The following is a 487,587-nucleotide window of genomic DNA, read 5'->3' as shown; positions in this document are numbered from 1 at the left end:
TGACTACAAGGCAAAATGCCAGCCCGAGTAAACTTTCCAGGGAGTGCAACTGAGAGGATGAATGTCCCCTGGGCCTGAACACGGTGCTCAAGATTCCAGGATCTCCCTAAAACTGTCCTGCTAGGAGTCCAGGAAACCTCAGAGGCAGCTTCCTGTTCTGGTATACCTACAGTGCACGGAGGAAACTATCAGTTTTTGAATGGACATCCAGCCTCATCCACATAACAAAACATTTTAGTTTTAAGGAAAAATGTTAATGTGTTTAGAAGACTACCATAAGTGTCACTGAAGCACTCATTATGTAACAAGGTGAACTAGTCCGCATCCTCAGATACTGTCCAGTAAGACAAGACCACACACTCGCACACACATACACACGCCTTGCTCACTCCTGTGAGGTGGCCTTACGTGTGCCCATCTCTAGTGCACACGGCCGTGCTCGGTGAGCACGACAGAGACCACGAGAGGAGCTGGCAGAGGAGAACCCAGCTGTTGCTGTGAGACTGCCGGTGGCAGCCAGAGAGAAGGAACCTGCCAGCACGGACCCTGCTGCTCCCCACCAGCTGCAGCGCAGGCTCCTCTGCAATTTCCTCCCTTCAGCCCAAGGCAGACCCTGCGGCAAAGCCAACTCTGATTTGAAAAAAAAAAAAAAAAAAAAAAAGAGGCAAAAAGAAAAAAGCCCTAGTCCCTACCCATCTCGCTCTGAGGCCCCGCCGCCTGGGTGGCAGCAGCGCGCGCCAGCACGCGGAGCGCTGAGCCGCCGCACCGGCTGGGTGGCGCGCGCCAACGGAGCTGCGGGAGGTGAGGGGCCGCGTCCCCGCGTGGTGGGCACCGCGCCCTGCCCGCTGTCGCCGCCGCCGCAGCTGCACCCGCGGCACCATGACCGCTCTGAGCACTAGGGTTACAGGTTGGTCACCGCCGCCCGAGGCCCGGGTGCGCGCCAGTCCCTCTCGCCGGGGCTGGGCCCAGGAGGGCGGGGGCGGGGGTCGAGGGCCCGACACCAGGGCAGAAGGGGCGCCCCCACCTTAGGCGAGAAGGGGGCGCTGGCGACCGAGATGCGCCTCCCTGGTCTTTCAGCGGGATGCGCCTTCCCGGGCCTGGGAAGCGCACGGGTGGGCGCTGGAAGCCGGGGGCCGCCAGACCTAGGCCTGCCCCACCAGGCATTAAGGGTCAGGTGGCTGGGGATGTGGTAGGTGCATGGGCCTCTCCGCCCCTGTGGGCGATCGCGCGGTTTGGGGAAGCTGATCTGCTCCAGCAGGTTTCAGAAAGGGCCGGGGGCCCTTACCCACCCCACCTCCGTGCTTCTGCGAATGGCTCTGGGCTTCACATTCCTCCTTTTATTAATTGGCCTGGCTGAGCCTAATGATTGTTTAAATCATTAGGGTGGCTACACACAACATGCAAAAACACCATTCTGCCAAAGCAACACCGTTTTGTCATTGAGCCCTTAAGAAACGTGTAGATTTCCAGGCTGGAAACTCAAAGTGGGCCCAGAAACCTGAGCAATGGGTTACCCTTCTGACTCGAATTTTCCACTTTCAGGGTGGTTGATGACTCTGAACTCAAATCCTGATATATTCTTGACATACCATAGGATAACTCTTCCAATTTCAGGCATAGTTTTTCAGGGATATATTAAGGATGTGTATTCATACACACACTGGCCCAGGCCTGTGAAGGTCGCAGTCTTTATCTTGCCTTTGTGTGGTCATCAGTAGGCCTCGATTGCCCTGGTGGTGAAGTGGGAGGTGGGTACCAGTGACTGTTGTGAATAAGAAGGATAAGATTGAAGGAGAAGACCTTTAATAGGGATCAGAAATTAATAGGTAGCTATTTTTTAAGTTTATGATTTATATTTTTATAGCTACAACTGTGGTTTGATTTGAAAGGAAGTAGAAAGGGAAAGGATGGACTATGATGGTTATCCCTGAGGCAGACATACAGCTGGAGTGATTTTTTATATTTCAAAGATTGTTTCAATAGTTCTAAATAAAAATGATGGCTTCTCAAACCTCCACAACAACAAAATTCATTTCCTAACTGGTTGGTTCTCATTCTGTGGACCTTTCTATGTTGAATTTTTCATTCTTCTATAGTGTATTTTGAGCTAGCTATTGCTAAACCCAAGCAGACTGAAGGAAAAATCAGATTTGGGGAAAATTTTTTAAATGGATAGGCTCATTGGACCCTCTTATGTGTTTTTAGCATACTTGACATTTTGGCAGAATAGATACTCTGTCATTGATAAGGACTATACTAGAAGCTCTATAGAAGCTGAAGATACTCTGTCTTGTGAGCTGGTCGTAATGTAGTTATAACTTTGGATATGATTTGCAAGATATTCAACAGAGGAAAATGTTCTACTTTTAAAAGAAAAAAACCTACTCAAAATAGTATTAGTCGCTGCAGTTTAGAGAACTAAAGGTTTGAATAGCATTTTCTTCTTATTTGGGAATGACATGTTTTTGAATTGTGTTCTATTTGCTTCTTTTTTCTTTCCTGCATACATTATAAGTGTGTGTAGGTGCACGCACACCTGGGCACACATGTACGTACTTATTTTATCATTTATCAATGATGCTGAAATAATTTCAGAATCTTCATGGCTATATAAATTTATTACAGGGGGGAAAAGTCACATGTGGATTTAGATTTTGTGAAGGAAAAAAATCACATCTTTCCACAGTATTATATCTTAATTGTAAGCCAGGCACCAGGCCTACGGATTCAGTGAAGAAAGAGATAAATAAACCCAGACCCTAAGAATCTGTCAGAAAAGACAAATCTGTAATCAAGTGGATAGAGTGAGCATCCTATGTTCTAGTTTTGGTTTGGAAATTATGACCTTGAGTTTAAAGAAATTTTGAATTGCCCTTCAAAATTGGTAACAACATTTTAGAGTTTGATTATCATGTTATATGATTCTTACCTGTCTCAAGGACTTGTGCAAGAAGTTTTTACACCTTCAAAACTCTTTGTGTGCAAACATTTAAAATCTTTAAATTTATGCTTTGAATTTTAAAATAATCAGACATGATGGAAATGACACAAATGGTAGAGAAAAGAGAATAAACACCTATACTCCTAACAACCTAACACAAATGATTGTAATATCTGTATTTACTGCAGCCTTTTTAAGACTACATACTTTGTGTAGTCATAGTCATGTATTGTACATTTTTTATACTGTTTTTCCGTTTAACATTTATCATAAGTACTTTTTCGTGTTTCTATATACAGTTTACTTGCTTAAAAATTGTATATGGCTATCTGTATGTATAAGATTAGCCTCATTTATATAGCCATACCTCTGTCATTGGATATTTGCTGTTTCCAGTTTTCCATTATTATAAATAATGTCCCGATAGAGTACAGGGATTTATTCCTAGTGGATGTTATTTCTCTTCATGATAAATTTCAAAATAATAATGATATTCCTGGACAAATAGATTATTTAAATTATTATGGATATTTTATGTATAAATTATGCATATATATAACGTATATTATGCATATATACATATATTCAAGTTCATTTCCTAAAGATTATAATTACAAATAAGATGCATTATATGCTTTCTGAGGTAAATCTGCTTTCTATTTAGTATTTGTGGATAACCTTCCCTCTTTTACAGGAATAAGATAAGATAATAGCTTGGACCTAAGACCTTTGCATTATATAAAGACTTGACCTTAAACAGATTAGGTTAACTTAATTAGATTACCTTAATCTGAAATCCAGATGATAAAATATACCCCTTAGAGTAAAACCTAAACAGGAGTGGCATAAAAGTAGTAAGCTGTAAAAAAGAGAGTAAGCATGTAACGTCTTTTAGGAAAAAGGAATGTTGAGCTCCAGAGTGTAATTATGCTTTTTTGCTTTCTTATTCAGACTTAAAATAAATGATCAAAGGAGTTTATGTAGTGAGAAACCTGTACCCCACAGGTATAAAGTGAAAAAGACTGTTCACTATATACTCCAAGGCATTTCTCATAGATTCAGTACAGATGGAACTAGATTAATAGAACTATTGGGCGAGTCTGAGGTTTAAGTCACGAGTCCCTTTCTAAGAGAGTTGTACAAAAAACCAAGGAACAGAACTCCTGTAGACCCACTTAATTTGAAGTGTTGAAGGCTAAAGTTGGATCATTCTCTAAGAAAGACAGAATTACATGACTTTTGAAGCAATTTCTCTGTGATACCCTAGGGCAAGTGCAACCATACCAAATGGAATACACTCAGATGACAGGGACTAAGTCAATGTGTCCAGAGGTGGGGCAGGAGTCGGGATTCTGGAGAGGAATCCCAGGAGAATTAGAAGAGAAAGGTCAGAACATTGTAGCCAAAGGAATCACTTATATGGAGATCAAGAGTTAGACTTATCTCCAATTATGCAAAGAAACAAGATGAAAAGAGGAGTTTGTTTGGGGCAAGGATACATGACGTTTATGGAAGACAGCCAACAGAGACACACAAGTAAATGGAATACAAGATCAGAGCAAATAGAATACAAGCCATGTTCTAAGTCAAATACAATATTTTCTTTTAGATTTAAAAAACAAAAAATATGCAGATGAAAATTATTTATAATGGACCAGGAAAATTTTAATGAAAAGCAGCCAACATCTAGTTATAGCATGGTGAACACTTGGAATTTGAAAAAAAATTTTAAAGGAGAATATCCCATTGATATTCTGGTCAAGTTAAAAAAAATGTATATCACCGATCTCCAAAGGAAAAATTTATACTGACTGGATGCACCCTCTCCAAAATGAAACCTAAGCAAAGAGTAAAATAATATTCTGAAAATGTACAATTCTGAAAAATACTAGAAGACAATTCTCTTATGATACTAATATGAATCAAAAAGGGAATATGAAAAAGGTGAAGAAATAGTAGGGCTTTTTTGGTTGGCACATATTAGGCAAGTGCTACTAAAAAAAAAAAGTAAGGTAGAAATATGTAAACATCAAACGATTCAAAAAGTAATTAAATGAGAAAAAACATTAAAGTAATAAAAGTTACCATCTTTAATGAAATTATAATTACAAATCTCATATATATTAATTGTCATAGCATTATAATACGTATAACTGAAAGTATTACTATGTTCATTTATTTTGGGAGACATGACCCGTAGATGCAATGTTCCCTCAAAAGGTTCTGTGACCTATGGTGGGATTGAAAAATCAGCATTTTGGTTTGAGAAGTAAAGAAAAAAAAAAAAAGAACTGGAGAGGAAAAGAAAGAGGATAATGTTTAAAAACATGAATGGATTCATTATGAAATGGGAAAGCTTTAGATCTGATAGAAAAAAACTAAGAGCCTCAGCATTCTAATCCTTAAGTCATATTAATCTATAGCTATCTATAGGATGTATCAGTATGCCCAGAAATAAAGATGAGCTCAAGAAGAAGGAGAAAAATAAGAATGGGGGTCAGTGAAGGAAGGTATTGGAGAAATTGGAGATGAAATTCTAAGGATGAGTAACTGAATCAGACTACAGTAATGAAAAAGCAGAGGCAATGGTAGAGATTTATCGATAGAACAAATGCTAGTATCTTGGTGACCAAACCAAAAGAATGAAAAGGAGGGATGGGTGAAAAATAAATCCAGAACTTCAAGTTTGGCTGATTGTAGGTGTTTTTATTCTTAGTTTGTTATGCCTAGATTAAACAATTGATTACTTCTTTATCATTGAGTTAGCTGTAAAGCTTTGGCTTTATTATTTTTAAAAATCTGTTCTCCTTTATTATTTTTATGGAACCATAGATCAGCTTCATTTATTACTTCTGGAGTAGAGGGAGGATTTTTTAAAAATTACTTCTTATTGCTGAAAAGTACAAATTATGGAAGCCTGTATCAGACAAAATACAAATTTGTATCAGACAAGATACAAGTCAGTGAAGGCTGAAAATACTATTGCATATATGTAACAAAATTTGCCTGAGGTTAAAAAAAAAATCCTAGATAATGTAAAATTGGGATGGGAATCTTTCAAGCATGGAAACTTGCTTAACGATTAACCCAAGAAGTAAAGCACAGAAATTAGGATAAATATTGTAAATAAGGGATTTAAATTTTCAGAAATAGAGCTTGCTGGATTTGGAGATACCTCTCCTTAAATTATTCTTTCCATTCCCCTCAATTCAATATATGTCAATACTTTATGGAGAAAAGATATTAAACTCTGGTGAGCTTCAAAAAGACTTTCTACTTTTTATTAAATAAAAATTTAAAGTATTTTAAAAACTGACTTAGTTGAAGTAGGCAATTTGTTTTCCCTTCCTCCTTTCAAGAAATAAATAGCTATTTTAGAGGTATATTCTACACTAGAAAATTATAGTAGAAAAGTCAAGGAAAAACCACATTTCTTAGTAAACTTCTCATAAGACAAACATTTATTCTTGTACATAAAATATATTCCATATAGTATTTTTTGAGAAAATTCTGAAATTCTCTGAGAAAAATTTAAAAATAGAATATACTGTATGTACATAGAGTTATAAATCAAAAATTTTGTCTCAGATTTCCGTTTTGCCTGTATTGTTTATAGCTGGTCTCTCTAATTTTTTTTTTTTTTTTTAATTTCACCAAACAACTAGTCTTGACTACAAATAGTAAACGCTACGGTGTTAAAATGCTCTACTGAACATCTAGACCAGGGATTTCATCATTAGTTGAGACCACCGCTGGAAGTGTGTAAGAATCACTTGGGGAGTGTACCTTAAAGTACTATTTCCCATAACCACCTCAGAAGGTTCTGATTTAGTATATCTGAGGTGAAAGACACCCAGCATTGAGAATGTTTAAAAACCTCGCTGGATGATTTATGTATTAAGCAATCTCAGGAAGCTGCTATTTTAAATCCTTCTCCTTCTTTGTGCAAAATCTGTGGATTCATATTACAAAATTAAACAACCACACACCAAAAAGGTAACTCCTTTCAATTTTCCATACTATTTTACGTATAGAAAAGTTTGGAAAACCACTATTTTAAACCATCCACCTTTTTAGTCCAACCTTTGTAGATTCATTACAACATTAAGCATCCGCAAAAAAAAAAAAAAATAGATAATTTCCTTGTCTGATTTTCATAATAAAAAGCCTGTTATTGAACTATTGGATAATAAAAAGCATTAAAGGCTTTGCCACTACCTGGAGGATGGGAAAGCCTTTTAGGGACTACTCTGAGATTAGTAAACTCTCGACTTTACAAAATCACATGGTCGACCTGTGGTGTTTTGTAACTCTAATATTCTTTTTTAAATATTCTTACAATTTACACTATACCCAGAATAACTCACAAAATTACAAATGCATGTCCTTTTTAAACTTGCAGTGAAAGACAAGGGCTTGTGAAATGGACTGAGTTTTCTGAATAAAGGCTGGGGAGAGGCTGCTCAGCCAACATGTGCAAGCTGATTGCCTCAATTTGTACTCAGTACTACAGTGATTTATGTGATAAATACAACTTCATTTCCTCCCCTACTCCTTGGCTATTTTAGTTTTGCATGCAGGGTACAACGACAAATGCATGCTGGGCCATCATAGTCTATCCTGAATTCCTTTATCAAGTCTAATAATTTTTAAAAGTCAAAGAAAATTCAATTTTCACTGTTACAAAACTGAGACAACAGAATCCTTCGTGAAGTAATGATACTGTTTTGCGGTATTTGTAGAAAGAACCAGAAAAAATAATATGCTGCTTTTTTTGGATTTAGTAAGTAGACTCCATATAAAAAGTAGAGAACCATTTTCTGTTTTTAATCATTGTGTTGACAAAAGGAAAAGAGAAAAGAAGACCCTGTGTTTGGAGATGGTCCTTTGAAATGTTTGGCTTCCTTTGTTTTGTAGCCCATCTTGGGTGGCCCTAACAGTTCTGCTGAGACTGGACTGTGCATGTAACATTGTTTTTGCAGGGTTACATCCTGATTTAGTAAGGGCCAAGACATAGATGAGTAAGCACCCAGATGAAAAGTGCATTTGAAGAGAGAGGCAGAGAGAGATTGCTGCTGTGACCCCAGGTGTCAACATTTCAAGGATGTCTTAGTTCTCCTGCTAAAGTGATCTGCTCTGCATTATTCCTGGGGCAGACATAGAACTCAAGCTGCTTCAAGAGAGAAAACAACACAGCCCACTGCTTTTCCTCCAAGCAGAAGACCAATTACAGGGAAAGATGCGTCTAGCCGGTGAAATTTCATGAGCAAAGAGAGAAGCTTGCTTGAGAGGGCCTGAAAGGACTGGCATTGTAGTTCTAGGAGCAGCCATGCTCTAATTTAATATCCCTAATTAGATTTGGGAGAGACAAGAATTGGAGACTCCCTGTCTCTGATCTCTGGGGAAGAAGGTTTGATTCACAAAGCCATGGAAAATTCAGATTGAAAGACGTGGATAGTTAAATATCACCGGGGTAAAGGTCAGAAAGTGACCTTGGGCAGGGCACTTATGTTCTTCTCTAAACCTTAGTTTTATCTGTAAAATAGAAATAACAGAACACCCGCCTCACTGGGGCATGGCAAGAAGTAAATGAAATAATCCATGCAAAGCTCTTAGCCTCACACATCATAAACTCTCAGTAAATGTTAGGTATGATTTGTCTCAGCTTAAAAATTAATTATTTTCATACTTCACTCATTTTAAAGACCTTGCAAATTAAATTCATCATTGTTGCAAAACATTTGAATTTTATAAAAGTTCTTAAAGTTAACAAAGTAAGAATCAAATTCTCTGCCTGCTCTCTCCCTCCCTCCCCTACTCCCAATACAACAGACTCCTCATGTGGATCTGGGCAAGTTGTCCTCAGACTTTTAATCTGTACAATGGGATTAATACTTAAAACTTCTGCAGAGAGGTATTAAGGCCTTGGAATAGTGCCTGGACAGAGCCAGCTTTTAGTAAATGTTTGTTCTCATCTCTCAAGTGGAACAAAAAGAAGAATATATAATGTTTAAGCTTGATTCTCTTCTAAAATTATGTACAACAGTTTATGGATCATCACCCTACACTAAGAATTGGTAAAATGCATAAAAGTAGGAGCTGCTTCAAGAGTGTGTTAAATTTTATATTGGAAGTCTTTAGGGATGTAATCTGTTCCAAACTACCAGACAGTCCAGAAGTTCTTTCTGCAACCTTCACACTATCTAGTCATTCTCTCTAAGAATATCCAGAAAAGAGCTCTGGATAACCCAACATGTTATTGGAAATATTTAGATTAAACAGTTACGTAAACAGCTACCACTTGCTAACTTCCATTTAATCTGGGTTGTCCTCACTGGAAGAACAAATACTACAAAACAAAATCACACCCTTTACTGTGTTCTGAACTTTAGATATTGAATATAACAGAAGGACTTCTCTCGATAAATCCCTTCTTTCTGTTCTATTCTAGTACATTCTCTGCAGAAAAACATGTACTCTTTGATCCATATATCTATCATAAGTGGGATCTGTTTTCTAGTTTTCACATTCTGAGAATATTCAATCAATTTATGAGACTAAAACCAACTCTAGGAAGCTAAGAAATTGGTCGCCTTTAGGAAATTCAGACAACTTTCTCCTTACTATGTAATATAAGATTACCAGATGTGAATTAAATGCTTTCATCTCATTTTTTCCCAAAATTCAGAAAAAATATAATAAAAGCATAATAGAATATTTTTAGGATTCACCCTCTAGAAAAAAGGCTGGATGAATGAATAATGACTTCAAAAACCTGAAATTGACATTTAAGTAGATTTGATGAGAAGCTTGATAACTTCTTGCCAGAAAAAAAGAAGACATTAGCTCTAGTCAAGATGGCAGAGTAGGTAAATGCTGTATTCACCTTCTCTCATGACCACATCAAAATTACAACTAAACTACAGAACAACCGTCATTGAGAATCACCTGAAATCTTGCTGAACCACAACCATACAACTAAGGACATACAGAAGAAGCCACCTGGAGACTGGTAGGAGGGGCAGAGATGTGGAACAGACTGGTCCCACACAAGTGTGTGACCATTAAAAGTCAGGAGGGATCTCAGCTGCAGAGGTCCCCTCCCACCAGGGAGTGAGGGGTCTTAGCCCCTCCCCAGCTCAAGGTTTCAGTGCCAGGGAGAGAAGTCCCCATAATTTCTGGTTGTGAAAACCAGCAAAGATTATGGCTGAGTGAGACTGAATGCAGCTGCACCCCCAGGTGCTCCTCTTAAAGGGACCACCCAGGGACTTACTCACCAATGGAATTACTGGCTCTGAGCTCCAGGGCTGGCACAACAGCTGCAGAGGCGACAGAAACATATGGAGGTAAGGGAACTGAGTTGTCTGGCTGGAGGACAAGGACTGGAGGGGCAGCTTTCTCTTGAATAGAGGAGCTGGTGAAAGCCATTGTTTCTTTATTGAGCCCTCCTCCTTCCTAGCATACAGATGCAGGTGACCACCATATCCGCACCTCCATCAAGCTGGCTGACAACATTCGTTCACCATGCCCTGGTGATTCTGAGGCCCCATCCTACCCAACTTTTGGGCATACCCAAGCCACTTCCAGTGGCTTTTTGTACAAACTGTCTGCCTTGGCTCCTGCTGCAGACTTTCTTAGGTTTGAGGTTGAGACTCTCATAGGTTTGAGGAACCCAGACAAGCAGCATCTGGCTTAAGCATGTCCCATACCTCTGGCTGAGCAGCCCTAAGCCTGGCAATAGTTGCAGCCATCCTAGGTTTGCAACTTGGCCTCTTGAGACACTTCCAAGCATGGCATGGGCAGCAGTCATTACTTTGTAACCCCTGCCTCATAGCCCTGGGTGGGGTACAGTCAGGGGCTGAACTTGACCTGCAGTGGGTGCCCTCCCAGGTGACCATGGGGCTGGCACACCCAGTGGCCAGCTTTGAAAGAACCTGGGGCATCACCCACCACCTCCAAGGATGACACACACAAGGGCCAGATTGGTCAGGCACCAGAACCCTGCTGAGGCAGATCCTGCTTTGTAGGGTCATCCCCTGCACCACAACTCCTCCAGTATAGTCACAGCCAGTCTTCACAACCAGTCAGACGGAGGGTCAAGCCCTCCCACTGATGAGCAAACAGCAACCAATGCTCAATTACAAGAACAGGGCACATACAACCCATGCAAGGAACACACCTGGAGTGCATGGCTGAAGTGACCAGGAAGACTGTGGCACTGAGCCCCACAGCACATCTACTACATAAGGCCACTCCAGTAAGATCAGGAGATGTGCAGCCCTATCTAATACATAGAAACAAACACAGGGAAGCAGCCAAAATGGGGAGGAAAAAAAACATTTCCCAAATAAAAGAATAGAAAAAACTCTGAAAAAAACTAAACAAAATGGAGACAACCAATCTACCAGACGCAAAGTTCCAAAGAATGGTTATAAGGATGATCAGTGATCTCAGGGAGAACTTCAACAAAGAGATAGGAAACATGAAAATGGAGACAGAAAACATAAAAGAAATAAACCAGTCAGAAGTAAAGAATATAATAATGGATATGAAGAATACATTAAAGGGAATCAACAGTAGATTAGATGAAGCAGAGGATCAAATCAGCAATTTAGAAGATAAGGTAACAGAAAACACCCAATCAGAGCAGCAAAAAGAATATAAGAATTAAAAAAAAAAAAAAAAGATTTTAAGGGACCTCTGAGACAGCATCAAGCATACACCAACATTCACATTATAGGGGTACCAGAAGAAGAGAGAGCAAGGAATTGAAAACCTATTTGAAGAAATAATGACAGAAAACTTCCCTAACCTGGTGAAGGAAATAGATATACAAGCCCAGGAAGTGCAGAAAGTATGAAATAAGATGAACCCAAAGACACCAATACCAAGACACATCATGATTAAAGTGCTAAAGGTAAAAAACAAAGAGAGAATCTTAAAAGCAGTAAGAGGAAAGTAGTTAGTTACCTATAAGGGAGCTCCCATAAGACTATCAGCTGATTTCTCAATAAAAACTTTGCAGGCCAGAAGGAATTGTCAAGAAATATTCAAAGTGATGAAAAGCAAGGATCTACAACCAAGATTCCTCTACCTAGCAAAGCTATCATTTAAAATCAAAGGGCAGATAAAGATCTTCCCAGACAAGAAAAAGCTTGTCTGGGAAGCTTTTTACATAGAATCAGTATTACATAGAATCTTAAAGGGATTTCTGTAAGATGAAAAAAATGTGAATAATAAAATGGCAATAACTACATGCCTATCAACAATTACTTTCTATGTAAACTGATTAAATGCTCCAATCAAAAGATAGGGTGGCTGAATGGATAAAAAAACAAGACTCTTCTGTACGAAGTCTGACAATTAAGTTTGCAAACTCATCCTAGAAAAAGTGCTACATACCTCATTGCTGAATATCACTACAGACACCTTTGAAGTGCTCCCATTGGGAAGCTATGCACCGATGCCAGCCCCTAGTCCACCCTTCAAAGCAATTTTGGAACTTTTTTTTCTGGAATGGCCATCAGAGCTGTCGTCATATTACCTTTGATGTGCTGAATGTCATCAAAATGTCTTTCTTTCAATATTTCCTTTATCTTTGGGTAAAGAAGGAAGTCATTGGGGGCCAGATCAGGTGAGTAGGGAGGGTGTTTCGATACAGTTTACTGGCTAAAACTTCCCTCACAGACAGTGCTATGTGAGCTGGTGCATTGTCGTGATTCAACAGCCATGAATTGTTTGCGAACAGCTCAGGTCGTTTAACTTTTCCATGCAGCCTTGTCAGCACTTCCAAATAGTAAACTTGGTTAACTGTTTGTCCAGTTGGTACAAATTCATAATGAATAATCCCTCTGATATCAAAAAAGTTTAGCAACATCGGCATAACAAAGTTCGTGAACTTAATTGTCAGACTTCATATGCTGCCTACAAGAGAGTCACTTCAGATTGAAAGACACTCACAGACTGAAAGTAAAGGGATGGGAAAAGGATATTTCCTGAAAATGAAAACAAACAAAATGTTGGGGTAGCAATACTTATGCCAGAGAAAATAGACTTTAAAACAAAGAGTACAATAAGAGACGAAGAAGGACCTAGTACTCTCACTTCTGGATATTTATCCAAAGAAACCCAAAATTCTTATTTGAGGGGATGTGTTCTTCCAAATGTTCATTGCAGCATTATTTACAATAACCAAGATATGAAGGCAACCTGGGTGTCCCTGAATGGATGGATGAATATGGAAGAGGTGGTACACATATGCCATGGACTATTACTCAGCCTTAAAAAGGAATGAAATTTTGTCATCTGTGGCAACATGGATGGACCTAAAATGTACTGTGCTGAGTGCAGTAAGTCAGACAGTGAAAGACAAATGTCATATGATTTCACTTATAAGTGGAATCTAAAGAACAAAATAAACAAACAAAACAGGAACAAACTCATAGATACAGAGAACATTTTCTTGATAGCCAGATGCAAGGGGGGATTAGAGATGGGTGAAAAGAGGAAGGGATTAAGAAGTATAAACTGGTTGTTACACAGTAAGGTATGGGAATGTAGGGTATATTATAAGGAATATAGTCAATATTGTTGTAATAACTATGCATAGTGTCCGATGGGTACAAGATCTATTGGGGTGATAGATGGGAGGGGGTTGGGGGCAGGGTGAAAAAGGTTAAGGGATTAAGAAATACAAATTGGTAGTTATAAAATAGTCATGAGGATGTGAAGTAAAGCATAGGGAATATAATCAATAATATGGTAACTATCTGTAGTGCCAGTTGGGTACTGTTGAATAACTATGATATACATGTGAAACTTATGTAATATTGTATGTTAGCTATATTTTAATGAAAATCTTAAAATGATTTTATGACTGTGTGTTTCAACCACACATTTTACAAATGTGTGTTTGAAAACACTATAAAATGAATCATACAGTAAAAAATTACTTGAATTTTAAGAGATGACAAATGTCTTTACTATTTTCACAAACAATAATTGATGCCAACAGAGTTTATAATCACAGATTGAATGATAAGAATATGTTGGAAAAGGTTTTCTTTTAATTATCTGTATATTTTGTAACTTAATGAATTTTTAATGTAATAGTTCTGTAAACTACTTGTGTTGGTTTATATACCGTCTCATCTCTGTACCTGTTTCCTCATCTGTGAAACGGTTCTTAGAACAGTCCTGTTCATGCTTAGACTTAGGATGAACAGTCCTGTTCATCCTTAGAACAGGACTGTTCATGCTTAGAACAGTCCTGGCACATGACAAGACCTCAGTAAACATTTTTTGTTGGAAGGCATCTGTGGTTACATGGCAGTTAACAGAATTTGGGATAATGTCAACTGATGAGCTCGCTATTTTTGGTAGGGAACTTCCTTATCTTCCCAAGCATTTCATCACATTTTTGTGGGTTTTCTATTTTTTTGGCGGGGGGTAGGTTTCTCTGTGCGTGTGTGTGTATACGCGTGCGCGTGTGTTTGAGAATTGTTTTCCATTTTATAAAGTAGTCAGGCTAGGGAATATTGATTCAGTTTTACATCAAATTCTGTCTTTAACAGTCCCTTAAATGGTTTTGATTATTAAGGTCAAAGGCAATTATTGAGCCCCACTAAATGGGAGACACTGGGGTTGCTGGAGTCCTGTGTGGGCTGTAGAGGCTGTAAGAGGTGAGCTCATGAAATGAGCTGCAGAGTGCTGAGAGAGCACAGGACACGGTCCTGAGTACCTTTAGCAGGGAACGAAGGTGCTTTGGGCTTGAAGAATGAGGGGAGTGTCAGCCATTCAAGATGAAATGAGAGTTTTCATTTTCTTCAGATAAAAGCCTGGAAGTGGAATTGCTGGGTTGCATGACAGTTCTATTTTTGATTTTTTGAGGAACCCCCAGACTGTTTTCCACAGTGGCTGCACCATTTCACTCATAAAGGCCCCAGAGTTTATACACAGAAGTGACTAGAAGAATAGTTGTTGATTTTGATGTGCTGTCAGTTATAGTGAACAAAATGATTAAAAATAAATTTGTGACTTAAGCCTTCTTTGGGGGCTTTTTGGAATAAAATAGATGCTGTGAGTCTCCTAGAGTGGTATGTTTGTCTTGTTTACACTTTTGTTTCCAAACATTAAATCTTTCCATTATAACAAACAAATCACACAGACAGACAAAAACTCTTCATGAGTTAAGTTAGGGAATAGGAAGAACTGATGTGGGGTTGGTAGCAGCACTGAAGAGGACACAGCTGGAATAAAGGAGCTGAAGTAGCTCAGAAAAAGGTTAGAGGATGATGGGTAATGGTATGTTTCACCAATTCAAGTGGAGCATGTGGGTGTGATATGAAAGGAAGTGTAAGTAAAAATCAGTGGGACTCAGTGTCCTTGAAACATCAGGTTAAATAAAGCAGGCAGTTTGTAAGCTCCATAGATGCCTTTGCTGTCCTATGCTATCTGTATACCCAGCACATATCGAAGTACATGATGTCATAGTGGATACATAATATTTCCTGTGTGAATGAATGAATGAATGATTGAGAAACAAGAGGATAAGCTGAGGTTTTCTGGGTTCCAGGAGAAACCATAGCAGTATGTTGAGAAGTTTATTTCTGATATAAAGAACAGGACATATTGAAAAGGTTGATGTTTGCGGCAATCTAGACCTGAGGTCCCGTGACCTAGAAAGGGCTCTAGCTATGGGGATAAAGTGAAAAGTGGCCTTGTACATCCATGGAATGAGGAATGCAGAAAGAACTCACCAGTGAAAAGCTGTGAAAAGAAAGTCTGTGCAGTTTTCTGCACATATGGGGACCTGCATATGGGTCCTAAAAAGCTCAGGTCAGTAGGACCTGGGAATTGAGACTGATATCAAGTTGCCCGGTTGATTTTTAAGTGATGATGGTTTTGTTATGGCCTATGTCTAAGGGAGAAGCCGCATAGATATATGACTCAGTCGTAGCAGCTGGACACCAACAGATGGTGATGGAAACTGTAAGAGCAGGTGCTCATTTAAGGGGTTGACTACAGAGAACAGACACATGGTACAGTGGGTAAAGGACGTGCTATAAACCATAATTTAGAAGATAGGAGATTCAAAACAGTTTAATACAAACCCAAGAGGGTTACAAGGAGAAGGAATGACCTATAGTGTTGCAATACCCCACAGTTAAGGAAAACTGAATTTATTAGTTTTAATTTGGTCAAGAGAAAGCTGAAATGACCTAAAGAAAGTACATGCCAATAGAAGTAAAATATAACTATCTCAGAGTATAAAATTGGATTTTACCCATTTAACAGGGAGCAATGAACCAAAGTACCTTTTCTGCCTGAGTTGCCATTAGTTGTTTCCGAGTAAAAGATTTGTCAATGAACATACTGTAAGTGTGCAGTTCCTCCACTATTGAACTACTTAGATACCAACTACTTTTAAATGAATGTGAAAAAGCTACTGGAAGCCATGCTTTTCGAATTTAGTGCAGTGCTTTATGAAGGACACCTCTGTAAACAGAAAAAAAAATATATTGGGTTATAAATACATAATGGTGATAAGACTAAGGTACACAGGAGCAATTTCCTATCAAAATAATAAGCTTACCTAGGATACTTAAATATCCCTGCTGGTCTTTATCAAGGGAATAATAGGTTTGCTGTACTCACTTATATTGATTCAACATAAATGAATGTGTAAAACAATATTTCTCTATGTGAAGGAAAATTGTTACAATTAAATTAATTTTGGACTCTTCCTATGTTTGTAAGTTGGACTTATTTTGCTACTTGCATGCTTTATATAATATTTAATATTAAGTCAGTCAGACTTTCAGTATTCAGGAGCTAGTTGCTGAGTTTTAATGTATGTGTGGATTGAACAGTTTCCATCCGAGTTTGGACTGTTTGGTGGCATTTTTGCAATAGATGAAGTGAGGGTGAACATGGATGACAACTAATATTCATTAGAGTCACACTGTTTTGGGTGGGCCAAATAACAGTCAATAAGGAGATGTTTTAAAAATGAATTCTAAATGTCTGATTCTCCAGATGAACAAATCCATAATCAGACATTGGTTTTGCTTCAGATGGGATATTTATAATAAAGGTGCATGGACTATGTGAAAGTGTCACATTTATACATCAAAAATTTTTCAGACCGTAACTTATGGCCAAGTCATAAGAACAATGAATAGCTTATCCATAAGTCTCCACTGGCTCAATGAAAAAGATGTGGCTAGGTCTGTAAAATTGTCTTGTATCAATTTTGAACAGCATTGTGAAACCTCTCTTTATTTCTTTCTTTGCATTGTGTAATCTTGAAGGATTTCTAAAAGAGTATGTATCCAGTTTTGGGTACATAGGAGACTGCCATTCAAGAAGCATCCCAAATTGAGGCCACCCGATGTTTCCCCCACAGTAAATCAGAGAAAAAGCATAATTTGAATTTTGCATATATTTACGTATCGATGTCAAGAGTCCCTAACTCCAGTTATGTAGGATAAAATTAATTAGTGCAGCCTACTGCAAAGCCCACATTCAAATGCAATATTCAGAGCAAGCCAGCCTGGAAATACCTAGCACACCTCAAAGCAAATTAGTTTGATTTCTTCTGGGAACAGGAGGGTTACACAGATGCGCCTACCTAGGTGCATCAAGGAGAACATAGATGCAGAGGTGGGCACTCAAACATAGGGAATCATATTCAAAGCCCATGTGGCCTGAGTTTCTGTGTTCTCAGTGAAAATTGCAATTGAGCAGATTTACACATACTGAAAACACATTCTTTTCGTCTCGTGCTCCCTCCACTATGGAGTGTCACTCATTGTCCTTGGCTGGGGTTCTTTCTCTAGCTCCAAGTAGCAGCAGATAGGAGAGCCAGTGCACCTTCCTAGTGTTAAAACAATTGCATTTTTCTGACTTGGCATCTCCGTGGCTGTGTGCTTCCTGGAGAACCTCATCCCTCCTTCTCCTACCTTGAGAAATTCTCCTTATCAGTCCACAGCATCAGCATGGTGAACTATAAACACCTTTGGTTTGGTAGTCAAATGCAGCTTCTTTTAAATTTCAAATTTGCTTGAGTGGCCTTAGTCAAGTCATTAGCTGCCCCAAGGCTGGAATTTCTAGTGCTTTCGTAAAAAGACCTTTCCTATCTTCTGTGAGTTGCAAAGATTAAATAAAATGTTGTCGCTAAATGCCAAAAACATAGCATATATTCAAAAAACATTAACTCCCCTCCTTCCTCTAAGACTCAATCCAGATGTTAATCAAATGAGAAGTCTTTCTGTCAACTCACAGGATAATAAGGCACCACAAAGCTTTACAACATCTCTTCTCACATTGAATTGCACTTACTTACTTTTTGCATCCTTCAATGGCTGCTGGATTGTGGCAGGTGGTAGCAATGGCTAAATGGAAGTGACATACAGAACAAGATGTAGATGACTCCGAATTGTGGAAATATAAATGTCAGACAGGCATCTCATCTCTCTCTTCAATGTAATTTTGATTTCAGAGTAGCTGGAAGAATTGATATACAGACGGTGCCAAAAAATATGTATACACATTTTAAGAAAGGAAAAAACTGTATTAAAATTGTAATACTCAATATATACCAATAACAAAAGATGAATACAAGTCATGTGTATACGTTTTTTTGGCTCCCCAGTAGTCACAGCATTCATAAAAGAAAAAACAACTCCATTTAGAGTAGGTTCTACCCCAATCTCTCTGGCCCACATCCTCTATGGCAAAGACAAAATGGGGAGATCAACTTGGGATTGTCATTGGAAATAGATGTCTGTGAGTGTCACATTATGTTATCCCGGGGGAAATCCTGAGCAAAATCTCAGTGTTTCATCTGGATCGGTCAGCTGTGCTCTGGCACAGACCACCTGTAAATGAAGACAGCACTAGGTGTATGACCATAGATCTCAAAAAATCCCCTTCTCATATTTGTATCCTAAGAAGCAAAGCTGTTTTACTCCAGTTCATCTAGACTAGTTATTGCTCTCTAAACTGGCATGCAAACTGAAGTGCACAAGATAATCCATTGGTTTGAAAGAAAAAAAAAAATCAAACTTTTATTGATATTAATTTTTATCTTATTCTTTATTTTAATGTGTTTATTATATACAGTATAACAGAACATGTGAATAATTAACATATGCATAGGCATACACTGGACAGTCATTTTGTGATCAGTGTAAAGATGGTTTAGATCACTGATACGACTCTCTCTTTCCTCTCCCAGGCTGCCATTTTGTACTTGCTCACCAGAGCTAACTTCAGCATGCTCAAAAGGAAACAGAGCTCCAGGGTGGAGGCCCAGCCAGTCACTGACTTTGGTCCTGATGAATCTCTGTCAGACAATGCTGACATACTCTGGATTAACAAGCCAGTAAGTTTCTTTTTTGAAGTATGGAGAAGCACATGGTGATATAAAGGAAATTTGATTCATATTATTCAAAAATCATGTACCTTTCACTGAAATGTCTGTTTGAGCTGCAGTAGAATATGGATGAGTCCAGGAATCTGGAAGTTGAGAACAATTGAGGTGAAATAATGAGGTGCCGCTCTGAGTTACTTCCACAGGAGGGTGTGCTAGGTGGTCTGGCTGTCTCCTCTCCCTGCTGGCCTCAGAGTCACCCAGTGTAGAGATAATGCCACTTCATAGGCTGACCCAAAACAGGAGTCCCACGTGAGTGACCTCTTCTACCAGGCTTTCGTTACTTATAATTCTGAACGTGCATGAATCTGTGGGGAGATAATCAAATATTTGGAATTAAAGGTCTCCTTCTGAGTTGCAAGTTTTGAGTAAAAGTAAAGGTTAATGAGATAGTGGATAGTGTCTCTAAAGATCTTTGTCACCTTATCTGCCTAGTTAAGCTGATGAGAACTTGAGGGGAAGATCTGCTGTACCAAGTATCATTGCAGACTAGACAGTCTAGCACACAGAGCTAAGGCGGAGTGATGTATTCATCGGTCTTGGAAACTCAGCTCAACAAGCCAGAATAGGATCAATTTCATTATGTGTCAGAAATTATAGTGGGCTCTGAGGACACAAAAATGGAAACAGCACGGTTCTGACTTATCACTACTTGGCAGTAGGATCTGCACAACTTATAGATTTTATTTATAGACTCGTATATTGAGTATTACAATTTTAATACAGTTTTCCTTTCTTAAGATGTCTATACATTTTTTGGTGCCCTCCGTATTTTATATGCACTTAACAGACATTAGCTGCCTTCTTCTCCAAATTGGTGAAAGATTTTAATCTCTTTTCCAAATAGTGTGGTTCATAATAGAAGTTTAAGATATGTTTGATGGTGTCAAATAATAACTTTGGACCCTTCTTGCAGTGGGTTCACTCTTTGCTGCGTATCTGTGCCATCATCAGCGTCATCTCTGTCTGTATGAACACACCCATGACGTTCGAGCACTACCCTCCCCTTCAGTATGTGACCTTTACTTTGGATACTTTACTGATGTTTCTCTACACGGCAGAGATGATAGCAAAAATGCACATCCGGGGGATTGTCAAGGTGCGTGCTTCCATGTTATTTGAACTAACAACCAAAATGCCTTGAAAATCTAAACCAGTTTCATATTTTCATGTTAAGTTCAGTAAAGCAAAACATCTCTATTTTATCTACATTGAAGTCTTTTTAAATAGGGTGTAACTCCAAAGATTGGTGAAAATATGATACATAAGAATATTTAAACAGTGAAATAAATTGTGTAAGTCACCGATTCTTGGAATATCTGGGAAGGAGCTAGGTGATCTGACCACCGGCTTCATGAAAGCCAAAGTAGGGTCTGTCATGCCACCTACAGATGACCTAGCGCAAGGGAGAAACCTGTTGATTTATGGAATGCAGAATAATGTTATGTGACCAACGTTACAGTGTGATGATATTCAGCGGGATGTCATTAACCTGAGGCATTTTGAAGGTATAAAGAGGTAAAAAGAAAGGACTTGAAAAGGAAAGGACTGTAAGAAAAGGAATGTCTAGTATGAAATTACCACCAATGGGAAACAAAAAAATAAGCAAATAAAAGAAAAAGAAAAGGTAAAAATAAATCTGTCATGGCATATGTTTTCCTTCTGTAACACCAACCTTCACAGAATTAAAAATAAGTAGATGATACTGTCTGTAAATTGTACTATTTACAGAGACAGAGTGGTATATGAAATGGCATCATTGATGTTTGGGTCTGCCAAATGGCAGATTTGACTCAAATCCCAGCTCTTTCTTTTACCGGCTGTATCAACAGCTCAAGTAGGGTAATTTTTTTGGAAAATGGACTTACTCTGTACAAGGATTTTAAGAGTTTAATGAAATGATGCATAAAATGTGGTCAGTTGCTTATCTTTTTACATAATTCATTGTGTGCCATCCTTAAAAGAGATGGAGCAGTCAATGTACTACTACCCTTTCATTTTTAACTTCTTAAACTTTTTATTATAGAAATGTAAACATTTAAACAAAAGTAATGATTATAGTTTTAATGAATTCCTGTAATTTAACATCAATAATTATCAATATTTGGGCAGTTCTATTTTATTTTAAAGTAAATCTGGGAAATCAGATAATTTCAGAAATAGTTCTTTATGCATTTCTAATTGATAAAACTTTTTTTTTTTACATAACCATAATGCCATTATCAAATCTAGCAAAATTAACAATAATTCCTTAATGTAGGCTAATACCCATCGGTACTTATCTTTCCCAAATTGTCTCAAATATTTCTTTTTACAATTAGTTTCCTTGAATCAGGGTTCAAACAAGGTTCACAAAGTGTACCAGACCCGCACAAAAAGTTTCCATGTCATTGATCCATTGGGAAAATTAGTCTTTGGTCTTGTAGCACGTTCTCCATTCTATAGTTGGCAGACTGCTGCCTGGCTGTGCCATTTAATTGTTTCTATATAGTCCATATTCCCCAAACCATTTTGACTATTCACCAGCAATGTACACCAGAGCCTCTTTTTCCACGTGGTCACCCCAAAATAGGTTGTCAAACTTTTGGATATTTGCCAATCTGAAGGTGGGAAATGGTAGCTCAGTGCAGATTTAATTTGCATTTCCCTTTTGAGAGTGAGGTTGAGCCTGATTTTATATAAGCATACAAAGGCCATTTTCAAGATGTTGTTATTTTTTGCATTTAAATTTGGGGTACTCTGTGTGTGCAGTAAATATTAGCCCTTTGTGATGTAAGTTGCAATTACTTTTTTTTTTTTTTTTGTTTTAATTTTTTTATATTCATTTCAGGTGTACAAAACAACATAATGATTAGACATTTACCCCCTCACAAAGTGATAACCGCCCCCCAAGTCTGCTACCCCTCTGACATCATATACAACTGCTATAGTACCATTGACTATATTCCTTTTCTCTGTTGCTGTTGTCTTTGGCTTTGTCCTAGTTATTCGTGCCTCAACAATTCTTCCATACCAAATCATGGCAGTCTTTCCATTTTAGCAAGTCTGCTCTTGTGTCTCAGGGAGTGTTTTATAGTTTTCCTCATATAGACTTTGCTCATGTTTTGTTATATTTGTGTTTTGATAATTTATTTGATATTTTTTGCTATCAGTAATGGGGTCTTATCTTCTATTATATATTGTGACTTCTAAATGTAAATAATTATTCTTCTAAATGAAAGCTGGCTCTATCTTTTGTCACGTGTTTGCTGCCCTGCCCAATTAGGATTCTGTTCCCGGAGTTTTTCTTTAATTAGCATGGGTCGCCAATAAAGAGTGTACTTTTCTTATTAGGTACACTTTGGAGGTTAGGGTGTTCCATTACCTCTGAGCTTCCAGTAGCCCCTTGGTGGGCATTTTTGTTTTTATTTATGTATGTATGTATGTATGTATGTATGTATGTAGATATTTATTTTTGCATTCTGTTGTTTTGTATTACTGGCCATTTGTAGCCTGTTACATTACATTTCTACAAATTTTGCCACTTTATCTTAGGTTTACTTTCTGAGGGTTCCACTCAGTATTTCACTAGTATTTGTTAGTAATTTCTGTGCTGTGGAATCCTTGGATCTGCCAGGACTTCTCTACATGACTTCCCTCTGCAGCCTCCCCAAGCTGCAGTCTTGAGTATTTATTCTCTTTTTTTTTTTTTTTTGAGTATTTTTTCTTATGCTATCCCACTTGCTTTGTTTTTGTAGATTTGGGAGATTCAAAAACTACCATCATGATCTGACCCAAGTGGAAATCAATTATTTAACCTTTATAGTAGTTTATTTAGTGTATGCTTTGTGTTAGATACAATTGCCTTATTATATGGAAACTGCTAAAAATTAGCTGAACCTGTTAAAGAAGTGGTGAGGTGAGCAGTAGTCAGTGTTCTTAGTACTCAGTGAAAGCAACACGTCCTAATCCTGGCTGTCTTTATTTTTGTTTTCCCCTTAAGGAAGTTTTGGAAGGTTTTCCAGGTTCATTGAGTGAATGAGGGGCTGGAGATTAAGTTTAAAAAATACATCCAGGGAGCTCTGCACTCAAAGCAGCAATAACCTCAGCACAGGTCACCCTTGGGAACAGTGTGGTCCATAGGCCACCACTGCTGACCCTGTGAACCTGGAATCTAGGTTTTCTCTGTCTTTTTCCTTAGAAGTCAATGTTTAAAATTCTAAGAGTGAATATCTGATTAGCCACATTATGAGTACATAGAGGAGAGGTCATGTAGGGAAGAGGAGGGTACAATTTGATGCCCCTGATAGAAGAGATGAAGGACAGGAATAAGTTTGGAAGTTCGTCTACAGACACATTTATTAATCACTCTAGGATGCTCTAAAAGAGTTTGTTACTGCCTGACTTCCCTCCTTTGATTTCATTGTCATAGTGGGCTTCTAAAAAAATAAATGTGATAGAGTCCATAGTACTTTGGAGTTTGTATCAGTTTCCTAGTTCTGCAGTAATAAATGATCACAACTTGTGTGGCTTAAAACAATAGAAATGCATTGTCTCACAGTTTTAGAGGAGGCCACAAGTCCAAAATCAAGGTGTCAGTAGGCCATGATCTCTTGAAAGATTCTAGGAAAAAGCCCATCCTCGCCTCTTCATAGCTTTTGGTGGCTTCAGGCATTCCTTGGAATTCCTTAGCTTACCCATGCACTACTCCAACCTCTGTTCCCGTCTTCATGTGGCCTTCTTTTCTTTGTGTATCTCTATGTGTCATTTCTTCTTTTAAGTTCACCAGTCTTTGGATTTAGGACCCCCCCTTATCCAGTATGACCTCCTCTCAACTAATTCATCTTTGAAAGACCTTGTTTCATAATAAGTCACATTTCGAGTTTCTGAATGAAAATAGATTTTTGGGAGGACAGTATTCAACTCACTTCACAATTAGGTACAGCTAGCCACTTGACCAGTCAGCTACTTACTATTGTCAGAATTCGTAAGTAGCTTCAAAAAAGGTTTTCTGAAGTTTGTTAGGTGACTTCAGAAAATTGGGGTAGTAATACAAAGGAAGAAATTCAATTCAGTATAGGAATTTAACTTGAAAGGAACCGTCAAAGCCAAAGGTGGGAAGAATGGGCACCCACCATGCATCAGCCAGTGGATTTCATCTTGATTCCAAAATAATCTGGGTCTTTCACAAATGGTAGGCCAGTTATTCTAAGCATTAGGTTCATATGTGCCTAGTTTTCAAAAATTGGTAGCTAAACCACGTTGGGGGAAATTGGTCTTGTTGAGAGTACTGATCTTTTATGCAACTGTGAGTTACTCTCTGACATAGCCTAGTATTATTTTGAATTCTTTGATTCCCCAGAGGGCCTTGAATAACCCCGACTCTTTTGGATATTGGTTATTCAGGCAGTGACAATCTCTGAATGTTCTGGGTGGAGCATTTTGGGATTGAAATACCACGTGTTAACTTCTTTGAGATTCCAACTTGAATGGACAAAAGTAGACATTTTCCTAGAATAAAAGTTTTGTTAAGTTATTTAATAAATTAAGACTTGAATTTCACATCATGAAAATGACAGTAGGCAGTGGTTTAATTGTCACTGTTGATGATAAAAAGAGCAGAGGTGGACTTGATACATAAATATTCATTCCAGTGAACAGAGCACTGAATGAACAAAGGTTTTAATAGTTTAAATATTAGAAGTCAAAGTAACTTGTCAAAAAGAGAAAATTTTATTCATGACCAGGTTGTTTTCACAATGCTATAAATGAGCCATTTTCAGTATTTTCTGACATTCACCAACATTTGCTTAATTTACTAAAAGCAAATTTTGTTTTATTTTCCATCTGTAAGAATTAAAAATTAGTATCAGATATGATTTTTTTGTTTTTCATTCAGGCATAATTGAATTATATACAAAGGTAATACAGATTTTGAACAAGACTGCATTGCTAACGTTATCTTTAAGTAATCAGCACAGCTTCATAGCTCATTGAAACTGGTATCCAGTGTTTAAAAGCTAGCTGAGATTTTGGTTAAGTGTGGTTAAATATGAGGTCATGAACCAGCTTTACGTGTCTCATCTCACTGAATTTTCACCATTGTGGCCCTTGCAAAAGAGTCATAACTTTATTGATACTATTTTTATACCACCTACTTCTGCAAACATGCATGTGAGACACAGATCAAAGAGTAAATTTGACTTGACATTACATGCTTGTATTTAAAAGCTAATTTACTTTCCCAAAAGTGGGATTGCTGGGTCATAATGTAGTTCTATTTTTAATTTTTTAGGAAGCTCCATACTGTTTTCCATAGCGGCTGTACCAATTTATGTTCCAACAACATGCAAGGGTTCCCTTTTCTTCACATCCTCGCCAATGCTTGTTATCTATTGTATAACAAGTGTGAGGTGATATCCCGTTGTGGTGTTGATTTTATTTCCCTGATGATTAGTGAAGTTGAGCACATTTTCATATACTTGTTGGCCATTTATATATTTTCTTTTGAGAAATGCCTCATCAGGTCCTTTGCCCTTTTGAAAATCGGGATATTTATTTATTGATATTTTGATATTGAGTTGTATCAAATCAAGTTATGAACCTTAAATATGTACAGTTTAATTGGCAATAGTACAATAAAGCTGGGGAAAAACTTAAACTCATAATCAGACTTAGTTTTAGCAAAACAAAGAAAATCATCTGTCACAGCTAATTTAAATCTTATTGGCTTTGTATCTCTGTAATTGCTAATTTGTTTTGTTTTTACCACTGCATGAGAAATGTGTACATATGTAGGTACTTAAGTTACATCATAATAAAATACATTTGCTCACGTAGGGTCTCTATAATTTTTTTAAGTAGACCTTATGTTACTCAAGTTTGTGTTACTATGCTTTTTTCAATTAACCTTACTCTAAACACCTGTCTGCTAAAAAGACATTTTTGAAATATTTCCATGCTTTTTTTTTACCTTAATTCATTTGCTAACAGCTCAGAATTTTTTTAGCCTTTTTACCCAGAATAATTTGCCAATATGTGTTGCATTTGTTCACTTATAGGACTTAAAGTTTTTTTCACACATATGGGCACATTATGAATATATAAGTGTACACTGTGTTCTATTTTAAGCATCAGGTTATTCTTAAAATGTTTCACATCATTTGAAACAGAGCCATATATTTTAGCTGTTCAAATAGTAAATATTTAATATGCACTGATGTTCAACTAAACTATTTTCAAGGAACAGTCAGATTTAGTTATTAAGTAACTAGCTACAGTATGTTATATGTCTTCTCTGTGAAAGAGTATTTGTAATTTGATATACATATATGTCAGAGGTTTGGGGAATGCTGGTCTTTTATTTTTGGAAGAGTATTTTCCATGCATAAAACTATACTAGTCCATAATAAAATATTTATAGAAGCAAGCTGGTGTATGGTTGCCTCTCCAGCATACACAACTCTTTAAAATTATACCTAACCTGGTTTGGCAATGTCATTGGTACACTCAAAATTTATACCTAATGATTAAGGTAATGTGATCTAATAATACCTACTTTATAAAATTATCTGCAACAAATAAATGCAGAAGCTTTATTTTTCAAGATAAAAGTACTGAAGCTGTGGTTTTCAAGTGTTGCCCATGAATTTTATTGACCTAATGGTTTGCCATATATAATTAAACTAAGTGTACATTTTAATTTAAGATATTAGATATTTAGGATATAAGTATAATATAAATACAAGAGAAAGTTTGTTCTTGAACCCAAGTGCAGTTTTTGGTCATTCTGCAAAAGTCCATTGAACACTTAAAGTGAACTCATAACTAACTGCCCTAGGAGAAAGGACAAAACAGAGCGAGGCCCCTCTGCTCAGAAAATGCCTGGTCCATTTTCTGGAACTGGCTTGTAAAGTACGTATAGGCACTTCTCATTTTCTGCATCCAATTTATTCCTGAAAATATGTTGGGTAGTATATTTTCAGAAAACAAGAGCCTGTATTCCATTATTTTAAATGGGAAAACTATTAATGCATTACAGCCATCCCAAACAATATCTCCAAATATCACTAAATCACTCGTATATTAGATAACTCTTCACCTGCATATTTTTGTATAATAAGCAGCACTTTTAAACACTCATCCCCAATTATGTGTACTCATTCAGTTCAGTGGTGGATGTTTTGTATGTACCCAACCAAAACAGTAACATGTGCTCTTATGTAAATAAGCAGAGAAATAATAAGTTAAAGTACTGTTTACCCATTTCATTGAATCTATGAGGTCATCAGTTGTAAGATGCAACATCACTTTACAGGTCCTTAAGAAAGGAAAAAATGCTATTAATTACAGTTTGACTATAAGATAAAAGATTGTAATTGATGCATCAATTATAAGATGCATTCTGAATTCAGAAATGTTAAACTCTTTTGGGAGAGGGGAAAGTATATCTTAAAATTGGTGAAATACGAGCAAACAGAGTGAGGTTGATAGTCAAGTGTTGGGTCCTGTGAAAGGCTAAACATCAGGGGGAAGATAGGGAAGAGGAAAGTAGTGATGCCCTTAACATTTATCCATTGTTAAGTAGATTAACAATGCCAGCACAGGATTTAGCTCCAAAGAACAACAAAGCTATGCACTTTGCACATTATACTTTCTTGCATGATTCATAGACAACTTAAGTGTTTCCACTGGCACACGTGCACATTCATTATAGCGGTTCTTTTAGTTATATAGTGATTTGGGGGCAAATATTTTTGCAAATATAAATAGCAAATATTCGTATAGTGAGAATTCAGGCAGTGAGAGATAGACTTTTAGTGTTTTGTAAAAATGCTATAATGGCAGTCTGTAAAAGCTATGTGGGGAGGGTACACAGAAAAGAATGTAAAATTTTGCTTGGGGATATCGCAGAAGTCTTGAAGAAAGGAATGTGAAGTGATGTCTTGAAGGATAAGTAAATATGGCCTATGTCACAGGCAATGGGGGATGGAAGTAAAGGATTTCATAGAGAGAGAGAAGGAATACTCTGAGACAAAGGTATGGAACAGCCTGGTGCTTTGGAGAGCACTAAGCAGTGAGGCCTTTCGATGGGCTGTGCAGGGAGCAGCTGGATAGGACTCTGAGAAGGCAGGCCAGCTGCACCCTGGACGGCCTCGCGAGGAGTTCAGACTTCATTCTGTGGCCAGTAAAGATGCATGGAGTATTTGAATCCAAGAGTGACAGGGTCTGATTTGTCTTTGAGAAGTTCACTGTGGAGGTAATATGCTCGAATGCACTACAGAGGACACAAATTGAAGCAGAAAGTCCTTCTGACAAGAAATGTCTTTAAAAATTTTTGTTAGAGGAATGTATTTGTTTTAAGGATTTCACATATTTTATAATGTTTCCCAAGCTTGAAGGCACCTGCCAATTAATTCCCACTCTCTGATCATTTGTTTCTAATTGCCTCCCCCATTAATTGTGTTCTGAGAAGCATCCTCATTCACCAAACCCCTTAGAGCCAAAATGAACCATTTGGGAGATGTATGTATGTTTGTGTTGTTGCAGAGTGTCCAATGTATTTCAGACTGTGAATTCTTCAGACAATTCTCTGTTGTCTACTTTTCATCTGGCAAGGACCTAGGCAAAAGTAACATGCATTCTCTGCACACTGTTGAAGTAATAAATAATAATAAAGCTAAGACACAGTGATAGATGGGATCTGGGAACTCAGAATCATAAATCATGTGCTCATGAAACTATACCAGTGTGTATCATGTTGTAACTGCAGTCTATCCCTATAAATGTCCTCAGGTAAATGTGTTTGGTTTCTCTGCTTGTTAAATACTTGCATTGCAATTTATGTTACTCTCTTGTATTCTATAATTGATTGGCAGCCTCCAAGTGTTTACCTTTATAAAAATTGACAGACAGCTCTTGAATAAACTCATCTCCCTAGCCACCAACATGCTGATTTCTGCTCACGGCTCAAGCACTCTCTGCCCTTCATTTCCAGTTGTTGCAAGAAACAAATTAAAACCGTTCTTTCACATTTGAGGTGTTAAAATTTCTCAAGTACCTCTGGGCATTCATGTGTGTTAGATTCTGGCTATATATTTTAGAAGCAAGTGAAAAAAATAGTTTATTATTTGAAAATATTATAACTTGTGCATTCATACAGTAGGATTTTAAAAGGGTCTGGACATAATTATCATTGAATTATAATAACCTCTAACCAGTTATGATTAAAAGTCTTGAAACATATAAATTGAAAAACAGACAATTTGATAAATATGTCAGACACAAAATGTAAGATGAGATGACATTTCAAAGTGCCATGTTTTAAAGTCTGTATTCTATTTATTAAAAGGTATTTTAGACTTGTGGAGCCTTAGTGGTTATAGATAATGATTATGATACCAATTTCAATTCAATTATTTTACAATTACATTATAATACACAAATTATATAAACTTTGACCCAATTCCAATTTGCATGTTATGTAGTCTCTACTTATTCAAATTATGCTAACCCAGGGAATGTCCAAAAGTTATCTCATAATTTCATATAGGAGAAAGGCTTAACTTTAAGGTACTACCTTGAAAGGTGTTATGCACATCTCTTTTTTTGCCAAGATTCAAAGAATCACTTCTTTGAAGGAACAATATTAGGCATTTCCATGAATGAATGGATGAACAGGGGCCTTCATAAAGCATATGAATTGACTTCTTACTGTATGCATTGTAATACACAAAAACACTCTAAGACAGGGTTCATGGGTATATCTTATCATTCATTTAATATCTGCTGCATGTCACACATGGTGCTAAGTGCTGGAATAACCTCCCCACCCCAATTGTCTAGTTTAAAGTTTAAAGTTGCTAATCCTAATCATTTTCAGAACAGACTCAAAAATTTACAATAGGGAATAAACTCTTTTTTTTAATGCAACACCATAAAATACATTTAGAGAATATTTAAGTAAGAAACCTAAACTTCACCATTACGTCTGATAAATTGGGGGCACTAAAATATAAATTCATTAAACTATCAGATGGGGAGTACAAAGGACTCTTCTGTAAATTACACAATATAAACATTATTTATATACATGAGCTGAGTTGCCAATTGCATGATGTGTTGGTTGAAGCATTGATCAGAGTAGGTTGTGGTCAGCTTGGAGTCTAGAGGAAAAAGTTGGCACAATTAGAAGAATTTTTCAGGAAGACGGAACAATAAATGCTAAAGAACAAAAGATTTTTAAAAAATGATGGGAAAAATCTGAGTGTTACTGGTCTTTGTATCCCAGGTTACTATAACACCGCTTATTAAAGTTTTTTTGTAAGTAATAAATGACTGTTGAGAACATGAACCAAAAAATAGTATGTAGAATTTTTGCCCAGTAGATTATTTCACGTAATTTATCAAGAAAGGAAAAAAGAAGCCAGTTAAAAATAAATGACCATTACAACAAGACCACCTAGCGTGTGGTGGTCTTGTTGGCTAAGAGGTAAATGCCACTATGAATTTCTGGAAAATTGAAAAATGAAAACATTGCAAACAATGCAACTAAAATTACTTTCTAATGAAAAAAATAGTTTTTTTTTTTTTAATGTTATATAGCAGAAGTTTTGCTAAGCCAGTTTTTACAATATGAGCTCATTTGAAATTAGAATGTATTTGCATGCTTTTGTTTTATTCTGGATCCCCACCGGTGCATCTAAAATAATTTAAAATAATCCATCCGTTTATATAGTTCAAAATAGACTTTGGGTAGTTTTACAACATCATTTCCTTAGCAAACAGAATTGTATACTAAATAGAAAACAAAAACTCAGCCAACTGTTATTGATAGCTTTACATTCTGAGTTGGTGAGGCCCAAATTATTCAAATATGACTTTATTTGTGCCAATGACAAAATGATTTTTGTTAAAGCTAAAATGTTAACCTTTTAAAAAAATTTAATTTTGAAAATCCATCTTAAAAAATGTAACACATGAACATGGATATATCATGAAATACATGGATAATTTGTGAAAGGTATGTCTCTCTTCTACCCTTGGCTTCTGGCCACTTTTGTTGCCCGACCAGGAAAATATCTCCACTTTTATGTTTTATTTATTTTTCTATAATGATAAAACTTATAAAAGTTTATCTCCATTTTTTATGTTTTATTTATTTTTTGAGTTCTTTATGTTTTTATGTATTTATTTTATTTATTTATTTTTAAGATTTTTATTAAAAATGTGTAGCTAATATACAATATTATGTTAGTTCCAGGTGTACACAATAGTTATTAAATATTTGTCTACCTAAAGAAGTGATCACATGTTAAGTACAGCAACCATATGACACCGTGCTCTACTATATTCCCTACTATATTATTGACTATATTCCCTACACTGTACGTTGCATCCCATGACTTGTTTTATACCTGGAAATTTGAACCCCTTATTCCCTTTCACTTTCCCTCCCTTTTTAATTTTTCAATTAGAGTTGACATTCAATATTATTTACTTTCAGATGTAAAGCATAGTGGTTAGACATTTATATAATTTAAGAAGTGATCCCCCTGACTAGTCTAGTACCCACCTGACACTATACATGGTTATTAGCATATCATTGAGTATATTCCCTATGCTTTATTTTACATCTCCATGAATCTTTTGTAACTACCAATTTGTACTTCTTAATCCCTTCATCTTTTCATGCTGTCCTCCAACCCCCTCCCATCTATCACCACAGTAAATCTAGTACCCATCTGATATCACACATAGTTACTACAATATTATTGACTATATTCTTTATGCTACACCCTACATCCCCATGACTACTTTGTAACAACAAATTTGTATTTAATTTCTTCCCCTTTTTCACCCATTTCCAACACCCCTCTCAACTGGCAGTCATCAAAATGTTCTCTGTATCTGTGAGTTTGTTTCTGTTTTGTTTGTTTATTTTGTTCTTTAGATTCTACATATAAATGACAGGGCATCTGTCTTTCACTGTCTGACATACTTCACTCAGCACGATACCCTGCAGGTCCATCCATGCCGCCGCAGGTGGCAAGAACCTGTTCCCTTCCATGGCTGAGCAATATTTATAGATAGATAGATAGATAGATGATTGATAGATAGATAGATAGATAGATAGATAGATAGATAGATAGATAGATAGATCCATCCATCCATCCATCCATCCATCCATCCATCCATCCATCCATCCATCCATTCTTCCATCCATCCATCCATCCATCTATCTATATCACGAACTCTTTATCCGTTCATCCATCAGTGGACACCCAGGCTGCCTCCACATTTTGGCCATAGTAAACAATGCTGCAATGAACATGTGGATGCACACATCTCCTCAAGGTAGCATTTTTGGGTTTCATTAGATAAATACCCAGAAGTGGGATTACTGGGTCCTTTGTCTCTTGTTACAGCCTTTGTTTTAAAGTCCATTCTGTCTGGTACAAATATTGTTACTACAGCTTTTTGTGTTTGTGTTTCCATTTTCATGAAATATATTTTTCCCATCCCTTAACTTTCAGTCTGTGTATATCTTTCTATCTGAAGAGAGTGTCTTATAGGCAGCATATGTAAGGGTCTTGTTTTCTTATCCCCTCAGCCACCCTGTCTTTTGATTGGAGTATTTAATCCATTTACATTGAAACTATTTGTTGATAGATATGTAGTTATTGCCATTTTATTTATTTATTTATCTATTTATTTATTTATGTTGAAAAAGTCCCTTTAACATACTTTGTAATATGGGTTCAGTGGTGATAAACTCCTTTAGTTTTTTCTTGTCTGGGAAGCTCTTTATCTGTCCTTCAATCTAAATGATAGCTTTGCTGGGTAGAGTAATCTTGGCTGTGTAATCTTACCTTTCATCACTTTGAGTATTTTGTGCCAATCCCTCCTGGCCTGCAGTTTCTGATGAGAAATCAGCTTATAATCTTATGGGAGCTCCCTTGTAGGTAACTAGGTGCTTTTTTCTTGCTGCTTTGAAGATTCTCCCTTTGTCTTTACTTTGGACATTTTAATTATAATGTGTCTTGGTGTGGGCCTGTTTGGATTCATCTTGTTTGGGACTCTCTGTGCTTCCTGGACTTGTATATCTATTTTCTTTGCTAGGTTATGGAAGTTTTCAGTTATTATTTCTTCAAATAGGTGGGCACACTTGATGTTATCCCAGAGGCTCCTTAATCCTTTCTCATTTTTTTTGGCAGGGGAGGGGAATTCTTTTTTCCTTTTGCTGTTCTAATTGGGGGTTTTCTGCTGCCTTATCTTCTAAATTGCTGATTCAATCCTCTGTTTCATCTAATCTACTGTTGATTTCTTCCAATGTATTCTTCATTTCAGTTATTATAGTCTTTATTTCTTACTGGTTCTTTTTTATGTTTTCTATCTCCATTTTTATGTTTCCTATCTCTCTGTTGAAGGTTCCCCTGAGATCATTGAGCATCCTTATAACCAGTGTTTGGAACTCTGAATCTGGTAGATTGCTTGTCTCCATTTTGTTTAGTTCTTTTTCTAGAGATTTGTTCTGTTCTTTTATTTGAAACATGTTTCTTTTTCTCGCCAGTGTGGCTGCCTCCCTGTGTTTGTTTCTATGAGTTAGGTAGGGCTGCTATGCCTCCCAGTCTTAGTAGAGTTGTTTTATGTATTAAGTGTTTTATGGGACCCAGTGCTTCAATCTCCGCTGTTACCAGAGTCTCTTACATGAGTTGTGTGTGTCCTCCTGTTGTAGTTGAGCCTTGGTTGCTGTTTGCACATCAATGGAAGGGATTGACCCTCAGGCTGATTGGTTGTGGGGACTGGCTGTGACTACAGTGGATGAGCTATAGTGCAAGGGCTGACCCTTGCTGATCAGGGTTTGCTTTATCAGGGCTCTGGAGCCTGCCCAGTCTTCCCTTTGGGTGTGTCATTCTTGGGAGTCAGATGGGTGATATTCCAGCCCAGTCTGAAGCTGGCCATGGGGCTTACCAGCCCTGGGGCCTCCCGGGAGGGAACTCGCTGCAGGCCAAGTTCAGCCGCAGTCTGTGCCCTGTCCAGGGCCAACTGGCTTGTGCCACAAAGCAATCCAGAGATGATCACAACCTGCGCTGTGAGAGGCCTAGCTGCAAACCAAGGCTGACGGTTGCTAGTGCCAGGCTTAGGGCTGCTCACCCAGAGGTACAGGACATGCTAAAGCCAGATGCTGCTTGTTTGGGTTTTATGAACCTTTATGAGATTTTAGGAAAGTCCACAGTATTAGCTAAGGCAGGCTGTTTATACAAAAAAGCCACTGGAATCGGCTCAGGTGTGCCCGACTGTTGGCTCAGGTGGATTCTGATTTCAGGGAATCAGTAGGGTGGGGCTTATAAATGGTGATAGCCAATTTGCTAGAGAATCAGATTGCATCTGCATGTGTGTATCTGCATGCAGGGAGGGGGAGGGCTCAACAAAGAAGCAGTGTCTTCCACCAGCTCCTCCATCCAGGAGAAAGCTGCCTCTTCAGCCCTCACCTTGAAGGTAGACACTTCAGTTCCTCCTTGTATGTCTCTAGTGCCTTTTGTGCTGCTGCCCCAGCACTGAAACTTACAGCGAGTCAGTCAGTCAGTGAGTAAGTTTGTGTCCCCTTAAGATGAACACCTAGGACTGCAGCCACCCTCTGTCTCACTCAGCCACAATCTCTCCTGGTTTTCATAGCCAGAAGTTATGGGGATTTCTCTCTCTGGTACTGGAATCCTGGGCTGGGGAGCCTGGTGTGGGGCTGGGACCCCTTGTTCCTCTGGGGGGGACCTCCACAGCTGAGATATCTCTACTGATTTTTAATGGTCACACACAGGTGAGTTGTGAGATTAGCCCATTCAGTGCTTCTGCCCCTTCTACCAGTCTCAGGTGGCTTCTGTATATCTGTAATTGTAGGGTTTCAGTTCAGATAGACTTAAGGTAATTCTCAATAATGGTTCTGTGGTTTAGCTGTAACTGATGTGTTCCTGAGAGGAGGTGGGCACCGTGTTTACCTACTTTGCCATATTGACCAGAAATCCCCACTTTTTACATTTTAAATAATCTTCAGTATATTGGAAGCTCTCATCCTTTATCTTATTGAATATAATTTGTTACTAAAAAAATTATGAGCATTAAAAGAGGTTAATTATAGTGACATTACATATAACATCATAATTTTAATGACAAAAAAGAAATTAAATAATAATGCTGTTGTTTTCCCATATAAAAACTCATGCTATTTGGGTGCCTGTGCACCCAATGATTCATAATTTTTTCTTTTTCCTGCCTAACATTTACTTTTTTTTATATATTAGTTTCAGGTACACAAGGCAAAGTAATACTTAGACATTTATCATTTATATCCCTCACACTGTGTGAACCCCCTCCCATCCACTATCCCTCTGACATCACACACAGCCATTACATTTCCACTGTCTCTATTCCTAATGCTGTACTCCGCTTCTTGTAAGTATATATATATATATATATATAAATTATAGTTGGCATTCATTATTGTTCAGCTTCAGGTGTACAGTGCAGTGATCAGGCATCTACATCATCCCTGAGGTGGTCTCCCAAATGGGACAAGTGTCCATCGGATACCCTACAAAATCTTTACAACATTATTGATTACATTCCCCAAATTAATTTTCAAAACCCCTTGGCCATCTTGTGGTTACTGATTGTTTTCTAATCCCCTCACCTTCCCCCTTATCCCCAACCCCCCACCCATCTAGCAACCCTCAGTTTTTCCTCTATGTCTCCAAAACTGTTTATGATTAGTTCATTCACTTATTCTTTTCTTTAGATTCCACATATAAGTGAGATCATATGGTATTTGTCTTTCTCTGTCTGACTTATTTCACTTAACATAATGTTCTCTAGGTCCATCCATGTTGTTGCAAACGGTAAGATTTCTTTCTTCTTTATGGCTGCGTAATACTCCATTGTATAAATGTACCACAGTTTCTTAATCCAGTCATGTACCGATGGGCATTTCCGTTGTTTCCATGTCTTAGATATTGTGTATAGTACTGCAATAAACATAGGAGTGCATAAAGATTTTTGAATTGGAGTTTTGGATTTCTCCGGATAGATACCTAGGAGTGGAATTGCTGGATCATAAGGTAGTTCCATTTTCAGATTTTTGAGATACCTCCATACTGTTTTCCATAGTGGCTGCACCAATCTGCAATCCCACCAACAGTGCACAAGCGTTCCCTTTTCTCCACATCCGCGCCAGCACTTGTTGTTTGTTGATTTACTGATGATAGCCATTTTGACTGGGGTGAGGTGGTATCACATTGTGGTTTTTATTTGCATTTCTCTGATGGTTAGTGAGGTTGAGCATTTCTTCATATGTCTGTTGCCATCTGTATGTCCTTTTTAGATAAATGTCTCTTCATGTCCTCTGCCCATTTTTTAATTGGGTTGTTTGTTTTTTTGGAGTTGAGTTGAGTGAGTTTTTTATAAATTTGTGATATTAACCCCTCATCAGATATATCATTGGCAAATATCTTTTCCCATTCAGTAGGATCCCTTTTTGTTTTATCGATGGTTTCCTTTGCTGTGAAAAAACTTTTTAGTTTGATGTAATCCCACAAGTTTCTTTTTTCTCTTACTTCCCTCACGCGAGGAGATATATCAGTAAAAAATCTTACTCTGGGTAATGTCTGTGAAGTTTCTTTCTATATTTTCTTCTAGGAATTTTATGGTTTCAGATCTTACATTTAAGTCTTTAAGCCATTTTGAATTTATTTTTGTATATGGTGTAAGGAGGTGGTACAGCTTCATTTTTTTGCATGTGTCTGTCCAGATTTCCCAGCACCATTTATTGAATAGACTGTCTTTACCCCACCGTACACTCTTGCTTCCATTGTCGTAGATTAAATGGCCTATAGGCATGGATTTATTTCTGGACTCTCTATTCTGTTCCATTGATCTATGTGTCTGTTTTTATGCCAGTACCATGCTGTTTTGATTACTGTAGCCTTTTGATATAATCTGATATCAGGTATTGTTATACCTCCCACTTTGTTCTTATTTCTCAAGATTGCTGAGGCTATCTGGGGTCTTTTATGGTCCTATATAAATTTTATGATTATATGTTCTATTTCTGTGAAAAATGTCATTGGTAGTTTGATAGGAATTGCGTTGAATAGGTATATTGCCTTAGGCAGTATGGACATTTTAACTATATTAATTCTTCCTATCCATGTACATGGTACGTGTTTCCATTTATTTGTATCTTCTTTCATTTTTTTCTTCAGTGTCTTATAATTTTCTGAGTACAGATCTTTTACTTCTTTGGTTAAATTTATTCCCAGGTATTTTATAGTCTTTGGAGCAATTGTAAATGGGATTGTTTTTTTAATTTCTCCTTCTGATGTTTTATTATCGGTATATATAAATGCAACTGATTTCTGAATATTAATTTTGTATCCTGCTACTTTACTAAATTCATCTATCAGCTCTAATAGTTTCTTGGTGGAGTCTTTAGGGTTCTCTATATATGGTATCATGTCATCTGCATATAATGACAATTTTACTTCCTCCTTACCTATTTGGATGCCTTTTGTTTCTTTTTCTTGTCTGATTGCTGTGGCTAGAACTTCCAGCACTATGTTGAATAGAAGTGGAGATAGTGGGCAACCTTGCCTTGTTCCTGATCTTAAGGGGAATGGTTTTAGCTTTTCCCCATTGAGTATATGATGTTAGCTGTGGGTTTATCATATATGGCCTTTATTATGTTGAGATATGATCCCTCTATTCTCACTTTCTTAAGGGTTTTTATCTTTGATGGCTGCTATATTTTATCAAATGTTTTTCTGCATCTATTGATATGATCATGTGATTTTTATTTTTATTTTTCATTTTGTTAATGTGCTGTATCCCATTAATTGATTTGCGGATGTTGAACCACCCTTGCATACCAGGGATGAATCCCACTTGATCATGGTGTATGATCTTTTTAATGTATTGCTGAATTCTGTTCGCTAATATTTTGTTGAGGATTTTTGCATCTATATTCATTAGAGATATCGGCCTGTAGTTTTCTTTTTTTGTGGTGTCTTTGTCTGATTTTGGGATCAGGGTGATAGTGGCTTCGTAAAAAGTGTTTGGGAGTCTTCCCTCCTTCTGGATTTTTTGGAAGAGCTTGAGGAGAATTGGTGATAATTCTTTTTTGAACGCTTTGTAAAATTCACCTGTAAAGCCATCTGGTCCAGGGCTTTTGTTTGTTGGGAGACTGTTGATTACTGATTCAATTTCCGTGGTGGTAATCAGTCTATTCAGGTTTTCTGTTTCTTCTTGAGTTAGCCTTGGAAGGTTGTACGCCTCTAGAAAATTGTCCATTTCTTCCAAATTGTCAAATTTGTTGGCATATAGTTGCTCATAGTAACTTCTTAAAACTCTTTGTATTTCTGCAGTGTCCGTTGTCACTTCTCCTCTTTCGTTTCTGATTTTATTAATTTGGGTCCTCTCTCTCTTTTTTTTAATGAGTCTGGCTAAAGGTTTGTCGATTTTGTTTATCTTCTCTAAGAACCAACTCTTGGATTCATTGATCTTTTGTATTGTTTTTCTGGTTTCTATTTCATTTATTTCCACTCTGATCTTTATTATCTCCTTCCTTGTGCTCCCTTTGGGCTTATTTTGCTGTTCTTTTTCCAGATCCCTTAAGTGTGAAGATAAACTGTTGATTAGTGATGTTTCTTGTTTCTTTAGGTAGGCCGGCAATGCTATAAATTTCCCTCTTAGGACTGCTTTTGCGGCATCCCATAGATTTTGGGTCGTTGTGTTTTCATTTTCGTTTGTCTCGAGATATCTTTTGATTTCTTCCTTGATCTCCTGGTTGACCCATTCATTATTTAGTAGCATGTTATTCAGCCTCCATGAATTGGTGTGTCTTCCAGTTTTTTCCTGTAGTTCATTTCTAATTTTATAGCACTGTGGTCAGAGAAGACAGTTGGTATGATTTCAATTTTCTTAAATTTATCAAGACTTGTTTTGTGGTCTAACATATGGCCTATCTTGGAAAATGTTCCATGTGCGCTTGAGAAGAATGTATATTCTGCAGCTTTGGGGTGAATTGCTCTGAAAATATCGATTAAATCCAAGTGGTCTAATGTATCATTTAAGGCTGTTGTTTCCATATTGATTTTCTGTCTGGAAGACCTGTCCCTTGTTGTCAGAGGTGTGTTGAAGTCCCCTACTGTGATAGTGTTACTGTTGATCTCTGTCTTTATGTCAGTCAATATCTGTTTTATATATTTAGGTGCTCCTATGTTGGGTGCATAGATGTTTACTAGGGTTATGTCCTCTTGTCAGATCGATCCCTTTATTATTATATATTGCCCATCTTTGTCTTTTAATATTTTCTTCATTTTAAAGTCTAGTTTGTCAGATATAAGTATTGCAACTCCAGCTTTTTTCTCATTTCCATGAAATATCTTACTCCAACCCTTCACTTTCAGCCTGTGTGTGTCTTTTGATCTGAGGTGAGTCCCTTGTATACAGCATATTCAAGGGTCTTGCTTTCTTATCCACTCAGCCACCCTATGTCTCTTGATTGGAGCATTTAATCCGTTTACATTTAAAGTGATTATTGATAGGTACATAGTTATTGCCATTTTAAAAATTGTAGTTAGATTGTTTTCATCTTTCTTCTATTTACAGAAGTCCTATAGTATTTCTTGCAATGCTGGCTTGGTGGTAATAAATTCCTTTAGCTTATTCTTTTCTGGAAAGCTCTTTATCTCTCCATCAACTTTAAATGATAGCCTTTCTAGATAAAGCAATCTAGGTTGTAGGCCTTTATTTTCCATCACTTTGAGTATCTCCTGCCACTCCCTCCTGGCCTTCAATGTTTCTGTAGAAAAGTCATTTGATAGTCTTATGGGAGTTCCCTTTTAGGTAACCCTCTGTCTGTCTCTTGCTCCTTTTAGAATTCTCTCTTTGTCTTTAATCTTTGCCATTTTAACTATAATGTGTCTTGGTGTGGGTCTGTTTGGGTTTATCCTGGTTGGAACTCTCTGCACTTCCTGGGCTTGTATGTTGGTTTCCTTCATCAGGTTAGGGAAGTTTTCGGATGTCATTACTTCAAATATGTTCTCAATCCCTTGCTTCCTCTCTTCACCTTCTGGTATTCCTATGATGCGCATGTTGTTGCACTTGATGTTATCCCAGAGGTCTCTTAAACCGTCGTCATTATTTTTTATTCTTTTTTCTTTCTATTGTTCTGTTTGGGTGATCTCTGCTAACTTGTCTTCTAAATCGCTGATTCGATTCTCTGCTTCATCTAACCTGCTGTTAATTCCTTCAAGTGAGTTCTTTATTTCAGTAATTGTGTTCTTTAGTTCTAACTGGTTGTTCATTATGATTTCTCTATCCTTCTTTATGTCGTCTCTCAGCTCCTTAAACATTCTTATCATCAGTGTTCTGAACTCTGTCTCTGATAGGTTGGCTACCTCTGTTTCATTTGGTTCCATTTCTGGAGGTTTCTTCCGTTCTTTTATTTGGGACATGTTTCTTTGTTTCCCCATTCTGGCTGACTCTCTGTGTTTGCTTTGATGTATTATGTAGATCCCCTAGAGTTCTTAGTTCTTGCTGGGTTATCTTATGTAGTATGTGTCCTTTATATTTGACTTGCACTACTTGGTTCTTCTCCTCTGCGTGTGCTCCAAAGGTGACTGTTGTGTTGTGTATATTGTCATGTTAAAGAAGATCTGTAATTGTTTTTCGCTTGTGAGTAGGTGGGGTTAACTCCTAGGCTGACTAGTTGTGAGACTTGGCTCTGCCCACCACAGGGTGTTCTGCTGCATAAGGGTTGACCACTTAAATGTGGTTTGGCCTCTATGGGCTCTTGTGCCTGTAGAGAATTCCCTCTGGATGTGTCACTTGTAGGTCAAACCCAGTAGTACTCTGGTTTGGTCTGGAGTTGGCCTCTGGGTGTGTTGAATCTTGTGCCTCTTAAGCTGGGCCCTGGTAGGGCAATTTCAGAACAAAGCAAATCACCAAGCACAACAACAACAACGACAAAGAAAAAAATCAAATACCTTCACATGTAAAAACAACCGACAACCCCCACTCAACACAGGCAACACAGATATCAAAGATATAAAGACAAAACAAAACAAAATAAAACAAAAAGCAGTGCCAGTCTTGGCTTAAGCCCACCAAATAATCTCCAGGTTGTCCTCTGCTGTACCAAAGAGTCCTCTGCGTATTGTGCAGGCAGAGCCGGTCACCTGGTGCCCAGAGTGACATTGGGACTGCAGATTTAGATGCGTGGGGCTGAGGGGTCTGGATGGTAGTTTCTACAAAGTCAGTGCAATTTCTGCTCTTGCCTGCACATATGCACACTGAAAGTAGCACCACCAGCCCTGTGTCCAGTTCTCCTGAGTCTTAGGGCACTTCTTCCGTGTGTGTGTGTGCGCGCGCACGAGTGTGTGGTGGGCGGGAGATTTCTGAGCTGCTGAAAGCCCAGAGCTGCATCTGCCGCTTACTGCTGATTCCTGGGAGTCCCTCTGCAATTGTCATTGCCCTGCCCTAGGCAGGCCAGAAAGGGTGGGGGCTGGGGATGGAGGGGTCTTCTCTCTCCCAGCCCACCTGTGTCACACTCTTCCTGCAGGCCAGTAAAGGTGGTGGCTGAGGGTGGAGGAATCTCTTCTCTCCTAGCCCAGCAAAAATCACACTCTTCCCAGCCTCTTCCCTGGGTCAGAGCTGCATGCCAGTCTTCCCAGAGACTGAGCACTAAGGCTCCTCTGTAATCTGATACTACTCCGCAGTTCAGGGGCCATTTTAAGTCTCTGGAAGGATGGGGATATGATTGGAAGAGCGGGGGCGATGGGGGCCCAGGTATGGAGTTTGTGTCCTTTGTCCAGCCTAGGGCCCAACAAAAGTTCTCACTGAGGTTATTGCCTTAAATTCTGGATATGCTGCCCCCTCAGCGGGAGAGATCAGCTGTGGGTTGCAGGGAAAGAGCCCACTTCCTGGCTTCTGTGTTCTCTGTTCTGTCCTGGGATCCCCTGCCTCTCTGCAGCTGTGGATTCCGGCTGCATTTCCACCGCCACAGATGCGGGCTGCGTTTCCACAGCCGCAGATGCGGACCGAGTTTCCACTCCACTCCCTTCTCTCTTCCCCTGCTCGCCCAATTTGCCCACCTTCAAGTAATCCTTGCACGAGTCTCTTAGCTGTTCTGCGTGATGAGCAGAGGTCCTTTGATGGGTTATAGATGTCCCGTTTGTGATAAGATCTGGAGGAGAACTCAAAAAGTGTGCCCCGCTGCCACCATTCCTATGACATCACTCTAACTAACATTTACTTTTAATTGCTTCTATTTTAAAATTGTTCTCTGCCATGTCCCATAAAATTTCAGTTTTCATTTTTGGATTTCATTGTATTTTTTAAACAATTGCAATTATTCCTAATTCTTAAAGATCAAGTGATATCTCTCTCTCTCTCTCTCTCTCTCTCTCTCTCTCTCTCTCTTTTTTTTTTGCCTAACATACAAGTATAATAAAAGTAAATTTTAAAATATACACTTTTATTTTTCTGCTTAACACTTATCAATTTATAATATACTATAAGTTTTACATTTTAAAAAATTCACTGAGAATGTAAGTTACATAAGGATAGGGATTCTTGTTTTGTTCACTCCTTTATCACTAGTGCCTTGAACACTGTCTAGAGTGTAGAGATGTTCTATACATTGACTGAATGAATAAATGAATGAACAAACAAATCTCTTTAATGTTTTAAGCAACTCAAGGGAAACTTCAAAGTACAACTTTAAATAATTTGCATTCCATTATTTTTTGGAAGTTAATCAAAATTGGACTCAGAGAAAATTCAATTTTGTCTTGGCTATATAGTCCATTTAGTTTATAATTAATTTATATGTTCAATTTATTGTGTAATCTACAAGACAAATATGATGCTTGTAGTAAAAGATGCTTCATGAGGTTTTGAAAACAGCTACAGTATTCTTAAATTATTTGTTCTATATTTAATATGTGTGCATGCGTATATACCAGAAGCATCCTGAGGTGCAATTTTTCTCTTTATCAGGTTTAAATAATCATATAATGATCACAGCACTTAATTTAATAGGGTCATTGTCCTCCTAGTTACCCAGACCCCAAGCCTCAGAGTTTGCTTTCATATCTCTTTTGTGAATCTTCTCAAATACACGCCAAGTTTGGTTGATTCTCTTGCCACTGGTAAAATTATTGGTTCATTCATTTGAGAACTAGCATTGTTTTCTTTAAATTCTCCATAGAATTAATCTTTCTATCTTTCCCACCATGTTTTTAGTTTTATAATAAGTTATTTTCCCTTGTGTATTAGCTGGGTATGTACATCTCTCTCTCTACACAAAATTGGTGTGTGTGTGTGTGTGTGTGTGTGTGTTTCACTAAGCATTATTCATCCTCTTATGTAAAGTAGGTGCTTACCTAATATTTACTAAGTTGAGTTTATACTTCATAACTGGATCAGATAACTTTTATTAGTGGTTTATCATATTATTAGTTTTGCGCACAAAAAATATTTCTGGGAACTTCTCGAGGACACTTTCTGATAACCTAATTGTTTCTAAGCATAGAAGGTGCTGGAAATTATTTTATTTTCCTAATATCCTGCAACATATTTTACCATTTTGTTTAAAATCTTAGCATATGTTCCTATTTCAATTTTCTAAGCAGGTTCAGTCAGAGCTGGTAATGATAGATGTGACTGAATTCAGAATTGTTTCATATTTTACTACAGAACTGGTGACTTAATGGGGCAGTCCTAAGAAAGCAAAAGCCTTTCTATGTAAGGTTTCCAATTCTAACTTAATGGGGTTTTCTGTTTTGTTATACCACTTGAAAAAATTTCCAAAGTTCCCACTTTATAAAAATATACATTATAATATCAGAGTAGAGCCCTATTTGAAAAATGAAAGTAGTATGTTTTCTTTATTTTTCTTTTACATATACAGTCCCAATACAGTTAAAATCAATAAATGCTTTATTTGAAAATGAAGGCAAGTTTCTTCTTCACTTTTAATTTAGCTTGAGGTGAATTCCTGGGTAGTTTTCAACTAATGGCGGTTGATCCCACAGGTTTAAAGACCTTCTTGATGACCACTGTTTGCTTTTGGTTCTTGTGAGAAGACGGTTTAGGACCAAGCTGCCTATTGAGTAGGATGTTCCTATTGTAAAATTGTTCTCTGCTGAGTCCCATAAGTGGTAGAATCTGTATGGCTAAGAGAAAACAATAGTGAGGTTTTCCCTTTGCATGAATTTAAAATTTTACATGCAAAGTTCTGCAGTTACTTATGGTTTGTAAATTATTTTCCTTATATATAATGCCATTTAAAGTGCTAAAAGTATTCCTTTTGAAAGTAAGTCTGTTTAATTGTGATACAAAAATTGTGGATAGCTTTTACTGAATTAATACTTGACTATTCCCTCCACAGGTAGTTTTTGAAATTTTTCATTTGCCTGATAATGCCATGTGAAATTTCTTTTTAGGGAGATAGTTCCTATGTGAAAGATCGCTGGTGTGTTTTTGATGGATTTATGGTCTTTTGCCTTTGGGTTTCATTGGTGTTGCAGGTAATTAAAAACTTTTAAATTACAAGGGGCTATTTTCCAAAATGGGCACTATTTTGCATTGAAAATCTAAATAGAAATATTAAAAAATATGCATCAAATGTTATTGTATGATTTTCTACATCATGTTATTTTAAATGTTTATTAATGAAAAAGCCTAAGATTTTAATCATTGTCAGTCACATTTGTGAATTATTTCTCAATCAGAAATAAAAATCAGTACAATAGCTAATTGTTTCTTGTTGAACAGATATAAAAAATATATTCATTGAAATAAAGAACATTGGTTGAGATTTCTGTATTTGTAGAATAAAAATATTTAATTAAAAAATAAAAATTCCAGTCTTTTATGTAACTGAACCCTCACTAAAAACAGTTAAAAATACATATAGATACATTGAGATACATATTAGTCAACATAAAATACTATATTGCAAATAGAAAATGCCTTACTATGAGAAATGGGGACTATGTATTAAAAAGTCTAAAGGAGGAATTTCATTGGAAAATGGTAGAATGCATTCCCATGCATTTAGTCAGGCTTAATTTTGCATTTAATTCAACTAAAGTTACTATATTATTCATTTAGAAATTCAGAATAAAATAGATTTACACTCCATCCATCCTGTAAACTCATCATAGTGCTTATTGATAAGCTATCTTTATTTTGATTAAGCTCACCTCTTCAACGGTATAATTTACCCTGCACATTTGTGTGTCCTTTTGCATTTAGTAACTACTGTATAATTGACAAACATTTTCTAATTATTATTTTGCCTCTTAGAAAATGGTACAATTCTTTTTCATGTTTTTTCATATTTTAACCCTTTTCCATTACTTCATTTTCTGATATTCAAAAAGTTCCACCAAAGAACGTAATTAGTGAGGACAACTTAGCACGCTTACTATGTATTTTAAGTTGACACTTGTTTCTGTAATAAAAACTGTGCCTTGATGACTTATATAGGAAATAAACAATATTAATGGCACTTTCATTAGTTTATGTATTTGTTTCTCTTAAGAGAGCTCTGACTTGAAAATGTACTCAAAAGAAAGTTGATTTCAGTAGAAAATGATGTAAGACAAAGCTATCTGTATATACCATGACGACAAGCAATGCTAAGGGTAAGTCTAAACTTGTTTATTCACCTCTAAATTTACAGGTATTTGAAATTGCTGATATAGTTGATCAGATGTCACCTTGGGGCATGTTGCGGATCCCAAGGCCACTAATTATGATCCGAGCTTTCCGAATTTATTTCCGATTTGAATTACCAAGGACCAGAATTACAAATATTTTAAAGTAAGTACTGCTTTTACATATGTTAAGGGGAAAATTTATGACATTTTTTTTTATTTAAGTTTTACTTATTTTACCTTTTTTTCCCCCCTAGGCGATCAGGAGAACAAATATGGAGTGTTTCAATTTTCCTCCTTTTCTTTCTACTTCTTTATGGCATTTTAGGAGTACAGATGTTTGGAACATTTACCTATCACTGTGTAGTAAATGACACGAAACCAGGGTAAGTTTATCCACTAATTGCATTTTAATCTAGGTGATTTAACAGGATGTTTCTGCAATTCTCATGAGAAAATTTTCTGTGTCGAATTTTTTTTTTTTTAAGTCTTTATGTACTCTCTGTTCCATATCCTCTGCTTCGTCAAAATTGTTTTGTCCAGGTCTTTTAAGATAAGTATTTAAGACAAGCCAGGCTGAAAAATGTAACCCTGTGGGAAAGTAGATTAAGCAAATTCAAAGTGTACATTTAGAAATTTTCCTCAGGATGGCAGAATGGAGAGTGTGCTAACATAATACCATCAGAGTAAAATAAGATAGGAATGGAAAATGGCATAACTACTTCTAAAAACAATTGGGCAGTTTCTTAAAAAGTTAAACAGATAACTACCATATATCCCATTCATTCCATTCCAGGTATTCCAGAGAAATGAAAACATGTCCATAAAAAAACATATACATAATGACTTTATTTGTAGTAGCCCAAAACTGAATAATCAAAATTTCCATCAATAGGTAAATGGATAAACAAATTGTGGTACATCCATATAGTGAATACTATTTAGCAATAAGGAAGTATGAGATATTGATATAAACAACATCTTGGATGAATCTCAGAATAATTATTCTGAGTGAATAGGAAACCAGATGAAAAAGATTACATATTATAATGATTCCATTTATATAAGATTCTACAAAATGTAGGCTTATCTGTAATAACAGAAAGGAAATCAGGGTTGCCTGGGGATAAGGATTGGGGCAGGAATAAGGGATTACCAAAGGGCACAAGGAAACCTGTGGGGTTGACCAATATGTTCATTATCTTGATTGTGGTTCAGTACATGTATCAAAATTCATCAAACTGTACATTTTAATATGTGCAGCTTATTGTATGTTAAGTATACCTTACTAAAACTGTTTAGAAATGCTTCAAAATAGAAATCTAATTTTCTTCACGTGGTCAGTTGTCCTGGTAGGACTTACTGGGTGCTATTATCCTCTGAATTTGATGCTGCTTTTCTCATTTACCAATTCCCAGTCTATATTTCGGTCTGTACCTGTGGTCTATAGTGTGCTTGATTGGTCTATTTGACTGTCCGTTCGCCAGTATCACACTCTGGAACACATGTAAATTACAACCTGGCATTATGCATGGGGTCAGCATTTCCAGCCCCCAGCCTTACATAGGCTCAGAACCCCGTCTTCTGCCTCACGTGCCATTAAAACCCAAGCTCTTTAATACTAGATAATTGGCCCCCATTCATACCACCATTTTGTCAACTCATATACTTCCCTCCCTCCAGTATTTAGTTCCCTCTTAGGTTTTGACATTTTGGAATATGTTTTTATTTCTTGTGAGCCTAGATAGGCATTTTCAAATGTTATTGTTTATCCAGCAGCTCTAGTTGTTTGTAGTGGAAGGAGTGGAATTTAATGGAGGCCTGCTTGCCAGAACTAGCACGTTGGCACTCATAGCTATTTTTTTCCCTCTGTTTTCCTCCTGATGCTGTGAGGTCCGTGAGGACACATATGGGAAAGAATGGAGAATATTCATCTTCTTATCTTCGGTGCCCAGTATCCTAGCCCAGTATCCTGCTTAATACCTATTTACTGAAGTCATGGTTGATGATATATTATATTTGGACAGACAATAGCATTATGACACATTGATAAGGAAGAAGAAATTTATAAAAAGTAACAGAAAGAAAAGCAACTTGCTAAAGGGACAAGGAAGAAATAGTTAAACTATGGAAAAGCAGTATTAAAATTAGAGGAAAGCAATGGATTGGTACAGACACAGGGTAGGAAAGTTGAAGGAAGTGGTGAGTAAGGGAGTCGACTGTGTGGGTGAGAGAAGAGACAAATGCATGTTATTTTGTGTTTTTTTGTGTGTGTGTTTTTTCTAAGTGTAGGTAGGCTGTAGAATATGTATAGATTATTCCATGAATGAATATGAAGATGGAAAAAGATGTTATGTGGGTGGGAGACAATAGATAATAGAGGTGAAGAAGAGAGAAAGCTTCTGGGTAAGAAGACAACTGTGTTATAGCAGCAGTGAGTATAGGAGGCTGGTTTCAAGTTACCATTTTATTTAAAAAAAACAATGGAATGCGAGAATTCTAAAGCTTGTTAACACAACTAGAAGATCAGGAATCATGCTGGCAAACTATATTTTGACACATAAACTATAATACAAATTGAGAAGACTCGCATGAGTACCTTCTGAACTCACAGCCTTTGAATCACTTTAGTAAGTACTCTTCACCAGCTCTATACTGGACTCAGTATGAAGAGATAAATGTCCTTGACAAAAATATTAAAAACCTTTTGTATTCTGAACATTAGATGCAGCTCACTACTTCATCCTAAAAACTGCAGTTCACTTTGAAAATTTTCATACATGTTGGCAGAATTTTAGTTACTCGAGACATAGCAGTTATGGGGGGATGTTCCATTTTCTTTCTCATATTTGTAGAATCTGCCCAATAGCATTACGTACATACACATATATCTTGCCTTCTCTGCGTGATTCTTAATTTACCATTTGAGAAGAAAAGCGTAACTAGCCCCATGGTTATAACGTTGCTCATCAACAAGTTTGATGACTTTTTTTCGAGGACCAATCATTTATACCATTTTCTTTTCATTTTCAGTTCAACATTAACTGAGTTTGGAAGTGCCACTCAAAAGCAATAAAATTGTTGATGCCATTTTACCATTATTTCCAGCCCAGATATTAATTTACCTTATTTTTAGAGACTCAAAAAAAATTATAAAATCAAAATGAGACACATAAAATTCCTGATTAAAATTTGTTCCAACTTTTTGTTTCCTTTTAATGTTTCTTAACTAGAAAGTTCTCATAAATATTTCTGAGTCAGATGTTAAGCTACAGTATGACAGTTCTGTTTCCAGCAATCAGTGTTGCCAGTGCTGTCATGTCCTCATTTCTTAGTTGTTGTCTTTTAACAATTGTTCCAATTTCTGCTTAACTGATTTGCATGAACTATACCCTCCTAATGGGAGAGTTTTCAAGCAGAACGGTGTCTGTTCAGAAACCTGTATATCCTGAGTTTCATGGCTGACGTCTGGAATTGATTATGTTTAATCTGTGAGGCAAACAGGATAAATAAAAAAGCAACTCAATACATGCAGTTTTGCTTTTAAATGGAGCTGATTTCTTTTAAAGCAGATAGAAGAGAATCTTAGCTATGTCCTCAACAGCATTACTAGTAAACCTTGAATTTCTTCTCCAATAATGAATGGTGACCTAAGGCAATTATGGAACAAATAATGAGATTTGATGAAGCAAAGCAGTTCATAAGCTAAAGCTGAGAAGAGCAATGGCCTGTGCTAGAAACAGGTGTGGCAAAATGCCAACTGTGATGGCAGAAATTGTCCCTGAAGCTAAAAGAGGAAAGTGTAAAATGAGCTAGTAGGTGAAACAGAAAAGATGAAGATTTACTTGACCTTATTATCATTCCTGAGAAAGGAGAGATATTTATTCATAGCTTAGTATCAAATAATAAAATCTTATTCCCAAGAGTGAGATAATGAAAAAAACTTTAAGGTAAGTAAATGTTTACTATATAAAAGTATATAATATACTTTTTATATGATACTTTTAGTATAGTATATACACGTACAAAGGTTTACTATATAGAATGCAGGATTCAACCAGGAGTTCCGGTAAATATTTGCGATGGCTGGACCATTTGCTTTAAGACACAGAGATGTGGGACAACACATCACAGACACCAGGACAATCCTGGTGCATCCCTGTTGCCTCAGAATAATTTCTGATAGATTCTTTTTCCATCGCAGTAGAATCTCAGTATGGACAAAACATTCTGTGTTTACCCTACCTAGAAGCCACTCATAGGACTTGGTGGTATTTTATAAAATATCACCAAAACTTAAACTAGAGACAATATGAAGTTGGATTTTTGGCAGTTTTCTATTGGTACAAATAAAATATAAATTTATTCTTTAGGATACTTGGAAAATAAGTGAATTATTGTCTTATAAATCATGTTCACAAAATAAGGGTTTTTTTAATGGAAATGTCAGAAGAATTAAAAATAGAAACATAGTAGAACTTAGAATATTAATTTTTAATTTCTATGAACTTTATCAAGAAAGAAATTTTCTAAACTATGTAAAATCCTAAGTGCCTCAAATTCACACAAAGGTCTGAAATATTGATTCATATTTAAACTTCTTTGTAAAGATGAAGAACGACTGCTACATTTAACTTATAGGATTCAGGCAGAGATGTCTGCCATGTGCAAGAGATAAAAACAAATTTGGATAAATGCATATTAGTAACATTTAAGATATTTAAGAAATGATAATATGCTAATGAGGCATGTAGGTTTCTAATTAAATTAACAGCAACATTTGTAGAGCACCTATTATATCTCAGATATTTTGCTTATATAACTAATTTTTAGAATACTCTGAAATGAAATATTTCCCCCATTTTGCAGATGAAAACACAGTCCCAAAGAGATTAAATAGTTTGTTCATGTGCTAAGTGAGAGAGCAGGGATTTCAACTCATATCTAATTTCCGAGCCCGTGCTTGTTCCACTATTTGAGCAACTTCTATTGTGTTATAATCCCACATTAATAAACCTATGTACACATACAGGTCCACATGTATATGCATAAACATTGTATAATATGTGTCATAGAGAAAATTAATGTCCATAATACATCTGGTTTCTATCTTTATGTAGATACTATGGTCCAGGAGATTCTATCTCATTTGAATCTCAGGAATAATGATATGTAACATATTTATGTTTTAAAATCGTTGTGCAAATCCATGTCAAAGATGTGGGCCACATGAGCCACCAGTTAAATTCACTTTTTATATGACAATTTAAAAAAATTGAATAGAATAAAAGAATTCAGAATAAATCAAATTCCATGTGAAAATTAACACCAACATGATTTCCATCAGAATAGCAAAAATATTTGCTGGAATCTTTAGTATAAAAAAGAAAATCCTATCTTTAGTGTAAAAAAGGAAAAGGTGAGAAGTGCGGAGACTGAGCCACACGGGCACAGGACACAGACGTAGCTCAGTGCTCCGAGCTCGCTGCATCTGGGAACTACCGCAACTGTGGAAGAGGGAAGAACTCGGATTGCTAGGGTTCTGTTTATGGCCCACAGGGGTGAGGGGACAGCATATAACATGGCTGAACCCAAAGCTCATGGCAGAGACCTCAGAGAAAAGACTGAGGGAAGAAGGCTGAAAACGGCGGTTTAAGCCCTCACTGCTGAGAAGAGAACTGAAGCCTTAGGCACTGAGACTAGCCGCCCCTTCCCTACGCTCCCAGAGCACAACCTACACCCACCTGCCCAGTGCTAGAAGTGGAACAGTAGCAGTGTCAGATCAAAAGAACAGAATATTTGCTGTTCTTAGAACTGTGGACCGCAGACACAGATTCGCAGCCCAACTAGTTTCAGCAAAGGGGAGGGAGCTGTGGAAGCAGGACCAGCTGTGGTGGTGGTCACCACCACTGCTCTGGGCCAATTCTCACAACTCACCCCGCCTCTGGCCCCACCTATCTGGGTGGATCCCTGCAGGAGTAAACAGAACTGCTGAAACATATGGGCTCTGAATCTGGTGCAGGAAGAGCTTTGGAACTTCAAAAGATCTCCGCATACCCACAAGGACACTGCGCCCTGTGACCCAGACAAACTATTAACAGAGGAGAAGCCCGTCTCCCAGGGAATCCCCCCATTGTGTGAGAAGCTGGAATAGTGCAGAGAAAACATAGCACTACCGTGTGAGAGAGAAAAAAAGGCTGCAGTCGGAGAGAAAATAAAACATTCTACCAACAAGTACTGGAAAACAAAAGAAAGACCTCTTCCTATCAACCTGTTGCAGAAGCCACTCCTGTAGATGTCTAGGAAGAGAAATAATAAATCAATAATTGCCGTGAATAACCAAGGCACCAAGACAGCTCAGAAAGAAAGTGAAAAGTCTCCAGAAAAGGAACTTAAAGATATGGAAATATGTGACTTAAATGACAGAGAATTCAAGATTGCAGTTCTGAAAAAACTCAACGAGATGCAAGAAAACACAGAAAGCCAGTTTAATGAACTCAGAAACACAATCAAAGAACAACATGAGCATTTTACGAAAGAGATTGAAATTTTAAAAAAGAACCAAATAGAATTTCTGGACATGAAGAACTCAATAGAAGAAATGAAGAATGAAATAGCCAGCTTAGGTGGTAGAGTTGACCAGATGGAGGAAAGAATCAGTGACATCGAAGATACAAACCTGGAAATGACACGGATGGAAGAAGAAAGAGACTTGAGACTTAAAAGAAATGAAAAAACTCTACAAGAACTTTCTGACTCCATCAGAAAGAGCAATATAAAAATAATGGCCATACCAGAAGGAGAAGAAAGAGAGAAGGGAAAAGAGAATATATTCAAAGAAACTGTCGATGAGAACTTACCAAACTTGTGGACAGAACTGGATCCTCGAATCCAAGAAGCAAATAGAACACCTAATTACCTCAATCCCAACAGGCCTTCTCCAAGGCACATTGTATTGAAGCTGTCTAAAATCAACAACAAAGAAAGAATCCTCAAGGCAGCCAGGGAAAAGAAGACGGAAACCTACAAAGGAAAGCCCATTAGATTATCATCAGATTTTTCAGCAGAAACCCTACAAGCCAGGAGAGAGTGGAACCAAATATTCAAACTATTGAAAGAGAGAAATTATGAGCCAAGAATAATATATCCAGCAAAGATATCCTTTAGATATGAAGGAGGAATAAAGACCTTTCCAGACATACAGAAGCTGAGGGAATTTTCTGATACACGACCTGCACTACAAGAAATACTAAAGGAGGCTATTCGACCACCATCAACAGGGACAATTTGTGGCAACCAAAACATAAAAAGGGGGAGACTAAAGGCCTGAACTGGAATATGGGAATGGAGAAAGTAAGCGTGCTGAAGAAAATGGAATACTCTAAATATCAAACTTTCTTTTACATAAACTCAAGGGTAACCACTCAAAAAAAATACAGAACTGAAATATATACTATAATAAAAGAAGAAATAGAGGGAAACATCATAGAATACCACCACACAGAAATAATAGACAACAACAAAAAGGCAAAGAAACAATGGAGACACAGCCTTACCAGAAAACTAAAGATAGAATGACAGGAAATCCTCACATATCAATAATCACCCTAAACGTAAATGGACTGAACTCACCAATAAAAAGGCACAGAGTAGCAGATTGGATCAAGAAACTAAACCCAACCATATGCTGTCTCCAAGAGACACATCTAAGCTACAAGGACAAGCATAGACTCAAAGTGAAAGGGTGGAAAATGACACTCCAAGTAAATGTTATCCAGAGAAAATCAGGTGTAGCCTTACTGATATCAGATGAAACAGACTTCAGGGTGAAAAAGGTAACAAGAGACAAAGGTGGACATTTCATAATGGTAAAGGGGATTATACAACAAGAAGACGTAACAATCATCAATATTTATGGCCCCATTCAGGGAGCACTGAAATATACCAAGCAACTACTAACAGAACTAAAGGGAGAAATTGGCCAAAGCACAATTATACTAGGGGACTTAAATACATCATTGACATCTATGGAGAGATCATCCAAACCGAAAATAAATAACGAAATAGCAGCCCTAAATGACACATTAGATGAAATGGACGTAATTGACATATATAGAACACTTCATCCTAAAACATCAGACTATACATTGTTTTCTAGTGTACATGGAACATTCTCAAGGATAGACCCTATATTGGGACATGAAATCAGCATCAGCAAATTTAAGAAGATTGAAATCATACCATGCATATTCTCTGATCACAAGGGTTTGAAATTGGATATCAACTGCAAAAAGAAAGCAGGGAAAAACACAAATACATGGAGATTAAACAACATACTTTTAAAGACGACCGGATCAAAGAAGAAATTAGAGAAGAGATCAAAAGATACATAGAAACAAATGACAATGAAAATACATCCTACCCAAATCTTGGGGATGCAGCGAAAGCAGTTTTAAGAGGGAAATTTATATCATTGTAGGCCTATCTCAAGAAACAAGAAAATTCCCAAATAAATAACCTCACATTGCACCTTAAAGAACTAGAAAAAGAAGAACCAATGAAACCCAAGGTCAGCAGAAGAAAGGAAATAACAAAAATCAGAGCAGAACTAAATGAAATAGAGAACAAAAAAACAATAGAAAAAAATTAATGTGACAAAGAGCTGTTTCTTTGAAAAGATTAACAAAATTGACAAACCCTTGGCTAGACTCACTAAGATAAAAAGAGAGAAGACACTAATTAACAAAATCAGAAATGAAAAAGGGGAAGTTGTCATGGATACCACAGAAATACAAAGGATCATCCAAGAATACTATGAAGGACTATATGCCACCAAATGCAATAACCTAGAAGAAATGGACAAGTTCTTAGAAACATATAGCCTTCCAAGGCTGAGCCATGAAGAACTGGAAAATCTAAACAGACCAATCACCAGTAACGAAATTGAATCAGTCATCCAAAACCTTCCCAAAAGCAAAAGTCCTGGACCAGATGGCTTCACTAGTGAATTCTACCAAGCCTTCAAAGAGGATCTAATACCAATACTGCTCAAGCTCTTCCAAAAATTGAAGAAGAGACAGTACTCCCTAACTCATTTTATGAGGCCAACATTACCCTGATACCAAAACCTGGTAAGGACAACACAAAAAGAGAAAACTACAGACCGATATCTCTCATGAATACAGATGCAAAAATCCTAAACAAAATTCTAGCAAATCGAATACAACAATGCATTAAAAAGATTATTCATCACGACCAAGTGGGGTTCATCCCCGGAGCACAAGGATGGTTCAACATCTGCAAATCCATCAATGTGATACATCACATAAACAAAATAAAGGACAAAAATCATATGATTATATCAATTGATGCAGAAAAAGCATTTGACAAGATACAACATCCATTTATGATTAAAACACTTAATAAAATAGGTATAGAAGGAAAATACCTTAACATAATAAAAGCCATATATGACAAACCCTCAGCTAATCTCATAATTAATGGTGAAAAACTGAAGCCCTTTGCTCTACATTCAGGAACATGACAGGGCTGTCCCCTAGCACCCCTGTTTTTCAACATAGTGTTGGAAGTCCTTACCAGAGCAATCAGGCAAGAGAAAGAAATAAAAGGCATCCAAATTGGGAATGAAGAAGTTAAATTGTCACTCTTTGCAGATGACATGATGCTATATATAGAAAACCCTAAAGACTCCACTAAAAAGCTATTAGAAACAATCAACGAATACAGTAACGTTGCCGGCTACAAAATCAATGTAGAAAAGTGCATTGCATTCCTATATACTAACAATGAAATCTCAGAAAAAGAAATACAAAAGCAACTCCTTTTGCAATTACAGCAAAAACAATAAAATACCTAGGAATAAACTTAACCAAGGATGTGAAAGACCTACATGCTGAAAACTAGAAGACAATTTTAAAAGAAATTGAAGAAGACACAAAGAAATGGAAAGACATTCCGTGCTCATGGATTGGAAGAAACAACATAGAAGAAACAAGTTAAAATGGCCATATTACCCAAAGCAATATACAGATTTAATGCAATCCCCATCAAAATCCCAATGGCATTTTTTAAAGAAATAGAACAGAAACTCATGAGATTTGTTTGGAACCACAAAAGACCCTGAATAGCCAAAACAATCTTAAGAAAAAAGAACAATACTGGATGTATCAAACTCCCTGTCTTTAGCTTGTACTACAGGGCTACAATAATCAAAACAGCATGGTGTTGGCAGAAAAACAGACACATAGACCAATGGAATAGAATTGAGAACCCAGAAATCAAAGCATATAAATATGGACAGATAATTTTTGACAAAGAAGCAAAAAATATACAATGGAGAAAAGAGAGCCTCTTCAATAAATAGTGCTGGGAGAATTGGAAAGCCACGTGCAAAAGAATGAAAGTGGACTGCTATCTGTCACCATGTATCAAAATTAATTCAAATGGATCAAAGACTTAAGCATAAGACCTGACACAATAAACTGCATAGGAGGAAACATAGGTACTAAAATTATGGACCTTAGGTTCAAAGAGCATTTTATAAATTTGACTCCAAAGGCAGGGGAAGTAAAAGCTAAAATAAACGAATGGGACTATATGAAACTTAAAAGCTTCTGCACAGCAAAAGAAACCATCGACAAAATAAAGAGGCAACCAGCTGAATGGAAGAAGATTTTTGCAAACAGTTCCTCCGATAAGGGGCTAATATCCAAAATATGCAAGGAACTCATGAAACTCAACAACAAAAAAACAAACAACCAAATTGAAAAATGGGCAGAGGACCTGAAGAGACATTTCTCCAAAGAGGACATACAAATGGCAAATAGACATATGAAAAAATGCTCAACATCACTAATCATCAGAGAAATGCAAATAAAAACCACAACAAGACAAATAGTAACAAGTGTTGGAGAGGCTGTGGAGAAAAAGGAACCCTTATACCCTGTTGGTGGGAATGTAGACTGGTTGCAGCCGTTATGGAAGGCAGTGTGGAGGTTCCTCAAAAAATTACGAATAGAATTACCATATGACCCAGCAATCCCTCTCCTGGGTATCTACCCAAAAAATCTGAAAACATTTATACATAAAGACACATGTGCTCCAATGTTTATTGCAGCTTTGTTTACAGTGGCCAAGACATGGAAACAACCAAAATGTCCTTCGATAGATGAATGGATAAAGAAGTTGTGGTATATATACACAATGGAATATTATTCAGCAGTAAGAAAAGACAATAATAGGAACATTTGTGACAACATGGATGGATCTTGAGTATAATGCTAAGCGAATAAGTATAATGCTAAGCGAAATAAGTCAGACAGAAAAAGCAGAGAACCATATGATTTCACTGATATGTGGTATATAAACCAAAAACAACAAAAGAACAAGACAAACAAATGAGAAACAAAAACTCATAGACACAGACAATAGTTTAGTGGTTACGAGAGGGTAAGGGGGTTGGGGGGTGGGAGATGAGGGTAAGGGGGATCAAATATATGGTGATGGAAGGAGAACTGACTCTGGATGGTGAACACATAATGTAATTTATAGATGATGTGATACAGAATTGTACACCTGAAATCTATGTAATTTTACTAACAATTGTCACCCCAATAAATTAAAAAAATAATTTAAAAAAAATGGGCAGAGGACATGAAGAGACATTTATCTAAAAAGGACATACAGATGGCAACAGACATATGAAGAAATGCTCAACCTCACTAACCATCAGAGAAATGCAAATAAAAACCACAATGAGATACCACCTCACCCCAGTCAAAATGGCTATTATTAATAAATCAACAAACAACAAGTGCTGGCGCGGATGTAGAGAAAAGGGAATGCTTGTGCACTGTTGGTGGGATTGCAGATTGGTGCAGCCACTATGGAAAACAGTATGGAGGTATCTCAAAAATCTGAAAATAGAACTACCCTATGATCCAGTAATTCCACTTCTAGGTATCTATCCGGAGAAATCCAAAACTCCAATTCAAAAATCTTTATGCACTCCTATGTTTATTGCAGCACTATACACAATAGCTAAGACATAGAAACAACCGAAATGCCCATCGGTAGATGACTGGATTAAGAAACTGTAGTACATTTATAAAATGGAGTATTACGCAGCCATAAAGAAGAAAGAAATCTTACCGTTTGCAACAACATGGATGGACCTAGAGAACATTATGTTAAGCGAAATAAGTCAGACAGAGAAAGATAAGTACCATATGATCTCACTTATATGCGGAACCTAAAGAAAAGAATAAGTGAATGAACTAATCAGAAACAGTTTTGGAGACAAAGAGGAAAAACTGCGGGTTGCTAGATGGGCGGGGGGGTGGGGGTAAGAGGGAAGGTGAGGGGATTAGAAAACAATCAGTAACCACAAGATGGCCACGGGGTTTGAAAATTAATCTGGGGAACGTAATTTAGTGGTTACCAGAGGGTAAGGGGGTAGAGGGGTGGGAGATGAGGGTAAGGGGGATCAAATATATGGTGATGGAAGGAGAACTGACTCTGGGTGGTGAACACATAATGTAATTTATAGATGATGTGATACAGAATTGTACACCTGAAATCTATGTAATTTTACTAAAAATTGTCACCCCAATAAATTAAAAAAAAAAAAAAAACACCTTAGTTTCACATTAAAACTCCTAACAATATGTTACAGAGTAGAACACAAAAGCTGCATGGCTTTTTAAAAGATAAATCTTGAGTCTTCAAAGAAATAAGCTTTTAGCTAGCTGCTGAGGCAAAACCTGTGGGTTTCTGCTTTCCTTAAGGCCATATTCCTAGAAATGTCTAAGAAGCACCAGAGGTAGTTAGAGTTGCTTGTCATTCTTGCAATGAAGCAGGTTATCCATGTGTTCTGGGAACTGTAGGGCCATCATCTCAATTTTGCTCCTTCAGTGACTCACATATTTTTATGTCTAGTGATTGGATTGGTCAAGCGCACTTTGTGGTTGAAGGCATCTGGGAACAAGGGCTTTGGTGCTTTTTAAATTCTCCCCTGACCTTCACTTTTATTATTATTTTATTGTGAAATGCTTAACACAGTAAGTTTAATTAACATCCATCAGAGCATACAAATACAACATGAAATAAAAAGAAACAATATTTTTTTCCTTGTGATGAGAAATCAGGATTTACTCTTAACAACGTTCACACATATCTTACAGAAGTGCTAATATTGTCTTCATATTGTACATTACATCCCTAGGACTTATTTGTCTCGTAAGTGGAAACCTATACCTTTTTTTAAATTTAAGTTAATTTTATTATTAGTTCCAGGTGTACAAAACAACATAATGATTAGACATTTACACCCCTCATAAAGTGATAACCCCACCAAGTCTACTACCCCTCTGACACCGTACATAGCTATTACAGTACTATTGACTATATTGCCTATGCTGTACTTTACATCCCATGACTATATACATATATATGTGTATATATATACATATATATATGTTTAATTATAGTTGACATTCAATATTATTTTATATTAGTTTCAGGTGTACAAGTATAGTGGTTAGGCATTTATATAATCAATGAAGTGATTTCTCCAATAAGTCCAGTACCCCCTTGACACCCTACATAGTCTTTATAACATTATTAATTATATTCCCCATACTGTATTTCACATCCTGTGACTATTTTGTGACTACCAATTTGTACTTCCTAATCCCTGAAACTTCTCACTTATCCCCTCAAACCCCTCCCATCTAGCAGCCATCATATTTTTTTTCTATGAGTCTATTTCTGTTTCGTTTGCTAGTTTATTCTGTTCTTTAGATTCCACATGTAAGTGAGATCATATGGTATTTGTCTTTGTCAGTCTGACTCTTTCACTTAGCATAATATCCTGTGAGTCCATCCATGTTGTTGCAAATGGTAAAATTTCATGTTTTTATGGCAGAGTAAAACTCCATTGTATAAATGTACGAGAATTTCTTTATTCAATCATCTACTGATGAGCATTTTGGTTGTTTCCATATCTTGGCTATTGTAAATAGTGCTGCAGTAAACATAGGGATTCATGTGTTTTTTCAAATTAGTGTTTTGGATTTCTTTGAATAAATATCCAGGAATTGCTGGGTCATAAGGCACTTCTATTTTTAATTTTTTGAGGATCCTCCATACTGTCTTCCATAGTGGCTGCACCAGTTTGCAATCCCAGCACTTGTTTGTTGATTTATTGGTGATAGCCATTCTGACAGGAGTGAGGTGGTATCTCATTGTGGCTTTTAGTTTCATTTCTCTAATGATTAGTGATGGATGCTGGGTATCTTTTACTATACCTGTTGGCCATTTGTATGTCCTCTTGGGGGAAATGTCTATTCATGTCCTCTGCCCATTTTTTAATTCAATTGTTTATTTTTTGGGTATTCAGTTGTATGAGTTTTTCATAAATTTTGGGTGTTAACCCCTTATCAGATAAGGATTTGGTCTGTCCTTTTAATGTTCTTAACGTTGTGGAGCCTGTGGCTTCATCTGACCATTCCAAAAGGATGGAAGCCTGTTGGAGTGGGAAAAACTGCTGCTCTCCAGCAATACACTCCGCCAAACCACATCCAAAAGAATGAAAATCTTTTGAGTTCCTAATATGTATGAGGTCCTTTATATTCATAATTGCTAATTCATAGTGTGATCTCATAGGTTGGGTTTTATGATCCTCATGAGAAAGAAGAGGAAATAGCTCCTTGCCATACATTAATTAATTGGTGAAATCACTAACTAAAGTCCGATATGCTTGGCCTCAAATTCTGATGGCTGTTTTCCACCATGCCAACTCACTCCTGACAGATGACTCCTCACCCTGGGTGTTCTAGTTTCTGAAGCAAAGAGAAGAGTTATTGCTTTAGGAGCTCTTGGCCTAGATTTGAAATGTCAAGGGTAGTAGACTTTGTCTTACAGCCTCAAAACAGTTTTCAAATTTCCAGTTTGGAGCCGATCAGTGCATATTCTCTGTCCTGATACTTAACTTTTCTAATGCTCTCTTTGAATACCTTCATTGCCTGATCCAGCCTCCGATGCCAGTCTCCTAGCTCCTATCACATGAGTTGCCCCTTATTCATGTTGGCAAAATAGTGAGTGATATAGTTAAGGAAGTAAGCTTGGGGAAAATATATAATTAATAAAACTATACAGATATAACAAAATAAGATGACTATTTAAAATGCTTTCTAAAAATAAAATATAATGTTGTTTAAGTTTTGTACAATATTTGAAAAAAATATTTAATTTTATTGATTTGGTGCATGATTTCACTTCTTTATGGCTTTGCCTATCTAGCTATTGAGGAAAGGATGAGAAAAAGCAAAACATCATATTAAAATATTCTCCATTTAACAGTAAGGGGAAATTTATTTCCTAATTTCTTAGGAAACGCACCAGATTTACTTGTTTGTAAAAAGAGGTTTGATGTCAATATTATTTTCTGCCTCAGACTATTTATCTTGTTTTGTGGTCCCTCTAAATGTCCAAGCAGAGTAATTAAAAGTTTAAAAAAATCAAGAAATAGTTTCATCTCTGAGAATTCCAGGGTGGGTTTATTTTTCCAAAGCATCCAGCATTAGAATTAACCAGGCGAAATCATAGAAGTTTTAAATTAATCCTGAAAGAGGAAAACAAATAGGAGTAAAAATGAAGCCAGATGATTTTCTGGAATAAACCTGAGAGGCAGGTAACATTCAAAGCATGTTCATGACCAGCATTTGCAATGAGAGGGGTAATTCATGCCCACCCCTAAGAGTGAGGCAAGCAATGACCTAAGGCCTCCAAGGCCATATTCACTGTTCTCCCAGGTGCGAGGATTATGTGTCTGTCCTTGTCTTTTTCCCCAGCATGCAATTCTCTGAGTGTGTCATATGCAAATTGTTTGGTATGGTAGCTACTGCTTGTTTACAATCCCTGAAAAAAAGCTGTGAAGAGCTACATCCACCAATGAAGAGTAAAAATGTTCTCTTTCTCTTCCTGCCCCCTCTCTATCTCTCTCTCCTGTGCACACACAGGCTTTGACAGTTCCACTTTCCAGAATGCTGTTGTGTATCCGCCCTAGAACTAGTGTCCACTAATCCTTTAATAGTCACTCCAAGCATCACCCATACTGGAAGATTTTCCTTGTACTACTCACCGTTCACCACCCACAGTCATATGTAATGTCTCTACTTTGTGCTTTTGTAACACCATGAGAATAGAGATAGCTTTTAAAGCATTCATCGTGCTCTCCTGTGGGGATGGCTTTTCTCTTCTCTCTATCACACTAGGCAGTAACGTCTCTGAGTTGGAAATATCTTTTTAGTCATCTTTCCTAGCATGTTGTATGCAGGGAAGAGACCTGTCAAAAATAATTATTTTGAATGAATGAACAGACAAATGAAATAAAATAGTCCTACTAAGAATATAGGAAAAACAATTTCTGAAAAAGGGCTGAATAATAATAATATGCATAATTATGTTCGTAAGTGACAGTGATTACAAAAGGCCAACACTAAATTTGTAGCAACAAGAAGTGAGGACAGTTTGATATCAGTAGAGGAAGACAGCATTGCATAGTGAAGAGAAGAATTTGAAAAGAAAGTCTTAAGCTGTTGCATTTGGCATTGGTGAGTCTGACTGGTGGATGAGAAGAGAATATGGTGGGTAACATGGTGTTACTCCATCATTTACCTTTTATATGAAAGTATGAGGTCATTCTGGGAATTGTTTTTTAAATAGCTGAAAAGTTTTTCATTTTACAGATGAGGAAACTGAGGCTCAAATGGTTAAAGTGAATTGCCCGAGGTAACTAAGCTGGTTAATTACTGAACTGAGATGATAATCCTTGTCTTCTAATATACAACTCAATGTTCAGTGCCATCAGAAGTAATAACTAATTTAAAACCATAAAAGTATAAATTATTGAGGTCTTGTTTGGGGCTGTTAGTAAACAGTTTTAGCATCAAGCTGAGAATACATTTTCTTAGATCTGGAACTTCTACATATGTTATTTGTAAATAGGATATTTTGTTAAGAATAAAAATAAAAAAAAGACATATGCCTGGCAGATAATTGAAGACTTTTGAAAAATGATTAGCTGCTCAGAGTGATTCCAGTACTCATTTTGAAACACGGAAACTGCTAACGCAAGACATTTAAAAAATTGAAAAAGCATGCCAAGTTTTAGATAGCACACTAAAAAATTGCATAAGAACACGAGAATCCAATTGTTGAAGAGTTTCTCCTGAAGTTAATTAATTAATTAATTAATTCACCATAGATTTAAATAATGGTAAAAAGAAAGGTGCATCCATTCATTTATTCAGAAAATAATTATTAACCTCCTGGGTGTATTAGGATCCTTCAGAGAAACATAACCAGTTGGATATATCTAGAGAGCAAGAGAGATTTATTTTATGGAATTGGCTTATGCAATTGTGGGGCTATCAAGATCAAAGTCTTCAGGACAGGCCAGCCAGCTGGAAACTCCAGCAGAAGTCCATATCGCAGTGTTGAGTCCAAAGGCAGTCTGGAGGGAGAATTCTTTCCTCTTCCAAGTGCTAATCCTTTTCTCCTAAGGCCTTTAAGTAACCGGATGAGGCATACCTACATTATGGAGTGTAATCTGCTTTACTCAAAGTCTGCTGATGTAAATGTAAATCACATCTAAAAAATACCTTTATGGCAGCCTCTGGACTGGGGTTTGGTCAAACAGCTGGGCACCACAGTGTAGCCAAGTTCACACATGAATGTAACCATTACAGGGAATTCACACATCGCATGTGTCAGGGAATTCATGGAACTGGAGTTTACTCTGGGGAACAGTAGAATATGGAAGACATCCAATGGATAAATGACTACACAAATGTGACTTACACGTTTCAGGTGCCATAAATGAAAAGTGTGGGTACTTTAAGAAGTTATAGCAGGAAAACCTAACCCAGTCTTAGGGATTTAGGGTGACAATCAGGCTATGAAAGTGATGGACAGGTGGGGATAAGGGCTTAAGCAAGAGAAGATGGGAGGAGAGATTTCTAAGCAGAGGAAAGGCCCTGAGGTAGAAGGAAGAAAGAGCTGGGAGAAGGCAACCTGGTTGGATACTACGACATTTGGGGGAAGGGGAGGAGGCAGATTTTTCAGGGTCTTATTGATCACATTAAAGATTTGACACCGATAGACTCCCTGTAGGACAGTGGTGATGGAAAGGCCTTATATAAGCTCTGTGGCGAATGGATCGGTAAAGCTAAGAGTGGCTGCAGGATGACCAGTTAGGAAGCTAGACAGTGGTGCATGGAAAGGTGGAGATGGAGAGAGTCGAATCAGCTCAAAAGATGTTTTGGAGGATATGTAGGGAAATATGATGATTAGTTATAAGCCTTGATGGAGAAGTAGGTATCCAGGGTGATTCCAGGATTTCAAACTTGCTCAACACTTTGGATAATGATGTGATGGTGCAACTTGTAATGAAAGGGAATGTTGGGAAACGAGTCGGGGTTCAGTGTGGGATATGTAGAGTTGGAGGTATTTGTGGTGTAGCCAAATGGAGAAATGTAATAGGCAGTTGAACATGTAGCCCTGAGATTCAGCAAAGACATCTAGATGACAGAGAATTGAAGCTATGAAAGTGGATCTGATTGCATAGGGACAGAAGATCATGAAAAAGAGAGGAAGGCCAAGCACGAAGCTCAGAGCAGTTCAGTACTTAAGGTCTTCAGAGCAACTCAGTACTTAAGATGGAAAAGGATAATGATCTGAGAAATAGACAAAACTAGCATCTTCAAAGCCAGCATCTTATTGCATCTCTCTGAACTTCCCTTCTATATCCATCTCTCTAACCACAACTGGAAAAGGTTCTCCATTTTTAAGGACTCAACGATTAGGTTGGACCCACCTAGATAATCCAGGATAATCACCTAAATTCAATATTGTTCACATTTGCCAACTTAATTCCCATTTGCCATGTAACATAATATATTCACTGGTTCCGGGGATTAGAATGTGGACATTTTTAGGGGGTAATTATTCTTCCTACAACCAAAACAACTATGCGGAACACTGTTGAGAGGTCACAGATGATAAAAACTAAAATTCTCCAATTGGATGTAACACATGGAAATAAGACCAATTCCAGTAGATTGGAGAACACGAAAATGGGCAAAAAAATTAAATTAGGGAGATTAAAAATGGATACTTTTTTCTAGAAATCTGACTGTGAGTAAGAAATACAGGTTTTGAAACCCACTTAAACGTGAGTGGATATTTATGATGACTGTGAGAATCATTACCTATATTTAGGATTTGGCTGGTTGGAGCAAGAATTCTGTCTAATTCCAGAGAGCTTTTTGTTCTGTCATGAATATTTAAGGGAAAATGAATAAAGAAATAATAATAACAGATAAAAATAAAATCTAGAAGATTTTTGTTAACTGAGAAAATGAAGCTAAGATAAATAAGTATATATCCTGAAACTCTCAACGTTCATTTCAATTTTAAAAAGGGCTATTATGTGGTTTTAAATACACGTGTTCCAGAGCAATTAATCATTAAATAAATGCATCTGTAAAAAGCATTTGCCAATAGCTTGATGTTGGCAAAAATAATGTGTTTCACATCTGCTGCCTCTGAAGCCAAAAGATTTCAAAATAATATCTGTGCTGATGAAAGTTGAGCTTAGAATGAGAATCGGTGTTAATATGAAAGAAAAAACAAATGGAATCAAGAAGGAAAAGGTACTCTAATATTTATAAATTAATGAAAACATAATCAGAATAGTTAACCATCACTGAGTGATTAACTTATTCCCAGCAATATTCTGAGAGTTGTACATTAGCTCATTTAATCATTAGAACACCCCTATATCATAGGTACAATTGCTGTCCCTACTTCAAAAATGTGGAAACTGAGTCAGTACACACCAGGGCTAGCGTCTTAATCTAGGCAGTCTACCAATTTCAAACTATCAATAACAATAGGTAACAACTAGCGCTTATTGTCTAAGTACCCGTTTTCAGAACTTTACAGATGTAAATCATTACTTTTTCACCACAGCCCTAAGAGGTAGGCATTTTCCTACCTTCTCACAGATGAAGAAACTGAGGCACAGGTGGGCGAAGTCATATATGTAAAAAGCGGCTGAGCTAAAATTCACACCCAGCAGATTAGTTCTGGAGTCCAATTTCCTATCCAAATAGCTGTTAAAATGATGTTCTTTGGAAACTTTTTCATATAAACAGAGAATTTTCTCAGACATTGCTGCTATTGTCTTTTTAAAATATTGGAAATAAAAAAATTAATTTTGATTGTCTAGTAATCGTTTCCCTCTCTGAACTTTACCTTATCTTTCTCAAGTATAAAGGAAGAATTAGGTGCAAGTTTCTTTCAGCTGCACAATTCTGTGAATGAAATGCTTTCAGTATCACATGCCAAAATTCCTTCTATTCTTTTGACAATTATTTATTGTTGTGTTTTACATGCCAGGATGTATGCTACATTTTATTGTTGTAATGAGTAATGGTTATTTATAATAAGCATTTACTGAGCACTTGCAGCGTGCTAGGTACTATGCTGAGTTCATTACTTGGTTTATTTTTCTTAATCTTCACACATGCTTCGCTTTATTTGATTACTCTCCCTATTTTACAGGTGAGGAAACTGAGCTTAGAAAAGTTTAGCACTTTAATCAAGTCACACGACCAGTAAATGACAGAGTTTGGGATCAAACCCAGAAAGCTTTACTCTGAAACTCTGAAGCCCAGTATCCTTACCAGTTTGTTCTAATGTGTGGGTAGAACATCAGAAACAGAATCAGATTAGACTTAAGCAAAAATGGATCATTTGGCCTACATGTAAAAATGGGAAATGAGGAGAAATAAGTAATGTGTCTGCCTAAAGTCATATCTTTCTGACACAACCAAGTGGTAGTTTCCACAATGTGAGCCTTTCCCATGGGTTTTGCATGGGGAGTCCAAAGGAGCTGCTGAAAGTGTAACTGGGGGGAACAATTATTCAAACACTTATTCCTTGAGATGTGTAGACAAATTTCTTTCTTGCAGCTAACATAATTCTGAGGGAATAAACATAGGGTGTCTGAGATGTGGATGAGGCTTTTAGAGTTTTGTTTATGACTGAGACAGAACTTGGCAAGGTATCACCAGGCATGGGTGTGTGTGTGTGTGTTGTGTGTAAAACTGAATATGTGTATATATGGTGGCCTCAAGCAGCTAAGAGACTGCAGAGAGTTATGTGTCAGACTCTAGACAAAGCATGTTGTAGCAGCCAGTTGAATATAAGAAGGTATTAGAGAATAGAAATGTAACCCAACAAGTCTGCCTCAATTTGGCCATAAGCTGAGGAAACTGAGACTGTCCTAAGGCTGGTCCCCATTTAGAAAACGCCTAGAAGCACTGATACAAGGGAAATGGCTTATAATAAAATCGGGGGTTTAGAAGGCTTATGAAATCATCTAGCCTAAGCTTTGGCCTCTGCACAATCCATGTGAATAACCTCAGAGAGCAGCTGTTTGCGACCCATTTTTAAGGTCAACTCAGAACGAGATTCCACAATCACCATTCCAGTGATTACTTGTACCTGCTACTCAGAAATCTATTACATACCTAAATCCTTCTACATCAACTTAATCTCCTCCTTGTTCTCCAGAAAGATGAGAAAAAGGGTTATGATCACCACCAACCTATAAAAACCTTAATATTCCTGGAGCTATTACTAAATCATCCCATAATCTCTCTTTCCAATGTGATACTTTTAGCTCTTTCAATCTCACCTTATTTGTCTGGTTTTCTTTCTAAACTGCACATCTGCCAAAACAACAGAAGGCCAACAGACATTTATAAGACTCATAGTATTTGTACCATATGGCAAATGACTGCCATCATTTAATATTGCTTAGAAGTAGAGAAGTAAAATTTGTGTCCACAGTAGGATAAGGATTTTGTGACTAACGACAATCCTCAGACAAGTTAATATTCCTTGCAAATATATAGGAAAATTTCTTCTTTTACTTATGTGGTCTTTGCTCTTGAAAGACAAAAGAACAGAGGTAATAATATTCTTATAAAGACCTATTGTAGAGATGGATCAGGTATCATTTGAGAATGTTTAATATGTCATTAATATTATGAATATCATTTATAAAACACGAATCTTAAACCTGTGCCCATATGCAGCAGTTATTAATGAAAACTGGTTACATCATTCATTTTAATCAATATTTACAACGGTTGAAATTGTTTAACTCTTTCGTGTGTTGTTCACAGAAATGTAACCTGGAATAGTTTAGCTATCCCAGATACACACTGCTCACCAGAGCTAGAAGAAGGCTACCAGTGCCCACCAGGATTTAAATGCATGGACCTTGAAGATCTGGGACTTAGCAGGCAAGAGCTGGGCTACAGTGGCTTTAATGAGATAGGTCTGTCTTACTGGTAAAACACATTTTCAGTTTCTATATTACAATGTTTTTGAAATGGAAATCATAGTTGTATGATGGATATATCATGATAAGATTAGCTCTAGTATTTAAGAAAATAACTGCAAATTTTAATTATATACCTGTGTCATAGTATAGTCTACTTTAGAGTCTATCATATACAGTCTATGTTTATATATTTTCAGTAATGTCTGTAGATACTTAAATATCTCTCATTTTAGATTATTTTGATTCTTAATTATAGCATTTAAAAGTATTTATTTGTTGAGCAAGGTTCAGGGGTTGTTGCCTCAAAGATAAACAAGATATGGTTTCCTTCCGCATTGAGCTATAGTCTAGCAGTCAAGGTAAGTTTTAAATAACTGGAATACTAGGCATTGATGAGTGCATAAGAAGTGAACTAATCCCAGAACAGAAGATAGCCAATCAAGTACTTAATGAATGTGTATCAACGATCTAATAGATGCTAGTATATGAATATGATGTGCTCAAATGTATAGATTTATATGTGACTTGTCCTAGTAAATCCTGAAATGTCCCATTTAAACATGTAATGAAAGAACTTAGTGTCTGCCATTAGTTGATATTGCATTTATTACAGTGGTGTACATGTTGAACATATTTCATTATTGAAGCAAAAAAGCATAGAATTCAAAACGTTTTTTTTCTATGCTTTGAGAATTTGCCTTAGCTCAGGCGGCCATAACAAAATACCATAGACCGGGTGGTGGAAATACCATACATTTGTTTCTCACCAGTCTGGAGGCTGGAAGTACAAGATCAGGGTGCTGGCATGGTTGAGTTCTGGTGAGGGCCCTCCCAAGCTTGCAGACAACTGTCTTCTTGCTGTGTCCTCACATGGATAGGGTGTGTGTGTGTGTGTGTGTGTGTGTGTGTGTGTGACAGAGAGAGAGAGAGAGACAGAGAAATCGAGAAAGCTCTCTGATCTTCTCATATAAGGACACTAATCCCATCACGAGACCCCCACCCTCCTGACCTCACCTAAACAAAATCACCTCCCAAAGGCCCCACCTCCTAATACCATCACACTGGGCGTTAGGGCTTCAACATATGATGGGGGGTGGGGACATTCAATCCATAACAGAATTGTTACCAACATCCTTTGAAAATAAAAACAATTAATTTTTGCTTAAAGTGTCAAGGCCCAGGTGCATTTAAGAGAATTTTAGACACTTGTGCCCAGGCCTAGAAGAAAAATCCATGTATAACAGGATCGTACTCATGCTCTTTTGGAAATCACATCAACTTCCTGACTTTTGATATGGTTTCACATCTCAGTGGGCGAGCAGTACAATGGGGGATTTCATAGCCAGGGAAGAAAGCACCTACCCCTGTCGATCCCAGATAGGAACTGGTACAAACGCAGCCAATCGACCTTCACACATCAGAAAAAGTGGCTGATAAATCTCTTCCTACCTGCCCTTCTTTGTCATAGCAGCTCCTGGATGGTATTATGCAGGATGGCAAAATGAACTCTGGGCTAAGTATTAAATTTCAGAAAGAACATGTAAAGGTCTTGCATTGACTGAGGAGTACTTCCCTGATATATGAACTAAACAACAAGGCTGACAGCCTTTGGACAGAAAATAATACTGAAATTGGGCTGAAAAACACAAATAATCCTTTTTAAAAAGTGAATTCTGCAAATAATATCCCTAAATTTTTACTCTTACATTTTAATATAACTTCATAGTGGATTTCTAGCATTGTAGTTAGATGAGTATTCTTTCATCTCTTTCGGCCAATGATACAAAGAATTAGAAGCCAGAGATATAAAGCATTTCAATTTGCTGTATCCTCTTAAACTTATCTGGCTTTGGAACCAATCTTCCATCCTTCCCCATCTCCAAAGTACAGAGGCCTGTTATGGGTTGTATCAGTGCCTTTCAGGGGTGAGCAGGAAATCACAGATGTGGTATGGGACACAAAATACATAGATTTGGTAAATTGCAGGCAACAAGCTCCAGGAGTCCTGACATCTGGGACACAACTAGAATGCATGGCTTGTCAGACCCTGCATCTCATTCTTTTAGGGCCTAACTGGGTTACCCATGTCTGGATGGAGAGTGGCCAGCATTCAGGTGTTAAGCTGCCCTTATACAATGTAAAATCAAATCATACCCTGACCAGTTTAAATGCAGCCTAAACTCAAAGTGCTGCATTGTATTTAAGTTGATTCATCTTTCTTTGGTGTGACTTACAATGGCTTCAACTAATGCAGGGTTTAATCCCTCTTTGAAAGAGAAATTCTTCTTACGCAGTGCATTGGCTTGAGAAGCCCAATTCTAAGAGGGAAAATTGCCCTGGGGGCAGTAGGCCTCCACTCAGGCAATAGTCTTACTGTAGCTCTACTGTTTATTTGTACATCTCTCTTTCAAGGATTTAAACTCCTTGAAAACAGGAAACACGTCTTTTCATCTTCATGTCTCTGGGGTCTAGCTCAATGTCTGGCCCCTAGGGAGCTCTCTATAAATATTTACTAATGGACTGAACAAAGTATATGTGCTTTTGAATTCGTTGGTAACAAGTCATGTTTGGGTTAGGATATAGAGCCATACTAGAGACGTAAGTTGTTTCCTTGTTGTTCTTTTCTCTGATTTTGTCTGTTTTTGTTAGCAGTATTCACTATTCCTCATAACTTCCCTTTCCATACAAACTTAATTTGATTTGTTTGCTTCTTTTTCTCACATGATGAAAGAATTCAATATCAGTGTATGACTAATGGTTAGATAATGAAGTGTTGACTTTGTACTATCATCAAAAAAATTTAAAATGGTCACTATAGTTTATGTTGAAATTGATAACTACTTCCTGATATTGTGTATCTCTGTAAATACACAAACTGTAGCATATTAGGAGATTATTTTTAAAGTTCTTATGGAAAAAAAAGATAGTGTTTCCCCCAAAATGAGGAAAAGAAATTATTTTATTAGACATATGTGACCATCTCTTTCTGCATGCAGTTGAATTTTTTTAAAATCATAATTAGATGCCTAATTGTGCATATAAATTTGGTCTATGTACCTTATATGTAAATAATCATGATTAATTAAAAAGGAGCACATTTCATTTTCTTGCTAATCAAATTATCATGCAATACAGTGAATTTGAACTCATTTATAAAATTTTGTTTATAAGTAGCTTTATTTCTAATTAAAATTTAGTACCGATGGTGATGATGTTGAAAAATCTCAGTTTTTAAAATCTATTAATTAAAAGCCAGAGTCATAAGTAGAAAAATATTATAAAGAGCCCCTATTGTAAGATTGCAGAGTAAAGACACTTTTGCAGCTTTAAAATCATCCAAACGTGGTGGAGACTGAGAAACAGAAATGCAATTTCTGTATTTAAGGACTCTGTCAAACCTGTAATTGTAAACCACATCAGAGGGCCAGGTGTCTAACAGAAAACTTCCTGAAAGGATTCTGGCTACTGAGAGTCTGAGACAGCCAGTGAAATACTGACATTTTAAAATAACACATGTGCCCAGAGGTGCAGAGCAGACCTCTGCCTGAGTCAGGGAATCAGTATGGAGCTGACTAGGGGAGCTTTCTGAGACTCCATGTGGCATCACAAAGAAGAAGACCTTATTCCTGCAAGCAGTTGGTGGAGAGATAGAGAAGAGGACAAACAGTCCATTATGAGGGACCCAGTGCTGCTGGTCCATATTGAATAGGATGAGGGAAAGACTCAAGGTTTGCAAAGCTGGCTACAGTTTAGGATGACCTGGGGAGTCTTGTAAAACTCACCAATTCCCAAACACCATTCCTAGGCCAGTGAAATCAAAATTTTAGAGTGATCCAAGGGATAGATGGCTTTAAAAAGTTCTCCAGGTGATTCTAATGTGCACGCAGAGTTGCAAGTCACTGGATTGAAGTAACATTGATGCATACACATGCCCACTTATCTTATAAAAAGCTTCATTTCTATCCCATAACATTACCTTGCTCCTCCTCTACATGAAACAGTGACAAATATCTGGTCCTCTGAAAACTGATATCAAAGGTGAGTAATACTAAAAGATATCAGGACCATCTCTAGAAAAATGTACCTTTAAATGCGTTTAAAACTGAAAAAATATTCAAGATGTATAACTCAAACAAAATTGCAGAAAAAGAAGAAGAACTTAATATATTAATATATACTAAAAGGGTACAACTTGTCTCAGTAAATCAACATAAAACAATCAATGCTGAGATACATCTGAAATTTCACATCAGTATTAACTCCAAGATATAATGACACAATGCTTACAAAGTCCTTAGGGAAAGAATGTGTCAAACTCTTTTTTGATTATTTTTGAAGAGGCAAGAACTCTAAGATTTTATTTCACATGAAATCTTGAAGTCATTCAGCCAATCAGAAATGACTGGTCATGAGCCTAGTTTCTAATATCTAATCACTATAAGAACACAGTGGATACAACTGAAGGATTTACTGAATGTAACGTAAATATTTCAAATTATTGCATAGAAGAGAGGAGAAGATAAACGGGGAGGTAGTGTAATGATGTTGATGCCCTTAACATTTGTACTTAATAGTAAAAACAAGTATCATTTTTATACATTATATCAGTCATGTAATAGAGGTATATGTATACCTGCCATGAGAATGCATTACAAAGTCAAAAATTACTTGAGAAAAAATTCAGAACTCAAAATAATGGCTCTGTGGTTTGGATCATGGCTGTATTATATACGAGTGTGATGACCTTGGGAAAGTAATTATCCTCTCTTGCCTCAGTTTCCTCATCTGTGAAATGGGTAAGTGATAGACCTAAATTACAGGGTTGATGCGAGAAGTACCTGGGAAACTACACTTAGAGCAAACACAGCTAGCACACAACAAAACACAGAATGAGCTACAAATTAGAGATACAGTGGCAAAATATGAAAGCATCGCTGTGTTATTTAAGGAAAATGACAATTTTTATAATGAAGTGCAGGACATCCGATGATTTCAAATTAACACACGCTTGTCTGATAGTATTCTCTTTTGTTTGTAACAATTTACTACTCAGATTGTTCAGGATCTTACAGCAAGGGGGATGTACATAAGGGGTGAGGACAGCGTGTTCTTAGCCTTGCATTTTGCCCCTATAAATTAATATCCCAAATTTCATTTCATTCTAATCAATCTATAGATTTCTAGAGGGCCAATATTTGGTGCTGTTTGATCTTCATTAATCAATTATGCCTTCCTTGCCACTCTCAAAACTATCACTCTTGTGCTTTATCTGCCTCTTTAGAATTCCTTTAGAATCGTATCAATATTTAACCTGGGCCATTGAATTTTCTGCAGTTTAATTAAGCCTCACACATGTAATTTTATTTATTTCTATACATTTGAATTTGTGCCCCATGGATTTGAGCCATGCCCTATCTTTAGCAGCCTTTCAACAGGTGTTCCCTTCACAGATCTAAGAAAAGCACCAGTTGGGACACTGAACAAAAGCCACAGCCAGGCTGTTTTCTGCATGGCCGCCAGCATTCAATGGACTATTTCCTCTCCTCCCCTAAATCTCTGTGTCAAATCGTGACTGAGATGCTGGTTGCTTCTCTGTCCCTCTCCCTTCCATTTAAATATCTATCCATCTTTATTTTAAGGTGCCGTCCCGACAGCTCACTCTTAAGGACCCTCAACTAACACATCCTCTCTAAGATGTTATCCTATACCTTTAAGACATCACACACTCCCCATGTTCCAGGTCCACTGAGGAATATACCTTATCGAAAGGACATATTTGAAGATTGCAAAATCTGTTTAGCAGACATGCAGATTCTGTGATCAAAATGAGTGTGTGAGGAGGTGGGTAGTAAGCACACAGTGAAAAGGTCTGGGGGCAAACGATACCCAAAAATCACACTATGGACGTGAAACAACAAAAACATCACATCAAGCTATTTAGAAAATTTATCTTACCTCCATTTTCTGAGTACTCACCCCACTTTCAGCCCCTCCCTTTCTCTGTGTTACCAATATGCTTATCAATATGTGGGACATAAGATCAGAGACATAAAAGAGGAGACATTGCAATTTTTTGTAATAGCCCTGAACATGAAATTAGAGGAATTTTGAGGTGGGAAAGATAAGACAGTCATGTGGGTTACTCACACAGTTTTACAGATGAGGAAACTGAACATCAACACAAGTAACACAAGAGTTCCAGAGAACTTCACGCAGATTCAAGGCTGAACTCATCTCTCATGATTCGCAGATGCCCACTATAATTTACTGTCTTCCCCCAAACCTTTATACATTTCAGATCAGTGTTAAAGAAGAAAACTCCAAAAGTACCTTGCAAAGCTTAGTTATATTTTTGATTTTGTAGTAAAAGGTTAGCGTCACTCACCTACAGTAAGATGCTGGTGAAGATAACTATGCAAACAGGTGGGATATGCCAGTTAGAAAAACAGCAACAACAAATCTATCACACATGGGAAGGAAATCACACCAACTGCCATTAAACTGGTACTTAACTTGCCATGATCTTTCAAAAGAAGGAAAGAAATTGGGTACAGGAGATGAGTACAAAACTATTCAGGTGATGGTTTGAACTCTCCATCTGTTGTACAGTCAGGAAAAAAAAATGTTCCATTTCGATAGAACAACCCAATTAATGTCATTTAATGATAAAATGCACCCTGCGAAGTCGCTAAATAGGTGCTAAATAGATCTCAGGCATATTTTTGTTGTTGGTCTTCTGAATCATAAGAACAAAAGACAAAAGCCCAATTTAAAAAAATCCATGATACATTAAACCTGATGGAAACAATTTATATCAGATAAAGGAAGCCCATAAGCAAGACCAACCTATAAACAGGACATTCTGAAAATAACTAATAGAAGACAATTATTATACATGCTTTTACTGCTACATGGACTGTATATAGTGCACCATTTTCCCTAGTCTTTGTGTACAATAATCAAAGATAAAGCCAGGTAATAACAAACACTATGTTCTTACGGTGACTAATTGTCCAACAGTCTTTATTATTGTAATTACTGTCATTACTTATGTCAACTACTGATGTCCTTTATCGATTGCTTATTATGTATCTGGCACCAAGCAAAAGGTTTTCAATCCATGGTGATTTTCATTCTCAAAATAAACCCATAAGGTGTCATTATCCCCAATTGAAGAGTGAGGAGAATGAGATGAGAAAGAATTGATTTGCCCAAAGCTACATACTGGTCACAGTTGGGAGCCAAGTCTTGCTGCCCGTGTGCTGAGGCCCAAGCCTGTGTTCTCTGCTACAAATTCTGCCCTGTCCATGAAATTTGCACAAGTAACCGCCATTCTTGTGATTTATCAGGACAGCTGGAATATTATAGAGTCTCATTAGGATAGAGGAAGAGACATGTCCTCCACCAGACGTCTTGCCTCCTCCTCTTGTTTCCAAGTCTGTAGGGCAGAAGGATGAGTGCAAAGAGTGATGTCTGCTACAAGGGGAGGGCCACTCAAGGCTGCTCTCTGCCTTTGAATCTAGCCCTTCGCATGAAGAGTTGGTGCATGATATATGTTAGTTGTATGTAAGAATCTAAATATTAAAGATATATAGCTGAGAGGCAATGTGGTTTTACAAGATACATTTATTGAGCTATGGACATTAGGGCAGGGATTAGAGGCAATGGCAGCAAAAAATGAGTAAATATGCTTTTGATACAAAATGTGATGGTTGACATTTTGGCGAGAGTTGTGGGACAGAATGTTGAAAGCAACAAAAATTATGTTATTCGGTATATTGCAGTCAGGTTCTCACTTATTTGAATTAAATTCAAAATTCCATTACGTTACATGTGTTTACTGTGTGTAATTTATAGCAACATGCATTAATTTCTCCTATGTATTTGAACTTACCTTCTTTTTTCTTTTGAGATGAATATTTAAGTTTGCTTTCTAAATACCAGAAATTAGTCAAGAATCTTATTTAAGGTGGTTTTGAAAATATGCATTAATTGATTTCTTTATTAGAGATGTGACATAATGAGTATTTACCTTATCAGTCTTCTTTACACAAAAAAATCATAAAGCTTTCCTTACATGCCCTCCTTAAAGTATCAGGTATAAAAACTACAATTCATCACTTAAAATCTTTGTAAATTTTTTCTGGCACCCATAAATTAATTGGGCCTTTCAAGAAAGTGAAAAAATTAAAGTAGACTGTAGCCTGCCAGGTACTCATATATTCCTAAGTCACTTCTGAAGAAGGCTATTATGGGCATTGAAATTTGGGACTGCTATTTTTTCCAAGAGGAAATATATTTTAGCTATTTACTTTTGTGGTATTTTCCTTGTGTGATTTTGGGTAATATTGGCTACAAGCTCCAGACTCAGCTCCCTGTGTGAATCATAAATCAGTTTTATTAAATATTGATGAGAAATAACATCAATGGTTATTTTCATCACTGGGAGTGTTCCATGCTTGAAACTACCCCCGTATTTTGCCAAAATAGGATCAACAGTGAATCCACCTACACAGTCTAATGTTTCAGTTTTAATACAGGCTTTGCTTTACTTTAAAATTCCTCCTTATGGTTTTTTTTTTTTTGTGTGTGTGTGTGTGTGTTTTTCCTATTGGCATTCTATTATTTTTATAATTTGTCTCGTATTGCATCTGATATTAAATATGGACATAAAATGTGATGAAAGAAAATTACTTCTATCCAGATCCTAATAGAATATAAATTGAATTTTGTTAATGATGCTGCTAAAAATTGATTCATCAGATTTAAATGATGCTAAATAATATTTCATGCTGGTGTATATAATATCAGATGAAAACTTTACAAATGAATAAAAAAATTATATATTTATAACTGATTTAATGCAGAATGTATATTTTTATTGCAGTTGCAAAAGAGCCACAGTAAAGACTAATTTGTAAAATATGTAATTGAGATTTGTGGTACTTTGTGGAAAAGCACTGAAGGATTGTTTTCCCTGCATTAATCCTTATGTTTAACCTTGCTGCTGGAATTACTTATTGATTTTTATGAAAAACACACATAGAAGAGGGAACTAGGGCAATGGTATTCAACAAAAGTGCTTACTTTAATGTATGATAATTCTATACTTGCTCTCTGAAGAAATTCCTTTATCATGGCACAAGGAAAACCTGACATATTTTCGTTAACTGGAGGACAAGATCAGGAAGCTTCAACAAGAGGAATAATTGTTAGTGTCAAATGCAGGGATTTATCCCAGGGTCCAGGCATCAGCAAATGCCCTTTGGTTGCCTGAAAAAGTGTGTACTTGAAGATTTCTATGTCTTAAGATTTTATTGGATTCTCAGACAGTGTCACAGACTTATTTATACCTAAATTAGGTATACAGATATTATTCAGAATATTAGGAAGAAAGGGAGTTTAAAGATAGAAATTACAGATGTGATTTTAAAAAGAGGATACCCACTTGTCTAGTGTCTAGCAGATGTTCAGGAGTTCTTGAATGGATTAGAAAAGGCAGCTGCTAGAGTGACTTTTCATCAGGCAATGAAAGAAGGAATTTTAAAAGTAGATTTCTGAGGGCATAAAGTGATGATTTTTTTTTCATATTATACATAGAAGACAGTTCTCATTGGAAATATCTGATAGTTTCAAACAAATTAACATGTTTATAGTTATATTTTAAATATTTGTAGATTATGAAAATAATACTTCAAATAACATGAGATTTAATGAAAGAAGTAAATTCTGCCATATATAATTACCTCCCTTTCTCTCTTTTCCTTTCTTCATTCTTTCATCTTTATCAGTTTCATGATATTTAATAAAATGCTTTTCACTGCCTACCAACAGACATTTAAGTGATTTTCAATGTTTTACTACAATAAAAAATATTGTGTATTCAATATGTAATTAAATACACACACTCATGCACACCTACATATACAGAGGGTGCCAAAAAAAATGTACACACGTTTTAAGAAAGGAAAACACTGTATTAAAATTGTAATACTCAATATATACCAATAACAAAAGATGAACACAAGTCATGTGTATACATTTTTTTGGCACCCCTAGTATATCCTGTGCATGTGTGTGAGTATTCTTTATAATAGATTCCTAAAACAATTTCTAGGTCAAAAGTTATGCTCATTTTTAACATAATAGTGTTTAACATAACTGGCACTTTATTTCTCAAAATATTATAAGAATTCATAGTCCTGCCTTCATTGTGAGTTTTAAAAGTATAAGTTAAGGTATTCTTTTTTGATATGCATAAATATTGAAATAAAAAACAACTATAGGCCATCCTATATTCTGTATTCTTCTGAACACCAGTAGTTCATTCTCTTCTCCTTGAATTACATCTCCCTATTCTTCCTGGAATCCCTCTCTCCTCTTCCTATCAAAATGACTTGCCTTCTGGGGCCAGTTTTCAAGTAGCTTCCCCCGCTGTACCAGCAACGTTTGTCTCTCTTCTGTCTGAACTGTGACACCAAGATTTGTGCTTGAAAGTTAATACTTCATTCTATTTGTTTCCCACTGTCAGGTATGTGTGCCTGTGTCTGTGTGTGCATGTGTGTGCGTGTGTGTATGTGCTACCATTGTCTTCCCAATTAGCTCATTGAGATCCTAAGTGCCTGAGTAGAAGCAAAGCTTCCTGTATTTCCTGTGATGTCTTTTCTAACTTGCAGTGAGCTCATTATCTACTTGAGGACTGGTTGATCATGTTTAGGAGACTTTTATATTAGATCTATTGCTTTTTTACAATCATCATTCTGTGGAAACTTCATGATTGAAAATTTAAATAAAACTAAAATACAACTCTAGCTTTTAAATATATTGTTCATTTAAAATTAAGTGACTTCCATGTTACTTCCGATATGTGAAGCAAATGTGAACAAACTAGCCCAGAAGTCTTGTATGAATAGTCAAGGAAACTCTTCCTGCTGCTAATGTCAGGCAGTGAAACATAATTCCATAGACACTTTAATTAAAATTAATTGAATTAAATTTACCAACTAATCAGTTGGAGCCAAAAGGAATAATGTCATTTAGGAAAGCCTTAACACAGCTCTTCTCTCAAGGCCAGTGAGGCCAGAGGAAGGCCGGCTCCTACCTCTCCTGAGCTGCATGTTCTAATCCGGGAGCCCTGCTTAGGAAAACTGTGCTGACGAGGTACAGGGCCTCCTCCTCTGGGGAGAAAGCTCTACAGCCTTTGAAAACCTGTTCTAACCTGAGCCGCACTAAGCTGTGAGGAAGGAAATGGCGTCCACCCTGAGCAGGTGCTGAACTGTGCACCCAAGGAGTCCCTGCCCTGTCTCTCCCTCTATTCTCCTCTGCCCCTCACTCCCATACCTTGAGATTCAGGGATAGTAAGAGCAAACTATGCTAAAGATTCTAAAACATACTGACTATATTAAGGTAAGTATGCCAAATAAAATTAAAATAAGTATACTAAAATAAGTCGCAAATACCTAGTAAATATTAGCTGCCACTATTAAAGCAAAAATAACAGCAACTACCACAATTGCCATTATAAAAATTATTTTTGATCATATTTATTTGTAGATAATAAGCAAAAAGTGAGATGCATTCCCATTTTCATGAGAATATGAGAATTTCTAAAATATATGAGATGATTCTCTCAAGTAGAAAAAATGAAATATATTCATAATTAATGTATTCAACAAACATTAACTGTGCATATATTTGCTCTATGCCAGGCATACAGGTGCTAAAGTATAACAATGTACGTAAATATAACCAAGTGGCACCTCAGAGATGTCAAAATAAAATGAGAAAGGAAGGTGAAGTAAAGTCAAAAGGAAGGATTGATCTTTAGCTTGTGGTAGATCTTGCAGCTATGTGCTGCATGCAGGATGCATGCTCTAGAATATGCGTGTGCCTACCCATCGTTTTAAAACTTTATAAAATACGAGTATGTTAAAATGAAGCATGAATACTCCTATTGACCACGCATCTCATTTTCCCCACTTACCTTATATCCAGCATTTCTCACATTCATGTAATCTGTCTAACCTCTGAGACAAATAGTTTTGTGAGGTCTAATAGTGGTAATACTGTTTTGAGAATTATATTTTTACTTTCGCTCTTGTTAAATAATCATGACATAGATTAAGTGTGCCATCTTCATTTGGTTCCTGGTCAAATATCCCTGCCTCTTATGTACTTTTCTGAAAATGTCTTTAATTTATCTTATTTTTTATTAAAAGCTTGACTGAGTATAGAATTATTAGTTGATATTTATTTCCCCCCAAATTTGAAATTATTCTATTATGTTCTAGAATCTATTATTGCTAATGACAACCCTCCTATGTGTATAACTGTAATGGTTTTGTTTTATTTTTCAACATAGCCATGTTTTTCGTGTTATTTTTTTCTGGTAGTTTTTTAAGATTTACCCTTTGACTTTTCTGTTTTATGGTCTTATTATAATATATCCAGGCATGGATCTTTATATATTTTTTTTCCTGCTAGGGATTCATTTTTGCACAACACTCGTGCTTTTTTTTTTTCCTAGAAGATTTTTAGATGTTATCTTTTCATATCATATCTCTTTTCCATTCTCTCTATTTATTTTCTGGAATACTGATTAGATATTTGTTAAACTTTCTTATTCTATCCTCCATCTTTTGGGTTTGTTTGCTGGAATCCCAGAGATACTAACTATTCTGGATTAATCCTCATGTTATCTTTGTGCCTCGGGGAAGAGAAGTTCTTGAACTCTGTGCTGTAGAGGACAGTGTTTGGACTGTCCACTTCGGTTGGCTCAGATTTGGGGTTCTGGTTTCTCATAGGAGACTCTTGTGTCCCCTCATGGATTGGGCAGAAGTCAAGCAACTTTCTGCTTGCCTAGGCTGGAGGGCAGATTTCCTCCCATCTCTATTCAAAATGCAGAGCATGGTTTGTGAAACTCTCCGCTTTGCAGATGCACCTAGCTCAGTGTCTGCCTCCTGTCCTAGATAAGGGTACACTGCAGTGCCTCTCTCTGGGCAGAATATGCCAGGCCCCCTTAAGTTCTCTATAGTGACTATATTTCTATTGAATATATCTGTGACCCATCTTGACTTCAGCTTCTGCTCACAGCTCTCATTCTATGTTCTGTTCTCTCACACTCTCTGACCACTGAATATTTAGGCTAATTTATACATTCAAAAATTATTCTCTTTTATTCATCTATTTCCTTTGGTTGGTTAGTCATGGAGGGGAGAAGATGAAAGACGGAAATCTCTAAGTAAGCATAGTCCAGCAAATTGACCTAACGCTTTATATTTTTAAATGTATTTTTAGAATTTTCATAGTGCAGTTTTCCTTTCTTGAGAGAAACCTATGATTTTATATTCAAAAAATATACTTTATGCAGTATCATCATAATCTTAAAATTTGATGAATTTCCATAATCTTAAAATTTGTTAAGTATATATTTACAGGAGTTTTTATTTTTACAAAGATTCCACTTTAGTAATTATTATTATTATTTTTATTACCTTTTGCTGCTACATTCTTATACTGGCCTCTATGCTGCCTGATAAGACCCTACCTCAGCAGTTACTTTGTGTAAAGATAAAAACATATTAGATAGAAAGTGAGACTGCAAATAAGCAGTGACAGTTACTGAACTCTGAGAATAATTCTGATGGATTAAGATTTGGGTTCTCAATCTTCATAATGTTAATTTCAGCAAATATTCAAATGCTTTCATTCTTCCTATAAATGCTTTAGCAAATAAGCCAAAAAATAAAAGTAAATAAAACCTGTAATCAAGAATTACCTAAACATAAAGCAAATAAATGTTCCTAGGCAATTCGTACCATCACGTGTCCAATATAAGCTCATCTATATTTGTGCATGGAATTATATTATTCTATTTAGAAACTAGTGGTGACTACAAACCTTGACACCAAATTGAAGTTGAACTGAAAGAAACTTTTGAGTGAGGACTACTTGGGAGCCAGCTATTTGGTGTAAGGGATGTCACCTCATCATCACATCAACCCCAGGTGTGGCAGGTCATTAACTCCATCTAACAGTACAGATGCTGAGATGCGGAGAAGGGAAGTAGCTCCTAGGCAACAGGGACAGGTTTTAGTGATAATTGTATTCTCGTTGTCTCCAGTGGAGAACTGCAGTAGTGAGTATTCTGCGAATAGTCAAGTGTGGATAAGAGAAAGACTTAGTTGCATGATGTAGTCTGTATCTCACTAGTGAGTAACATCAGACATGTTACCTAACCTCTCTGTGCCTGTAAAATCGGGATACAAATTGTATATATCTCATAGGTAGTAGGAAGGTTAAACTAGATTATTCTCATTTCCATGCCTAATGAGTTGTCCATAAAATTTAACTACGATTTTATTAGATATATAATTATCAAGTAAATGAAGGAATGGATTATAGATAAAACTATGTATTCTAAGGTCATAGAGTTAGAAAGTAGGAAAAACAGGTGCCCAATTCATTCAATATCTATATTCTTTCCATAGCATCAGCTTACCTACTTTTAGTCTTGTCAAAACACTCATGATTGTAATGGAACAATGTACTCACATTTTACTATGCTAGTATTTACTGCATTCACTGGTGTATTCTCTTTTTCATGTACACTTTTATTGAGAATAATGTATTAAACAATATTCTTCTATTTGCTGCACTACTTTGAGATACTGCAGGCAAAGCCATTTCTAAGCTGAGATGCTTTGTCCTTGCAAGGCTTTTACAGAGCTAAAGCAATGCTGAAGTTGTGTGTTTATAATTGATTAGATCAGGGATCAGCAAACCATGACCGGTTGGCCAAATCCTGCTTACTGCCTGTTTTCGTAAATAAAGTTTTATTGCAACCCCAAGCCCATTTGTTTACCTATGGTCCATGGCTGCTTTCTGACACTACAGCAGATTTCTATAGTTCCAAAAGAAACCCCATGTCCCCCCAGAGCCTAAAATATTTATCATCTCGCTCTTTACAGAAAAAGTTTGCCAAGCCTGGACTGGAATAAAAGTAGGAAAAACTACTCAGCCCATGCTTCTTTTCATTATATCTCCCCACAGCTGCCTAGAATCCTTGGCAATCCTTCCATTCACCTTTTCTTATATTCCTTGGACTTAGAAAGCTCAGAAGTCACAACACATCTCTAATGTCTAGATTTGTGAGATTCCCAACTCTGGCCTGCCTTCCCTGAAAGCTCCTTAAACTCTAACCATGAAATTTGAAAATAAAAAAAGTTGTCCTGGATGTTTTTATCCCTGAAATTCACCTCCTTTTTGTGTCTCTCACAAATCCACAGGCTATGTTTCTTGAATCTGTCACTGACTTTAAGTAAAGCAGTTTTGAAGAATGAGTCATAGGCTAGACATAGTATCCAATGAATCTTGATTAGATTCAATCAAATGGTTATTATTTAGTATAAGGGTAAGAACCTCAATGGTTAAAGAAACTGCTTACAAAATCAGAATCAAAATATTAAATGTTATTCCCAATGCCTCATTTTGGCCAGAAGACAGTATTGAAAATGAGTAAAAAAAGGGAAAAGATAGTCATATTTACAAAAGACTAATAAAAAAATATCATTTATCACTCCTTTAAAACCTTATTTAATATTCAGATAACTAACCAACTGATTATTTCTTCTAGTGATCATTTGCAGGGTGAAGCGGTATCTTCCCTTCCCTGGACACATGTACCATTTGCCCTGTGACTTTGTCACCCCTCCCATAGATAGATGTCTTTCTTCGCCACTGGTTTCTATGAATTTCTTTGCCCAAGAGAATGGAGAGACATGACATTGTATATATGTTGGAGGCAAGGCCTTCAGACACCCTAAAGCTTCCTGTCTTGTCCATTGGGATGATGCTCTAAAATGACAAGGAAAAGTAGCCAATAGGAGGATGAGAGGCCACATGGAGGAGGATGGAGGTCCCTACTTGACAGCCAACCCCAACTCAACATGTGAGTGAAGCTCTCTTAGATTCTATGACCCCAGATGACACGCTAGACCACAGCCATATGAGTGACCCAGGTGAGACCACCAGAAGGCTCACCTATCTGACACTAACCCAGCTGCTTCCCAGAATTATAAAGCAATGAATGGGGATTGTTTGAATCCACTACATTTTGTATTTGTTTATGTGGTATAGCAGCATATGATTGAAAAACCCTCATTTTACCAAACAGAAAATGGAGGGTCATGATATTAAGTAACATACCTAAGCCATAGAGCATGTGGCAAGTCAGGGATTCAGACTCAAGTCAATCCAGCTGAAAAATTCGTACTCTAAACTGCTACTATTACATTCACTATTTTCCAAAAACTAAAAGATTGTATACTCAGCATTTCTGAAGACAGAGGTAATCTGGGAGATATAATTTGCTTGCTACTACATTGCACTTATTGGGATTTTGAAATCAGGAATGTCCTGGAAGACCTGAGATCTCGAAGCAATGTTTGAGGATTGTAGGTAGTCTTCTTTTCATTCACTCATTCATTCACTCAGAAAATATTTATTAAGAAACTGCTATATGTTAGGCACTATGTTTAGCAGTGGACATTAGGGAAGTGCTAATACAGAACCAGAGATAGATGGTATTATATTTTTATATTAAAAATTTATTCTTATAAGTTGATTTCCTTACTAAGAAAATCAGGCCTAGGAACTCTAATTATATACTTCATTTTTTTGGCAAGCCTAAGCATATTGCTAGATTTCAAGAAATAAATTGCCAAAACAGGAGTTTCCATTGGGATTTTTTTGAAAACATGTAAGCAAAACTATAGTCTAAACTATGTTAATAAGAAAAGGTCATTTAGGCATTAGCAGAGTTTGATCAAACTCTCAAGTCTCACGCAAGTTTCTGAAACAAAACTGATTCCTTCTCTTAATCAGTTTAAAATGAATGTCTTCTGCTCATTTTTGTATGTGGTGGGGACCTGAATTTTGCAAAGCTCTGTAAAATGAGTTCAGAATGGACAGAAATTGAGTCAAAATAATGGATGACATTTCTTAGATATTCCTACCATCTTGTGTCCTGATCATGCCACAGTTTAACCTAAGGGGGACACCTGGAGGGGTTCATTAGCTTGCAGCTGTCAGTGATTAGTCTGCATAGGCAAAAAAAGAAAAAGAGCCATCAGAAAGCAGCTTGCAGTGGCCTGGAAGATGAACAAAGGAAAGGAGCAGCTGGTGGGGAGAAGCACATTTGGCTGAGGCCTTTGCAACGGGTTGAGAGGGCCCTGAGCAAGTGGAAATGGAACCTGGGAGGAAAGTCTGGATGGCAGACAGCCTAGAAATCAAGGGGCAGCATCTGGCTCTTTTGTGTGTGTGTGGTGGTGGTGGGGGCAAGATTCAAGAGGACTTATGAGTTGTTGTGTTGTACAGTGACCATTAACCATGGTAGTAAAGGAAGAGAAATTAGCGTTTATTAATTGCCTCCATTGTGCCAAGCACCACAAGAGAGAGCTACTTTTGCCTGGGTCAGCTAACCTAACACGTAAAGCAACATTTCAGTGTTAGCTCCTACTGGTCAAGTGCAGCTTGGCAAATATAAACGCCTTTGATCATTTCTGTTTACACATTTGTTTGAGAGACTTCCTAAAATATATCCACTGGTTCATTTCTTATCTGTAGTCCATTCTGTTCATGTGGAAGTATTTGGGGGAGTATTCCAAATGATCAACCACATACAGACTTAAGCCATGAAACTGTGAACAGACAGGTGAGGTATTAGCATTGCCAGGGACCAACTTGTACAGCAGTTTAATCCTTTGAGAAAAAGGGTAGAAAACACAAAGGCAATTATCAAAACAGAAAAAGAAAAAACAAAGCCACTGAAGAACAAAATGTATTTAAGCAACACACGAAAATTCACAGACACAGACAACAATTTGGTGGTTGCCAGAGTGTAAGGGTAGGGGGCGTAGAGAAGGGTAAAGGGGGTCAAATATATGGTAACATAAGGAGAATTGACTCTGGGTGGTGAACACACAATGCAATATATAGATAATATATTGTGGTATTGTGTACTTGAAGCCTATATAATTTTGCTAACCAATGTCACCCAAATAAATTTAATAAAAATGAAATAATAAAATGTATTAACTACATAACCTGATAAAAATTCTGCATGTTACTAAGTTTTAATGGTTCTTTTTTAAAATTAAATTTATTGGGGTGACAATGGTTAGTAAAATTATATAGGTTTCAAGTGTGCATTTCTATAATACATCATCTACTCGTATATATTACATTGTGTACTCACCATCCAGCGTTAGTTCTCCTTCCATCATCATATATTTGACCCCCTTTCCCCGCTCCTACTTTTCCCCCACCCCCTTACCCTCTGGTAATCACTGAACTGTTGTCAGTGTCTGTGAGTTTTTGTTTCTTTGTTTGTCTTGTTCCTTTGTTGCTTTCAGTTTCATATCCCACGTATGAGTAAAGTCATATGGTTCTCGACTTTTTCCGTCTGACTTCTTTCGCTTAGCATAATTATCTCAATATCCATTCATGTTGTCACAAATGGCAATATTTCATCTTTTCTTATGGCAAAGAAGTATTCTATTGTGTATATACACTACATCTTCTTTATCCAATCAACTATTGAAGGACACTTTGGTTGTTTCCATGTCTTGGCCACTATAAATAATGCTGCAGTGAACATGGGAGTGCATGTATCTTTACAGATAAATATTTTCAGATATTTCGGATAGATACCCAGGAGGGGGCTTGCTAGGTCATGTGGTAATTCTATTCTTAATTTTTTGAGGAAACTCCGTACTGTACTGTTTTCCTTAGTGGCTGTACCAATTTACATTCCCACCAGCAGTGTTCCTTTTTCTCCACAGCCTCTCCAACACTTGTTAATATTTGTCTTGTTAATGACAGCCATTTTAACAGGTGTGAGGTGGTAATCTCTTTCTGGTTTTGATTTGCATTTCCTAAGAGCTAGTGAAGTTGAGCATTTTTTCATATATCTGTTGTCCATTTGTATGTCTTGTTGGGAAAAGTGTCTGTTCAGGTCCTCTGCCCTTTTACTAATTGGATTGTTTGTTTTTTTGTTGTTGAGTTGTACCAGTTCTTTTTTTTTTTTTTTTTGTACCAGTTCTTTATATACAGAGGGTGCCAAAAAAACGTATACACATTTTAAGAAAAAAAATTGTATTAAAATTGTAGTACTCAATATATACCAATAACAAAAGATGAATACAAATCATGTGTATCCATTTTTTTGGCACCCCCAGTATTTTGGGTATTAGCCCCTTATTAGAGGCATTGTTTGCAAATATCTTGTCCCATTTGGTTGGTTGCCTCTTTATTTTGTTGATGATTACTTTTGCTGTGCAGAAGCTTTTTAGTTTGATATAGTCCCATTCATTTATTTCAGTTTTTGCTTCCCTTGACTTTGAGGTCAAATTCATAAAATCCCCTTTGAACCCGAGGTCCATAAGTTTAGTACCTAAGCTTATTTTAATTCAGTTCATTATTGCAGGTCTTATGTTTAGGTCTTTGATCCATTTTGAGTTAATTTTTATACATCGTGACAGATAGCAGTCTAGTTTCATTCTTTTGCTCATGGCTTTCCAATTTTCCCAGCACCATTTATTGAAGAGGCTGTCTTTACTCCGTTATGTGTATGTTTTTGGCTCCTTTGTTGAAAATTATCTGCCCATATTTATGTGGGTTTATTTCTGGCTTTTCAGTTCTATTCCATTGTTCTGTGTGTTTGTTTTTCTGCCAATTAATGGTTCTTTTTTTAAATAAAAGGGAAGCCCATTGGTTAGTCCATCTTTTTCAAAAATTATGGTTGCTCATTAATATTATTTTATTTTCTTTCATCAGAGTTCAATATTTGTTGCAGGGTAGTATGAGTTCTCTATCATTTACTCTTCTACTATTTGGTTGAGAAATGTTATGAGTACTCAAATTATTTGAATTGATGGTGACCAAAATTTACAGAATTATGAACTATGAAAGCCATTTTATCCCTGATAGTAAAAATTTGACCCTCTGGTTGCATAATTAAATACAACTATATGGATAATGCATATTTCCCAAACGTTAGTATCATATGAAATTATTAACATATTAAGTTTCACTTTCCTTGGTTTCTTGGGCGATGAAGCATTTTGGTGAACTCAGTGTTACAGTGTTTATACAGTACAGACATGTGCCTCTATACCATAGAGGAGGTTGTCTCAGCAATTCCTTTACCATCTACAGCAAAATGACATAATACTATGTTAGGGATGTGGAAAAATACCATATTTTACTAAGCACAAGTCTTCAGACAGCATATAGGTAGAATATCCACAAAGCCAGCATTCTAGGAAAAGAATTGTATGAGAATACGTTATTTGCATATAGTACATGTGACTGTTCCCCTCTGTTATGCCCCCGAACTCATGGAAAGTAGGAGACCTGTTTTACTTTCCTGCTAAATTCTACTATAAAAGCACTGTTTTTATAGATTATGAATTCTAACCAGCAATTGTACTGACCCCATTGTGGCTGTAGGTAGAGGATAAGACTTTATGTTCTACTCTTTTGACTAAGCTAATATTTTCAGGTGCTACATTTTAGTTTTTAGCTTTTAAAATTTTTGTCCAGCTTTGTTGAGATATAATTGACATATAACATTGTATAAGTTTAAGGTGTACAGAGTGGTGATTTGATATGCCTATATATTTCTAAATAATACTACATAAGGTTAGTCATAGCTGTTGTGTTTTTTTTTTTAATTTTTGACTTTAAAACAATCATGCACTAAGGAAATATAATGTTAAAGATAATTTTTGAAAAAGATGTACTAATAACAGGTGGCCTATGGAAAAGACCCAAGAATATTGTACATTTTCTGCATTAAAGTTGCATTGCATTGTTCATATCAAGAATTGTTGAGTGCAGACAGGTTAGTGACATCAGCAGACAATGCCATTAAAATGTAATATGTAGTCAAATCCTGGCAATGCAGAGACATTTATTCTAGTTAAGACAAATGACTAGGTTTGTAGTTATGAGTCATTTAAGCCTCGTTATCTGCTAAGAAATGTGGCATGTTTATTATTTATAATTCTCAACGTACTGCCTACTATCCCAAATTAATTATTAGTTGATTAATGTTTAGTGTACTGATACAATTAACAAACTGTTTTGTGTTAAGTGAGCATATATGAATATAAAATCAAAATATTATTGAATTATAAAAAATTGTTAATAAAGATGGTGAATCATGATTATTTTGTTGGAAAATATTTTTAGAATTTTTAAGATTTATTGAACAAAGTAGACTTGTCTTTTAAAATATGTATACTTAGAGATGTTTAAATTATTTTCAATAATTTTATAGCACTTTAAATAAGTGGTTTCTACATAAATCATAAGTGATATAAATTAGGGATGAAACTAAATATATTAGATCATCAATTCCAACCTTCCGTGAAGGCACATTAAACTTCAAATAAAGTCACATTAATTATTGAACAGATGATTTCTTTGATAGTCTATTTAAATATAATGAATTAATGGACTGAAAATGTTTTTTAAATTACTGTTCTTTTTGGATTGCTATAAAACCATATCTAAAGGAATTTTACACTGATACTGATGAACATAAATACTATTTAGCCTAGCACTTTAAAGTGTGTTACACAATTTAAAATGTATGTTGTACGTTGTCAAATAATTTATGCACTATCATTCATACATTTTTATCATACGCATTCTTTTATTTTGTGTAATGTATATTTATGCATTGTCAGTCGACTTGTATACTAAGGAGCATCAAATGATATAATTATAAATCCATTGCTTCGGACTCTATATTCCACATGCAAGCGTGCACACCTATACATACACATTCTCCATGAAACTAGATCCAGTTAATGGAGACAAAAGAAATGCCATATAAAAGATAAATTCATTAGGGAAAAAACCCTATAATCATATAGTTTGAACTGATAGTGAATTATAATCTGTGAATAGATAGTATTTTCTTTCTATGTGATTGACTCATAAAGTGAAGAGCTTCTGTAAAACTTTAGAATAAACAATGTCTACCTTACAATCCATATATTTCATAATTTAAACAATACTCAATCATATGAGAATAATTTTATTCTGTTTTTTTAAAAATATGTTAAAATAAGTGTTTTTTTAGTCCAATTTTTGTTCCCTCTCCAGTTATCTCCAAGATAACATTATGAGTTTGATCTGTGTTCTTTAAGACTTTAAAACTCACCTGCATATGCATATCCATATATATATTTATATAGAATATGTAGTGTTTTTTGCATATTATTCATATGAATAAATATGCATCTGCTTAATTTCATTTAGTGGTTATATAATCTTTTACTCTATGACTATCACACGTTTGTGTCATTTATAATCAATGTACATTGTTTTTTTGTATGTGATTACTAACACTAAAGTTTTAAATATTTTTGCATAAGTCTCCTCATACACAGTTTGAATGGTTCTCTGTGATAGATATCTGGAAATAGAAGAGCTGGGTATGCACATTTTAATTTTTAATAGATAATTTCAAATTGCTCCTATACTCCCACTAGCATATTGAGTGTATCTGTTTTCCTTTCAGAGTGTCAATATTTGATGTTATCAAACTTTTAAATTTTAGCCAAACGGTATGAAAAGGCGTTTCTATATGTTACTTAAAACTAGCGTGGTTTTAATCAAGTTAAGCATCTTCTCATGTTTATTGGCCAGTCAGTTTTTGAGATTTTTTTTTTTTCTGTAAATTGCCAGTTCATAAACTTTGCCCAATTTTCTGCTGGACTGCTTGTCTTATTCTTATATATGTTCTGGATACATAACTTTTGTCTTGTTTTTGTTTTCAAGCTATTGTATTTTAGGGTTAATGGAAGTATACAATTCTGGAAGCCTGGAATTCAGACATGTACATGAGATTCTTTCTAAGCAGAAGCCATGTTCTAAATAAGGACTTGGCTTTGGGTAAAAAAAGAAACGAGAGAGAGAGAGAGTAGAAAGTATCATGAATGAAGAACTGAGTCCACATGGGCATTAAAGAATCAGGAACGACGGTCGTAACTTAAGCACCGTGGCATGATACTATCAACTATATCATGATCGAGAAAGTAACAGTGCTGCTCTGTAGACTGGCAAATCTCATTACCCTCTCTTCCAACCCTGGGAACTATTAGAAGAGTGGAAAAAAATATGTGACAAGGGATTGTGTTAAGAGAGTATTAGAATCAAATAAAAGGGGATGATAGATTTAACAAGAGAGGCAGATTTGATAGCTGTCTTCATTGCAGGGATAAAAAAATAATAATAATAATAATGGATAAATTCACCTTGAGCATCTGTCGGGAACAAGGCTAGAGCTCTGAAAGCTCACTGCAGTCAATAACAAAAAGCCTTTGAGACAGATTCCTAAAAACTGAAAGACTGGTAATGGACCATTCCTTACAATCAGTGTCTTAAAAGGCAGTTAAACTGTCTAATGGGATACAAAAATAGAATCTTTTTTCTTCCCCACCCTAATATTCTCCTATAAAAAAAATAACTTTATATTGCACTGGAAATAATAGCACACAGCAAGAACTATACTTTGGAGCATTATTGAGCATCTCAAGTGTCTGAAAGGTACAAAGTTAAAAACCAAATGACTTCAGTGTGGAAAATGTCCCAGAATTTGTGATTTTTACTTTTAAAACAGAAATGTGAAGTGTGATAGGGGAGTGTACAACCTGAATTTAAAATCAAACCTAAAATTACAACCACAGGTTTTCTCCCATATAATCAAGAATGTTGAGAACTCGTAATTTCGTCACTTTTTATTAATTTTAATGAGTTGTAATTTGAGGAAACTGGAAAAGTCTTGTTAAATTCTTCAAAGCTGAGAAGTAGTCACATATAAGGTGTCATGTAAGACCTGCTTTGCTGTTGTAAGTTGAATACCTGAAGTTAGATTTATGATACTGGATAACTTAGTATACATGCAGTGCTGACAAGGAGAAAAAGATGGAAAATAGATCTTATTGGGATGCCAACAAATGTTCTCATCACGCAGGAATGAGGAATGAGATGGGCAGAAAGAACAGGAGCCAGTGACTATCATGAGAATCAAAAAGAATTTGATTTTAGGGATTATGTACCGAAGATCAATTTCAAAAGAAAAATACCTGTTACAAATCCACAAATGCTTAGGGAATATAACAAGCTATTTATGCAATTGTAAATTTTACATTGATCAATTTTCACAGCAGTGGACTATCGATTTCTTATAAAAGTAAAATTACAATGAAATGTATTTCCTGATATTAGCAGAGTCCACATTTTAAAAGGCATCTAAATTCAGCCTTGCTTGTTTGTCATATATACAAGAAAATCCTTTTTCTACACAAGTGAGTATTTTCTAACTAAATGAGTGCTAGAGTATATATAAGATACATAGCTGCTTGATTTAAAATGTTTTGTCTCATTACAAAGGTAAAACACATGCACTCTAGGAAGGTTTGAAAATGTGAAAGTGTGTAACAAGAAAATCACTGAGAAAACATATTACATATTTTTCAAAAATGAAATGTAATAAAATCTATTTCAGGGAAATATTTTCATTACAATTAAATCTCTTTGATTCAGAGGGTAATATATACTGTCCTAGCATTTCACTAAGACTTAAAGCAGAATGTGTCAGTTTCAGAAGTATGACTCTCATCTGGCCAGTCTATATGATTGAGTCAAATCAGCCCTGATGCTATCATTGGTCTAGTACAAGATGAAGCAAGGATCAAACTAGAGGGGTCAAGAATTACAGGCAGGAGAAGCTAGAGGAACTGTGATATCCTGCTGAGTAGGTTTGCTGAACAGAGCAGCTGAAGACTGAAAAAGCCCAACTGCCAACAGAGAATCAAGTTTCTGAGTACTTCATATATCTGTTTGCACCCTTGGGGGATCCCTCCATTTGCCGGCTAAGAGACATTTCTGACCACTGTATTTCCCATTCATGTTCAACATGAGGTACATTTGATTTTCAGGTACTTGCCTTCTAATTGTACCCAGTTTGTGACTCTCGATCTATATAACGCATAGCAACATCCACTAGCACTTTTCCCATGGTTGGGCTTTCATTAGGTTCTTATTGAATTGTATTTTCCTTTCCTTCGGTCCAGGTTTATTAGGCAGATATTTCTGTTTTTATGAGTCATTTGCTTGCTTTGATAAAGTTCTGTCCATGTCAGAACAGTCTTGCCCAATGTCATAGTCATCTTACAAATGTGTTATGTTTAATTGTACGCACAAAGCTTTTTAAAATGTAATCATTGGTTTTGAATTTTAAATTTTATTGGTAAGTTACGGAAAACTGTAATGTTTTCTTGAAGAGTTCTCTAGTCTAGACTTCTGTAGTTGCATATAATTCTTGTGTCTTTATCTTACTAAGGATAAAAGTTATATCAAGTACACAGATCTTGGATTTAATTGCCTTTTTCTGCTCAAGAGTCAAGTCATTAAAAAAAAAAATTTTGATGTCAAGTCTCCCCAGTTAAGAATGCTAGATGCTGCTTTCGCTAGATTTCCCTAGGTGACAATGGGAAATGCCAAATGCACCAGCTTCACTATGTTCTAACAGTATCTGTGCTTGGAAATCCTTACCTTTTTCAGGAACAGAAAATGGAACAATAGGATAATCATTTTATTTGTTGATACCAACATAATCTCATCTTGCTCTTCATGTATTAAGCTGTCTGGGGATACAATCTTTCATCTCTTGCATTTATCAGATATTGAGCACTGCGTACAAAACACTGTCGTAAAGACTGGAAGGGGGTAGAGATGGGATAGAGCAGATTAAGGAGTTTACAATGTAGTTGGGCAGATAGATTTGTAAATTGTCTACTTCTGTATACTACAAAAGCACACCAAAAAGAACACGTTTTTTTCCCTCAACTATCATGGAATCATTCCAAGAGTACTGGCATTTCAGTAAGCAACAAAAGACAGAGTAGGAACTTTTTTAACATTTTTTTTAAATGGGATAATTCATGCATATAAAAAGAATAAACTTAAATAGCATTTATGTGTGTGGTGTAAACATAACAGTAAAACAAACACTCATTAGCCCACAAACCAACTCAAAAAACAACCTTTCTAAAACCCTGAGGTTCCCAGGGTGGTCCCTGGCCCCTCTACAGGTAACCACTCCAGGAAAAGGTGAAAGATAGAAATGGAAGAAAGTGAATTCCATGTTTCAGCGATCAACACAACCACAGAAATTAAATTGCAGATGTCTTTAAGTGATTAATTTGATCAATTGTATTATAGAGAATCTTGAGTGATACAGGAGGATGTAATAGACCAGCTGAGGCAGATCCCACAGGGTCGTGCTGAGTAGTACAGTAACAAATTAATCAGGGGCGGTCACTGGTTATCAAAACTAACCAGATCATGTCATGTCTGGGTTTATCACATGGGTTTAAATCAATGATGCTTACATGGGAGAAGTCAGGTTTTCTGGATAGTGGCCCAGATTTGTCACATGTAGATTGGTGAACCAGGACTGAACAAGGGTGAAGTGGATCAAAATTCTTTATTCACCTGTAGCATCCCCAGAGAGTCTCGAGCTCATGATGAAAACTTCTTGCCATCATCATCTCATAAAATTATCCTCAGCGCATCTTTAATTATAAAGATTTTCCATATCAAACATGATTATTTGTATCAACAATTATACATTCTTAAAAAGGCTTTTTATGAAATAAAGTAAGTGGAAACAAATTTAAAAGACCAGAACAATCTTTTAAAATATTTGACTAAATAATTTCAGGAGGTAATAGAAAACCCTTTAAGTTTTCCCAATTCACATTTGGTTGGGTAATTTATAGAAAACCCTAATGAGGCTAATAGGAGAAAATACATCAAATATTGTGTATTTCAGTTAAGTGTTTAATAATAAACTAGAAATATTTAGGTTAATTATTCTAGGTAGTCTATTTTAATAAATGAAAGCATTAAACAATCTAAAGTTACATCAAGTATTTTATTTTTAACATCGTAAAATAATTATCTGCATCTATCAGTGGAGCAGTTTTTATCTATTTTATCTATTTATTCAATCTATTTTATCTATTCTCTGGTAGTCTACAGAATGACAGGTTTAAAATTAGTATAGACTACAGTGGTCACCTAGTCCCAACCTTTGAGATCTTTAGAAAGGGAACATATAAACTGAATGCTTGTTTTTCCTCTTGCAATATATGCAAGAAAATAAAACAAGAATTTTCCAGGGTACAAGTATAAAAGGGTATATTCTTCACAAGAAAGCATAGTGCTGACAGATGGCTAAATTTGCCATCCAAGAAAAATTTAGTGTTTAAACTTAAGAAAATGGAAACTTTCTTTGCTGGACCTCACATATTTTCAATGCTTATTGAAAGTCAGGAAAGATGAATGTGGAAATAAGATGTCTTGAAAACATGGCATAAATAGGTAACTTTGAGAAATCACCAAGATATATTTGTCCAATTAAATATGTTAGGCAGTGCCAGAATTCTGTGTAGATGGAGAATAAATCTAGAATTCTTGGAAGTCACTCTAATTAAAGTGTCTCTCTCGCTAGTTCAGGAGTATTTCCTTAAGAGCTCCACTGGGCAATCTATGCAGTTCAGTTAGATGAAGGGTCATTTGAACTTACAGGGATGGTATATAATGTAATCTATTTGCTAATTAGTATGATGAATTAGGTCATTATCATCGATTGCTGTGTAGAGAGGAAGAGGATGGGACATATAAGTTCCTATAAGAAGAAAATAATTGGGTAGCATTTTACACTTTGTAGAGTACTTTTCCATATATAATCTAAATATCTTCACTGTATAGACTAAACCAAGTTTAATTCATTAATTCATGCCAGACTGTAGGTGTAACGAGTATTGGGTAGCTTGGGTTATCTTCCAATTCGAACACACTCCATGGCACAGATAGAAGGCAAGGAAAAAAGATAGGAAATAAACCCTGTCCCATACAACAATTATTTCAGGGGAGATGTCGGGACTTAGGATAGATCAGGAGCATATTAGATACAAAGGAAAACAGCATGCATGGGCAGCTTTAAAAGTCGGGGTCAACCCTTGCTAATTCTGAGTACCCACCTCTGCAGTGGCTGTTAATTTCCCCTCTTAGACAGAATCTGTGTGTGGAATTTCTAAGTATATGCTTTTCAGTCTCTGTGTTTATTGTATTTAAAAAACATTATCATTAGATTAATTGATATTAGCAATTACTTGACACTAATCATTACCACTGATTAATCATCATTCTAGAAATCGGTTTAAACGAGGAAATTAATTTTCTTAATGGCTTTTTTGAGAGATTATATGTTTACAGAGTGATTTGCAAATTCTTACTAGGATGGTTTTCCTCTGTTGTATCTTAAATTAATATAGAATTTCTCTTTTAATATCTACAGAGAAACTTTGATCATCTGTTAACTCCTTTAGCCCTACTATCATTTAAGATGATTTTTCGCATTTTTCTGAGGCATAAAATGTGAAATATCTTGTTGAAATTAAGTGCTACCAGATTTACTCTTCTAGTGATTCTATCAACAATTGATCAATCAATCCATCAATATCTAAATGAAAATTTTAGAAAGGAAAGTAAACCAGATTGGAATTGATGCCTTGCTAGTGAGCTCTGTCGGCTCTTGGCGGTTTTCACGTTCTTTCTAAAGGTCTGCATAGTATCTAGATTTTCTAGTATTAATGTTTATCTTATAATGACAGTTTTTCTTTCTCAAAGTCAAGGCTACCTTGGCTTTTTGCTGATTTGATAATAGCTCTCAGTTTCACCAATTATTCTCAAAGCTTGAAGCCTATTTGTTTACTAGGACTTTATTTGATGTCTCTTACCTAATGTTCTTGAACTCATGTGATTAGTATACCTTACCCACCTTTTCTTTCTATTATGGCCCTGAATCTGCCATTCCCTACTAGCTCTCTTGATTGTGTCCCATCCCCGTAAGGATTGTCTTCCTCAGTGCGTTAGATCCATCACTCCCTTGTTAATCCTCATGCTCCACATTGCCAGATCATTATTTGTTAGAAGTTTTGTAAATTTCAACCTCATTCTAAAGCTGGCCTTCTGGACACATTACAAATGAAGGTCTGCCAACCAAACCTATTTGTCTTGGGTCATATACCCAGCCTTTTGCCTTTTGTACATGTTCTTTTATGAAAAGAGCTGCTCAGACAGACTCTAGGTCATTGGCTTGGTTTCTTTAGGAATTTTTTCATCTTCTTTATTGGGATTATTGGTTTTTGTATTGACTAAGTGTTATTCCTTGTAGACCCTCTCTATCTTTCACCCGGTGCCCTTTTCATTTGAAAAGCTTTGCTTTCTATTTCAAAAGTTCTTCCTTAGATTTCCACTGGAGGCAGTTTCTAGGAAGCATTACTTTTACACCTACCCATCCCTGTACCCCGCCCACCAGTGGGAAGTATGAGTGACTAATGATATACTCTCAGATAAGTATAGACACTCCAGCAGGTCTTACAGGCATCCAAATGATACATTCAATGCCTTTGTAAGGATCCTGCTGCTCTGGGTTTTAATGGAACATAAACAGTGGGTCCAAACCATATCAGTGGATCTGTGACTTATGAAATTCACTTTGATCAGGATAATTTGTAATTTGTATTCAGTTGACAAGTTCTTCTGTTCATTTGTTCAAATACAGAGACTAGAAAACTGAGTGACCCCTGGGCATATGTGGGCAGTGGAATAATAAGGTATGTTGTAGTGTAGCTACCCCATGGATAGAGTTGTATTGTATTAGAGACGAGAGAATTCACAGTGATGAAACTATGCAGGCTGTAAAGCAGACACCATCTGTCATAGAAGGAACACATTAGAAAAGTGCCACCAGTTCCTACGTTAGTCTGGCCCTTGCCTCAAAATGTCACATGTATTCCTGTTTTGTTTGCTATTTCTGATTCATCCAGCTAACTAACGACGATGAGATGTTTACATATTCCATCCCTGATTCAGTTCTGATTTTAATTTCTTCCCAGTGTGTATGTATATGTATGTGTTCCTTCACTATTTTTTTCTGTGAATTCCCTTCCTGCCAAATCAATTATTTGAGAAAATATTTTTTTCATTTAACATTCAACAAGTATTTATTAAGGACATGCTACATATAGTGAACAAAACAGACAAAAAAATATTTCTTTCCTGGAGCTTACAAATTCTACAAGAGTAGACAGGAAATCATCAAGATAAGTAAAATAAATAGTTTGTTATATGGTGATAAGCATTGAGGAGAAAAGGAATGCAGACAAGGGGGCAGGGATTGCTGTGAGCAGTCATTGTGATTTTAGATTGGGTGTCTGGGAAGGCTTGCTTTAAATAAAAATGTGATAGATGTGAGAGAGCAAGCCACGTGGCTGTCAGGAGGGAGGGTGTGCAAAGCAGCAGGAACCTCCAGTGCAAAGACCCTGAGAAGAGCGTGCTCGGTGCTCTCTCCTGCAATGAGGAAGTGCATGTTTTGAGAGTCAAAGGGAATGTGGTCAGGAAGGCAACAGGGGCAGATTCACACAGAGCCTTCCAGATCAATGGAATGACTTTGGCTTTTACTCTTATATGAGATGGGAAGCCACAGGGGTATTTTGAGCAGAGGAGCAATGAGACTGATCAGAAACACCCTGCTTGCTGTGTTGAGAACAGACTGAAGGGAACCAACAGCAGAGGACGAGGGCAGTTAGGAGACTGATCTAATAACCCACATGAGGGATGGTGGTGGCTTGGACTAAGGTGGTAGCAGTGGAAGTAGGGGAAAGATTCTGGATATATTATGCAGGTTGAGTTAATGGGATTTATTCATAGATTGGCTGAGTGTTAAACTAGAATGGTCACTCCAAGATTTTGGCCTGAATGATTAGATAGAATTGCCCTTAACTTCCAGAAGAGCATGTGTGGAGGGGAAAATGAGGATCTCAGCTTTGTCACATGTTAAGGTTGAAGACTGTGATTGGATTAAAACCACTACAGGTGGTGGCATTTCTTCACTTACCTTTTGATTTTAAAACAGAAAATTTGATTGATTAATGAAAAATACACATGATTACACTCAGAACTTATACTCATTGACTCAACAATGAGTCAGTGAGACTTGTTGAATTTTGGTCAAAAATACAAAGTCAACAATGGCTGAGAGCTCTATAAAGTAAAATGGTCAGATTTGCAAAAGGTTGGCCATGTGATGTTATTCTAGTCTTGTTGAAAAATCATAAAAAATTTTGTGCTAATAGATCAAATAAATATAGGTTGGTTGATACGCTGAAGTCGCCAATGAGTATGTTTGTTTTGATAGACAGTTAAGGAAATGCATCCCTACATTTCAAATTATATAATGTGAGATTGAGGTCTCCCTGAGATGGCCGTCGTTATGATATCAAATGCGAGTTCAAACCACTTGCATTGGTTTGCCAAAATACTTCCTGTCCCAGGATTAAATACTTTTCATATTTCTTTGCCAAGAATAACAAGATTCAGACTGGTAGTCCTTTCAAGTATGTGAATTTCTGCAGATGTATTTGACTAGAGATGTTGGATTATGTGTGTGTGTTATTATTAGGACTTTACCTATATCTTCACACTGTTCAGTAAGAAGTAACTCTTTTGGCAAGTTTTTGAGAGCACTGAAATGAGATAAATGAAAGTATAACTCTTATTCTTAAGGAATAATTTATCGCTTCATGATGTTGAATCATACCATTAGTCATGAAACCCAAACCCTATATTTAAAAAGTAACAATCTTATGTTTAAAGTATTGCCTTTGAACATTTCAAAGAATCTTAAGCAAGCCTTTATGTGACATTAAATTGTTAATTTTACCTTGTTATTTTAGATCTATGGTTAGAATTCAGTCTTTGGGCTAAGAATGTGTGTGGAGTATGAATTCCTGTGGTTCAGCATGCCAGTAATTTAGGGCAAGGTTATAGAAAGTTTTTTTGAGAAAAAGACTTGTTTTATGGAAAACCATTTAAAACTCTTCCTTGTTTTATTTCCCTGAATTATCAAATCCGCTTCAGATATTTGTAGGAGATCCTAAAATGTCTATATGTTAATTTTTAGATAGCATGTATTTCCAGACCGACATTCTCCTGGACACCAGCCATTTCTGAGAACAGTGCCACTGGAATAAGCTGGAATAAGTCTCTATCGGAGAATAGCTTGGAATGTTAGTCTCTGTAATAGTGGGGATAAAGTAAGCTAATAAGAGGGAATGTAAAAATGCAGTAAATGCAGTGGCAAAAGCAAGATACAAATTGGTTTCTTTCTAAAGTTATAGTCCTGGGTGGCTAAGTGGGTGAGCTCTGCCCCATGAGGTCATCCTGAACTACAGGTATGTGTGTGTGGCAGCTCTGTAGTCCTCAGCATGTATTTTTCAAGTTTGGCCATATCTTCTCTATTTCTAGGTGGTGAAAGGGAAGGCAAAAATGAGACCAGGGAAAGGGCTTTTGTAGATGGCTTAGAAGTTGCCCACATCAGGGAGAACTTTGTCACAGGGCCACACCCACTTGCAGGAAATGCCAGAAAATATGTTCTCCAGCTGAGCAGCCGTAAGCCCAGGGAAAAGGGGAGAATTCTGGAGGGATGGCTAGCAGTATCTGCCACAGGTTTAAATAAGCAAAGGACAAAATGCCAGTCAATTATAAGTACATTCTAAATATCAGTCGTTTTGTTAAAGTCAAAACAAATCTATCTTATATAAATATTTTTCTACTGTATGTTCTACTTATCAAAAGATTACACTTATATCACGGAAGTCATAGAATTTTCAGTTAGTACTACTGAATGACCAGGAGTCACCCCAAAACTAAACAAGAGTCACTTTTGAGCCTTGTGTCGTTCTGATTTACCTGATAGTCTCCCCATAAGAGAAAGTAACTAAAATTTTGCTGTACTTAAATTTTTTTAACCTGGAGTTAAAACTGTTTTCTTCAACTCTTGTTAGACAATAATCCGAGGAACAGAGAGGGTATGGAGAGAAGGCAGATAAATGTTCTTTTCCCACCCCAAACAGAAATACTGAAGAACCATTGCTAATCCAAACACACAGGAATTTTCACCTCCCCTCCCTTTCCTTGGGTTAGTCTGTTTAATTTTAAAAGCAGAATTTTGCTTTCACAAAGTACAGGAATTTGTTCAAATTCCTCAAAACCAAGCCAAGAAAACTTTCAGAGAGTTCAGACATGCGTGGCAGAGTGGAAAGAACATAGTTTTGGGAGGCAAGCACAGATGCGTGGTAAGACGGCTCCAGACACTCCATTCTGAGTGACCTTGGACAAGTTTCTTAGCCGCATTGAGCCAGTCTCCTCATTAATAGAATGGGAGCAATAAAAATGAACTTGAGTGGTAAGATTTAAAATTAAACCATATAAAGCGCTTAGCATATAATAGGATGGTTCGTTCCATCTGTGTAATCTGGGAAATTACCAGGGAGCTCAAGGTTTTTGTTCCTCTGGTTTTGTTGCCCAGAGTAGTCTACAGTTTTCTGGGCAGAGACTGCCTAATGCAGCCCAGGCTACCAAACCTCTGTCCAAAACCTAACCATTCTGAGTCATGGGTAGTTTCCCCATGAGACAAAGAGGAGCCAGGTACCCACAGATCTCTATAATTGGGGCAAGAAAATGGAGCTGAAACTCTGCTCTGGCTGAGAAGTTCGTGGCTGTGGTAGGCCAGAATAAGCTGCTCACATCTGCTGGTTGCCACTGATGTTTACAAAACAGCATGGTCTCCACGTCTGCCCCATACTTGGCTCTTCCAGCAGCTGGAGTGATCTCTTCAAAAGCCCACCTTTTACTTCAGAAATGTCAGTGGGGAGCCTGGGTTCTCAAAGGCCAAGAAAATACATCTGATAACAGCACTGGCACCTCCCCCCTCAATGAAGTCTGTTAGGAACATGGAGGGCCAGGGTCAAACACACAGTGCCCCCCACCTCTGCAGGAACAAGGCCTTATGCTATTGGGAAGTGCAGTCCCTGTGGGCCTTTTCTTTTCTTTCGCCTGATCTGAGATAACCCTCCAGGGCAGGAGATGAGCCTTCTATGTCCTCTCAGTGTGAGGGCCACATGGTATCATAAGGAGACAGCAGGGACCACAGAGAGAAGCTGTGTCTCTTCAGACGTCCGAATTATGACCGCCGTTATGAGCCAAAAGCCCCAGGCTCCATGGCAGCCAGGGCTCTGGGAGCAACCGGAGAAGGAAGCTTCCCCAGAAGCCAGGAGTGAGCCATCAGAGGGGAGGCTGCTGGAGAAGGAAGTATTGACCTCATGAGCACTTAGGTAGATGAAGCCAGTAGCAGGACAGAGCAGTGGTGGGGAGAACATTCAAAGGATCGTGTGTTCAAATCTCACCTCTGCTACTTCCTAGCCCTGCAACATTGGGCAGATGACTTAACTTGCCTCAGCCCCCGTTTCTTTATCTGTAATGGGGTTATAGCATTAGGGCAACTGTGAGGTGAAAGTGAGCTACAGCCGGGCTGGCACCGACTCATTGCAGGTCTCAACCTCTTCACTGAATAGAGTGGTATTGTATTGGGGGTTGCCAGTATCCTGCCAACTGTGGATGTCATGTAGATGCTAAAGCCACACAAGCAATGGCTCTAGAGACAAAGCCAGCATAAGGTCCAATCTAAAGAAGTCACAAAGATACAGGCCGGGACAGCATGGGGGCTGGAGCAGATCTTTGACAGCACAACCAGACCTTGGGGATTTACCTACGTGGGGAGCAAAACAGTGGATTTGTCCACCTCACTGAGGACCCTTATGGGGTCACATGAAGCACAGAATGAGGGTGTGTGAGTGAAACGGGACTAGTGCCACTAAGAGCTCTCAGGAGGAAGGTAGGAATGGGCAGCATTAGTGGTCAGGATACGGCTGTGTCGCCAGTGAGGGCCCTGGAGCATCCTGAGGCAGGCGAAACAGGTCTGCTGCCCCAGCATCAGGAGCCCTGGCAGCTGGTGTGGGTCACCATTTGGCTTCAGGCATTATTTCTTCATAGAAGTTAATGCAAATGGAGCCCCTCCAAGATGGCAGATGAGCGGCCTGGCCAGCTTTCATTCCCCTGACTTCTGTAATTGCTGCTCTTCACACTGTCCAACACCTGCCTGTTTTCTCTATTTCCATCAACCCCTCTTCCTGACCACTCTCTGCTTTGTTACTTTCATTTGCTCACTTAACCTACATGGGTACATTTTGCCAGATTAGTGTATCTTTATGTGGTAGGCCAGAGGTGAGTAGCAGGAATATGATGGTAAGCAAGCCAAGGTCTGTCCTCTTCTGGCACTTGCGGTCTACTGGGGAAGAGAAAATAAACTGTAGACTTTAAAATGTGACAGACTTTTTAAAATTCTACTTTTTACAGACAATAAGAGAAATGATGGTATGTCCTATATTGCAGAGGATTGGTGCATTCCTTAAATTAAAAGCTTTGGGGAAAAGAAGGCAAGAGATATTGTTGGGTGTGATTTGCCATGCATGTAAGATTAAACTTTGAAGATCAGTCTTTTGACTGTTGTCTCTTTTAAAAGTAAGAGATATTCAGGAATTCTAGGTCAATACATTGGGGATAAAAAGCTGGGAAAAGTAAATGGGCCAAATGAAAGAGCCTTCTCACTAAGATAACTATGTACCTTGTTTCCCCAAAAGACCTAGCCGGACAATCAGCTCTAATGCATCTTTTGGGGCAAAAATTAATATAAGACCCAGTCTTATTTCACTATAATATAAGACCAGGTCTTATACTATGTTATATAAGACCGGGTCTTATAAGTATTGTAGTAAAATAAGACCGGTTCTTATATTAATTTTTACTCCAAAAGACGCATTTGAGCTGATTGTCTGGCTAGGTCTTATCTTCAGGGAAACACAGTAGATGATAAAAGTCCTTGTGCCCCTTTAAACTTCAGTTATTTGTGCTGGAAATTATATATATATATATATATATATATATATATATATATATACTCATACATATATACAAAAAAATGTATACAAGTGGACACTTTGGTCAACGTTGCTCAAGCAGTAGTTCACCATATTCAGAAGTGTCTGGATGCTGATGGTAACCACTTTGAGCACCTCTTGTAATTGCAGAAGTCACACGTGACTTGTATTCATATTTTGTTATCGGTATGTATTGAGTATTACAATTTTAATAGTTTTTTCTTTCTTAAAATGTATATACATTTTTTTGGCTATCTATCTTTCTATCTCCATCCATTTTATATATATACATATATATATATGTATATATATATATATACATATATATATATATCCTTAAAGACAATAGCAAATGTATTCAAGTTTAAGAGAATTACAAAACACAACTACCATAGTAAGTACTTATTTCCAATCCTTAAGTAAATGCCATTACTGAGAAGGCAGAGAGTGATGGTGGTAATCAGATAAGAGATTTGGGTAAAACAGTCCACTCCATTTTCTCACCTGTCCTCTCATTCCTAATATATAGGGTTGTTGTTGAATGAATCTATTATTCATTCATCTCTAGAGATTCAAGAAAAGCCTCTGTCAATCAAATAATGCTAGGTTAATAAATAATAATAATATTTTCTTCAAAAATTATTTTAGATGTGGGCTTATCTCTTTAAACTGAGGTGATTAAAGCTCAAATATCTAGTATCTTAAAAGTGATTTGTAAGATGCATGTGCACACACACACACACACACACACACACACTACTCAAAGACTTATAAATACCCTACATTGATTGATAAAAAAGAACAATGAGTGTGATTATATACCCTCTGAATAATGAGTTAAATAAAACATTAAAGCTTTAAATAATTACTCCACATTCCAGATATATTTCTCTGTGCATTGGATGTTAGGTAGTGTTTCCAGAGATGGTTTTTCTGTAGTTCTCCTGACCAAGGATAGAAAGTTAGTATCACCCCACCAGACACATTGCAAAGGTCTGATTGCTCTCTTAGTGTCGTGCTGACCAAATGAGCTCTGGCCTCATGCGGCAGTCTTGCCAGTGTGCCGAATGAGTGTGGAGAGACACTTCATTCCAGACATAAGCAGACCAGATCACTGCTGCCCAAAGCTCTCTGGCTTTGGTTAAGTTTGTTGTGCTATTATATAAAAATAAAATACTTGAACCATATCCCGTGAGTGACTTTTTTTTCCCTCCTCCTCCACTGTTTTATTTTCAATATGTTATCTGTGTCAAATATTGCTTTAACATTTGTTGTGAAAATCAAGCAGTAAAAAAGGCACATACTAAGGTGTATGGAGAAAACTTATTAGTGGGGGGGTATGGCATACGGCACAGTAAGATTCTAACACAGTGGCTTGGGGCCAGCCAGAAGATGCCTCACTGTCACAATGTGGCCTTACTTTGTGCCAGTGATGATCTTTTCATCCTAATGTTGCACAAGCCAAACTGAGACCAAGCAGCCTAGACTACATCTGGGCAGAGAATGGTGCCTGTGCACACATTAATGTAAAACTCTCATTTTAATCAGACAAGCTCATTTATCTGTGCAATTTCTGGTGTATATCTTAAATTGGAAAGAAGTTGTCCTAACATGCATGTAATGTTTATAGCAACTTTATTCATAATTGACAAAAACTAGAAGCAACCAAAATACCCCTCCATAGGGTATAATTTGAGATAAGCAAAGTGTGGAACATCCATTCAATGGAATATTATTTGTCAATAAAAAGAAATAAGCTGTCAAGCCATCCAGAAACACACAGGAACAGTAAATGCGTATTGCCAAATGAAAGAAACCGGTCGGAAAAAGGCTACATACTGTATGATTTCAACTCTATGACATTTTAGAAAAGGCAAAACTTATAGAGACAGTAAAAAGATCAGTGGTTGTTGGGAGTTTGGGAGGAGAGGGCTGAGGAAAATGGATAAAGCAAAATGGATTTTTAGGAGATGAAACCATCCTGTATTATACTGTAATGGTGGATACATGATATAAGCATTTGTCAAGAGGCATCTAACTGTGTGATACAAGGGGTGAACGCTGATATAAACTACAGGCTCAGGTTAATAGTGTGTCGGCATTGGCTCATCAACTGTAACAAATGCCCCACACTGAAGTAATAATTTCATAGTAGGGGAAAGTACGCAGAGAGAGAATAACTGGGGATACTCTGTACTATGTGCTCAATTTTTCTGTAAGCCTAAAACTGCTCTAAAAAATATACTCATTTCTTTTGAAAGTTAATTTGTTTCTATTCTCTCACATTCTTATCTCACCTATGTGAAGTTCTGGTTTACATGGGAAATGGTGGCCAAGTAGAAATGCATAGTATCTTGCCTCCTTAGTAACACAACTTTTAATATATGCAAAATGTTTTTTCAATCTTAGTGTAATTTTCATAAATCTAAAATTTAATCTGTGACACATCCAAAAATAAATAGAAACCAGTTGAAAAATAACATTTTAAACATGTTTTTAGGCTTTAAGAATTTATAGAAGGAAATAGACAGGAAATACAGGAAAAATTCAGTGAATATTTTTGTACACATGAATAAATGTGAAGATATATGACAAAAAAAAACCCATATATAGTTTTAAATTTTTTAACGATTAGTTAATATTTCCTATTCAGTTGAAACTATTAAATTGTAATATTAGTATGAATGATATTAGAATATATCAGTTTGTTTTATATTGTATCAATTTTTAAATTCATATAACTAAGCCATTTATTATAATTCATAAAATTTTATATTTATCATAACACAAGAAAGAACTTTATTTATACTTAAAGCCATATGTTATCCATATTTCATACATTTTTATTGTAAATTACATTTGATCAATATCACTCACGTATCTTTCCTACTTAGCACTGAATCAAATTTTATTTTAGCATGCCTGTCTGAACAAAAATGGCAAATTATTTATTTCCAACCTTGGTTGATCTTTTGATCCTGTGCTTTCTTACTAGTTCAATCAGGCTTGATATTAAAAATAAAACAAGTTCTTGCTATAGTGGCTATTATGAGGTAGACTGATCAAGTCAAGCTTAAAGTTAATTCTTACTTCCATTGCTCGTGCATGATAATGCAGATGTGAATTACTTGTATCCTGGAATATGAAGAAAAGAAAGTCAGTGTTTCTTTTCTTCATATTCTAGGATACACATCTGAAACCTAGATAACTTTACTAACAATTGTCACCCCAATAAACTTTAATTTAAAAAAAGAAAAGAAAGTCAGTGTTTTTTGTTTTTTGTTTTTTCAAATACTATACTTGGTTCTAATTTTTGGACTATTGTGAAATTTTAATGTCATAACTATTAACTTCCTAAAAATTGCATGAAGTTCTGGTCTTTTTACCTTGATTTCTTTTGATTGTGATTTCCAATAAATCTTTCAAACTTGGGTGACAAAGCTAAAACACTAAAAGAAGCCATATTTTTTGGCATGGTATCTTTTGCTTGCTTTATTAAAAAACTAACATTTAGTGTTTTAGTGGTGCAAGTATCATTATTGCCCTAGTCTATCCACGAAAAACCGAGGCCCAGGGTGGTTCACTGGCTGACTCCAGGTCAGAAAGAAGCAGTGGACAGTTTGTTAGGGAAGGTAACTGAAAGCTAATTGTGTCTAAGCATAGTTTTTGTTAAGTAAATTAACAGAAAATAAATTTCCAAGAAGTTCTTTTGATCTGAAATCATGGCTCCTCAAAGGCAGAGGGTAACGGGTATCTGTCATGACCTGTCCTGTGCTGCCCTTACTCCCAGGCTACATGGAAATTGACCAGCCAGAGGGCAGGGAGTGTTTTAGTTGGCACGTGGGCTCAGTGTCCTTGGAGTTGTTCTACTTTAATACTGAAACTTTCCTGCCAATGTCAGCATCCGGCCTTGTCAACACTCTTTTTCCATTTGTGAACACTATAGTTAAAGCTTTCAGCTCTTCTTTTCTAGAAGTGTTTTATATTTAGAACTTGAAAGTTTGGAAATTTTCTACAACTGAAGAAATACGTTTCAAATAAGAGTCTTTTATTACTTATAAAAAGAGTTTAACTTAGAAATAACTTAGAAATAAACATATATGTGCTTTTTCAGTAGGGCCTTTGATCTTACTGCAAAATGGATAGTGAAGTTTAAGGTAACAGATAAAGTGATTTCATTGGTGTGATAAGGTTGGAACAAAAGAGTGCTTAACTGTGCACTAAAAAAGGCTAAAATTCAACTCAAAAACATAAGGATTATAAATACGTTTTAAAGCATTCATAATAAACAACATCCTTTGGTGTTTGCTCCATGTTCTAGAATAGCAAATTAAAAAAACAAAAAAACAAAACCAAAAAAAACCACAAAAGAACATGTTGTGTTGTTATTTCGATGGCCACTTGGCAATTGTGAGGCTGAATGTGTGTGGAACATTAGTTGAGCATGGGAATGACTTGTGTGTAGATTATCATAATCATAAGGTTACCTCACAGTCTACCAGGGGAAATATATGAGTTAATTATCTTAGAAATATATGTTAGTAAAATTAAATATGATTTCAAGGAATAGGAAACATTGTTCATAAAAGTTTCATCTCAGGTAATTTAAATCTAACTGGTTTATTGTTCAATAAACCTCTATCATTCAGGATGGTCCTTCCTTGACAATGCTGGTCTACTGACCTTACTCATATTTCATGTGTGTGGATACATTCAGCCTTAGTGACAAAGATTTATTAAGTTGAATCCAGATGTCTACTTAAAAAATACACATCTATCGTTGGTATTTGTTTGTATTGTCTCATGGTAAGCACATTTATTTTATAATAACCACTGTTGGATAAAATTCACCACAGATGTAACTATCAGGATTTGAGAGTATAGTTTGTGTGAAGAGGTAAATGGTAAGGTGGTGTGGGGCAGTTTGGTGGGAGAAAAATATATAGAAAGTTACGATGAATCTCACAACTGACTGTTGGTTCAAATATTTTAAATATGTGGTTAAAATCTGTATATGAGGTTTTATACCAGAGAGTTGGGAAATTACCAGAGGGTGAAAGAAACTGAAAGTTCCCCAAAATAAAACAAAAGGATTTCAACGTAGATTTTGTCTTCAACAGGTGACTTTAAACTGAAAGTTATAGTTGAATTAGAGAAACCACCATGTTGCTTGAAATTTGGTTGTGGCTATTTAGATTCCATTGTTCAGACTACACCTCCATGTGTCATGAGCCACTTAACAGGTTTCTGTTCAACACTCTTCTTTCATGGTCCAGACAGAACCAGTCATGAACATGGACTACAGTTGAGTCCATTTTCTTCTGTTTGTCTATGAATATATCGAATGCCTCATCTTGATTCAGACACAAAACCTAGAAAACTTGCAAAATGTGTGTTTGTAGTTTGTCATGGAATAATTCAGAAAGTACCACAATATTCTTTGGAGAGGAAAATTTTGTGCCATTTATTTAGTTCAAAATATGTGATTTTTCTTTTTAAAACCTTGTTAATATATTTGTAATATCTCATTCTGCAAACTAAGATATCCCACCCCCAACTTTGGATACGTGTTGGTACAAACAGTCATCTTATAAAACTGCAGAAAGTAAAAAAAGAAATAAGATTTTTCTTCCAATGTATAATGGTTGAAACAAAAAAACTGATGCATATTACTGTAATGGTTAAATTGAGTTATCTGCTGTGTGGCAAATACTTTATGCAAACAATCGATATCTTAGGTTCTAGGCTTTTAGCCTTCAAAAATCTTTAAAGTTGAATAAAATGTCAAATTCAAATGTAAACTATTATAAATATAGTCTAAAAATGCATTTTTAGGGCTCTTCTTTGGCCCAAAAGTATTTAACCTCCAACTAGTTTATATAAGCCAAAGGAGAAATTTTAATAAATCTCACAACTGTTTTATTTTCTCCATTGGTAAGTGAAGAAATTCAATTCAGTTTGAAATACTTAATTGACACAAATCATATGTAAGATTAACCCTGAGGTAGGCACTGGAGGGCAAAACCTACAGAATCAGAAAGACCAGCAAGTTAGGAAAGGGATTCTTTCACAGGGGCAATTTTGCCTACCAAGGACACTGGGCAATGTCTACAAACATTTTTGGTTGTGACACTTAGGGGTGATGTTGGAATCTAGTGGGTAGAGATCAGGGATGCCGCAATGCACAGGACAGGCCCCCACAACAAGCCATTCTCCAGGCCCAAATGCAGTAGTGCCAAAATTAAGGAAATCTGGATTAGAGTGTCAACTAAGCCGGTGGTGCCCCTTTGATTTATTTCCACTGACACTTCAGGATTTAAATAACAGTGAATTCTACCTAAATTCAAACCGATAGTACAACTTACCTTTGAGCAGCTTCAACTGATTCCCCCTTTAAACTATGCAAAGCTCTTTTTTTCTATTAGTTCTGTTTAACAAGAATATTGCTCTGTGGAGCAGTTCTAGAGTTGAAAAATAAAATTGAGGTGGAGAACAAGTTATATGGAGGCAAACATAACAAAAGAAGTGGAAAATAATGAAGCACACTTGCCCCATCTTGTAGGTTGTATTTCTAATAATGGAAATGTGCAAAAATCAAGCTCTTACTGTGTGTGGACTACCTTTCAGGGTTGGATATTTAATCATTGCAACGGTAGTTGAGAGGCATCTACTTGGAGTATAGGATGGGGATTATATCCTTCCACAGTTAAGTCTACTGGTTAAGAGGCGCTCTTGAGTCACCAGTAGATAAGGAACATGTAAGTTTCTTTTCGCTTCCACCTGAGGGGGATGTGTAAATTGGAATGCATAGAGGTGAAGTCAATCAGCTGATCTTTGGAAAGGGTGAGATCAAATCAGAGTCAGAGTCAGAAAGAACTTAGAAAAGTTGAGGAAAACTGATGTGCCTGAGTGACAAGAGTGTTGTCTTTGTGTCCTCCACAAATGAGATTCTGTTCCCAGGTGGGAAATGAAGCCAGACAATCAATTCAATTTCGTAAAAAGTACACAAGGTTGGAAAGGTTAAAGGATCGGATAATAAAACAGGTATGAAGCAGGATGACCTAGGTAGAATGAAGGGTGACTCAAAGGTGCTGTAGGGGGTGCTTCCAGACTCCTATAACTTGCTATGCTTTGCAAAGTCAAGGGCAGACTCCAAAGGGACTGAGCCATAGCTAGCATCCAATGGGATGGGTTCTTTCCTGACCTGGGATTGGGCTGCCTGGGGAGGTGGTGTGTTCTATATCACTGGAGTTGTTAAAATTCAGAAACATTGCCCTGAGAATCCAACCATTGAAAGACAAGATGGAATAGATGGTCTTAAAAGGAATCCTCTCAATTCTATTAGGAATTCTGAATGTGGGATGAAGGTTATTGTTCAGACTAAGGCCTGGTATACTTACTCATTCAATGATCTAAAGCCTGCATCACCAATTCTGACTTCCCAAATTCTTTCACAATAGATCAGGTATCACCATCGTTAGAATAGCACTACAGATATTTTGTGTTTGGAGAGGAGTATAATGGTGGAACCCCAGGTTAGTACCTTGTTATTAGTTATCACCACAGTTCTGTGGCCCTGTCATTTGAATAGCTCAGTGGCATTATGTAACCTATGACTAGAAGAAACAATAGGGAATATTCCCAGGACAGTCAGTTTTTCACTTTTTTTTTTTTAATGAAAAAAGAGAAGACAGCCAAACAGTAAATATAATCCTAAATATAGTCAAAACAGATGGGAATGTAATTTTGTTCAGAACTATAAAAAAGTCCTCTACTATGTCCCAATACATACATTCTGTAGAAAGTTCCAAGGTGAGTGTTTATTCTCTAAATGAAGTCTTGTGGGTCTTCTTAATCCAATAAATTCAAACCATCAATGGAAGACATCAGCAAGAATGAATGAAATTAGAAGAATTGATGAGATGAGTAAAATTGTTGTGATTTTGTTTCTTATACAACTGGTATTCATGCTTTGAGAGTTTGAGTCTAAGAAAATAGCATTATTCCAGGAGCTTCCTAGAGATATTTTTGGGAGCAGGCTTCATTGTTCTCTAGTAAGAGAATACATTCTATTTCTAGGCACTATAATAGAATCATTATTCCTTTAACAAAAAGGCAGTCCTTTTATACAGAAATTTTAGTTCCATAATTAAATGGACTAAAAGTACTCTATAGTGCATCTAGAAAAATATTTTGTATGTATTGATATAATATTTTCTAGAAATTTCCCATGATGGATTAAACAATGGAGGAAGACTTTCTTGTTTATAAGTAGCATGGGCTTTTAAATTTGCATATGTGTACTTTAAGTAAATTTTGAAAATCAGCAAAACAGTCAATAATAAAATAACTTCTTTTCTTTCCAGATACACAATTGTGCAATATTCACAGTGAGAAAGAAATCATTTAAAAAAACCAAACATGTGAGAAGTATTTGTCTTAATATGATCATTGTTTATCAAGAATTCTTGATAAAGAATTGTAACACCTCAATGCCAAGTGTACAACTGAAAAACACAGTTTTAATTTAGAGTGCTCATCTCTAGTGAAGGAGGGAGACAAGGTGACAGAAGTCAGTGTGATAAGTGACATGATGCACGTGATCTCTCAGCACTGCAGGAGGACTGAGAACAGGCACCTCGTGTGGCTTATGGGCAGAGGAGGTGAGCTGGGCTGAACACCTGCAGAGCAGTCAGCTAAGAGGATGAGAGAGAAGCACAGGGGGGCATCCACGGAGAGCAGGATGTGCAAACTAAGTTTGAGCAGCTGCAGTTTCTTACTCAGGGTTGTCCACTCCCAAAGAAAATAAGACTGTCATAAGTTTGATTTTTGTCAACTTAAATATTAGTCAACAATTGGAAAGTCATTTTCAGAATTTATTTTCTTTTCATATACTCGTCAAAGTCAGGAATAGAAAAATGATAAGGACTATACTCTAATTCAATTGCCTTTGCTCCTGCAAGCTCTTAGTAGCATAACGTCTCCAAAATCTTTGACCCAGGGTAGTTCATATATATGGCAACCATTGTCTTCAACAGTCATCATTTTTCCTGGGGAGTTTATTTTGGTTACATTTTCATAAATAGCTCATCTCTTTGAAACAACAAACCCTGCTCTTTGAGCCCCACTGTGCATTCCTACTTCGTCGCCTTTTTCTGTGTCAAATGGAGTAGAAGCTTCAAGATTAGATCGTACTATTTTTTAATGATTTACAAACAGCATCTTCCCTGTTGTCTCCTGTTGTAATAAAGAAAGATCTTGGCAAGCAGAGGAACGATAGTTTTCAGCGTTCCTCTCAAATTTAATCTAATATTGACAAACTCCTTATTTTACCTGTAAATGCTCAATTGGTAAAACTATTAAACTTTAAAGGTAATTCATAATGGATTTCTATAGCCACATTTCTGCTTTAGTCCAAATAACTAGAAGAAAATAAGGGACATAAACTAATTGTTTTATGTTGAAATTGTCCTTCATTCAGTCCACAAAAGGAAAATTGTCCTTTTTTTTTGGTACATACGCATCATTAATAAAAAGAGTCACTTCTCTTTTCTGTTGGCATTTTATTTTTTTGTAAATGTTGTTTTGTGAATCTTTCTCTTAAAAGTTATCTTCTTGCATGAGTTCCTCAATATACTATAAACTTAGTCACCATTGTCCCTTAGGGAAAAAAAAGGACTTTATTCAAATTAAAGCTAATAAGAGAAAATATGTTCTTTTTAAAGTCCCGGTCTCAAGCAGGAGGGAATATAAGTAACATAGGAAAGGAAAAGAGTTTAAGACATGGACGTGTTGATGCGAGTTCAATTTCTGGTTCTGTCACTTTCTACCTCAGGCAAATTCATTAACTAGTGACCTTTTCTATAAATTGTGATTGGCGGTATCTGCCCTTTTACCCACCTACTCATCTACCTGATTAATTAGACAGGGATTTCTTTAGCATTTAAGTATGTAAAAGAACCTTGAAACTAAACATGTTCTACAAATACTAGTTGTTATGGCAAAGACTTAATGTACAAAATGTGATTCTTAAAGTGAGAGCAGTACATATATGAAGTTAGATTTTACATAATGACCAAATAAGAATATTTTTTCCTTCTTTCTCTCAGCTTTTCTTTTAAGCCTCTTTATCTCCCATTTGTCCCACTTACTTCTAGACTTTTTCTGCCGTTCTGCATGCTTTGGTATTCACGGATGCTCTGATTAGTCTATCTGCATTCACAGCCCCAAAGAGACAGTCCGTCTTCAGCCAACTTTAGTAACCCCCTTCTTAGTCTGGGCATTTGATCATATGCAGATTCTAGTTTTAAATTTCTGTGTGGTTAGAACATATATACTCGTAGGTGGATGTTGGTTTTATATCCTATAATAATTTAACTCATTTATAGCAGTGGAATTTTTTGAGGTGCAAATTTTACCAGTTTTATAAATAACAATATATATTTGTCTTATAAACAACTTCAATTCAGTATTTTTATTTCTGTTCTCTCACAAAATAATATTAAGCAATATTTTTAATTGTCATGACAATAATAATACCTAAAATTATGAAGTTCTCACCGTATGCCACTTTACAGAAAGGAAATCATTTAATCCTCACAACACTGTGAGGTATGCGTTATTATTTCCCCATTTTACAGGTGGGAAAACTAAATCACAGAAAGGATGTCAGGAGGCAGGATATAATCACAGTTAAATATGTATGTCCTTTTTCAGAATGGCTGGGTTATTTCTAATTCACCTATTATTATCTGTACATCCTTAAACACATTGTTTACTTTTTATGTGCTTTAGTTTTCTGATCTGTAAAATGGGGAAATAATAACACATGCGTCATAATGCTGTGAGAATTAAACACTGTCTTTCCTCTGAATGGCATTTTAGGTTCTCTTAATTGTCTGTTCAACAATCTGCCCACATATTGTTCATTTTCTTTCTTTCCACTATCAGTAGTATTTTCAATGAGACAATTCTCTCAGAATATGCAAAGTACTATTTGATAATTTAGTTAGTACCTTACATTTTGGTGTTCAGTAAACACTATGACACCCAAAGACAGGCTTCAATTTTAATTTTTGAAGCCTAAGTAAGATACTTTAATCTCCCAATGAGAAAGTGATTTCAAATGAAACCCAGTTTCCAGATTTATTTCATTCTGGTTAAAACTATAGCAAGTGCTTTTCAGCACACTATAAGTAGTAAACCCCAACAGGCAACTTACATGATACACCTTCTTTTTTATTATGTCTTTACTTGGTTTGAATGTTAATTTCCTTTTCCACATTGTTAAATGCATTTAACAGCTCAAGTTATAAGGTAAAATTGTTTTATTGCTACAGCTATTAAAATTGTCCTGGCTTGAAGTCAGAAACGACTGTATCAAAATCCTAAGAAGAAAAACAATAAAATGCTGCATGCTATTTTAGTCCATTTAGAAGAGATTTTGTCATTGAGAAAATGACCATGGATCAATACTGATTGTTTTTCTGAAAAATGACTTCTCGTTTCAAAAGTCCCCCCTAACTCAGTCTGCTCTCCTCTCTCGTGACAGGCACCAGCATATTCACAGTCTATGAGGCTGCCTCACAGGAAGGCTGGGTGTTTCTCATGTATAGAGCAATTGACAGCTTTCCTCGCTGGCGTTCCTACTTCTATTTCATCACTCTCATATTCTTCCTTGCCTGGCTTGTAAAGGTACTATAAAAATTTGTCCTACTATTAATAAAAGCTATATTTTCTGACAGTTTCTACAGAACTTTTGTTTGTTTTCACATGCCCACTGCTTCCTCATTCCCAGTCTTTGGTAAATGTGGTTTTGTAATTTTCTTTCAGAATGTGTTTATCGCAGTCATCATTGAAACATTTGCAGAAATCAGGGTACAATTTCAACAAATGTGGGGATCGAGAAGCAGTACTACTTCCACAGCCACTACACAGGTACAGTATCAGGCAACAGTGTTACATCCCACTCAAATATGGACATACCATCTTCACCATCCGTGGGACTTGAGGAAACTTGAGGGAGCCCTGTTATAATAGCCTTCTACAATCAGACTCACTAAGAGGGTTATTAAGAAGTAGAAGTGCAAAGGTCCAAACCCTGCAGAACCAAATTAGGCTTTCTGGGTGATGGGATAAGGGCACCTATATTTTTATCAGCTCCATGGGTGGATTTGATACAAAACTGGGCTTGTCACCACATTTATTATGTACCTTTGATTTGATTGTGTCATCACAAGTCCTGAAAGGGCTTACAGATAAAATATGGAAACTGCAGATAAAATTCTCCCGTTTTTGTAAATACTTATTCATGTAATTGAAAACCAATACAATGGTACTTATGTATAGGATTAGAATTGTTGGAATGGAAAATGTATTTCATTCGGGATGAACCAATCACAGTCTAGTAAATTATGAAGAACACCCCTCAAATGCATGTCTGTGACTTTTGAGGAATCACTACTATATATTAGGAAGGGTTCAATGCTCCCAAGAAATTGGAAGTGCCCTAGAATTTGACTGACAATGGCAGGGCAGTAATTCATAAGAGAGCAATTCAGATTCAATGACTCTATTTTTATTTTTGGTTTTGTTTTGTGTTTTTTTGTTTGGTGTTTAGAAAGCAGAAGGGCAGGTTTATATATCTTGTTCTAGTATAAAAAGAGAAAATTGAAATTCATGAATTGAGAACAAAATTATTTTAATGCCTTGTAACTATTATTTTAACATTAAATTTTTCTAAAACTTTAATGTAAGTTTGTAAATACTTATATGGGTTTATTGGTACAAAGGTTTGTGAAAGATCCAAGGTACAAATTTTATTTTGAAAATATTCAAATTAGATTTCTAATAATTATATGCTAAAATGCTATTAAACATGCTAATAATTGGGAAAGCCTTATGCAACATTTTTATGATGCTGTGAAAGTTTGAATTTTCTGCTCAATTCATTATAGATGAAATAGTATTAATATTAATCAGTTTTGACAAACAACTATTCAAACTTCCATGAAAGATTTTAAAAATATTATCTAGGTTATTTCAAAGATGGCATGTAGGAATACCTTCAAAGAAGCAACCATATCTAGTTTTTATTTCTTCTCTCATCTCTGTTAGTGAACTATGAGAAATGTTAAGTTCAAGTCCATTCTGTCTTTTAAGTAATGTGACAACCTCTCGGAGGTGTGTTTTCTGTTCTCTCTCTCTCTCTCTCTCTCTATATATATATATGAGTAAATAGAATATAGAACTATGAACTCTGCACAGAATTAACATCAGTGTTCTCGAGAGATGACCTAAAATGATCATAGTATACTTTAAAACCATATTATATTTATTAAGTAACTCTTATTTATAAAACCACAGCTGGAAAAACAGTGTTTCAAAGGGCCATCAAATCAGCCAGCAGTTAGAATATTAACAGAAAGTGAAATGTGAAGAGACTGTTAGCAGAGTTATACAAAGCTGTTTTCATTAGAAATTGTCGTTAATCTGGAGGAATAAATTGATAATTTAGAGGTAATATGTCTAGGTATTCAGCAGAGGTAATCACACAGAGAATCGTGAAAAACCTTCATTAAGAAAAATGCTGTGGCTGAGGACCCAGTTGCCAGGCAACTGAAGCTCCTGCAGCAATCTCTTGGTAAAACACCACTTAGGCTGCCTGGCAACCGGCCCAGGCCCCTCCCACCCCCTCACAGACACTCAGCAAGTGGCCCAGATGTTTTTGTGTGTGTGGAAGGGACAGACATCATTTGCTATGATTCTGTTACACTTGTAAAATCTGACAGAACTCTGTGTGCAAGAACCTCTTGTTAAATGGTTTAAAACACTAAATCACAAGTTTCTAATTCTAACATAACAGATAGGCTTTAAGGAAATAAAATAAGGATGGTTATTGTATTGTAAAGCACACAGCTGTTCAGAAATGAAGTCAGTTCCTGCATATCTTTTTCATGTAGAAAAATTTGCAGTTTCTCCACATAAGTTATCCTCGTAGAAATGTTGAGAAAGTCCCTGACTTGGTGAACCTGTTGATGTCTGCAAGTCTTTGGACTTTCCAGGAGGGCTGTGTGTGTAGAAAGAAAACCATACACATTAAGAGAATAAGGAAAGAGTTTTCTGACATCTTAGGCAGTTCAATAGTAATTGACTCTGATATGAACTCTTCAGAGACAAAGAGAATCCGCGATGAGAACTGTTGTTTTGTTTTTAAAATAGGAGGAGGCAACCTGCCTCTGAGTCACAGCATAGAAACCAATTACAGAAAAAGTAATGCCATCGGTCTTATGGAGACCATGATACAAAATGTAACAGGAAAACAAAAGGGCAATGATGTGAAAATTTTCAGATTAGTTATCATTAATTTGCCTGAATTCTGATGGGGATGGTGACTTCCATACCTGCATAATTATTAGACATGGATCATTGTTGCCATATGCTCAGCTATATGTTGAGTTAAAGTGCAAGATATTCATACACCTAGGATATAATGGCCCCCTGTGTCCCTTAACAATAGGACTATCCATGCCACAGCTTTCTAGGGGTATTGCCCAGAACTGGAAGTTGAGATGTGCAGATATGCTGTTAGAAAACGGTCTGGACATAGTATCCCTCTAGTCCAGACCCTCACTCTTGTTTGTTAGATGCTTCACCTCAGGTATCCGCTGCCAGTCCTGTGGTCTTCTGATTTAGACTGACTCATGGTAAAGATGAGCTTATCTCACTTTGGAGTAGAACTGAAAAGAACTGCTAAACTTCGGGGTCACACAAAGCTACTTTTTAATGTATAGTGATCAGAGACACACAAGGAAGGCCCTGGCAATCAATACATACCTTTTATATGTGACTCACGATTCAGTAGGGATGCATGGGATTGGTATATAAATATTCTGATTGTCTAAAGAGAGTAATAAGTTCTGAGCCTGTAGTTACCTCAGTTTCAGCACTCTTGCTGACCCATGTTTTCTGAATTAATATTCCCTAATTAAAATTGAAGTCTGACAAGGGTAGAGTTGATGTAGGATAAAAGGACACTTATGAGTTCTTCCTTTGTAGTTCTGTAACCACTCTAAACAGCTTCTGCGTGAATATGTAATGCTGAGTTAAAAGCAGAAATGCATAGATGAAAAGACATATGGTCAAAATTAGAAAGAAGTTCTCCTCCAAAAAAACCTATGTATAACATAAAGACAATATTTTAGTAAAAAATGTGTTTACTGTATTCCAAGAGCATTGATTTCCACATGAATATACATCATTAAAATAAGTGAGAAAGCAATTTAATGAAAGCAATTTCTGGGAATTATTCTAGCATGGTACAATGGTAAGCTCCTTCTAATAAGAAACCATAGTAATAGAATAATATATTCATCATAGGAAGCCATAAGTGAGACTTAAATGTTATGAAGCTGAGTCATCGACTATATCATTTAATAATGAAATCAAGTCAAGTGTCCACTCTCATTATTTTCTGTAATAATCACTATTACCTATCTTAAAAATGATTTCGAAAGAATCCAAAGAGCATAATAATTTCAAAATCAATTTTAGATTTTCTGTGTGTGTGTGTGTGTGTGTGTGTGTGTGTGTGTGAGCTGCAAGAGACAAAAAGCCCAAAACAAGTGGCTTATGTAAAATAGAGTTCCTTTCTCTCTCATGTAAAGTTGAAGGAGATCATTTGGAGTTGACATGGTGATCTGTGTTGCCACATATCCTGACTCCTTCCACCTTCTTGTTCCACTTTGAGTAGGCTCCATTCTTAAAGTTGCCTCTTGGATTAAGTTGGTTGCTGTAGCTCTAACTCTCCCATCCATATCCCAAAAGGCAGGAAGGAAAAAAAGGAAAAATAGAAAGTTTCTGCTTACATCTCATAGGTCAATATGTGAATACATATTCAAGATTAGCTTCAAAAAAAAGAAAAGAATTAGTCCTTTTTTTTGTTTTACTTTTGTTGTGGTTTGGTTTGTTGTTGTTGTTGTTGTTATTTTGTTTTTTGTGGGGTTTTTTTGTAGCCTAGTCCTATGAAATTTTTCTTACTTTGGAAGACAAGGAGAAGGGATATGGAGGGAGAACTTGAAGCCCCTGCTTCTGCCGCATGACCCTAACGATCTGAGTCCTTGAACATTCCTGGCTTCAGATTTCCCATCGTCTATGGCACATAGCTACTGTTACATTAACCAATCTAGATGTTTCATAATTCAGGGGCTAAAGAGAAATTGAACATGTTTGCATTTCCTTCACTTTATCTCAGACAAAGAAACGACCTTGAGAGAACACTTTTATTAACAATTAAATTGATTCATTTGATTTTGGTCTACTGGAAAAAAAATAATTTAGCAGAGAAAATTGGTCTGCTACTGATCAAAGCAAATATATGCCCCGGGGATCCTTTGTGCCAGGATAAGAGAATAGGATGCCTTGTACAAAGGGTTTTTAGCTAGTGACGGACAGGATTGCTTTTGTCTTTTTCTCCTTAAATGGAGATTCCTGGAATTTTGACAGGAACGTTAAAAGGCACTTGAACAGGTTTGCATTTCAACCAATGTATGTATTCTCAGAATGAGCCTATTTAGGAGGGATGTGCTTGATTCTACCACTGAGAATACCTGTTAAAATTCATTCTAAAGGAAATCAGAATCCTGCAAATGGACACCTGAGGAAAATAATTTGTAATTGGCTTCTTTGATCAAAGAATCTTTGTGTAAATGTGCACCTCCATTTTGTCATTTTAAAAATACCTACATGGTTTGTGAATTTCAGCTCTTGTCTCTCATCCCCTCCCTTATTTTTTAGAGGGCAAGTTTTCTTTCTGCAACTGATCCACGTCCTCTACTACTGAGAGTGTGAAATTATGATGATAAATCCTAGGTAACAGGCTCTTTGTATCATCTCATATCCCCATCAATAATTACCCTTTTGAACAAAGTCAGACTAGCATGAGGACATAAATAAGTATGGCAAAGGTGTTTGCTTCTGTGTATGAAACAGCAGCCTCGGGCAGGAATAACAGTGAGTGCTTGTAGTGTCTTTTCTTCGAAAAATAAAAATCCTTAATTTCACCTTATCCCAATACACCCATACACACTCACACACAGCTAAGGAATTGGAAAGAAAATGGGAAAATATTTATAAGTAGGAAAGGTCTTCCAGTTGAGTATAATATTGACAGATACCTAATTTTTGAGGTAGTGGAATACACGGTAAGATCATAACCTAGATATCGAATTCAGTGAATGTTAGATTTTAGTATCTTGTACCATAGTATCCTATGCTGAATTTCATCATTTATGTATTTTAAACCAAAAGAAACTACTTTAACCCCTTTATAAATATGTACATAAAATTTCTGCCGAGCAGATTAATTTGGCCTAGTTAAAATAATTTCACAAAGTCTATTAAATGATGTGTCAGTCTCCTGTCATTAAAATAACACCGGCCTCTATCCCTATGCCACGTGCACAGTTCTTATACTATTTATACTGAGAATATTTTTCATTGGCTCAGTGAGGAATGTCTACTAAATAAAAATAAAAATTCAGCACTTGTAGTAAAAACACACCAGACACCATGCTTTGGAATTCTAATTTTCATTTTCTTCCAGATCTAATATGCAATAATCAATAATCAATGTAATGGGGATAAAATGGCTACTTTAAACTCTTGTGGAGAAGAATATTTGGGCAATTACATGCAAAACATGTAACGCAAAAAGGACCTGATACATATAGCAAGTGCTCAATAAATGCAAGCTATCGCCATTATTCTTGTTACTATTATTTGCTTAAGTTTTCAGTGTTAGAAGGAACATAATTGGAATGACTCATGTTTTAAATATAGAATCTTAAGAAGACAAATCTTTGATGACATAAAAAAATATACAAAGCTTGGAGACATAAAGTTACAGTTCTCAATGTTCCTAATTACGTGTCTCTGACTCATTTCCCTCTTTGTCTTGAAGATGTTTCACGAAGATGCTGCTGGTGGATGGCAGCTGGTAGCTGTGGATGTCAACAAGCCCCAGGGACGCGCCCCAGCCTGCCTCCAGGTGCAGTACAATGCCATTTTTAAAACTCATCCAGCAAAGCTCTTTGACTTTTATTTTATATGAGGAAATCCACAGCTCTCTAAGCTATAGATCTGCCCTCATTTCTGGTCCTGGAATCAGGGACAGTGTTTTACTCCATCCTGTATTCCCAGGACCTACCAATTTTTAGATGCACAGTAGGGATTTGATAGCTGGTGAATAAATGCACAGAGGTAATACAACATCCCAGGAGTATTGATTCAATGAAGAATTTTGTTGTCATATAAACCTTATGAAAGTATTCTTCTACAAAAGCCTGAATTATTTGGAGGCAGGCGGTCACAATCACAATTCACTTGAGCACTTCACCGAATACCTGGGAAGAAATATCTTTAATAGGTAGTGTGTTGTCCTGCACCTGCAAGCTCTCTGAGCAACGGGATATAATAAAGGTGCTTCCATAACAAAGTGCGCCTGCGTAGACATGAGGCGATGGGGTTGCAAGTAGGCGCCCCCCAGAGGCCTGAGACGTGATCAGGGGTGGGTCATCAGATCTCTGGCCTGTGAACTTTCTGGATTTATCGTCTGCTCTGAGCTCTTCATAAAGCCCAATGAACTCCTTATTTTCTTTGGTGGACCACACTGGCATCTTCTCTTGCTTTGTTCCCTCTCCCTGCACCCAAATATCAGTAATTATTGTTCAAAACCATGTCACATTCCCAAAAGTGGCACCCCTACCACTCCATGGCACTTTCACTATTTCCATTAACCTCCTCGTTAAGGATGAAAAGTCAAGCAGCCCCACTGTGGGAACAGAAAACTGATTCTTCCTCCTGGAGAATTTTATTTTTGTCACTCCCTTTTGTTTTCAATTACAAATCCTCTTCTCATAAGGGTTGCTTTTTATAGTTCTTCATATCACTCCTGTAATTTGGGGAAGGGTTTTTCATCTGCTTCAGAATGAGGATATACCTTCTTTCTTTCTTTTAAATCTTTCTCCAGGTCGGGACTCATACATTTCAAGGATTGGTACCTACGAAGCCAAATATTGCACTTTGAACCATTACTGGGGGCTGTATTTATATGACCATTTAATCATACAATTATTTTGTATCTATCAGTTAAAAGGATAGAGGGGAAAAAGAGGAAGAGATTTCAGTGAATATTGATAATATTTAATATTATTTTCTGGCTCTCTGTTGTATACTTGATAGTAACAATGCTTATAGTAATTCAACTACTGCTACTGTCCTACTAGTAGTAAGAACAATAACAATTGTAGTCACAGTGTAGCTTCTTGGTTGTAAAGCATTTTCACTTCCGTTATTTGATAATCCACCAACTGATATTGACTGACACTAGGTCATCCTGAAAAAGACTAGTACAGCTCCTACTCATGTAGCTTACAAGGTACGAGTTGGGGGAGAAAAGCCAGCATTGAACTAGCAGTTACAGGAGTAATGGGGGTTTTAAAGACGTAATGGAAGATTACATTTTTAAAGGAGTCCACTTTCCTTGTCTGAGAGGTCAGGGAAGGTATTTAAATCAAGACCAAGAGAATGAGGGAGGGAGCAACTAAAGATGAGGCACAGTGAGCCCTTCGAGGCAGAAAGACTGGCATGTTTCAGCTGCGTTTATAGATGAGGAAGTGGAGACCCAGGGGTGAGTCTCCTGAAGTTACAATTTCACCTCAACCAAATGGAAAGGCCAGGATTTGTACCTGGGTCTTCTGGTTCCTAGACCCGTGCTTTTCTCAGCTGAAAAACTATGCCAAGGAAACGTAAGTTTGTAATACAAATGAACCATCAGACCTGTTGCGAGTACAAATTGGAGTCCTACTAGCATTGCTTAAAAATCTATTAAGTACATGTTAATAGATGCCTCAAGGTTGCAATCTAGAATTAGGACACAAGTTAGCCTCCCTGTCTCAAAGATTTGAAATGGCAAGGAGGGTGTAATGGAGGGGCCAGCACTGATCAGGGATATAGGAAAATAAAGGTCGGTGGAGGGGCGGGTAGAGATTAGGCTAGAAGTAGGTAGATGGGACATTCAGGAGGCCTGAGTATTAGACATGTGTTGTGAATATGGCAGCTTGATAAGTTTTATGAATAATGATGCATATAGTTTGAAACTAAGAGAGAAAGGAGTCAGACGTTTTAGTATGAAGGAAGTTCCATTCAGCTCAGCTTCACATTCGGTCCTAAGTCATGTGTTCCAGAAGGATCCAATTTGAAAGAGTATGTATGAAAAGTGGTATGGCCAAGATATCATCTGTTTTTAATGGACATTAGCTGTGGAGAGAGAGAGTATGTTTCCATGTCTGAGTAAAAAATTAATTAATCATTAATTAATTAAAAGAGAAATAAAGAAAAGAAGTAAAGACACAATACTAAAATAAAATGGTCATGAAATACTCATTGGCCTTTACTAATGATTAATGCCATCTAAAACTAGGTAACAGGAGAATTTTCATCTGAACCATCCACTTACTCAGTGTCTAGGATTATATTGATATCTCACCCTCAAGGACAAACAGTAGCAATACTCACTTTTTATTTTTCCAATGAACAAATGTTCTTATAAATCATATGTTAAACTATAGAAATAAAATAAAAAGTGTTTGCTTTAATTCCTTCCAACTAAACTTCCCTCATTCCTTTTCCGAAATAACCTAGAGGTTAAGAGCCAATTCTTCTAAGACACTTTACTCCTTCATTTATCTCTTATAAAACAGCATGTCTGCCTCTCGGAGTCACTGTCATTTTCATGGTGTTTCCTCTTTCTATAACACTCTTCTCTCCCATTCATCCTTTTTTTTTTTAAATTAAAGTTTATTGGGTGACAATTGTTAGTAAAACTACATAGATTTCAGGTGTACACAATGGAGTACTATTCTGCCATAAGAAGAGATGAAATAGTACCATTCATCCTTTATAATTCAGCTCAAACATTGTCCTCAAAGAATAGATCAGGTAGCCTGGTTATATATTTTCATATCATCTGTATTTTTCTTTTGAGTTTATAATAATTTTATTAAAATGGTATAATTCATTATTTAATATCTGCTTCTCCGAGAGGTGACTCCATGACAGGAGGGAACATAATAGTCACGGTCCCTGCAAAAGTTGTCTCTGACACCTGGAAGATGCTTAATTGGTACTCACTAAACTACAGAACAATCAAGTGAAATAATGACTAGGAAACTTCTTTACCTGTAAAAAGACTTATTTGGTGTCTCACTTAGAAGCAGTTGTATTTGTCCTCTTGATCTTGTCTCTGGGAACTAGAAATCACGTGGGTTATGGTAATAACATTATTTCTATAAAAACATTTATTTCTAAGCCTAAAACAAGTGGGACATTGGAGTTTGTTTTTACAAAGTACTTCTCAAAGGTTGTATGGCTTTGGATAACCAAAAGGTTTGATACTTTTGCTAGCACATCTCTCCCAAAACATGGTGGCATAGGCTTGACAGGACATAACTGTGACTTCTGTTATGTCTTACCACTTTCAGAATTATTTTTATCTTCTTCAGTATGTGAAATAAATAGGTCTATATTTGGAAATGTAGTCTTAGTTGAATATATAATGTTGTTGAAAAGAACCACACCAATTCCTATCTTAACAAAAAAGTAGAATTTATTGGAATGAAACATTTGAACAGCTGTAAATAAATTCAGTTAGTAATTTTGCTATTGTTGAACTAAATTAGAAATATGAGACATCAACAATATCTGAGAGATGGCAAATTGGTGTCCCAGAGTCGCAGTTAGAGTACTAAGAATTGAGGATTTTTGCCCTGACAGTGGAACTTTGTTTTAAAATTTGACTCCCAAGTTAAAAACAGAATATTGTATATATTCTTTTGCTTTTGTAAAATACAAAGATCTGGTAACAAGGCTCTCACTCCCACATGGCTATAATTGGCCAGAGCGGGGTGGGGCCTGCCCCAAGGGGCTTGTGCACAGTCTCCACTTCCCCTCTGTCTCCCAACATTCCATATTGTCTCCATAGCACTGGAAATGAATGTGATTTATCTGTGGATCCATACAATTACTTTTCTCAAAGTAGAAAAATGTTTCTCTTATCTCATGACTCTATAGTGGAAAAATAAACAAATTTGTAAATACATAAGTATATAAATACATCCATGACTGACTGACTGACTGAATGAATGAATGTTTTGCAGAAGGGAGAAATGAACCTATTTCTTTGTAGAAATAATGGGCTATCCCTATGTGTTTAGTACATGACTCTGGGACTGATTTTCTCATTTATACTCATATTACCTGCTGGGTCCCAGGAGGCATTTGTTTAGATGACCCATGAAAGAAATTATACTAATGTGACTTTAGATCATGATGGTATAAATTTGCATAAATTTCAATTATTCCAAAGTTGTCTTTCCATAAATTTCAGTTTTTCAAAATTTTAAAATCATACCTCAGCATAAATGGAGACTGGCTTGAATTCCCTTATAAATGAAGGACTCTTGAAAAATCATCTTTGTCCTTATTACAGGTGAAATTATTTTGGATTCACCAGCTTTCTTCATTGGTACTGTTTTGTACTTTTACTTTCTTTTCTGCTTTTGTATTCTAGTCTAGTTTATGGATATGAGCATTTATATGTCTTCCCCACCAACTATGAGTAATGGAAGTAATTTAATAAAATGAGATTGACTGATGTGGCTTAATCTTCCCTACTACTGTTAAACTAACTACACGTTGTGACTGATGCTTCTGTCATTCTGGGTGTTTGATGTGTAATAACCGTTTTCCTTTCTGTGTGTCTATGTATCTATCTATTGATGTACCTAAAAGATATACCAGGGGTGCCAAAAAAATGTGTATACATGACTTGTATTCATCTTTTGTTATAGGTATATATTATTACAATTTTAATACAGTTTTTTTCCTTTTTTAAAATGTGTATACAGTTTTTTGGCTCTCTCTTTCGGTGTGTGTGTACGTGTGTGTGAGTGTGTGTGCATATATATATATATATGTGTGTGTGCAAATATATATATATATATTTTTCTAATTACAGAAATAAATCTATTAAGATTTTATGTATTCCAGTGGTTAGGATCTGAGCAATAGGGACACTTTTTTATTGTTTCCCTACTTTCCTACACATATACACATATTTTATCTTATTTCAAATGTTGCAATCATTGTGTTTCTGCTCCCTCTTTATATATATATATTTATTACGGACCTATTAAATGAATTAGGGCACTTCCAGATCTTACTCTTCTACAGAATAATAAGTTCTATAGAGCTTGTAGAGGAAAAAATGTGTACCTTGGTTTGCATTTTGAAGCTACAAATTTCATTCTGTGTTCTGAAACACAAATTTTAAGTGTAATCCTAGCTATAATTATAACCACAGTGGGAATCATATGCAACTATGCAGGTCAAGAATTTAATTTGATGCCTTTAGGGTGGTCTTTTCTGTTTTTAAAATAAATGAAAACGTATATGCTGTAAACTTTAATTGCAAAGCCGCAAGTTCAGAGTGGGAGGACAAGCAGAATGGATTTTCGACCTCATAGGTTATATGTGGTGAGCTCTCTGATGCCATTTGTTGAAATTTTAGTTAATTAATTTAATGTGAATGAAGTAAATTTTAATAACTCACTTTTCATGTTTCTCCAGTTATTAATGAAAATTGTACAATGTCTAATAAGGAACTTAGCTATGGTAAACTTATGCAATTCCTAAGAAATTCCTTTCTATGCTAAGGACAAATAAGCAAATCTCTTATAGCCCCTGAAATACCCCTCCTACCCTCGGTCCTCCACTTCCCTGTGTCCTGCTTCTCATCTGGGGTCCCATTCCTTCCTGCAAGTGGCCCTTACTACGGGACAAAGATGGCTGGAAATGACAAGGAAAAGCCTGAGAATATGGATAAGGCAAGCCCCAGACCTGGTTTGCTTTCCTTTTGTGTTACAAGGGCCTCAGACTCATGTGTCCTAACAGTACTCCTTTACCTCTCACACCTGCTTCCCCAGCTGTAGACACCCTTGCTTTGTTCTATGAAGTGATACCCAGTATGGCATCTTTCCTGAGGGAGAGTAAGTCACCCTATTGTAGGCTGTTCTAGAATAGGCTGTGGAGACACTTATTTCAGCTATGTTCCTTATTAGTATGACCTTGGGCATATTTTTGCAAACTGGGGATAATACCTCCATCCGCTACTGTGAGAATTGAGTATCTATGTCCTAGTCAAGAAATATTTGATTGCAAGGAACAGACATTATGCTCACAGGGAGCATTTGTTGCCAGTATAATCAGGCCTGCCAGGTGACTATGCTTTCTTTGACTTTCTCTCTCTGTTTGGGGCACCTGATTTCTTATTTTTGTTTCTGTCAGTGCATTTGCCTCTATATTTCTCCTTGAAGATTAGCTTTATTCTGTTTCTTACATATTGTCCAAATATGGCAGATTGTGACTGAATTTGGTGGCCTTCCATTCAAGAGGCTCACCTGAAAACATCCAAAGATGAGTGTGAAGCTGGGAGAAAGTATTTTCATGGTAGGTCACCCAAAATGAACAATTGGCCAGCGGCAGCAGGTCATGCAAGTTGAATGGAAGTAGCAGGTCCACTTAAACAGAGTATTGCGTTTTCCTACAGTAGGAACTCAAAGTAATTTTCCCTTCTTAAGCTTCTCTGAAAACCTTGCCCCAGTTTCTGTCTGCGGGAGCCACTAGTCAACACCCTCATTAGCTTCGTGGAGAAGGGAGGTAGCTCTTTGATCATACGAGTAGTGAGACGTGACCTCAGGAGTAGTTTTCCCTATTAAACTTCTAAGTTTTATGGGACTTGAGAAGTCTATTCAGGACTAAATAGGTTATTATGGTCTGACGTGAATCTCAAATCACCCTGTATAAAAAATAGTTTATTTGGAGAAACACCATATAGTTTCCATGTCCTTACAAATGAATAATTTGTGAACTTCACAATATAATATTCAATCATTCCCTTGCATTAAAAAATTATGAAATATAGAAACACAGTTAAGAAAACCTATGTATCCACTATTACAAAGAATAATAGCTAACGCTTATTGATCACTCACTAGGTGTCAGGCTCACAACAGCGTCATGACTATAGGTGTCCTTATGACCTCTGTTTAACAAATGAGATTGGGGCCCAGACAGCTAAAAGAATTTGATGAAGGTCACATAGCTAGTTACTGACTGGGAATTTCATCACAAGCAGTCTACCTCATATTTTTAACCACTTCATTTTCATCACTGTATATTCTACTATAAAAATAGACCACAATTTGTTTTCTCATTCATTCATTCGTTCATTCTCCTATTGATAGACACTGAGTTTGTTTTTTATTGTTTTGCTATTGCAAACATTCTGGGACCCTTCTTGCCCATGCCTTTTCGTGCACATGTATGAGAATTATTTGAGTATAGTTATGAGAGCAAATTGCTGGATGAAAGGATATGAACAACCTTAGTCTGTACAAGATACTGTCTAATGGCTACCCATATTATGGTGCCACCTTTTACTCTTCCTGGCGACTTGTTAAGAGTTATTGTTTCAAATCCTGTCCACACTTGATGTTGTCAGACTTTACACCCGATGGTGTAAAATGATATATCAAAATTAAATTGGATCTTTCTGATGACAGTCTGTGGATGTTGAGTATATATATGTGTATGTATATATGTATATATATATATATATATATATATATATGTATGTATATTTTATATATACATATAAAATCGTAGGCCACTTACATTTTCTGGAGATTGATTATTATTATTCATGTCTGTTGTCCAATTATTTGTTGATTTTTCCAGATGATTTTCAGAAATTCTGTGCAATTCTAAAGGGTATGTCACTTCGGTCTAACTGAGAAGACATTAAATATTAGATAAATTCAAAATAATAATGCTTGACATATGGGTGCACATTTTACATCTCTACCATTTTCAGGCAACAGTGAAATTCTTTTATGTAGTGTTACCAAAACCATTTAGAAAGTTTCTTCAGTGTGCACTTGAGTCTCAGAAAAGTGAAAAGTTGTAATTGACTCTTTTAGCATCAACCAATTACTTAGCTGTTTAAACTCTATTTTAGCATAAGCAGCAGCTGCGTGAAGAGGTCACCCTAATGTGTGATAAATAGAATTCTGTTAAATTGGAACCTCATTCCTCAGCTGCTGCTGTGACAAGCCGTTTTCTTCCTCCCTCTCAAGTAGGGGTTTTCATCTCTTGACAATTTGACAGATGTGGCTGCACAATTTTGAGCCATCTTCCAACACACACCCAGTGATCTATTATCATGAAGAAAGTCACTGACAAGAAAATGAAAGTATGCATGAGACCTGGCGTTCTCAAGCTCAATTTTTCTTTGTAACATCCCACTGTGTGCCTCCTTCTGTAAAGAACAGAGATAATAGGCTCTTACCATAAGTAGGTCAAATTGTGGCAAAATTATTACTATGGTGTTTTAATGCTTTTTGAGAAAATTTCCATTGAAGGTGAAGATTGAGGGGAGGTGGATTGTGTAATATGTGTATTTCAAGTAATGAAGTGACATCCTAGGCACTTCTTAAACATCTGTCTTCTTAATGAACCTTCCCACAAACTGGCAGATAATTTCAAGAATTGATTGAGCCAATGAGAATTTAGGTTTCATCCACATGCCAACCTCCTCTATACTTAGAGACCAATGTAAGAAGATGGTATGGTCCAGCTAAGACATTGTGGCCCAGGAGAACCAGGGATGATTTGCTAAATCTCCCAGAGCCTCAGTTTCCTGAAAAATGGGGATAATCACATCTCTCAGGGGTTTGTAAGAATTAGAAATGATGCACATAAAATACCTAGCACAGCATGTGGGATGCAGTGGGTCCCTCCGTCCACAAAAATGATTATCCTTACTGTTAGCATACTCTTCTAACTCTGTTCATACTCTCAGAGTATTGGGTTCTCTTCCAGGAAGTCAGCTTTCATGCACACCCCATGGTCCAATGATTTCACAGACTTTAGTTCTAACCCCACTTCCTGACTCTTAGAAGTATGTTTCTAAATGTCTAGCAGCCATGTTCCCAGGCGTTCTCATGGATACTTCACACCTCTTATACAAAAAACCAAATGCACCTCTCCCCCACCCTTTTCCACATAGAAACCAGCTCTTTCCTATATCTCCAGAAACCTGTACACTAACCTCTAATGCACCCCTCTTTGTCCTCCCCAAATGTTATCTGTCTTCAATCCTGTCATCAATTCAGTCTTTTGAATCATTCCTTTCACCGCATCCTAATGTCCCTACCCTACCCTGAAAATCAGGTCAGACAAAGCTTCCTTAACACAGTGATCTCTGACTCCTTGATTATATTTGTTCATTTCCGTCTCTACTTCCCTTGCTTCCATTGTAGCTTCTTCACATGGTAAGTGCTTAGCAACTCATTGGGAGATTGTATGTGAATGTACACATACATATGCTTTCCTGCACAGCACTACACAGTCTCACACAGAGCAGATATAAATTCTTATTCTCCCCTGATGCAGAGGCCAAGGACCCCTCCCCCAAATACTTGAGCATGCACACACTAACCTTCAGTTTCTAACAGCAAAACATAGAACAACAGTTGGAGGAAAAGTTTTTGGGGAAAAAAAGGAATAAAAAAATTATTCTATATGATAACCTAGAATGAGAATTAAGAACAAGAAGAACAAAATAGCTAAAGGCAAAACAGCATGAACAAAAGGTGTAAGGAGGTACTTAAAAGGTTCATTGAAAAAGACCTTTTGTGGTCTTAAAACCAATTAAGGCCAAATCAACTAAAGAGAGGAGTCAGTTGTGTCAATCCTTAGTTCAAAATATTTCATATATACCTATTTAAATATATACATGCACTATATGTTCAATAATTCCAGATAATAATTATATTCAGAGTAGATACCAGAAGACATAATAAAAATAAGATAAAATTATTAGTGCTCTTTTTATTTATTTATCTATCTTACTGTTGATGAAATGGTTTTGCATCTTTGATTTTTGAGCCTCATTGGAAGAAGGAAATATTCAGAACATCTTGCAATTATTTACATTTCAGATTATCTCAAACTGAATTCCTATATCATTGTTTATCATCATCTTCCAGTTTTAGTAAGTCCTATGGCTCTTCAGTATTTGTATTCAAATCAATCAGAATACATTTATTAATTTATGCCAGGTATTCATAATATAGTCTTTGGAGATGAATTTTCATCAAATATTTGTTTTGTTGTCACCTTTGGAAAAAATAAAGTATATAATGTTCTTCTTGCAAGTGTTGATTGCTGGGATTAAATATGCAACCTTCTTCAAAAACTTGAGACAGGGTTTAATGTTGCCATGTGCTTTCTCCATATTCAACACAATTATTGCAATTGGAGGATTTGGAGGAATAGCATGAATCCGTCCGTGCCCTAAGCATGATAACACGTTTGGACACAGTAAAAAACGTCAGTCTTTTTGTATATGGTATGTTTCTTATATATTTCTTCAACCCTTTAAATTTGTTTTTCTATCTTTCCTAAATACTTTAAATATATCAGAACAAGTCTCCCTCTTCAAGATACTAAACACGTAGCTCGAAAGTTTTTATTTATCAAGAGTAACAACCTAAGTTTTTCATTGCATTAGATATACAGTTTATTAAAAAGGACAGCTAATTCAAATCATTTTTTTAAATTCCTTCTTGAATTTAAAATAAAAGTTTTATGTTCACCTGCCCACCATTTAATACGAAAAAAAAAACATATAAAAGTAAATTTCAGGTGACTATATGGACATTTTTATTAACTACGGGACTGTCAATTAAAGTGTCTTCAAAGATCTTAAAACCATCACAGTTTAAGTGTCCCCTGAGTAGCAGTCCTGTTGTAGCCCTTCCTAACCTCTCACTAAAGTACTCATGAAGACAAAAAAAAAAAAGAAAACCTCACAACAACACTGTTAACTAAGAGTAAGAAAACACCTTTTGTCAAAATCTGGCGAGACTATCCAGTAACTATAGTCAGTGAAGCTCTATGGTCAGTGAGAAAAATATAGAACGTTAGTGCCGGCACTGTGGCATTTCACTTACACTTCCCTGTAGGTCAGAATCAGAGCATCCGGAGGAATGGACAGCCCAGGTTATCACACTGACAAAGGCTTATTGCTGGAATACGATCAGTGTCTTCCTCGGCTAACCATCACTCGGTTCTGTAGTGCCCAAGGCTGATTGAGGCAGCTTCTCAGAATGTGCAAAGAAAAGATTATATTACTTGAAACAACAAGATTATATTACTTGAATTTAGGTGTCCTAAATTACTCACTTTGCATGAATACATCTAAAAAATAGGGTCAAGAGTACAAGGGTCTTGGGGCCATCGTCCAGTTTGGAGCATCCCCCTCATCAGAGACCTTGCCAAGCCACGTTAGGGGGAAGCTGCCCTTATGGAGCTTGGCCCGTGGCCCAGCCAGCTGTGTCTAGAGTACCAATGATGCTTTCATTTAATACAGGAGATAGAGAAATGTATGGAAGTTATTTCTTTGAGCCTGCTTTCCATAGAAGGAAGCAGAAAATGCTTTGTGACCAATTTAGTACATGGGGGAAATCAAGTCATGTCAAAGACAATTGTTGAAACTACTATGTTTGCAACATTGTAGGAACTCAGGACTGATGTCTATGAACATGAGGAACATGAAGCTAAAAATAATGCTAGTGTTTTTAATTTTCCTCCTATGCTATTCTTCTTCTAGATACCAGGGAGCATGAGAGAAAACTATTGTGAAAGAACTAATACTTTGATTTTCATTATTATCCATATCCAGCAAAGTAAACAAGGGCATCACTTTATTATTAAAAATCTAAGATTTTAGCATTTTCATCCCTGATTTTTTTTTTCAAATGTCAATGATGAACTCATGTAGGGACATTGACTTCTTCATCCTTAAATTATAGTCTAATTTAAAGGTTTATCAGCCTTTATTTAAAGGCTAATCAGAAGGTTTTTGTACATGTCTTCATTTACTTCTCTCCCACTAATCCATAAATGTATGGCCATGAAGTGTGAGGAAACAGGAGATAGTAAATAGTTTTCTGTAAGATATTTCAAATTGTGAGTATTCATTACAGCATTGTACATGCTGTTCTTAATTGAAGCTTTCATAAATAAAAGACAATGTGGTTTAAATCAATTCAAGACAGACAATTATATTAGACAAGTAATAGAAAAAGCTCCATTTTGATTATTCCTTCAACTGATATACCCAGACTACTGCTCCAAGGAGGTGCTAGAAAGCAGGGGCATCTGAGTGGGGAGCAGTGGTGTGCTTGCAAATGTTTAAATGTTTAGCAATTATCTTGAAGTGCAGGAGTCCTGATTGGCAACATTTGCTAATTTTCATGGCCAATTTTAGGTTAACAATATGGTATTACTGAACATGAAGTAGGGGAACGTTGTACACAAATTGCAGCTCCAGCGCACTACAGGTGGGGCCAACTGTATGCTCCACCTTCAATCAGAGATGTCATATGTATACATGCATACACACACATACACACACACACACGTGTTATAAAATTTTCCTTGAGAACTGTTATCTTTTTTTTTTTTTTTAAGATTTTATCGGGGAAGGGGAACAGGACTTTATTGGGGAACAGTGTGTACTTCCAGGGCTTTTTTCCAAGTCAAGTTGTTGTCCTTTCAATCTTAGTTCTGGAGGGTGTCGTTAAGCTTCAAGTTGTTGTCCTTTCAGTCTTAGTTGTGGAGGGCACAGCTCAGCTCCAGGTCCAGTTGCCATTGCTAGTTGCAGGGGGCACAGCCCACCATCCCTTGTGGGAGTCGAGGAATCGAACTGGCAACCTTGTGGTTGAGAGGATGCACTCCAACCAACTGAGCCATCCAGGAGGCAGCTCAGCTCAAAGTGCCGTGTTCAATTTTAGTTGCAGGGGGTGCTGCCCACCATCCCTTGCAGGAGTCGAGGAATTGAACTGGTAACCTTGTGGTTGTGGTTGAGAGCCCACTGGCCCATGTGGGAATCAAACCGGCAGCCTTCGGAGTTAGGAGCATGAAGCTCTAACTGCCTGAGCCACCAGGCTGGCCCCAAGAAAAGTGTTATCTTTTGATGAACCCATCTGAAGCACATATTTTCCAAGGCGACTTTAGAGGGAAAGAGAGAGAGAGAGAGAGAGAGAGAGAGAGAGAGAGAGAGAGAGAGAAAGTTTGGGAAAGGAATGCCCTTTCTTAATCGCCCCTTCCAAAATGACACATCATTTCCATTTCCATTCCATTGATGAGAACCACCGATATTACCCCATTTTGATGCTAATAGGCTGAGTAATGTAACTTAGCTCTGTGCCCAGGATGAGAAAACGGGCTTGGTGTGTATATTAGTATATATTAGTTAGCTTCTGCTCAACAACAAACCACTCTAACACTTATAAAACAGACTAATTCTTGTTCATAAATTTGTAAGTCAGCTGAAGAACCCTGCTAGTCTGAGCCAATCTCAGCTGAGCAGAACTGGGTTCACTTTTGCATCCGCAAGCAGCTAGCGTTATCATCTACCTAGCTCATCAGCCAGCGTCTGCCCTGGGGCATGGCTGAGGGCTGGGGTCAAGGGGATGATGGACTCCGTGGCCACTGTACAGCTGGCCAGACTTGAGTGTTAACGTGGTAGCTCAGGGTTCCACAAGCTGCAAAAGTAAACTGCAACTCACAGATTTTTTTTTTTAAGTCTTTACTTACATCACCTTTGTATTGTCTCACCAAAACAAGTCACATGGCTAAGAGTCAGAGTGAGAGTTTACTGCATACAGGAAGGTGGGTTCAATTTCAGGCAATTTCAGGCTCTGCCACACATGCTAAAAGTAATTTGAAAAATCACTAGCTTAGTATAATAATCCTTCCAAGCGGTGATTCTTTTCCACTAGGCATGTATTTCTTCTCATTAAAATCTAGTTTGTGTTGTAGAGTCAGGAGTTAGTGATTGAAAGATATTAGTAACAGTAATAAGTATCTGTGTGGGAATTTATGATTTAATATCTAGCCTTATTTTACAGAGTAGAGTGAAAGATATACTCATGCTGGCCAAAAGATGAAAATGTGTTACTAAACTCCTCTTCCTTCTTCCTATCATTTGACTTCCACATGTTTGGGATTCTCTAACCCAGTTCACTCTCCGGTAAAGAGAGCACACCAATCAGGGCTTTATAGTGCGCAGGGTTTTCATGGGTATCATAGACTCCCAGTGCCTTTATAGGAAGACCTATGGATTGCCTTCTACCTTCTGGCTGTCTGAGGACATGCCAGGGGCAGGCAGATGGGAAGGCAGAATTTCTAAAGACATTTGCTGGTTCTGTTCTCTTTTAAGTATTGATATAAATATATTTCCTTTTCAACACCAATTCTTTATGTTGGACAGAATTATTTTGTATATTGATTATAGAAGTAATGCATATCCAGATATCTTCCTAGTAAGGGAAGTGAAAGATGCACCACTCGCAAATGAGAGCTATGTTTCGGATTTTAGGCACTTGGTCTTTTACATTTTGTTCTTGTTCTTAGGCTCGTGGCTCGTGTGCAAGATGGTTTCTAAGAATTTCATCTTGTATTTGCATTGTTCTCCAAATACATTTATTTTGAAAGCAAATTAAAACACAACTTTTCATACAGCTGATACAGTGTCCAGTACATGAAATTTGTTTACCAAGGTAGGATATTTTATTTAAAGAAAGATTTTATTTCAGAGCTGTACTATTCATTATCCTGCTTTATCCTTATCGTGGCCTCTCAGACTACGATTTTCATGTGTTGGATGTTTGCCTGCAGAGACTTCCTCATCTCTAAGGCACCATTTTATAGGCAAAATTACTAAACAAATTAATAGAAAGAGCTCCTATGAAGTCCTTAAGGATTTATACCACTAACAATGATATCGCTTAAGACCTTTTTGAAAGTCTATAAATTTTCACTGTCCCTTTCAAGATTAGTTATCTCTTCCACTTGATATCTCTGTTACCTTCTTACCTACCCCATAAGAAACTAATTGCATCTCTACTTTGCACTTGAAAATACTCAAAGTGTTTTCAAATACAATAATAGCAAGAGTTGTGGGACACAAGATGCCTGCTATGGGCTAGACTGTATACTAAATAGTTTCATTTATATTTATGTTACAATCTAGAGATGGAAATGCTATCACATCTATGTCCCGTATAAGAAAACTGAGTCACAGAGAGGTTAAATTGTGCACAGTGTCTAGATCTGAACTCAGCTCAGTCTGTCTTCAACATTGATATTCTTTTACACCATGGTGATCTTATACCCTCTGTACGGAACAAGTTACCTTCAGCTTTCAAATATAGGGTTCCCAAATGTATACCCTCTATTTTATCACTTGGGGAAGGAGCTGCATCTTATTCTTCTTTAATATGTGGAGCAGAGTCAAATACATTTTGACTGCCAATAGAAGGCGAGGGAGTAGCACCTGCTTTGGACTCAAAACATCTGAGGCTACTTGCTAACTCTATGAGCTTGGAAATCTTATTCTTGCCTGCTTTCTCCTTACATGAAAGGGAATAACAAAAATACTTATCTCATAGGGTTGTTAAAGATTAATTGAAAATTTTTCATTAACGTGCAATATGCTTAGAATGAAGCATGGCACAAACCAAGCACTCAAATATTAACTCTAATTTTGATAATACATCTCACTAGTGTCAAATTGAATTGGGTGAGGATCCCTATCCATGTTTGATGTAGACTTCACAGTCTCTTGAGAACATTCCTTTCACAGTTGGACTCAGAACTAGTATAAAGAAAAGTGACCTCTTGTTCTTCTCTTTGAGGTTGGACTCAGTATCACTGCTCCAGACCTTTTCTCTCATTATATGTTCTGAAACAATGGAAGATGAAAACCTTGGTCAGTATAATGAGTTTACATGTACTGATAAATTTTACAAAGACCCTCCTGGCAAGTCACCTTGAGTGGAAGGAGCCCTTTGGGCAGGTAGAATTTTGTAGCATCAGGCACTTATATATAATCATACTTCATAGAAATGATTTGAGCTGGTATATGTCAAAATCATGAATAATGCTTGTGTAAATTCCCTATTGCTGCTATAACAAATTATCACAAACTTAGTGCCTTAAAACAACAGAAATTTATTACTGTTCAGCAGGTCCAAAATGGATTTCACTGGATCAGCAAGGCTGCATTACTTCTGGAGATTCTAAAGAAGAGACTTTCCTTGCCTTTCCAGATTCTAGAGGCCATCTGCATTCTTAGGCTTTATGAAAGAGCCTGGGATGGTACCTTTTTAATATCCCACACACACACCCACAATGGTTGAAAAACAAACACATAATTTTTTTTTTTTTTTATGAAGCCAACCTGGTTTAGTTGATTTTTTATCTTGGAGTTAGAGATGGGGGAAGGTAGGCATCCATTTCCGTGATGGTGTATCCTAATATATTACCACAATATTCCAGCCAGTGTTTGTTATATTCTATTCAGTGGTTATAGACTTTTAAAATCATGAAATTGTGAGTTTGTACACCCCCTGTAACCTGCTACTCAAGGAGTACCCTCTACAACACAGCCTCTCAAACTTTAATATGCATATTAACCTTGTGAAAGAAGCAGATTCTGATTTAGTAGGTCTGGGATGGGGCCTGAGATCCTGCATTTTTAATACACTCCCAGGGAACTGCTGGTCTAGAAACCACACTTTTAGTAACTAGGTTCTTGAGCATTCCTGACAGATATTGCTGCCTTAGGGATGATTCTGTTATAGTCTCTTCTTTGCATCTTGGTAATTCTAACTGTCACATATAGAAATCAGGCATTCTTGAATCACAACCAAACACATATATAAAACTTCTCTGATTTTAAAAAAATATATAAACCAAAATAACATTGCAATTGAAGGGAACTTTTGAAAATTGAATGGGAATACAGGATCTGAGGAGTCTTACATTAAATGTGTGTGTGTGTGTGTGTGTGTGTGTGTGTGCGCGCGTGTTTATATCTCTATATAAATTCTACATATTAAATAATACAATTGAGAAAATCTCAAGTTATATAATACTATTTTGAGGCACTGACTCAACTTTACCATATTTCCTTTACATTAATTTTCATAAGAAAATTAAAAATTGAAGGATATAGAGGAGCTCCCTTCTAGTTGGTAGGTGGGATGCTGCCCGATTCATGAATCACTCAGTAAAGCCAATTAGATCTTCAAGTTTACTTGGTTGAATTGTTTTCTTAGTTATTATTCCTGTTGTTTTTCTAAATCCCCTCGTGGCTCATCCATGTTTAATGCCTTCATCGTTCCCCTGCATTTATTTTCATATTGGTCCACGTATTCCTGTCATTACCTTCTCATTGTGCTTCACTTCGTTTTTCTTTGTACTGCACATATTGCTACCTGGATAGTATTTGTACTTTATTTTGGTTTCTCATCACTAGAAGGCAGAGCTTTTGATTACTGTTGATTTCCCAATACCCAGAACAATGTGAGGTACACTACAGGCTCTCAGTAACAGTTTCAATGAAAAAAAAAAAAAAGATTTAAGGGTATACATTTTTACTGTCCTGTAGATACAAGCATGAGTCTAAACGTAATGTTGCCAGCCTTTCTGCATTAAGGAAACCAATAGCCAGTTTCAAACATTGATTGAATTCAATTCAATTGAAGTGATCCATGTCACTATGTCTAACTTTAAAGCGAGAGTTACTGGTTTTAATGTTTAACTTTAGTTACCGCATATACTGATCACTTTTATTCTTATTTAATATTTGAAAGTTATTACTTTGGAGAAAGCTAAGCAATGGTGATTATAGTGTATTAAAATCCATTGGAAGTGATTATTTTAATAACTCTAACAACAGGGACACATAGACATTCAGACAAAAAACGACCTAATTATAATGACAGCACCAAAATGAAGCTGTGACAGTTACAGAACCAATTTTAAAGTTTTTTGACAGCCATGCTTAAAAGCTTTGTTTGGATCTTTCAGTAATAACAGTTTACTTAAGGCATGAATCTACAGCTAAGGAAAATAGAAAGAGAAAGTTGTGGCTTTTGTGTCATGCAGACAAAGTGGAAATCAGTTGAAATGTTTTTAATAGAACATTATAATGAAGAGTATAGAAAAGGAATAATAGTTATGAAATTTAACTCTCACAATGCAAGAAAGACTAAATAACAATGAAAATTCTAATGAGAATAGACACTTGCCAACTGATTTGCTTATCTATGTTATGAAGGTCAGTAGTTCCTGCAAGTAAATCGATGTGCATTTAAATATGTTGATTGGCAGTTTGGGAATTTGATTTTCTATTACCTCTAAAATAAAGTCAAAGGCAAATGGATGTAAGAATTCACCAATAGCCATGGTGACACAAAACCTTATTAAATAATCTGCTTTTCCAATGGCTCTGTCATCCATCTCTCAGATTATTAGACTATATCTCACTTGGTTGTAGATTCCATCAAATATACAATATAATTAATTCTTTGACCTTGGGAAATTAATTTCTCATTTCTGAACAGAAAAATACCTGATTCACAAAATGGCACCTATTTTTACTGCATGTCTTGATAGAACACTTATAATATGTAAGTGCTGTTCTAAGCACTTGACAAATATTTACTTATTTAAAATTGATAAGCTTTGGAGGAGCCACTATTATCTTCACTTTATGGATGAGAAAACTGGGGTACAGAAAGACTTAAGTAACTTTCCAAAGGCCACAGAGCTCATAAGTGGTGGGGTTTCAGCTCCACGCAACTTGTCTCAGAGCCCATGTTGTTAATGAATGAGCACTGCAGGGCGATGACAGCCACATGAAATCACATGTGGATCCATAGAGACAGCACTCAGAGGCCTGCTTTCTGTCTTTTCCACTCTCAGGTTCTGCTTTAGTTAGCTTCTTTTAGTTGCAAAGATGGAAGAAGTCTCAGTTCAGATCAGATGCTAAGGATACATGGCCCAAGACCTCAGAAGAATTGAGGGCTCAGTAAGGGGTTGCATGGTGGCTCTAGTCACAGGGCAGTGGGCACCAAGGGATGTGACTCCGTGGTTTGTTGTTATGTGCTCAGCTTCTTTCCATAGGTCAGCTTCTCACCTCCTTTTATTGCCCAGGGCCTTAAACCTGTACTCTCTCCTTTTATATATTCTCTACCCCACAGCAGACAGTGGGACCCAGAATGGACTTTAAACAGAGTTGGTTGGGTACAGAACCCACCTCTGCTGTGTACTTGCTGTGTGAACTCAGACTTAATGACTTAATCTCTTGGAATTCACTGGAAAAGTGACTAATGTATCTCACCATGTAGGACTATGGTGGATATAAAAGAGATAAAATAAACAACATACTTAAAGTATGGCCTGGAATATAGTAAGCATCCAATACATGGCAGCTATTATAATAATAGTCATTATTTTTGAATGCCTGATTATCTCACTCAATGTAGGCAATAGATTTGGACCAGCGTTGGGTCCAAATTATGATTACACCTTCAAAACTTACGTGACAGTGAGAAAGTTATTTAACGTCTCTGCATCTCAGTTTCTTTCTTCATAAAATTAACTTTCTAGGACTGTTACGACATGAAATGAGTTAATTTATGTAAAGTACCTGCAACAGCTTCAGGCACATAGTAAGTATACATATAGACATCAGTTATTATTAGTTGTAGTTTGATTTTCAATAAATTATTGATGCAGAGTGTATTCAATTATGTGATATAAATAAGTTCTGGAGATCTACTACACAGCCTAACGCCTGTAGCTAACAATATTGTATTGTACAGTTAAAATTTGCTAAGAGGATAGATCTTGCGTTATGTGTTCTTACCACTGATACTACTACTACTACTACTACTACTACTACTACTACTAATAATAATAATAATAATAATAATAATAAAGGGGCAGGAGGAAACTTCGGGAGTTGATGAATATGTTTATGACCTTGATGGTGGTAATAGTTACATGGGTGTATACTTATCCCCAAACTCATTGAGTTGTGTATATTCAATATGTACAGCTTTTTTTAACTTTATGTCAATCATACCTCAATAAAATGGTTTTAAAAATAAATTATTATAAGAGTAATTTAAATAAATAAATAATTTATGGAAGTGATAAAGTGAAAAATAAATAGATCTTAGGTTTCTCCCACTTTCCCAGTTTTATGATCATCTCTAAAACATTTTCATCTGCAGTAGCTTTTTCTCTTAACAGAATAAAGCAATACTTGTTTCGTGGTGTCAGCTTTTAAAAGTCATTTTTCCATATAGTTAGTATTAAGGATGAAAACTACCTAACTACGCAATGAAAATTAAGATACAAGCTCTACACAAGTTAGGTGAAATATATTTTCCATTTTTAACCCAAAGTCTCTGAAACTGTCTCCTCAGTTATTTTTGAGCTGCCCCCCAGAGCAAAGATTGCTTTGCTATTAGGCAGTGACTGACGTTCATCGAGTTCTCTTAAAAGCACTGCTCTGCACGGCAGCACGTCACAAAGATGATGTGGGTTCAGGTCTAAGCACCTAATTGCATTTTACTGCAAAGTTTCTTTCTTTGCTAAGAGCTCGTCTGTTTTGCCTCCTCAGCAAATGATGCGGTCATCAGTCTTCCACATGTTCATCCTGAGCATGGTGACTGTGGATGTCATAGTAGCTGCTAGCAACTATCACAAAGGAGAGAGCTTCCGAAGGCAATATGACGAGTTCTATCTTGCAGAGGTAAGCTGCTCACTGGGGTGAAGGTCAAGATGGACCTCCGCTAGTGCCTTTTATAAATGTGAAAATTAATTTCAATTTGTTAATTACTTCAATCGGAACAAAGCTGCTGCTTAAGTGTTGCCCTTGATCACTCTGTGGCCTGATTCATTTCATGTCTCCAAGGGCCTGAGTATCTTCCCCACAGTGTGTTGCATTGCCAAAGTCACCCTTTCCTCTGGGTGTTTCTCTTGCCAAAGTGCTGTTTTCCTGTCCACCTCTCATTTTCTCTCCTTCTGTCATGTTGCATTAGACTGTTTCCCACTAAGTGTAAGAAAGCACAGATTGAGAAGACTGTAAACAAGCAAGTCACCTCAACAATACCAAGGACAGGACTGGAGAGAAATTGAAACTGAAAATATGATCATTTCTGTACTAGAAACTAAGCTGTTACAACCTGCACTAACGGTGTCAAGCCAGGAACAGCTAGAGTTAGTGATTAAATAAGCATCTTCTAGCACCCTACATACCAACTAGAGTTTTAGAATAGTACCTCTTATTGATTCAGTAACTTTGTTAATATTTGATTTTTAAATATTTTTAATAATTTCCAGAGATGACTTTTTCCATTGTGAAAAACTATTTCTAAAATATATCTCAGAATTCAATGGTTAAGTATTTACAAAAAAATTGATTGACATATAGCTCTTTAGAAACCCATTCATAATATAAGTGAGGTATAAATATACTAAATCCAACATATGAAAAAGTAAACTTAAAAAGCAGAAAAATTACAATTTGTTTATTTTTATTACAAAAGCATTTTTTCACATAAAAAAAATCAATTTGCCATAAAGTTGAGTTCTCTTGGATAAAGAATTCCCCCAGTGCTTTTAAAAATGGATTTGGTTAATAAAATTTCTATCCACCCATATATAAACTTTTCAAAAAAAGTAGCATACACCTATTGAATATAAACATCTAAGTGGGTATCAATATTTTTAAGAAGTCACTTATGAATTCTCCTCTTCTTTCCTGTAACAAAGTATCATTAGTACTAAACTTTCACTGAAGTAGACTTTGTGATGTGATGCTGCCTAATTGCTTCATGGTATATGGAGCTTACAGTTTAGCAAGAAATATAGACAATAAATAATAACAAGTTTTTTATGCTATGGAGAACCAATTACAGGGGCTTATGAAGAAGTTATATCGAGTCTAACATCTGGTATAATTTTGCTGCAAAACCAGCACACAAAGAATGGATTGTCATTAAAAGCAGAGGGAAACATGGACCAATAGTAATATTTACAGGTGAATTTCTAACGCAAAGATTGGACGTTGAAGAAATCACTATCAAGTTATTTCTATCTGCCCTGTGAAGTAGGAAGCAAGGTCTGCATCCAGCCTGATGATGAAGTAATAAAATGGGAATCTTGTGGAGAAAAGAGAGAAGTGGATACTACCTATGGAAAATGCAAAAAAAAAACCACAAAAAAACAAAAAAACTAATTAAAGATGCATCAAGTGCAATGCTGAAGATCTAGTCGAATTTTGAGACTCAAAATTTATAGTGATACCAATTTAGATGGGTCTGTGCCTTTTTTTAGGCCTTACATAAAGGAGACAAAGGCAACATTTAGATTGATCCAGCTTTAGAGTTTTTTTCAGGTAGAGCTGAAAGACAAGGAATCAGGGAGTATGGGTGGCTGGCAGAGGAGTTGAAATGATGACCCTATAGTCTAGGTTGGATATGAATAGAAGTGAAGATAAAAGGAGGATGAAAGAACAAAATGAAGTTATCAAGTATCTAAATGGTCAAAGAACAGGTATAGTTGAAGTGATGGAATAAGAGAGCTAGAAGGTAAGATTGTGATCAGAGTGGGATCCAGGATTTAGAATTTTAGAATAATTCTGGGTAACTCAATACAAAATCTATGGTATTATAAGGATGTGCGGGTCTTAGGCATAATGATGGAGTCGAGACAAAAATGGCAAGGAACTATCAAGCTAAAGTGTTGGCTGAGCCTTCACAATGACATTCAAGTCATTCCGCGTGAGGCTAGTTCTTGGGGAAACAGTGTAGGCAGGAACATGTGGGAGGAACTGACAGAGATTTTAATCAAAGGCTGCCACAGGGAAAGTGTTGTAAGAGGATGTTTTAACCTGATGGAATACATCTCAAAGAGGTGTTGAGGAGTAATGGATGGGCATCTTTTCCTCATCCACATGTTATCCTGCATGGGCCATATGGAACACTGGAGCATGGGCATCCTCTTCTGTAAAGGACTGTAGGGAAAGTTATGCATTTGGAACAGAATCAGTTGAGGCAAGGACACAGGAAGCAGATTCTGTGAGCAGAGGCTGAGAATGTAGAAGAAATTGGTTAACATGGAACAAGAGACCATAGGTTAATTAAAGGCTCTAGGTGGAATGAGATGAGAAGATAGGCGACGTAGAAGAAGTATACCATACATAGTATTAGAACCGGAGGTCAATGGGCTGATGACAAAAATGCCTAGGAATGAAAAACAGAAATAGCTATACGTGATTGAGATTATGCCTCTCTGGAAGGAACAATCTGTATCTGCTCCTGAGGAAGTCCTGGATTACATTAACTTGGCTTTTGTAATCCAGTCCGGTAGGTACTCAGTCATACTAAATCAATCCTGTAGAATAAATACATACTTGTATGCCATCCACGGGGCACAGAATCCTCCAGTAAATTTTACCTACTTTGTTCACATACAAAAGTCACTCTCTTTTCTAATGTGTTTATGTGTATTAGCTGACTTAATGGTCATGCTGTAAGAGATTCCACCAAAATTTATAATTTTATATTGCAGAGTTCATTGATACTACTTAAGTGCATAACTAGAGTCCAGTGGCAGTAGATAAATCCTTGTCATTTTTATTTTCTGTATATAGTGTTAATTTTTTTTCTAATTGAAAAAAGCAGACACAGGATTATATAGTGTTAATTTTTTTTTCTAATTGAAAAAAGCAGACACGGGATTATATAGCAATCTATATAGCACGGGAATATATAGAATCTAGTATATATTGTGTCTGTTATTTGTTGCTGTTTTCTCAAACCACTGGAAGTGAATTTGATTTTAATAAACTGGATGGTAGAGGTTTAGTTCACTTAATTATGTAGACATCACTATATTTTTGAACTACCAAAACATTCAGAATTTGTGCCACTCCTGTTGATTGATTTTGGGTGTCTGACTTTTCCAAAGAATGGTTGGTTATTCAAATTACATTATCACTTATTGTGTCAGAAACTTGAGCAGGAAACAAAGTGATTTGTTCCAAATGAGTGTGGATAAGTCATTTAATCAAACTTCGTTCTTTATAAAATACTCTCTTTTTTTAAGAGTCTATAAAGATGGTTTGAGTTTCAGCAAGTTGGTCAACAAACTTCTCCTTGAAGAGCCAGATAGTAAACATTTTAAGCTTTTCAGGCCACATGCTCTCTGTCTCAACTCTACCACTGCTGTGCAAAAGTGAGTGTGGTCTCAGAATGGTTGTATTCCAGTGAAATCTTATTTACAAAAATAAGCTGTGAGCTCCGTCTTGGTTTAAGCTGTAGAAACACAGTAGGTCAACTAACATCCCCTTGTGTTAAATTTAAATATAGTAATACTAATAACAATAATAGCTGCCAATTTTATGGAGGTTCTATTATGTTGCCAAGTGCTTTAAAGGAATTCATTATCTTATTGAATCCTCAAAATGGCTGTAATAACAGCAATTCAAGTTTATGGACTATAATGATACAGAATTTGAGTATGATGTAGTATTTTGGAAAGTTTCTTTTTAAAAAGATTGCAAAAGGCCATGAGCTTTTAGAGGACTAATTTCTTGATTTCCCACATATTCCAGAATAAATTATTTTGAAAATCCAAAATAAACCACTCAACCCATTAAGAGTCAACTTGCAGTCTAAAAAACATCCTTGAAGCATAAATTAAGCTGCTTAGCTTCTGTTGTGAAGCTGGGGACTTTTGTTACTTAGGATTAATTAACCTAAAATTAGAATTAGTTAAAAAACAGGAAAAACTTTGTTTTTTAGGCTATGCATAAATATAAAAAGGTGAAGATTTACTTTCCTTTGTAAGTTTTCATTTTGATCTAAGATAATACATTGTTATTAATTTTATACATAAAATCACATTTTTATAAGGAACATAATTATATTTTAAAATGTATATTCTCATTTTTTAATAAATAAGAAAACTTGAATAATACTTTTCTATTGTTATATAAAATATATAAATATATTTGTCTATAGACTAGACTGTACATTTAACAGAAATTAAGCAGCACATTGTTATGCATAGAAGATTAACAATTTTAACAAAATTCCTCTTTTAAGAAAGTCACAAATTGATGGGAGAACTAGAACAACGAAACAAGCAGTTCTAGCAGCGTAGTTCTAACAACAGGTGTCTCTGCCGCATTTCTCTGCAAGAGACAGGTTTAATTTACCTTGCTTAGAACTCCAGGATGTCTCTGTAGTTTCCTATTTTTTCTATGATTACTATGTGTTTGAAACAGAAAAACTTTCAGAAAGTATGGGCTCATTTTGCCATCTTGCAGAAAGTCATTTCTTCTAGAAAAGTAATTTCTGTGTTCTTCTGAAGACATTTGGTTTTATGATATTTGATAAAATGAAAGAGCCATTTATTTTTGTTCGAACAAAATCTGACACCCATATTTCAGCTCATTAATCACAAAAAATGACCAAATTAAGAAAGTAACTCATCTTGCCATAGCAACAGTCTTTCATATTACCATTAAGTTTAATTTCATTTTCTGGGAAACCATTAAATAAGTTTCTTCTTCTGGCAATAACTTTTTTGTGTGTTTCTAAAGGATTTGGGCCATATCTTGTTAGGTGAAAAATAATACAATAATGACATTTTCAACTATCAAAGATCCATCTCAAAGTTTGCTGTGTAACTACGAGATAGAATACTGAAGGTGCACTATAGACTAAGAGTAGGTGATTTAAAGACATTTCTAGAATAATGCAGGCAATCATTTATTTTGGTGTTATTTAATCTGAATTTCATTTAGGACAATAGGGTTACTTGAATTGAGTTTCTTGTGAGTTTTGTCCTGTAATCTTCTGTTGTGATAAATATGCATCCATTTTCTCATGAACGTTCATTATGTTTCTTTGAAATTATGAAATAGAGACTGCAACACAAATCTTTCAAAAATCTTTCCACATTTCGGCAGTATCTCTACCATTTTATCTTATCAGACCTGCATGGCACAATCAGCTCATCTATAATTTGTCACCTATAAATGTTCATACATTATTCATTAATTTAAAGGGCAGAACAGTTTCCATTGTTCCATTTATATTAAACATGTCATTTTCTATTCAGTTATGTCTTTCCTTAGTTTCAGAAATTTGGCAATCATCTTGTTTCACGTACTAGCCTCACAAACCCAATTAGAAGCTCTTTTGGAAAACAAGCATTTTAAACTTCTTGCACTTACCACTCTGAAAAAAAATCTTTTCACAAGCAATGAGCAGTTTTGAGAAAAACTACTCTTTCTTAGAATAATAACTCCTTTAATTTTACTATCTGCTTTTCATTATTGATCATTTTCTTAAGACTGGAGGGTTGGTTATAGTATATATCACTATATGTAGTATATTATAGTATATATTAAATAGCATATGCGTTATTATAAAATAAAAATTTGGAAAAGAAATAATAAAATGTAGTGTTTAAAGAATTCATATAACTTGTGTTTCTGAAAATATTAAACTCTACTATGGTAACAGCAAATCTGATATCTGTAGAGCATGCATTCTCAACAGGGGCTGTAAACACTGAGAAGGGGGTAAAAATTGGTTGTTGGCAGGCAAAAAAAATCTTACTCTTTTTGTATATAAAGCAGAGATAGATATGTGGAGTATATAAACAGATATCTTACATATCTGTGGTATTAAGATTCCATATGGTATGGTCATTAGGAACAAAATATCTAAAAATACTCCTGGGTTGTGATTGAAAAAGTGGTTAAACAACACTGACTTAGGAAAAGAGTAAGAAAAAAGAAATATTTTGTTTTCTCATGTATTGTCTTGAAGTTTTTTCCAAGTAATGTGACAAAAATATATAAGAAAGTTTATTATACTCTTACAAATCTTGCCGTCACTCTTAAAAGGGTGAGTTTCAACTTGTAAGCACTCACAAGTGGTATAAAGTACTACAAGGGTACAGGACAAAAGAAAGGGCCCAGTACGACCCTCCCCATAAAGGGTTGTAGAGTGAGGGGGCCAACGCAGTGTCAAGCCCTGGGCTGGGAATGGAAGTCCGCCCTCCCACAGGGGGCGCTGTTGGCTGCTTGGAATTGGCAGAAGGCCCTGAGATCGGACACAATCTCAGGTGATGCTTATGGGGCATCCATCGTTACACATAATTGGGTTCTGCAGACAGCCGGGTAGCCTTCTCCCATTTATATGGCCAGCAACGTGACCCTGGCAAGTTCCGTCATGTCCATCTACTATGGAAGTTGAGCTCATTGTCACAGGCTGGAGCTGCTCATTGACAAGGGCTTAGTCTAACTGCTCCCTCACTGCTTCCACTCGGACTCTTCTGAACTTTAATATTCCTCTAACTTAAAATCCTATGCTAAACCCTGTAACCTATACTAAAATAGCTGATGATCAATTAAGCTAATTTAATTTTTTCAAATCCCTCCTTTAATCCGACATAGTTCTTACTTACAAGAAGATAGTCCATAGTTACAAGGAAGTTAGACATATTTTATATATAATATTTTTCCATAAAACTTGGTCACTTTGGGATTAATACTGTTTTTCAGAGAACTAAAGTGTTAGCCTGTAACAATTGACAAATTATGTTAAAAACGAGGTATTTGATTCCTGGAGAATTGGAATCAGGAGTTCTCATAAGAAAATGAGATAATCACATAATAGTTTGGTAAATCATTTTAGTGCCTTTTAGTATCTTTGAAAAGCATGTAGTTTTCCCACCGATCATATAATAATGCAAATAGATCCCGTTGCATGTTTTATTATGATCATTTAAACAGCTCATTCCAACTGTCCTTTTTATAGAAAATGCAAAATAGTAAAGTAGTTAATTGCATTTATATTTAATTGGACAATCTATTCGGATATAATTCAGGCATTTATTAGTACAGTTGACCCTTAAAAAACACAGGTTTGAACACAGGTTTGAACACTTATACACAGATTTTTTTCAATACATTCCTGTATTGTTTTCAATCTGTAATTGGGAGTCTGCAGATACGGAGGTCCAACTATATGCATTGTCCTAAGCCATTTTATGTAAGGGACTTGAGCATATGTGGATTTGGGCATCCGCCGCAGAGGTCCTGAAACTGATCTCCTGTGGATACTGAGGGACAACTTAAGTTTGGGGGCAGTCAAAAGTTATATGCAGTGTGGGAACAGAGCCCCAAAAAGCAGTTTCCAGGCTCTCGGCCTCACATAGAAAGGTGCTGGCTCAGGTAGTAAATGGCCGTCGACTGTGATCAAATGGCCATCAGCTGTGGCTAGTTGGCCGTCAGCTATAACCAGTGAGCAATTGGCCACTAATATAACTGCCGTGGCTAGGCTAGCAAAGAATGGGGGGGCTAGCAAGAAGATAGGGGCTGAGCCTGCAAGTGGCACAGTGAGGGTTGAGAATTGTATGGCTCCTGTTTCCTGTTTCTCCAACCCAGCCGCCAGCAAGAGTATAGTGGTGTGACTCCCCTACCAATGGCTCCGTGGGTGTTCCTTTTTGGCCTCACCATGTCCTGCATTCTTATGTGGGGAGTGGGAGCTGAGACCCTGCAGGCCGCCCTGCGTGACACATGGCGCAGCGAGCAGGGTCCCCCGCGCGACATGCAGATTTTCAACTGTGTGGGGATCAGCACCCCCCTGACCCCAATGTTGTTGAAGCGTCAACTGTAGTTCCTTACTAAGAAAAAAATAGGCCACTTTGATATGGATTACTTTCCTTCCTTTGGAATGAAAGTCTGAAAATACAGGTGAAGGAAAAGACGGAGGGGTGGGAAACTATCGCTGCTCCCTCTGCCAATATGACAGCCAGGTCAAGCTGTAGATGGAACCTTCAGGGTGGATACATCTGAGTTTCAGTTTCTCTAGAGATCCCCTAAGATGTTTGAAGGGCTTCTCCCTGTTTTTGTAGAGCCTGGACTAAGAAGCCAGGGCTACAGAGGTATTGCCTTTTGTTTTGACTTGTGACAGAGATTTTGGTCCTCTGGTCTCCTGACGCCGCTGCTCAGTTTCAGGAAGCTTATAATCCCTTGTAAAGGAGTTGCACCTGCCCACTGGTTGCTCGTGGTACAGGGAAAGCCTGACAGAATCCCACTGATGTCAGTGCACCAGGAAGGGAACCTCCTTGGAAGTTGAATTACTCCCAGGTGGGAGGTTGGGAATGGATTCCACCAGTTGGTGAGAAATGCTGAGAAGGAGCAGTTTCCTCCTGATATCCAATAAAGGGGCTGTGGAGTTTTAGGCTATTTACCACACAAATCACAGTGCCCTCTGCCACGCCTTATTTGCTACTGCTCAAGAGAGCATAAAAGACAGACAAACAAACAAACATATAGTCATGAACAAGCCAAATATATATATATATATATATATATATATATATATATATATATATATATATATATTCTTGTACAAAGGGATTCAGAAAATGAGGATGAGACCGAGAAATCCAAGGTGAATATCTAATACAAGTTTCCCAAAATAGGTAACAGGTTTTTTTAAATCTAGTTTTTAAAAGATAATTAAGGCACAAAGGAAACTTTCTGAAACTTTGGCTAAAATTTTCATAAAATGAACTGAAAAAAGGGCTCAGTCATTGTTGAGAGCTAGTTATTAATATGGGAGAGCAAATAAAAGTATGTAACTCAAGAAAGAATAGAAATCGTGAGCAACTAGCCACCCAGCTGTGAATAATAGGAGTCCCTGAAGGAAAAAGGGAATAGATAGAAGAAAAATTGTAATAAATGAGAGGAATTTTTCCTAAACTGAGGAAAAGCATAAATCTGTAGATTGAAAGAGGTCACTAAGTCTCAAAGATTAAATAAAAAATAATACGTTTTTAGGCATATCCTGGTGACCTTCTTTGGTAGCAAGCATAAAGAAAATAACTTTTCAAGCCTCTTAAGAGGCTTAAATAACATGCAAAGGCAAGTATATATAATGTGGATGACTCCTATATAGTATTGGAAAATAGAAGGCAGTGAGCCAGTGTGTGTATATATACACACACATACATATATCACTGAGAGAGAAAAAACACAGCTCAGGAATCTTTATGCAGCCATAATATTCATGTCAGTGTTTAAAATGCATTTTAATTAGGAAAGGATTGTGAAAGTGTACAGTCCTTGGTGTTTCTTTGAGGAAATTACTCCAAAGTTTGCTAATCATAAGATAAGTTCATCACAATCCACAGGCTACATTAGAAAATGAAAAGGAAAGAAAAGTGGTGGGTACTGAATCTAAAAGGAGGATGATAATAAAAATATCAAATAACAATTAAATTTGTGAACAATCTCAGAAAAAGCAGGATTTAGGAAGGGGTATGGTATCGAGAGTGGGGTGATAGAAATGTGCTATGAAGTCTGTAGATTGGCAGGGGTGTGAGGGATGAGTGAGCAAGCAAATTTGTATGGGAGAAGAGTTCACAATTATTCAAATTTGATGCAATAATAAAAATATATGTTTATTTATGATCTTTCTGATAAACTCGAGGATTAGAAAAGCAGAGTAGAATGTCCAAACTAGCAAGGAGGGAAAAGTACTCAAAAACAATTTGACCAAGCCAGAACAAGCAAGAAAAGGTTAACACTTATTTGTGGATTCTAAAGAAAAGAATAAGTGAATGAACTAATCAGAAACAGTTTTGGAGACAAAGAGGAAAAACTGAGGGTTGCTAGATGGGCAGGAGGGGTGGGGGGTGGGGGGAGGGTGAGGGGATTGGAGGGCAGTCGGTGACCACAGGATGGCCACGGGTTTGAAAATTAATCTGGGGAACGTAATTTGGTGGTTACCAGAGGGTAAGGGGGTTGGGGGGTGGGGGATGAGGGTGAGGGGGATCAAATGTATGGTGATGGAAGGGGAGCTGACTCTGGGTGGTGAACACACAGTGTGATTTATGGATGATGTGATACAGAATTGCACACCTGAAATCTATGTAATTTTACTAACAATTGTCACCCCAATAAATTAAAAAAAAAAAGAAAAGGTTAAAACATGAAATAGGAATGATGTACAATATACAGTAAACATAAGACCAAGTATAACTTTGGCACATTAATTATGAGAAGGTTGAATTTTACTAACAGAAGACATAGAAAATCTGATTATGTTTAAACACAAAACTAGTACATTTTTCATAGGGAACGCATACAAGGTGACCCCAAAAGGTGCCTGAAAATTATCCCTCTACAAAACAACTAAAAATGATACCTGAATATGAAAACATTTTAAATATTTAGCATAACATACAAAAAAATAAGGAATATTCTTAGGGCCAGAAATTAAGTGTGAGGTGAGTGTGAAACGTCCAGTGGGCACTGAAGCCAGAGGCTGCCCTGAGGGCATTTGCATAACCTTGTCACCTAGAACTTGTAATTCTAGGACAAATTAAGACTGCAAGGTGAAGTGTCAGAACAGAGATCCCCACATAACGTCAGGACACATGAGAGTCTTTACCTCAGAGAAAGAAGGAAAAAGTCCATCCATCCCTCAGAAGAAAGTGATAAGGAAAACTTCAGTCTTGACCTGGACTCCAGATGCATAGAGGAAGAGTAAGCTTTACTAAAACACGTGGTGTAAGCTCCAGCCTGCCATCACGTGGGACTGGAGTTCCAAGTCACATTAATTTTAGGGTCTGAGAAACATCAGCCAGAAAATTGATTTAAAGGTGTACCAAATTTGTAAGATACCCCATGCCACCTGACAGAACCATTTTTTTTCTGGAAAAAATGTACTCTAAACACAGGTCTTGAAAATGTAAAGGAAATCGATGATTTCCTGGCAAAGTATAAACTACCAAATTGATGGACTAGTTAGGAAACATGATCAGAAAAACATTGGAAAGCTTTGATATACCATTACAAAGAGGTATAGACCCACTGGTTTTACTACTGGATTTTACCTACTTTCAAAAACGAGATATTTCTTATTTAAGCAATTACAGATCATACAAATAGTGGAAAACTCCACAATTAGTTTGATGAAACTAGCATAAGCTTAACCAAGACATGATAATGATAATATATGTAAAATTATAGACCAATTTTGTATATGACAGTAGCTACAAAAATTATTAATAAAATAGTATCCAATAAAATTCAGCAAACTGGCATTACCATTTAGGGTTTATTCCAAATATACAAATGGTCAGCATCAAGGGCTCTTGTGATATATTTCATTACCTCAACAAATTGAAGGCTAAAATCCTCTAAGTAGAATGAAGAGAAGAAAAGTCCTTAAACATGGTAGAAATTAATTATCAAAACCCACTGCAATCATTATGTATGAATGCCGCAGAAACTTTCAATGAAAATAAGGAACAAATCATGGATTCCTCTTTTTCCCAGTTTATTATTTAGTATATCACTATATAGCTGTACCATGATAACTAATAAATTAATCCAATTAACTCCAAAATTAATCTCGGAAAAAATCTTACCTTTATTTACAAATGAAATGTACATGTAAAAAAATTCAGGATATCTTATTAAAAATATTAGAATTAATAGAAGAATCTAATGAGATTGTGATAGAAAATCAACATAGATAAATGAATAGCTTTCCTCTCCACTGGAACTAACTAGGTAGAAATGGTAAAATAAATGAATAAATAAAAATTTAAAAGGTAAAGAAAATGCACTTACATTTGTGACTGGAATATTAAATTCATAAACATAAATTCCACAAGCAAATAATAACATCTTTATGGGGAACGTTTTTACTATAGTCCAAATAAATAGAAAAGCATACTGTGTTCCTGGATATGAAAACTTAGTAGTAATCCTTCTGGAGACCTGTTTTATATGCAAAAGGTAAAGAAAAATATAATAAAGATAGAAATGTGTGACCATATAAAATTTAAAGTGCTTATAGAGCAAATGCCACCAAAGTTATAAATCAAACTATTCACTGGGGACAAAATATTTGCAGTTCATATAGCAGACAAAGATTAATGTCCTTAATATCAACAACTCCAAAAACTGATAAGACACCACCAAAAAAAAAAAAAAATTGGCACAGTTATAAACAGAAAAATTGTTTTAAAAAGAAAATAAATCTAAATGATCAATACACATATGAACAGATAAACAAAAGCTTGATTGAGTAAGTTTGATTAGATCTGGTGATGGTACAGATTTAGGACAAGAAGCACTTTCCTACCTTGCTGGAAGGCAAATGATTTACTATAACGTTTTTAATGTAGTCTATTAGTATTTTCTAAAATTTAAAGCACACAGACCTGTCCTTTGCCCCAGCAGTGCCAGGTTTGAGAATCTACTTACAGATATGAAAGCCCAATAAATATGGGTATTGCATAAGGATAGATAGTGGGACTCTGCTTTTGAAGTAGCAAAATGCTTAACCATTTTTCCTGATGGTTCCTTATCAAGGAAGTAGCATTCTTCAATGAGTCATTAGAAAAAATGGTGACTTAAAATAAACATTGAATACTATGGGAAATGATGCAGCTGATAAAAAGAATAAGTAGGACCTGTATCTTTTATCCTGGAGGGACGTCTATGATAGTTAGAAAACCAAGTTGCAGAATAACATAAAATGCAAACCTGTTTATGTGGTTAAACAATATATGTTTGGATGAGGTAGGAGATGTTTGAGGGGACAATATGCAAAGTGGCCAATCACGTGAAAGAGTTGGGCACGAGATTTTGTTACTACTTTGTATTTAGGATTATTTCACAGTTGAAATGTATTATTTTACTTGTTTAAAAAGGAGATGAGGGTAAGGGGGATCAAATATATGGTGATGGAAGGAGAACTGACTCTGGGTGGTGAACACACAATGTAATTTATAGATGATGTGATACAGAATTGCACACCTGAAATCTATGTAATTTTACTAACAATTGTCACCCCAATAAATTTAAGAAATAAAAAAAAATTAAAAAAATAAAAAAATAAAAAGGGACATGTCAATTTAAATTAAGAAGCTACTAAGAGTCTACAAAAGTGCTAGAGTGAGAGGTAATGCTAATTTCCTCCTCAGATCTCAGTTAACCATCTACAATGCTTTTAGTGTTTTATTCTTAAAAATCTTATTAAAACTCCATTTTTATCAACAATTTCCAAATGTTAGTGGAAGAAAATCCCTTCTGATATTCCGTGTTGACCTAGAAAAAGAAAAGCAAGCTCTCCTTTATTCTTTTCTTCCAATAAATCATCTGGTATCTTCTCAGAGGGATGTGGTATGACTAATTCCAGCACTCACTCTGGTGCCCTTTAATTAGCAGTTAATCTGACAGTGCACATTTTAATTCCAGTTACAAACCTCTTTATCATATGAGTTTTCTTATCCATAAAACAAGTAAAGAAATAGCACATGCTCAGTTTATATGTATATTTTATAATACTGGTATTTGGAATAGAAAATTCATGGAATTAATGTGATAGATTAAGAGGTTGAACTAATTTATTAATATAGTAATATTGATTACTGATTTTAATAATTAATATGGATATAAGTTGTATTAGTTATTAATTTATATGTGCACATACACACACATAAATTGTTTGGTATACTCGTAGAATCCAAACTTTTCTGCTTGTTTATGTGACCCAAAGCATAAATGACATTTAAAGATTTTATTTTAGTTTAATTATGTTAAGTAATATGTGTTTTATAATATATCATGTGCATTATAGAAACTTTATCTTTTTGTTTTTCTTATTGCTTAAGATATATTTGGTCTGCTATGTTCTAGTTGGTGTGTTTCAAGATATATTTTTTTTTTATAAAATGTCATTCTAGTTTCTTATGGGCTACTCATTTTATATAATACTGGCTGAAATTCATGCACTGACAAATATATGAAATCTTTTGAAGTAAATTATAGTTTTATGTTCCAATTCCACTGTCTCTTTGTTCCCCTAGGTGGCTTTCACAGTACTTTTTGATTTGGAAGCACTTCTGAAGATATGGTGTTTGGGATTTACTGGATATATTAGCTCATCGCTCCACAAATTTGAGCTACTACTTGTAATTGGAACTACTCTTCATGTATATCCAGATCTTTATCATTCTCAATTCACATACTTTCAGGTAATACAAATGATGCCTATTTGTCTGTAGAATTTTTTCATTCCAGAGAAAATACCAGTCCCATTATAACAGCTATGTATAATTATAATAAGTATATAGCAAATGCCAACTTGAGATAAGCCAATGACATCTTAAATACCCTAAGTAGTGCATTCATAAATTGTAACATTGTTTTTTTAAACTCCTGAAAATTCACAACAATAAATGAAGATGTTTTATATAATAAATCAGTGCACTGTAAAGATATACATTTTTACATATACATGGGTATTATACATCTATGTATACATATCAAATTTTAAACTACATAAGATGTTGACACACACTTTAAAGATTAGGAAATAGGAATTTAATTGCAAGTGTACACCTCCCTTCTCAATAAGCCTACATATGTTCACTCAACAATGACTTCCAATTGAAATAATAAGAAATAAAGCTCACCTTTACAGATCGTAATTAATCATACTTTATTATTTATAAATGCCTCTTACTTTCTTTATGATGATTAAATAATAATACTTTAACTATTTAGAATAACTGGATTCTATCTTTTTCAAATGTGATACCTTGGATCACATCATTATAATTATTCAGTAAACAAGTAATTATTAATTATGTTTTTTGTAATTGTTGAATAATAACAGTGTGCTCACTGTTCTTTTAAATATTTGGTCAAAATGATAAAGTATGTATGTGATATCCTAATTTTTAATAATCTCAAATATAGTCATTTTTCTGAGTCAAAATTGGTCATTTATATCATTTATCTTGGAAATATCACAATGTGCTTTGTTTTCTTAATAGATATTTTTAAATAGTTGGAGAACAAAGTAGCAGTAGAATTTTAAAAGAAATAATTCAGAAAATAAGATTCCAACTCCTTAGAAGAAAGAAAATGCATTCCAACTTCACCGATTTTATTTATTGGTCATTTTCAGGGCAATATTAACTTAAGATGCCAGATCACAACCTGAAACTCAATATTTTTGATACCTGGAGGAAAGAACATGAAAATATAATTCATGAAAATGAAAAACAAATACTTGTAACAACTAAAAAGCTGAGTTTCTAGTCATCACACCCAAGAGTAGTAAAATCACAGAGGGTTATCATGGCTCAAGCTTTCAGTACCGTCAACATCTTTGGACATAAATCCCTTGTCCTTTGTTGGGTTATGTCCTTGGGCTTGATTATCATAAGTGAGATGGCTGGAGCAAGAAATATACACATTTAAAACGCTTGATACAAAATATGCTTCCCCAAATTCATGCATTATATGCTCTTCTTGGGCACTGCTGTTTAGATTCACAGAATCAACATGAGCATTTCGTGCCTACTTTAGAAAACCATTGCAGAAATTATAGAAAACACACCTGATAGTCAAAACTACAAGATACTTTAATATAAATCTATTAAATCAACCAAATTAAGAAAAGTATTGATGCCTGTTTCAGCAAGGATATACTGTAAAATATGTTTGGGATTTAAAAATTCTTATGGTTTCTCACAGATAATTTTTCAGAGAAAAAAATAGTTCAAAATTTTGGAATTCCTTAGGAGAGAAAAAAATGGGAACTCTTTAAATAGTAAACATTTGAGAAAAAGCTTAAATATGCATAAAAATAATAATTATGATGAATTTGCAATAACTTAGAGACATGATTATTTTATTTAAATGCAAAACAGTATAAAATTATATAACATGTAAAGTACATATAAATGGAAAAATGACTGGAAAGAAATAAACCAAAGTGTTACAAATTATTAATAGTCATCATCTCTAGTTTTTTTTCTACTAGTGTGTTTTTACAAAATATCTGAAATTCATATTTATGGTTGTAATTATATAGATAGATAGATAGATAGATAGATAGATAGATAGATAGATAGATAGATAGATATAGAGGTAGCTAGTCACATAATATGCGGTCTGTGAACTTTGCAATTTCACTGTTATCTTTGATTCTGGATTACAATTTGTAACAGTTTAATTTATATTAATAATTAAGTGATTTTCATTTGTATCTCTTATGCATGGCCCTGGGTAAATGTTTCTAACTAAAACATTAAAAACTACCTCAGTTATTTTGTGTCTAAAAGAAAAAAAAAATCTCTCGAGAAGATTAGGTGTCATAGGATTCATATGAATTCATTCTGGAGAACCCACAGTACCGAACAGATTGGCTGCTTATGGACCCACTGTCATCTCCCTAGTTGGTCCTCGCACTTCTCATTTCAGTGGACCTTGCTTCATTGTGTTGGAAGCAAGTCTGCCCTTACTCAGTTTCATATTTTTCGTATTTAAATGAAGTCAGCAGATTAGTACAAAATGGCTCCCTTTAAAATGTTAATTATTTCTGAGACGAATTATTGGTGTTATTCATCTATTTATTTAAATGATATTTGCTGAGTGCTTACTGTATGCCAGGCACTGTTCCAGATACTGAAGGTGGAGAGGTGAACAAGGCCACAAAGATCTCTTCCTCAGTAAGCTTAAATTCTAGGTGATAAACAGTTCACAAACAGTTACACAAAAGAATGTAGAATACAAGTGCCAGGAATGGTTTGAAGAAGAAATTGTGAGGTGGGGTCCTATTTTAGATAAGTTGTATGTATGGTAGCCCTTTCTGAAGAGGTGACATTTGAGCAGCGACTGAAAGAAGTGAAGGGGTGAGCCATGCGAAGATCTGAGGGGAATCATGCCAAGTAGAGAGAGCCACATGTCACCTGTCCTGAGGTGCAAACATACTTGATATTTTCAAGGAAAGGCACAAAGACCAGCATGGCTGGGCTGGAATGAATATAGGGCAGCATTGCCCTGTGGGAATTAATAAAATCTTTTAAAAATGCCATGGTTCTGACATACCAAAGTAATCATGACATCAACTGGTATTTATTGTGTATTTACTATGTGCCAGGCACTGTGCCGAGTGCATTATTTCATTTGTTTCTCATAACAATTCTGTGAGATAGAGAATATATATATATATATTTCTTGAGGTCCCAAGAAATCTAAGAACTTGCCCAAATTCACATAACTAGCAAATAGACACTCATTCCCAAGAAGTTTAATTCCATCACTCATATTCTTCACCACACAATTTATATAGTATCTCATTATTAATCTACTGAGTGATTGTTAAGAGGCAGACTTAGAAATATGACCAGGAAAATGTGCTTAGGAAACAATCACAAAATGTTCTACAGTGCTCATCTTTGACAGTATGCTTTACTTTATTTTGTATCTGTAGGAACACAAAATCAAAAATACTGGGTAGAGAGAGTGAAAAGCATACTTATCCTCACATAAGTGAAAAGGCAAATTAGAGTCGCTGTTAAGGATTTTACATTTCCAGGGATGCAGGTTAACCTTTTGAAATTGCTAATCAAGTCACCAAAGTGGGAGTTGTGTTAAGTTCTGTTTCTTCGTATATAACATGGTATATAGCTATTACAATACCAATGACTGTCTTCACTATGCTGTACTCCATACCCTGTGGAGGTTGTATGTATATGTGTGTGTGTATGTGTGTGTGTGTGTGTGTGTGTGTGTGTGTATTTTTTAATTTAATTATAGTTGACATTCAATATTATTCTACTTCAGCTTCAAGTGTATAGCATATTGGTCAGGCATCTACACAGCCTATGAAGTGGTCCCCCTAATAAGTCCAGTGCCCATCTGGCATCTTATGTAATCTTTACAATGTTATTGATTATATTCCCCACACTGTTTTTCATATCCCCGTGACTATATTATTACCTTCTACCCCACCCCCCACCTGCCAGCAACCATCAGTTTTTTTCTCTGTATCTCTGAATCTATTTCTGTTTAGTTTGCTCATTTATTCTGTTCTTTAGATTGCACATATAAGTGAGATCATATGATATTTGTCTGTCTCAGTCTGACTTATTTCACTTAGCTTAATATTCTCTAGATCTATCCATGTTGTCGCAAATGGTAAGATTTCATAGAATGTTTTTATTAGAATTTGGGATAGGATTCAAAATTGCTTAGTCAATCTTTTAAATATGATTTTAACACAAGTGGGAAAAACAAACAGTACTAAATTTGAGCTATAAACCTGTTAAATTGTTTCTGTAAAATTGCCTAGATTTAGTTGTGAACAATTAGATACTGAATCATTTATGTCTAAGTATAAAGAAATCTGATAAACATGTGAAATCTTTCCAGATTATTATTCTGGTTCTTAATATGAATGTTAATATTTTAATAGTTCTTATGATAAAGCTATTGGCTTGTTATTTGGAAAGATGACCTGAGTGTAATGTGTTGTGATTTGGGAATGTGTGTTAAGAATAATAACAGGAAAAACTGGTAACTTGACCGTGCATGTGATAAAATGCTTAACTTGAACAATATGATTTCTCATATAAATTTTTTTCTTTAAGAATTGTGTTAAGTATTTTAAATTAGCATGAAGTAAATATGCATTTTCTCAACTCTTTTAACTGTCTTTCCATCAGTTTACTAGACATGCAACTACAAATCATACCATGTGTGTTCTGCGGATCATAGTAATGATAAGGTTACCATCAATATTTCCTGTTCATTCAAAGTTTAGGAGGCACATGTGGCTTCGGATATGGCAAAATTCAGAGGGTTGAATGGTATCACTGGGACTCAGTCTATTTCTTCACTCACATTTCTTCTGTGTTGGTATCATTCTTAAGCTGACTTTCTTCATGTGGTGCCAAAAATGGCTTCCAGAAGCTCTAGGCTTATGTGGTTCTTACAGTAATGCCAACTGGAGTAAAAAGTGGAACACCTCTTATAGGTCCATCAAACATTCTGAGGATGACTTAAGTCATTGTAAATACTCTGGCCAGGATAATGGGGTTCAGGGACTCCCTTCTGGACCTCATGGAATAAGAGTGGAGTAGGAATGATTTGCCAAAGGAAAATCAGGAGGAGGAGGAAGCTAGAGACACTGGAAAGGAAAAGCCAAACATTATTTTATTTTATTTTGTTTTGTATATATAAAAATTTAAATCTATGTTTTTAAAGCATTTCCTGTTTCTCACTATATTCAAAATATATTCTTCTCCTAAGAAGCCTTCACAGACACCTTAAGCGCTTATTGATATTGAATCATCTTGGACTACCATCCTACTTACCATATTCCATTTATGCCAACACTACAATGTTCATGTTTTAATATCTCTAGATTTGGGACCTGTCTTTTAAGCATTGGTCTGTTGTACTTCAATTGGCAGCACTTTTTATTTCTCAGAGGTACATTACAGAATGATAAAATCTTATAGACTTAATTTTAACAAATGCTATTTTTCCATACTTTATATTTCAACTTTTAATTATATTCTAATTTATGTTCTTAAGAGCTATGTCTTTGATTTATACTCCCTTTGTAATAGCAGTCATTGAATAGTATTTGTCCAACACAATTTTGTCACATAACAATCAGTATTTGTTAAATGAATGAATTAATTTATTAATTAATAATTATGGGTGGGAGTTTTTGTACGCAAAAACGTTTAAACATATGTGCAAAAACATATATGTGCAAAACATTTAAGCATATGTGTGTATTTAGATAACAAGCTAAGCAGAAATAAGGAAGATCTAAAAAATACAAGGCTTACATAAGATAGAAGTTTGTTTCTTTCTAGTAGTTGGTGGGTGTCCAGAGCAAGTAGGTGGCTCTGCTCCACATGGTCATCCTGGAAGCCAGTCTGTTGGGTTGGATTGACTCTATCATCTTTGAGTTCTCATTCAGGTCCAAAGGAGCTTCTCCAGTTGTTTCCATTTTCCAACCAGAGGAAGGTATAAAGAGTATCCAGGGCAGGTTTATTTAATTTAATGTGCTAAAAGTTACAAAAATCACTTCCTTTCCCATTCCATACATCTGAACCTATTCCACTGGCCATACCTAAATACAAGTGGAACTGGAAAATGTTGTCTGTAGCCCTGGGTAGCCACTTGCTAGGCTAAAATTTAGAACGTTCTATTATATAAAGGAAGGAGAGAATGGATATTAAGGTTGCAGTCTCAGCCATAAGTAAAGGCTGGTTCAAAAATATTGCCATATCTTTTTAATTCCTTTATAAATGTATGACAGTAGATAGAAAGTTTTATTTTATGAGGCAGTGAATATAGAAAATATTGAACCAAATGTATTCTTCAATATTTGAATATTAGAAAAAAATATTGTTTCATTTCAATAATTATTTAATATCATTTTGAATTATATGTTAAAACAGTTGTCACCATTTCCCTTCATTCATTCATTTGGGATTTATTGAGTTCTTGCTATGTGACAGGCAGTGAACTAAACTGATAACTTAGTTATTATAGTGTTACTTTTTATCTCTAGATGCTCAAATGGAAAAATGTGATTTTATAAAATGCTATGAATAATGAGATTTTAGTATTTATTAAAGATTCAATGTAAATAAGTGATCAACTGTATATGTTTTTCTCTCCCACAATAGGTTCTTCGAGTAGTTCGACTTATTAAGATTTCACCTGCATTAGAAGACTTTGTGTACAAGATATTTGGTCCTGGAAAAAAGCTTGGGAGTTTGGTTGTATTTACTGCCAGCCTCTTGATTGTTATGTCAGCAATTAGTTTGCAGATGTTCTGTTTTGTTGAAGAACTGGACAGATTTACAACGTTTCCAAGGGTAAGAACAAAAAATGCAGTTTAATTCATTATTCTTATTTTAGTAATAATGATTAACGTCAAAGTAATTTCACTTTAACAGTGGTTCAAAAATATTGCCATATCTTTGATAATTTTAATGTTTAAAATGGTTTCTTCTTTGGGGTGCAGGTGTCTGAGCACATTTTCAGCATTGCCATATTATTCATCAATTCTAAAATTCTGAAAATAATCAATGAAATAATCAATAATACAATGAAATACTGAAACTGGTAAAGATAGAAACGAGTATTCTTAGCACCTGAAAATATTGTAGACTTTTAAAATACAGTTTGCTTTTTTGTGTTTGTGAGAGTTAACATTTTAAAATATGTTTTAGAGTTTATATATTTTTAAGTCAGGCATAATGTAAAAGGAAGCTTTTGATATTTAAATTCATAAGCACTTCAGATTTGAAGTATCTTTAGAAGAGCATCTAGTCCCTGCCTCTGCATTCTCCTTACAATTCACTTAGGCTAAAAGGAAGTTTAAAAATCAATCAATCCATAAGCGGAACTCAGGTAGAAAATGCAGCTCCTAACCAGAAGGATCCTAAAATTTAACTCTGTGTGGATTTAGAAGCATGAAAAAATACAATGACCAAGACAAATTTTATACACACACACACACACACACACACACACACGCACGCACACACACACGGTGCCAAAAAAAAGTATACACATTTTAAGAAAGGAAAAAAATGTATTAAAATTGTAATACTCATGTATACCGATAACAAAAGATGAATACAAGTCACGCTTGACTTCTGCAATTACAAGAGGTGCTCAAGGTGGTTACCATCAGCGTCCAGACACTTCTGATAACAGCGAACTACTGCTTGAGCAACGTTGCCCAAAGTGTCCACTTATATACATTTTTTGGCACCCCTGGTGTGTGTGTGTGTGTGTGTGTGTGTGTGTGTGTGTGTGTGTGTGTGTGTTCAATGTTAGCTGAAATCCTAAGGCCATTATATGGGAAGAAGAATCTTGGGGTAAGAACAGCATATACTTTTTTTTTAAATCAACTTTGAGGGCAAAGCTGTCTATACTCATCACAGATAAACTAATCATAGCCTCGGTGAATTTTGAAAACATTGTGCTAAATGTGTTGCTCATCACCAACCATTTCTTGAGCACCTATCAAGATCCAGGCAATTTTGGTGATCCGGGGACACACACATAACTAACTTTCCAGTCCTCAAGAATTTCTCGGTTGCGAGGGGTAACCAGTAAGTTAACGTAAAGCCTTGATAAAGGCCAGGTGATGTAGGAACCCAGAAGTAAGGTCCTTAACCAGCAATAAAAAGTCCAAGAAACTTCTTGGAACAGGAGGTTACTGAAGACCAGTTGGATGTAGCCAAATGAAGTGTAAGAGTACAGTGTTCCAGGATTTGGGGACAGTTTGTGCTAGAGGTCTGAGGTGAGCCATTTCTTATTCTAGACCTTAAAAGAGAAAGAACGGTTAATGGCAGGAGGAGGACATAAGGCCAACAAACTTTTAACTTGGATGAAAGTGTGATCATGTTTAAATGCCTAAGGGAAGGAGCAAATGGAGAGTGAGATTAAAGACATCTGAGCTAAAAAGGTCTATAGCAAAAGGTTCCTGAAGGTAGCATAAGAGCACTGGCACCAAGATTGGCCTTAGGTATTGAGCTGTCAGTTGTCTAGGTGGTTCTGTAGGGCAACAAACCAACCCAAAGTCACAGTGAGCCTTTGTTTACTTACTGCTGCATTACAAACAATGGGGAGATGCAGGCACGGGCTCCTGAGCGTTCCATGCTGCCCACTGAACAGCACTGGCAGAGGGTCAGGCCGGTCAGCACAGAAGTGGTGGGGAGGGACGGCGTTTGCACTGCAAAGCCTGTCATTGCCTATGGTGGGGCCACATAGGATGCCAACTAGCCTGGAGCCAGAACCCCACCCACCACAGGAGGGTCAGCTCTTCCTCCTGGGATGGAGGATGCAGGCAAAGGTGACAATAATGCCACCTTCTCTTAGTCTGCCCCCTCACTGCCCCTTCGATGGGCAAATACAAATTGCAGACCACTACCTTTCACAGTAACACTGGGACTGTTACCCTGCTCCATCTCTCGGGCCAGTTTAATGCAGCACACAGTGTTGGAGGCCCCCACGGGTCAGCCATTGTTGTAGGCCTGGGGGGTACTAAAAGGAAAACAACCCTCAGTTCCCTTACTTACTTACACAGCCTCAGCTTAATTTCACATCTTCATCTTTTACCATTTCCTCTAATCTCACCTCACTGCTTTTATATCCCTTACCAAAAACCTCTTTGAGCCAGGTTTTTGGAGTTTAGAATAATCCAGATATTGTAAGGGTGATATCAGTCTCTAGAATTGTTGGAATCAGCACTCCATAATCAATACATCAATGTTTCTGTAACAAAACATCAACCTTCAGAAAAAGGATAAATAAAGACAAGTAATTCTTTTCTTTAAATTAAAATTTATTGGGGCGACAATTGTTAGTAAAGTTACATACATTTCAGGTGTACAATTCTGTAATACATTATCTATATCTCACATTGTGTGTTCACCACCCAGAGTCAGTTCTCTTTCCATCACCATCTATTAGACCCCGTTTACCCTCTTCTAGAGCCCCGCTTCCCCTCCTCCCTTACCCTCTGGTTACTCCTAAACTATTGTCTGTGTCTATGAGTTTTTGTTCTTTCAGTTGTTTGTCTTGTTCTTTTGTTGTTTTCGGTTTATATACCATATATCAGTGAAATATGGTTCTCTACATTTCCTGTCTGACTTATTTCGCTTAGCATTATAATCTCAAGATCCATCCATGTTGTCACAAATGGTCCTATTTCATCTTTTCTTACCGCCGAATAGTATTCCATTGTGTATATATACCACAACTTCTCTATCCATTCATCTATCGAAGGACATTTTGGTTGTTTCCATGTCTTGGCCACCGTAAATAAAGCTGCACTGAACATTGGAGCACACTTGTCTTTATGGATAAATGTTTTCAGATTTTTGGGTAGATATCCAGGAAAAGGATTGCTGGGTCATGTGGTAATTCTATTCGTAATTTTTTGAGGAACCTCCACACTGCCTTCCATAATGGCTGCATCAGTCTGCATTCCCACCAACAGTGTTTGAGGGTTCCTTTTTCTCCACAGCCTCTCCAACACTTGTTACTATTTGTCTTGTTGATGATAGCCATTCTGAATGGGGTGAGGTGATATCTCATTGTGGTTTTTATTTGCATTTCTCTGATGATTAGTGATGTTGAGCATTCTTTCATATGTCTATTTGCCATTTGTATGTCCTCTTTGGAGAAATGTCTCTTCAGGTCCTCTGCCCATTTTTCAATTGGGTTGTTTGTTTTTTTGTTGTTGAGTTATATGAGTTCCTTGTCTATTTTGGATATTATCCCCTTATTGGAGGCGCTGTTTGCAAAAATCTTCTCCCATTTAGTTGGCTCTTTATTTCGTGAATGGTTTCTTTTGCTGTGCAGAAGCTTTTAAGTTTGATATAGTCCTGTTCATTTATTTTAGCTTTTACTTCCTTTGCCTTTGGAGTCAAATTCATAAAATGCTCTTTGAACGCAAGGTCCATAAGTTTATTACCTGTGTTTTCTTCTATGCAGTTTATTGTTTCAGGTCTCATGCTTAAGTCTTTCATCCATTTTGAATTTATTTTGGTGCATGGTGACAGATAGCAGTCCAGTTTCATTCTTTTACACGTGGCTCTCCAATTCTGCGAGCACTATTTATTGAAGAGGCTGTCTTTTCTCCATTGTATGTTTTTTGCTTCTTTGTCAAAAATTATCTGTCTATATTTATGTGGCTTTATTTCTGGGTTCTCAATTCTATTCCATTGGTCTGTGTGTCTGTTTTTCTGCCAATACCATGCTGTTTTGATTATTGTTGCCCTGTAGTACAAGCTAAAGTCAAGGAGTGTGATACCTCCAACATTGTCCTTTTTTCTTAGGATTGCTTTGGCTATTCGGGGTCTTTTGTGGTTCCGTACAAATCTGATGATTTTTTTGTCCTATTTCTTTAAAAAATGCCATTGGGATTTTGATGGGGATTGCATTAAATCTGTATATTGTTTAGGTAATACGGCCATTTTAACTATGTTGATTCTTCCAATCCATGAGCACAAAGTGTCTTTCTATTTCTTTGAAGACAAATAATTAAGTCACATAAAATTTTTCCCACTAAATGAACTCTGAAAACAACAACAACATAAAAACACATCTTTGGGTATTTTTAAAAATATTTTAATATAAAAGTTGTGAATAAGGGCTGTCAGCTAGTATAGAAAAGTATTATTGTAGATAAAACTCTGTACTTCTTGTTTTCCAAGTCTGATTTCACATCACCACTCCATTACTCGTTAGCTATGTGACACTGGACAAATTATCCTTTAAGCTTTTTTTTCCACATCTGAAATATAGGTAAAAATAGTATTTTTCTCATAGCATTGTGTGTATTGAATAATATACAAAAACAACACAACTCAAGGCTTAGAAAGCATTTAAAAAGTTATATCCTATATAATGTATTGACGTTGGTGTGTTAGCCTCTGTATAAAAGACAAGACTGCTTTAGATCCATGCCTGCCTTAGCCCCTTGGGATTTTTCTCTATTTTCCATCCATGATAGTAATCAAGTAGCATTACATTTTCAGATCTCCAATTACTCAATTGTGCCTTTCTGCATGATTACTTTGACCATCTTAATGGAAGCAGCCAGCAACTGTGAGGCCCCATAATCAGTTGTTCAGCAGCTGACAGTGTTGACAGTCTAAACATGTGAACTGACAAGGAGTAGCTTTTTATCTTGCACATGAATGGAATTCAGAGTTAAATCCCTGGAAAATAATCTTATAAAAAAATGTTAAAAATATTATAATTACAAAAAGTAGTCATTATCATTCCCAATGAAATGAAGCACCATCAGTTGGTGGTCCTTGCCTAATAGGAAATTATCAGAAAAGATGGTTAAAAACACTTTCCAGATGCTACTGTATTTCTGTTCAAACACTGTTTCCTGGATCCTACTCCCCCTTTTCTCTCATGTGACATCTCTCATTATCCAGTGGTTGGGTGTTGAACTAAGTTGGTTAATTAGAGTATGCACCAAAGCACAGCACATTAGGAGAACAAATTTTCTGTAAGAAAAACCACACAATACTTCCCAAAGTAAGATGGGAACTTCAAAAATCAACAATTGTTTATATTACCTTTACTTGGGTCCAGGCCACCTTGGAGGCTTACTACCACCAACATACATAGAGCTATGGGATGTAGGAGAGTAAACTTGAGAGGCTCTGGGAAATGACTGACCATGAAGAAAGGAGTCCAGCAGAAGCAGGAGGAGCCTGACTGGCAAAGGGGACTCAGTGTTTGTGCAAGGGAAATCATTTTTTTCTGGCTGTGTTTTGAACCTGATCTTGATCCAGCCATCCAGGTGGCATATACTCTCTAAGAAAATGGGACTAGCTGTATAAGTAAGCACTGGTTTGATTAGACCTGATTGTATCTTGGGCCCCAGCAATCCCCTGTGAAACCCATCTAAGAGGACTTGACATGGACACATGAAGGTGGTTTCCCCATCCAAATTCCAAAAAGAGAATCCTGGAGACACAGAGGGCCAGCAGAGAAAATAGCAGCTTGGGTGCACTGATTGCCAGTGCATTGACCTGCTGGCAGAGCTTCACCCACATTGAAATACCCCAGGTATTTCCTGAAATACTAGAAGGTGAAGGGGATCCTAAAGGGAGCTCTCACTTGCATTCATTCCACAGGGTCCCCTAATGGGTCTCCCTGCCTCTGTCGGGGTACTTTAATCCATTCTTCGTTTGCAGTAAAAATGGTCCTGCTAAGATGTCTCATCACACTCTCCTGTTTAAAATTCTTCGAGGTTCTTCTTTCCCTCAAGATAACAAACCTTTTAGTATGGTTTTCAGTATCTTTTCATTTCTGGCACTATTTACCACTTCAGGCTCACTTTTCAGGATTTCCTCCACCACACCTTTCAAAGACAAAGATGGTTTCTATCTTGCTCATTAAATCCTCTGTGTTTAGCACAATACTTGCCACAAGGTAGTTATGAATAGGTTTTTGAAGAACGAATAATAATGCTGGACCAAAACAGACTTCTCTAATCTTTCCATGCTATATCAGGCTCAACATGCCAGATTCTTTGATTCTTTCTCCCACTGTTGTCCATTCTTCCAGGACCCCCATTAGCCTTATCACTGTCTTTACCCATACCCATCAGAAATGTCTGCATAATTCTCCCAGAATGCTTTGCAAGTAGCAGAAAACCTGACTCCAACTGACTAAAACAATTAGGAAATTTATCTCACAAAATTCAAGAGATTAGGTAGACTTCGGGAAGCAAAGACTCTGGATCATTCACTGAAATTCTTTTAAGTGTTGTTATGGAATGAATTATGGGCCCCAAACGACATGTTGAAGTCTTAACATCCAATACCCCCAAAATCTGATCTTACTTGGAAATAAAAGTAATCAAGTTAAAATGAAGTCATTTGGGTGGGCCCTAGTCCACTATGATTGATATCCTATAAAAAAGGGAGATTTGGACACAGACATGCACAGAGGGAAGATGATGTGAAACACACGTGGAGAAGATGGCCATGTGATTGGAGTGGTCCTACAAGCCAAGGACCTCCCAGGATTGCCAGACAACACCCAGGGCTAGAAGAGGCAAGGGAGGATTCTCTACTAGAGTCTTCAGGGGGAGGATCGTCCTGCCCACACACTGATTTCAGACTGCTAATCCTTAGTAAGAACTGTGAGATAATAAGTTCCTGGTTTTTTTAAGCCACCCAGTTTTTGCAGTTACCTTTTCTATGTGTTGTCTTCATGTGTTAGTAAAATAGATATAATATTTCCAGGTATCGTGATAAAATCTAGAGGAAGAAGGGGGTCATCTCTGTCCTGCTGTCCTTAGAAGCAAGGACTCGTTTTCCAGTACTACCTCCTTTCTTCCCCCAGCAAACTTGCTCTCATCTCTCATTGGCAGGATTGGGTAACTTGGTCATTCCTAAATAAATCATTGGCAAGATGGCTGGATTCTAAATGATAGGCTTAGATTAATTATATGGGAAGAGATGGATATTTCCTAGACAGCCACAAAAATCACTGCAATGGTCAGATCCAAAACCTTGACAAGATTTCTCTCTTTCATCTCTATCTCAAAGCTCCTATATGCCCTGTGCAAACAAGGTGTATAAATAGATACATGGTAGCAGGAGGGCTGGTATTTAATTTCTCTCACCAGAAGCATCTGGGCCCCCAGCTCCTTCCCAAAATGTCCAAATGGTACCTGTCAAGCAGCCAACATAGGGCCTGGCACATAATAGATTCCTGCTCCCCTTCTTTTTATAGCCATTGTCGCTTTCTGTCCTACACATCTGACATTTCCATCTTATCACCTCTACGAGACTACACATATCTTGAGGTTAGCAGCACTGGACCCCGGTCTTCGGACACCTCCCAAAGCATTTAACTCTGTGCCGTGGTGTCTGTAGCATCAAGAAGTAGAGTCAGGGCAGAAGCAGGGAAGCCTCTGCATACAATCCCATGAGATGGAGAAGGGGGCGATTGAAATTTTTTCAATGAAAAAAAAGGGTATGTTGATAGAATATAATAAAACAACTTTGTCATCTCAAGCCAATAACTTTCTCTTCTAATTTGGACCAAACAGACACACTGCTAAGTAGAAATAACAAGGAAGAGCAAGCCCTGCTGTGAAGCAATATCCTGCAGTTCCTGTTTGGTTGGGACTAATAGGTTGTTTAAAAGGAGAGCAATTTAGATTAAGTTTTCATGATGGAACAGCCTGTACATGTCATAAGACCTGTTGGAATAGGCAAGAGTCACTGGTCTTTCTGTAACAAAGACAAAAACAAATTCATGTTTCCCATAGTTGCCTGACAAGCAGTTTCACTATGGTCTTGTTCAGTTTATCCCTCCATTTATTATATAATATAAAGCAGCTTGCCTCTACGTTACTAAAATACAGGCAATAAACATCCACTGACATAATTAACCAGCTCAATATCTTTATTCCTTTTAATTTCCCACTAAAATAATAACGATCAGGCCTCATTTGTTTTGCAGTCTACAAATGGGGATCATTTTTATTCATAAATAATACACTCCATAACATGAAGTACTTGAGTTTTTATTTTATTTATTTGACATGTTTGCTTAATTTTCATTTTTTAAATGCTAATTACTTGCTCCGTTGAATTTTCACTTATAAAATCATGTCCAAAGCCGTTATTCAGTATAAGCAGTAAATGCTGTAAAATAATTACAAATTAATTCCCCCCTTCCCTCTCACCACCCAAAGGGTTAATCGTGCTGTTAGGTATGCTTAAGAATTAGTGAGAAATTTTAAGAAACAAGTTGCTCCTTAATTTTTTTTTATTATTTACCAGATGTGGTTAGTTTGACTTTATTTTTAATAAGTTCAAGGCTTATTTTATCTTCAGAAGTATAATTAGTTCAGTTACTATTGCTGAAATCTTTATTAATTTTTGTTGTATTGTTTGGTCTTTCTTATGTTTTTAATTTTTTTCATGAGATGTTTCAGACATGCAAGGAGATATAAAGAATCAAATGTATTCTGTGGCCGTACAGAGCTTAACAGCTCCCACACCTCTGACCTATAGAAACGGAGAGATAATAAGTTAGTGTTGTTTAAGCTGCTAAATTTGTGATCATTTGTAACACAAAAATAGAAAACTAACGTAGGTTTTAGATGTTTGTTTTTAATATTTGTGACTCCAAATACTGCTGCTCTGAACATTGCACATTGACTTGTGCACACATGAAATCTTGCACATGTAAACATTCCTTTAGGATATATAGCTGGGAATAGAATTGCTGAGTCTTAGAATAACAATATCTTCAATTTTAAGATATTTATAAACCTGCACTGCAAAGTACTTTTACCAATTTATCTGCTATCAGCAGTATGAGAATGTTCTCTACCTTACAACTCAGCAACACTTGGTTTTGTCAGGCTGTGTCTTGCTTTAAACATTTAGCTCTTCATTTAACCTAAACTGATATTTGTGGCTGCTGTGAATTGTTTCCATTTGGATAATGTATTGTCACAGTACTATTTAGGGACTAGTCTATCCATTCCTCTGCAGTTCTGCAGTGACAGCTGTGTCATAGTATGATTCCATATGTGTGTACCCCAGTCAAGACACACAAGCTCCCTTTTCATCACCTTTAGCCTCTGAAGTTTTTTTTTTCTGGTCAACCTCCAGAAAAGCCCAATAAGTATCCAGCTTTACTCAAGTATCTCAGTTGGCAGTTTCCACCTTTCAAGAGTCCATGACTTTGCCCCTTCTGCCTGACACAACATTAAAAACCAAAGTCTAGCAGAGATCATAAATCCCCTAGGATTGCCTTTCCTTGACTCAAGCAACTTATTAGTTTTTAGTCCTGGGATTTCCATTATTTTCTTGAGAGCTTAACTAGAATATTTGTTGCATTTTATCCAGAATTTCCTGGAGTTTCCTTTTTTTTCATATGTGATCAGACACTCACGTTCACTAATCGATTTTTAAGGAAAATCACCACTCTGATAACTGTCTTTCAGATGGATAGATTTTTTTTTTCTATAGGCCCAACCTGGCCCGGCCAGCCCATCTATCTTCATCATCTGCAGCCTCACATTTCTTTGCATTTGCTTGCATTATGGATATTGTCTCCTCTTGATTCTCACATCCTCATGTTTATGCTCCCTTAATCCACTCTGCCACTGAAATCTACTTTCCACAAAATATTGGATACATCCATTCACAATGAATACTAAATAAATCAGTATTTGTTTTTTATATGTCTATTTATTTATTTATTTTAATTAAAGTTTATTGGGGTGACAATTGTTAGTAAAGTTATATAGATTTCAGGTGTACAATTCTGTATCACATCATCTATATCTCACATTGTGTGTTCACCACCCAGAGTCAGTTCTCCTTCCATCACCATATATTTGATCCCCCTTACCCTCATCTTCCACCCCCCTCCCCGCTTACCCTCTGGTAACCACTAAACTATTGTCCATGTCTATGAGTTTTTGTTTCTTCATTTGTTTGTCTTGTTCCTTTGTTGTTTTCAATTTTGCAACAACATGGATGCTTCTTGAGATTATTATGCTAAGCGAAACAAGTCAGACAGAAAAAGTCGAGAACCATATGATTTCACTGATACGTATTTGTTTTGTTGTTGCTTGTAATCCAGTCAACATTCTCTATGTAGTGGAGCTATGAGGTGTACACATATGAACAAATGTACTAATTGCCCTCTTTAACTTATAACATAGTCGAGAATGTAAGGAAGAAATCATTTTATCCCATACTAGACACATAAGAACTTAAATTAGCCAGAAGGTGAAATATGATATCAAAGATATTCTGGAGAGTATTTAGAAACCTGGGAACCTATATGTGCTAAGCACTGTGCTTCCAACGATCATCTCATTTTAATAAGAAGATATTGCTTCCAGGGAAGGAGGTCTGCAAAGCTTTGTGATGAGTTGTCTTTGGGAGTGCATATGATTTCAACAGGTAAGGATGTGGACAGTGGCATTAGATGAGAGTATTCCATGTAAGGAACACAAAATGAGTAAATCACAGGGCACGGAGGCATGTATGAGAAAGGAACTGTAGTGTTGGTATAGAGCCAGATGATAAAGAGTCTTCACAGGTTGGGATTGTGGCACAGAGGAGCAATTGAAGATTTTTACCGCTTCTGTCCTATTTTTTTCCTGGAGAATATCAGAAGAGCTTCTAGAGGAAGTTTACGTAGGAGAAATGCTATTTCTCTGAGGAGGTATTTTCATTGAACAAAATTTAGTTTTTATTGACCAAAGACAAAAATTTATGATCATTTGTGGCATCTTCAGGGCAGGAGGGGAGGTAATTTTTAATTTTTCTATGTGGCCATTCTGTGGCCATACTGTGTCAAATCTTCCACAGTCTCTTAAAGTCGGTCCCATCTGAGGCTTTAGGCCAAATTGTCATCCATGCTTGAACATGGCTTTGCAATAAGATGTAAAATTGACTTTGGTTCCTATCCACAGTAATATCAGAGGGTTTTGGGGTTTTTTTGCTCCTATTTGAATTTATTTTGTGATTATTTTTGTGATTCATTAGTGGCATGGTGATAAAATAATATTCTGTGCACTTCCTTTTTTTTAAAGTTTTTGTTTGGCAGTTTTGTTTTTTTTTTAAGTTTCAGGTGTACAAAACAATGTAATAGACATTTATCATTTATCTCTCACACAGTGATAACCCCTTCCCCCCATCTACTACCCCTCTGACATCACATACAGCCATTACATTTCCACTGTCTCTATTCCTAATGCTAAACTCCACTTCTTGTAACCATGTGTGTGTGTGTGTATATATATATATATATATATATATATATATATATATATAAAATTGTAGTTGACATTCATTATTGTTCAGCTTCACTTCCTTTTAAAGGATGATTTTAATGCAGCATGAATCACATAGAGCTGGCCTTCGTTTCCTGTTGTGTGTTGATATCATTGGTCCACTGAACTGTAGTTATCGGAAACATCTTTATATTCCAGTCCCAGATGTGCACTCTTTAAGGGAGAACTTTTTTTGCACCTCATCATATTTTGGTAGTTTTCTATCAATGATCTTATTTGCAGTTTTCCAACTGCTAATTGCCATATCCCATTAATATTATTTTAATAATCAATCTACTCCATTGTGCCAACTTCAAAGCAAATGAGAACCATTAATGAGGAATATTTGTTTCAGTCAGTTAAAATAAGCTTCTGCTTCTGTAAGCATATTTCTACTGATGAAAAAGTGACTATATTGTTAAATATTTTCTTGAGTCTTCCCTACAAAAACAATACAGTCTATAGTCAGACATTTTAATTATTCTCTCATTATTCCATACAATTCCCCATCAATAAACACAGCATAATAGTACATCTCTTAGAGGATTATTAGGAGGGTTAATGGATATAATATATGCAAACTAGTTAACACTATGCCTTCAACAAGTAGTAGCAGTAAGTGTTATTCTTAAATGGCATGGAAATCCAAATTCTTAGTGTGACACACTGAATTCCTAGCAATAATCAGAGAGCCCAACAAACAAGGGTCCCTCAGTACATCATTGGGGCATTAACTCAATAGTAAGTACTCAGTTTTCTGTGTTGCTTTGAAAGTTTAAAAATAGGCCCCAATTCCAGTTTAGAATATTCTTTTTAGTTAGTCCTTTGCAACTTTCCACAAAAATGCAATAAGTAAAACATTATGATACAGAAAACAAAGACCAACTGCCAAATTACTGCCAGAATCTGAAATAGCTTATCATTAACTATTCCATCTATGGGACTAAACACAGTACCATTTAATGAGTGATATATAGATTTGTTCTTTCCCTACTGCCCACCCTGTGGGTATAACACTTAGAGTCTCAAAGAACCATGAGTCTGAGCTGCCTACTTTTGCAGAGGGCTCTCTCCAGGTTCTCAAACATCATCCCTATAAATCAACTTTAAAACCTAAATTTCCATGAAACATGATGTGATAAAGTATATGTGTGCACATAAGTAAGCAAGTAAGCATGAATAGAGCTGAATACATGTGTGTGCAGACTGGAGGATAAGAGGTCCAGGGAAGCTGTTCTAGGCAAATGGAAGTAAATAGGTGCATGCTATAATCTTGAATTGTGCAATACAGAAGGGGAATAACAATACAAGTGGGGACTAAATATAGAAAAAAAACCTCGTAGTTAGTTTTGGATTAGGTCTGTAGTATTGCTTCTGTTATTTTTTTTGGTATTTTAGTTTTTCATATGCCATTCAATTCAGAGTTCCAGGGAAAACGCAGTAGGCAAAGAACAAAAATCCCCCCTCAATCCAACAGAAATGCATTTCTGTGAATAAAAACTCTAAAACTTTAACAATAAAGTGTGCATATTAATGTGCATGATCAAAAAGAGAATTTCACTAACAGTGTAGACGAATGTCACATTTTCAGTTTCTTTGGATAAGCTACATCATTTCAGGTTGAATACAAAGAGGAAGTAGAACCAATAGGGAGGTTATGGATAGATACAGCAAAATAAAGGAAAGGAGACTCTATCTTGGAGTGTGAGGAAGAATACATTTCTGCATTATTTAGCTGAATAAAAATTTTTAAAGTAGTCTTAAAATTGCTGCCAATTCAACAATGCCTGAAAAGATATGTTTATTATATTTTGCCTTATTCCAAAAAGAATATAATGTGTCCAGAAAGGATTATAGCCAGGTCAAATAAATTTAAGCAAAATTTAAAATAATTAATATAAACAGAAAACAAAATCAAAATTACCATAGAAGCAAAAATGAAACCCAAAACACAAAAGCTCACCATGAGGATATCCATATTTCCTGGAGTTTGGACACAATTGTGATTCTTAATTTTCCTAAAATAGGTAGATAGGTAGGTAGATAGATAGATAGATAGACAGATAGACAATGATTATGAGGTAAAAACAACTAGTTCCTGGAGAAGCATAATTAGACCTGGTTAAATTTAGAAAGACATTTCCCTAGATGTCATTATTATTAATGGTAGTAATTACTATATATGAGTAATTTTTACATACGAGGCCCTTATAACAAGAACTTTTTAAAGGTAGATATATATAGAGAAAAAGAGGTGCAGATATATACATACATAGATATCCACATATATCAAAAATTTGTGAGAACCAACAAAAAATATGTTAGGGTACAGTAATTTAAAAAATATGATGAATGGGCAAACTCGTATATTCATTTAAAAATATATATATGAAAAGAAAGTATCACGTGAATGATCAAAAGACTAATTATTATTAAATAAGTAATGTTGGGGATACCAGAGCCCCTTCATACTATGTGCCAAAATTCTTTCCTGATGAATTAGAGCAAGGATATTTAACATGTGAAAACCTAGAAAGCAAAAAGAAAACACCATCTTTCATCTTGGATAGTCAAGGACTTAAAGGAGGCTTAAAAGGAGGATATATTTGAATTTTGAAACAAGTGAAAATATTGCCATAAACAATTTTTAGAAACAAAAGGAAAATAGGAAGATACAACCTTATTTATAATGAATGCCAATAAGAATATGTTAAATGGACAAGGTTTATTTGCTACTTTTGTTTTGGGTTAGTGATTATGTGCACTGCTGGCAGAAACCCTGTCACATATTACACATGGAAGTGAACCTTTGTGTAACTCTCTGGGAAAGCTTTTCATTATATATCAAGGCACTAAAAATCATTTTTACCCTTTGATCTAGTAATTGCTTTTCTAGAAATCTACTCCAAGAAAATATCGAGCTGCACACCAAGATTAATCTTCAAAAAATGCTCTTTTGTAGCATTATTTACCATTGTGAAAATTTTGAAACAATTTTAACGTCCAAACATAACAGAATGTCTAAGTAAATTTTTTTAAATTTTTATATGGCATATTATACAGTTATCAAAACTATATTTTTACAGAGTAATTAATAAGTTAAGTCATGAATGACATAAATGGTGATGATAAAAATTTAAGCAAAAAAAGAATAATGCAGCACTATTTTTGCAGCTGAATTCAATTTTGTCTCATATATATATATGCGCCTAGGAAAAAGCTGGAAGAATTTTCAAATTCTAAAACAAATTTAAAAAAATATATACAACCTGTTGTTTGAATTATAAGTAACTTATTTTATTCTTTATACCTTTTGATATTTTCAGATTTTGTAAAATGAATGGCATCTTGGTTTAAAAAAAGGAGCTAGGTAGGTAGATAGATAATAGATTGATACATGATGATAGATAGATAGATAGATAGTACATATTACTAAATAGATTATATTATGTATCTATTAACCTATATAAGTATATATACTCTTAACAGAGATATGCAAGTTGTATAAGACTAATTTTAGTTATATAATAACACTAATTTTAGTTTATGACTTGTCAAATCAGCTTTATATATTAACATCAAATAATTTCAAATAAATATTTATTTGTAAACAACTATCAAATTTATTTTCTAGATATTAGAGTACTAAATGAGCACTATCAAAATCAAAGCAAGGCTTTGAAATTTATGTTTGTAATAGAAAAGAGCAGACAATATAATCTGCAGTAAAGCTCTTTATTTGAGAACTTGGACAGTGAAGAGAAATGAGAAATCAAAGCTGACTAAAAGAGAGCAAACCATAAATAATGTTTTTAACGTGCAAAAATATAAGCACTTCTTGAACAAGCTGCTTCTATTTGAAGTCAAATAGAAAACGCTTGTTCTTGAGCACAGTTATATAAATGGATAGTAAAAAAACACTGAAATTTCCTATGTAGGTTCTGTTGTATTTTCGTTATATGTTTTTTTAACAAATCTTCAGCTTATTTAACAATAAGACATGTATCTGTTTTTAGGAGCACTATCTATTTTGTGTATGTTACTAAATCTTTATTGCACCAAAAGTAAAATAACAACTTTCATCTGCAATTTTATAGCACATATTTGCCAATGAAACGCATCATTTACATTATGAAAATTTAATATGATTGACATTAGCAAAATAGCTAATTAAGAAATAGGGCATAAATACTTCAAGAAACTTGACAGTCTGTCCTATGAAGAAAATTAATTCAGATGTCTTCTATTTGCATAAATCTCCAGGTCTCATTTTCACAGCTGTTTGTTCTGTCATCTAGATGGTTGCATTTCAATATTATTTTAACATAATCGGTGGGAAGTATACCTTGCAACTAAAAATATCATGCTCTGCAAAAAAGATTGTTAGGGGAAAATGTAAGTTCATTCAGTTCATCTTGATCTTTTTTCCCTTAAAATAAATGTTCTAATGTAGGAACTTTAACATTTCAGTCTTTAATTATGAAAATACTTTTATTAAAATACAGTCCTTTATTTTAGATTCTCATGAAAATGAAAAGATTATGCCCTTTTCATATGGAAAATATTAATGAGTGGAGCTTATTTTAGCAAAGAATAAAAAATGCTGGTGATATCTACTTTTCATTAATCAGTTGAGCATAATATGGAGTTTCAGTGTGTACCAGTGTGTAGCCAGTGCTGTGATGGACAAAGGAGGTAAAAATTTTTAAATAATCCTTAGACTGGGTATGTATACTGTTTGTTTTAGTAATTCAGATAATGAAAAGAGATCAACATTTATTAGATCTCACGATGTGTTGTACCTGTAATGTCCCAAAGAGCAGTAGGAAATTGAAGTCAACAGATTCCAGCCTAGAGACCTGGCAATACCATTTGCTACTTGCAGGCTTTGGTTAATCATTTAAGGCTTCTGCACATCAGTGTCTCCATCTATAATAGGGGCTACAAGATGTACAGTAACGATTCACAAGGTTATTGCGAATAGTATTCTAAATAATGGACAATTAACTGCTCTTGGGGCAGTAAAGCACCATACAAATGCTAGTCATGGCTCAGTGTCTCTTCCATCATTTAATCTTACCCTGAAAGAAATCCTAGGATACCGTAAAAATCCATGATTTTGTCTACATTGTCTTTTCTGGTGATATGTGTAAAAGTTAACCAAAGAATGGCTAACATTTAAAAGAAAAGAAACAATCAGATACACCTACACACATTTTTATAACTAGAACAAGATTCACTGGTTTTTGCAAATGAGCTTCTGCCATCTTTCCTTTTACTCTTGAAATTATTTTTAAGTGTAGACTCTACTTAAAGTAATTTGCTCCTGGAATAGGCATAATGTTTTGATGTCTGCTTTGCTTCTAATTACGTTCAAGCTCACTTTGACATTTAAGGCCAATTACATTAGTCTAGATTCAGTAAGACTTTTCCATAGTAGTCTAAAATTTGACCAATAAACAGGCTTTTCCTCCCTCTCTCTTTTTATTCATTTAAATGGAATGCTTTGCAACAAGCATATTTTAGGAATTATGAAAGCAAATAATGTGGGTTCATTTTGGAAAAAAGCAAAGAACTGTTTGGCCTTTCTTGCCAACATAAAAGGCAGTCATGGAATTAATTGAAACCACCAGTTTCAACTTTATTTCTTTCTAAACCAAAAAGAATAAGGCATAAAATAATCATTTTACAGATTCATATTTTAAATATTTCACTTATTGACTACAAAGGTAATTGATTCCAACAGATCTCAAATTCCAAAGGAGTTCACATATATAAAGAGACATATATGGCACCAAAAACTTTTCCATTTAAAAGTCACTAATAGCTAAACTCTCCAGAACAGAGCCCTACAACAAAATTTAGTCGGTGTTCCATTGTGTTTTAAGATTCCAGCATATGGACTTAGGACAGAGCACAGCACCTAATTTGGTTAGCTGCCTATTTTCATTCCACTTACTAACATCACAATTTTTACTATTTATTAAATGAATACTCTGATGAGTTGACAGTACCAAAAGACACTGTAAAGGCAATTTATAGTATCTACTAATAACAAAACATTCACTGTAGCCTTTTTCTATAATTTGTATAGGTCAGATTTCGTCTGGGAAATTGGACTGGAAAGCACATCATATAAAAACAAAGATTTCCAAATGGTTGTCAGTACTGATTAATAATAATAGATCATAAAAAGTGGGCACTTATAGCTAGATGAAATCTTAGGAATCATTTAGTTCAAAAATGAAATAAAATGATGCCATCAAAAACACTGTCACACTTTCAAAATTATGTATCTAAAGGAAATATCTTCTTACAAATATAAATGGTTTATTCTATATAATTTTCTTCTTTATAAAAATGGAATCACACTGTGTTTGACATAAAAAGTTTTATCATAAAAAATATATAGGAATTCCTAAAAGTTTAATTAGTGTAATAAAGGTTTCTCCTTTGGACAAATTCTTTAAAATAGATTTTTTAAATTATTATTAAAAATATTATTTGTATAGTGTTTTTCTATGTTTCAGTAAAGTTTTTTCTTTTTTTATTATTATTAGTTTCAGGTGTACAAAACAATGTAATAGTTACACATTTATGCCCCTCAACAATCTACTACTCCTCTGACATCATACATAGCTGTTACAGTTCCACTGACTCTATTCCCTATGCTGTACTCCATATCCTGTGACTATATATGTATATATATATATATATATATATATATATATATATACATACATATATATATCACAATTTATATATAAAATTATAGTTAACATTCATTATTATTCAGCTTCAGTTGTACACTGCAGTGGTCAGCCATCAACACCATCCATGAAGTGGTCTCCCTAACAAGACAAGTATCCATCAGATACCCTACAAAATCTTTACAACATTATTGATTATATTCCCCAAACTGTCTTTAGTATCCCCATGGCATACAGTGCTTAGTGCTTTAATGTTTACAAAGTACTCACACATACTTATTTTGATTCTCAAAACAGTCTTCAGAAAGTGATGATATTATCATACATTTGAGAAAGATTGATGTCGTCTTCATCAAAGATAGGTGTTTTACCCATATCCATTAGGCCAGTCAGCAATTTCATCCTAAACTCAGCCTGTGACTACAGAACTGAAGGCTTGATTCTTTACCTCTCTGCCCTATGACTCCCAGAGGGTCGTAGTCTTTATTCTCAACCCATCCAACCTCTATCTTAAACCGCAGTCCTTCAGCTGTCCCTTGTAGGAAGGTCATCATCTTTTGAGAGTGAAGGCAGAGATGAGGGGGCCAAAGTTAGAAGTTTTGAAAAGCTCGTGGCTGTTACTGCATTCATGGAAGACAACAAAGAAGCTTGCCAGGCAGTGCTGGGGCCCCTTTGGAGGCTGTGGTAGAAAGGAGCCCATTTCTCTGTGGTATATCTTCCTCCACAGTGCAGCTGCGGGGTACATACAGCCATGGAGAATTAGATTCACCTAGGACTTAGCATTTTTCATGAGAGTTTGGCAAACAAGACAGAGAAATGGAGTTGGGAGAACTGAGAAAAGTGTAATTGAATTGATGGATCATGAAATTCCATCTAAACCAGAGAAGGAGGGATTTAAAGTCAAGAGATGGCTACTGCTGATGACTTTACAGTACTGTATTTGTACTCCAAGTTCAAATCCACAGTATTTGTGTTTATGGACAACTTAGAGCCACAGTAAGGCTTAGCTATTGTAGGTTTTTAAATGCACTTAATGTCATTTTTATTGATTTTTTTACAGCCCTTAATTTTCCATAAGACCTTGATCTTGTCAGTCATGATTTTGCCAATCAATGCACGTTTTTGAAATTTAACTCTAACATTAGCTTTATCCAACATTTACTATATTTCAATTATTTTAAATACTGGAAAAGCTTTGAATATTTGAGTAAGTTTTAAATAAAAAGAATGTATACAACAAAATATTACAGGATTATAAAGTCAGTGGGATTTTCAGAAGGTAAAATTCCTCCATATGTTATTGCTATTTGAGTGGGAAAAAAAGAAGCATGGATATTGAGTAGGTGAATAATTAAGGCAACGAAAGCCAAAAAAGGTGTCACTTTTGCACTCAGTGAATACCATCAAGGCAGGGACACTCTCAGTAAAAATGTTGAGCTCCTATATGTTGTCAAATAGATTTCATTTTGAAAGCAAACCTTTTGTAGAGGAACAGTTTTTGAAACCAGCTAAAGATAAATAAAGTAGATGCAAATGATATTGTAAAATGAAAATTGTACATCAATAATGTTGGTTATATTCTTCACCATTTTTAATAACTTCTGAATGTGTATATTTTTAAAGTAAGAGAAATAGATGTTTCTACATGTATTTTAATGCAAAAAGCATATTAAGTAAAAAGTAATTTACAAAAAAACATATGTTCACACAAAAACCTTTACATGAATGTTCATAGTAGCATTATTGATAATAGCCAAAAAAGGATGGTTCAAGTAAACTGAATGAAATTGGGCCAGATGCTGAGCAATTAGTGGAAAGTAAGAAAGGGGACTCCATTTAACCTTGAATATTTACCTTCTAGTACCATACACATCATAATATTGGTGCCTTGAAGGAGGATGTATTGTCTTAAAACAATACAGGGCTTGACAGTGAACAATATTTTCATAGTCAACATATTGACTTTCGGTCTATTGATTATCAACATACTGACAAGCATGGAAGACCCAATTATGACTGAAGAACAAAATGTAAATATTGTTGAACTTGAGGATGTTAAATGAACACATGACCAAAGATGGAAATGAAAGAAGAGGAAGGTAGTGGGATGAGTAGTAGTGCTGAGACCTTCATCTTATATAGGGAGATGGCTTGCCATTCTGTCAGAATTTGGTGGAATAAGAAATAGAGATTTATGTACAAAATGTGGGAGTGGTCAAAAGAAATGGGGAGTGATGTTTGCCTGAACTAAATCTTCACATATAGCAGAAGTCTATGTCTAAAGTGGATCAATTAAGAAATACTGAATAGGAATATGGATAGCACCACCAGAAGTGAAACACAAATGGTTAAAAATGGTGACCTCTGGGAAGTGGGACTGAGGTACTTGGGCATACAGCTGTTGTTTATTATTCATTAAGAAACTCATCATCAGGCTTCCTTACTATGTAATGTTTTAATCCTGTAGTATCACCTTGATTTAAATTTTGAAAAATAATATTAAGAATGAGCTTAACAAGAAATGTGCAGAAACTATCTGAGAAGAAATTTTTGTTCAGAATCATGAATAAAGATAATAAATGGAAAGATAGGCCTTTCTTCAAGATCGGAAGGTAAACTGAGAACAATATCAACTTTTCTTACATTAATGTGATCTGAATAAAACAGGAGGACATTTTAGGAAAATTAACAAAAATAAATAAAAGAATTCTGAGAATATAAAGAAAATATAGATTTTTCAACTAAATTGTGTTGAGTCAACTTAATCACCTACTGAGAAAAAAAAAAAGATTCATTTCTGTCTCTTTTCTTATACCAAAATAAATTCCAGATTTAAACTGATTTAAATAGTGATTTCTGATTCAACATGTTAAACATAACAAAATAAGGAAACTATAAACCTACTGCATAAAAATATGGGTACATGTATATCTAACCTTGCAGTGAGAGAGGCTTTTTAAGCAAAATAAAAACACCTTAAATAAAAGGAATGGCAAATTAGACCACATAGAAATTAAAAATTTATGTTTGCAAAAATATTGTGAATGGATAAGAAAAAAAATCCATGAAACATATATGACAGGTAGAAGATTTGTTTTCTTAATTTATAAAGAGCTGGTAGAAACCAACAAGGGGCAAAATGGTCAACAGGATAGGAAAATGACATAATAAAAGGGAAAGTTGTCCAAAGAAAAGAAACAACTTCCTCTAGGCCAGGGGTGTCCGGACTTTTTCAACGTTTTTCACCAAGGGCCATATGCGGTAAAATACACACACAGCCGGGCCACTCACTCGAGGTGAAGTACGTATTGCCTCACCTGGTTTATTTAAGTGAACTGAATTTATGTTTGGAATTTGCTGTGGGCCAATTAACAATGGATCATGGGCCGCAGTTGGCAAACAGGCCGCAGTTTGGAAACCCCTGCTCTAGGCCTTTGTTCATCACCCCCTTCTCCACCATTTAAATCCTACTCATCTTCCTTATCAGAGTCAATTGCCATCATTTTCCCAAACCTGTTCTTGACTTATCTAAGAGGAATACATTGATCCTTCTAACTTACTTGTTGGTAGCTTTGCTACATTTCTCTTACACACCATATTTTTCACTTTTCTTATAGCTGGTCATGTTCATCTTTTTCTTCCACTCTTGATTATAAATTTCTTAAGAGAACAAACCGTGTCTTCCTCATCTCAATCCTCAACACTTCAAACCTTCAGAAACGACTAATAATCCTTGTTTGAATTAATAAACTAAGCAGGTTCTTCAAGGAACACAGGTCTTGCAGATAATGTAAGTCAGTAAAGGTCCTGGATTCACTAAACTATCATTTGGATTTAAATTTCTGGATAAAATCTCAGCAAAACTGATAAGGCACCTTTCATGCAAGACACAAATTAATTTTCTGTCTATGATAAAAGTATTTCATGGCATTCCCTTTCATTGGTTCATTTATGTAAGTAGCTATAAACACAGAAATTGCATTGTAACAGGAAACTTTGCTCTCGAGTATAGTTCACAGCATCTCACAATATGAACTTTCAGGTGTCTGAGCTATGCAGAAATGAGATTTTTTTTCTTCTAAGACTCTGAGAAGAGTAGAAGATAACACCAATGTTCTTGCCCACATTGCTTATCTCACGGCAACAGGTTACAGTTCCATAGCTCCACATTCCCGAGCATTTGCTGAATGTGTAATAGCTGAGTGTTCATGAAAGATAATGCAGTAGATGAAAACAAATTAAATTGGTTTGTGCCCAAGGCAGCTGAAAGGTACACCTGAATTTTTGGTCTCTAGGTACCAAAAATAAATCTTGTGGGCTTAATCACAAGCTTTTCTGCTACTTTTGGAGAAAGAAATCCATGTCCAATAAGATTCCTCTTATACTTGTAGGTGTTTTGATTCTTCCCACATTGCTATTGAATCTTTGGGATGTACACGCACTTTCACACAGGTGACATTTCCATTGAAGAAAATACATCAGTCTGATATATATATACATATATACATATATGTGTGTGTGTGTATAAAACAACGTGTGTATATATATATATATATATATATATATATATATATATATATGTATATATATATACACACACACACACACACATATATATATGAATCACTTTTGGAATTTTTTTCCTTGCCTTTAGAGGTAATAAATATTCAACAGGAAAAAAAATACAGGGAAAAAATAATTGCCCTCAATGATAAGTCCTGGCACACTTACGAGATTAAATGATGTGTTGAAAATTCTCTGAAGCATTTTTACGATGAGTTAAAGCTAATATTTTCTTAGGCACCTTTTCAAGGAAAGTATTATTTTGTCCTTGGCTGAGTTCAAGTGTCAATAGCAATGTATTTCATACTTTTATGAGCAAAACACTTTGTAGGGTAATGAGATTATAGGAAAATTAACTCAAGAAGAAGTTAAGATTTTTTACACATGGACAAAGGGAAGTAGAAAAACTTATCTCCTATTTCAAGATTCATTTAAAGAAAAGGGTAAACAGGGTCAAATATATGGTGATGGAAAGAGAATTGACTCTGGGTGGTGAACACACAATGTGTGATATAGATGATGTATTACAGAATTGTACACCTGAAACCTATGTAACTTTACTAACAATTGTCATCCCCAATAAACTTTAATTAAAAAAAAAAAAAGAGTATTCGCTCCTTTTTTCAAATGGGTCCACTATGTGTTGGGCATTGAATGCCTTACTTCTTTTTTTATTCTTTAAATTAAAGTTTATTGGGGCGACAATTGTTAGTAAAGTTACATAGATTTCAGGTGTACAATTTTGTAATACGTTATCTATATCTCACATTGTGTGTTCACCACCCAGAGTCAGTTCTCTTTCCATCAACATATATTAGACCCCATTTACCCTCTTCTAGAGCCCCTCTCCCCCCTCCCTCCTTACCCTTACCCTCTGGTAACCCCTAAATTATTGTCTATGTCTATGAGTTTTTGTTCTTTCAGTTGTTTGTCTTGTTCTTTTGTTGTTTTCGATTTATATACTACATATCAGTGAAATCATATGGTTCTCTACTTTTTCTGTCTGACTTATTTCGCTTAGCATTATAATCTCAAGATCCATCCATGTTGTCACAAATGTTCCTATATCATCTTTTCTTATGCCAAATAGTATTCCATTGTGTATATATACCACTTCTTTATCCATTCATCTATCGAAGGACATTTTGGTTGTTTCCATGTCTTGGCCACCGTAAATAAAACTGCAATGAACATTGGAACACATTTGTCTTTATGGATAAATGTTTTCAGATTTTTTAGGTAGTTACCCAGGAGAGGGATTGCTGGGTCGAATGCCTTACTTCCAAAAAAGTTAATTATCTCTAGGAAAGGAGAGAGCTTACTGCCTGGGAAATAGTGATTCAAGACATCACTGAACACAGGAAGCAATACTTGGAAAAGTACTTACTTTAGAGTCAGAATGCCTGACTAATACTTCTGTTAGTGCCACAAATTAATAGAGTGACTTTGGGCTGATCACCCTATCATCCTTTAGACTCCTTTTCCTTATCTTCAGAAAGAAAAGAGTCAGATTAGATTATTTTTAAGATCCCTTTTGGCTCTAAGATCCTAATCAGCATAGCAGAGTTTTGTCTTGGGCTCAGTTCATTTTTGTATTATGCTGGGCTTTATTTCTCAGAATCCTGATACCTGAGAATTCAATTTAAGTCTTCATTGTATTAAGGCCTATAAAGATGCCTTTAAAGAGTAACTAGCTTCCAATTTCAACTTTCCCCATACAGCATCATAAATTCTCATTAAGAATCTTTTATTGATCATTAATGTATATGGAATACGTGAGTTAGAGATGCCTATGTAATCATATAATAATAAGAAAAATATGTAAGAATGGAACTAATCAAAGATCTTTGCAGAGACTTTGAGTCCTTTAGCTTGGCGGGCTTTTATTGGAGTGCTCTATATTTTTTCACTTTGGTTTTATCCATGGTCTTCACTCTCTGCCTTGAAAATAAGAAAAATAATGAAAAATGTATTTGCCTTTATTAAGTTGCTCAGCATGGCAATATCATTTAGAAATATTTCTTTTCTAAAGAGTCTCATTTTTTAATATAACAAATACCATGATAGATGATTATTATAAAAGTAAAATTAAGGTTGTTCTCATATGCCTCTAGACAATTAAATGTCATGCATTATAAAAATAAGTTGCACTTAGCAGGAAAAAACTATATAGTAATCTGTTGGAAATGTTAAATAGCTTATTTAGAGGAGGAAAAAAAGGCAAACAAGCGAAGGTCCTGAATTTTTTTCTAATTTTCTCAATAGTATTTTCCACCAACAACGCTAATTTTAATTCATGTCAATTATTTTAGTTTTCTGAATGATTAGATGTCAAGTTTTTAGAATCTTTCATTCTCAGACCTTTCCCACCAGTTGAATTAAGGCTGTTTTTCCCCTGATCAATCAGATAAAAATCAATAATATAAAGATCAAAGTCGTCAAACACCTTATGCTAATTTTAAATTGCATGCCAGCCTAAAGCTGTTGCTTAATACCTTCATTCTTTTCCTCTGTAGGCATTCATGTCCATGTTCCAGATCCTTACCCAGGAAGGATGGGTAGACGTAATGGACCAAACTCTAAATGCTGTGGGACACATGTGGGCACCCGTGGTTGCCATCTATTTCATTCTCTACCATCTCTTTGCCACTCTGGTGAGTTTAGCACTTTTTTTCAGTTATATCTGGGAATTCATAACGGGATGAGCACCAACAGATTTTTGGCCTATTTTCAATTTCAGAATGAAAGCCAGGAAACCACTATAGTTGTATGATGTCCCTTCCATTCTAAATTTCTATGAATCAGAGAACTCCTTGAACTGATTTCAGATGTAGGTAAGATGTTGTGTACATCAGGTACAGGTGTTTGCATGAGGGAAAACAAGACAAAACAAAATAGAAATCTCACATTAGCATAGCAATTTAATTATCTCTAGGCATTCACACCCCAGATGATCTAAGGATCAAACCAGAACTACATTATTGTTTTCTTTTAATCATGGAGAGACACTCTCTTCAATTTCACTTCTTCTTCTCAGCTGTAATTAAACTGAAGATGGAAGCTGGAGACCTCAGGGTGCAGTCAGTTAATTAGAAACCAGCTCAGTGTTTTCATGCTATGTGCGACTGAAACAAACACATGAGAAAAAAATAAAATGTATAGCTGCAAATATTGTAAAAGCACAATAAAAACTGAATAATTGACTTCTGTCACAGTTTTCTCTTCGATATTATTTCCATTAAGAAGAAAGAAAAAAAATTATGAAATGCAGCCTATGACATGCTAAGATATATAATTCTCAGGTCTTTCTAATGTCAAATATACGTTTCTATGTAATAGATTTGTGCACATTTAAGAAGGAAACGTAAGCTCTACTCTTATGTTAAAAGTTCCAAGTTAAGGAACCAAAATATTACCCTTTATTAGGAACACATGAAATAAAAACAACTGTTACTTTTACTAAGAGGCAAAATGTTTTACAACTTTATTCCTAATACTAAGAATAACCAAGTTAGATAATAGTCCCATGTTACAGATGATGAAACTGAGGCTCAGAAGAGTTAAGTAGTTTTCCCAATGTTACATAGTGTAAATGTCAGAACATTCCCAGGTCTTCCTGGTCTCAAAGCCCGTGGTTTTGTTGCTGCTTCCCTAGATTATGAAGCTTACCATTGTCACTGAAAATGTCTGCCCAAGACATTTTCAAACCTCTGCAACAAGAGTCACTAAAATAAAATAAATTGCAGATGAGTTGTAAGGTCCCTTCCAATTCCAAATATCTATGAATCAAATAAGTGCTTGAGAAACTAGATGTTAAATTAGAGGTTGCATTTGCTATAGGCAAAGACTTTCAAAACAAAAACATGTTCATCAAAAAGTATATAGGATATAGTGTTACATGGTATAAAGCCTTGGGTTCAAACAGTAGAACCCCAAAGAAATAGTTTTGGCATTTTTTTATATGGGGTAAGTAAAAATATTCACGAAAGGAAAGAAGATTGAGTAGTGGAAATGGAGGCCTGTCTTCCAGAGCCAAATCTGACTGTGCTGGTGTTTACGGGACAGGTGGCCCTGAGGTCCTTGCATCCTCCATTCCAGGACCGTTAAGTCTGTGTCTGTTGTTCATTCATTTATTATTCATTCATTCACTAACTCACTCATGAATTCAACTAATGTTTAGTAAACATCTACTATGTATTTAAGTTCCTTCAAAGCTAGGAATAGCTTGGAGAGTATGTATTGATTACAGGTTAAATGCAAGATAAATATGATTGAAATCATCAATGTATGGGGATAATCTATCCAATTGTTTTTCTATTAAAACAATATAATTATTTGCTATCCTCATTGCAAATTTTTTACACACGGATATAGACTTGATCCTTAAGTCAGAGACTCACACAGTATAAAAGCAGAAAGAAAAACTATCTCGCCTAGTAAATTATTTAGCAAAGTGAATTTTTTTTAAGTGAACTTCTGCAGGGATTGCTAATATAATGAAATATTATATTAAATCTGATACACAGACTTCTTGGGCAGTCTGAATTTTCCTTATTGGGCCAAAAATATGGCCATAACTGTGGAACACTGGAGCACTCCCAAGGCCTCCTGAGGTTTCTTTCACCTGAGCCTTCAGGAATTCACAGAGCACAGCTTGAAAACACATATCTAATTTCATCCCTTCATTCTACTGATTTAAGTATCTGCTCAAAACTTTTACTATCGTTTTTATTGTGATTTCCAAAAAGTAGTTTTTAGTTAAAACTGAGTATTGAAATTGTTTGTTCTTTTATTTGTAATTTTCTTTAAAAACTCTGTAAAGCAATTGAGAATTTAAAAGTCAGTGAGGACAGTCTGGTAAATATAGTGGAGAACAAGAGCATGGACTCGGAGTTCACAATGTAGAGACGGGTTCTAGTTCTGCTGCCCACTAGATGTGTGACTGGAAGAAGCAGACAACTTCCCTAATCTCTGTCATGTTATATAGGAAACTGAAAATAATGATGCCCCACACCGAGCATCCAAGGTTGCCATCTCCATGGGAGTTGAGATTGTATTTGGGGGGATGGTTTAGCCATGAAATAAGAGGATTCTCGTAGGTATCACCAACACCAAGTTAGTTCCTTTATGTTAAGTAAGATGGTGTGTGCATTTGAAGCTGTATATTAATAAATGCTAAATGTTTTTATGTTAGTTCAGCTATTTATAATTTATAGATATAAAATATTATTGATCGGTGTGAATAATGATTATTCCTGGACCAAGTTCCTGTCTCCCTTCTTCTTTTTTCCCCCACATCCCTTCTCCCAGACAGTGACTATGATGAAATGGGTGTGAATCCCTCTTCCAGTTTTAAATGACATTTCATTAAATTCAATATACTATTAACTATAAGAAGACTCTTATTCTGTGTAACAGTAACAAAAAATACCAACAACTAAACTATACACATGGATGATAAGGTGTATCTCAATTTCACAGTTGTTAAAATGAGAAAATAAATGTAGATGTTAAAATCAATGAAATGCAGTAGTTTCCCACACATATGTATCTATTAAAAATATATGATTATTTTAAGATGATTATCTACAAACATTTTATACCATTAATGTTAAACATTACTATTAATTTTTTAGTTTGAGGAACACTGCTCCAATGCACTGCTGGCCATCCCTGGGGAAGTGTCCAGAGTGCACATTTCTCACTATTATCTCCATATATCATGCTGAGACCAAGTTATATTTGATCATGTGTTTCCCTCTTTACAAATCATTAGTAGCAGCAATTTTCAGAATAAAGAGTATCAAACTCTACACATATCCTGTTAAGTTTTTCACCAAATATTTTGAAATCTTTTTACCTTAATGCACATAAAGCTCATTAGGTCATTAATATATATAATTGTGAATATATGAAATATGACTGAGTATACCATATTTGTTTAGCAGTTCATTTCCTAGTGGATATTTAGGTTGTTTTCCAGTGTTTTACTCTTACATTGTTACAACTAATATGTGTGTGCACTGTATCCGTTTGTGTGAGAGTTTCTCTAGAATATATGTCAGAAAGCAGAATCCGGGATCCTGGATTCTGGCCAAGTGTAGCGCGGGTTTGAGTATACATACACAATCGGGTTTACAGGTTTTATTTATATAGCCTGTGACCTAGGACTTGTTTGTGCATTTTTGAACGATTGTGTAAGTTCCTGTATAATATCCTAGATGTTGCCTCCTGGTCCTCAAAACCTAAAATATCTACTGTCTAGATCTGTCATGTGCGGACCTCGGCTCTGTAGGCACGGTGCACTAATTTACCCTCCCAAATGGTTGAGAATTCCTGTGTTCTTACAGTCTGATCTCTGGTTGATATTGTTAGACTTTTAAGATTTTAACAATCTTATGAATTGAATGGTGGTTTCGCTTTGCCTTAACTTGCATTTTTCCATTTCCATAATTATTAATAAGGGAGCACGTCTTCATATGTTTATTGGCCATCTTCTTTATGACTCGCCTGATCATATGCTTTACCTATTTTTCTAAAGTCTACTTTGTCTTTTTTAAATTCATTTGTTACCTTCTGGCTATTAGTCCCTTGACTATGACATAAATGTCCTCTCTGAGGTAGTATTTTGTTATTCTGATTTATCTGTAATGTCTTTTGATATTACACTTTGACATGATCAAAACTATGAGTTACTCACCTTTGGTCAATATTTATTTTGGACTGGTGCTTAACTAATTCCTTCCCACCCTCAGGTAATAAATATATTCTCCTCTATCTTCTTCTCATTGTTTAACTTTTTGCCTTTTGCCTTTAGGTCTTTAAGGCATCTCAATTTACTGTTTATGTGTACTATAAGTTAGACGAAATACACTGTTTAAATAAAACTCAAATTGATTTTCTTCCACCACATTTACGTGAAATTTTTAAAGCCTAAAGATATTTAATGGATTTCTCTGATTATGATGCCTAAAGCAAAAACTATTCAGATTTTTAAATTTATATTTTTAAAAATGAGGACTAATTAATTCAGTTAAAGAAAACACTCTATAACTAAATTAAAGCTGAGAGGGTTACTTCTATACTACTCAAAATGTCTGGGGACCAAAGTCACTTCCCAGATTTTGCTTAACGCATGATCAGCAGTTGTTTTTCTCCTCTTATTTATCCTCAGAGTGACCATCATTATAATGGGCTCTATAGAGTTAGCTTAATTTGATTCGGCACCATTTTACTGAATCTCAGCTACTTTGTGTAAGTACTAACCAACATCCTGACCGAAGTGAGAAAGAGCTTAATCCCTGTCCTCTTTGGGCCTACAACTAGTGCAGAAATAGAACTAGTAAACACAAACAAACCAACAAACAAAATCTGTGATACAAGGCCTACTAATAGAAATGATAAAAGCCATGAGTGTATGCCGTTGCTTACTAAGTGATCAGTGTGCACATAATACACATCTGCTGCCCAGTCTTACCAGCTCTACCTTATTTGAAATAGTATTTAAAATGTTGGCAGTAAAGCAGCCAGAGATAGTTTATGGACCAACAGATAAACATGTGCATGGAGGTAATAAGCTTGTTCAAAACTAAACATTTCTAAGTTCAAACCTCTATTCCATAAGCCTGTCTTTAGGCTTGAACTTACATTAAAATGAGCATTTTTAAAAAATTGTGTGTTTCTTTTTGGAAAATACTACAAAGCATTTAAACTCAAATGGGAAAAAAAAAAAGTCCACATAAATATACAAGCTCTGATTGTTTTTTATCCATGCTTCCCAGGGGTGCCACACAACCTGGTGAGTTCCTGATTTCTTTTCAGGGAACAGGCATGTGCCAAGTAGCAAAAAAAGAGAAAAAAAAAAAGATTTCACTGCGGTTTGTTCTGGAATTAAAACAAACAAACAACAACAAAAAAAAACAGCAAGCTATTCCATCACCCCCTGGGGACACCAATTTTTCAGCTCACAATGAAAATCAAGTTTAAGTGTATAGTCAATGCATATTCATAACCATTACCTATTATCCCTTTAAAATGTCTCTTTCATCCAACAGGTATGTATTCTATATTTCTGTCTTGGTTGTAGAATTGTCTGATGCTTGTAAAATCAATCTTTTCCCCCACTTTTGCCAATGATTTACGGGTTAAGGACTATGGAAGACTTAACCAGTTAAAAGACTTTTTTTTTTTTTCTCTCACTGTTTTTCCTTTTACTATTGTTTCAAAGGAAAGTCTTGTGATGTGAATACTGAAAAAGAAAAATGTAATTAAGCATTCATTGTGGATAGTCTTTTTGTTACCTTTGAAGTGCTTAAATTAACACAGCAATCTCTTGATTTTGCTTCTGTAGTGGCAACTTTCTGAGAATAATCATATTTTGTTGACAAAAATGGGCTTTCCAACGTGTAAATTAAATAACTTGATTTTATAGGATTTATTTAAAAGTGCATCTGTGTTGAACATTTCCCATTTTACATTGCTCTGATTACATTTGACTTTTTGTTGACCTATATAAAAATGAGATTGTTTCCAGCTACAGCCTGCGAGATGGTTTAGGAGAGTATGATTATAAATGGTAAAAAGGAAAAGAAAAAACACAAGATTATAGAGTGTTGACCAGATTCCTGCTGTACTTCTATTGTATACTTGGAAGTAAGTTTTTAAAAAATAGAAATTATTAATAAAGTTCATAGTAGAGAAAGAAATAAGAGTTAAGGTGACATTTCAGCTAAGGGCTATCTTTAAGATATATGAAAAGGAAAAGAAAATAGTAAAAGTAAACTTCAGAAAAGAAATGAAAAGGGAAAAGTACATAAGACCAGGGTGTGATTCTATGCAGAGTTAGAGAATGCAGAATAGGATATGCAGTTACAGAGACAGAAATTATCAACCAAGAAACCTGTTCTAAAATGTTAAGGCCACCCTCCTGTAAAAATAAACCATAACTTTCAGCATTCGGAATCATGATAAGCCAATAGTGAGTTATAGATAGAGAATGAGAACCCTAGTGTGTTGGAAAGAATGGTCATGTCACAACAAAATTGGGGTAAATAATAATAATAGGAAATACAACTATTTCTGTAGTTTATTCAATTTTGCTGGCATATATTTGGGCTAAATGAAAGAAAAGTTTAATTGTGGTTCAATGTATAAAACTTAAAACATGTGAATACTTAGCAAACCTTTAGCTCAGGTGAATCTGGCTTTTTCAGGACCATGTAAAGAGTGAGAGAAAGAGAAGAGAGGTCATAAGGATTTATAGTAGCCGAACACTTATTAAGACTCTGGGGCAGGAACCATATTGAACTTGGAAAAGGATGCTTTGAAATCCACTAACTAGAAGGTCAGCATCCCACCAATATATTGCTATGTCATTTATAAAAATTTCAAGATTTCCAGGCTTCCACAGACCTGATATGTGGCATTTTCCACAGTGAATACATTGTCAATGCTAAAAATATCTTGAGAATGGGCATTATGATCTGAGGGAAATAAAGAAATAGATACCTGAAAAATTTTAATAGTTATTCTTCACTGTTTCATTGACATTGGTGACTCATAATGTTTCAATATTGATCATAAAATAAGGAAGTGAATGTATTACATCAGCTGTACTTTACGTGTAGAACAAATACGTGTGTTCCATATTCATATCATGGAATGTTATAGACCTGTTAAAAGTGGCAAGTAGACAATTCATGAAAAAATATTCATGAAGTTTTTTAAAGCATTGCACAAATGAAATACTACTGCACTGTCTTGAAAGCATACACTGCTGTGCTTTAAGAAAGCTCAAGAGGAAATGAAAGGATATATCATTGATCTTTATTCCCCTGAAATTACATCATTAAAAAAAAAGTGACATAGTATTCCATGCCACATTACAAATTTAAAAATTATATAAATCTAAATAATAAAAAAATAGAGTAGGTTGGTTGCATAATTTAGAATTGGCAAAGTATAAAGGTGTTTCATGCAAATGATGAAGCTCTTTGATTCAAGGTGGCAAGTCCCTGTAAAAATTCTTAATTACATTAATAACATTTTAATATAAACCTGTGAATCACATTTAATGGCTACAGAAAACTTTTTGGCACAGCACATGTGGCACTTGTAGGTAAGCATTGACTGAAAATAAGATTCATACATCAATGAAATGGGCTCAGATTATTAATGAGCATTAACTCAGCTTTCTACAGAAATAGAACAAATGAAAGAGAAAAAAAGAGAGAGAGAGAGAGAATTGAGGGATGGTTCTTACTTTCAGGGAAAGGATCTGTCCCCCACGCCCATGACTTTCAATGCCATGTGTTGGAAAGGGGCCAACACCCAAGTCAGCCTTCACTCTCAGTTCAATTCCACACAGCACTGGGTCTGTAGGAAAATAATATATCTCATTGATGGTGTAAATTAAAAATGATGGAAAGCAAGCTGCCACCCTCCCTTCACTTCTATTTCTTTATCACAGTGCTTATTGCTACCTTATTTGAGTCTGAGAAAAGAACTACAAAGTAATTCTCACCTCCTGACAATAAGCTGCAGACTCACCCTCTCTCCTGCATCTTCTATTTCCATTCCAAAGAGACAATCAAAGCCAGAATTCAGTCATCTCTCACCCTGAATGCCAAGTCTTCACCTTATCACAGTGCCCTACACTTCAGGAATGTGGCGACAAGGAACAAACTAAAAGTCCATGTCCAAATCAGTTCAGCAGGAAACTTCAAGCTCCACATATATTTTTAAATACAGTTTCTGATTTTATCATCATGTTGTCATGTTTGTTCAGCAGTGATACCCCGACATGAAAAGGTATTTGTTGAAAGAACTTAGGTTTAATGATAGTTTAAAAAAATTTTAAACTTCCCCTTATATTTTGTATTGGCATAGAATTAACCCCTGGTCATTCGCAAAATGTGAAAGCATTCACAAGACTCTACAAAGTGGGAAAGAAAAAAAGATTTATTGCAAGTCAGACAGAGAGAGAGAGAGAGTTCTAGTTGGAACTGGCAAAAGGAGTTTTGCCAGAGCAGAGTCTGATGGAGACAGCTGTAGTGGGTTTCTGTTTAGCTCGAGTTTTATATTTTTCTAAGCAGGAAATAGGGTGCTTGTCAGCTTGTCAGCTTGTCAGCTTGTCAGGTTGGCTGCCATTACAATTGTCTTCTCCTGAAAACTGTCCTGTTCCCATCTATGAGTGTTTGTTAGTTTGCAAGGGGTTGCCGTTGTGGTTGGGAACTGTTCTGTTCCTACCTACGACGGATGTAAGGTGCTTGTCAGCTTGCAGGTGCAGTGCTAACCAGGGGGTTCATAGCCAAGTGGTTACTTTTTAAGCTCATTCCTGATAACTCACAAACTCGCTCCTGTTAGCTCTTTGCCTGTCCCACCCTGCCAGCTCACAAGCCCACTCCTGTGACCTGTTTACTTGTCTCATCATATTACCCTTAAATTTGTTGCCAAAACCCCTCCCAACAGCTTGTCCCAATTCTGTAAATGTGGGGCTTTCAAACTGCAAAGGCCCTTCAGCATTTTTCCTAACAAAGCCAAAGCTTTTCCTTTTTGAGGCTTGCTTTTTCTCTACAATGAAAATCAAATTCTTATCTGCATAAAAAGTAAAAAGTGCAACTAGCATCCCACATCTGTCTCTGTCATTTGCTGTGAGGTAACTTTTTTCTCTTTTCTTCGAGAAAAATGTATAAAATGTACTCTTTAAAAAAATAAACAAAATGTTATGTGTTTAATAACCTTTTATAAAACTGCACTTTACACTAATTATCATTTCAATGATCCAGTTTAAAATAACTACATTACATGCATTAAAAAATATCTGAAAGGAAAAAATTAATAGAGAAGAAGCAAAAGTCATCACTGTGATTATTACAGCCTCCCTTGGTGGCATTTAGGCAAACTGTCCACCCCCATCCGACCTCTCCAGCCTCCGCCAGCCTCCTCCCTGGCAGTCATGCTCTGGCCTTACTTAACTGCTCACCAGGACCCCAATTAGCCACATGCTCCCAAAGCCCTGTCTTCACTCAGGCCACCAAGAAAGGCTTTCTCACAGTTCCCTTCCTGCTGATGTCATCCTTCTCTTTGGCACCTCCATATCTTGGTACCACATTTTGGTTGGATTCAGTGCCTCACCATCTTAAATAAGCAGCATTCAAAAGATGCTCCCGGACCCATGTGCCCAGATCAGCTCTTGGAAATCTAAATGCTCAGATGGCACAGAACTAAATGTGTGATCCTCTGATTGGGTTTAGTTTCTGGTTGTTAGTCTTCACACTGTGCAGCCCCCCTCAAGCCCTCACTACAATTTTCCTTCACATTCCTGCTTTCTGAAATGAAAGAATAATGCTTTCCGGGGTTGATGGAGCATGAAGGAGGCAGAAAGCTTTGGAGAAAGGAGGGAGGTGGACGAAGTGTGTTTTGGTGCGAGGGTGACATGCCACACACAGTGGCAACAGCAGTACTTGTACCAACTTGGGTGTGCTTTGACATTCAGTATTTGTCTTGTACCAACTTCTTGTCTGAATTTGAGTGGGAGATAGCCTTGCTGGGGGTCCCACATGGTCAAGAGGCAGCCTGGACAGAGTTGCACGAGGTCTTGGTAGAGAGAAGGCCTAACAGATGCCCCAAGAACAAGCCTCCCTTACTTCCGGCCTGGAATGGTGGAACTTCAAACTTCCCAAGGAGTTGAAAACGAGTGTGTAGCAATAACACTATTGTAGAAACAACATCTCAAGCCAGAGACCAGATGGAGTGTAGAGAGGGTTAAATTGGGGCCTCCAAAATGATATACCCACGTCCTAACTCCACAACCTCTGATTGTGACCTTATTTGGAAAAAAAGGGTCTTTGCAGATGTAATTAAATTAAGGATTTTGAGATGAGATAGGATTACCCAGGTGGGCCTAAATCCAGATGGGCCTCAAAAAAAGTGGTTTTTTAAGAGATAGATAAGGACAAGACACAGGGAGAAAGAGAAGGTCATGTGAAGTCAGAGGCAGAGATTGGAGTGATGCCACAAGCCAAGGAACCCTGGGGCCACTAGAAGCTGGAAGAGACAAAGAAGGATCCTCCCCTAGAGCCTCCTCCGGAGGGAGCGTGTCCTGCTGACAACTCGATTTTGGGCTTCCAGGCTCCAGAACTGGTATAGAATACATTTCTGTTGTTTGAAGCCACCAAGCTTGTACAATTTGCTACAGCAGCCTCAGGAAACTAAAACAGAGTGTGTGACTGAGAGTCAGAAATCTTAGCAGCTGCTGCAGGAGCTGAGGTGGTGATAAACTGAGCAGGGAGAAAGCCCAGAGCTCCCAAAACAAGCGCCATCACTGCCTCAGTGGGTGACAGAGACGCCACATGGCCACAGTGGATGAGGTGCCGATGACAATAACTAGCCCTAAAAAGAAAAGGAACATCTATTCAAATGTAACTGAGTTTTAAAGAACTAAATTGGATTGATATAGCAAGATTCAGTTTTCAGCCATCAACACAAATGGAGGGCTTATGGACTAAATTAGGTTCATTTGTAAAAATATCAAGAAAGTCATTTTAGTTTCCTATAACTAAGTTTACGTCTGCATGTTTTCTTACAGGCTATACCACACACCAGTGTTGTCGGGGGAGGGTTAAAGGAAAATATGGTAGCTGCAATCTGTTAAGCTATTTTTTATTATTATAGCTGTTCATATTTTACAAATGAGGGCACTGAAATGCACAGTGGGCTAGTGGTTGCCACATAGCTTGTGACTGTTTGCTAGCCGAGGTCTCAAACCACAATGCTCTTTTCTACCACCATACCAGCCTACATCTGCTTAAGTCCACTGTGAACTTCATTGCAGTGTGCACAATATTATGTTTATGTTCCTGACCAGGCGGTGTCTGGCACATCAATGTAGTCCAATCAACTGCTTGTCGAATTTAATCGAATAACCTAACCTGACTGTCCTTAAGTAACCTGCCATCTGGCCATCTGTCTGGTGTTGGGCAAATAATTAAAACTAACATCTCCTGCCAACCCAGAAAACCTTTCCACCAAAGTAGACAAGAAAGAAAACAGTTTTATTATCGAATAAGCACTAAACCAGACTGCAGTGGGCATCACAGGCAACGCACTGAGAGATCACACAGACGGAAAGCAACTCACACTTTTATACATAACCCCACATTGCATCCATGTTCTCAAGATGAAAAGTACCAGTCCTCAAGTAAAAAAAACTCAACAGCACCATTTATTAAATATAGTTACCCCTAAATTCACCTTGTAGTGGGGTGACCATCTGTGGCAGCTAATTGCCTTTATCCAAAGGGAAAAATAAAACTTCTCATATCTCCGTGACAAGTAGGTAGTGTTGCTGTGTGAAGACACGTGGCTAAGTTACACTCCCACCCTCCCGTGGAGAAGAGGAAATAGGGCGCGATTCCTAAATTGTGAAACAGGTGAGGCTTATTTAGAGCTTCGAAAAAGATTTATATACATCTCAAAGGGACAGAGTTTTCTAAGGAAATGCAAAGACAAGTTTTCTAAGGAAATGCTCTAAGGAAATAGAGGGGAACAGTTGCTTTCCCTTTTTTCATCAAGGAAAATGAACTATTATTGTTTTTTAGAATTTTTGTTAGCCCTTTCACTGGGAAGATAGGACAACTGGTTAAAGTAGGACACAGAGCAGTGCCTGCTCAAATGTCAATGAGTGATAGAAGTGGTGTGAGACAGCTCGTATTCGCAGCAGGAGGCACTCAGTTGGACGTCCCTGAATCTGGAGTGAGGTTGCCAGGCAAGGTAGACTCCTCCTCTGACGTTACTTTGGATGATAACATCAAGGTCAACATCAAGGTCATGGGAAGGGGGCTAAACTCAGAGTGAACTATAAAATGTCTTGTTTGGAATGATGTCTGGTTTACAGTAAGCATAACTATATTGGTGCCCATGGTGTGGCAGACGTGGTGACATCAGTAAAAATCTATGGTCTAGACCATTCTGTATCTTCTTTAAATTCTGATAGGATTGCAAAGGACATTACTATAAAAAGGAAGGGTACTGGCACTTGTCCGAAGCCAAGCATATTCTGTTAATTTTAATAATATTTGGAGGCTTTTTTTCCCCTTGTTAAATACTCATTACATTTGGAAAAGAGCTAGCCATTAACTTCTGCATAATAATCTCTCTGGTACTTAAAAGTCATGACTAAATTGCCTCAGTTTTCTTACCTCCATGCTTAACCATCTAACATTAACAAATGGGAATAATTTGTTAAGAGGGAAATTGAAAGGAAAAATATAAATTAGGAGTGATAATATATCCTAATTTATAATCTATACGAATGTGGAACTTTAGAGAATTCAAAATTAAAAAGGGACTAGAAATTAAAATATTTTTAAATTCTACATTTTTGCTGTTTTCTTTCTTTTACCTTATTTACCCATTCCAAAAGAAGCAATGCCTTTTTTTGTTTGTTTGTTTTTAATTTGGGAAATATGGTGAAATACAAAGAAAAGGAGAAAAAATCCATTTTTCACAGACAGACACCATTAACATTTCTAAAGAATCTCCTAGCATTTTCTCTATTCCTTTTTGCACTTCTAACACATATACTCTCATTTAATATTGTAAATATAAGCATTTTTTCAATACCAATTAAAATTCATGAGTGCATTAGTCACCTATTGTTACATAACACATTATGGACAACTTAAGAGCTTACACCACAATAAACATTATCTCATGCAGTTTCTGGGGGTCTGGAATCTGGGACAGGTTTAGCTACAGGTCTGGGACAGTGTTTCTATTTCAGTGTCTGATGAGTTTCCAGTCAAGATGTTAGCTGGAATTGCAGTTACCTAGTTACCTGAAGGCTTTAGTAGGGCTGGAGGGTCCACTTCTAAGATGAGTCTCTCACGTGGCTTTTGGCAGGAGGCCTTAGTTCCTCACTACATGGGCTCTCCATAGGGTCTCTCGAGTGTCCTTGTGACATGGCACCCGGTTTCCTCCAGAGTGGGTGATGCAAGAGAGAGCAAGGTGAAAGCCACAATGTCTCTTATCACCTAACCTCACAAGTCACACACAATCATTTCCGTAACGTATTGGTTACACAGACCAGCCATATTCATCGTGGCAGGGGACTCATAAGAATGTGAAGACCAGGGACTCACAAAAGTGTGAACACCAGGGGAACTTCTGTGAGACTAGCTATCACAATGGGACTTTTTAATGGCTGCATGAATTTTATAATAGAGATCTCTATAACTGTATCAACTATTTATATGAGATTATATATTATTTCCAGTATTTCATTATTGCAAATAACTTTACCAAGCACCTTTGTATAAAATACTTTTCATCAGTACTTCAGATTTTTTTTTTTTTTTTTTTGGTTATGGTCTCAGAAGTAGGATTATTGAGTTATAAGAAAAGTTTCTTTAATTCCCATTTTAAATTGCCTCCATAAGCAAATTAATATTTTATATTTATTTCAGTTAACATATGCATTTCCCTCAATGTATTTGTGATAAATACCTTATAATACCTACACAACTACATGTTGATTTTTCATTTAATGCTTTCTATATGGTATGTATTTTAGGTAGATATTTTATATCTATATATAATATTTTGATACTTACAGCATGTGGGTTTTTTCATTGTTATTTAACCGTTTTATAGATCCTCCTGAGTTTGTTTGTTGCTGTTATTTTGGACAACTTAGAACTTGATGAAGATCTAAAGAAGCTTAAACAAGTAAGTAATGTATGGGGGATTCTTTAAAACATGTACTTACAGGTTATATTAAAGCAGTTTGAGCTTCAAAGTAAAAAGCTAGATTTTAATAAGTTAGGGCAGTCTAAGTTGGCAATTTTTTTGTTTGTTTGTTTAATTTTTATCCATTATCAGCAAAGGAAATTTTCTATTGCTCCATAATTATCCTAGGAATATTTTTATGTTATTATTATTATAAGTAACATAAGATTGGCATTGTATAGTAAGTTGGATTTGGAGACTATTCTCCTTCTGCCATTAAATGAAGGTTGTCTGGAAATGAAATACCTTAGGGCCAGATTGCCATTTTGCATAATTATATGAAATACTCTTGATCATCACCATAAAAATATTAAGCATCAATTTTCCTGACCTCTAGACTCTAAAAGAGAATTTAGTCTGGGTTTCCATGGTTATTATAAGAAATGGAATAGAATAAATGATCAACTGTGTGCCCAGTTATGTATGAACACAGATTGGGTGTTATGGCAATGATAATCGTATCAAAACAAAATAGAAATGAAATTGTGTGAAAGTTATTTATTGATGGCAGAAAGACAACAGGTAGGAGCAACCATTCTCATAGTTTCTGTTACATGAAGGATACTTGGCTTGTATATTTGGCTCTATCAAAGAGTATAGACCTTTTGAGAAATAGAGTTAGTGGGAAAGGACACTGGATACCATATTCTTGGATCACCCTCCTCAGCACTGCAAGAATAGCTGGGATGTTAACAAAGAGAACCAAGGCTCTAAAACGAATCCTATCTGGAATTCCATGAGGCCCTACACCTTCAGAATTTTCAAATTCCATCTAAATTGTCTATATTTAACAAAGCAAAGATATAACCTATTTAAATTATTTTGTTGTCATTTACATATGTGAAAGTCATTTTAGGCATTTCATCTAATCACTCTTGTTTATCTCCAATGATTTTTAACTAAGCCTATGATTTTTAACTAAGGGTTGTCAATAATGAAAAATATTGATATAAAGATGCCCCTGAAATCTATGTAACTTTACTAACAATTGTACCCCAATAAACTTTAATTTAAAAAAAATAATAATAATAAATAAAAATAAATTCAAAACAGATGCCCCTTTAAATAAACTATATGGTACTTTGCTTTGACTATATATCATTAACTATAAAAAAAAAAAGAAAGGAAAAAAAAGTTTTTATTTAATCACTTGCTAGATATTAGTGATGTTTTGTATTTCTGAAAATACTGTTCATCAGAGATGATTATCCAATAGTGCTAGCCTATAATTTAAAATATCTTCTTTGAATAGAGATATTTGAGCATTGAAAATCTCAATCTTAAAATAGCAAATCTCTTTTCATTAGTATTTTTCACACTTGTTTTTTGCCATGATTGGACTGAAATTACATTTCTATTAAATTCATCTATTAATTTTATACTTGAACTTCATGAAATTGCTGTGGACCAAATATTGTTAGAGTAAGCTAAAATGTTCCTGGTTCACTTTCTTTCATTTTTTATAAAAATATTTTGTGTTTTCACTAGTTTTTAACAATTATGTCACTTTTTTATATCCCTGGTTTTCCTCATTTCCTTTGATTTTGGCCTTTGAGGTAAGGCTCATATACACAATTTCAAACACACACACACACACACACACACACACACACACACACACACACGTGCATGCATCACTTTCATACACACATGCACATAATGATGTAGATACCTGAAACTTTAAACTGTCTTTTATAGCTTCTTTTATGCTTCCAGTAAAAATGTTACCTGAAACATTTGTTTAGTTTTCCATGCACAGGCCTAACCCTTAAGGATTTAAAGGTATATACTTTATTTTTACTATTCCCAGATAGATAATAGAATGGGAGAAATGTGGAGGTAAAAATGCTTGATTTTCTTAATGTTGGAAGTTTAGAAAGCACTATGTATTTCAAAATCTGTCTTTGTTTAGGTCAAATTTTTTTGGTCATCTTTTACCCTTTCCACCAACTAGTCTGTAGGTTCTTACAGCTACAGTAACATTTATTGACCACTCACTCAGTGTCAGGTGCTTTGCATTTTAACTTATTTAATTTTCACAACAACCATGTGATGGAGGTGTTACTAATATATTCATCTTACAGATGAAGAAACTAAGACACAGAGAAGTTAAGTAACTTGCCTAGGGTCACACAGCGAATAAGTGGCAGAGTTAGGATTTGAACCCAGGAAATTTGGACCAAAATCTCAGACTCTATATAGTATACTGAGTTGAGCTAAAGATATATAAATGGCAAACAAGAGTCATGCCTTATGTGGAGGCTCACTCACAGGACTGTTAATTACCCATTTATAAATAATGATATTTTAGGTGACAGGGATGTCATTCTATTCACCAAATAACTGTTGATGTCAGGGAAAATTTTATGAGGAATGGAGGTGAATTAAATAACCCAATCATTAAAACTATCCAAAATAGTTCTTTGTTTCCTCTTGAAAAGCAGGTGATCTAATCAGAGCCACTGGAGTTGTGACGTTTGCAGACTTTAAGAGCTAAAATGCTTGCTATTCACTCCACATAGTGGCAGAGGCTGCTCAGGGCCCCTCTTCTCTCGGTGACCTTGTAGAACAATGATCCTCCTTGGACACAGACATAATATTGCAGCATATTAACATTTTAGCCAGGCCTCTAGAGGCTTTTAATCTATTTTATTATGATTGTGGAAAAAACAACACCATGTTAAAATATAAATGTTGGTTCATAGACATTTTCAAGAGTAACAGAAATCAGTGAGAGTTACCTCTAAAATGGAAAAGTTAAATATGAAACATTAAATAGAGCTATTAGGAAGAGAAAGTTAATTCTCACACTTGGGAGAAGAAACATGACCCTGAAGACGGGCAAGATAGAAGATTATGGTAGAAAGCTAAAAGATACAGTGAAGGAATTGGAATGGAGGAAAAGAAATAAGTGAAGAAGTAATCTAGGAAAACATTTAAGGTATGACATTAAGGGACAGAACACAGATTATGACTACAACACAATGATAAAATGGGAGCAATGTGACCGAATCTGGAGTCTGGACAGTGATAAAGTCAGATGGCCAAATGTCAAGGCCATCTCAGGGAGACGTTCCCCGAGGGCAAGTATGGTCTACATGATCAGCAGTTGGCGGAATCGTGGAATAGTATTCTCCTTAGTTAGGAACATGATGCTATCTATATTTTTCCTGTTCTTTTCTGAAGTCACCTCCTTGCCTTTTAAGACAGCAGTTTCCCACCAGGGATTGCTGACCTCTAGGGCTTTTCAAGAGAAACTATGGAGCCAGCAGCACTTTTTACTACTACAGGAAGCCGAAAGAGAATTGTTCATTTACCCAATGTGAGACCAGATGAGCTAACTAAAATGCCAACTGTAATACTTGTAGGGGGAAATCTGCTAATTCTAGGTGGCAGCCATGGCCCCCTAAAGCTAAAACTCTGAAGTCTCTTCATGTATGTTTTCCTTTAAGGAAAAAGAAACCACATTGAATTATTTATTGCTTAATAAAGGTGTTTTGATAGACGAAGTAGTTATTTTTAAGAAAGGTAGGATTCAGAGGGCAGAATAAAAGGGCTCCTTGGAGAAGAATTTTGAAAGTTTCTGATACAAATGCCCATTCCCTCCACTCCCCTTCTCCAAGATATCGCCAGTGTTGTGCCTTGATAGTAACCAAATGTAGCTTTCCTTTATCACTCTTCAAAATAAATAATTTTCTAAAAATCATACCAATTGCATACATCCATGTAAAATCGCTCTATTGCTTTCCCTGTGTTTCACATGAGATGCTCTATACAGCAGTAGCAATCATTTCATAGAGGCTGTAATTTACATGACCCCACATCTAATTAAATAGAGACCATGCTTCTATTTTCAGAATCCCCAAAACCCAATAATGGACCTGGAGTGTATGTGGGCGGGGGGGGGGGGGGGGAGAAGGAGAAAGGAGAGAATGGTTTTCTACATAAGCTCAGAAAAGTGACTAAAAATGAGATTCTTGGTGAATGTGTAATTTGGCTGCTGAGAAGCCAAATCAGTTTGTATAGAGGCTAAAAAAAAATCCCTTGACCTACTACTGTCCTCTGAGTAGTAGGAGAAGACAATGACCTTGGTGTAAGAATAACACGGGAATGTAAGTGGAGTTTTGCAAACTTTGAAAATGAAGCAAATTCTTGCAGCTTTAATGATTTTTGTAAATTCAGTGCAAGACAGATATAAAGGGTTTTCTTTTAAGCAATATGAAATTCATTAAACTGTGAAGGAAAAAAAAAAACCCACAGAGAAGCCTCAGGGAAAAAATCATTGAAAAGAGAAGTATAGATACTCTGTTTAGATTAAATTCAAGGCTCTACAGTTAAAACTGTTTCCCCAGCTCTGTATCAAGTCTCATTTGAATCCTGTTTCGAATTCGATGTTTGGCCTTTTGCATATTGAGAGTGAGGGGTGGGGATAGGTAAAGACTGTGATTTTTTTTTTAAACAAAGACAATAAAAATCTTATATTCCTTTTAAAATGTGAGCTCCAGGTTAAAGTTTGTCTTAGCCTTATCTGAGATCTTTCGTTTCATCTCTGTCTTGTCTCCTATGCTGAAGTCATTCCAGACTTGGGACAACAGCAAGGAGACAGGGTGTTGCCAGAGTATACCATTCATCTAAGCCCTGGTTGCCATCTCCTGATTTGAGTCGAGCCTTACATTCTTCTCAGTCTTCTGTTCCATCTCTCATGAGTGAACTCAAACTAATGTAACCGAAAAGAGAGTGGTGGAACTGCTACAATCATAAATATTACTTATTGAAAACCAGCTTATGTAAGGCACTTCATATTCAATTCCTGAATTTAATCCTGAATATTAAAGACACAGAAAGTAACATTCAGAGGAGTAAACTTCTTGCCCCAAGTCACGGGATTTGTAAGTGCCTATGATGGAATACCGTGGGCTCTCTGCCGCTAAGCCACGTCCTCACCAAAAGATGCCACACTGGTGCATTCATTCATGATGAGACACGTGTCTGGAAAATAGATTGGATGAGATGCTTACATTTGTGAGTCAACATATTCCTTCTCTGTGGGTGTACGGACTGGTGGCCAAATTATCATCAGAATATAGCTTAGTGAGCCAGCAGTCAGTGTGGGGTGTGCGGGAGGAGGGTTGAATGATTCAAATGTGTAATGGCATCAGGCTAAGATTGTCTGAGGTATCCTTTTACAGTTGGTACATCACTATCCATCCTGTAATCCTGGGGGCTGAGTACTCATCTACTGTGCGTCAGATATTGTGTGAGGGCCAAGGGACAAAATGATGACCAAGATATTGTTCCTGCCTTCAAATAGCTTGTCAGTTGGTGGGAGAAGTGACTAGTAAACAGATATCACAGAGGTCTGTGGCGCACATAGGCACATCTAACAGAGACTATGAAATAAGAGATGTTTTCTCACAAGTATGATATGGACAGAAATCTGAAGGTTGAGTAATGCCTATCCAGGTGAAGAGGGTTGGAAGAAGGTAGCCTGAGAAATTGTACTTAAGTCCAAGGGAACAACAACCTTTTTATTTAGGCAAGAAAAAAGCACAGTGGTTTTTTGTTTTAAGAGACTGCTGGGAGTTCACCCTGGTTCAAGTATAGAAAAAGGGAGAAAATGGTGAGCTGAAAATATAAGCAGGGACCAGCAGATGAAATGGTGTGAGCAGTGCTAAGCATTATGCTAAGGGCATTTAAGACAAAGAGTGGCATAATCTCCCCTACAGTCTAGCTTCAGTGCATAAAATGAACAGAAGAGCACCTAGGCTGAAACTAGGAGGACCCGTTTCTGTGGCAGAAAGTGATCATAGCCTCAACTAAAGGAAACAGAGATGAGGGAACATAACGGAGTAGTGAAATACAGAGGAGGGAAAACAGGATAGGATTTGGGGACTGACAAGGATGTTACCCAGGTTTCTAGATTGCCCTAGAGGTGCCAAGACAGAGAATAGAGGAGAAGGGAAAAAAACGGGACTTTTGCTTGTTTGTTTGTTTGTTTTCTTTAGAGGGATGGAGGCTCGTCATATATTTTCCATGAGATAGATGCCTGGGAGATATCTATGAGACGATGTCTAGAGGTAGATGTAAGGTTTAAAGGTTAGGTGAAATATCTGGGCTGAAATAGACATTGGAGAGGAGCAAAAATTGATATGCAGATGATCATTTAAGCCCTTAGGAATCATGACTTTACCAAGGGAAGAATGGTTCCCTGATGAATAACAAATGAATCCTATAAGCCAATAAGGGGGCCCCTGAAATGTGAAAGAGAAGTCACAGCCCAAGAGGCAGGAGGAAAGTCTAGAATGTGTTTGTCATCAAATCCAAAAGGTAAAAGTGTTTCAAGAAGGAGTCTGTGGTCAACAATCTCAAAGATTTCAGCGAGGTAAGAAATTGTCACCATAGAAAATAATCCTATCTACCATAGCATAAGAAAGAATAAAATACTTATGAGTAAACTTAACCAAGGAGGTGAAAGACTTCTACACTGAAAGTTGTAAAACATTGTTGAAAGAAATCACAGGAGACACAAATAAATGAAAAGACATCTTGTGTTTGTAGATTAGAAGACTTAAAATTGTTAAAATGTCATACTAACCACCTAAAGCAATCTGCAGACTCGTGCAATCCCTGTTAAAATCCCAGTGTGTTTTTTTGTAGTTGTAGGAAAAAAATTCTAAATTTCATATGGAATCTCAAGGGACCCCAAACAACGAAAACAATCTTAAAAAAGACAAACTAAGTTTGAGGCCTCACAACTCTTGATCTCAAAACATATCACAAAACTATAGAAATCAAAATGACATGGTAAATGACTAACATAAAGACAGACATATAAATCAATAGAGCAGAAAGACAGAGCCCATAAATAAACCCTGGTATATATAGTCAAACAATCTTTAACAAAGGTGTCAAAACCACATAAAAGGGAAAGGATGGTCTCTTTAACAAATAATGTAGGAAAAACTAGATGACCACATAGAAAAGAATGAAGTTGAGTCCTTACCTTACATTATATACAAAAACTAATTCAGAATGGATTAAAGACCTTAACATAAGATCTAAAACTATAAAAATCCTAGAAGAAAACAGTATGGAAAGCTTCGTGATAGTGAAATTGGAAATGATTTCTTGGATATGACACCAAAAGCACAAGCAATAAAAGCAAAATAAACAAATGAGACTACAGCAAATTTAAAAACTTTTGTACATCAAAGGAAATAATCAACTCAGTGAAAATGCAATTTATGGAATGGTGAGACCTAAACCAGTATGACTGGTGTCATTATATGAAGAAGAAAAAAGACACAGACAGATACACAGGGAGAACATCATGTGATGACAGAGGAAGAAACTGACTCCAGAGAGACGTCTAGAGGGTGAGGGACACCCAGGATTGCCAATTGTCACAAGAAGCTGGGAGAGAATACTGGAACAGAACCTCCAAAAGGAACCAAGTCCACAGACACTTTAATTTTGGACTTTTAGCCTCCAGAAATGTGAGACGATAAGTTTCTGTTATTTTAAGCCACCCAGTTTTTTGGTACTTTGTTACAGCAGCTCTTGGAAACTAATACAACACCTCCAGAGCCTCGTTCTCTGGCCTCAAGAAGAAATGATTCCTTTCTGACACTAGTTGAGAGCACAGCATAATGGGTGTACTCCCAAAATGCCAAACCAGCTTCCACTCACCAAGAACAGCTTTCTCAGCAGTTGGAGTCATTTTCTTTTGCTCCTAATCGAACAAATTCCATAAAAATAAATTTTATAAATTGGAAACTTTCTTGGAAGAAGGGTTTCTCTAAACCCTTCCAAAATGTCATTTCATGTATGACTGACCCAAACCAGATCACAATAAGAAGACTATTTTCAGAAATCTTGTTCTCTGCCTCATCCACAGGTACTCAGGACTCGTAATAAGTTAGCTTATGTCTCTCTTGCCATTGCGCAAACATAAAATGATTTGCCTAAGACTGTTCAAGTTTACGTAGGTGAGTTGTCGGTATGTCATTCTATAAGTGTGCTAATTTAGAATTACTTTTATTACAGTTTTTCACTCTGCAAGATAACTCCTCAATTTAAAAAAAAAAAAAAAAAAGAAAGAAAAAGAAAGAAAAGTGAGGTTGAAAGGGCAAACGTGCCCAAACCCAGGTGAGAAGCGCACACTTCAGCTCTGCCTGAACTCTGCATGCCCGGCCATCAGACCACTACTTAGCTGTGGGGATGCTATTTCATTTTGCTTTCTTTAATCAAGAGAACAGAAATTTAAAAAACTAGCAGTGCTTTTTTTCTTCAGATCCTGTCAGAGGCAATGGAAACTGCATTGCTAGGGTTCTGGAAAAAAAAAAGCGTGATAGTTGGTTTTCAGTTTTATGCAGCATCTCACAATCATTGAATTGCAAAAAAAAAACCCCAAAACTTTCTTAGCTTTGTTAAGACTTGTTATAGGGAGTTGGGGTAGTGAGTTTTACCCTATGTGTACCTAAACAGGAAGCATGAATACATTGGAGGTGTTTTCATTGCCTTGATTTCTTTTGGTCTCAAGTTTCACACAGCCCATCTGTTCTTTGTTCTGATGAGGCTCTGGAAGGCTATTGATTTCCTAAGGTCGCTGTAACAAAAATACGAAATCTGCGTGGTTTAAAACAACAGAAATTCATTGTCTCACAGTTCTATATACCTTTCCATTTTTCCCAAAGCTTTTTTACTTTCTGTTTCTTCATTCCTTCCTCAAATCTTTGAGTCCCCACTGTGTGCAAGACATTGGGCCAGGCACTGAAGAGACAAGAATAAATAATTAAGTTCTCTGCTTTCATGGAACGTATGGTCTAATGGAGGATTTGAACATAAATAATCAAACCAATTAATAAATATTTACAAATTGAGATGAACGTCCTTCAATAAACACCGTTTGAGTGAGGACTTAATACAAGGCCCTGACCTCGATACGTGTTAGGGAGGCAAGGAAAGAGAAACACTTGAGGTAGGTAATGAAGGCTGAGCTGCAGTGAACTTCATAGAGGTGTTGATGGGGGAGGGGAGAGCATTCCAGAGAGAAGGAAAAGCATTCAGCATGAGCAGAATCCATAAAGCCCAGAGTAAAGTGGTGTAAAGTGAGCCTGGAAAATTAAGCAAGGCATAGACCCTGCAGCAACTTGAAAAAACATGTTAAGAACTTTTACCTTTGACCTAAGAGCAATTAAGAAGACCCTGACGGCTTTTACGCTAGGAGGCAATAGTGAATTAAAGAGCTATTTAGGAATGAAAATCAGTAGGGACTTGATGATAGTTTGGATTTAAGGACACATGTGAGAGAGTCTCAAGGATGATTCTTGGTTTCAGGTTTGTTTCCTTGGATGGATGATGATGCTATTCACTGAACCAGGAAACATTAGCACAGAACCGTATTTGACGAAAAAGATCATCGACTCAGTCTTGGGCATGTTGAGTTGGAAACTGTGCAGAAACATTTGTTGGTTGCGTGTATAGGTCTGGAGTACAAAGATGAGGGCTGGCTGGCTAGAGATATAAATATGGACTCTCAATGTAATTCTTATTTATCGACTGCCTACCAGGTGCCAGACACTGTTCTAGGCATGTGGGATAAGTCAGTGAACAAACCAGACAAAAGTTCCTGTCCTCCTTGATTCTTCAGTCCTAGTGAAGTTCTCTGTATTTGCATAATAGTGGAAGTCCTAAATCTCCACAAGATTGCATAGGGTAGGAAGGAAAAAGACGCTGGTGCCTTGAGGAAGAACAACATTTAATAACTGCTGCTGCTTTGCCCTTAGAATACTACAAATAATCTGTCTCTGTTTTTCCTCCATGTAAATTTTGACTTTTGGTTCTGTTACAAATAATCAACATTCTCTCTGTCTAAGTTCAAATTCCCACTAAGAGAATATCCGATTAGTCCACTTAGTCATCACTCCTTTCAGGCCAGAATTTCATATCTCTGACTCCCTCACAATGACAGTCAGTCTTACAGAAAGTCGTCAGGTCTAAATCCAAGCCAAACCGCAAAGAGGGCCACCGTGAAATTTGGCTGGCTTCCTGAAACAATCAATCCCTTCTTCTCCTAACTATCCACCCTGGCCTCTGTTTTGGAGGAGCTAGATGAAGAGAAGATGTGCAGCAATGAAAGGAGAGCCCATGTCCCCTCCCCAGTTCCTGGCCAGATGTCATACTTATAGTTCAGTGGGTTGAGGTTTGGGGGAGGTTTAAATCAGACATTGGATTGCACTAGACTGATTTTTAATAACTAAAGGTGGCCAAAAATTTCCGGAATTTATCGAAGAACAGCGACCACTCTGTTTTTCTTTATTCGTAATTCCGCTTCCCTGTACTTGAGGGCCAGTGATTTCATCGTTGGCCTCCCTTACATTCTACTCACTACACTTATTCAGTAGCAGGCGCAGTGGGGAGTGGGGTGTGTCTGGCATCTTCAAACAGCCATATGGCTCTAGAATATTTTTTACTTTGATATTAACAAAAGAGTGATTTAGACTATTTCTAGGAAATGAGAAATGTTTATGCATGTTATTTTTGTTTGATGTTAGCCCTATTTACATGTTGTTTTGCATAAAATATGTTGATTAATGTGAATTTTCATAATGCATCAAATAGGGCCTTTTTATCAACGTATGCAAAATTGAACAACTCTACAATCTACCAGAAGCATACTCAGGAATGATACTTGGAAAATGCATGCTTGTTGCCTGAAAAGGAATTACTTAAGGGGACAGAGCACAGCTGGGGTTCAAAACCTAATGTGGAGACTCCAGTACAAAATCTATGTCTTCCACACCTCTAATTTAAAGTGTGATGTTTATTTTATGGTAAATATAATCACCAATACTAGTTATCTGTATATTAAGGTGGAACACATAAGGAAATTTACTGTAGATAATGAGAGTTGGATTTTACATTTTCAGAGAAGGAAGTTACAAATAAGCAAAGGGGAGATGCCAGAATAAACTCTATGGTGCTAGATTGAAATAGGAGTATTAGTATGGACTCGGTTTATTTTTTATTTTATTTTAAGATAGATAGGTAAATAGATCTATAGCTTCATAGATGCATAGATATGTAGATAGATATATAGATGTGTAATAATACATAGATGCAGAGATAATATAGGTATATAAATGCATGGATGGATACATATTCGTATTCGTAAATGTAGATAGATGCATGGATGGTTCTATGGTTACAAGATACATGCATACATAAATAGGTACTAAATATAGATATGTGTGTCTACATGAGTTCCTATTCATACATGTACTTCCTAGCTACTTCCTCTGAGTGAGCCTAAAAGCAGTGACATACCAGTAATAACATGCAACCCTGTGCGCAAGATTTTCATTTTTAAATACTATTCACCAATAAAACAAATCAGTACTCTTTGGAGAAATGGCTGATTCCAGAGCTAAGTCAGGGAAGACACAATATGAAACTTAAGTGTTCTGTGGAGCCAGAAAGCAAGGAAGGGCATTAAAAGAAGAAAGATAAGGGTATATTGAAAGAATAGAGGAGCCAACTGAAAGAACGCCCAACGGTCAAAGCAGGAACAATTTGAGCAATAAATAACAGTAGCATTGGATTATAACCCAAAGAATGGAATAAATAGCCAAAAAAATCCACATGTATAAACTAATGATTGAATTTTTTAAAATGTAGGAGAAGGGATTACTCTTCCTCACAGTATAATCCCAAATCATAAATGTAGAGAAACAGAAAGAATAATAAATAAGGGAAATAGAAAATCACCATTAGAACTGTCAATAAGCACCCAAACCTATATTTTTGTAAGAGTTTATTTGAGCCAAACTAACAACATATGCCAGGGAACGAGATCTCAAATGCTCCCGAGAACAGTTTTGCAGCTTCTTTCATGCATTTGAAATTAAGGAGGGGATGTAAGGAAGACTGGAGAAAGCAAGGCAGGGTTTGGCTTGTCAGATAGTTATGATTATTTGCCCTCTTGAAGGTAAATACCCTATTCAAGGGGTATTACTTCTGGTATTTCAAACTTGTATTAACCTAGATAGGCAAGAACAATGGAAAGGCTTAAAACCTTTCATTAAATAGTTACAAGAAGTGGAGTACAGCATTAGGAATAGAGACAGTGGAAATGTAATGGCTCTGTGCGATATCAGAGGGGTAGTGGGTGGGGGGAAGGGGGTTCACACAGTGTGAGGGATAGAAATGATAAATGTCTTAACTAGTACATTGTTTTGTGCACCTGAAGGTAATTAAAAAAAAAGTACAAAAAAAAAAAAAAAGGAGAAGTTAGTGGCCTGGAGTGTGACTCACCATGATCTGCCCAGTTAGATCACCCTGTGAGGTTACTTTCCATAGAACCCTGCCCCCTTTTTTCTTTTTGTCCACAGAACACTGCAGTTATAATTGGTGCAGGCAAGATCTACCAATGAATACCAAAATGACTGTCTGAAACTTGAAGGAGAAATAGGATATTTGTATGGCCTGAAAAATCTCCCCACAAAATAATTTTTTTTTTTAATTATTGTGATGGCTTTAACATGTGTCCACAAATTCTTTGATACTCCTTCCTCCTAGGAGATAAAACTTAATTCTTCTTTCCTTGAGTAGCAACCAGTTAGTGATTTGCTTCTAACTCATAGTGTAAGAAAAGGGAAACATTGCAAGTTTATGGTGAAGGAACCTGGCAGACATACCTTACCCAAGTGATTAGGATTACCATCCCCAATATTAAAGGATATTGATACCACGTACCCCCTGGTATGATGATACGAGCATATTATTTTCATGGTATTCTTTAAAAAAATCCATAACCTCAGTTTGATCATGACAAAACATCAGACAACCCCTAAATGAGGGGTAGTCTACAAACTACCTGCCCAGTACTTATTAAAATTGTCAAGAACATTTTAAACAAGGGAAGTCTGAAAAACTGTCACAGTTAGAGGAGACTAAGAAGACATAACAATGAAATTTAATGTGGTATTCTAGAGGGATCCTGAAACAGAAGAAAGACATTCATTCATGCAAAAATCAGGGAATTCCACATAAGTTCTGTACTTTTGTTAAAAGTACTTAGCCAAGGTTAATTTCTTAGATTTTATAAGTGTTCTATGGTATGTAAGAAGCTAAGATAAGAAAAAGCTGGGTCAGGGGTATACTGGAACTCTGTATTATCTTTTCAACTCTCACTTAAGTTTCAAATTATTTCAAAATAGTGCTTTTAATGGGATAGGAATTTCTGTGGTGGTAAACTCTAATAACACAACATATAAATACTTACATTGGCTGTTGTGTTGCCTTATTCAAAGGTGCATACATCTGTGGGGCTTTGTACCATGAATATGTTGTGTAGAATTTATAGTTAATTATACTTTTTTGATCTTGAAAAGTTGGAAGCATATACTTCATCAGGAGCCAAATCAAAAAAGCTTTTAATGGTTTTGTTTCTAATAGGAAATCTGCTGTGATTTGTTATTTCTCCTCTTCATCTTTATCAGTAATATAATTCAGCTGAAATTGGAGGAATTTGTTGTACTGGTCAATAGGACTGATTCCACAGTATAAAGAACCTAAGAAAAGAATAATAGGGTGATAAGAAATATCACAAATGGGCCACTTCAGCGTGTTTATGGGACACCATTGATGTTCTTCATTGCATCATCATTGTGTTATCATTGTCTTATGTGTATAAATGTACAGTGTGAGGCCATGCAGATACAAAGAGTTCTGCCCTTAATTAAAAATGTGTCCTCTTACTAGGGGAAAAATACACAGGAAGTTATAATGCAGAGGCCTAAGAACTAAGGCTGAAGAAGATGCAAGGAGCATAGGGGAAAACTTGGCTAATGCAGGTGGGAGGCAGGTCGGCAAGACGTGTCTAAAAATGATGAATCGAATTTTATTAGGAAAGTGGAAGAAGATGTCCCATATATAGAAATAGCAGGTACAAAATTGCAGAAGTGAAAATGCATCTATCACTTGAAAATGTTTTGATGAGGCAATATGAAAGAATGTTTGGAAGCTCAAGCTCTGGAATCAGCAAGATTCCAGTGCTAGCACTTCTAGCTGTATGACCTCAGGCGGCTGACTGAAGCTCCTTGGACCTCAGTTTCCTTATCTGTAACATGCTAGAATTGGGAGTTAATTATGATACCTACATGAGGGGCCAATTCTGAGGATTAAATAATATTAGCAATGCAAAGTGTTCAGCATAGTATGTAGCACACATGTTTACTACTTCAACTACCAATTGTTATTCAGCAATATCTTCCTAGAGGATATGATTTTTGAAGAATGTATAAATAAGAGTTAACCAAGAATAGAAGAACATGTATTGCAGGCAGAAGAACAGTGCATTCAAAGGCACAGACATGTGAAATAAGACTGTGTGGGAGGAATGCACACACGGATATTGTCGGAGTATAAAGCGTGGGCCACTCGAGGATACTTTATGCCTTGCTAAGAAGATTAGAATTTCTCCTGTACACAATTGACCATCCTTGAATTACTTTAAGGACCTGGAGCATAATGGTGTTTCTTTTTAAGGTGTCCAGAAAGATGGATTTGAAGGGATAAGATTAAAATGGCAGTCCAGTTAGGAGGGTTTAAGGAGTGGCAGTGAGATAAAATCTGGATAACCAAGTGACCATTGGATTCAACAACAAGGAAAATGATGGATAGTCTGGCCAGAGTAGATGCACTGAAGGGGTGGGGAGAGACCTGAGACCTGAAAGGATGGAAGATGAGTGGGAAGTGAGTGTAGATAAACAGCGTAGATGGTAAGCGTAGGCAACTCTTTCAAAACACAAGTTTGAAAAGGGAAAAATAGGGAAGGACACAAGATCAGGAGAAATGTTTGCCTGTATTTTTATTTTCACTTTTTAAGTCAAGAGTCAGGAAAATAAATCATTTGACACAGTGGAAGGGAAGAAATGGGAAATACGGGGTTGAGGTGTTCCCAGGCTCGATGGAGGAAAGGGGACAACAGCTCGGGTACTGTATGCGCTGTCCTCTTCATTTGCCCCCTCACTGAGATGAGATCCTTTTCATGGAGGGGGACCTGTTACTGCGGCGCCGTGATAACTTGGTTTTCAGAGCCCATCGCCCTCGAGTAATTCAAATTACAGGCAATATGCTAACTCACTTATATATCTGGCATTTATATAAAAGAGTGAAGATACTCATTTTTCATTTGAGAAATTGAAATTCAGAGTGGTTAAGAGATTAGAAAACTGAACAAAAATTTAAATTCACGTCTTATTTTTTTTTTTTTTTTTTTTTTTTTGGTTGAATTTTTTGTTTTTTTTTTTTTTTTTTTTTTTTTTTTTTTTTTTTTTTTTTTTTTTTTTTTTTTTTTTTTTATTTATTGGGGTGACAATTGTTAGTAGAATTACATAGATTTCAGTTGTGCAATTCTGAATCACATCATCCATAAATCACACTGTGTGTTCACCACCCAGAGTCAGCTCCCCTTCCATCACCGTACATTTGATCCCCCTCACCCTCATCCCCCACCCCCCAACCCCCTTACGCTCTGGTAACCACCAAATTACGTTCCCCAGATTAATTTTCAAACCCCGTGGCCATCCTGTGGTCACCGACTGCCCTCCAATCCCCTCACCTTCCCCCCCACCCCCCACTCCCCCCGCCCATCTAGCAACCCTCAGTTTTTCCTCATTGTCTCCCAAACAGTTTCTGATTAGTTCATTCACTTATTCTTTTCTTTAGAATCCGCAAATAAGTGAGATCATATGGAACTTATCTTTCTCTGTCTGACTTATTTCACTTAACATAATGTTCTCTAGATCCATCCATGTTGTTGCAAATGGTAAGATTTCTTTCTTCCTTATGGCTGCATAATACTCCATTGTATAAATGTACCACAGTTTCTTAATCCAGTCATCTACCGATGGGCATTTTGGTTGTTTCCATGTCTTAGCTATTGTGTATAGTGCTGCAATAAACATAGGAGTGCATAGAGATTTTTGAATTGAAGTTCTGGATTTCTCCGGATAGATACCTAGGAGTGGAATTACTGGATCATAAGGTAGTTCCATTTTCAGAATTTTGAGATACCTCCATACTGTTTTCCATAGCGGCTGCACCAGTCTGCAATCCCACCAACAGTGCACAAGCGTTCCCTTTTCTCCACATCCGCGCCAGCACTTGTTGTTTGTTGATTTATTGATGATAGCCATTCTGACTGGGGTGAGGTGGTATCTCATTGTGGTTTTTATTTGCATTTCTCTGATGGTTAGCGAGGTTGAGCATTTCTTCATATGTCTGTTTGCCATCTGTATGTCCTTTTCAGAAAAATGTCTCTTCAAGTCCTCTGCCCATTTTTTAATTGGATCGTTTGTTTTTTTGGAGTTGGGTTGAGTAAGTTTTCCATAGATTTGTGATATTAATCCCTTATCAGATATATCACTGGCAAATATCTTTTCCCATTCAGTAGGATCCCTTCTTGTTTTATTGATGGTTTCCTTTGCTGTGAAAAAACTTTTTAGTTTGATATAATCCCACATGTTTATTCTTTCTCTTAGTTCCCTCGCGCGAGGGTGTATATCAGTAAAAATCTTACTCCGGGTAATGTCTGAGAAGTTTCTTCCTATGTTTTCTTCTAGGTATTTTATGGTTTCAGACCTTACATTTAAGTCTTTAAGCCATTTTGAATTTATTTTTGTATATGGTGTAAGGAGGTGGTCCAACTTCATTTTTTTGCATGTGTCTGTCCAGGTTTCCCAGCACCATTTATTGAATAGACTGTCATTACTCCATCGTACATTCTTGCTTCCATTGTCGTAGATTAAATGGCCATATAGGCGTGGATTTATTTCTGGACTCTCTATTCTGTTCCATTGATCTATGTGTCTGTTTTTATGCCAGTACCATGCTGTTTTGATTACTGTAGCCTTGTAGTATAATCTGAAGTCAGGTATTGTTATACCTCCCACTTTGTTCTTATTTCTCAAGATTGCCTTTGCTATTCGGGGTCTTTTATGGTCCCATATAAATTTTAGGATTATATGTTCTATTTCTGTGAAAAACGACGTTGGCAGTTTGATAGGAATTGCATTGAATATGTATATTGCCTTAGGCAGTATGGACATTTTAACTATATTAATTCTTCCTATCCATGAACATGATATGTGTTTCCATCTATTTATATCTTCCTTCATTCCTTTCATCAGTGTCTTATAATTTTCTGAGTATAGATCTTTTACTTCTTTGGTTAAATTTATTCCCAGGTATTTTATAGTCTTTGGAGCGATTGTAAATGGGATTGTTTTTTTAATTTCTCCTTCTGATGTTTTATTATTGGTATATACAAATGCAACTGATTTCTCAATATTAATTTTGTATCCTGCCACTTTACTAAATTCATCTATCAGCTCTAATAGCTTCTTGGTGGAGTCTTTAGGGTTCTCTATATATAGTATCATATCATCTGCATACAATGATAACTTTACTTCCTCCTTACCAATCTGGATGCCTTTTATTTCTTTTTCTTGTCTGATTGCTGTGGCAAGAACTTCCAGAACTATGTTGAATAGAAGCGGAGATAATGGGCATCCTTGCCTTGTTCCTGATCTTAGGGGGAATGGTTTTAGCTTTTCCCCATTGAGTATGATGTTAGCTGTGGGTTTGTCATATATGGCCTTTATTATGTTGAGATAAGATCCCTCTATTCCCACTTTCTTAAGGGTTTTTATCATAAATGGCTGTTGGATTTTATCAAATGCTTTTTCTGCATCTATTGATATGATCATGTGATTTTTATTTTTCATTTTGTTAATGTGGTGTATCACATTAATAGATTTGCGGATGTTGAACCACCCCTGCATACCAGGAATGAATCCCACTTGATCGTGGTGAATGATCTTTTTAATGTATTGCTGAATTCTGTTTGCTAATATTTTGTTGAGGATTTTTGCATCTATGTTCATTAAAGATATCGGCCTGTAGTTTTCTTTTTTTGTGGTGTCTTTGTCTAATTTTGGGATCAGGGTGATAGTGGCTTCGTAAAAAGTGTTTGGGAGTCTTCCCTCCTTCTGGATTTTTTGGAAGAGCTTGAGGAGAATTGGTGATAATTCTTTTTTGAACGCTTTGTAAAATTCACCTGTAAAGCCATCTGGTCCAGGGCTTTTGTTTGTTGGGAGACTGTTGATTACTGATTCAATTTCCGTGGTGGTAATCAGTCTATTCAGGTTTTCTGTTTCTTCTTGAGTTAGCCTTGGAAGGTTGTACGCCTCTAGAAAATTGTCCATTTCTTCCAAATTGTCAAATTTGTTGGCATATAGTTGCTCATAGTAACTTCTTAAAACTCTTTGTATTTCTGCAGTGTCCGTTGTCACTTCTCCTCTTTCGTTTCTGATTTTATTAATTTGGGTCCTCTCTCTCTTTTTTTTAATGAGTCTGGCTAATGGTTTGTCGATTTTGTTTATCTTCTCTAAGAACCAACTCTTGGATTCATTGATCTTTTGTATTGTTTTTCTGGTTTCTATTTCATTTAATTCTGCTCTGATCTTTATTATCTCCTTCCTTGTGTTCCCTTTGGGCTTATTTTGCTGTTCTTTTTCCAGATCCCTTAAATGTGAAGATAAACTGTTGATTAGTGATGTTTCTTGTTTCTTTAGGTAGGCCTGCAAAGCTATGAATTTCCCTCTTAGGACTGCTTTCGCGGCATCCCAAAGATTTTGGGTCGTCGTGTTTTCATTTTCATTTATCTCGAAATATCTTTTGATTTCTTCCTTGATCTCCTGCTTGACCCATTCATTATTTAGTAATAAGTTATTCAGCCTCCATGAATTGGTGTGTCTTCCCGTTTTTTTCCTGTAGTTCATTTCTAATTTCATAGCATTGTGATCAGAGAAGACAATTGGTATGATTTCAATTTTCTTAAATTTATCAAGACTTGTTTTGTGGCCTAACATATGATCTATCTTGGAAAATGTTCCATGTGCGCTTGAGAAGAAAGTGTATTTTGCAGCATTGGGGTGAAATGTTCTGAAAATATCGATTAAATCCAAGTGGTCCAATGTATCATTTAAGGCTGTTGTTTCCATATTGATTTTCTGTCTGGAAGACCTGTCCCTTGTGGTCAGAGGTGTGTTGAAGTCCCCGACTATAATAGTGTTACTGTTGATCTCTGCCTTTATGTCAGTCAGTACCTGTTTTATATATTTAGGTGCTCCTATGTTGGGTGCATAGATGTTTACTAGGGTTATGTCCTCTTGTCGGATCGATCCCTTTATTATTATATAGTGCCCATCTTTATCTTTTAGTATGTTCTTCATTTTAAAGTCTATTTTGTCAGAAATAAGTATTGCAACTCCAGCTTTTTTCTCGTTTCCATTTGCATGAAATATCTTACTCCAACCCTTCACTTTCAGCCTGTGTGTGTCTTTTGTTCTGAGGTGAGTCTCTTGTATACAGCATATACAAGGGTCTTGCTGTCTTATCCAGTCAGCCACCCTATGTCTTTTGATTGGAGCATTTAATCCATTTACATTTAAAGTGATTATTGATAGGTACATAGATATTGCCATTTTTAAATTTGTAGTTAGGTTGTTTTGATCTTTCTTCTATTTACAGAAGACCTTTTAGTATTTCTTGCAATGCTGGCTTGGTGGTAATAAATTCCTTTAGCTTATTTTTTTCTGGAAAGCTCTTTATCTCTCCATCAACTTTAAATGATAGCCTTGCTGGATAAAGCAATCTAGGTTGTAGGCCTTTGTTTTCCATCACTTTAAGTATCTCCTGCCACTCCCTCCTGGCCTTCAATGTTTCTGTAGAAAAATCATTTGATAGTCTTATGGGAGTTCCCTTGTATGTAACCCTCCGTCTTTCTCTTGCTGCTTTTAGGATTCTCTCTTTGTCTTTAAGCTTTGCCATTTTAACTATAATGTGTCTTGGTGTGGACCTGTTTGGGTTAATCCTGGTTGGAACTCTCTGCACTTCCTGGACTTGTATGTTGGTTTCCTTCATCAGGTTGGGGAAGTTTTCAGACATTATTACTTCAAATATGTTCTCAATCCCTTGCTTGCTCTCTTCACCTTCTGGTATTCCTATGATGCGCATGTTGTTGCGCTTGATGTTATCCCAGAGGTCTCTTAGGCCATCTTCATTGTTTTTTATTCTTTTTTCTTTTTGTTGTTCCGTTTGGGTGATCTCTGCTACCTTGTCTTCTAAGTCGCTGATTCGATCCTCTGCTTCATCTAGCCTGCTGGTAATTCCTTCAAGTGAGTTCTTAATTTCGGTAATTGTGTTCTTTAGTTCCAACTGGTTTTTCGTTATGATTTCTACATCCTTCTTTATGTTTTCTCTAAGCTCGTTTGTTATGATTTCTACATCCTTCTTTATGTCTTCTCTAAGCTCCTTAAACATTCTTATCACCAGTGTTCTGAACTCTGTCTCTGAGAGGTTGGTTACGTCTGCTTCATTTGGTTCCAGTTGTGGAAGCTTCTTCTGTTCTTTTATTTGGGACGTGTATCTTTGTTTCCCCATTCTGGCTGACTGTGTTTATTTTGATATATTAGGTAGATCCCCTAGAGTTCTTAGTTCTTGCTAGGTTATCTTGTGTAGTATGTGTCCTTTATATTTGACTCGCACCACGTCGTCCTCCTCTGCGTGTGCTCCAAAGGTGAGTCTTGTGTTGTGTACACTGTCCCGTTCAAGAAGATCTTTAATTGCCTCCCGCTAATGAGCAGGTGGGGTCAACTCCTGGGCTGACCTGCCGTGAGACTTGGCTCTGCCCCCCGCAGGGCACTCTGCTGCGTGAGGGTTGACCACCCCAATGTGGTTTGGCCTCTATGGGCTCCAGAGCCTGCCGAGAACCCCCTCTAGGTATGTGACCTGCAGGTCAACCCCGGCTGCACTCAGATTTGGTCTGGAGTTGGCCCCCAGATATGCCGAGTCCCGTGCCACCCAAGCTGGGCCCCGGCAGGGAAGTCCCAGAACAAGGCACAGCAGCAATGACAACAGCAAAGAAGAAAAGAAAAAAAAAAAAAAAAAAAAACAGCCGATAACCCCCGCTCGACACAGGCAAAGATATCAAAGATACAAGATAAAGCAAAACAAAACCAAGCAAAGCAAAACAGAGCAAAACAAAAAGCAGCGACCGTCTCGGCCTGAGCCCATCAAGCAATGACCAGGTTGTCCTCTGCTGTACCAAAGAGCCCCCTGCTTATTGCGCAGGCAGAGCCGGTCACCTGGTGCTCAGAGAGACTTTGGGACTGCAGACTTAAAAGCGTGGGCCTGAGGGGTCTGGATGATAGTCTCCACAAAGTCAGTGCAGCTTCTGCCCTTGTCCGCACGTATGCACACCGAGAGGAGCACCACCAGTCCTTTGTCCAGAGCTCGTGAGTCCTAGGGCACTCCTTCAGTGTGTGTGTATGGGTGCGGGCGGGAGATTTCTGATCTGCTGACCGTGCCTCACAAGCTGGGCCCCGGCAGGGCAGTTTCAGAACAAAGCAAATCACCAAGCACAACAACAACAACAACAACAAAGAAAAATATCAAATACGTTCACATGCAAAAACCACCTGATAACCCCACTCGACAGAGGCAAAGATATCAAAGATATAAAGACAAAGCAAAACAAGACAAAACAAAGCAATACAAAAAGCAGCGACAGTCTCGGCCTAAGCCCACCAAGCAATGTCCAGGTTGTTCTCTGCTGTACCAAGGAGCCCCCTGCTTATTGCGCAGGCAGAGCCGGTCACCTGGTGCCCAGAGAGACTTTGGGACTGCAGACTTAAAAGCGTGGTCCTGAGGGGTCTGGATGATAGTTTTTACAATATCAGTGCAGTTTCTGCCCTTGCCTGCACAAATGCAGACTGAGAGTGGCACCACCAGATATGTGACCAAAACTCTTGAGTCTTAAGGCACCTCTTCAGTGTGTGTGTGTGAGTGCGGGCAGGAGATTTCTGATCTGCTGGAAGCCCAGAGCTGCGCCTGCCTCACTGCTGATCTCCGGGTGTGTCTCGGCCGCTGCACCCACCCCACCCTAGGCAAGCCAGGAAGGGTGGGGGCTGGAGATGGAGGGGTCTTCACTCTCCCAGCCCAGCCGTGCGTCGCCCTCTTCCCGCAGGCCAGAAAAGGTGGTGGCTGGGGGTGGAGGCGTCTCTTCTCTCCTAGCGCAGCCAAAATCACGCACACTGCCCAGACTGCCTGGGTCAGGGCTGCCCGTCAGGCTTCCCAAAGCGTGAGCTTTTGATACCACTTCTCGGTTCAGGGGCCGGTTTAAGTCTCTGGAAGGGCGGGGTAAGATTGGAAGAGCGCGGCGGGGGAGGGGCCTAGGTATGGAGACTGCGCCCCCCCGTCCACCGCAGGGCGCGCCGCCTTCCCGGCGGGAGAAATCAGCCGCGGGACGCAGGGAAAGAGCCGCCACCCGGTCTCTGCGCTCTCCGCTTTGCCTGGGCCCCTGTGCGCGCCCGGCACAGCGGGGCTGCACCGCGGTTTCCAGTCCTAGTCTCTGGAAGGGCGGGGTAGGATTGGGAGAGCAGGGGGGGGAGGGGCCCAGGTATGGAGACTGCGCCCCCCGTCCACCGCAGGGCGCGCCGCCTTCCCGGCGGGAGAAATCAGCCGTGGGACGCAGGGAAAGGGCCTACCCCCGGTCTCTGCGCTCTCCGCTCTGCCTGGGATCCCGCGCCTGCCCGGCTCCGTGGTTTTCGGTCCTCGCCCCCGCCAGCTGAGGCTCCGCTGGGGGCTGGGCTCTCCCGCCACTGCCGGCCGGGCGCTCCCACGCCGTTTCTCCTCCTCCTCTCCTTGCTCCGTCCAGTTAGCTTACCCCCAAGAATTTCTTAGCTTCAAGCAATCCACGAATCTCTCCACTACATTGTGTGGTGAGCGAAAATTTCCTCGATGGGTTATAGTTCCCGTTTGCAACAAGATCTGGAGGAGAACTCAGAAAGTGCGCCCTGCTGCCGCCATTCCTATGACGTCACCTCCACGTCTTATTTTTTTACTGTTTTTATTATACATGGAGTATGCTGTCTCCTGTGTTTTGTAAATCAAGACAGAGAGGACAATTATGTGGGTGCATTGTGTGTGTGTGTGTGTGTGTGTGTGTGTTCTGAATTCCCTTTGGTATGGGGTTTTTTCCTATTACTTACTGAATATTCATCTCATAACAAGAATCAAGGATCTAGTTTACATGGGACTCTAATTTCATCTGAAGTGGAGCAAAAAATGCATTATTTATTATAATGAACATGTTTCTATGACTTAGTAAATTCCCTAATGGAAACAATGTGTCTCAGTTGAATAACACAAGAAAGATATAATATAAAATAGAAGTGTTTGGGACCTAGAAGAAAAAACATACAAAAGCAAAACTGTATTCATTACTACTGTCTCTAAGAAACCATGAACTTCATTAATGGGATTTTAAGGGACACTAATATGAGGAAAACTTATCTCTTCAACATAATTTGGTATTCTAGTTTTTGAATAGTTTTCTTTTCCCCTCTTATTAACTTGTTAGCATTTTCTGCTAGCCTAGCCTTGTTGCAAATATTATTTACATTGCTGCACGAAGTCCCCTTCTTAAGGATATTTATAAAACCTGTAAGATGTTAGGTTCAGTGTTGTACCAAGAGCACGAAAGTAAACATTTTTGTGCACATCTTAGGGATGTCGTCAGATAGTGTAAACGCAACAGCCCTTCCTAAGTGCTCTGCTGGCCTCCCAAACAGAGCGACCTCTCAATACCCCAGTGTGCCAGCTCCTTAAAGAACCTCCCTTCTGTCCCCGTGTCCTTCACGGGCATGCTGTAAGGATGAATGAGTAACAGCTCTGAATCTGTTGAGAGATGTAGAAAAGAAAACACCACATGCCATTAATCAGCTGAAGGTATGAAATTACTTTGAACATTTTGGGGTGCCAGCTGTCATATAAAAGTGCAGCTTTTTATGGCCCATATGCAAACCAAGAAACCCCAATTTGACTTTGGAAGTACTGGACTTATTAAAGATTGCTGTGGAACGAGGGGAAATCAGAGACTTCAACATTTTTGAAAGTAAACATTATTAAAGAGGACATCATTGCTTTCTTATATGCAATCATGTGGCTGAACGAATCTTTGCCCAGGATAAAAAACAAAATGTCCTCCCCTCTACGAAACTCTTCACTGGGTTCAACAGGCTAGTGAGGGAATATTTTTTTATGTTTGTATATCAAGGTTTTATAGTAACACAAGGCTATTAATAAAAACCAACATGTTTGATCATTACTCCAGATATCCCATCTGTTTTAACCCAGAAGCTGTGCAGTTCAGGTTGCGAAATCACAGAGGCAAAATAGCAAGAGAAACTTTCTTGAAAAATAGTAGTTTATGCTTTAGGAAGAGACTCAATTCTGAATTACTATGTCGTATCTAGATCCAGAAAAACCAGCAAAAGCCATCATGTAAAGAAACAAAGAGAATTCAGCCTTAATTTACTCAGGCAACAAAGAGGAACTCCTTTCTCTAGACTGAACATAATATGGTAATTTTCATATATTGACCAGTCAAAACATATTCTTCAGTTGCATTACCCCATAGATCTATGTAGATTTTTCAAGCTAGCATGGACTAGATTTTAAAATGAGAATTTTTCCCCGAGTCCGAATGTTTTTTTAAAATTGTTTTAGGAAAGCACACCAAAAAAGTACAAAAAAATTTATTTAATGTAATCCTTCAATTCAGTTAGTGTTGCAGTGTTCAGAAAGGAACTGAAACTGCATAATGTTTGAATATTTTAACAGAAGAAAGCACAGACTGAAATATGGAAGATTTAAGCGATGAGGCAGAGCAGGGTATGTGTCATGCAGAGCAATTACACCCAACTCTCTGGAGAAGCACAAGTAAAGCAAAAGGCTTTCAGCCGCCCAGTGGGTAATGATATCTCGGCAAGACAGATGTTGAGCCATAGAATAGCACTGAGCTTAGATGATTTATATTTTTTAAAGCTCAGGGTTTGAAAATTTTTTCTTTGATTCTAATTTCTTTTTTGAAAATGTGTGTGTTTTTCTAACCATGGGAGTCTGGACTAAGCTATCATCTCATCTATCTGTTGCAACCAGACTTCATGCTCAGTTGAAACCATTTTAAGCCCCTTCCTTTGTACTGTTCTTTACATTAGCTTTTTCAATATTAAGAATAAAATCTTGGAGTTCTCTGAATTATGTCCCTTCCATTCAAAAATCATGATCTTTGAAATAATTTTATGTGGACATTTACAATTACAATTACTATATTTCAGCAGGTCTGCTTTTGTGGTATAGTATAATGATCTTAAATTATTATCCAGTTCTTATAGTCCATATTATTCACTCATTTGCATCAAAGTAAATTCAGTCTTGGAAAATCTCTGCTTACATGCAAGAAGGGGAAAGACTTTGGATAAAAGGTAAAATAGTGTTTTATCACATATTAAAGAAATTTTATAGTGGCTTCAAAGTACCACGAAATACTTTCCTTTACCCTGGTTGCCTCCTCCTCCTTCTCTCTCCACACACACACACACACACACACACACACACTTTAATCTTGCTCTTTCCTCTTCTCTTTTTTGTATCTTAGTCACAATCATGGACTGGAAAAGGAGAAATGGTCAAGGTTACGGTGATTAATAGCGGGGAAGTAAGAATTAACTGATTTTGCTCAACTGCATCATCTGCCCATTTTAAAGAACTTTCTTTTTATGAAGTATACTATACATATGGAAAGAGGCATGTTGCCGAATTTTTACTTACTGAACACACCCAGCACCCAGATAAAAAAAAAAATAAAACCCCTGTAGGAGCACTTCCCATTATTATGCTTCACCTCCACCCCAAGATAACCACTCTCCTGAGACTAAGCAACATAGATTAATGTTGCCTGTTTTTTAACTTTATATAAATGGAATCATTCAATGTGCTCTCTTTTGTTTTGTCTGGCTTCCTTCGCTCAACACTATGTTGTGAAATTCACCGAAATTCTTATGTTTGGATGTAGTTCATTGATGCAGTGTTTAAATATGCCACAGTGTACTTTTCCATTTAATTGCTGATGGGTACTTGAAAAGTTTACAGTTTGGGACTCTCTCAAATAGCGGTGCTGTGGGTTTGCAAGGTTGTGGCTGTGCTATACAGGTACACACATTTTTATAGGTGTACTCCTAGGATAGGATCCCCAGGCCACTGGATGTGTGTATGTATTAGGTTGGTGCGAAAGTAATTGTGGTTTAAAAGGTTAAAAAGAATTACAAAAACCGCCATTACTTTTGCATCAACCTTTCTTCATCACTACGTCTTTCAGTTGATGCTACTTAACTCTGAACAACAAGAAAGAGCACTTGGCAACAGTTGTTCAGAAGGAGGCCCTATCCTGCTTCTAGAAGATTCCATTTCATGCCTCACCAGTGAGATCTGATATATCTGCCAGTTGAGCAGGCACTCATCTTTCTCTATTTCATTTGGCCCTTCTGCACATCTATGGGGCAACAAGACCTGATGATACTCAAGAAGGAGGTTTGCAATATCCCAGAGAACCTTCTGAGTAATCAAAAAGAGCTTCTTATTTGCTCTTTGTGCTTTTACATGCAATGATCAACTCATGCTGAATTCTAATTTACTTAATCACAAACAGTTACTGTATTTTTAGCCTCTGGAAGGTGCTATAAAAGTAAATTAAAAATGAAATCTAGCTCCTAAAGATCTTAAAAGCTTTGGGGAATATAAGTAACTCTAATATAAATTAGAATGAGATGAGTTCCATTTAAAAAACATATAGGCAAGGTGATTATTTTTTAATACTGGTAACCTACATATGTTAAACATTATATTCTAGAATATTTTATTAATACTATAAAATTTTATGTGTAAAATTATTCTGAGCATTCATCAGTTAGCTCATCCAAAGCAGACATAAGTTCAGATAAAATGCCAGAGTCAAATTTAGTCTCTTCTACCTAGGGATACCTATACTCCACACAAACAAATTTACCTATTTATTGTTTATTTATCTGCTTATCTCTCCACCCTTCAGGGTATACCTAACATCCTTCTTTTTATTTCCCAGTTATCTACTGCAGAGTTTAGTTCTGCCACCTGATTAGTATAATTATTCATTCAAAAATATGTGTTTAGCTTACTTTGTGTCAAATATTGTGGCAGGCCTTGGATGTGAAATAATGAACACTCCCCCCCACCCCCACAATCCTTGTCTTTCTAGAGTTACTGTCTCAGGGAAGAGATATAGTGTTCAAAAGGTCAAATGTTATAATTTCAAATAATGCTATGTGGCCACGCAGCAGCCTACCCGCCTGTCTCCTTGTATTTGCCCCCAAAGAAAGGAGAGTCTGTGAGACGGATCCTTTCAGGGACTTTGCTTCACCTTTGTGTTTGCACCTTATGTCTCCCTGTTTGGTCCCAAAAAGATGGCCGGTCAGCCAATGACGAGTAAGATTCCCCATGGGGGGGGCGGGGCGGACAACTCAAGCCAGGCGCAGTTGAGTGGGGACCAACAGGAGAACCCACAGGGTTCATAGAGGTGGGCACAGCCCCCCACCTTCCCCAGGCTAAGGAAAGCCTCTGCCTCTGTGGCTGCATTCCTTCCCAAAACCTGCAAGGGAAGAGATTCAGTGATGTGCTCTCCATCTATTCATATGCATATAGGTTTTGTCCTTTGGAGAAGTACACACATCCTGAGACTTAGGGTTCTGCTGCCTGCAGGCAAGGGTGATTGGCTTGAATCAGTTTCCTATTATAGTGTATGGGATTCACAGATCTTGAGATTGACAAGCTTTATCTCTTTTACTTCCCCACCTAACTAATAAAAGCTACTGCGTAGGCCCGATTTGGTGCCCAGTCCATGAGGCTGCAGGTCCCTTGGCCCCACGCTTAAACTCTATTCATGGCTACTGTTTTTTCTTAACCCTGCACTGTCCTCCTCGCTCCCCACAACCCTCATCCTGCTGGACGCGACAATGCTATGTGTAGTAAATTTAATAGTGTCCCCCCAAAATTCATGTCCACCCAGAACCTCAGAATGGGACTTTATTTGGAAATCAGATTTTTGCAGTTGTAATCAAGTAAAATCATACTGATTTAGGGTGGCCCTAATTTCAATGGTTGGTATCTTTGTAAGAGTAAAGAGAGAGAGATTCGGACAGAGAGACAGAAACTCACAGGCCAGAAGGCATTGTGGTGACAGCGACAGATAGCGGAGTGATGCAGCTACAAGCCTAGGACCACCAAGGGTGGCTGAAAAGCTTGGAAAAGTCAAGGAGGGATTTCTTCCCTGGAGCATTCAGAGAGAACGTGGCCCTTCTGGTTCTTTGATTTAGGACTTCTAGCCTCCAGAACACTGAGAGAATAAGTTGCTTTTATTTTAAGATACTAATCTTATAATAATTTGTTGAAGCAGTCCTAGGAACCTAGTACAATAATGTATTAGCTTGAACCATAAGAAATTGCCTATTTTGGACTGATTTGACCTACACTAACAGCATTTTCATATGGTCCAACCCAATATGCTATGAGCTTGTAAGAGGGAGACCTTGTTGGTCAGAGAAAGCTTTCCTGAGGATTTGCTAGTGGAACTGAAATCAGAAGACCAAGTAGAAGTCAATGCAGAATAAGAGCGAAAGGGGAAGAATGGAGCTCCCAACAGAAGGGCCTGTGTGTGCAAAGGTTTTGAGGCAGAGGGCCCAGACAATTTTGAGGAACTAAAAGAAGGTGACATGACTGGAACATGGTGTAGGCATAGAGCCAGCTGAGGCTGGACACGTAGGGAGGAGCCAAATCAGACTTTAATGCCAAAAGAGTAAGTAAGAGTTTTGTTTTAAGAACAATGGAACACCATTGAAGGGCTTCAGCCAGGAGGTGAGACGATTACTATGACTGCAGAATGGAGAACAGATTCACAGGAGACAAATCAGATGGGGGACCATGGAAGGGAGTATAGGAGCCCAGGTGATATCTTTGACTAGGGAAGCACTGGGCGGTGTGGGGGGTGGGGGCGGGGGGGAAGGGGAGATTGAAAGGATGGACAAATTGAGAGGTTCTCAGGAAAGAGCCCTTTGTTTTCATTTTGGTGACATGTCCTTATTGATATACCATTTGCTCTTGTGCCTCTTTGAAGACATTTAATTCTCGTAACATACACATACCAGCCCTGATAAATCTAAAACCTAAGTGTTAACTAGTATAGTCATGTGTAGCAGTTCTGCTGCCCAAGAAGTCTCTGGAAATAGAAGTCGCACCTTCATTGTTTGTTTGTTTGTTTGTTTGTTTCTGCCTTTTCCCTCACCTTCTTCTCCCAGCACTTTCTTTTTCTCCTGGCTACAGCAGCTATTTTATTGTCATTATCCGTTTATATAAACATCTATTCATTATAATAAGGGCTCTGTGAGGGCAAGTGCTGTGTGTTAGTTATTTTTCTATCCCCAGAACTTAGGAATGAACTTGGCCTATGGGATTTTATTTATAAGTAACTGCATCAACATATAAATGCATGTGTCAGCAAAGACATGAACTAAATACCTTATTTCTGCTCTGTCTTCTCAGCCTGCCTTTGGCCTGATACGACTGTCTTTCTTTCTGCTCTGACTTGATTTCCTAACTTCTTTTTCTTGTTCTGTATACTCTACTTACCCTGAGAAATATTTTTCTACTAGTTGTGTAATTAACTTTTGGAAAATAAGTCTCTTCTTCATGAATATCTTTGTTTATGAATGGAGCCGTATTTCTCATTGCCTGCATCTCATGGAGATGCTAGGTATTTTTGTTTTGTGCCTTTGGGAGCTAATTTTTTATCCCTGTCGTCATCATAACCGTCGAATTATTGAGAACACGCTCAGTGTTCCACTGAGGGAGACAGGAAGCCACTGAATACCAGTGGCCCCTTCCCTAAATAAGATTCCCACCTAAGACAAAAAATCCAAAGCTGAGCCACAAAATGAAAGAAGACACACAAACGGTTATGGTAAAATATTTATATTATATGAAACAAAAATGTTAAAACAGTTTCTGTAGTGGAAGGAGAAAAGAGACACATTTTCTGAACTAGAAATAAGACATATAATCTCACTATGAACTCACAACCAGCTGGACAACTACGCCACATAATGTATTGAAATTGGGATACTCCTCCAAAATGTAGTCTTGTGTTCTCTCTGCTCAGTTTGGATGTCCCCACATGGTACAAGGGAAGAGTTGCCACCAATCTTCCTGTTATAACAACTTTCTCAGCCTCTCATGCTACTCTTTCCACAAACCCTAGACAAATTATAGTTATCAAGTAAAAGCGTACCCAGATAGGAATAAGATGCTGATGGCTTTTGAAACATGCTTCCCTAACTCCACCAAAAAGGCTGCCTGAATTAGAGGTACTCTTTGAACAGGAACAGTGAAGTTTGCGGAGCCAGCACAGGAGACAGGATGTGAGAAGGGGGACATGGAGAGATTAATTCTGGTCTGCAGAGAGGTCTGAGAGGAAGGGAATGAATGGTCAAGAGAAGTAAGGAAAGGCCACAAGAGAAGTCAACCTTGGGAGAGGAAAGAAAGGAGAGGGAGAAAGTGTGGAAACCATTACCTCGTTTTTCAGGTCAGAATTCTGCCAGTCAAATCGATCCTTACTGATGTCTCCTTAGCTCAGCATTGGTTCCGGTTTGTGATGTTAGACCTCAGCTTCTCTGAAACCTGATTTGTAGAAATATAAAAACCATCTTATAGAAAAATACATACATACATACATACATACATACCATTTGCATGTCATTTCTTGCAAAGATGTTTTATGGCATGTAATATAATAATTCCCAAGCATCTTTACACGTAAACAGGAGACTCTTCCTTTATGTACCAATGTGTTATTTCCATTTTGAGCTTCTCTTTTTAATCTGTTAGAGTAAATGACCAACTTTTCTTGACATTTTTACTCTTTTCAAGTATCACGACTTAGGGTTTTAATTTATTTTTTATTCTTTTGATTTCTAATTCTAGCACACATATTTATAAAAACATTTTATTTTTTAAGTATGTTAATGATAATAAATAGGTCAACAGAAAACAAAGTTCGGCATGGAGTTTAAATTTGGGAGTAAAAGAACAAATTTGTCTTCTAAAATTTTTTTCTGGCTTAGTTTTTTGTTTAATTTAGTTTTGTTTTTGTTTTTCTGGTGCTCAGTTTGAATACAGAGAATATTATATGGCAGGTGACAGACATATACTTGGCAGTTCTTTGCTGCCATCTACTGTTTCCTCATGTAACAACTCATTGTTTCTTTGATTCAAAAAATTCTCATCCTCTATGACTGACAGTACTAAAGGGTCTCCTCTTTTCTTCTTCTCTCTATTTTTTTTTTCTTTAGTTAAAGCAAAGTGAAGCAAATGCAGACACCAAAGAAAAGCTCCCTTTGCGCCTTCGAATCTTTGAAAAATTTCCCAACAGGCCACAAATGGTGAAAATCTCAAAGCTTCCTTCAGATTTCACAGTTCCTAAAATCAGGTATTAAAGTATTTCTTTAATTGTTTATCTCAAATACCCTCTAAAAGATTCATCTTAAATCTGCTTCAGCCCTTCTTTCAAACTCATGTGGGTGCGTTGTTTTTCTATTTTTAAGTTATTATCCATATTTCTACCCTCTCTACCTCTGTTTTAAAACCGTTGACCCCTCTAAACAGTATATTCAGAGCAGTGTCATTTGATGAGTATATTAGCATCGCCTGGAAGGCTGCTTCCCATGGCTCCTTCCTGAGATGCTCCTCAGGGATTTGACTTCCCAGGTAACTAGGGAAGGTGCTTAAGGTTGCAGAGATGGCAGATAAGGCTTCAACCTGAGACCCTCAACCATGTAAGGATAAAATTGACTCAGAGGCCCTTTTGTTTTCAAGGCAATAAAGAAACGCCTCTGGCTGGATTTCTGTACTACTATAACAGCACTTGTTTAGAATGCCATGTCTCGCTGCAATATAATTTGTCTTCCACTTTTTAAAAGAAGAACCATGGCATTACCCACTCATGCTAATTTGATTTCTACCACCTTGCTCTCCAGTTAAGCCGTTGCATAAAAGAGGCTGTAAAGCACTTATTTTTAAAAATTAAAGACAAGTCTTCCCATTATAGCTCAAAAATTACAAATAGAACCAGAATAATATGAAATATGACTTTTTTTTAATATAACTAGTTTTAAAACCAATTCTATGAGGCGGTTATAAAAGTATGAGACTGGATATGGCGCAATAATATTTAAAATTCAAATGTAAATATACTTGCATTTCTGATTTTAAAAAGTTTTAAACCTGAAAATATGCAGTATTAAAGAGCCATAAACTAGATTCAAGATTAGTGGTTATCTGTACAGATGTTATTTGAATTCTCACCATGCTTCAGAGATCAGATGAAGTAAGTTCTTTTTTTTTCCTTTGAGTTATGTTGAGTCTTTAATGCAAAATTATCTCTCAAAGATTCTTAAGATGAATGGAAGTTCAGAGAGATGAACTAATTCTTTCAAGTCTTCGAGGGGGGGAAAAGTATCTTATTACCACAAGAGGATTAAAAAATACCATGAGTTACTGAATACCATTTCTTAAAAGTTATGTTAGGAACATAACAGGAATAACTGAAGATCTAGGAAACTTTCTCGAAATGAATTACTTTGGTAATTAATCTAAACACCACTCTTGGTATGACGTGTCTTGTTTTCTAAGAACTTTTGTCACTGCTTTATTGTAGCTTAAGCAAGCAATCACAGCGAAATGCTACCCTTGCTCCATTTCATTAATAACATGTGTTGTATGTATACTTTGTTTGCAAAGGGAAAGTTTTATGAAGCAGTTTATTGATCGCCAGCAACAAGACACTTGCTGCCTCTTAAGAAGCCTTCCGTCGGCCTCTTCCTGTGATCACCCCAAACGGTCTGCAATTGAAGACAACAAATACATTGACCAAAAAGTAAGAATCACTGTCTCAAATAACCAAATTTTTCTTAAACATACGTGTTAGAGAAAAAAAACCCACGTAATTGTGTGGCGGTCCTGAAACCTAACGTCTCAGGAGAATAATAAAAAAAATAATTTAAAAATAACAGTATTTTTAAATTAATGAATTTCAATTTTGCATTTCTATAAGTAAGCGTTTGAGCGGTGCCATGCTGCAGATGTGTGACTTTGAACAGGTCAAGAGCCTCCCCAAATCCTCATTTTCTCATACGCAGAAGGAAGGGCTTTGATCTCTAAGGTTCAGCCCAGGGTTAAAAGTTGCCCACATGTTGCCTTCTACAGGAAACCATGCTTATTTCAGTTATGCCAGGGAGAATAACCAGAGCAAGTTTCTCTAAAATCATCCGAAATAACTACCTTTTATTGAGTGCTTTTCTAGGTATATTATCTTTTTCTTGCTCTGATTTTACCTATTTCTTTATCATTTGAAAAGTAGGTAAGGAACCTTTTTCTCATAGTCCACTGTTAGAAAATGACAGATCAATAACAGAATTTATAAAAGAGATTAAAAATTCGAATTTGCAAAGGCATCTAATTTACTTGCACGTATTTCTCTTTGGAAGTCTTAATTTATTTTTTATTCTTTTAAATCGTTAACTACCCTTTTTCTATTGCTTATAATCAGATACATATTTCTCTGTCATCATTTGAAAATAAAGTGCCAACTCTTCATCCTCCGACATTCTCTATTTCTCCCCCACTGTCCCCCCGACTCCGTAAGGACTGGACTTTCAGAGTACTTTTGCTTTGCTCCTCTCCTACGGTACATCTTTTCCACCATCACCTCCTGAAACTTGAACTTCTCCCCCATCACCCCTTACAAATTTCTCTATTCTCTGCTGTAGTTTTAGTGATTTTGTTCCCAGTTACTATAATGATGATTTCCTTTGCAGTGTGTCTCTTCTTATTCAAGAACTTTCACTTACTTATTTTCTTGCAATCATCTAGAGATGTTATTCCTCTATCTTATAGATTCCAAGATTATAGATGGCAAATCTGATGCCAATGTCATTTTTTTTTTTTCTCAGTTGAAAGTAATCATTTAGGGTTTTCTTTGGTGGTTGGTTGGTTTTCTGATTTCTTTTAGAAATTTCATTAGACTTTCTTCGTATCTTTAGAGTTCAGAAAATTTACCAGGATATACTTTGCATGTCTTTTATCATTCGAACTGCCCAAACGGGGGAGTCTTCTCAGTTTGCAGACTAAGATATTTGTCAGGAAATTTTTCATCTATTATTTGTCCAATTGTTACTTTTCCACCTGCTCTTTTTATTCTCCTCCTTTTCCTTATGATTGCCATTTTGCTTTTTTTTTTTCCTTCTCTGCTCTGAGATACTTGTTCTGCTTGATCTTCTAGACCACTAATTTGGTCTCAACTAAAATCATCCTTTGCTTTTAGATTTTGAGTTTAAAATCATGAAATGTGTGTTTCTGGGTGCACACACATGCGCATGCAATACTCTTAAATGTCCTTAAAGTCTTTATCTCCTTTATTATTATTAAACATGTCACCTTTCTTCTCCACAGTTATGTATCACTCAACACTGTGCACAGTGCATGGACACAAAAGTTCATGTCAGCCAATAATACAGTGAGAGGATAATAATGGCCTACTTTCTTCCAATCAGTCTCAGATTGCATTTTACATAATAGGAACACATATTGTTTATATTTTTTTCATTTATTTCAAAAGACTTTAAGCCATACATGTGCAATGAACCCCCAGGCTGGGCTGTGGTTGTAACCAGCTACCTCCAGGAAGAGTGTGGAGAGCTGATATCATTTATGCCCAAATGTGGCAAATCCAGGAACATGCTTTTTTTAAAAAAAATCACTGGTAACATTATCCCATTGGAAACACAAAATTGAAATCTTGGCCTGTGAAAATTTATTTTCTCTCTAAAAAGAAACATAAAGTTTCTCACATTTTTGAACAGCATGTTTTAACATAGGTGAGGAAAAAAATTTAAAAGATTCTTGGCAGGTGTGGGGTGGAGTCGAAGGACAATTTGGTGTACTCTTTTGCGTGCCTGGTATCATCCCTCCCCAGGCCATCTCTGTGCTGCTTTGCAGTCAGACACCTTTGAATGCCATTTCTGATTTTATTAATATCCTTGTATTTTTGTGGCTTTTTTTAAACCTTCTCATTTAACAGTTATCTTTAACTACCTGAAAGTAAGCTAAGAATTATAGTTTTACTCTGTAGTCTTACACTTGAGCTTCCCTCATAATCTCCTGAAATATAATGAACTAGCAATACTCTGCTCCTGTGTGGTGTCCAAGTCACTCAGTACCTAAGAGAGACTAGAATTTTCGAAGCCTGCAGGCAGTGTCGATCTATAAGTTCAGTTGATTGAAACACACAATACATTATCTTATACAAGGATAATTGTCAATGATGGTTAGGTGGCTCTTTATCCCAGGTAAGACTAGTTGGCCCATATGTAGATTTAATTACAGTTGGAATAATATTGTTTATCCCGTTACAGCCTTCATCATCTGGGTAAATGCTCCAGTTTAGGAAGTGAGATGTAGAGAACATATTTTCTCTTCATCTCAGGAGCCAGCTCTCCTCTTGTAACTGCAGCAAAAAGACTTAACCCATGCTGCCATCCATTCTTAAAGCTTTGACTTTATCTAAGTTGCCAGAAAAGTAGACTACGATTTCTTTCAGGGTCCACTGTTTCCTTTTTTTGGTATAACTATATATTTAATGTTTATTTGGAAGTCAAAGGATATTTATTGAATTTTTTTTGTTTTTTCAATTAGTTTCAAGTATACAAAACGACATAGTGATTCAACATTTATATATTTCACAAAGTGATAAACCCACCTGACACTGGATCCACTGTTTTTGCTTAAGCTCCCATCACTTCCTGGTGTTCTTCATAAATAGTCAGGATTTGCCATCCTTATTGAGTGCCATTGGGCCAGGAAAACCCAAGACAGAGAATTCCACCTAATGAATTTCAATGGTGAGGATTTAAAGGAAGAAGACACCAAAGACAAAGCAGTCTAGTATTTGTATTTTCAAAGTGGCAAGCCTTTTTCACTAGTATTAAGAAACCCTTAAAGCTACTTAAAAACAAAAATACATAAACACACAACACAAAAATCCTGAACAGAGTTTAGCTCCCCTGATAAAGCATTTATCAGGAAATTTTCATTACAATCCCAATTATAATTTAGAAATGTCAGTAGGTGTCAAATGGATGGCAAAGTACTTCACTTTATGCGAAAAAATTCTTCCAGCGTTTTGCACTACAAATTGAGGTTGTTGTTTTTTTTTCTCAAAGAGTCCTAAAAATAAAAAAGAAAATGAGAAGCTGGCTTATCAGCGATTCCTATAACATAGCAAAGGAATAATAAAATAAAACTTTTCCCTTAATGATTACCGGTAAGGAGAAATTCCACTGAGGGACTTTTCTCTTGCCAGGATAAACACTGAGTCCCCAGGAACCTAAAGATCACAAGCTAAGGGGGGAAAAAAAACTGACAACAAACACTGGGGAGTGGGGGTGATTAAGCAATGCAGGAAACATGAAAGCACATGTTTGGCAAGATTTTCTCCTAGTAATTACCTTGGCTTTGAACTATCATAAGTAATTCCCATGGCAACCACACTTTGCAGAGACCATGTTTTTTAAAAATAGCCCTGTTTGATTACCTTTATCACATGGTTTAAAATACCTGTCGTTCTCCTTGTAAACAACAAGCAAACAAAAATGTAAAATCTTTAAGCCATTGTTGTGGCCTGCTCAGATCCTAAAGGAAAAATAAAATGACTTTTTTCCCTCCTCATCTTTAGAAGATAAAGCTGCCCTTACAGACTCCAAAGAAAACATGTTCCCAAGAGCTAATTCCCACATTCCTTTCTCCTCCCACTCTCCCACACCTGGAGCCTCTGCAAAGGGTTCCATTGGTTCCTGATTAAAGGATAAACCTGCATATTTTGAGATAAGTTTTTCTAGTTTCCAAGGAAATCAGTCAATGGTTTTTTACCTATTTTTTCTTCCATGTTTTTGAAATTAAACTCTAGGTTTCTTAAGTATAGTGCTTGTTAAAAAACTGAGACATAAACTTGGCTTTCTAGTAATTCTGGTAATAAAAGCAGCCCACTCAGTCCTCAGAAGTGAATCACCTCCACCAAGTAAAGTTGCCACCGTGCTTGGATTTGGGCACTCTCACTGTTCTTGGCTGAGCTCTGTGATCTTTCTGCCCTGCTTTCATGGCTGGTGTGCCATTTCTGGGGTCAGTAGAACCTACAATGGTCTGGGGAACATGAGTGAACCTCAGAGTTATATCATCCTGAGACAGATGGAGGGATGAGGGCCATCTCAGCCACCCTTGTGCCCTTGTACTTCCTAGTACAGTACTGGCACCCATATGATAAAGAACAGTGAGTGTTTCTCCAACAAGAGGGCAATGTCTGCTTTCTCTCTTGTGATCAGCAGACATTTGGTTCTGTCCAAAACATATATTGAGACATTTGGTCCATGCCAAAAAGCCCTTGAAATTTGGCCCTGTCCAAAACCTTGACAGAGACGTTTAGTCTGTATAGTTAGTATAAATATCGCTCTTTGTCAACATTCTAACGCCTGGTCCATCTACATCTACCTAACTCCATGTGCCATTACCAGCTATACTACCAAGGCACGAAGAGTTATTGTTGGCAAGAGTCACAACACAATTTTTGGACCAATAAAATATGATAGCATTTTTTGTGTATTAATCCTGTAAATCAAAAGTATAAATTAACTTTATTTGTCCTTGAACCCAGGGACCTTTTCTAAGTGTGGACATCTTGACAGAACCAAATGCCCTGCAATGCTCTCTTACCTGCCTCCTTTCTACTATGCATATGTTAATAGCAAGTTCTGTAATCAGCCTTCACAGTTAATAGGTAACACAGGTACAAGACAAGGAGGAAAATGGTAAAATTAATTACTATGTTTTGTTTACCCTTTGCATTTCCATAAGTCTCCAACATTCACTCAGTCATTCAACAAACATTTGTGAAACACCTGTTATTCATCTGCACTCCTCTGGCTTTTGGGAATTCAACAGTGAGCAAGATAAGAACTACACCCTCTCGAAGCTTATAGTCTAATGGGGAGAAACACATGTAAGTGGATGAAAGGAAAAAATATTACAGGAACATGAGACAGGACCTAAGTCCTTTCTACAGGAGAAGGAAGATTGAGCGATATAGGAAAAAAGCTCTCCAGGCAGAGAGGGAGCCATGTGGAAAAGCATGGGAAGCATAATATGCTTGATGTAAACTGATTGTGAGAAGCAGAGTAGAATAGTGGTTAAGTGACATAGGTTCCAATCCTCATCTATAAAATAGAGATAATTCTTATTTTTAAGGTTTGTTATGATAATTAAATAATCTGATGTATGTTAAATGCCTAGTATTGCACCTGGCATAGCATATGTTATGTGCCTGATAAGAAAGGTTACTGATAGTAAACCAAACCACAAAGTCATACTCAGCAAATAGACATATTCATCAATCAAGACAAATGACTTTTACTTAAACAAGTTAACCTTCACATGTAACAGTCCAATTGAGCACAATATATTAAGTACTGATTGTTTTCCTTATTGTCCATGAGTCTGATTTTTTTTTTTTTTTTTTTGGAGTCTGATTTGTAATATTTCAGTTACTACCCCCATCACCTACCTAGTGTGTCAGACATTCAAGAAGTAAATTAAATGGTTCTGGAAAGATTTACTCTTCACAAAGCTTTGTTGATTGCCGTACAGCATTTCATAATTTTCTATGTGATTATAGAGTATTTGGTGATTTGTTATGGTAAGTCCAGACATAGCAAGTCATTCAGCATAATCTCTAATTTCCAGGATGAACATTTACTCATTTAAAAAAAAAGAAAAAAGAAAAAGGAGAGAACAACCTATTTGCATCTTTAGGGCTTTTGTTTGCTCTATGAAAGATTTTTCTAAAGTAATAGCTTAACATCTTAGCAATGCCACTCAAGATGTTTCTCTAGGAGAAGAGTGGGAAATTGCACGATACTACAGCCTGAGGGGCTGTACTACTGTGAAGATATAAGGTATTGTGGTCCAGGGGAGGGAAGAAGTGTTCATCAGACCAAATATGAAAACCCTATGCACTTCTCTTTTTAGCATAAAAATGCTTGTAGTAGATCTTTGAATACCCATGTATTCACAATAATGGAAAGGAAACAGAAAGATACATAAAAACAGATTTTCCTGCTTTCAACTAATATGAGAATAGGAATACCCTATCAGTGATATATATATATATACATATATATATATATATATATATATATATACATACATATATATATATATATATATATATATATTTTTTTTTTTTTTTTGTAGAACCTTTAACTGTGTCATCATTTTTAGTTTGGGGCTATATGTAATTTGTTTGCATTCCTTAGGTATACATTAATTGAAGGTCAAAAGTAAATCAGTCTAGGATTAAGCATCTTTTATAGGTAATATGGAAGGTTTTTAATAAAGAGTTTTCAGTACTGTCTCCAAAACAGCTATGAGAGAGCTGAGGTTACAGCTAAACCTATCTTTGAAATTTACATTTGGCTCTACTTTTTAAACATTCTTCTCTTTTGAGTATAGTTTCACTTACAAGTTTTATTTTCTATTAAATGATATTCCAGTTTCAGGGTGTTGTGGTTGCTCCTGATGGTGGTCTTGTTATTTGGACCTGAAGTTCAAATACAACTGAATCATAATTGGAGACCAAGGACTGCCCCCGTGTATTAGAATGCATGGATGTTAAATTCACAAACATCTGCATGGTTAAAAGCATCTGGCATTTTCTCCCACAGTCATAAATTCCCTCATTATTTTAAATCTCTGCATATTTTCAATATTTGCTTTTCTGTTTATATGAATTATAACCATAGTCATTTTATCTTTTACTTCTATAATTTAAATTTATCTAGTATGTACTATAGTTTATTACCAGTAATATTAAACATATCTAATTTTCTTCAATAATTGAAGATACTGCTTTTCCCTCATTCTTAGCATCATCAGTTTCATTATACTAGTCTAGCTGATGTAAGGTGTTGAAGATTTCACCAAATCTACGATGAGACAGGCTACTACTTTAGTGATTAAAGCACTGTTACAAAATTCAAGTACAAAAATGTCAAGACAATTAAGTTTCCAATCATTTAGTTTCCAGCTGGACAATATTTTCCTATATATCAAGTGAATTGATACATTTTAAAATAAACCGTCCTCCATTGTAATTTTTTTTAAAGCTTATGGGGTGACAATAATTTTTATGTGATTCACATTTGTTATTTCAAGGATTCACTTCATAAGAAAAAAAATATAGTACAGAAATTTAGTTTAATATTAAGAAATTTATCCATTCTTTAAATATATTTAAAGAACGAACTATACACAGTTGTAGACAACAGAGGAAAACGTAGTAGACAAGAAATACACCATCCTTATCATGTAACGCTCATGATCTAGTGGAATTCACAGAAAGATCAAAAGATGTGTCACCCACAGATCAGGGATCAATGTGAGTGGAGTGTCATGGAGACCAAACGAAGAGGGAAGATTTGGGGGGTGGGGGATGGTGTGTATGTGTACACATACATATTTGTATATAATTTGACTTTTATTCCTGGTGTTTTTTAGGATTCAGAATAATGTTGAAATAAGTTAAAATCAGAAATCTTGACCCATCATCTAAAACTCCCTTTTTCACAAAATTCACATTCTGAGACATATTTAAAAGCTTCATAATATGATATTATAATGGCATTCATATATAGATATATATATCTGTTTTAATCTTGCTGCCACCTACACCGATCAGCTTTTTAAATCTTTCTAAGCATAATGTTAATTCCATAAAATGTTTATTTTATAAAAACATCTTGCCATACACATGATCTGTCATATGCACTTTGAGATTAATTTTCAGTTCACAGGTGCATGAAAAATTCAAATACAGATAAATGAGGTACCACCATCAACCCGTGTAATTTTAAGTAATTGCTTATTTTCAATTACTGTATTTTATGTGGGAGACTTATTCAATAAAGTGGCTCACTACAATAATTACATTACACCTTTCCAGCAGAACTGACATTCATCAAGCCCTGCTCATCAGACCATGATTTTGTGCATTATGATCATATGTTGTTATAAACATTTTCCCATTATTATAAATCTGTTAATATTATCAAAGTGAGAAAAGAAAAATAGGGACTCTCAAACTTTTTTCCCAGTTAGAAACAGAAATATATTGTTAACAATTCCAAGTCAAAAAGTTAGTTGAATACTTATATTTGTGGTTTTCTTTCTCAAATAAATATTAATGGCTTCATTTTGAAGTAGAGTGAAAGTACACTTCTTTAGATATAAGCATGGCAGCATCCCAAAGGAATTTAATATTCCCTGATAGGTCTCTAGTTATACCCAGGTGATTGAATAAATTGAATTAGTATTCTTATTAATTAAAAGTTGTGATGGATCCCTGATTTTAAGGAATTAGTAAATGTAAAATATAAATACTTATAACCATACTTTCTTTAAAGTGTTAGAAAAGTTCACTGATCTTTTTTAATATTTCAGGGTTGTTATTCTGAAAATCAATTTTATATATATAGAACAAAGAAAAAAGTTAGCTAGTTTAGATTTTGCATTATGATTTGGGATAAGTAAGAGCTTATTATACGTGTAAACAAAATCTTTCAAGTCCGGCAGACAATGTTTTATTATCGTATACTCGTAGTTTGGAATATGCTTTTTTTAAACTGTTAAGCCTAGTAACATTTCGCATAGATATCATAATGTAATGAAAAGATTTGAACACTGAAGCTGTACAACCCAGAAGCTGCATCATTCTGCAATTTATTATGTGGATAACCTTATACAACCTAATTTCTGTGAACCTCAGATTTCTCATCTGTAGAAAAGAGATAATAATACCTACCTATGAAGATTAATTTGAAGATTAAGTTTAAAAATATGTATGTAATACCTCAACACTACATCAAAGAGCCATGGAAATGAATAAGGATTTAGAGTATTTGAAATATATAGTTTACCAGCTTCATGCAATGGTCATTTATACAATTCTCCATCAATGACTAGTGATTAGACATGCTGATGCAAGAACACATGAATGATTTATAAAACATGACCACTTATTGTATCACAAAGGAATTTTTAATATAAACTAAATTAATATCCTGGAGAAGACATTACTTGACCAAAGTGTAGTAAAATTAGAAGCCACATAATAACCACAAAAGGCACCCACACATTTGAAAAATTTAAAACCACTTCTAAATAACTTAGGGAATATAGGAGAAATCACAATGGAAATTAAAAGTATCTGAACTGAGAAACAATGACCATAATATGTATGAAACTTGTGAGAAGTAACTAAAGGTGTTTTTAGAGGAAAAATTATAGCGTTGAATACATATTTAGTAAAGGAATGGGGCTGACATTAATCTTCCAAGTATTCAAATCAAATATTTAGAAAAATAACAACCAAGAAAGGACTAAGACAGCAGAAGGAAAAAAAATTATAAAGATATAAGTAAATATTAATCAAATGGGGGAGCAATAAATAATATCAATAAAGCTAAAATTTTGTTCTTTGAATAGAGTAATAAAAGTGATACATTTGCATCAAAATTCAACAAGAAAAATTAAGGAGCCTTCTGGAAGGATGACAGAGACATTGACATAGTTTTTAATCTCCTTGAAAATAAAAAGAATACCAGATAACAAATGCAAAAGTCCACAGACAACATTTACAACAAAACTGGGTAATCCTCAAACCCTAAAATAAAAGCAGGTGCAGACAAACCAATAGCCGCATGATTTGCATGATGTCTTAGTCTGTTTAGGTTGCTATAACAAAATGCCATAGACTGGATGGCTTAAACAATAAACATTTATTTCTCACAATTCTGGAGGCTGGGAAGTCTGAGACCAAGGTAGCAGTAGTTTCAGTGTCTGCTTCCTCTTTCTGGTTCACAGATGTCTGCCTTCTCACTGTGTCCTCACATGTCAGAAGAAGGGCTTTGATCTGTTATTCTTCTTCTAAGGACACTAATTCCATCGTGGTGGCTCTATCCTCATGACCTTGTCTAAAGTTAATTGCCTTCCAAAGACCTCATCTTCTAATACCATCATATTGGGGGTTAGGCTTCAACATACAAATTTGGGGGAGGAACACAAATATTTAGTCAATAACACATGGTATCAGTGCCTGTGGGAAAGAAGCCAAGGTGAGTTACAAGACACCTAATGTTGCTGGGAACAGAAGTACACCCTCTTAGCTCCACAGTGAAGAAAAACATCCAGAAGTTGGGTCAAAATTGAACAGGTCAATGATGAGAGTGATAGAGGAAAAAGCAGATCTAGATAAAATTGGTGGTGTTAGAGGGGCATGGAAACAGAGCCAGAAAATCCCAGAAAAAAAACAAACTGCTGTATTTGATTACTGTATTAAAATAACAGAAGAAGCAGCTCTGAAGGTAGAAGAGGAATACTGAACTATTAAAGAAAACAAATTTTGCATAAAAATGAGCAACAGAAAATTGTCAAAGTCAAGTTCCCTACAAATATTATAAGAAAACAAGAAAAAGGAAGAGAATAGTTTTCCTATAGATAGTGAAAGCATGACATAAAGACATGACCACAGACAGCTCCAACTGTAGCATACTGTTGCAAAATGAATCAAAAGACATTAAAAATTACATCAGATTAGAATAGCAACATAAATAAGAATTTAAAAACTCACACATAAGGTGCTTGAAGTCAGGAAATAATTATAAATAAGAGCAATGAAGACTGAACTGGAAGGAGCATAAACTGATTACATATATCAAATGATACCTTAAGAGAAATAGAAAGTGAAGTGGAGGAAATTTTAAGAAATTGAAAAGAAATGATTTGAAAGAAAATGACAAATTGAAGAAAGTCAAAGATGGTCCAATATCTACGTTATAGGAGTTTCAAAAGAAGAAAATGAAAGCAATAGAACAGAATAAGTACTAAACTTTTCTGAAATATAAAAAGATTTGAAACTATTGTACATAGTGAAAGCACACATGTATCTGAAAATATCAACCATGAGTGACCAAAAATAAGACATATTCCACATAAAATACAGGAGTTTAAATTTTTTAAAAAAGTGGTATTTCGCTCAAAATGAACAAGGGATTTATAAAAGAGAGAGCCTTAGATTACCACTAGACTTCTCAGCAGTAATGTTTTATGTCAGAAGGAATTAGGGTAACATGTATAGGGTACTCAGGGAGAAAATATGTGAACCAAGTTTTTTATATCCAGGAAAACTGACTTTCAAGTTTAAAGTGACAAAAAAATTTAAAAACCTGTTATGAAGATGTAGAAATGTAAGTATTGTAAGTAATAATGTTTTCATGAGTCTTTCATGAGGAAACTACTAAAAACATGCCTGACAACCAAAATGAACCCCAAAAATGACCCAAAAACATTGACATAAGAACTACTGGTAAGCATTCAAGATATAATTATGTACAAAACTATGACTACATGAGGATTAAAATGAAGAGTAAAATATGTAAAAGCTATTTGCTCTGCTAATATGACTATTGTATTAGGCTACAAATGAGAGAGGAGAATAGGAAGAATATATGCAAACACTTTTAAAATATGCATTAATTATATTTTTGTTTTAGAATAGGTATTGTTATGTTGAGACTACTGTCTATGCAATGTGAAATAAAACTAATGAGTTATTATGGTCTAATTCTGTCATCCTCTGTGTCTTTGATAACCAAGGGTCTTGATTGGGAAAAGGGGGAAGAGATACAGGTATCATATAGAAGAGATGAGGTAAAAATCCTATCTCCTGAATTTAAATTGAAAATATCAGAATAAACTCAGTAAAGTCCTCAAAACAATGACGAACTCAGCAGCAATGAGTATCACTGGAATCTAGATTATATTCTGAAAACACCATTTCTCAATAAATAAACCAGGGCTCTTTGGAGGAAATTGTTGATTTGGAATAGGAAGCATGCAAGATCAGCTGTGAATAACTCGTTATACCTGAGAACAAGGAAGCTTTGCCAAAGACTACTAGACTTGTCAAAAGCACCTATGGACCAGCTTGAAAAAGCTCCCAATGAGCACATTTGGGATAATTTGACCTACATGAGAAGTATTAGGTTGGTGCAAAAGTAATTGCGGTTTTTGCAATTTTTTTTTTTTTTAAACCTTTTAAACCACAACTATTTTTGCACCAACCTAACACCTCATTATAAAAGTATTCCAACTAACGAATGAAAAAAAAATGACAATTTCCCAAACTGGATGAACAATGAACTAAGCAATGAACATCAATGCTGCTAACATCACACAAAGAGAGACAACCAGACATTATGTGCCTTCTCATGAAAGACTGTGACACCTCCTTTGACCTTGCCAAAGGGATCAGATCTTAATCTGATGAAACTCTGGATCCAGCTGCCAATTTAAAGGGAATACAGAGACAAAAGAACATGTGAACTATACCATGAATGTGCACTTAGCAAAAACCAGACTCCCGCAAACTACAGGTCAAATGGCCCATGTTCTTCAACTACTGGAAGGGGAAAATGGAGAACCTGTGGATTAAAAGACTTAAAAACATTGCCGAAAAAAACCCCGCACTGGATCCATCCATTGCTGTGTGCTCCAAATTATTCAACCACAGATAACTATACAAACTGATTTGAACTTTTAGGCTCTTGAATTTCATGTTAAAGTACAAAATTCTAGAGAGATCTTTTAAATTAAAATTTAAGACAAAAAAAAACTGTTTGAGCATTTAAATTTTATTTATTTCTGACAGTAATTCAGTCAAAGAGTGGTTATCTTGTGGAGCTGGATGTATTAGGTTTACAAAATATAACCACCAAAAAGAGAGGCTTTTTCAACTAATCTTTTATCTGTTTCAATGCAAACTCTATGTAAATGTCATGCATACCCTTCCTTTTAAGTCTTACATTTCTAATATGTTTATATGAAGAATGAACAATTACTGACACCTTTCATAGCTGTAATCTACAATTTCAGATCTAAAATTATCATGAAATAAATCTGTGTTTTAATCGTTATTTCAGGTGCCTGTTAGTATTTTTTGAAGCCAGAAGAGGGCACTCCAGAGCAGTGTAGCTCTGAATACTTGTGACTAGCAGTCAGAAAATGTCCTTCGCTAAAAGAAATGTGCAAAGCTCTATAAAAATAAGGAAAAAAACTGAAGGAATAACTAATTACTATAGGCCTTCTTTATTTACTAGAAAAAAGAACAGTTAAAATATATAAATATCTAAATACATATCTAGACTATCACATATACATAAAGATAGATAGGTAATAGATGACAGATGATAGGTAGATAGATAGATAGATAGATAGATAGATAGATAGATAGATAGATAGATAGATAGATAGATAGATGTGTAGATATAGATATCTCCTTTCTTTCTTCTTTCAAGAACATCCCAAAGCTGAATCTGAAGTTATGTTACAATATTTATTCTTTCGCTACTTCTGCTGTTAGTTATAAAACCAGTTCTCAAGTACAGACTAAGAGTGTCTAAAGAGGACATACAAATGGCAACTAGACATATGATAAAATGCTCAACATCACTAATCATCAGAGAAATGCAAATAAAAACCACAATGAGATATCACCTCACCCCAGTCAGAATGGCTATCATCAACAAGACAAATAGTAACAAGCGTTGGAGAGGCTGTGGAGAAAAAGGAACCCTCATACACTGTTGGTGGGAATGCAGACTGATGCAGCCGTTATGGAAGGCAGTGTGGAGGTTCCTCAAAAAATTACGAATAGAATTACCATATGACCCAGTTATCCCTCTCCTGGGTATCTACCCCAAAAAATCTGAAAACATTTATACATAAAGACACGTGTGCTCCAATGTTCATTGCAGCTTTATTTACAGTGGCCAAGACATGGAAACAACCAAAATGTCCTTCAATAGATGAATGGATAAAGAAGTTGTGGTATATATACACAATGGAATACTATTCGGCAGTAAGAAAAGATGAAATAGGACCATTTGTGACAACATGGATGGATCTTGAGATTATAATGCTAAGCGAAATAAGTCAGACAGAAAAAGCAGAGAACCATGTGATTTCACTGATATGTGGTTTATGAACCAAAAACAACAAAAGAACAAGACAAACAAATGAGAAACAAAAACTCATAGACACAGACAATAGTTTAGTGGTTACCAGAGGGTAAGGGGGGAGGGAGGTGGTAGATGAGGGTAAAAGGGATCAAATATATGGTGATGGAAGGAGAACTGACTCTGGGTGGTGAACACACAATGTTATTTACAGATGATGTAATACAGAATTGTACCCCTGAAATTTATGTAACTTTACTAACAATTGTCACCCCAATAAACTTTAATTTAAAAAATAAAGTGTTCAAGTCTAGGACAAAGGAGATTTGATAACCCTTTAACAATCTTAGTGCAGAAATAATTTTGTAAACAATATAATATTATCCCCAGTTTCTGCAAAGGCTTTTCCAAACATGAAGAACACTATTTCAAATGTCAGTTGCTCAGTTGCAGGGCAGTAGATAGGTGATTGAGTTCAGACCATCACCTTACATTACGGGAAAGATGACTAAGGCATGTATGTCATCGTCCTTTGAAGATAAAATTAGAGTAGTAGGGTCTGAAGTCCTTTCCTAAAACTCGCTGTCTCAGGGACACTGTAGCGTGGGCCTTTCTTATGACTGTGTGTGTGCTTAGGTCTCAAAAGAGCAGAAAGGCCACCATGATGGGACGTTCAGCTGAGTCCTCTATTTCCAAAGTGATTCTAAACAGCGTTCCTTAGGAGATGTGCCGCTGCCGATCAATGCCAAAAGTCAGTTCTTTAGGGAGAAGATTTAAGGAAGTTTCGGGGTACATCATGGTAAACAGCCTTTTTTGTGCTATCCTGCAAATGTAATTTCTAAAAAAAATGCATCCTTGTCTACACATTAATTTATTCTCCTGAGCATTCTGGTGAATAATGAAACCAATTCGGTTTTTCATTATTGAAAAAAATGAGCATGCCACCTCCCCTCATGTGAGGGAAATTGCCAGTGTGTTCAATGATCCTTCCCTTTATTACAGATCTGCTGTGAAATACGAAAATTATATTGCTAGTTATGATGTTATCTAAGTTGTTGGTTGTAGCTGAAAAGACCAATTTACGACTACCTGGTCTTCTCCAGTTATGGCCATGTGGACGTATTGGTTGACATTACAGCATTTGTTTATAGATTGGTTTGCAAATTGGAGCTCTGTGAGTTTGCACCTCAAGTTACCTAACTCTTGTTTAAAAGAAACTGGATGGTCTGTTTTCACTGAATACAGAGCTCTGTCTCCCACTTTTTTTTTTCTTACCTCAACTTTGTTTACGCGGTATAACTTACAGCATTTCCTCCACTTGCCTTGCTTAAAGATCCACCTAGCTCAGCACTTACAGTTTGCACTGAGTTAATTTTCCTTATGCATGCATTTCCAACTTCATTCCTTTACCCACTGCCTCCCACCCCCCACTTTGCCTATAGAAATTGTAACCCCCAATACAACTTCCACTTCTTCAATTAAGTCTTTGCTCACTACTTCAAACATACCTATCCCCCTCCCACCAAGGTCCTATAACCCCTCTCATCTTTTACTACTGTACATATCGCCTAGTACTTTACTATCTACTGGGTCATAACCTTGCCTTTATAAGTAGGCTCTTTTAATTCTAGTAAACAAGAAGTCTGATTCCTAGTTACCCTGTACCTGTAATAGTCACTAATCTCATACTAAGCTCAGGAAATCTAATCTACTCTGTTGATCAAAAGGAACAGGTCATGTCCAAGTATGACCTTTGGTCTGGCTACTGGAGTTACACCTTCTGGTTATTTGTTATGATGCATCTTCTCAGGATGCTGTGCTTCCCTGTTCTTTCTCTGCCCTTTTCCTGACCAGTTTGGCTTCCTAAACACCTGTCACCAATCTGATTTCTGCAACTACCAAGCAGGCCAGAACTCTGAGTTTGGGGAATGCATCTTCTGGTTTGTAGTCAGCCTCTAGGATATTTTTTCTTAGTCCTTTTTCCTGGAATAATTTCATCATTGCCATCTAGGAAGGAACCTTGAAGTCTCATCTCATCCTGATCATTCAAGTAAGCTTGGGGTCACAAGCCAAGCGCCAGAAACAGATGCAATGTGAAGGAGAGGACATTTTACTGAACTATGACAATAGAGAGTCCTCTATTCATTTCAACATGAAATTCTTTGGCAAATGAATAGCCTATTCAGATGTAAGGGGACAGACATAGTGAGCAAAGCCAATGCATCTATAGCTGTGACATGTGGCCCCACAAGTTTGTTTGTAGTTCTGCCTAAATAAAAGTAAAAATAAAAAATAAAATTAAATGATAGAATCAATCCTATGATTATCCTTTTGTGGGGAAAAAAATCGTGTTTAATATTTTAATAGTGTTATTTGTTCAATGTATTAATGATTTGTCAGTATATCTCTTTACATTCCAAAACTAAAGTCATGCTCATAATTTTACAGCTTCGCAAGTCTGTTTTCAGCATCAGGGCAAGGAATCTTCTAGAAAAGGAGACTGCAGTCACCAAAATCTTAAGGTAAACAGTTAAATGTTGATACATATTTAAACACAAGTGGGATTATATTAAGCAAAAAATAGCTTTTTTTACATAAACTAACTTTCTGAGTATATATATATATATATATATATATATATATATATTTTTTTTTTCTGTTAGAAAGTAGGTTTAGGTAACTATGTACTTATAAATAATGTCAAGTACATCATTAATCTCTTTCCTGAAAAAGTCATATTTTATTAGTTCAATTGACCATTTCTTTTCTTTTCTTGCATTTAAACATAAATTATGAGTATAAACATTTACAAAAAGATGAAAATAGCTTGCTTTTATTCTTACAACTTTTATGCCTTTTGTGATATCCAAAAGACAAATCACAATCTAAGGGGAAAATGGTAAAAAGGTAAGCTTTTTCAGTTAAGAATAAATTTATTTAAAATCTATAAGAATCAAAAGCATATGCATTTTAGAATGCTTATAAAAACATAATTTTAATGCTACTTTGTAAAATCTGCCTTGAAATAAAATATCAGAAAGGAAAATTAAGCTGGCTACATAAGAGTATTTTATAAGACTTTGTTATAATATAAAGTAACATGATTATTATAAAAATCCATAAACATTTGCAATATAATTTATTGGTTCATACATTATATAGACATGTGTAAGTGACACAAATATTGGGAGCTAGAGGTAGCATGGCTAACAAGGCAAAGGAATAAATTTATACTAGAAATCCTTCTCCAAACTTGTGCTAAGGAATAAGAGTTAGATTTTCTTCTATGCTACCTTTGTTAATAAGAAAAGTCAGTAAAGCATTTTCACCAGAATGTATGTCACTGTAACTTGGATAACTGTAATGAACATATAAGGCTAATATATGATTTGAGAAACTATTTTGACTTCACAACAGTACCTGAAATTTGTATGCCCCAAAATAATGCTAACTAATCAAGACGGTATCCTATGTGTTTATTCTTTACATTGGCTGATGATTCATGAATAGAGTTGAGTATATGTTGGAGTATCTTCTATGAGATGAACATAAATATCTCTGGGGCTTGTATGTTAGCATCACAGATTACAATGTGATGAGCCTAAAAGGTTTCGTTGAAATAGAGAAAGGAAAGCTTCTAAGCAAATCCATAACAACCTGTGTCCCAACTTCTGTTTACTTGGTGAAGGAGGAACATTTTTTTGTCAATCCCCAAGTGATGTAAATGATGTTGGATCTGCTAACAGTTTCTGGGTGTGGGTCGGGATCTTATCTCGTGAAGACGAAGAATGGACACACGGACCAAAGAGAGGCAAAAAGTGTAAAAGAAGATAGTTTATTAGAGGCAGGAGAAGAGGTTGCTGCTCCTGAGCGGGAGGGGGTCCTGAATAGGGGTGCCCCGTGACTGCGGCAAAAGCTCTTACTTTTATACCTTCCCTTGCCTGCTTGGGGAATGGGGCTGGAGCCTTCTAATGGAATTCATCTATCAGGTTTGTCCTGTTTGCTCATCCTGAAGGGATTAATGAACCAACCCATTCCTATCTATCAGATCTGCTTCTTTGTCCGGCCAGAAGGGATTTGAGATTATCTGTTACACTCAAGGCATATTCTCATGTGTCTGTCCTGGGGTAACGGAGACATTCAAGGACCTGGAGTTTCAGGATATGGCTGTTTTTTTGTTTATTCCACCAGGGACCCCCCTGTCTACCTAGCCAACATACTAACTAACCTGTCTCACTGGCATTACCACTAGATAGCACATGAGGCCCATCTTGAACATTACGTGGTACTTCAGGGTCTTTATCAAGCTGTAACTGGACTAGACCAGTCCCTAGGGTCTTGAAGACTCTCTGCCACTGTCACAAAACAGATCATAACCTGGACCAGCCGTGCAGGAGTGTCGAATGGCTCACAAGAAAGACAATTCTGCCTCAACCAGAAATGGCCCATAAGGGGATTGTAATACTCTGAGCCTCTATTCAGAGACTACCTGGCCAACTGCGAACCAAAATGACCTTACTCACCTGCCCAGAATAATTGCCTACCAGCTAATGTGAACTCGAGTTCCCAGAACCTTTCAGAGTACAGGCAGACAGGGCTACTTGGCAGGGAGCCACTTCTGGAGCATGACTCCCTGTCCTGTGAATCCCTTCTTAAATTTGATCTTCCGCTTCTTCTTTTCCACCACCCTTTCTTCATTCATCTCTCTCCCAGTTTACAATAGAAGGGTGAAAACTCTCACTCACCCATCCAAAAGAAAGGTGAAACTATATTGTGTATTGATCTGGAATGTAAAATCCTCTGGGTTGCCTAACAGGGACTATTCCCATGTGGCTTTCTCCAGAAGGAGTGTCCCATTGGGCAGCACCTTATTGTCTATCAGGGTGACACAGTTTTGGAAAACCTCCTTCCAAGAATTCATACACCTTAGAGTTAGGCCTTAGAAATAACACAGTTGTCACAAGGGCATGTGTAAACATGCTACTTGAAAATTAAAAGACAAAGTCAGACTTTTTCTGATATATTTAGCTGATTGGTTTGGCAATGAAAACTGACTTCATAGGTACGCAAGGTCATAAAATTGAATGAATTAGATGGATGAGACGCTCTAATGAGAGGAAAATTTAATTGTTGATTTTTAAATGTACATGAGTGGTTTTGAAAGGAGAAAATTTAAGGGGCACTTGAGCAAAAGTTTTAAGACTATGAGGGAATAGGGACACCCTCAGACTTTCCCAATAATTGTGTAGTTTGAGGGACACCCAGAGCCAATAACATTTTACTACAAAATGAGAGGGAGCTCCCTTGGATACTTGAGCTATGTTACATAGTGAATCTCAGGAAGTAAGAGTGAACATTTAGAAAAAAAATTTTAATTTCTTAAAAGAAATTGAAGAAGACACAAAGAAATGGAAAGACATTCCGTGTTCATGGATTGGAAGAATCAATATAAATTTCTTTAAGAATACTAATTTGATCTTTAGAAAAGCCGTTTAGCTCTTCTGTAAAAATGATTTCCTCATTGCTGCTATACTAGTCTCTGAAAGAATTAAGGACAAGTGTAAGATGTCAAATAGGTAGTTTATTTGGTTGTACTTACCTTTTTTCACTAATAATAACAATAGTAACAAGAATAATAACATATCTGCATTATAAAGTAACCCATAAGTTAGAAAGTCAAAAATAGATCAGTCCATGTCTATGGGTCCATGGACATATTTCTATGCTGTTTTCCAAGGAACAACAACAACTAGAAAGAAAAAGGAAAAAACAGGAGAAAAGAGAAATTGAAAAGAAGGAAAAGGAAACATTTACAGTCGCCTCAGGGCAAATGATTCAAACAACCCTACACAAAACGGAGAAGGGAAAGTTTCTACCACTCTCTCATTGTCTTCTCACTCCCTACAGAGACTCTTCTTCCTAGGCTCTAACCTTTCTCTGTTAATAATTAAACTCTGCAGTGTTCCTGGGTAACTCAGAAGTGGAAAGACAAGTACTGTATGATCTCACTTATATGTGGAATCTAAAATAGTCAAACTCAAAGAAACAGAATAGATTGAGGGGTTGCCAGAGGATGGGAGGTGGAGGAAATAGGAAAATGTTAGTCAAAGGGTACACATTTCCAGTTATAAAATGAATAAGTTCTGAGGAGCTAATGTACAGTATGGTGACTATAGTTAATAATACTGTACTGTATACTTGAAATTTGCTGAAAGAGTAGATCTTAAATGTTCTTGCCACACACACAAAAATGGTAACTATGTGAGGTTATAAATGTGTTAACTAACTTTATTGTTGTAATCATGTCACAATATTATTTGTTTATATTATATGCCAAATTTATTACTATAAATTATTTATATTATTCCCAATATTATTTATCAATTACACCTCAATTAACCTGAGTGGAAAATGGCCTCTCCCACAACCATTTGCATTTTGGAAGGAGGCTTTGAAAGAAGAAAAGAGCTTTTGCTAGATGGGCGGGGGGAGTGGGGGGTGGGGGGGAGGGTGAGGGGATTGGAGGGCAGTCGGTGACCACAGGATGGCCACGGGGTTTGAAAATTAATCTGGGGAACGTAATTTGGTGGTTACCAGAGCGTAAGGGGGTTGGGGGGTGGGGGATGAGGGTGAGGGGGATCAAATGTACGGTGATGGAAGGGGAGCTGTCTCTGGGTGGTGAACACACAGTGTGATTTATGGATGATGTGATTCAGAATTGCACAACTGAAATCTATGTAATTCTACTAACAATTGTCACCCCAATAAATTAAAAAAATAAAAAAAAAAAAAATAAAAAAAAAAAAAAAAAAAAAAAAAAGAAGAAAAGAGCTTTTAAGACAAAGAGGTACAGATATAGTATCTTCACAGATGAGTCTGCCTTGATGCTAAAAAAAAAGAAGTCCAGCAGAGACCTGTTTTAGTGTTCTGTCACTCTTGATTTTCCTAAGTTTTTTTTATTTTCATAGACTTATTGTTCATAGTTTCATCTACGAAGTACCCCCCAACCCCCAGGGAGACAGAGAAGTATAGGGAGACATTGAAAGAAGACCTGAGCTGAATTATTTGGCAAGTAAAACACAGGTGGCCATTTATCCAGATTTGGGTGCAACCATATAAACTTTAAATCCAGTGTGATGTCAGAGGAAGAAATTATGAAATATTAGTCTTAGAAATACTTTTTAAAGAAGAACTATTTGGGGAAAATAATACAAAACAAATCCCCCATCTAAGGTATTGGAGAGCTGGCTTCGATTCCCAGTTCTCTGTGAACTTAAAGATCGGAGGAGGTGCTGTTCAGGGTCTAACATGGTTCTAACATAGTTCTAACGTACGATACTGCACTTGGTGTGAGAAGGCCTGGATCAGCGTCTGGCTCTGCTCCTCTATAACCTTGAGCAACTCACTTCTCCAACACGCAGTCTTCTCATCTGCCTTTTCAGTATAGACTGCCCAAAAACCTCATCTGAATAATCTGTTGATCAAGCAAAGTGAAATTTAATACTTATTACAGTATTAATTAATTTAAAAAGAGGGAGACCACCACTTCAGCAGTCTTAATAGTGTCTCAGAAGGGATAGGTCAGGGATGGATCATTTTAAGGTTTGGGTTTAAGTGTTTTTAGGTGGGGAGATCTGATTGAGATTGGGCAGAGAATTCTTGATATAAGAGTTTAGATCATTTCTCAGGATAGACAACTATCAAGTCATTATGTTGTACACCTGAAACTAATGTAATGTCATATATCAATTACACCTCAGTAAAGAAAAAAGCGTCCAGGATGCAAAACAGGTCACAGTATCTGTTATGGACAGGTAACCACTATTGTTCTGGGGAAGGCAGAACTGTGGGAGGGGGCACAAACAGGTGACATTCTTTTACTTCTTCACTGCTTTCAAGGCTTTTTCTCCCCGGTCTGGCTCCACATTTCAGTTAAAAGTTATTCAGATGGAGTTTGCACTTCTGCTTTTCACTTTTCTTCTTGATTTGGGGTAATTTTCAAGAAGACAAAAAATAAATGACGACTTTATGCTGTCATCAACACTCTGCAAATCTATTTTGTGCCTTTTGAATTTTTAACTAAATACATCTATTACCTTTAAAAAATAAATACAACTAATTTTTGGAAACAGCATTTTTTTTTTTTAAATTGACCTAGCTGGGCAGGGTCGGCCTGAGTCCTGATGAGAACTAATTATTTTTAGATGACTGGTTCACCAGTTGAGTGACTTATTGTCCAGAGAAAGGGGCTAGTTCATTAGTCTGTAGTTCAGATAAATGCATGTTTAGAAACTTCCTAAAGCGAACAATGAAATTATTTATTGGTTAATGGCCTTAAATCCTGTACAGGCATTTCCTGGAATGAATAGTAAAGTCATATTGATGGAGAGGACTTAGTTCTTGGTACAAATAATTAGGCTGCAGGGCTGCTAGTGGTCTCAGTTCTCAGGGGACCCACACTCCCAAATATCCATCTTCCATTTGAAGCAGGATCCCCATGATTCCAGTATGTGGAATTTCTTATAAACAGGAAATTCAAGCCCACAAAGGAAAAAGTTTTTCAGAGAGAAAGGGCCCTGGAGTTTGAGATATTTGAATCATTGGTGGAGTCACCCTTTTCTACACATAATGATCTTTAATTTGTGTTCTTCTACTTATTCCTTTTTAAAATTAACTGGCACCTTGAGAAATAGAAATGAATTTCTGGCTATATTTGGGAATTCTTTGATGAGAAACAAAAGTGGGCCATTTTTACGGAACTTGAGGATACTGTCACATGTTTAAATGCAGGTGACTCATTTGGCACAAACAGACATCTATGTTGTGTTTTTTGTTTGTTTGTTTTTTTCAAGACTTATATGGAGAGTATTGTGGGAGACAAGATGTCTCACCACCTAAATTATTAAATCCAGGTTTGCTATTAAATTCACTGTTGTTTTGATTTTGACTATACCGTTCAGCTCCACTAAAGAAAGCTTCCTTCGAAAGGCAGTGACCTTTCCACTACTTCAGATGAAATCAAAACAAATAGCAGTGTGCTTTCAAAAATATCACTGCTGCTACTGAGATTTCTCTAATTCAGAGCCTTGAAATTGAGCAAAAATGCATTATTATCCCTGCTAGGCTGAATGCATAGAGAAACATCAAAATAAAATAAACATTTTGCACTATTTTAGAAAGTTTCATTCTCTTGTGGTTTGCCATCAGTAATGCATTTATTACGACAATATCTTTATAACCTTTTTGAATGCTCAGTCTGGTATGATATTTGCATTCTGATATTTAGATCTATGACAAAATTGTCCTGGATATGCACTTATATTAATAATTTTTTAAAGTCTAAATAATAGCCTTTAGTTGAATGCTATGTACTACAAAAAAATTAAATACAATTAAATGACATATGTAGGATTAGTTTTTCTCTTTTCATTTTAAGAGAATTATTTTTATTGACTACAAGTACAATTTATATACTACTTAAATGTAAATAAAATCACTACACATTTATTAAGCTATACGTTTTTAAATGACATTAGCTGGATTTTCTTTCTGAAAGAAAGTGCCCCTAAGACATTTATTCATTCCCTGAAGACTATTTCTGTATATCTTCTATATGCCAGACATTTTCTGAGATACTGGACACATACATTATTTCCTCAAGGGGTTCACAATGTTTGCCCTTAGGAAATATTTATGACACTAGTTAGATGTAGGAGCCTTCAGTAATATCTCTAGATTTCTGAACATAATGGGGACAAGAAAATTCATAGATAGTATAGTGATGGTTCCCTATTGAGTGACTTTAACAATGAAAATCATTTATCTAAAATGTACCATACAATAAAATGAACAACAATCCCAGTATCTGTGTTTCATACCTTACATTATATTTCATTATGCCATGAAAATGCCTTTTTTACGTGAAGCTAGAAGAAGAAGAAATGGGGGGGTGGGAAAAGAATGAATAATTAACGCTTCTCAGATTCATGTATGGTACTAAGCTCTTGTGTATGTTATCTCATTTAATCTGTACAACACACCTATGTAGAAGAAATACCATTATTACCCCCATGTTATATATGACAAAACTCAATCTTAGAAGGATAAGTAATTTTTCCCAAGATTACATACAATGATAACAATCTTGGATATCACATCGATCATCATTATCAACTACAACATGATTTCCCAAATAGGGAGCCATATTTATGTGTCCCCAACAACTTATACAATTAAGTTCGCCCATTTATTAGAAAATGACTACATGCCAAACACTGTGCTCTTTTACATGCTCTCTGCCATTAGGTCCTCATAGCAACTCGGAAAGATGAAGATTATTAGCTCTCTTTTAGAGAAGAAGGAATTAACTCAGAAAGGTTACCTGACTTACCTGAGGTCACGCTGTCATCAGGTCAGAGAGTCAGATAGCCAGGAATCAAACCCTGGCCTGTGTGACTCTGAAATCCATGTATTAACCACCACACTATGTTTTATTTTTTTTTTTAATTTATGCTTTTAAATTATAGAGGAAACCATTCTCATGCTCACTGTTGACAAACTCTAAATCCCTTGTTTTTCCCACACTTGTGGCTGCTCCTCGGGGTCTCCATACAGGTTATGCATGATACAAAGGTGCCAGATCACGGGGGCAATTAGAAGCTGAAACCCAGCCCCCACTGTACCTGCTCAGGCGTATGACCATTGCCAAGCAGCACCCCCTGGCGTAGGACTACATCCCTCAAGAAGAAGGTGCATATTTTTCCAATTTATGCAAAGGCACCATATGGGCTACTGGCATCCTTACTCTTTGGGGCAATTTAAATCTCTAGAACCATAACTCTCTCCAGTCTTTTCCTTCTCTCTCCACACCCTCCATAAAACTTCCCATAGTAGAGGAGATCCAGCCATGTGTTATCTTAGGGTAATACATAGAAGTATCTTAATAGAAGATCTTTTGTTGGATATTGGTTGCAACTCACATCTCAGACCCTGATGGATGAACCAATTCAGGCAAAGTCGCTTCTGGACTGGCATTGTGTGGACTTCTTGACACTGACCTACAAAGGTGACCTCATTCCTTTCCAGATTCATACAGTCATATACGATAAGCTGTGTTGATGTAATAGAAATGAAAAGAGGACAGACTTTGCAATCAACCACACTTGGCTGCAAATCTGAGCAGTGGTGAGTCCTGGGGAAGGCTGTTCCTTCATTTGTCAAGTGGGTATATAAGCAGCCTCATAAGTAAATGAACACTGTGCCGTCATGTGTCACTTGGTGGCTCAGTAGCCAAACTGGGTCAGAATCCTGGCTTCATGGATATTTGACTTTGGGCAAGTTATTTAATCTCTCTGCACCTCAGTTTTCTCATCTGTTAAATTAGGTCTTAAATTACTAGACCCTGCCTCATAGGTGAGGAGGGTTAAACAAGTTAGTATCTGTAAAGCGCTGTGTAGGTAATTTTCCATTATTAGTAGTTAAGTCCAAGAGAGAACCACAGTTGCCCCCGAGATGCAGGAAATTGACAGTCACCTTCAAAGCAGATCCTCAAGGGCTTGCTTCAGAAGTCTACACTGTTGCCCAGCAGAGACTATCTGAGGAGCATAAAATGCTTTTGATAAATCAGTGTACCCTTTTCTCAGTTGATATCAAGTTTCTTGCTCACCCAGCTGGAAACAGTCTATCAGCTGCAGTTCTGTGCTCAGTTAAACTAGGCTTGCTAACATCTTCAAAGTACCATCGGATTATTTGTTCAGATCATTTAGCTGGATATTTGATGGATGTACTCCCCAACTAACAACATAGATTCATCAACCGAGGTTGACATTGCTTATAGCTACCTAGAAGTCCCGGGCATGGAGAACCGTGATCTTCTATAATGCCGGAAGCACACTGTTATATTCTCCACTGCTTGGATGTGCCAGAAAAAAACAGTCCTATCTCAAAAGTAGGAGACCTAAATAATAGACTTTGGCAGGAGACTAATCAAACAAGTGGAGACCAGTATCTTACAGAGACAACTAGCAAATGAAAGCGAGGGCATGGTCAAGGTATTGGTAAAGTTTGGCCTGATTGACTTGGCAGGTGATGCCTGATTGTGGGCAGGGTTTAAACAAAATAGTTGGATAAGAGGGGCTAATGAACAGGGCACAAGGAGCAGCTGGAACAGAACTTGCCATCATAGGGAGCACAGAGGGCTATGGCTGAGAACAGCGTGACATCGTCTTCTTCATGGGTTGTAATTGCCTACCTGGAACTTTCAGTGTGCACATCACATTGGAGTTCTGTAACTTCTGGGTGGATGACGATTTACCTAGGAGTGGTCCTTCATGGGCTGTAGGCTGAATGAGAAGTGTTTCTCTTTGTCTCTGGCCTCTCTGATGGCCCTGTTCTCCCAGCTCTCTTTCCCCATGTTCCTGGACAGATGAGCTGACACGTGGGCTCTCCTCTAGTCATATTCCTCTGAAAGAGAGGATGAACCTGGTATTGTAGAGATTGAGGAGATCATGGAGTTTTCTAGAGGAAGGAATTCACATCCCAGTGATTCCCTCCAAAGGGTCACCTGTTCTTGTGTGAACATCATATATGACAAGGGAACTTTGAGGAAAGGGAAAAGAACCTCTTCATTCTTATTCTGTTCTTTCTTGTCTAGACCCAGAGCTTCCAATTTCCTGAAGCTGTCCCAATTAACTGGTCCCAATTTACTGGGACGGCTAAGAGAGCTTAATAATGCAAAGCATTAGCATCTCACCCTATTTGTTTTTTCCCATTTGGCAAATTCTCCTTTTTGAATTATACAAGGTGTGAGCAAACAATGCAGTGAATATTTAAATTTTTTAAAATTATTACAGTAAAAGACATATTGTCATTTGTCCCCCTCAGAATACTTCCCCTTGCTTCAAACACACTTATCTCATCATTCTTGCCACTTTCTGAAGCAATTCTGGAAGTCCTCTTTTGTGAGAGTCTTAGGTTGAACCCTAGTGGCTGCCTCAATGTCCTTTATCAATTCAAAACATTTACATTTCATGGTAATTTTGACTTTGAGGAAGAACCAGAAGTCGTATGATGTCACATCTGGTGAATAAGGTGGATGAGGACGCAGCATAATGTTTTCATTTGACAGAAATTGCTGTACCAGAAGCGATGTGTGACATGGAACTTTTCTGTTGTGATCACAAAATATGGTGAATACTGCTTCCAAGTGCCATCCAATGGAAAGGCAGGGATCTTCAATACAGGAAGTGGTGGGTCGAACCTTAGTAACCGTGTGTGACAAGTTTTAACTTGTTTGGTGCAGTCAGTCGGATGTGAGCTATGGTTGAGAAAAGGTGTGTTTTAAAGTGTGCCATCAATCATCCTCCATCATGACAATGCTCCGTGTCACACATCACTTCTGGAATACAGCAATTTCTGTCAAATAAAAACATTATGGTGTGTCCTCATCCACCTTATTCACTGGATCTGGTACCTTGCAACGTCTGGCTCTTCCCCAAAGTCAAAATGATTCAGGACATCAAGGCAGCCACAACAGAGCAAATAAAGATATTCACAGAAGAGGACTTCCAGAACTGCTTCAGAAAGTGGCAGGAATGACAGGATAAGTGTGTTCGAAGAGAGGAGGAATATTTTCAGGGGGGGTTAATGGCAATGTGTCTTTTACTGTAATAATTTTTTTTATTTAAACATTCACCATGTTGTTTGATCACACCTCATAGTTTCATTGGTTAGCCCAGCAATTCAGCAACTTTGGATAAAGTCATGTTAGTTCTCTGCAGCTCCACATTCTGGGCACAAGTAGCAAGATACACTCAGTACCACTGAGAAGGCCTGAGTGCCTGCAGCATCTCACAGACCTTTGGGCTAGACTTGCCAGCTGCTCAGTGGAGTATGAGGGAGGAAACAGTGCTGGGCTGGCCCTGTGGATGAGAAGAAGACAGACAGATACCCCTGAAGTTGAGTAAACCTCCTGACACATCAACAACTTTTTATGACTAACATTTGTCGAAAATAACCTGAAGTTTTAAGATAATGGAGTGTAGGGCATTAATATGCCCAAAATTGATTAAATATTAAATTATTAACATCCAATTTATTAAATACATTTAATGTGTTGTAAATAGCAATATACTACACACTAATTATTGATATTGCATATATTAATGTTAAAATATATACTAATCAAAATTTAATCTAAATATTACTGTAATATTTATCTATAATTCTATTAAGCTGCCTAGTTGTTGATTTTTCTTTTTAAGGTTTTCATAACACTTAAAAATTCTTGTGTAGAGTAGTTGAAAGACTAAGTGGATAAATGGAAATTAAATGTATTCAACGAACAGTAAACAGAAGATGAGATCTGTGGGTATATGCATTTGTATACAACATAAAATAGTGAAAAAATTCAAAGTGGCAAAATGTATCTTTATTGAAGCAAAATTTTAAATTTAGAAAAATTTAAATAAATGTGCATAGATATTGCTCTTTAACAACCAAACTTTCTTTCATTCAACCATTAAATTTTTTATTCACATATAATTGACATATAACATTATATTAGTTTCAGGTATACAACAGTGATTTGAGGGATGTTTATGTATTGCAAAATGATCAACACAATAAGCCTAGTTAACATCCATCACCATATATATTCTAAGATGTTTTTCTAGGTAGTACCTAATTTGTGATCATCAAAATATATTATATTTCATTGAGATAGTATCTGCTTTGTAGATTATTTTGGAATACTCTCCAAAGTAATTATAACATTGTTCTGGATTAAGAGAGCTGCTGTTAAGTTTTACCTAACAGATGCGGGAAGATATTTTAACAAAGTTTCTCTTACTGTTTTATCATTGGAGGGTAAAGGAATAAATATTATAGAAAAATGCATCTCTGTGGAAAAATTGGTTCATAAGGTTTATGAAACATTTGCCAAATTTTACTTTTATTATAATAAAAAGTTTAGTCTTTGCATTGTAATTTACATTTTTCTGAGTCAGTAATTGGGTTACTAAAGTTGAACCCCAATGAATAATGTGGGGTTTCATAATTTTATTTGCTGAATTTTAATAGATTCACTAAAGACACGGATTTCCTATGAGTTACTTTCTTTTTTATTTTTCAATCTGCAATGAAGTTCTAGTTGCCCATGTATTTACATGCCTATGTATAAAAACATTTTTATGAACACAAGATTGGAAAGCACTAATCTGCTGTTTCTTTAAAGAACCATGTCCATTTACTCAGAACTGGGCTGTTTCACAAAGGAGTGGGGTATTCACTATGATAAAAATGCAGCTTTTTATTCAGAGCAGCAAGAGGCCACTACAAAGGAACTCACCCATTAGTATCCGCTGTTGTCTCTACTTTGGACGATCAACGTGTCACTTCAGTAAAGTCAGGTAAGAGCCCTTCCCAAGAAATACTCATTATCTGTTTTCTTACACAATTCTACAATCATAGTTTTACATAATTACCATGAAAAGACTATTTGCCTGTCATCTATTTATGTGATTACATTATATTAACCAACATCAGACAATATTTTACAATATGTTACCTTGTGGAGCTCAAGGTTTGAGTAAAATCCCTCAAATTTCATGCTCTGCCAGGTTACACTGCCCTTCTTTTAGATGGTAATTATATTTAATACTAGATGGTATCGTGTCATCTAACTTTTCTATAATGAATGAAAATAATTTAAAGACTCATAGGCCTCTCTTTTTCATTACAGAATATACTAGCTTTCCCACACCTTTGTTCTGGAACATTAAGAAAGAAGACATGGAGACAGAGAAGAAAGAAACTGAGGACCCCCTGCTACTGTTTCTATAAACAACTAGTGGTGTTTAAAGGCTAATAAAGCTCCAAAGATCTCACATGTAACCATAATCTTTGAGCCAATTTAAAAATATTTTAGATGGAGAAATGTCAAGAAAAATAGAGACAATTTCTTAAGACATGATTCTCTTCCCTCAGCCTCCATAAAAGATTATATATATATATATATATATATATATATATATATATATATATATATATATATATATATATCTGTCATGTAAGGGGCAATTGAAATTCCACAGCACAAAGGCAATGCAGAAAAGAAGAATCAATCTTTCATATGTTTTTTTTCAAAGGCTTGGCAAGAAACCAGGGGTAATATTTTTGCAACTGGGAATGTGTGTTTGCTGAAGAATATTCCCACATTTGAATCATCATCAGGGGTCCTAGTCTTGTTTTACTTTCAAAGGTAGAGAGGGCATAACATTAACCCCAACTGGGAAAAGGAAAATGCTTCACTGTAATTCTCCTCCAGGGAGCAGGAATAAAGGGATTACATATGCCTGCATAATGGAGAATTTCCTCACTCAGACAAGACAAAAGACTTCATTATTTTTCACCAGACACTTGAAGCCTTGTGCCTCCCAGTTCCAGAAGCCAAGCTGGCAGACAATTTTTTTTTTTTTTTTTTAATATTAAGCCACTAGATGGAGTTTCTAGGAAACTGGCTTTCTAGTACCTGCCATTATGAAGAGATAGAAGACCCTGAAGACCTAAATACCGTGACTCTATCGGTCTTTCTAAGAAAAGCGAGACCTTCCCTCAAGACCAGTGTATTTTTTCAATGCCATTACCTTTGCTTTTTCTCTAGGCAGCAAAAAAATGAACATTTTCTTTCTGAAAATATATTTCTGTTATCTTTATGAGACCAAAAGTCATCTAAATTCTAATGAAAAATTAAAAGTAGCAAAATATGACTTAATTGAACATTCAAGTACATCTCCTTCTGAGGAGGTCTTTTACTAAAATATTGGTAATATTAAAAGTCTCAAATTCCTTATTGATAAAAAAATAAAATATTTCTTTAACAACGTTCACTCAGAATATAGATGAAGATTTATAAATTTTCTACTCGCAAGAAGCAATGTCTAACTTTTTTTTTCATGACAGTCTCAGGTCTCATCTATTATAGGTATGCAGCTCATTTCTTGATGGCACAATATTCCAACTTGAAATAAAATTAAGACTATTTAACTTTTTTAAAAAGCATATTTCAAACACATGCTGTTTTGTTTGTGATTATTTCCTTTCTTCATAAGTATGAAGTGATTGAAAAAGAAATTAAAATATTTGATCTTCACAGAATTTCAAGGTTCATTCATTTAACAAATATTTATTGAGCACCTACTGAGTTTTCTAGTTCAAAAGCCATAGGAAATACTCAATGGAAAGAAAGAGGTATCAGAACATTTGGTCCAAGAAGAGACTGAACAAGAGCACTGCTAAATGAAGATGGAGACATTTCCGTTGTTTTCGTCCCAGACTTGGAGATGGGGTGCTGGGGTGTGGAGCTGGCACAGGAGACCAGTCACACTGATCCTGAGGCACCAAAGATGACCTCTTACCAAAGGCAAGATGGTCCCATCTGCCTGACTTCACTTGGCTCAGATTGTGTGGGTACCTTTGGAGCCCCAGACGTGAGGAGGTAGGTAAGCAGCCTCTGCTCAGAGAACAGGAAGATCCTGACAGGGCCCTCTCAGTGAGGAAATAGAAATCACTGAGGTTTATGCTTAGCTCAAGTCACTTGTGACACCTTTTAACTGGCCCAGCGTTACTGAGCACTTTATTTTTCTCCTATCATTATCTAGTTTTAAATTGTACTAGCAAACAGTGTTATAGAAGAAAGTGGTAGGAAAAGGAAAGGAAAGCAAATGTTTTGCATATCATATACATTTAAATGGCTGTCTCAGCCTGCTTAAGAACAGGTTTTCTGATTGCGGGGTAGAGATAAATGCCAGCCCCCCTCCCAAAATGATTGAATCATACAGAGAACAAAGGTTCACATGTGTGGCTGAACCCCAGCTCGTTTTAGTACTATTTTCTAAAGTCTCTAGACCCAATCGGAAAGACAGAAGTAACCTCAAACCAGAGGGAAAGGGACTTGCTTCTCACCACCCTTGCAGCCATGCCATTGGTGGAGGAGATAGAAGAGATGTCAGGGGTTGGGGGAGTCTTTCCAATAGCAACGGGTCTCCATGGAGACCTAGTTGTCTTGTATTTAGAGCAGGGTGTCTCAGCAGGATTCACAGAGGCCACATGGGCATGGGTTACACTGACCCAGGAGCTGGGACATCCTTCAGGCCCTTGAGTCAGCAGATGCTGTGCTAACTCTTCCCCAGAAAGAATGCCCAGGCAGCCTCGGACTTGCCTGTGGGGCAAATTCAGGCAGTCGTCCTTTATGACAGGCAGCTTAAAGCCAGTTCATTCATTTCATATATAGCAGGACACCCAACTCAAACAGGCACATTATAATTCAGTTGTTTGTGCTTTATACTTAAGGCCTATAAGTCTCAACTACTTTAGGGGAGAGTCTTGTGATAAAAAAATAAATAAATAAAAGTTACTGAGATGGGGGCTTCAGGTTAAGTCTTCGTGGTTTATACGAATGTCAGGGCTCTGTCCGTCTGTGCCAGAATCACACCGTTTTCCAAATAGGTTTTCTCAGGATGGCTTCATAATTTTCAGTTCTCTGGTGGAAAAATAATCCTTAGTATACACATTATAAGATTGCACTATACCTTTGTCAACTCAGCCTATTTACAAATGTGTCTTCCTATGTGACGTCATCCTAGTCCTGGAAATATACACAATCTCTGTATATCATTGTCATAAATCCAATAAAATTGTCCAATAAAATTTTGACTTGGATTTTATGTCACAATGGTTCATGTTGCTTATTAAACTAAGACTAGTGATTATTTGGGCTCTATTTCCTGTAATGTACTTACATTCATTGCGTGTGTATGATTTTCCATAGGTGTTCATCCAACTTATCTTCATTGGCACCAAAAGCGTTTACTTAAATATACACATGGCATCATAAAAGCTGCTGTTTTAAGTATGCTAAACAGACATACATCTTTTCTCAAATATCTTAACTCTGAAACAGACAGTGATACCATGACTCAAAGCCAGTCTAGAAATGCATTTTAAGAAACATAAGTATAAAAGTGTTATGTGCAGCAATGACAGTAGTACCAGAGGTCAGGTGTTGAGCCAATAGGGTCATATCATATAGTCATTGCATTGCAAGCCTCTGAGTTTTCTTTCAGATCAGGGCCTTCTCCTCATGTTCCCCATAAAGGAACTGAGCTGAAAGGTCACTCAGCTAGTTCCTGACAGTGTCATCTCTGGAACACATTTCTCTTAACCCCTGTGTTATTTTTTTTCCACCTGACTACAACATCAAGGGAATTTGTGTCATTTCCAGTTGGAGAGAGCTTTCTGGAGAAGAAATTTTGTTCTCTCCAAATCATTCACACCACAGGCATCAGTCACCCCATTGTGAAAAAGGGAATGTGTTTCTAAAAGTCTTCAGAGTTTTGTAGCTGTGATATAAGTGGTAACTGGTTACCTGTAAGCCACAGGCTTTAGACTAAGGTTTCTCTAGGTATTGACTCCAGCTTTAGTTACTTCTGTGTATTGTTAATTTGTACCTTTAACTTTATGCTTTCTGATTTTCCTAGAGGTCTACAAAATTTTCTTGGAACATATATCCCATCACCCCAGGGGCCTGGTGGACAAATCCTCCCCTAAGGGCTTTTATTAGAAACCTCCTTGTCTAGATCCAAGACCAGCATCATGATTATGGTCAGGCTGACCCTACTGCTTAGAGAACCCTGACAGATGCTCTCCTATTTGGGACTTGAGGAGGCAAATCATGTGGAGGGGTGGGGGTCGGGGGCAGGAGCTTTCTGTTTATTTTCCAACCCTTCTTTAATAGCTATGACAGTTCTGTTTGTAAGTGTTCTTCACACAAAGCCTAAAGCTCCTTTTCCTCCATGGTTATGTTGTCATTTGCTATATTTTACCTTATCATTGGTGTTACCTTAAAAATAATAAGAGTAATGAGCAGTTATGCATTATTCATCCCAAGTGTACAGATCACGCATTTATCTTTGGCTCCTTTTCTTCCCAGAGCTTGCACTCGACAGCGCATGCTGAGTGGATCATTTGAGGGGCAGCCGGCAAAGGAAAGGTCAATTCTCAGTGTGCAGCATCACATCCGCCAAGAGCGCAGGTAAATACACCAGGAGATGAGGCTACCAAGAAATTAAGTGAAGGAGTTTTACAGAAAGTGTTCACTGGGCACAGCTCTGGTTAGAAGCTGATTAGAATCCTCCTCCATATGGGTTCTATTTGTTGGTGGTAACGGTAAAAGATTCACAATCAGATTCGAAGATTCAAAACAAAAAAATCTTTCAAAAACCTTTTCATTGGTGATGGCCAAATCCTCACTCTTAAGATCAGAAGGAAAAATTCTGAATTTTGTTAGATGAGATCAAAGACATTTGGATGGACTAAAACTTTTGCTACAAAAAGAAATAATAAGATTTTGTGATGCTATCAGAGAAGCTGTTTATTTATTTATTTTTTTATAATAGTGATTGCTTAAGTCAAAATTTCTTCTTGAGATGTCTTGACCCGTTGGTTGTGGTTGTTTCAGATCACTGAGACACGGATCAAACAGCCAGAGGATCAGCAGAGGGAAATCTCTTGAAACTCTGACTCAAGATGTAAGTTCTAAGCAGTGCTTTGAATTTTGAAAACATGATCATGAAAATGTATTTAAATGACTGCTCCGACAATTCTCGTGCCTGGGTCTTTCTGTCACATTGTCATATCTCCTTAGAGGAAATCAAGAGACTCAGGAAGCAAATTAAATGTCCACGTACAGAAAAAAAACTGTAGAAAATTCCAGACAATCCTCAAAGCAAATGGCTTCCCTAAGATAGTGACACAAAAATGACATATCCGTTGAATTTGACTGAAATTAAAGACATTCAAAGCATTTGATAGGAATGATTCATATCATTACCTTTGAGTGTTTACTATATTCCAAATATTCTAGAATCTAGATCTAATGTCTGTAATTTCAGGGCTATACATACTAGGAAATAAAATTTTATTTCTACAAGAATTTTTTTGTCATCACTCATTCGTTTATGTACTAACTCAATCATGTGTTTATCATGTGTTCATTATATGCCAGATCCTGTTCTAAGTGATGAGGAGTAGTGGAGAAATAAGACATCATCTCTGCCCTGCAGGAGCTTACATTCTAGTAAAAGAGATGATAAGCAAGTAAACAAATATATGATAATTTCTATTTGTTTTTCATCTTCTTTTCATTGCTATGACAGGTTGGCTCTGTACTATATAGAAAAATACAATAGTGTAAAGAATTAGAAGGTGGATATTTGGGGGCAAAGAATGTTAGAGGATCGTCAGTATGCATGAGCCTCTACATGAGCCCAGAGACCCACATGAAGTGAAGGAGGGAACAACATGAAAGTCCAGGGATGCCCGAGGGGGCAAAAGTCTAACTTCTGGGTTAGACTCACCAGCAGCTCTACCATGCTGAGATTACCATGAGAGTAGAAAGCACATGCTAAGTAATTATCATTAGTGAAACCTGGATTAAAATATAAGTCTTAAATTGAGTCTAACTAACTTAGCTAAGAAAGCAGAGTCTTGAACATTCAGAGCCAAGGATAGCATTTGAGAAAAGAGGTCTAGCAAGAGAAACTTAGCAAAGCCTTACAGTTTTTCATTCTACCCCTTAATTCTTATTTCTGGAGTTTCTGGAATTTTCAGCATACTTCCTCTGCGTTCAACAAATTGCTATCCTGCTCAGAGTAAACTCCCCTTACTAAGTGTTCCAGGTAAAATTAAGAATGAAAGAAGTTGGTGATGAGAACACCTGACACTACCATTACCCAAAGTACATGGTTCTAATTGGTGCAAATATCTGTTAACACCATGATTTTTAAGCCAGAGTTCCGTCTGATATGATCCACCATGTCAACATGGAATTGTGATTGGATCCAACACGTGGCCTGTGTACTTAACTATAATTTGAGGGTCAGCCATAGTACATGGAGAACATTTCTAGGCAAAAATTCAGAGAGGCAATACTAGGTCAAAAGACTTTTCTTCAATGTGGTTCACTAGAAATTTGCAATATACTTAACCATCAAATTAGAACATGGCTTTGAAAATATGTTTAAATATACACAATGAAAGGCTCTATTTGACTTATCCCAATTCCAAAGGTTTTTTTCTTCTTCAAAGACATTTTGTTATATTGTCTACATAGATATACAACAAAAATCCATCCCCCATCATCTCCATAGCAAAAGGTCATTAGTGTTCTGTTAATTTCATAAGAAATCTCCCCTAATGTCTTTTCCTCCAAACAGAAGTAATTTAAAATCGAGTTTCACATTTTTCATTTATTCCAAATGATAAAAGCTACAAATAATTAAATCTAAGGAATATTGTCTGTAAAATCTATTCAATTATTTGAATAATGGCTCTCCATCTCCGGCAGAGTGAAAACCAGAGTCAAGGTCTTACATGATCTGCCCGCCCTCCTTAGCCCTCTGGCCTCATATTCTCCTTCTCTATTCCCTATTCTCTGCCCACACTGGCATCCTGGCTATTCCATGTGCATCCACAGAGACCCACTCCCTCCTCTGGAAGGACACATTTCTGCACAATTTTAGTGGCTGCATCCCTCTAGTCCTTGCTCAAATAACAGCTTGTTATTGAGGCCTGCCCTGACCTATGTAAACTTGGAGCCTCTAGCATTCTCGAACGTCCTTTGTTTTTAACCAGAGCACTAAACCTCTATTAATATTCTTATATTTTGATTTAATTTTTGTCTGTCTCCCTTGACTAGATCATTAGCCCCATAAGAACAGGGATTTTGTATGTTTTCTTTTCCCTTTTGCCTTATCTCCAGCACTACAATAGCACCCAGCACATAATTGGTTCTCAATACATATTTTATTGAGAAAAATATCCTTTAGAGGGAAAAAAAAAAAGGAAAACCCTTGCAAAGATGACCATGGCCATTGAAATATATATAAAACAAAGATAGTTATTTCATTTTTTTAAAATGATCATTTTGAGGAGTCTTCAAAAAAGAAATCTTCCATTTTGATATACCCCTTTTAATTTATTTCTAGCATTCCAATACAGTGAGATATAGAAATGCACAAAGAGAAGACAGTGAAATAAAGATGATACAGGAAAAAAAGGAGCAAGCAGAAATGAAAAGGTATGGGATGCTATGGTGTTTCTTGGCACTTATTTTGGAATGGCAAACTTTCTCTTAACTTTACTCTCCCATAAATTTTCCCTTCAAGAAAAGTGCAAGAAGAGGAACTGCGAGAGAATCATCCATACTTCGATAAGCCACTGTTCATCGTTGGACGGGAGCACAGGTTCAGAAATTTCTGCCGGGTGGTGGTCCGGGCACGCTTCAATGCGTAAGTACACTCAATTTCAGCCAGGTGTTTGGCCTGAGTCATACAAACAGCAGGGGGGGTTGTCATATGAGGAAGAAGGAACATGTAATCCTAATGGGGTCACAAAATAAACTGTGGGCTAATTAATCATGCTGCTCCTATTTGCTGAGCGGCCAACCAGGTGGAAAACAAACAAAGGTTGCTTTCCAAAAGTAGTTAACATTTATATAAAGCTCACGTTTATAATGCACTTAACAGCAATTTTTATCTGTTCATTTTAACTATTGCCCAGTATGTTTATATCAATGTTATTAACTCCATATTTTATGGTGGAAATAGTGAAGCAAAGGGAGACTGGATGACATTGTGCAAAGGTCATTGCGTGCACCTTCTTTTAGACTGGTAGTTTCTTTATCATCAAAATACCCTAATTGGTTTAGTCTAGAATAATGTGAAATAGGAAGAAAGGTGACTAGTTTTTCTGCTACCAACTGTTACGAGAAGAAAACCCAGTGGCCAGTGTCTCTATGGAAGAAATGTGCAAGAGACTGCCAATGTGGTAAACCTGGAGAATACTGCATTTGAGACGACAGCAGCCAATGTTAGCAGGCAACCAGTGCACGAAATGGAATTTTTGTCATGCAGAGCTCTAAGCAAATATCCTGAAGACATTAAGAGTCCTGAAGGAAGTGTGAATACTTTCCCATCGGTAGTTGGACCTTCCCTGATGTCATCACTTAAGTAAATTGATCTCCTTTGTTGATAATCAGTAGCATATGATACTCACTATCTATTAGGAGCTGAACTGTGCTCCCCCTAAAACAAAATTCATATGTTGAACTCCTAATCCCCAGTACCTCAGAATGTAACTGAGATCGGGACTTTAAAGAAAAAACTGAATTAAAATGAGGTCATTGGAGTGAGCCCTAATCCAATGTGACTGACGTTCTTATAAGACGAGGAAATTTGGGCATGGACACAGATAGAGGGGAGACTATGTGAAAACACAGGGAGAAGATGTCTATCTCCAATTCAAGGAGAGGCCTGGGACAGATCCTTCTCTCAGCCCTCAGAAGGAACCAACACTGCCGACACCTTCATCTCGGACTCCCAGCCTCCAGAACTCTGAGACAATAAGTCTCTGTTGTTTAAGCCACTCAGTCTGTGGTACTTCGTCACAGCAGCCTTAGGAAGCTACTGCACCATTGTAACGTTTCAGGACTGGAGGAGAGCTCAGCAACCATTTAGTGTCATTTGTATCCCCCCTCCTCCAAAAGACGAGGGCATGCAGGTCAGCAGAGGTTAAGAGTTTCACTCAAGGACACCAGCTAGTGCATGGCTGTCCCTGACTGACACTATTGTTCTTTCTCCTGTCTAGAAAGACCTTCACCATTTAAAGCATTTGAGTAATAATCACTAAAAACTTCCCTAAGTTTTCACAAAGTAAAGGAAGAAGCTGGTACTTTAGAGTTGATTTGATCAGTTCCCAAGTACATAATTGATTAAGTGAGGAACATCTTTGAACTGCTAAGGCAAAGATTTTAACTGAGTGTTTTATATGGAAGTCAAAATTTAATTTTGTTAATATCCACATTAGAAATCGTTGAATGGAATCACAAATTCTAAAATCAAATTTTGAGAAACAGAAAACTTTTCTTTCATAAATATCAACTGCAAGCTCTTCTGATTTTTCTTTCATCTAATGTTTCTGCCTTCCAAAGTAACATATAGTTAGCGTATACGTAATGGACATTTTATAGAGGATAAAAAAGAGACTTTAGGTATGAGATGTTTATAAATACACTGCTGCCAAGTTATAACACCCTTGCTACATTGAAGAATGTTATGTTTATTCTCTCTTACAGATCTAAAACAGATCCTGTCACAGGAGCTGTGAAAAATACAAAGTACCATCAACTTTAGTAAGCATTACAAATTCTGTTTTCCATGCACATTTGAAGTTTCTGTATACTATTCTATGTTGCTTAAAAATAAATATAAAATGTTCCTTTATTTTCTTGCTATATCATGCCATGAAATAGACAACTGAGGATTCATAAAAATATATGAGATGCATTAACATCCCAGAAGCATCTCCTCTGACTTTTAGCAGCCCTTCCTAGGGCATTTGTGTTCTCCCTTCTGTTTGGTCTTTGGCAGTGATTTGCTGGGACTGGTGACTTACCTGGACTGGGTCATGATAATTGTAACCATCTGTTCCTGCATTTCCATGATGTTCGAATCGCCCTTTCGAAGAGTCATGCATGCACCTACTTTGCAGGTACTGCTGCTGAATCTTAGCTCACAGCTCTGAGAAGAAAACACTGACCTGCAAGTCTACCGTTCATTGTGATCAAACTGCCTTTTGCCCATTTCAGATTGCCGAGTATGTCTTTGTGATATTCATGAGCATTGAGCTTAACCTGAAGATTATGGCAGATGGCTTATTTTTCACTCCAACGGCTGTCATCAGGGACTTTGGTGGAGTAATGGACATATTTATTTATCTTGTAAGTCTTTGATTATTTCTTAAATGTAAAGTGTGATGGTTTTGTAAACTCTCCTGTATTTCTTAGTACAAGAGTGATTGATATACGTGAGTCACGAAGGTTTAGCTGCCAAAACTGAGTTCTTAAATAGAGTCCATTATAGCCTAATAAGAGGCATGCATATATAGTCGACATTCACAGTATTAAAAATAGCCTTGGAGATAGTTCAAATATATTAACCACATTCAGGTAAACATAAGACATACATAAATAAAGGCTAAGATAGCAAATCCTAGTTTGCCCCCCACAATTCTTGTGGCCCGTATACTGAAAACAAACAAACAAAAATCTATATCATATAATTGACAGGTGTGCTTTTGATTGCTAATTGCAAACTAAAGTGACTGTGGTTGGACCTTTTTCCCAATTCTAAGACACAATATATCTGGCTAGGAAAGACCATTCAACTGTTTGGTTAAACTAATTTGAGAAACCATAGGAAGCGACTCAAAGAAATTTCATTTTTTTCCTATATGTCCAGCAAGGCATAAAAATCAATGTCTTTTCCAACACAGCAAGGAGAATTGTGACCAGTAACTGTAGTATGTTTAGATTGTTAATAAAATAGTGAGCATCAGGTCAAGCATGAGATTTAGTATCTATGATCAAATGAATTTCAATCCTGCTGGCATCAGCGAAGCCTCTTCCAGTGTGTCAGTTAAGAGAAGGAGCAGAATGCTCTGGGGTACACAGTCAGTATGGGCACCCCGTTTCACTCCTGCATACACCTGATGACTTTTCCCTGGGGCTGCTAACAGGTCTAGATTGGGTTCATAGTTTAGAGATAAGAAACGTCCTGTACACCTAGTGAATGCTTGTCCCACATAACCCATGGAATCTCTGGTAAGGGAAAGTTGTGGCCAGCTGGCTCTCAGAAAACGTAGATAGTAGAGGATAAATTGTATAAATTTCAGAGGTTATGTTTTCCTTCTAGGTGAGCTTGATATTTCTTTGTTGGATGCCTCAAAATGTGCCTGCTGAATCAGGAGCTCAGCTCCTCATGGTTCTTCGGTGCCTGAGACCTCTGCGGATATTCAAACTGGTGCCTCAGATGAGGAAAGTTGTTCGAGAGCTTTTCAGTGGCTTCAAGGAAATTTTTTTGGTATGCTACAGTTTACCTTTGCTTCCAGTATATATGGTCCAACTCTGTAATGTAGCTAATGAGGGAATAAATAAGTCTTGCTTGTCAAGGTGAAGTCGACAATTTTGGTTTTTGCCAGAGGATTATAAAGGCACTAACAAAGCACAACACACATTCAGAAACGTTACCCATCAATGCTTCTGGCTTATCAGTATATTTAATGTGACAAACGTTTTTAGTCAATTAAAGAGAAGCACTCTGGTAAGTACGATGAAAGGAGAATTCAAAGAGGTAATATTTGCTAACACTTCCTTTTCTAACTCTTGACCCTAATTTCTATTCTGGGTTTTAGTTTCCCAATCAGGAAATTAAGGATAAGAAGATTCAACGTCATCTACTTCACAAATGATATTAGGAATTAACACATTTGGGTTCATAATTTCATTCTATGTGACCCTTAAAGCCTATAGCAATAGAATTTGTCTCTTATTTTTAGAATGTGAACATAAAACAAACTAAAAAATTTACCATACAAGTATACCCTAGTTTAAGTAACCGAAATGTACGGTAATGAATGCTTCCAAATGTGATCAAGGGGGAAAGCATTCTTTTTCGTTGAGCAAACATTGTTTTGGTGTCTTCTAAGAGCAGGGCTGCAGATAAAATGACAAGTAAGAGGCTCATTGCTCATAATCTGTTCCAGAAGGATCTTTGCCCTACAAAGGAGTGATCAAAGGATTCTTTTTATTATTATTGAATTCTGCTTGTGCATGGAAAACATGAATTAATTGACATAAGGCTGTTTTTTAACTTGCTTTCTAGAAACACAGCTACGGTGAAAGAATAACTGCAGTTGTAGTTGATTCAAAGGTATTTTAAAGACAGTTTGTAATGTTATTATAAGCACGTAAATGCTAACATTTTTTTAAAGATGTGCTTAAAATTCTACATTTTCTTTGCAATAAAGCCATAAAACAGTGGCTTTCACAGCTTGAGTTGAAGGAAAATGGAATATCACCTGATGGCTAATGTATGTGCATCTTTGACCCTTGGTAGATTTTAGAAGAGACTCTATTGTTCCTTTCTCCTCATGATGTTTCTGTGTAATTTTAGTATAGTTAAGGTATATTTTAGATTATTCAACCACTACAGATCAATAGTTTGTTCAGTATTTTATCCTTTGTCACTTTTTCTGTGGAGACCAAAGTAGTCATCCAGCAGAGGGAGCATGAGTCAATTAACAAATTTGTTTTTTTAGGACTGAGTTATCTCAACTCTTCTGTGAGCAGCACATTCATACGCCCTCATGCTCACAGGAAAGCAAAGCCACTGCCCCTCTAATTTGTGCTCTGATAATAGAAATATGAATTCATTTTGAGAAAAGTGGGGAAAATAGAGCTATTTAAGCATTTTTCTTTTGTTTCATTAAGTAAAATAGATCAAAATGTTGACTTTAAAATCAGAAAAGCCTAAGTCGTGTCAAAAATATCTTACCCCTTTTTTTACATGAAAGTCGTATGTTTTTATCCTAAAAATTCAAAGCCTGTTGTGAATTTCCTTCTTTTAACATTCCAGTACAGCTAATTGAATGACCAATGGTGGAGAAGTTAAAAGATATTATCAAAAGATCATGAATTTCCCAAACTGACTTTCGTATCCCTGTGGCAATTTTGTGGTTAACGATTATGCTTTCTAATCCCCTCACCTTCTCCCTCATCCTCACACCCCCTCCCATCTAGCAACCCTCAGTTTTTTCTCTATATCTGAGACTGTTTCTGATTAGCCTGTTCATTTATTCTAGTCTAAAGATTCCACATATAAGTGAGATCTTATGGTATTTCTCTTTCTCAGTCGGACTTATTTCACTTAGTATAATGTTCTCTAGGTTCATGGTAAGATTTCATTCTTTTTATGGCCAAGTAATACTCCATTGTATAAATGTACCACAGTTTCTTAATCCAGTCATCTACCAAAGGGCATTTCGGTTGTTTCCATGTCTCGGCTATTGTGTATAGGGCTGCAATAAACATAGGAGTGCATAAATTTTTCAAATTAGCATCTTGGATTTCTCTGGATAGAAACCTAAGAGTGGAATTGCTGGGTCATAGATAGTTCCATTTCCATTTTTTTGAGATACCTCCATACTGATTTCCATAGTGGCTGCACCAATCTGCAATCCCACCAGCAGTGCACGAGGGATCCCTTTTCTCCACATCCTCGCCAGCACTTTGTTGTTTATTGATTTATTCTAACAGGTGTGAGGCGGTATCTCATTGTGGTTTTTTTGTAGGGTATTTGATGGACACTTGGCTTATTAGAGAGACCACTTCATGGACGGTGTAGGTGCCTGACCACTGCAGTGTCACCTGAAGCTAAAGCTGAATAATAATGAATGTCAACTATAATTTTACATATATATATATGTATATATATGTATATATGTGTATATACATATGTATATGTATATATATGTATAGTATAGTCACAGGATGTGGAGTACAGCATAAGGAATAGAGTCAGTGGAACTATAATGGCTATATGCGATGTCAGAGGGGTAGTAGATTGGGGGAGGGGGTTATCACTGTGTGAGGGGTGTAAATGTCTAACTATTACATTGTTTTGACACCTGAAACTAATAAAAATAAATAAATAAAAATAAAGTGCACTTGACACACAGAGAAAAAAGATCATGAATTTCGTACAATGGTATCAGAAAAGTCCTGTTTATATCGCTGTTTGAACCAAACCTTCTGTTTAATGTTTTACGAAGAGATTTGATATCTCACCAATTTCTTTCAGGTCTCCATTCTTTTGCTGACATTAATGCTTGTTTTTGCAAGCTTTGGAGTTCAGCTTTTTGCTGGAAAACTGGCAAAGTGCAATGATCCCAACATTCTTAGAAGGGTAAGATGCTTCTTTCTATCTTTTGGAATTAAAAATTAAGGTAGTTTATCAGCCCTTGGTAAACATGTGCTGAAGCTGCTTTGAGAACCCCCCAACAAAACTCTACGAAGTCTCTTCCTATGAACTCCTTTTGCTGAAAGCAAAAGGATTTCTCTTCTTCTGACAGAGGTTGATGAGATTAAAAGCACATGACAAAGAATTCTGCTCTTCCCTCCTATTGTCAATTCGCTGTGACATCTTCTGCATAGTCTCCCAAAATTCCAGATGTTTATAGCTGTGAACCTCAGAAACTTTCCCTATAAGTCTCCCCTAACTTAATCCTTCCTCTGTTGTCACATGAGACTCATGTCAGCAAACAGCTCCCCCCACAAGTGCAAAGGACTTTAACGCCCCTTTTTTAATACTGCGCTACTCCAGCATTCTCCCCATGAGTAAGCCGAGGCCTTACATATGCTCCAGTTGCCCAGAATCTTCCCCATTATGACAATCAACAAAGACCCAAGCTTGAAACTTCTGCTACTGCTTTTTTCTTTAGACGGTGTTAGTAAAAGGAAACTAGCTGCTGAAACAACCCCAATATTTCAGTAGCTGAACATAATGCAATGAATACATCGCATCTTGGTTGGATAAGTAGGACAGCTCTCCTCCAAATGACCTCTCAGGGACTCAGGTTTCTTCTGTCTTGTGTTCCCACCCTTCACTGTTTTCAAAGTCTTCTCTGTTTAGCTGACCCATAAGAACAGACAACCACCTTTATCTGAGAGGGCTGTGGGCTGAGTATAGAAGCGGTACACCTCATTGCAACTCACGTTTTCCTGGAAAGAGTATGGCATCACCAGACTGGAAGGGAGACTGTAGTTTAGTGGTATAAAAAAAGGGACACAGTTTGGTTAATGATTAGACAATCTCTGCTACACCATCCAATGTCCCACTCTCTTAGAATTCTGCCTTATATTACAAATAGACTAATGAAGTAAAGTAAGTACGGCTAATGCATTAACTAGCAAAAGTATCTCATTGTTCATACAGGTAAAATAATGCCTTGAGAGCATTAAAATACATGTTTCCAAAAGGCTTACTAAAGCTGAACTACAATACATATTTCCAGCAACTATGACTATCTAATATAGATTATGAAAATTCCTACATTTTCAGGCTTCTAATTATAAAAATCATTAGCATTCTAATTATTATCAAGTACAGCTAACATCTTTGTCCAGTCAAAATACATTGTCAGTTATGTTCATAATGAGGATTTCAGGAAGTGGCAGAGCAGAAGAGACATACTTAGGTTGGATAGACTTTATGCTATTTCACAAGGCACCACATAGATCACTGCTGCCTTTAACTCCTCTCTCCAGAGGTCCCAGGAACATCAATAAACATGAGAAGACATAACAAGGAACATGATATAAAAGTCATGTACCAAATTAGCTAATGAAGGAAGTCATAAAGAGCCGGTGCTTAGTCCACTAGCTTGTATAAAGAAACAAGGGTTATTTTAGATCCACACTGTATAGAGGCCAGAAAGATGCTAGCATTTCAAAATGAAGCCTAGTAGGAATCTCGGATGACTCAGTGTATTAACAATGACTAAGAGCATTGTTGATTTGACACTGTCTACTCATCCCCAGACCAAGCTAAAAATTGGTGACTTGTATATAAGACAAAGAGCACACGATGGGTGGACAAACACACAGATACCATGATACATTTATCCTCTTTCCCAGAGCAATGAGGCCTCTGTGGTAGGCCCATAAGGAAAGCCTAAGAGGACTTACCCATCATAGAGAGCATCAATATCAGGAGGAATAATTAAAAAGAAATTGGCGTAGTGAGGCGTGGTCACAGCCCCTGCTTTGCAGCATGTTCCATCCAATCAGAATGTGTGTTTCATGTTTAAGCAAATATAACAAAGTCAGAATTTAAAAGAGCACATGAAAAGCGGAAATAATGTGTACTCTTTCAAGTATGGGAAATAGTGCCTCCCCCTGGGGGTACAGTGCTGAGAAGGCTTGAGGGAGAGGAAGGATTCTAGCAAGAAAGAACCTTCCAAGCGGAGGCGGCAGAATGAAGACAGTAGGTATGGTGGCTTGCTCTGGTCATTTAATCTCTCTGAACTTGTTTCCTCTATAACACTCCTCACATAGCGATAGTTTAAAGATTGAACAAGTTGACTTATGTAAAGAACCCAACCCTACCCCCAATAGTATATGTTAAACTTCACTTTATAGAATTCTATAGCATTCATTCTATAGGATTCCCGGTTTTGAACTTTTATATGAATATAATCATATAATATGTGGTCTTTGATGACTGACTTGTTTACTTACCATATTTTCAAGGTTCATCCATGTGGTAGCATGTATCAGTACTTCATTCCTTTCTATGGCTGAATAATATTCCATTTTATGGGTATACCACATTTTGTTTACATATTTGTCCATTAATGAACATTTGCAGTATTTCTACCTTTTGACTATTATAAATAATGCTATTTATAATATTAATGACATAAACATTCGTGTACAAGTTTCCATATGGATATATGTTTTCATTTCTCTTGGGTAGACACCTAGGAGTGGAATTGCTGGGTCTTATGGTAACTCTTTGCTTGGTCATTTGAGGAACTGCCACATTGTTTTCCAAAGTGGCTGCACCATTTTCCATTCCCACCAGCAGTGTATGAGGGTTCTAGTATGAGGATTTCAATTCTGCACATCCTCATCAAAACTTGTAGATGTTTTTATTATAGCCTTCTTAGTGGGTGTGAATGGTATCCCATTGTGGTTTTCATTTATACTGCTCTAATAACTAATGATGTTGAGCATCTTTTCATGTGCTCATTGGCCATTTGTGTATCTTCTTTGGAGAAATGTCTATTCAGATCCTTTGCCCACTGACTGATGTTTTCAACATCAACTTTCATCACTCATCTCTGCAGTCTTTGTTACTATTTGTTGGATAGCTGTCCACGTCACTGTTGTCAGATAAAGACCTTTATTTTGTGTAAAAAGTGCTTCTTTTATCTTTTCTGAGTTCCTTTTCTGACCAGGTTCTCTCCCCCATCTCTCTCTTTTCCTTATTTTAGGAAGATTGCAATGGCATATTCAGAATTAATGTGAGTGTCTCCAAGAACTTAAATTTAAAATTAAGACCTGGAGAGAAGAAACCTGGATTTTGGGTGCCCCGTGTTTGGTAAGATATCAGAAAAATATCCTGAAGAATGCTATATTTGTCAGTATTAGGTTTTAAATCAGTATAATATGTCATGAAACTAAAAATAATTCTTCTAGAGATGTTAAAATGATTTTAAGTAATACAATGTAAAGTACTGAATTACAATAGGATGAAACAATACGGTACATAAGAAAGCAAGTGATATACTGAGTCCTAGGTTGCTTCATGACACCAATGAAATATCACCACAGTATTTAAAAGTTTAGATCTGGATTTGCATGGCTTTACAAATAAGTGAGGCTTAAAAAAAAAGACTTTCAATCATATTTTTAATCAAATTTTAATTTAATTTTTTAAATTAATTTGATTTTTAAAAATTTTTTAATCAAATTGAAACTAAACTCATCATCTAATATAACTTGTATGTTAGCTATATTTTAATAAAAATCTTAAAAAATAAAAACTAAACTCATCTTTAAAGGAGGATCTGATGTCCTCACAATAGTTGTAGAGAAGCTACCTAAATCATAAAGCTATTTCAATTTTAAAATCTATTAACGTTGAAGGATTTCCATTATTGAAACACTGGAAAGAAATAGTCAGTAACGCAATTGATTATTTCTAACTATTTCTTTAAACTGTATCTTTCTTGAAAATGACTTTTCAAAGCATTTACATCACAGCTAGAAGTACCTAGTATCTTCTTTCTCATCCATTTTCCTAATGATCATGAATGGGATTTCTCAATCTGCTTCATTGATGAACTGAGTGTTCTATCAACTTCATTTGTCCTTTTAAATCATCACCTGTTTTCTTTTTATTTCATTTTACCTCTTAGAATAATGAATGAACCACAACTACTCAGCTTTTGTCACAATTATTGTTCGCTTACTAAATGTCAAACTCTTTAAAAGGAATAACATTTCACCCAGTTGTACCCCTAGGACTCATTGTTACTGCTTTGGCATTTCTCTAATATGAACTCCACTTTTATAAACAATTCAATACTGTTTATATTGGTTTTTTATTTTTTTAAATACCAAAGCATTATAAAAAAAAGAGATTCATTTTAGATGTGTGGCTTCAGCATGAGTAGAGAAGTAAATAACACAAGGGACTATCCTTATCCCAGTGCTAACTAGGAAAGCAGTCTAATTTACATTAAAATAAAAAATTAAAGAAGCATAAAACATTTATTTTTTGTGAGGTGAAAACTCATTATTATACCATAAATTATTTATTTATATCAGGACATCAAATAGGATTTTTTCCCTATTGTTTTGGAATTTTGGCTAACGCCTCAAAGCTGAGGTTAATAGGAGATACTGTATCTTTATATTCTAATTTATGATTAAGAAAATAACTTATATCTGAGAATTGTCCTAGAGGAATGATATGATAATTATAATTAGAACATAAATATGTACTACCTAATTCTGGAGGTAGTCTGTTTTCTGTATTTTCTCTTCAGATGAATACATTCATTTTCTTCGGAATCACTCAAACTTGATGAGATAAAAATTACCTTGCTACAAAGGATTAAACATATCACATATTGTAAATATTGTGTGTTTTCTTTTAAGCAGAGGTCTAGTATAGAAGAAAGTGAAATACATGAGAGAAAAATCAACAAAGTACTCAGTTTTACAATAAATGTATTTTTTGAGTGCTTACTATTCACAAGGTATTATGTTGTCACTAGGGCCCCTGTTCCCTAGGAGCCTGAAGTTCAGTGGAGAACAGAAAATAAAATTGTAAATAATTTACTATAATATGCTAAGGGCTTTGATGCTACACTAAGCCCCTAAACTCACTTAACACTCAACCTGAAGCTTACCTCTAGGTAATTTTAAGTTACACAGAAGGTCAAATTGTTGTAGAGTCTAAGGCTCGATTTGCTTATTAAGAAATATTAAGCATATTAAGAAAAAGAATATAAAACTACCTCACTTTTGTGTGAGTTTGAGAAAAACATAGGACTATGTGAACTCACTGCTGGGCTTGGAAGGGGCCTGTGCCAGGGAAGCGCCTGAGGTGAATTTTCTCTAGTTTCCTAGTGTTTCAGCTGGGATAGGATACAGACAGGCAAAGGGTTAGTGACACACACAGGAGAGGCACCTAATCCAAGTATGATAGGATCAGGGAGAAGGGTCCAGAGGAGAAGACAACTAGTTACCTTTGGAATTAGGGAGCTGAAACGGGGAGGAGTTATGGGCAGGTGAGCGGGAGGGCCTAGGCAGAAGTAAGGTGCCATAAGTTGAGGAAACTCTAATTTGCTATTGCCAAAGCACGAGGCAAAAAATGTCAGTGCATTCTAGAAAGTACAAAAAGTTCTGGTTTCTTTAGACTAGATGGCAGAGAAGTGTGATAAGAAACAGGATGCCATTTTAGACAACGTCATTCCTGCATTTCCGCATCCATAGGCAGAGGCTAAGTTCCTCTCCTCCATGGTACCCTCTCTTTCCCAGAGGAGGAGCAACTCTTTTTATGATCTTGGAGACCTTGGAGCACTTTTCACTGGGAGGCAAAAGGCTGACCAAATTGTGAGGTCAGAACCAATGTCTTAGTTTTCTGGATTATGTAGACAAGATAAGAATCTTTTAAAAGTTAACCAGAAAATATGATATTTAAACAGCCTTCCAAATCAAGGAAGACCTATAGGTAAAAATGACAATAATGGATTATGTCTGGGATTCATTGAAGTCCTCTGTGATTGTACATAAAATTTTAAACTTTCTAATTTTAGGTGCATGAACAAAGCATAAACAAACATCTTACATGATTAAAGCTGAGAAATTCTAATTTTTAAATGTGATATATTCTTCTAGCTATTTAAGTCTATGATTATCTATTTTATTTTCCTTGGTTTAGCCTAAAAGTGTATTTTTAACATAGTCTAACTTCTATTGGATGTGAAATATAAAACTAGCTTGGGTTTGCTGCAAATTTAGCTAAAGAAAAGCACTTTGCATAAAGAAAATGGATGAGTAAGAAAGTTCAACATCAGATCTGAGAGCTGGCTCATTGGTTTAAAAAAAAAATCCTTATTCAAGAAAACGGTGGCATCTATAGAATCCTTATATCTGTCTGCTGTAAAATAAATTTAATTGAAACCCCCAAAGGAAAAGTTGTTGGAGAAAATCCGAGAATGTGCTATACTTTCATATTTAAAAAATGTAAATCAGAATCCCAAAATATGAATTTCTGAGTGGGGCTTTTGCACCACGTAGAAAACATTTCTACCAATCAGCCTTAAATCTTTAGGAGCAAGTCAGTTTCAGTTTTATGTTTTCTTATTAGATACCCATTTAGTATTTACAAAAAAAAGAAAAGAAAAGAAAGAAAATTACATCCCATGATCGGTTTGTAGTTTGAAAAACATAAAAAGTTGTGGAAAAATACTAAACCAGATTGCCCTCAGAGAGTTACCTTTTATGAAGATTAAATTTTCATAATGAGCTAGCAGGGAAAAAAAAAATAAAAATTTAGGTGGCTTCAGGAGGCCTACTCTTTTCAATAATCCTGAGCTCAGTTCTCCATCATATTCAGGAAATGTAGTGATCATCATGATTTTCCAGTGGTTGTCTGACTCTTTTAATTATTTAAAATAGCCTCTCATAAGGGGGAAAGGAAAAAAAAGACACTCAAATCTATTAACAATAAAAATGGTAGCCAAGACCCACGATCACTGAGGGAAATGGCAATATAGTAGAATGGATCACTTTGTAACTGGGAAGAAAAAAAGTATAGATGTCAGAAAAACAAGAAACGAGACATCCCCTTCCTCCCAAAAATAGTGAGGCATGAGTGTTTTAGAAATCAGGAATTGGCTGTGGGTGTAGACAGCATACCGTGTACTGGGGTCTACAAGAAGTATCCACTGAGAACACTCAGGAGAGAAAAATCCAACTGGGAGAGAGTGATCTGGAAACACAGCCTATGAGCAAACACGTCTCGCCGTCTAACCGCATCACTACTTTGCAGCATGATGTTCACAGGAGGCCACAGAATGAAATAAGTGGCCAAATTCTGTTCTTTTTACACTTTCTGTACTAACACGGGGAATTGTAATTTATGCCTTTAGAAAGACTTTCAATTATAAAATTAAAATTCAGATCCAAACTCCAATGCCCCTTGGAGAATCGCCTATAACAATTTCTAACTAGAAAGTGGATTTCCGGTTTTCCGTATGATCAGGACAAGCCAGAAACATGTGCAGATCCTGTAGAGCTAGACCTCAAGTTGTGTAGCATTTTGTCATTTTCAATTGAGAGCACCCCATCATTACCTAATAATGGGTTATATAATTAATAAATTATAACACAGCACATCATTATGATTTAGCAAAAGAAATGCCACATAGCCCACCTTCCAAGTGTTAAATATACCCTGCACCCCAGATTGGAAAGAGCTACAGATATTTGCCTTCGGGTGCTTCTCATTGGAATTTCACAGAACATTCCTCTTTCTGACTTGCAGGGCGAATCCTAGGAACTTTAATTTCGACAATGTGGGAAACGCTATGCTGGCATTGTTTGAAGTTCTCTCCTTGAAAGGCTGGGTGGAAGTGCGGGATGTGATTATTCATCGTGTGGGGCCGGTAAGCAAGCACAGGGAATCCTTTGAACACAATCCTTTCAACAGCTGCTTTCACTTTGATGAATAACTGTCTTTTTCATTTATACAGATGCATGGAATCTATATTCATGTTTTTGTATTCCTGGGTTGCATGATTGGACTGACCCTTTTTGTTGGAGTAGTTATTGCTAATTTCAATGAAAACAAGGTAAGAATTCTCGGTTTGAGTACCACAGGCTTTACTCTTTTCTAGCCACTCACTCTGTGCTTTCTTTTGCACACACAGCATGATGTCGCGTTAAACTGTAATGTGACTGGTGTAAATAATCTCTCTACCTATTTTACAAGAGACCTCATTACTGCCTTTCAGGCACTTTATTTAAGAGCACAACTCTCTTGCTAAATTTCCCCCTTTGGTAACAGTGTCATTCATTCACCAATTGAAAGGTGCATCTCCTCTTGTTCAAATTGAAAGGATGTGCAGCAAGTTATTAAAACACCATTGCTGAAACTGATGCACTGGTTGCAGGTAATATGACTCTCACAAAATGTAAATTGGATGCTTCTTTGTAACTCAGTAGGTAAAGTCAACATTTTGATGGGGTCGGGAGGAGGGTAGAAATTTTAAAATCTAATTCATAGGATAAAAGATTTTCTTATTACGTATAAAAACTTTGTAGACTTTATAGGAAGCGTGCTGCATTCATAACAGCTCTAATGATCAGTATAAGAGCTCATAAATGGGAAAACAGCAAGTGAGGTTTTCTGCCCAAAATATATGAGTTTGAGGGAGAACATTCTATGTCATTCTTCGGGACGTGGCTCCCATGTCCTCTGCTGTGTAAGGGCCCGTCTTCTGAAATCATAATAATTGAGACATATGTAGTTTTTGAGCACTCACTACGCACTAAGCTTTTGATATGTTACTCTCCATTCTCACAACTCTGAAATGCACAATTAAAGAAAAACAGCCTACAGAGGTAAAATAACTTGTTTGGGGCGTGTAAGGAGGAGACAAGGGGGCCGGAATTCAGAAGTGGTGCCTATTACTGCACAGCCTGTGATTCTTCAAATTCAAGAATATGAAAATGTCAACTGTCATCCTGTGTTGAATTAAAGTTGGATGTGCCTGCATAGCACCGTGCTGCTCCGTGTTATTCACAGCTAAGACTGATTCACAAGCATTCACATCAGAGCTCTTTGGTTTGTGTAGCTAACGTGGGACTGTACCATTCACAGTCCCCCAGGCTCCACTTGTGTGGTACCAGATATTCAGTCAATTGACACCTTTGATGTGTGCCGAATGAGGATGTCATTTTGTTCAGACTTTCAAAGGGTGCGACTTAAAAATCCCCCCTTTGGACCTCAACACTACTCTGACCCACAGAAATGGGATTTTAGAGTAAGAAAGGATAGAGATCATATCGCCCAGCCCCCCTATTTTACTTTAACACATTCATAAATGAGTTTCTTTAAGCCCTACGCTGTGTTCAGTTTAATACCAAGCAGAAAGAGAAAGATGGATCTTTTTAGATGCCTTTGAGCCATGTAATGGAGCAGACACTGGGAATTCCAGAGTAGGCGCAGAAGCTAATCAGTCAATTAACAGAGTTTAGGCACTGCTTGCTCGGAAAGCCATCTAAGGCCCTGATTTCAAAAGAATTAGGTCCTGTGGCCGCTCACAATTCAGCAGTATAAATGAAACAACATAAAATGTTAAATAACTGGAGACAAATGCAGCTCTTGAACTTAGAGGAATGGCTGAAGTAAGCAAAATAACAGGCGGTCTACTTACAACACTGGCTGTGTTTATTTCCTGAAGGAGGAAAAGAGCATCTTTGCCTGAGAAAGGGAAGCATGCTCGGAAGCTCTCTAAACGGGTACTTAGAGAAAGAGGGAAAGTAGAAGAAATCGTATTATCAGATATTACAAACTTGATTAGTTAGAAGATATAAACTTCTAAATTATGTGAACTTTTTAGAAAAGATACTTTTCAGCAAGTTTTTTAGGTGGTAGCACATGAGCTACTATATAATAACCTTTATTTATTTATTATTCAATCATTCAACAGATTTCTTTGAGCCCTTACTAGGTGCCAGACACTGCTCTTGACCCTGAGAACATAACAAGCTAAACACAAAAGATTTCTGCCCTTGTGGAGCTTACATTCTAATAGTCATACCCAAAGGTATAGAAACAGATTTCCAAATATATAGACAATAGAGAGATATGAAGATAAGGTAAGCTCTGGGGACCAAGTTTTCATAATTCAGAATTAGGCAAAATTGTCTTCCCTAGTAAATGGAACCTTAAATAAAAAGTTCAAAGTCTATACCAGTAATATATTTTTTTTGGTTCCCTAGTATGAAACAATATGTTTAATTAATAAATTTAATTTCATAATAATAAACTTTTAGAGGTTTTCATGTATTAATGATCAGATGAGATCACCATGCATATTCTTTTGGATCCTTTCAGAGTTCAACTTTTCAAAATATGTTTTTCTCTATAATAAGGAATAATATAAATGTGTATAGCATCCAGATAACAAGTATTTGCTTGCAGTTAATGAAAAATGTGGTTTATCAATATTAATATCAGAAAAAAATTAATTAAAAACAAATATTAAGAATAAACAGTGTAATTAAATCATTGCAAAAGAAACTAATCACCAGAAAAGTATAGAACTCCTGAACCTTAAAAATACATGAAACAAAAATTAACCAAATTATTTAAAAAGCTAATGAATCCAAAATCATAGTGACAAATATTAACATATTTCTCTAAGAGACTCATAAATCAGACAGGAAAATAAAGAAAGAAAATAGGAGATTTGACACAAAAAAAACATTTGACCTTCTGGACATGTAAAGAACCCCCACAATTTTCAAATACAAAATGTATACTCTACAAAGTTGTAAAATAATAATTATCAAAAAAATTGATAATCTGTAGAATGTGTTCTTTACCATAACAATAAAAAGATAGCAAAAAATCCCTCAGAATTTAGAAATATTGACAACATTCTAAATAATTTATGAGTTACAGAGAAATCAGAATAGAAAATCACAAAATATTTAGATAAATCATTTATAAAAATCACATATATAAAAATTCACAAGATATAGATAAATCAATAATTAGAGGGAAATTTATAGCTTTAAGTGTACATATCAGAGTAAAATCAAAGATTAATTAGTATTATGTCAAATATCCAAATCAATAAATTATAATAAAAATAACAGTAGAATTGAAGAAAGTAACAAAGGACAGAAATGAATGACACAGAAAACAAAGTAACTACAGAAAGCCTCAAGAATAACAAAAGCTGTTCTTTTAAAAAAAAAAATTGATAAACCTCTCACAATGTTGAGCATGAACAAAAATGTGGAAAAGCAAAGGAAACAAGCTATAATAAGTAAAACCATGTTGGAATTGTTACAAGGACAGAAAGTTAGACTTACAGAACAGAAAGCCCCAGAAGTCATCTTTGTACATATAAAACAGAAGTAGCACAACAAATCGTTAGAGATGAGACCATCAGTAAGTAAAGCTGAGGTAACTAATTGTCTAAATGTAAGAAAATAAAATAATATTTCTACCTCATGACATACTCAAAAATGAATTCCATATGAGTGAATGATTGAACTATGAAAAGCAAAGTATAAACCATTTTTAAACTATACAGAATTTATTGTTGACCCTGGAGTAATTGTGGATTTCTGGACATTAATCACAGTGAAATCCATAAAGAAAAAAAATGTATAACTTAGATTACATTAAAATGAAAAGTTGCTGACTGATCAAAGACACATTTTATCTGAATGATAAAAGCAAAAAAAACAATAAAACAAGCTAAGACTAAGAGAAAATATTTATAACTCACATAACTGATAAAAGAATAGTGTCCAGAATACATTGTGAATTTCTACAAAACATCAAAAAGTAAATATTGAAATACAAAAATGAGCAAAGAATATGAACAGGCAATTCACATAGGCAGATACAGGAATCACCACTTATACCCATAAAAAATGGTTCATCTCATTAATATTAAAACTAAATCATGTACACTTCACACCCATCAAATGGTCAAATTAAAATGTCTAATAATGTCAAAGATTAGCAAGACTATAAGGAAATGGGAACACTTGGAAATTGCTAGTGGCAAATTTTCTTGGTTAGCCCTCTTTGGACAGCAACTTAGCAATATCTGGTAAATGTAAAGATGCATAAATTCCTAGACCCCAGCAATTCCTCTCCTAGAGATTCAACATGGAGAAAGGCTCATTGATGTTTACCATGAGATGGTATGTGTGTGTTTATTGCAGCACTGTTTATAGTCCAGAAATTTAAAATAAATAACTTCTGATGTATTGGTACAGTGGTCTGCTACTCCATGAGCAGTAAAAATAAACCAATTAGATCTAGTATGTAGTTGTTTGGAAAACATAGTGTTCATTGAAGGTAAAAACAAACTGAATAAATAAGCACATATTGGACACCATTTATATAAATTCTTAAAATTCAGGACAAATATTATAATACATTCTCATGTATTGATACATACTCAAGAAGGAAAATTCTGGAAACATAATGAGAAGGATATTCCCCTGAAGGACTGTCCTTAGCGTTGAGGAAAGAAAATAAGAATTTGAGGGGAGATGGGTGTTTTGTTTTTCCCTATTTTTTTTTTCCCTTTCCCCTTCCCACCCTCCCCCCAACTTCGAGTCAAACCGTTGTTTCTCAGTCTAGTTGTGGAGAACGCAGCTCACTGGTTCATGCTGGTATTATGAGCCTTGCGTTCTACCCAGCTGAGCCAGTCGGTCACTGGCTGCCAGCCGGCCACTCACAGCAGCCCAAGGCAACCCAGCTCCAGGTGGAGCTGTTGTTCACAATCTTAGCTGTACAGGGCACAGCTCACTGGCCCATGTGGAAATCAAACCGTTAAGCTCGGTGTTAGGAGCACAGCGCTCCAACCACCTGAGCCACCTGGCCACCCCACCCAGTTTCTTAAATTATACTTCTGCCTATGTAACATAATGTAATGAAATGTAATATGTTTATGTATATTTTAATGAAGTACTCTATCATATAATAAAGAATATCCAATCCCCTTTAAGCCAGTTGTCACAGCACTAGGTTCTTAAAGATCCAAATTCTGTGACTTTATACCACTTAAAAATAGTTTTGCAACTGCACATACCAGAATGATTTTGAAAAAAAATTGTAAAGACATAATACGCTTAACCAGAAGCAGCAGCACTGACAAGATATAATTTTGCTGCAGCATTTTCTACTATGAAGTGAAAGGAAACTAACCACTATTACAGTGAAGATCCCTTTTAGAAAATTTAATCATGTAAAAAACCTTCCTTAGATTTTCCCAAACCTGAATGTTATCCATGTTCAAAGATGCCAACTGAAGACTGCTGAATCTTCTCCAAAACCTGTGGCCATCCTTTATGGGAGTCCTTTCAAGACCAGGTTTGAGAATTCTGACCATATTTATCGAACCACCACAGTATTTGAAGAATATCTTTATTTGAAACTCCCAAATTAGTCCTGTTTGTATCAGCACCCCATGTGCAATGTCCTTGGTGTGCAGTACGTGACACAAAGCCTTTTTCTGCTTTCCTTTGTTTATTAAGGGGACGGCTCTGCTGACTGTAGATCAGAGAAGATGGGAAGATCTGAAGAGCCGACTGAAGATAGCACAGCCTCTTCATCTCCCACCTCGCCCGGGTAGCAAAGATGCTCTGATTTTATTCATGTCGGGCACTAGTGTTCATGATTCCCCAGGAGTCTAAGATTTCAATTAAAATAATAATCGTGAGGCCACTAGGTGGTTGTGCATAAGTTAATATAGAAACAGGCTCCAAACTCCTGCTCTCTCCATAGGCTATTAAAATCAACCACCCAAAGGCTGTGCTTCAGTGCTCTCGGGATAAGCCTTAATGAAAAAATGAATTTTTAAGTAAAATATATTTGTGCTTGCTTTTTCAACATATGAGTGAAATGTATTAAACTGACAGAAATTGAATGATGCGGTTCTCCTTCCAATACAGACGGCGTCATGCACCATTGTTTTAAATATTCAGAGCCAGCCATTCCTGCAAAACACTACACAATAGGTTGAACTGTAGGGGGAAAAATGTAATGGGTTTTATGATGAGCATTAAAGAAAATGAAAGACAAGAAAATAAATGTGACCTATGCCTGAAATGCCCTGGCCTAAACCTTTGTTTTCCAGATAATGATGGTTTTAGAGCCAAGATGTATGACATAACCCAGCATCCATTTTTTAAGAGGACAATTGCATTACTTGTCCTGGCTCAGTCGGTGCTGCTGTCTGTCAAGGTACTTTGTTTCACCCTAAGACTCTGGGAATGATTTTCTTACTCATTGGTGCATCCAAGAATATTACAAGGGGCTGTATCCACTCACCATCAATTTATGCTCTTTAGTATAAAAAATTAAAATCCACAATCGTGTTTAAGTGGGAGGAAGAAGGGGCAAGTCTTTATTTGCCCAGTGGATGTGTGCAAAAACTCACGTGCTGTTTCTCTTACAGTGGGACGTTGAGGACCCAGTGACTGTTCCTTTGGCAACAATGTCAGTTGTCTTCACCTTCATCTTCGTTCTAGAGGTACCATAATGAGTCAGTGGTACAGTGCACATTAATATTCATATAGAGATGATGTATTCTAGAACTCTACACTTGAAACCTGTGTAGTTTTGTTGACCATTGTTATCCCAATACATTTTAATTTAAAAAAATGTAAAATAATGTCCTCCTTTGATGGCACTTTCAGCTCTGTGTTCCATTGCTTTTGAAGTCTTTGGGGAGGGGAAGAGAGTAGCAAGCTCTTAGGCAATTTCCTTCTTAGACTATTCTGCTAAACTTGGACAAAGACTTCACTTTACAGTTCAGATTTTTCTAACTGCAGGAATTGCTAATTGCTGTTACTTATTGTATCAGAATGTTGGCCTGTCTAGCTATGTGAGTTCAAGTATGTAGAGCGAACTACACAAACCACTGTATTTCAGGGACTCAAACTGTAATGTGAAGGCAAAGGGAGTGGTCCCAGACAAGATTATTTTAATATATGGTCCGTGTCATATCTCTTTCCAGTGATACTCTTCTTCTTCCAGCAATCTTCTTTGAAATACAAGCAGATTCTTATTTCATCCTGTACTGTTTGATGTTTCCCAAAATCTGTGGTCTTTTACTTGAGGAAGAAAAATGTCCTGCTATCAAACTAGGCATAAAACAAGGAGAAAAGAGTGTGGAGAATATAGATGTGTTTGTTACCTCCTCAGCTTTTATATATGTGTAATAAATTCTTCTCTTTGGTTTCTACATCCTTTAAAAAAAATAATGTGACTCAAGTTAATACATTTAAACATGTGCTGAACACTCAGCCTCTGTTTAGTCTCTTCATTGTGTTTCCCAGGTTACGATGAAGATCATTGCAATGTCACCTGCTGGCTTCTGGCAAAGCCGAAGAAATCGATATGATCTGCTGGTGACGTCACTTGGCGTCATCTGGGTGGTGCTTCACTTTGCCCTCCTGGTATGTTCACAATTGACGTTCATTTTAGTTGATAATTCAGTCCAGGTCACCCTGTTTCCAGTCTCATTTCACTCCATGTCAGCCAACTGTCAGGTGTCAGATTAACCTCCCCCAAATCCAGCCATGACCCAGATGGCCCTCGGACATGCTAGTACATGCACACATGTGTGTATGTGTGCACACACCCATACTCTTCACACAGCCAAACCCGGCCACTCAAATTTCTGGAGTGTGTGATCTGGAAAGAGAAGTGCCTTCAAGTTCTTCTGGCTTAACCCTCATTTTCACAAAGCGGGGAGAGAGACAGAGAGAGAAACAGATTGAGAGACCTGTCTAAATTCACATATAAGCTAGTATCAGGGGACTCACACCCAGTTTTATGAGCTCAAGTGTCAAGTGTAGCATCCATGCTACAACATTATAACCAAGATTTCACCGTGTGATTCTCGGGTACTTTTGCTGCCTTGTTTTCTACTAGACATCCAGCTGCCACTTCTCTAATCATTCCCCATCTCTGTATCTGAGTTCTCACTGTTTTGCCTAAAGTGCCTTCGGCCTCCATTCAGTCTGAGGTCCAGCTCAAAATATACAGCTATGGCTATACTTGACCATGAACTCAGGCCCTGTTGTCCAACAGAAGTAAAATGTGGCCACGGATGTCATTTTAACTATTCTAGGAGCCACATTTAAAACATAAAAAAGAAACAGATAACATTAATTTAATATATTTTTAAACTACCATATCCAAAATGTTACCATTTCAACATGTCAGCAATATAAAAAATTATGAAAGAGAAAGGTTACATGCTTTCTTTAATACTGAAAAATTGATTGAATGTGTATTTTACATTTATAGCATGTCTTAATTTAAACTCACTATATTTCAAGTGCGCAGATGTGGCCTCTCAGACAACCGGATTCATTTCCTCAAACATTAAAGGGTTTTGAGCGCTAAAGATGTGCTAGGAACTGAGAAGAACGTAATAAGCTACACAAAGATAATCACTGCTCTCATAAATGGCACAGCCCGGAAAGTTAGGTGGCATTCGTTGACCGCTCCCAAGTCAATGAGAATTACAGCTATGGTGAGGGGGATGGAGGAGAGGGACACCCATTGCTGTGACAACACATTGCAGTGCAAGATGGCTTCATCCGAGAGGTCCTGGAAGGCATCCTGAGGGAGTGGTAATTGGGTTCATTCTGTAGGATGAGGGGAGAACATTTCAGGCAGCTGTCCCATTGAGGGAAGGGTACAGGAGAACAGACAGTGTGACTGCAGTAGAAGGAGCCAGCAGAACAAGGTACAAGATCTGTGTGAGTAAGGAAATGTGAGACCTCTCAGGACCTTGTGGCCCAGGTGAAGGATTTGGCTCACCATCCTAGAAGCTGTTGGGCATCATCACTTCCAGAATGCAAAGTGAGAAGGTATCTACAATAGGTTTGGAGCTAACATGGAAAAAAGGAGCAGCAAGGCCCATGATTTTCTTTTTCTCCAGATAAATTGCAGCCAAAGCCACTCTGTCCAAGCAGAAGAGCAGAGTATGCTTCCTAATTCCAGATGTCCCCAGATAGGAAATCGCACACCAAAAGGACCAGCGTGCCTTTTGTGCCTGACTGCTTTTTGTTCTTTAAGAACCTCTGGTCCTGGAAGCGTGCTCGTCTTCCACTCCACTTTGCAGTGGACTATGGTGAATGAAGATGCAGCCCTTGTTCCCATCCAAAGACGCTTCTATGCAGACACATGCATTTCCTTGCTCCTCACCAAGGATCTCACTGGACCCCCTTCCCAGGGCCCATACGTGACTATTGTCATTTGCCTAGGCAAGGCTTCTTGAGAAAAATCACACTCTGTCATCAGCTTAATTCCACAGTTGTCACTATAGTTATAGTCGGCGGGATCTTTGTTTCTTTCTCATGTTAAGCTTTCTTAGTCATAAAGCATGCCGAGTCATCTCTTACTGCTGATCACACACTTGCAGGAAGAGCTGAATGTGTTTCTGAGCAGGGAGGATATCTCTGAAATCACTTAGACATGTGGCTAGCTGGTCTCCAGAGGTATCCAGAGACCTTAAGTCAGAAGGAGTCTGATCTCCAGCAAGCTTTTCCAGCACCTGCACTCCCTCTGCCAGGATTCCTTTATCTCCTGTCTCACTGGACTTCCTCATGTCGCATTGCTATCCTAGGTTGTTCTTGCTCCTCAAAGCAGCTGGTCACTATGGAAAAATAGGTTTTAAAACACAGAATTCAGCTGAGCAAAACAGAGACTGAAGTTTCATTTAAGATTTGATTTTATAGCTAATATGTATTCATGAGTTTTGGCAGTGACCTTTTCAGCACCTTTTTTAAATAAATTTCTTATAGGAATTTTCACATTTTATTAAACTAATTATTCAGTAGACTTCACAGAAGGCTTAAAATGAAAAACAGAACTATAACAAGATCTTTTGTGCAAATTATGAGAGGCTTTCTTCTGTTTACATTTCAGAATGCATATACCTACATGATGGGCGCGTGTGTGATTGTCTTCAGGTTTTTCTCGATCTGTGGGAAGCATGTAAGTATGTTGTGAAGAATTCTGTCCAACGTTCCACAGACGGAAGAAAAGAGCAATGACTGAGTGACTTCAGCAGTCCCTCTGGGGTTCAGGCCTGTAGTTAACAAAGTGCTGGACATCATAAGTAAATTTTAAATATTAAAATGAATCAGTAGCTTAGTTTTGTTGTAATATCGTTCCTGAATTTATGTTGTCTTTTTAATTCTTCATATTTGCTAACTGAACTCAGTCATCAACTAAAGGTAACATATCAGGCATGAAAGCAAAAACCAGTGGTATTTCTTAATAGTTCTTTATTTTTATTGTTTTTATTTGTAAAAAAGCTATTTCACTGCAAAGAAAAATAATCCTTAATGAACATCCACGATTCTATAATCCCAGATTTCTTTATATTCTTTGTGAATGTTCATACATACATTCCACATATATTTTTCAGATTTTAAAGTACTATTTTCTTTTTTGATTCTGACGTTGTATCATGTACTTTCTATATATCAACAGAATTAATACATTTAAGATTTGAGGGTATTTAGTATTTTAGCATTGTTTAGGTTTGTTTTTATGAACATCTGTTTGTGGAAGAATCCCGAATCTACTTGCTACAGGCCCAAAATGTACAGACTTTATCATACAGAATTAGGGAACAAGAGACGAGAAAACAGAAGACTGAAAAAATCTGAGGGTGGAATTTTTATTAATTTGGCTGAAAAGGCAGGACAGTTTCAAATATTAGTGGAATTTCTCTTTCTAATGGTTTTTGAATAATATTCTGATATAATATTGAATAGGAAGCAATTTTCAAATGATATCGTGAGGGTCACTCTTGTGCCAATCTGCTTAAATGTTATTTACTTCCTATGTTCTCTACAGCTTAATGAATTGAATATGCATATTCTCTCTCCCCTCTCCTTCTCTCTTTCTCCCTCTTTCTCTGTCTCTCTCCCCCTCATCTCCATCATCTCCATCTCCATCTCATCTCCATCTCATCCATCTCATCTCCATCATCTCCATCTCCATCTCATCTCCATCTCATCCATCTCCATCTGCATCTCCATCATCTCCATCTCCATTTCCATCTCCATACAGGTAACACTAAAGATGCTCCTCCTGACGGTGGTTGTCAGCATGTATAAAAGCTTCTTTATCATCGTAGGAATGTTCCTACTGCTTCTGTGTTATGCTTTTGCTGGAGTTGTTTTATTTGGTACTGTGAAATATGGAGAGAACATTAACAGGTTGGTATATATTTATTTTTCTATTCGCTTATCAAGCAAACTTCTTTAGTAATGAAATCATGAATAAAAACCTGAATTTTTTTTGTCTATTAAAGATAGAAGGGAAGGGAGAAGCAATCAGTTGGAAATTGAAATAAAATAAAATGGCCAAATTTTAAATGACATTTTTCTAATAGAAAACAGTATGCATGCTTAGAAATCTTTGAAAATTCAGAAATAAAAGAAAACAAAAGAATCCATAAGTCTACCACCATTCAGGAATAACTAATAATATCCTGGTGAATTCCAGTACTTTTTGTCTTCCATGTACTGTCAAAAAATTACATATTTTTTTTAATTAAGTAATTTTGAGGGGGCATTGGTTTTTGTTGTTGTCGTTAGCAAAACGAGGGAAGTTAGAACCCCCAAAATGATTATTACATATGAAAAGCATTTTTCAAAGATTATCTTAAATTCTGTGGAAGCATCTCATAGTTTAAAAGAGAAAAGTCCTTATTCAACAAATTATATACAGATGTGTTTTGTTGCAGAGATGATTTATTTGATGTATGACAGCTCCACCTTTTATAGCATAATCCACAGGAAAGAAGGAATCACTTTTAATCGTCAACACTTGCTCCCTCAGTCATTCAAGATGAATTGCAAGAAATTGGTGGCATCCTGCTAGGGTTGAGTTATTCAGACAGCTATACTTGGGGGCAAGTATAAATAACAAACAAATACAAGGGTATAACCTTTGGAAATGGTAACTTAGCAACCAAATTTTCTCTAAAATTCACTTATTTTGGTAGTGGCAAACCTTACTACTTCATGACAACTATATTATTCATATTCTTTTTTTTTCCCTTAAATTAGACATGCAAACTTTTCTTCAGCTGGCAAAGCTATTACTGTACTGTTCCGAATTGTCACCGGTGAAGACTGGAACAAGATTATGCATGACTGTATGGTAAACATCTCTTCATTATTAACAATGCCAATCAGATGAAACTCTCTGGCCGTGCACCTATAATAGGAGGCAGCATCCTCCTATTTAGCAGCAAGACTTGGTGTACAAAACACATACCCTGGCTTTTTATTCCATAAAATTACATTCTTTTACATTACAATGTATGGACATACAGGAAAAGTATCCAGTGAACCCACCTTGAGCTATATTGTCGTTCCATTCAACAAATATGTACCATGTGGGCATTGCTCTTTCCCTCCCACCATGTGCATTTTGGCAGTCAAGTATAAACAGAGGAATTCTGCTTCCTTACTTTATTCAACAGATATTCACTGATGTATCCCCTGGTTTGTAATGAGCCATATACTGGGTGCCAGGTTTTCAGTGATTCTAAGGCATCCCCAAAGAGTTTAGGTCAAGGGCTCTGAGCTGTACCCCGCCCCTTTGGTATGTGTCCTCCCTTGTCTAGGCTAATTGTTCATCATCCTTCAGGTATCACTGTAAACATCAGTTCTTTCAGGAACCCTACCTTGTGCTAAGATTGCCGGTTACATGTTCTTACAGCACTCTATGTTTCCTTTTTGTAGCACGTATCACAACTACGGTGAGTTACTGGCTTGAATAGTTTATTTCATCTCTCTATCATCCTCCTGACCAATGCTGTCCAAAAGAAATTTCTACAATGATGGCCATCTGCACTGTCTAATTCAGGAGCCACCACCCAAATATGTGGTTAACCACTCAATATGTGGTTATTGAGTACTTGAATTGTGACCAGTTAAAATGAGGAACTGAATTTTTAAATGCCTTTAATTGTATTTAATGTTAATGAACCTAAATTTAAATAGCCACATGTAGTTAGTGTCTACCATGTTCAAATATACAGCTCTCAGCTGTCAGGAACATGATGGGGGACAAGGTCTTTGTCTTGCTTACCAGTGTATCCCCAATACTGGGCAGAAACCTAGCACATAGTAGGAGCTCATTCACTTTATGCATGAATGAATGGGGACAGAATGTACCAAATCAAATATAATACTAAGCAGAATTACATAAATTCTAAATAAAGAACAAGTTGAATGCCACGGAAATATAGAACAAAGAGCTAGTCACTCTGGCTGAAAGAAACCGGGAGGTTTCTCAAAGGTGTTGGCATTTCATTCAGCCAGAGAAGACTGCAGAGGCTTTTGAGTGTGTTTTATTCCATAACATCCCATAACGAACCATGCTCCAGGAATGACGATTATTGGCTTCTCCTTCCACAGGCTGATTGTGAATTTGCTGTGTATAACAGATCCTCCTTAATCTTAACCCATTACTTAAGTCAGAGGAAAACTTTTAAATGCCCTTTTGTTTGACATTTCGCAGTTTGCATCACAGTGATGACTTATCATTTGGGGCTGGTGGAGGTGGCAGACAAAGCATCTCTTAGAGGAAACCGGTTCATTTTCATTAAGCTTCTAAAATGGCAATGAACTTGGGATTCTAAAAGCATAAATGAAATACTCTTTTTTATTTTTTGCTATAGATGCTGTATCCAATGTATATAGCTTTGGAGAGATTACTTTGAAATTAATTATATTTTACATGGGTTAGGAATATGTCCATTAACTAGTCAGTTAACAAAAATTTGTATTCTTCTCTGCTGTGACTCTCTCTTCCCTCTTTCCCCCACTGCCTCACAGGTCCAGCCACCCTTTTGCACTCCAGATGAATTTACATATTGGGCAACAGACTGTGGAAATTATGCCGGGGCACTTATGTATTTCTGTTCATTTTATGTCATCATTGCCTACATCATGCTAAATCTACTTGTAGGTAAGTGATGTTCGTTGAATATTCTTTAATCTCTTTAAACTCAGGTACTTAGATAATTATGTACAATTTTCAAGTAATTGTCCTGGATTGCTTGGGGTGGGTTTTTCGTGGCATTAATTATAAATTGTTGCCTCTCCATCCAGAAGCTGAAAAAACCTTTGAAAGGCATGTAAATGACAGTTGATTGCAATTTCAAGAGTTGTCGTATTTATTATGATCACTAATTTCAAAAGAGCTCTTCTCATGGATTGAGTTGAACAAATATCAGGGGGAGCTACCTTTAGAGCCTCAAAATGTCACATTTATGTTTTTGAAAGATACGTGTTGTTCACCCAGCTATGGGGCCATCCAGAACTCAATTCGACCTTTAAAAACTGCCCTGGAACTCTCAACTACAAGAGAGAGCCAGCTGGCATGAATATCTACATACACAGAATGTGTGTTTATGCTCATGACCCTCATGTTTTAGAAAGGCAAGAGCTAGATAAACAGCTTAGTCCAAGTGGAAAACATGCCAACTTGGAAATCATAAGAAAAGCACTTAAAAAATTTTTTTGGCTTATCATGTAGGTGATAAAATTCATTATTTAAAATAGATGTTTTGCTTTTTCTAAAAAATGACAGATGAGCCTAATTGTCTAACTTCCCAATTTTTCTCTTCTTTCTTTCTTTTTCAGCCATAATTGTGGAAAATTTCTCCTTGTTTTATTCCACTGAGGAGGACCAGCTTTTAAGTTACAATGATCTTCGCCACTTTCAAATCATATGGAATATGGTGGATGATAAACGAGAGGTAGGAGAGTGGGTTGTCGTTTCATGCCCTACCCCAAAGACACTTATTGCCATATCTCAGACATGGTTTTGTGGTTGGCAGTTGACATATATTGAATTTTGAGTGGCCATTGGTGAATTGCAGAAAGCTGTCACTGACAATCCAGCAGACTGTGCTAGGGGAGGAGAGGGACAGACGTCCTTATGTCCCTTCCAACCACGAATGTCCTCTTCTTCAGGCATTCAGAAGCTTCCACAAGGAAAGGAAACAAAAGGAGCTCTGAAGAAGCAAGCCTTGGGCTCAGGGCAGGAGAAAGGGTGAAGTTCAAATTCCAAAAACAACAGTATAATATAGACTGATGATCACCTCAACCTAAAACTCCAATCCTGATTACAAGTACAAAGGAGTTCTTTAGTTTCTGAGAGTTATTATTTTGAATTATTTTGGACTTAGTATTTGAATGTTTTAATCATGAAGCTTACCCGGCATTTACTAGAAGTAGCCAAAGCAGCAGCCGCTTCTCCTTCATCCTCCTTCTCTTCCTCCTTCATCCTAACAAACACTCAGGCACAGTTCTAGGCACTGGAGACATACCAGTGAACACAATGAAAAGGTTCCTGTGTTCACAGAGCTTATGTTCTAATACGAGGAGACAAAATAAAAAGCAAAGGAATAATTATTATTTCTAGAAGCTATAAACACTTTGAAGAAGGTAATAGGGTAGAGAGGAGTTGGAGTCGGGGGCAGACTGCTTGAGCAGGGGTAGTCATGAGGCCTGTCTGGGGAAGTGCTATTTGACCCCAATATCTGAAAAATGAGAACAGTTCAGCCATGGGAATATCTGAGGGAAGATCCAAAAATAGTTTCAGGAGGAGTTGACTCAGGGCACAAAGACCAAGGAGTCAGAACAGGCTGAGTGAATGGGGGGAGGGGAAGCGTCCAGTGTTGGGGTCAGGGCCTGCACTGCCACGGATGGCTTTCTCCACCCCCTTTGCTTGCTCTCCGCTTGGTACCCCCACTTCACCCAGGCACCCACCTCACTGCGTTTTCTCCCAAGACAGTGACCTACATGTGCAGGCATCTCAGCTGGATCCACGTACATGTCCATCACTGCTTCCTACGGGAACCTGCTTTCCTCTGACACACACATGGAAGACGGCACCGCCACTCACCTGGGAAGATGTTAGTCACTGACAGGAATTCATGGCTCCCCAGTTCCCCTGCCTCTTGCCAAATACCTTAGTTCACAGATATAGTCAGGCTGGCTGGCACAGTAGGTTTTGTTGCCTGGAAGGGAGTGACACAGGTGAGATTTTCAGATTCTGGAGCTACTCTGACCAGGAACCCAACTCTCTCCTGTGTGATTGTTCTAATAATGGAGAAGACCTGAAAAGGAGTGATCAAGCCACAGAAGAACAACTTCACAATATGCATTTAGAAGTTCCCAGCATCCGGACTGAGTGAAGAGGAGGATCGTGTACATGAATATGTTCCATGTTGGGGGCTGATGCTTACTGACCCCCTGGGCACATGTCTGAAGAACACACGAGCAGGACTGAGTCAGTGGAACGGGCAATAGGAAGAAAAGTTTGGGGAAAAAGTGCTGAGTCCAGGAGAGCTTTGTACCCTCCTTGGCTCCGAATGCTGCATGGTTGTGAAATCCCATAAAACCAGAGAAGCATCGGCAGAAACTCCAAGTGCTCAGCTTTTTTTTTTATTCAATTAATTTATTTTAAAGTTTATTTTTCAATTACAGTGGACATGCAATATTACATTAGCTTCAGGTATACATTCATAGGCCTTACAAAGTATTCAGCTTTTATCTCCTGATCGTCTCAGCGCACATATCCCCACCCTACGCCCTCCACCCCTGCCCCCAGCCTCCAGGGAGGTGAACAACCGTGCGAATTATACCATCTTGTGAGAAAAAGCTCCAGGTATTTCGCTGTGAAAGCGGAGGAAGCCTTCTGGCCTCATGATGACTTACAGGTACTGTGCTCTGCCACCAGGGGGTGATTCCCACCTTCCGCGTGAAGTTCCTGCTGCGGCTGCTGCGGGGAAGGCTGGAGGTGGACCTGGACAAAGACAAACTTCTGTTTAAGCACATGTGCTATGAGATGGAGCGGCTGCATAATGGTGGCGATGTCACTTTCCATGACGTCCTAAGGTACGAGGGGGGTTTCACAGTTCTGTGTCACACAGCTGAACTGAGTCCAGAAACTGAAGCTGTGAAATACATCCCAATCATGAAAGGCCTTGTGAAATACAATTAACAAGTAGGTCCAGAACCGAAAATGCCACATCCGTTGTGGTGCTAAGGCAAAGTCACACTTCTCAGGCGCCAAATGGCCTTTCTCACTGTCCTTTAGTGATCGTGTCCCCACACGGGAGGGGGGAGACACAGTGGCCTAACATCCCCAGGTGCCCTTTACTGAACCAGGAGCTCCTGAAGGGGGTAGGTAGAGAGCTCGAGCCCACCCTTCATCTTGCAAGGAAAGAACTTATCCAGTATTGCTCCCGAATACTCAGCCTTTGTGGCCAAGCTGGAGCTAACATCCAGATCTTCTCACTTGTGAGTCTGACAAAGATTTTCCTGGACGGCTCTGCGATGGTTGCCCCCCCCCCCGTTGGTTGACAAATCATGTTTCCCAGACATTTGACGAGTACCCAGACAGGACAAAGGGGCAAACTGAGGCCTCTCTGTGAGGTTTCTGTATCAGTTTGCTATGTCTGCTGTAACAAAATACCATGCACGGAATGGTTTACACAATGAATCTATTGTCTCACAGTTCTGGAGGCTGGAAGTCTGAGATCAAGGTGTCGGCAGGTTGGTTCCTTCTGAGGCCATGAGGGAGCATCTGTTCCACCCCCTCTCCCCAGCTTCTGATGGTTTGCCGGCCATCTTTGGCAATCCTTGGCTTGTAAAAGCAACATCCCAATCTGTACCTTCATCGTTACATGGCATTCTCCCTGTGAATGTGCATATGCCTGTCTGTGTCCAAGTTTTCATTTCTATAAGGACACCAGTCTTATTGGATTAGGGACCCACCCTGTTCCTGTATGACTTCATGTGAACTAATTACATCTGCAATGACCTATTTCCGAATAAGACTCTGAGGTACAGGGGCTTATGGCTCCCAACATACCTTTTTTTTGGGGGGTGGGGGAGGAACAATCAATACAGAACAGCTTCTTAAACAGGAATCCATGGATAATATTCAGAGGACCTGGAAAGGAAAACAATTACATCTTTATTTTCACTAATCATTGACTGGAATATAGCATTTTTTTCAATAATGAATACAGGCAACAAACCACAATCATATTGACAATTCCTATGTCTTTGTCACCAGTGGAAATCATAGATATTTTCAGATCACATTACTGCTCTGGCTGATATCTTAAAATATCCTTTATGCTCACCAGTACTTCCAAACTATGGTAGTCATTTCACCTCAGCGAGATGTTATTATTTAATGCAATAACAAAGAAGCACTTATGTTACTATATCACCCCTTTTCAAGGAAAATCATTTGAGAACTCTATTTTATACAATTGGTTTCCTTTGAAATAATGTGTATTTTATTTTGTGCATTTAAAACATTATTCCATGGGCTCCATTGCCAAAGGTTTTCATGCCACAGAAAAAGTTAAGAACCCTCTACTGGCAGTAGCTATTTTCATCATGTTGCACATAACTGACAAGTTAAATGTTGGGTATTGCGTCACACATTTCAGGCGCATTCAGGTGTACTGAAATGATATACTTGTGATTGGGATTTGAAAAAAGACGAGCATAGGAAGGGTCTGAGGAAGTTCTCGCAAGTTATCAATTTTACCACCCTCTATTCACTTCTGGCAAGAGGAAGCTAAAAGGTAGAAAAAGGTGGGACAGAAAACACACATGAATAGCAAAGGATGTCAGACTGTCACTTCGTCTTTTCTCCTAGTGACAAATATCTTTTAGGCTGAAAGTGAGGCACACAGACATACCACTGTCATTCATAATTAATATCCAGCCTCTTTGGAACAGAGTGATACATCTGATAAAATGGACCCAGGCGAAGTCAGTGGTAGCATCGTTGGCCCCTCCCTGCCCTCTCGCCCAGTGTATGATGAAAATGGTTAGCCGTGGTGAGATTTTTTATGAGGCAGGAAAGAGAGGAAGAGCAAGTGTACTTTTCCCTCCATGGTGGGAAGAGCCTATGCAAAGAAGAGGTCAGTGCACCAGTGCAGCATGGGGAGGGGCCTCTCAGGACCGCCATGTTGTGATTTGGGCGAGGGAGATGGAACAGCCAGGGGCAGGCAAGGGCTGAGCAATCACTAAGTTTCTGTGGCTGCCCCAGGGAGCACCAAGCTGCCAGAAGATGCTGCATCCTCCTTTGGCGATGGATCCCTCAGCCTGAACACATGAGTTGCCTTATTACCCAGAGACCCCCATGCAGCACATCAGCTGTGCTGGTTTCATTTGCCAGTGTCTGGGCCTGTGGTGCCAAGGGCTGAATGGAAGTGAATGTTTCACCCTGGTTTTGCGTTCCAACAAAACTAAAGAGGAAGATCCAGGTGGACAAATGAGATATATTGAGAGGGAAACGCGGGTGGGGAGAGGAGAGGGATGCATGACCCATAGCCAAGCATATTAACTATCACCAACTGAAGCTGAATGTGAAGACAGTATAGAGATAGCAGGTCTTCCTTCTACACGGAAAGTTCCAGAGTCTTAAGCAGCTGGTGTGTAAACCAGGGCCTAGCCTGGATATTTTGTTTTGCAAATACTTATACAGCACTTACTGTTGTAAACACCTCACAAATATTAACTCACTTAATCATTTAATAAGGTAGGTCCCATGACTATCCCCATTTCACAGATGAGGGAAGAGAGACAAAGAGAGGACATAACTAGCCCCAGCCATCCAGCTAGTCAGGGTGCCACGGTAGTTGGGCTGAGTGATGTCCTCTCTGGATTTTGAGATCTCTAAGAGTCTAAATCCCATGCAAGTCAGAGATGCGATTGCTGTTGTATTTCCCCCACCAGCATGCTCTCCTACCGGTCAGTTGACATCCGGAAGAGTCTGCAGTTGGAGGAGCTGCTTGCAAGGGAGCAGCTGGAGTACACCATCGAGGAGGAAGTGGCCAAGCAGACCATCCGCATGTGGCTGAAAAAGTGCTTAAAGCGCATCAGAGCCGTGAGTGAACCTGAAGCATCTGGGGTTCATTTCCTCCTCAAGAGCCTCACGACCAGAGGGATTAGACCTTTCTGTGATTAGCCTTATATCCCTTCAACTGTGTCAGCTTCATCGACTTACGATGGTTAGATGATGATCCAAACCTTAATTCCAAATTCAGCTATATCTTCTTGAGCAGGGTCCATAAGTAGTTCCTATTAAATCACATTTTTATGTGATCACAGCATGAATGTTTAAGAAGCAGTTTATAGATATTAAAATATGTATGTTCTCCACTTATTAAACTCAACTGTTCAAAATACCAAAAATCTCAACATATTGACTAGCAATTAAATTTGCAAAACTATTTTTAAATTGCTCCTAAAAATTCCAACATATCGTTGATAATGTTGTGTGGTCTTTAATTAAATCCACCTCTTTCAAGAGTTTAATGATTTGTTTGCTGCCTCCTGAACTATAAGCTTGTTAAGATTCTCTGACTCATAAATCAATGAACAGATACTGTGTTGGCTTATACTGCATTAACAATGGGTATTTCTGTTAGGTATTTAATTTTATGAAAGCTTTTGACTTATGTTTCATACACATGGTGGGGGGGAAATCAAATTAATCACTAAACATTTATAACAGATTTTTTTTTTTATCCTGTTTCTCAGAACAACATCATCTGTAGAAACCTATCTTTCTTTTGGATGAGAAAAGGGATTCAGAGAAATGAAACCCCAACCTCCTATAGCAAGGCAGCTGACACAGCTGTCTGGTCCACCATAACTCTGCTTGTTCCAGGGATCGAATCTGCCTTCCACAGTCCCTGAGGGGACACAGGCATGCTAGCTCACCACCAGACTGCCCTGGCCCCAGTGTATGCCAGGACAGTTGGCCTGCTGGGTTGGCCTACTCCAGTCCAGAACCAAGACAAGAATGAGGGTTTCACTCATCCACCCAAGGCTTTTCTGCGTCTTATAACTTAGAGGAAAGGGGCAGCCCACATTGGCTTAATGAGCACAGAATAGCATAAGAAAGGAATAAAACAGAACACCCACATTTGGTGACTTAAAAATTCTATTTTAAATAAAACACAAGCTAGTACCAATGAACATCACTACTCCAAATATTAGACAAAGGAAAATGGATAGAGTACGCAATTCCTAAGTCTCTAAGCCTTTCTTTATAGCTGTCTGATACTTACCAGGGAAATTAGTTAAGGATCCTTACTTGAAAGCTCCAAGGAGGTCACCAAGCCTACAGGTTCTTTGGAGAAGAGAGAAGAAAATATGATTTGAATGGCGGGGGGCAGGAGGACGTTGAGCTGATTTTTCTGTTCCTGAAAGAAAATTATATTTCCATAGAAACAGCAGCAGTCATGCAGCATCATTCACAGCCTGAGAGAGAGCCAGCAACAGGAGCTGAGCCGGTTTCTAAATCCCCCGAGTATCGAGACCACCCAGCCCAGTGAAGACATGAACGCTAACAGTCAGGATAATAATATGCAACCTGAGGTAGGTATGTGAGGTGTCCTTCATCCCAGGGTATTCTGTGCATTTTTAAAAAATAAAAATAAATTGGTGCTGTTCACGTGGCCATTTCAAACAAAGTGACACTATTTCTAATAGGAAGTTTGTAAGTTAAAAAAGAAAAATTGGAACATGTTGATCCAGATTTTTTTGTCTTTTTTCCATCCCAGAACTGGTGGAGGTTATTCAAAAGATTCTGACTTGTTGGATACAAAAATAATGTTAATGACCTGAACGTAATAATTCTGTTGTCTAGAGAATTAACATCACCTCTATAGGGGCGCACTTCTTTTTTTTTTACCCATTTTCACTTTTTTCCCCATTGTGCACACTGTGGGTCCATAATGTTTTTCCCATTTGTTTCCTGTTATGTTTTCTTCCTTTCTTAAAATACAGTGAGGGTCCAGGCCAGTGCAGATAAGGAAGGGAGCACAGTATTAAAGTAACTGGTCAATTCTTCCCCCATGCAGACAAGCAGCCAGCAGCAGCTTCTGAGCCCCACTCTGTCAGACAGAGGAGGAAGCCGGCAAGACGCAGCAGATGCCGGGAAACCCCAGAGGAAGTTCGGACAATGGCGTCTGCCCTCCGGTATGTACATCAAGTCCTTCCTCCATTGATTGAGGCCTTTTAAAGGTATTTACACTCCATGTGTTTTTGATCTTAGATTTCAAAATACAGTTCTGCACCTAGAGTTATTTACAGTCAGTGAAACAATGAAAAATACATCCCCTTATTAAAAACTTTTCCCTCAAAATAATTTCTCTAAATAGAACCATATTGGGGCTCGTTTTTCAGCTACCATGGTTGAGAAGGCTATAATAATAGTCAAGATCAAGAAATAAAAGAGGAAAGCTATCAAAGGGCTGCCTGTGTGCATTAAATCATTCTCAAACATAGGCAAAATTTACTTAATCTGAGAGAGTGAGCAATATGATCATTTAGAAAAATGCCATGATTCTTAAAGCAGGAATAACAAGACTTATATAGTGTGATATGATATGATACAATGATATGATATAATACGATGATATGACATGATGATACGATACGATACGATATGAGTGCTGTCGTACTTGCTGAATGCCAATAGTATTATGAGTGCATGTGTTTCCTCACTTACGCCTCACAATCACACTCTTGTCCACGTTTTAATTATTCAAGTGAGAGAATTTTCATCTAGGGGGACATGGAGCTTTGGAAAGCCGGGATACTCCCATTAAGGGCACTCAAGTGGAGGGGGAGCCATGATGTGCATAGCCCAGAGTCCTCCATATGTGGTTTTGTCCATAAATATCTGAGTCCACAGTAAAGTAGGGGGTTCCCGGTATTCTTTAACGGTGCCCTTTCTTCAGCCCAACCCAAGTGAGAAGGTGAACAAGGTTACAAACTCTTCTACAGCATGTCTGTTTCACAAAGCAGAAGAGAGTATAACTTAGATTTTGAGGCTAAAAGCTGTTCAGTGGAACTTAACACCAGAGAAGAAAATCATCTTTTTTCATATCCAGTTTTTTATTCGTGGATCAGAGAGAATCTAGCTTCTGCCTGCTAAAGCAAAGCTGGGAGTGATGGCAAACAAGATTGAGTAGGTGGCCAGGCCAGGCCATGAAAAGCCTTAAATTACAGGCTGAGTGATTTCAACTTCATCTTGTAGGCTATTAGGAACCAGTAAAGGTTTCTGAGCAAGACATGACATTTGCAATTCCTATTTTAAGAAGAGTGACTTGGCAGCAGAATAAAGAAGGAAATTTCTCCCTCTGAGCCTGGAGGTAGGGCTAGGAGCTGGAAGATAATATAGTAGTCAGGGCATGAGGTGATGACATGGACGAAACCGGCAGCAGTGGTCCAGACACTGGAAGGACAAGTAGAAGAGATAACCCAGGGGAGATGCACGATTCTGGAGGTTCACTTAAATGGATAAATGAAACGATGTTGTCAGAAGTACCTACTGTCCAAGCTTAGGTATCCCTAGTGTCAGAAATGGTGATAACTAAATGACATGCTATGGGGGACATACTGAATGTGAAGAGGCAAAGGGCAAGAAAAAGCATTTTAAGGAGGTACCAACAATGTACTAGGTGTCAGGCTATGCATTTCTTCTTTGCCCTTTTTTCTTTTTTTTTCTTGTTCCCCTTTTATTTTACCTTTTTTTTAAGTATATAGTTCAAATGTAGAATGTGATATTTTGATAAACATATACATTATGAAAAGATTACTACAGTCAAGCTAATAACATATGAGCATCCCCTCTCATAGTTACCATTTATTGTGTGTGGTGAGAACACTTAAGATCTACTCTGTCAGCGAAGTTCAAGTGTACAGTTACTATGATCACCATACTGTACAGCAGGATTCTAGAACTTAATCATACTGCTGAACTACAACTTTGTACCCTTTACACATCTCCGCATTTCCCCCATCTTCATGACTCTGGTAACCATCATTCTACTCTCTCTGCTTCTGTGAATTTTTGACTTTTTTGGATTCCACATATAAGTGACATCATACAGTATTTTTCTTTGTGTCTGGCTTATTTTACTTAGCATAATGTCCTTCAGATTCACCTATGTTGTCACACATTGCAGGATTTCCTTCTTTCTTAAGGTTGAATAATATTTTGTTCTGTGTATGTGTATATATATATATCATACATATATAACAGATATATAAAACATACATAAATATATATAACATATATACATATATATAAAATAAAACATTATTCAACTTTGTATACATGTATATATGTATTATGTATATGTATATATACAAATATATATACATTTTCTTTAACCATTCATCCGTTGCAGTTAACAGACACTTAGGTTGTTTCCATATCCTATTGTGAATAACAATGCAACAAACATGGGAGTACAGATAGCTCTTCAAGATACTGATTTTATTTCCTTCGAATATATACCCAGAAGTGGAATTGCTGGATGACATGGCAGTAGTTTTGCTATGCGTTTTCTTAGGTCATCTCATTCAATCTATTTTAATTCTCATAATAGGCCAATGAGGAAACTTACATTCTCTTCATTTCACAGTTGAAGAAACTTGGGTTTCAAGACATGAACTTGCCGGTTATATCTACAGGTCACAGAATTGGGACCAAAACCATGACTGTGGCATCCCAAAGCCATCAGTGTGTCAACAAAGCCTCCATACAATGGCTTTATTCAGACACATGGTTTGGAAAAGTGAATGTTGTGAGCATATTTTAAATATGTCCCTGAATCATTCCTTTTTCACTGATGCTACATTTCAATTTATTGTTTTAAAAATTGTATTTACCCACATCTTTCTTTCCATACCCTCTCTACATCCCTTTTTCTCCCCTCACTTGTCAGTTACTCTATCATTTATTTTCTTTTTTCTTTATATGTATGCATATAATACGAAAGAACACTGACTCATACATATTTCTATGATATTTATATTTCCCAAATTGGACATTTTAGTGGCGTTTTGTTGTTGTTGTTGTTGTTGTTGTTTGTTAGTTTCTGTAAATATCTCAAAGTGCAAGGGGCAACCAGCACTTTTTTTCAAATGATATTGCTAGTTGTCCATGAACCTAATTTTCAAGTTCATTATGAATATAAAGAATCAAGTGCTGAAAAGGTTTCATACTTAACAACTGTGGATAAGACTTGTTCACCAAAAGCATGAGATGGGAACATCATGGTTTTTCAGGAATGGCTTGCAATAGAGTAAAACAACACCATATTGCTCATTGGATTTTTGTTAATTCCACAGCCCCAAAACCAATAAGCCACTCAGTGTCTTCAGTCAACTTACGGTTTGGAGGGCGAACAACAATGAAATCTGTGGTGTGCAAAATGAACCCCATGACCGATGCAGCTTCCTGTGGTTCTGAAGTTAAGAAGTGGTGGACCCGGCAGCTGACTGTGGAGAGCGACGAAAGTGGAGATGACCTTCTGGATATTTAGGTGGAAGTCAATGCATATGGCAGTCTAGTGGTAAAAACTGTTTTCTAATATTTTCCCCCATTGTCCAGTGAGCATTCCACAATTTATACATCATTTAATTCCAAGTCATCATAACAGTTTTTAAGTTGATTTTGGCCCTGTCTTAGGACAACATAAAAACTGGTCTATCAAAGCTCTGTATATGATGGGTCATTACCACGTGTTCAAGAAAATTTGCATAATGGCACTATTGGTAATATTAGAAACTAGACCAACACCAGATGTACATCATTCAAAAATTCCATATGTTCTATCTATGTAAACAAAGGTGTATATTTGTGCTCTTATGTATTATTACTACCCCTGAAAGAGTGCTAAGCCCAAAGTGGCTAATATTTATAGTACAGGAGCTATAGCTTTAGTTCATGTTTTTCCCACTTCTACTAGAAATACTTCTCTTGGGAGAATTTATTATATAGATTGATCTGAAAAGGTCAGCACTGAGCTCATGCTAAAATGATAGTAATTTTATGAACTACACAGTCTGAATTTTAAAAAGTATGTTCTTATTCTCCTGTTATTTTTTTTAAATATACACACAACATTTAGAGATAAAAAGAAGTCAGTTTCTGTCCTCAATCACTCTAATGAAATTGTTGCCTGCTTCCAAGAGAATTGTATGTGCAGGTACCAGGCAAAGAAATTGACCCAAGGAGCTAACTGGTTTAAAACAAACCTGTACGTAGATCACTTGAGAGACATAGTTACGTAAACATGTTGTTTCTTAGAAAGCATTTTAATAACTGAGTTTAGCAAAAAGAGTAAAACTACACCACTCAGCATATTTAAAAAAACTTTACATTTGTGATGCTATCATTGACTTTACTTTTTACTAAAGATATGTCCATTTTGCCATAAATCATGAAATGAATTGGTGATTTATGAGTTGATCCTAACACACCATCACTGTGTTCAATTGCAAATGACACCCCTGCTACCAGAATATCCTATGGAAATAATGGTACTGTCAAACTCTTGCTCTGAATTCAGTTTAGGTATCCCACAATTCCACTGTATTTGTGTCCTCAAGAAAAATTAAAATGCAAAGTGCTTCCAAAGTACCATTGGGCCTCTTGTGTTGGGTCAACCAAGTAGAATTGCATCTGGGTCTTTAACTTGCAATTTAACTGGGTCTTTAACTGGGTCTTACATTATTCTTGGTTGATAATCTGCTGTTTAGACTATGTCTTTTAATGGAGTTATTATCTCAGAAGCCTCTGACCCCGTCCCCTGATCTATTTTTCTCTATTTAACATTCTTTAAAATAGCCAAATATCACATTCTTTCTGTATAACAAATGCAACAGGGCAGTGACCATCTATTTATATAATTAATTGTGACTATAGATCATGAGCAATTAAAGTCAGTGCAGCTGAACGAATTTTATTTGGTTTTATGTTCGTTTGGAGTTTACATTTTGTACATAATAAAATAAAATAAATATTGGCTTTGTAAAAGATTTCGAGTTGATCATTTCTAAACCCTTTTCTTGTGTGGGGTTGGGGGTGGGGCCACTAGATAGCTGGCACTTTGCAAACTCTGTATTTGAATATTATGTCTATAATTAGTTAGCAAAAACTCTATCCCTGATATTCATTTCAGCTCAGCGCCTAAGTCAGAATGTTCCTTTCACCTTTGTGCCCATAAGCCTGAGTGAATGCTCTACCTTCCAAATCCATAACAAAGCAGAAAGGATCTTACATGGCCAGAGCATGGGTCTTTACTAGTGCATCAAAACCAGATTTTTGTTTTCTATTTTGGCTCATTACACTTGAGTAATACAGCTTCATTCTCACAAAACTGCTGAGCCTGTCCTAAAACGTCTGCAATTGATGTTCAGCAGAAAGAACATCACTGTTATTTATTCTGCAGTGAACAAGGGGCAGAACAGCAATGCATTTAAAGCCATAGCACCCTACATTTTCAATTAAATGAAACAGCCAAACAATTCCTGTGGAACTCATCTCTACTATTTTCCTGAAGCCGATAGAGAGACAGCAAGCCAAGAAAATAACTGTCACCTTCTCTTCGATTTTTCACAAACATATAAGCAGTCCAGTTACGCAGATGGGAAAATTCTGGTCCTTAGGCCAGACACTAATATTAATCCTGTCATCATGCCACCCATTGTCTTTAATTAAAGGATACCATGGGTCCAAGGGCATGAGAAAGAGTAAGGGATAGAACGCTTGACACAGAAACCCCAAGAGAAACAGACCACACATGCATTGCACATATGGCAATTCAAGAGAACTCAAAGGGAACAGGGATGGAGAGAATGGCCAGACCGATGTTACACACTCTGTTCTCAGTGGTGGTTCGAAGGCAAGACTCATCAGCAGTGACCGGCCATTTGTGCCCTGCCCAAGCAGAGGAAGACGACATAGAGAAGCAAAACCAGAATTATAAAGCCTGAAGCAAAAGCACTTTCTAAGCCAGTTAAATGATGTGTTTGCCTGTTTCTTTGTGGAAAGTGGCATATTGTAGATAGGTGATAGATAGGTGGTTTTCTATGCATCGTTTAACAGTGGCACTCTTTCTCAAAGTCCTTCAAGGGATTCCAAAATATTAACCAGGCAAAAACAGGCAGCCATAGTTGAAACTGGAGTGGAGATGAGAACCCCACTCACGTGACCTCTTCTCACCCCCTGATATGGATTGAATCATGTCCCTCCAAAAGATATGTTAAAATCCTAACTCCTAGTACCTGTTAAAGTAACCTTATTCAGGAATAGAGTCTTAGCAGATGTAATGAGTTAAGTTATGCTGACGTCATTCTAGAGTAGGGTGGATCCTTAATCCACTTTGACTGGTATCCTTAATAAGAAGATGAGAGACATACACAGGGAGGAGAAAGCCATATGAAGACATAGACACAGAGGGGAGACACCATTTGAAGACAGAGACAGAAATTGGAGTGATGCTTCTACAAAACAAAGAACACTTGGGGATATAAGAAACTGAAAGAGGTGGGAACGGATCCTCTGCTAAGGGCTTTGTGGGGAGCGTGGCCCTGCCAACACCTTAATTTTGGATTTTTGGCCTGTAGAACTGGAACTACAAGATAATAAATTTCTGTTGTTTTAAACCACCCAGCTTGTAGTATTTTGTTATAGCAGCCCTGGAAAACTAACGCACCCCCCAAACTCACTCCAAACCAAAGACAGCCTGAACCATCCAACTGCTTCAAGGAACCCAGTTTGAAAAATACTAGTATAGATCAAAGATCATGAGCTTTGAAGCTCGACAGATTTTTCAAGTCCTGAATTTGTCGGTTACTCCTTGTGCAATCTTGCATGAGTTTCATACCCAATATGAACCAAAATTTGCCTTCTGGCTTTTAAAAAAGGTAGAAGAAGTGAATTTGTTCACTTCACTTACCAGAGTTTCACAAAATGTACAAGATGGGTTTAGCCTGAGCTGATGTGCTACATACTCCAAATCTTATTAGCTGTCTAACCTTCCAACCAGAATCCCCAGTTGACCAGATGTCAAGTGGGCCATTTTTCCTGTCCACCACAGCAGGTTTCCAGCTAAAGCAGGACTGAGTTGGTGGAAGACAAAAGATCTAACAGTAGGTCAAGTTCAAGTTGAACTATTCCAGTTTCTGAATCGAGATTATATTTGCTACCTAAGTGTTTGGCACAGCCAGAGGAATGAGTCGTGGGAGACAAAACTGGTCTATTAGAATTTATTTAGCGTGTTTGAGCTGCGGGAGATCAGGCTAGAAAAGACCATAACCTCCCCAATCTAAAAGGGGTATGGAGTTTTATAAGAGGGGGTAAACAAGGTTGTTCCCCCTTCAATGCTTCAAGGGGTTTTCATTGCATTGTCTCTGGCAGCAAAGCCCTCCGGCTCCACACCCTGGCCCCCAGGCCTTAGTCCAGACCGCCCAGGCCCACCCAGGCCCACTGATCACAAGTACCTAAGAGACAGACAAAGTCCAAAGCAAGATGTTTTCTACATTCCAGGCGGCTTCTCCAAGCCTAAGGCAAACACAAGCCCGCAGGTACAAGGTACAAAGCAAGACAAGATGGCTTTTAAGATAAGAAAGTTCCTGATCCTGGCCTAAATATGGCCTAACACTAAGGTGACCACTGAAGGTTTCTTACACCTAAGAGTGAGCCGAAAAGTTGTGGGCTACTGGAGTTCATATCTGAGACCAAGGGAAAGTTACTGAATAAATTTTAAAGAGTTGGTGGAAAGCTAAAAGTAAAGTCCGTTTTAACTATGGCATGAGTTGAGCTTGTTTAATATACCAATTACACATGTTGAATTGAAGATGTCTGTTAGACTTCCAAGGGGAGAATGTAGATATGGTGGTTGAATAGATAGGCTAGGAGTCCACAGAGAAGGATTCACATTGAGGAATATCAGCATAGCAATGGTACTTGAAACCATACACTGAATGAGACAACTTCAGAAGTCAATATAGAAAAGAGGACTAATACAGTCTGAGGGTCTGTATTCGTTTCTTAAGGCTGCCATAAAAGAGTACCACTGGCTGGGTGGCTTAAACAACCAAATTTATTATCTCAGTTCTGGAGGCTAGAAGTCCATAACCAAGGTATTGGCAGGGTTGGTTTTCTCTGAGGCCTCTCTCCTGGCTTACAGATGGCTACCTTCTTCCTGTGTCTTCACGTGGTCTTTCCTGTGTGTGTGTGCCTGTATTTTAATCTCCTCTTCTCATAAATTCACTAGTCATATTGGATTATGACCCACTCATATGACCTCATTTTAACTTAGTTATCTCTTTAAAGACCTTATCTCCAAATAACGTCACATTTTTGGATACTGGGTGTTAGGACTTTAACATATGAATTTCAGGGGGCACAATTCTGCCCATAACAGTCTGTCTCCCTGACAGTGGTATACACAGAATAGCCTTTTAGAGGACAGAAATTGTGAGCCTTGCCCAAACCCTATTTAGGACACATAACTCTGAGTTTTTCCCATTCTCAGAAACACACAAGATCAATGTTTCCAGAGTTAATAGGGAGGTCTACTTTTATGAATCAGTCCATGGAAAAAGCCACCACAACACTGATACCTTTAATCCCTGTGTGAAGCCTGGAAACTCACAGCTAGAAACCTTCCCAATCAACTCAGCCCCTTTCATGTTGTATCACTCCCACCTTACTAACTCCAAAAATAACATCTTGACCTCACACTCATTTAGGATGACTGTTATCAACACACACACACACACACACACACACACACAAACACACACAAAACTAAAACCAACCAACCAACCAAAAAAAAGAAAGAAACACACACAAAAAAAAGTGTTGGCAAGAATGTAAAAAAATTGGAATCCTTGTGCGCTATTGGTAGGAATGTACAAGTGTGCAGCTACTATGGAGAACAGTCTAATGGTTCCTCAAAAAATTAAAAATAGAATTACTTTATGATCCAGCAATACCACTTCTGAGTATATATCCAAAATAATTGAAAGCAGGGTAAATAATTGAAAGATATATTTGTGCACTCTTGTTTATGGCAGCATTATTCACAATAGCCTAAAGATGGAAAAAACCCAAATGTCCATTGATGGATAAATAAAATGCACATGCATACAATAGAATAGTATTCAGTATTAAAAAGGAAGAAACTTCAGACACACACTACAATATAGATGAACCTTGAGGACATTATGCTAAACAAAATAAGCCAGTCACAAAAGGACAAATGCTGCATGATTCCACTTATACGAAGTATCAGGAGTAGTAAAACTCATAGAAACAAGGTAGAATGGTGGCTCCCAGGGCCTGAGGGGTGGGCAAGTTGTTGTTTATAGGAATAGAGTTTCGGTTTTACAAAAGGAAAAAGTTCTCAAAATTTATTGTACAGCAACGTGGATATATTTAACACTAGTGAACTGTACACTTAAAAATAGTTAAAGTAATAAATTTTAAATTGTGTGTATTTTATCAAAATGTAAATAAAATCTAAAATACATCCTGTTACCTGGTCCCAAAAGCTAGTGGCTGAATGAGAACTTTTAAGATTTACTCTTAGTCATTTTCAAATATGCAATAAAATATTGTTAACTATAGTCACCATGTTGAACATCACATCCCCATGAATTATGTCTTTTATAACTCTAAGTTTGTATCGTTGAACCCCCTTCACCCATTTTGCTCACCCCCAAATTCCCACCTCTGCAACCAACAATCTGTTCTCTGTATCTATGAGCTCAGTTTTTCGTTTGTTTGTTTGTTTTTATATTCCACATATAAGTGAGAGCATATGGTATTTGTCCTTCTCTGGCTTATTTCACTTAGCAGCATGCCCTCGAGAGTCATCCATGTGGTCCCAATTGGCAGTTTACCTGGTTTAAAGGTAATATTTATTATTCTGCCTCAACACTGTGTCACCCATTGAACTTTAAAATTCTCCTGTACATGCCTAGTAAATATCTAAATCCCATTTGAATGTTTAGAGGGCTGGCATCATTGTCCACTAAGCCACAGATGGGTTGTTTAGAGACAGATTTGATGTTGCTTCTCATTCTCCTTTCACAGGCAGTGGTGCAATGTCAATGTCAATTTTTAAGGCTTGGTTACAGAATCAACCAACCTACAAGAGGAATTATGTAGCTTCATTATCTTCCTTTCACAAATTGGTATTTGTCACTCCATTTTCTATAGATGTGGTTGGTGACCCCAAAATAACACTAAGTGGCAACATTTGTTTTGATGCCTGGTTCCTAGCAGTGTTCCTAATGCCTGACTAACCACTGAGATGTTTAGCATTTAAACAAGATCAAACCCACCTGTAGGTGCAGAAATGGGCTAAGACCCACAGGTTCTCTGCAATAAATACGTATTACAAGATGATATGTTTGCATTCTGAGCCATGTCAAAACCATCTAAAAACACACATCAGCAACTTGACCAAGGACTGCCAGAAATAGCAGAGTAACATTTTACAGAAAATTATTCTTTAGCCAAGATCTCAAGGGAGAGAGTTATACGCATATGTTATATTAAAGAAAGGGAGCTTTTCGTTTTGAACTATCTGCACACTCTTAGACATTTTTTATTTAATTTTGACTTTGCAAACATAAGAGTATAGAAGTAGGTAACACTCTTGGAGCATAAGGGTAGGTTGGAAAGATTAAGGTAAGGACAAAGGATAGAGAACAGGGCAATGGGAGAAAAAAATATAGTCTCTATGCTAGCCCCCATTCTTGGCAATAGATCATGATTATCTCATGCTTGCAGACAACTAGGCTAGAGTGTTAGCCAGCGGATCTGGCCAGGGAGAGAACTTCATCTGGAACAGACAGAATGAGTGTATTAGTCAGGGTTCTCCAGCGAAGTAAAACCAATATGATATGTATAGAGAGATTTATTTTAAGGAATTACTCAAGCGATTGTGGAAGTTAATGACGAGTCCAGAATCTATATGGCAGGCTGACAGGCTAGAAATTCAAGCAAGAGTTGATGTTGCAATGTTGAGTCTAATAATATCTGCAAGCTAGAAACTCAGGCAGGGCTTCTATGTTTATAATCTTGAGACAGAATTCCTTCATTTTCTGCAAACCTGTTTTTTGCTCTTAACATCTCAACTGATTAAATGAGGCCCATTCATGTTACTGGCTTTACTTGAAGCCTTGTGATTTAAGTGTTAATCACATCTAAAAAATACCTTCACAACAACATTTCAACTAGTGTTTCACCAAACAACTAGGCATCACAGCCAGGCCAAGTCAACACATATGAATTTAACTATCACAGTGAGTGTCATGCAGGGCGGCCTGAGGAGTCTCTAGTCCAGCTCCCCACATAAGAATGCAGGATATGGTGAGGCCAAAAGGGAACACCCACAGAGCCATAAATAGGGGAGTCATACCACTATAGTCTTGCTGGCGGCTGGATTGGAGACACAGGAAGCAGGAGCCACACAATCTGCAACCTGCCGTCCGCTTTTCTACCAGCCAACCCACTCCACTTGCTAACTGCAATCCACGCTTGCTAGCTCAGCCACCATCTTCTTGCTAGCCCCCGTTTGCTGCTACCGTAGCCCCAGCAGTTATATTAGTGGCCAATGGCTCACTGGTTACAGCTGACGGCCAACTAGCCACAGCTGATGGTCATTTGATCACAGTCGACGGCCATTTACTACCGGAGCCAGCACCTTTCCACGTGAGGCCGAGAGCCTGGAAACTGCTCTCCTGGCTCTGTCCGCACACTGAGCATCATTTTATTACCTGTAGTTGGTTAGTACAAACTTAGATACGGTCACTCATCTGCCTACAGAATCCAACCAGTAGTCTTTTTTCCCTAGAACAACAAGTAAAGAACTGATTTTGTTCTCTCAACTTCTGGCGTGACAAGGAAGAAGGGAAAGTGAATTGAGAAAGAGAGAAGTTGCACTAACTTTGTTTTAAATGTGGTTGTTTGTTGTCAGAGCACTAATCCTAATTCACAACCTGCGTCAACAGATTTGAGAGATGTATCACCTCCCACAGGTACAGTTTTGACCTCCTCTGTCTTAATTGGTCCCAGGAACATTAGGACGGTTGTCTTACTGTCTTTTCTTTCAGAGTCTGCATTCCACATTAGAAATATAACATAGGGCCCTACCTGGGGAAACATTAGAAGCTCAACAACAAAACAGTCAACTAGAGAACGTGAAGCTTGCCACAGGTTGATAATATATGCCACGTATCACAGGGAAAGCTGTCTCAGTGAACTCAGTTCTCTCCTCTAGTTCCAGGGGGCACTCAGCCATGGGCTCTCCCAGGTACAGAGGAGAGAAAAGCCTCTTTCTGGTCCTGTTGAGCCAAGAGACAGTGTAGTGCAGGGGATCCTGCCGACTTCGCCATGTGTCTTGCGGGGTGTCAGGCGGGGTCTCCGCTCCCGCTCCCCACATAAGAACGCAGGACATGGTGAGGCCAAAAAGGAACACCCACGGAGCCATAAGTAGGGGAGTCATATCTCTATACTCTTGCTGGCGGCTGGGTTGGAGAAACAGGAACCAGGAGCAACACAATTCTCAACCCTCACTGCACCGCTTGCAGACTCAGCCACCATCTTCTTGCTAGCTCCCCCTTTTCTGCTAGCCTAGCCACGGCAGTTATATTAGTGGCCAATGGCTCACTGGTTACAGCTGACGGCCAACTAGCCACAGCTGATGGCCATTTGCTACCTGAGCCAGCACCTTTCTATGTGAGGCCGAGAGCCTGGAAACTGCTTTTTGGGGCTCTGTCCCCACAGACAGGAAGGAGTCTGAGCTCTCTTGACACCCTTGCTGGGACTCACAGATTAACTGAAACATCACTCAGGAATTCATTACAAGGGCTGTGTTGGCCTAGTCTCACAAATCGTTGCTTCCTGACCGTTGTGCAAGGTACCACGCTGCCCCAGAAACCTGCCTTTGCCTCCATGGCTCTCCTTTCTGTGGCCATCACTAGCTGCAGAAGTGCCTCATTGCTGTGTTCTACCCACTAAGCTTCAGAGCCAAATCGGGTATTCTTTTTGATCCATTGACTCCTCTTTCAGGGCAATGCAAAGGGGCCTTGCTCAAGGTCAGGTCAAAAGATAATTGGGAATTCTGTGACACCCTAATGAGCACAGCCTGAAGGGCCTGGCTGTGTTCTCACATCGTACAGCTACCTCATGTCAACATGTCACACCACCAACCCTGATTCCCTTAGCCAGGGGTCCTCTAGCCCAGGCAGGGTCTCCACTCCCCTTCTGCAATTGCCTCACACCCTGATCTAACTGTTAATTAGATGCCTCATTTCTTGGCCTGTGTATGAGCTTAAGCCATCTAATTACTGATCACATCCTTCAGAATATATTGGATTTTATGAAACCCAGCCACAAAAGCAGGTAGTGTTGCCGGTAGCTTATTGAGAAGGTTTCTCCAGAGCAAACTTGAGATTACCCAATGTGTGGTGACCTGTAGCCACCCACATGAATCAACAAGCTACAGGAATATTGGCTGTAAACCTGATCGATTATCATCATTATAAAGCTATGTAATAATAAAATCCAGAATTTCTACCTGAAATCCTTTTACTATAGTTGGTATTGTGGAAAAGAAGAATGTAGGAAGTGGGCCAACAAGCTACACTGTTACTGAGATCATTATCCAATTATTAAAGTGCTGATTGCCTGGTTTGGAGGTAAACCTGAAGCTTGCTTCTCCAATCCAGGTCCTGCTTCTAAATTCTCCATAAGACCATAAAGCCTTAAGGGCAAGACTGACCTGTCCATCTCTGTATCTTCAGCATCTCTAAATAGCTTATAGGCACATGTGTGGCTCTCAGCACTGTTTTTTAAACTGAACAGAATCAAATTGCTTTGGATTATTTTTAACTCACTTCAAAATAAGAATGTCTAATATCCCTGGCATTCATCCCAAACAAAACATCAGCCACTGGGAAGATTTGTCATTTTTACCACGTGACTTCCTGTTCCATTCCTCCCTTTAATTCAGTTCTTTGTGGGACAGAGATGACATGTTCCCAGGTTAAGGTAAAATGCCAGAACAAACAAAGCAACGTAAATCTTCCCTAGTGCACCAGACATTGTTTGGGACTGCTCTTCAGTTCCTGTGATAGAGCTTTATTGCAGAGACTCCAACAGGGTGCAATGCTGCAAGAACAGAGTGAGCCATGGGAACCAAGCCTGAAATCAGAAGGGCCTGGGGTCAGGGACACAGTTCAGCTACCCACACTGGCAGGTGTGACAGTCAGACCATGTGGGTGACCGAGGACCTTTGCTCCTTAGTTTGTGACCCACCAGATAAAAAAACAAACCCTGACTTAGGTAAGAAGGGACTTTATTCAAAAAGACCACAGCATTAGGAAGAATGCTTTGACCATAAGATCGTCCCAAACTGGGTGGGTAGGTGGGGGTGGATGGCATGATTGGGTAGTTGACTAGGAAATGTCTTTCCCTGGAAATAGCCAATTCTTCAAATGGGCCATAAGGAACAGTTGTTCTACATTCAGATGCTGGCTCAGGCTTAGGGAGCGTCAAAGTTCAAGAGCCTGGGGAAAGAAGAGAAGTGTGACCAAACTTTGACCAAGTCAAGTTAGCAGGTATTTTGTGTCAATTGGTCAAAGAGTTCAGCTAATCACTTGTGTGGCAAAGAATGGGAAGTGAAGGTCTGTCTGGCCTTGACACAGGGAAACAAGGAGGTCATCAGTGAGTCAAATCTAAATCACAGGGGCAGGGCACTTCTTTGCAGGAAGCCATTTCCCGTAACAAGAGAGTGGAGGGATTTCTTGACCACCGCTGTTTTCCAGGAGCACAGGGCAGGTCTCCCACAAGTCACTTCACCTGTCAGGGCTTCTCTTTTCTGTAAAGTGAGATTAGAATGATGCCCGCTTTACCTGACTCTCACTGAGATTGTGAGAATCAAATAAGATGTGTTTGTGAGCTTATTTTACAGCCTGTAAAGCACAGGTGAATAATACCTGCTATTATTATCTCTGATAATGGCTATTCAGCTCTATGTTCACAAAGTGTTTCAGTCACCTTCGCTGTCATTACATTCATAAAATCTCCATTATTCACAGCCAGAGGTAATGAGTTGGCTGTATGGGAGGCAGTAACGGGACATCCTGAGAGCACCTCAGTATACCTCAAGATGGGGTGTGATTTCTCCTCTGAGCCTATTGCCAGTCTGCAGAGAATTATGAAGAACTGTAGAATCTCACAAAAGGCACTGTCTAACACACAGTGATAGATAAAGCAAGCACCCGTGAGAGCCTTTATATCCTCAGAGATCAGAGTTCTTAAATCACTTTTCTTCAAAGATTTTCCGTGGCTCCCTTCTGAAATTCAGACTACTGTGTAGAGGTCCTAGCAGCAGGTGTCACATCTGCATGGCCCACAGGAGAAGTGTGAATAATGCTTCCTAGCCAGATAAAGGTGCCTGGGGAGCAAAGCTTTCTCAGAAACCCAAGGAAGAAAAATCAATGCCCCTGGAAAGGAGAGAGGGGGGAAAATCTATAGGAAAGGGAAATGACTGATATGTAATGCAATTTGGAGATTTTTCACTCCCCTCAAGCAATTGACTCAACAGAAAGTGAAACCTAAAAACCTCTGGTTGGAAAGGTGAAGACTGAACAAGGAAGAACCAGCTGGTTCTTGTATTGACTGGTCGTTGGTTCATGGGCCACTGATGGTATCAGGGCCTGATTATTGTTTGTTTCTGTTTTTTTCCCATTTATAAGAGTAGAGCTGACATCGATTTTCCAAAATGGGCATCAAGTATAGATTTGGAATAAATGCCATGTCAATTTATTAATTCTTTTCCCTGGTATAAATAAATCCCACATAATTATGACCATTTTTGCATTTGAATTAAAGAATGAGTACCAGAACCTGTTTTTCAATGGTTCTTAACCACCAATTTGCAAACCTACAGAAGCGATTTCATTAGAAATATTCTAGAGAGAATATCCACGTTATGCATTTGTTTAAATGATTGTGATGGTGGTATATTATGGCCTTCCCTAAATGAGCAAATCTAGAGTGTTAATTCTAGAATATTAATCCATTGTTATTATATTACTGATGGAGGCAATGGTGTCTTAATTATCTTTGCCTGCCCACAACTAAGCATGGATACATTCATTTTGAGATCATGACATCAATGGTGCCATTTGTCATGTAAACTACTGACCACTCTGGCCCATCTTCTATTTCTTCATCACCATCCACATTGTTCTTATACCCAATTCTCCTTCAAATACATGGTTGGGAAAGACCATATGCTCTCAAACCAATATGAAAAGCACAGAACAATCCACTTAGCTCTCCAGTTCTTTTTTATATTCACCTTGTTTTTCTGCCTGTGAGACCACAGTCGTCTATGGAAATGATAGACAAATAGTGCTTTCTGTCAAATACACTAGAAATATTCATTTAAGAAAGATAGTGTTGGAAATTATAGATTGGGTATTTACTGTTGTTACCAGCATTTACTATTAAAACAACCCACCTCATGAAAAATAAAGGGATAAATTTCCCAGCTAAATGGATGTAATGATAGAATTCCATGCTTATAACCTGTTCATATTTATCATTTCAGATCTCTTCAAATCAACTGAATGTAGCAATGTCAGAAGTTGTCCAAGGAAGTAATGTGGTTTCCCCTTTGACGTGTTTGTTCACCAACCAGGAACCCATGGGGTTAACCTTTCTCTTGCGTTCATTAATCCTCCAAGGTCTGAAGGTTGTTAACACAATAACCTGACTAAGGTCTAATTCTTTTCATAATTTGTTTAAATCATAGACTGTATCCCAGATTGAAACAGATCTTACATCTATAAAAGATGACAAGGAAACAGACCCAAGATACTATAGAATATCTAGCCTTTATTTATTTGAACAAATGATTGACCATTCTTTAAACATAAAATAACTTCTGAACTGGCTGTGTAGGGATAGTTTCTCACTAGGTACAACCTTTGCCCCATGAAGAGAGAAAACATGACTCAATTATCTGGGGGCTCAGGTAAGAGATGCTCTGTATGCTGGCTTCCTAATTGGCCATGCCAGGAAAACCCTAACCAATGGCCATCGTTCTGACCTCTAAAAGAGTCTTAACTATTCGATTGTAGGTACATCATTTCAGGCCAATTTGTTTTCTTTGCATGAGAAACGAAAGAATGAATGGGAAGAGAGTCCTTGGCAGTAGGATGTTTCTATGATCTCTTTTTAAGCTTTTTTCTGTGGAGGGCTAACTCCCCAATCCCAAACTTCAGATTTTTCCCCACTGTTTGCAAAAATCCTGTCTGATCACTGCACTGTACACCTGAAGCTGAAGCTGAATAATAATGAATGTCAACTATAATCTTGTATATATAGTTGTTTTTCTGCCTGTTTTTGTGTGTGTGTGTGTGTGTATATATATATATATGTATATATATATATTTACAAGAAGTGGAGTACAGCATAAGGAATAGAGACAGTGGAAATGTAATGGCTGTGTGTGATGTCAGAGGGGTAGTAGATTGGGGGAGGGTGGTTATCACTTTGCGAGATCTATAAATGATAAATGTATAAATATCACAGTATTTCGTACACATAAAACTAATAAAAAATTTTAAATGTAGCTTTTTATTAAAAATATGTTATGTCAAAAAAATATATATATCCTGTCATTTCTCAAAACTAATTACTTGATTGACCTGCAATGTCAGTAAAAAGTTTTCACTTCATGAATTGGTTGTTTTCTAAATTACGTTCAAAAATTCGTTGACTATTTTCTTTAAGAACAATAATTTTTATGTCTTGAATGGAGTATTTCTTTGCATTTGGGCAGAATCCATCTCACGATTAACGTAACAGGTGGGCCCCTTTTCCTGCACAGGGCCCACTGTGGCATGCAAACATTTGCATCCAATCTGTAATTGCTGCTAGTTTCTTTATTCTATCCCAGTAAATTTGTTTCCCAATTAGATAATAACAATGTTATAAGCAAGACATTAGGGAATCATGATGATGTAAAGGGAAAAGCATGGGATTTAGAATCAGGAAAGCTGTTCTTCACTCCTTAATTTGCTATTTTCTGCCTATAGCATTCTGAACAAGTAATTAAGCATTCTCAATCCCCAGTCTCATCATTCATATAAAGGGATAATCATACCTCATACGGAGTTTATTATGAGGCCAAACAGTATAATAAATGGGAAAGCTTCTTGATAACTATAACGTTCACTATAACACGTACCTTTGTACCACTGAGAGACAAGTTAGAAAATAGTGTTACTATGAGCTTTGGGGTCAGACAAACCTGGTTCAAAATCTGGTTCTACGACTTACTTGTAAACTGTGTGGTTTAGGCATATGATTAGCAAAATTCTTTTTATTTTTACATTTTCTTTTTAAATTTCTTTTTTTGTTTTTCAGTTACAGTTGACATTCAATATTATTTTACATTAGTCTCAGGTGTACAGTGTATTGGTAGACATTTACATAATTTATGCAGTGATCTGCCCAATTAGTCTAGTACCCACCTGGTACTACACATAGTTGTTGCAACATTATTGACTATATTCCCTATGCTGTACTTTAAATATCCCCATGACTATTTTGTAACTATTGATTTGTATTTCTTAATCCTTTCACCTTTTTCATCCGGCTCTCTAACCTTCCTCCCCGACCAGCAACCATCAGTTTTACCTCCGTATCTATGAGTCTGTTTCCATTTTGTTTGTTCATTTCTTTTCTCCTTTAGATTCCACATATAAGTGAGATCATATGGTATTTGTCTTAAATGACCCCTGGTCTGCAGCCCTAATCCCTGGAACTGTAACCATGGCAAAAGGGATTTTGGAGATGTTGTTAAAGTTACTAATCAGTTGATTTAGAGTTGGTAAAGATAGAGGTTATGTTGACGACCTTAATCTAATCATGTGAGCTCTTTAAAAGCAAGGAGTTTACTGTAGCCGCTAATACAGGCAAAAGCCTCAGTGCAGCTACTGCTTACCAAGGGTTGTCACCATTCCTCTTCTCACCAGCAATGGGGCCCTAATTGCTCTCTGACTTGAATAATCCAGATCATCCCAGATTGATTCTCTTAACTTCAATTCCCCCAGAGTTGAGTGCAAGACCTTTACTGGGGAGGGGATCCAAGGAGCCAGAAGAGAGCAAGCAAAGCAGAGAAAGAGCAAGTTAACATAAAGATGTGTTTATGGAGTTGGAGGTGGCCACCACTGTAGACAACCTGCTGCTTAATTCTGCAGGAACTTTGTCCCAGGAGGAGAAAAGAGGAAGCACCGAGCACTGGCTGCTATGCCCCTCTGATCACAGGTGGCTCTAGGAGGAATCACTCCCGTGCACTGAGTTAACTCAGCGAGCGCTGAGCAGGTACTCGGAGCTCCTCGTGGGCTGGTACAACAACAGAGAAATCCAAGGTACAAAGCAAGAGCCATGTGCAGGAGCCTAAGGTGAATGCTACCAGGCTGCACCTGCAGGAAGGTGGCTGGAACTGGTTCACAACAGGTCACCCCACAGTAGCCAAAATAAGAGATGAGGCCTGGGGAGTTGAAGTGGTGCTCAGAGATGACCAAAGCACCTCCCAACTCCATCATTCCCCATGAGCCAACTATTAAATAAAAGCACCCAGGGAAAGTTTCTGCCCCCATCCTTACCCCTCCAGGTAGGACCCCTAGAAAAGTCCTTGAGAGTGAATCCAGAGAAAGTTAGAGGGAGCCTTCCAGAAACCCTCACCTGGTCCTACCTATTTAGGAATTACAGGCTTCTCAGCAGCCCCCGTTACTTTTGGCCACGCCCTTCTTGAAACGCTTGTTCTACCCTGGACCTCCCAGATTCCACCCATTCCTGGTTTGTCTCTCCCTTTTCTGGCTTCTGCTTTCCTGTTTTGCAGGTTCCTTTTCTGAATCTGAAATGTTGGTGTTCCCCAGGTATCTTTCATAGGTTCTCCTTGCTTCTCATTCCAAATGTTCTCCCTGGGGAAGTTGATATGCACATCCATGCTTTAACTACCACCTATGGACAGACAACTCTAAAATGTACGTCCTCATTGGTCAGAATGACCGTCAGGCACCTGCCCAGCACCTCCACTCACGCATCAACAGAGTAGTGAAGTTGTAATGGTATGTATCTGCAAGAGTAGGCCTGAAATGACACCCAAGAAACCTGATCAGCCAGTAAATGTTTTCCCCTAATTAATGCAGCCCCAGAGGAAGGAGAAACACATGCATCTTGTACTGAAGAGTCCCTTGGCTCTTTCAGCAACCTGTGACCTGGCCATCTCTGCCACAGCCTCCTCTAGGGTCTCTCCTCTGTGAAATGTTCTGAGGCATCAAAAGAGATTTTTCATGGAACTTACTGGGTTTTGCTTAATTCAGGCATGACCAAATAGAGTTTTGTTGGCCTCCTTTGAGAAATAGGTAGGAAGTTGTATATGAAAGAAGAATGCATTTTTGCTTTTAATAATGAGAAAATGGTTTGGAGGTAGGAAAGACTCTGCACGTGTGTGTGTGTATGAGAGAGAGAGAGAGAGAGAGAGAGAGCTGACAATTTAAATTACTATCTCATCTGACACAGGAAATACAGAGATGGTGAAAAAGGAAAAAGGAGTAAGAGGGAAGGCATCTGTAATTTATTGGAAAATAAAATACACATCTCTTATGGGCAAAATTGTGTCCCGCAAAATTCATATGTTCAGGGTTTAACCCCAATACCTCCAATACCTCAGAATGTGACTCTCGTTGGAGATAGGGTCTTTAAAGAGGTCATTAAAGTCAAATGAGGTCACGAAAGGGAATCCTAATTCAATATGACTGGTTTTGTTCTAAGATTAAGACAGACACACACACCAAGGAAAGACCACGGGAAGACACAGGGAAAAGACAGCAATGTACAAGCCCAGGAGAGAGGCTTCGGAGGAAACGAACCTTGCAATACCTTTATCTTTGACTTCCAGCCTCCAGAACTGTGAGAAAATAAGTTTCTGTTATTTAAGCACCCAGTCTGTGGTACATTGTTATGGCAGCCCTCACAAAGGAATGCAACACTTTACCTCGGGGTTCTTCAAATTCAGAGATGACCTTACTGGAGAGGACATTTCTTTTCTAGTTTGTTCATGTACAGAAAGATTTAGTTCCCTGTTGAAATGTAGGCTGAATAGAGTCCCCAGAAAATCTAATACTGAAAAATTCCAATTAAAACTTCCTTCCCCAGTTCATGACTCTACAGCTTCAGGTGAGCTGGGGGGTACCCTTGTCTCCCACACAGCCCTGGGAGCCAGAGCGTCGCCCCAGCAACAACCAGGCAGACTGGGAGGCTGCAACCTCCTAGGAACCGCTCTGGGTATAGCTGAGATTTATTACGTCTTTTTCTCTTAAATAACACTGTACTGCCAGGGTCTTCTATAATCTGAAAACCTAACTCTTTCAATGGGATGGATTAGGAAGTCAATGTGGAAAATGTAACAACCAATTACTGCAAAAAACTCCCCCCACTTTTCCCCTTTTGACTTCCCTCATTAAATCAGGCAGTTTATACACAGAATCTTCCAATGTTTGAAATTAATTGTAACTGCCTGAAGGTATTGAAGCCCTTAACATTTATAAGACTGCGCAACCAGAACAAAACAGAAGGACTGTTGACTTCCAAACCAAGGCAACTTAATTTCCCATTATCGTCCTTAGGCAAATTGTAGATCTAAATATAACATATTGTAATCTCTGCCATTTTTCCTCAGGGCTGATGCGTCAATGCCTTGATCTCTTGTTTTCTCTCTTCTGCTCAAAAAAACAAGGGTGAGTAAGGTGATCTAGATGCTTGTCAAATAAGACATTGCTAAATTAGAAGGGAAACTTGTAAGACGTTACCCAACCAGCAGCAATGAAGGGAAACGGTAGAGTTTGAGCTCACCATGCCCTGGATGCTGGGAAGGAATTGATTAACGGTTCTGAATTTAGATCCTTTGGGCAGCATCTCTGAGTGGAGTGACTATGGCTGACTCACAAGAAGCCCAGTGTATTATTTCAGGGTGACACTGATTGATAGACAATGGACCCCAATAAGCATAATATGGATGCATAATATGGATGCTTAGCTGAGGAGAGTCCGTGGAGCAAGCCGGGATCCGCCCACTTCCCTGAGAAAGACCCCCACACTGTTGGTGGTGGGAGTGAGATCCAGTAACGACTGAGTGTATCTGACTTCTAAATCTGTGCTCCAGGGAGGACACTCCCTCTCAGCTTAAACCTCTGACCTCCAACAGCTTCCTGGAAATCTCCAACTGAAGTCCTAAAGACATCTTTCTCTTAACATAATCCAGAACCATCTAACCTGACTCCCCAAATGTTCTATGTTCAAATAGCTCTTGACCCTTTACGATCAAGGAAAACATTTAGGGTCTGTCAAACCCCTCCACATAGCACTCTAGCTCCTAAACTCCTCCGGTAACCTCCCTCGTTCCCACTACTCACCTTCTCACCTTTCCTGATACTGCATTTTGGTTTTAAACCGGTTTTGCCAATGTGGTTTGAGTTTACCTTCTGGTCTTTTGTCTCATGTTATGGCTGAATTGTGCCTCCTACCCCACAAATTCATATGTGGAAGTCTTAACCGCTAGTACTTCAGAAAGTGACTCTATTTGGAAATAGCATCTTTATAGAGTTAATTAAAATTAAATGAGGTCATTGAGGTGGGCCCCCACCCAAACAGATTTCTGTCTTTATAACAAGAGGAGATAAGGACACAGACACAGACAAAGGGAAGACCATGTAAAGGCACAGAGACAAGGCAGCCATCTACAGGCCAAGGAGAGAGGCCTCAGAAGAAACCAACTCTTCTGGCACCTTGATCTTGGACTTCTAGCCATCAGAACTGTGAGAAAGTAAAATTCTGTTGCTTAATCCCCCTGTCTGTAGGACTTTGTTTTGGCAACCCCAGCAAACTAATACACCTCAATATCCTTCTGAGATAATTTCTCATCCCTGGAACTAGGGGTGATATTCAAAATATTTAAAAACTGTTATGCCATGGGCACTGCCCAACCAGCACAGATTCCAGTTATAGCAATGGAGCCACCACTACCCTCTTATTAATAAATTGTGAGTAGATCAAGGGATCCCAAAGGAGGTAAGGGTGGCTGGTGGGCTTATAATAGCATGGGACTTGTGGTAGAAGCTAGTTACCATGCAAGTATTTTAGTATTTACATAACCTGTCCTCAGAAGAGACAAAATGTTGTTATACCTGCATTCTGAAGCAATCTTCCTGGCCTCAGTGGGATGCATGGACTGGAAGAGGATAAGACTGGAGGGCATGTGGGAAAATATGATGAGTTCAGCATTGGACATGTTGAGCGTGAGGTGGAAATGTCCAGTAGGCAGGCAGAGGTAGGGATCTGAAGCGCGAGAGAAAGATGTGAGCTGCATACATAATTTTAAGAGTCATCAGTATACAGCCATTCTCTTTAGCCTATCGCCTACTACAACTGCCTAATACCCTGCACTCCAGCCACACCAGACCACTCACATTGTCCCCCAAACACACCGGACACCTCCTTGCTGTTCTTCCTTTACCTGTAATAGTTCTTCTGCAAAGTATCACCCTCACCATTTCCTCTCTCCTTCAGTCTTCATTTGTCAAAATTCTACTCATCCTTCAAGACACATCTTAAATGTTGCCTTCTCTATGAAGCCTTATGCGATTCCACGAATCATCATGAATTGCTTCCAGATTTTTTCTTTATACCAAAAACCATACCTTTTTTCCTCACTGAAATATTTGTTTCTTGAAGATGCTGGTTTATGTCTCCACCTCTTCCTATCACAATGTCCAAAAGAGAATAGGTGACCAATAAATTTAGTGGAATGCCAAGATAAGCCTGTGAAAAACAAGGACTGGCAATTGAGTCAGGGTTTAGTTAGAGAAACAACAACCACTCTAGGTCATTCCAATACCGCAGGGAGTTGGTTAAACAGGTAAAGGAAAATTTGAGAAGCCAAAAGAGATGGGCGATGGCGAGAGAACCCAGAAATTATCTATAGCAAAAACCTCTTCTATTCCTCAGCCTCAGGAACAAAAGCAGTATATCACATATCCCAGAACTGGGCTCACCTGATAGATGAGCCATAGCAGAAACTGCATCCTACCAGGAGCTAGAGCCACAGATAAGACACAGCTGCTATTGGAGAGGCCACCCAAGGTAAAAAGAGGAGGGGAAATTCCCTGGCTTCTCCCTCTCGCCCACCCTCCTAGCTCCCACTAATATGTCCCATTGGCCAAACCAGACAGAAGCCAGTTGACATGGGAGCTTAGGAAACACACCGTGTAGGATTTGCCATCTGTGAGAGGATGAGGAACAGAGTAGAGGAAAAGTAAAGGATGGATCTGAGAGCAAACAGAAAAATGGCAAGCCAGGCTAGTAACCAAATGGCAGTTCATTCCACAAGTTGAAGAAGTTTAAGGAGCTTATTGTCTAAAAAGGGGAAGAGACAAATGCACAAACCACAACCTCAAAACTGTTTGCTAGCTAAGGCAATGAGCTGGGGCCTGGAATACAAAACGAGACACACCTCACTGCTTAGCATCTAAAGCTTTATCACAGGGCATATGGACATGGAATGGAAACATAAGAGAGTAAGTAAAGGCCTAATAATGAGGGGATATTTGAGATGGTTTTTTAAGAATACCCAGGAGTCCTCAGGTAGATAGACCATCATAAGAGCCATTAGAAAGATATAAACAAAATGTTATAGAAGTTGAGAAAAAAGAGGAAATATTTCTAGCTGAAGTGCTCAGAAAAAAATCTCCATAGAGAAGTTAGAATTTTGATCTAGCCTATTTAAGAGGTTGAAAGTGAGGTACAGGGGAAGAAAAAAAAACTAAGAAATGAGCAAAAGAACATACCTTCAGAGAAATGCTCAATTGTTTATAGAGAACTAGGACATTTGAATCAAGCAAGTGACTCTCCCTCTTTTCCCTTCCAGAAATAAATGCTATTTGCACTCACTGGCATGCTTTGTTGAGAAAGTGGTCCCCGCTCCTGAGGTTTGATCAAATCTTTAATATGAAATACCCAGTTAACCTTAACAGAGGTCTCCTTTTCCAGGGCTATGCATGACCCAGTGAGTCTAGATTGCCCAGCAGGACAGATCCCAAAGCACACCAACATCTTCACGGAGCTGTGGTGTGAGGCAAAAAACGCCCCCACACCGGGGCTTCCCAGCCGCTGTTACTCCATGACAAAGCACCACACACCTACATATCTTCCTGAAGGATACCTGTGCACTTATAGCATGGATACTTTTCTATACGGTGCTATGCTTTGATTAAAAATTAATTTTCAAAAAGAATGCACGCTGACTCTGTTTTCATGTTTAAAACAAAGAAGGTAGATTCCAGCAACTGCAGACTAATGATACTTCAGGGATGAAAATAGTAAATAGAAGTGGAAATCACTTGTATATTATAAATGTCTTTAATCAAAACTATTTTCTGATGGACACTGTTCCTATAGACAATTCCATTTTGAGCAGTATTACAAAACTGAAAACTAGTCAGTTTTAAGAAAAAGAATTAAATTAATTTAATTTATGTAACATGGTGCAATTAACTCTAAACTCCTGTATCTTATCGCCCCAGAAGTTAACACTAGGAGTAACCCAGACTTTCTGAGATGTGTTCAAAGCACAGAAAGTGAAGTTACAGCCTCCTCTCTGCCTGTCAAGTCTGTTTCATTGCAAACTAAAGTCAAACAGTTACTTTGAATATCTGTTGTATTTTCCTCTACATTTCTTTCTTTTTATTAGTTGCAGAATGAAGGTTGGTTGTCTTATGTTGGTGATAAGGGCGTCCCACAATCTCACTCATCTCTTTCTTACAAACAAAAAGATAAATAACAGAAAATTGGACAAAAGACTCAAATAGGCAGTTCACAAAAGACAGAGAGGATAATGGCTGGAGGACCCAGATATTCCTAGGAGATGGGCATGAAAAAACAGGTGTCCGCTCAGGAGGAGTGGGCCCAAGCAAAAGGTCAGGCCAAGAATACTGAAAGAAACTGCACGTAGGAATATGGTGTATGGACTTCAGATGCAGTGACATATGATGCTGAGACCTTCCTTTTCCATTTGTAATTTCCTTACACTACCCTCAAGTTTCTCTTGGGGAAGTGGTGGTGGAAAGCTACTGTGATCAGAGAGAACCGGGAGTAGAAGCTGAACTAGTTGGATGTTGGTAGCTAGCAGAATGCAAGCTAGTCCCGAGGACCCTCAGAGAAGCATAGTGAGGGAGGGGAACCCCAATCATGTGGGACAGACACTCACATTTGACTGCCACATAATAAATGGAAGGGGTCAGGAATGCTAGACTTTTATACATAAAGAATCCTGCACATAGTAGCTACCAAAAGCAGTGAGCTATTCTTATCATCTAGTTCATGATACAAAAATGTCATGAAAGCCTTTATAATGCTGTTCAAAATGGAACAGTCTATCGGAACTATAGGAATGCATGCAAACCCTGTCAAAAAATAGCTTGGATTAGTGATATCTTACAATGTAGAAGTTGCGATATAACTGAGGCAAGTCACTGTTTGAAAAATAAGACATTAGTCCAAAAATAATGGCTTTCCAGAAAAGTGTAGAGGATTATGCCAACAGGGAAAAAGCAAGTGGAACCTAGGAAGAATTTCAGAGGGAGATATACCTACAAACTGTCAGTGTTGTGGAAAATTACACATCACCATAGCGATGCAGCTCTGTGAGTGTTTCTTTCTTGCTAGTTCTCCTTTAATAGGGAGGATGCAAGAGTCAAATGACACATCTGACACCTTTTGCAAAATGACACTGCCAGGAAGGAAAATTTAAGATATTATCAAAGAGCATAAAATTCAAGTTTTCAGTAGACTAAATTACAAAATTTCATTCATACAAACACAAATACCTTACTCCATACATGGTTTATTGTTCAGTGTTATGGGGGTGAAACTGATTCATTAAGTGAGACAAGGCCAGGGGCACAAGATGAGTAGCAGTACATACAATACACTGGTTGGTGCTTAAGAGATGAGCTCTACATAACATACAACATGAGTAGAGTGTGCTTGTGGCACATCGCTGGTGGACTGTACTCAGCTGTATTTAGATGAGCTCTACAAGACAGCAGAGACAATGAGAGGTTACTGGCCCACTGACACGGGGCAAAACTAGTAAGTGTGGCTATATGATGGTGACACACTTATAACTTGGAAGCATGTGCATGCAAATGTAAAAGATCTGCGTTGGGGCCATCTTAATAAGTCTAGGGGAGCTGACCGGAGGTAACATCCAAATGAGAAACACAGCACTGGAGGTAAGCTCAGGTCCCATCTTCCATTACCAGATCCATGGTAGCAACGTGGAATTTCAAAACAAAACCAACCCAGAAAAACTATTTGCTTGGCCTTGAGTTTGTCTTTTCAAGTATTCTGTGTGATGTCTGGTGCCTCTGAAAGCATCATCTTGGGAGAGGGGTTATATTCTTCTATCATGGCATAGGGGATGGTCATTCCAGGGAGGCCTGCTCTAATGAGAAGGCCAGTGAGATGCTGAGCTGCATGAGATGCCCATGTCTGTACCACAGGGTCCAACATACAGCCTGGCACATGCATGAGTCTTCTATATGTGAAGGTGCTGCACTGCTTGCCTACTGAGATGCCCCCTGTCAAATCACACTTCCTTTATTAAACAGCTTGGAAGTCCTGTTTCACACATTCATAATTTAACTCACCACATCCTTAATGGAAGGACTACTATAGCTCGTGAAATCTTGGATTAGTTTTCTATGAAGAAATGACTTTGGATTAACAGAAAGTCTTCTTTAGCAAAGATTTGTCCAAGTGCCTTCTAAAATAATTCCAAAAGATTCCTTGGAACTTGTTTCCTTATTAATCAGCTAAAATAGGTCCCTTACTAACTCTTACTATTAATACAATAGTAATTATTATTGCAATTGCTATTTTTATGGCTTTAGATAATTTTAGTTGCTATATTTCTATAATATAGATTATTAATAACAACTAACTATAATCATCATTCGTTATTGTGAACTTCATTGCACACACACAAGAAATAACACACAGACTTCTAAGTCCAGAGTTTAGAAAGGTGTTAAATTAATTAATCAAGAAATCAATTAGACTGAGGTGGCTTGAATGCCTTAGTAAGCTATATAAGCAAACCAAAACCAAAGCCTAAAATGCCTCATGGTTAAGAAATCAAAACCTAAGGATAACCAATCACAAAAAGCCAACTAGGCTTTCCCCAATAATGCAACCTTTTAAGCTATAGCTAATCAAATAACTTCCGCACTTTGCTTTCTCCTCTTCTCTATAAAAGCCTTTTCCCCGGCTCATGTTGGTGAAGATCTCTTAACCATATTTAGTTTGGTGTTTCCTGATTAGAATTGATTTTTGCTCAAATAAACTCTTAAAATTTTTAATATGCCTCAGTTAATATTTTAACAGAGGCAAACTATAGTGGCTTTCCAAATGATTTTTAAAATTTTTTAAATTTTAAATTTTTAAAATTTTTGTGGTTATGTGAGCTTTTTCTGCCATCTTAATTTACACATCTACAATACCCAGTCTTAAACATCTGATGCTATGGTATAATGCCAGAAGCTTGCTAAACTTAAATATGCAAATGACATGGTAGGAAAAAAAATGCAGGGGATCCCAGGCTCTGACACTTCAGAGCAATGTGTTTTGGAATACCTCCCTAAATACCCCTGAATGGGCAGAAGATAAATGTCAAATCTGAGGATTGTTTTGTGTGTTCAATAAGCTAGTAGATGTGAAATACTTTGTAAAGTAAAAAGTGCTAAACATTTATGCTTGTATGGTTACTATTTCATATGCCACTGATCAATAGTGCATTGCACAAGGCTTCATATATTCTATACATTTTACTCTTCCCTAACTCTTTACACTAACTGTTGGTGAAGGTGTGCTGTTCAAGTAAAAAGCAATTACCTTGAACTTTGATTCAGGTGTAACAGGTGGCTGGTTCAGTCAGTCACTTTATGATGCTTCAAATACAATTTCATCCTATTTCAGGTTTAGGTAAGCATCGTTTCTATAATGAATTTTTCACTGTCAAAGGAAACATTTTAAAGGACTTTACCCTTATTTGATGTAAAATTATTCTTGTGAAAATGACTTTACTTTTATCATTTAACTTGGATGTTGGAATTTATGACATGATATTTAGACATATTTGAAATTTAAAGGAAATTATGTCAATCACCATGAAATTTCTCTATAAATATATTTTATGAGAGGCTCCCTACAATCTGAATGCATGTGTGAAAAGAATAATTCATTCTTCTAACACCCTACCCATTCATGATATCAGCTCACTGAATGTTTAAAAACAAGCTTATACTAGCTTGCAATCATTTAATCTTTGGCTTAGCTGACAACAAGCCTTTTGACTACATATGCTTACAAGAAAACAAGAAAGATGGCCTCATATTTTCCCTAAAACTTTATTATGGTGCTAACATTTTAGCAAAAACTGGTATTTCACAAATGCCACATGCATTTTAACTCTTGTTCTAGTTACTAACAGCAAAGATGACCTATCAAGAAAAGACAGGGGAAAAAGAGCGTCATTACCCAAGTAATAACCTCAGTCCTTCAGGATCATTACGGCCCCATTTTGCATTCATACCAATGTCATTTTATTTGTCAATTCACTCCAAGAAATATTACTTTCTATCACTCTTAGAGAATTAAGGTATCTTGGAAGACTAAATTATAAAGTCCTATAAAAGTTCTCACTTTCGGAATCTTCCTGTATCTCTTTTCCTAAACTTTCTCTTGTCAGGTTGATCAACAAGAATTGCTTCTGATCATCAATTTCTGAGCCCAAATTCACATACCAGAGAATTAAGGATGAAGGGGTTTATTTCTCCTTATCCATGAATATTTCTTCAAAACATTTTCAGAGATTCTAAAAAGACAGCAAACACTCTTGTCTGTTCTAGTCTAAAGAACTATCTATAGGCAAGAAAATCCATCCTGTTGCACCATTCAGATTTGGGAAGCACATAACTAGGGTAGTGAGTAAAACAGCCTCTTGCTGAGTCATGCATATCAGCCCAATCAGCCCTGACCACTAACTGGATGATAGTTGAAGCTTTTGATGTGGTCAAAATTTGGAACTACCAAGGGTTCATATTCAAGGTCCTCATTTTAATAAACATTCAAACAAATGCATTCATGTTTTTTCATTCATCAGATACCAATTGAGACATAAGTATTTATGTCAACCACCAATACAGGTAGTAGGAATAAGAGTAACTAAAAAACCAAGTCCTTGCCTTTATGGCCCTCCCATTCCTGATGGGGCTTAGAGAGAAATAAAGTTGAGTGAGGGGGCTTTGGAGTACTTGGTGTTAGGGGATGCTGCCATTTTATATTTGGTGGTTAGAGATGTCCTCTCTGATAAAAAATGACTGTCTCAGTCCTATTTGGGCTAGTATAACAAAAATATCATAGACTGGGTAGCTTAAACAACAAATTGTTCTTTCTCACAGTTCTGGAACCTGAAAGTCCAAGATCAAGGCAGACTCAGTGTCTAGTGAAGAAGCTCTTCTTGTGCATAGACTATTGTCTCCTCCTTGTGTCCTCCCATGAATGAAAGGGGGGTAAGAAAACTTTCTGGAGTCTCTTTAATAAGGGCACTAATCCCAATCGCACGGATTCCCCCCTCATGACCTAATCACCTCCCAAAAGCCCCACCCCCTAACACCATTACCTTGGGGATTAGGGTTTCAACATGTGAATTTTAGGGGGACACAAATATTCAGTTTTCTGCAGGAGTGGAAAGCACATTTATTAAATGCCTATGACATTTAATGCCAGGAACCTTGGTAGGTGCTTAACATACATGTCTCAATCAACACTCTCAATAGTACGTGATATAACTATTTATGTCTTTATTTCATGAGGGAAATATGTCTCAGAGATGATGAGCAAGGTGGAACACCTACGAAATGACAGAGCCCTAATTCGGACTCAAGATTGAGGGACTCCAAAGTTTGTCTTCATCACATTTTTTTTTCTCTAATGACTAAAGAAGAAGACTCTGCCATAGTAACCATAAGTGAACACACCCCTTACTGATTATAGTGGTTCCACTACTGACTCTCCTGCCAGATATCCACAGAGCCACCAAAGTGATCTTTTTAAAGAATTACACATTCATTCACATCAATTCCCTGCTCATAATCCTCCAACCCCTTTCTACAACATGGAAAATAAAATCTCAGCTCTTCTCCACAGCCTGCAGGCCCTGCTAGTCTGGTTCCTCTACTCACCTCCTCTCATTCTCTCCTTGCTAACTTCTCTCTTGTCACACTGGGCTTCCTGCTCCTCCTGGAGGAAAAAAAAAATAGCCTTTGCTATCTCCAGACTGCATCACTTTCTGGAACACCTGCCCCTATGCTTTTGTGTGACTCATTCCCTCACTTTATTTGGATTTCTATTCAGTGCCATCTTCTTAGGAAGGTCTTCCCAAGGACCCTGCCCTCACACTCTGTAACACCTTCTTCTCCTATAGCTCTCTTCATGGGACTTGCCATCATCTGATGTCAAATTATATATGTATTTGTTCTTTTATTTATCTTCTGTCTCATTCAAAAGCATGAGCCCCATGAGGGCAGAAATTTCTTTCTCTCCTTCACAGCTGTCATCCAGATCCCAGAGTAATAAACAAATGGATGAAGGGTGGAGGGAGGAACATAACTTCCGAGCCAAGGAAATGTAAGGATGTTCTCTGGACTTACACTTTTACCTCAGAGATGTATTTGGTATTCTTCCAGGTCTGTTGTGAATTCTTTTACATGTAACTAGTTCTTTGAGCATTGGGAGAAAGCTGGCAAGCATCTGATTCATGTCTACTCTTTTTCCTGGCGCTGTCATCGTCCACAGAGACCACCTCCATGAGTATTTTGAACTTTCACTAAAGCATCACTCTAGCATTCTTTTTCAAGTTCAGCATGCACTCACAGAAACTTGCTATGTTTGAATCAAAGGGGGAGACATTTTTTTTTTCTGGTACTATGTTATATTTAGATTTTAAATAGTATTTATTTCACAATTAACCTCTTTGAAAAACCAAATAGTAATCATTCTCAGATTAGTTACTCCTAAAGTTTTTCAGAATGGCATATAAGACCTGAGGAAACCCAAAGAATGATCACTTTGTCATTAAATTATCATTGTTCTATTAGTAGAAAATATATGGAAACTGGATAAAAAAAAAAAAGTTGGGAACATGAGCTCAGGAACCAAAGAGCCCAAGAAAGACTTCTCAACCGTGGCACTATTGACATTTGTGCTGGATAATTCCTTGCTCTGGGGTCTGTCCTGTGCATTGTAGGATGTTTAGCAGCTCCACTGGCCTCTACCCACTAGATGCAGTAGCCCCTCCCCTGAGTTGTGACAAGTGAGACTGTGGCCACATGTCCGCTGGGGAGGATGGAGGTCAGGAACACCTGAAGTTGAGAACCACTGGCCTGGAGTTTAAATTCCCATTCCACCACTTATCAGCTGACTGATTTCAGACAAGATGACCTCACTGTGCCTCAGTTCCTCATTTCTAACATTGGAAAAATAACATTCCTTTCTTACGTAGTTACTGTAAGGACTTAGTGAAATAATACATGCAAAGTACTTAAGACACTGCCTGGCTCACCCTAAGTATTCAGCAAGTTAGCTATTCTTTGGGAAGAGAATTCCAAAATATAATGCAAGGCTGACTGGGTTTGTCTAATGAAGAAGTGCCTCTCAGAGTGGAGATGTAAATACAGAGCTTTAGGTACAGAGGGTATTATACAAAGGAACTTAGCAAACATGAAGTACAAAACGATTCTACAAAAACTCATAATAGGTGACATACTTTCCGAGTGCTTACCAGTACGTAGTTGGCAAGTACTATGCTAAGAGCATTACTTATTTTTCTCATTTTTGTCCTGAAAACAAAGTAGGAAATAGATCATCTTAGTACCATTTTATAATAGGAGGATTTGGGGCTCATGAGGATCCAGCCACTTATCCAAGCTCACCCAGATTGAAAGTGGCAGAGCCAAAACTTGAACCCAAGTCTGTCTGATACCAAAGCCTATTCTCTTATATACTCTTTTTTTTTTTTAATTTATTGGGGTGACAATTGTTAGTAAAATTACATAGATTTCAGGTGTACAATTCTGTATCACATCGTCTATAAATTACATTGTGTGTTCACCACCCAGAGTCAGTTCTCCTTCCATCACCATCTTATATACTCTTTTATGTCATTTTAAAGTGAGATGGAACAAGTTTTGGGAAATGAAATCCGAGATGCAGAGAAATTAGTTACTTGTTTCAGTTTCATAGCTAGTCAGAGGGCCAGATATCAATGGCTGTACTCCAATGATTCATCACCGTTGTCATGCTATTTTATTCATAGATTTTGTTCTTATATGTCCATAGCCCAGTAAATGTGCCAGGGCCCTCTCTTAATTTGCTACCTACGGTCTGTCCTTTCTAGAACGTGTCATAGTTGTAGGGCCATAGAATCTAGTGTCCTGTTCATATGCAGACAATGCCGATGGGCAGATTTCTCTCTAGCCATTCACAGTGAAAGAGCAAGGCTAACTGCTCCCTCTCTTGTGTGTTAGTCAGTGTCTGCAAACGTTTCCTAAATCGGCTATTTCTGTGGACCGTGCACAAACACTAACAACGGAACAGAATTACCTCAATTCCCAATTTTCAATCCATTTCAAGGGAACCTGTTAAAGTTAAGGATTCAAAGTAGGAAAGAACTACAAAGTACTGCCGTAAGCATTTGAGTTGCTACTTTTGTGAAATTAGCCATAACAAGCTATCTAAGGCAAGAATCATTCTGCATATACCAGCTGGTGCTACATTTGTATTTTAAATGTGCTCACATAAACTTGATCCTGGTGATATGTCTATGCATTGAAAACTTGTAGGGTAATAAAAATCACTGGTCACATTTCTGAAACCCTTGCTCATGAAATTTCTGGAGCTCACCAATGTGCCCCGATATAACAGGAATTACCACAGGAATATAGAGCAGTAATATTCTGCATAATCAGGCTTCAAGAGACCTATGCTATTATAGAAAATATGCATTTGGATCTTGCCTCTGGAGCACATACAAGCAGGTAAAGCAAGAATTCAGCGCTGGCATACTCTGCTATTTGCCGTTCTAACATCCATTCTTGTTCTTCTTTCTTACTAACAGAACCTCAGATTTGATCAGCTTTGCAGTGTGCCCAGCCAACATTTGAGGATCTGATCTAGATGTCACTCCTTCTTCCTTCCCCTTCCCCTTTATTTTCCCTGGAATGCAGACACAATGACTGGCGCAGTAGCAGTCAACATGTGTCCATGAAAACCAAACTACGCACTAAGAATGTGAGTGCAGAAAGGTAGAAAGAGATTAATATGAAGGTCAGCAAATCCAACCTGCTGCCTGTTTTTATACAACCTGCAAGAAAAATGGTTTTTACATTTTTAAGTGGTTGGGAGGAAAGCAAAAGAGTATTTTATGCCACATACAATTATATGAAAATTCAAATTTCATTGTCCATAAATAAAATTGTATTAATAGACAACCATGCTCATTTGTTGCCCAGGGCTGCAATTTATTTATCTTTTATTATTTGCCTATTATCTATGGCTGCTTCTGCATTACGAGGGCAGAGTCCAGTGTTTGTAACAGAGTCTGCATGACCTTCAAAGCCTACAATACTCACAGATTTTTTACAAGGTTTTCCAAACCCTGCTTGAATAACATCCTTGACCACCTAACTCCAGACTTTTTATTACGTGAGAAAAATAAATCCGGTATTATATAATACACTGTTTTCCCAGATATTATGTCACTTGCAGCCAAAGGCAATCTAATTGGTGCCAAGCTAAATGAGACTTGATGAACTGGAAGAACCAAGGTTGGGTAATGAGGACAAGTGGCTGGAGGCCATTCTGCTCTTAATCTATTTTCCTATAATTTTCCAAGAACTTTCGATCTTTCCTCAAAATAGACTGTGGCTATAAAACTAGAGAGGCAGTAAGAGGTGAAAACTCTAAAGAAAGATAAATCTCTACAGGACTCAGCAGCCAAGTGGATGTACAGAGTCAAGGAGAAGGAGATAGGTGCAGTGAAATACTAATACTTCAATGTGTCAGTTATCTCTTGCTGCAGACACCACAGCATTTATTGTCTCACATTTCCTGTAGTTCAGGAACCTGAGCATGGTTTCACTTGGCCCTCCCTCTCCTTCAGGGCTTGAAGGAGAAATCAAGGGGACAGTGGGCCGTTGTCATTTCAAGGCTTGCCAGAAAAAGGATCCACCTCCAAGCTTACGCACACCCTTAGATTACTGTCAGGATTCGGTTCTTTGCAGGTTGTTGGACTCCTTACTGTCCTTTAGCAGGAAGCTGCCTTGCTACATGGGCCTCTCCTCAGGGCAGCTCACAACAGGACAGCTGGCTTCATGAAGCAGGCAAGTCAGAGGACAAAAGAGGAGTGGGAGCAGGAGTCATAGTCTTTTATAACCCTATCCAGAAGTGACATCCCAGGACTTCTGTTGTTTTCTATTCATTAGAAGTGAGTCATTGAATGCAGCCCACATTCAAGGTGAGGGGATTAAGCAAAGGTGAGAATACCAGGAGGTGGGGATCAATGGGAGCCTGCTAGAAGCTGCTAGCCACATTCAACAGAGTTAGCATTCAGAGCCTCCGGGGATTATTTTCACTTGGATCACCTTTGCTGTGGGTGAAAAGCCAACAGCACCTTTTTTGTGGGTGAAAGGAAGTGGACCCAGGACCGTAATGGAATACATTCGGATGGCAGCTATGCCTCACAGAGCGCAGGCTGTGCCCAGCTCCTCCAACACATACATAACCCACCCCATTCCCGCCCCATTCCCACCGTTAGAGTTCCTGGAGAAAAATCTAACCCTGTCACCTGCACTGTAGATAATGCTTGAAAAGTTTCTCCCTGTGAGTAGTAGACTTTTTACCTTTTGTCTTAAAAACATTTGTTGGTTTTCCCATGATCTGCAGACCGTTATTCTTCTGAGTACCTACTGCCAATAAAAGCAAGCCAAGAGTCCTTAGCTTATGTCTCTTCCCAGACTTGACTGCAGACTTTCCCACTCTCCCTCACTTTCCTCTTTAGCCCTCCTTGTCCAAAAGAGGGCTCCCTCACTTCACCTTCCCTCCTCCCAGTGAGAGGCACTTTCTGAAATAAAGAAGACTTTGCCCAACCCTAAGATTGCTCAAGTGGCCACTTCTGACCAAATAGTCTTCAAGTTAGTGCTACAACTATCCAAGGGCCTACGAATTAGACTCTTTAAAATGTGCAACGCTTCTTTGATCTTGGCAGACAGCAGCCCTCATTTGAATGCCCCCTACCTCTTCTTGTAAGCAGACACTTCAGCTTCTCATTGCTGCTCTGAACCAAAGAGTTAATCAAACTCCTGAAATGAGCCCCAGGGAGAGAGAAACATAATGTCTTGCCTGCCTATTTTGCAAATTTAAAGACACTGGGCTTCCAAAGAGCTGAAATTTGAGGGTCTTTTAAACGCCCAGAATACTAAATGGTTTAGGGGGGTTTCTGTCATTAGCCTTGTCCAGCTAAAAGAGGAACATGAGAAAGAAATGTAAAATATTTTAGTTTCTTCTTTTGGCCCAGTCCATTTCTGATTTAAAAACAGAATTAGCCAATAGGTGCAAAAAGAAAATTACAAAATTATATCCAATAGTCGTACCCAATTTTTTGCAGAGCTTTTTAACCTTAATTCATCTTTTTCTTTTGCTTTTCTTTCTTTCTTTTTTTCTTTTTAATGCATCATAATGGGAGACCTATTTTTCCTGGCCACCCAGGGGCAGTTCACAGGAGGCAGCCACCAGTAGACAAGCTTCCATGAGAACGTTATGGTCCTCAGGAAAAACAGAAATAAGAAAAAGGTTTTGAGTACTGATGAGATTAAGACTTTATGGGGAAAATTGTAGAGATAATTTTAACCCCAAATCTCTATGGGAAAGGTGTCCCAAGAGAACAAGGGGACTTGCTCCCAGGTAGGAAGGATACCCATGAGTGAAGGTACCCATCCTCAGGAACAGATTAAGGACCAGTAGGGAGAGAGGCTGTTTCATGTGACTGTGGAAGGGGCTACTATTCTGTCTTCTTCCTTGAAGAAGGGGTTTGTTTAGAAAAAGTGGTCATAAAAATAAATAAGCAAACAATAAAAGGAGAGACTGAATATGCAAATGGACAATGACCAGACCATATATACAAATAGGACTCTGACCCTTAACCTGCAGCAGCCTGCCCAGGAAACCAGCCCTCTATCTACAATAAATAGCCCGGGAAGCCAGCCTGCAATCGATTAGACTGGTAGGAAGCCAGACCACTGTCTCTTAGTGACAATCCAGAAAGCTAAACAATGACTTCCTTACAATTGGCCCTAAATGACCAAGATTTAATTAATCACTGACAGCTTCCCAGATTTTTGATCTCATGTCCAAGTTGGGACCAAGCAGAGAAAGGTAAATTCACACCCCTAATCAAGCACATAGGACACCCTGGTTCTAGTTAGCTGCCTCTAGCTTCCCCAGGCCAACAGCCTCAGATCAAGGCACACCGGGAGCCTTCCTTTTTATCCTCTGTGAAGCTCTCCCACTCTTCTGCCTGCCTTTGAGTCTCTGCCAAATTGCAAGTAACAGTGGCTGACTCTCTTGCTATAACAAGCACTGAATAAATTGCCTTTGTTTTTCTTATATGGTTGGTTTCTGTTTTCATGCAAATCTGTAAGGGCTAAGGTATATCTGGGAAGCCTAATAGAAAGAGCTCTAGTAAAAGTGCAAGAGAACCTCCTGGGTGGGACCTTGGGTGAAAAACACTGTCACTCTCACTATAACTGTAAATCATATCTCTGTCTGCGTCCCCAGGCCTAGGCAGCCTTAGAAGGAAACCAAAATTAATTCAGCTCCATGAGTTCAATACTGGTTCCTCACCTTGATTTAGCTCCTTGATCTTAGTGTATCTTTGGCAAGTCTCAAAACTCCCCAGCACTCAAAACTCTTGTAACAATACTTTTTAGAGTTCTGAACATTAACTTACACAGAGTGTATACTTAAATTATTTATTTTTGTTTTTTATATGTTCGTTTAGTATTATATCATTAAACATTTATTTTCCCTCCTCAATTAGAGACCCCATTAATCTTAGCCTACGACCACCATCCCTAACCAATACTTTCAAGAGTAATTTGCACACTGAGACATTCTGAACACTAATATTAACTGACTTTTAGGGAAAAACTTGTCTTAAGAAGGATTTGGACTACATAACTCTTGCAAATGTATAGAACTTTGTTTTAACAAAGGTGAATCAAAATTGCTTGCCATGATGAGTAAAATGATGTCAATATATATTAAATTCAGGCATATGCTGGTTTAGAATTTTAGTTAAGGAAGAACTAACTAAGGATGCAACAAAAAAAACCTAAATCTCAGTGGCTTCAGAGAATAGATGTTTATTTTGCTCACATAAAGCTTGTTTGCAATCATGGACAGATCACCTCTAAGCAGGGATTCAGGGACCCAGTCTCATTCAATCTATGGCTCCAATTATCTTCAATAGCAGGTTCTCCAAGTTACCACGATTGTCTGTGTCAAGCCAGAAAGGAAAGACCATGGAGCCAGACCTAGAAGTATGCACCTGCCTTCTAGCACATTCAATCAGTCAGATCTCAGTCATGTGGCCACACCCAGACAAGGGGGCTGGAAAATATGATCTAACTCTGGGCTCAGCAAGAAGAAGTAGATCTGGTTAAGAGCTAACCAGTTTCTGCCATATTTATCAGGGTAAAAAATCTTCTCTTGTATGAAGACTTCCTTGAAAATATCAGTTACTAGTCCCAAATACCTGGCTTAGTCTCTCATATATCAAAGGATACAGTCAAGCTCCTGATACCTTGGGCTTTTCAAACATGAAGGACAGTTAACGGTGGCAAGAGCAACAACAGAAATTCCCACCAATTCTCCCTGCCTCTTAAAAGGAGACTACGCTTTAATTTTATTGCTTCTAGAAGCATTACAGCTTTCATGAACCAGTGAACTAGTTAATTGGCTGTAGTAATAACTAGGTCTTGGAAGGTGACACTTAACCAAACAAATAATAAGAAACAGACTCTGGAATATGAGCTTTCAAGGATGAAGAGTGTGTCATGGTTCAATATGATACCATACGTGACAGTTAAAAACAAGGGAGGAAAGGACATTTTAAAAAGGGAAAAACTGGCAACACTTAGATTTGTCTAACATTCGAAGTCATTAAAACCATAAGGTCCTATATGGCTGACTTTTTGCTACAGTTAAAATATATAAAAAGAGGTGGTTTCTCAGCTTGACATTCTGTTTGCCCTTTTTGTCCCACTTGTATGTACAACCCAAGCAAATCCAATGAAAACAAATAATCAAGAATTTGGTTCTAATGCAGATCTTGATTTATTTTTACTTATTCACAGAGTCTAGCAAAATAATCCATGCCTTTTTATACAAATAAGATGTCAGGATACAAAGAAAGCTGTGTCCTATCCACAGACACCCACAGCCTGTCTCCCAGCCATTTCCTTCAAGGACAGTCAGGATCGTTTCCCCTTTATCAGGATGACATGTGCCAAATAAGTTTCACAGTTCTACACGAGTCAAAGTTGAGAGCCATACTGAATTTTACATCTCCCCTGGAGTTCACCGAAAAGTAAGGTCTATTTTCAGGTAATTCAGAGAAAAACCAGTCACAGAAAAAAAGTATTATGGCAATTTTTTAAATGAGAAAATGAACATGACATACAGACATGGATCAAATATGCCACCAGCCTGTTTTCCACTGTAGTTGGCCATAAATCAGCTCTCAATTTTCTGCTTGTTTTATTCTCTAACACAGCTCTCCCTGCCTGTGCCAATGTTCAAAATGTATACTATCCCTGGATAATCTTGCTTCACCACCTTCCCCGTCCTAGCCACAGACCACTCCAGTTGAATTGTAAAGTTATTAGGGCAGATATTCATAATATTTACAGTATCTAAAAGGCATGTATGCGTACACTGTCTTTTTCCTACACTCATCTCTTATTATTCACTATCGTATGTTACCAGTGCCTCTTCTCCCCTCCATTAGCACTGGTAAATTGCATTTGATTATAGTTCACTTCCTTTTCTAGTGGGTTAAGTGCAGTAAAATGAACAGAAAAGTAGCAAAGAAGGCCTCGGGATGACATCAACAGCCTATAATAGCTTATTTTTGCCTCCTATATTTTCACAGACAATTCTGTCTGAAATTCTCTAATTTGGGGTAATGATGCTGAAAGTGTGTAATATGAGAAACTGGGATAGAAGCAACAGATGATGATGATGGTGACAGAAGGGTTATGTGTAGATTAAAAACCCAGTTCTGTGTGAAAGGCTTGTCAGGGGCTAATAACCCAAGTGTTAAAATGAGTCTTGATTCAATGGTTCCATTAGTAAAAAGAATGTTTTCAGGTTTACTTTAAAAATGTACAAAGCATAAATCTGACAATATATTTAGAAATGAGGGACCAGGCTTCTGGGTTAAGAAAACCATTCTAGCTATAGCTTTCCAGTGGCACAGGATTCTTTCATTGGAGTCACCAACCTTTTTAGAACCCTTCTTGTTGCATTAGAATATTGGACCAAATGTCATGGGCCAGTTAGGGCTGATGGGATCACCAGATGTGAGTTCGTATTTATACAACCATGAGGACAACTGCTACAGAATATGAAGGACTTGTCTTTTTATTAAAATATATGTATATACGTTTATCCCAAGTTTTCATTTCATAAGGAGTTTTATGTGGAGAAAGTATGGTCACAATAAAATATTCACTCTGGGGTGAGGGGAGTGAGAGAGTTGAAATTTAGGAAGGACCTGAAATCTGTACCAGGGGCTACAGAAAGAGTGACCTGGCATCTCTCCCATTCCCTGCATGGACCAAATATGCTCCCTGCCGACCCCAACCCCTAGTCCCTTGGACCCTCTCTAGTCTCCAATTTTACATGTCCCACTCGACTTCAACTAATTCCTGCCAAATAACTGGAGAATGCATAGAGCTATTTTGTAAAAGTCTTCTACAACAGCCTGGAATTGCTCACCTTTTAGATTTTTACTTATTTTACATTGTCTAGGCAAGCCTTCTCACCACTCTCTCTCCCTAGACTCCAAGCACTGCACCATAACACCACGATAGCATGCCATTGGGAACCCCCACAGATTCATGCAAAACTTTTATTCTTCCCTTGTCGCAGCGGTATGCACGCAACTGACATTACTGCTAATTTTTCATTCTTTTCAAGAGCCATCTCCACACCAATCTCCCACATTTTAATCTTCTAGACTGGACTTAGACACCACTAAGAACCTCAAGTTCCTCTCCCTGGCCTTCCCATTTCTAAGGAAGAGGACTTGATCCTCTTTTGGAGACCCACACTTTCTACCTTTGTCCCTAATCCCATCCTCATGCCTCCTCTGGGGCTTGATTTCATTATTCCTCTTCAACCATACCTCAGATTTCTTTCTCTTTGATAATGTAGGAGACCAGAATATGCCAACCCAAATATGTCTCTTTGGCATAAGTATTATGTTGAGATACAGTAGACACAAGAGAGGCTCTGAAAACAGCAATAAGTCCCTTTTGTAAGAGAAATTTACATTTATAAAGGAAATCCCATATGCAAGTATCTTCCTCCCTGTAAAAGGAAGAGAAAGATAACTGAATCATAAGAGACTCTTAGCAGTGGAGAAGGCTGTGACTTAAATCTTCATAATTAACCTATCCTTGTTTACTGGCTTTCCCTGGTCACCTCCTCTTAACTGGCCTCCCCCACACCCATCTTCCCGTGATTTGGCTGAAGATGGTTATTTAAGCCTGAATTCTAAGCCATCTCTGTGTGTGTTGTGTGTTGTTCAGTCTGCTTCAACTCCTGGCGGCCCTATGAATGACTGATGTCCACAATGTCCTGTCCTCACCAGCCCTGCTCAGCTCCTGTAGACTCATGCCTGTGGCTTCTCTTACGGAGTCAATCCAAGACTAATCCATATTTAATCTTCCTCTTTTCCTGCTGCCTTCTATTTTCCTTAGCATTGTTACCTTAGGTGGAAAGAATAGGGCCACAGGGAGAGAAGGGGAAGAAAGGAAGAAGGAAGTGTGGGAAAACAAAGGAGGGAATTGTTGAGCTCATCCTTAAGAACAGGTGCAGCTATCAGACTGGCCAGAACCAGATTTTAGTGATGGAAAACAGACCCAGGACATCATCTTTCCCCACGGGGTGAACTTTAGCTAATTATAATTGATTCTAGTATTATTAGTATTGCAGGCAGGGAAAAGCTCCACCCCCTGTACCGCCAAATAAGGACAAGAGAATCCTGCCTCCCCACGGGAAGGAGTGGTCAGTGAGGACCTGCCTGGGAATGCCCATAACACCACCCCTAAATCTTCAATATTTTGCACCCTCATTCTAATAAAATCTTAGGCCTCTTCGTTCTTCCGTGGAGTTGTTCATTTTCTGGGCCTGCCCACTCCCACCATTTTGGGAGTGTACCATCTCCTTTTTTTTCCAATAAATACACTGCTTGCTTGGCTTATTTGGTGCACCCTTGAATTCTTTCCTGTAATAACACCAAGAACCTATTTTTCGACAATAGCTGTATTGTCTTTTCCAAAGAACCCTGAATTCTCATGATGATGTTCCATCTCCTTGTGCCATAATCATTTTCCTAGGTTTCTTTCATGTATATATAAGATATACATGTTAATAACTTTCTGTTTGTTTTTCTCTTATTAATCTGTCATTTGTTACATGGGCCCCAGTTAAGAGTTTAGAAGAGTAGAGTGTTTTTCCCTGTCCTATAATACCTTTCTGCTCTTGCGTTATTCCCTTCCTTAAATCAAAAAAATAAATAAATAAATAAAAAGTGAAATGAAATAAAATCTCTTTCTCTGACCCAGCTACACTTACGTTGCTCTTTTTTCTTCTTTCCATTGCCAAATATCTTGAGCTAGACAAAAACCCTCACATCTCTTCCCTCATCTCACCAACAAAAACTCATAGTTTTCCTCTCTGGAGACTTGCTTTCTCAAGCACCAATACATGTGATCTTTTATTTTCTTAGGTCAGATCACCAGAGTATTATATTACTTCATTACTTACTGAATTTTCACATATAGCAAAGTGGATATATCATAAGTGAAAAGTTCAATAAATATGTACAAACTGAACACATCTGTATACCAGGACTCAGACCAACAAAGAGAACATCACCAGAATTCTGGACTTACTGCCCTCTATCACCTACTGTGCCACCCTGCCAACAAGTTAACCACTATTCTAACTTCTGAAACCATACATTAGTGTTGCTGATTTGTAAGTTTTTTATAAATGGAACGATACAGTATGTTTTATTATGTATGTGTCTTCCAACATTGTCATTATATGTTTATACACGTTTTTGTGTTTAATTGCAGTTCTTTCTTTTCCCTGTAAGTTTCTATTGTGTGCCTATACTACAATGTGTTATCTATTCCATTTTTGATGGGCATTCAAGTAGCTTGCAGTCTGGGGGATTTTATCAATAGTGCTGCTATGAACATTCTAGATTATACTTTCAATAAGCATATTGAAAGTGCACATTCTGTTGAGTGTGCATCTAGAGGTAGCTTTTGGGGGCCTCAGAGTATTTATATATTTAGTTATAATATTATAGATACTGCCAAACCATGTCCAGAGTAGTTGTGCCAATTTATACTCCCACTAGCAGTATATAAGAGTTCTAGTTGCTCCATATCCTCAACAACACTTGTTTTTCTTTTGTTGTTTTGTTTTTTCTTTTTTGCTTTAGCCATTCTGGTAGGTATACATCAGTGGTTTTTTTTTTTTTTTTTTTTTAGATTTTATTGGGTAAGGGGAACAGGACTTTATTGTGGAACAGTGTGTACTTCCAGGACTTTTCTTCCAAGTTAAGTTGTTGTCCTTTCAATCTTAGTTGTGGATAGTGCCGTTCAGCTTCAAGTTGTTGTCCTTTCAGCTTTAGTTGCGGAGGGCACAGCTCAGCTCTAGGTCCAGTTGCCATTGTTAGTTGCAGGGGGCACAACCCACCATCCCTTGAGGGACTCAAGGAGTTGAACTGGCACGCTTGTGGTTGAGAGCCCACTGGCCCATGTGGGAATTGAACCGGCAGCCTTTGGAGTTAGGAGCACGGAGCTCCAACCGCCTGAGCCACCGGGCCAGCCCCACATCAGTGATTTTTAATTTACTAAATCCAGCAGCCTCATCTTCCTTCAATATTCAACATTGTTAATTCCCTTCCTTACTAATATCATATACTCACTATTTCAGGTTCAGTGTATACTGATCTTCATTGTCATCTTTGCCGTGACCCATCCCTCTTTCATCCCTCCAAATTTGCAGCATTTTTCTTTTTTTTCTCTACAGCCCCCCCCATATCATCTGCTTTACTACAGCTTCAACTATCAATGCTTCGAATATCTTTTATTTTCTTAAGTCCTAATTCCTTCAATCCTTGACAATCAGAAGAGTCTTCTTTCATTTTATTTATTTACTCATCCATTTGTTATTTGATGCTTTCATAAGTATTTGTTGATTACTTACTGAGTAAAAAGCACTTTGACAGAAAACAGAGATATAAATTCTAATAAGAAATGGTCCTTGCCCTCTGTTACAGACTGAACTGTGTTCCCTTCCAAAACTGATATGTTAGAGCCATAACCCACATTGTGACTGTATTTGGAGATAGGACCTATAAAAAGTTAATTAAGATTCAATGTGGACATAGGGATGGGGTCCTAATCCAACATGACTGATATCCTTATAAGAAAAGGAAGAGACACCAGGGATTCTTTTGTGAATAAAGACCATGTGAGGACAGGGCAAAAAGGCCACCAACTACAAGTCAAGGTAAAAGGGTTCAAAGGAAGCCAACCCTGCCAACAGCTTGATACTGGACTTCCAGCCTCCAGAACTGTGAGAAAATAAATTTCTGTTGTTTAAGCCACCCACGTGGTATTTTGTTAATGGCAGGCCTAGCAAACTAATACACCCTCAAACAGCTCACTATCTTGGGAAGACAATAAGAAGCAAATCAATATTTACAATATAATGTGAAATACACTGCAATCAAGTTTTACAGGGATAACATGGGGGCACAGAGAAAGAACCAAGACAAAATGATGAGTATAAGAGGTGATATAAGACATCTTCCCCTGCGAGATGATGTCTACATAGAGTCTAGGGGAATTAGCAGAGGTAATCTGGGCACAGTGCAGGGAAGCGTATTCCATAGAAAGGAACCTACACGCGCAAAAATACGGAGAGCACGGCACATATTCATACATCAAAACTAAGTAGTTTAAAATGGGTTGAGGATTGGCTGTGAGAGCATGTAGAATCAAAAGATGAGTCTAGAAACATACAATGAAAAGATTCTACACCTTGATAGGCAGTAACTGAATCAATAAATCAAGGAATCCATGACTGTATCGAAGTAATGCTGCTTACTTTACTGAAAAGATCATAACTGAGTAAGAGATCCTGTTTTAGTACCAAAACTAAGGCAGCCATATGTCCTGGGTTTTTCAGGACTCTACTGATTTAAAATATTTTGCCTTATCAGACCATGTGTCAGAACACAGCCCGATTTAGGGTTAGGAAAATTTTGTTACCATAACTTGGTTCCATCCCACACACCATATTGTTTTCTCTAAATAAATTGTGACATTGTTTCTGGTTGGTAACATACAGAAAATAATCCTGATTTTTGAGTTTGCAATTCATACTTATGAATATTCAAATGCACAACACTAGTTAAAGCCAGATCTAAAAGCCTGCGCTACAGGCAACAAAAATAATCTTCCCATAGCTACATTTATTTTATTAAAAGTTTGTAGCCTAGAGTCCTAAGAAAAAAGAATTATGTTTTATTATAATCTTGGAATTTTGCATCTAATTGAGTGGTTTTTCTCATTCCTTTTTTCATTTACTAAAGTATTAGGGATTTGCTACTATAATAGCAGAAACTAGCTACGTTGGCTAATTCAGGCGTAGCTCGCATATATTTAGGGGCTTTGTGTGATTCAGTCTCCACAGAGAATCAAATGCCTAGAAATCAAATCCAACAATCAAAAGAAATTTAGGTGGAATTCCAAACCTTAGATTTATCTAAGAGCAATTCACAGTTCCAATTCACAACCCACAGCTGGCAACACTTCTAAGAAGCTTCCTTCCTCCACACCTTGCATCCCACAACTGCTCCAGGGCCTCTCCATTGCCAAGCCCTTAATATTCACCTCCTCTCTCGGACCTTAGCTTTTTATTATGGAGATCCTTAGTTCTTAGCTTTATTTGCACTTTGCCTGTTACCTGAATTCTCCAACACAAAAGGATACCTAGTGCTTAACCAGGACAGTAGGAAATCTTTTCATTGTCTTCCCACCATTTGGTTCTCTCTGTCCATTCTCCTACTTCTACTTCTTAATCAGCCTGGGAGTTGAGAAGGCCAAGGTCAAGCACTCCTTAGAAGATGAGGAAAAGGTGAGCAAAAATAAATCAATTAATTAATTAAATAAGAAGAATGGGATATGTTCTGGCAATTCCACTTCTAGGAATATACCCCAAAGAATTGAAAGCAGGAACTTGTACACATATTTGCACACCGCGATTCATAGCAGCATCAATCCTAATAGCCAAAACTATTCAGGCAGCGTTAGTGTTAAGGTTAGGGTTAGGGTTAGGGCTAGCTATTTTGGTGGAAGCAACCCAAGTGTCTATTAACAGATGAATGGATAAACAAATGTAGTTTTACATACAATGGAATATTATTCAGCCATTAAAAAAATACAATTCTGATACATGCTACACCATGGATAAAGCATAAAACCATTATACTAAGTAAAATAAGCCAGACACTAAAGGACAAATATGTATGATTCCACTTGTATGAGGTAGCTAAAATAGGCAAATTCATAAAGACAGAAAGTAGAATAGTGGTTACCAGGGGCTAGAGGAAGAGCAGAATGGGGAGTTCATGATTAACAGGTACAGATTTCAGTTTTGAATGATGAAAATGCTGGGTTATTTTTTATGTTTATAATATGTGTTTCCCAAGTATAATATTCTGAAAGAAGATAGAGAGGCAACATGAACAGAATATTTTGCTTCCATCTCTGTCCACAATTACAGAAATTCCAGCCAGTCTAAAAACATACCTTTAAAAACAGTTCTAGGAATCCCCAACACTCCAGCTGTGCTCACTAATCCAAGGCCACCATTTTCCTCCTCTTTTATTTTTACTATTGGAATGAAGTCTCCTATTGCTATGGAAGCTATTGTCCCTGAGTCCACAAACTTTACGTCTTCAAGGTGTCCTTTCCTGCTTTCTTCTCTCACATGAAAATGATCCAGCAAGTTACTCATATACAGTATGTACTCAACATAATGATTTTAAGATTTACCCACGTTTTTGCATGTATGGATTGTTTGATCCTTTTTACTTCTGAGTCATATTCCCTTGTACAGACATATCACATTTTGTTTACCCATTGACCTGTCAATGGCCGTATATAGGTTGTTTCCAGTTTAGAGCTATTACAAATAAAACTGCTATGAACATTCATATAAAAGTCTTTGTGTTGATGTAATTTTCATTTCTCTTGGGTACATATCAAGTAGCATGGTGTTGAGTTATATATTAGTGTATGTTTAACTTTTTAAGAAACTGCCATACTATTTCTAACTTGGCTGTACCATTTTACGTTCCCAGCAACAGTGTGGGAGCATTCCTGTTACCTCGCATCCTCGCCAACACTGGGTATTGTCAATCTTTTTAATAATATCCCTTTTATTAAGTATACAGAGGTATCTCCCGTGGTTTTAATTTGGATTTCTCTGATGGTTAACAATGTTGAACATCTTTTTATGTGCTCATTGGTCACTCTTACATCTTCATTTGTAAAGTATCTGTTCAAACCTTTTGCCTACTTTGCTTGTTGTTGGGCTGTTGTCTCATTTTGTAGTTATAAGATTTTTGGGTTTTGTATTCTAGATATAAGCCTTTTGTTTGATGTATGTATTGCAAATATTTTCTCCTGGACTGTAGCTTGACCATCACCACTGTGCTTGCTAAAATTTTGCCCTTTTTTCTAAAGTCATTCAACCACAGGAACACTTAATCATTGGAAGAATGCAAAGAGAGCCTGGAACATGTTACCAAACTTGGAAGGAGCTCCTCCAGGTTTAAACAACATTTCTTGCGGGTTTTTTTTGTTTTTGTTTTTGTTTTAATTAAAGCTTATTGGGGTGACAATTGTTAGTCAAGTTACATGGATTTCAGGTGTACAATTCTGTAATACATCATCTATATATCACAGTGTGTGTTTTTATGGATCAACACACGAAGAACACTTTCTGAAGTTTCAGTAGAGGTGTTATTGGAAAGTACATTTTCCATGCAGCTATAATAATATCTCCTCTTTTATCAGATAATGGAGATAATATTATGCTATTGAATATGTGGGTAGACATGAAAACTCTAGCAGATGGTTTTGATTCAGGTGTTGTCACTGTGGGGGGGACACTGAAAAGACGTGGTAGATAGAAGGTCAAGGTGTGTTATGGGTTTATGAGGGAGAGAGTTTTCAAAGGCAAATATACCAGAAATTTATCTCTTCCCAGAAAGAAAAGAAACAAAATAACAACTATGATAGAAGTCATAATTGGGGAAGGGAGTCAAGCTGCCAGTGACACACACACACACACACACATACACACACACACACACACACACAGAAGAAGAGTGAGAATACAAGGAAAAATGAACTGCAATCTGCTTTCCTTTTTTCTACTAAAATCATACATGTCCTCCTACTGGCAGATTTCAGTATATTCTAGATATTAGAATACACGGCTGACTATTATACTTCTTTTGAATCCTAAAAATGTTAGAGAAAATGTCCAAGATGAAGACCGTGGGGATGACGAAAGAAACAAAGCCAGTGGTCAGAGAGAAACTGGCCCAGGAAATCTCACCACATGTGCAATCAATGTCAATGAAGACGAAAACATTTTTATTAGGTATGCTGCTAATACATACCTACTATTTTTAAAGTGTTATTATCACTTTATCTGATACTGTGTGCTGCTCAAATCCTTTCGGGAAGTGGGAGTGATGTCAATTATCAACAAATATTTCCAAGACAGACAAACTATCTGAAGCCCAAAACTCCAAGCTGGAAGAAAGCAAACTAAGCAAGCAATGAACTGGACCTGGACACTAAAAGCACTAATCTGAAAACACAAACCATAGGTCCAATTCTCAACCAAATGCCTAATGTTCACTGCTACGAGCTGCATTATTAATGGAAACCAATACAAGACCTTTTTTTTTTTTCTAGCCAAAATAGCATGTAAGGAATAAAATCATAAAAAAGATCAAACCTAAGATGTGAAATCAATACACAAAGTCTAGAAAGACTGGAAATATTTCTGATTCTGTCCCCTAGATGTGACAGTGTTTGGAAAGGCCATTTGCTTTATTTGTCTTTCTTGGCTGGTACCAAAAATGGCATTACCTCATTTCTTCAGCTTAAGACCCTAATTTCTGCCGAAATGCAAATAGTCATGAGAGGGCTAACAATGTCCTATCATTGAGAATTTCATGATAATAACATTTCCTCCCTCAGAACAGAGGGTTTCAGAACAGAGGAGCATGAAACATTGTTTGACTCAGGTACCTACATATAGGGAAGAACTATTTCTCAATTTTGTCTGGAGTAACCTCAGGTACACCTTTGCTTGTTTGAGCTGACATTGTCCAGCCCTCAAGCCTTCCAGGAAAATAAGCCATTTGATAGAGGGCTAAAGGATTCTTATTTACACAGCAAAATGCTGCCAATAACTTTATATGCAGGTAGGATGGAAAACACTGATTTAGGTTTTCTCGTTTTGTGATACTTTTATTAGAATATTTGAAGATTGACTAGAAATAACAATTCTGCAATAGTGGCCACAGATGTTATTCTGTCCAGTAATTCTGCTACATTTGGTTCAGAAACAAGGTCACAAAATGGCAACCTAAATACACTTCCGTACATTTATTTTAAATTAGTTTTAAATGAATTTTCTGCAAAATATGATTGCAGAAAAAAGGACAAAAGGAACATTTGAAAAAGGACACCTTAAAATATGTTAAAGGAATAAAATAATTGGAACATAGTTTGAGGAACTTCCACAACTAAACAGGAGATCCATGAGTGAAGGAAAAAAAAATTGTTTTATGTCACTGAGAAATAGTATGGTTTTTTCTTACACAGCATTATTGAAGCAAGAATTGATTAATAGAACCCACAACATAAAATTATGGGAGGGGATTAGTCAGTTGACAGGAAATTTCAATAAGTCCTGTCAGGATGTAGGCTGATGAACCAAGGTAAAGGAAACCATTGCCCAGAACACAGACGGAGGAATAATAGACTCACCAGTAGATCTCTAGAGATTCTCTACAGGTAGAGACACTAGGGACAGCAATCACAGAGATGAGACATGAGCTAAGACGTGGGACTCCAAACAGGGAGAATTCAATTGAAAGTTGTAGATAAACTCCTTCACTCACAAGTTGCAGAATTAGGTGTCTACTCTCCATGGAGAAAGAAAGAAGAGGAATAAGACAGAAAATGGAAATGGGAACAGAAAAAGGAAAAAAAAAAAGAAGAAAAGATAAAATCACAGACTTCTTTTAAAAAAATTGAATCTGGGGAAAGCCAGAGCAAATTGTAGGTATAGGTGCCTGAAAGCAAAGCCCTCCACTTTCTGTATTAATATATGAATGTTGCCCCCGATATATTGGCTGACTCCATGTCTACTCACCATGAACTGAAGCCTAACAACAGACATGACCCAAACATCTTAAGGCAAACTTGAACATGGCAGATTTCCTTTTTTAAATTTTTATCAAAAGAAAAATGACACTGGTAAATATAAAAGCTAGTATTATTATATTTTTAGTTTGTAACTCATCTTCTGCTTTCATTATGATTTAAAACACCATGTATAAAACAATAATTACAAATGCATACTAAGGGACACACAATGTATAAAGACGAAATTTGTGACAATAACAGCATAAAGGGAAATAGAGAGTTGGATAGGAGTAGAGTTAATGTTTGTTGTTGAAGCTAAGTTGGTATCATTCAAACTAGATTGGTATTAATTTAAGATATTAACTGTAATTTCATTCCCATGGTAACAATTAAGAAAATAGATTTTAAAATATACAGTAAATTAAATGAAAAGAGAACGAAAATTGTTCACTGAGAAAAAAATCAAAAACAAAAGAAGGCAGTATTGGAGGAAATGAGCAAAAATATAGAACCTATAAAAACAAAGGCAAAATGGTAGAAGTAAGTCCTGAAACATCAGTAGTCACTTTAAATGTAAATGAATGAAACTCACCAATTAAAAGTCAGAGATGCCAAGATATATTTTAATAAAATGATCTAACTATATGCTGCTTACAAGAGACTTTCTTTAGACTCAGAGACACAAATAGGCTGAACATAAGAGGATAGAAAAGATGTTCTATGCAAATAGTAACCAAAACAGAGCTGGGTTGGCTATATGAATATCCAATATATACATTTTAAGTTAAAGACAAAGAAAGACATTATATATTGATTAAAAGTGTCAATACATCAAAAATATATAACAATTATACACATCTACACACCAAGCAAAAGAGCCCCAAAATATACAAAGCAAACATTAACCAAATCAAAGAAGAAATAGTTCCACAATAATAGATGGAAATTTTTATACCTTCCACTTTCAATAATAGATAGAATATATAGACAAAAGATTAATAAGGAATTAGAGAACTTGAACAACACTATAAACCAACTAGACTTAGTGGCCATATACAGAACACTGACCAACAGAGCATAACACACATTCTTCTCATGTGCACATAGAGCATTCCCCAGGATATACATGTTATGTCTTAAACCAATGAATTAAAAAAGGTTGAAATCATCAAAGTATCTTCTCTAACCACAATGAAATAAAGCTAGAAATAATAACAAAAGGAAAACTGAAAAATCACAAATACAGAGGGTGCCAAAAAATGTATATACATTTTAAGAAAGGAAAAAACTGTATTAAAATTGTGCTGATGGTAACTACTTTGAGCACCTTTTGTAATTGCAGAAGTCAAACATGACTTGTATTCATCTTTTGTTATTAATATAGATTGAGTATTACAATTTTAATAGTTTTTACCTTTCTTAAAATTTGTATACATTTTTGACACCCTCTGTATATAAAAATTAAACAATACACTGTTAAACAACAAATGGGTCGAAAAAGAAATCACTAAGGAAATTAGAAAATACCTTGAGACAAATTCAAATGAAGTGCAACATACTAACACTTATAAGATGTAATAAAAGGACTTAGAGAAAATTTATGACTGTAAACACCTACATTAAAAAAGAAGTAAGATCTCTAATCAACAATCTAATTTTACATATTAAGGAACTAAGATAAGAGGAACAAAATGAACCTAAAGCCAGAAGGAAGAAAATAATAAAAATTAGAGTAGAGGTAAACAAAAAAGAACATAAAGAAAAATAGAGAGAATCAAGAAAATCAAAAGTTGGTTGGTTCTTTGCAAAGATCAACAAAATTGACAAACATTTAACTAGACTAAGTAAATGGGAAAGAAAATGAAAATAACTAAAATCATAAATGAAACTGGGGACATTATTACTAACCTTACAGAAATTAAAAGGATTATAAGAGAAAAAAATGAATAATTATACACCAAGAAATTAAAATCATCTAGATAAAATTCTTAGAAACACACAAATTACCAAAACTGACTCAAGAAGGAATAGAAAATCTCAACAGATCTAAGGATCTGTTCTTAGGGAACAGAGAATGAGTCCTGTTCAGACACACATAGAAGAATAACGACTCTCCAGAAACCGCCACAGAAGTAAAATCTGAGGTTGGCAGGTGGAAGCAGGGGTACATATAGGCCAAATTGTGAACTGGACATCAAGGAGTTGAGGAAATCAGACCTCTGAGGCCTGTGTCACATGGGACCACTGAGCTCTGGATGCTGAATTCATCATTATCAGTCTGAGTCTGGACCCATTACTGATGTTGCCTCTCTGGTGTCCTCATTTAGTTTCTTTAGACTCTGCTCCAAAAATCATCTCAACACTTTCTGGAGAAAGCATAAACTACACATCTGGTCCACCCACTGACAAGACTCTTCAGTTCTACTTCTGAAATCTGTGTCCAATGGGTTCTCTTTTCCCCATTTTCACAGCCCAAAACCACCTCCACCCCCACCAAAAACATTATTTCTGTCTAGACTAGTGCAGAAGGTCATAAATGCTGCCGTCCATCCCCACCCTGCCTTCAGCTCGGTCTCCACTCACCATCCAGAGCAATTTTTTAAAAAGAAAAAAATCCAATCAAGTCATTCTCCTCCTGCTGGACACCTTTCAAAGGATTCCTCTTACTTCTGAAATTATTCAGAAGTATAGACCTGCATGGTGTAGCCACCCGCCTTTCTCCCCACCCACCCCCACCCCCCCACCCCACTCCCCCCACCCCACCCCCCGCTCCCGGTATATTGGCCTTCTCCTTTTTGCTATGAAGCTCCAGGTCTGTTGCTCTTCTTTTCATTCCTGTTCACCCCAAGATCTTCACACATGCCCTCCCATTCACCTAAATGTTTGTCCCTCACACAAGCCCCACCTCTGTCATTACCTGGCTTACTCCTTGAGGTCCCGAGTGAAAGGGCACCTGCCTTGGAAGGGGAATGCAGCCTCTTTCCTCACCAGCCTGTCTCCTGCTGTCCAGTGTCCTGCTTTTCCTTTGCAATATTAGCAGAATTATAACTCAATTGTGTGTATTTGTTTGATTTCTCTCTCTCCTGCTAAACTGTATACTCCAGGAAAAAGGGTAGGGACTAGAAGGATTTGTAGGCTACTCTTTCTTCATCCTTTAATACAGGATTTTACACATAGTAAATGCCTTATCGATAGTTATTGAATGAATAAATAAATGAGTAAAAATCATTTCTCTCCTCTCTAGAAAAAGCCTTCTATTTATGGCTGAATACTACTTTTGCAAGTAAAATTTTTTACTATATATGTAAGCTGCTTAAAAATCTTAATTAGGGTTAATAAAGGCACATAGCACAATGTATAAAGGTAGAAAACTCATTTAAAATGAAGAAAAACCCTTTAAAATAGGATTCTTGAAATTCTATGCATCCGTGAATCTGCTCTAATTACAAATCATTCATTTGAGGAAATGGTGATTCTGCTGCAAATACTTGTAATAAAGAACTTATTTAAAAAATTTTAAACCACAGGTAACAATATTTTTGAACTTCAGAGCACAATCACATCAACACACGGTTGGATCACAAAGCCCATAAAAATATGATGTGTGGTTTTCAATATTGCAAGGATCTAGCTGTCTCGTTCTGGCAGCCACTCTCACAATGTGGAAAGTTTCCATAGCAATGACTTTTCACGAAGAGTATGTAAACATTGCAGCTACCTTGTCTTTCCATGGTCCAAACTTTTCCTGGTTCAGTCAGACTGCAGCTACACATTAGCCCAAAGCTAGAATTCAATAAGACTTTGTAAGGATAATTTTTTCAAGGAGCAATACTGAAAGTGTGGTCTGACAGCCAGGGCAGCTCCAGGGCTGAGCAAAAGCCCACTGTGCCATCCATGACCTCTGCAGCATCTGCCCTTTTACCACATTATATCATAGTGAGGTCTAGTTTTTGGAATGTTTTCATGAAAATCTCAGAGTCACCCTGAGATCATGAAGTACGAATTGCAGAACCTCGTCTCTCCCTGTGTGAAAAAGACAGACTTTAGAAGACGGAAATGTCTTGCCCAAAGTCCTACAATGTCAAATCCTATTCTGGAACCAGGATTTTCCAGCTTATTCACTCATTAAACTAATATGCAATGATTAGCTACTATTGCCAGGCACTATTCTAAGTTTCTGGAATACATAGTTTTTTAAAAAAAAAAACACAAAGACATCTATTTTCATGGAGTTTGCATTCTAGTAGAAAACTATGCAGGGTATAATTTTAAATAGGGTGGTCAACATAGCACTCCTTGAGGAGGAAACATTTGAGTAAAGACGTGAAAGAGGTGAGGGAATTAGCCATGTGAATATCTCTGGGAAGCACATCCAGGCAGAAAGAAAAGACAATACAGAGCTGCAAGGCACTAGTCCACACATAAATAATTTTTGATGGTGGTGATTGGGGGTGGGGGATGGGATTATTGGCAGTGAAGATGATGAAGGGAGGACCTATTAGACACATATTTTAGAAATAGAACTGATTTGTTTCGTTGATTGACTGGATGAATGGGTTATGTTTTCTCCAGGTGTTGGGATGATTTTTCAAACAGACTCAAAAGACACTATATGAAGACACTTGGTGGAACCCCAGTGACGAATCCAGACCCAGACCAATGTTGAGTAGTTTTGGTGGTGGAGATGGAAAACAAGGAAGCCACTACAGCTAGAGTAGAGGAAGGGAGGAGGATGGTTGTAACAAAGACCATAGAGGGAACAGAAGTAAGACAGTGGAGCCGGACAGGTCATTGGAAGGACTGTGGCTTTTACTCTGAGAAGACGAGGAGCCAGTAGTTTTAAAAGAGGAGGAACATGATCTGCCCTTGGTTTTAACAAGGCTGCTAGATTGATGATAGTTTGTCTAAGACAAGGATGGAAGAGGAAAGCCAGTTGGAGGCTATTGTAGCCATCCAGCCTTCAGATGATGGTGGCTTAGACCAAAGTGTTAGCAGTGGAGGTGTTGAGAAGTGACCAGCATCTGGATGTATTGTGGAGACAAAGCCAACAAAATATACTGAGGAATTGGGTATGAGGGTTAAGAGAAAGAGAGGAATTAGGGATAGCCCTCAAGGTTTTGGCCTGAGCAACTGGAAGCATGGTATTACCAAGCACTGAAGACATAAAACTATGTGGACACATCTGGGAGGGAGAAACAGAGGGTCAGTTCCAGACAAGCAGAGTGTAAGAAGTCCACCAAGGAGCACATGTTGAGAAGGGTGTTGGGTGTACAAGTCTGGACTTCAGCAGACATTCATTGGCTGAGATATGACCTTCTGGCATGGTATTCATCCCAGCTTGACATACTTCCTACAGCCATAGCTTGGACTTTTCTAGAACGTGAAACATGGTGGTCAAGTTAAATCCTCAGCACCCTCTTGCTGCCCACAAATCTGCACTAATGTTATTTCCAAGAAAAATAACCAGTCACCCTGCATTTTTACCTAAAGGGACCCTCAACCAAGGAGCTCGTTGCCCAATTTCATATGGTAGAAACCCTATTACAGAACTTCAGACAGACTGTAAGATGAAACTTTATTACTGACATTGCAATTGATTGAATATGTTACCATTTCTCCAATATCTATAGTATATTTAATCATTTTTCCCACTTTACAGAAGGATGCAGTTTTGTTTTTTATATCCTTATAGAAGAATTTTTTTTTAAAGCCTGGAGAAAATCACAAGTAGCTGAGTGATCCAAAAGAGCCACACTCGATGCATCTAAATAACCTTGTCTTTGGTTAACAACAAATTGATGCCAGGGGAATTATCATATTCTAAACTTTTCCTATAAATGTGACATCTCCATGTGTCAGCATAATCTGTGCTGAAAACATTTCATTGAATGACAAGTTGATTGGCCCCAATTTGAAAAGCATAGTGTATAAAAACATAATTTTGGGGTGGCCCACATTATGACAGCTTCTATATTCTGCTCTCACACAGAACTGATTTGAACTGTTTGGGGAATTTTGATAGTCTGTGAATGCTTTCTGCAAAGAAAATTGGCTGGATAGGAGAGGAAGGGAAAGGAAGAAATGAAATTAAAAACTGTTGGGTAACTATTATCAGCCAGACTTTATTTGAGAGAAAATGGTGAGGTAAGGGACTGATTGATAATCATTGTCTTTACAACCCAATGAACAGCATGATATAGATGAAAAGAATATCGCTTCGGAAGTAGAAAACCTTAGTGCAAATCCCAGCTTTGTCACTTATTGTGAGATGTCAAAAAAATTATCTCATTTCTCTGACCTTCGTGTTTTGCATTCATAAAAGAAGGATAACAATAGATACTTTCTAGATAGTTGTAAAATTAAAGTAGGTTTTATTTGTGTACACACACAGACACATACCCTAGCTTAGTTCTCATTTCACTCTACTAGAAATAGTGTATTAGGGAGAATCCAATATAGGCGAAGGTTTCCAAACTATTCAGAAAGGTAGAAACCACAGTTTAGATGATCAAGAAGAAAGCACGGGTCTTTTCCACTAAGATGCTATGCAGGGTCTTATTGAGTCAACAGCTTACAGACTTGAAAGAATAAACAGAACCCAGCACAGGTCTCTCTGTTCTGTCCTTTACATCATATCAGTGACTTAGGACCTTCTCCTGTGGTCTCCTCATTCATTTTAATGAGTTTATGTCAAAAGCTGTGGTCTTGTTGGTTAAAAGCCATCAGAAGAAATTCCGATAGAAAATAAGATACAGTAGCGGAAATACATCTTAATTATTTGGGGACTAGAAAGCAAAAAGAACCTTTCACAGAATTTTTCAACAGTTTTCTATCAATATACATCTTGCTCCATACTAAAGAGAAGTAAGAGGTCTGCTCTGCAAATTGCTGACCTGTAGGAATTCAAACCCCTTTATTACTTTCATTTCCTTTAACCTGCTGGGAGTAACAGTAAGGACAAGCGCCAATTCCAGATCCTAGATACCAAAATAAAAAGTCCAGAAAAATGGATGGCATATGGAGACTGGGGATTAAGTAGGAAGATGAGATGGCAACAAGAATAAAAACCCTGGAGAGAGAGAAAGGAGGTGGGCCAAAAATGAAGGAATCTTGGCTTTCCAGTTTAATCCCACAGAGACCTTCACTTTTAAATGAGAATGGTGCCTCTAATTTGCTCTTGATTATTGATAGGGTTTTTCAGGCTGGCTCTAATATGAGAAATTCCATGGCTCTGCTAAAAGGAAAAGTGGATAGACCAGCTCCTTTTCTATCGAATTTGCCATCAGAGCCAGATGAAGACATAAAAAGTAACAAGTGAGGGGTTGCGGGGAGTAAGTGCTTCAAATGTTTTGTTTTGCACTACTCTTCTCTTATCTAGCAAAATCATCTCGAGAAATATTAGCATCTATATTTGGGGAACTGAAGAAAGAAAACTGAAGTACAAAGTTTAATGTTTGTTGGTTTAAGTTCTGAGCTACATAAGGCGAACCTCACTGGGGAAAATGAAACAACTCCTGCAGGACAAGGAGAATGTCGACATGACCTGTGCAGTGGCACAGGCTAGGAGTAGCTAAGAGCTGAAGGCCACAAGCAGGCACATCTAGGGAGAGGTGTCATACAATAGGGTCAAGGTAAAGGACAAAGAGTTATGGTGCTGGTACCGTAGCTTATGTGGGATCAGAGATGTTCAAAATCTGGTCTCCATATAGACAGGCCTCTACTTCTGGAGCACAGCCTCAAGCAGCCTCCTGCTTGGAAGATGGAAAGATGGGCCAGCTTGCTGTGAGTCTTAGAGGGCAATGTTTGCCCTTGGTGCACTTTTCCTTGTGTCCTCTTCTTCCATCCTTTTTTGTCCTAAGAGGACTAAGTCAAAGGTAAGGTCACATATAAAGTGAGAGGGAAGGAGCCATATTTAGCAGAGGTCCCATGCCAGAGAGACAAAAATCATCCTTATGACTTGCATGTACAGACCAGCTCCCGGGGGCTGTCTCTACACCTGGAGCAACCCATGAGGGATGTGGAGAGGCAATCAGAATCACCTGGGGGGATATCTCTTAGCAAGGAAGGGGACGTGTTCTTTTCACCTACCAAACTGACCACACACACATTTCTGGGCTTTCCATATTGTCTACCACAATCATATTATTTTGACATCACAAAGCTTCAGTAAGTGCCATAAAATGAAGAAGAGCTAAAACACTTAAAACCTAAAGTATAGTTACTTACTCAGCTAATCTCCACAATTTTTCAGATTAGCATCTCTCCCACTGCTTCTGAGGTGTGAATCAGTCAACAAATAAATGCCATTCATAGTTCATTGTGAAATATTCATTTATTACCATTGGATTCTGAAGCAGATACAACCTATCTTAATGTTAGCACATCTCAGACTATGAATCAGTTGAAATCACTATATGGTTGCTTTTGTTTTCTCCTCTTTAACCAAATCTTGAAAACAATATTTTTGAGTTTAAATATGTACAAATCGGTATATACCCCAAAGAATTGAAAGCAAGTTCTCAAAGAGACACTTGTTCACCCATGTTCATAGCAACACTATTTGCAATAGTCGAAGAGTAAAAGCAACTCAATTTCCAGCAGCAGATGATTGAATAAATGAAATGTGGTATATACATACAATGTAATATTATTCAATCTTAAAAAGGAAGAATGTTTTGACACATGCTACAACATGGATGAAATCTTGAGGACATTGTGTTAAGTCACGAATAAGCCAGTCACAAAAAGACAAATACAGTGTGATTCCAGTCTTATGAGGTATCTAGAGTAGTCAAATTTATAGAAACAGAAGGTAGAATAGTAGTTTCCAGGCGCTAGGGGAGGCGAGGAGGGAGAATTATTGTTTAATTTCCAAAATAAGTCACAGTATTTCCCAGTCCTACGATACAATGGCTCAGTATTGTACAGTAAGAAGTCTCCAAGGAAACCCCAATATTGAAGTCCCAGATGCAAAAGAAAAATATTAAAGAAAGAAAACATTAAAAGAGAAGAAAAGGAGGGAAAATACGAAGACTAATGAGAAGACTATTTCAGTTTTGCAAGATGAAAAGACTTCTGGAGATTCATTGCACAACAACGTGAATTTACTTAACACTAGTGAACTGTACACTTAAAAATGGTTAAGATTATAAATTTTATGTGTATTTCACCACAATTAAAAATAAAAAATAAATAAAATGTACAGAGTATGAAATATTGATCTGTTAGATGAAAATGACTTTGAGGTAGAAGTGAAATTTCAGCAGGCAATCCTTGACAAAGAGTGGAATTGGGGGTTGGAAATCTTGGGAAGGGATTTAGAGGTAAAGGAAGCAGCATTCAGAAGTCTGTTAGGAATCCATTGACATGCTCACAACGGATTCCTGACACATTGAGGAATGACACTAAAAATAGTGTGTACACATTTACAGTAGAATGCTGTACACATATGAGGGTCTTGAAGCTAAGGGGACGGAGTTGGGCATGGATGGACATAAGGGTAATAGTGAGCCACCATAGGGGTTTGATGAGAGAGGTGACACTGTCAGAGCAGCAGGTGAGAAAAATGAATTTGGCAGCTGCATGAAGGATTGACCGCAGGGGAGCCATGCTAGAAGCGGGGAAGCCAGTGAGGAATGCGTTGTGATTATTGGTCTTGGAACATAAGCATTTCCTTGCCATTAAATTGATCTTACCACAATAATTTACCCTGCCCTACAATACAATGGCTCAATATTTTGCAGTAAGAAGTCTCCAAGGAAACCCCAATATTGAAGTTCCAGATGCAAAAGGAAAATATTAAAGAAAGAAAGCCTTAAAAGAGAATAAAAAAGAACAGGAAAAATATGAAGACCAACAACATATCAGGGAAAGGACTCACTAAACTGAGTGATTTGTACTAGAGAACTAGCCTTCTTTTCTTCAAAAATAGCTGGACTATTTCACTCTAGCAAAAGGCAATTTATCAACATTTCACACATTGATGGGCATTTCTTCCTAAGACTGTTAAATAACCAAAAACTCCAATCAGACGGAATAGTGTGCACACACACGCAAAACAAGCGCAAAAGAAAGTACCAAACATCTTATGGAACAGAAAGGATCCCATTCCCAGGACAGCATAGAGCACGAGTGAGTTAGAAGACGAGGAAAATATGTGTGTGTGTACGCAGGCGTGTGTGTGCATGTCTGAGCACGCACAGGGCCGGTAGGTGCGTTTGGGGGAAAACATAGGACAGTGCCAAACAGACGCGAGGAGAATGTGGCAATGCTGACTTACACAGAGACTTCATTGTCAAAAATATTTGCGGGCAAAAATAAGCTCATGAAAGGGCATGAATGTGGCTAAAAATAAACCTATATTTGAACCCCAGCTCAGAACATTCTTTGTGCCTTGGACAGTTAACTGAACCTCATGAAATTTCAATAAATACATGTCTGAAACAAGATGACCACACTTAATGAAAGTGTGGAGAGGCTTAGAAATAATAGAGTGCCTGGAATAATGCCTGACACGTAACAGGTGCTGAAAATAATAACGTTAGAATGAAAATAGGACTGCATTACTTATATATGTATACACAAAATATGATTGTTTCATGCAAATTTACCTCCTCACATACCTTTAAAACGACATGCATTTACTGAGCATCTATTATATGCCGAATGCTAGGTACTAAACGGTGATGGCTGGGTCAGCCCACAAGAGCAAATGTAGCCCAATATGTCTGTATATTGACTCTCCAGAACCTCCTATATTGATATGAAGAAGGCCAAGTGCACAGGGGAAAATCTCAGTTGGTGGAGGCTGGGAGACGGCTGGTAACCGTCCACCACAGCGCCCAGGCCAACGTGCTGGTCAGCCTGTGGAAGTGCAGCATCGCCCCCTACTGGAAAGAGCACTGGATGACCAAGGGGTCTTACATTTCCAGTCAGAGATGGGCTCCCCAGAGTGCTCAGCCATGGTACTTCAGAAAGTGAGAAAGGAGAGGAAGAGCAGAGTGAATATGTGTGTCATTGATAAGGTCAGGAATGGCCAGCTGACCCAGGGAGGAAGGACATCTGGTGGTTGTCCCTTTTCTGACTCTAGCATCCCAAACCCACAGGTCATTCTAGCAAAAGGGTGCTATTGTCAGAGCCAGAGGCCCAATGTGACGAATGAGTGAGTCTCCTCGCCCCCACAGGCCAGCCCACATCACTACTTGACTCAAACAGAGAGCCAGCAACCTCTAGTGCCCTCCGATATGGACCATTTCCATTCAGCCAACCATGTTCATGTCCCCTACGCTTGATCACCTCACCATGTCATATGCCCCCACCTCCATCACGGAAGGTAGAAGACAGACATTGAATAACATAAAATGTCACACAGTACTGTCCGGGGGACATTAACATTAGGTGGTTCATTAAGAGAAGCCATAGAAGGATGGTGAGGCTTTAACTAGGCCTCTAAAGAAAAGTACACGTGGACGAGGGAGAGAAATGGAAGGCTAGTGAGTTTACGGGGAAGAACGAACAGAAGAGTACGTAAGGAGCCAGTTCGCAAAGCTATATAATGCCAGGCTCACTCTGTAGACAGCGGGGTTCTTTTGTTTTTTAATTAAAATTTATTGGGGTGACAATGGTTAGTAAAGTTACATAGGTTTCAAGTGTACAATTCTGTGATACATCATGTATATCTCACATTGTGTGTTCACCACCCAGAGTCAGTTCTCTTTCCATCACCATATATTTGACCCCATTTACCCTCATCTACCAGTGGGTACTTTTTTGAGCTGAGTATTACCATGCAGAAAATGGAATCTAAGGAATATTCATTGGGCAATACCAACTCGAGTTACTCCAATGAAATCTTTCTTCTTGTCCATCCCATTTATTATCCTCTTCTGCTGAATTCACATCTCCCTTAATAACACCACCACTTCCTCGTACCAGTTACCCGACATAGAAACTTGGAAGTTATCCTTAACTCTTCCTTGTTCCTGATATTAATATATATGCAGACACTAAGTCCTGTCTGTACTGCCTTCTCTAAATATGTCTCAAAGTCCTCTCTTCTCCATCTCTGCTAGCACCTCTATAATTCAGACCCTCATTATTTCTTGATCATCTTTGCCTCAAATTTAACGCCCTTCATTCTATCCTTTGCATTGCCACAAACTGATGGCTCTCAAATTAGACTATAACCATGCTACCACCTACTGACACTAATTTATCATCTCCCTGTTGCTTTCATAAGAAAGTCCTTCGCTTGTCACATAAGACCCTTCATGAGCTCGTACTTACTTACAGCCCCTGTCTTACCTACAATTCCCCTTTCTAAACCACTTGTGCTCTAGCCTTATCAAACTACCTGCTGTCCCTTGTCCCTAGAATGGGCCAGGCTGTTTCACACCTCAGGGTCTTTACATGTGCGGTTTTAGCTTCAATGGCCCAGACTGTTTTATACCTCAGGACCTTTGCATGTGCTGCTCCATCTTCTTGGACCACTGTTCTATTCTCTGCATGTCCTTCATCCACCTAGTACTTACTTTTTCCTGGAGACAGGAATCTAAGCCCAAGCATTACCTCTTACAGGAAGCTCCCCTGACAGCTCAGACTGATTTTAGAATTTCTCTCTTTTTCTCTCCATGGTGCACTCTACTACCTTCATTATAACACACCCCATACTGGGTGAACTGTGGACTTTCTGTTTTTCTCCACTGGGCCTTTGTACCCAGCCCTGTGTCCCCAGCACCTATCAGAGTGCTGGCTTCATGGTAGATGTTTAATAGTTGTGTTGCATTTAATACAAGAGGAACATTAATAAGTGACAAATATCTGTTCCACACAGAAAGAAAGCTTGGAACTCTCAAGAGCTTATAACCTGAGCATCCCTCTAAATGGAAACTTCCAAAAGCAAAATGAAGCCATAACCTGGAGAGAAGTTTCACTGAGGCCCAGGTGATTTGGACCATTGTATACAACCAGTTGTAGGGTTAGATTATAAAGGTAGAAATATTTATGTGCCCACATATATGTGAGTTCATTTTATTCTGATTTTACTCTGTTTTATTGGGATTAGCATGGCTGCCAAGTATTTTAGTTGCGAATATGAAGGAATTGAAGTTATCTTGAAGATGCCCCAAGGTGTCTGCTCAGAATCTTTCATCTGGCCAAATTAGTGCCCCATTAAGCCCCCATTCCCACCTCTGCCACCAAATGTCCTTCCCATCCTTGGACATGGAAGTATACCAAAATGTCAGGATAGATCTCCTCCTACCAGGCAGGGCTCTGAACCATCCTGCTATTTTACAGAGCCAAAGGGCTCCCTGCATTGCCTCAGGTAGTTCAAATGAACCCAGAAAGACAGGTGGAGGGCAAACATAACACAAATATGCACCTGTAAAAATAGCCCCGTGATAACAGCCGCCCATGAGCTAGGTGGGAGCAGTAACAGATGGCTACGTCTGTCTAATTTTCCAATCCCTGAGGTTGTACCTCTCTGCTTCCCTTCCATCTCTTTTCCTGGAACACGGTTTTGGCAGGCAGTGGGTCCCTTGGAATCAACAGTATCCTTCAAAGTCATTCCATAATGGTACAGCAATCAAGGCCAACCCCCAGACTACCCAGAATCAGAAACCCAGAGTAATAAACATGAGTCATGCCCAAAATGCATCAGTAACCTTGTCAGGGCGTTCCTGCATTTTAACAAAGCACTTTTGTTGATCAATGTTCCTTTTTTAAAGTAAAGACAGAGAAAATTGTGCTCAGATAAAAGTCAAGAGATATTTAGGCAATGCGATTGCTGATTGCTAGCCAGGTTCCTGGGCGCAGACAGGACACGCTGTCCTAATTCCTGCTGTCTGCCCTCCTCTCGGGCACCACCTGTGGCCAATCAGTTTCCTCAGAAAAGAGTCTGGAACTTGAGATAAATATTGACGAATGCTGATCATCCTAATAGATATTCCCCAGAACAGACTACCAGTGTCCTGGAAGTTATTAATGCTTGAAATATTTTACAGTGACTTAAAAAATGTAAAACACAATGTTTTCAAAATGACTAAAACTTATTTTTGAATTCTATTTTGATAGCATCCTCTGTAAACTTCCTGAGCCCAGTAATTGAAGGAGATTATAACTTAAAGTTTTATACAAGTAAAATATTTAATATATTTCTCAATATTTAATCTTCCTTACTATATAAGGAAAGAAAATGCACTTAATTTTTTCACCAAACCCCATGTTGATGCCCCCAAATGCCCTTCAGGTGACCCTAGTATTCCATACAAACATCATCACTTTCTGTAAGTACCAGGAGTGAACAAATTTGGGGGTAACATGCTGAGAAAAATGGGCTTAACCTATCAAACATTTTTTGAGCATGAGCGCTTACTAAACATTGTGCTAGGCCCTCTGGGGGATATTATATTGACAAGGGTGTCATCTTTGCCCTCACATTTCTTTTCTTCTAATGAGAGAGAGAAACAACTAACTCTGACACCTAGCAGGATGCAAGGAGTAGGGGTGTATTTTACAGAGCACTGAGCGTATGCTGGTAGCATCACAGCCTCCATTTCACTGAACGCCCACCACAGCCCTCTGATTTGGATATTATCAACTTTCCAAAGCGGAAAAATTGAGGCTCAGAGAAGTTAAGTGACTTACCCAAGGTCATGCAGAGTAAATCACTGACTCCTCATCAGCCCAGGTCTGCCTGATTTTATGCAGCCCATGTTCTTTCTCTAAGCCAAACCATGTTTATTCTCAGTAAAAGTAGTAACATGCTGGACTGACTAAGCAAGAAGAAGTCATTCCAATGGTGTTGCTGGAGAGGGCATAGGTATCGCGGAGAGCTTTGTGGAGGAGGTGGCAATTGAGCTGAGACTTGAAGGAGTATGAATTCAACAGGAAATTCATGGGGAAGAAAATGTCAGACTAATGACATTGAAGGCTTGTGAACTTCTTCATTCATTCACTAATACAAATGATTTAGCACATATGATGTGCTGAACTCAGCTCCAGGTGCTGAGAAAACAGATGTGAGCAAGATGAACAAATACCTTCCTTCAAGGCACTGAGGTTCTAATGGAGGGAAGAGGACTAAACAAACACTATAAAAATTATGGACGCTATAATTGTGGCTATCAACAGAGTCATGTTGAGAGCGATGTTGGAAGCAGGGAGAGGAAGGGACTAATCTAGATAAAATGATACAGGAGGGCTCTCTGGATCTGGATTGACATTTGAACAGAATGCTGAATGGAATGAGGAACAATGGAATGTGTGGATATCTGCAGAGGAGATCTCCAGGCAGAGGCCATGAGAAGGGAATGAGCTTGGTATAACACAAGGATTCCAGTATGGTGCAAACAGTCTGACCAAGCGGGACATGGTAGGAGATAAGGCAGGCGTATGGGCAGGGGCTGACTCCAAAAGGCTTTGGATTTGTCTCAGAATGATGAAAAGCTCCAACAGGGTTTTGAGTAGGAGCATGACATACTGTGATACATTTTAGGGAGATTCCTTTCGTAGCTGAATGGAAAATTGACTATGGGGGCAAGAGGAGAACAGGAAGCTGATTTACAAGGCTGTAGCAGCCCAGGTAACAGATTATGGTAGCCTGGGAAAGGTGCAAGCAGGGGAAGTGGGAAGCTTTGAAATATATATTTGGATGGTAGGTCCTATCAAGTTCCTGGTCTGTTGAGGAAGAAAAGTTGCTAAGAGCCTAGGATGAAAGATGGATTCTATATATCTGAGATGAAAAGATTGACAGTGAGCTCAGGGGCTCCCTGAAAGAGAGGAGTGATCAGATGGTACTGTGGAGGAGTAAAGATCTGCAAGTTACTTGGGGAGCAAGAAGGACCCCAACCCAAATGAGAGTGTCCACTTGAGAGGGAAGGTTTCATTGAGAGCCAGGAAATGAATGAAGCATCTGTGACTAGGTTAAGGGTGTATATGAAGTCGTTTGCAATGAAGTAGAGGATCTGAAGCGTATAGTGGGAAAGGTTAGGAGGGGAACGATTACATCTGGTTTAGGTAAAAGGAAACACAGAGCCACAAGGGGTTGGGACTTCAGAAAGGATGGTGACTGAGGGAGCGTTTTTCAGTTAGTTTGAACAAAAAACATGGATGAGCTACAGGGAAAATAACTGGCCTGGAAATTTCCACAGAACTAGACCTGAAAGTCTGATGGATTGAGGTTGCTGATGGATTGAAGGACGTGGATCTCTCTGGAACAAGCAAGCTGCTTCTGGAAATTCTAGACCAGGTGGGCTGGCAACAGGATTGTTTGGTTCCTAGGAGTCTCACCAAGTGCTAGAAATAGCATTAGCTCCAGATGGATGGGAGGCCTTTCTGGATGGAATCCTTCACAGCTTGTCTTAACTGTGACTCCAAGGGAATAAATGGGAAAATGGCATCATTGATTTTTAAAGTAACTCTAGGTGAGATATTTGCCTGTACTTTCTGTTTCCCTTTACTCAGCTCTTACTTCTCAATCCACAGAGATCTAATTTCCACTCATTTGAGTTCATCCAAAAAGCTCTGTTCAAGTTCACTAGTGGCCTCCATGTTGTCTGATCCAACAGGCATTTTTCAGCCCTCATCCTACCTCACATCTCCATCCTCCTGACCAACCCTTCTTTGTGAAACACTTTCTTCCTTTGGATTTCCACAGTAACAGACCTATCTTGATTGTGCTCCTACCCATCTGGCCACTCATTTGTTATGTTTCTAAAATCTTCTTTTACTTACTTAACCTTTAAAATGTTGAGGTTCCTTAATCCTTGATTGTAAGCCCTCGATCTTTCTCATCTATAGGCCATCTCGTTCAGATCCATGGTTCCAACTGCCTGATGTAATGGAGGCCGGTGAAAAATGCTATGGCAGTGTACAGCGGTATGCATGACTAAGGTATGTGGGAGGTTGTTTGAATTGGGTCATTGCTACCCAGATGGAAAATGTAGCCTTAGGGTGAATAATGAAGCCCTAGGAGAGTATATGTAGAGGGAGAAAAGAGAATCCAAGCTAGAATGCTGGGGAAAAAATACTTTACTGGAATGGAAGTTGAATACGCACCAATAAATAAAAGTAATTGCTGTTATCATGCATCATGATTATCTTATTCTACAAGTTAAGTGCTTGTCTGTACATTTCAAGACCCGTATTTATTACTTATGCATGAAATGTATTTCCTACATTCCACCCATCTCCTTTATCCAAAATATTCATGCCTACCTTTCACTCAGCATACCACCAGCCTTTGGTTCATCAATTAAATCCATCAACAATAATTCTTATTGATTGCCTTTAGGATGTATGGTGATGTTTAAAGCACTGTAATCCATCTTTATCCTCAGAGATTTTGATGGAGTATTGTAATAATCCTACTGTTGTCAGCTTTTCCATCAGCATCAATTAGAAAAAACACAAAGAAACTATACGTTTAATCATTTTATCAAGGTAACAAGTATAGAAGCATCACTTGCAAGCAATCAACAATCATTATTGCATGCAACTAACAGGAGTATGTTCTACTTTTTAAAAATCCACAATACAGCCAACACACAAGGAAGTTATCTATAGTGTACTCATGGCAACCCTGCTGTTAAGCTTATTGATCTACTCTAATAAATTACCTGCTTTGTGGACATCTGTACTCTTCAATTCCAAAGTTAACCACAATATCAAGGACTATTTCCTTGATAGTCCACCTCTCAATTTCCATTTATTTGCAGACTCTTTGAAGACTCTTTGAAGAGACAATCCACTATTAAGGGAGTAACACTCACCTTGGGACCAGAAAGTCTTGGTCCAAGCTTTGATTTGTAATTAATTCAATCATGCAAAAATCTCATTTTCCTTATCTCTGTATCTATGTGAATAACTTTGTAGACCTTCCTCACCTCCCCAGAAAAGACAGGTGGTAAGAGTATTACCATTACAAAAAGTTTTGGAAACCCAAACACAGCTTTTCCGTTGCTCAGTGAAAAGTTTGAGAGTCATCTGTTCTCAGTAGCTTTATGGCATTGACAGTAGGAAACTGCTTCATGGAAGCCACCGTTAATTTATTACAAGTGTATTTGCAGAATATTAGACATACCTAGCTTCAGGTCTAAACCTGTAGACATGTTCCATCCAATTGGATCCTCATAATTGCCCTGAGAGATAAGGAGGCAAAGGGCTACTCTTCCCACTTTGCAAATGAGGAAAGAGAGGCTCAAGGCTTAGCAAACTGACCAAGATCACACAGCTAGCAAAGGGTCCAACCAGAACTTAGTTTTTCAAATTTTCTAGTTCTGAGTTGCACACCTTACAACACCTTTAACAAGAAGGAAGAAAGCAGTGCATAAATCCCTCCTCAGTGCAAGGAATGACGATTTAATAACCTGAGAGAGTTAATGCACTTCCAAAAGGATTCATTCTCCCCTACCTACACTGAGTCGGGTTTATTCAAAATTCTCACAAATTGATTTATAACAATGATGAGAAGGCTCGTGAAGCTTTACCTATACAACAAAAATAATAATACTTAGCATTCATGTGTAACTTCACATTTTGTTGATATTGACAACAAGTAATTAAGAACTTATTTCATAGATGGCTATTATAATTATTTCACAACACAAAACACCTAGACAGGCTTCCTTTTTATTGGACAGAAATGTTTTAAAGATTAATTTAACAATACCATTTTAAATGTGCAGAGCTCTGAGCCTCTTTCTTGTGGGACAGGTTCTCACAGTCTTGTGCATTTAATTTACAATGAGCTTTAATAAAATATTCTCTTTAGCTGTCTCATGTGATAGAATGCACATGCTGAAACTTAGCTGTAGACAAACACTATACAGTGCATTCTAGTCATTTCCAGCTTGGGACACAGAAGATTCCAAACCCATGATAATTAAATGTTAACAATCTCTTTGATCCAGTGAAATGAAACGCTATTGACCCAGTTCAAATTCAGGGACAGAGTGATTCCAAAGCAGCTCTTATAGGTATTTGTCTGCATGAGTAAGACATTACATAACCGTGATGCTTGCAAGGTGAAGGATAGGTTTGAGACAAGAGGATTTGTACGTGCAAAGTGGTATGGACCAAGAAAGCCACATGCATAAGCTCTGTACACATGACCTTGCCAAATCTTGGCTTGGCTGCACTAGCTGGTTTTTACAGGTGTTCAGATCATTGACAAATGAAATAGAAGACCCAAGCCCATCTTTTTAATTACAAAATGCCTCTCCCTCCTCCACAATCAGATTTCTACTCATTTCAGCACTAAAAAAAAAAAAAAAAATGTCATCACAATTCCTAGTAGCTTGCTTCTGTTTCCGCTTCAGTAGGTATCCTGTAGATGGGAAGTCACAAAACAGCTTTGCATCCCATCAAGTTGCCTCCACCCAAAAACAGCTGCAATGCTTATCTAATTAAACCCCAGCGCCAAACTGTGAGCTTCTGCATCTATCATTAATATTGTATTTTGGATCACTTTAAATTCTGACTGAGGGTACGTGGCTCCCTGCACACTGGTCTCCAAAGGAGATTTTTCAAATAATCTTTAAGCGGCATTGAAAAAAATAAAACAAGCTGCCTGCTGTTTGACGCGAGTTCCACTACCCTGCTGCACCCTGATTAGCTGTTAATGCTAATTGAGAGATGAATATTGCTTATTCCAAAATGCTAAAGATTTGTTTTATTATTATGAAAAGGAAAATGCAGTTCTCCTTGCCTCAAAAATGTGGCTTCTTTCCCACATTTTAAACGGCCCTAAAGAATGATGGTTTCTGGGTCTCTCGTCTACAGTTTGCAGAGTCATTATACAGAATCACTTCTTTTCTCTGGGGGGCCATCCACAAGCTAGTGAACTGTGATCTCCACGTGGGATTTGCACATTCATACCCTACATCTGGAACGTGTAAATGCTGTTCACAGAGATCTGATGGCCCAGAAATATTTATGTAAATGTCTGTCCTGCTAAGGCACATGTGGATGCATTTGGGTTCAAGCTCATAAACCAAGAGGGACAGTTTCCTACATCGCTATTCTAACAGACTAAAGCCAACAGGCCGAGCCAAATGGGACAATTTAGACAAAGAGAGACTGGCAGAAACCAAATGAATGTCTGCTTCCTCCTAGCATTCTAGGAAAACTACCAAGCAGCTGTGCCAAGGCACACTGCTCTTCTTTGTTTGGAAAAATACTGACCTACTGGAAATCAGGGGATGCAGTCAGCACCAGGTTCAGTAGCTATGTATGCAAGACAGACATTCTAACAAAGAACAGTCGACTGCAGAAACACAACATGCACCGAGCTCATCATAAACACTGCTCAAAAATCATAAGGACATAGGATACTGTGGGAACCCTCAGGTTCTCATTCCCTAAGCCGAGACTGACTGGGCCTTTGCCAGATTATTGTTGGCACTCAGCCACATCAACTACGGAGTGATAGGGAGTCTCAGAGAATACAAGTAAGAGAAAGAGGATGATTCAAGAGTGGCACAAATATAACGAAAAAGAAGAAGTCTTAGGATGGCATTCGGCAGAGAAGAGCAGGCTAAAAGATTTAGGAACAGTGTGAAAGCTCATATGAAAGATCCTCATGAAGGGAGTAATCAGAGGGGTGTCCCAAGTCTAATGAACAAGTCAAAACAGATCAGGGGATGGGGATCAGGACTGTGCCCATTTAGATAAGCTGAAACTACATTTCCCAGAATTCGTGTGTGTGTGTGTGTGTGTGTGTGTGTGTGTAATTCTAAAGGGAGGGCAAGAAACAGCTTGCAGGTGATTTGGAAGAAGGAAGTGAAGTAGCAGTCATATTGGTTTTTCATCTTTGAAGGTCAGAGCAGGGCTGCAAGCTCTGTTGCAGCCCCTGACATTTCTAATCTGCTTGTTGGCCCGCAGCAACTCTAGATCCTGCTGAATCCCCACCTTCAACTTTTGTGGCTCTGAGGCCAGGAGAGTGGTTAGCTCATTGACAAAGGGTGCCAGCTGCTCCCAGTCGAGGTTAAAAGCTATGAGAGACCAACACAGATTCCAGTCCATCCTCCTGGATTCCAGCTAGGATCCATAGCTCCTGGTTCATCCTTGCTTTTCCCAGTTCACATCCATCTTCCCTCCCAGCCACTAATTCCACACACACTCCTATCAGTGGGGCCTCCTTGATCACACTCAGAAGGAAAAGTAATTTTCTTTGACCTATAATGGTTTAACTACAACATTCTAGATAACTCACCATGCAGCTCTGTAGGGATTGGAGCTCAGGTATAGGTACCACAATGCTTTGTAATAAACTGTCTCTGATCTACAGACCTCATGTATTTTTCCTGTCAGAATATATATGAATGTGCCAGATTCTCTGCTTTTACCAAAATGAACTGTTCAGAGATGTCTGGAAAATTGAAAACTTCCATCAGTGCTTGACCTTTCCTCTCTACCATTTCTACAATCCACATGAGGAAAGAACGCTCTGTGTTCTTCTTCAAGAAAGTTCTTCTTCAGTACCCTACCAGAGTAACATTGCTCCTCACTAAGCATTCTGCATTAAGACAGAGAGCGCCCAAAGTGAGAATCACTGGACTCCAAACCCAGCTTCATCACCTACCAGCCCAGTAATGTTGAGAAAGTCATGTCACATTTCTGAGCTCCAGCTTCCTCACATGAAAATTTGAGATAATGCTGCTTGCTCTGCCTACCTTACAGGGTTTGGGCATCAAATGAAATGATGTGTGTACAACAGTTCATAAATATGAAAGTCTATAGGACCCAACACATTCCAGCTACTGAAAAAAGTTTTGATTTAGTTGAGCAATAACTAGGGAATCTCCACCAAGCTATCATCGGTATAGCTGGTGCCTGTACGCCAGCAATGAGCTTCTCAGCTATGACAGGCCCTGCCCTTTTGCCTCCTCATTTCAAGAGTCCACTTATTTCCCTGTATAGTACTTGTTTTCCCCTGCTATAGGACAGAACCTAACCTTAAACCTCAACTAGCATGATTAGGGCCTTCGGATTCTGCTAGTTCTCATCAGTCCTTTCTGTAGAAGACTAGATTCCACTTTTAGTATACCCTAGCTACTTGATGAGTTATTTTCCATGAAAAGAAAAATTACCCTAGATCATAATATTTTACTTTCATTTGCTGTCTGACCTATCTCCATTATTATCATGGTTCCCTACTGCTGAGTTAGACTTCTACCTTCTCTTCTGATATCAAAAAGACTTTCTAATAAAGAACCATCGACTGCAGAAACACAACACGTACCTAACTCAGCATAAATACTGCTTAAAAATCATAAGGAAATAGGACATATTGTGGGAACCATGAAGTTCTCATTCCCATAAGCCAAGACTGACTGGGTTTTGCCAGGTTATGGCCTGGCACTCAGCCACATCAACCACAATCTAGAATCTGTGTTGGTCTCTTGATTATCTCTTCTAATTTGGAAAATTGTACTTAATTCTTAGTTGAACACTGCATCTTGGATTACCCAACTGTCTGTCCTTCATGGGCCAGTGTTAGAGGTAATATCCTTTCTCACTTTCCATCTGCATATCAATGACACAAATGTCCCAAATCCTTTACCTATCCCTATATTCTCACATGTTAGTGGGCAGGGTATTATTCCTCACCCCTGGACTTGACCGTGGAACTTACTATGGCCAATGGAATGCTTGCCATTGTAACACAGAGTCTTGAAAAGCACTTGCATGTTGGTACTTGCTTGCTCTTGAACACTGCCGTGACCGTGAGAGTTTAACCAAGCTACCCTGCTGGTAGACAGGAGATCTGTGGGACAGGGCTAAGTTGTTCAGTGATCCCAGCCACGGCTGTCCTAGAACAACTGACAGCCAACCAACCTACAAATATACAAGCCCACCCAGGAAACTAAACGCATAAATAATAAACACATTATTTAAGCCACAGAGTTTGGGGCTGGTGGTTATGTAGCACCACTGTAGCAATAAATAACTGACTCAGAAATCAATACACAGAGTGAGGTGTTTCTATGACAAAATCCTAAAGTACATATGTGGCATTGACTTTATGACTAGGTGATAGGTAAATCTAGAAAAATGGAAATGAAACTGTTGAAGAAACCTAGAAAATGTGGTAAGAAAACTGTCCTCTTATGGGTGGAAAAATCAGTGATTCATGCTATTGTAGGAGTAAACTGTACAATGGAAGATAGAAGATATTACTGATGAAATTCTGGACTTCAGCAAAGAAATTTCAAAGCAGAATATTGAAAGTATCAGCTGGCTCTAACTAATTGCGCATAATAGAGTATTACAAGAAAAAAGATGAACTCAGAAAATGACTGGACAACTTGCGAATTGAACTTAGAATATAGAGATGCTATACTCTGCTAATTTATAAAATAAAACTGCTTTTCATCTCCAGCCTTTTAAACCAGTAAAATATTCTCAGATTAAGACATCGCCATGGGTAAAGACCAAATTCAGTTTGTCTGCGAGACCTTTCGTTAAGACTTCTTGGATCATTAAGGTGGTACGTTGTAGACTAAGTTCAACAAAAGGACTTTCAAGATTCTTAAGGACGTTGTCCCATGGTAATACAAAAGGCACCAAACATTGGGATTAAATATGTAGAGAAAATCACGTCTGCAAAAAATTGTGGGTTTGGTTTTTGACACTGAAGTACCCTGGATGAAAAGGAATCAAATTCAAAATGAAAAAAGGTTACTGCTTCCTGAACTTTCTATGAGCAAGAAGCAGGCTGAGAAAGTTGTTCAAAGGGTACATTTTCCAACCCCTCTTCAGAAGTGGGCAAGGAGTAAAAATAAGGACATCTCAGGGAAGAGATAAGAGTTGTGGAGAACAATGGACTTGGGAGCCACTCATGGAAAATCGAATCTAGGTTTAATCAAGGCACATTTCCCATTCCCAAAGTGGGTTTGGCCTTGCGACTTGCTTTGACCAATGATATTAACAGGAATGTTGCAAATAAAGTCCTAAAAAGCACTTGTGCATTGGTGCTTGCTCATTCTTGCCCTCTGCCATCATCAGGAGAATATGCCTGGGTCTGTCTGATGGAAGGTGAGAGATATATGGAGCAGATCAGAGCCATCCCAGTCATCGAGCTGAACGCATTCCAGATCTCCTGACAGTCATTCGCCCCAGACACAAAAGCAGTAAATTCTTACAATTTTAAGCCATTGAGTTTTGGAGTGGTTTCTTGTTCAGCATAATTCTGAAATAAATAACCAATGCACTGTTCCTCCTGGTTCTGTTTGCTTTCCAAGCAGCCAAAGTCATAATGTGTCTCTTACCTGTAGTCACTTTCTTTATGACTATTATTCTTATCAGCTATTAATATCACTATTACTATTATCACTTCTAGTCTCAGAAATTTTGTTATAGATTTATACATGCTTAATATATAGCCCTACCTCTGCCACCTTTCTATGATTGTATATGTTTTGTGTAATCGAGGTACACCCCTCCCCATGGTCCCTACCTCTGCCACCACATCCCAAGCTTGTGTCAAGTCCTAGGTGAGTATGTTGGTGAAACTCTCTAGGTCTCATTGTTCTCATCTGTAAAGTGAGAATAATGGAGTACACTTAGATACACTTTATATTTATTTAGCACTCCCTACGTAATCATGTTAAATGTGTTTTTATGTCATTTATTGTCTTAAAACAACGTGTGGTACATGTTGTTATTTCCACTTTACAGATGAGGAAATATGGGGCATGAAAACTTTCCCAAACATTCCCAATTTTCATTGCTAGTCATCTAGCAAACAAGTGGTAGAATTAAAATTTTCTTAGCCCTGAGAGAGAGAGAGAGAGAGAGAGAGAGAGAGAGAGAGAGAGAGAGAGAGAGAGAGAGAGAAGAAAGAAGAAAGAAGAAAGAAAAGAAAGAAACCAAAGTGGAACAATAACAACTAAAAAGAAGGAAGAAGGCAGGGAGGGAAAGAAGGAAGAACAAACTGGCAAGTGCTTCAGTAGGACGAAGCCTAAGCTTAATTTATTCATCTCATAATTAAAGACAATTTGTAATCTTTGGCAGTAAGAACTATAATATGCTTGAAATTTAATAGACTTGGAAGATGTAATAGCAACAGCCTTGCTTGCAAGTGAGCATTTTCTGTGAGTCAGGAATTTTTCCTCTGGGCACTTTTTCCCCACTACAAATAATTGAAAGTTAGAAGTTGGCAAACAAGTCCATTATACGAAGCCTTGCTCTTTCACTCGATTGTCCATTAAACACAAATATTTATTGATTATTGTCTACGTGCCAGGTATTGTGCACACACTCTCCCAAGCATGCAGTTTAGAGCCAGACAGTCTGGTATCTGAGCTTTTAAGGCCAAGAATCAAACATTTGTGCCTGGCATTTTCTAATTAAGTCAGTCATTTTTATGCAATAATTGCAGGGTCTCAAAATACAGTGCAATTGGTGACAAGCTGACTGAACTCAAAGAAAAGTTGCTGTGAGATTCCCCCAGGACCAGGCTCTATGAGGAGATGATTTCCAAGACTAATTTTTTCACTCCTGTGAGGCTGGGCACCAAGCACAACGCCTGACCTACAGATGGCAGCTGTTTCTCCCCACTTGCTGTGCATTTGAATCTCCTAAGGAACTCTTTCAAAACAGAAGTGCCCAAGAGACGTCATCCAGTGGGCGAGAGGTTGGGCGAGAGTTCTCTGCAGTTTTTGAAGTCCTGCAGGTGATTCTTACACACAGCCAGGAATGAGAACCACTCAGTGTGAGCTCTATACATACATATTTTCAATGTATAAAAAAATGAATAAAAATATTATTATAGCAAATGGGCACCGTACATTTTTAAACCATTTGGTACACTACTGGGTATAAATTCTAAAGGCAAGAGAGGAACAGGAATAGCAGTATGTATAGGGACAACATATACCATAGTAGGGCAAAAATCTTACAATTAGAGGGAAGTAACATGGAGTCTCTTAGGTTAAAAATGAGAATCTCTTTAACATTTTAACCCTTTTAATAAAACATTTCTTAGGTCCTTGTAAAATAGTATTTATACTTTTATAACTTTTTTTTTTTTACTAAGAAAATACAATCAAAGCAAACCTCTATGGATTTGGTAATGCTTTCAAGTAATTTGAATTTTATTAATTTTAAATATCTACTTACATTTGAAAAATACTAATCCATACATACGCATGACATTTTTTACTCAGACAATGATTAGTGGATATGTGGACTCAGGAAATAACTCAGTGATGCACTGAAATTCATGGCCTGCAAATCATGCACCTCAGACCTAGACCACTCAAGCAGCAATAAGAGGAGAAGGGCATGTTTGCTCAAAAGAGAAAGAGGCAAAATGAGACTACTTAGTGGTAAGGAGCACTTTGGAATTCTCCATAGTGGCAAAATAATTTACTAGAACCAAATGAAAAATTGGGGGCTTTTTTGATGAGATAAGTTACCATTCCGTAGAATAATTATAGTATACCAAAGGAAAAAACAAATTAGACCAGCCTCTGAGCAATAAAAAGTGACTCAGAGAACATCTGAGGTAGAACAAGCATAGGATCAAATTTAACATAAGAATGTCTGGAGGGACACGACTAGGGGGAGAAAAACCATGTGATTACTCAATTTTGGAAAAGACACTATTATAAAATAATAGCATCGATTGAGGAAACAAATGCATGACTGAGAAAAGTCAAAAAACAAAAATTCCATAAGAAGTCAAAGATATTTTTTTAAAATGTGTCAAAGTACAGGTGAAAAATGTATGTGCAAGAGCAAGATCAAAAAGTGGTTTTTAAATAGAAACCATCTGTGATTAAAACGCAAAGTAAAAGTGGCTGTCATAGAGAAAGAACAAGGCATCTTAACTATTGAATGAATAAGCTGCTGATACACGGGAGTCACAGAAGGTCATGATGTAAAAACAGAGCTGCTGCTCTCACTTCTCTTCTCTTCATGCTTTGCTGCATGGCCCTGAGCTGTTCTCAGGAAACTAGGAAGCTAAAGAAATGAGCAAGGTGGTAAGATTAGGACTCAACAACACTAAGGCTCATGTATCATAACCCCACCTTTCTGCCACACACACTTCACAATATTAGTGGCTATCATTTCAGGGGATATATCTAATCTCCTGTAATATATTTCTATTTATACGGAATCCAAACCCCCAATAATCCCAAGCAACCAAAATGTCTTCATTTTCTATTCAGCAATATTTCCCAAAGTCCATTGCTCTGAATGTCAGTCAAGATACTCCTCAAGAAAAAAAAAATATATATAGTGTCCTGTGAGGAAATAATTAGCATTGTAAAGATTCTGAGAAATCTTACATTTACAACATCTGTTTAGCTCTGTCCATCCCATCATTTCTCAGATATTTTTGACCTCAGATTCCCTTTATCACATAATATTTATTAAAATTCCATAGAAATAATCTTCCATGACACACAGTTTGGAAAACCTTATTGATCGTGACCCTAAGATTTTGAAATTTGCCCCTTTAGTAAACAAATGCACCGAGGTTGACTACGTGCCAGGAACTAGTCTAGCTGCTGGGGACACTGTAGAAAATAAGACAGGCATAGTGCCTGGATTCTCACAGAACTCTCTTTCTAGAGAGAAGAGACAATAAGGATGTAATGCCATAATACTCCTGATCATCTCAGGTTGTGTTAAGTGCTATGGGGGGAAAAAATCCAGACTGGGAGTAGAGAATGATTAGAAAGAGGGTCGGATGTGAAAGGAGATAGGATGGTCAGCAAAGGCTTTCCCCAGAGCTGATGTTTGAGATCAGGTCGTAATAATGTTCACTCATTTTAATATGAAATACATTTTAATTATCTTTTAATGAAAAAAAACTGGATTAAACAGAGTACTCATTCCCCATCCATCCCAGTTAAACAAGCGTATATTGCATGTGGATTAAAACCTTGTATCTATCGGGGATTTCACATCCAGTCCTCAGAGCAGGTGCATTGAGAACATCCCTGAGTTGAAGCGTTAGGTGGCAAACCAGGGTTTGTCACATGACCCAGAAGTCTGTCCCTTCTATGGGCACTGCAACAATTCTCCCTTTTACCCTTCTCTGAACCAGATGCACACACACAATCAGACTCTCGGAAATCTCTGTATGGTAAACTGACCAAGGATAATCATTTTAGTGGCTGATAATTAAAGAGAATGGAAATGTTGGGAAGTCAAGTTTGATGGTACTTAAACTACCAACCACTTTTCACTGGCCTCAATTCCCGCTGATTGCTCATCATAACGACTCCAAAACTTCTTGGGAAAGCTACGTGGAAGGTTGCGCAAATGACTTTGTATTGTTAAGGTACTGTTTAATGAAATACTTCTTTCCCATAGCAACAGATCTTTTCAATCCAGGAAAATGCTTTCAATAAATTTTTTTGATAAATAATCTTCATAATGATCATAGTGTTATTCGTTAAAATGGTGTTGAATAACAAAATTCCCTCCCCCAAAAGATGCTCTAAACAATAAAAAGGCACGAATTCAAAAGGAGGCTGTTGTTTTTAACTCCAATGTGTTTCTGAAATAATCCACTTAGCCATTTGCAATAACAGTGGAAAATCTTTAAGCAGACAAATGAAAATTTTCATCTCATTGTGTTTTGAGTAGTTAAATTGCACTCAGTATTGTAAAATAAAAGTGCTTTGTTGCTAGGCAATTCCATGAATCATCCCAAATCGGGTTTTAGCTAGATTGATGAAAGTGTTCCCCCCTTAATTTATTTTTTTCACTAGAACAGTTTTTGCTTGCACAACAAAATCTGTGAACTGATCATATGGGAATAGAATTTTGTGCAGCAATAAATAAATCTTACCCAACACTAATGTCTAATGATATGCATACTTTTTGTAATGCATGGAAATCAGATATAAGGAATATAAAGCTCAGGCATTATGTTAACATTGCAGATAAAAGTAGCTCTAGGATCAGCCCAGAAGAAGAAAGAATAGGAAGCATTTGTTCTGAACTGCCTCCAGAAACACCTAGATTAGTGGTCCACGCTGTTAAGTCTCCCTGATGTGAGAAATATCATTATGATTGGCCTATCTCCGCAAGGAGAACTTAAAGGAGGCAACATGCCATAGGTTTGTAAGTTTTAATATATTTGTTAAAGGTTAATCATGATAGTTATATCTGATAATAAGAAACTCACACCTTTCCTGTTATTTAATAACAAAGTAAACAGGTATTTAATAACAATTCAAAGAGAATAAAGGTGATTCTGAAGGAAATATTACTGGTATGAGTACTTTTGGAGACTTAGTATTCTTCACTATCTATCTGCAAAGTTTATGTATTTACTTGAGGATGTAGACATGGGGATTCACACAAACAAAGAGATTTACATCAAGGGCAGACTTCAATCTTTAAATTAAGTATGAAGCTCTTATAAATTTATAGTGGAATATGGTTCCTACTATTTATAAATTTATGTAAATATCTTCAACAAGTAGTCAATGGGTCAGAAATCTGCTTTTGTTGAGATTTTGCTTGGTGACAATACAAATAAAACAGTGTGGATCATTTTGCCAGTCTCCGAAAAACACAGTGAAGCTTTCAGACAGGCTCTCTCGCTGGCTTTTAGTTAGATTTGGGTTTTAACTCCTAGTGTCTCTGAGCAATAAAGGAAAACTAGAGCAGAACATTTCTGAGGATATTAGGGGACTTAATGAACAAGAATAGCATTTAAATGAAGGAGGGGGAAAGAGGAGCAAAAATGAACTTTCCCATGCTTTTCCCTGTGAGAGGCACCTTGTAATTATGCATGTATCTTAATTAAAATCCCATATTCATGTTTTGCATTTTCAGTTGGTCTTGTATAATTAAAACTGCATCACATCTGATGTATTTATAATTATAGCCAAATGGTGATGTTAATGTTCATTTATTCCATGCTTAAAACAACAAAAACATGAAAAACAGTTCTTTAGTTTTTACCAGAAATTCAATCTCCAGATAGAAAAACTCAATGACCATGAGTCCTGAAAAGAAAATATCTTTCAGATCAAGAGTCACAGCTTTAAGTGCAAGATCCAATAATCCTGATGCTTGCAACAGCACAAATGCAAACTGCTTTTAAGAGATAATCTATAGAGGAAAAAAAATAAAATGAATCGTAGAAGGTCTAATTAAGGTCATATAGGATATCTCTTACTAACTAAAAGGAATTATAGCAGCCCCCCCTTATCCATGGTTTTGCTTTCTAAGATTATAGTTACCCAAGGTCATCTGCAGTCCAAAAATATTAATGGAAAATTCCAGAAATAAACAATTCATAAGTTTAATATTGTGTGCAGTTCTGAATAGCATATGACATCTCGCCCTGCCCGGAATATGAATCATCCCCTTGTACAATGTATCTATACTACCGTATATATGCTCCCCACCAGTTAGTCACTTAGCAACCATCTTGGTTATCAGATCGACTGTTGCAGTATCACCATACTTGTGTTCAAGTAACCCTTATTTATCTTACTGTGCCTAATTTATTAGGTTGGTGCAAAAGTAATCACGGTTTTTGCAATTATTTTTAACCTTTTAACTGCAAATACTTTTTCACCAACCTAATATAAATTAAATGTTATCATAGGTATGTATATATAGGGAAAAAAACAGTCTGTGTAGGGTTTGGTACTATCTGTGGATTCAGGTATCTACTGGTCTCGAAAAGCATTCCCCGCAGATAACCAGAGGACCACTGTAACAGGAGACAATCTTATCTCTTGTGTTACAAGATGTGCTTTCTTTCTGAATCTAGAAACCACGACCAAATTAAATGTCTCTTATTAAATCTTTACTGAGAAATCCTTTCCTAACTTTTCCCAATAAAAGAATCACAAAAATGAAAGCACTGTAGAATACAAAAGTTTAAGTTGAAAATAGTAACAAGTGACTTTAGATCTAAGTCTTGGTCGTTTGGGGATACTTCAGGTTGGAGATCTCCTGGACAAACATTCAGTGCTTAGATATTCTAGTGGGTTGAACTGTGTCCCCCAAAAATGATATGTGAAAGTCCTAACCTCTGAAATCTCAGAACGTGACCTTATTTGGAAATAGGGTCATTAAAATGTAATTAATTAAATTAAGGTGAAGTCATAGGGGAGTAGGATGGGCCCCTAATCCAATATGACTGGGGTCTTTACAAGAACAGGAAAATTTGGACACAGACAGAAGGCCATATTAAGACAGAGGCAGAGATTTGAGTGAGGAATCCACAAGCCAAGGATCTCGAACTGTTGCCAACTGCCACCAGAAGCCAAGAGAGAAGCACAGACCAGATTCTCCCTCACAGCCCCAGTATAAGCCAAGCCTGTTGACTCCTTGGTTTTGGACTACCAGCCTCCAAAACTGTGGGAGAATAAATTTCTGTTGTGTTAAGCCACCCAGTTGTGGGGTGCTTTTTTACAACAACCTCAGAAAACGAATACAGGCATCTGTGGAACTTAGAAGCTTATGGCCCCAGAATTTCAATTTGTTTCCATATTCTACAAGCTGCATTAACCAATATTTTGATTTTTTTATAAATTCAAGCAAGAGGCTTGGGTTCTAGAATCCTCAGAAGTCACCTTTCTTTCCTTCATTCTCAAATAAATGGGTGAAAGAAAAATGTTCTCCCTACAGAGTTTATCTTCCGGTGCTAAAATCACTGGTGACAGCTGCCTGAAAGGTCTCTAGGTTTAAACCACAGGAGCCAAGACTTGGCGTTTGAGACCACAGTTGAGCTTGTGTTTACTCTTCCTCACACTGGAGGCCATAAGGTACAGCCACTCAACAGGTAATGAATCTAAGTGTTAGCTGTCTTTTCAGGCTCACACGTCAAGTCTGGGGGAAATTGTCTTGTGAAATGAGAGAATAAAGAAACAAAAATTGTTCAAATGAGTACCGGTTCACAGACACTGATGCAGACACAAGCAGACTAAACATGATCTGGAAACAAAACCAAAAGAACCACACGCCTTGGACTTAATTACTATACACAGATCAACATGACATTCACATAGCTGGCCATCAGCACCTCTTGTTAATAAATGTTGTGCTGGGGGTACACAGAGGGGCTGAATGCACATGTCTATATTCCAACACAACCCTAACCAAGGATGTAGATAAACAAAGGTCTAGGGAGAAGGTGGTAAGAATCATAAATTAAATTCTATAGTACATTTTATTTTATGAAGCATTTTTGCATACATTCCTTAGTTTAGTTCTCATAACAGCTCTGTTAATTTCACTGTTTTAGAGATGTAGATAGTCAGAAAAGTTAAATGACTTGCCCAAAACCACACGGAAAGTGTAACTCACATCAGGTCTTTCAATTTCAAGTCTCCTGCTATAAATATGCAGGTCAGAGATTGTCATTGACCAAATGTGTACTCCAATCCAATTGCCTGGAGCAGACTCTGTAGGCACAAGCATGGTTAGGGCAAACAAAGTGACAGGCACCCTTGCCACCAGCTCACCCACTTTTCTTAAAATTGTTATGTGTTCCTGTTACTGTAACTTCACTTTTTTTAACTTACTGAATCACGAGTTTGTTATAAAAAGGATATAACTCAGGAACAGCCACTTGGAAGAGATGCATAGTACAAGGTATGTGGGAAGAGGTATGGAGCCTCCATGATCTCTCCAGGCATGCCACCCTCCCCAGATCTCCAGGTGTGCACTAATCCAGAAGCTTTGTACCATCACTGCTGATCATGTTTTTATGCAGGGAAATTTTACATCATCACCATCATCAAAAGTGTTTTTCCTTGCTCAAATGAGGAAGTTTTATATTAAATCGTTTTCTTCTCAAATTAAGTTCTAGAAATCATCTCACAGAACAGTTTCTAAAGTAGAGGAATCGGGGTATGGATGACGCCTGTCCTGTCATAATGCCAGATGCCACCTGAGTCACCAGAAACATCAGAGGTCCACATGCTTGTATCTGATTGTCCTATAAACCAAGACCATCCTATAAACCAAGAGTCTCCAACTTGATTCCTCACATATGCTCTAAATTATTTTTGAAAAATTATGTACCTCCCTGCTCAATTTAAAGTCAACATTGACATTTAAACCTCTCTTCATAAACCTACATAATTGTAAAGAATGTGACTTATAGTACATAGTAAATGCTGAGATTTAAAAATGAAAGCTGTAGCATCCTTTTAAGCATATGCAATGGAATCTAAGTTGCATAATGGTTTGAAAGCCACCTGTTAGGAGACAGTTGCTTTTTCTTGTTGCTTCTGATCCTGGTGACAAAGATATCCTGCAGAAACTGGGCCCTTCATCTCATAAGTGAACACATAAACCTGGTCCAGGAGTCAGAGAAGCCAGAGGAAGATCCCAGGGAAGGTGGAATATCTGCTGCCTCACACCAACAAGATGAACTAGATCAGGAAAGTCGTGTGAGCCATAAAATGGCGGCTACTTCCCTTTGGCCCTGCATCTCTCCCACCCAGGATAGATAATTCTGGGAAACAATTCAGCCTAGGCAAATAGACACATCACAAAGCCATCACACCCTTGCCAAGTATGGGTGGGCCAACCCAGACATGAAGTGCATACTTCCTGCCATACCCTGAATAATAAAGTCTTTGGTCTCTGACCCAGGAGTCTCATGTCTTCTACCAGCCTCCATGAAGCTGTGACAGGCTAACTTGCTAGCTTGCCAGAAGAGTAAAATCTCAGACTCTACAGCTTTGACACCACCATTTTCAATTTAATAGTAGATAAACAAGCTTTCTAAACTTTCAAAAATGTTTACATTTCCTTTCTTTTATTTGTATTTCCATTACTCTTCCTTTGGATTTATACTTTATGTAATAAAGTTTAATGCTTGAAAGTCTTATATTGATCATGCCATCATTCTTTATTCAATAAGAATATGTTTATAGAAATTAAGTTTTTAAAATTTGTTTTATTTCCTGTGATTATAATGTTCTAAGTATTAAAAATTCTTCCATATAGTGTAATCATTACTTTTAGTAAACATCAGATCAAAAATGTCAATGAATTTCAAATTTGAATAATTAATAATCATTAAAAGAAAACGTTTATTGGAAATTAATCATCTATTAATATAATACTGCCAAATTAATCCAGATATAATTTTAGGCTAACAAGAAGTTGAAAATATTAAATATTTTATAACATGAACTAAGCTTAAGACTGACTATACCTACAATAAATAATTTATAATATATGATAAAATAACTTTTAATTATCTAATTAAACTGAATGTAAAAGAAATTACACAAAAGTTTTACCTAAGGGTTCTATGTAATGTATTCTAAAAATTTTGGTAGTTCTAGAAGATTTCCACTTACATTTAAAAGATTCTGTGACACTAACCTACTGTCAAGCTGTTCAAAGTTCTCTTTTTTCCAACTAATAAAACAGACTAAGGATGAGTTCTAAGAATAGCTGAAAAGAATTGCTTACAGTTAAATATGTGAAAAAAGATCATTTTTGGCATTCAATATTTCTTAAAGAGCACTTTGTCTTGCTCTCACAGAATCTTATGGTCTTTGGCAGAAAGAAAGGAATGGACGAGATGAAGTCTCTTCTTCATTAAAGAGAAACTGTCATAACTCTCACTATTCCTATATTGGAACCAGAACATTCCAACCTAGGTCTAAAACACCTAATTTCACCCTCAATAAAATAGTGATTAAGAGAAATACAGGAATCCGCATGGGTTTATTGAACCTTCATTAATATTTAAAAGAAGCCTCCTTTTGTTGAAAACTCAAGAAGTTTTCACACTTCCAATCCGTGGGGAATATCTGGGATGGGTTAGTCTGCTTTTGGTTTAGCAATTGGGAAAAGGATTGTTATGAACTCAGGCAAGTTCTCCAGAAATGAGTTGTAGGAAAAAAGACCTGAGAATCTAAGGATATAATCACAGATTCCTTGAAAACTTTCCATGCTCATATACCTTTTGAAAAGTATATTTCAGTTGAAACCACTGCTATAAGCCACCTCAACTTTCCACCAAGAAGCTGCACTATTAGGTGACCCATCCACTATTAGGAGGAGAAGGAGAATAGTGAGATAGAACAGAAGAATGGATCTAATCAAGAATGCAGCCCTCTGAAGGGGCTGGGGGGTGGCTCTCTGTTGAGCATGGGCAACTATAAGCTATGATCGCCAAGGCTCTCGGCAGCTGGAGGACCGGTGCTCCATCTTGGTAAAGGGGCCTTGTGGAGTCCCAGTGCTGGGTGCCCACTGCACACCCATGAACTTGGCTCAGGGCTGAGGATACAGTAGACCCAGCCCACGCCTTCCAGATGTACTCACACAAAGGATATAGACATGTAGGTAAATAATTCCTCTTAGACTTCTTTTTTTTTTCTTTTTGTAAAACAGTGCTCTTTCTGACATGTTCTCTGAGAACAGGGAGCATATCTTTTATTTTATTCAATATACATTTGTTAGCCAGGCACTCTACTCAGAGCTGGGAGAAGATCACAAGAGAAAGAAGGTATAAGAAAGAATTATGGCTGCATTCCTATCGCAAGGAATCTTTACCACTCCCTTACAATACGTGGTATGGTGTTCATGCCTAATAACCGTTATTAACCCTTGTTTACTTGCTTCCTCATTTTTTCTATGCATTTTTTATTGTGGAAAAATATACATAACATAACATTTACTATTGTAACCATTTTTAGGTGTACAGTTCTGCTTACTCCTTCTAGAAGCAGTGCTCTCTTTTACCAAGAGTTGGACACACAGCAAGTAATGGCAATCAGATGAACCTGCCTTTAATATTTGGGAGGAAAAAATCCCTTTGGCTCTTGAGTCCTTACTACAGAACTCATTTTCTGCAATGCTATCAGTTATGATATTTGGTACAAATATCTCAACCATTTAGCATGTCCACGTTCGGAAGGGACAACATTCAATTGCCCTTCTCCGGGCTAACAAGCTTATCAGTGCATTTTGATCCTCCCCTCTCCACACCTACTATCCTCACAGTGGATGGGGGTTCTGTTTGCTGGAAGAATATAACTAATTAAAGTACTGCAGGGAGCAGATTTTTATTTACAGGGCTCCATTGTCATCCTTGTACCTGGTGGGAGGATGGCAGAATTACATGCGCTTATTAAAAAACCAAAATTGATGGTTCCAACTCCGTTCCTCTCCCCCATGGAATGAGATCAAATAGCAGCTGCATAGAAGCAAGACCTGTCAGTACATACAGAGCTATCATTGGAGTGAGGAGGGGAGCTAACTAACATTTGGTGGAATGAGTTCTCAGATGCACGAGCTCCCCATTGTGCCCAGGGCTTCCTGGACACCACACATCTCAGAGTTCAGATGTTCACACTATGAAATGTTGCCAAGCCCAACCTTAGCCCTTGCTGGATGTTCTGTTTCATCATTCCCTTTTTAGTTATGATTCCCCCACATTTCTTAAGATAAAAGCTTACATTGCAGAAACAGTCTAAAGCATACCCCCTACATACAAACTGATCTCCAGATTACCAGTGAAATTGCTGCCTTTGTATACTTATGGACTGACGTGATAACTGAAAATAACTTCCATTAGCACTATAAAAACTCCAGCTGATACCAAATGAATTTCATTTGATACCAGCAGAGAAAAATATTGGCTACTGAGATATTCTTTGTTCGTGGTTATTTACAGTTAGCTAGAATCCATGTACAATTCATCCAGCCATAAGGCGCCATATGATTTCCCTCACTCGAGGACCTTGTATGGAAAGTCTTCCACAAAAGACAGGCTCACCCTCATTTGTTGAAATACAGGAACCACTGTTGTCACACCTGGTCCACCACAATACATGAAAATGTCTAGTAATTAAATTATTTGCAGTAAGAAAGATGTAAACAGACATTTCCGAGATGAGTGGTACCTGAACTCTGACAGTTGCCCTTCCCTCCCACCTCCACCCCATCACTATCCTATTTTGTAAATTTTGGATATAATCAACTAGAGGATCAGAACATCCCCCAAAATTCTGCATTTTAAAAGTGTAACTATTTCAAATGTACATGTATCACCACTAAGACTTAAGGGTCAACATTTTGTTGTTTCCTACAGAAATTTTTTAATTAATATCACAGATACCATTAAAGTCCCCAATTTTTGCTCCCTTTCTGGTGAAACCATTATCTTGAAGTTGGTGCATATTCTATCTATTCATGTTGTTATATTTTGAATACATATGCACGTATCATAAACAATTTTACATGTCTTTAAATAGTACATATAGCTATCCTTCTATAAATTGTTTCTTCATTCAACATTATGGATTTCTACTTTTTTTTATTGTGAACATACATGCAGTTTACCATTTTAACCATATTAAGTGTACAACTCAGTGGCATTAAGTGCATTTAAAGGTTGTGTAACCATCACCACTGTCTGTTTCCAGAACCCTTTCGTCATCCCAAAGAGAAACTGTACCCATTAAATAATCACTCCCCATTTCCCACTCCACCCAGCCCTTCGTAACCACTGTCCTACTTCCCATCTCTATGAATTTGCCTGTTCTACGTAGGTAGCTTATACAAGTGGGATCATACAATATTTGTCCTTTCGTCTGGCTTATTTCACTTAGCATATCAACACTGTTTTTTATGTCAACCCATATTGATACATACTGATCTAGGTTATTCATCTTAAATATTTCACCATATTCCAGTATATCCATCACTCTATAGATGGACATTTAAGTTTCTGATTTTTTTGCTATAACAAAAGCAGTGTTGCAGTGAACATGGAGGTAATTCACCTGTAAGTGGAAATGCTGGGTGTGTGCATCTTCAGCAATTTGTGTGCCAAATTGCTCTCTAAAGTCGTTGAACCGATGTACGTTCCTACCAGCAGTGGACGGAGTTCCTGCTTCCCTACATCCTTACTTGCACTGACAGATTTTCATTTAATTTTTGACAATCGGATGGGTGTGAAATGGTATGTCAAATTTTTAATTGACATTCTCCTAATTAGTAGTGAGGCTGAGCATCTTTTCATGTTTGTTAACTATTTCATATGTTTCCTTTCAGATGAAATGCCTGCTCATAACCTTTGTGCTTTTTTATATTATTTTTTGCTTTTTTATTGATTTCTGGAGGAGATACATACACACATGCATACATACATATATATTCTGCATAATATACCATTTGACTGCTCTAGACATTTTAGATAATTTTGTTAGTCATTTCTGTTTTCCAGTTCATTAATTTCTGATTCTATCTTTATTATATATCCCCTACTACTTTTGATTATGCTGTTTTTCTTTGTCCATTTTCTTGATTTGCATACTTTGTTCCCCAAATCTTTTGTTTGTTTGTTTTCTAATTCATGCATATAAGGCTATAAATTTCTCCTTAAGTAAATACTTTAGCCCATCCCCAAGCATTGATAGGTAGAGCTTTAATTTAGTTTAAAAGACTGTGTAATGTACCTTCTGCTGACATCCTTCTTTGTTAGTTCCTTCAGCAGAGCCTAGAGACGGTACCTTTCCTTTCCTATGTAGATCTAAACATATCTAGATTTTGCCTTGACTCTTGAATGATCAGGATGATGCATGTTCTCTCTCAGTCTCTTGAAGACAGTTTCAGGCACCGCTTGTTGCTGAGGGAAAGCAGACGTCAATCTAGGCCCCATGGTTTCCAAATCATCAGTCTTCCTTCTCAGGTAGAGTGTAAGATGTTCTCTTTGTCTTTAATTTTTTTTTCTAACAGTTTAATTTTGATGTATCTAGGGTAACTTTCCAAAATTATTATTCTTTTAGGACTTGTATATTCCTTTGATTTGATAATTTGTATCTTTCTTCAATATAGAATGTTTCCCACCATGCTGTCTCTCCTCCATTCTTTCTATTCAGGAATGTCTATTAGGAATATGTTGGAGCAGGTTACATCCAAGTTCTCTTTCAAGTCTTATACGTTCTCTTTCAAATTTTCAATTGCTTGGTCTTTCTCCATGTGCTTTTGTGCGGACAGAGCCAGGAGTGCAGTTTCCAGGCCCTCGGCCTCACGTGGAAAGGTGCTGGCTCAGGTAGTAAGTGGCCATCAACTGTGATGTCATGGCCATCAGCTGTGGCTAGTTGGCCATCAGCTGTAACCAGTGAGCTATTGGCCTCTAATATAACTGCTGTGGCTATGCTAGCAGAAAAATGGGGGCTAGCAAGAAGATGGTGGCTGAGCTAGCAAGAGTTGATTGCAGAGAGGCGGATGCCGCCAGCGAGAATATAGTGCTATGACTCCCCCATCTATGGCTCCGTGGATGTTCCTTTTTGGCCTCACCATGTCCTGCATTCTTATGTAGGGAGCGGGAGCAGAGACTCCGCAGGCCGCCCCGTGAGACAGCTTTCTAGAATTTTTTTTTTTTCCCCAAATCTGCTGGTTCTTTGTTACAATATCAAGTTTCTACTCTGATTTCTATTTCTTCCTTTAAATCTTTGATCTTTAAAGTACATTTATTTTTAAATTCTCTTTTATATTGTTCTTTTCTCTTTTGTTTAGACATGAAAATATTCCCTTTACTTTGTCTGCTTACCCTCCCTCCTTTCCTCATGTAATTTTAATTTTGGCTGTGAACTCATATTCAGAGAGGATTCATTTCCACGGAAGTATCCAGCCCCTGGTTAGGGAAGCAGTTGAAGCCAGTCCCAATCCAATTAAATCATAATCTCTGTGGGTGGGATTCAGGAATCAGTATTTTATTAAGCTCTCCTGGTGATTTCAATGTGCAACTAAGGTTGAAATCACTGCTTAAACATGTATCAGCTAATATCTGCTTTCACTACTTTTGTAAGGTATTTGCTTTCAGCATCTGCTCCCTGCTCCTAAATCTGCCCTTGATTTTGGCACATGTAGATTTCCCTTTCTTGCTTTCAGTTTGGATACATGGGCGGGGGACGGGGGGAGGAGCAGGTATTTTTTATCACAATAAGGTATACATAAAATGTTTCACTTTAATGATTTTAAGCACATAGTTCAATGGCATTGAGTACATTCTCATTTTGTATAAACATCATCACAATCCAACTCCAGAACTTTTTCATTATCCCAAACAGAAGCTCTGTGTCAACTAAACCAAAAAATCTCCATTCCCCTAACCTCCCAACCCCTGATAACCTCTATTCCACTTTCTGTCTCTATAAATGTGAGTGTTCTAGTTACCTCATATAAGTGGAATTATAGAATATTTGTCCTTTTATGTCTGGCTTATTTCTCTTAGTACAATGTTTTCAAGATCCATCCATATTACAGCATTTATCAGAATTTCATTCTTTATTACGGCTGAATAACATTCCATTGTACAAAAATACCACGTTTTATTTATTTGTTCATTTGTTGATAAATACTTGAGTTGTTTCCACCATTTGGCTATTGTGAATAATATTACTATGAACACAGGTACACATTTTCTTTGAGTCTCTGCTCTCAATTCTTTTGGTATATACCTAGAAATGGAATTGCCGTGTTACATGGCAATTCTTTGTTTAAACTCTTGAGGAACTGCCATACTGTTTTCCATAGCAATTGTATCGTATTACATTTCCACCATTAATGCACAAGGGTTCCCATCCTCATCAACACTTGTTATATCCCATTTTCTGATGATTGCCATCATAATGGATGTGAAATGGTTGGGCACATTTTTAATTAGTGTGAGTTTATTTGTATCTTTTTTAAAAATGGTGAATAGAATGTAATTTTATACTGTGAAATATCAGCTCTGGTACTAACAAGATGGCACACTCATAACAAGATCATTTGAGGTTTATAGAAAGGGTCTGTTTACGAAGGCCTGGGCCAGAAGGAAGGGAACCACAGGAATAAGATGGTAACCTGGTATTAATAGCCAGAATTATTACCATAGCTAGGCCAAGGGGATGAGTGGAAAAAGCAGTTATCTGCACCTGGAAGGTGAGAGATGTGTTAAGAAGCCACATTGATATGAGCAATGACATTCAATTAAGAGACACAGCCAGACTGGAAGTGACCTCACAGGCAGGAAGCCAGGGACTTAAAAAAATAACCTTATATTCCTGCTCTCTCCAATGTCCTGTCAGCATCTCCACTGGTCAACCCTAAGGGAAAGCCAGAGGGCAAGGAAGCCCTTGATATTGTTCCTGTAAGTCAGCTATCCAGGGCAGAGAGCATGTGCTAAGTGGAAAACGGATTTAGAGAACAGGTGAAAAATATGCATCAGTATAGTTATTTTATCTCCTGGAAGTAGATTAAGGTCCCAATGTATATTTGAAAAGTGATCTGTAATCAGGTCACTGATATCTATGGCAATTAAAAGCAAATTGCCACATTTATTTTTTGTATCCCAGAGCACATGCAAACCTATTTTTTCACTTTAAAAAGACATAGGAATGTGGTGCTTGGTTGGACCAATTCTCCACTGTTCTCAGCAAGCTGTTTCTGAGAGGGCATTGAGAGACATTTAGACATTTTGTCAGATAGCATAGTTGCTTTCCATTAAATTATCTCCAAATTTTAGGGCTATGCTCCCCAATCATCCAAAGCATGAATAGACTCTTCAGCTCTTATCTTTTCAAGAGCATGTAATCAATGTCTTTTCAGTGGTATGTAATCAAGCAATTTTTGTTAAGTAAATTAACAGTAGATAGTTGAAAACTTCCTGACATGCTTTTCACTCTTTCTTCCAATGGATCATCTCTGATACCCTAGAATTCCCAATGTGGCCGTGTAGAAAGAGATACCCAAGGAACCACAGAAATATATTACTATGAAAATTTCCAAAGAAGGGGATAGCATTTTGTAGTACTCTTAGATTTTTCCATTCTTCTAAAAAGCAGTAACATTATCCTCAAAATGTTATTGTCTGATTAATTGATGTAGGTGTCAATATGACCTCTAAGAACCCATCTTAGCACCCTTAGACACCTTACGTTCATAACTAAAAGAGAAGTAAGAAGTTATTTTTTTCTTCTCATTATTTCCCCCAAATTTATTACAGTGATATTCTGGACACTCTGATTTTGAGAGTATGCAATTTGTTCAATTCCCTCAAGCCTGAATATAATGTATAATGTCTCATAAAAGGTCATCTGTATTTCAAAATCTGCACCTATTTCATGAACTATTTGGAACTGTGAGATAAAAAGACATCATGAGTTGGTAGAGAAACTGCACAAATGTACAAAACTGACTCAATAGCTCATCTCAAATAAGGGAAGAAATTGCAAATAGTCAACTGTATTGGGCTAAGAAAATGAATGAGGATCTTCTCCAAAGCCTCCTGTTCGAAGGATCTACTCAGAACTATTTGCTTGTATAGGGTTCCAAGTACATTTGCACAGCACTGCTTTGGATGTAGTAGGAAAAAATAAGAAGCATGCCTTGTCGTGAAGGAGCTAGCATCCAGGGGGAGAGACAAAACATACAGATATAGAGCACTAACATAAGCAAGCTGTCTGATGGTCTGGAAAGATGAGTGCTATAAACAACAAATGCCACAGCCACTCCTGGAAGAGAGAACCCTGGGGTGGAAGGGATGGCAGCCAGGTGTCCAAACAGGGGCAGAGCTGAGGTGAAGCCATAGAGTTGAGAATGAGTATGGCACTTTTGGAAGCTGAGAAGTAAACCAATTTCATAGGAGCAAGAGATGTTAGAGAGTGGCAGAAAAATGTCTACAGACATTGGAGCATGGCAGGAAGTTTTTGAGCAGTAGAATAGGCAAACCACAGACTGAAAGGAAATATTTGCAACACATATATCAGACAAAGACTTATATCTCACATATATAATGAACTCCTACTACTCAATAATAAAAAGACAAACAATTCAACTTATTTTGAAGGGAAAAAACTTGAACAGGCACACCCCACCTTTATGACCTCATTTAACCTTTACATCTCCTCACAGGCCCTGTCTCCAAGTGCAGTCACATTGGGAATTAGGACTTCAACACATGAATTTGGGCAGCGGACACAACCATTTGATCCATTACAAAGGGTAAACAGTGAACTATTTGGGGGATATGTCCCATCTCAAATCAACACATGGTCCTGGATATCAGGGAGCGTCCCAAAATTGAACATCTAATTCTGTTGAGAGAAAAACCATGACAGCAACACTTGAGTCAACAGGCTCAGTCTGAGAGATGGCCCTGTTTGTTTCAAATGCTTGGGATGCTCGTCTCTACATTAACCAGCCTGCTATACGCTACCACAGCAGAGCTCGGCTGCCTGGAGCAGATGCATTGTTTACAAACAAAATACATCGGCTGACATATAGCAGCTGTGATTAAGTTAATGACTAAGTGCTGTTCTACAATGGCAAATCTCTGAAACCCACATATCTTGCATGCTATTATTTGGTTCGGTAAATGTTTAGACAGCTGATAGAAGTTTGCCCTGACACTGGCATTAAAATGCATACTCGTAAAGTGCATCATGCATTTCCAGCAACTAAGATTCTTGTTTCTCTTTCATGTAGGAGAGACTCAGATCTGCTGTTCTGAGGAAAAGCCATCATAGCTCAACCCTCTGTGCTTCATGAGCCATAGTTTACATTCCATATAATGAAAAGATTATAACAACTTCCACTTTATCATGGCCGCATCAGAAAGAACATGGGCACATTTTAGCTGAGACAGGCTTTAGTAATCTTCTAGGCCAGTGGTATTCAAACCCCCTTAAGTAACAGAACCCTGTTTTCAAGCGAAATATTCCACAAAGCCCCAATAATTAAAAGACATAAAAGTAGTGCTGCTTGGCTAAGACACAGAAGCAGGCAATTCTCTCAACCCCACAGGAGGCCCGAAGTGCCATTGCGATGCCCTAGATCGCCAAAGAGCCTGGTTTGCAAAGTATGTTTCTAGTCTGTTTTTGAGATTTCTTGAGCCCCTTTTCACTCCTTATGCATCTTGGGAAATAGAATCAGGTCCTTCCTGTCAATTTTCAGAATCAGGACCGTCGTAGGGAAGACAAGGCAAAGAGAATTAAGATGGAAAATTTCCCATTACATCTTCGCTGAAATAAGTTGTGAGCTCTGTGCACTAAAATAGTTGAAGGGAAAAGTAGAACCCATTTCTGCCAGGAAGAAGATGAACATTTAGAAAAATAAAATAAAATAGGTAAGGATGGATAACTGGCTTAGATGGGGTGAGTATGCGGCCAGGTTTGAATCCAGAGGCCTGGGACCGTATTCACTGGCCATGTGCCCATCTCCACCCAGTAAGAGTGGGAGTCTCTAAGCACCTCCACAGAAAGCTAAGGTTCCACAGAACACATTTTGAAACCCATCCTGCAAAGCTAATGCCCATAATAATAATGGGTGCAACAAATGACTAGTAAGAAATAATGCTGCTAAGCAGGGCTATCCAATGGAGAGCATGGCTTAAATCACAGGGCCTTCAGCATTCGTCACACCTTCCTTCTGTCCCCCTGCCCATTCCCCAAACATAAGATAATCTCTCTTGCTGGAGAGAAAAGCTGCCAGATGAATTCATTCACACTAAAGCATGGGGAAATCATGGCTCACCCCTTCATGACAATTCTAGAGAGACCAGAAGAAAGAACAAATCTGAAAACAAGCAAAAAAAGCACCTCAATAGATACTGAAAACACTGTGAGGTGAGGCAATTCACAACTCCCCTCAAATCACAACCTAGAGAAGAAACCTCCTTCACTTATCAGATAAAGTAGAAACAACCTTGGTATGAAACAACCTTCGAGAGACTCCTTTCAAATAGATCTCCATGCACTTATACTAGTTTAATCAATAACAGTTCAACAAACATTTATTGAGTACCTAGTATATGCAAAGCACTTCTACCAACATTGGGGAGAGAGAGTTTAAGGACACTTGTCCTTCCTTAAATGAATTCATAAATCCAATAAAAGAAATAAACCAACAATTGAAGGGAAAAGAATGTGAAGATATATTTTAAAAAGGAGACACTAACTCAGTTAGGGAGGAGAAGGGTGAGATATGGCTTCAAAAGGGGTAATGTTTAAAGAAAGTTTTGAATGATAAATGAAAGTTTGCCCATTGACTATGAAAGAAATTTTATACTAGGACCAAAGACCTGTGCAACTGGGAAACTTTTGAAAGCATAAGTGACATGCTATAATTTATTTAGACATATTATCTCAGTGGAATGTGACACATGTATTCAGGGGTGTAGAAGCAAACAATTGCAAGGAGCCTGGTAGAAAGCTAATGTAATAGTACAGGTAACTTATGATAGAAGTTTGAACAAAGGCAGTAGCAGAAAAGTTAGCTTTCAGATATATTTAAGACATAAAATGGAAAGGAAAAAAAAGATGACCAAGAAGGTATGAGTGGAATAGAAATTGAAAATATCCCATGGGCATCTCCTCCATCTTTCAATCACACCCATTGCTTTTTTCTCTATACCACTATCTTCGTTTTTACATGATCACTCATCTAGTCCCCAAGCCAGAAACTTGGAAAACATTCTTAATTCTTCTGTTTTCTTTATCCTGACATCTAATCTATCAACTAACCCTATGAAGTCAACCTCTGATTATTAAATATGTTTACTTCTTTCGACCCACTTGACTATGCTGAATTTTACTTGAGTCCTGTGCTCAAGTAAATCACTGATGAGTAAGAAATCCCATTATCATCTTGTGTTCCTGAAAACAGCTTATTGCAAAGAACCCCCTTCCTCATATGACATAGATAAGACTCATGGATGTCCCCTCGTATATCTATGACAAGGCCAGACACAGACCCTCCAAATTCTCATTCTTTGCCTCATAAACGATTAGATAAATTATTTGTCCCCACTGACCATTCAGAATAAAATGTCCATTAATCTGACTTGATGAACCTCAATTAAGCTTCTCTCCTTCCTCCAGGTCCCTGAACTTAGACTTACCCTCAGCCTGAATCAGCATACAGCCCCTCCTAAAAGCCCCCTCCCCAAAATAGGCTGACCTCAGGGTAAAACATTCTCTGATCTGCTGTCCTTTCATGCCACTCTCCTCATGTATTGCACTTGTCCACACTCGGTTCTTTCCAGCCTTGTTCACTCCTATCTCTCTCTAAAAAAAAAAAAAAAAAAAAAAAAAAAAAAAAGCCCTTTTCTGCCTGACCTTAGAAATGTTTACAGATCTTATGGCCAGAAAGTTCACCCTATTTCAATAGTTCCCCTTTCCACCAGTTGCAATAATCCTTTCCAATAAAATCTCTCCTTCCCTAGTTTGAATTTGTTTTATTTGGCACAATGCATCATCCTTGCCCAAATTATTCTCTCTCTCCTGGCATACCACAATGGACTCCAGACTCCGAACTCTGGCCCCTTCTCTTCTGGCCAGATTCCAATTCATTTTCCACACTGTGCTCACAAGACTGCCCACAACATGACCCCTGCCTACCTCTCCATCTCTCAGTGCTCTTCCCCTTGCTGAAGAAGCCATCCTGGGCTTCTTTCAACTATGTAAACACAACAAACTCTCTTGTCTTTTGACTTTAACACATGCTGATTTCCATGCCTGGCTACTCAGTACATACAGCACAATCAATATTTGTTAAGATAGAGAGAGAAGAATGGGAGAATGGCTGTAGAATAAGAAAAAGCCATTTAGAAGGGAAAGAATGATTTCCATAGGATGAAATGGCCATGGAGATAGAAGGAAAACTCGGAAGCAAAGGCGTATGAGAGTTTCAAGGAGGAAGAGTCGTTCAACATCATCCAATGATGAGAGGCCAAGTAGGATGAGAATTGGAAGGAGATAAATTTGAAGGGACAAAGAAATTATTGATCAACTAGGTGAAAGCTGTTTCAGTGGAGTGGTATGCGATAGAAGTCAGATGGAATTGAGTTGAGAATTGAATGAGTGGTAAATTAGTAGAGAATGTTCAACCAAAAAGCATGGATGACAAGGGCAGTGGAGTAAGAAGACAGTTGCTAGAAGAAAAAGCCTCTTCCTTACCCTCTGCCCATCCCCACACGTTACCGTCCTAGTGTGTACAGTTCCCTGGATAGAGAGACCATGGTTGAGGTAGAACATGTCAGGGTGATTATTTCAGCCTTTCTACCTATAGGAAAGGAGTCTACACAGCTTTCCAATGAAAACTTTTGTTGCATGGCCCCCAACTTAACAACATCCCCAGAATACCGAAAAGCCTATGTTTGTCCTGGATTATTAAACATATACCTTCCAATCTTCTTCACTATCCCCTCGGCCTAAGCTACTCACACACCAGGAAACCACAATAAGAGAAGCATTTTAGTACTGCATTGGTGCTCCTGTCCCATGTAAGCTGTTGATTTCTAGGAAACCATTGATAAGTACACTTCTCTAATTGATAACAAGGTCAAAACATGAACTAGACTTTTGTTTCTGGTGGAATGGTTAAATAAGTAAACTTAACAACTCTTCCAAGTGAAATCACCAAAAAAGGATGTAAAACGTGAGAAACATCTTTTTAAACGAGTTGACACAAGGGAGAGAGTCCACAATGGCCAAAAATAAAGTAAAAGCAGAACCATGGCATGCAAATAAAGCATCATTAGCTTTTTTATTCTAAGGGTTTCTGCTGAGCCCTGATCTATTGAGTTTACACTCTGCTGATTGTAAATGTTAGGAGACTGAAAAAGAGAGAAAGTATAGGTTTCGCCAAAAGTTAGCAAGGCCGAGAGGAGACTTGCCACATAAATGGAGACACCAAAGAACTACACCTTGTGGTAAAAGTGAGGAGAAATAAACCGGCCAATCAGAAGAAGACATTAAGGAAATGTGCATGTCTTCACATTGGTGCTTGCCAGAAGAAGGAAAAAATTTCCCCTGAGAATTCATAACAAAAATACCCTCTAGTAAGTCTGTGATCTAATCTATAACTGAGAGTACAAAAAGAAGTTCTAATTTATTTTCAGGTTGATAGTTCCATGTTGTCAGTATCTGCAAGATATAAATTGAAATCCATTCTGAAGGAATGAGAGCTCCTTGGAAAAATGGCTGATTCTAGGGCTGGGGCAGGGATCATATAGGATGAGCTTAGAGCACCTTGTAGTGCTAGGAATTAAGGAAGTGCTTAAAAAACCAAAATGATAGGTTGATGTCAAAGGGACACAAGAACCATCCTGAAAGACCTCCCAATAGCCAAAGCTGGTACAATTTGAGCAACAAGATAAGTAATGGATTATATGCCCAATGTATAAAATAAATATCCAAGAGTCCAGACATATATAAATGATTGAAAAAAATCAATGGGAAATGGAGCATAACTCCACACTCCTTAAGTGTGAGCTGCACATAGTGACTTCCTTTCAAAGAATACAGTACGGAAAGAAAGAAAAACTAACCTTACAGTGGAGAAACCTAACAAATACTACCTGAGCCAGGTGTTCAGAGCTAACATCAACTGTAGTGATTCAGGTTGACAGTATGTACTCTGATACGATATAATAAGAATGTCATTTCATTTCTGTGGTCTTCCTTCTAGAACCACAGAACCCCAGTATAATCCTGAGAAAAACATCAGACACATTCCATTTGAAGGATATTCTACAAAATATCTGGTCAATATCCCTGAAAACTGTCAAAGTCTCCTTTTTTAACAAGTCTATTTTTTAACAAGGAAAACATAAGAAACCGTCACAGTCAAGAGGAGCCTAAGCAACATACAACTAAATGTAACATGGAGTTCTGGATGAGGCTCCAGAAGAGAAAAGGCCGTTAAGGATGAACTAAGAAAATCTGAATAAAGTATGACTTTAGGAGATAATAATGTATCAATATTATATCATTAATTGTGACAAAAGTATCATACTCATGTAAGGTATTAATAATAGGGGAAACTGTGTGAGGTATATAGGAACTCAACTTTCTGTGAATGTAGAACTATTTTAAAATAAAATCTTATTAAAATTGGAAAAATAACTGAAATGATTTCAAATATAAAGAATATACTCCAGACAGATAAAAATGATACCAGATGAAAGATCTAAGATGGAAGAAATAATGATGAACACAAATACAGATAAATATACAAATGTTGACTATATGTAACAAAATAATGTCTACTGTGTATGGGGAATAGGATAGAAAATAATAATAGATGCCAATAACAAAATTTAGAGGACTAAAAAATTAAAGCATCATTAGACCCTTAATTGTTGTAGAGTACAGTAAATACGTTGATAACTTTGATAAGTTTGATAAGTTGAATTGGCAAGTTAAAATAGCTATTGTGAGCACTCATAGAATAGACAGCATCACAATCGTGTCAGCTCTTCAACATTTATCAAGCATCTAACCATTTCTCATCTCCTCTTCGGCTTCCTACTCAGATACAAGACATTGCGATCTCTCACCTGGATTATTGCTGCAGCCTCCTAACTGGTCACCTTGCTCCTACTTTTGCATTTCTTGAGTCTATTCTCAACATAGTCACTTGAGTGGTCCCGTCAAAACATAAGTTAGATCTTGGTGTTCCTCTGCTCAAAGTGCTGCATTGACTTGTCATTTCACTTGAAGTGAAGGCCAAATTTATCACAATGGTTTGCAAGACCCTGCGTTAATTGGCCTCCAATTAGTGCTATGACTTTTTACCCTCCCCCTTCCTCCCTTCATTCCACACACGCTGGCCTCTTTACTGAACCTCTAACCACTCTCACATCTCTGTCTGGAATGCTCTTCCCCATGACATCTTCATGGCTCAATCCTTTGCTGCCTTCACATATTTATTCAAATGTGAAGCCTTCCCTGACTACACTATTTGAAATGAAACCTCCTCACCATAATTCACTATTCCTCTTCCTGGTTAATTTTTCTCCATTATCAATGAACTTACCACGTAATTTAGAGAAACTTTGTATTCTAAAATTATAGACTATCAGAAACTTTGCTGTTTGACATTATTATATCAATAAGAATGAATAAATGCCACTCTTGCCTAAGAATCTGTCACTTTGACATAGAGAAGAAGTCTTGATTCACAATCAATGCAGAGCTTCAGATAAGGGGTTTCTGGACTCAGCATTCGTGTCTATCTTAACTTTGTAAGTTCCAGGGAAACAGGAATCTTGGATTCACATTACAGTCCAGATCTGACTGGAGGGAAGTCCACTCTTCCCTCCAATGCTATAATAACTCTATCTTTCCCTTGCTTGGTGAGACACCTAACGATCCTTGGTGTATGGTTTCCCTCATTGCAGTGGGCAATGAACCTGATTTTGTCAGACTACAGGTCTCACAACGAAGCTTCTAAGGCACTACTGTGTTTCCCCGAAAATAAGATCTAGATGGACAATCAGCTCTAAAGCGTCTTTTGGAGCAAAAATTAACGTAAGACCCGGTCTTATATTATATTATATTAGATAAGACCCGGTCTTATATTATAGTAAAATAAGATTGGCTCTTATATTAATTTTTGCTCCAAAAGATGCATTAGAGCTGATTGTCCGGCTAGGTCTTATTTTTGGAGAAACACAGTACTACACAGATTTTTATTTTGTTTTTATTTTCAATTTATACATGTGTTTCATTACACTCACATGGAGATTTATTGGCTGTATAAGTAAACAACGTTATCTTTATTTACTGAGAGAAGTCCAGATTGCATGTATCTCAAGTAGGCATTCAAATACACTATGACATATCAAAAACTTCGAATGATTTTGTATTTCGTTCTCAATTCAGAGAATGTCTGACTCTCACGAAGAGTCTCGTCTCTTCCTCTGAGGACATACTCTGACTGCAAGGGGCTGAATCAAATGATGCCGTTCAGCTGTCAGGATGCCAATACCCTCACACGGCGGGTTCTGTCCTCACAGAGCTGTTGATGAGGCTGTGAAGGACTGGCCCCCACCACCTTATTCCTGTCCCATCATGTCCTTGCCAGATGTTTCTGCCAGATTGAGAGGATGCCCATTTCTCTTTGTGTCTCACATTCTTTTGTAGTCATTATACCAACCTGTCTACTTTCTGAAGAAACAAAAACAGCTCGACCATTAAGGGCCCAGACATTGTGTGCTTATTAGACTCAAAGATGTCTCAAAGATAAATCACACACATTGGATTGTTTTTCTGTGACTAGTTTACTGAGTCTAGGTGAGCAATAGTGACAACACAATAGACCGGTTTTTTCAATGAATCACTGACTTGCTGAACATCTGCTTACTTTTAGTCGTAATTCATCATTTGATGCCGTAGTGTAGTCTATAATCCTTCTTCATGTTTTCACTGGAACTTGTTGACATGTTTCAACTAGAGAGTTGCAAAGGTTGTTTATTTCCCCCCATGAAATAAAAAGCTATTCTCCTTCAAGAAAGAATTAATACATTTTACTAAGTGTTTTAATGTTTTGATTCTTTATGAAAACCTTCCATGGGTCCCTGGCTGGGGTTATTTAGGAATCCTATTTAGAAACCCCATTTAGAAAGTGGTGCTAGGTATCTAAGTTCTTTTCAGCAGTAATTAGTTATTAGCATAGTAATAATAACAATAGTAATGTCTAACATTTGCTGTGTATTTACTATGTGTCGGCTAATTTACATACCTAGTCTCATTTAATCCTTACAACAATCATGAAAATATAGGATCTTTATCAACATCTAAGGGTGAAGAAATGTTAGCTAAGAAAGACTGGGTGATCAGCTCAAGGAGACAAACCTGAGTTGGGATTTGGACCCAAGTGTGTCTGACTCAAAGTTTACTACCTTCCACTATATTCAGGCTGCTGTCATGATGTTTCAGCTAAAGAAACAGAACTGCATTTTCATTTTTACCAGTCACTAAGACCTTCTCAAGAATGAGGCATGCTAGGACTGCTGAAGTAAGAATTAGATAGAATGGAGAGGAGACCAGGTCCATACTGGATGGAGGTGAACAAGCTGCCCTGGTCCAAGGAAGACTAACTCTTGTCCAGTGTCTGACGGATAAAGGGGTAAGACCAAACTCAAGCTGGAAGAGACAGGGATCAATAAGTGAAATCCCAAAGAGCCACTATGTGTCGTTAGCATCACAAGGCCAGCAGCACACAATGTTTTAAGTCAGATGGTGGCACTGGGGTTCAGGACTGTAGCCAGCAGCTGGGAGGCATGAGAGGCAGGAGCCAGCCCTGCACAGGTGCCAACGAGAAACTGGAGAACTAGCAGAGAAAGGGAAGGATCCTGGTGTCATGAATGGACCTGGCCAGGAAGAAGCTGTCGGTGATACCAGGCTATAATTAGTGAGCTGAGGCTTATGGTCACTTTTAGTGGCCAGAACTGGCTCGAGAAGTGTGGGACTAACGTCACAGATGAAAGACACCTGACAATTGAGCTTGGAGGATGAGGAAGACTACCCATCAGTCTTTGATGGGGGTGGACAGGGCAATAGTTTCAAGTTTTTCAAACAGTGCCTCAAAAAAAAACACATTAGAAGGCAATGGAGATGGCTTTAACTTCCTCCTTCCCAAGTACAGGAAGTAAGGAAGACCTCCTCCAACTCCCGCCTAGGCCCCAGCAGCCTACAGATTGGGAAAACATTACCTCCATTCCTACATAACTCTCTAAATTATTTTTAATCCACAGAAATGCTCATAACAATGTAAGGCTCTATTGACTTCCTTAATCTTTCCTATCTCCTCCTGCCACACCACCCCAAAATTTGCAAGAATTAATAAAAATAATTTTCCAATTTTGATGTTATATAAGTTTTAATTCTGGAAAGATATAAATATTATTATGTAATAAATATTAATACGCCAAAAGACCACCCCAAAGACTATCTGGAGGCTGCCCCTTGGATGCTCTGATAATAACAACTACTGATAATTGCATCACACATAAAAGATTTAATTACCACATATTATGGACTCTCTTCTATTTACCTATCACATCTTCCGGGTAGGTTTATCTTTCATTCCTTGTTTACAGGCAAGGAAACCGATCTCCAAAGATATTAATTGACTTGCCCAAGGTCATACAGCCAGGAAGATTGACACTGAGTCTAAATACAAGTTCTCTGCCTCTGTAGCTCATGCCTTGTTTCTCTCCACCACACCATGCTACCTCCTCCCTCCAAGAATCTCTCTTCCAAAGAAATAGAAGCCAGGCTTTGTGCCCACTGCAAGTCTACTCTCCAAGATGGACCTTTCTGAGATCCATCAAGAAAACACCGGCAAAGCCCTATAATGTGATTAAGACAGTAATATCATTTGTAAGCCATAGGGATTTCTGTGGAGCTTCAGAAAGAAACAAGCATCCTTGATTTCAATTGTGGCACATTCGTTCTGTGATCATGCTTTTCTGGTCTAGTGTGTCATTCCTTTCTAATCTCCACATAAATCAGAATGTCACAAGCCACAAAAGCTGTGAAATTCGGAGCCTGCCATGGAAATACAACTCCTGACGCATGTCAAAAGAAACTGGCCTAATCCAGCAGAACTTCTTCCAAGGAAAGCTTTGCATTTTCAGCCAATTGTTTTCATCTCCATAACAACTCTGTTGACATAACATTATGGGTTAAATGGCTACTTTTACTTGTATTCATTAAAGAAGCACCATTTATCCATCTGTGCATAATTTGTGGTAAAAGAAATTATTCAAGACTTTCTATTCAAGAATCTCTTTCCATTACATGAGATAAACTGTAAAATTTGTCATTTTGCCATGACCATACCATAAAAATCTATTATCTTTCTCCATGGTTTCCATCTTTCCTTCCAACTTTATAAATAAGATAGACTTTTCCTAAAAATATCAACTGAGTTAAGTCAAGAGCACAATTTATAGTTTCATACTTTTGGCTGAGGAGAAAGGCTAACTTGGGCAGATGAGGGTATTTCCCCTCTTGTTAGAGCAAGTTGTTGGCTCAAGGTGAGGGAAAGAGTTCATTGACTTATAAGATACATACGCAGATTCAACCTCAGAGGTCCCCAGGAAATGCTGGGAGCCATTGACCAGTGAAAATCAAATGGTTCAGAGCATCAGCCTTTACGTCATCTGAGAATAGTTTCTCCTCTGTTACATTCAAGATTACAATTATGCATATCTCAGTTCCTTATAAGGGTTTACTCGCATGATGCTTTTGCCTCATCAGGGGCAGTTCTATCATAACAGACATGGCTTGAAAAGCAACCTCACAGCATCAAAAGGTATTGATTTTAAGATGAGAATTTAGGTCTCTTTGTAAATATTGTGATAAATGCCGAGGGTAAATAGCCATATCTGCCATATCTTGTTTACAAAATAGTTAAAACCAATTAGAATCTTTATTTCCATCACCATAAGCATGAGACGTCCAGTTTTATTTGCAGAGAAAAGAGACTTCCTTTAAATGTTACAGGAAAAGAAAAAGGAGGAGCCAGCAGGATAAAGTGGTTTTCAGAGTCAGAATTTGAGTTTGGATCAGGAACAGTTGCTCATCTATACAATCATTTGTTGACTGATACTCCAGTTATTCACTGTACCCAGGAGACCCTCAAAATTACATTGATCTCCGGAGTAGTGGAAAATGTAATAGGTTCAATTCTCAGGTGAAAGAGAGACATTGTCTCACTCCCTACTGATTCCACAAACAAGGTAGCTATGGCCCAAACTGGAGGAGGGGGGTCCTTTCTGCATCTTCTCTGGCCCAGGATTCCTAGGTCTTCCCCAAACCAGAGGATTCTGGAGTCATTGCAGGGCTGTCCCAGGTCCTTGGACACCTTGTTTAGGAAACAAGGATGACCATATTTCCCAGTTTCCTAGAAGACCTTAGTATACATCTATTGACCTTGCTTAGTCGTTAATAGCACACTATTTCACTCTCAAAAGTGAATATTGGCAAAATATTTGTATGACATATTATATAGCCACCCTACTAATGACAGAACACTGATTTTATCTGGGTTTACTCTATAAAAGATTCAAATTCTTTAAACCATTATAAGAACCAGAAAGATCAATCACTGTAACTAAGAAAAACTATGAAATGATCTGCTTCATGCATTCAACAAATATTTATAAGGCATAGAACTTACTGAATCTACGGTGAATATGAAGCTACATGAACTATGGCTTTTGTCCTTTTCATGAGTTGAACAAAATCTATCTGAGCTCATAAGATCTCATTGTCTCATGCCTGTCCTTCCTGGCTGTCTGTTCTGAAACCCAAACTCCTATGAGTTTGTTTTTCATTATTAGTCTTTCGATTCTTCATATTTCTGCTCATGTGACCTGATCTCTGCTATTCTTATATTGTTTTGCCTTGATATGGTGGGAATCCTCTAAGATGGCCCCTGACAATCCTCTGACCTGGTAGACACAACTTTGGGCATTCCTCTCCCCTAATGAGTCTTGGCTAGACTTCCCAAATCACTTATAAGAAAACAATGTGGCAGAAGTTATGGGATATCATTTGTGAGATTGGGTTACAAAAACACTGGCTTCCATTTTGGACCCCCTCTCTTGCTCTCTCATTTGCTCATTCTGAGCCAGCCAACCACTCTATGGACAGGCCCATGTGGCAAGAAACTGAAAGAAATGTTTGGCCAGTGGCCAGCAAGAACCTTAGGCCATTGGTTTAACAGCCCATGAGATAGTGAGAATTCCTGCCAACAATCCCATAGCTGGGCTAGGAAGCAGACCCCTCTCAGCCAAGCCTTCACATGAGACTGCAGGCCCAGCTGACACCTGGATTGCAGCATATGGAGAGACCTGCAGGCAGAGATACGCAGCTAAGCTACACCCAGATTTCTTACCCACAGAAACTATAAGATAGTGTATGTTTGCTGTTTTAAGACACTAAGTTTTGGGATAACTTTTTACATACATAGCAATAGAGAACTAATACTCTAGATCCGTATGTCATCCTATACCAAAGATACAAGCTTCTCAAGCTCTCAGCTAGGCTAGTAAACAGGCAGCCCCAGTTCTACTCTGTCCTTCAAAAAGACCAGAGATAACCAAAGGAAACCTTCCACTGCACAGCAGACAAGTGACCATAGCCCTCCTTGTTTTCTGTAGACCCAAGGTCCTCTACGGCAGCTGAAATCATATAGTAAGTACCTAGACCATCTCTTAGGGTCCTTTTCTTTTCCTATTCTACTTTTATAAAAAGTTAGATATTAAATCCATCTTCTCTGTTCTTTTTAGCATTTCTAAAGTAGATGGATGGCAAATTATCTTGCAAGATCAGTCCATGGAGTGTCAAATGCAATTCCCAGCGTCTTTTTAATACGTTTTAAAACTTTTTCATACAGGTGACTAGTTGAGATGCTTGTACATTTCTATGGTACCTGATAAATACAAAACCAAGTATGTTAGAAAGATATCAGTTTTCCATTCAGGAGTTAATGTTCTTTAAAAAATAAATAAACAAACACACAAACCCAAGGGCATACATAACAAGGAGGAAACGGTGAACTGTAAAGAGACAGCACCTCAGGGAGGATGAAAGCTAGAAAGATGCAGGTATTTACACTGTTCAAAGCTTTAATGTTGGCAGGTTTCATCCTAAAGACTAGACTGACTCCTATGAGGATCATTATATCTGATCCTCCTACGAGAACAATTCACCAACCACGTAAAAGTGTTTCTGCATCCATTAACACTTCTTTCTGAAAAGCCTGACTGTAACAGAGGAAAAAGCTGAAATCTCATCTCACCCTGAACTCAGCTGCCTTAGACATTAGAAAACAGAGATTTCTGTTCATGAGAGAGGGCACGAGGAGCGTGCCTTTTGTACTCCTGGGTAAGAGCAGAATTGCACAGAGGCAGAATAAGATTTCTTTTGGGGAAATGAATGTCTTGTACCTAATGATCATAAACAATTCTACATACTCTTCCAGTTTCCTTATCCCATGGAAGGCTCAGACACTGAGCCATGGTGAGCCATCAACAAGAACAAGATTTATACTCTAAAACTAGGACAAAACAGAATTTTCCTCCCTTTACACTGTGTCCCCATGGGATAACTAAGGCCGTTCTGTCCTCAGCAAAGAACTGTGATTACTATGTGACCTTTATCAGACACAATGTGCTTGTGTTTTGAAAACGCACAAGGTGATTGAGTGAGCTGCATGTCACTCAGCTTGACTTCCCTAGAACTCCAGTCCAGGGGGCAGAGCAGAGCTGAGACAGCCACGATTGGGATGTGTGTCTCTTTCTAACACAGATACAGATGAGCCCCTTGTCACAAATAATGTTTTGCAAGATCTGACACCAGGAAGAAGCAGTGGCAAAACAGAATTGAGACTCAGAATGTTCCAAAGTTCTATCTTTAGGAAAATGAGCAGAGTTCTATCTTTAGGAAAGTTCTATCTTTAGGAAAATGAGGAAAGAAGCCAACTTGAAACTTCCATCCTCTGAGAGCCTGTCACTGCTCTCAGAGATTTAGATTTAGGTCTCTGTGTCTGAAAAGGTCAGCAGGGCCAACAAAGATGGTCTTTAATGTTCCTTTCATGGATTTTCTTCTCCCTCACCGCAAACTAAGGCTTGCTATTTCTGTTAGGTCATGTATTACCTCTGTGTTCTTTACTTGCCCATATGAAACATACCTGTACACACACACACACACACACACTCACACACAAACCCCAAAGCCTGTTCCAGATCTTTTATTCTTTCCATTCAAATCTAATCAAAATAAAATATGCCCTCTACATAAAGACACAAAGCATCGACGTACAAACCTTCACTTAAAATTTATACCAGGTACTGGGAAGAATATGCGTCAATGCCTCCATTTCCCAACCACCCAATCATGTTGCAATTTTTAGTCAAATGATCTCTAAACAGTCCTTTGAGACAAGAAGGAATGGTGGCTCAGACAGTGGATGAACTGAAATACCCTAAGTCTATCTTTTTCATGTATCCCTTTGCACAGAGATGCAAAAGGTAGCCATGGTTCCATGCCACAGTTATCACTATTAGGTGGCACTTCCAAGTTCAGCCTTAAAGAGGATAAATACAAATCAGACACAACTCAAACTCTGATTTGGCTACTGAAAATTCCAGTCAGAAGGATTCAAATGAAGGTCACATTCCTAAAGTAAACGGTGGTGCAACTTCTTAGAAAAATAAATTGACTACATATATTTATGGGCTGAATTGTGTCCCCTCCAAAATTCATACATTGAACTCCTAACCCCCATACCCCAGAATGTGATGTGTTTGGAGTTAAGGTCTTTATAGAGGTCATCAGGGCCCTAATCAATATGACTGGTATCCTTATGAGAAGAGAAAATTTGGATATAGACATTGTACAGAGGAAAGATGATGTGAAGACACAGAGAGAAGATGGCCACCTATAAGCCAAGGAAAGAGGCCTGGAACAGATCCTTCCTTTACAGTCAGAAGGAACCAACCCTGCCAGTACCTTGATTTGGGGCTTCTGGCCTCCAGAACTGTGAGACAATAAATTTCTATTGTGTAAATCACCTAGCCCCTGATACCTTGTACTGGCAGCCCTAGCAAACTAATATAATATCCATTTTCACATTAGGAAGCAGCACGGTTCCCTGGGTAGAATCATGAGTTGGGGATCAACTAAAGCTTGGTTTGAGTTGCAACGCTACCACTTCTTCCTGATATAAACTTGGGCAAGGTATCTCCACTTTCTAAGACCAGTTTCTCCATCTGTAAAATATGGATACTAATGCCTACCTCATAAAGCCGTTACGAAGATTAAAGGAGATAATACACATGAAAGGCTGGGCACATGCTCAATAACAGTGCTCAATAACAGTGACTCAGCATTGATGGCTTTACAAGTCTTTGATCTTGATAGAATATAAATATAGACAACAATGACATTTAGAAAACAATCTCTCTGGATGCTGGAAATGTCAATCTTTGTAGTTTGTAAGCGGTTCTACATCAAAGGGACACTAGTCATCATGACTTGAAGGTAACTTGGATGAATTATGAATGGTTCTGCTGACGGCCTCATAAGTTAAATATGATACTTCCAGAAATAAATGGATGCAATGGACTCAATACATTTTTATAACTGTTCCAAGAGATGTTGAAAATCAGGAGATAGTTAGCCTTTCATGGCAAAACCATTTAGGTCCTAGACCCCTACCACCTAATCCAGCCATTATGATTTATTGGATTGTGGTTTACAGTTTATTAAATGAAATCAGATTTATCTTTAGCTTTCTCTCCCAAAAATTGAGAATTCTGCTCACCAGAGGGAAAGTTCTTGGCCAAGACTTTTTTTTTAACCTTACGTATTTTCTGATACTGCCCTCTTTTTACACTTTATCCAGTGCAGCCCAACAAACAAGATAACCAAAATGCAGGAATAAAAGTTGCTAGGAAAAGGAAAAGGAAATGTCAGGGCATAAATTTTCTTCAAGTGAGGTTATCAGCGGTAAGTGCCAGTGTCCTGGTGCTTTTATCCTGGATTGCTTGATTATGTCCGGCAGGGAGCACAACATCAGGCCTGGGACAGTCTGTAATCACAACAATATTTCTAGGTTTAGGTTGTCTTAGTTAGTTGTTCCCAACTCCCCCTGTTCTTTGGTCCTTATTCTTCTGGAGGAATACAGTTCTTCTCTCTTTATGTCCCTTCACTTATTTACCCATTCACCAAAATCTGTGGTCACTCCATTAGTCAGATGAGGCTAGGCTCTGCTGTCCATGGAATGGACCCTAATTCTTAATGACTCCAAGACTAAAGATCTAAATCAGATCTGGGATGAATGTTTTCAGTGATGCCTCCTACTTCCCTTTCCCTGAGGTCATATCCAATTCTGGTTTTCACCTGCACGTGACTCTAGAATAATGATGATTTCTTACTATGGATAGGTTTTTTTTGTTGTTGTTGTTTTTACTTTCTCAAAACATTGTTTATTATCATATTCTCTTATTCAATGGGAGATGGGTGGGGCAGAGAAATCAGAGGAAACTAATCTCCAGAGAGGTTGCTTGGCTTACTCAGGGTCATATGAGCAGGACCTAGGCCTTCCAACAAGACTCTCTGGTCCTTCCCTGCAAACACACAGCACCTGTCCAAAGCAGGAACACAGGACACTGTTGTATTCTGATTGCCAGCTCGTATCTTGCTCATGGGTCTTCCTACCCCCAAGGAAAGATTCTCTGTTCTCGTTACCTGATCACCTTGTTTCCCAGGGAGCCTGGAATAAGTTTTCCTCACAACCTCTTAATGATACAGTGGGATTGGGGAAGGACATTTGCAGCCAAAGGAAAGTGTCGTTTATAGCAATCTGCACAAAACCACTTTGGAGTTAACTGAAATGACTTCCTTCTGGCACAGGATAGGTACCAAGCTAATTGACACCAGGACCCTTTTAAACAACTCAGTACGTATACTAGATAGGCTCCAAGTTTGCCCATCTCTCTACCCTGGACATAGTCTGTTCTTTAGCCTCTCTCAAATAGATTGCATTTCATACAATCTCAGAGGGTTCTCTTTCCAATATTGTTTAAACCAATATTGTACATCCTTAGCAAAGAATGACTATGAGGAAAATGAAAATGTTGCAGTATTTCCAGTATATGCTCTCTATATGTTTGCTTTATCATTTGAACCTCTCCCTAGAGTTTCTATCATTCAGCCTTTTGCACAGGTTTTTTTCCTTTGCATGTTATCCTCCACTGCTCTCACCAAGTCTTTCATATTTCCCATATACCAAACTGATGTGACCTCCTGGAAGGCAGGACTCATTTTTTGTTCTTGAGCTACATATCAAAGTTCCTAGTTGAGGTATAGGCAGCATAGCACAGGTTAAAATTAGCAATGACAGATGTTCCTTGGTATTTCCTATTTTACCTTGGAGTGCGTTCTAATTGCACATTGTCTTGCATTTTTTATCTTCTTACCCTTATATATTAGATACCCAGAGACACCATAAACCAATATACTACCATATCTTCGATTTATATTACAACCCTATTAGCCGTTGCCTAGTCAATGCCCAAAGAATTTGACTGAATCACTGTCTTTCTTATTTAGCACACCCAATTCTCAGTATATAAGAAATAAACTTGCATGATTTTTTTCTAAAGTTCAAATAAAATCTCTTATCACATACATGTCCATTTTCTTATTTTGCTTGTTTCTAGATGCCAGAGTGAATAGTAAGTTTAAATTTTCTCTCACATTTAACTCTTATTAATAAGAAATATCATCAAAATTCTTATCTTTGAAATTTGGAGTTCACAATATACCTGTGTAAAACTTTACTTGAGACTTCAAACATAGCTAAATGTTTGAAACTTCCATTTCTACATTTGTGCACAAATACTACAAAAATTACTCAGGGAGCAACAAAGTAAAAATTAAATATATAACATTGACCTGAGCTTTTTACCCTGATAGTGGGATAGATTAATGTTGGAGGTCTTAAAAATGTCAAAACAAGGCATTAAATGGAGGTAACATGAAATTTTAAGGATACTACATGTAGAATGATATTATTTGTTCTATAACACACGCAAACACACACATATGATACATGGAAAATGACTTTTACTTTTCAATTTTCAATTTTTTTCTGACATTTTACCATGACCATGAACTACATTTTACAGAAAAAATACGAATTAAGTAATCACCAATCTCTTAATACAATTTTTAAGACCTCAGTTTCATATATCTGCCCAAAGTTAGGTATCTCTGAGTCAGCATGACTGCTTTTCTTTATGTTCTATGGATTCCACTCCGTTGAACATTGGTCTAGACTGGAGTTGAAAAACTTTTTCTGTAAAGAGCTAAGTTGTAAATATTTTAGGCTCTGCGGTTTCATCTCTTTTGCAACTACAAAACTCTGCTGATGTAGTACAAAATCAGCTAAAAACAACATGTAAACAAATGAGCATAGTTATGTTCCAATAAAAAAGGCTGGATTTTGCCCATGAACCATAATTTATCAACCTCTGGTCTACATGTGGCTATTTAAATTTAAATTAATTAAAATGAAATAAAATTTAAAAATCAGTTTCTCAGCTGCACTAGCCACATTTCAAGTGCTCAGTGACCACACATGGCCAGTGGCTACCACATTGGATAACACATATCCAAGAACACTTCCATCATCACAGAACACTTAAACTCATCTCTCAGGTTGTTCAAACTATACTAGAATTTTTTGGATAAGAGGGAAAAAAGCATTTTATTCTCTACTAAATTCTAGCCATTTTTGACACTTACTTAATATGAATGATTTATAACAGCATCAAGTAGTGTGAAAGTTTCATATTCTGCACAAAATTGCCATGGTGTGATTTTAAGCAATATTTTAATTTTCACCAGAAGAAAGGTGCTAAAAAGCATGTTGAAATTTCATTTAGAAGATTTAAAAATGGAAAACCAAAACTATCTATACCATAAAGTTTATGGGGTTGACCACATAATCTTTTTAAAAAATGTATCTTAGGAAACTGAAATCTAAAATACAATTAATTTTAAATACACCCCAAAATGATGAGTGGGCAGAAACAGGTAAGATAGAAAGAAATCTGACATAACCACATCTAGGAAATGTGTCGTTAAAAACTACCATCTGGTTCTAGAAGCATTTGAAAAGGAATTTGTCCAAGTATTACTTCCTATTACTTCTACCCCTTAGGAATCAGAGATGGATGCAAGATGGGACAGGGACACCTCCTTTTGAAAATCATAAGCTATAGAGTCTCCAGTAATGACAAGGCAGCTTGCAAAACTGCACAGGACATGAAGAATGGGAGGAAGGACTTTAGAGAAAATACCACCATAGCATTTCCCACCTCTTCATCAGATTTGCATGAGCTCCCTTTTTTCCCATGCATTTCTTGATGGTTTAGATGAACAAACTACCTATGATCCAACTGTTATTCTCTTCACAGAGGAAGAATCCACATGCCAAGAAAAATAGAAGAAAAGAACCTAAGGCCTGAGAGAAGCAGCTCCAGTTTATCTGCCTGCCTAGTGACCAAACGAAGTTTGTCTCCTCCGGCCCGTTTTAAAGCGGGTGTGTAAGTAGCTGGCCACAGCTGCAGCAATAAGTGTTTGTCCCAAAATCACTATGGCAACCTCAGAAGGGAAGCTCAAGGGTGTGAGAGCAAGACAGTTTGTGTTTGACTTTGAATCCCCTACCGCAACAAGAGACCAGAGAGAAAAGTGTTTCACTTGAAAAATGAGGACAAATACTCTCATTCCAAACACATAATTTTATCATTAAAGATCAGAAGTGGCCAAAATAAATAGAACGATATTAATCAAGTCTTAAAAATACCAGTGTACAAATCAGTGTCTCTCATTTCAAAGCAACTTCAACAACTTCCAAAGGGCATCACCTTTCTAATTGTTTGAGTAGCTCCAACAGGAACACCAGGATTACATGCAACAAGCTAGGAAACTGCGACAGCTGTCAGAACACGATTGTGGTCGCCTTCTCTGTGTGATAGTCATCATCCCCAAACCCTCAGCAAGCCCTCTATATTCTTTGACTCAGTTTCCCTGTAGTAAAAATGGTCAAAATGTGAGCCTCCTCACAAGAATTTTATGAAATTTGATGTGGTTTCTGAAGACATACTTTGAAGATCAAGGCAGTGAATTTCACATGAACAAATAAAAGGAGCTGTGGTTCTCTAAAGCAGTGCTTCTCAAAGTTTAAAACGGGAAACACACCTCCTGGGATCCTGATGAAATTCTGATTCAGGAGGCCTCGGTGAGGCCGGAGACACTGCACTGTGACTTGCTCTCAGATGATGATAATGATGTTGGCCCACGAACCACATTTTGAGAACCAAAACTAAATAGCACATTAATTTTTTTTCATGGTGCCAGCATGGTTGGTTTCTGATGAGAGCTCTCTTCCTGACTTGCAGATGGTCATCTTCTTGCAATATATGGCAAATTGCAGAGAGAAAGAGAGAGAGAGAGAGAGAGAGAGAGAGAGAGAGAAACTTTCTGGTGTTTCTTCTTATAAGGGTACTAATCCCATCATAAGGGACCCACCCTCATTACTTCATCTAAACATAAAGACCTCCCAAAGGCTCCATCTCCAAATACCATTAAATACGGGGTTAGATCTCTTTGGAGAAATGTCTGTTCAGATCCTCTGCCCATTTTTTAATTGGATTCTTTGGGTTTTTTTGTTGTTGAGTTGTATGAGTTCCTTATATTTTTTCGATATTAGCCCTTTATTGGAGGCGTTGTTTGCAAGAATCTTCTCCCATTAAGATGGTTGCCTCTTTATTTTGTCGATGGTTTTTTTTTGATGTGCAGAAGCTTTTTAGTTTGATATAGTGCCATTCATTTATTTTAGCTTTTACTTCCCTTGCCTTTGGAGTCAAATTCATAAAATGTTCTTTGAACCCAAGGTCCATAAGTTTAGTACCTATGTTTTCTTCTATGCAGTTTATTGCTTCAAGTCTTACGTTTAGGTTTTTGATCCATTTTGAATTCATTTTGGTACATGGTGACAGATAGCAGTCCAGTTTCATTCTTTTGCACATGGCTTTTCAATTCTCCCAGCACCATTTATTGAAAGGCTGTCTTTTCTCCATTGTATGTTTTTGGCTTCATTGTTAAAAATTATCTGTCCATATTTATGTGGGTTTATTTCTTGGTTCTCAATTATATTCCATTGATCTGTGTGTCTGTTTTTCTGCCAATACCATGCTGTTTTGATTATCGTTGCCCTGTAGTACAAGCTGAAGTCAGGGGGTATGATACCTCTAGCATTTTTTTTTTTTCTTAGGCTTGCTTTGGCTATTTGGGGTCTTTTGTGGTTCCATACAAATCTGATAATTTTTTTGTTCTATTTCTTTAAAAAATGCCATTGGGATTTTGATAGGTATTGCATTAAATTTGTATATTATTTTGGGTAATATGGCCATTTTAACTATGCTGATTCGTCCAATTCATGAACATGGAATGTTCATGAGAAATGCAAATAAAAACTACAAAGAGATATCAATTCACCCCAGTTACAATGGCTATCATCAACAAGACAAATAGTAACAAGTGTTGGAGAGGCTGTGGAGAAAAAGACAGCCTCACACACTGTTGGTGGGAATACAGACTGGTGCAGTCACTATAGAAGGCAGTGTGGAGCTTCCTCAAAAATTTAACAATGGAATTATCGTATGACCCAGCAATTCCTCTCCTGGGTATCTACCCAAAAAAATCTGAAAACATTTATCCATAAAGACATATGTGCTCCAATGTTCATTGCAGCTTTATTTACGGTGGCCAAGACATGGAAACAACCAAAGTGTCCTTCGATAGATGAATGGATAAAGAAATTGTGGTATATATACACAATGGAATACTCTTCGGCCATAAGAAAAGATGATATAGGAGCATTTGTGCCAACATGGATGGATCGTGAGAGTATAATGCTAAGCGAAACAAGTCAGACAGAAAAAGTAGAGAACCATATGATTTCACTGATATGTGGTATATAAAACTGAAAATAACAAAAGAACAAGACAAACAAATGAAGAAAACAAAAACCCATAGACATAGACAATAGTTTAGTGGTTACCAGAGGGTAAGGGGGTAGGTGGGTTCTAGAAGAGGGTAAACGGGGTCAAACATATGGTGATGGAAGGAGAACTGACTCTGGATGGTGAACACAGAATGTGTGATACAGATGATGTATTACAGAATTGTACACCTGAAATCTATGTAACTTTACTAACAATTATCACAATAAACTTTAATTTAAAAAATTAAAATTAAATTAAATAAATGGGGTTAGGGCTTCAACATATGAATGGGAGGGAGGCGGAGCACAATTAATCCATAGCCATATGCAAATTAAAATTTAGATAAATTATACTACCCTATTTTTTAAAACAAATATTCCCCAAAGGACATGCCCTGTTTATGGCTGCAGATGCTCCCAATGAACAGTCGTGGCCATTTAAACTGGGCGGAATGCACCTGAAGGGAAGCAGAGAAAGGATGCCACCCAGGAGTGGAGAAGAGATCAAAGGGGTTAATTTGCCTTTATTTGAAGTTTTGCCTGGTCTTCAGTGCTTTCCTCCTAGAGATCACTGTGAGTATAGATACACACACTAGAAAGCCAGAGATGGGTACAGGTGAAAATTTTTGCCTATGGCAAAATTTTGCACAAAAGTCAAGCATGACAAATTGTCATAACAGATTGATTTTACTCCATCCACCAGGTGTGATCAAAGTATATGGTGAATGTTTAAATTTAAAAAATTTATTACATTGAAAGACATATTGCCATTAATCTCCCTAAAAATACTCTCCTTCTCTTCGAACACACGTATCCCATCATTCCTGCCACTTTCTGAAGCAGTTCTGGAAATCCTCTTTTGTATCTTTAGTTGCACTGTCATGGCTGCCTCGATGTCCTGAATTTGTTCAAAACATTTACCTTTCATGGTCATTTTGACTTTGGGGAAGAGTCAAAGTTCACATGATACCAGATCCAGTGAATAAAGTGGATGAGGACACACCATAATGTTTTATTTGACAGAATTTGCCATACCAGAAGCGATGTGTGACACAGAGCCTTTCCATTGTGATCACAAAGTACAGTGAACGCTGCTGCGGAGTGCCATCCAATGGAAAGGCAGGGATCTTCAATACAGGAAGGGGCATGGCAAACCTTAATAACAGTGTGTGACAAGTTTCAACTTGTTTAGTGCAGTCAGTCGAGTGTGAGCAATGGATGAAAGAAGATGTGTTTTCAAGTGTGCCGTAAATCATCCTCCATCATGACAGTGCTCTGTGTCACACATCGCTTCTGGTATGGCAATTTCTATGAAATAAAAACATTATGGTGTGTACTTATTGACAGGATATGGCACCTTATTGACAGGATATGGCACTGTGCGACTTCTGGTTCTTCCCCAAAGTCAAAATGATTCAGGATATTGAAGCAGACACAACAGCACAACTAAAGACACTCATGAAAGAGGACTTCCAGAACTGCTTCAGAAAGTGGCAAGGATGGAAGTGTGTTCCAAGTGAGGGAGAGTATTTTGAGGGGGATTAATGGCATGTGTCTTTTACTGTAATAAGTTCCTTTTTTGTTTAAACATTCACCGTATACTTTGATCACACCTCATATTTCTTCTTTTTAAAATTTCTACACTTCTAATATTCACAGCATGAGAGTCATTTATTATTTTGCCTCTTTTTACTTAAGTAAAATTCAATTATAAAAGGTCAGGTTATAATTATTCAGGAGACTGTGTCAGAGTGACCTAAAACCTGGATTCCTGGATCAGAGCTTTACTATGAAGCAGGCCATCACTGAAATAATGGAACAGAAACGTGAACAATGTGTAAGGACTTATTTTTCTATTGCCTTGAAGAACTACAAACCAAGGAAGGCAGTCAAGCTTCTGAGGTTAGATCTGTGCCAGAGGTTCTCACACTTGAGCTGCCATCAGAAGCCCCTGGAGGGTATGTTAAATTTGGATTCATCTCCAGAGTTGCTGATTCAAAAGTCTGGAGCTGGGGCCCAAGGATCTGCATTTCTAACTAATTCCAATATAATGCTGATGCGGCTGACCTTGGATTCTCACTTTGAGAACTGCCTTTCTATGCAATGTCAGGGTCTAGACGTGCTGAAAGATTAGAAAGTGGACTGGGATTCTCAATTGACTCTTTATGTTTAGACAGTACATATACAACATATAATTATTTTTATCATCCCGACATATGTCTCCTTGTTTTTTCAAAACCTTATGCTCTTCTAGATAGATATTTGCAGTATAATTTTCACCCAGTGCCCCCCAAAATCCTACAAATACTTTGTGTCCTCATTTTTTGTCTACTTGATCTGCCAATTTGTGAGAAAGGAGTGTTAAAATCTTTCACTATGAATGTAGATTTTCAAGTTATTCTTTTACTTTATTTATATTTCAAAGCTATGATGAAAATTTTAAATTGCTTCGTGATTCTTCTATCTTCTTGGTAGGTGTTTTATTAATGTAATGCATCTTTCCTTTTTCCTTCTCAATGCTTTCACCTTTGAGTTATATTTTGTCATTTTTAGCATTGTTACTCCTGTTTTATTTTATTAACATTTGCCTGGCATATAATTTTCCTTCCCTTTATTTTCAAACTTTCTGCATCATTTGGTTTTATATTTGCCTCTTGTATAAACAGCTCATAACTGGAGGTTTAAATTCAATTCTGAGAGTCTGTGTCATTCACGTAGATTGTGATTTCTGACATGTTTTCCCTTTCCACTGTCCTGTTTTGGTTTTCTGTTTAATGTGCATTATTTTTACTTTCTCCCCCCATCTTTGGATATATTTTGAAAGCAGAGCCAAAAATAAAGTTTGCTGGGAAACCAGATTGTGGTATGAACAAAAGAGAGGAGATGAGGATAACGAAGACTGTTTTTGAGACTTAATTCTAGCCAGGCTGCTGTAAGCCCTCAAGATCCCAACCTGGGACTCTGTCCTTGGCCCATTTAGTCCAGTTCTAGCAAGAATCCTACTGGGTCACTTTAGCAAAAACCTGATTGAATTTCTCATCCCCCATTCTTGATATCTGTTATGGACTGAATGTTTCTGTCCCTCCCAATAGTCATATGTTGAAATCTAATCCCCAATGTCATGGTATTAGGAGATGGGGTCTTTGGGATATAATGAAGACATGAAAGTAGAACCCTTATGAATGGGGTTCGTGTCTTTATAAGCGTCATGAAAGAGCTTGCTTCCCCTCTCTTTCTTGCCCCTTTCCATTATGTGCAGATACAAGGAGAAGTCAGCAATTTGCAACCCTAAAGAGGGTTCTCAGCAGAAACCAATCATGGTGCCACCCTGATCTCAGACTTCCAGCTTCCAGAACTGTAAGAAATAAATGTCTGCTGTTTATAAGCTACGCAGTCTGTGGTATTTTGTTATAGTAGCCCGAACTAAGACAACATCTTATCACCCTGGCCTACCTTCAGTAAGAATCCTCTTGAGTTAGTCTAGCATGAACCCCCCTATGCTTGATATTTCTTCTTAGTAATTTTCCATCCAGTGACCTCCACCCTGCTGCTTGGCTATAATTTCCCACTTTTCCTCATTGTATTCAGAGTTGAGCCCAATCTCTCTCCCCTACTGCAAACTCCATTGTAGCAATTACCCTGAATAAAGTCTGCTTTACTATTTTTAACAAATGTCTGAATCTTTTTTCAAAACAAAAACAACACCAGTATGTTTCATCTGAATGACTAGAGTTGCCATTCACAGCAGGAATAACTGGTTATTGCAGAGCAGGTTGGGAAATAACAAGTCAAGTTCAGAACATGTTAATTTTGAGATGCCTACTACACATCTAAGTGAGATGGCAAGTATGCAGCCATAGAGAAGGGTCTTCGAGTTATGGGAAGCAGTAGTGCTAGATAAGCATTCAGGCATGCTCAGCACAGGGATAGAATTTCATGACACAGACTTGAATGAACTCATCGAGGCAAGCAGTATAAAGAGAAAAGAGAAGGTCAGCTTTCCTACTGGAGTACAGTGGGTTGGAAGAGCCAGAACATGTCTACTCACATGAGACCCTCTTCTACCACACCAGAAGCAGGGGCTGCACCAGTTAACATAGGGCCTTGGGTCTGAACAACTCTGGGGTGAAGAATTAGTAGACAAGCATAGACTTCTGTTCAAAGTGAGCTTTAGAACACCTCCACTTGTTTACAGCATTGAGTTGGAATGAGTTCCAAATATTATTTCTTGAAATAAATAGAAGGCATATTTTCCATATAAAGTTATTGTCATGGCAAGAGATTAATTTCCATAGAGAGAAAACATAGTAGAGTCCCATTTTGCATTTTGAGAGTTTTTACAGACATAATATGATTAAATCCTAATGGCCAGCTCCTGATAAGAAAGCTAAAGCTCTGAATGGTCCGGAAAGGTTATCATCACACAGATAATAAGTGGGATTCTCTCCATATAATGTTCTCTTCTTTGGCTATTGAGATAATGGTACTGACCACAGATATCAATAGCGTCTAGAGTTTATTTGCCAGAAGTGCAGATGCACTCGTGCCCAGTCATTCATTTTCTCTCAGACATTCCATTTCTTTAATGATTAAGAGGATGTGTTCTCCAGATAACTGTGCAGAGCCAGAGACACAAGCTGTGGTTACTGAACTAAGCAAAATTAACTGGTCAGAACGCAGCCTCTGCAGGGTGCTCTCACTAACTGAGGTAACCAGCCTAGGGAAGCTTCTAATTCTAATTAAAATGAAAGAAAGGGTATTTTTCTTGCTTGTTGTCCACTCCACACAGAATGTAGAAACCATTTTACCATGTATCATGTCTTCACTGATTGGCGAGTGTATTGGTTCTGTTGAAACACAGCTTTGGGGTTTATTAGAACAGTAATGAAACGGAAGAGTCAAGCATGTCAAAAAGGAGAGACAACTAACTGAACAGGAACATTTCTGTGCAGACACAGAGACCTTATTTAGGACTGTGGGTTTCTTGTCTCCTTATAGTAATTGCTAATATGCAACCAGAAGTTAAGTTATTTTTGCACCCTCATCTTAAGAAGCAGAAAATTCATAAATATTTACCAGATTGTTGCATGTGACATATAATTTCTTCTCTCCCCATAAATTATAAAATGTGTTCATATTTTACATCACTATTGGGGAAAAGTGTAAGAAAACAATGAACAAAATAGATAAGTGAAATGGCTGGCCCCACTTTGGTGGCCTGCCTGATTCTTTTCCCCCATAAAACTCCACTTTGGAGAAAGAAAGAACGTCTCAAAGCTCTAAAAGGCAGTAGCTTAGCTTAAATGAAATAGCTACATTCCAAGATAAAGCTGATTGATCCAGGTGACTTTCTAACTTTGAAGTCACACACTTACAGAGGTTCAAATAATTAACCATTAAATACTAATCCCTAACATAAGCTTGTAAACTGAACATTAAAGTCATATTTTCCAGGTTTTCTTCTAATACTGAAGTTTTCACATTGATTTTCCTTTCCTCTTCGGTTCTATCTCCCACATCTCAACTCATTTCGATTTTCTCAAATAATCAAAATAATCTCAAATAATAAATAATAACTAAGATCGTAGGCTATTTAGATTGAATTGCCTAAATATTGTAAAGATTTCATAGGGTATCTGATGGACACTTGTCTTATTAGGGAGACCACTTCATGGATGGTGTAGATGCCTGACCACTGCAGTGTACACCTGAAGCTGAAGCTGAATGTCAACTATAATTATATATATGTGTGTGTGTGTGTGCGTGCACGTGCGCGCGTGTGTATGCATATATATACATATATGTATATATACACATATACATATATATATATACATATATATATATATATATATATATATATATATATATATGATCACAGGATGTGGAGTACAGCATAGGGAATAGAGTGAGTGGAATTGTAACAGCTATATATGATGTCAGAGGGGTAGTAGATTGGGGGAGGAGGATTAAAACTTTGTGAGGAGTATAAATGTCTAACTGTTACATTGTTTTGTATACCTGAAACTAATTTAAGAAAAAAAAAGAAGGCATTGCCTAGATGCCACACCAGAAAAAAAAAGAAAAAAAGATTAAAAGGATGGTATCAAACAGGGATCACTTTGTAGCTCATACCAGGTAACTCCAGGCCAGTCACAGGCAGCGGCTGATCTGGGCCTGCATTGGAGCTCCTACCAAGAGGCCCCAGAATCTACATACCTGGAGCCCGGCTTCAAACCACAGCAAAGCACCACTCAATTAGCCCCACAAAAGGTACACACAAAGGGTAGTCTCAGCAGGCACCAGAGTCGACTGGGACAAATCCTGCTCCATGGGGTATGTCGCCTGAATAACAGCCCATAAGCTGTGGACATGGCCAAATACCACAGCCAGCCAGCCTGGGAGCCAATCCCACCCACTGGCAGGCCAACAGCAATTAAGGCTCAGGAAGCCAAAATGAAGAAACAAAGACATATGTACCAGATGAAAGAACAGTACAAAACTCCAGAAAAAGAATTAAATGAATGGAGGCAGGCAACCTACCAGACACAGAGTTCGAAACAATGGTTATAAGGATGCTTAAGGAATTTAATGAGAACTTCAACAAAGAGTCAGCAAGCATAAAAAAGGACATAGAAATCATAAAAAATAACCAGTCAGAAATGAAGAAGACAATAATTGAAATGAAGAATGCACTAGAAGGAATTACCAACAGATTAGATGGAGCAGAGAATTGAATCAGTGATTTAGAAAACAAGGTAGTAGAAACCACCCAATCAGAATGGGGGGAAAAATACAAAAAAAAATACAAAAAAATGAGAAAAGCTTAAGGGACCTCTGGGACAACATCAAATGTACCAACATTCACGTCATAAAGATACCAGAAGTAGAAGAGAGAAAGGAAGGAAATAAAACTTATTTGAGGAAATAATGACTGAAAACTTTCTTAACCCAGCAAAGGAAATAGACATAAAAGTCCAAGAAGTGCAGAGAGTCCAAAACCAGAGAACCCAAAGAGGACCATACCAAGACACATCATAATTTAAATGGCAAAGGTTAAAGACGAAGAGATAGTCCTAAAAACATCCAGAGAAAGGCAACTAGCAACTTATAAGGGAGCTCCCATAAGATTGTCAGCTCTTTTCTCAACAGAAACTTTGCAGGTAAGAAAGGATTAGCATGAAATATCCAAAGTAATGAAAAGCAAGGACCTACAACCAAGACTACCTAGCAAGGCTATCATTTAGAATCAAAGGACAGATAAAGAGGTTCCCAGACAAAAAAAAAAGTGGAGGGAGTTCATCACCATCAAAGCAGTATTACAAGGAATATTAGAGGGATTTCTTTAAGAAATTTTTTTTTTAAAAAGATAAAACAGATAAATAATAAAATGGCAATAACTATATACCTATCAACAATTACTTTAAATGTAAATGGATTAAATGCTCCAATCAAAAGATAGGGTGGCTGACGGGTGGCCAATTAGCTCAATTGGTTAGAGCATGGTGCTAATAACACCAAGGTTGTCTGTTCAGTCTCTGCATGGGCCACTGTGAGCTGTGCCTTCCTTAAAAAAGAAAAAGAAAAAGAAAAAAATTTTAAACTATAAAAAATAGGGTGGCTGAATGGATAAGAAAACAAGACCATTACTTATGCTGCCTACAAGAGACTCACTTCAGAGTGAAAGACACACACACACTGAAAGTAAAGGGATTAGAAAAGATATTTCAAGAAAAAAAAGTGGGGTAGCAACACTTATACCAGACAAAACGACTTTAAAACAAAGGCTATAATGAGAGACAAAGAGGAACATTACATAATGATAAAAAGATCAATCCAATGAGAGGATATAATCCTTGCAAACACTTAGGTACATAGCATAGGAGCACCTAAATATGTAAAGCAAATACTGGCCAATATAAAGGGAGACATCAGCAGTAACACAATCATAGCAGGGAAATTTAACACCCCATTGACACCAATGAACAGGTCTTCCAGACAGAAAATCAATGAGGGAATTGTTGCCTTAAATGACACACTACACTAGACGAATTTAATTGATAGTTTTAGAGCATTTCACCCAAAAGCAGCAGAATATACATTCGTTTCAAGTGCACATGGAACATTTTCCAAAATAGACCACATGTTAGGCCATAAAGCAAGTCTCAACTAACTTAAGAAGATGGAAATCATATCAAGCATCTTCTCTGACCACAATTATATGAAACTAGAAACCAATAAAAAGAAAAGAACTAAAATCTACACAAATACATGGAGGCTAAATAACATGCTACTAAACAATGACTGGGTTAACAACAAGTTCAAAGAAGAAATCAAAAGACACCCTGAGACAAATAAAAATGAAAACACAATGACCCAAAATCTATGGGACACAGTGAAAGAAGTCCTAAGAGAGAAACTCATAGCAATACATGCCTACCTCAAGAAATAAAAAAATCTCAAATAAACAATCTAACCTTACACTTAAAGGAACTAGAAAAAGAACAGCAAACAAAGCCTGTGGGTGTGTAGAAGAAAGGAAATAATAAAGATCAGAGTGGAAGTACATAAAATAGAGATTTAAAAAAATACAAAACATCCATGAAACCAAGAGCTGGTTCTTTGAAATGACAAACAAAATTGATAAACTTTTAAACAGACTCATCAAGAAAGAAAGAGAGTGAACCCAAATAAATAAAATCAGAAATGAAAAAGGAGATGTGACCACTGACACCACAAAAATACGAAGAATTATGAGGAAATACAATGAACAATTATATGCTAACAAATTGGACAATCTGGAAGAAATGAATAAATTCCTAGAAAAATATAGTCTTCCAGTCTTCCAAGACTGAATAAAGAAGAAACAGAAAATCTGAACTGACCAATTACTACTAATCAAATCAAATCAGTAATCAAAAAATCCCAACAAAATCCTGGACCAGATGGCTTCACAGGTGAACTTTACCAAATATTCAAAGAAGAATTAACACCTATCCTTGTAAAAGTATTTCAAAAAAATTCAAGAGGAGAGAAATCTCCCAAGCTCATTTTATGAGGCCACCATTACCCTGATTCCAAAACCAGACAAAGACCTTCACCACAAAAAAAGAAAATTATAGGCCAATATCCCTGATGAACATAAGTGCAAAAATCCTCAGTGAAATATTAGCAAACCAAATTCAGCAATACATTAAAAAGATCATACACCACGATCAAGTGGGATTTATTTCTGGGATGCAAGTTTGGTTCAGTATCCACAAATCAATTAACATGATGCACCACATAAACAAAATAAAGGATAAAAATCATATGATCATATCAATTGATGCAGAAGAAGCATTTGACAAAATCTAGCATTCGTTTATGAAAAAAATTCTCAGCAAAGTCAGAATACAGGGAACATAGCTCAACATAATAAAGGCCATATATGACAAATCCAAAGCAAACATCATACTCAGTGGGGAAAGCTAAAAGTATTTTCCTTAAGTACAAGAGCAAGACAAAGATGCCTACTTTCACCATTTTTATGCAACATATATTGGAAGTCTTAGCCACAACAGTAAGACAACAAAAAGAAATAAAAGTCATTCAAAGTGGAAAGGAAGAAGTAAAATTGTCATTATTTGCAGATGACATAATACTGTATAGAAAGAACACTAAAGATTCCACCAAAAAAATAAACTATTAGAACTGATTAATGAATTCAGTAAAGTAGCAGGATACAAAATTAATATTCAGAAATCAATTGCATTTTTCTATACCAATAATGAACTATCAGATATAGAAATTAAGAAACCAATCCCATTTACAAGCACATCAAAAAAAAATAAATAAAACCTAGGAATAAATTTAATCAAGGAGGTAGAAAACCTGTACTCAGAAAACTCTAAGACACTGAAGAAATTGAAGAAAATACAAATAAATGAAAGCATACATACACTGTGCTCATGGATAGGAAGAATTAACATTGCTAAAATGTTAATTCTACCCAAAGCAATCTATAGATTCAATGCATTCCTTACCAAAATATTAATGGCATTTTACACAGAACTAGAAAAATAATCTTAAATTTTACGTGGAATCACAAAAGACTGCAAATAGCCTCAGCAATCCTGAGAAAGAAGAACAAAGTTGGAGGTATCATGCTATTTGATATCAAACTATACTACAAGATTATAGTAATCAAAACAATATGGTATTGTGTAGTGCTGGGTGGGCCTGGGCACCAGACTAAGTGAGGGGATCACTGCACAAATTATGCAGATGTCTAACTACTATGCATATACACCTGAAACTAATATAATATTGACTGTCAACTGTAACCGAAAAAATTAACAATTTATTAAATGTTATTTAAAATAAAAATAAACCTTTGAGGATACTATTTTATACATATAACACAATGGCTATCCTCGAAAAACTGACACCACCAAATGCTGACGAGGATATCCAGCAACGGAAACTCTCACTCATTCCTGGTGGAAATTCTAAATGGTATAGTCACTTTGGAAGCCAGTTTGGCAGTTTCTTTGTGTCCCCTCAACATCTGTGCATTAAAATCCTGTCCTCCTCGGTGTGATAGCATTAGTAGGTGGGGAGTGAGGGAGGCAATTAAGATTAGGTGAAGTCATGTGGATGGAAACCTCATGAATGGCATTCGTCTCTAATCAGAGGCACAGAGAGCTTGCGACCCCCTCTCGCTCTCTGCCATGTGAGAATACGTGAGAAGGCAGCAGTGCAGTTTAAAGGAGGACCCTCACCACAACCTGACCATCCTTGTTCCCTGGTCTTGAACTTCTAGCCTCCAGATGGTGATACATAAATTTCTGTTGTTTACAGGCCGCCCCATCTACGATACTTTGTGATAGCAGTCTGAACTAAGATATGTGCAATTGTTTGTAGCAGCTTTATTCATAATTACCATAATCTAGAAGTAGCCTAAATGTCCTTCAATATGTAAGTGGAAAAACAAAATGTGTTACATGCATAAAATGGAATATTACTCTGACTAAAAAGGAACAAGCTATTAATTCACACAACATAAATGAATCTTAAATGCATTTTGCTTTATGGGGAAAAAAAACTACTCTAAGAGGCTATGTATGACATTCTAGAAAATGAAAAACTCTAAAGACAGAAAACAGATCAATGGTTACCAGGGGTTTAAAAAGAGGGGAGTGTTTGACTAGTGGAAGCACAGGGCACTTTTTTAGGGTCATATAACTAATCTGTATGGTACACTAGTGGCAGATACATGATGCTATGCAATTGTAAAGCCCATAAACTTTATAGCCCAAAGAATGAATCTTAGTGTAAGCAAACTTAAAAAAATGATTTAGGAGGTCAGGATATCCCAAGATGGAATGGACAAAAAAATATGTATCTCATTACAAATGTATGAAATAACCTCACTACAAGGGTACTAGGAAAAAAGGTACTGAACTAAACAACTTTGGAAACGAGTGGAGGTTGCAAGACTAAAGGTAAAAGGAAATGTACATAAACATGGTACTCTAGTTGATCAAGTTTTTCCCACAGGGGACCAGGTTAACCATTCTGAAACCATGATACACGTATACTGGAATTGAACAATTAAATAAATGGACAACAGAGGGTGGAAGCCAGGTTTGTCACTACTGGAGTGGGAGGTTATGGACAAGCAAAAAAAGGCTGGAATAGCCATGTAGTAATGGATTACAGTTAGAGACATCAGTAGGAACTCATATTTAGCTTAATATAGATACAGATGGATACATGTAGAAATATTTATAGATGTATACAGGTTAGTATACACACATATATTTTCTTGCTCTCTCAGCTAAGAGGGCCCAAAAGTAGTGACACCTCAGTAACAATGAGTACACCTAGTGCCACATATTAGTTTCTAATAGCATTCTCCAACAAAAGAAACCAGCACTCCTTGGAGAAATGGCTAGTTCTAGGGCATCTTATAGTGCCAGAAAGTCAGGAAATGTTAAAAAAAAAAAAAAGATGGGAGCACGTAAAATGGACACAGGAGCCAACCTGAAACAGTTCCCAATGACCAAAGCTGGAACAATTTGGGCAACAAAATAACGTAGCATTGGCTGATAACCCAATGTATAAAATAAATATTAATGAATCCATAGTGATATAAATGATCGCCTAAATAAATGGAGAAGAGACACATCTCCCATACAAAAGAATTCCAAATAATTTATGTAGATACTCCCCATGCAAGGAGTTGAGTGTAGGCTGACTTAGTGACTTGCTTCCAACAAGTAAAGAATGGACAGCAGGGGAGGCGGGGTGGGAGTCTGTGAGCGCAGTGAAGAAGCCTGGCAAATACTGCCAGAGCCAGGTGATGACAGCTGACTTCACCAGTGATCAGTCATGTAGATAGCATGTAGCGTGTCCCCTTGATATGATGTGATGAGAATGAAACTTCACCTCTGTTGTCTTTCTCCCCCAAAATCAATAACCCTAGTTTAACCATAAGGAAAACATGAGACAAAGCCAAAATGAGGGACATTCTATAAAATACTTGACTGCCAAGGTCCTAAAAAAACAAGGAAAGTCAGAAACTCACTTAACCAGAAAAGGCTCAGGAGACATGATGACTAAATGCAATGTCGTGCCCTGGACTGGAGCCTGGAATAGACCCCAAACATTAAGGGAAGACTGGTGTTATCTGAATAATGTCTGGCGTTTTATTAATAACACGTGCCCATGTTGATTCCTTATTTGTGACAAATGTACCCTAGGAGTAAGATAATAAGATTATCTTATTGAAACTGAATGAGGGGTACACGAGAATTCTCTGTACTATCTTTGCAAATCTATCCTGTACTATCCATAAATCTAAAACTATTCTAAAATGAAGTTTATTTGAAAGCAAACAAACACAAGACATCTTGAGGAACTTCCCAGCTTTGAAGGGGACATATTCCCTCCACTTAAAACACGACACCCTTGGTGAACTGCAATTCTTCCTTCAGATCTCAGCTTAAATGTGACTTCTTCAAATCCCTAATATGGGTGTTTCCTTTGCTACTTCTCCTAGCAAACTTCCCTTATTATTCCCATCAATTACGTCACTATGTTTTTATTTGGTAAACACTTTTAAGTCTGTTTTCCTGACCACACTCTAAACTCCATGAGGACAGATACCATGTCTGTATTGCTCTCCACTGAATTCCCAGTACCTAGCAGAGAACATGGCACATTGTTGATGCACAATAAATAGTCTTGGGAAGGATGGAGGGAGAGAGGGATGGAGAGAGAGAGAGAAGCAGGGAAAGAGGGAAAGAAGGAGGTTGCAGGGGAAGGAGGAGGTGATGGAGGGTAAAGAAGAGGACAGAAGGAAGAAGGGATGCTATGCAGTATGACGGAGCATGGATCGTGGGATGAGGAAAGTCAGACCGTGCAAGCTGGGAGTGAGTAATGAGTGGGTAGAACACAGAGAATATTTAGGGAACTAAAAATACTCCGTAGGATACTATCATGGTGGATACACATTATTATACATTTGTCAAAACACATAGAATATGCAACATCAAGAGTAGTCCTAGTATAAACTATGGTCTTTGGGTAATAAAAGGGTGGCAAGTAGGCTCTTTGAGTATAACACACATACCACTCTGGTGGGGGTTGCTGATGAAGGGAGGGGCTGTGTGTGTGTGAAGACAGGGGGTGTATAAGAACTCTCTGTATTTTCCTCTCAGTTTTGCTGTCAACCTAAAACTGCTCCAGAAAATAAAGTCTGTTAAAAAAATATATAGTCACCATTCCAAAATATGAAGTATATGTTTCATAACATTTATACAAATAAACATATGTATTTAACATTTGTACACATGTACATTTTCATATACACAAAAAACACTTTATACACAAATAGAAACGTGTATAAAATCTCCTTTCCAAAAGACCAGCACTGAACAAGACTGATTTTGCTTCTTTGTTTTCGTTTTCTTTTGTTTACTTTTTACCCTCTAAAAAGAACACTGCAAACTCCAGGTCCAATGCTCTGATGGAATGCATACTTTGCCTGAAATGCAATCTTTTATTTCAAAGCATGCTTATTTTCTAATATGTTGCCAATCACTTTACATTTTTCCTATGTCTCTCTAAATCCATATTTTATACACCTTGCTTGCAATTAAACCTTCAACAGATACAGTTCAACAACATCCGAGGGCAGGAAGGGATGCACTGACTCGTAGGTGATAAAAATTCACAGTAAAGCCACAGATGTAGCAGAGTGAGAATTACCACACCAGCAGGAACTGGAGATAAAAGAGGATTACACATGATGAAATCTAGTAATTGACTAGAAGTCACCGAAAATACCAGATGGATGTCACTGCTCTATATAACTCTAAATGCGCCTGTAGACTTTATTGAGTATCACTCGAGGTTCACTTTTAATATTTTCTTGAGTGTAATTGAAGTTTATTGACACACTATTATTGCCCAGCTTAGATGTGACCATAAAAAATAGTTTCACATACTTGTGTCTCCATAGAAATCTTGGGCTTTGCCACTTAAAATAAAAGCTCATAGTAATAATTGCCATAATATTTATTCCTCTCCCTCCATTAGACCTTTACATAGAATATGGACAGTCACTGTTCCAGACAGCATTGAAATTGCAGGGACATTTTCAGGAGTGATTGGCGCGTAAAAGATCAGACATGCAATTTTGGATACTACCAAGGGAGACTTACAAAGGATTTTTATGTCGAAGGTAAAAGAAAACAAATTTATATGCTGAAATGAGTTGCCATAGGTGGTGCAGTTCCTATTAGTTATCATAGATTTATTTCCCATTTACTTTTCAACATAGGAAGGGGACAAAAATAACTGTCTGTCCAAGCTGGAATATTCATTCTGTAAACACAGAAGCCTCAGATCACAACAAAAGATCTCCCAGTATAATAAGCAAAAGCCATTTCCCTCCACTGCAAATATTTTAAACTAAGCTGGAAATAATGGGTATGAAAACGATTGCTTCTCAGAGCAGCAAAGAAAACTCTGTGGGAATTCCAAGTACAGCTCACATCTTATCCCTGACCGAGAAGAAGCTGCTCTAAGGCCCAAGTCAAAGGGCCATACAACTTAATTACATTTTTCACTGGAAATCAAATTCCATTAGAACATTTTAATTCTGAACTCTGATGAGTGCATGAAGTAAAGTAAAACCAAGAAAGAATGTGTGGCTTAGCCATTGAAACTAGAGACTTTTCAGAGGAAACAGACAGGGAAGGTAAATCCAGGCTGAGGGAGGCCCCTTTCATTTTCCCTACCCCTCACCTCTCTCCAGCCTACAGACATATACTCCATCCCCATGGGCCCACCCTACAGGTCCCACCCAAACACACTTTTTCTCATGGGCTTCCAACTTCAAGGGAGCAAGATGCTAATGTGGCTAAAGTCAGGACAGCACCATCGTCGACTTGTAGTTCCAGCCCCAGAGCAGTGTTTCTCAAAGGGCATTCATCCACGGACCATCTCATATGGGAATCTCTTGGAGTATTTGTTAAAATTTCAGAGTCCTAGGCCCCACACCAGATCCATTGAATCAGAATCTTAGGAATCTCTGCATTTTTAATATGTTCCCAGGGGAATATCATTTACAGAAAAGTATAAGAAGCATTGACTTAGAGTTTACAAAGACCTGCTTCTATACAGAAAGGAAATCAAGTAAAGGAAATCAAGGAGAGTGGGTGCAACATAATAAGAAGGAAATATCTTCTAGACGTATAGTGCCTAACTCTGTCTTTGGCAGGTAAGTAGACTCTTGCTATGCCAAATGCATACATGAATGAATGAATAAAAAAATTCAAATGAATAAAAGATTCACTTCTTTCCTGTAGTTATGAAAGTATTTTCATAAATTATATTAAACATATCTGCACCTACTTCTTCTCTATTTTGGGGTAAATGAATTCAAATTTGTAAGCAGTTTGCTATTCTAAGAAGGGGATAACCACAGGTTGGCCGAGAAATTCTGCAGAGCTGGCTGGATTGGAACAACCAGCAAGAGGGTGGTCAGAAGAAAGCAAGAGACAAGTGCTGGAGCCTTGAGCGACTCAGCAGGCCTGGGGCTGTTTGGACACAGCGAGAATGACAACTCCTGGGAGGGCACATGTCTTCTCTCTGTTTTCTATCACCTGATGGAAACAAGACTTGATTACGAAATAAGACTCACAATCCATCCATGGGCATATTTCCTTTTCACAATTATCATACAGTTAAGAGCACTATACTGAGAACAACAAGCCATATGCCGTTACTATTATTGCTATGCACCAGCATACCTTTCCCATCTGGCATGCCTATCTCTTTTTCCTGTTTACCCTCTTCTTCCCAGAGGTACATTTTCAACATGTTATCCGGATTTCAGTTTGGGGCGGGGGATATGTACAGCGAGCACAGAGGAAAACACCAGATTTGTTTTTGTTTTCCCTTCGAGAATCAAAGCTCATTCATTCAACAAAAGGGTTGAGCGTTGACTTGAGACTTGTTCTGTGTTAGGCTCTGGAGGTATGAAATTGAGTGAAACACAGTCCGTGCCCTCAAGGGGTCCTTCCTAGTCTAGGGAACTGTTAGAGGCTGAATTGTGTCCCCCTAAAATTCATTTCTTAAGGTCCTAACACCCAGTATCTTACACTACAATTGGAGATAGGGTATTTAAAGAGATTATCAAGTTAAAATGAGGTCATGGGGGTGGGCCCTAATCCAATCTGACCTTATAAGTAAAGGAAATATGCACACAGACATGCGCAGAGGGATGACCATGTGAGACACTGGGAGAAGGCAGCCATATGCAAGCCAAGGAGAGAGACCTCTGAAGAAACAACCCTGAGGACATCTTGATCTCAGACTTTCAGACTCCAGAACTGTGAGAATATAAATTTCTGTGGTTTAAGCCACCTGGTCTATGGCACCTTGTTATAGCAGCCATCACAAACTGATACTCCAGGGAAAAGCACAAACACAAAAAACAGCCAGCCTTTCCTTCTGTTCCCCCTCTGACTAGCTTTGCAAAGGCCTGAATAAGAAATTGTGCCTTCTCCGTCCTGTGGCTCATGCTGAAAACATTCTATTCAACACCACAGGGTCCAAGGGGATGGCTCACTGTCTTAACCAAACCAAACCAAACCAAACCAAACCACACCTCTGTGAAGTGGGTATCAGAAGCACTGGAAAACTACCTGACTTGCTCCTTGGATCCTTCTGGAGACAGGCATTGCTGTTTTCAAAGAAGGTTGAGTTAGGGAACAAAAGACAAAATCTTAACAGCCCTAGAGCCTGAGGCTTTTTCCTGCAACAGCTGGTGTCCCCATTGCAGATGGTGAAACATGGCACTCCTAGCCCGACCAGTGTGAATACCTTGACGTCACATGTCACATCTATTACAAAAGCAAACTTGAAGGTACGACTCACTAATGGGGTCCTTTGGAGGAAGGACACCATGTGTGTGAGCTTCAAACATCCACTAAATACATGATTAAAGAAGAAGTCAGTGTGGATGCTGTAAAGACTCTAATTTTTCTCCTAAGAGGGTTCCCCAAATGCTAAACAGGGGAAAAGGAAGGTGCACACCCATCTGGGTTCAGACATTAACCTATATCTTCCAGTCCTACACCCTAACCTCCATTAGTAGCAGGGTGATATTTCCATTCTTGACTCTTTTCATCATATTTCCAGTTGGAAATCCAAAATGTAGATAGAGAAGAGAATGCAACGTAATAGGTTCACTCAAAGGTACCCACAGAATCTGAAGAGGAGACCAAAGAAAGAAAAAGTAGGCCAATACCTAATTATATACATTTCACCCTTGAACAACCTGAATTTGAACGGCAAGGGTCCATTTATACGCAGAGTTTTTTTCAATAAATACTGTCAGCCCTTTGTATCAAGGTTTTCACAGTTGCAAATTCAACCAGTCACGAATGGAAAAGAGTATTTTTCGCATCTCCAACAGCAGATGCCCAACTGCAAGTCGAAAATACTGTTTTCCATCTTCAGTTAGTTGAATCTGTGGATGCAAAGGACAGACTGTAGAGTTAAAAGTTATATGCAGATTTTTGACTACTGAGGGGAGTCACGATTCCTAACTCCACACTGTTCAAGGGTCAACTGTAGTCACAAATTATATACTTTGACACATGCCCCGCCTTCAAGGATCTTACAATCTATTTTAAAAAGACGATATGAGTACACATGATTTTAATATGTAATAGATTGTGTCACTATGGAGATAGAAAGTACTATGGGACTGACTGTGAGACAGAAAGAAAGCCAGACATGAACTTATACTTTAAACCAAATTACATGATTAGCCCCCTTTTGGTGTATTTCCTTGGTGATGCCTCTGAACCTTCTGTGATATCACTCAGGATTTATAAAGATGAAGGTGACAGAACAATTCCAAATTCCCTAATGAATCCTGGCACCATCGTGGTTTCTTATTTTATTTGGTTTATTGGGTTAGACAGAAATTTATGTTTTGATTATTCCCTGAAAATTCATGTCAAAATAGCAATAATTAAAACTTCACAGTTGCAGGTTTTCCCTCCTTTAGCTTTTAATTTCATGGCTTGAAAAAAAAACATTTGCAACTTTTGAGAATTGCAGGAAAATATGGTGCAAAAGCCATAAAATATATGATTTCATTGAAACAAATTTGGGCACTGAAAAAGAGAGAGAAGGGAGCTTGAAGTTATAGGACAAAGCAGAAACTAAAATATAGGAGATTACAGGGAGTCACAGATAAAATCTGTGACTCTACTTTCAAAATTCTGATCTTTACTATAATAAAGACCGTCTTTATACGGACCACTCAGTGCATGATGGGTCTAATTTCAGAGTGTTCTCTGACCAAATTCTTCTTTTGTGGAGGGGGAAATGTTGTGTTGGTGTTGCCCTAGCTCTCAGAAGCATCTTGGACTCAGCCTGAGAGATCACAAGCCAGTTCAGCTCCCTCCTAGCTTGCAAATTCTGGGTGCCAGACTGGGGTTACGTTGATGCTCTCCAAAGTGACTCGTTTAAAGAACATGTAATATATTTAGAGCTCCCTTACCTTTAAAAAAATATGTTGCCCTGAGACCATACCATCATAGTCCTGCTTTTTATGATCTTCTGCCTTATTAGGAAAATCCCTAGATGGAGTCAATGAGAGAGTCACACTAAAAGGAAATAGAGGCAGAGATAAAGGTACCTGGTATGGGTGCCATCAACTGTCCCGACATTCCACAGCCATATTTCTCAGCCTGGCCTGCTCCCACAGGCAGATAGACCCTCGTACTTCGTCACACTCCCCCTGCTCCAGGGCATAGTTGATTGGATTAGGGGCAGATAATTGAACCAAGTTGGGCCAGGGTCCCTCCTCTGGGAATTTGGAATTGAAGGAGCCAAAGAGTGACAGAGACAGAGACATGCTTTGAGGCTGTGTCAGCAACTGGAAGGTCACAGTGGTCTCTGGCTCTGCTTGCCCTCTAGACAGAGCAGCAGAGAGAGCCAGTCTGCCAAGAGAAAAGAATAAAGAACAAACAACACAGAAACAGTGACCAAGAGATGAGCAGAACGTTCCCGGGTTTTGGCCAAATTCCTTGTTCCTGTAATGATTGTTTCTGAATGCCTGCCCCATCCCTGCCCTTATATTGTACGAAGCATACCTACCTGTTGTTAAAAGCAAAACTGAGGCACATTAAAAATTTTAAGAGTTTATTTGAGCAAAAATCTATTTAAATCAGATAGCACCAAACCAGAAGTGGTTAGGAGCACTCCATCAACAGGAGCTGGGGAGAGACGTTTATAGAGAGAAGGCAGGAGCAAAGCAAGAGATTACTGATTGGCTGGAGCTGAAAGCCTAACAGGCTGTTTGTGATTGGGTATCCTTAAGTTTCAATTTAATAACCTTAAGGCATTTTTATTTTCTTAAGTAGCTACGAAGGCACTAGAGCCACCTCAGTCTGACGGCCTCCTTGTTTAATTAATTTAACACTGTGCTCTCTTAAAATAAATTCCCTCTTTAAAAGTTGTCTGGGTTACATGAAACCAAGAGACCAATATAGTGCAGAGCTGTTGTAAAAAGTCTCTGGGCATGCAAGTTGCAGCACAAGTCATCGTGAACAATAAAACCTTGCACATATATATATGACGTCACTGTCCCTGTGGATTCCCTTGGACACTTGAACAGTGCCTGCATGCTACTCATTTTATATCAACAGACATTCTCCAACCCCAACTCGAGTGCCCTTGAGCTCCTCCTGGAAAACATGCCTGGTTGTCATTGGCTTGGATGTGTCTTCTGTTGTCATTAACATAACGGATTGGAACAGTACAACTCGGGTAAAAAATAAGAAGTTCAGGAGTATCCAGCCCAGAACATCAAAACACAATGCCAATCGTTTACATCAGTCACAAGTGGCTCCACTTAACAGCCTTTTTGAAGAAAAAAGAGGAGAAAAGAGCATTCTTGTTGCTGCATGGAAAAGTGTGAAAATAATCATTTGTATAACACAGCGTCTGCCTTGGACACTGATATGCCCATGTTGTAGATGGAGATCAAAATAGCTAGCAGTGACAAACAAATAATGCATCAGTGTCTCAAGAATAACACCCAGGGTTTCATTTCTGATTTATTTAAAAGCCTCACAGATTGCAAGCATCCTTTCTTTCTCATTTCCAAAGCCGGGGCTTTGTCATGCGTGTCCCATGCCACTGTGACTGAGCTGGGTCTCCAGTGCCCTCCTTTAAAGAGTGCATAAAGTAGAGGTGCCCAGAGCTTGCCCAGAGCATCAGAGCCAGCTGCCACAGTCCTGGAATGCGGGCCACGGTGGGCCTCAGAGCAATGAATGCCCAGGATCAAGCATCTCCAAAGCTTTGATTTGCAAGAACAGCTTGACACCAATAGCAACGTGGCTAACGTGAAAAACACAAGATAAAAACATTCTGTTTAATTAAAAGCCCACAGTTCAATAGTAGTATAATTATTACAAGTGCATTTTATGGCTGTCTGCATTCATTTTGGGTACATAAATTAATATGCAAATTACCAGCCCCTCTCCTGTTCTTAAGAAGTTCCCCTATCAATCTTTTCTCCAACGTGCCAATTGCATAAAGCTGGCTTTTTAAATGCAAAATAAAATTCACATTTATGGTTGTTCTGAAATCTCCCTGTGCTGGCAAGCTTTGTTTTAGATGAAGAGTGTTTAATTAACAGAGCTCACCTTTCTGTGAGGACCTTCAGACCACAGAGAGCAGGCCAAGACACTCTGTGGCCTTTTAGCTAATCAGGCTTAGAGACTATTTTTCATCTTAAGGACCACCGATCAAGGTATTTGTTTCTCCATTCATCCCCTCAAGAACTTTATTATGAGAAAATATTGTTCTGAGTTACAAAAATGCAAATTCTCCAACCGTAGATAGACAAACTTAATATTACTCACTGGGAAACTCTATAATGAGTCACTTAACAGATAGTTTGTAGGTATTTAGAAAATACTTTGCACACAGGCAGCAGATCCTAAGAAGTGGTGTGGGCTCTCAAAAAACAAGATATGCCCAACTGACCTCTTCCTTCTTGAGAGAGTTTTAAAACTGGCTTCACAGGAGAAGTTCATAAATATCATATATCTCACTGTCATTAAGGCTTTGGGGAAAATCTTTCGAGACTTCCTAGTAGATGAACCAGCTGTTTGAACAGTCACACCCAGAATTTATTAGAGTACCAGGAACTCGAAGATGTAAACTTATAGGTAAGCTCTACCTCCATACTTGGGACCATTCCATCAATATCTGTAGTGCTGGCCTGGATAAAGTAAAGGAAACCTGAATATGTCACCCCAAAACATGCCTCTTTCACATAAGAATTGTTTTGAGCTGAAGACAATTAAGTAGCAAATGCAGGGAAATCTTGCTACCTTCCTCCTATTTGCTAAAAACAGGACATAAATTTAGAAAAGCGTCCCTCCTTCCCTCTCTACCAAGGAAAAAAGTTAATCACTGGAGATGACATTAGGCCCTCATCAGCCTGGAGGTGGCACCAGAGGAATCTACATAAACTTTTCTAATAGCCTTAATCCACCTTTAATTTCCCATGTATTTGCTTTACACCATTTGCCACCCCTAGGGACCCAAGGCTCTTTTAGTCTTGTCATTTCTCTACAAATGTATTGTTCCTCTGCTAAGATGCTATATAAATGGAAGTTCTAATCAAACCTTTGATTTGGGTGCTCCCACATGTTACATGCATGGTGCACATGTTAATAAGCCTATGTTCATTTGTCTCTTGTTAATCTGTCTTATGTCAGTCTAACTTAAAGGGCCCCCAGTAAGAGAACTGAAGGTGGGGGAAGAGATATTTCCTTCCCTATAAAAGTCAGAGAAAGTATTTTTGACTAATGTGTAAATGTCTCGACGCTAGAAGGAACAACTGATATACTCGGTCAGAATTAAAACTCCTGAAATAAAAACATTTCAAGATACTGAGTCTATCTGATGAAAAAAAAAATCAACTTTCCAAGAACAAAAATGACCTAACAGTTTATTTTTTAAAAAAAGCTACAGTTTTGGTGGACTGTGAATCCAATAATGCCTATTAGCTTGATATGGATGCCTAAATAATGATAACAGATTTCATTAAAATAAGAATTATAGACTATAAGCTAAATAAGGGAGAGGACTTGATCTTATACATTGCCAGTGCCAAGAACATAATAGGTGCTCACTAAATTTTAATTGAGTGAGTAACAACATATTTTCAACCCATCCTTTGAAATTTTAAATGGAATTTACATTGATTGTAGAAAATTTGGAAAGCACATAAAAGCACAAAGAAGAAATAAAAATTACCCTTAGTCCTGAGATAATCTCTATTAGTATGTTTCCCTCAAATCTTTTTTCTAGGCACTTTTTGCATAGTCTAAATAAACAATTGTGTGTCATAGTTTGTTAACGTTATAAGAATCATTTTCTATATCAATTAAAGTCATCATAAACGCAATTTACATAACTCTTGTTGAATTAATTAAACAAGGAAGCCATTAGATGGAGGTGGCTAGAATGCCTTGGTGGCCTACGTAAGGAAACCTAAGCCTATAAATGCTTCAAGGTTATGAAATCAAAATGCAAAGGACAACCAATCACAAACAGCCAACTAGGCCTTAAGCTATAGTGAGTCAATAATTTCCTTTCTTTGCTTCTACTTTTTCTCTATAAAATTCTTTCCCCAGGCTACTCTTGGTGGAGCGCTCCTAACCACTTTTGGTTTGTTGCTGCTCAATTCAAATCAATTTTTGCTCAAATAAACTTTTAAAAAAATTAATATGTCTTAATTTATCTTCTAACACTATAGCAGCCCATTTTGGGATGCACCACCACATACTGTTGGCTATTGAGACTGCTTCAAAACATTTTATATATTTAAACAATGCTGCAGGAAGTATCCCTGTGTATGAAATTTTTCTGTATTTCAGAACAAGTAAGAACTTTCTTGCAGTTGAAGATGTCCAAAAGTAAAGCAAATTCCCTTATGAAAATAGAGAAGAAAGCAGCTATCCCTCCTAAGCTACGATGCCTGCCAGGGAAGTCACAGGGAAGACAGTTAATATTGATAAAGCATAACTTTGGAGTCACCAATTTCTGTCTGATTTTTGGCTCTGCTGTGTACCAGCTCTGAGACAGTACGGGCAAGTTTTCTTGCAGCCAAGACTCAGTTTCCTGTTCTATAAAATAGGAGCAATAACATGGACTTGGCTGGGTTGCTGCTCAGGAACAAGTAACAGTGCCTGACGTAATGACTTAGGACATAGTGACTATTGTAATTGCTGTTTCTACTGTCCTTATGACATGATTTTCAGGAGTATGGTTGCTTTTTTTTTTTTTTTTTAATTAATTTGGATAGGCTTGATCACACAGAGGTAACACAGATACTGGATGAGGTTGTACAGGCAGGAGCAGTTATATAATTTGCAGGGCCCAGTACAAAATGAAAATGCAGGCCCCTTTGTTCTCCAATGATTAAGATTTTCAAGACAGCAAGAGCAGAGTATTAAAGGGAACACAGGGCCCTTCTGAGCGTGGGGCCTTGTGTGATCACTCAGATTGCACATGCGTGAAGCTGGCTCTGAACAAGCTGCACACAGCCCGCACTAGTGCAGCATCCCTGGCAGGCTCCTTACTCTGGGAGGTTGCTATGCACGGTGAAGGAGGGCCTCAGCGACCCTACCCCACCGTGTTATTGCAAACATGGACGTGACTACCCAAGCTTCAACTAAATGTTAACAGTTTTGTGACTTTGTTCCCTGAAACAGATATCGAGTCACTGTTAGCCAACAAGCTCATTTTTTTGAAGGGCACTAAAAAATGGCCAGCTATGACTCACGGCCTTCAAAAACTTCTAAATCCATATCACACTGTGTCTCTCCTAATTGTCTCCCACTACCTTCCATGGTATACTGTTCCAACTTCATCTAACATTTTCCAGAAGATTCTAAAACATTTGTTAGCAATCTATACCAGTAGCTAATAATTTCATTCAGTCAAAAAAACAGTGGAGCTTTCTTCCTTTCTCTGGAAACTGAACAAATATTGCTCGTGTTTATGTGAACAGTAGGGTAGGAAAAATAATTTCCTCTCTACTCTTCTGAGTTCTTGGCTGAAACCCCCAACAATAAAAGACAGATTAACAAGACAAAAACAAACATAAGTTTATTAACATGCATGCCTCATGTATACATGGCAGAGACCCAAGAACACTGAGTAACTACCTGAGATGGCCCAAGCCATCACCTTAAATACTATTTTCATCAAAAGACAAAATAAAAAACGGGGAGAGGGATTGAGTTATGGGAGATTACCAGGAAAAACACAGTAAACAATAGTAAGGTTGGTTACAAAGATTTAAGTCTAAACCTTCTCCATTGATAAGATTCTCTGGTGATTTAGAGCCATCCTTCCCTTCCTGGAACACAGAGGTATACCCTTACAATTGAAGATTTCGTTTGTAAACATAAATTTCCCTTGTCAAAGGTTAACTTCTACCCTATCTTCAGATCTTCTCCTATATCTGTTGTTTCTCAAAAATAATCAGCTCAAAATAATCCTTATGCCAGAGAATCATATTTTGGGTTGACATATTCTGCTGTCTTTAAAATAATAGGTGGTTACTAACATCCAGTATTTGTTGATAAGAAGAATGGCTGATTACTAACATTCATATCTCTTTCTACATTTCAAAAAAAAATTTACAATACCCTTATACTTTCTTCTTCCAAAATTTTATTTTCCAAATATTTCTTTATGTTCAATACTTATTTCTAAAGAGACAAGTATTGCTTCATCCACCCCGGCAAATGATTAAGTTAATATTGGATACATTATTCCATGAAGAATCTACCTCTCCTGCCCAACCCTATTGCACATTTCTGCTTCTAACCTGGGTATTAATATAACTATCCCTGAAAGCTGAATAATGATCCCCAAAGATGTCCACATCCTAATCCCTGGAACCTTTGAATATTACCTTTTGTCACAGAATGGACTGTGCAGATGTGATTAGGGTAAGGATCTTGAGATGGGAGATTACCTTGGATTATCCAGGTGGGTCCTAAATGTAATCACAAGGGTCCTTTAAGAGGGAGGTAAGACTGTCACAAGAGGAAGTGGAGATGTGACAACAGGACATGAGGAGCAGTGGGAGGAAAGGGTCATGCACCAGGGAATGCAGCTGGCCTCCAGAAGATGAAAATGGTGAGGAAAAGATTTTCCTCTAGGGCCGCCAGAAGGAACTGGCCATGCTCACACATAGACCTTAAACCCATGTGACTGATTTTGGACATTTGACCTCCAAAACTGTGAGAGAATGCATTTGTGTTTCTTTCCAACACGAAGTTTATGGTGATTTTTATAGCAGCAATAGGAAACTAACATATCCTCTTTGACTATCCATTATCCTCCTTCTAGAGAAATCTTTACTTCCTTACCTATCTCCTATCATCTCCTTCTTTCATCAACCTTATGAACAAATTACTTTTATAAAGAAAAGAAATTTTCAAATACCACTGGTAGTCAGTTAAATAATTTTATTGTAATGTTTTAAAAACATGAAACATTAAACACTTATTGTTGGCTTGGTTCTTTTGACTTTAAGCAAGATGGATCACCATTGAAGCTTTCACTGTTAACCGCTATTGTTATTTTTCCTTTCTAGCACTGAACTAAAATGTAACCCTGATCCATTTTATCAATGGGTCTGATAATTTCGTATTGCATCCAGAAACAAAATACTGGAATCCTTTACAATGTCATTTTTTTAAAAAAATTATAATTTCACATTTAATACGATAGCTGCTGCTAATAAATTATTGCAAAGAGGTATGTACACATTCAGGATCAGACAAACATCAATACTTTAATATATTTGTTTTTTCCTGTTGAGAGGCTACATGCCATGTGTTACTTAATCCAACCTCCACGTTTTTCATATTTGTACTACTATGAATCACTTTTTCATCCAATGTCTTAGCACATTTTGAGGGGCTTATGTTTAGCACAAATATGATGGTAAATATAAAAGCAAATGCAGGCCTGAAATTTCCAGGCAGTATTCAGTTAAAAGATAGTGATACAGCTCACCCAGCTTGCCATCAAATAAAAAGAAAATATAAAGATCGAAAAGTTTAATAAAACTCATGGACCCTGGAGAATATAACCATAAGCCCCAAAGGCCGGAAAAGTCATTCTAAAAAAAATTTTAATCTAGCCTTTTCTCATATCTCTGCCTTTGTTTTTCTTTTCTACTTCAGTTATTGTAATTATTTTGTTCCTTTCCTTCCCTAAGGTGGCCCAATCTGTTTTACTTCTGTCTCTTTTGTTGAATAGCAAATCCCACAGACATTAATCTCCCACCTAGCAATCCTTCCCTCTTTATCTCTGGTGGAGCCCATGCCACCTGGATGAGCTGGGGTGGATACTACAAGATATCTCCCTACTAGGTAACTACAAGAGGAGCCATTGCAATTTTCTCTCTCAGCAAATGCACGGATGATGATACTTCCGTTTTTCACAGTGTTCCTTCCACTTCAGTTGCTTACAGAGTATTTAAATGACTTACACCACATTATTAACTAATCATGATGTTCTAAATAGACTGACCCCTTGTCAGGGGACATCCATTTTGAAAGATTTTCACAGTCATGACAATGAACATCTGTTGGTCCCCAAACATCAGATGGAGTGCCTTCTGAGACACTCCATGGCTGAAAACAGCAGTTACGTGTGCATCAGACCTGGGACATCAGCCTCATTGCTCTCTATCTAGATAGATGGTATTCTATTTACTGAGTGAAACAACTGAATATGAGCTTTTGATCATTTTTACTCATCTAATATAACTGTAAATGTAGTTATTTCAGAAAAGAATTTTGAAACTACCCAACTAGTACGTGCATATTAACACACATTTGAGAACCTGAACAAAACTACTCAATGCTAAATACTCAGAAGCAAAATAAATATTCGGTTTTCTTCAGGTAGAGAAAACTTCAAACTGAATTAATGCATTCCACTTTTGGGATAGACTGCATTAGTTTCCAGGTCTTCACTCCTCCCTGTGTCTTCACACTTTGTCTTGTGATTCTGCAATTCCTTCTACTGGAGGTAAAGTTTATTCCCCATCACATTAAAGTTAGATTTGGCTACAGAATTTATTTCAACCACTAGAATATGGGTGAGAGTAATAGTATGCAAGTCCTGACCCAAGGCCCTAAGAGGCATTGAATGTTTCTGCTCATCCTTCTGGAAGGTTCCAAGTTGTGCCTTGAGTCAAATATGCCCCAGCTAACCCACTTCTCCAGGAGACTGAGAGACATGACATCTGCCAAGCCAATCTGAGCCCAGTTTAGATTAACTAAACCCCACCTGCTATGGGCTGGATTGTGTTCCCCTGAAATTCATATGTGGAAGTCCTAACACCTCATACTTCAGAATGTGACTATGTTTGGAGATAGTGCCTTGAAAGAGGTATTAAAATCAAATAAGGTTATATGGGTGGGCCCTAATACTATGACTGATATCCTTATAAAAAGAGGAAATTAGGACACATGCATGTGCACACACAAAGGAAAGATTACTTGAACACATAGAAAGAAGGTGGCCACCTGTAAGCCAAGGAGAAACACCTCAGAAGAAACCAAACCTGCTAACACATTGATCTTGGACTTCTGGCCTCCAGAACTGTAAGAAAATAAATTTCTGTTGTTTAAGCCACCCTGCCTGTGGTATTGTTATGGTAGCCCTAGAAAATGGACACATACCATCCAACCCATAAATACATTAGTGAAAGTCAACAATTATTTTTCGGAGCCATTGCGTTTGGGAGTGGTATGTTACCCAACATCATGTGGTAATTTCTAACCATTATATAGATTTCCATTTTCCACCTACATTATGATGTCTCATGATCACAATATAGATGCTGTGACTATATAACATAGTCAAAGTTCTTGAAGGGCAGAGATCATCTTCATTTGGCTTTGAACCCTATGTCTAGGACGATGTCTAGCATAGAACAGGCACTCAACAAATGATGGGGGAATGAATAAATGAGTGAAGAACAAGGCAGTGTACAAACAAGTGAAAGAATGCTGCCCCTGGCTTAAAAAACAACTATCAAGAAAATATGAGAGATGAATGATGCTCCCAGTTTTAAAAATTTAAAGGCAAAAATTGGAATATATTTTAGAGTCTATGTGCAAAAAATAGAGTGGGGTTTTGTTTATTTGGTTGGTTGGTTGGTATTTCCCCCTTCTGTTCATGAAATTGCATGCTCAAATTTTGTTTCTGTATAGACCATTTAAACAGAATACGGCAAATGCTACATTTTTGGAACAAAAGATTACCTAAGAAGCAATTAATGACTTATCAGGCAGCAAAAGGGTTTGCTTCAGAGGCAGCAGTCTGTGAATGCAAGCATGTGACCTCCTGAGACCTGAGTCTACAGCACACATCACAAAAGGTCTGAGGGCCAGAGATTGAGAGTGGCTATCCATCACCAAGGACTGCACCATGCCGAGAACATATTTCTGTGAGAAAGGAAAAGTAACTGATGACAGTGACTGTTCACTGAGGCAATGCATATGGCTGCTGTCTTTTAATAATCAAAACTGAATCCTTCTGAGTTCAACAGTTTCATAATGGTTTCCTCAGATCCATAGTATTCCTCTCAGATATGGTTTTGTAGAGGTAACTGACTCATTATTACACGCGATGGACGGAACATTTACGTCCCTCCAAATTCCTATGCTGAAGCCCTAACCCCAAATACCACGATATTTGGAGGCGATGTCTTTGGGCGATAATTGGGTTTAGATGAGGTCATGAGGGTGGAGCCCCCCTCAATTAAATTAATGCCCTTATGAAAAGAGGATGTGCCAAGGAGAGTCCATGTGAGAACGTAACCAGGAAGAGGGTCCTCACCAAGAACATGACCCTGCTGGCACCCTGATCTCAGCCTTCTAGGCTCCCAACTATGAGACATCAATTGTTGTTTAATCTAGTTAATATCCAGTCTGTTGATATTATTAATACCCAATCTATGGCATTCTTTTAGAGTAACCCAAACTGAATAAGATACCAGCATTATGGGTGCTAATGATTGATGAGAACAAACTAATAGATAATACAATTGTAGTTTATATTTGTCCTGTATAGTGAGCAGTTTGGCAGAGCAAAAGATGCACAAAATTAAAACAGGTCTGTGTCATTCGTTATTATTCAGCTTCAGCTTCAGGTGTATACTGCAGTGGTCAGGCATCTACAACGAATGTCAAGTATAATTTCATATATATATATATATATATATATATATATATATATATATATAGTCACAGGATGTGGAGTACAGCATAGGGAATAGAGTCAGTGGAATGGTAACAGCTATATACGATGTCAGAGGGGTAGTAGATTGGGGGAGGGGGTTATCACTTTGTGAGGAGTGTAAATGTCAAATCATTAAATTGTTTTGTACACCTAAAACTAAAAAAACAAAACAAAACAAAAAAAAGAAAAACAAACAAAAAAACAGGTCTGTATCTGACCTCTGCTACCACTTACTGGCTATCTGACTTTAAAAGTTATTTTGCCTCTCTGAACTTTTCTTTTCATATTTCAAAATGAGTGCAGCAATACCTGTGTTATCTAGTATTGTGCATGACTTTGTAAGTACCTAATAAATTAAATTTTTTATCATTATTATTGTTATCATTGTTTGGCCTTGCTATATAACAGAAATATGTAGCCCAAAACATTTAAATGTCTATTTCCCTACCATACTAAAAACTCCTCAAAGTTAGAGACCACTACTCATTCAGTACATTTTTACTGGACATACAAGTATGTTCACACTTACATTTCCCATAGAAAAGAAGCTGCGATCACTGCAAATAATGGACAATTCAAAGAATCCACTCATAGAAAAAATGTCTTCAAATGGTGGTGACAAAAATTTTTAAAGCTAATTTTAAAGACTGCATCCAAGAAGGATATTTTGCAACCATTGGGTAACTAATTCATTTCGGATGAAAAATGTGTTATGTATTAATTTTAGCTCAATAGCTTAGTGACACGTTTTTGAAATTTTTTTGCCTGGCCCATTCTTATTCTGGCTAGATGACTGTATTTTCACTGGCTTTGCCATGTTCTCAGATTAAAACTGAAAACTGTGATTAAACTTAAATTTTTTCCATTTTCTTTATGGCAGAAAACATCAACAGATTTTCCATCCTTACCAAGGTTGTTTTGCAAGACTCTTAATATAGTGTGGATTCTAAAAATTGTATTTAACATAAGCAATAGCAATGATTAGATGTTTGGAAAGAGTATTGAGAATTTAATCAGACCATTCCCTGCCTCCAAATTTGCACTTAATAACTTTCTAAGACATGGAGGGGGAAAAAATCCTGCTAACCCTTTCAATGTCAAGATGTTATCCTAAAACTATCATTTGAAAAATAAATTGAGTTCTTTTTATTTGCTACCCCCAAATTCAGGCATAATATTAATACTTAGCATTTAGCAATCTTTTGTACAATAACACTCTTTTTTCTTGTGTTTGTCTCTTGGACATGTTTAAGGAGTTTTTAATAGTTTTATGTTTTTTAGAACTATGTTCATTGTCTTCCCCAAATGAGAAAATATAGAAATTTTAAAGAAAAAAATAAGGATCACGACAATCTACAACCAAGAGTTAACCACAGTTGATATTTGTTTGTAGCCTTTTAGATTTTGTATGTACATTACATACACAAAAATTGATTTTTACAAAAATATCATACTGTACATGCTGCTTTGTATGTGCTCATATATACACATGCTATAGTAGATATTCATATTACACATGTCCTTTGCCCCTTAATAATTTATCATAGGCATCTTTCCATGTCATTATTTTCCATAATTTTATAGTATTCTACTGTATAGACCAGAGATTGGCAAACTAAGTCCTACAGGCCAAACCTGGCCCACTGCCTGTTTTTGTATGACCCACAAGCTAAAGATGATTTCTATATTTTTAAATAGTTACACTTAAATTATTATATTAGTTCCTACATGATACTCTCAATTTTGTCTTTTGACTCCGATGCCTAAAATATTTTTAGCCGTCCCTTTAACAATAAGTACTGACCACTGGTATAGGTGTATCATAATTCGCTTAGTTCATCCCAGATTGATGGATATGTTCAGCATTTCCAACATCCCTGTAAGGTGAGCACCACGGCAGTGAACCACCTAAAGCTATACTTTGAACACTGGTCCAAGCTTTCCCTTAGGATAAATTCCTATTACTGGAATTACTGGAACAAGTAGCCTCTTTGTTAAAGCTTTGCTATATATTGCCTAATTGTCCTCCAAAGTTGGCTAATTTAAGCTCTGTTATGGACTTCATGTCTGTTTCCCCCAAAATTCATATGTTGAAGCTCAACCCTCAAAGTAATGGTATTAAGAGATAGAGCATTTGGGAGGTGATTAGGTCATAAAACTGGGTCCCTTTTCTGATGGGATTCATGCCCTTAGGAAAAGAGGGAGGGAAGAAGGGAGAGACAGAGAGAGAGAGAGAGAGAAAGAAAGAGAGAGAGAGAGAGAGAGAGAGAGAGAGAGAGAGAATCTTTGCCATATGAGGACATAGCAAGAAGGTTGCTACCATATCTGCTAGCCAGGAAGAGAGCTCTCACACCTGGAACCCAATTGGCCAGCACCTTGATCTTGAACTTCCCAGCCTCCAGAGAAAAGTAATTCCTGTTGCTTAAGACCCGCAGTCTGTTGTATTTACTTATGGCAGATGGAGAAGACTAAGACAAACTCTCACCAACCTCTGCAAGATATGGGAGTGACGGAAGCCCCTTCTCCCTCACCCTCGCCTACTGGGTGAGAGCAGATATTTTCAATCTTTGCCAGTGTGACACACGAAAAACAATTCCACACTTTCTCTTTAATTTTCAACTTCTGTTACTGTGACGTTGACTATCTTTTAATAAGGTAGAATAACCATTAGTTCTTTTGAGAAAAATCGCCTCCTGTCCTTTGCCCATCTATCATGTGTGCAAAACCACTCTTCGTATACTTTAGGAGCATTATTTTATCTCCTTAGTCTTGTCTTGTGAATAATTAGTCTTGTATTGTGAATAATTAGAAATTCTTACTAATAAGCCCTCTTTTCCAAGATTCTCATCATTTTGTGATTTTTCTCTGAGCCCTTTCCATCTCATCTCTCTCCACTCATAAGTTTGTAGACAGATGTTTATAAAATAGCTTTTATCACGCTAATTATTCCTAGCTGAGGGTAAACCCTGCCAGGCAGTTCTTGGCACTAGAGGCACAGAACCACATAGAGAGAACAGGATAAGTTTATTTGTCTGTAATTCCCATCTGAAACCAAGTCCAACAACTTAAACAGCCCACTCCTCCTACTATGTAGATGAAGTAAAATTCCCTTCCTATATCAGACTTAGAAAACTTAACCAAAAGAAAAATCAAAGGAGTTTAGTTGGTATCAGCTATTTTTTATCCTTAGGAATGAGGGTGATTATTTTCAGTTTTCTGAATGCCCAAAGATATAAAGCTCTTATTCTCTCTAGCTAGTGAGGATCAGTATATTTTCCAAATCTCAGAGTTCATTTGAAAACACATTTCCATATCAAACTACAGTATGTGAATATCTAGCCAGCTGGATGACTATGGTGTGTGTCTGATGGGGAATTCAGCAGCGATAATAATTCCCAGATTCTGTAGGGAACTGTCAGTTACACCCCTCAAGGGTCATGTATTCACAGGAATATTCCCACACTAAATATCTAATCCTGTATAGATGACAAATAGTAGCAACAAAGCAAATTTTCAATTAAACATACCTATAATATAAAAATGTTGAATCCTTAAAATTCTTGAAAGAAAGCTTATGAAATCAAAGTAAGCATCACTGAGAATTTCACTTACCCACACTGAGAAAGCAAACCCCCCAAAAATCAATAGCTAACTAATTAGTAGTCATTACCTGTCTGCTGTGCTTGAAAGACCAACCAGAATTTGGAAGAGATTTCACACTGGTACTTTATTTTCAAATGAGGCCACATTAAAGACTGAGCTATTTTCAGAGTATTTGAAAGGAAGCTGCGCCAGGTCATTTGTTTTTTTTTTGTTTGTTTAGTTGATTGGTTTGTTTTGTTTTTATTCAAGATATACGTTATGCATTTATTAATCCACTCAACAGACTTTTTTTTTTTATCATAACAAGATAAGAATAAAAGCTTCTGTCTGCTTGCTTATAAGCCCCCTGGAACATTTGTAATTGGTCCCTCCTGTTTCAGCAGCCACCTGCCCACATTTGTCTCTAGAAACTCTGTAGCAAAAGTGTGACTTATCTGAAAGAGAAAGACAACTCCACAAATGATTGAAAATGTAGAAGGAGGAAGTAAAAGAAAAGGCTGAAAAACTGAGAGCTTTCAATTTCCCTACCTGTAAAATGGGAATGTTAATACCTATATCTCAGATGTACACTTTTATTAGCTACATCTGGCAGCCCTATGTCCCTGAACATCTTCAAATGATGGCATCTTTACAGCTCCTTATTCCTCCTCTCCAAAGGCCAGACCTATTTCCAAGACCCATTGCTCACTCGTCTAACAGAGATTTAATAATAATTTTTACCAGTAATTTTAAAAGCTACTGTGTGACAATCAGTGATCACCCATTGTCACCACATAGATATATTATAATCCTCCAATCAGTCTCACAAGAAGGAAATTCAGGTCACCCAGCTACTAAAATGCAGCTGAGAATGCAAACCCAGGTCTGTCTGCCTCCAGACACCAATGTCATCTCTCATGGGAGCCACAGCCTCTGCTAATTTATAAATTGCCTTGGTTTTGCCATCCACAATTCTCTTTACCAGGGCTTTCTTTCTCTGGCATTAATATATGGCAGTTGTCAAACTTGAAATAAATGTACACATGGGCCCTAGACAGGAAAAGATGGAAAGCACAACTGAACTATAGGACTAAAGCAAATATCTTCTGCTGTCATACAGCCCAGTAGCTTAGCTATTTCTGGGTTTGTAGAAATTCCCTAAGCTGTTTTTAGAGTCTAAAGCAGATCACTTACTAGGCCACCTTTGATTCGGTTGACAGGATCAACTTTTATTTAATTCCATTCAGTATTGGATCTGCTCCAAAGGCTACATTCGATTAACTGGGCTAAGGGAAGGGATTGCAAAATGCAAGATAAGGCAAAAATTACATTTCCCTTCAAAATCTATTTGTGCACTAACATTCATCTAACACTGTGAAACAGAGTCAGAGGCTTCCCTTCCTGAATTCTGTCTGGCTCTGCCCCCGAGCCCCTTCTGCTCTCCTTTCTGTGAATCCAATCCCAGACTAAGGACAGCTATGGACCTGCCACGGTCTGCCATGGTCTCCCCCTCAAGACACAGGGATGGATTAAGCATTTGGTCTCCAGAAGGCTATCCTATTAAGACATAGCAGGAAATGACAGCTTTATGTTTCAGGACTGTAGATTCAGGTCAACTGGCAAGTTCACATGCCTCCAAGTGATGAATGAGCTATAATTCCTTGCCTATCAGTTGAATTATCAATAGAAACCATTCATTCTTTCCTTCAACCCCACGAGGTGCTGGGAATACAAAGATATATTATGTATTATCTATGCCCTCCAGAGACTTATAGCCTAGAAGAGAATTAGAACAAAAATAGATTAAAATGTGAATGGATAAAAATAAATGTGGTATATGCATACAATGAAATATTTATTTTGCCTGAAAGAATGAAATTCTAACATATGCTACAACATAGATGAACCTTGAAAACATTATATTAAATGAAATAAGGCATACACATAAGGACAAATATTGTTGATTCCAGTTATATGAGGAATTAAAACAGTCAAAGTAATTAGAATAGTCACATTTATAAAGACAGAAATTAAAAGAAGGAGGGGGAAATGGGGAGTTATTGTTTAATGGGTATGGAGTTTCATTTCGGAATGATGAAAAAGTCCTGGAAAAGAACAATGGTGATGATTGCACAACACTAGGAATGTACTTAATGCCACCGAGTTGTACATTTAAAATGATTAAATTAGTAAATTTTATGTAATGTATATTTTGCTGCACTAAAACAAAACTCTCATCAAAGTGAAAATTCCCTCAAGATAACCAAGAGGGTTGTAAGAAAAATTGAAGGTTGATTTCCTTGCCAAAATAAAAGTAATAAGTGCTGTAGCAGATACATTCTTTAACTACAAAAAAAAAAAAATCACTTGAATATATAAAACCAAGATGGCTGCTTAATTCACTAAAAGGCAGTATAATTTTGCTTTACAACATTCAAAGTATAGGAAAGAATATCTTTCTTTTACCTGGGAAATTAGATAGAATATGACTTGGCTGCAAGTGGGATGGAAATCAAGTCTCAGTTATTTTGTGAGTGTTGGGAGGGAGGAGCTTTCTTGAGATATTAGAGGAGTTTCAGGGATTTAGTTATGTCTCCCAAAGAAATCTGTCGGAGGTCAGAGCTCAGCTGTTTTTCCCTAGGACACGCACTCCCTTCACACTTATCTTGGCCACTGGTGTTCAATTCCTAGTAATCCACATAGAGACCCCTGTCCCCAACACTTGCCATCACTGATCAGGGCTTTTCAAGAAAAAATTATACATAATATTGTGATATCGGTAATCTATATATTTCTAAAATGTTCCGTCTTAGATTTCATTGTCATATATCATGTAAAACAATAAACGTGAAAGTGTAGCTTTCCTCGTGAAAACTAGATGTGAAATATAAGAAGAAAAACTCCATATTGTTACTTAATGCCAGTTTGTATTCAAAATGTATTGAGCTCTACTAAAGGAATTGCCTGTACAAGAGTATTCCCCCTTTACTATATTCCTTCACATATCATATGCAAGATATGGGCTTATGCTACACAGCATCAAAACACAGGGCTTAGTTCTCAATATATATGAAAAGGACATTTGCAAATGCTAAGGCAGAATTAGGATTTATTCCTTTAAAATATTCTGAGCTGTTATTAAGAGTGTTATTCTGAGTGTTATTAAGAATAAGAAGTATAACTAAACTAAAACACTGTTTTAAATACCACACAAATAAATACAAATTCTACTCAATACTGAATTCTTGCAAAGCTAGGTCAATGTCCCTAGGACATTCGACAGTTGGACAAGACTAACCTTGGCCTCAGTAATTTGAAAACAAAAAAAAAGATGATTGGAGATAAAAACAGGGTCTCATGGCAAATGCTGCCCACCTTTTCAGGAATCCACAATATTATGCATCCCCTTTGTCAACTTACCTAATATCATTTTCTTATTTGTAACGTGTTAAAAATATTGTCCTATTAGGGTTGATTTTATTAATATCAAAGAGAAGGACACAAAGTGATTAATAAAACTGATTATAAAATACTTTGCAAAGTATCATAGATTTTTCCAAGTGATTAATTCAAAACGCTGTACTAAATGCTCAATGGCATGGAAGAAGCAGCATTTTACTAATCAATAGATATATACCTTAATCTGAGTTTCACTGAGAGCATTCTGTTTCCCACGTAAAATATGTATGTTCAGGTCCCTGGAATGACATCAATCTCAAAATGATTTGATCATTTTTCAGGAGCAGGCATCATAATCTGATTTCAATTCCGCAAGTATGCTTGCCATGTACTCTAAAAGGAGAGTTCCACCCCAACAGTAAGTCATAATAATACTTTGCTGCTGATCATTCTTATATTATCAGTATCAAGTAATTAAGATTATTTGTTGCAGGCAAATATTTGTTTCAGAAATTACCCCTGATTTAAGTAACAACATTACTGAAAAAAATATTGAGAAAATCAAAAAATTACTGGAAGGCCATAGAATAGCATCATCCAACAGAATTATCTGCAGTGATGGAACATGTTCTATATCTGTATTGTCCAGTACACACCTAGTTATTGAGCACTTGAAATATGGCTAGTGCACATTACACAAAAATTAAATGTATTAATTTAAATAGTCATGTGGCTTGTGTCTATCATATTGGACCATGCAGCTGCAAAAAACCAGGAACCAAGGTGGGTAGGCAGTAACCACCACAGCTAAATCCCTCCTTAAAAACCAATGCAGTAAAGACTCACTTCCTCCACAACACAACGCAGCACAGGATATGGAATGCAGCCACTGTGAGCTGCAGAAACTGGCATTGCTTCCTCTAGGACAAACCATCACATTGGAACTTCTGTGATCCCAGTATCTTTGTACAGGATGGAGGCATCAGGTTGGTTAAGGGCACACTTCCTTGTTCCCATAGCAAAAAGAAAGCAAGTACTTGGCATTTTAAGCATCTATAATGGGAGGCAATTTAGCAATCCACCAAGATTCATAAGATGGGGGACTCCTCAAATATAGAAATGGTAACATTCGTTGAGTGCTTATCAAATCTCAAGTTGTTCTAAAAGCTTTACAAGAATGAACAAATTTAATTTTCATAATAATCTTATGAGGTAATGCAGTAGGTTGAATGATGGCCACCCAAAGATATCATTTCTAATCCCTGGAATATGTAAATGTTACCTTATAAGGAAAAGCAATCTTTGTAGATGTGATTAAGCTAAGGATCTTGGCATGGGGAGATTATCATGGATTATCCTAAATCCAACCGTACATATCTACATAAGATCAAGGCAGAGAGTGTTAGCACACACAGAAGTGGAGAGAGGGCAGGATTAAAGTGATGAGAACCCAAGCACAGGAACTCTAGCAGCCACCAGAAACTGGTAGAGGCAGAAAGAATTCTCCCTGAGAGCCTCTAGGGGGAGCACAGCCCTGCTGATACTGTGATTTCAGACTTCAGGATCTGAATTACAACGCAAGGATCAGTCATGTGGGAGCAAGGAAAAGACAAGATTGACTCTACTAGTGATGCCTAGGTTTTGTATCACATGATCCCACCCCTTGCTCCAGCCATGTCAACTCAGAGGCGGGCACCTGGCCTAAGGGGAGCCAACCCAGAGATTGGGGAAGGGCCAAGACAGAGTCTGAAGTCAAATAATGAGCTGAGACCCTCGAATTCTCCCTCTTTGATGCTTCGTTAGGAAACATGGAGAATTTGGGTCAGTTTAGAGAGAGCTCAAACTACAAGGTAATGAGAGTGGGGACAAAACAGCCATGATGAGCACCATTCAAGCTGGAGTTAAGAGAAAGCAGAAGTGATAACTAAGCAGAGACAGCCACGTAGTGGGAAAAAGGATGAAGCTGACAGATGGTAGAACAGAAATGCCTGGAGAAAGAGAGCTATATGGTCACGGAAGTCGTAAGACAGCTGGTCCTTCAAGCTGCCTTTAGTTTCAAATGTGTCCTTTTAAGAAAAATCCCTTTTCATGAGTTAACTCAAGGGAACCTGTTTCTTGGAACCCAACTTCCCAACTAAAACAGTAGATCCTAAAGCCAGAAACTTTCTGACCAAAACCTCTTCCTGCCGCCCTGTTCTATGTTTAGGATATGTCTGGAGTGGGGATGAGGGGAACTTCCAGCTAAAGATTGAGCGGCCCTAACTTGAAGGTCAGAGTGTTCAAGAAGTTGAGAATGAAGCAGGTACAGTTGTATTTACAAATTCACCTACTCATTAAAATGTAGTTGTAAGTCCAAAATTAATTCTTGGGGCACTTTTGTGACCATTTATGGACATACTCAGAGAAGCCAAAGTTTGAGTCACCCGACATGCACAGTCCCAGCTAGGATAGCACAAGGTGATGTTCTCCCTTCTAGTTTCAACTCTCAATCTGTAAACAGTTGTCTTTTTCACAATATACTCAGTACCACATTTTTCACATCTTTGTGCTTTTTCTTGATCGTTTTGCCATTTAAAATGGCCACCAAACACAGCACTAAAGTGCTGCCTAGTGAAAGTGCTGCCTATAGAGAAAATACATGTGTTCAGTAAGCTTTGTTCAGGCATGAGTTATAGTCATTAAACTGAAACACACATAAAACAAGGTTGTGTATTAATCAGTTGATGAACAGAGGCCCATAGGAACCTAACCCTGTATTTTCCCCTAGATGCAATGGTTCAATATTCACTACTTCAGTGTGTACAGTGACTAGAGAGCAAAACTACTCTGAATATTGAGAACTGACTGCACATTTACTTAATATCTGATTGGGAAATGACCACATCGGTCACATGCATGTTTTGTCCTCAGTGCCAAGCACACCAACTGTATAGTAAGTATGCAGTAAATATTTGCTGAACAAAGGAATGTATTCACTAAAGATCAAAGCAACCAGCAGCTTGTGTCAGAAATTTTCTTTGCTCTAGAGAATTATTTTCGAAGCAATGGTAATTAGTGTCACCTGCATAAGAGGGTGATAGCACGGGGGTTTTAAAGTGACTTCCTATTAATTGCTACTACTGCAGCAAAAATTCCTATTCTGTACTCAGTGCTTTCATTTCTAGAGTTGTCTGACAATGTTTCACAGTCAATGTATATGCCCCAAAGCATGGCTTGTTGGTGAATATTGTGGCCTCCAGAGGGAGAAACAGACTTGGTGAGTCTAATTTGCATGTCTGAGGTCAGCAGTAACACCAGGGAGAGGATTGGAAGCCCCTGATGTGTGTGTTATAACCCTTAGCCAGTATTCATTTCCTCAAAGTGAAATCATTTTCCAAAGAATATTACTTCACATTTCGGTAATTGGAGGTGTCACTATAACCAGAATTGCAATTTTAGCACTTCCATGTCGGGGCAATTTGGGACTTAAATTTTACTTTGTTATGTTTCCTTATAAATATTTCCACTTTCAAAACAGTTCAGTTGGCAGTCTTTGCCCAGTAGCATCTCAGAACTAATTTAGCATGAGGAATTTAAAGCTGCTTTCCTCCAGCCTTGTTTTCTAGGTCGCCCCGGAAGCACAGGGAACAGGATGAAGAGGCACTGCATTCACAGCTCGCAGCCTGTACTTTAATCTTCTCCCCAATGCAATTTTCTTAGTAGGCATTGAAAAATCTATTACCCCAATTTATGGCAGCTCTGGAGTCATAAAGAAAAAGCACAAATTGTTCCCACTTTGATTGGAAAAGATAAACTGCAATCGCTTCATAAAGAAGCTCCACATTGCAAGCCCTTGTCAACCAGAGTGACTTCAGGAAAGAAAGAGCTGGTCCCAGAGGACAGCTGAGGAAGGAACACTGTTTCTAAGGTATTATGGTTCCTATCACAAGTGAGGCAGTGTGTATTCACTGTGCAGGCTGCCTCCGGGAACATTTAACCAGATGTAAATTTAGAGAGATTAATGAATGACTCACATATTGTATGTCATCTTCATTTTAGTCATAATGAAACAGATTGGCAAACACTGAGTAAAATGATCTGGCACAATATTTGCCATGCCCAGAAAAAGCCAGAAATAATATTATCATTCTTTCCTCAATTTTAAATTTCAGCATTAAGTCAGAGTGTATGCTAAAATATTAAGCACACATTAACCTCTTCCAGAGCCTATGGTTTGGGAGAAGGGGAAAAAATTACTAGAGAAGTGTTAGGTGCCTACAATCTTACAGGAAGACACATTTAGAGGCTGCATAGAACAATAGAAGGAAAAATAAATAAATAAATTGTAAAAAAAAAAAAAAAAAAAAGAACAGTAGAAACAGCACTGAACTAAGAGCAAAAAGACCTACACGTGGGTACCGGTATTACTTGTCTATCATAAATGACTATGCCATTTGAAATAAGCCACTTAGCGATTCTGGGTCTAAATTTTGTCATCAATGGAGTGAGAACAATTAAAAACTTCACTCTCTATAAAACAAAGTTGTTAGAAAATGTTACAAAACCACGTGCAAAGTTTTCAGAAATCTGTATATTAGCTGTATATGACATTTAAGGGTTGGGGGAAGTTATCTGATGTATATTTAGATTTTTATAAATGTAAATGTTCATAAAGAGCTTATTGACTCTGAGGCACTTGTGCAGGCAGAATACACAGCGGAAAGAACCAGATTCAGAGTCAGGAAACTCTAAATACCTTCCCAGTCCTGCCACTAACTAGCTATGATGTTTGAGCTGTCATAACCATTTTGGATATGGATTCATTCATCTATAAAACAGAAGAACTGGATCTAAGTTCTTCTAAGTTAGAAACTAAGAAGTGGTTTCTAAGGCTCTTTCCAGTTCTAAGATTTTTATGGAGCATTTTTTTCCATCTGCTGTTCTGAGTTGCTGATACTTCCTACCCCTTCCCATGTTCAGGATCCATTCCACCTTCATTGGAAATGGCACTGCCAGAGAGGATCACTGAAAGCAAAAGAATAAATATCTTTTTTAATTCTTTTCTGAGGCCTCATAATTCATAGGAACTGGAAATGGGGACAATTAAGTGCAGGATTCCCAATTTCTTGATAAAAAGAGAGTATATGGAAGCAATGTTGACTTTGCCAAGGGTCACAAACTCCTGAAAGTGATCATATTTGAGCTGAGTATTTATATGAACCTTTGTTCAATAAAAGCGTATCGATTGGGCAAAGCAGTCTTCTACAGCTGAGAAAAGAGGATGCAGCGATCAGAGAACGAAAGTGCCCCAGCCTTCAGTAATGTATTGTTAACTGGTGTAATCTTCTGAGAAAGTGCAAGACCTCAAATTAACAGCAATGAACTGAGCCTAATGACTACATTGCACAACATCATATCTACTCCCTCAATCAATACTTAATTTTCTCACACAGCCCTCAGCCTCCTGCAAGCTTTTACTGTGTTCTGCAAGGAACAGCACTGACCTTGAGAAATGCCAGTCACCTTCAACCTTAATATCTCCAAACAGCCAAATGTGTCTTGAAATACTCCCAAAACAAATAGAGGCCAAAATCCATACCCAGGAAAAAAAAATCTATGATATTCACTTCATACTGTATCAGATTTGTCAGTTCTTCACCGTATGGTAAGCCTAGAGAAATTAAGATTTGGAAATCAATCTATGCTTTCAGGAAAAGCAAATTTCAGAGATTTTGCTCGAGGCAAAATCTGATTTGACTCAAGTCAAATCAGAAAATTCATCCTCTAAGGCTGCATTTTACTGCCTTAATTTCATATTCCACAGTCCTGGAGCTTTGGTCACTGAAACTTAGCAAGTGTAAAGAGAAAGTAAATTTTTCCATTTCAATGAACAAAGATTACTCTGGAGTATGATGATGGGGTTAATTTTGAATCTTTGGGGATTACTTTAATATTTTGTTCCAGCACTTCAATGCTGTATATTACATAGTAGAGCTAATTTTTAAGGTAGACGGAGAATTTCCCCAAATAAACCATCTTTTCTCTATTCACTGATTTATTTCAGAAATGAAGCGCTGAGTTGACATTTCTTTAAGGCAAATAATCTTAAAGAGGTAGCTCAAGTCTCATCGAGTCTGCCAAAATGTTCTTTGATTAACTCTTGAGTAAAACATTACCATTCCTATCATCTGGTTAAACACTGCTTTAACCTTTCTATTCACGTTAGGTTTCTGTTGTTAACATAATAAATTACCACAAACATGTCCATATTCAGCAGGAAAATGGGTGCATCTTTGCCCCAGCATTTCTAGAATAATTCTTGAGATCTCCCTTGAACCAGGCTCTGAGGTCAGGGTCAATGGAGCATGCTGATTGGTTTAACCTAAGTCCATGTTCCACCCCTAAAGCCAGACAGAGAGCAAAGCTCTTTAATCAAAATAAGCATGAATGGATGTCAGGCAGCAAAAATATTGTGCAATTATTCACTATATCGTTATATTTTTCAACAGCTTCATATAAATGGATGAGAGTTTATTATATTTTTAATTATTACCCCATTGTTGCACATTTTGGGTTATTTCTAGGGTCTTATTATTTTAAAAAGTCACCCAAACAACAATTTTGCCCTGGAATATTCATTTCATTTGAGATGATTTTCCTAAAACATATTTGCAGAAGCAGAACTACTGACTCAAAAAGAATGAGCATTTTTAAGGCTCTGAATACATATTGCCAAAGTTCTTTCCAGGAAGCCTATATAACTTCATACTTTTGCTAATAGTTTAAAAGAATTTCCAATTTAATGGTCTCTCTCCAACATGAAGCATATTACTTCCTCCATCTTTGCCAATTGGATAGGCTCAAAGAAGATACAGAGAGACCTTGATCAAATCAGCAGATCTGATCATATTTTAATTTTATTATTTATTATACCATCTCATAGTCATATATCACTTTGGTACACTCAATACAATCTTTAAAATAATAGTGTGAAGACGATATGATGGTAAAGAAGGTCCAAGATGTTTACCAACAGGCAAACACTGTGCTGCCATCTCCCAAGATCACATAGAATTACAACTAAATGATAGAACAATCAACCTTGAGAATCATCTGTAGACTAGCTGAACAGAATCCCTATAACTAAAGATATAAAGAAGAGGCCACATTAAGACTTGTAGGAGGGGTGGAGACATGAAATAGGCTAACCCCAAAACCAGAGATAGTGGTTGAGCACTCAGAGGGACACCTCAGCAGCAGAGGCCCCTCCTGAAAACAGAGGGGTCCCAGCCCCACACTGGGGTCCCCAGCTGAGGGGTTCTGTGCTGGGAAGAGGAGTCCCCACAACAACTGACAGTGAAAATCAGTGAGGATTCCCTCCATCCTAGTGAGACAGAAGGCAGCTAGAAACCCAGACATCCTCTAAAGGGCACAGACTCACTTGCTCACAGAAACTCACCCTGGGCTCCAGTGGAGGGACAATGACTTGAGAGGCACCAGAGACATACATGGAAAGACTGAGTTTTGTGGCTTCAGAGCAAGGGTTAGGGAGACAGCCACCATTATCCCTGTGTGGAGCCAGCCTCACATGTAACCTATAGGGGGGCACCGTCTTCCTGTGTTGAACCCATCCCCATAGTGCCAAATCTGATATTGCATTGGTCTGGTAAAATCCATGCGTGCACACACCACTTACTTAGGTGACTCTCTTTGACCCTGCCCAGCTAATGCAGCATCACTCAGGTACCATCAGCTCCTGGGTAGCCATCCCTGCTCTGCAAGCTATGGGAGGCTTGTACAGCACTTTGTAGTTTTCAGTGGTAGGCAGTCAGCCCAAGCGCATGCTGCAGCCTTTCTGTGTGGCTCCCAAGTTCTGCAGCCTGAGGCAAATGATAGTTGGCCACTATGTTCTCAGGGTGTTTTACAGAGTGGCCACAGGCTCAGTACTGGTGTAAGGAATGAATCTGCATTAACTTGCAAAAACCACTGGCCACATCCCATGAATCCCTGGAACCCCACCCCATCCAACTCGTAGCATCAACAGGGGCACTGTCAACACTGGGTCAACCAGCCCGGCCCCCACACTGAAGGAGGCTCTATCAGCCATTGAGACTTATGGGCAGCAAGCAGGTAGAAACAGGCCTGGGGGGTCTCTGGGACTTTTGCTAAGCTGTCCAAGGTCTGATACTGGTGGCAGCCATCCTCAGTTCACAGTGAAGCCACCCCCACATGCCTCCAAGTCTAACACAGGCAGCAACCAATTGCATATAGCTTTGTAGCTCCTACCAGATAGCCTCAGGCTGCTCACAGGCAAGGCTGAAATTGGCCTGCACAGGAGCCCCTCCCAAGAGGCACAAAAAACAAAACACCCAGGGGCCAGCTTTAGACTACAACAGAGCACCAATGAATTAGCCCCAAAAACAGCACACCCAAAGGGTGGTATCAACAGGCACAAGAGCCCACTTAGGTGAATCCCGTTCTGAGGGATCAGCCCACATACAGCAGTTCATATGCTGTGGGTATAGCCAATCCTCACAGCCAGTTAGCCTGAGAGTCAATCCCACTGACTGATGCACCAAAAGAAATTAAGGCTCAACTACACCAGCAGGGCACACACAATCCACACAAGGGACACTCCTGGAACACATGCATAGGTGATCATAAAGACTGTGCCACTAGAACACACAGGATACCTACTACATAAGGCTACCCAGCAAAAACTGAGGGACATCGGAGATCTACCAAATACATAGAAGCAAACAGAGAGAGGCAGCCAGATTGAGGAAACAAGAAGCATGTCTCAAATAAAAAAATTTTAAATGAGAAACCTCCAGAAGAGGAAGTAAATCAAATGGAGACAACCAACCTACCAGAGACAGAGTTTAAAACACTGGTTATAAGAGTGCTTAAAGAACTTAGAGAGAACTTCGACAGAGAGATAGTAAGCACAAAGAAATACATAGAAATCATATAACAGAGCAGCCAAATGGCTCAGTTGGTTAAAGCGTGAGCTCTGAACAAGGTTGCCGATTTGATTCCCACATGTCCAGTGAGCTGTGCCCTCCACAACTAGATTAAAGACAGTGAGCTGCCACTGAGCTTCCAGAGGGGCAGCTGGATGGATCAGTTGGTTACAACATGAGCTATTAATCACAAGGTTGCCAATTCAATTCCTGTGTGGGATGGTGGGCTGCGCCTCCTGCAACTAAAGATTGAAAACTGCAATTGGACTTGGAGCTGAGCTGCACCCTCCACAACTAGATTGACAGACAACGACTTGGAACTGACGGGCCCTGGAGAAACACACTGTTCCCCAATATTCGCAATAAATATTTTCAAAAGCCTCAATTAAAAAAAGAAAGAAAGAAACCATAAAAGAGAACCAGTTGGAAAAAAGGATACAATAACTGAAATGAGGAATAAACTAGAAGGAATCAACAGCAGATTACACGAATCTGAGGTTACAAAAAAAAAAAAGGAAAGATAGTTTAAGGGACCTTTGGGACAACATCAAGCATAACAATATTCACATCATAAAAGAACCAGAAGGAGAAGAGAGGGAGCAAGGATCAAGAACCTATTTGAAGAAATAATGACTGAAAACTTTCCTAACCTGGTGAAGGAAATAGACGTACAAACCCAGGAAGTGCAGAGAGTCCCAAACAAGACAAACCCAAACAGGCCCACACCTAGACACATTATAATTAAAATGGCAAAAGTTAAAGACAAACAGAGAATCCTAAAAGCAGGAAGAGAAAGACAAGTTACTTACAAGGGAGCTCCCAAAAAGACCATCAGCTGATTTCTCAACAGAAACTTTTCAGGCCAGAAGAGAGTGGCAAGAAGTATTCAACGTGATGAAAAGTAAGGACCTACAACTAAGACTACTCTATCCAGCAAGGCTATTGTTAAAAATTGAAGGAGAAATAAAAAGCTTCCCAGACAAGAAAAAGCTAAAGGAATTCATGATCACCAAGCCAGTATTACAACAAATGGTAAAGGGACTTCTTTAAGAAGAAGAAGGGGGAAACAAACAAAATAAGATCAATAATATGAATAATAAAATGGCAAAAACTATGTACATATCAATAATCACTATAAATGTAAATTGATTAATGTTCCAATCAAGAGACATAGGGTTGAAAACAAGATCCATACACATGCAGTCTACAAGAGACCTACTTCAGACTGAAAGACACATATAGACAGAAACTAAAGGGATAGAAAAAGATATTTCATGCAAATGGAAACAAAGAAACAAAATACTGTTTCCATTTAGCAATACTATACCAGACAAAATAGACTTTAAAACAAAGACTACTTATATAATAAAAGACAAAGACAGACATGACATAATGATAAAAGGATCAATCCAACAAAAGGAAATAACAGTAGTAAACTTTATGCGCCCAACATAGGAACACCTAAATATATAAAACAAATATTCACCAACATAAAGGGAGAGATCAGCAGTAACACAATCATAGTAGGGGAATTTAACATCGCATTGACACCAATGAACAGACCTTCCAGACAGAAAATCAACAAGAAAACAGCAGCCTTAAATGACACACTTAGACCAGATGGATTTAAGAGATATTTTTAGAGCATTTCACTGCAAAGCAGCATACATTCTTTTCAAGTGCACATGGAACATTTTCCACGATAGACCACATGTTAGGCCAATAAAGTCTTAATAAATTTAAGAAGATTGAAATCATATCAAGTGTCTTCTCTGACCACAATGGTATGAAACTAGAAACCAATTACAATTACAAAAAAAAAAAGAAAAAGAAAAAAGAAAGAACTAAAAAACACACAGACACCTGGAACCTAAATAACATGCTACTAAACAATGAATGAGTTAACAATGAAATCAAGGAAAAAAATCTAAAGATATCCTGAGACAAATGAAAATGAAAACACATTGACCCAAAACCTATAAGACACAGAAAAAGCAGTCCTAAAAGGGAAATTCATAGCATTGCAGGCCTACCTCAAGAAATAAGAAAAATCGGGGCGGCTGGTTAGCTCAGTTGGTTAGAGCACAGTGCTATTAACAACAAGGTTGCCATTTCAATGCTCGCATGGGCCACTGTGAGCTGTGGCCTCCATAACTAGATTGAAATAACTACTTGACTTGGAGGTGACAGGTCCTGGAAAAACACACTTAAAAAAAAAAGAAAGAAAAAAAGAAACAAGAAAAATCTAAAATAAACAATCTAATCTTATACATAAAGGAACTGGAAAAAGATCAGCAAACAAAACTCAAAATGTGTAGAAGGAAGGAAATAATAAAGATCAAAGGGGAAATAAATGAAATGGAGTCTTAGAAAAATACAAACTATCAATGAAACCAAGAGCTGGTTCTATGAAAAGATAAAAAAAAATTGATAAACCATCAACCAGACTCATCAAGAAAAAAAGAGAGAGAACCCAAATAAATAAAATCAGAAATGAAAGAGAAGATGTGAAAACAGACACCACAGAAATACAAAAAAATTAAGAAAATACTACGAGCAATTATATGCCAAAAAATTGGACCTTCTGGAGAAAATGGATAAATTCCTAGAAGCATACAATCTTCCAAGGCTGAATCAAGAAGAAACAGAAAATCTGAACCAACTGATTACTACTAATGAAATCAAATCAATAATCAACAAGCTCCCAACAAACAAATCCTGGACCTGATTGCTTCACAGGTGAATTCTACCAAACATTCAAAAAAGAATTAACATCACTCTTCTCAAACTATTCTATAAAATTCAAGAGGAGGGGAGGCTCCCAAGCTTATTCTATGATTCCAAAACCAAAGATATTGCAAAGAAAATTATAGATCAATATCCCTGATGAACATAGATGCAAAAATCCTCAAAAAAATTAGCAAACCGAATTCAGCAGTACACGAAAAAGATCTGACAGTGATCTTACTCCATGATCATAAATTCCACAATCAAGTGGAATTTATTTCTGGGATGCAAGTTTGGTTCTATATCTGCAAATCAATTAACATGATACAACCACATAAACAAAATGAAAAATAAAAATCATATGATCATATCAATAGATGCAGAAAAAATGTTTGACAAAATCCAGCATCCATTTATGATTTACAAACTATCAGCAAAGTGGGAATAGAGGGAACATATCTCAACATAATAAGGTCATATATGACAAACCCACAGCTAACATAATACTCAATGGGGAAAAACTAAAAATATTCCCTTAAGATCAGGAACAAGTCAAGGATGTCCACTTTCACCACTTTTATTTCACACAGTACTGGAAGTCCTAGCCACAGCTACCAGGCAACAAAAACAAATAAAAGGCATTCAAAGTGAAAAGGAAGAAATAAAACTGTCATTATTTGCAGATGACATGATACTATATAGAGAGAACTTGAAAGATTTAAAAAACTATTAGAACTGATAAATTAATTTAGTAAAGTTGCAGGAAACAAAATTAATATTCAGAAATTGGTTGCATTTTTATACACCAATAACAAACTATCAGAAAGAGAAATTAAGAAAAGAATCCCATTTACAATTGCATCACAACATATACATACCTAGGAATAAATTTAACCAAGGAAGTATTAAAGAAGACCTGTACTCAGGAAATTATAAGACACTGAAGAGAGAAATTAAAGAAGATACAAATAAATGGAAGCATATACCTTGTTCACAGATAGGAAGAATTAATATAGTTAAAATATTCATACTATTCAAAGCAACACACTGATTCAATGCAACCCCCATCAAAACAACAATGGCATTTTTCGCAGAAAGAAGAAATAATTCTAAAATGTATACAGAACCATTAAAGACCCCAATACCCATGCACTACCAAGAAAGAAGAACAAAACTGGAGATATCATGCTACTTGATATCAAACTATATTACAAAGCTATAGTAATCAAAGCAGCATGGTATTGGCATAAAAACAGAAACATAGATTAATGGAACAGAATAGAGAGCCCAGAAATAAATCCATGCTTATACGGTCACTTAATCTATGATGACAAAGGAAGCAAGAATATACATTGGGGGAAAGACAGTCTGCTCAATAAATGGTGCTCGGAAAACTGGACAGATATATGCAAAGAAAAAAATGAAACTGGACCATCTTCTTACACACATACAAGAGTAAACTCAAAATGGATTAAAGACTTAAATGTAAGACCTAAAACCGTAAAACTCCTAGAAGAAAATGTAGGCAGTAAACTATCAGATATTACCCTCAGTAATATTTTTACTGATATATCGCCTCAGGCAAGGGATACAAAAGAAAAAATAAATAAATGGGACTACATCAAATGAGAAAGTTTTTTGCAAAGAAAACCATCGACAAAATGGAAAACAATTGTACTGAATGGGAGAAGATATTTGCCAACGATACATCTGATAAGGGGTTAATATCCAAAATCTATAAAACAAATAAACAAAAAACCTTATACAGCTCAACACCAAAAAAACAAACAATCCAATTAAAAATGGGCAGAGGACCTGAATAGATATTTCTCAAAAGAGAACACATAGATGGCCAGTAGATATATGAAAGAATGCTCGACATCACTAATTGTTAGAGAAATGCTAATTAAAATCACAATGATATATCACCTCACATCTGTCAGAACGGCCATCATCAATAAATCAACAAACAACAAATGTTGGTGAAGATGTGGAGGAAAGGGAACCCTTATGCACTATTAGAGGGTTTGCAAATTGGAGCAGCCACTATGCAAAATAGTAAGGAGGTTCCTCAAAAAATTAAAAATAGAGCTACCTTATAACCCAGCAATTCCACTCCTCGATATTTGACCAACGAAATCCAAAACACAAATTCAAAAGTTATATGCACCCCTATGTTACTACAGTGCTATTTACAATAGCTAAGATATGGAAACAACCAAAATGCACATCAACAGACAATTGGATAAAGAAATTGTGGAACATACATACAATAGAATATTGCTCTACCATAAAAAAGAATGAGATATTACCATTTGCAACAACATGGGTAGGGGGTTTTATGCTTAATGAATTAAATCAGACTGAGAAAGACAAATACCATATAATCTCACTTATATGTGGAATCTGAAAAACAAAATAAATGAACAAACAAAACAGAAACAGAGAACATACTGATGGTTACTAGATGGGAGGAGTGTGGTGGGGGTGGCTAAGTGAGAAAGGCGAAGGAATTAAGAAGTACAAATTGATAATTACAGGAGAGTCATGGGGATGTCAAGTACAGTATGGGGAATATAGTCAATGGCATTGTAAAATCTAGGTATAGTGTCATATGGGTAGTAGACTTATTGGGGGGATCACTTCATAAATTATATAAATGTCTAACCCTTATGCTATATACCTGAAACTAATATAAAATATTATAATATTGAATGCCAGCCATAATTTTAAAAAATAGTCAAGATATGCACTACAGGGATGTGTAGTGCGGCGTGGGGAAATATACCGTGTTTCCCTGAAAATAAGACCTAGCCAGACAATCAGCTCATTTGCGTCTTTTGGAGAAAAAATTAATATAAGACCCGGTCTTATTTTAATATAATATAAGACCCGGTCTTAATATAATATAATATATAATATAATACTGGATCTTATAATAATTTTTGCTCCAAAAGATGCATTAGAGCTGATTGTCAGGCTAGGTCTTATTTTGGGGGAAACACGGTAGTCTATAATGTTCTAATAATTATGTAGTCATGTGGGTAGTAGACCTGTTGGGGTTATCACTTTGTGAGTTATGTAAATGTCTGATCACTATGTTGTTCTATACACCTGACACTAATAAAATTAATTAATTTTTTTAAAAGATACGATGGTAAGCATTAATCTCATGTCATTCCTTTCTCTGCTTATCATTCTATTTACAGTTGAAGAATTCCCTTTTGGACATATCAACTGATTATAGATAGCCTCAATCACAGAATTGAATCAATCCTTTACATAACCCTTCATAACCCTTTCCCATATAAAATATATTTTTTTTCTTTTTTAGAATAAGAACAGTATCTTGTATATCTTTGTATATCTAGCACAGTGTCTGTCTGGCACCAAAAAAAGATATAAAGTAAACAATTATTGAATGAATGACAGGTAGTAATGGAAAGACAATGGACAGACAGAAGAGAGTGGCAAGAAAATCGATATTGTAAGGAGCAAATCTGAATTTAACCTCTCTGGGCATCATTTCATTATGTAACATGAAGTCAATGCTTGCCATCATATCTATTCACAGTATTATTTTAAAGATTGTAGTGAGTGTACCAAAGTGTATATGACTATCAGATGGTATAATAAGTAATAAAATTAAAATATTCTTTAGGATTTTATGAAGCACTGGCTCTGTCACCCTTAATTAGAAGCCTGTCCCAATGTCTTATCACCTTCATAGACCTCAACAATATGGGTAAGGGGAAAAAAGGACAGATGGGAAAATAAAAAGTATATAGAAGCAAACAAATCAATCTATCTATGAGATTCATCCAAAATCCATTTATTAGATGCTCATACTTACTACAGACAGACAGTGTTCTGGGGCTCCAATTATCCGGTATAGAAAGCAAATGCAGAATTGTAATGGGCAGTGCTGCTGGAAGCCATCAGCCCAACATGTTGTTGGGGTTGAGATGGCCAAGAGAATGTTTACACTATCAGGATCAGAATTGCACAGAAAATAGAACCCATAATAATCATCAATACAGCCAATACATTAATGGTGTCTCCCACTTCACAAAAGAGAAAATTGGAAGAGAAGCAGGAAATAGCAAGTAGGTGATAATATGCGTAGGAACGGAAAAACGTCTAAGGCCAAAATAGATTTATTTAGGAAGATGAATTGGCTGAATGTCTCTAACACACACCCCTACTTATCTATAGGCTTAGTTGCCAACTGAGGCAACAGAGCATTATGTGGAAGAATGAACTTGCAGATTATGCATATTGTTGCTGACTGATGGCTTTTTGGCCTTCAGCTGGCACTGAAGAGAGGCTATATTCACAGCTTCTGGAAAAGAGAGGCTGGTTTTGACAGCCGCTGTCACTTTTCATAAGCCACTCAAGGAGAGCTGCCTAAATGGGGCTGCCTCGTTCCCCCAGCAAGGAGGGCCTAGAGCTTGTAGATGTTACCGACAAGTGAGGAGGATTAATTAGACCATGTCTCCAAAGCACTTTGAGCTCCTTGGAAGGAGGCTTTTAATTACAGTGGTATTGGCCAGGAGCAAGTGGGAAAATAGACAGGGATATAATATCAGTTTTGTCAGGGATAGAAAAGAATTGTATCCGTTTGGATTATTTTCTTGCCTCCAGTAATGCATCTATGTTTTCCCACCTCCTTATTCTAGAACCTAGATATTGCTTGAATAAAACACAATAATCTTAGGTCCCCATTTGCTTATGGAGTGTGCTATGGCTGTTTTTATAATTGACGCTATTATTCGTCAAAGGCACACATATTCAACTCAATTCATTTTTGAAAATCACCTGTTAAGAGAAAGATACCTATTTTCTCTGCCTATTTTGAATTGATTATGAAATGTATGTCAAGAGCATTTTTACCCTAATTTGGTTAGAGATGTACTTTGTTTGTAAATGTATTCCATATCGAGAGGTAAATACCAGCCACTAGCCACCTGGAAAAGGCACACAACAGAGTTTAAATTTCTAGGAAATTTAGCTGTACTTCAAAAGTCAGATAAGAAAGCCAGACAGGGCTTCCTAGTTGGGACACCTTAAGCAGGTCCAATTCCATCTGCACAAAAAGTTGGTTTAAGGAGGTGATGTTTATGCACGATCCACAAAAGATTGAAATAATCAGCATTTGGTCTCACGTAGCAGTTTGCCACATTTAAGCATTTTCATCTGGGAAGTGGGAGGTTTGGCTTTGTTTCTATTATAATTTGGAAGTTAATCATTTTGGATGAATCAGTTCATTAATGATTTGAAGAAATTAGATTCAGTGAACTAGGAATAGATGAAAGAGTCTATATCATCTACAGACTTGTGCTCTAACTTGTAAGCTGAAAAATAAGTTGGGTTGGTGAGTCCTATCCTGGCATTATGGGGCCTTAGATTGTTGGAAAGCAGCATAGAGTTTCTCTAGGTCGCTGTACTAAGAAGCTTGGGGTTGAAATGACAGGTGATCACTGGACTTACAGGTTTGCACAGTGCTTGGCATAGACATGCCTCATTCCTTGCAAATTGTTAAGGCAGACAAACCAATGTGGGCGTCTCCTTCCCTGTCCTTCTGCAGGGTAAGTAGGAGCTGAAAGTGGAGAAATAAAAGTGGAGTTTGGAAGAAGAGAGAAGCCGAAGAGAGAGGGTACAGTCATTTCCTTTAGCTCACCCGTTCAAAGGGATTTCAGCTGTGAGCCTGAACTCTTAAGTGGAAGATGACCTTCCTGGTAATAAAATTGTAGCCAGGTGCCTCCAGGCATCAAATACCCTTTCCCGTGATGTCCAGAAGGCCCTGTCTACATATAACATATAATAAACTACAGATGCTTACTTGGGGCTTACACTCCGGCAGGCATCCCCAAAACCAGGTAAGGATATCCTACCAATATGTTCAACATAAGATCTGCTTCATGGGCAATTTTCCCAGCACTACACAATGTGATGTAGAAATGATCTTATCCTTAATAGAGAAGAAGCAATCCGAGCTAGGAAATTTAAACTGTTTGACCAATCAAAACAGAGAACTGATTTGCATTTCCCTTATAACTAATGATGTTGAGCATCTTTTCATATATCTGTTAGCCATCTGTATATCTTACTTGGAAAAGTATCTATTCAGGTACTCTACCCATTCTTTAATCAGATTGTTTGGTACTTTGTTATTGAGTTGCATGAGTTCTTTATACATTTTAGATATTAGCCCCTTATCAGAGGTATAGATAGGGAATATCTTCTCCCATTCAGTTGATTGCCTTTTTGTTTTGTTGATGGTTTCATTTGCTGTGCAGAAGCTTTTTAGATGTAGTCCCATTCATTTCTTTTTGCTTTTACTTCCCTTGCTTTTGGGGACAAGTTCACAAAAACTCCTCTGAGACGAAGGTCCATAGGTTTAGTGCCTATGTTTTCTTCTATGTATTTTATTGTTTCAGGTCTTACATTATATACCAGAGGGGAAGTGGGTGAAGGGAGGATGAAGAGGGCAAAGGGGGTCAAATATATGGCGACAGGAAATTAGACTTCAGGTGGTGGGCACACAGTAGAGTATACAGATGTAATATTATTATGTTGTACACCTGAAATTTATATAATGTTATTAAGCAATGGTACCCCAGTAAATTTAATTTCAAAAAAGGAAAAAGAAGAGAACTGAAATCTCCATAGGTCAAAGATTTGGTTGCTTCTGCCTTAATTGTTTCAGTATCAATGCTTCTCTGGAGCTTCCCAGAGCCACTGTCAGGCCTTCACAGTCATACCCCTACCTGGCTCCCTGGGTCAAGGGCATATAAGAATGGACTGGGTGACTCCCAACTATGGATCATCATTTGCATTTGCATTACGATTTCTTCTTTGATCCACTGGCATATTTATACATGTGGTTTAATTTCTAAATGTATGGGGAATTTTTTTTCAATTTAATCTTCTTGCTATTGATTTCTAACTTAATTGCATTGTGGAAAGAGAATGTGATCTGAATATTACCAGTTCTTTGAAAGTGCTTGATACTTGCCTTAGGCCTACTATACTGTCAATTTTTGTAAATGTCCCAGGTGTGCTGGCAAAGAATACACACTGAAGCAAAGTTCTACATATGTTCAATAAATTAAGCATGGTAATTTTTATGCAAATCTTCTTTACCATTTTTAAGTCTGCTTAGTATACCAATAATTGAGACTTACTGAAATTTCCCGCTATGATGGTGCATTTGTCAATTAGTTCTTCAATTTAGTTCTATTCATCTTTGTTATATATATCTCAAAGATATTTTATTATGTGCATACACATTTATAATATTAAATCTTCCTGGTGAATTGAATCTTTCTCAATCAAGAACTGACCCTCTCATTCCCTAATAATGCTTTCTTGTCTTACAGTCTACTTTTCTTTCATAATAACCTGGCTGTCCCAGAATTCTTTTTAATTGTATTTGACAGGTATAGTTTTCCATCTTCTTTCAATCTTTCTGTTCTTGTAAGTGTATTTTGTAGAAATATCATAGCACTAGATGTTTTGTTCACCCTCCTGCCAACCCAGCTGACATTTTCTGATAATTTCTTTTACGCTATAAGTCTAATTGGCTTATTGTTTGGGGGATTAATTATATATTTGAATTTGCTTCTACCATCTTACGTTTTAATTTATATTTGGCTTTCTTTTTCTTTTATTCTCCTTCATTAACCTTCAATGCCTCTTTTTTCTTCTTTCTTGGTCTTCTTTTTGAATTGACTGAGGGTTTCTGTTTTCATACTACTTTTTCATTCATTCCCTTTACTGGCTTTGAAATTAAAGCACCCTAAACCTGTACTTTTAGTATTCCTTTGAAGTTATACTATGCATATATTTAATATATATTTATTTAACTTAACAAAGTCAAATAATAGATTATATCTTAACATCTTCACCATAGTACAAGGATTTCAGGGCATCTTGATATAACCACTATCCTTGCCCTAATATACTTGACAAGCTTAAAGTTGACATGTGCTTTCATTCTTTTTTAAAACTTAAAATTAATTACTATTCTTTTATCTGGAAACTCTTTGTTTTTTTTACATGTTTACCATTTTATTGGCTTGCCATTCCTTTTTGTCTCTCAGACCTTCCTTCTGTGATCATTTTTCTTCTTCCTGAAATACTCTTCAGAGGGTGGTTTGATGATACTTTGGTAGTGGTAAATCCTACCCACTTTTTATCTGAAAATATCTTTATTTCTGTCTCATTTTTTAAAAATAATTTTCCTAGGTACAGAATTCTAAGATAACATTTATTTTCCTCTCATGAAGTAATTCTTCTACTATCTTCCATCCTACATTGTGGCTACTAACAAGTCTACTCTCTAATTGTCTTTCTTCATTGGTGATCTATCTTTTTCTTTGACAACTTTAAAATGTTCTCTTTGGCTTTAGTATTCCAAAGTTTCACTATGCTCTATTTAGATACAGAATCTACATATTCATCTGTTTCAGCATTCTGGAAAATTCTTAGCAATTATCTCTTCAAATATTGCTTCACTTGACTTACTCTATCCTCTCTTTCTAGAATCACTAAGATTTTTCATATAACTTCTTATTCTACTTGTATGCTCCCCCTTAAATTTTCTACCATATTTCCTCCTTTACCTATTTGTTCTCTGGGTAATTTCTTCTAACATATCTTCCAGTGATTCTCTCTTTAGGGGTATCTAATTCACTGTTTCTGTACTCCACTGAGGTTTTTTCCTCTTTTTATTTCAACAATTATAGTTTTCATTTTTAGAAGTTCTATCTTGTTCTTTTTTGAATCTTCTTGATTGTTCCTGACATCTCCTATTGCTTGTTCAACCTCTGTGACTCTATCCTCCTTGAGTGGTGAGGGTTAATTTGTCCAAGACAGGTTCCCTAAAGATTGACCTCCTAGAAAAGGACTTGGCTACCTGCAAAACTCCATGGAATCCAGCCACAATTTGGAGCTTGAGAAAATCAATCCTAGTCAAACTCAAAGCTTGGCCTGCAGCCCTCTGACCATGCCAGGGGATGAGCTGTACTTCCTCATCCAAGAACACTGAGTTGACAAACCAGTGCTGGAGCCAAAATTCTGTCACATCATATTGCTATTGTATCATTCCCAAACCATGAGGCTTACAGCCCCCCAGCCCAAGGTCAGGGTCTTCCTTGTGATGTCTAGCTCTGTGCTACCCTAAATCTGTGCATTTTAGCCAGTAAGCACTTCCCCAGTCAGTCAATGCCAAGTCTCCATGCCTGCTGCCCTCCAGCTGGTGGCCCTCAGTTTAGTACTCAATCATAGATCAAGATGCAGCTGTTGGCATTTGCTCCCAGAATAACGCTTTTCTCGTGCTAGCTTTCTACTCAGAGTCACTCACAGTTTGCTCTTTTGGGGAAGGCAGGGAGGGAAAATCCCCTCCATCCTTCAAGGTAAACAATTCATCAAAAAATAGGTTTGATTTACACTCTAGTTGTTTTTCAGTAGAAGGGTTCCCCAGAGTATGTTTGCCCCATGCTTCCAGAAAAGAAATCTAATCTAGAGAATATCTTAAAATGCATTCTAATTATGAGAGCTAAAATGCAATGGTGTCCCAATATGGCACTCATATGATTTTAGGTCTCTACTTATCATACTGACCTTCTCTCCCACACGAACTGACTTTACAGCAAAACCAAAGCCAGAGGTTGGTTTCACATCCTTTCCTCCATCACTGACAGTCCTTGAGAGAAAGTTTCCTAAGAGCTTGGAAGAATGCTAGGAAAATGCTGGGATCTAAAATATTGTTAATCTCTATAAAGTGATGAAGGGAGTAAGGTCAGGGACAGACTCACAGAGGAGGGAGGGGATGCCTGTGCTGTTTCTTGAAGATAAAAGGAGTTTGGATAGGTGGGAAGGATTCTAGGCAGAGGGAACAGCAAGGGCAAAGCTCAGCAACATGAGAGAGTGTAATGCCTTCAGGGAGCATTAAGCATTTCAATATGGCTAGAAGATGTTGTATGTGTTGGAAAGCCTCTTAGAAAGGTACGATCAAAGAGCTTAGACTTTGTCCACAAGGCAATGGAGAAATATTGATGGGTCATAAACAGTAGTTGACTTGATTGCATTAGCATTTTAGGAAGATGTAAGAAAATAATGCCCCTGCTACTGTTCATGCTGCTCCTGTCCTGAGGTGAGACTAACATTTTTGGATGTGGTTTTCATGTTGAGACTGCAGGTGTAGGCCACACCCTTTTAGGTGATGGGTGTAGTTGCCGCAAAGGGAGTGGAGTCCCAATATCAGCCTTCTTAGGAAGACTGAGATTCTAGGGCAGGAATTGAGGGATTTGTTGTGAGATCAAAGGGAAAGGAGATCCCTGACTGAAGGGAAAACCTGGTCTCTGCCCTAGTGGAGAAGCACAGATGCCAACAGGAAGCATCTCAGGTCTCATGAGGTTACTGAACTTCTCCAGTTAACAAGTACATGACTGCTCCTTGTACTGTCATTTCTATTTTCCCATAGAGAGAAAAGGCTTTTAAGGTGCTTCCATGTCAGTCCTGGTCTCACCTATAAGATCCAAAATTAAATGAAGGGTCCATGTCCTGAAATGGCAATGGGAAAATAGAGCTAGGAAAGCCAGGAAAGGTAGCAACTATGACTTATGGTATATGCAAGGAAAAGCTAAATCTCCAAGACACAAGTGGGGGAACATGAGGTCCAGGTACCCCTCTCCTTCCTACCAAGAACCACCCCACCATCCTCAAGGTAAATTGGATGTCTTTTTATTAAGAGAGCCCGGGGATTTTCAAAGTCCAGGAGACAAGCCTGGACACAGGAAACACCATTAGGACGACTCATGTCCAGTTAAGAAATGATGACGACCTAAGACAGTGGACGTGGAGAGGAAGGTGGAGAGACATTTTGGAGGTAGACTCTAGAGGGTATAATGAAGTGGGCCAGATGCTCAGAGAAGGGGGAGAGTAATGATCTTGCAAACTAGGATAAAGGGAGCATGCATGGAAAGCAGCAGGAAAAGTTCCTAAAGAGAGGGGAAGGAAATGATTGATGCTAGTTGGGATGCAGCCTTTTCTGGTCCATATACAAACCTTAAAAACTGTGAGGGGTAGGAAATATAGGAGCCTATTCTGGACAATGAGGATGAAAGTCACACCCATGTTTATATCTGCCAGTGCCCAACTGCTGCTAAATATGTTTAATGAATGAAGAAGAAAAGGAAACTTTATATTCGTTACCTAATTAAAACATAGTCCAGCAACAGTGAGCCTACTGCAGAGAAGAGCCAGGATTTGAACTCAAATCAGTCTTGCTCCAAATCCCATATGTGGTGATTAGAATACCTCTCAATTAGAAAGACAATGTCAGCCCACAGGCCACAGGTTCTATTTAGTTCAACCCATACACTGGGGTGACATTTTGTTTTTAATTAGTTGCCAAAGTTAAAGATTGGATGATTTCATGTAAAACTCCAGGCAAGCTGTCAGCACAGTCTCACAATCCCACACAGCAAACGAAAGTTGGAGAGCAAAGGCTCCCCTTTGTAGGGACTTAACACTCAGTGCCCACCTGGCCCACCTGGACGTCTACCTTGCCCCGGAAGCTTGAGTGGTTAGCATCCATGCCGGGAAGCGATGGAACTGGTGAAGGGTGGCTGAAAGCCCAGTCGTGGGGTGTTTCAGTCACCCACTGAGTGGTCAGGAGCCACCAGTATTGCCTCCTTCTCCCCATGACCTTTAATAATATGGAGTTGAAAATAAATAAACAGGAGTGGTGGGGAGTGTAGAAGAGATCTCCACTCTGTAAGTGGCTAAGAGGCAGTAAAGGCCTTTGGAAAAAGCAGGACCCAGTTGACTTGTAGGAGGCTGAGCTGACCCAGCTCCTCTCCTTCTGTTCCAGGCTAGAAGGGCCCTAAAAGAGGTTTCTGTTCAGTAAAAGAATCAACCCATCCTCCAGCCTATACGTACATAGCACAGGCTGTTATGAGTTGAAATATGTCCCCCAAAATTCTTATGTGGAAGTCCTAAGCCACAGTACCTCAGAATGTGACCTT

The 487,587-nt window shown here is 37.4% G+C and overlaps 1 protein-coding gene across 4 annotated transcripts; it reads left to right on the top strand.

The window, feature by feature from the left end:
- The first annotated feature begins 374 nt into the window (after positions 1–374).
- On the top strand, positions 375–315,666 carry NALCN (sodium leak channel, non-selective). 4 transcript variants are annotated; one of them, XM_033104832.1, is made up of 45 exons: positions 375–907; positions 19,182–19,328; positions 20,293–20,475; positions 44,855–44,938; positions 46,099–46,238; positions 46,330–46,458; positions 68,353–68,507; positions 116,052–116,194; positions 116,333–116,437; positions 122,460–122,546; positions 143,169–143,300; positions 157,469–157,636; positions 164,108–164,299; positions 189,578–189,715; positions 203,715–203,789; positions 235,196–235,332; positions 236,643–236,778; positions 253,466–253,539; positions 266,338–266,424; positions 271,005–271,106; positions 271,533–271,602; positions 274,060–274,151; positions 274,240–274,362; positions 276,207–276,263; positions 276,502–276,622; positions 276,720–276,851; positions 277,825–277,992; positions 280,771–280,875; positions 283,967–284,073; positions 288,535–288,655; positions 288,743–288,841; positions 294,285–294,378; positions 294,887–294,993; positions 295,208–295,282; positions 296,091–296,210; positions 298,696–298,764; positions 299,851–299,999; positions 300,855–300,948; positions 302,634–302,766; positions 303,444–303,559; positions 305,548–305,705; positions 308,574–308,724; positions 310,074–310,223; positions 310,709–310,826; positions 313,992–315,666. In XM_033104832.1, exons 2-45 carry the CDS (start codon positions 19,221–19,223, stop codon positions 314,183–314,185), a joined length of 5,298 nt encoding a protein of 1,765 aa, XP_032960723.1. In that variant the 5' UTR covers positions 375–907; positions 19,182–19,220; the 3' UTR covers positions 314,186–315,666. The 4 variants fall into 4 exon arrangements, with proteins under 4 accessions (XP_032960723.1, XP_032960719.1, XP_032960720.1 ...); XM_033104828.1 differs by lacking the exon at positions 266,338–266,424 and having other exon boundaries at positions 377–907; XM_033104829.1 differs by lacking the exon at positions 266,338–266,424 and having other exon boundaries at positions 377–801; positions 313,992–315,230.
- Positions 315,667–487,587: the final 171,921 nt, after the last annotated feature.

Source organism: Rhinolophus ferrumequinum, chromosome 4, assembly GCF_004115265.2.
Source record: "Rhinolophus ferrumequinum isolate MPI-CBG mRhiFer1 chromosome 4, mRhiFer1_v1.p, whole genome shotgun sequence".
Lineage (NCBI taxonomy): Eukaryota > Metazoa > Chordata > Mammalia > Chiroptera > Rhinolophidae > Rhinolophus > Rhinolophus ferrumequinum.
The sequence above is the reverse complement of the archived record's forward strand: the minus strand, read 5'-3'. Positions and strand labels throughout refer to the sequence as shown.

Bases quoted from the DNA above. Each gene is read 5' to 3' on its own strand.
- NALCN (XM_033104832.1), top strand. From the start codon at position 19,221: ATGCTCAAAAGGAAACAGAGCTCCAGGGTGGAGGCCCAGCCAGTCACT. The intron at 116,195-116,332 runs GTACTATAAAAA...ATTTTCTTTCAG, and splicing joins TCCTTGCCTGGCTTGTAAAG to AATGTGTTTATCGCAGTCAT. The intron at 271,603-274,059 runs GTAAGTTCTAAG...ATTTATTTCTAG, and splicing joins TTGAAACTCTGACTCAAGAT to CATTCCAATACAGTGAGATA.